The 576716-nt window shown below is 43.4% G+C and overlaps 1 protein-coding gene and 1 long non-coding RNA gene across 2 annotated transcripts; one reads left to right on the forward strand and one right to left on the reverse strand.

The window, feature by feature from the left end:
* Positions 1-18976: 18976 nt before the first annotated feature.
* HCN1 (hyperpolarization activated cyclic nucleotide gated potassium channel 1) lies at positions 18977-475864 on the reverse strand. The gene is made up of 8 exons (XM_044276220.1): positions 475463-475864; positions 362376-362799; positions 234730-234891; positions 169489-169707; positions 90340-90486; positions 69018-69258; positions 56117-56281; positions 18977-19906 (listed from the first exon to the last, which is right to left on the reverse strand). The coding sequence occupies exons 1-8, from the start codon at positions 475804-475806 to the stop codon at positions 19080-19082; spliced, it is 2529 nt and encodes an 842-aa protein (XP_044132155.1). The 5' UTR covers positions 475807-475864; the 3' UTR covers positions 18977-19079.
* Positions 60464-65171, forward strand: LOC122924787. Its single transcript, XR_006387436.1, has 4 exons — positions 60464-60522; positions 61086-61156; positions 63374-63418; positions 64991-65171. It is a non-coding gene; the product is annotated as an uncharacterized LOC122924787 (long non-coding RNA).
* Positions 475865-576716: the final 100852 nt, after the last annotated feature.

Raw genomic sequence — 576716 nt, forward strand, 5'->3', positions numbered from 1 at the left:
TGAAATTGCTAAATTGGGAATTGTACTTCAACCCAGAACAAAAAATGTGCTTTGACGGACACTAAATATCTTGCCCAGCAACAACAGTACAGCGGTGGGTAACGAGAGATTTAGAGGGAATTAAATTTGAGGCCTAGTATTTAGGCGCTGGGTCACCGGTATGGATTTAGTGACAGAATTAGACTTGGAAATACACAGTAGCGGGTGTGTGTGAAGTTACTCTGAATGACCCTATGTGCACCTTCAATATTATATACCCTTTTTGGGATAGATTTCAAAGAGCTCTGATATAGCAGGAACCACTAAATTATGAAATTGCTAAATTGAGAATTGTATTTCAACCCAGAACAAGAAATGTGCTTGAACGGACACTAAATAACTCGCCCAGCTACAGCACTAGGGACAGATTTAGCTGGATATAAATTTGAGGCCTAGTATTTAGGCGCTGGGTGACCGGTATGGATTTAGTGACAGAATTAGACTGGGATATGGCCAAAAAATGAACAGACTATTGCTGGTTAAATGCACTTGGTGTGACAGCTTCACCCTGATGTAGGCTTTAGCCAAAAAACAACCACACCATTGAGGGTTAAATGCACTTGGTGACAGGCGCAGCTTGCCCCTGATTTTGTATATGGCCAAAAAATGAACAGACTATTGCTGGTTAAATGCACTTGGTGTGACAGCTTCACCCTGATGTAGGCTTTAGCCAAAAAACAACCACACCATTGAGGGTTAAATGCACTTGGTGACAGGCGCAGCTTGCCCCTGATTTTGTATATGGCCAAAAAATGAACAGACTATTGCTGGTTAAATGCACTTGGTGTGACAGCTTCACCCTGATGTAGGCTTTAGCCAAAAAACAACCACACCATTGAGGGTTAAATGCACTTGGTGACAGGCGCAGCTTGCCCCTGATTTTGTATATGGCCAAAAAATGAACAGACTATTGCTGGTTAAATGCACTTGGTGTCACAGCTTCACCCTGATGTAGGCTTTAGCCAAAAAACAACCACACCATTGAGGGTTAAATGCACTTGGTCGCAGCTTGTGCTGGCGCACCACAAGACACAAAATGGCCGCCGATCACCCCAGAAAAATGAGACTGACAAACGGTCTGTGCAGCCTAAAAACAGTGAGCAATTGAGGATCAGCAGCTCAATGATCCACAGCTGCAGATCGATCAGTTAATCAAGTCCTTTGGAGGAGTTAATCTGCCTAATCTCGCCCTACTGTCGCAGCCGCAACCTCTCCCTACGCTAATCAGAGCAGAGTGACGGGCGGCGCTATGTGACTCCAGCTTAAATAGAGGCTGGGTCACATGGTGCTCTGGCCAATCACAGCCATGCCAATAGTAGGCATGGCTGTGATGGCCTCTTGGGGCAAGTAGTATGACGCTTGTTGATTGGCTGCTTTGCAGCCTTTCAAAAAGCGCCAAGAAAGCGTCACAAAAGCGCCAAGAAAGCGACGAACACCGAACCCGAACCCGGACTTTTACGAAAATGTCCGGGTTCGGGTCCGTGTCACGGACACCCCAAAATTCGGTACGAACCCGAACTATACAGTTCGAGTTCGCTCATCCCTAATAATAAATAATCAAACAAGTTTTCTGTATGAACATCGGCTGATTGAGGTCCTGTACATGGAATATATGTATTTAGTGCAGTAAATCTACTGTGTTATGTGCCACTTGTGCCGGAGGTGGGAGACTAGGGACCCACCTTGCTCAGGGGCCCACCGGGGGATTCCCCTATACCCCTGTGGGCCAGTCCGAGTCTGTGCAGGACCACAGTATTGCATACAACTGAATCAATGCCAGCCTATGTAGTAAAGTATCTCATGTCTGTAAAGACTTTTGAGGTCATTGTGGGTGGAAACAACATAAATAAGTGGACACTTGACCAAATTGAACCAATTCACAGACAAAGGATATTATGCCTAGAAAAATAGGGAGGATGATTATCAACCAGATAGAAACCATGAGATAAGCCATAAACAATTTTTTTCAATGGCTGAAAATGGTAAACTAAGACAAAAAAAATCTGGAGTAATGATGTATATGGCCTACATAAGTCAAAATCATCCTGATGGCACTTACTGAAACAATGACGGCTGTCTCACAAATATTATAATTTATTATATTAAAAACTCACAGTGTGCAATTTTCTGACCATGACAAATTTTTCTTTTAGTTTTCTGCTATATGTATGATAAATAAATAAAACGGAAAAAAGCATGATGTATTTTCAAACAAAATGCATATTTGTGGAGAGCCATAACTATTTGGGACTGCTGTAAGCAATATTATTCCTAGATTTTCATCTATAGTAATAGTTGATATTCTATTACAATTTTAAATGTGAACAGCATATTTTTTGTGAATAAACATACTATTCCTATTATTTGAGGTTCTCATATTCAATTTCTGTTAATCTGATTGTGTCCACTATCCATTTTCATTTGTTTTATATTTTACAGATAAATTTAAATTAAATGCAAAAATAAACTAATTCATTTCCATATGGCTTTCCATATGGTGCCTAGTCATAGTAGCAAATTAGTAAGTAGTTAATATGCCTACAAGAATAATAATGGCAACACATTCTGAGCCAGCAATTTGCCTACAGTAAAAGTCACCTCCTAAAGTTCCTGAAGTCCCCACCTACCATGAATTTATAACATTTATTTTGTGGCACACATGCCTTCACCCTCCCCACAGACCCCAAGGTCAGGGTGCGACTCTGGTAAATGAACTTTCTCCAAAATAAGGATTTAAAATCTGAGGCATGATCCAATGATCAATTATATGAACTTTAAATATATATATATATATATATATATATATATATATATATATTTATATATATTATCCAGTTTAGTTCCATTACATACAGAAAAAAATATCATAGTCCTTAAAAGTTTTTTTTCCAAGATATTGTTACTGATGCTCAGTATCTGATCCATGGGGGTCTGACACCCAGGGCCCCGCTGATCAGCTGTTTGTGAAGGAACAGGTGCTTACAGTAGCAGCGTGAACTTCTCTCTGTGCCCCCCCCCCCCCCCCCCATACACTGAGGCTGTGCTTGGTATCGTAGCTCTGCCCCATTAACATCAATGGGCTGTGTCTGAGTCATGTGACCAATGAATATGATGTCACACTAGAAAAGGCCATGCCGCTACGGCGAGTGCCGGTGCCTTCTCAAGCAGCTAATTGATGGGGGTCCCCACCGATCAGATACTGATGACCTATCAGAAGGATGAGTCATCAGTAAAAATCTTTAAAAGCCCCATTAAAGACTAGCCCCCTAGCTGTGCACTGTTGGTGTTTCTTTAAAGCAATACTGTACATCTATGAGGACTTGTAGTGAAGCAGCTTGTGTCCCAGTTCCCCTATAAGCTAGGGGGCTAGATAGTTAGATAGGTAATCAGATTTTAGTAATTCAAGTTAAAAACTTGACTTTAACTACTTTATTAGAAGATTCAAAATGGAACGTTGTCTAGACTCTATTCATATTGGCATTGGGTTCTGTTAGGTTTCCTTCGATTGACAGAATAGCTAAGTCTGGAAAATGGAAACAAAAACTTTACAGTCTCCTTATAAGTCAATGGGATTTCTCAAGATCGATTAACAATGACTGAAAAATAAATACAAATCCATCATGAAGTCTTTTAAAACTAAATACATTCCATCAGTGTGAGCAGCGCCTTAGTGCATATCATATAAATAAATTGGCTTAATTTTTTGCTGTTGGCTAGATAAATAATAGGAGAGTGACATGAAAGGGGCTGTGCATGCTAGGCCCGGGGCTACTAATTTACAATACGTTTCTATGTGTTCGTGATTAATAGTGATGGACGAACATTGGCCAGGACGATTCGCGAACGTGGACTGTAAGGTATTTCAGGTTATATTTTCAGCCACCAAATACTTACTAGAAGCGCACAAATCGTCCCACAACATGGACAGTGACATACCAGAGGAGGATCAATGGCAAAAATTCCCACAAAAAATATGCATTTTAATCAGGGGCCATTTTTATGTGTCTTAAAGGTAAACTCTCAAAAATGTGCCCTGCTGGAGCCTAGAATAATTTTATTTTAGGCCACGGGAGTACATGCCCCAAACATTAGGCATTCACCAGACAGAAAACATCAAGTGGTTATGTGGCTAGAGATATATTAGACAATCATTGAATATCAATTTTATTGCAGGCCAGTGGACTACAGGCCCCAAAAATGATTCATTCACAAGACAAAAAACATCAAGTGATTATGTGGATGGAGACGGTCATTGGATATCAATTTTACTGCAGGCCATTGGACTACAGGCCCCAAAAATTATTAATTCACTGTACAGAAAAGAACAATTGATAATGTGGCTGTACGTACATTAGGCGGTCACCGTAAAACAATTTTACTGTTGGCCAGTTAGATTACAGGCCCCAAAAATTATGCATTCACAGTACAGAAAAGAACAAGTGATTATGTGGCTGGAGGTAAATTAGGCGGTCACCGTATAACAATTTTACTGTTGGCCGATTAGATTACAGGCCCCAAAAACTATGCATTCAACGTACATAAAAGATCAATTGTGTATGTGGCTGGAGGTATATTAGAAGGTTATTGGATATCAATTTTACTGCAGGCAAGTACAAATACATGTTAAATACATGTTTAAAAGAACAAAAAATCTAAAATTGGATTAAAAACATGGCTAATGAAATCCCCCCTCTTGAAAAAAACAAACAAATAATAATAGTTGAAATTCGATAACATGTGTTAGTCACAGGTGTTGAATTCCTCCGTGGCCCCAAACGTTAGGCAGTCACTAGACAGAAAAGGCCTTTTATGCAGCTGTATTTACATAAGACAGGGATAATTATTTGTTCTGGGTGGTGGTGGATATGTGTGGGCTGGCATGAGGAAATTCAATTAAACGTGGTTGTCACAGGTGTTGAATTCCTCCAAAATCCATGCCTCATTCATTTTTAGAAATGTGAGGTAGTCCACACTGTCGTGAGCTAGGCGAGTGCGCTTATCGGTCATGATGCCCCCTGCTGTGCTCAACGTTCTTTCGGACAGGATACTGGACGAGGGGCAAGCCAAGATTTCCATGGCAAATTGTGCCAGCTCTGTCCACAGGTCAAGGCTGCACACCCAGTAGTCAAGGGGCTCCTCACTTCTCAGAGCGTCCACATCGGCCGTTAACCCAATGTAGTCGGACACTTGTTAGTCTAGGCGTTCCCTGAGGCTGCATACGGAGGGTGGCTATCGATGTTTTGGCTGCAAGATTGATCTCATATCTGAAGTGACCAACACATCTTCAAACTGCCCTCTTCTTGAATTTGCTGTAGGATTGGTACCCGCAACTGTTTCTCTGTGGGTGGAAATTCATCTGCCAGTGCCCGCAACAGCAGAATGCAGCATCTCTCACAGCAAGGCCTGGAAATGCAGCATTCTGACAGCACTCTGTGATGCTGGTAACATGTCCGCCATTTTGCGTTTGTACCAGGGGTCTAATTACATTGCCACCCAGTACTGGTCCTTGCCCTTTATGCTTTTTATAGAGTGGTCCCTCTTCAAACACTGGAGCATGAAGGCCCGCATTTGCACTAAATTGGAAGTGGTGGAGTGCCCTGGCTCCTGCTCATCGCCCAGGAGAATGTCGTCCTTGGTCTCCTTCCCCCATCCACGGACAACACCAGGGATCCCAGAAAAGTTTAAAGCCTGCTCTTCTTGCTCTTCCTCCCCCCAGCCACCATCCTCCTCTGACTCCTCTTCAGACTCCTGTCTCAGATGGAGTAGCCCCCCCTGGGAATTCATTCAGCATTGCGTCATCCTCATCTGCCTGCTCCTGTTCATTGACGGCTTGATCAATGACACAAGGCAATGCACGCTTCAGAAAGAAGGCATAAAGGTACGATGTCACTAATGGCACCCTGGCTGCGACTGACCAGTTTGGTAATCTCATCAAATGGCCGCAGAAGTCATATACGAGGTGGAGTTCCAACGCGTCATGGAGTCACAAATCAGACATCTGACGGGCAAATGGTGTCACTGCTGAATGTCAGCAAGGCGAGCCATGGCCGTGTAAGATCTTCTCAAATGGACAGAGATTGTCCTGGCCTGCCGCAACACGTCCTGGGTATTTGGCAACGAATCGCTGCACGACTAAGTTCAGGACGTGTGCCATGCATGGCACGTGTCATTTTCCCCTTTTTCAGCGCGCTCAGCAGATTGGCACTGTTGTCGCACATCACTTTAACAATGGTCAAATTAAGCGGGGTTAGCCACTGATTGGCCTGTGACTATAGAGCTGAAAAGAAGTGCAGGACTGGTGTGGCTCTTGGCTTCCAGGCACAAAAGCCACAGCACAGCATGGCAACATCTCACCTGGCACATCAAATAGGTTTTGGGGAGCTGGGGGTTGCAGTGGAAGAGGCGATAGCAGTGGAAAAGGAGGAGTCAGCCGAGGAGGAGACGGAGGATGGAGTAAGAGGAAGAGAAGAGGCAGGCCTGCATGCAATCCGTGGCAGTAACACCAAATCCACATGGGTGTCCGGGGACCTTCCATTGCGGTGTGCCAATGGCCACAAATTTTCTAAAGGCCTCTGAGTCCACCAGTTTATATGGCAGTAGTTGGCGGGCTAGCAGTTCCGACAAGCCAGCGGTCAGCCATTGGGAAAGAGGGTTATCCGACATCATCAACTTTTTAGGCTCAAACATTTGGGCCACAGAAGCCTGCCTTTTGCCTGATGAACGCAATGATGGCACGGTGGAAGGTGGAGGACAAATGGGAGGAGAGAGGAAAAAAGAGACAGGACGTGGAGCGCTGGGAGTGTGGCTTTGTGGGTTCTAACAGTGTTGCTCCCACTGGGCTCGGTGATGGCAGGCCAGGTGCCTTCTTAAGGTGTCATCCCTAGGTGAGTGTTGGGCTTACCGCGACTTATGCGTTGACAGCATAGGTTGCAGATGGCAACACTATTGTCAACAGCTGACACGTTAGAAAAAAGCCCACACTGCGAAGCCATGTGCCGGCATCCTGGGAGCGCCAGATGTGACCGTGCATGGTGGATGGCTCGCTCCAGATACATTTGCCTTCTGCTTTTTGCCTCCTGTGCACTGCAGGTTCTGCATACTTCTCCTCCCTATCTGCTGTTCCGTCTCTCCTTCTGAACTCCCCTCCTCTTCCTCTCTTGTGGGTACCCACGTGACGTCCATCGACACGTTATCATCGTCACCTTCATCACCACTAACATTTGATTTATCGGATTAGGCAGCAACAGCGGGGACCACCCTCCTTGGGCGGATCTGAGTACTGTCGTCAGACCGCTGGGTGGTAGCCGTTGCTACCTCCTCTTCCTCATCTGATGCCAAGAATGGCTGCGCATCAGTAAGGTCTGGAAATGGATGGGAAAATAATTCCTCTGACTCGAGTGGAGGGGCTATGGTGGTGGTGGTGTCTTTGGGGGTGCACACAGCAGAGGAGGGTGTTGATATAGAGGATGAGGAAGGTGCATAAGCGGAAGGCTGAGTGAGCCACTCAACCAACTCTGGTGCATCCTTTGACGTAATGGCACGCACCTTCTCTAACTTCCCACTTAGGCTCCGGCATGGTGCACCTGCCTGACCTCTACCACCCCTGTGGAATGGCCTGCCTCTTCCTGTGCCTGTCATTTTCAAAATGACCCTTTGACAAAGTCCCTATAGAAGAGCAGTATTTTTGCAAGCAGGTATATAGAACCCCTTAATGATTATTTGCTGGAAGCAGGTATATCAAATCTCTTAATCATTTTTTGGGGGGGCAACTAATATATCACACCAGTTGCAATTAGTTGTTCCAATAGCATTTGTCCCTCGGTATTTCAGCAGAACCGCATACAACTTTTGCATAATACAAATGCACTATGTAGAAATTATATTATAGGTATATTACACCCCTGCCTCAATCAGTTTTTTTGGGGGGCAACTGGTATATCCCACCAGTTGCCTTATTAGGGACACCCAACTGTTAGGGACACCTATTAGCACCTATTAACAGTCTGTCCCTGCTCCACACAGCAACCTCTCCCTACACTGGCAAAAGACTGAATGTAAAATGGCGGCCAGATCGGGTTTATTTATAGGGTAGCGGGTGTGCCCATGTGCTGAAATGTCTCAATTGGCTGTCCTGTCCCACCTGATGGATGTGTCATGGGTCAAAGTTTGGCGCATCGCGAACAAGCAAAGTTTGCCGCGAAACGACCGCCGGGCGAACCACAAGGCCATCTCTAGTGATTAACATACCAACAATAACAAATAATATGAAAAAAACTTTTTGGACTCAGGGCCATCACTGGTCTCCTGTACATTCAAAATGGGTTATAATTATCTTATTGAAAGTGACTAATTAACAGGCAAATTGTATGACACTAAACCGTCTGACTGAAATATAATAGTTCTCACTCAGTTGACATACATTCACCAAGGTAGGTTATGCCAGTAGAGACTTATCTGCTCAAGCCTTAACCCATAGGCTGGATGATGTTCCATTAGACCATCTACTGTACTGTATATTTGTAGGGGTATCAAATTTTGATTTGACTGAAACTGTGTCTCCTCCTAGAGAAAGCTTGTGAGTCCTCCCTTTTCCACCTATATCAAGTGGTTGACATTTCAAGACAAAAAATAAATAATAATAGAACAAAAGCCGTCATTCACTTAATGTGGGTGGGGGTAGCAGGACTCACAGGCTTTCTTTAGGAGTCCTGGCAGCATTTGTACAGCTTTTTAAATGAAAATACTGAATCAATTGTTGAAAAACTATGGCTTAGCATCTCTATCTCTCTTACTCTTATCCTGCCCTCACGAGATCTGAAATATCCATTTTAAAAATGGCAAAAACGTTTTATGAGTGTATGCCAAGAAGGCATCTGGGCCTAAAAAGACATGGAAATTTCCGTTACCAATTCTAACACCAACATATAAAAAAACTATGCCACGGATTAACACAATGAAACCTGTAAAGGTCAGGTTCCCACAAGCTAGAAGTAGATCATAACTCTTTGTTTTAGTCCAAAATATGCATAAAAAATTGCACTGTGTGAACCTGACCTAACAGCAATTAGTGGAATTCTTTGTTAAGCTTTGCTTATCTGTCTGCTTTCCAATCTTATAGATCACACTTTAAAACTACGGTAGTCTTTTAATTGTGAGCACCTTTAACATTTCCATTTCATCCCTTTTGCACCCATGCTATAAAATCATGTCTCATGTCACACAAAATATAGATATACTTAAAAAGGTTGTCCAGGGTCTTCGTTCCTCACAAATACTTCTGCTCTTGTCCATGGCAGCTATCTAGTATTATTTAATCCCATTTACATAATGTGAGAATGGGCAGCAATACCAAAGCCTGGCAATGGACAGGAGTGTCACTATTTCTGGAAGAAGGCAGACCCTTTTAATGTTGGGTTATCCCATGATTAATGTAAAAAATGAAAACCCGATATCATATAGTACATGATCTAGAACCAGCCCTGTACCACACATACAGGTCCTTCTAAAAAAATTAGCATATTGTGATAAAGTTCATTATTTTCTGTAATGTACTGATAAAGATTAGACTTTCATATATTTTAGATTCATTACACACCAACTGAAGTAGTTCAAGCCTGTTATTGTTTTAATATTGATGATTTTGGCATACAGCTCATGAAAACCCCAAATTCCTATCTAAAAAAATTTGCATATCATGAAAAGGTTCTCTAAACGAGCTATTAACCTAATCATCTGAATCAACTAATTAACTCTAAACACCTGTAAAAGATTCCTGAGGCTTTTAAAAACTCCCGGCCTGGTTCATTACTCAAAACCGCAATCATGGGTAAGACTGCCGACCTGACTGCTGTCCAGAAGGCCATCATTGACACCCTCAAGCAAGAGGGTAAGACACAGAAAGAAATTTCTGAACGAATAGGCTGTTCCCAGAGTGCTGTATCAAGGCACCTCAGTGGGAAGTCTGTGGGAAGGAAAAAGTGTGGCAGAAAACGCTGCACAACGAGAAGAGGTGACCGGACCCTGAGGAAGATTGTGGAGAAGGACCGATTCCAGACCTTGGGGGACCTGCGTAAGCAGTGGACTGAGTCTGGAGTAGAAACACCCACAGGCGTGTGCAGGAAATGGGCTACAGGTGCCGCATTCCCCAGGTCAAGCCACTTTTGAACCAGAAACAGCAGCAGAAGCGCCTGACCTGGGTTACAGAGAAGCAGCACTGGACTGTTGCTCAGTGGTCCAAAGTACTTTTTTTGGATGAAAGCAAATTTTGCATGTCATTCGGAAATCAAGGTGCCAGAGTCTGGAGGAAGACTGGGGAGAGGGAAATGCCAAAATGCCTGAAGTCCAGTGTCAAGTACCCACAGACAGTGATGGTCTGGGGTACCATGTCAGCTGCTGGTGTTGGTCCACTGTGTTTTATCAAGGGCAGGGTCAATGCAGCTAGCTATCAGGAGATTTTGGTGCACTTCATGCTTCCATCTGCTGAAAAGCTTTATGGAGATGAAGATTTCATTTTTCAGCACGACCTGGCACCTGCTCACAATGCCAAAACCACTGGTAAATGGTTTACTGACCATGGTATCACTGTGCTCTATTGGCCTGCCAACTCTCCTGACCTGAACCCCATAGAGAATCTGTGGGATATTGGGAAGAGAAAGTTGAGAGACGCAAGACCCAACACTCTGGATGAGCTTAAGGCCGCTATCGAAGCATCCTGGGCCTCCATAACACCTCAGCAGTGCCACAGGCTGATTGCCTCCATGCCACGCCGCATTGAAGCAGTCATTTCTGCAAAAGGATTCCCGACCAAGTATTGAGTGCATAACTGAACATAATTATTTGAAGGTTGACTTTTTTGTATTAAAAACACTTTTCTTTTATTGGTCGGATGAAATATGCTAATTTTTTTAGATAGGAAATTTGGGTTTTCATGAGCTGTATGCCAAAATCATCAATATTAAAACAATAAAAGGCTTGAACTACTTCAGTTGGTGTGTAATGAATCTAAAATATATGAAAGTCTAATGTTTATCAGTACATAAAATAATGAACTTTATCACAATATGCTAATTATTTGAGAAGGACCTGTACATCCAGAGATATTCCCATTAATTCCTCCAATTACTCTCATAGATTTATTTCAAGCTGGGAGCTTAGGGGGCATGCACTTTCTCAGGGGCTTTGTCCTTTCTACTGCAGGTGGTGGCAATTAAGGGATCAAACTGAGCATGTGCATCCATCTTAGTGAGGTGGACAGAGAGAGATTAGAAAAAGAGAAAACAGCAGGTGGCGTTACACAGATTTCAGTAAATTTCTCAGTAGCTATACTAAATCTTTAATTACATACTATTACACAAGTATTCAGATCCAAGTCCTGGTTTAAAATGTAGATATTTTTTGGGGGGATAACCCCTTTAATGTAATAGATATTTACTAAGCCTAGAGTTATTTTAGGAAGATATCAGAAAAGCTGATATGATACATGGTGGTGGCTGTCCGCCTTAACAAAAGTAAGCAGAAGATCAGGGGTACTAATGCTAAACCAACCAGTGAAATAAGTTGCCTAGTGAAAAACCTGTCAATCAGTGGCTGTAGGGCGAACAGCATGCATATAATTGCATAATCTCTTGAAGGACAGGACGTTCCCTTTAAGATATCTGAATTTTAATGTATAGGTGAAGCAATCCTCATATTGGTTCTTAACACGTTAACAATGGTAAGAAGCCTATCGCTGACCTTTTCAATGGCTTTTTTGCCATCATATCACACTCAAGTTTAGAACTGCTACATCTGTAATTTATAAGGGAGACATCCAATGTAAGGCAACATAACTGCACATACTTGTCAAATTTGTTTCAAATTTTTGTTGCTATCTTTTCATGCTCCATGATGTCTAGAGGGAGGGATTTATAACCAGCCTGTGCAGCCTGGAAAAGAAGTCTCCTGTACAGTAGATTCATCATGTGGCCATCTGAGTAAGTGTAGCTGTAAATGTACTCATTAGGTGGTCTCCAATAACCCTGGAAGGACACTAAATAGTCGCTAAACCATCATGCTCTACACTGTACAAGTGGAGTCGCACAAGAGTACGCACAGGACCTGCAAAGGTATAAATAAAGATTAACGGGTTGTCCAGGTTGAAAAGTTTTGTGGGCAAACTGCACCTTCTGGAGCCTCCTTTGAGCTTTCAACTCGGATATCCCCTTTAAACAACATGTATGTGAACAATGGGAAACAGAAGGCTTTAATCTGTAAAGCACAATGTAACAAAGGATATTAAATTCTATATGCGATCACAATAAAACACATTTTTGGGTAAGATTTGTGCCAGCCACTGATACTGGGCCTTTTTTTTTTGTACGACTGCTAAATATCTTTCTTTTTGTTTGCATCCAGCGAGGCTAAGATAACCTATTGTTTTCAGGTGAAGCATGCTTAAAATTCTAAAATGTTGACAGAAATAGGATACAATGATTATAGGGCTATTACATTTCTCTTTTTTCCGCACTGGATGTGCTGAGTCAGCACTCTCTGAAATGGACAGGCATTGTAGGTGTTAGGATAAAAAAAATGACGAGAAAAGAAGCATTGTTAAGCACTTCCTATTCACACTGATAATAAGATCTCTTTGCCAGACTACTGTGACTCATTCTTTCTTGCACAGACTTCATGAAAATATATATTTTTCTGTTTGTTAGAATTATACAAGGGAAAATCTTGGAAACCTTAAAACAAACCTGTCACTTTGAACAAGCTATCTGTGGGCAGGGTGTCACACAGCAGGATGAGCTGAGCAGACCCATATATAATTTTGATCCTGCATGATTTATAAATGTCTGCCCTTTAAGGGCTTAGGAGTCCAGTGGGCGGTCCTACTCCATGATTGACAGCTAAATGTGAATACACGCTTATACAGGGAAAGTTGTCAATCATTGACTAGGACCCAGAGTGAGCATGAAATATATTACAAGTTATATTGAAGCATTTTTCACAAAATAATATATTGATCAGCTCAGTTCCTCTATTTGCCCACAGATAGAGCCAATGGTTTAATGTGGGAGGTCACCGTTAAAGAATAGCTATCATATAGACAAACTGTCACGAAGACACGTAAGAGGTTTGTGATTCATTAGTGCTCCACTGTCCATTTGGCGTTTGGCTACCCTTTGCAGCACACAAGAAATCAGAAGACAGACCATGCACTGCTTAGGAGACAACTCCAAAGCATGGTTTACTTAAATGATAGCTACACTTCAAGACTATGAACAATAAGGGGATGTTCACACAACAGACTTTACAGTGGAACTTTGCCGAGACGAAATTCCGCTGACAACCTGCCAGCGGTCACATCCTTTCTGCCTCCCATACATCTTAATGGGAGGCAGCGCTGAGGATCACAGAGCGGCAGGTTATAGCCATGCCAATATGGGACATGTTCCTTCTGGGCGAGGCCAAGGCTCTAAGTCACTGTTCCACGATCCTTAGCGCTGCCTCCCATTAAAATGAATGGGAGGCAAAGGATATGGCTGCCGGCAAGTTATTCAGTGCAAACTCGGCTATAAGCCTCCGCTCCATTGTTGTGTGAACGTCCCCCAATTATTTAAATGTACAGTATTGTTAAGCTTCACATCAGAGAAACTTGGAACACGGAGGTCCTAGGATTGAATCATGGCAACGTCTGCATTTAATTTATATGTCCTTCCAAGATTTGTGTGAAGTTTATGGCTTTTTCTCACACTGATATGCCAATTACCTATTAAATTGGGCCTAGAGTGTGTATCTATCTGAGATAGCAAACTGATTATGTTACACTACTACGCATATATGCCAACTGTCTCCATTAGGCCAGGACAATACCACGAATTAGCCTTCAAATGTTGCAGGGCTCTTGTCAAAGATTTTCTTCTCATGTCCACATAAGAAGACTACAAGATCTGTGATTTCAGACCAGCACTGATGGCCTCTATAGAGCACTAAAGCTCCTTTGGCACTGCTCAGACTTCTCTTACTGGAAATCTGACATCAGATAACTGTCAACACAAATCAATGTCTTTTTGGTTAGAATTTAGTGAAACATTTTATTAGTAACAAACTGATAAGTCGTTGTATGAGCTTCCTAAAGGGTTCTTTATTGAAATCGGTGGTGGCTGGAGATCACAGACCGCACTAATGTGATTTGTCCACATGTATCTATGACATATCAAAAGATAATTTTGTCTACATTTCCATTTTAGGTTATGGTCACATATGAAAGTCTGCAGTGTACCTGCCGAAAATCTGAAGCAGCAAAATCCATACGAATAGTGTAGATTTTGTTGCAGGAGTCATCTTGAAAATTCAGCAGGTTTGCTGCAGACTTCACCTTCTGCAAGAGTAAAATTCGTGGCAGAAATCCGGAAAGCAAATTGACATGCTGTGAACAGCCTGCTGGAGAAGGCTGCCTCTAGTGTGAAAGTAGCCTAACCCAGTGGTGGGCAAACTTTTTTGTCAACTGAGCCAAATATCGCCAAAACCATGATTGAAATTTCTTTTGAGAGACACATTTTTAAAACCTAAAATATATAGGAAGGAAGTGCATGCTGAAGTGAATGGGTCCAGGATCAGGGATATGAGTGCTACAGAGTGCTTCCGTGGTGCTTCTGGCTGTGCCTCCGCACCGCAAAAAAGTAGTGCATTATTATTTTATTTTGCGCAAATAAGCCTAAAAAATAGCAAAGCCTTTTTTTCGACTTTTTAAAGTCAGAATCTTCGCGTACAGGGCATGATAAACTCTCCTGCTGTCTCTGCAAAGCTACTGAAGTATAGTTCCCATAAGATACAGGTAAGTCCGTGTATCTGCATATGTGCCACAAAAAAAAATATGCTACAATAATTTTCCTTGGAGAGACCATTGTTTACATGGGGGGCAGCACATCTTGAATTGTTTAAACCGGTGCCAGATGGAAAACAATATACTGTATTCCTTTTTTAATTAGCATAAACTCAAAGGTTTTATGCAGCCAGTACATATTGATGACCTACCCACAATAAGTATATATAATTACAAAACATATATGGAAAATTAATATTTCTGCTTGGACCTGACTCTCGTGCTTACATGGCTCACTATTATATCTCATATTTTGCATAGTTTAGAGGAACACATCTAAGTTATACTTGACTGCAGGACATACAGTATGGTCATGATTTATCTGCTTTGGACAATCCTTTGTTCAGGGCTCCCCAACATTAAGTTATACATAGGATGTCCCAATGCTGGATCACCCAGCAATCTGCTAAAATCCATGGGAGTACCCAGCAGCAACTGTTCAAGCCACTGCCGGCACAATCAAGTACATAGTGCCAATTCAAATCATTGGGCAATCTGAATTATAAATGGACATGTTGGCTCCTCCAAAGAAAGAAGCTCCTTGTCCAGTCCACTCTAAATGTATGGCGTCCCTCTATTAATTCAAAAGGACCCATCACAGACCTCAGCAAATTAGAATGCCAGGCTAATGCTAGGGATTGTACGTGCATCCATGAAACCAATGAGTACTTCCCGGATCATTTTTGCATCACGCAAACCGTTTCAGCTGGTCAGCATCTCTGAAAATGATCATGTGACATACATTCCAGGACTCCTCTGAAACTGGAGTCACAGACTGTGTGACATGATAAGTAGCTGACTAGATAAGAGAGATCATGCGATACACCACCTCACTCCACAAAACCAGAAAGTGCTTTATTTCAAGTCACCCCCATTTCACATCTTGAGGAGCTGTTTAAAGGGAAACTGTCACAGTACTTCTGGACTATTATCTGCAGTAATACATGAGTAGTACTAAAAATAAGGAGTCCAGAAAGCCATTTTTTTAAAAGTCCCAATAGCAGTGAATGGAGAAGTGGCCGCACATACGTGGCATCTGGACTTTTGAAAACTGCATGCACATACATAGAGACCTTTTAAATCATGATGGGGTCCTACGAGAAGGTCCCAGAGATATATTCTATACAGATTCAGATATGGGACGACCTATAATTTGATCTATGACAAGCGGGACAATTCGAGGTTCATTTATTAACTAAAACTTCAGTTTAAAGAAAAAAAAAAACATGGGTCAAAAATATAAAGGAAACATAACACAACAGACACATAATAGATATTACCAATAGTCAAATGGAGCACTGCAATTAAAGCAACAACTATGGACAATATCTCCACTATTATCCATGCCATATCCCTTTCATTGTGTCCCGGGGCACAGGGTCAGACTGGTCCACCAGAGTACCAAAGGATCCTCTGGTGGGCCCTGGCTCTCATACAATAGCAGGCTCCAAAGGTGCTGGAGAAACAAACCCATTTGGCTGCTTTTGGAGCCAATCATCAGACACTGGGGTTTATTTCTTTAATTGAAAACATATTAGTCATTATTAATGATATATAGGGGTTGGGCCTGGAGGATAATTTCCAAGGAACCTCAGACCGGCACTGCCCAGGCACAGCACCATACATATGGTTACAGCTGTGCCTCAGCTCAGTCTCTTTCACTTGAATGGCACTGATCTATAAAATAGGCCATAAATCTGGAAGAGGTTGTCTAAAATTAGAAAAAATAAGGCTGCCACAACTGTCAACAGGCTGCGTGTGGTATTGTAGCTTAGCCTCATTTACTTCAATGCAGCTAGGCTATAACACCAGACACAACCCGTGGACAGAGATAGCGTTGTTTCTGAATGAAAGCAGCCATGATTTTCTAATCCAAATATCCAGTATACGTCATCAGTTTCTGAACAGTGGGTGTCCAACTCCTGGCATCACCATCGATCAGCTGTTTAAAAAGGCTGCAGTGCTCCAGTAACATCATGTTTGTTGGTCGCATGACCAGCGAATGAGCCTGGGCTGCAATACCAAGCACAGCCACTACACGATGAACGGCACTGTGCTTGTTATGGTTTGAAGACATGGACCTTCAAACAGCTGATGTGTGGTGGTGCCAGGTGTCAGAACTCCACCGATCAGATATTTATGACCTATCCTCAAGATTAGTCTTCAGTATTTTCCGATGGGAAAGCCCCTTTAAAAGGGTTGTATGATCAGCAGCCTGTGTCTGCAGCATTCACTTGAATGGGACAGAGATGCAATATTATTCTCAGCCCGTGAACATGTGTGGAGCTCTTTCTGTAAGTGTATGTATCTCATACAAGTGTTTTATAAGTGTAATTATAGGCATACTTCTTGGAATTTGTAGGAACTCTACAGTCTTTCAGAAGAACATGTATCGGTAATCTCAGTAGAAGGCATACAAGTGTGTTAGCAGAATCTTGTCATAGAACATTGCACATGGTCGTCAATAAAGCTTTGTCTTCTTTAACGTCCTTTCACATAAAGCTTCCTATGTACAGCCTTAAAATAAGGTTCTACGGTAGTTGTGATCTAATCACACAACAGGCTTTAACTGAGAAATAATCATATGTACACCTAATATGTATAAAGGATCTAGTACAAAAGTCGTTAAAATGTTGTCACGATGGTTGCTTTGAATGAGTATGCTTCTTGACGAGTTTAGGCACCAATGATTTCTAATGGATGAAGCCACCTAAATCACAAGACAAATTTAAGGTCTAAACATTAATTTTGGCGTTCACAAAACAGTTGAATCCCACTGCTTTTCTCTCCTTACTGACCCACCCCTATTTATTAAAAAATACATTTTATAAATTTAATAAACTATTGGCTAAGCTTTTATACTACATGCCTTAGGATATAAGGATCCTTTACATTAACCACAGAGCAAACCGTGCGTATCCGGACAACATAATTAAGTCATAGTTTTTAAATCGACACGAGCAGAACGACTACATTTTGAAGACACGATGTAAGGTTGAATTGATGTATGGATCACAAGAAGCCCACAATCAACCAGTTCCTCTAGAATTGGTTCAGGCAAAAGAAGTATTTCATTACATTCTCAAGGACCTTGAGATTATACATTTGTTTCTGCTATGCCTAAAGTTAATCCAATTAGATTTTTCTTTACTAGAAGCCATGCATTAGACAATTGGTATTATTGTTGAGCGAATGGTTGGGACAAAAACCAGTGAGATTAAATAAAAAAAAACTGCAAAAATCAGTTAACATTTTTTAAGTGGAAATATTCTATATACATAGGACATGCAAATGTAGTCTTTGCAACAAGAAAACACATTGTTGTTAGTAATTCCAATGTAATTAGAAAAATATTGAAGAGCAATGGCTGCAAAAGTATAACTTCAATCTAATATATAAATTCATAATTCTTACCATGGCATGGAAATTCAAAGAAAAGATCCAAAAGCAATATGATCTATGCGTTATGGAAGCAGATGAAGTAGGAACGTAGAATTAAAAAAATGCTACAAAATAGAGGGGTAACTCAAAACTCCTAGCTTCGGATGCCAAATCAGTAAGAGGGCCTCAATTATGATATAACATCTATAACAGTGTATATTCTCAAACCAAGACCGGCAGGTGGGCCCTGAGGACTGGAGTTGAGGAACACTGATCTATAGTTCTGGTCTCCTCATAAGGGGCAGAGGGACCATTTGGGCTCTGTCAAGCTTTAGGGACCCTATAGTTAGACCCCTTGCAACAATATTAGAGCAATAAATTTGTGAAGTTAAAATTTACAAGATGAGAAACTAAATTTTTCCAAAATTATTAGTCGTTAGAGCAAATGATGGTAATTGCAGGTTAAATGGAAATGGGATTTCCTCTTTGTAATTAAGGAAGTTAAGCAGAAATGATTCGTAAATGTGTACTCAAAGAAAAAAAAGTTACAAAAATGTTTTTAATATTTAAAGTAAAGGAAGACACACATATGTATATGAATTTATATGCATGGTAGTTTTAGTGCTAGACAGTTTATATATATTTATATATATTTTTATTTTTACATTCTTTTTGTAAGATTGAGCCATCTAAAATATGTCTTGATATAGATATTAGGATTCTATAGATTTAAAGAGTTTTTTGGGGATGTTTTCAGTTTATTACAGTGCTGTTCATATGCACACAAGAGGCATCATAAATTTGAAGCATAACGTGGTTTGTCTGTGTCTGTTTCTGTGGTTGGTCCTGTGGTGGTGGCATCCTTACTGGAAACTGCAGATGATGTTGATGGTGGGGTTGGAGCTCCAGCTCTTGCAGGAGGTAAAGCTCCGGAGGACATCTGGCGAAACAGGGCAACCCGAGGAGGGACATTGCTCCGGCCTCCAGACTGAGCACCTGTAGCTTGCACATTTGATACAGGCTGTGGCAGTGATGCCAATGACTCCCCTACAGTTGGATGTGGCTTTACCACAAGAGTAGAAATTTCATGGGGTAAGGAAGGCTGTGAAGCAGAAAGAGGCCTCACATCTCTTGTTAGGTTAGAGTTTGGTAGAGCTTGGGTGCTCTTATGAACTTCATTGATCGGCGTCACTCCAGACGCTGATTGTTGTTGTTGCTGTTGTTGCATTAGAGAAAGTTGTGATGCAGTGGGGGAACTGTAATGAAATGTTCGGCCTGCCAATGGACTCTGTACTGAGGGACTACCCACAGCTGAAGTAAAAGAGGGTGAGAACATAGCAGCTTGCTGTGGTGTCTGTGGACTTGGTGTTGGAGACTGTAGGTTTCCATGAGAAAGACTGTTTGCAGTATAAACAGGTGGAGATTGGGTCCTCATTCTCAGTGATGTGTTGGTGCTAGAATTTAGAGCTGGCATTTGTTGGTAGCTAACTGAGGGAGTCCCTTCTATCATCTCCCTGTCTTGTTTCACAATCTGCTTCAGTATCTCGCTCTCCTGGTTGTTGAATACTCCCGTGTTGAGGTCCTTTTGAAATCGTTGCTGGAGAATGGAGTTCTTCTTCCCTGTGAGAAAACAAGATTGTTTTAATAAATAGTTAAAATATTTCTCTCATTAGAAAAGGTTGGTTGCGGAATAAAAACCTATATTCTTACATTCAATGAAAATTAAGAAGACTCCTTCATTGCAACAGAAAACATCATATGGACTTTAAAATTATGTTGAGCATCAATTTTATGTCCTAAGGGTCATATTACATGGTCTGATAGAGGGCCATCAACAAGAGTGGATCAAGAATACATAAGGCGGTTGGCATTCATTCAAAGGGTCTTTTACAAATCCTGATGCAATGCGAATGGGGGATGAACAATTCTTAGAACAATCATTCATCCCCCTTTTTCTTTCCATATAATCGGCCGCACATCACATTAGGATTTTTGGTGTCGCAGGAAAGATCTGCATTTGCTAATTTGTTGGTTGATACGCAATGCATTTACATGGACCAATTATCAGGAAAGAACATTCGTATGAATATTCGTTTCTAGTGTTGGGCGAGCATGCACATCGCAGTGTTTGGCCGAATATCGCGTGTGCTTGAGCGCGATGCTCGAGTCAGTGTATTTAAATCTAATTAAGCCTCTATTTCTGAAAAGTTTCTAGAATGTTAACCACTACACTATAGATCTGCATGGCCAGTTACTTTAAAAAAATAAATAAAAAAAGAGACTTCTACTGAAGTCTCATAGTGTAGTGGTTAAGATTCTTGGCTGTAATGTGAAATGAAATGGAGGCTAAATTAGATTTAAATACACTGGGGTGTCCCCAAGCACTGACTCCATATACGGACATAGCTATACGTGGAGTCAGAGCAGGGACTCCTAAGCCGAACTAGAGTCCTGACACCCTCCCTTCTTCATAGCAGGGGGTGCCTGGTTTAATGCTCGGGTTCTCCCATTGACTTACAATGTGCTCGGGTGCTCTGCAGAGCACCCGAGCATCGGGAAGTGTTCTACTCGAGCACCAGAAAACACAAGCACTTTGGTGCTTGACCAACACTATTCGTTTCCAATAATTGGCCCAATCCTCAGCCCATGTTAAAGAGCCTTTAATCACGTTCTATGGTTTCCTTCAATTTGTTACAATTATAAATAGATAAGAGAGATAGATAGATAGAGATAGATAGATAGATAGATAGATAGAACCAAAGAGCTATTTCTGCTAATACTGCAATATACTGTATAAGGACTTAAATAAAAAGCTATTGATGTAATTAACTTCCATTGCATGTAAAGATCGTGGGAACATAAAATTGCTCCTTTATCTCATGCATCCAGAGCCACTATTCTCATAAAGTACTACTCACCTTAACCTTGTAAACTTTCCAATGACTGACGATCCCAAGTCTTATACCTCATAGAAGCTATAACGATTTTACACTTGTATATGTTCTATATGCCAGTGGTTTTTGCATGTGTGTTTTAACCCCTTCAACCAATGTGACGTACCCGTACGTCACAGTGGTTGAGTTAATGCGGCAGTGAGCAAAAAGAACAGGACAGCAGGGACAGTGTAAAAATCCTATTCACTCTAATAGGTCTCTATTAGGGTGAATAGGACAAGGGTTCAAAAGATATTAAAACATTAAAATATTGAAAGTTTAAATCACCCCCCTTTCCCTATTTTACAGATAAAATATACTAAAAATAAAAAAGCATATACATATCAGGTATATCTGCATCGGAAAATGTCTGAACTATTAAAATATATTTTTTTTTAATTCCTGTGTGGTGAACGCCATAACGGGAAAAAAAATGAAAAACATGATATGCAATTTTTTTAGTCACCTTTCCACCCCCAAAAAATTTTATAATAGCGATCAAAAAGTCGTACGTACCACAAAAATGGTACAAATAACACTACAGTTCATCCCACAAAAAACAAGCCCTCATACAGCTCTGTGGATGGAAATATAAAAAGTTATCTGTCAGAAAATGGCAATGCAAATAAAATTTTAATTTTTTTCAAAGGTTTTAATTTTTTAAGTAGGAAATCAGTAAATAGTAAAAAAAAAAAAAAAAAAAACCTATACAAGTTTGGTATCGTATTCAGATTGAGCCGCAGAATAAGAATGTCATGTCATCTTTAGCGCACAGTGATGACAATACCCCAAAAACCTTGGTGAAATTGTGTTTATTTCTTTCAATTTATTCCCACATAATTTTTTTAAAAATGTTTTCCAATAATAGACATGGAAAATTAAATGTGCATTAATAAAGTAAAACTTACCCTGCAACAAAATAAGCCCTCAAATGGCTATAGGAACAGAAAATTTAAAAGGTTATGACTATTGGAATGTGGGGAGGAAAATACGAAAAAGCAAAACCAAAAATGGGCCCGTTACTTAAGGGGTTAATAAAAGTTTACTTTGTTTTCCTGGATAGTTGATAAAATGAGCTATCCAGATATCTTTAGTTTTAAAGGGCTTCTGTCACCCCACAACAGTCATTTTTTTTGGGCTAGTTACATTCATTATAGCGCGATATATGAGAATATAATGTTGTCACTTACTTTCATGCGGCCGTTTCTTGAGAAAACGAAGTTTTATAATATGCAAATCTGGTCTCTACCAGCAAGTAGGGCGTCTACTTGCTGGTAGCCGCCGCAGAAAACCGCCCCCTCGTCGTCTTGATTGACAGGGCCAGCCGTGATCTCCTCCTCCGGCCGGCCCTGTCAGTATTTCAAAAATCGCGTGCCTCTGTTCATTCGGCGCAGGCGCTCTGAGATGAGGAGGCTCGTCTCCTCAGAACTCCCTCAGTGCGCCTGCGCCGATGACGTCTTCTCTTTCGGTGATGTCATCGGCGCAGGCGCACTGAGGGAGTTCTGAGGAGACGAGCCTCCTCATCTCAGAGCGCCTGCGCCGAATGAACAGAGGCGCGCGATTTTTGAAATACTGACAGGGCCGGCCGGAGGAGGAGATCACGGCTGGCCCTGTCAATCAAGACGACGAGGGGGCGGTTTTCTGCGGCGGCTACCAGCAAGTAGACGCCCTACTTGCTGGTAGAGACCGGATTTGCATATTATAAAACTTCGTTTTCTCAAGAAACGGCCGCATGAAAGTAAGTGACAACATTATATTCTCATATATCGTGCTATAATGAATGTAACTAGCCCCCCAAAAAAAAAAAGACTGTTGTGGGGTGACAGAAGCCCTTTAACAATGCAATGCAGTTTTTTTTTTTCTATGTTTGGTCATATAAGGCTGAGTTCACACGGGCGAGATTTCCGCGCGGGTGCAATGCAGTAGGTGAACGTATTGCACCCGCACTGAATCCTGACCCATTCATTTCAATGGGGCTGTGCACATGAGCGTTTTTTTTCATGCATCAGTTCTGCAATGCTTTAAAATCGCAGCATGCTCTATATTCTGCGTTTTTCACGCAGCCCTGGCTCCATAGAAGTGAATGGGGCTGCGTTAATAACGCATTGCATCTGCAAGCAAGTGCGGATGCAATGCGTTTTTCACTGATGGTTGCTAGGAGATGTTGTTTGTAAACCTTCAGTTTTTTATCACGCGCGTGAAAAACGCATCAAAACGCATTGCACCCGCGCGGAAAAAACTGAACAACTAAACGCAATTGCAGCCAAAACTGACTGAACTTGCTTGCAAAATGGTGCGAGTTTAACTGAACGCACCCTGAACGCATCCGGACCAAATCTGTCACGCTCGTGTGAACTCAGCCTAAATCCATTATTCGCTCACATGGTTCATGCTAATTAGGAAGCCAATTCTATACATGCTGCAAAAAGTGCTCCCCTGAGATTGCCTGACAGAGACCAAATTGTAGCACAAATTGCATTACAAGAGCAAAACAGCTTGTGTTAAACCTAGATTAGCAAAGCTATATAACCTCTTTATAGCACTGGGGAAGCATTACTCACTGATACAAGGTGAAAGCAACCCTCCACTATATAACCCCTGTTACTGAATATGCAATAGTTAATGAACGTCAACTATTTGATTAAGCTCGGATGATTATATTCACTGATTTCCAGTAAAATGTGGCTGATTAAAAATGGTTATTCCTTTATTGAATATATCTGTATATCACTTTATGAACTGTGAAACCGCGTCCGGCATTTCACTTTCAATTGCAGGTCTGTCTGTGGGAAACGTTTCTGCCCCTGTCTCTACTTGTTCTCCTGTCACGGGGAAACAATTAATGATCTGATAGGTACCTACTTCTGCCTGCAGTACAGTGTTTCTCCTTAGATCCCTCTGTGCTCAAGGAGAGCAGATAATATACATTTCTAATTGTCCATCTTTCCTCCTTGTATGGAGTGTATATCCTGGAGATGAATAACTTTTGTGCAGTATTCTTACATTTACTGGTTCCTGAGTGAGAGGAACCTTAGTCAGGTTTAGGCCTCGTTCCCATCTGTGCTGGTGGCTTTATTATGGGCTTCCATCACAGATGCCGTCAAAAATACAGGACAAAATAGTGTAGCATGCTGTGTTATTTTGTCCAATAAAATGACATATGCGATGATGGAAACCCATCAAACCCTGTTATTGTCAATTAGGCGCCGTTGTCCGTCATCACCATTTGACATCCATTTTGGCTTGCTTTCCGTTTTTCTGCTCTCATTATAGAACAGAAGAATGGAATACGTGCAGAGATGTAAATGAACACATCAAGAGATTTTATCTGTTAAAGGTACCTTTACACAAGGCGATTATCGTGTAAATTATCATTAAATCGAGCGAAACTGGAAGATTATCGAGCAGTGCAAAAGCAATGAACGATAGGGAATCAACCGACAATTGGAAGATTTCTCCTTGGTTCGATTGTTTGTGTGGGCACAAAAATTATCATTGGATGTTAATGGTTTCATACGTGTAAACCGGAATTGTTCACTGCACACACAATTACAGACGATTACACCTTGGCCGTGTTTAGGAACACCACTAAGGTTATCTCTTTGTGTAAATATAACTGTCTGCTTAATAAACGATGGAATATGCGATCGAAATTACAATTTTGCGAAAGATATTATCGGCACGTCTAAAGGGTCTTTGCTGAAACGTTCACTATACCAAGAAACGACTAGTTCGTCGCTCAATCGTGTAAAGGTACCTTTAGCAACCACAAGAAATTAAAGTATGTTTGTAGAACTGCAAGCAAAAACTATGGGGCAATTTATCAATGACTGGATGTCAGAAGGCATACATAAAAAATTACACATTTTTGTGCAAACACATTTCACACAAAAAGTGTGCAACTTTTTGCGATTTTGTGCTTTCTTCATCACATTTTAAAACTGAAAGAAAGTGGCATTCTACTATCCAACAGATTTACCATAATTTGCAGCAGAAATTGGTACAAATTATGGCACAAATCTATACCTGCTCATAGTTAAACTTGGCACGTCTTACTCCCGCACATTTCAGATTAAGGCCTCATGCACATGGCTGTTGCCCAGCCGTGACCATATTGTGGCCTGCAAACAGCAATTACTTGAATGGGTCCACAATACGGAAGGCTTCTCTCCGTGGCTCTGCACGGCAAAAAAAAAACATGTTCTATTTTTTTGCGGTGTGGACGGATCACGGACCCATTCAAGTTGAATGGGTCTCTATCCGTGTGAGAAATCTGCATGGATGTTGTCCAGAACGGTCGACCAATGGCCGTGTGCATGAGCCCAAAGGTAATACAGTCCTGATCAAAAGTTTAAGACCACTTGAAAAATGGCAAAAAATCATATTTAGCATGGCTGAATCTTAACAAGGTTCCAAGTAGAGCTTCAACATGCAACAAGAAGAAATGGGAGTGAGACAAAACATTTTTTGAGCATTCAATTTAATGAAACAACGAATAAACTGAAACAGGATTTTTTTCAGCTGATCAAAAGTTTAGGACCACACCTTAAAAAAAAACGAAACCCCCCCAAAACAGAAAACCAACTTCCAAACATGAACTCAGTAATGAGTAGCTCCGCCATTATTGTTTATTACTTCAAAAATTTGTTTCGGCATGCTTGATGCAAGCGTTTCCATGAGGTGAGTGGGAACATTTCTCCAAGTGGTGAAGACGGCCGCACAAAGGTCATCTACTGTCTGGAACTGTTGTCCATTTTTGTAAACTTTCTTTGCCATCCATCCCTAAAGGTTCTCAATTGGATTTAGATCAGGGGAACACACAGGATGGGCCAAAAGAAGTATGTTATTCTCCTGGAAGAAGTCACTTGTCCTGTGGGCATTGTGTACTGTAGCGTTGTCCTGTTGAAAAACCCAGTCGTTACCACACAGACGAGGGCCCTCAATCATGAGGAATGCTCTCTGCAACATCTGGACCTAGCCAGGGGCCGTTTGACGCCCCTGTACTTCCTGAAGCTCCATTGTTCCACTGAAGGAAAAAGCACCCCAGACCATTATGGCGCCCCCTCCACTGTGGCGCGTAGAAAACATCTCAGGTGGGATCTGCTTGTCATGCCAGTAGCGTTGGAAACCATCAGGACCATCAAGGTTAAAAAATAAATAAAACTTTCTTCCACCTTTGAATGTCCTATGTTTGGTGCTCTCTTGCAAAGTCCAAACTAGCAGGTCTGTGGCATTGAGGGAGAGGAGGTCTTTGAAGACGTTTTTTGTTTTTGAAGCCCTTCAGTCTCAGTTGCCGTCTAATGGTTATGGGGCTGCAGTCAGCACCAGTAAGGGCCTTAATTTGGGTCGAGGATCGTCCAGTGTTTTGACGGACAGCCAATTGGAACCTCCGGCTCAGTGCTGGTGAAATTTTTTGGTGTCTTCCACTTGACTTTTTTGTTCCATAACCCTCAGGATCATTTAAGAAATTCCAAATTACTGTCTTACTGCGTCCCACCTCAGCAGCGATGGCGCGCTGTGAGAAACCCTGCTTATGCAGTTCAACAACCCGATCACGTTAAAAAAGGGAGAGTTTTTTTTGCCTTTGCCATCACACTGTGTGACTACCTGACAGAAAATGACAATGAATCCACATCTTTGCACAGATTTGGCTTTTTAAAGGCATGTGGTCCTAAAATTTGGATCATCTGAAAAACGGCATATTTCAATTTCATCGTTATTTCCAATTAATTGAATGCTCAAAAAATGTTTTGTCTCACTCTCATTTCTTATTGTTGCATGTTGAAGCTCTACTTGGAACCTTGTTAAGATCCAACAATGTAAAATAAGATTTTTTGCCAATTTTCAAGTGGTCTTAAACTTTTGATCAGGACTGTATTATACAGGGTGGGCCATTTATATGGATACACCTTAATAAAATGGGAATGGTTGGTGATATTAACTTCCTGTTTGTGGCACATTAGTATATGTGAGGGGGGAACTTTTCAAGATGGGTGGTGACCATGGCGGCCATTTTGAAGTCGGCCATTTTAAATCCAAATTTAGTTTTTCAATAGGAAGAGGGTCATGTGACACATCAAACTTATTGGGAATTTCAGAAGAAAAACAATGGTGTGTTTGGTTTTAACGTAACTTTATTCTTTTGAGTTATTTACAAGTTTCTGACCACTTATAAAATGTGTTCAATGTGCTGCCCATTGTGTTGGATTGTCAATGCGACCCTCTTCTCCCACTCTTCACACACTGATAGCAACACCGCAGGAGAAATGCTAGCACAGGTTTCCAGTATCCGTAGTTTCAGGTGCTGCACAGCATATGCTGTGAAGATACGAGATGTGCAGCACCTGAAACTACGGATACTGGAAGCCTGTGCTAGCATTTCTCCTGCGGTGTTGCTATCAGTGTGTGAAGAGTGGGAGAAGAGGGTTGCATTGACAATCCAACACAATGGGCAGCACATTGAACACATTTTATAAGTGGTCAGAAACGTGGAAATAACTCATGAAAGAATAAAGTTACGTTAAAAACAAGCACACCATTGTTTTTCTTGTGAAATTCCCAATGAGTTTGATGTGTCACATGACCCTCTTCCTATTGCAAAAACTAAAGTTGGATTCAAAATGCCAACTTCAAAATGGCCGCCATGGTCACCACCCATCTTGAAAAGTTTGCCCCCTCACATATACTAATGTGCCACAAACAGGAAGTTAATATCACCAACCATTCCCATTTTATTAAGGTGTATCCATATAAATGGCCCACCCTATAGTTAGCTTAGAGATTGTAGACAGCTGTAGAGAGCAGAGTGAGGAGACAGGACTAGTGTGAGGGTAGACAATGTCCTTGCCATTCTCCAGTCCCAGACTCTGCAGTAAAGTGTACCTTTTTAAGCTATGATGACAGGGTAGGGAGTAGTCCCACTGAGGACTGTATGGAAATGTAGCTTAAGACAAATAGCAAATAATTATATTAAAGGGGTTGTCCCATGAAAAATATTCTACAGTTTTGAAACCAGCACCTGGATCTAAATACTTTTGTAATTGCATGCAATTACAAATTTATTCAATAAAATGTATCTGTATAGTGCCACTCCATTTCTTATTTATTTGACCTGCTCATTAAGAAGGCCGCACATGCTCAGTTTCATCCTTTAACTACCTCCTGAACTGTGATAGTGAGAGCTGAGACACGCCCCATTAGCTGCAGCAGAAAGGACACTCCCCTTGAGCTGTCAGCTTGATATTAATCTAGCAGAACAATGAATGTGGAGATCTCTGGATCCATTTGAGGTACAGGGCTGGTTCCAGCTTTGTTAGAAAGAGATTGCCATGTACCAGATTATGTCTGATTTTCATTTTTTACATTATTCACGGGATAACTCCTTTAAGGAGAAAAGTAATCGTAATACATGTACTATTAAAAATATAAATTATCTAATTTAACAGGTTAATATTAAAGGGGTTGTATGAGATTACAAAACAGGGTCTGCCTGATAAAGGATCCCTCTTGTCTTTAGTCTGTGCCTGGCATTAAAAACTGAACTATATTTGCTTGAATTAGTCTAAGATGTAATACCAGACACAGCCCATAGACAGGGGTGGCGTTGTTTCTGGCAAAAAAAACTGCCAGAAATATATTTTTTTATTTCATAGAACCTCATAAGATATTTCTTTGTTGTGATAAAAGGGCACATTCAATACCATTAAATAAAAATATAATTCCCTGCAACAAACGTATACATGATAATGTCCAGAAAATGTTACAAGGCTCCAATGACCGAAACATAGAAGAATAATGACAGACTGGTCCATCTTTTACTTTCTCTTAAGATAAATATATGTTTATCTCAGGCAGGTTTATATTAATTTACGGTGGATTTCCCAACCACAGCTGATGGAATTTGCTCAGATTGTGCTCCTGTGTTTTTGTGGCTAATTTCTTATAAGGGTGGGTTCACATCACGTTTGACGTCTCCGTTTGAAATATACGTTAGAAAAAAAGGATACAAAAATGAAGCACACCGGGTTCTTGTATCCTGCAAAGTCTGGTAAAATAATCTTTTTTTTACAATCTTTAAAAAAGTCTATTTTTTTATTTATTTTTTACAGTGGAACTCTATAGTGAACAGATGCCACTGTATGGCATTAGTTTGTGGCATCTGTTTAACTTATACATTTTTTGTATACGTCAAACGGATGGGGGAAAAACGTAATGTAAACCCACCCTTAGAAACACATCTCTTCAAACCCTATTTAAACCTTTAACATCTAAACATTACATTTGTTACCTGTCTTTGGACCCATTCTATTTTAGCAGTGTATTTTAGCAGAAGAGGTCTCCAGAATTGAGCCTAGTACTCCAGATGTAATTAAAACAGAAAATCAACGAGGCTAACATTCATGGTGTATCCAGGAGTATGGGTTACAGTGACTGTTATACCAATAAAAAAAACAGCTGATGGTGGTTGAGGAAGGGGAGGGAAACGGGAGCTGTTTCCACTGACTTTAATTTATCAACCAACCTAATAGATGGCGAGAACCTACAGATGAAAACCCTCTCATCAGGCCCTGAAATATTAGCAAACAAGGGAATGAGAAATGGAACCCAAGAATTATGGAAACAATATGATGGGGGTGTGGGATAAACAAACCCCAAATATTCCAAATGATACCAAATGTACCTCCAGTTATCAGCAAGTTCTCAGGCATCAATATTACAGGTGAATATAATAAACTTTGTAATTTATCTTATTAAAGGATTATGCTTCCTTCTGGTCTTCTTAGGGTGCTTTCTCTTCACTCTGCCTCTTACCTCTATTAGCTCCTGTCCTCATCTCCAGCCTCACACACAAAAGTCTATGGAGAGAGCAGGACGAATGAGGACATAACTGATTTACATCACTCTGAAAAGTGGTAGAGCCTTATCCTACTAGATATAGTAGAGTCAAACGTGTTTAGTGTAGCGCAGTTAAGAAACTGTGGTGTGTCATGCAGAAGCCTCTTCCTCCCTTCCTCTCTACAAGCAGGGAAGTGCAAAGCAGCCTGATAAAAGCAGACGGAAGCATTTTTAAAACACAATATATTAAAAAGTTTCTTATATTCACCTGCACTATTCATTTATGTGAATTTTTTTCATAACTTAAGATATGCTTTATATATACAAATTGACGGTGCTGCCATCTTCCACGCTGATGCTCCCTACACTGGGCCTGATGAAGGGCAGCATAAAATCATTAATTACTTCACCTTCAACTCTGGAGTGCTGTCAATTTGTATATATAAGGACGAAATAGTTCCCGAGGTGGAGTTGGGGACCAATGTAGATGAGCACCCTGTGAAAACCAGTGATAGATGAGTGCTGTGATCATTTGAATCTCAACATTACGGTAAGTTTTAAGAATGAGCTCATGTTAAAGAGGTTATCCAGCTCTGTACACCTGAAAGCCTATCCTCGAGAGAAGCTATCAATTTTAGACTGGTGGGGTCTGGCTCTTGGTACCACTGCTGATCAGTAGTTTGAAGGCTATCCTGCAAGCACTATGCCTTTTCAATACTTATTTGGAATTGCTGACTGGTTTGTACTCAGAACGCCATATTTTTCATGGCGGCTGTTGTGAGTATTGTCCCATTCTCTAGAATGAAAAGTGTGGTGTCCTCAGTATGAACCCTGTAAATGGGAAAAAGCTGCAATACTCAGCCGCTACAAAAAGCATGGCGTTTGGAGTATGAACCAGCCTGCATAAGCTGGATAACTCCCTTAACCAGCCCCATTTTAAACTTTGTTATCCGTAAAAGTACGGACCCAATATATACATATATCAGGTTAAAAAATTCCAAAATAAATTCCTTGAATCTGCATTTCACATTCATATTCAGTTCTACTTTTCAGTATATTTCAATGTACTCATGAGAATAAACCAATATTGGCAATATCAAAAAGTTTTCATAAAATTATACTGTGAGCAAAAGTATATTTGTCCTCAACACAAACAAACCTGCTGCTGCTGATTCCTGCTAGTTGGTGCAAGCAGTATGCCTATGGTTATAAAGGGACTACAATATGGTCAGTGCCTTTGTGTACTCCTAGGCGCAATGCTACTAGGGAAGTGTACCTCCACAGTTGTGTATAAACCTGGACAGATGTTACACATTACATTTAATGTCTTCCATATCCAAGATTTGTGCAATAAGCATACCGATAACTGTCATGTACATGATGTATCATGCCCTCAATGAGGTTACCATTAACTTGCTCTTCAGTCATCTTTGTCCAGGCTGGAGAAGAGTCATGCACTGCCTGAGAAGAGTCATGGTTATTTATGAGCTTCCGCTCTCCGCATCCACCTGCAGATGATTGGCAGTCCTATCCTTAATTTTCACCTTACGAGAAAAGTGTCAATCAATTGATGGGCGAGGGTGGGTTGGGTAACATCATGACTCTTCTTGGGCAGCAATAACTCCTCTCTGGCATGGGCCACGATGAGTATACAGTAAAGGGGGTCATTTACAAACAGATATATTCCACTTTTTGGAGTATATCTGACGCCTCTACGTAAATTCACTGTAAGCAGTGTGATTATTGCCTGCTGTAGCATTATAATGGTGGTCCGCTAGAGCACATAACATCCCCAACCTTCTCCTTTATTTCTGAAATGTACAGATCACATGTATATAGGTTAGGAGCAACACTGTAGCATCGCAACATAAATATTAATATAACAGAAGATGCCTAAAGAATTAAAGATTGACAATAGAGCCTTTAATCACACAGCAATCCCGCCAAGATATTAATACTGCAGTAGACAATCCAAACCACAAGGGATTGAGATTGCATTGGGTAATTAGGGGCTGAATTGTCACAGGGGCCTCTCAAAGAAGGTTTAAACCAAAAAGATAAGTTATCTACATCATAGGCCTCCTCCAAGGAAGAGCTAACATGACAAACACATATGCCCAGCCAACTCTATGAGCAATTTGGCAGTGAAGGGAAATAATGAGTGTAAAATGTGTCTTTCCTTACCTTTCATCTTTTTTCAACATCTGTCCTTCCTTACCTTTCCTCTTGGCTCGAGATGAGTGGTGCGAGATGACCAGTTTTTAAAACAAAACATAAGAACTTTTGTGTTCCTCACAATGCCCTACAAAGTAAGCCAAACTTTATATATTTTCCAAAGCTGGTCCTCCAGCACCACTCATCTCAGCATTTCTTGAGCCAACAGGAAATGCAAGGAAGGGCATGTTGAGAAAAAAAGGAAAAGGTAAGGAAGAACATATCTAGATATGCTGTAACACTACCACCACCACCACCAGTGATGGGTGTAAACAGCCATAGCTCCAATCCAGTTCTGTTCGCAAAAATACTCATCAGTTCAAGTTTACAAAAATTACACTAGTGTGAAACCAGTCTTAGGGCTCATTCAGACGGCCGCAAAAGATGCATCCATTGTTCCATTCCACGGCACCCATTCTTGTACGCAATCGCGGACAAGAATAGCTATTTTATATCATAATGCCGGCTTGTGCAGTCAGCAAATTGCGGAATGCACACGGCCAGTATCCATGTCTTGTGGATCTGCAAATTGCGGACTGCTGTGAATGAGCCCTTAATCTGATACTGTGGAAGCACTAGAGGCCCTTTTATAAAAAATAAAAAAGTTTTAAAGGCAGTAAAAAATAGAGCATACAAGTACCGTATGCCATTTTAAAATAGTGTCTGGATGCCATATTTTGCATGCTTTTCTTTGTGTTCCAACATTTTCTATTCCACAAAGCAGCCGACCTACCTATGCCAGGTCAGTCCTAAATTGTAAAAAGGCTAATGGAGCAAAAAGTCAGAAATGAGATATTTTACATATTTGTGAAACATTTTAAGTATCAATGAGCATGCTCCAACGTTCACATATTTTCATGCACCCACTTGGAGAATTTGGTGCATGTCCTTTGCACCAGTTTTGCAAAATTTTCTAAAATTGTTGGCAATTTTTTTCTCTTTTAGAAATGTTTCCCATTGTCTGCAGATTTTATGATGTCGTTGAATAGTCCTTGCTTTGGAGTCTATAGAAATTCTAACCTAAACTTTTGTTTCTCTGCCTTACACATTACCATTGAATGCCCAAATACAGGAGATCATATTTGAGAAGGGCAATGGAATTTAAACCCTAATGTTTTTTGTAGCCTATGTTATGCTACTGTAAGTAAGATGGACTGAACATTCCAGATTCCTAGGCAATCACTTCACACGCTGCAATGCTGAAAATAATATGCATGCAAAGGAAAGATACTGTAGCATTGCTAGAGTTCCCACAGTGTAGCATAAAATAGGCTTCGAGGTGTCCCACATATATTCATGTCCATTGTTAGTATTAAGCTCACAGAATAAAATATAAAAAAAGAAGCACATCGAGAGTTGCAACGTGAAGGTGAAGAGGTGGTGACTGCAAAGTAAAGATGACGTACCACGGGACAAAATGGGAAAAAGCAGTGGTAGTTTGGTGGTGAAAATTCTCACAGGTTTTCACCAGCTTTCAGCATAACCATATCTAGCCACACACAAGATCATGCTGTTGCACTGTATTCAGTCCACATAAAACCTCGGGCTACCTACTAGGCATTCAAGCTTGCAGAGAAATCTCACTCATTTTCTAAGGAGAACAGTACAACTAAGAAGAAGCAAAGTACTAATAGGAGAGTATAGACAGCATTTATGTAAGAAAGCGTTAACAAAATAAACTAATGCTTTTCGGCTATTGCTTGAGGAAGACAAGAACAAACCTGAATTTCTTTTCCAGGTCCTCTTTGAAGCCTGAATATAAATTGCAATAAGAATAAAACATTATAAATATAAATTTTATTTTGATTCAGGAGTATAGATTTTTTTTTCACCATTTATAGTTTTAAATAATTTTTGGGGATGAACGTGGATAATGTTTTGGAGAACAAAAGGATTAATGTGACATGAAGGAAAACATTATTTCTAATTTTAAAAAAAAAAGTGAAAAATATTCAGCCTATACAGCTTTTGATTTTCTATATTTTAAATATGCTCTGGCAATATAATTTAGAAAAAAATGCTGTTCCGGTTTTTTTTCTTACTCTGCCCTGAATGTTATAGGCTTTATGCCCAGGAGAGGCAATTCTGGTAGTGTTAGGTTCCCATCTGTAGAAGCCACCTTGCAGTTAGTAGATGGGCCTGTCACAATTTTCATAAAAAATGTTTGCAAACAACTACAAACCTTTAGATATAGTAAGTGCAAGCAGTAATACAGTTCAGAGTAATCCATGTTTCCATGTGTCTTTGCTGTTTGCTTTTGCATGCTAGAGTGCACCTGTATTTTATTTTTGTTATTTTTTTTATTTGTTTTTCCCCTGATGGTGTTTTAGAGGGGTTATCCAACCCCCATAATGACCCCTCTAATGCCTCGGCCCTTTATATGGACTATACTTACCCCGCTCCCTGGCACTCACGTCCCTCCTGATTTCCGTACAGCCGCCACTGCATCTTTTCATCGTGCGGATCAAAACATCCGGTGACGGGGGTGTGGAGGCAGCCAATAGCCAATTCCAGGTCGCGACGAAGATGAGGGAGGCTCGTCCCCATCACGGCCTGCTATTGGCTGACCCAATTACTCCCTCCCCCCCCCCAATCATCGGATGTTTTGATCCGCACAACAGGAAGAGGCAGCTGGGGCCGTGTAGGGATTAGAAGCGACGCGGGTGCAGGGGAGCAAGTGAGTATAATCCATATGAGGGGCCCAGGCATTAGTGGAGTAATTATGCATAAGTATCTGTTAGCATAATATGAGTCTGAAGTTATATATATGCAAGTAGTCAAATAAAATGTTCAGCTATTACTACATAGACTGTAAGGTTACGAGTGAAAGTTGCTGCATTGAACGTTTTTCCATTTCATTTTGCTTACAGACACATTACGACAGAAGGAGAAAATGTATGACGTGTATGACCACTGTACGAAGGTAATATGAAAGTATGAAAAAAACAGATAAGACAAGTTACACGTTTTTCAATCACACTTTCTGTTCCTAGACAGTAAATTCTTAGTGTTTTTTTGAGAAGCAGAGCACTTCTCATTAAAAAAAAGTTATACATTCACTGTATTTCTCAACCCAAAAATCTTTCAATTTTTTTTGGTGTTCATACAGAATCAAACAATTATTTCATATCCTTTAAATGCACTGTTAAGGGGGTAATACTTGTTTCTAATGGGGTAGGGAATAAGATCTTATGTGACAAGTTAGGGTGCTACCACAAGTTGCAGCAGTCCTGCATTTTGGGTGCAGCAAAAAAAAAAAATATGCATGCGGTTTTTGCAGCGATATATCAGCGTTTATGCTGTTTCTTCTTTCAGCAAAGAGGGAAAAAAGCAAATCACTCCCAGCAAAACTGAAATTACATTATTACAAAGTTGAGTTGCATTGATGCAATTTCAGTTTGCTGTGGGTTTTCTGTTGCTGAATGTAGACACAACATAAACTCAGGTGGTTACAAACATTTTTTATACAGTTTTATGATGCATTCAAAATAGAGGATCACTGCAACGAGTGGCGGCATCCACACAGAGTGCCTATCAGATAGAGCTGCCATAGTTGGATAAGTTATTTAAAAACAACGTGTATATATCCTTAAAGGGGTTGTTCGCCTTTAGAGGGCCTTTATATTAGGCCTCCCCAACGTGGCCGGGCCTGTGGAGAGAAGAATACTTACCTTCTCCCCGCCATTGTAGCCTCGCTCCGATCCCCACATGTCAACATCTAATAACTGGCTGCAGTGGTGATGTGTCCCCACGTGACCCAGTATGCTCCTCTCCACAAAATAACTTTTCTTCCTTCATAACTAACTATAAATATTTCAAATATTTAAGCATACTCTTAGGGGGGAAATTGATCATTTCCCCTACATGTCTTTTTTGGCTTAAAGAAATTGCAAAACCCCAGTTTTGAAAATTTTCCGATACCAATGCAACTTTTTGGGGGTCACAACTGGCATTTAACACTGTCCTTGCCACATTTAAGAAAAAGGGAATGCGGCAAGGACTGGGTGTGGATGGCACCATCGACCCCGGCTCATTCATAATTATTTACGTCACAAACTGCTGTGAATTAGGACTGAAATCTAGAGCTGCTCCGAGCTGTTGTAGATTTCATTCTGGCGAACAGGCTACTGAAGGAGGCATGTAGTTTATAAAGAGGCCTCTGCCTTGTCATAACCACACCACAGGACCCATAAAGACCGGCGCAGTAGTTGCGGGTTTTGATGATCGATGCCTTAGTTTGCTAAGGCTACTTTCACACTAGCGTTTTTACTGGATCCGGCATGTTTCCATTAATGATGATACAACTGAACGGATCCGGCTGTATTATCTTTAACATTGCCAAGACGGATCAGTCATGAACTCCATTTAAAGTCAATGGAGGACGGATCCGTTTTCTATTGTGGCAGATTGTGGCAGAGAAAACGGATCCGTCCCTATTGACTTGCATTGGGGGTCATGCCGGATCCGTCTTGCTCCGCATGCCAGGACGGAAAGCAAACTACAACATGTTGCGGTTTGCTCTCCGGTATGAGAACGGAACTGAATGCATTTTGGACCATTCCATTCTGTTCAGTTCAGTTTTGTCCCCATTGACAATGAATTTGTCCCCATTGACAATGATCTCATTACCGGAAAACTAAAACGCTAGTGTGAAAGTAACCTAGCAAGAGCGTTACTGGCGCAAACCAATAAAAATATAAATGTTAAGATAACTATTACTAAAATATATCCCAAATAAAAAAATTATCCGCTACAGATAGCACTAATGACAGCAATGTTCAATCATAAAGCAAGAGATTCTTTTTACAATCCAGACATACTATTCTAGCAATATTTTTTTTGCTCAGGAGGAAAGAAATCTCAGTATGTTAACCTGTGTTACTCTGTCAGTGCCCTTGTCAACAGAGCTAAATTATGACTTCAAGAGCTAAAACCTATTTTCTTGGTGCCCCATAAAATAAATGGCATCGCTGTCTTTTTTCTCCTTTGTCTAATTTGTCACTGATAAAATCTGGATAAGCAGATTTCTTCTGCAGTTTATAAAAGTCCTTATTAAAATGTCAAGGAATTGATGGTAAGGAATTTTCATATAACAAAAATGTATATACAATACATGATACTGCAAATAGATAAAAGGAATACAGTTAAAATAAAATACGGTATGAGAGACTTTGAAGAACGTCATGTTTTTCTGGTCAAGAATTTCAACCTGCTGAGATCCAAGAGTGATGGCATACAGAATTAGAGGCTTAGGTCCAACACTTGGAGCATTTCCCCAAATTAAAGAGACTTCAGCTGTCAACCAAAATCTTCTCCTCCTGCTCTCCTGGGGACAGCTCTATACATATTAGATTGTCGAGCAGGTCCCAGCAAATTCAGCATGCTTGGTTGACCTAATGTATATGGTCACCTTTAGCCCCACAGAAGATCAAATAGTGAATCTTGCACTCTCCTGAGGTCACATATCTTTACACAACTTCTTAAAGAGCCCTGGGGGTACCAGTTAAAAGCAGGTTGAACTGCAGTACTCAACGCCAGGCAGCGGCTGTGAAAGCAAAGTCCAGTTTATTACCTTGTTTGTTTGTCACTTCTAAGGCAACATCATGACATTCATGTACTGTCAAGATGTGGCCATAGGAGAGATGCAAATGTTTCAAACTTGGTAACTTTATACATTTTAGATCCTAAAAAAATATAGAGGAATATAATGATGTAGGCTACATTGCACACAATTGGGCAGAACACTTTAAAGGCTAAGTACACCTTTGCAGGACATTTTTGTTATTATTGCATTAACCTCATTTTGAGCTAAAAATCTTTTTTTCAATTGGTCTTTATTAAAAATATGGAACCCTTTTTTCTGTACAGAGCTGAGATGCTCTAGTAGCAGCCTCTGGATTTTCTCTCTTTTCCATCAGTTGGGGAGCTGATGGGCTCCTTATCTCTGCTCCCTGATATTTACTTACTGATAAGAATGTGTCTTAAATAAACTTAAGCATTTATGACCTCTTAGTAGTTTAGAGATAAGGTTTATTAGATGACTGGCACAAATAGTGAAAGTACCAGTCACGCAGATATAAACAGTTAACCCCTTGTGACAGAATGGCTCAATATTTTTAATAAAGGACAATTGCAAATTAGATTTTTTGCCAAAAATAAGTAAAGTGCAATCAGAAACAAAAATTGCCTCCGAAGGTGTAAATAGTATTTAAAAGAGCACACAGCCCTTGACAAACACCTGCTTATATTCTCTTCCCTGCACACTCACTCTCCTCTCTCCCTTTCTCTCCATTCTCCCAAAATAAATCTCAAAAATATAAAAAATTTATTTTGCAGAAAATTCTGGTCAAATTTTGGAATTTCAAAATTGAACAGCTGATTTTGCTGTAGCAGAGGGATGGCAATTTTTTGGACGATAGCAATCAAGGAGTAATTTTGACTGTGACTGTAAATGTGTTTCAAGAGACACAACATGTTTTCTTAGAATGAGCCCTCCTATGATGCAACAGATGATCTTCTATGTGGAGCTTAAAGGGTATCTCCGGGAATTAAAAAATGAAAATACTTAAATATTACTTTATTATAAATATATTCCAAAATACTTTTTATTAGATATTATAGCTTGTTTTGTTTAGGGAGCAATCATTAGGAGAAATAAAATGGTCACCATCCTATTATATTTTAAAAGAGTACTGTTACAAAAATGCTTTTTATAGCTATACAAACCAATTAAAACATAAATGTATAAAAAATATAAAATATATAAGAATATAAAAACTTTCCTGCCCACACAGGGGGACAAGTTACTTCACAACACTGAGCTGAAGAGCTGCCTCATCCTCCTCTCTGTTCCGTTTGTCAGGGATTATGATCCATTCCTGAATACAGCTTATAGGATCTTCAGCTGAATCTCTATAGGAATGAATCTCATGAGGAGATATGAAGTACAGAGAGGAAGGACAGGACAGGCTTCATGTCTACCTATTATAATTCCTACAGAGATTCAGGTGAGGATCTTATCAGCAGTATTCAGGATCATAATCCCTGACAAGCAGAGCAGAGAGGAGGGTGAGGCAGCTCTTAAGCTCAGTGTTGTGAAGTAACTTGTCCTCCTCTGTGGTAAGAATAGGCTATTTATGTACTAATAGGACATTTTTTATTTCTCCTAATGATTGCTCCCTAGACACAATGAGCAATTATAACTAGAGATGAGTGAATTTCCACTTATAAGATTCAATCACACTTCGTTTGCGGTAAAAGGTGAATTGCGTTATGGATTCCGTTACCACGGACCATAACGCAAGTCTATGACAGAATGCATAATGGAAATGGAATGGATCTGTTTTGCAGCCCATAGACTTCTATTATGATGGAATGAATAAAGGCATTCCATTATGCATTCTGCCATAGAATTGCGTTATGGTCTGTGGTAACGGAATTCATAACGCAATTCACCTTTTACCGACAAATGAAGTGTGAACGAATTTTAAAATATGAAATTCGCTCATCTCTAATTATAACTAATGAAAGGCATTTGGAAATATTAATCAAATAATATTTAAAGGGGTTGTCCGGGTTCAGAGCTGAGCTTGGACAACCCCCTACACCTTTTCTGGTAAGTACTGTAAACATAATGTTTGACCAGATGTCCGTATTTCAAAAGAGTGTCCTTTTGGCATATGTTTGACAGCTTTGCACTATATTGGTATAAGTTCAGTTCTACACAAGCCTTAAATGAAACCTGGCATGATGAAACTGAAGTGTAATCTGCAGGCAGCAAGTTATAGAGCAGGAGGAGCTGAGCAGATTGGTATACAGTTTTAGGCTACTTTCACACTAGCGTTCGGGCGGATCCGTTCTGAACGGATCCGCTCATAATAATGCAGACGGAGGCTCCGTTCAGAACGGATCCGTCTGCATTATTTTTAGCATAGAACAGCTAAGTGTGAAAATAGCCTAGTACGGATCCGTCCAGACTTTCAATGTAAAGTCAATGGGGGACGGATCCGCTTGAAGATTGAGCCACATTGTGGCATCTTCAAACGGATCCGTCCCCATTGACTTACATTGAAAGTCTGGACGGATCCGCACGGATCCGCACGCCTCCGCACGGCCAGGCGGACACCCGAACGCTGCAAGCAGCGTTCAGCTGTCCGCCTGTCCGTGCGGAGGCGAGCGGAGCGGAGGCTGAACGCCGCCAGACTGATGCAGTCTGAGCGGATCCGCCTCCATTCAGACTGCATCAGGGCTGGACGGCTGCGTTCGGGTCCGCTCGTGAGCTCCTTCAAACGGAGCTCACGAGCGGAAACCCGAACGCTAGTGTGAAAGTAGCCTTATGGGAAAAGATTTGTAATTTATTTATTTTAATTCCTGCTCATTCTGGGGTTTGAAATCCAGAAGGCAGTTCCATCAGTGATTGACAGCCGTCCCTCTATGACTCAATGACTGATAGGACTGCCACCTTGACTTTAAAGCCCAGAATAAGCAGGATTCTAAAAGTACAAAATACAAATTTTACTAAATCTTTTCCCATAAAACTTTACAATATGCTCAGCTCACCCTGCTCTATAACATGCTGCCTGCAGCTCAGACAACATGTTCAATGTGACAGGTTCCCTTTAAAGAGGTTGTCCGATCCCAAAATCAAAATTATTTTTATGTGCTCCTAACACCCCTCACCATTCATACATATGCCCCCAATACCTGTTTTCATGTCTGAGCTTTCTTTCCTCCCTGGAAGACATCACATTATCCTGGCAGATCTATTTACTTTCTCCCCTTCTTGTTTTGTTGAATACATAACTTTATTGATACACAAGCCTGGCTGCACTGCACATTGATGAGTCACAGGCTTGACACGCCCCCCCACACTGCTCTGTCTGCAGAAGCCACACCCACTACAATTCCTGTGTCCATGTTACTACACCCAGACATGAATCTACTTCTCACCCAGTGTTTAAATCTCATCACTGACCATCCACAGGTTCTTCCCTCACCATCTCCAGAGTGTAATAAACACATCATATCCCAACACATCTGTATCTAATCCTATCCTGTGTGATACAGCCTGCTGAGCTGTGTATCTAATCTCATCACTGATCGTTCACAGGCTTTTCCCTCACCATCTCCAGAGTGTAATAAACACATCATATCCAAACACATCTGTATCTAATCCTAACATGTATGTGTGCCTGATACATAGCCTGCTGAAGTGTGTATCTAATCCCATCTTCTATGATACAGCCTGCTGAGCTGTGTATCTAATTCAGGGCCGGCGCCACCCATAAGCAGAGTAGGCCACCGCGTAGAGCGCACTCTTGCTGGGGGTGCCGGCGCTCTGGAGTCTGGCCGCCAGTGGCGTTGCGAGGTGGGTGTGGCGGATGCGGGCCGCAACAGGTGACACCAGTCTGATGAGGTGTCATCCGCCGGACCCAAGTTCCCAACACCACTAGCACCCGCCCCCTTGTACTTGTGTCGCTGATCTGATCCTGTACTTGCTGGCTGCGCGGGTATGAGTTCTGTCAATTTGACGCGTAATCCCGCGAGACCCGAGACTCGGGAGGTGGGTCTCACGGGATCACGCGCCGCAGGACGGGATTGCACGCCGAAGACACTGAACTTAACTAAACTCATGCTCGCTCAGCCAGCAAGTACAGACTGTACAGGATCTGCGACACAAGTACGGAGGGGTGGGGGGTGGGGTTGAAACTACATAATGGAGGGTAGTCTGAGGCAAAATTAACTTGTGTGGGGGCAAAATTACTTAGTAGGGGGCAAATTACATAATGGAGGGTAGTATGGGGGGCAAACAACATAATGTGGAGCAGTATGGGGGGGAAATTAGTGAGGCAGTGTGGGGGGCAAATTACATAATGTGGGGCAGTGTGGGGGCAAATTACATAATGTGAGACAGTGTGGGGGGCAAATTACTTAATGTGGGGCAGTGTGGGTGCAAATTACATAAAGTGAGGCAGTGTGGGGGGCAAATTACATAATGTGAGGCAGTGTGGGGGGCAAATTACATAATGTGAGGCAGTGTGGGGGGCAAATTACAAAATGTGAGGCAGTGTAGGGGGCAAATTACAAAATGTGAGGCAGTGTGGGGGGCAAATTACTTAATGTGGAGCAGTGTGGGGGGCAAATTTCTCAATGTGCAGCAGTGTGGGGGGCAAATTACTTAATGTGAGGCAATGTGGGGGGCATATTACTTAATGTGGGGCAGTGTAGGGGGGCAGTATTACTAATGAGGGCATTCTAGAAGGGAATTACTATTGGTGGGACTATGAGGAGCACTATTACTATGGGGGCACTATTATTTCTTCAGGATAGTATTTGTGGTATTGGGGCCGGGGCACAGCGAGCAGCAGGATAACACTGTGGGGACTCCAGGTTGGGGATTGATGATAGAAAAGTGAGGACACTAAGATATCCGTGTGTCACACTCTGCAGAGACGAGGCGGCTGAGAGAAGTGTCTGGACCGAATAGATAAGATGATGACAGAGAAGATCTACATTGGAGGAGACGTCACCTTGAGGCCCTGGATGTGAGAGGTACGTGCTGCTGTATATGTGCAATGCTGCTATTAAAAATGTTTTAATTAAATGTTCTATTTTTATTATTTGGTCAAAATTGGGGGGGGGGGGGGGGATTGTAACGGGATTGCTGTAGAATATCTAAAATTAGCTGGTCAAGTAAAATTTTGCATGCAACAATCATTAAATAGGTGGCAAACAAAAAAGGGGCGGGTCAAAGGGTGTGCTCAATGGGCGGAGTCAAGGGGCGGCAAAATTAGCTTTTGCCTAGGGTGGCAAAAATCCTTGCACCAGCCCTGCCTTCCGTATCCATCCACAGCTGCTGCTGCATCTCACTGGCGTGTAGATCCCAACATCTATTGATGGGGTGGGCTGGGGGTTTGCAGCCAATAGCAGGCCATGATCGTGACCTGCCCCCTTGCGTCAGGTCAAAATTAAGTGATGGCCATGGAGGAACCAGAAGGACACAGGCGTCAGGGACCAGGTAAGTATTCTCTGTATGAGGGTCGTGGGCATTGTTGGTGGGTTTCCAGGTTTCGATATCCCCTTTACATCTAAGCTGATGGACCCTTGCCAATATCTATATATGAGATTAGATACATTAGTTAGAACTCTATATTAATTACCAACCATAAATCTGGATAGTTTACTGGTTTCTCTCCCACTGGTTGTAGCACCACCACCTGTGTTCACTCTTCACGTCTAAGGGCTTGTAAGAATAGAAGCTGCTATGAGAAGAATGGAGCCTGCTGGTGGTGTAAATACTGAATGTTACATCGGAAAATGTACTCTGCTCAGAAGAGGACAGACAGGGGTTTCCATTCAAATTTATTTTCAAGACTTTATAAGAACAAGCATGTTAAAGGGAACCTGTAAGGTAAGGTAAATGCAGCATGTTATAGAGCAGGAGGAGCTAAGCAGATTGATATTTAATAATATGGGAAAAGATTCAGTACACCTTATGTTTAATTAATTTAAATTCAGCTTATTCTGGGCTTTGAAGTCCAGGAGTCGGTCCTATCAGTGATTGACAGCCGTCCCTCTATGACTGTGTATACAGAGATAGCTGTCAATCACTGATAGATTGACCTCCTGTAGTACTACAGCAGGTTCAGGAGCTGCGCCCACACGATCAGCTGCAGGGGATTGGCTGTTCCCGTTAGCCGGATCCCTGCTGTATGCGCCGGCATCGGTGGAAACGCCGATGCAGGCGCATTAACTCTCACTATGCCGCATTCAGCGCTGACTGCGGCATGTGCGGGGTGTGTGGAGGGAGGGAGCTCCCTCCCTGTTCCCATCTGGTCCCCGTGCTGCTGTGACGGGGACTGAAAAAAGAACCCAAAAAACTGCCAAAACAGCAATTTTTTAGTCACCTTCCCTCACAAAAATGTGTAATACCAAGCGATCAAAAATGTGTATGTACCCCAAAATGGTACAAATCAAACCGTCATCTAATCCTGCAAAAAATGAGACCCTACCTAAGACAATCGTGCAAAAAATAAAAAATAAATAGGGCAGTCAGATAATGGCAAGACAAAAACAAGATTAAATTCTGTTCAAAAATGCATTTACGGTGTAAAAAATTAAAAAAAGAAATATATATAATAGACATATTGGGTATCGCCATGTCTGTAACAATCTGCTCTATCAAAATTATCACATTATATGCCCCCTCAGGTGAATACTGTAAAAAAAATTTACAAAAAAACTACGCCAAAACAGCCTTTTTTTCACCTTGCCTCACAAAAAGTGTAATACCAAGTGATCAAAAAGTCTTATGTACCGTAAAATGGTACCAATGAAAAGATCATCTCGCTAAAAATGAGCCCCCACATAAGACAATCAATAAAAAAAATAAAAACCAATGGCGGCCATAAACCAATCCATCAAAATCTGCAGTGCAAAAGCCATTCTGAATCCTGGTATGTACCCGGCAGCAGTTTACCACCACATATGGGGTGTTGCCATATTCAGGAGAAAATGGGTAACAAATTATCGGGTGCTTTTTCTCCTGTTACCCCTTGTGAAAATGAAAAATTTGGGACTAAAGCAATTTATTTTATTGCAAGAAATTAAACTTTTTATTTTCACAGTCAAGTGTTTTTAAATTCTGTAAAACACTTAGTTTTTAAAGTGTTCAGTACCCCCCTTAATATATTCTTTTAAGGGCATATTTTATAAAATGGGGTCACTTTTTGAGGGTTTCCACTGTAGGGGTACATCAAGGTCTCTTCAAGTACATAATGGTGCCCAATAACCATTCTAGCAAAATCTGCCTCCAAAAACCATATGGTGCTCCTTTCCTTCTCACTGCAGTTTACTACCACATATGGGGTATTTCTGTAAACTGCAGAATCAGAGTAATGCATATTGAGGTTTAGTTTACTGTTGACCCTTGCTGAGTTGCAAGAAAAAATTGATTAACATGAAAAATCAGCATAATGTTTTTTTAAAATTTTGCCTCCATTTTCCTTTAATCCTTGTAGAACACCTAAAGCATTAACAAAGTTTGTAACATCAGTTATGAATAACTTGAGAGGTGTAGTTTCTAAAATGGGGTCATTTATGGGTGGTTTCCATTATGTAAGCCCCTCAAAATCACTTTATCTCTGAATTGGAGCTTAATAAAAATTGTTTGGGAAATTTAGTTGAAAATGTGAAAAATGGCTTCGAAACTAAGCCTTCTAAAAAAAAAATGACATTTACAAAATTATGCCAACATAAATCAGACATATGGGAAATGATGACTGATAACTATTTTATGATGGATTACTATCTGTCTTAAAGGGGTATTCCCATCTAAGACAATGGGGGCATATCGAGAAAGAAGCGGGGAGCGCTGTGGCTGGAGGACCCTGGACTTCCAGGAAAAATATATTGACTCAAATTTACCACTGTACAATGTGTCATGAGAAAACAGTCTCAGAATGGCCTGGATAAGTAAAACTGTTCCAAAGTTATTACCACATAAACTGACACATGTCAGATTTGCAAAAAATGGCCTGGGCATGAAGGTGAAAACTGGCCCGGGGTAGAAAGGGTTAAATGTCTATATTGCAATTAATTTTGACTACTTTTCCATAAAACTATATATCAGTCTGCTCAGCTCCTCCTGCTCTATCACAAGCTGCTTGCAGCTCAAATGCCATGTTTAATGTTAAAGGGAACCTGTCACCGGGATTTTGTGCATAGAACTGAGGATATGGGTTGCTAGATGGCCACTAGCACATCCGCAATACCCAGTCCCCATAGCTCTGTGTGCTTTTATTGTGTAAAAAAAACTATTTGATACATATGCAAATTAACCTGAGATGAGTCCTGTCCCTGACTCATCTCATATACAGGGCTCATCTCAGGTTAATTTGCATATGTATCAAATCGTTTTTTTTACACAATAAAAGCACACAAAGCTATGGGGACTGGATATTGCGGATGTGCTAGCGGCCCTCTAGCAACCCATGTCCTCGGCTCTATGCCCAAAATCCCGGTGACAAATTTGGACACACCTTCTCATTCAAAGAGTTTTCTTTCTTTTCATAACTATGAAAATTGTAGATTCACACTGAAGGCATCAAAACTATGAATTAACACATGTGATATTATATACATAACAAAAAAGTGTGAAACAACTGAAAATATGTCATATTCTAGGTTCTTCAAATTAGCCACCTTTTGCTTTGATTACTGCTTTGCACACTCTTGGCATTCTCTTGATGAGCTTCAAGAGGTAGTCACCTGAAATGGTTTTCACTTCACAGGTGTGCCCTGTCAGGTTTAATAAGTGGGATTTCTTGCCTTATAAATGGGGTTGGGACCATCAGTTGCGTTGTAGAGAAGTCAGGTGGATACACAGCTGATAGTCCTACTGAATAGACTGTTAGAATTTGTATTATGGCAAGAAAAAAGCAGCTAAGTAAAGAAAAAACTAGTGGCCATCATTACTTTAAGAAATGAAGGTCAGTCAGTCCTAAAAATTGGGAAAACTTTGAAAGTGTCCACAAGTGCAGTCACAAAAACCATCAAGCGCTACAAAGAAACTGGCTCACATGCGGACCGCCCCAGGAAAGGAAGACCAAGAGTCACCTCTGCTGCGGAGGATAAGTTCATCCGAGTCACCAGCCTCAGAAATCGCAGGTTAACAGCAGCTCAGATTAGAGACCAGGTCAATGCCACACAGAGTTCTAGCAGCAGACACATCTCTAGAACAACTGTTAAAGGGATTCTGTCACCTCCCCTAACCCAAAATCCGATTTTAAAGCAGCCATGCAGCACAGCTTACCTTGATTAGGCTGTGCTCTTTTATCTTGTAATCCGTCCAGTAGTTTCTGTAAAAAACGACTTTTGTGGATATGCAAATGAGCCCTGAATGTGCCCAGAGGGGCGTTTTGTTCCTCTTAGAGAGCCCAGTACCGCCCCTCATACAGTGCCCAGCCCGCCTTCCTTGCACTGTCTAACCGCCCCCAGCCTGCCACAGCCTCTCCTCCCCCTCCCTCACGGCCGAACGAACTCTCGCACAGGCGCAGTACCCACTGAGGGCTGCGCCTGTGCGATCAGCAGGAGACTGAGGGCAGGAGCTTCATCCGCGTCACTGGGCATGCGCCGAGCCCAGTGACGTCCGTTTCTCGCTCTTCCCTCAGTTAGCCTGGTAGGAAGCGCAGAGGATAGCCGATCGCTGCTGCACCCTGCGCTTTCTCCAGCCTGCCTGCCACAGTGAAGCCAGCCTGCGATTTCTTTCCCCACAGTCTCCTGCTGATCGCACAGGCGCCGCCCTCAGTGGGTACTGCGCCTGTGCGAGAGTTCGTTCGGCCGTAAGGGAGGGGGAGGAGAGGGAGGAGAGGCTGTGGCAGGCTGGGGGTGGTTAGACAGTGCAAGGAAGGCGGGCTGGGCACTGTAAGAGGAGCGGTACTGGGCTCTCTAAGAGGAACAAAACGCCCCTCTGGGCACATTCAGGGCTCATTTGCATATCAATAAAAGTCGTTTTTTACAGAAACTACTGGACGGATTACAAGATAAAAGAGCACAGCCTAATCAAGGTAAGCTGTGCTGCATGGCTGCTTTAAAATCGGATTTTGGGTTAGGGGAGGTGACAGAATCCCTTTAAGAGGAGACTGTCAATCAGGCCTTCATGGTAGAATATCTGCTAGGAAACCACTGCTAAGGACAGGCAACAAGCAGAAGAGACTTGTTTGGGCTAAAGAACCCAGGGAATGGACATTAGACCAGTGGAAATCTGTGCTTTGGTCTGATGAGTCCAAATTTGAGATCTTTGGTTCCAACCACCGTGTCTTTGTGCGACGCAGAAAAGGTGAACAGATGGACTCTACATGCCTGGTTCCCACCGTGAAGCATAGAGGAGGAGGTGTGATGGTGTGGGGGTGCTTTGCTGGTGACACTGGTGGGGGTTTATTCAAAATTAAATACTGAACCAGCATGGCTTCCACAGCATCTTGCAGCAGCATGCTATTCCATCCGGTTTGCGTTTAGTTGGACCATCATTTATTTTTCAACAGGACAATGACCCCAAAAACACCTCCAGGCTGTGTAAGGACTATTTGACCATGAAGGAGAGTGATGGGGTGCTGCGCCAGATGACCTGGCCTCCACAGTCACCGGACCTGGACCGCAGATTGAAGGCAAAAGGGCCAACAAGTGCTAAGCATCTCTGGGAACTCCTTCAAGACTGTTGGAAGACCATTTCAGGTGTCTACCTCTTGAAGCTCATCAAGAGAATGCCAAGATTGTGCAAAGCAGTAATCAAAGCAAAAGGTGGCTACTTTGAAGAACCTAGAATATGACATATTTTCAGTTGTTTCACACTTTTTTGTTATGTATATAATTCCACATGTGTTAATTCATAGTTTTGATGCCTTCAGTGTGAATCTACGATTTTCATAGTCATGAAAATAAAGAAAACTCTTTGAATGAGGAGGTGTGTCCAAACTTTTGGTCTGTACTGTATAAGCAAACTTATTATATCCAAAGGTTTCATATGAGTCTTTACAAAATAGCATCATGTAGATCAAAACAAACTTTTCATATTTTTTGCCAATATACAGGATAAAACATTAACAGTATAATATGAAAGGGGTTATCCAGGGAGTAAAAGTTTATTTAAATTACAGCACCATTCTGTGTGCTGAGACTTACCCATGTAATTGCATCTTCTTGGACCACCCTCGTACTGGGGTAGTCCATGGGAAGTTGATCCCTGCTTCATGTGACTGTGGGGCCTAAAGCCAGCAAACCCACCACCACCACCACCCGCTTGTGTTGGCTCGTCAATGCAAGGGGTTGTTCTCTTATGTGTGTGTGGAAGGAGATGGCAGTGACAATAGTAAGAAAACAAGGAGGATGCTGAAATTGGCAAATCCCGCCTCCATCCTAGAAGTTCTGTGGCAGCATAGATAGCATAACGGGGTACAGAATGTGCAGATGTGGTTGCAACAGATATGGGACATCGCCTCTGACGAAGCTGGACTGGCGAAACCCGGGTCGGGTGGACTTTTTGTGCTGAGAATATATTGATTTTAAAGGCTGAAATTTTATGTCCTTTTTGTTAGTAGATTAAAACTGCTTTATGCGGAATTACCTGGTGGAACTTCACTATTGTGTTATAACTTCTCTCTAGGGTGCAGGTGTACGTGAGTGCACCAGCCTCAAGAAACCGATTGTTTGGCTACAAGGTGAAACAACTGCACATTTGGGATAAGAATCTGGGATTGGACTTCTACACTCATAGGCAGCACAATCAACACATATTGGAACAGATATGGGTCAGTTTGTGATTTATAGTGTATAGGATGCGTTTTAATTTTTCTGCCTCCTCAGAAAACCCCTTTTAGGATATCATGATCAATATATTGTTCCATATTGTTATATTGGGTAAAGGCTATGTCCACCTGTGCAACCATGTAAAACACATGTAAAATTGAAAAAATATGCAAATGTATAAATATTCCTGATCACCACTTTTCCCCTGTTGTGATTCTACATCTTCTAGGTATGATCAAGTGTCGCTATGGTAACAGACTGCAAACAAACCCTGTGTAGTCAGGACCTACAGTCATACCTTCTTTCCTCTGTCTAATGAATGTGCCAAATACCCAAATCACAACAATTGTTGCTACATACTGTTGCTAATAACTAGTTATAAAAATCAAATTAGTTACACATATTTGCCAGCAAAAGAAATCGTAGCTTACAAACATGAAAAAACCCTCAAGAAATCTATACGTTAGGATAACGTCAAGTCACTGGCCTTGAGCAAACAGTATTGATGATCTTTCAGACAATTGCCTAGTAGATAAACAACAAAAACACCCGAAAAAAATTAGAACTTCACATAATGAGTGGGAGCAGGTGCAAGACAGACACCAAAGTCAAGTCAAGATCATGATGCCACAAACATAGACTACAGAGACCAGAGGGCACATTGGCCAGGAAAGAACTCAAAGTGAAAAGTAAAATGCAACATTCAAGACATTTGTAGAGAATTCTACTGAAAAAGAAAAGATTTAAACAGAATAACGTAACCAAGCTATGATGTCTACTCCTCTAGTGGCACGAAGAATGAAGGAACTATTTGGAAGTAGAAGGAATAAACTAGTGAAGGGAAGTATTAAATTATCTTCATGGAACCTAGTGACTTGTGTGCTAGAAAAGTGCAACTTAGGAAATGAAACAAGCTACTCAATAGTATAAGATGCCTTATTAATGCCAATGTTTGAGGGTAACGTGCCATTTAAAGGGATTTTCCAGGTTTTTACATTTATGCTGATGCCTATGATGGATCAGATGCCTCTGGCCTCCACACATCAACAGAGCTGATACTTTACCCAAAGTCCAGCTCTCTTAAATATGGCTAAGATGCACCTGGCTTGGCCACTTGGCCACATGCACATGAAGGTCCCTTTTCTGGGTTCTGTAACAAAGCTGTGCAGTGAGCTATTGTTCTGCTGATCATTGAGGATCCCAAGTCATCAATACCACATTCATGATTTATATTAAGATTTGGCCATTAATATTACAAACTGGGAAACCCATTTAAGATCAGTAGATATCATTTGTGTGTGCAGATCATCAGGAGATTTATCAACATAGGAGTCCACAACAATATAGATAGGTGTAAAAACCGGAGGTCAGAGAAAAAAGACAATAATTCATGTTTAATCCAGTACAAACTATGAAGATTTCTGTCTAGTGCAGCATTCAGCAACCTCTGACACTCCAGCTGTTGTGAAACTACATCATCCAGTAGGCCCCATTCATTTCTATGGGAGTTCCGAGAACAACTGAATAAGTGTACATGCTAGGAGTTGTAGTTTCCCAATAGCTGAAGTGCTGGAAGTTGCTTACCCCTGGTCTAGTGAGTGAAAAGAGTACAAGACACTTAATAAGTGACAAAGTAAGCAAAAAATCTGATCATTTAGTAATTTTCAAGCACAAATAAAGGGGTATTCCCATTACAACGTATGCCCTATGCACATGATAAGTTATAAGGCCTTATTCACATAGTCAGTGTTTGGTCATTGCTTTGCAACACTGATTGTGAGTGAAAACCAGGAATATAATGGAAAGATTTACTCCTGTTCCATGTTTTTGATCACTGATCAAACACTGACCATGTAAATAAGGCCTAAGTCTCTAATCAGCGAGCCTCTGACCTGTGGGGCTCTGCCAGTCACGAGAATAGGGGCCCATATTTCCTCATTTGAATGGAGAAACAGACACACATTAAGCTCTGTGGGACTGCCAAAGATAGCCAAGTAAAATCACTAGGCTATCTCCATTAGCAATATACACTCACCTAAAGAATTATTAGGAACACCTGTTCTATTTCTCATTAATGCGATTATCTAGTCAACCAATCACATGGCAGTTGCTTCAATGCATGTAGGGTTGTGGTCCTGGTCAATACAATCCCCTGAACTCCAAACTGAATGTCAGAATGGGAAAGAAAGGTGATTTAAGCAATTTTGAGCGTGGCATGATTGTTGGTGCCAGACGGGCCGGTCTGAGTATTTCACAATCTGCTCAGTTACTGGGATTTTCACGCACAACCATTTCTAGGGTTTACAAAGAATGGTGTGAAAAGGGAAAAACATCCAGTATGCGGCCGTCCTGTGGGCGAAAATGCCTTGTTGATGCTAGAGGTCAGAGGAGAATGGGCCGACTGATTCAAGCTGATAGAAGAGCAACGTTGATTGAAATAACCACTCATTACAACTGAGGTATGCAGCAAAGCATTTGTGAAGCCACAACACGCACAACCTTGAGGCGGATGGGCTACAACAGCAGAAGACCCCACCGGGTACCACTACAAATAGGAAAAAGAGGCTACAATTTGCACAAGCTCACCAAAATTGGACTGTTGAAGACTGGAAAAATGTTGCCTGGTCTGATGAGTCTCGATTTCTGTTGAGTCCGAATTTGGCGCAAAAACAGAATGAGAACATGTATCCATCATGCTTTGTTACCACTGTGCAGGCTGGTGGTGGTGGTGTAATGGTGTGGGGGATGTTTTCTCGGCACACTTTAGGCCCCTTAGTGTCAATTGGCCATTGTTTAAATGCCACAGGCAACCTGAGCATTGTTTCTGACCATGTCCATCCCTTCATGACCACCATGTACCCATCCTCTGATGGCTACTTCCAGCAGGATAATGCACCATGTCACAAAGCTCGAATCATTTCAAATTGGTTTCTTGAACATGACAATGAGTTCACTGTACTAAAATGGCCCCCACAGTCACCTGATCTCAACCCAATAGAGCATCTTTGGGATGTGGTGGAACGGGAGCTTTGTGCCCTGGATGTGCCTCCCTCAAATCTCCATCAACTGCAAGATGCTATCCTATCAATATGGGCCAACATTTCTAAAGAATGCTATCAGCACCTTGTTGAATCAATGCCAAGTAGAATTAAGGCAGTTCTGAAGGCAAAAGAGGGTCCAACACCGTATTAGTATGGTGTTCCTAATAATTCTTTAGGTGAATGTAGAGTTCAATGGAGCGGCAGTGTGCATGCCTGTCCACCGCTTCATTCAAATGGAGGAACACCGGCCCTGATCGTTGAAGGCCCTAGTGGTCAGACCCCAGCCAATCAAACAATTATCCTCTATTTTTTGGATAGCGGTTTAGGGTACTTTCACACTTGCGGCAGGACGGATCCGACAGGCTGTTCACCCTGTCGGATCCGTCCTGCGGCTATTTCGCCGTGCCGCCGGACCGCCGCTCCGTCCCCATTGACTATAATGGGGACGGAGGCGGAGCTCCGGCGCAGCACAGCAGTGCACGGAGAAAGGCCGCCGGACTAAAATTACTGCATGTCAGACTTTTTAGTCCGGCGGCTTTCTCCGTGCACCGCCGTGCTCCGCCGGAGCTCCGCCTCCGTCCCCATTATAGTCAATGGGGACGGAGCGGCGGTCCGGCGGCACGGCGAAATAGCCGCAGGACGGATCCGACATGGTGAACAGCCTGTCGGATCCGTCCTGCCGCAAGTGTGAAACTAGCCTAAGCTATAATGGTACAATACCTTTAAGAAAATATGTTAAAACGAGATCCAAACCTAGTGTAGAACCTACTCGTGCCTCCATCACCACAATATGAATGGCCTTTAACCACAGGCATAAAGTGAAGCTCCTGGGCCTCAATGCATAATCTGTAACTGCCCCCCCCCCCCCCCCCCCAGATACTGGTGAGCTTGGATGTGATTGCTACCTCTCTACCATATAGCTACACCCCTTGCTCTGGACTTTTACTCCAACTTCTTAGATTGGGCACACAGACACCATATTGTCTACTTCCATAATGTTGAACCTTTGATCATTGTGTATTTGCCCCTAATCTCTATTACTATATAAATTCCCTACTGTTCGCCACTTGCTCTTCACTTTTTTCCTGAACCTGAAAGCAGGCCATACATTTAGAGAGCTCTTCGCTGAACACTCATCCAACCAACTGCTACCCTATGTCCCCTGCCCTCACTATACCAGTGTTTCCCAACCAGTGTGCCTCCAGCTGTTGCAAATCTACAACTCCCAGCATGCCCGCACAGCCAAAGGCTGTCCAGGCATGTTGGGAGTTGTAGTTTTGCAACAGCTGGAGGCACACTGGTTGGGAAACACTGCACTATACACATAGACACTTGGTTTGGGTGTGTTTTGTATGCAGAAGGAGGAATAAGCCACTGTCAGACCCTTCCGGCAGTAGAGCAGCTCATCGAGAACAAAAGGACTGAACATGTTGAAATTCAACCACCCAGTCTTTCTCTACCCATGTGTGCCATTGCTAGAGAGGCAGGAGACTCCTATACACATTAGATCAGTGATGGCTAACCTCCGGCACTCCAGCTGTGAAGAAACTATGACTCCCAGAATGCTCCATTCATTTCTATGGAGTTCTGAGAACAGCCAAACAAGTATTGTAGTTTTAGGAGTTGTAGTTTTACCACAGCTGGAGTGCCAGAGATTAGCCATCACAGCATTAGATGGTGGGCTGGTCCCACCAAAATCGGCAGGTTCAGAGATTATTATTTGATTATGTAATGCCAGCTCCGTCCATGTTCAATCTATTTAAAAAAAATAAAGAAATATATCTGAGTGACTACTCCAGGAAGATCTGATACCTGTGTTATGCCTAGAACAGGGCCTGAAAGGTCAGTACATGCCTTCTATCTTTGAGTCTCTGAGTTGTGGCCCCCTGTGCCAAGCGCTGCCCATTCTCAGCTGAGATCCTGAGCCTGATAAAATAACTGCTTCTGAATTCACAGGAGCCTGCTGCCTTTCTGTAAGTGTGATTTCCCCCTCCTTATCTGTTCTGTGAGCTTCGGAGCTGAAAACGTGCATAGTGGGAAGTAAGGGAAGTGAGATCACAGCAGTACAGTGCTAGCAGAATGGAGAAAAGCACCCTACTTCCAGGTGAAATGCACCTAGCTGTGCGGCCTAAACAGGGAATAATTAGGCTGAAAAAGACATTGAGGAAGCCCAAAAAAGACCTATTCCTTCACAGTTATGATTGTACAAAGAAGCACAGCCATTATGTAAACTATTTTTGAAAACTCAGGTACGGTTAAAACTTGTCATCAGAAATAATTATTATATCATTTCCATGAAGTTCATAGCCCAGATATATAATCTGACTCTGTCTCAGAATACAAATGAAACAGATATGACATAGGTAAATAGGAAAACAAAACTTTCTCTATAAAGCATTAGTTGAATTACCGTATTTTTCGCCCTATAAGACGCACCTTTTCCTCCCAAAATGGGGCAAATACTAATGAGTGTTTCCATTATGAAAGTGCTCATTAGTACAGCCTGACCAGAAGTGGTGAATGCAGCGGCTCTGTACTCACCGCTTCCTGCTCTTCTCCTGCAGGCTCCTCACTCTGTGCTGTGACCTGTGCACAGCATGAGGACGTCAATACGCTCTGTGACCTCATGCTGTGCAACGTCGGGACACAGCACAGCGCAGCAGGAAAACCAGGAAGAGAGCTGGATCTCAGGAACGATGAGGGCGTCTGGAGCAGGAGAGATAAATTGATTTATGTTATTTTCTGTCTGCTCTGAGGTTTGATTAACATGGAGGTCTGATCTGAGGTCTGAATGGGGGTCTTATTCACACTGGGCATCTGATCCGAGGTCTGATTGGGGGTCATATTCATATTGGGGTCTGATCCGAGGTCTGAATGGGGGTCATATTCATATTGGGGTCTGATCTGAGGTCTGAATGGGGGTCTTATTCACACTGGCCGTCTGATCTAAGGTCTGATTAGGGGTCTCATTAACATCGGGGGTTTGATTGGGGCTCTAAGCTGAGGTCTGATTAACATTGGGGATCTGATCTGTTTGGGGGTCTGATCTGAAGTTAATGAAAAAAATAAATTTTTCTTATTTTCTGCCTCTCAAACCTAGGTACGTCTTATGGACAGGTGGATCTTATAGGGCGAAAAATACGGTAAATATACACACACAAAAATTTTTTTTTTAAGGTTTAGTTCGACGGACTTGTGTACCCTCCTCAAATGAGCTTGGAGAAAGTACAGTTAGGACGGTAGCCCTTCACTGATACATTAAGGTAAAGGCTGTGTAGTAGATGAACTTTCTTCCTTTTTGTCTATTAGTCTTTGTCATTGTAATCAGCACTACATGTAGGAATATAGAAGAAAGCAATATGCAGCATGCACATGCATGAAAGCACCGTCAGCGATGATAAACGATGCTCTAGCCGTAAAAAATGCATTTCTCCACAGACTCAAGACCCTGAATACATCACTGTCTGGAACTGAATGGAAATATAGGTTAAAAAAAATAATACCTATCCTGTCTAATCTGTCAATGGCAACAGTTTCGAAGGCTCTCCTCATCATGGGATATTCCTCTAGTACTTCATTAAAATTCTCCACAGATAGGGAATACAGCCGACAGTAGGTTTCCGCTCTCACGCTGGCCGTCCGACGACCTTTGGTTAAAAGGCAAATCTCTGTAAAAGAAATCAATATTGAAAATAAGTTGAATTGAACTTCATTGTCAAATTCATATAAAACACTTTTAAATACACAACAGTCCCTTTAGATGTTTCAATCCACCCAAATGTTCATGAAGAATTTGTTTTTTATTTCATTCTTCTAACATGTCTTCAGTGAACTCCATGGAATTTCTTTTTATGAGATTTTGGAGATGCGTAAATCCCTGATCTGAAGTCTAATGAGGAGATTGTTTTTGGCAGACTGATGGAGATTTCCATTCATTGTCCTCAACCTATTGTACTTTCAGTCATAAACAGGTCAAAATATCATTATAAATAGATCTTTACTTTAACAAACCTGTCACAATAAAATTAGAAAAGTCCTCACGAAAATGTTTCATTGTAAATCCTGAATTTATATATCACTAGCAGAAGGACTCGGCTTCGCACGGGTATATTTCATCTATTTCATTTAATGTTTCTGTGTGTCGTTAAAAGATATCAACAGTTTCCCCATAACTCTACAGTACCCCGCCCCTGTTACAGTGAACTCCACAGTCCCTCACCCCTTAACACCTACCCCCCCCACAGTGCCCCGCTTCCTTAAAATGGGACCTCCACAGCAGCAGCCCATCCCGTTAACTTTGACCTTCACAGCAGCCCGCCCCTTTAACAGTGAGTTTCACAGCACCCCACTCTCTTGACAGTGACCTCCTTAGGGGCCAGCCCCTTAACAGTGACCTCTACAGAACCCTGCTCCATAACACTGACCTCCATAGGGGACTGTCCCCTTATCTGTGACCTCCACTGTTCCCTGCCCCCTTAACAGAGAACTCCAATGCACCCGTCCCTTTAACAGTGACTGCCACAGTACCCTGCTGACCTAACAGTGACCTCACAGTACCCTGCTGACCTAACAGTGACCTCCACAGCAGCTGCCCCTTTAATAGTGGCCCCTTCCCCCTTAACAGTGACCTCCACAGTGCCCGGCCCTTTAACAGTGACCTCCACAGCGCCCTGCCCCTTTAAGGCTAGGGCTACATGAGGACATGTGTCTCGCGAAATTTTGTCATACCAATGTCGCACAACAATTTTTATAATGATAGGCTATGGTGTCGCACTGCAACATGCGACGGCAACACGACAGTCGCAAAAAATCCATCCAAGATGGATGCATGTAGCAGTGTAGTTGTGCCCTATGTGTCATGCAATTTATTGTCGCTGAGTAGCCCTAGCTTAATGATGACCTATACCAGTGAAGAAAAATGGCTTGGTTGTTATGGAAACCTGGAGTAAAACTGTGTGTATGTGGAGACTAAGGGCCTGCAAGCTTCTATTGGCTGATAAGGGACATGTGACCATGTGTATGGCAGTTGGGATATGAGTGAAAGACTTGCAGGCTTGTATTGGCTAATGCAGGTCATTTTTTGGGGAATATCTCAGGAACGGTACGTCTAAAACCCTCCCGGACACCTGATGTACCAAATTTGGTAAAGATCGGTCCAGTTGTTTGGTCGCGCATAAAGAACAGAAAGACAGACAGAAACTCATATATATATATATATATATATATATATATAGGAGATCAGTGCCGGACTGGGGAATCTAGGGCCCACCAGTAAAATTTATTTTGTGGGCCCACCATCTGGATACATTCAAGTATAATAAATAATCTAACAAGTTTTTTTTATATGAACATAGGCTGGCTGAGGTGCTGCACATTGAATATGTGTATGTAGTGCAGTAAGTCTACTGTGTTATGTTCCACTTGTGCAGAGGGTGGGAGACTAGGGGCCCACCGGGGGGTATCCCTGTGAGACAGTCCGAGCCTGTGAGAGATGTACCTAAAGTTAGCGCATATTGTAGGTGCCTTAAAGGCTATGGACACCTTCAGGGCAATTTATTTATGATTGCATTTTACTCATTTTGAGTTAAAAAACTTTTCAATTGATCTTTATTTAAAAATGTTCTGTCATTTCTGAGATACAAGGTTTAAAGATCTGACTATTTGCAAGCTGTCACTTTCTGTTTTCTTTGAATCCCATCATCTGACGGCTCATGTGTAGCTCTTATCTCTGATCTTTCTGAAAATTGATAAGAATGTGGCTCAAACAAATGTTTATGAGGTCAGAAGATATCAGAGCCGTCAGATGAAAGTGATGCCTTGAAAACAGACTGATTTTTAACCCCTGTAACTCAGAAAAGGTTGAATATTTTTAATAAAGACCAATTGAAAAAAAAATATTTGCCCAAAATAGTCAAATACAATCATAAAGAATTCTCCCAAATGTGTACATAGCATTAAGTGCTTATTTAGCCCCTTAATGACAAAGCCAACAGATCTACTTGAACGAACACAGTTCGGGGAAATCAGTGTGTGTGTGTGTGTGTGTGTGTGTGTGTGGCGGGGGAGGGTGAATACCTCATCACTTCTTGGTACATTGCTTTGCTACTACCTTGTTGTTTGATTACAGCTCATACGTTTCACTCAGAAACAAAGGTGGAAATTTAGAAAGCAAAATGTAGGACTAGTTCAAATTGCGAGAAAATTCAGGTGGACATGCCCTGTGTCAAATTTATTATGTGTCATAGACACTTTTTGCACTTTAAAGTTAAATAGATGGTGCCAAGTGTGCATCATATAAAACACAACCACTATTACAATGTTGCCAGACGATTGTGAACCATATTCTTTTAACTCATAAATTTGTCCTAAACTTTTTAACAGATACTTATAGAAAAAATAAGCTCTCATGCTGATCATATTGCCAGGAAAAGTTCAACTTCTATGACTATCAGTTCACATATAGGTAACGTCAGACAAGTACTATTAGGTAAAATAAACCACAGTATTCACCACTATGGTCTAGTATTCATCACACTGATTGGTAAAAAAACAAAAACAAACCAAGATTTGGAGATTTCTGATGACCTCTGAAACATATTGGATAAACTACAGATACGTTTCCATATGGTATTAGATTTATTCTATTTTATTTCTATTTTTATATCTTCAGATGAAGATGTTAACTTATTTTAGGATATGCATTATGCACAAATGTTTTAACTTTATTCCATTAAGGCCCCATGCACACGGCCGTTGTTCACAGCCGTGTGCGGGCCGTGGAACCGCGGCCTGGATCCCTCCTGAGAGCAGGAGCGCATGGCGTCACTGGTTGCTATGACGCCGTGCGCCCCCTGCTGCCGGCACAGTACAGTAATACACTGGTACGATCTATACCAGTGTATTACTGTACTGTGCCGGCAGCAGGGGGCGCACGGCGTCATAGCAACAAGTGACGCCGTGCGCTCCTGCTCTCAGGAGGGATCCAGGCCGCGGTTCCACGGCCCGCACACGGCTGTGAACAACGGCCGTGTGCATGGGGCCTAAGGCTAAGTTTACACTCCAGTTATTTGGTCAGTTATTTCTATCAGTTATTGTGAGCCAAAACCAGTAGTGAAGCCTACTCAGAGATCAGGTGTAATGATTTGATTTGCACCTATTCAGTGTTTTTGACCCACATCTGGTTTTGGCTCATAATGACTGATCGATATAGCTGACCAAATAACTGAAGTGTGAACTCAGCCTTACGTGAAAACTAGAGTTCCCCAATATTGCAATCAGAGGAGGACTAACTAATCATTAGGGCGGGGTTGTCTGAATGCCCATGGCCAGAAGGAACTCACAGGCCGTTACAACAGTTCTTACATTCTGTTACGGCAGTGGGTGTGGACCTACTCTACCAACTAACCAGTTTGACTGTGGGCTAACTCTAAGGGCATTATCCTGGCAGTCCCTCTGTATTTACCCTTAAACCCCTGTACAGAGATCTATGATGTCATACGCTCCAATTCACAAAATAGAATAAATCATCACTCAAAATAGAATTTAAGCAAATATCTTTATTTATTTAGTTGGGTAATTAAAGGCCGCAATGCTTATTACTTAACCAATTAATTATAATCTGGTTAATCCAATTTATTCTCAAATATAAATAAGTAAATATTTAAACCAATAAACCATATAACACTCAGTCCACTCAGAGAGTGACTTAACCCCCGTCAATAAGCAAAGCGACAAAATAAATAGGGAAGGGAGGGAGGGAACTTGAAAAATACTTACGTGAATGAGCCAAAATCGTTATTTTCTGTTCTTTTATAGGTTCTCAAACTGGCAGTTAAAGTGATCTCCAATCAAATTTGAAGATATCAGCGCAAGCACCCACAGCATCTGGGTTAACCCATTCTTCACATAGGTAAGTAAATAATATAATCAACATATTAACTGTAATGTTAGGTGCCATGTCATCATGGCTCACCACACTGAATTTATCAGTATGGTTCGCTCCATGATGTCATACGCTCCAATTCACAAAATAGAATAAATCATCACTCAAAATAGAATTTAAGCAAATATCTTTATTTATTTAGTTGGGTAATTAAAGGCCGCAATGCTTATTACTTAACCAATTAATTATAATCTGGTTAATCCAATTTATTCTCAAATATAAATAAGTAAATATTTAAACCAATAAACCATATAACACTCAGTCCACTCAGAGAGTGACTTAACCCCACAACGCCACATAAAAACAAGTGGCCCAATAAACATTGCAAGCCTTTAATAAAAACCATTATCAATTATGTTCTGCAAATCTGAAATGAATATATCACATCCAATATCAGAAAGCTGATCATCCTTTTCTTGGTAAAGTCCTCTAACGAATCCTTCTAATTCAACATGTCTGTAATTGCCATGACCAATTTCCTTCAAATAAATCTCCATTTTTTTATTAATTCTTTTCCTAATTGTTTCCAGAAAGGATAACTCAGAATTGAACCAAGAAAATTTTGGGATGATGTCAGAAAATACGAGTACAACACCATCAAGTAAGTAGCATATTTTACATAACAATTCTTTTAATTCATAAATTAACAAATGCGTTTTGATTTTTCCCAAATCAAACGAGCCAATATGTAAAATAAACAGGTCAGGTTTCGACATTTTTGAATATATAAGGCTGACATTCTTGAAGATATCAGAAATTTTAAGGTCAGCAAAGGAAAACCAGTTTATGGAAAATTCTGCTGAATAACCTAAATTAACAGTAGAATGTCTAAAAGCAGATCTTCTCTCAGCCAATTGAATCAGTTCATCACCAAAAATCCATACAACTTTTGAAGGTCCTATATCAATAATGGGGGATTTGAGATTTTATTGTCTGCAGCAATCTCGCTTAATCTTAGAGCAGCAAAGAAAGCTATAGAAAATGCTGCAGAAAATAAATTGGTTTCATATTCCGAAGAACAAACTAATACTAAATTACATATGACCTTTTGTAACAATTCAATAGATAAAGGGCTGGTCTTAACATTGTGGACTGACTTTCTTTTGATATCTTTAATCATTTGTTTAATGATAAAATTATTCAGAATAGAGCTTTCGCCTTTTAATTTAAAGAAAAAAGAAATGCCCGATAATTTTTTAGAAATAGAATCGGCTTGTAAACCGTTGTTGTAAAGATATATAATAAATTTGATAAAATTCCCTAAATTAAAATCAATGTAAGAAATTTTTTGAGATATGCAGAAAAGCTTCCAATCCAACCATGCGGCAGAATATGCTGCCCATGTATTCTTGGCTAATGAACCAAAAATAAGTTCATTAGTTAATCCTCTGATATCTCCCAAAGATGAGTTGGACAAGGAATTCCCATTCGGGAAGCTCGAGGTGTCATTAAGAAGAATTCCTTGAAGCGCTGTCGGGACAAATAATCAGCAATATAATTAGTTTTCCCAGAAATAAATCTAGCTTTTATCCAAATGTTAAATTTTAGACATTGAAAAACTATCTTACGCAATAATGAAGAAACTAACGGAGACTTTGAAGTTAAACAGTTTATGGAAAAAACTACTCCCATATTGTCCGACCTTAGCAGAATTCTCTTATTCTGAAACACTGAGGACCAAATTGTTAGAGAAACTAGAACTGGAAATAATTCTAGAAAAACCAAATTTTTTGAGTACTTGTTATTAGTAATCCAATTTAAAGGCCAACGTTCGGCAGACCAAAAGTTGTCAAAATAAGCACCATATCCAATAGCACCAGACGCATCTGTATAAAGAGACAAGGTGTCTGAGCCAACAAACTCTTCCTGCCAAATGGTGTGACCGTTAAATTCACATAAAAATTGCAACCAAACTGAAATGTCATCCTTTAGTTGTTTGGTGATGCGAATATGGGATCGAGGTGAGGACTTACCTGATGTGGCAGCATACAATCTTTTAGAAAAGACCCTTCCCATGGGAATCACACGAGAAATAAAATTAAGAGAACCTAAAAGAGACTGAAGTTGTTTAAGCGTAATTTTTTCTTTTCCGGATATGCGAGTTAATTGTTGAACAGTATTCTGGATTTTTTCCATTGGTATGCTAAATTCCATTGTTACTGTATTTATATCTATGCCCAAAAACTTGAGATTCGTAGTAGGATAGACAGTTTTATCTACAGCTAATGGAATGCAGAATATTTAGCTATACCAATGAATCTATTCAGAAGATTCATACAATCATCCGAATCTACACGACCTATAAATAAAAAGTCATCGAGATAATGTAGTAAAAATCCACTACCTGAGTGAATATCCATAACCCAGTGTAGAAAAGTTGAAAACGCCTCAAAATAAAAGCAAGATAGGGTGAATCCCATGGGAAGGGCCATATCATAAAATAATTTATCGAGAAAATAAAAACCCAAAGAATTATAACCGATGGGGTTTATAGGTAGTAGTCTGAAAGCAGATTTAATGTCAGCTTTGGCAAGAAGAGAATTGCGGCCTGCTTTTTGTAAAAAAGACAAAGCTTGATCAAATGAGGAGTATTTCACACTGGCTTTATTTTTTTCCATCTCATCGTTTAAGGAACTGAATTTAGGATAAGATAAATTGTGAATAAGACGAAAAGAATTTGGTTCTTTTTTAGGAACTAAAGCTAAAGGAGATATACGAAAATTCAAGAAGGGGGGAGAATCAAAGGGACCAGCAATCCTACCTGCCAAAATTTCAGATTCAATTTTTTCTTTAACAATGTCAATATTTTGTTTTACAGATAACGCATTTTCAACTAGAATGCAACCTGGACCCACAAATTCAGGTATGAAAAACCCATTGGTAAAACTGTCAATTAATAAATTAGCCATCTGAATGTTTGGGTAATGACCTAGCCACTGAATTATTATTGGCAAATTCAGCGGAGTCACCTTGTTTAAACGATTGAATTTCCTTGTTAGAAATTGGGAAGTGAATACCTTGTTTTTTAAAACATTTTGAGGCTGAATGAGAACCGGCACAGAAAGAACACTCGTGTCGGTATTTGCAATTATGTTGCCATCTGCAATGCGACTCGTTAAATGCGAAACAGATACCTTTTTTGACGTTAATGAAATTGGGTTGACGAAAAAGATTGTTTTTGTTAGGGAGCATTAAATTCAACCAAAGCCCGACATCTTTACTACCCCAATTTAGATTCGGATATACTGCAAGTTTCTGACGAAAGGATTCGTCAACAGACACCAACCCATTCCGCCAAAATTTCTATATGCCTCCAAAATAGTATCTACATGGTAAAATAAACCAGTACAAAGACTAGGAAATTTTTCACCCAAAACTGCTGCGTATATATTAAATGCTTGCAGCCAGTTAAAAAAGGATTTCTGGTGTAATTTTCTATTTTCTTCAGAATCTGATTTTTTGTCTTTCAATAATTCACTTTTTAAATTCTCACTAGATGAAGGAAGAAGAGAAAAAATTTCAATATATTCTTTTCTCCAAATTTTTTCTTTCACGCTCAAGGGTAAATGAAACCCTAATGGAGAAATTTGACACGCCAGAACTTCTTTAACAGATGTCTCTTTTATACCTGAGTTAAATTCAAGCTCAGGAATTACTGCCATTTCAGGGTTAATATTGGACATTTTAGGTATATTAGTGAACGGTTGAATGGTTGAATTAGCAGCAGTCAGACTATTAAGGGTATTAACTTGACTGACATCTGCTAATCCAGACCAAACATTTTTTGGTGATTCATCCTTTTTAGATAGGTAAAGTAAAAATTCATCAAACAACTGAATCTTCAATTTAGAAGAATCAATGTCAAGTGAATTAATCTCTTGATTAATAGTGCCCTGCGGTTTGCAGTCACTTAAAAAGTTATAATTCAGCTCACCAGAAGCAGATGATGTAGGAGGATGATCAACTGTTGAAGCAGGTGATGGCTCCTGAGTGACAGTTGAATGCTGTTGAAAATGACGCCGTTGAATTTTCCTGCTGGCTCGGCTTGAAGATAAGTTGGTTTTCTTGGTCTTAGAAGGAGGCGCATATTGTGAAGGGGAATATGCCCTCTTGTCTCTCCGCTGACGTTTTTTAATCGGCGAGCGGGTCTCAGGTTTTTCGCGCATGCGCAAAAAATTATCGCAGGGAGGATCGATCAGTTCGGCGCTCGCGCCAGGTACTGCGCAGCAGACGGGATTAGAAGATAAAAGAAGCTCTTTTTGCTGGTCCGGTCCTTGCTGTAAGCACTTCCTCAGCCATTCTTCTCCCCCTTGGCTTTCTGCTCTGAAAATAAGTTGTTTCAACAGATCTTCCATGACACAGATGAACGCAGGTCTGTCTCTTGAAAAATACTTACGTGAATGAGCCAAAATCGTTATTTTCTGTTCTTTTATAGGTTCTCAAACTGGCAGTTAAAGTGATCTCCAATCAAATTTGAAGATATCAGCGCAAGCACCCACAGCATCTGGGTTAACCCATTCTTCACATAGGTAAGTAAATAATATAATCAACATATTAACTGTAATGTTAGGTGCCATGTCATCATGGCTCACCACACTGAATTTATCAGTATGGTTCGCTCCAGACTTCGCTGCAGTGGAGCCACCGGGCCACTACCTCCTAAAATTTGGAGAAAATAACACATGCTCCCTCTATGATGCACCTGATAATTTTAATCGTGAGGGTGAATGGTGTAATTCCCCTGATATTTATTGGTTACGCACTGACAGGTGTATCGTTAGCATCAAGAAGTCTGATGATTACTGGATAGACATGTTTTTAGGCCCTTGCTATCAAAGCAAAATAGGGGAATGTTATTCTGTTGCTGAAAGGGAGGTCAAATTGTAGATTGCTAAAATACACCGTGTGCACAGCTTGCTGCAGCTTTTAGTGAGCAGACTCCTGCTGCCCGTCTATCTGACCAGAAGGTCCTCTCTGCTTTATACCCCCGAGTCACCCACTTCCCTACTGTCTCCTCTACCACAAGAAGCAGAAGCCACAGCAGCCATTTCAGTCTCATTAACATGAGTATTTTTTATGTGTCACACCAGGCTGACACAAATCAGCAAATGGATGCGTACTGCATGAACAAACAGGTTCAGTCCTACCTGGACTGTGGCCGTTCTCCGACACATACCCCATTCCCTGACTCTATGGACTTCTGTCTGAGACCGATAAATAGATCTGTCATTGCTGATAGTGGCTATTTATCTCCAGCCCCTTCATGCCATTGCTGCTATCCACCTGCCTATCATCTTGTTCTGTACCATATGGATGCTACACCTCGCCGGTAATCTCCCTTTGCCACTTGCATTACCTCTAATGCAGCTACTATTACCCTACACAGCTGCCACTACTACTACTCTACAACCCAACACAGCCACACATACATCTGCTACCTTGTCTGTTCCATAATGGGCAGCCGCTATTGCTGCCACTATTACCCCTTCATGAACTTGACCTTACCATTTCCACATCCACACTGCACTGTCACTGCTCCCAAATAAACCGGATACTTTTTCCAGGCTTGTACAGAATAAGCCAGTGTTTCTCCTGACAAACTAACACTTGTGTGTGCAGGGGTCGACACTGTTAAGGGGCATCTGTCAGCAGTTTTGAACCTGTGACACTGGCTGATCTGTTACATGTGCGCTTGGCAGCTGAAGGATCTCTGTTGGTCCCATGTTCATATGTGCCCGAGAAGAATGATGTTTTTATATATGAAAATTAGCCTCTAGGAGCAACAAGGGTGTTGCCATTACACCTAGAGGCAACTGCCACGCCCTCCCCACTTTGATTGACAGGACCAGGCATTGAAAACGTCATCCCACCTGGCTCTGTCAATTAAAGTACAGCGGATGCAGCAGTTGCAGAGAGAGCAAAGCCTACAGGTGTAATGGCAACACCCCCATTGCTCCTAGAGGCTCATTCGCATATATTAAAACAGGCACATATGAACATGGGACCAACACAGATGCCTTCAGCTGCCAAGTGCACATCTAACAAGTCAGCCAGTTTTATAGGTTGATGACCTTTAAGTTATTATTTTTGGACATTTGGTCCCAACAAGCCACTGTTTTTTTTCCTACAATACTGTGTGTGTTTAAACACCATCTGCCCCCAAAAGGGACAATCTATGGAAGGTTTATAACATGAAAAAGAATAAAACATGCAATGGTGCAGTGTGTTTTTAAACATGCTACTTGTTAACACCATCAACCATGCATTTACCCATAGCTAAATATGAAATTATTTGATATTGCTGTCATTGCGTTAAAGAGCCTACAAGGGAAGAGAGGGAGGATAGGAGAGAAAGAGCAAAAATGTGAAAAAGAAAATAAATCTGTATCCTAGGAGATCTTAGAGTGTCAGTGTCAAACTTTTGATTCGAGTACAATTGATATGGCCGCAAATTTTATTTTTTAGAAAAATTTGCCAAATCAGACACAAAACACATTTCAGGAAGTTCTCTCATCTCTACTACCTATATATTCTCTATAGCTATGTCACTAAAACTAGTTAAAATAAAAAAGGGTATTTAGATTATTCCAGTAGGAAAATGATATTTCCAAAAACATAGCTGCTCCATTAAACCTGATGTCTTCATTTCCTCATGAATCAAATCTCAGAGTTTCTGTAAATTCTGAAAACCTCTTAGAATTTTCATTATTGTCTGCGTTTTCCAGACTTAGGACAAACGAAACCTGCTCTGCATTGCCCTTGCTTTAATGGTGTCTTAGAACATCCAATTGACATGCAGGAACGGTTAAGTGTAATACATTAAGGCAATACTTTAAGAAAATGTAAAAAATTCTTATAATAAATTCTAATGGCAAAGTTAAAGTGATGTAAGCCAAGCAAGTCCAGAATTTCTGATCAACCTTTTCAGTTTTAAAGACTTCTAAATGTGACTCTGTATCTTAGGATTGATTCCCAGTGTATTGTATGGTTATATAAATCCTTTCTGTTTACCATGTTTTTTACTTGGCCAGTGGATTTAAATTATTTTCAAAAGACTGATGTAAAATAATGAATAATCTTACCAGTCCCCCATCACTCCCTTTCCAACAATTTCTGGTCTGCCGGCAATCTCTGCTTCCTGGTCACTCTCAACACACATGAAATGACCAATGGCAGAAGCACTGTCCTGCCTCAGCTACTAGTTGGCTGAGCGACCACATTACCATGTCAAAAGGGACCAGGAGGTAACGTCTGGTGGAGAACTGGGAAGTGCTAGAACAGGAGCAATGGGGATTAGTAAGGTGAGTATAACTCATTTTTATTATCTGACACTGTTCTGAGCTGTTTAAAAAAGTACTCTGCTAGACATCCCCCTTAACCTCCGTCCTGACTTTAGGACTTAATATTTCCTTTTTCCAGTGATTGCTTGGGCACATTGGCAATGTCCACATAAACACCTCAAAATAATAGTATGGGAACTAACTCCTTTCCAAAAGGTTAAAGGGGTTGTCCGGGTTTAGAGCTGAACCCAGACATATCCCGATTTTCACCCAGGCAGCCCCCCTGATTTCATGCTCCGATGCTCTACCTTGCCCTGCACTGTATTGTGTAGGGCAAGGGCTGTTTATTTATATTGTTTACACTGCTAGGCAGAGGCTTCCGCCTAGCAGTGTTCCCGGTGACATCACCGACACTGATAGGCAGGCTTTAGCGCTGCCCTAGATGTTTTACAGGCTAGGGCAGCACTAAAGCGGCCTATTAGTGCCGGGGACGTCACCGGGCTCACTGCTCGCCAAAAGCCTCTGCCCAGCTTTCTCCATGGAGAGCCCGGTATGTCACTGGATCTCCAGAAAAAGCCTTTTTATGCAGGATTAAGTGCAGAGCAAAGGAGAGCATCGGAGCATGAAATGTTCTGGTGCTCATGTCAGAGGCTCTGCCTGGTTGAAAACAGGAATATATCCAGGTTCAGCTCTGAGGGTCAAAATGACAAGGGGCTATAAAAAGCAGAGGAGGAGTGTAGCGCTTCTGGGTGACAGTGACCACTACACTCATGTAACTATGTCGGTCATAATAGGGCTACATGAGATGGGAAAGTGTAGTGATATAAAAAGAACAGACTGAAAATAAAGTAAATAAAGTAAAATTATCTAAAGACTAAAATTATCTTAGACTAAAATGATCTCAACATTGCAGCAGGAGACAAGGGAGCTGATTTTGTGAGGGACAGTGACCTGCATACATAACATTGTGCAAATGAAGACAGGGTTGTATATGGCAGGGGCGATGGACATGAAATGAGTACAAGAAACTGGAAAGAAGACACACCATACCTTTCCTATATTCATTTGGTTTCCCTTTACATTATGTTATCAGTAAGTAGTGACTGTCTTGCCTTACCTTATTACCTGTGGTGATTAACATTTCTGTAAAGAGGACTTTCACCCCATATGTATCATACTGACCTCCAAAATATGATCCGTCAGTCAGTTTCATTTCCCTGCTGGATCTAGTAATGACGCCGGCCACGCCATGCTGAATAAAGTACATCTTTTTCCCAACTGCTCCTTCACGGATGATATAATCTCCAGGCTGGAAAACCTCAAACCTCAATTTGCTGAGCATGGCTGTGACAAAGTTCGGGTCTGCATTAGCAAACAGAGGCATAGTAGCCACTAGTTTTCGGCAGTTGAAATTCACTATTTCCTAAAACAGAAAACAAGGTAAAAAAATAAGTTAATATGAAAATATTTTACATTCCATGTAGTATTAAATCATTTTATCACATGTGGTCAGTACATTTTTAAGGGGTTCCCATACCACTCAGCCATGGAACCCTGTAATATAGCCGCTAGAAAGCCAGCTGGGGCCTAAGGGTACTTTCACACTAGCGTTTTTCTTTTCCGGCGCTGAGTTCCGTCACAGGGGCTCTATACCGGAAAAGAACTAATCAGGCATATCCCCATGCATTCTGAATGGAGAGTAATCCGTCCAGGATGCATCAGGATGTCTTCAGTTCAGTCGTTTTGACTGATCTGGCAAAAGATAAAACTAGCATGCTACGGTTTTATCTCTGGTGAAAAAAACTGAAGACTTGCCGGAATGCTTGGCATTCAAAATACCGGAAATGCCGGATCCGTCCTTCCGGCCTGCGCATGCGCAGACCGGTAGAAATGTGAAAAAAAAATACAAGATGGATCTGTCTGTCCGCATGACAAGCGGAGAGACGGATCCGTTCTTGCAATGTATTTCCGTCTCACAAATGCTTTCAGTCACATCCAAATCGGCGGATCCGGCGGGCAGTTCCGACGTCAGAAAGTGTGAAAGTAGCCTTAGTTGTACGTGTGGTAGAAATGTTGTTCTTCTGACTGCATTCACATATGTGCATTGTGTTTGTCTTGTATTTATACCAGGTTAATATCATTTTTAGTTAATGTACTTTAATTCTGTGCTCACAAAATAGTTATAAAATCGCTACTCATACAAACTATAGACACGGCTGCTTAATCATAGGGCAACAGTGCATTTGCACCAGGCCCATCATTCACAGCTCGTGTGACTCCTTCCTCCCAACCATCCCCGATCCAGCAAGATGGTTGGTAGGATGCGGCAAGTGCCATTTATAAATGTATCCGTGTCCTGAGGACATACGCAAATTCTATGCTCTATTTACTAATCAAAACGAATCCATTAATCAACGTGCCAACTGCTTCCTCTGTCTTGTAAGGTAAAGGATGGATAGGGGACATATTTGTCTTCTTTGCCTCTGTCCACCACTACATTTAAACACATATCCTACAGATGATGAGAAATCTGTCCAATGATGCTGCTGTATTTTATGTGGCTATGTACCGTTGTTAACAGGCAGCTTAGATTTCTAACTTTAAACCATTGATTTTCCATTTTTAACACCTTTTGAAGCAAAGAAAGAAAACTGCAAATAGGGCATTTAGCCTTCTTTTTTTTATTACGGCATTCAACGTATGCGATAAATATGGTTTGAGCAGTTTGGGATGCGGCAGTGCATATGATCTTTTTTTTTAATTATTATTATTATTTCTTTTTAATTTGTGGGGGGGTGATTTGAATTATTATATTTTTTTTGTTTTTTTCATATTTATTTTATATATATATATATATATATATATATATATATTTTATATTTGAAAAAACGTATACATCTTTATTCACACCCCCACCCCACTCCAGAGGGCTTAAATATGTGATCTTCAGAACATTTACCCCTTACACTGCAATGAATTAGCATTGCAGTGTATGGCAGATTCACTTTTTACTTGCCACCTGCAGACCTCCAAAAGAACTACAGCTCTAATAGCATAGAACTGTTCAGAGAGACCCATACTAGTATGAATAGATTTCCCTCTGAGCGCAGTGCTCAGATGCTGTGGTCACAACTGACCACAGCATCTGTGGGGTTAAATCTCTGCCATCAGCATTATTGTTGATCACAGACATTAGCCCCGAGTGCCTGCTGTGTGAGACACAGCATTTATGGCTCATTTTATCAAAAGATTAATCTGTTTTCCCTTAGTTCTAACAGCAGCAAAACAATAGGGATAGGAAGGGATATTTGTGCTGCTGTCAGGACTAAGGGAAGACAGATTAACATTAGAAATCCAAACTTTGCTAACATCCTGCTGGCAGCACAACAATTGGGATTTAGCACAAAGTAACCTCAAAGAGAGGGCCCTCCTGTACTACAGAATTCAGAATTGCCTGCCCAAAGGCTGTACTCCCTGTATTCCAAAAATTCTACATATAGTAGTTGACAAAGTTAAAATGCCAGGCAGCTCCAGGAGGCTCTACCACATAGAAACCGCATAATGGGCTGTAGAAAGTGAGGCACTGCATGAGTAAAAGGGACACGTATCCTCTCCCCAGTAATTAACATCCAGAAAGGAAAAAAAAAATAAACCATTTTGTAACTGGAGCAATGTAAAGCAGCAACTTGCACGGCCATCTGTCCAAGTCCAACAGGACGGAAAAAAAACATACCGTGAGTAGGGTTGGAGACACCTTTATAGTAGAGGGGAAGGTAATTAATTCATTATTATGTTGAATTCTGTCCTACCAGATCACAGGGGCAGAATTACCCCCAATTAGGTTATATATATATATTTCTGTATGAGAATAGGCACATCACTCTGAATTCAGAGAATGAAAGGAGTGCTACAAGATGATGAATGTTGTGTCATGGCTCCATCCTATTGACTGTATTAGCAATATTCATGAAGGAAGATATTGAATTTGAATGTCACCCCAAGTGAGTTATTGCTCATTAAGCGCAGCTAAATACAGTATTTAATAATGCAACAGCTCAATTTTGTTATTTTTAGCTCTGTCAAAATATGTTTTATGGGAGAAAATATATTTAGCAAAAGTGAAAGACAACCTTTCAAGATTTGCAGGATGAAATGACAAGAAGCAATACCACATGAATGTAACCATATGACCTGTTAAAGGGTCATGAGGATTTAAACCCCAATCCACCATCACCCGGTTATACCGGATGGTGACAGGTTCACAATTATGTCCTGCTATGTTCTAGGACAGGGGTAGGCTACCTCTGGCCCTACAGCTGTTGCGAAACCACAACTCCCAGCATGCATGCTTCCTCTGTTCTTCTCAGACCTCCCATAAAAGTGAATAGAGCATGCTGGGAATTGTAGTTTCACCACAGCTGGAGTGCCGAAGGTTACTGACCCCTGTTTTAGGAGATTTGAATTGATGAAGAACAATCACATGCCCTGTACATAGTCACAGGAGGGAACCACTCCTGTGAAAAGTCATGCTGGCTGTTCCCCTTCTGGCATGATTGTGATCCCGCAGAGCGGGGGCAACATCAGAAACCACCTCCAGCTGCATCCGGCACATGCAAAGTGCGTAGATGGGGATGGTGTGGAAGTGGCTTTGAGGATGCACACAGTCTGGGGGACGGAAATCAAACCAAAAGGGATATAGGCCAGCATGACTCTTCTCAATAGTGGCTCCACCCCTAGGACTCCTTACAAGTCATTTGAATAAAGTGTTTAAAATTCTTTATTATTACATTATAACGAATCTGCCAGAATATAGAAGAAACCACTGTCTTGGATAACATGTGGTTTGGAGGTCTAAACCCTTATGACAGGTTCATTTTAATCACCATTTCTGTATTTAAAGCACATTTTAAAGGGCTTCAGATACTTATGACCTATCCTCCAGCTCCCCCACCAATTAGCTGTTTCAGGCTGCTGTGGTGCTGTCATGGACGTTCCATAATAGCCACACCTTCTTTCCCCAGGCCTTATTCCCTCACCCCTTTCCCTCCTACAGACGTGGACAAAATTGTTGGTACCCTTTGGTCAATGAAAGAAAAAGTCACAATGGTCACAGAAATAACTTTAATCTGACAAAAGTAATAATAAATTAAAATTCTATAAATGTTAACCAATGAAAGTCAGACATTGTTTTTCAACCATGCTTCAACAGAATTATGTAAAAAAATAAACTCATGAAACAGGCATGGACAAAAATGATGGTACCCCTAGAAAACACAGAACATAATGTGACCAAAGGGACATGTTAATTCAAGGTGTGTCCACTAATTAGCATCACAGGTGTCTACAACCTTGTAATCAGCCATTGGGCCTATATATATGGCTCCAGGTAATCACTGTGTTGTTTGGTGATATGGTGTGTACCACACTCGACATGGACCAGAGGAAGCAAAGGAAAGAGCTGTCTCAAGAGATCAGAAAGAAAATTATAGACAAGCATGTTAAAGGTAAAGGCTATAAGACCATCTCCAAGCAACTAGATGTTCCTGTGAGTACAGTTGCACATATTATTCATAAGTTTAAGATCCATGGGACTGTAGCCAACCTCCCTGGACGTGGCCGCAGGAGGAAAATTGATGACAAATCTAAGAGACGGATAATCCGAATGGTAACAAAAGAGCCTAGAAAGACTTCTAAAGAGATTCAAGGTGAACTTCATGCTCAAGGAACATCAGTGTCAGATCGCACCATCCGTCGTTGTTTGAGCCAAAGTGGACTACATGGGAGACGACCAAGGAGGACACCATTGTTGAAAACGAATCATAAAAAAGCAAGACTGGAATATGCCAAACTACATGTTGACAAGCCACAAAGCTTCTGGGAGAATGTCCTGTGGACAGATGAGACAAAAATCGAAGTTTTTGCCAAGGCACATCAGCTGTATGTTCACAGACGAAAAAATGAAGCATATCAAGAAAAGAACACTGTCCCTACTGTGAAACATGGAGGAGGCTCTGTTATGTTCTGGGGCTGCTTTGCTGCGTCTGGCACAGGGTGTCTTGAATCTGTGCAGGGTACAATGAAATCTCAAGACTATCAAGGAATTCTAGAGAGAAATGTACTAGCCAGTGTCAGAAAGCTTGGTCTCAGTCGCAGGTCATGGGTCTTGCAACAGGACAATGACCCAAAACACACCGCTAAAAACACCCAAGAATGGCTAAGAGGAAAAAATTGGACTATTCTAAAGTGGCCTTCTATGAGCCCTGACCTCAATCCTATTGAGCATCTTTGGAAGGAGCTGAAACATGCAGTCTGGAAAAGGCACCCTTCAAACCGGACACAACTGGAGCAGTTTGCTCATGAGGAGTGGGCCAAAATACCTGCTGAGAGGTGCAGATGTCTCATTGACAGTTACAGGAAGCGTTTGATTGCAGTGATTGCCTCAAAAGGTTGCGCAACAAAATATTAAGTTAGGGGTACCATCATTTTTGTCCATGCCTGTTTCATGAGTTTATTTTTTTACATAATTCTGTTGAAGCATGGTTGAAAAACAATGTCTGACTTTCATTGGTTAACATTTATAGAATTTTAATTTATTATTACTTTTGTCAGATTAAAGTTATTTCTGTGACCATTGTGACTTTTTCTTTCATTGACCAAAGGGTACCAACAATTTTGTCCACGTCTGTATGTTCGGTGTGGTGTTCCCCTCCCACACCCGAACGTGACAGGTGTTGAAAACAATACAACATAAAAAGCTGGAGGCAGACAGCGCCATACACTGTGTGGTGGCCATGCCGAGGTACTGCAGCTCAGCTCCCATTCGGAGGATAGGACATCAATATCAGTAGTCATGAGAACTCCTTTAACCTCATTTCATGAATGCAATACAAAAAGGGCATAACTAGTGATTTCCATTCCAGAACATTTTTTTTGCAATGGGGATGCTCTAGAGGTGGTCATTATGTTAAGGAAGTTGTCGTTTTAGCCTACTGCATTTAAAATCGGAGTGACTTCTACAATACGGGCAGCTTAGTTATGAGAGAAATACTGATTGAAGGAAACAAACTTGCAGTTCTTACATATGTTGATATGAGGAAATAATTATATCCTGTGCTGCCGGGATTTACACTGTACATGAGAAGATGAAGCTTGACCCCTCTCTCCATAGGCTCAAACATGGAGCTGGATCGTTTTAGTAGAGGAGTGCTTTGTAGTTCTGTCATTAGTGAAAGTCTGGACTAGTGAGAATAGTTTAAAGGGCTGTAAAGGAGAACAGAGATACAGTGAATCCCATCTCTCATTACGTACGTGTCTCAGATCCAAACTCCCAGGATACACATTGTATTCATGTAGCTGATGCAGTCTTCAAATGGGACAATGAGCAAAGCAAGTGTGTCTCCATCAAGTACAGGAGGTGTCCCGCAAAACCAGAAAATGTTTAATGCTACTTATGTTTGATACTTCCTTCATATTTCTTAAAGGGACTGGGTGAGCACAAAGCATGTTCACCAGGCAAATGTGAACATGTCCATGTGCAATTGCTGTTATATTGTTATTATATGTTATGCCGTGATTCTGCCGTGTGCACCAGCAAATGAGGTATGGTTGGCAGGAAAACACCCTATTCCTCCCCTATTGCTAGCAGTGGGCTGGTCCTGGTCGTCCCCTTGCCAGGAGGGGGAGTTCCAGTGAGGCGTGAAGAGATAGGAAGCACATGCCAGGGCTCCTACTCTTTAGGGAAGTTAACGAGTGTTCCTATGAGACTATAATTTCAGGAAAATTGCCAGAATCAAGAACACTGCTTTCAAAGAACAGCTTTAGAGACACTGCTTCAGGTGAGGGACTACAGCTCAGACAACCATCACCTAGGCCTCTTCCATGCAAGTCAAACACCAGACTTGTATCATACCATGGATACCTATATCAAGAAGTGCCTGCAAGTGCCATGTAATTGCCACCTAACTAGCCACCATACCTCAATACCGGGTGACTGAAACTGCACTTTGTACTTACTACTGCTGGATGTATCATAAGTTATATTTTGCAAAAGAGAGACTTTTAAATGTTTACTTCTGGCCTGATTCTTCAAGCAACCTTTCCACTGCCCCAATCCCAGGGAGCAACGGCCTGAGGGAGTATACCATAACACCTCATAGGGGCCACTACCGCTCCCATCCTCTGCACTGGCTCCTTATGACCTCACTGCACATGCACATACTGTATGGTTTGGGGAACTGAAATTATTAAAAAAGTTTATGGTGAAATTCATTATACCACCATGCCAGTTTTTGGTGTAGAAAAGTCCCAAATCTGCTGGATTTGCAAATTTTCAATGCCATTGTGACCTTTATAGTTGCAACTGGCTTTTTACCCCGTCCTCGCCAATTTTATGAAAAAGAGGTGTTGCCAGGGTTGAGTGTGCCATAGGCTCATTCATGATTATTTATGCCAGAAGCTGGCATAAATAATGACTGAAATCTACTGCAGCTCCGAGCTTCCGTAGATTTTAATCCAGCGCAAGGACTACAGTGCAAGGACTTATTTATGATGAGGCATTGCTCCTGCGGCAGCAAAGACCCCATGCAAATGGTTGTAGCAAACATCAGTCTTGATGAATCAGGGGCTATGGATTTGCAGAAAATATCAGCTGCTTGGACTTGACTGCAACTAGCCAATATACCATTGCACCCCCCCCATGTCTCTTTCCAGATTCTGATGTCACCGGAAGCATGAGGAGACTTTTTATTACATCATACTAGTTCTCTGACCCTTCCAGGACAAGCAGTTCTTTTTTGAAATACTGAAATACACCCCTATATGCTTTCACCGGAAATAACTGCAGAAGTGAACTGAGAATATATTTTTTGGGTTGGACAAAAATAGGCCACTGTACGCTTTGACCAGAAAAAAAAAATTAAGAATCTGAAGTACAGAAATATGCAACCATACGCTTTCACCAGAAATAACTGCAGCAGTGAACTGAGAATATATTTCTTGTCTCATAGAAATTGCCCACTATATGCTTTGAGTCAAGTGCGTATATAGTTTTCTTGAAGCACTGAAATACACCAATATATGCTTTTACCAGAAATAACTGCAGCTGTGAATTGAGAATATATATTTCTTGTTGGACAAAATTGGCCACGGTACGCTTTGACCAGAGAAAAATTAAAGAATCATATTGAAGTGCATATATATATATATATATATATATATATATATATATATTTCTGGAAGTACAGAAATACACCCCTATATGCTTTCAACAGAAATCACTGCAGCAGTGCAGTGATAATATATATTTCTTGTTGCACTGAAATTGGCCACTATACGCTTTGACCAGAAAAAAATTCAAGAGTAAAGTGAGTATATAGTTTTCTTGAAGTATTGAAATACGCCCCTATACGCTTTCACCAGAAATCACTGCAGCAGTGAACTGAGAATATATATTTCTTGTTGGACTGAAATTGGCCACTATACGCTTTGACCAGAAAAAAACTAAAGAATCTGATTGAAGTGCGTATATATATTCCTTGAAGTACAGAAATACACCCCTATACGCTTTCAACAGAAATCACTGCAAAAGTGCACTAAGAATATATCTCTTGTCGCACTGAAATTGGCCACTATATGCTTTGACCAGAAATTTAAGAGTGAAGTGCGTATATAGTTTTCTTGTACTGAAGTACTGAAATACGCCCCTATACGCGTTCACCAGAAATAACTGCAGTAGTGAACTGAGAATATATATTTCTTGTTGGACGGAAAAAGGGCAATATACGCTTTGACCAGAAAAAAAAATTAAGAATCTGATTGTAGTGCATATATATATATTTCTTGAAGAACTGAAATACGCAACTATATGCTTTAAACAGAAAAAACTGCAACAGTGCAGTGTATATATTTTTATTTTTTTACTGAAATATGCCCCCATACGCTGTCAACAGAAATAACTGCAACAGTGCGTATATATTTATCTTTTTTTACTGTAATACGCCCCTATACGCTTTCACAAGAAATAACTGCAACAGTGCAGTGCGTATATATTTTTCTTTTTTTACTGAAATACACCCCTATACGCTTTCAACAGAAATAACTGCAACAGTGCAGTGCGTATATATTTTTCTTTTTTTACTGTAATACGCCCCTACACGCTTTAACCAGAAATAACTGCAACAGTGCAGTGCGTATATATTTTTCTTTTTTACTGAAATATGCCCCTATACGCTTTCACCAGAAATAACAGCAACAGTGCGTATAAATTCTCTTGTTTTACTGTAATACGCCCCTATACGCTTTCACCAGAAATAACTGCAACAGTGCAGTACATATATATATTTTATTTTACTGAAATACGCCCTTATACGCTTTCAACAGAAATAACTGTAACAGTGCAGTGTGTATATACATATATATATATTATTATTATTTTTTTGTTTATTTTACTGTAATACACCCCTATACGCTTTCAACAGAAATAACTGCAACAGTGCAGTGCGTATATATTTTTATTTTTTTACTGAAATACACCCCTATACACTTTCACCAGAAATAACTGTAAAAGTAAAATCTGTATATATTTTTCTTGTAGTACGGAATACGATACTAAGATATAAGCCTATAAAGACTTTTCAAAATAACACTTGCAGCCCAATAACAAATAGCTGGAATGACAGAGTTGTCTAATGACTATTTGGGTCCCCAAATAATCGTTCCCTGCACTTGTAAATCACTTTCCTATCAATGTCCCTAGAACTTTCTGACGTCTCCCTCTGCACTAAGATGCTGTGAAATGATTCCTCCCTATCCTTTCCCTGCACTTATAACTAGTTTTTTCATTTTTTTTTTTCCCACAATCGTTTTTCCACTTGCTGTCCCTAGTACCTTTACACGTCTGACCCTGAATTGCAGTTTATTTTGGTTAAGAAAGGAGAAGAGACCTACTCCTGTTGTTTGCGACTGCTGCTGATTGTGCCACTTGGAAGACCACACAAAATATCTTTTGTTCGTTACCTTCACACTTCTGTCCATGCATTCTGAATGATAGAAAATGGCAGAATCTAAAATGGCTGCTGTATTTTTAAGAGCTGTGACATCACAGGGCTGACTGGCTGCTGGCTGATTGGTTCATGCAGGCATGTCAATCTGGGTGATCCTTGCCCCATGTCCTCAGTCCTCCATTTTAGGAATATTGTGATTTATTACCACGAAGCGCAAGGAAATTTGCATTTGTTGCAAATCAATCTAAACGAATTCCACTTCGTCAGCTTCGATTCGCTCATCTCTAGTTAGCAACATCTGAGTTAATTAGATACACACCTGTGGATGTGTTTAAATGCACACCTGAAACACACTGCTTCTTTGTGTAGCATCATGGGAAAGTCTAAAGAAATCAGCCAAGATATCAGGAAAAGAATTGTGGACTTGCACAAGTCTGGCTCAACCTCAGGTGCAATTTCAAGATACCTGAAGGTGCCTCGTTCATCTGTACAAACAATTATACGCAAGTACAAAAATATGGAAATGTCCAGCCATCATACCGCTCAGGAAGGAGACGGGTTCTGTGTCCCAGAGATGAACGTGCTTTGGTCCGACATGTGCAGATCAACCCAAGAACAAAAGAAAAAGACCTTGTGAAGATGATGGCAGAAGCTGGAAAGTTTGTGTCAATATCAACATGGGCTGAAAGGCCACTCTGCCAGGAAGAAGCCATTACTCCAAAAGAAACATAAAAAAGACAGATTCATGTTTGCAAATGCACACAGGAACGAAGACCTACATTTTTGGAGACATGTCCTGTGGTCTGACGAAACTAAAATTTAACTTTTTGCCCATAATGACCATCGTTACATTTGGAAGAAAAAGGGAGAAGCTTGGAAGCCTAAGAACACCATCCCAGCTGTGAAACACGAGGGTGGCAGCATCATGTTGTGGGGTTGTTTTGCTGCAGGAGGGACTGGTGCACTTCACAAAATAGATTCCATCATGAGGATAGAAGATTATGAGGAAATACTGAAGCAACATCTCAAGACATCAGCCAGGAAGTTAAAGCTTGGGTGGAAATAAGTCTTCCAAATAGACAATGACCCGAAGCATACTGCCAAACTGGTTACAAAGAAGCTTAAGGATAACAAAGTCAATGTTTTGGTGTGGCCATCACAAAGCCCTGATCTCAATCCTATTAAACATTTATGGGCAAAGCTGAAAAGGCAGGTGCAAGCAAGGCGACCAACAAACATGGCTCAGTTACACTAGTTTTGTCAGGAGGAATGGGCCCAAATTCCGTCCATCTATTGTGAGAAGCTTGTGAAAGCATATCCAAAACGTTTGACCCAAGTCATACAGTTTAAGGGCAATGGTACCAAATATTAATGAAATGTATGTAAACTTTTGACTTTGCAGAAAGTACTAAAAATGCCTTAAAACATTCTCTCTCTCTCTCTCTCTCTCTCATTATTCTGGCATTTGGCAAATAATATATGCCATTTATAGTAACCCTAATTGACCAGGAAAGGTTTATTCTGATTTCATGTCAGGGATTGAGAAAAACATGCATATGTGTCTTTTTATATAGTGTATGTAAACTTCTGGATTCAATTGTATATGCTGTGGATTTTCTGCAGCAGAATTTCATGCACAAAAATTGCAACATTTACAGTAGCAGCAAAGTGGATGAGATTTGAAATCAAAATCTACATGCCATACTGAAACCTGACATGCGGTGCCGATTTTAAAGCAGCATGTCAATCTATGCTGCATATTTCTGCAGCAAAATTCATGCAAAAATGTACATGCATATTTAGCAGCAGATTTGCTGTGGATTTTTCCTACCAAAATATGCCCTGTTTGGCCATACCCTTAGGCTCGTCCTACACACACTGCCAGAATAGCTGAGCAGTGGTGATCCCATAGAAATGAATGGGATCGCTGCGGCAGTCGCAAGAAATCCAACACGGATTGGTTTACTCTTGGTTTACGCTTCCAAAACGGCATCAGGTTATCTCACCTTGTGGCCGTACCCTTAGTGTTTTCAGCTCTGGGTTTCTGATCATTGATCATTCAGCTTTGGGTTTCTGGTCATTGAAATATTGTGCTCTTTGAATCTTCCTTCAATACTGAGTTTCCAACCTGTCTTTAACCCCTTCTGATATCCGCCAGACATGTACAGCGGATGTCAGGCCTTTAAAGATGGCGTCCACTTGTAAAAGGAGCAGGCGCTATAACCACCAGGATTCTGCTCTTTCACACAGCAAACACATGAGGTTAATGTCTGACATCACTGATAACGCTAATCGCAGACATTTAACCCCTCAGATGCCTTGGGCAATTGTGACCACAGCATCTGAGGCGACTTTCCCTGGGAGGGCTTGAACAGCTCACCCGCATGGCGACTGGGTGGAGACATTCATTGTCTGCAATAGCCTGGGTTTTTCTGAAGAAACCCATGCTATTACAGTTGTAGTTCTTATAGAGTTTTAAAATATAAAATGTAAATATATTTATCCCGTACAGTGAACGCTGTAACAGAAATAAAAAGAAAAATGGCCAATTTGCAGTTTTTTTCTGCACTTCAGAAAAGTGATCAAAAAGTCATATACAGTACACCAATAAATGGTATCACTAAAAAAACTACAGTTTCCCCCACAAAAAAATGAGCCCTCACAAAGCTCCGTAGACATAAATATAAAAAGTTATGGGGGTCAGAATATGGCGATAAAAAGAAAAAAATATTTTTTTTGCAAAGTTTTTATTTTTTAAGCATTAAAACACAAAAAAACATACAAATGTGTTATCGCTGTAATAATACTGACCCAGAGAATGAAGGGAACAGGTCAGTTTTACCGTACAGGGAATGCCGTAAAAAAATTTTTTTTCCAGCTTCCTGTTACATCATAGGCAATATTAAATGGTGCGATTAGAAAGTCCAACTCATCCTGCAAAAAAACCAAGACCCCAGACTACAGGTCCTTTAAAAAAAGATTAGCATATTGTGATAAAGTTCATTATTTTCTGTAATGTACTGATAAACATTAGACTTTCATATATTTTAGATTCATTACACACCAACTGAAGTAGTTCAAGCCTTTTATTGTTTTAATATTGATGATTTTGGCATACAGCTCATGAAAACCCAAAATTCCTATCTTAAAAAATTAGCATATTTTATCCGAGCAATAAAAGAAAAGTGTTTTTAATACAAAAAAAGTCAACCTTCAAATAATTATGTTCAGTTATGCACTCAATACTTGGTCGGGAATCCTTTTGCATAAATGACTGCTTCAATGCGGCGTGGCATGGAGGCAATCAGCCTGTGGCACTGCTGAGGTGTTATGGAGGCCCAGGATGCTTCGATAGCGGCCTTAAGCTCATCCAGAGTGTTGGGTCTTGCGTCTCTCAACTTTCTCTTCCCAATATCCCACAGATTCTCTATGGGGTTCAGGTCAGGAGAGTTGGCAGGCCAATTGAGCACAGTAATCCCATGGTCAGTAAACCATTTACCAGTGGTTTTGGCACTGTGAGCAGGTGCCAGGTCGTGCTGAAAAATGAAATCTTCATCTCCATAAAGCTTTTCAGCAGATGGAAGCATGAAGTGCTCCAAAATCTCCTGATAGCTAGCTGCATTGACCCTGCCCTTGATAAAACACAGTGGACCAACACCAGCAGCTGACATGGCACCCCAGACCATCGCTGACTGTGGGTACTTGACACTGGACTTCAGGCATTTTGGCATTTCCCTCTCCCCAGTCTTCCCCCAGACTCTGACACCTTGATTTCCGAATCACATGCAAAATTTGCTTTCATCCGAAAAAAGTACTTTGGACGACTGAGCAACAGTCCAGTGCTGCTTCTCTGTAGCCCAGGTCAGGCGCTTCTGCCGCTGTTTCTGGTTCAAAAGTGGCTTGACCTGGGGAATGCGGCACCTGTAGCCCATTTCCTGCACACGCCTGTACACGGTGGCTCTGGATGTTTCTACTCCAGACTCAGTCCACGGCTTCCGCAGGTCCCCCAAGGTCTGGAATCGGTCCTTCTCCACAATCTTCCTCAGGGTCCGGTCACCTCTTCTCATTGTGCAGCGTTTTCTGCCACACTTTTTCCTTCCCACAGACTTCCCACTGAGGTGCCTTGATACAGCACTCTGGGAACAGACTATTCGTTCAGAAATTTCTTTCTGTGTCTTACCCTCTTGCTTGAGGGTGTCAATGATGGCCTTCTGGACAGCAGTCAGGTCGGCAGTCTTACCCATGATTGCGGTTTTGAGTAATGAACCAGGCTGGGAGTTTTTAAAAGCCTCAGGAATCTTTTGCAGGTGTTTAGAGTTAATTAGTTGATTCAGATGATTAGGTTAATAGCTCGTTTAGAGAACCTTTTCATGATATGCTAATTTTTTGAGATAGGAATTTTGGGTTTTCATGAGCTGTATGCCAAAATCATCAATATTAAAACAATAAAAGGCTTGAACTACTTCAGTTGTGTGTAATCAATCTAAAATATATGAAAGTCTAATGTTTATCAGTACATTACAGAAAATAATGAACTTTATCACAATATGCTAATTTTTTTAGAAGGACCTGTATGTGACTGGAAAAATAAAAAAGTTATGTTTCTGGGAAGGCAGGTAGTAAAAAAACAATAACGCAAAATCGGCAAGTCAAGAAGGGGTTGAAAAAATGTATTGGATTTGCATTCAGGAAAGGAGGAGCAAAGGACAGTAATCCAATTGCATCCACAAAAGCAGCATAAAAGAAAGTGGCGAGCGAAATCTTGCTCTGGAGAGCTGCCACAAAACATATCCTTCTCTCATCTCTCCTCCAAACGTGATATATGACAGATAATTGAACATATGTGAGCTCTCTCTCCATCTGCGACTGAAGAACGCAGTCAATCAGATGCCGTCACTCGGAGACCACTTTGTCTTGAGCCAGCATTTCAATAATGCGGCCTGTCACACAGTTGCGTATATGACAAACACAAATATGCTGAAGTCGTCCAGATTATTCATCTTCTACAACTGATTTCGGGGCCTTATCTTCCTAATGGTTAAGGTAAAATGGATTACACTTCAGAAGATAAAAGAAAAAATTGCAAAGATGCATGAGGATTCCCAAGCATTAATCCGGGCTTTGCAAAATGGCCTGTGCTGTGAATAATGACACAACTCAGTCGAGTCCATCTACCTGTTATAATAAGTGCCGCCGGAGGACAATAGCACGAACGTCTAGATAAGAAGAGCTCAGTCCGCTGCTGTTGGGGACAGGATGGTTTATCTTTTACATAAAGGTGGTGATAAAATGTAATGGCCTCAAGACCACATGAACGTGACCTCTCATAGAGGATAATTGCCTTTCCAATTTAACAGGCCCCAAGACTAATCAAGCCGAATGCCGGGAGCATTATGACAGGCTAGTTTCATGTAAAGGATTGTAACCTCCAGCCACAATGGACGCTGCTCTGTGCACTAATCAGCTCGGTAACTGGCTCATTGCTTGTCTGAATGCTCTGCTGTCCTTGTAGTATTTCTGTACTTGATAATGGCAGTCATAAGGCCTCGTACACACAGGGGATGATGTGGTAGTCCATAAAAACCTTCTTACAATTCTATAGGTTCTTCAGGCCTCATGCACACAACCGTATCCATTTACGGGCCATGTGCATTATGCATTTTCCCGTTCCATACGTCCCTCCCTATGTTAAAACTGTCTATTCTTCTCTGCAAAACGGACAGGAATAGGCAGGTTCTATCTGTCTTGCGGGATGGAAGAACAGACATACAGATGCGGACAGCACACTGCATTTTATGCGGCCTCACTGCAATGAATAGGTCGCATCCGATCTGCAAAAAATACGGATCAGATGCGGACCAAAAATATGCTCATGTGCATGGGACCAGTGTGTATATATATATATATATATATATATATACCGTATATATACACAGAATGCACTGAATCGTAGCTTGGTTTGACTAAATACAGCAGTATTATATGGCAGTATTATTGCGGTACTGTACAGTGCCACTACAAACCGGATTCCAAAAAAGTTGGGACACTAAACAAATTGTGAATAAAAACTGAATGCAATGATGTGGAAAAGGCAAATGTCAATATTTTGTCAACAAATCCCCAAAAAGTTGGGACAAGTAGCAATAAGAGGCTGGAAAAAGTAAATTTGAGCATAACGAAGAGCTGGAAGACCAATTAACACTAATTGGCAATTGGCAACATGATTGGGTATAAAAAGAGCTTCTCAGAGTGGCAGTGTCTCTCAGAAGCCAAGATGGGTAGAGGATCACCAATTCCCACAATGTTGCGCAGAAAGATAGTGGAGCAATATCAGAAAGGTGTTACCCAGCGAAAAATTGCAAAGACTTTGCATCTATCATCATCAACTGTGCATAACATCATCCGAAGATTCAGAGAATCTGGAACAATCTCTGTGTGTAAGGGTCAAGGCCGTAAAACCATAATGGAAGTCCATGATCTCCGGGCCCTTAAACGACACTGCACCACAAACAGGAATGCTACTGTAAAGGAAATCACAGAATGGGCTCAGGAATACTTCCAGAAACCATTGTCAGTGAACACAATCCACCGTGCCATCCGCCGTTGCCAGCTGAAACTCTACAGTGCAAAGAAGAAGCTATTTCTAAGCAAGATCCACAAGCTCAGGCGTTTTCACTGGGCCAGGGATCATTTAAAATGGAGTGTGGCAAAATGGAAGACTGTTGTGTGGTCAGACGAGTCACGATTCGAAGTTCTTTTTGGAAATCTGGGACGTCATGTCATCCGGACCAAAGAGGACAAGGACAACCCAAGTTGTTATCAACGCTCAGTTCAGAAGCCTGCATCTCTGATGGTATGGGGTTGCATGAGTGCGTGTGGCATGGGCAGCTTGCATGTCTGGAAAGGCACCATCAATGCAGAAATATATATTCAGGTTCTAGAACAACATATGCTCCCATCCAGACGTCATCTCTTTCAGGGAAGACCCTGCATTTTTCAACAAGATAATGCCAGACCACATTCTGCATCAATCACAACATCATGGCTGCGTAGGAGAAGGATCCGGGTACTGAAATGGCCAGTCTGCAGTCCAGATCTTTCACCTATAGAGAACATTTGGCGCATCATAAAGAGGAAGGTGCAACAAAAAAGGCCCAAGACGATTGAACAGTTAGAGGCCTGTATTAGACAAGAATGGGAGAGCATTCCTATTTCTAAACTTGAGAAACTGGTCTCCTCGGTCCCCAGACGTCTGTTGAGTGTTGTAAGAAGAAGGGGAGATGCCACACAGTGGCGAAAATGGCCTTGTCCCAACTTTTTGGGGATTTGTTGGCACCATGAAATTCTGATTCAACATATTTTTCCCTTAAATCAGTTTAAACTTTTGTTCCGTGATTTATGTTTTATTCTGAATAAAATATTAGAAGTTGGCACCTCCACATCATTGCATTCAGTTTTTATTCACGATTTGTATAGTGTCCCAACTTTTTTGGAATCCGATTTGTAGTTGAGCACTTTAATATGTCAATTTTGTCACTGCATGGTGGTGTTAGGAGGGCATTGTATAGTTTTGTTATTTGTAAGCAGTTAGTATAGCAGCATTATTGAGCACTGTGATGCGGTACGATGTATGATGCCTTGTTTAGTGGTATTATGTGAAAAACATATGGTATTATTCATCCAGAAAGCATTATTTGCACTCTGTAGAGCAGTATTATTTTCCCACTATATGTTAGTATGTTGGTGTTTTAGGGAGGATGTCTCCTGACATGTCTGTTTTACGAAATACTTATATTCAATGTCAATTGCCAGTAGATATGGTCATAACTTAGGACCCCCATGGCGAGCCACACTTCTGGGGGCAGCGAGCCATATGTAGCTACTGAGCCACTAGTTAGGGACCACTGTTGTATAGGAACATGTACATATGGGTTGTTTATGGCAGAATTACTGTATTTTGTCAGCAGCAACCCACCGGGGCAGGAGGTGAAGATGAGTGTGGTAGTTGTGGCCCCCATATGGCCATGTATTGGCAGCTATAATGATGGTAGTAATAGTCCATGAGTCTATCTCTCTCTAAGTATGCTTCTCAATGTTCCTGAATAATCGCAGGCGTGCAACACAATTCTTATTAACTTCCTCCGCAATGTCTGAGAGGTGCAGGTGCTAGACCAGTTGACCAGGACATCTCTAAAGTGTATAAGGTATCAGAGATAGTTAACCTTTTTCACATGCAATAAAGTCTTAGTGCCATAAACGAGTGCTACTTTACTGTATGTCCAAAGCACGACCCTACAATTCTCAACCATCAATGGAACCTAGTCTCATCCTCTCAGGGGTATTCTCTCGGCATCCATCAGTTTTTACTGGAAGTACAGTTTCAGGGATAGAGCTTCCCTGCATCAGGCCTAGTTCTGTGGAGCTCTTACAGTAACGTCCTCTGTCCAGGCTGCCAACTCTGAACTCCTTAGCAGGAGGTGGGTCTAGCCCATCTCCGAGCACCTAACTACAAGACGTGCAGACTTAATTCTATGCTGCCCATAATCACACACAAAGAACACACAGGAAAATAAGTGTTTTTAACAACAAATGACATTTAACTCAGTAGCATTAAATTAACTCTTGTGATCGTCTGGGACACTGCATCAGCATCACAATCTACAGTTATATCACAATTTATTGTAATTACTCTGACAGTATGGGGGGAATTTATCAAGCCCTGTATGCCAGAATTCTGGCTTCAAAAAGTGACAAATTGGGGCTTTGCAAATCTTTGGGGACACACAGAAAAATGTAGCGATTTTTTTTCCCAGCACTGCACTTACCAGCACCACCTACATATATGGAGTGAAAATTTGGTCAGGATTTTAGCGTAGATCAGTGTGAGGAATATGGATTAATATTTACTGTCAGCCATGTCCTCACACCCCCCATTTGCTGACAGGATTTCCCTGCTTCAAAGCCCCCAGCCCTGATTGTAATTTTATGCATCTCTTGGCATGACTCAGGGTACATGCAAAATAAGTTTACACCCCCCATGTGCTGACAGATTGCAGAGGTAAGGAACTCCACAGGAGGGCCCTGCTTCAAGGAAAAGTTCACACCTCCATGCACCAGTTTGGAGCCAGCTGAATCTGCAGGAAAACCCCCCAGCAGGGGGTATCTGCTTTGGCCTGGATCAATGAGATTTCCTAGACATATTGGCACCTACCTCTCATAAGGAATTATGAATCACCTGGCCATCGCAGGCGCAAACCGGATACATATTTGTGTCCCGGTGGCCACGAGGTACGGTCCCATGGTCTTTGTTTACTCGTACCCAGTCGGGGTAGGGAGATACCCATATCTCCCCATAGAAGCCACCTACCGGTACCAGGTTTGGGCTCTAATTGTAGCCGGAACCCAGGCAGGTCCATTAGTCCCAGAACCATCTCCCTGTGACCCTCTGGTCTGGAGCTATGACCCCTAAAGGGTTTTGTGGGTCATTCACCGTCAGCCCAGAAGAGGGGGAGTTGACCCCTCCCTGAGGCAGGGAGGGGGTGGGCCAGCTCCAGGTTAAAAGCCTGGTGCCAGCAAGTAGGGGGCGTCTTTTTCTGAAGAGGGGTCACATGCTACACATGTGTTTAGAGGGACCCAGGAAATAGCAGGAGATCACAGCCCCTCGGGTGGCCTCCGGTTCAGGACATCGCCAAGGAACTTTCATCATACTTGGTAACTTACTTTCACCCTGCTTAATCCTATTGTAACCATATACCCTGTAATCTGTAACCTCAGACCACTGTCTATATATTGTCTGTGTATAGTGTGTTATATCTAGTGTGCTCTTATAGCGATTAAATCTATAATTTAATCTTGTGCTATCTTGTATCTCGATCACGAATCCCCACGTCCGTGTTTTGGCCTAGTTATAAGCTACCGTGGGTTGGTTTCTGACCCTATATAATCCCGTTAGCGGACCGGGCTTATATCAAACGAGAAACTGGTGGCAGTTACCCGGGCTGAGTGTGGGCTGTTTTCACTGCGGCAGTGAAAAGGCCCTTCCAGCTTGTTGCCTCTCTGTGCCCGCGTGGACAGGAGGTGTGTGTGTAAACTATACCAGCCTGACCTTACGTGCTCCTCTGGAGGGCGTAACTTCACGTTTTTGGTAAACCCCGTGATCATACCAGGTCTCGTGAGCTCGACGTGGTTGACGTCAGCGGACACGAGGGGTGGTATTCATCACAATCAGTTTTTATTCACATTTATGAAGTGTGACTTTTTAAAAAGTTGCAATGCCATGGCAGGCATCCCACGGACATGCTTTCACTGAAATGGGCGCAACACATTGCCCTTGCTTCAAATGTATTACTACCATGTGTAGAGCCGGCGTCAGCACCCAGCATACCCAGGCAAGTGTCAGGGCGCTGCACTTTTCACTTTTTTAAGATGCAGTGCATCTTATAAAGCGAATACTAGTGAGCGTTTCCATTATGGAAGCGCTCACTAGTCTGCAGGAGGTGGGGGAGTGAAGCACTGTGAGCGCTGTACTTACCCCGGTCTCTTTCAGGTTGTGCTCCAGTGTCCTGACTGCCTACAGCGTTAGTACGTAGTGCACACACTATGACCTGAAGCTGCAGCAAGTCAGGTGACTGTTCATAGGCGGGACCCGAGAAGACGAGGGAGTGAGACTGCAGGGGAGAACGCCAGACTGGGAGAGTGGAGGCAGAGCAGGAGAGTTAATTTATTTATTTTGAAGTCTGATCTGAGATCTAATACTTGAGGGGACTGACATGGCAGTCTAATAGGGGTCTGATCTGAGGTCTAATATGGGGCCCTGTCTCATACAGAGTCTTGATCTAAGGTATCACATGGAGGTCTAAAGGGGGTCTGATATGGGGGTGGGTCTGACATGGTGTCCTGATCTGAGGTCTGATATGGGGGTCTCACATGGAGGTCTAAAGGGGGTCTGATATGAGGTCTGATATGGGGGGTCTGACATGCAGGTCTAATGGGGGTCTAATCTGAGGCCTGAAACTGGGTTCTGATCTGAGGTCTGATATGGGGGTCTGACATGGAGGTCTAAAGAGGGTCTGATGTGTGGTCTGATATGGGAGGGTCTCATGTGAGGTTTTATATAGGGGTCTGATCTGAGAATCTGTTATGGAGGTCTGAGCATCTGATATGTACTGATGCACATTATAAGGGGGTAGTTTTTGTACTGGTGCACATTATAGGGGTATTTTTTGTGTTGGCTCACATTATTTGTACTGGTTCACAGGCTCTGTTTACTATATTTGGCAATGTCTATAATACATCCAGTTTCATTGCCACATGCGTTGTGCAAAATGCCACAAGGGGGCCCACCGAGTCTTTATTGCCCAAGGGCCCACATGAACCTGGAGTCGGCCTTGACCATGTGCCATTTTCATTACATTTGGTGCAGGTATGCATAGCTACTGCAATCTACTGAAATTTAAAAACTAACTCACAATACTAACTCAGAGAATGAAATACTGAGCACTTACCTCCCTGAGAGGATCGTTCAGCTCACTGAGAATATTGTCCTCATCGAAGATCTTTCCTTGGTACCTGTGCTCATAATAATCGTGTATCTTCTGTCGCATGTCAGAAGGCAGTTTATGAAATGACATGTACTGTTCCACTTGTTTGTACTGTGAAAATACAAGACAGATATAAGGTTGTTAGATAATAGATACCTTTCTATGATATAATGGTGTTATCGACGGGTTCAGCATTGTGTTAGTTAGGGACTTTAGGATATGCGATGGATATGACACAAGTTGTGTCCCAACAAAAATCTGCTTCACTGCAAGGAAATATGGGATGACTTTGTCCATTGGTTCAAACTACGTGGACCTCCTGGAATATCTTCAATCCTGCCCAACACATTTTCCAGTAGTTACAGATTATTAATGATTATAAGTTGTTTACAGTAATATGACCTAATAATACGCTTCTACATCCAAACTCCACAGAAAAGTAGAAAGTTGGGAAATCATTTTTTTCCCATAAGATTTGGAAAATTGGTGGGTTCTGTGCCCACCACCACTCTTCTGCTGGTGGGCACGGCCACCCCTTGCTGAGCTGCTCCATAGCTCCAGGGCTCCGGTGTCCCTCTACTCTAGTGGATGGAAACACCAGGCAGGAAGAATGCTGTGTAGTGGTTAACAGTGAAGACCATGGGGCTACTTAGATCATTCCCAAGGGAGTAGACCCAAGTCAAATTCACAGCGGACCCACATCCACTTCGTTTTACTATGAACTATGAGTTCAGTCTCCCGCAGTTGATGGGCCACCTGTATTTGCAATGCAGGATACCATGTCAGGACACCCTATTACCTGTGTTTATACTACTGCCATATAATATAGAGTGCACATAAATCTATGTAATTGATGTCACAAAAGACTGTCCACACGCTCAATTCACTTTCCGCCACTAGACTGCTAATATCTAATATTAGGTGCAAGCAGAGTCTATATTCTGTGCTATGCCTAGTACAGAGCCTGCGGAGGCGGCGCTGTAAACGTGGTGATCTCTTTGTTGTCATACACTGCCCTGTAAGCCCCCACGTTAAGCAAAACACATTGGGACATTTTTGCTTTATACAGCTATACCAAGGATGACTTTGAATTTCTATTTTGATCAGTGACAGTGATTTGACAAATGTCATTAAAGGGGTGATGTCATAAAGACAAGCCTTCTTTGAAATGAAGCCACTGTAAATCCTGCTTGAAACCTTGGGTGATCATCTGTTATCATCTGGGGAAGCAGCAGTTTCCCTGCAGTGTCCACTACAGGCGAAATGTGGTATTACATGGCAGACATCCAAATAAATGGTACTTAGGAACAAGGACAGGCCAGGATTGTCACAATGGAACCTGCTGATGCTTAGCGGTATTCTGTTCTGGTTCCTAAAAGGGGATTCCCCTCTGTGATGTCCATGTGCACTAATGGCTGGCCAAGTTTTATGGAATTGTAAATGCTTAAAATGATAGAGAACTCCCTGTGATGAATTGCCACTGTTGAGAATTATTAATATTTATTACCTGATAGGTATAATCTTAATACATTTTTTCCCCCATTAATATCAAGTGAAAAAACAAGAGAAATTAAATGAATAGTATGACTTATCAAAGCTGACACCAAGCAATTTACTTGGAGTATTGCAGCTGAGAACAAATAAGATCTACACAACGAATCAAATTCATGCTGTCACCCCAAAATACTGAAAAACTGTCACTCACACTGGGAAGTGATTGAAACACCTATATTATCGCACATGGATAGCCGCCTACCACACTGTAATCACCGCCATGAAATACCAGGCTGCAGACTATGCTGGAAACGTACATTTTTCATGAAAATAACGATTATAAAACTGCTGTTCTCAGGTTCTCCCTATGAAATCCTTTAGCTGATTAGTTTTCAGATCATACCCAGCTTCAATGCTGTATTTTTATAGTGGCTTGTTAATAGGTTACGCAGCCTGTTGATCCGGGGCAACAGATGCTGCATGCTGTGGATCGCCCCCTTACTGATGCTTATTTGCCTCAGTAAATGAAAAAAAAAAAAAAAAGATAATATTTTTGTTCTACAAAGTTATAGTGGAAATCATCACTACGGCTCTCTTCTTTCTGGTATGCTCATGTGCTGCCATGTTGTACTGTATACTGTATTGTCCCATGAGAAGGGCTTACCTGGATAGTTAAGTCAGGGCATGGCCTCCCGACCATGATGACAGCAGGTGTTTCAGCCCTGGTACCTTTTTCCACCAGGTCAGACAGTGGCAGGTTTCAACATGTGGGAACCCCTAATGGCTTTAGGACCATGCGCTGATGAGATAAACATCGCTGGGAGGAACTGAAGGACCTGATAAGTACAGTTGTGGCCCAAAATTTTGAGACAAAAAATGTTTGGGTTGTCACAAAGTTTGCGGCTTCAGTTTTTATGGTGACAATTAGCATTAACTCTAAAGAGTGATGAATTGCAATTAATTGTAAAATCATTCCTTGCCATCAAAATTTATAAAAATAAATAAATTCCACTGCATTTCAGCCCTGCCACAAAATGGCCTGCTAAAATCATTTCAGTGATCTTCTCATTAGCTCAGGAAAAAGTGTTTATGAGGACAAGGCAGCTGATATTACTCTGTTATGCTTTAAAAGAGGGTGGTGCTTAAAATCATTGTCTTCTTTTGTTAACCATGGTTACCTCCAAGGAAACACACAGTCATCACTGCTTTGCATCAAAAGGGCTTCCCAAGCATTGCTGCTTGCAACATTGCTGCTTGTAAGATTGCGCTTAATCAATTTTATTGGATTATCAATAACTTCAAAGAAAGAGAGTTTTAACTGTTGTAAAGAAGGCTTTAGGGTGCAAAAGAAAGTCCAGCAAGTTCCAGGACCATCTCCTAAAGAGTATTCAGCTATAGGATCAGGTCACCACCAGCGCAGAGGAATGGCAGCAGGCAGGTGTGAGTGCATCTGTACACAGAATGAGGAAAAGGTTCTTGGTGGATAGCATGGTGTCAAGAATGGCAGCATAGAGGCCACATTTCTCCAAGGAAAACATCAAGGAAAGACTGACATTTTGCAAAAAGTGCAGGGATTAAACTGCAGAGGACAGTGGTAATTTTTTCTAATGAAGTATTTTTCAGTCTTTTGGGAACATCTGAAAAAATGCTTGTCCCGAGAAGGAAAAATGAGCGCTACCATAAGTCCTGTGTTATGCCAAAAGTAACGCATCTTCAGAACATTCATGTGTGGGTTGCTTCTCATCCAAGGGGGTGGGCTCACTCACAATTTTGCCTAAGAGTAGTGCCATAAATAAAGAATGGGATCAAAACCTCCTCCAAAAGCAACTTCTCCCAACCATCTAGTAGCATTCTGGTTAAGAACAATACAGGGAAATTTTATAGATGGCCAATGCCCAGGGGATCACCTGAGCAATCCTCATGGTCGCCAGACACATACATAAAGATCTGATGCTCTCAGCATTAATTAATGCTGCACTATGGTATTGCAGGACATGCCTATGACTTATGTTGGCCCTGTTTTCTTGTGTTGCCCTGCCTTATGTGAATTTGGACTCTCCTACAACATGGAGCCACTTTTAGGTTTTTTCCAGGTCTACTTTAAGTTCCCAGTCCTCCCCTGAGCACCATGTCACAAGGCAAAAACTAAGTGGTTCGAAGAAAAAAAACATTAAACATTTTGGGTCAATGGCCAGAAAACTCCCCAGATCTCAATCTCACTAAAAACCTGTGGTCAATACTCAATAAATGGGTGAACAAACAAAAACACAGAAATATTGATACCCTCCAAGCACTGATTAGGTAATTATGTGTTGTCATTAGTCAGGATTTGGTTCAGAAGCTGATATCCAGCATGCCAGGATGAATCGCAGAAGTCTTGAAAAAGAAGGGTCACCAGTGAAAATATTGAGTCTTTGCATGAACTTGATGCATTTGTCAATAAAAGTTTAATTAAAAAACATCTGAAATACTTATAATTGTACTTCAGTATACCACCGAAACATCTAACAAAAAGATCGAAAAAACACTGAAGCAGCAAACTTTCTGGAAACCAAAATTTGTGTCAGTCTCAAAACTTCTGGCCAAGACTGTAGAACTCGATTGGCACCAAAAGATTGTTAAGTATATGCCTGTGTTGCGCACACAACGACTGTGGATGGTTGGGACCTCAAGGTGATGCTGAAAAAGACAGGCACGCAATGGACCATTGTGCTTGCATAGGGCTAAGATAGCCGAGTGGAGGAGCATCAAGGTTGTGCAGGAGCAGGAACTACAGAAGAAGTGGATCTGTAGAGAAGTGATGCCTGCCTTGGTCTAATGGTCCAGGCTATTATGATGGTGGATGTTGAGAAACAGACAGAAAGACTGTAAAAGGAAATGGCAACAGAGCACCATCATATCAAGTGTCTGATTGGACCTAGTGGAAGTATCACCCTAGGCCAGTTGGACAAGTACCACTATTTGTTCATTTCACCCAACCTGTGGGTGACGGTGCCCTACAGTATTTCTCCTGAGAAGGCATTCTCCTTGTTTAAGAGACTGTGTTCTGCTGAATGGCTGCACTAGGCTTGAAACCATCTCCCCATCTGGACAGCTCTGGCATTAGTTTATTCCATGGGAGAACGTAGGATTAGTGATGATAAATTTGAAAATATCTAAGACTTCCTTTCTCTACCACCATAAGACAGGGTAGAGTCAGGAGGCACCGATAGACATAACAAGACTGGCCAGTCCCACCAAAATCTGCATGTTTGGATGACTTTTCTGTAAAATGTTGGGGGCCTTTCATAGGTTAGCTGCAGACCTATAGACAACTATGCATAATATATTCTAATATCATGCCAGAGGAGACACACAGCTCTGTTACATCTGTCTCTGTTTTCTCCTTATTGTGTGCCTCCTGCTTACTGTCTGGCACATCTTCTGTATTCAGGTTGTTCTCACTTGTTGCAGTTTTCTGATTCACTGCTGCTGGGTTTATAAAGAAAAGCTGATTGTTTGCAGCCACAATCACGTGCGGAACCCCAGAATAAATTACCACTTCTTTGTAGTACACACGCTGTTCTGAGTAATGCGATGTGTTCTCAACTTTTTACTGACAGTTTCACCACTGTGTGATTTTACTGTAGAAATAAATCTTTTCACTTTTACGACTGTCTGCAATATATTATATATTAAAGCGGTTGGCTACTTTGTTATATGACTACTTCTGTTATCCTGTTGCCATAGTGTTTCTTTTATGCAGTTTTTGGCTTGGGCTGCTGCTCTTGTATTCACTGTGTGAACCTTGTATTTGTGTAAATGAAGTTAAATGATTTCAACTGACATTCCGCTGTTTGGCCACTAGGGGGCACTGTTTTCCAAGCACAGCTAACAGACTGTATTTCAATATTCATGTGATGTTAACTCTCAGAGGTGGGGTCTCAAGCCTGGAAAGGAAGTGATGCTGCAGCCATCTTAGAGTGAGCCAAGGGGAGCTGATTGTGTCCATTACTGAATTGCTGCCAGGAACACAGATGAGAGCTGAGGAGTAAAGCCACAGACTCTGCTTGCTGGAAAAACCCTTGTTCCGTCCACAGTCACCAGCTTATAGAAAGCAGACCCAGGTCGGTAAGACTAATGGTGCATCCTATACAGTTTTGGCGCCTTGGATCCTAGAGACTGAGACCAGGCCTGTAGTCAGTTAGTTAGGTTTGCTGTTTGTGTCAGGTCACAAGGATTTTACTTTTTAAAGTGTCAGTTCACACCGGCGAGGTGATAAGCTTCACAACAAATTCAACTCAGGCTGGTATATTCAGGAGAAACATTATAGGCACGTGCTGTTTGATCAGTTGTTGGAGGGGAGTAATACTATAGCATGTAATAAGATTGTAAGCTGTTGTGCTGTACCGCAGACTAGCCCACACCAGACACCCAAATAATTGTTCCTGATTCTAGGGTTATAACAGGTAAGGTGTGGCTGGTCTATTAGAGCCTGCCAGTAGGTACCGCTAATACCTCCATCATCCATCGGAGGGCACCGTGTTGTACAGCACAAGGGTCTCAGCCTCCTGGCTGGGTGTATGTAAATTTATTTGTGTGTAACCAGCATCTGTGGTTGCGTTCATTACCATGTTTAAGTAAAATACGGTTTTGGCAAAACTGGTGTTAGAGTTCCATTCCTTGTTCGTGACTTTGCTGTATCCTGGGGAGCCCACCCCGGTACGCGGCTTCAACCCCTCTTCTTTATAATAAAGATTCCCAGCATCTCCTTACCTGCAGCATAATTAACAAGTCTTAAAGGGATTGTGCAGCTTTTTGGACCTAGCGGCTTGTTGCACTTGTTGAAAAAAATCATACTGACTTGCTCCTCATCGCTCCATTCCAGTTCCCTTTATTGGTCTTCCAAACCCCATTTTGTATACATCTGAAAGACAGGACATGTGTGGCACTTTAGCCAATGATGGGCCTCCTCAATGGTGACGTGTCTCCAAACCGCATGTCACTGCTGGCTCATGTGCTACTTGAGCACACATCACTGCTGAGGCCAGTCATTGGCTGCAGTGGTCCATGTGGCCTTGTTCATCCAGAAATTTACAAGACTGGAAGACCCGTGAAAAGAACCAGTGTCACCGCCACTTCTGTGAGTAGGTCTGGCAGACGTTCTTCTCTACCTCTTGTATGATGTTCTTTGTTTTGGTTTCACTTTCTCATCTCCTTTCCTTCTGCCAGGTGTCACTTATTTAGACATAATCGTCTTCCTTTATATTCTCTCCCATACTGCCTCACTTTGCGGTTTAAACTACTTCCTGGATGAAGTGTTCACTGCTGGAGGCTGCGTCTGCTGTTTGCTCAGATAAGTCCTTTACTTTATTGTGTTTGCTTGCTGGCTTGATTCTAGGTGACCCTGACTCCCTCCGTATTAAGTGCAGGGAGCCGGTGGTCGTGTCCCCTCACTATTATAGGGTTTTCAGGTGTCACACAGGCTTAGGTACATGGGCATGCAATCGTCTACCATCGAGACCCTTGTATGTGCATAGCAGTCAGGGAGAGCTCTTAGGGTTTTATAGGGATCACCGAATAACTCCTTAGTTTGGGATAAAGCCAGTCGCTTGTTTATTTATAAGTTCCAGCTATCTGCAAATCTCATCCATGAACACCAGGGACTTGGGACTGAGCGAAGGTGAGCAGGGGAGTGTGGAATTTTATCAACAGGCTGCTAATGACAGTTAAAACAATCAAAAAAGCTGGACAATCCTGTAGCTGTCCAGCTAAGACTTGTCCTGGGTTGCTAGTATGGCTTATATGTGTATATAGCTAGACCTGCTAATAACCTTAATACAGTTCCTATGTTTATGTCTTAAAGACAAAAGCAGAGTTAGTTACTGTGACATCATGTTTTGTATATCATATAACTGTTATAATTTGTGTTAACTGAAGCAGAAAAAAGATAATATGCCTTTTAAGATTCATTTTGTAATGTAAGGTAAGCTCAGTGACACAGCAGAAACAACAGAAAGCATAGTGTTAATCTGTTGTTGCTGGGCAGAAGTCTAGACCAATCACAGCCAGCTTCTCACACAGCAACAGTTTTCACCAATCATAGCCAGCCTCACACACAGCCTGTCTGGGAATTCCCCCAGCTCCTGCTCTGCTAGAATCATAGTGGCCGGCTCACTATGTTGTGGGGCGGGGGGGCGTGACGATCCATTGAAGTGAATGGCACGGTAGCCACAGCAGCAGGCGATCGGATGCATGGGATCGCAAGGCACAATTATGCCTGAGGTCCGGTCAAAATGCTGCTTGCAGCATTTTATTTAGAGTGGACGGCAGACATAATGTGCCTGGTGATCCTATGCAGCCGATCGCATTGCAGCCGTTGGGCATGGTTATGGTGCCAATCACTTCAACAGACCACTACGCCCCCTTCTGCCCCACAATATAGTTAGCCGTCCGCAATGCGGTGCAGTGCATTCTGGACAGAATCAGGCCTGCCTGGTGTGAACGAGGCCTTAATGTGATCACAGCCATTAGTTTAGTGCACACTCTTGCTCTTAGCACATTACTACCCGTACCTCTAGGTGGTTTAGGAAAATTAGCTGCTGATGTGGCATGGAAAGGACCCCCCTCACCTTCCCAGTTTGACAACACCTGCAGAAAGGGGGTCCTCTGAGGGATGCTGACAGAGTTGAGAGTTCTATCAATGCTCCTGGCTCTGTAACAGCTCTGTCACTGCTCCTCCCCCCGAGCCGGAGAGGTGACAAAACCTTTCATTGCTCCACCCCTCCAGCTTTGTAATTTCTTCTTTCCCACGCTGTCACTACACTACGACCCCACCGCTCTGTCACCGCGGCTGCGTCACTGCTCTACGCCCACTGCTCAGTCACCGCTAGTGCTGAGCGAACCCGGTGAAGTTTGCTTTCGCCGGGTTTGGCTAAACTTGACCCGAACTTGACCCCGAACCCGGACCCCATTAAAATCAATGGGGACCCGAACTTCACTTTATTATTTTCCGTTATAACATGGTTATAACGGAAGATAATACTATTAGCTTTTTCAGATCTGAGTTTTCACATCGTGAAAACTCAGATTCGATGGTATATTCTAACACAGATGCCTTCCCATGGTGATGGGGACACTTGAAGTTAAAATATACCATTGGATTGGAGAAAACTCAGATCTGATGGTATATTCTAAACCCGAGGCGTTCCCATGGTGACGGGGACGCACTTCTGACAGGGCGCTGCCATCCGCGCCAGTGTTTACTTATGTCCCAACAGCGCATGTAAGTATAATGCTGCTGAGTAACTGACCATGGCAGACAGGACTTCAGTAGCATCCTGGCTGCCATGGTAACCGATCAGAGCCCCAGCATTACACTGCTGGGACTCCGATCGGAACTGCCTCTGCCACCAATGATGGAGGGGGAGGGTGCACTGCCTACCAATGATTTTAATACTGAGGAGGGGGGGGGGGGCGCACTGCTCAACAATGATTTTAATACTGTGAAGGGGGGAAGGCGCACTGCCAACCAATGATTTTAATATGGGGAGGGGGGGGGGAAGGGAGCACTGCCCACCAATGCAAACATTGTAGAAACATTCCTGGCACTCAACCTCTGACAGGGAGCTGCCATCTGCGCAATTAACCCCTCAGGTGCCACGGATGGCAGCGCCCTGTCAGAGGTGCGTCCTGTCAGAACTATTGGGTATGAATAAAGTCCATAAGTATAAGGCCTATATAAGATGTATGGACATGAGCCTAAAGGACAACCATTTTGTCTTATTTTAAAAGTGCAGGGTGAGTTCAGGATTTTAACTCTGAATTATTAACCTAAGATTTACGATATGTACCAAAGTTTTTACCCAAGTCTGCGAGGAGATGTCCCAAGGTCTAATGAAAAGTAATTGCCTAGATAAGACAATGTATTAGAAATGTGAGTTTTGATGATCTTCAGTGAATAGAAAGACTCTAATCTTTCTTTGGGTTTTTTTATATTAATCAATGTATGAGTAGATAGATTTTTATATCATCAATTTAAATACGTGTGCTGTATATATAGTATATATAAGAGTGTGGTCCTTATAGATATATTCAGTTTTAAGTTTAGTAATGAGGTACAAATTCTTCTGTCATTTTTAGAATCTCTCCCAGAAGCAAGTTAATTATTTCTTTCCTTAAGATTTTCTTGAATGGAGAAATGCGGACACAGGTGATCATAAACAAACCCTGTCTTTTCCCCAGAACAATGACTTGAGTATGGTCATGTGTATCTTGATTTAATTAGGTCTGGTCAAAAGATTAGGGATGAACAAGGTGTTTGACTAAATACAAAGGTAATTGTCTATTCAAGATCTTCTCAAGGTTTTGTCTTAAACCTTAGTTAAAATTTATTGTTAGTGAATGAATAAGAGAAATAAGTGAGTGCTTTGACTTTTGTATGGAGTACTATTGCCATCTAATGTTAGGGTAACATAAAGATCTAGGGTGTATTTTCCCTAGAGGGAAAATACTAGAGGGAGGTTCTATTAATTATAAAGTGAGGTCACTAGTTACTGATAAAACTTGGCCAAGCCCTTTCTAAGGATAAAAAGATGGTATGGGCGGACAGATGGGATCGCTATCTCTCTAGAGCTCTCTAGGTCTCTAACCATCTTAAAAAGACCATCTTCAGAAAGACCATCATCAGGAAACCATAAAAAGGGAGAAGACCAGATCCAGCCCTGACCACCTTTTCAGTCATTGGAGGCAGCCATCTTAGAACCATTAAAACTGATTTCTGCTAGCTGACATTTTGGTATAGTATAACCTTACCTATATTTTATAGGATAATTAATATAATACATATCTGTATAGATAAAAGATAAACCAGATTTGGGTTTAATCGGACATTTGTCGGCTGAGAGAAATCAGGTATTAAATTGATTTTAGATATAATTGAGGGGTATCATTATAAGAAGGCATAATTGTGTATATATATATATATATATATATATATATATATTCTCAAGAATTTTTGACTTTCTCACTATTTTGCATATCATTGATTGAATTTTATTATCACCAATTTTATTATATATTATTTTGCACTATAAATTGTATTAATAAATTATATATATATTTTGTCTGTAACTGGGTTTTGTCTTCAATTCAACGCAGATCACAAGCTTGTTTTAGCTTGATATTTATGATAATAAATTAGAATCTCCTTCATTACAGATTTTAATTTATTCACATAAATAATATAGACTGTCAATCGGAGACAGCATAAATATTCCGACAGTCTCCATCACCATGGGAACATCTTAGGTTTAGAATATACCATCGGAAAGGAGTTTTCTCCAATCCGATGGTATATTTTAACTTCAAGCGTCCCCATCACCATGGGAATGCCTCTCCACGCCCAGCTCGTCGCCAATCCACTGCGTCCACTGCTCCGGTAAACAAAGCCATCTCAGCCCTGCAACTTGCCTGCAGTAGGGATAAGCTACTGAACAAACTACCTGCCCAGCGCCCGCACTGCATGTCCCGGGCGTCGGGCGATACGATTTCCACACCCCTGCACCAGAGACAGGAGCTGAAGAGACATTCACTCCACTGAGAGCTGAGTTTTATGGGAAGAAGAGGACAAAATAGGTAGTTAAAACTGTTATATACGTTTCATATTGTTAGTATTTTGTTTAGAACTGTATACTGAACTAGATATATATGTGTTTACTTACAGTTCCACCAAATTGCAAATACAAATTGCTAATTCAATTGCAACCATACAAATGCAAATACAAATTGTAAGCTATAGATTGCAAACATTCAGATTCCATATTGCAATCCAAATCGCATACAACCATACCAGATCATACTCAACCAATCTGCAAATTGTCACTGCTTACTGCATACTGCAAGTAGAACTATTAGTTAGACCTCAGATATACCTCTCAGATAGATCATGAAGTGCTTAAATAACTTAAAGTGAGAGTACAGATACTGAAGAGAGAAATATATACACCATATCAGGTTGAATGACAAGATTGAACAGTTTAACCACCATCTTATGCATACCGCCATTTGTGATATCTTTTCAACACGTGTTATGTACATGGACTATCTGCTGCGGAGGCGGCAGTGTTATATGAAGAAAAGTTGAAGTTAGTAAAGAAGTTTTTTCAAGCATTTGGTGTGCTCTTTAAACCTACTGTTTCCAAAGAACAGGGCTAGAGGAATTACAGAGTAATAGACAGTCTGGTTAGACTAAAAGTAAGAGATATCAAAATTCTTCTAATGCCACAGCGCAAAAGGCACTTCATAGTGCTGCGCCTGTCACAAACCCCTTTAAGGAATGTCTGGAAGATGCCTGAAAAAAGGGGAGATCACCCGAACTCAAAGAAGAGCAGACCAATCTCACGGGTGCTGCGTCATATTTGAAATATGTTTACCCCTCCTCATCCTGGCACCAACCCTGCTTGCAGTGCAATCGGCAGGATCGGGATGTCACATGCTGGCATCAAGACTTTGCCTGGGGCAGTGAGTTAATATAACTGCATGGGGAGTGGTGAGTATCAGTACCAAATGTTTGATCTGGGGTTTGATTTTTGGAGTTAGCCTGCTCTAGAATCTGTATTGATGGAACATTTGGACAGAGGTCTTTATAAACTCCTTCCTGACAACACTACATAAATCGGCTGATGCACTGGTCCTTGTGCCTACAGCTTATTGCAGGGGTATCCATTTTTTTTTTTTAAATCTTGCCCCCCTGGATGTGTAATATGATATATGTATAGATGTTGATGATCATTGCCTTACCAGGATTGCAATGCGCTCCTCAGATCATAAGTGGCTGGCACTTCCAGGATTACATATTGAACATTTGAGCCTCACCCGGCTACTACCCACAATATACGCAGATTGTGCATGCACAGTCAGGCAGCCTTGGGTGCTTTGAGCAGTCTGCGCTGAGGGCTGCTTGACTGCGCAGTCCTGGTAAGGCAATGATTATCATCATCTATACATCACATTACACATCTACGGGGCAAAATTAAAAAAAAAAGAAAAACCTGAATAATCCCTTTAATAATGTTGTGGGTTTTTTGGCACTACAAGCTTCTGCTTGCAGTGCAATGGGCAGGATCGGGATGTCACACTGACTGTAATGTTACATATAAGGGATTTCATGTTGGTGCCATCTAGGGTCAGCACTCATCTGACATACATGCATCTATATGGTTATGTTTTGTGTGCCCACTGCCCTCTGTCTCTCTGCAGTTGGCATGAAACTACGGCATGTGTAATTATATAACGGCCTAACCTTCAATACTGAGAGCCTTTCTTCATTTCCTAGTAGATATTTATATTCCCTTGATACAAATCCAGTGCTTCAATGTCCCTGTCATTAACCTTTTGTAACGACTCCTCATTAGAATTAGTGTATTTCATATAAGTAAATGCAAAAGTATTTTATAAATGTTAGATGGTTCCAAACCATTTTAAAGAGAGTCTGTCACTTCAAATTCAGTTTCAAGTAAGCATACCATCATGTAGGGTAGGTTCTCTGAAACATTACCATTTTCAGATATATCTACAAGGAAATGAAAAGGGCTCTCAGTCATGAAGGTTAACGAGTTATATAATTACACGTACCATACTATACCAACTGAAGAGCATGCAGGGGCAGAGAGACAGAGGGCAAGGGGCAGAGAAAACATAAGCTCATAAATACATGTATTTCAGATGAATGCTGACTTTAGATAGCACCAACAAGAAATCCCTTATATGAAAGGGAAACAGTGAGTTATTAACATTACAGTCAGTATAATAATAATAGTAATAATAATCTTTATTTATATAGTGCCAACATATTCCGCAGTGCTTTACAATTTAGGGATTCATGTACAAATAGTCATAAATAACATAGCAACAGACAAGTCAATAATTACAACAAGAGGAATGAGGGCCCTGCTCGCAAGAGCCTACAACCTATGAGAAGACACAAAAGGTAAAAGTGCTTGTTTTGCACAATGGTACAGCCATCTTGGAAGAATAGGGGAGCAGATCTAAAGTTGCATGAGCCAACCACCAGCCAAAATCTGTAATGCTTCTGGGTACATGGATGCGGTGGAGAGTTTAGTGGAGGATCAGGTTCAGGAAATGATAAATGGGCTATATATGGAGAGGAGTTAGATCAGGGAATGTGATAGGCCAACCTAAAGAAATTTGTTTTTAGGGTGCGCCTAAAACTGTGTATATTGCGATTTAAACTAATTTCTTGAGGTAGGACATATCAGGGAACTGGTGCAGCTCGGGAGAAGTCTTGGAGCCGGGAGTGAAAGGTTCAGGTTATGTTGGGTGTCAGTCGTAAGTCGTTTTCAGAACATACAGCATGGGTAGGGTGGTAAATAGAGAGGAGGGAGGAGACGTAGGGGGTGCAGCACTGTGGAGAGCTTTGTGGGTGAGAATAAGCAGTTTTAATTGGATTCTATATTGTATGGGTAACCAGTGCAAAGACAGGCACAGAGTGGAGGCATCGGAGCAGGGGATGGCCCTGGCTGCTCAATTAGAATAGATTGGAGAAGGGAAAGTCTGGTGAGGGGGAGCGCCAATAAATAGTGAGTTACATTAACGAGACAGGAATGGATCAGGGCAACAATGAGAGATTTTGTTGTTTCCATAGTGAGAAAGGGGTAGATTCTAGAGAGGTTTTTGAGGTGCAGGCAACATAAGCGGGAAAGAGATTGAATATAGGGGATAAATGAAAGATCAGGGTCAAACAACACAGAGACAGCGGGCGTGCTGCCTAGGCTTGATAAGATAAGATAAGATGCCTTTATTGTCACTGTACAATACAATGTACAATACAATGAAATGTTGTTTGGAGCAATCCTAGATGCCATGGACAGAGGAACAAGAACTGACATTTAAACTAAAGCATTACACTAGAAAAAAACAAAACATTGCACTAGAAGGCATTACTATTCACAGTTCACAGCATATATATAGCAAGAGCAAAGTAGGAAGTGCTTGTGAGTATATATACACACTGATTCAGACACCACTGCAGACAAGAGGTCATCATGGGTTCATGAATGCAGCAGTCACTTTCAGTCTGTGGTAGTTTCTATCCTAGGAAGGGGCAATAATCTCCGAGCATTTAGGAGACTGATTGCTTTGGAGTAAAAGCTGTTCTTCAGCCTAGTGGTGTGGGCATGTAGGGCTCTAAGACGCCTACCAGAGGGTAGGGGAGTGAAAAGGCTGTGGCCGGGGTGAGTTGGATCCCCGCAGATAATTTTTGCCCTGTTGCTGCAGCGAGCAGTGAAGATGTCATCCAGTGATGGTAACTGAGTACCAGTAATTCTGCCAGCCATTCTGATTATGCGCTTGAGGGTCTTTTTGTCCTCAGAAGAGCAGCCGGAGTACCACACTGTGATGCAGTATGTGATAACAGATTCTATGGTGCACCTGTAAAAATTGACTAGCAGCTGTTTTGGGAGTTGTGCTTTCTTCAGACTCCTCAGAAAATAAAACCTCTGAAGGCCTTTTTTGGTAATTTCTGTTGTGTTTTTTATCCATGACAGGTCCTGACTAATCTGAACTCCCAAGAATTTGAAACTTTGAACTATCTCCACGTTTCCACCATTAATGCTAATGGGATGGTGTCCATTTTGTTTCTTCTTCCTAAAATCCAGAATTAGCTCCTTTGTTTTCTTGGTATTGAGTATGAGGTTGTTGTTCTTACTCCATCTCTCTAGGATCTCAACCTCTTTCCTATAGGCTGTTTCATCATTGTTGGAGATTAGGCCTATCATGGTCGTGTCATCTGCAAATTTTATAATGGTATTGTGAATAGGTTTACAGTCATTTGTGAAGAGGGAGTAAAGGAGAGGGCTCAACACACAGCCTTGCGGTACCCCAGTGTTTAGTGTTAAGGATGAAGAGAAGTGCTTGTCCATGTGTACAATTTGTGGTCTTTTTGTAAGAAAATCCAGTTGCACAGGTGTGAGCTGAGACCCAATTTGCTCAGTTTCGTTGCCAACTTGTTGGGAGGGATGGTGTTAAAGGCCGAGCTGTAATCAATGAACAGCATCCGCACATAGCTGTCTCTCTGCTCCAGGTGTGACAGCGCAGTGTGAAGGGTAAGTGAAACAGCATCCTCAGTTGACCTATGTGCTCTGTAAGCAAACTGGTATTGGTCCATGGAGGTGCATATCTTGCTCTTCATGTGCCTGAAGACAAGTTGTTCAAAGCACTTCATAGCAATAGGAGTGAGAGCCACCGGGCGATAACCACTTAATGTCTTCACCCCAGCCTGTTTTGGAATTGGGACAATTGTGGAGGACTTCAGGCAAGTGGGGACAATGGCTTGCTCTAGTGAGCTGTTAAATATACTGGTAAACACTTTTTTCAGCTGTTTAGCACAATTTTTAGGACTTTTCCAGGAACTTCATCAGGGCCAGCCGCTTTGTGGGGATTAATGTGGTTTAAGGCCCATTCTACCTCATGTGCTCTCAGCATCAGGGAACATGATGGAGCCTCTTGCTGGGCAAATTTGATGATAGGCAGCTCATTGTCTTTGTCAAATCGTGCATAAAAAATTATTTAGGTCATCAGGAGAGAAATAATTTCCAGTGTTGATAGAACAGGTGTTGCTCTTATAATTCGTAATGGACTTGATACCCTGCCACATGCGTCGGGAATCAGAGCTTGTAAAATGATGTTGTATTTTTGTTTTGCAGCAGTGCTTTGCCTCCTTAATGCCCCTCTTCAGATTGGACCTGGCTGTTTTGTACTCCTCTGGGTCTCCCTTTCGGAAAGCAATGTCACGTGCCTTCAAAAGGTTTTGGACATTTCTGTTTATCCATGGTTTCCTATTTGGGAAGGTCCGAATGATTTTGGTATCAGTGACATTGTCTATGCAAGATGGTAGTTAGTGGATGAAGAGAACACAAGACGTTCAGTTTTTGAAAGATTCAGTTTCAGAGAGCGAGAGGACATGATGTTAGAGATAACGGAAAGACAGTCACTGATGTCCTTTAATACAGTAGGAGTGATGTCAGGGGATGAAGTGTATAGTTGTGTATCATCAGCATAGAGATGGTACTGGAAACCAAATTTGCTGATAGTCTGTCCAATTGGGGCTGTGTAGAGAGAGAAGAGGAGAGGGCCTAGGACTTAACCCTGAAGTACACCAACAGCAAGAGGGAGAGGAAAAGAAGTGGAGCCACCGAATGATACACTGAAAGGGTGGTCAGAGAGACATGAAGAAAACCAGGAGAGGGAAGTGTCCTTTAGGCCAATAGATTGGAGCATAGTGAGTAGGAGATGGTGGTCTATAGTGTCGAAAGCTGCAGATAGGTCAAGGAGAATGAGTAGAGAGTAGTCACCATTGCATTTTGCTGTTAGGAGGTAATTTGTCACTTTGGTGAGGGCAGATTGTGTAGAATGTAGGGAGCAAAACACAGTAAAATGAATGTTTGGACACCGAAATCATCACTTGTAAGCGAGTTCAGCAGCGGAGGTAATCACTGTATTTAAATGCAGCTCTTTACCTCCACTGACAGTTAACGAGAAAGACCAAATCCTTCCTGCTCAGTCAGCATTTGTAACTCCCTTTAATGAGAGTTCATTAGGCAAGGCTGATGCTAGGACCCACTGGACATGGGGAGATCCATGTAAGTCTATGTAAACATGCTCTATGTTTGTCAATCTGTGGATGTTCTAATCAAGGGGCCCACTGTGACCCTATCACCTTAGGGTCTATATTCCTGGAACCAGGCATAATTCAGTCAGAGTTATAGTTGCATAATTAATAAAAATTAAAACACAACCAACAACTTTACAGCAGAGCGTCCACCTCCAACCTGCAGAAATGCTTCACATGATTCAGTATATAGTAAGAATTTTGTGTGCTGTTTCAGCTCATAATAAAACCATCTGGTGCTAAAAATTAAGCATCCCATTGGCTTCACATCTAACAGTCAACTTATCCATCTTATCTGACATTTTGGATTTTTGCCACTGTATTGTGTTCATTTACCATGCTTCAACAACCTTGAAAGAGAACTGTGTCCTACGAAAGACATCTGCTCAGGAGATCTCACAAAAGCAAAAGAAGACTTTTTTTTGTTTAAAATAACAGGGTTAAAGTTGAGGATAAATGTAAGATTGCGGTGGGGGTACTACTTCTGAGACTCCTGTCAAGCAGTAAGAGTGACTCGGCGATGCTTGCCTGATTCGGTACCTCCTGTAGACTATAGCTCCTTACCTCGGCTCCATCTAAATGGGGGTCAAAGAACCAATGTTCTTTTGATGTTAGATTAAAGGAGCTGTAATCTCAAAGTGGTATAATCATCTTAACACGTGCATCGTAATCAGCACGAGAACATTCAAGTGCAGCTATACACACAATAATTAGAAGAGAAGAAAATAGGTTTTACATCCAAAATCTCTCTGAATGCAAATATCCTGATGTAGTCCAAAATAGGCTGGTCCAATATGTAGTAAATTACCTTGTGGGCAGCTTTAAAAAGTTTTATTAGCTGCAGATACTTTGCAGAGCTAAGCAAAATGCTGATGATTGGCAGGATGTGATTAATGCGGTGACTGATGTTTTTAAACCTGCTGTGACTTTCTGCTGGGAAAGAGGCAGAAAGAGCTGCCAAATTCACAGTCTGAAAGCTGAGCTCGGTTCAGGGGCTATACACTGTTATTTTTGCAAGGCAAAGGTTCCCATACACAATAAGGACAGTTTGCATTTTTTGTCAGTTTTTTTTAGTTAAATTTAATCAATTTTTATTTTGTACAGAATGTTTTATTCTGTTTGTGTTTTAAATCTATCAGTTGTGATATTCAGATAAGAATTCAGTACATACATGTTTAGCTTTAGAGACACCTGCTATTGAACACATCACACTATCTTTCTAGCTTTAGTATGGTAATCCGTGATTAGTGATGACTAGAGTTGAGCGAACCCGAACTGTAAACTTCGGGTTCGTACCGAACTTTAGGTTTTTCGGCACCCGGACCCGAACATTTACGTAAAAGTTTGGGTTCAGTGTTCGGCACTTTCTCAGCGCTTTTTGAAAGGCTGCACAGCAGCCAATCAACAAGCGTCATACTACTTGCCCCAAAAGGCTATCATAAGGCATGCCTACTATTGGTTGGCCAACTGCAGTATGTGACCCAGCCTCTATTTAATCTGGAGTCACGTAGCACCGCCCGTCACTCTGCTCGGATTAGTGTAGGAAGAGGCTGCAGCTGTTGTGAGGGAGAGATCATGGAGCAATCTTATCAAGAACTGGTTTATGTACTCAGCGTTCTACAGAAAAAGAGTTTTGTGGGTGCAGTGCACAATTTTTTTAAGCCTGCCCTGAGCCAACTACTGCTGAAAACGAACTTTTTTTTCTTCAGTTAGTCAATATCAATACATGATCGGCAGCCGTTTTATGCAACGATAGTGCACCAGCACAGGCTATCTGCAAGTCCAGAAATACAGCTTTGGCATACTGGGGTGAAAAAAGCCTCTCATATACTGCACATCTGGGATTACACGTGCATAAGTGACTGTCACATTTAGGACAGAAATACAGCTTTTTGGTTAGGGTGAAAAAATCCTCTAATATACTGCACATCTGGGATTAGACAAGCATAAGTGACTGTCACTTTTAGGCCATAAATATGGCTTTTTGGTTACTGGGGTGAAAAAAGCCTCTAATATATTGCACACCTGGGATTACACGCGCATAAGTGACTGTCCCATTTAGGCCATAAATACAGCTTTGGCATACTGGGGTGAAAAAAGCCTCTGATATACTGCACATCTGGGATTACACGTGCATAAGTGACTGTCACATTTAGGACAGAAATACAGATTTTTGCTTAGGGTGAAAAAAACCTCTAATATACTGCACATCTGGGATTACATGTACATAAGTGGCTGTCACATTTAGGACAGAAATACAGCTTTTTGGTTAGGGTGAAAAAAACTCTAATATACTGCACATCTGGGATTACACGTGCATAAGTGACTGTCATATTTAGGACAGAAATACAGCTTTTTGGTTATGGTGAAAAAACCCTCTAATATATTGCACACCTGGCATTAAATGTGCATAAGTGACTGTCACATTTAGGCCATAAATACGGCTTTGGCATACTGGGGTGAAATAAGCCTCTGATATACTGCACATCTGGGATTACACATGCATAAGTGACTGTCACATTTAGGACAGAAATACAGATTTGGCATACTGGGGTGAAAAAAGCCTCTGATATACTGCACATCTGGGATTACACATGCATAAGTGACTGTCACATTTAGGACAGAAATACAGCTTTTAGCTTAGGGTGAAAAAACCCTCTAATATACTGCACATCTGGGATTACACGTGCATAAGTGACTGTCACATTTAGGACAGAAATACAGCTTTTTGGTTAGGGTGAAAAAACCCTCTAATATACTGCACATCTGGGATTACACGTTGTGGGAGAGTCCCCGGAATAGTAATGGACGGACGATACGTGCCACCAGAGGTCCTCGCCTTGGTGGAGTAAGAACCGTATCATTGCGGTTACAGCGCGAATGCTGCTGGCGCAGCGTGTCCGGGCCGGTTCTTACTGGGAACAGGTAAAGAGCTGGGGGGGTGCCTGTTCCCCACGGCCAGCCCAGGTTTTTGGTGGAGCTGGGCCTTTAAAGAACCCAGTCTGCTGATGATGGGGGTGGGGTGTGTCTTGCTGTGCTGGAGATTTCCACAGACAGAGTGAGTGCTGGTGAAGGAGAGTCTGGGCGCAGCACACATTGAAGGATAGCCCTGGGACCTGTGGTGCTACAAGCCGAAGGGGCTCTGGCCTGAGGGAGACAAAAGGCAGGCAGCTTACATGCCTGCAGAACTGCTGTGATCTGTCCAAAACAAGGTGACCCAAACCTGCTGTTTGTTTTTCTATGGAAGGACTTTTGTTTTATGCACTATGTGGATATGCACCCGTGTGGTCTGCACATTGCCTGTTATGCCTTTGGTGTAAATAAAGTCACGGTGTATCACTAAGACTGTCTGTGATTGCCTCAATACTGCCGCCGCTACCGTAGCCTACCACGAGCACATCCCCACAACGTGCATAAGTGACTGTCACATTTAGGACAGAAATACAGCTTTTTGGTTAGGGTGAAAAAAACCTCTAATATACTGCACATCTGGGATTACACGTGCATAAGTGACTGTCACACTTAGGACAGAAATACAGCTTTTTAGTTATGGTGAAAAAACCCTCTAATATACTGCACATCTGGGATTAGACAAGCATAAGTGACTGTCACATTTAGGCCAGAAATACGGCTTTTTGGTTACTGGGGTGAAAAAAGCCTCTGATATACTGCACATCTAGGTTTACACATGCATAAGTGACTGTCACATTTAGGCCAGAAATATGGCTTTTTGGTTACTGGGGTGAAAAAAACTCTAATATACTGCACATCTGGGATAAGACGTGCATAAGTGAGTGTCACATTTAGGCCACAAATACCACTGTCATATAGAGTAAAAAAAATAATAATAGAGTGAAATACCCTACATCAGGGTTTATATTGGCGGTTAATTATTTTTAACTTTGCTTTGTTAGCGCTAAATATGAGGCAAACATCTAATAAGGGACGTGGTCATGGTCGTGGTGTTGGTGGAGCCTCTGCTGCAGGGAGAGGACGTGGCCATTCTGCCACAGATACACGTCCTACTGAACCTACTACCTCAGGTCCCAGTAGCCGCCAGAATCTACAGCTATATTTGGTCGGGCCTAATGCCGTTCTAAGGATGGTAAGGCATGAGCAAGTACATGCGCTAGTCAATTGGGTGTCCGACAGTGGATCCAGCACGTTCACATTATCTCCCACCCAGTCTTCTGCAGAAAGCGCACAGGTGGCGCCTGAAACCCCTGCCCATCAGTCTGTCACATCACCCCTGTGCATATCGGGGAACCTGTCTGAGCCTCAAGTCATGCAACAGTCTCTTATGCTGTTTGAACTCTCTGCTGGCAGGGTTTCCCAAGGGCATCCACTTAGCTCTTCCCCAGGGGTGGAAGACATAGAATGCACTGACACACAACCACAAATGTTTCCTGATGAGGACATTAGAATACCAGCTCAGCACGTCTCTGATGATGACGAAAACACAGGTGCCAACTGCTGAGTCTTTCTGCAGTGTGCAGACCGAAAAGGAGGTCAAGGAGGAAGACTGGGTGGAAGACGATGCAGGGGACGATGAGGTCCTAGACCCCACATGGAATGAAGGCCGTGCCACTGACTTTCAGAGTTCAGAGGAAGAGGCAGTGGTGAGACCGAGCCAAAACAGTTTGCCTGCTACTGGCCACCGTCAACAGGGACCAAGCACACCAAAGGCAGCTTTAAGGAGTCCCCTGGCATGGCACTTCTTCACACAATGTGCTGACGACAAGACCCGAGTGGTTTGCACGCTGTGCCATCAGAGCCTAAAGCGAGGCATTAACATTCTGAACCTTAGCACAACCTGCATGACCAGGCATCTACATGCGAGACACAGGCTGCAGTAGAGTATGCACCTTCAAAACCAAGAAAGGGCTCAGGCCCCTCCTGCTCCCTCTTCTGCTGCTGCCTCGGCCTCTTCCTCCGCCTCTGGAGGAACGTTGGCACGTGCCGCCCAGCAAACAGAGGATGTGCCACCAACAACACCATCTCCGTCACCAAGCATCTCCACCATGTCACACAGAAGCGTTCAGCTCTCCATCTCACTAAACTTTGAGAGAAAGCGTAAATTCCCACCTAGCCACCCTCGATCCCTGGCCCTGAATGTCAGCATTTCTAAACTACTGGCCTTTGAAATGCTGTTAATCAGACTGGTGGAGACGGATAGCTTCAAACAGCTCATGTCGCTTGCTGTCCCACAGTACGTCGTTCCCAGCCGCCACTACTTCTCCAGGAGAGCCGTGCCCTCCCTGCACAACCAAGTATCGGATAAAATCAAGTGTGCACTGCGCAACGCCATCTGTGGCAAGGTCCACCTAACCACAGATACGTGGACCAGTAAGCACAGCCAGGGACGCTATATCTCCCTAACTGCACACTGGGTAAATGTAGTGGCGGCTGGGCCCCAGGCGGAGAGCTGTTTGTCGCACGTCCTTCCGCCGCCAAGGATTGCAGGGCATCATTCTTTGCCTCCTGTTGCCTCCTCTTCCTACTCGGCTTCCTCCTCCTCTTCTACCACCTCCTCATCCGGTCAGCGACAGACCATCACCACCAACTTTAGCACAGCCAGGGGTAAACGTCAGCAGGCCATTCTGAAACTGATGTGTTTGGGGGACAGGCCCCACATCGCGCAGGAGTTGTGGTGGGGTATAGAACAACAGACCGACAAGTGGTTTCTGCCAGTGGGCCTCAAGCCCGGCCTGGTGGTGTGCGATAATCGGCGAAATCTCGCTGCAGCTCTGGGACTAGCCGGTTTGACGCACATCCCTTGCCTGGAGCATGTGCTGAATTTGTTGGTGCAGAAATTCATTCACAACTACCCCGACATGTCAGAGCTGCTGCATAAAATGCGGGCTGTCTATGCGTGCTTCCAGCATTCTCATCCTGCCGCTGCTTGTCTGTCTGCTCTACAGAGTAACTTCGGCCTTCCCGCTCACCGCCTCATATGCGACGTGCCCACCAGGTGGAACTCCACCTTGCACAAGCTGGAGAGACTGTGCGAGCAGCAGCAGGCCATAGTGGAGTTTCAGCTGCAGCACGCACTGGTGAGTCGCACTGCGGAACAGCACCACTTCACCACCAATGACTGGGCCTCCATGCGAGACCTGTGTGCCCTGTTGCGCTGTTTCAAGTACTCCAGCAACATGGTCAGTGGCGATGACGCCGTTATCAGCGTTACAATACCACTTCTATGTCTGCTTGAGAAAATACTTAGGGCGATGATGGAAGAGGATGTGGCCCAGGACGAGGAGGAGGAAGAGGGGTCATCTCTAACACTTTCAGGCCCTGCAGCCAGTGAACTCTCTGAACATGTATTTAGCATGGCAGGAGGCGTCATTACAGACAGATGCAGCTGCCTGTCCACAGCCAACGTGGACAAGCTCACGTTCATTAAAATGAACCAGGCTTGGATCCCACAAGACTTGTCTGTACCTTGTGCAGTACTTCCTTGTCTGTACCTTGTGCATTTATACCACCATCAAACATACATTCTTGTATTCAAGTCAAGTGCAATGATTCTTTTTATTTTTATTTTTTTTATTTGTCCCAATATTTTGGGGGCTACCTACCCCAATAAAAATAAATAAAAAACATTGTTGGCTACCTCGTCCTCCTCCATTGCTACCTCCACCTACAACACCACATTTACCGCCTCCTCAACCTCCGACTCCATATCCACCTCCTTCTCTGAGTTGCGGGTTAATAATTTGTAATTTTTAGTTATTTTATTTCATTTTAAGTTATTTCCCTATCCACATTTGTTTGCAGAGCAGTTGCCATGCTCTTCAGCACATTTTACTGCCTTTTACATCCCTCTGGCCTTTTAAAAGACAATTTTAGAGCCATTTTAACGCAAAAAAGTGCCAATTTTAATGCCCTAAATTGAAAAAAATCTGATTTTCAATTGTCGGGTGACATTTTACCATTTTTGGCGTATAAAACCCCCTGCTGTGCCTGGGTGACAGGGGCCTAAATCTCTCAAAATCCTCTGTTCTATTGCTGGGTGACAAGAACCCCCTTTTGCCGTGAATGAACCCCTGCTGTGCCTGGGTGACAGGGTCCTAAATCTCTCAAAATCCTCTGTTCTATTGCTGGGTGACATGAACCCCCTTTTGCTGTGAATGAACCCCTGCTGTGCCTGGGTGAAATGGGCCTCGTTCTCTCAAAATCCTCTGTTCTATTGCTGGGTGACATGAACCCCCCTTTGCCGTGAATGAACCCCTGCTCTGCATTGCTGACAGGGAACTAAATTTAGTGAGAACATCTGTTACTGAGGTGCTGACCCGCCCTGCAGCCAGTGTATAGTGTGAACGTGTGTTTAGCACGGCAGAGAGCATTATCACAGGCCACAGGCAATGTGGACAAGCTTACGTTTATTAAAATGAACCAGGCATGGATCCCACAGGACTTGTCCGTACCTTGTGCAGAATAGACATTTATACCAGCCTCAACCATCCATTCTTGTACTCAAATGCACTTATTCTTAGTTTTATTTTGTTATATGTCCCAATATCTTGGGGGATACCCCAATTTAAAAATAAAAAATAAAAAAAATCAGTGTTGGCTACCTATTCCTCCTTCACCGCCACTTCCACCTACACCGCCACGTCAACCTACACCACCACATCCACCCATCCACCGCCTCCTCAACCTCCTACTCCTAGATCCAGATTGTTATTTTAAATGTTTCTGTATTTTATGTTATTTTATTTCCCTATCCACATTTGTTTGCAGAACAGTTGCCATGCTCTTAAGCACATTGTGATGCCTTTTGCTGCCCTCTAGCCCTTCCCAGGACTATTTTAGAGCCATTTTAGTGCCCAAAAGTTCGGGTCCCCATTGACTTCAATGGGGTTTGGGGTCAAGTTCGGGTCCCGAACCCGAACTTTTTTTTTCAAGTTCGACCGAACCTGCCGAACCCGAACATCCAGGTGTCCACTCAACTCTAGTGATGACTTCACACCTAAGGGAACTAGTGGGAACTTACATGCTATTTATGCTGTGTGCACACATTTCTCACTCTACTGATATTACATAATAGGCATAATACAAATTTGTACTGTGACGTGACCAACTTATAGACGTCTTCAGCTACTAATGATGATCGCCTAGAAATACAGTCGCTAAATTGTGCGTAATTTTGATTTTAGCAAAAGGCATATAAATTGTGTTCACAGGGGATAGTGTAAAGTCACTAGCTCGGTAATAATATAATATTGTTACAAGGGAGAACGGAGTGAAATAAAATGCAGTAGCATAGTATATCTTGGGAAAAGCTCTGTAAGACTGAGTTTACACTTCAGTTATTTGGTCATTTATTTCCATCAGTTATTGTGAGCCAAAACCAGTAGTGAAGCCTCCATAGAAATCAGGTGTAATGATTTGATTTGCACCTGTTCTGTGTTTTTTGACCCACACCTGGTTTTGGCTCACAATAACTGATGGAAATAACTGACCAAATAACTGGTGTGTGAACTCAGCCTTAGTGCCCTAAACAATGTGCCCTCCAGTGACCCATTGTTATCGGCTTCAGTTACCCCATAAGAATTCCATCCATGGTGCCCCTAAGAAGGGTACACCCACAGTGCCCAATAACGGTGCTAGCTCCAAAGACCCCCATGACACCCACAGCCAAAGCGTTCCCATAAAACTGACAGCAGCAGCTGAAACACTAACATTAGAATAACAGCCAAAGTACCCCCAACACTGTCCCCATCCTTACCAGGATCAGTGTCCACATGAATATCAAGCCACAGTGACCCTATTAAACCTAGCCAAAATGCCTCATCAGTACTAGCTCCCATGAGTTCCAGCCATATTGCCCCTGCAATACCCCAAAAGTATCTTTAGTACCAGCCACAGTCTCCAACAGAACACAGTCCTCCCTTTAGTGCCAGCCAAAATGTCCAGCCATAATACCCACTAGTGTTACCAATGACTCCATGAGGTATTGCTTTTAGAAGGGTATATCTTGCAGACCATGGCCTCACAGAGGGATAGTATGGGTCTATAGCAACAACGATTCATAATCCAGTCACAAGAATGAGACATTTTATGTATTGTCAAGAGGAATTTTAAAGGGACACAACTATCAATTTTTTCTCACATATTAAAAGCCTATTTGAAAATATATAGCACATATATATGATAGGCACTTCTTGTGTGTAAACAATGATTTATTTTACACAAAAACAATATATAAAATATTTTATTTTTTATATACTGTTTTTGTATAAAATAAATCATTTTTACACACAACCCAGAAGGAGGAGTGCCTATCATATATATGTGCTATATTATCCATTTTACACACTGAAATTGGGCGTTTTCAGTGGGTAGTGAACCCTCCTGTATCTGAAACCTGCATATCAGAGCCCCCTATTTATAAATACATACATAAATATATGTAATTTTATTTATTTATTTTATATACAGTACAGACCAAAAGTTTGGACACCTTCTCATTCAAAGAGTTTTCTTTATTTTCATGACTATGAAAATTGTAGATTCACACTGAAGGCATCAAAACTATGAGTTAACACATGTGGAATTATATACATAACAAAAAAGTGTGAAACAACTGAAAATATGTCATATTCTAGGTTATTCAAAGTAGCCACCTTTTGCTTTGATTACTGCTTTGCACACTCTTGGCATTCTCTTGATGAGCTTCAAGAGGTAGTCACCTGAAATGGTCTTCCAACAGTCTTGAAGGAGTTCCCAGAGATGCTTAGCACTTGTTGGCCCTTTTGCCTTCACTCTGCGGTCCAGCTCACCCCAAACCATCTCGATTGGGTTCAGGTCCGGTGACTGGAGCACCCCATCACTCTCCAGCACCCCATCACTCCATCACTCTCCTTCATGGTCAGTGGCGTAACTACCAGGGAAGCAGCTGCTTCGGGGCACGGGCTGCCAAGGGGGCACGGCGCCCTGGCAGCGTGTGTGACAGTTTATTTTCAAGTTAGTTAAATATAGTGTTCAGGGCCCCTTCACAGCAGCAGCCGCTAATGTGATCTAATCTTACTGTCTTGCTAAAGTCTCCTGGGGTGTCTGGGATTCGAACCCACAACCTCCAATGTATCAGTGGCAAAGCATTAACCCACACAGCCATAAAGGCTGCATTACAACTGATTGAAAAAGAGGCTGCATCGCATCGCTGACATGGAGGTAAGTAGAAGTGTTTATTTTATTTTTTTTAATACCCGACTTTTACTGCTATGGGGGAGCGGGAGGCACCTGATACTGGCACCTGGGGGGGGGGGGGGGGGAACGGGAGGCACTTGATACTGGCACATGGGGGGAGGGGGGTTGGCACCTGATACTGGCACCTGGGGGGGAGGGGGGGTTGGCACCTGATACTGGCACATGGGGGGGGAGAGGCACCTGATAATGGCACATGGGGGGGGGGAGAGGGGTTGGCATCTGATACTGGCACATGGGGGGGGGGAGGCACTTGATACTGGCACTTTTTTTGTGGGGGTGGAGATGGCACTATGATACTGGGACATGGAGGGGGGAGAGGCACCTGATACTGGCACCTGGGGGGGGGGGTTGGCACCTGATACTGGCACATGGGGGGGGGAAGAGAGGCACCTGATACTGGCACATGGGGAGGGGGAGGGAGAGAGGCACTTGATACTGACACTTTTTTGTGGGGGGGGGGAGATGGCACTATGATACTGGGACATGGGGGGGGAGGAGAGAGGCACTTGATACTGGCATGTGGGGGGGGGGTTGGCACTATGATACTGGCACATGGGGGGAGAGAGGCACTTGATACTGGCACTTTTTTGGGGGGGAGATGGCACTATGATAATGAGACATGGGGGGAAGAGAGAGGCACTTGATACTGGCACATGTGGGGGTTTGGCACTATGATACTGGCACATGGGGGGTGGGAAGGAGAGAGGCACTGGATACTGGCACATGGGGGGAGCTGGCAATATGATACTGGGACATGTGGGGGGGGAGAGAGGCACTTGATACTGGCACATGATGGGGGGGCATCTATGGGGACACTTACTGGCACATTATTGGGGGGCATTATGGGGGACACTAGGCCGGCAGCCTATCAGAGGCCGGAAGCACAATGAAATTCCAGCACTCACGATTTTGGTAGCTAAAATCTTCGTCTTTTATTCAGGCAGTAGACATATAGACAGGACATCCACCCACAAGTGTAGCAACTTTGACGCGTTTCGAACAGTAGTTCTTAGTCGTAACAATGAACTATAGGAAATGATTTATCCCCCTCTATGTATATACATCGAGTTAAATATAAGCGGGATCCCTGGCTCATATATAAGGGTTTCACTAGATGCGGAAGCTTGCGCTGCCGAGCTTGTACATACGCAGTGAATACAAAAACTTTCCATGATGCGAATAATTCCCACACATATCCAATAAAATCTTATATTAATTGTAATTCAACAGGAGTGATATATATCATAAAATGTGTAGCCTGTGACATGTTATATGTGGGATGCACCACTAGAAAATTCAAAGTTCGAATTTTGGAGCACCTCAATTACATAAAAAATCTGCATAGTGTGAACACATCCAATGCGGCTAAACATTTTATTTGCAAGCACAAAAGTCAGGTGCGCAATTTCAAAGCCTTTGCAATTGAACAGGTGAAATTACCCAGAAGAGGAGGAGATTTTAAACGCCTAGTGAGACTAGAGGCTTTTTGGATCTTCAAGTTGAATACTAGACACCCAAATGGCCTTAATAAGGAAAACAAACTCCTGTATTTCTATTAACTTGTGACGTTTCCATTTTTTTACTCTCTTCATCATAGCTATTTTTTCACTTCAATCAATAGTAGTAATAAAGATATAAGATCTATGTCAGAATTAGCAACATAGCACTAACATATATGGATCCATGCAAATAAGCTGGTTATATATAATTAATGTGGTGTTCTATTGTTATCCTGACAATTGATATTCTATGACAATTTTAATGTGTTTTTGTTTTAAAACTGTTTTTACTTATGGTTATTTTTCAATTCAAATTTATGTAATAATCAGTGACTTTATATAGATGCATGAATTTTCTATTGTAAAACACATGAGCAGTGCCTCACCTGGAAAACAAGAGGTTAAAGTGTTCCCTGCCTCCTCTGCTCCTCTGCTCCCCCGCCCCTCAGGTGAGGGGAGAGCAATCATTCTTTAGTTTAGACTGGTATAAAGGTACCAGAGGAGACACTGCTCATTGTTACGACTAAGAACTACTGTTCGAAACGCGTCAAAGTTGCTACACTTGTGGGTGGATGTCCTGTCTATATGTCTACTGCCTGAATAAAAGACGAAGATTTTAGCTACCAAAATCGTGAGTGCTGGAATTTCATTGTGCTTTTATATCAAGAATATACAGGCTCACCAGCCTTTTCTGTGCACGCAGGTGTTTGAACAATTGGGTGAGCTGGACTTTTCTTTGTGCATATTCATATCAGAGGCCGGACACTGAGGAGCATCTACTGGGGCACTATATATGGGGCATTTTATACTGGTACATTAAGGGGGGCACTAGCAGGAAGGGGGGAGAGGAGCACTTCGGGGGAATTTACTGGGGGCACTATATAGGGGTATTTTATACTGGCACATTATGGGGGCACTATGGGGACATTAGCTCAACTGGGGGCATTACAAGGGGGTATTTTTGCACTGTCACATTATAAGGAGAATTATTACTACTGGGTGGGCATTATGGTGGGCTTTATTACTCCCCCATGGTATGACCCCCTAGTAGCAGCCCCAGCCTCTCCCTGCTCTGCTATCCCTCTGCCACTTCTCCAAATCCTTATTATGAAATCTTTCTCATTAGGATAAAACACAACATCAGCTCCGCCGAGGCCCCGGCCAAAGTGTGGAAGTGGCGTCCGAGATCCCCAAGGGCCAAGCCAAGTAACTAAGTTTAAATGTGAAATATGTTTATGTTATACACATATAGCCTACACTGTGCCCCACAATGTACAGTATACCGCTACACTGTGCCCCACAATGTACAGTATACCTCTATACTGTGCCCCACAATGTACAGTATACCTCTACACTGTGCCCCACAATGTACAGTATACCGCTACACTGTGCCACACAATATACAGTATACCGCTACACTGTGCCAAAGGAGTGGGGTTTACACAGGAGGAGGGAGGCGCGCTGAGGGGGGCCCTTACAAATATTTGCTGTGGGGCCCAGTCACTTCTAGTTACGCCCCTGTTCATGGTCAAATAGCCCTTACACAGCCTGGAGGTGTGTTTGGGGTCATTGTCCTGTTGAAAAATAAATGATGGTCCAACTAAACGCAAACCGGATGGAATAGCATGCTGCTGCAAGATGCTGTGGTAGCCATGCTGGTTCAGTATGCCTTCAATTTTGAATAAATCCCCAACAGTGTCACCAGCAAAGCACCCCCACACCATCACACCTCCTCCTCCATGCTTCACGGTGGGAACCAGGCACGTAGAGTCCATCCGTTCACCTTTTCTGCGTCGCACAAAGACACGGTGGTTGGAACCAAAGATCTCAAATTTGGACTCATCAGACCAAAGCACAGATTTCCACTGGTCTAATGTCCATTCCTTGTGTTCTTTAGCCCAAACAAGTCTCTTCTGCTTGTTGCCTGTCCTTAGCAGTGGTTTCCTAGCAGATATTCTACCATGAAGGCCTGATTCACACAGTCTCCTCTTAACAGTTGTTCTAGAGATGTGTCTGCTGCTAGAACTCTGTGTGGCATTGACCTGGTCTCTAATTGGAGCTGCTGTTAACCTGCGATTTCTGAGGCTGGTGACTCAGATGAACTTATCCTCCGCAGCAGAGGTGACTCTTGGTCTTCCTTTCCTGGGGCGGTGTATCCACCTGACTTCTCATCAACGCAACTGATGGTCCCAACCCCATTTATAAGGCAAGAAATCCCACTTATTAAACCTGTCAGGGCACACCTGTGAAGTTAAAACCATTTCAGGTGGCTACCTCTTGAAGCTCATCAAGAGAATGCCAAGAGTGTGCAAAGCAGTAATCAAAGCAAAAGATGGCTACTTTGAAGAACCTAGAATATGACATATTTTCAGTTGTTTCACACTTTTTTGTTATGTATATAATTCCACATGTGTTAATTCATAGTTTTGATGCCTTCAGTGTGAATCTACAATTTTCATAGTCATGAAAATAAAGAACTCTTTGAATGAGAAGGTGTGTCCAAACTTTTGGTCTGTACTGTATATTGGGTGCATGTTTTTTTGCAGTCACTCTATGCATTCTACTTCCTGTCCTGTCCTCTTTAATTTCCTCTTTGTTTAGACTTTTAGAATGGCAAATAGTCTCTCCTAAAGAGAACCTGTCATGTGGATATTTGATTATTATCTAACTAATTATATACAATCATTAACTACTAAAAAGTTCTTTAGATGTATTTACTTACTGGTTTGACAGATGGGTACTTCATAATATATATATACAAACATGCCACATGCCGTATGCTAATGAGTTAATTGGAGTCCAGCGTGACGTTATTAAGTCCAGCGTTTAGTTAATTAACAGCTATAGCCACTCCCCTGCACACCTGCTGCTGTTTCATATGGAAAAAAATTGTCAATCAGCAGCAGGTAGGCGTGGAGAGTCAGGACCTCATTAATATTCAGGACTAATATTTATGAGCTGGAGCTTTTCAATACAAGATGTTGGCAGATTAACTGGGTCAATTAAAGAAAGTGACCCAGCATTTTGCTAAGAGAATCAGTCACTTATTTATATTGCCCTTAGTTAGGACACCATAAAATTAGTGACAGGTTCCCTTTAACTTTCTCAGTCAGACCATTCACACTGACCAGAAAAGGAAGAAGAGATGAGTAATTCAATTAGAGCATTAGAGCATTGCACTGATGAGTACAATGCTCTTCTGTGGACACCTTCATCTAGAGAATATATCATTCTCAATTTTACTAATCTACTATTATAACAGATAATATATTGCCCTCACAACAACAGTAAACTAAATCATACAGTACCTTTCTATATAGGAGTTTTATATCTCCAGCATTTTGAATTTAATTTTTAAATGGCATAGTATTGCTGAAATGAAAACCATTTAAAAATGCTTAAAAAAAGTCTTCTATGAATACTGAATATTGTTTTCAGAGATCCAATGAAAATCAATGTCATAGCAGCGTTACAGTTCTATCAGCACCTATAAATAGCTGATAACATGTATATCTATTTTATAACCATTACCAACATTTCCGGTATATGACTGACACATTTCCAAGACTATTATAAGATTGGGAAAAAACTCCTTTTGAAATGCCCATAACAAATTATGGCTTAGTTCCCTACCAGGAGCAAGTAAATTATGTGCTCAGAATATGAAAGACTCAGCAGGAGATATCTAAATGGGAGTGAGTAGCCATCTGTACATCTGCCGGTCATTTCACTATTACTTTACAAAGGTTTCTATTATAAACGGCAGCAGAGTGCTGAAATATTTCCTGATGCCTGTTAATAGGTTTTAACTTATTCTTTACTTTTTAATTGTGGAATGAAACTTGAAAATATACTACAAACAGAGAGCCGTGTGGTGACAACCACATGAGTGCTAGTAAAACAGTTTTATTACAACACTTGAATATGTTGCTGAGAGGAGCATATTCTCCATTTGGGAACTGCAATACCACAATAACATATTATAGACATGTAGTGTGTGTACAAGAATATAAAGTAATATATAACATGTGCAATACCTCAGTGGGGCACTGCAAAGGGTTAAACAGTGTAACTGTAATTTTTACTGCCTTAAATGTTCTGATTTATTGTTATAATGCTTGTCTTTCTATGCACTGTGTAAATTCATAACAATGTATAGGCAAAGTAGGATTACACTGACGAGAAAAAGGGTTACAATGTTTTGAACTGTTGACTTTCAGATTCCATATCTCACCATTCACTACATCTTCGTACGTGAGACTACAATCATTTTATAGACAATCATATTGGCTATCTCATACATAAATTGGATTTGCAACTTTTTAGCATATGATTAGTTATGCAGATTCTTGTCATGTAACTGCATTGTTACTGTTTTGCTCCTGGTGGTGAAACAATATTTTTCTTCTTGTATATTACAAATCGCTTGTTCTCACATTCCCAAATAGCTCAGTATGTTATTAGGTTGATTCACAAGTGAAAGGTCACTGGTTCGAATCCAGGAGCTGCCATGAAGAAGGTTTACCAATAAAAGAGAAACAGCATCATCCAGCTCATCAATAGCGGTATCTCAAAGAAAGTTGCCAAACTGTATCATGTGAGTGCAAAGACAGTTGAAAAAATACAGAATTAAGCCCATCCATTCCAAATCCAAGAGATGGACTTCCAGGCAAAACAAGTCGACTCATCACCAGGTCTATTAGTTCTGGTGCAACAAACATGGCAGCGGAGACAGCTAGTAAATCTGGAATGGTGGCCTGAAAAAAAGTGAAGAAGCCTTGACTTCAATATCATCCTAAAATGCATCATGGAATTAAGCCCATCCATTCCAAATCCAAGAGATGGAAGTCCAGGCAAAAGAAGTCGACTCATCACAAGGTCTATTAGTTCTGGTGCAACAAACTGGGCAGCGGAGACAGCTAGTAAATCTGGAATGGTGGCCTGAAAAAAAGTGAAGAAGCCTTGACTTCAATATCATCCTAAGATGCATCAGCTCGAGTTTGCAAAAAAGGTACAAACAGTGGACAGTATTGGAAATGGGTGATTTGGAGCAATGAGACAAAAGTCAATAGACTGGGCTCTGATGGGTGCAAATGGGTCTGGAAGAAACAAGGGACAAGGGGGCTAACAGATAGAGAAGTTAATAGAAATGTCAAGTTTGGTGGAGGAAGCCTGATGATATGAGGTTGTTTCATGGCCAAAGGCGTTGGATACTGGACCGGGATTGATGGTGGTCTCAATGATCAGCTATATGTGAGTATCCCACAAGATGAGTTACTTTGTAGACTACAGAAAGGATGACATAGTGTTCCAGAAGGACAATGACCCGAAGCATACTTCGAGATTGGCGAAGAAATGACAATAAGAAAAAGCTGTATGAGATGAGACAACCCATTTATGAAAAAGCTGTATTCGCACCCAAGTGAGTCGACCAGTATGCACCAACATTGGGAATGTGTAGAAGAGACCTGGGAACAGATTTCAGTCGATATATGCTTGAACATGATCAAGAGCATGTCAAGAAGGATTCAGGTAGTGTTGAAAGCCATGGGTGGATTTACAAAATACTAAGAAAATAATAAAAATTTAAATTTAGAATTTTAGGAACAAAACAGTAACAATGTAGTTACATGACAAGAATCTGCATAACTAATAATATGCTAAATAGTTGGAAGTCTAATTTATGTATGAGATAGCCAAGATGATTGTTAGGGATGAGCAAATCGACTTCGGATGAAACATCCGAAATCGATTTGCATAAAACTTAATTCCAATACTGTACAGAGCAGAAGCTTCGTACAGTATTAGAATGTATTGGCTCTGATGAGCCGAAGTTATTGCTTCGCGAAGTCTCGAGAGACTGAGGGTAATAACTTCATAAATTAATTTGTACAGTAAAAAACCATTTCACGAACTCGGGTTCTGTTCCAAGTGGTACCTTTTACAGTACAAATTAATTTATGAAGTTATTACCCGAAGTCTCGAGAGACTTCGCAAAGCAATAACTTTGGCTCATTGGAGCCAATACAGTCTAATACTGTACGGAGCTCCTGCTCCGTATAGTATTGGAGCAAAGTTTTATGCGAATCGACTTCGGATGTTTCATCTGAAGTCGATTCGCTCATCCCTAATGATTGTCTCTAAAATGATGGTAGTCTCAAATTTGAAGCTGTAGTGAATGGCGAGATATGAAGCCTGAAAGTCAAAAGTTCAAAGCAGTGCTACCCTTTTGCTCATCAGTGTAACTGGCAGAATGCTTAGGTTACCAGGGTGATGAACATGGTCTGTCCCCTGGTTAGTGATAGTGAGTCTGGTACAGCTAGGGAGTAGACCTACATGTGCAAGCTACTGAGAGATAGGCCCAAGTCCAAAGAATCTTTGTCTCTAAAATTACAGCTGCCAAAGAAGTTGCTTTATTACTACAGGACCCCTGAGAGAAAGAGACTAGACATCTTAGAAGGTCCAGAACCATCCAGGCTGTGAAAGCTTCAGTCAGGAAGGTATTTTCTCGTTTAAGGAATATTGCCTCTGGCACCTACAACACTTTGAGACGGAATAGCCATCTGTATCTAAAGTTTCTGCACCCCCTCACCCTGGGAGTAAATAGGGACAGTATAGCATGCCTGTGGTTATCTTCAGAGTCAGATTCAGGGAGTACTACGACTACCATCATTGTTGTTGCCTGAACATTGTCACTGAGAAAAGATTACAGTTTGATGTACTTTGGAACAGTGCCTTTTGCTACTATATGCACTACTACTACGCCTACCATCAAGTCCGTAAAGAGACTGTCTGTTACAATCAACTCGCCTGATTATTTGCTGACAACTTCATCTGCACTCCTGCCTTGTACCTAGACAAATAACAAACATCAAGGGCACCCCACCTAAAACCAGGCAGAAGCCCCAACTCCAGCGAGTGCCCTGCTGGAACAAACGGTGCACCCTCCAGTCACTGCACGGCACCAGGGACAGCCATAGGGGAGACTGCCACTATGAACTGGTAGTACCACTACAACCTGCATATACACTACCACTCCCATCCTTCCCACAGCACTTCCCTTGTGAATTTGCTGCACATGCAGACTCTGGGACGGTGTTCAAAATCGACACCTGGGCACAAGGGCATAGCTGGTGACATCACGTGAACCCATCGAACTATAGGTAAAAAACACAAAGCAGTGGTGAAGCAACAGTGTACAGTCGTGGCCAAAAGTTTTGAGAATTACATAAATATTGAAAATTGGAAAAGTTGCTGCTTAAGTTTTTATAATAGCAATTTGCATATACTCCAGAATGTTATGAAGAGTGATCAGATGAATTGCATAGTCCTTCTTTGCCATGAAAATTAACTTGATCCCAAAAAAACCTTTCCACTGCATTTCATTGCTGTCATTAAAGGACCTGCTGAGATCTTTTCAGTAATCGTCTTGTTAACTCAGGTGAGAATGTTGACGAGCACAAGGCTGGAGATAATTATGTCAGGCTGATTGGGTTAAAATGGCAGACTTGACCTGTTAAAAGGAGGGTGATGCTTGAAATCATTGTTCTTCCATTGTTAACCATGGTGACCTGCAAAGAAACGCGTGCAGCCATCATTGCGTTGCATAAAAATGGCTTCACAGGCAAGGATATTGTGGCTACTAAGATTGCACCTCAATCAACAATTTATAGGATCATCAAGAACTTCAAGGATAGAGGTTCAATTCTTGTTAAGAAGGCTTCAGGGCGTCCAAGAAAGTGCAGAAAGCGCCAGGATCGTCTCCTAAAGAGGATTCAGCTGCGGGATCGGAGTGCTACCAGTGCAGAGCTTGCTCAGGAATGGCAGCAGGCAGGTGTGAGCGCATCTGCACGCACAGTGAGGCGAAGACTTTTGGAAGATGGCCTGGTGTCAAGAAGGGCAGCAAAGAACCCTCTTCTCTCCCCAAAAAACATCAGGGACAGATTGATCCTCTGCAGAAAATATGGTGAATGGGCTTCTGAGGACTGGGGCAAAGTCATATTCTCAGATGAAGCCTCTTTCCGATTGTTTGGGGCATCAGGAAAAAGGCTTGTCCGGAGAAGAAAAGGTGAGCGCTACCATCAGTCCTGTGTCATGCCAACAGTAAAGCATCCTGAGACCATTCATGTGTGGGGTTGCTTCTCATCCATGGGAGTGGGCTCACTCACAATGACCAAAAACACAGCCATGAATAAAGAATGGTACCAAAACACCCTCCAACAGCAACTTCTTCCAACAATCCAACAACAGTTTAGTGAAGAACAATGCATTTTCCAGCACGATGGAGCACCGTGCCATATGGCAAAAGTGATAACTAAGTGGCTCGGGGATCAAAACGTTGACATTTTGGGTCCATGGCCTGGAAACTCCCCAGATCTTAATCCCATTGAGAACTTGTGGCCAATCCTCAAGAGGCGGATAGACAAACAAAAACCCACTAATTCTGACAAACTCCAAGAAGTGATTATGAAAGAATGGGTTGCTATCATTCAGGAATTGGCCCAAAAGTTGATTGAGAGCATGCCTAGTCGAATTGCAGAGGTCCTGAAAAAGAAGGGCCAACACTGCAAATACTGACTCCTTGCATAAATGTCATGTAATTGTCAATAAAAGCCTTTGAAACGTATGAAGTGCGTGTAATTATATTTCACTACTTCACAGAAACAACTGAAACAAAGACCTAAAAGCAGTTTAGCAGCAAACTTTGTGAAAACTAATATTTGTGTCATTCTCAAAACTTTTGCCCACGACTGTACAATGTATATGCTGCATCATTTGGAGTCTTAAAACACTCATAGTGACACTAATATACAGTATGACAAAATATTGCTCCTGCAAAGCCAATTAGATATCTTTATACTTTGCTCTCTCTCCCCTCTCACAGCATGCAGAGGTAAGATTTGCACCTTTCTCCAGAATAGAACCCCAAAGTGAGATAAGAGCAGCTACGCATGTGCAGCCGCCCTCCATTCATTTCCATAGGACTGCCGAAAACAGTTGAGCACGGTCGCTCGGCTATTTTCAGCACTCCCATAGAAAATAATGGAGAGCACGCGGCGCGTGCACAGTGTGCTCTCCTTCACTTTCAGAGGCTTGTTCTGGAGATAGGTGCAGGTCCCAAAGTTGATACCTGCACCTATCTGACATTGGTGGCATATCCAAGCGATATGCCACCAATGTTTCAGATGAGACAACCCATTTAAGATCTACATGGATCTGATAATAAAGTGGTTGGAGAAAGTCAGTGGTAGAATCCATGCCAAAACCATTTTGTGTCCACTCCCTGGAGATTAGTTTTATAGTGACTACTGAGACCCTTGTATAAAGTACAATCCAGTCCCTAGTGGTCCATGGTGCATTTGACATTTTTAGGTCACTTGCTAGAATTAGTCGGGGAGGGAAGTTACAAATCCTGTAAGGACACTTATGGCTCACGTAAGTTGCAAACACTTTTGAGGCCGCTTTTAGGCCTTTCAGTCGCTGGCTGGACAAACTGAATTTATTTACCGTGGACAGGAATATAATAGCCATTACATGTTCTTTCTCCCTAGCAAGAACTAGGGAATGGCAATTTTTTGAGTCAATTACCAGTAAGGATATTTTTAAAATATGATGACATTGTCTTGTCGCAACTTCAGAAATAAGGTCTACCATTGACCTTCAGTAGGGGATGATATGAATAATTCTTGTTGGACTACTGCTAAAACACCTCAGCAGTGCGAAGTAGGTGAGAAAATGGTAATGTTAATTGAACTAAATGATGTGATGAATCAGCAGCTACCACTGAGTGATTCACACATTTAGATGGAAAACTTGTTCATGGCTAATAAATGATTCGCTGAATGTCTATCTACATTAAACCATCTTAACGGAACCCCTGCAAGGAAGCGACTGGAACAATGAAAATGAGTTCTGGTTAACCTTACGGTGTAAAATAGTTACAAAGAGATGTAACTTAGTTCTATTCTCATGTCTGTTGTGTATCCAATGGACACAGAAAATATGAAATAAACTAGACAAAGAGAACATGAGACTCACAAAAAAGTTAAATTAACACAACCATAGATTTACCATTAACAATAACTATGAATGAAATTAGGTTTTTCAGCACAATAAAATTTAGTGTCAGTTGAAGAAGGCACGCTCAGCCAATTGTTAAAGCTGAGCAATCCTTTCCTAACATTTCCAGCATGTTGGTTGGGACAGGAAAAGGAGAACATCAAGGACAGGAGCACCATTGGAACAGAAGTGATGGAGGACTGGAGCAGGTGAGTATGTATTCTTTTATATTTTTAAAGGGTAACTGTCATGTTTTCATCAAATAATCAGTTTTAGCATAAGTTACTGCTGCTGCAGCACTATGAGTAAAGCAATATTTAGTTTCTTCACATACCATTTAAACATTTACAATATCAGGACCTTCTCAAGATGGCTCCTCTACCAGTTCTCTGAGGCCAAAACTTCTTTCCCTCACTTCCCATACACACTTGCTGTAGCCAGAAGCATCCTGCCAGCCAATCAGATTGGATTACTGAGATACACACCTCCTCACTCTGAAGCCTAATGCAGGCATGCAGTGTGAAGGACCGCCCTTCTGTCTTCTGTTTATATTAAAGGAAGACAGACAAGCCATAGCAACGGTCTTTTAAGGGAGCAGTGGAAAGGGACAGAGGACATTAATGAAAGCTGTTATTATAAGGTAATTACAGATCTTTTGACAGACTAACTCTGGTATACATGCCTAGCTCTAATAAACTTGCAGATAAAATAAAAATATGACAGTTACCCTTCAAGTCCATTTCCACAAAGTTCATTTTATTGCACTAGAAAATCTATTTAACCCCTTGGCACCGCAGTTGTTTTGGGAGTTGACAGCAATTTTTTTTTCTTTTTGTCTGACATTCTGGCTGACATTTATAACTCCTACATTTTACTGACAGTATATCCATAGAAGGACCTACTTTTTTTTTTTTTGTGGGATGTCTGTCTGATGGGTAAGTCTCCAGCCACTACTCTGCTGAACAAACCTCTAACCTGATTTATCACCCAATCAAAGATGAACAGTTTTTTTTAGCCCAAAATACATCTACATCAGTATAAATAACTGGCATACATATATGGTTTACATATCCTTTAACTCCTTCCTAATGCTGTGATTTTCCATCGTATTGTTTTTTTTATCTCCTGCCTGCCACAACTTTTTTATTCTTCCATTCATATAAATGTATAAGGATTAGTTTTTTTTACAGGCAAAGTTGTAATTTCTAAGGAAGCTGGAAAAAAAATTCTAAATGGGCGGGAAATGGAAAACTAAAACGTAATTCTACCAAAGTATTATGTGTTTCATTTTTAAGGCATTCCCTATGCATAGTTGCCAAGTGTCCCAAATTTTCCAGGACTGTCCCGATTTTCAAAAAAATAGGTTTGGCCAACAGAAACCCCACCCAAGTATGCCAATGTGGCAAAAACGGCATATTAACCTAATTCTCCGGGTCAGTATGATTACAGTTATACCACTTTTTTTGCATCACCATATTCTGACCCCCATAACTTTTTATATTTATGTCTACGGAGCTGTGTGAAGACAGATTTTTTGCAGGACGATCTTGCGATCTTTATTAATTGATAATTGGGAGTGTTTATGACTGATTACTTTTTATAAAATTTGGGGGGGTGGGATTGAAGGGACCATTTAGAATTTTTTTTTTTCTTGTTACACTTCAATTTACGGGATAAATACTTTTATATTTTTATAGTTCAGGCATTTTGAGATGCAGCGACACCAATGATTTTTTTTTTTCTGTAAAATGGTAAAAGGAAAGAGGATTTGATTTTTCATATCTTTTTGGGTTCAGGTTTGAGTTGCTATGACAGGATTTGGAGCTTTCAGAAAGCCCCAGGCTGCCTTAACAATTAAACGGCCCCCACAATCTCATAGCGGGAAAGCCCTTTGGTTACCAGGACCACAGCAGTAACAGCAAAAATGACCATTCAGATGCCATGGTTGCAGTTGACCACAATATCTCAGGGTTAAAAGTCTGTGCTTGGATTTGTCCATGATCATTGACTCTGCCATCTGGTTTCTTTTGTGTAAAACAGCAGGCACTCTATAACTACGATGTATGGTGATGTCATACCTAGTAACCTGTGACACTGAACTTAACGCAATACAGCTATGATTTCAAAACCAACAGATTGGAACAATGGACCTCTTTGCCTAACCATGTCTTCTAAGCCCAAAGTTTGTGCCCAATCTCACCAATAGTCTGAATGAACAGCATTCATATACAAAAACCTAACCATTCCACAAGTTACCGGCCAGATAATTAGATCAACAATTGTAGCAAGCTCCTGAGGAGCCAGTGCAGAGGATGGGAGTGGTAGTGGCCCTGATGAGATGTTGTGTCATGGTTTACTCCCTCAAGCCGTTGCTATCTTTGGATCAGTGCAGTGAAAATGTAGTATAAAGAATCAGACCAGAAGTAAATGTAAAAGTAAAAATGTAAAATAGAACTTGTGGCACACCTAGCAGCAGTAAATACAAAGTGCACTTTCTGGCACTGGATGAGGAGGTATAGTGGCAGTAGGAAGGCACTAGCAGCAGGAAAGAATAGATAAGCTTTGACAATCACCTATTGTGAATGGTGGATCCTGTCATTCTAATCCTGCCTGTAATGATAACACCTCTGTGTATAGATAAGCAGTAACTACATTAAAGTGTTCCGTACAGACCAAGAAGTGACGTCTATTATTAGGCTTAGTGGCCAGTGTGAAAATTGTAGGATTTTATGCTTTTTGCTTAAATATAGATATTGACATGGAAAATTAAAAATAACATCATTAAAAATTCTTTAAAAATATGATTTAAACAATAAGTCACTCTCTGATAACACATTGTTCTGACAGGTGAAGAATATCTGCTTTCTGGGTTTCCCTGTGGAGTGTTGGTCTCAGAAGGGAATAAGATACAGTTCCTGGGAGTGGGAGCTCTAACATGTTCTTCCTCACTCTCCCACTATCAGCAGAGGAACTCTCCTCTCATCTCCCAAACTAGACTTGAACTTCTCCTGGCAGGAAGTAGGACCAGCACACTCCTACCAAGAGGGAAGGAACAGAGTAGTTAGCCCTGTTCCTCCCAACCACTGCCAACCATTACCTCCTCTGCTGGAATAAATGGTATAACATCACATTCCATTACATAGCATTGTATATAAAACATTAAACAATTGCAGATACCCCCAGGTCTGCGGTGCTGCACAAGCATATACTGTAGAGAAGTAATGTTCGGATGTCCACATAATTTCAGCCATGAATTGTCTATTACTAATGAGTGAAGTTTTGAAAAATTAAATTATGACAATTCGCCGAAGTTCTTCAAGAAATTTGATTTGTACCAAATTAATTTGTCACAAATCATGGATAAATCAGGTATACCTAGGCCACTCTGACTAATCATATGCATCCCAGTTGGTGGCCCAATCTCATTGCGAAGGCTTGGAACTTAAACTGCAGGGACAGTGCAGGGAGAATGTAGGGAGAATGTAGGGAGAGGGTATCGCAGCGTGCATTACATTTAGAGATGAGCGAAGCGCATTTTTTTGTAAGTAGCAGGTATCTGAGTGTAAAAACAGTGTGAAATTAACATTAAAACATTTTTTAAATCGAACTTACCGCCTCCATTTGCTTGCGACGGGCTGGCCGCTGCCATCTTGCTTGAAGATCTGGAACGAAATCTCACGCGGTGCAAGAATATGTCATCACACTGGCTGGCGTGGTGACGTCATATGTCACCACACATGGGATTTCGGACAAGATCTTCAATAAAGATGGAGGCTGGCGGCCCATCGCAAGCAAATGGAGGAGGTAAGTATGATTTTTTTTAAGTTTTTTTACACTATTTCAGGTTACATCGATTCGCTGACATGAAGCACGAGGAAATTCGCTCATCTCTAATTACATTCTAGTGCACCCACATTCATAGCTAATCCGTTCTGTACTGTGCCGTCAGTATTACAGGCAGCTGTAATTTATCTCTGTCTACATCACTGTGCAGGGCACTAAGATTCATAGCTAATCCCTTCTGTTGGCTGTGGAATTACTGTGCGTCAGTATTACAGCTTAATAAAAACATCAGGTCTAATTTATCACTGTGGGCTTAACCGTGCAGTGCCCCAAGATTCAAATAGTGGCCCCATAACAGAGTGGGGATGGTGGCAGCAGTAGCGGCAGTAGTGGTCCTATGACATAGTGGGGAGGGTGGCAGCAGCAGTAAGACTGTGTTAACATCACTGTCTATGCTTCCGTTCTTCTGATCTGTCAGATGTACATACATTTTTTTTTATCCTATATTTTGAGCATCCATAAAGCCTCTTTTAGATAGTCAGCATTTTGTCAGTGTTTTGCATCAGTATTTAATCAGTAATTGTAACCTAAAAACAGGAGTGGGTCCAAACGAGAGATAAAATGTAATGGAATTATTTGCATCTCTGTGTTTTGAACCCACTCCTGCTTTTGGCTTCCAAATTCTGATTAACCTCCTAACAGTCACGTTAAAATCCTGTTGGCGCACAACTCAGGGGACACTATTGCATTTTTAACCCCTTAGTGACCATCATTAATTTTAGCCTTAAAGGGGTTATCCGAGGCTGGAAATGGCCCCTCATACGCCCTGGCCTCTCACACTGATTCTACTTACCTGGCTCTCCGCACCGCTCCTGGTCCCCGCACTGCCGCAGCTGATTTTTCTCATGCGTGGTTGAAAATATCTGGTGTCGGGGAAGGACCAGCCAATGGCAGGTGGTGACGGGGACGAGCCTTCCTAGCGTCACCTGCAATGCTAGGGAGACTCATCGCCGTCACCGCCGGCCATTGGCTGTTGCCCCCCGACAATGGATGTTTTCATCCGCGCATGGAAAAAAAGCAGCTGTGGCAGTGCGGGGACCAGGTGTGGCACAGGGAGCGGGGAGCCAGGTAAGTAGAATCAGTGTGAGGGCGTATGGGGGACTATTACAAGCTTCGGATTACCCCTTTAAGGGCCAATAATATTTTCCCCCTTTGTGCTCCAGCAGTGATAACTTTTATATTTTTTCTTTAAATTTTTATTTTTTATTTTGCGGGATTAGTTGTAGGTTTTTTAGGAAACATTCTGGGGTATATATGAGCTTTGTATTGTTTAAAAACTTTCAGACAATACCAGAATGACAGCAATATCTTCAGTACATGGGAAGATAGAACTGTTAGAAAGACCAGTTGCATGATTCTAGCTGCTACCATCACCATAAAACGATAAGGAATGAATTCCACAGCACCTCCAGATAGTAAGCAACATTTCGGTCCTCTCAATGGAACCTTTCTCAAGCAGTGACGTTGCTTACTGGTGATTAAACGCACATTTTCACTATCTGGAGGTGACGTAGAATTAATTCCTTATGCTACCATTCATAAGATAGCAGCAGCTACAGAAGCCCAGCTCGGGCAAAACAGTTAAATACTTTTCCCACAGCTGGAGCTGAGTTAGGTCAAAACAATTAGGTGTTTAAATACAGATGCAAAACTCTGGGCAAACAACCCAAACCCAACCCAAAAATCCCAGATATTCACTTTACAGGTAATACTACCAGGGTGGATAAAAATCAATGATTTAAAAAAAAAAAAAAAATAATTTTTATTTCAAATCAGATTTTTTTTTATTTTAATTGGATTTTTTTTTATATAAAATGCTTTTTGAGGAAAATATATTACCATCCAAAGGTTATTCCATCATGAAATAAAGATTCGTTTTTTAATTATGTAGAATAAGGCTGTACGTGGACTCCCATATTGTTGAATGGATTAGGCAGTGGCTGAGGGACAGACAACAGAGGGTTGTAGTCAATAGAGCATATTCAGACCATGGTCTTGTTACCAGTGGGGTACCTCAGGAATCAGTTCTGGGACCCATATTGTTTAATATCTTTATCAGCAAAATTGCAGAAGGCCTCGATGGTAAGGTGTGTCTTTTTGCTGATGACACAAAGATTTGTAACAGGGTTGATGTTCCTGGAGGGATACACCAAATGGAAAAGGATTTAGGAAAACTAGAGGAATGGTCAAAATCTGGCAACTAAAATTTAATGTTGATAAGTGCAAGATAATGCACCTGGGACGTAAAAACCCAAGAGCAGAATATAAAATCTGTGATACAGTCCTAACCTCAGTGTCTGAGGAAAGGGATTTAGGGGGTCATTATTTCAGAAGACTTAAAGGTAGGCAGACAATGTCATAGAGCAGCAGGAAATGCTAGCAGAATGCTTGGGTGTATAGGGAGAGGCATTACCAGTAGATAGAGAGAGGTGCTCATGCAGCTCTACAGAGCACTAGTGAGACCTCATTTGGAGGATTGTGCACAGTAATAGAGACCATATCTCCAGAAGGATATTGATACTTTGGAGAGATTTTAGAGAAGAGCTACTAAACTAGTACATGGATTGCAGGACAAAACTTACCAGGAAAGATTAAAGGACCTTAACATGTATAGCTTGGAAGAAAGACGAGACAGAGGGGATATGATAGAAACCTTTAAATACATAAAGGGAATCAACAAGGTAAAAGTGGAGAGAATATTTAAAAGAAGAAAAACTGCTACAAGAGAACATAGTTTTAAATTAGAGGGGAAAAGGTTTAAAAGTAATAACAGGAAGTATTACTTTACTGAGAGAGTAGTGGATGCATGGAATAGCCTTCCTGCAGATGTGGTATCTGCAAATACAGTGGAGGAGTTTAAGCATGCATGGGATAGGCATAAGGCCATCCTTCATATAAGATAGGGCCAGGGACTATTCATAGTATTCAGTATATTGGGCAGACTAGATGGGCCAAATGGTTCTTATCTGGAGACACATTGTATGTTTCTATATGTGTAATTTGTTTTGTAAATAAATTCCATTAATCCATTCACAATTTCATGCTCTTCCAGAGGTTTTTGTAAGATTATTAGGCAGTTTCTCTGCCTACAAGATATTATCACAGATGCTTGGTTTACTTTTGCAGTTCTCAAAACTGAATTTGACTCAGCAGAGATCACATGCCTCTTCTTCACAGCAAAAATGTTATAACATGAACAGAGTTGAGAAAAATACCTTAATCCTAACTTCTACAAACCTATGAATGCCGAATCAACCTAATGAAACTAATATGAAAAGTTGTTATTCTAAAAATCTTCATCTACTTGCATATTATAAGTAATACTAGCAAGAATTAGTCTTTATGTAGAAAACTATGATTTGAATCAAGCCTTACTGACTAGTGATTTAAAACGTGATTTAAATCGTGATTTAAATCATTTTGATTTAAATGAAATCCACCCTGAATAGAGTTGAGCGAACACCTGGATGTTCGGGTTCGAGAAGTTCGGCCGAACATCCCGGAAATGTTCGGGTTCGGGATCCGAACCCGATCCGAACTTCGTCCCGAACCCGAACCCCATTGAAGTCAATGGGGACCCGAACTTTTCGGCACTAAAAAGGCTGTAAAACAGCCCAGGAAAGAGCTAGAGGGCTGCAAAAGGCAGCAACATGTAGGTAAATCCCCTGCAAACAAATGTGGATAGGGAAATGAATTAAAATAAAAATTAAATAAATAAAAATTAACCAAAATCAATTGGAGAGAGGTTCCATAGCAGAGAATCTGGCTTCCCGTCACCCACCACTGGAACAGTCCATTCTCAGATATTTAGGCCCCGGCACCCAGGCAGAGGAGAGAGGTCCCGTAACAGAGAATCTGTCTTCATGTCAGCAGAGAATTAGTCTGCATGTCATAGCAGAGAATGAGGCTTCACGTCAGCCACCACTGCAACAGTCCATTGGCATATATTTAGGCCCAGCACCCAGGCAGAGGAGGGAGGTCCCGTAACAGAGAATCTGTCTTCATGTCAGCAGAGAATTAGTCTGCATGTCATAGCAGAGAATGAGGCTTCACGTCAGCCACCACTGCAACAGTCCATTGGCATATATTTAGGCCCAGCACACACACAGGCAGAGGAGAGAGGTCCCGTAACAGAGAATCTGGCTTCATGTCAGCAGAGAATCAGTCTGCATGTCATAGCAGAGAATGAGGCTTCACGTCAGCCACCACTGCAACAGTCCATTGGCATATATTTAGGCCCAGCACACACACAGGCAGAGGAGAGAGGTCCCGTAACAGAGAATCTGGCTTCATGTCAGCAGAGAATCAGTCTGCATGTCATAGCAGAGAATGAGGCTTCACGTCAGCCACCACTGCAACAGTCCATTGGCATATATTTAGGCCCAGCACCCAGGCAGAGGAGGGAGGTCCCGTAACAGAGAATCTGTCTTCATGTCAGCAGAGAATTAGTCTGCATGTCATAGCAGAGAATGAGGCTTCACGTCAGCCACCACTGCAACAGTCCATTGGCATATATTTAGGCCCAGCACCCAGGCAGAGGAGGGAGGTCCCGTAACAGAGAATCTGTCTTCATGTCAGCAGAGAATTAGTCTGCATGTCATAGCAGAGAATGAGGCTTCACGTCAGCCACCACTGGAACAGTCCATTCTCAGATATTTAGGCCCCGGCACCCAGGCAGAGGAGAGAGGTCCCGTAACAGAGAATCTGTCTTCATGTCAGCAGAGAATTAGTCTGCATGTCATAGCAGAGAATGAGGCTTCACGTCAGCCACCACTGCAACAGTCCATTGGCATATATTTAGGCCCAGCACCCAGGCAGAGGAGAGAGGTCCCGTAACAGACAATCTGGCTTCATGTCAGCAGAGAATCAGTCTGCATGTCATAGCAGAGAATCAGGCTTCACGTCACCCACCACTGCAACAGTCCATTGTCATAAATTTAGGCCCAGCACTAGTGTTGAGCGGCATGTCCCATATTCGAATTCGCGAAATTTTGTGAATATTCGAAAGAATATTCGTAAAATATTCGCGATTATTCAAATTCGTTATTATTTCGCATATGCGATAATTCGAATTATCGCATAATACATATGCTATGCAAAATTCACATGTGCGCTAATGAAATCGCCTTACGAAGATTCGCAACTCAATTCAATCACTAATGTATGAATGCAATGCCCTTTGCCTCTGTTCTGGGACAAGTGTAGATATTCGCATGTGCGCTAATAAAATCGCCTTACGAAGATTCGCACCTCAATCACTTTCTAGGGAATGTGAGACTTTTGGGAATCAATCGAGATACAGTGGGGGGTGATGACAGTAGTTGACAGAGTACAGATCAATGTAATCTGTAAGGTGGAAAGTAAAATAAAAAATACGAATATTCGTAAATCGAATTTTACGAAGTTCTACGTATTCGCGAATATGGTGCTATACTATATGAATGCACAGGCCTTTGCCTCTCTGTTCTGGGGACAAGTGTAGATATTTGCATTTGCGTTAATAAAATCGCCTTACGAAGATTCGCAGCTCAATTCAATCACTAATGTATGAATGCAAAGCCCTTTGCCTCTGTTCTGGGACAAGTGTAGATATTCGCATGTGCGCTAATAAAATCGCCTTACGAAGATTCGCAACTCAATTCACTAATGTATGAATGCAAAGCCCTTTGCCTCTGTTCTGGGACGTGCCGATATTCGCATGTGCGCTAATAAAATCGCCTTACGAAGATTCGCGCCTCAATCACTTTCTAGGCAATGTGAGTAAGATCTGAGCTGTTGGACCTTTGGGAAACAATCAATTATATGTGTACTGTAATTTTGTGGGGGGGGGGGGGGAAACAAAAAACGAATATTCGTTTTTACGAATATATAGCACTATATTCGAAATATTCGCGAAATCGCGAAGTTGCGATATTCGCGAAAAAAATTTGCTTTTCGAATATTCGCGCTCAACACTACCCAGCACCCAGGCAGAGGAGAGAGGTCCCGTAACAGAGAATCTGGCTTCATGTCAGCAGAGAATCAGTCTTCATATCATAGCAGAGAATCAGGCTTCACGTCACCCACCACTGCAACAGTCAATTGTCATAAATTTAGGCCCAGCACCCAGGCAGAGGAGAGAGCTCCCGTAACAGAGGATCTGGCTTCATGTCAGCAGAGAATCAGTCTGCATGTCATAGCAGAGAATGAGGCTTCACGTCACCCACCACTGCAACAGTCCATTGGCATATATTTAGGCCTAGCACACAGGCAGAGGAGAGGTTCATTCAACTTTGGGTAGCCTCGCAATATAATGGTAAAATGAAAATAAAAATAGGATTGAATGAGGAAGTGCCCTGGAGTCCAATAATATATGGTTATGGGGAGGTAGTTAATGTCTAATCTGGACAAGGGACGGACAGGTCCTGTGGGATCCATGCCTGGTTCATTTTTATGAACGTCAGCTTGTCCACATTGGCTGTAGACAGGCGGCTGCGTTTGTCTGTAATGACGCCCCCTGCCGTGCTGAATACACGTTCAGACAAAACGCTGGCTGCCGGGCAGGCCAGCACCTCCAAGGCATAAAAGGCTAGCTCTGGCCACGTGGACAATTTAGAGACCCAGAAGTTGAATGGGGCCGAACCATCAGTCAGTACGTGGAGGGGTGTGCACACGTACTGTTCCACCATGTTAGTGAAATGTTGCCTCCTGCTAACACGTTGCGTATCAGGTGGTGGTGCAGTTAGCTGTGGCGTGTTGACAAAAGTTTTCCACATCTCTGCCATGCTAACCCTGCCCTCAGAGGAGCTGGCCGTGACACAGCTGCCTTGGCGACCTCTTGCTCCTCCTCTGCCTTGGCCTTGGGCTTCCACTTGTTCCCCTGTGACATTTGGGAATGCTCTCAGTAGCGTGTCTACCAACGTGCGCTTGTACTCGCGCATCTTCCTATCACGCTCCAGTGCAGGAAGTAAGGTGGGCACATTGTCTTTGTAGCGTGGATCCAGCAGGGTGGCAACCCAGTAGTCCGCACAGGTTAAAATGTGGGCAACTCTGCTGTCGTTGCGCAGGCACTGCAGCATGTAGTCGCTCATGTGTGCCAGGCTGCCCAGGGATAAGGACAAGCTGTCCTCTGTGGGAGGCGTATCGTCATCGTCCTGCCTTTCCCCCCAGCCACGCACCAGTGATGGACCCGAGCTGCGTTGGGTGCCACCCCGCTGTGACCATGCTTCATCCTCATCCTCCTCCACCTCCTCCTCATCCTCGTCCTCCTCGTCCTCCAGTAGTGGGCCCTGGCTGGCCACATTTGTACCTGGCCTCTGCTGTTGCCAAAAACCTCCCTCTGAGTCACTTCGAAGAGACTGGCCTGAAAGTGCTAAAAATGACCCCTCTTCCTCCTCCTCCTCCTCCTCCTCCTGGGCCACCTCCTCTTCCATCATCGCCCTAAGTGTTTTCTCAAGGAGACATAGAAGTGGTATTGTAACGCTGATAACGGTGTCATCGCCACTGGCCATGTTGGTGGAGTACTCGAAACAGCGCAACAGGGCACACAGGTCTCGCATGGAGGCCCAGTCATTGGTGGTGAAGTGGTGCTGTTCTGTAGTGCGACTGACCCGTGCGTGCTGCAGCTGAAACTCCACTATGGCCTGCTGCTGCTCGCACAGTCTGTCCAGCATGTGCAAGGTGGAGTTCCACCTGGTGGGCACGTCGCATATGAGGCGGTGAGCGGGAAGGCCGAAGTTACGCTGTAGCGCAGACAGGCGAGCAGCAGCAGGATGTGAACGCCGGAAGCGCGAACAGACGGCCCGCACTTTATGCAGCAGCTCTGACATGTCGGGGTAGTTGTGAATGAACTTCTGCACCACCAAATTCAGCACATGCGCCAAGCAAGGGATGTGCGTCAAATTGGCTAGTCCCAGAGCTGCAACGAGATTTCGCCCATTATCACACACCACCAGGCCGGGCTTGAGGCTCACCGGCAGCAACCACTCGTCGGTCTGTTGTTCTATACCCCGCCACAACTCCTGTGCGGTGTGGGGCCTGTCCCCCAAACATATGAGTTTCAGAATGGCCTGCTGACGTTTACCCCGGGCTGTGCTGAAGTTGGTGGTGAAGGTGTGTGGCTGACTGGATGAGCAGGTGGAAGAAGAGGAGGAGGAAGCCGAGAAGGAGGAGGTGGCAACAGGAGGCAAAGAATGTTGCCCTGCGATCCTTGGCGGCGGAAGGACGTGCGCCAAACAGCTCTCCGCCTGGGGCCCAGCTGCCACTACATTTACCCAGTGTGCAGTTAGGGAGATATAGCGTCCCTGGCCGTGCTTACTGGTCCACGTATCTGTGGTTAGGTGGACCTTGCTACAGATGGCGTTGCGCAGTGCACACTTGATTTTATCGGATACTTGGTTGTGCAGGGAAGGCACGGCTCTCTTGGAGAAGTAGTGCCGGCTGGGAACAACATACTGTGGGACAGCAAGCGACATGAGCTGTTTGAAGCTGTCTGTGTCCACCAGCCTAAATGACAGCATTTCATAGGCCAGTAGTTTAGAAATGCTGGCATTCAGGGCCAGGGATCGAGGGTGGCTAGGTGGGAATTTACGCTTTCTATCAAATGTTTGTGAGATGGAGAGCTGAACGCTGGCGTGTGACATGGTTGAGACGCTTGGTGACGGAGGTGGTGGTGGTGGTGTTGGTGGTACATCCCCTGTTTGCTGGGCGGCAGGTGCCAACGTTCCTCCAGAGGCGGAGGAAGAGGCCGAGGCGGCAGCAGCAGAATAGGCCGAGGCGGCAGCAGCAGAAGAGGTAGCAGGGGGAGCCTGAGTGACTTCCTTGGTTTTAAGGTGTTTACTCCACTGCAGTTCATGCTTTGCATGCAGGTGCCTGGTCATGCAGGTTGTGCTCAGGTTCAGAACGTTAATGCCTCGCTTCAGGCTCTGATGGCACAGCGTGCAAACCACTCGGGTCTTGTCGTCAGCACATTGTTTGAAGAAGTGCCATGCCAGGGAACTCCTTGAAGCTGCCTTTGGGGTGCTCGGTCCCAGATGGCGGCGGTCAGTAGCAGGCGGAGTCTCTTGGCGGCGGGTGTTCTGCTTTTGCCCACTGCTCCCTCTTTTGCTACGCTGTTGGCTCGGTCTCACCACTGCCTCTTCCTCCGAACTGTGAAAGTCAGTGGCACGACCTTCATTCCATGTGGGGTCTAGGACCTCATCGTCCCCTGCATCGTCTTCCACCCAGTCTTGATCCCTGACCTCCTGTTCAGTCTGCACACTGCAGAAAGACGCAGCAGTTGGCACCTGTGTTTCGTCATCATCAGAGACATGCTGAGGTGGTATTCCCATGTCCTCATCATCAGGAAACATAAGTGGTTGTGCGTCAGTGCATTCTATGTCTTTCACCGCTGGGGAAGGGCTAGGTGGATGCCCTTGGGAAACCCTGCCAGCGGAGTCTTCAAACAGCATAAGAGACTGCTGCATAACTTGAGGCTGAGACAGTTTCCCTGGTATGCATGGGGGTGATGTGACAGACTGATGGGGTTGGTTTTCAGGCGCCATCTGTGCGCTTTCTGCAGAAGACTGGGTGGGAGATAATGTGAACGTGCTGGATCCACTGTCGGCCACCCAATTGACTAATGCCTGTACCTGCTCAGGCCTTACCATCCTTAGAACGGCATTGGGCCCCACCATATATCGCTGTAAATTCTGGCGGCTACTGGGACCTGAGGTAGTTGGTACACTAGGACGTGTGGATGTGGCAGAACGGCCACGTCCTCTCCCAGCACCAGAGGGTCCACTAACACCACCACGACCATGTCCACGTCCGCGTCCCTTACTAGATGTTTTTCTCATTGTTATGGTTCACCACAACAACAAATATATTATTTGGCCCAATGTATTGTATTCAAATTCAGCGGGATATAAATTTGAGGCCTAGTATTTAGGCGCTGGGTGACCGGTATGGATTTAGTGACAGAATTAGACTTGGAAATGCACAGAAGCGTGTGTGTGTGAAGTTATTCTGAATGACCCAATGTGCACCTTGAATATTATATACCCTTTTAGGGATAGATTTCAAATAGCTCTGATATAGCAGAAACCACTAAATTATGAAATTGCTAAATTGGGAATTGTACTTCAACCCAGAACAAAAAATGTGCTTTGACGGACACTAAATATCTTGCCCAGCAACAACAGTACAACGGTGGGTAACGAGAGATTTAGAGGGAATTAAATTTGAGGCCTAGTATTTAGGCGCTGGGTCACCGGTATGGATTTAGTGACAGAATTAGACTTGGAAATACACAGTAGCGGGTGTGTGTGAAGTTACTCTGAATGACCCTATGTGCACCTTCAATATTATATACCCTTTTTGGGATAGATTTCAAAGAGCTCTGATATAGCAGGAACCACTAAATTATGAAATTGCTAAATTGGGAATTGTATTTCAACCCAGAACAAGAAATGTGCTTGAACGGACACTAAATAACTCGCCCAGCTACAGCACTAGGGACAGATTTAGCTGGATATAAATTTGAGGCCTAGTATTTAGGCGCTGGGTGACAGGTATGGGTTTAGTGACAGAATTAGACTTGGAAATACACAGTAGCGGGTGTGTGTGAAGTTATTCTGAATGACCCTATGTGCACCTTCAATATTATATACCCTTTTAGGGATAGATTTCAAATAGCTCTGATATAGCAGAAACCACTAAATTATGAAATTGCTAAATTGGGAATTGTACTTCAACCCAGAACAAAAAATGTGCTTTGACGGACACTAAATATCTTGCCCAGCAACAACAGTACAGCGGTGGGTAACGAGAGATTTAGAGGGAATTAAATTTGAGGCCTAGTATTTAGGCGCTGGGTCACCGGTATGGATTTAGTGACAGAATTAGACTTGGAAATACACAGTAGCGGGTGTGTGTGAAGTTATTCTGAATGACCCTATGTGCACCTTCAATATTATATACCCTTTTTGGGATAGATTTCAAATAGCTCTGATATAGCAGGAACCACTAAATTATGAAATTGCTAAATTGGGAATTGTACTTCAACCCAGAACAAAAAATGTGCTTTGACGGGCACTAAATAACTTTCCCAGCTACAACAGGACAACGGTAACGAGAGATTTAGAGGGATTTAAATTTGAGGCCTAGTATTTAGGCGCTGGGTGACAGGTATGGGTTTAGTGACAGAATTAGACTTGGAAATACACAGTAGCGGGTGTGTGTGAAGTTATTCTGAATGACCCTATGTGCACCTTCAATATTATATACCCTTTTTGGGATAGATTTCAAATAGCTCTGATATAGCAGAAACCACTAAATTATGAAATTGCTAAATTGGGAATTGTACTTCAACCCAGAACAAAAAATGTGCTTTGACGGACACTAAATATCTTGCCCAGCAACAACAGTACACCGGTGGGTAACGAGAGATTTAGAGGGAATTAAATTTGAGGCCTAGTATTTAGGCGCTGGGTCACCGGTATGGATTTAGTGACAGAATTAGACTTGGAAATACACAGTAGCGGGTGTGTGTGAAGTTATTCTGAATGACCCTATGTGCACCTTCAATATTATATACCCTTTTTGGGATAGATTTCAAATAGCTCTGATATAGCAGGAACCACTAAATTATGAAATTGCTAAATTGGGAATTGTACTTCAACCCAGAACAAAAAATGTGCTTTGACGGGCACTAAATAACTTTCCCAGCTACAACAGGACAACGGTAACGAGAGATTTAGAGGGATTTAAATTTGAGGCCTAGTATTTAGGCGCTGGGTGACAGGTATGGGTTTAGTGACAGAATTAGACTTGGAAATACACAGTAGCGGGTGTGTGTGAAGTTATTCTGAATGACCCTATGTGCACCTTCAATATTATATACCCTTTTTGGGATAGATTTCAAATAGCTCTGATATAGCAGAAACCACTAAATTATGAAATTGCTAAATTGGGAATTGTACTTCAACCCAGAACAAAAAATGTGCTTTGACGGACACTAAATATCTTGCCCAGCAACAACAGTACAGCGGTGGGTAACGAGAGATTTAGAGGGAATTAAATTTGAGGCCTAGTATTTAGGCGCTGGGTCACCGGTATGGATTTAGTGACAGAATTAGACTTGGAAATACACAGTAGCGGGTGTGTGTGAAGTTACTCTGAATGACCCTATGTGCACCTTCAATATTATATACCCTTTTTGGGATAGATTTCAAAGAGCTCTGATATAGCAGGAACCACTAAATTATGAAATTGCTAAATTGGGAATTGTATTTCAACCCAGAACAAGAAATGTGCTTGAACGGACACTAAATAACTCGCCCAGCTACAGCACTAGGGACAGATTTAGCTGGATATAAATTTGAGGCCTAGTATTTAGGCGCTGGGTGACCGGTATGGATTTAGTGACAGAATTAGACTGGGATATGGCCAAAAAATGAACAGACTATTGCTGGTTAAATGCACTTGGTGTGACAGCTTCACCCTGATGTAGGCTTTAGCCAAAAAACAACCACACCATTGAGGGTTAAATGCACTTGGTGACAGGCGCAGCTTGCCCCTGATTTTGTATATGGCCAAAAAATGAACAGACTATTGCTGGTTAAATGCACTTGGTGTGACAGCTTCACCCTGATGTAGGCTTTAGCCAAAAAACAACCACACCATTGAGGGTTAAATGCACTTGGTGACAGGCGCAGCTTGCCCCTGATTTTGTATATGGCCAAAAAATGAACAGACTATTGCTGGTTAAATGCACTTGGTGTGACAGCTTCACCCTGATGTAGGCTTTAGCCAAAAAACAACCACACCATTGAGGGTTAAATGCACTTGGTGACAGGCGCAGCTTGCCCCTGATTTTGTATATGGCCAAAAAATGAACAGACTATTGCTGGTTAAATGCACTTGGTGTGACAGCTTCACCCTGATGTAGGCTTTAGCCAAAAAACAACCACACCATTGAGGGTTAAATGCACTTGGTCGCAGCTTGTGCTGGCGCACCACAAGACACAAAATGGCCGCCGATCACCCCAGAAAAATGAGACTGACAAACGGTCTGTGCAGCCTAAAAACAGTGAGCAATTGAGGATCAGCAGCTCAATGATCCACAGCTGCAGATCGATCAGTTAATCAAGTCCTTTGGAGGAGTTAATCTGCCTAATCTCGCCCTACTGTCGCAGCCGCAACCTCTCCCTACGCTAATCAGAGCAGAGTGACGGGCGGCGCTATGTGACTCCAGCTTAAATAGAGGCTGGGTCACATGGTGCTCTGGCCAATCACAGCCATGCCAATAGTAGGCATGGCTGTGATGGCCTCTTGGGGCAAGTAGTATGACGCTTGTTGATTGGCTGCTTTGCAGCCTTTCAAAAAGCGCCAAGAAAGCGTCACAAAAGCGCGAAGAAAGCGACGAACACCGAACCCGAACCCGGACTTTTACGAAAATGTCCGGGTTCGGGTCCGTGTCACGGACACCCCAAAATTCGGTACGAACCCGAACTATACAGTTCGAGTTCGCTCATCCCTAACCCTGAATACTACCACTTTACAAAGCATTGGTGTGGCCTCATCTGGAATATGCAGTTCAGTTCTGGGCACCAGTCCATAGAAAGGATGCTCTGCAGCTGGAAAAAGTACAGAGGAAAGCGACTAAACTCATATGGGACATCGATGGTCTTAGTTATGAAGAAAGATTCAAAGAATTGAATTTATTTAATCTTGAGAGGAGACGTCTAAGGGGGGACATGAATAACATATACAAATATATAAATGGGCCATACAAAAAATATGGAGAAAAACTGTTCCATGTAAAATGTCCTCAAAAGACAAGTGGGCACTGCCTCCGACTGGAGAAGAAAAAGTTCAGTCTCCAGAACTCCACAGTAGGAACAGTGGACAGTTTTAAAAAGGGTTTTGATTAATTATTAAAAGTAAACAATATTAATGCTTATGAAAATGTGTAGAAATCTGAGTATCATTTCCTTTTCGCGTCCTCACCTATCCCTTGGTTGAACTTGACGAACTTATTTATTTTGTTAACTGTATTAACTATGTAACACTGACTAAAAGAACGTATTAGCTACGATGAACTTGGATCAAGTTGGTGGAGCGATTTGTGTGGTTCATTCTAATAACCAAAACCATTCCTCCCGTATGCCAATAATCCAGCTGTCATATTTGATCTATCCAGCAAGTTTGGCCCATCTGGTTTTACCCTTAATACAAGGGGTTATTTGACCCCAGGCAGTCCACGTCCAACTGCCTTGAGGGCTAAGTGGCATTCAGCACTAACTGTTCTGTGATGCCCTTACATGTCCGCAGCTGCACATGCGCTGCACTGAAGAGATCGCCATGTGTCTACTCTTTAAGACAAAATATTAAAAGAACAGCGGCTCTACCTAAATCCCAGATATACAAATACAAAAGAATTAACAAGTCTCAAATGGACATAAGTCTGGATATCATATATTGATATATTGTTACAATACGTGACATACTGAATAAACTTATTGGAGTATTATACCCCACAAATAAGAGTGACACTGATACAATTGAGATTATATGTTCCCAGCAGAGACTGCAGAGGACAATATCTTGGAATTTTATGTATACTAAGGGAAAATGATTCCATTAAATAGGGGTCTTATTATATTGTCTGCAGACAGGGGGACACTTGTCTGAGAAAATATAGTCTACAGACCCACATTTTTAGTATGGTTTTATTATTGTCTGATATTGAATAATGTTCTGATATTGATATTTGTATTTAAATTTTCGGTTTTTATTCCCAATAAAGTGTTTTATATTGCCAATATTTGCAAAGGTCCATGTGTTTCTAGTTACATAGTGCCCCTCAGTTTTCTATTTCTATTCTATGTGTCTACTCTTGGCTGACAGGTGCGGGTAGGGATCGGAGATTGCAATACTGGAGTAGACTAATTTATTTGGTAAAGACTAATTTATTTAATAAAAGACTAATTTATTTAATAAAAGACTAACTTTCTTGCTACCAGACTAATTTTAACTAATTTTAGCTAAAAGATAACTTTTCAGATAAAGGAAAAAATTTCCGACATAAAAAGGCAATAAACTCATAGGCAATGTATATCCCAACGTAGCACCGCTATAGCGATAATTATCAGCTGCTATCCTGCTCAATGGAAATCCTTACATCCTGAGGAAGTTGGTGAATTTGAGTGGTCCATAGTATATTGTATTGAATTGTTATTGTTCCACGGCGCTGACTGTAAATAGTGTAAGAATATTTAAGCTGTCTCTAATTAACAGTCTATATTATTTATGTGAACAAATTAGAATCTGTAAAGGAGGAGATTCTAACCTATTATCATAAATACCAAGCTGAAAAGAGCTCGTGATCTGCGCTAAGTTAGACAACAAAAAAAAGGCAGTGATAAATCAAAATATATATATTTATTAAATAAAAATAATAAAGCGCAGATCACAAGCTCTTTTTAGCTTGGTATTTATGATAAAAGGTTAGAATCTCCTCCTTTACAGATTCTAATTTATTCACGTAAATAATATAGACTGTTAATCGGCGACATCATAAATATTCCGAAATAATTGGAGGTCCCTCCGAGATCTGCCTAGTTGACACAAGAATTTGGGGTGCAAAATATATATTTGATAAGGTTATTGTGGTACTTGTAGTGCAAAAATTAGAAAATGTCTGAAGACAATGGTGAGGCAAGAAAAGCCTTGCAGGCTGGTGCAGAAGCAATGCCTGATATGCATAACAAAAAAAGACAAGCATTAATGACAGATCAAGTATTACTGCATATTCAAGATAGATTAGATATCAAAGAGGATTTAAAAGTTTGGGTGGCTATTCTGGAAGGTACAGTTACAAGATATCCTGATGATATTTGGGCTAAGTAATCCAGGTTTGCTGAGTTTATCTGTAGCATTGCTCAAGCTAAACACAAAAAGAATAAGGATACGATGATCCTTCAATCTTAGCCTGAATTTATACTTCAGGCCAAGTAATTTGTGAATTTGCTAAATGATTAGAAAAGGCGAAATATAAAATTTGTCAACAGGCTGAAGAAATAAGTGAGAGTGAAGTTAAGGCCGCCACAGTTTCTGGTGAATTAGCACAATTATTCGTTAAATTATCAGAATATTGTGACAGAGATACTCAACATAAAGAGATGATCAAAAATCTTGAATGGAGAAATGTGGACACAGGTGATCATAAACAAACCCTGTCTTTCTACCAAACAATGACAACGAGTGTTGTAGTGTGTGTTTGGAATGAATTAGGTTTATTCAGAGATTTAGAAAGAGACTAGATGTTTGACAAAAGACAAACTTCATTGTCTTTTTCAGGTCTCTTTAAGGTTCTGTCTGAAACCTTAGTTAAAGTTTATCCCTTCTTCAAATTAATAAGAAAATATACGGGAAATAGCTATAATTCCCCAAACTTTTATATGGAACCTTAGGGCCACCTAGTGTTTGGATAAAATAAAGGCTTAAATTGTGAAATCACTAGGGGAGGTCCTATTAGTTATAAAGTGATGTCACTTTAAAGTAAATGATCGAACCAGGCCAGTCCCATTTTTGATGGGATAAAAAGATGGTATGGGCTGACAGAGGGATGATCTTCTTGAATCAGCTTGGGATCATCTTGAAGAAAACATCTTGAAACATCTTTAGACCTGAAGACATCTTGATCCTTCGGATCCAGCCACTTGACCACCTTTTCAGCCATTGGAGTCAGCCATCTTGGTAATTTTTGGAGACTACATGTATGTTTTTGCATCAGGTCATTGCTCCATTTTTTTATACTCAGGTATTGCTCTGTAAGGTCTCTAATAACAGATCTTATCCATTGTTTTTGTTGTATTGCCCTCTTTGTCCCCTGATGAACCTTTATTAATCTACTTGGGGAAACGCTTGGGTATTATTTCTTTCACAATTTTGGTAGGACCTCTAGGGGCAGATTAGGCTTAGGTACAAGGACAGAGGGCATTCACCATCAGGGTGTGCCTCTGGGCTGAGCCACTATCTAGGGTTCCGACGGGGTCAGATTTCCCGCTATGTAGCCCTTATTTGCCCCTGATGCCTAGTTTATCACCGATTATAGCAGTGCTATGTTGGGATATACATTGATAGTCCTAATTGGGCTCTTTTTATATTATATATATTAAAAGTTATGTTTTAATTGTTTTTTGCTTTCTGTGATAATACTTCGATTTTTGCATGACCGACATATGTGATTATCTACACTTAAGTTTTTTGCAACTCGTAGGCAATTTTACTGTGCAAAAAATCAAATTATTTGCACTGCCCACAGGGTGTTAAATTAGAGTAACTGTTTGGATAACAGAATTGGTTAAATATCAATGTGGAAACCCCACAAACAACAGAATGAGACAGTTGTATTACCCCAATTTGTGAATCAGAGCCTAATAGAATTGATTAGCCAATGTGGACATACCACCAACAATACAATGAGACAGGTGTATCACCCCAATTTGAGGATAAAGGCATAATAGTATTGCTTATCTATTAAACAAGGTGGACACCCCATTAACAGCAGTATTAGACAGCTTATTCACTCCAATTTGAGAATCAAGGAGTAATATAATTGCTTATCTATTAAACAAGGAGGACATTGTTCAATTAGATAGCTCTGTGCCCTACACAGGGATTAATGCAAAGTGGGCGGTCTCCTATGGATCCCTTCAGCTTCAGATTACAGAGCCTGCACTGTCCCCACACTGTCTCTGCAGTCTCCCTATGGCCATCCTACAGTGTTTAAAACTCTCCCTATAATCTCCCTACACAGTCCATGCATTCTCTCTATCCAATATTCCACAGTTAAAGGCTTCTTGAACACTGTCCCTAGTACTTGTCACGTCTCTCCCTAGCTTCTGCTTACAGTGAAATGGCTGAAACCACACAGGATAAGGCTGGCTAGCTGTTGATTGGTTGTCTGCATGGCATTATGGGTGATTGTGCATTCCCGGGCTTCTTACATTCACTTTGTAACATGTGTAATCGCCATTTTAGGAAAAAAACAATTTGTTCCCACGAAGCGTGAGGAAATTCAGATTTGCTGCAAATCGAATTTTTCCTAAACTTCAGATCAAATTCCACTTGATTCGCTCAACACTATCTATTACCTACAGCTAAAATATAGTTAATTCCTCTGAAATTATGCTGATCACAGGATGTCCATCACAGAGGACCTCCATCAATCAGATGTAATCTTTGTGGTATGTCCAGTTCTATGCAGCACCATCACAGGGAAAATGAGTAATTCCACAGTACCCAGCAAAATGAACAGGCTATCTGTATAATGCATGGAGAGATGTTCTTTATACCTTTATTAACTCAAATACCAAAAATTTATGTAACGTGCCAGGGTACAAATTAGGGCACAAAAAAAAAATAACATTAGAATGAATTTGAAAATCTACAAAGTTTATAAGTTAACTATATCCCTAAAATATCCCTACTGTAATGGTTATATATGGCATGAGATGTTCCAGGGATGAGTATCTCCAGGTTCGGACTGGCCCCCAGGGTACAGGGGAATCCCCCGGTGGGCCCCTGGGCAGTGGGCCCCTAGTCTCCCGCCCCCTGCACAAGTGGCATATAACACATTAGACTTACTGCACTACATACATATATTCAATGTACAGCACCTCCACCAGCCTATGTTCATATAAAAATCTTGTTAGATTATTTATTATATTTGAATGTATCCGTACGGTGGGCCCCCAAAATAAATTTTACTGGTGGGCCCTAGATACCCCAGTCTGACACTGAGTATCTCTCCTTGTGTAAGTACATTTCCATTTATTTTATTTTATTCCCACTGACCTTTCCCATATGACAATTCTATGTATACATGTATACACTACGTATACCTCATCGAGCATCTGCGGTAGAGTAACATTACATACTGACCTAAATGTAATTACTGCAATGTGTATAATTCCTACAGAACACGTACCATTTCGGAGGGCAAGGTACAAATTCCAGATGCTATTTTCAGCAACACCTGCAGTAATAGCTTACTGACTGTGAGAGTTTCAACAACACAAAAAAATATAGCATTTTTCTACTACCAGTGAGATTTATGGCCAATGTGCTGTAATTCAGCAAGCTCTTCAACATGCTTTGTCCTGTTCACATGTTATTTCTATTATCTTTGCTAACATTTATATTATTTTTACATTGTTTTTATTACATTGTACAATTTATAAATTCCAGTATATAGCAGCAGATTTTGGTTTAAATTTTATTTTTAGATTTCATAGTGAAGATTCTCCACCTTTATACCTTTCCCAACCACCTCTATACTGTAACGGTCACGTACACACACACACAGAGGGGAGGGAAGTGACCACTGCGCTCCACCCTTACCCCTGGCCCTGCCTACTTGCCTCGCGATTTCTAATGACAGGGGACAACTGGACGGCAATTCCTAGCTTGAACTAAGTGCAGGGATGACAGACAGACAAACAACAGAACGTGAACGGACCGAGTCAATACCAGGAAAGCTACAAAGTACAAATGGAGCAAGCAGAGAATAGTCAGGAGAAGCCGGGGTCATAAATACCAGGAGAGTCGTGAAGTACCAAAGGAGTCAGCAGAGGATCGTAATGAGGAGGACGGGGTCAGAATACCAGGAGAGCAGCAAAGTACACAAGGAGCAGGCAGAGGATCGTCAGGAGGAGGCCGGGGTCAGAATACCAGGAGAGCAGCAAAGTACACAAGGAGCAGGCAGAGGATCGTCAGGAATTCAGCAGGAGGTAAGTACGCCAGGAAAGACAAAATCACAGGTGGAACCTAATTTAACAGGCAACCTGTGGCCAGCAGGCTGCCTATATTTATAGTGGGGAGTGAGGGTCATGTTACGTGGCCAGTGTCACATGACCGACAGACCAACTAGTCGAGCACCGAGTGATCAGCTCGGCGCTCAAGGCAGACTTAGGAGCAGGGGACCTCCCAGCTAGCAAAGCCGCCCTGGGAATGAGGTCAAACACAGATCCTTGCTCCCGAAGCTAAGCAGCAGGTCTGCGGCTAAAGGGAGACCGAGTGCACCTTCGGAACCCCGTTACACATACATGCACAGAAGAAGTCGTGATTTTAAATATCGTGCTCGATCGCGAGTGCCAAAGCCACTGGGTTTTTGTTGCTTGAAACAGCAGAGACCCAGGGCTAGTGTCTGCTATTGGTGATGATGCCAATTGCAGGCATTTAACCCCTCAGATGCTGTGGTCAATTGTGCGCTCCCAGGGCTTGAACAGCTTTCCTGAGTGAAGATCAGGGAAGCTGTTAGTTTTGTATAAAAGCCTTGGTCTCTCTGAGAAAACCTATAGAACCCTGGACTAATAATAGAAGTTTTGGCCTCTATACATCACTCCTAATAAAGAGATTTTTGAGTGTCCCACTCTAAGTAAGGCCTCATGGACACGACTGTACTTTTTTGTCCACATTCGATCCGCACACATGTGCTGTCCATATCCGTATGTCTGTTCTGCAGCCCCGCAAATAGATCATTTATACAATAGTGTGGGATGTGGGTAATGGGAATGAGCAGGGCGCACATGGCCGATATATGTGTTTTGCAGAACGCATAACAATTACGATGCATAAGGCCTAACAGTTGGTTCCTGGGCCCACCTGAGCAAATAACCATTACTCAAGCATTATATATTATCATTAGGGTCTAATTTGTTATTTGTCAATCAACTTTAGAAAATCCTGTGGTACCCTGCCCATGAAATATTTTTTTTTTTTTTTTTTATAAAGTCCTAATCCAATATACAGAATATATATATATACAGTGGGATGCAAAAGTTTGGGCAACCTTGTTAATCGTCAGGATTTTCCTGTATAAATCGTTGGTTGTTACGATAAAAAATGTCAGTTAAATATATCATATAGGAGACGCACACAGTGATATTTGAGAAGTGAAATTAAGTTTATTGGATTTACAGAAAGTGTGCTATAATTGTTTAAACAAAATTAGGCAGGTGCATAAATTTGGGCACTGTTGTCATTTTATTGATTCCAAAACCTTTAGAACTAATTATTGGAACTCAAATTGGCTTGGTAAGCTCAGTGACCCCTGACCTACATACACAGGTGAATCCAATTATGAGAAAGATTATTTAAGGGGGTCAATTGTAAGTTTCCCTCTTTTCGTTTTCTCTGAAGAGTAGCAACATGGGGGGCTCAAAACAACTCTCAAATGACCTGAAGACAAATATTTTTCACCATCATGGTTTAGGGGAAGGATACAGAAAGCTGTCTCAGAGATTTCAGCTGTCTGTTTCCACAGTTAGGAACATATTGAGGAAATGGAAGACCACAGGCTCAGTTCAAGTTAAGGCGCAAAGTGGCAGACCTAGAAAAATCTCAGATAGACAGAAGCGACGAATGGTGAGAACAGTCAGAGTCAAGCCACAGACCAGCACCAAAGACCTACAACATCATCTTGCTGCAGATGGAGTCACTGTGCATTGTTCAACCATTTGGCGCACTTTACACAAGGAGATGCTGTATGCGAGAGTGATGCAGAGGAAGCCTTTTCTCCGCCCACAGCACAAAAAGTGCCGCTTGAGGTGGGCTAAAGCACATTTGGACAAGCCAGCTTCATTTTGGAATAAGGTGCTGTGGACTGATGAAACTAAAATTTTGTTATTTGCCCATAACAAGGGGCGTTATGCATGGAGGGAAAAGAACACAGCATTCCAAGAAAAACACCTGCTACCTACAGTGGTGGTGGTGGTTTCTTCATGCTGTGGGGCTGTGTGGCCAGTGCAGGGACTGGGAATCTTGTCAAAGTTGAGGGACGCATGGATTCCACTCAGTATCAGCAGATTCTGGAAACCAATGTCCAGGAATCGGTGACAAAGCTGAAACTGCGCCGGGGCTGGATCTTTCAACAAGACAACGACCCTAAAAACTGCTCAAAATCCACTAAGCCATTTATGCAGAGGAACAAGTACAACGTTCTGGAATGGCCATCTCAGTCCCCAGACCTGAATATAATTGAAAATCTGTGGTGTGACTTACAGAGAGCTGTCCATTCTCGGAAGCCATTAAACCTGAATGAACTAAAGATGTTTTGTAAAGAGGAATGGTCCAAAATACCTTCAACCAGAATCCAGACTCTCATTGGAACCTACAGGAAGCGTTTAGAGGCTGTAATTTCTGCAAAAAGAGGACCTACTAAATATTGATTTCATTTCTTTTTTTGTGGTGCCCAAATTTATGCACCTGCCTAATTTTGTTTAAACAATTATAGCACACTTTCTGGTAATCCAATAAACTTCATTTCAATTCTCAAATATCACTGTGTGTGTCTCCTATATGATATATTTAACTGACATTTTTTATCGTTACAACCAACTATTTATACAGGAAAATCATGACGATTAACAAGGTTGCCCAAACTTTCGCATCCCACTGTATATACATATATATATATATATATATATATATATATATATATATCATCCAAAGAACGCGGCAGCACACCAGATTAAGTGAAAAAAGTGGATCCTTTATTCCCCTCTGTGCAACGTTTCAACCGTCTCAATGCGGTCTTTCTCAAGCATGCTTGAGAAAGACCGCATTGAGACGGTTGAAACGTTGCACAGAGGGAAATAAAGGATCCACTTTTTTCACTTTATCTGGAGTGCTGCCTCGTTCTTTGGATGCTATACTCATTTATAGCCGTTTGAGCCTGCGGCTGAGAGGACTTGCACCCGCAATTTTTGGTCTTGTGCTGCTGTGATTCTTTTTTGGTTTCTATATATATATATATATATAATTTAAGTGTATTAAATTTAAGAAAAAATAAAAATAAAAAAAATTAAATCTTTTAGGTTGAGGGAAGAAAAAAAAAAATCTAAAATAATGTGGTTACATAAGTGCGGACACCCTCTTATAACTGGGGATGTAAGCTGTGTTCAGAATTAAGCAATCACATTTAAAATCATGTTAAATAGGAGTCATCATTTAAAGTGCCTCTGATTAACCCTAAATAAAGTTCAGCTGCTCTAGTTGGTCTTTCCTGAAATTTTCTTAGTAAAAGCCATGGCCCACAGAGAGCTTCCAAAGCATCAGAGGGATCTCATTGTTAAAAGGTATCAGTCAGGAGAAGGGTACAAAATTATTTCAAAGGCATTAGATATACCATGGAACAAAGGGAAGACAGTCATCATCAAGTGGAGAAAATATGGCACAACAGTGACATTACCAAGAACTGAACGTGCCTCCAAAATTAATGAAAAGACGAGAAGAAAACTGGTCTGGGAGGCTACCAAGAGGCCTTCAGCAACATTAAGGAGCTGCAGGAATATCTGGCAAGTACTGGCTGTGTGGTACATGTGACAACAATCTCCCGTATTCTTCATATGTCTGGGCTATGGGGTAGAGTGGCAAGATAAAAGCCTTTTCTTACGAAGAAAAACATCCAAGCAAGGCTACATTTTTCAAAAACACATCTGAAGTCTCCCAAAAGCATGTGGGAAAAGGTGTTATGGTCTGATGAAACCAAGTTTGAACTTTTTGGCCATAATGCCAAAAGATATGTTTGGCGCAAAAACAACACTGCACATCACCAAAAGAACACCATACCCACAGTGAAGCATGGTGGTGGCAGCATCAAGCTTTGAGGCTGTTTTTATTCAGCTGAAACTGTGGCCTTAGTTAAGCTAGAGGGAATTTGAACAGTTTTAAATACCAGTCAATATTGGCACAAAACCTTCAGGCTTTATCTTTCAGCATGACAACGACCCAAAGCATACATCCAAAATCAACCAAGTGTCATGGAACCATGAACCAGACGTACAACAAGAGATAAGTGGAAAATAAGAAGGTTTTATTGAAGAGCAAGCCGTAAGCAAAGTCCGAACGGATGGCTAAACCGAAGCAGGGTCTTGCGGAGACAGAGGTCAGGAACCAGAAGGGTAGTCAGACGAAGCCAGGAACAGGAACCAACGGGGTAGTCAGACGAAGCCGGAATCAGGAACCAACGGGGTAGTCAGACGAAGCCGGAATCAGGAACCAACGGGGTAGTCAGACGAGGCCAGGATCAGGAACCAGAAGCAGCAGCAGTCTTGGAAGCATGTGAACACAGGAGGACCAAGCAAGGAACTGAAGCCACAGACCTCCTATATATATGAGCTGGGCATCCAGCTCCTCCCAGTGGGAAGGAGGAGCCGCAGGGTGGGAGGCTACAAGAAAACCCAGAAACCAAGATGGCCGCCAGCACATGTCAAACGAAGGGAACAGCAAGGAGGTAAGACCATGACAGTACCTCCCCCTCAAGGGCCCCTCCTCCGCGGAGTAAGGAACGGTTTCTGAGGGAAGCGTGCGTGGAAGGCTCGGAGCAAAGCAGGAGCATGGACATCTGCGGAGGGAACCCAGGAACGCTCCTCTGGACCATAACCACGCCAATGGACCAAAAACTGCACCCGGCCGCGGACCAGGCGTGAGTCCAGGATATTGCTCACCTCATACTCCTCACGATTGCCCACTTGGACCGGACGAGGCCGAGGAATCGAGGAAGTGAAACGATTACACACCAGTGGCTTCAACAGGGAGACATGAAACACGTTGGAGATCCGCATGCCAGGAGGAAGCGCAAGGGCATAGGCTACCGGGTTTACCCTGCGAAGCACTCGGAAGGGACCAACAAAGCGAGGCGCCAGCTTGGGAGTGGGCACTCGAAGGTTGAGGTTGCGGGTGGACAACCATACGCGGTCTCCGACCTGGTAGGAAGGAGCGGGCGCTCGTCTGCGATCAGCCTGGAGTTTCTGGCGCTGCGCAGAGACCTCAAGGGACCTCTGGATCTGTACCCAAGAAGCACGTAGGACGGAAAGGTGATCCTCCACAGCCGGAATATCCTGGGGAGAGAATACCTCCGGTAACACGGCAGGTTGGAACCCATAATTGGCCATGAAGGGAGACGTCCCAGAGGAAGAGTTCACCGCCGTGTTCCTGGCAAACTCAGCCCAAGGCAGGAGGTCAACCCAATTGTCTTGGTGATCGGAGACATAGCAACGAAGGAATTGCTCCAAGGCCTGATTGGATCGTTCTGCGGCCCCATTGGACTGAGGGTGGTAGGCCGAGGAGAAAGAGAGATGAATCCCCAACTGGGAGCAAAAGGCGCGCCAGAACCTGGACACAAACTGACTCCCCCGATCCGACACAATCTCCTTGGGCAAACCGTGCAACCGGAAGACCTCCCTGGCAAAAATCGAGGCCAACTCTTGTGCAGAGGGTAACTTCTTGAGAGGAACACAGTGGCACATTTTGGAAAACCGATCCACAATCATGAGAATGACCGTATGGCCTCGGGATGCAGGGAGGTCCACAATGAAATCCATCCCCAGGTGTGACCATGGACGCTCCCCGGTGGCTATGGGTTGCAAAAGGCCCAACGGAAGGTGCCGAGGGGACTTACTCTGGGCACAAACGGAGCATGCCGCTACATATGCGGCGATGTCGGAACGTAGAGAAGGCCACCAGAACAGACGTGAAACCGCCCAGGACAGCTGATTCTTTCCAGGGTGCCCCGCGGCCTTGGAGTTATGGTAGGTTCGCAACAACCGAGTGCGCAACTCCTCAGGCACAAAACATCTGCCGTTGGGTCTCCCAGAGGGAGCACCAGATTGAGCCGCCAAAATCTGCTCACCCAGAGGAGAAGTCAGGCTGGTGCGAATAGCGGCCAGGATCTGATTCGGGGGTATGACCGTAGTCGGAATCGACTCCTCCCCGGACAGCTCGGAGTACTGCCGTGATAAGGCATCCGCTCTGATGTTCTTGGAGCCGGGTAGGTAGGAGACCACGTAATTAAAACGTGACAAGAACAGAGCCCATCTGGCCTGACGTGGTGTCAATCTCTTGGCCTCAGAGAGGTAGGTCAGATTCTTGTGGTCCGTCAGGATGAGAACCGGAACCACCGAGCCCTCGAGCAAGTGCCTCCATTCTTTAAGGGCCTGCACGATGGCCAATAACTCCCTGTCACCAATCTGATAGTTGCACTCCGCGGAAGACAGTTTCCGGGAGTAAAACCCACAAGGAAGCAGAGGACCCTCTGGTGTTCTACGCTGAGACAGGAGGGCGCCTACTCCCGTCTCAGACGCGTCCACCTCGAGGACAAAAGGCAACCCAGGGTTGGGATGCGACAGAATCGGAGCCGACACAAAGGCGGACTTTAGAGCCTCAAAAGCTCGGATGGCCTCGAGCGGCCAGACCTGAGGATTACTGCCCTTCCTGGTCAGATCCGTGAGAGGCTTGGCTAGCATGGAAAAGTCCCTGATGAACTTCCGATAATAATTGGCGAAGCCCAAAAAGCGCTGCAGGGCACGAAGCCCACTGGGCTGGGGCCACTGTAAGACAGCCGAAACCTTCTCAGGATCCATGGAGAACCCCTCAGCGGAAATGATGTAACCTAAGAAGGTTACCTGGGATCGGTGAAATTCGCATTTCTCAAGCTTACCGAACAGCTTGTTCTCTCGTAAGCGTTGCAACACTCGTCTGACATCCAGAATGTGGGCCTCCATGGATGCAGAATATACCAAGATGTCATCCAAATAGACCACCACACACTGCTGCAACAGGTCACGGAAAACATCGTTGATGAATTCCTGGAAGACTGCGGGCGCATTGCACAACCCAAAGGGCATAACCAAGGATTCATAATGACCGGTCCTGGTGTTAAACGCGGTCTTCCACTCATCGCCCGCCTTGATCCTTACCAGGTTATATGCCGCCCTCAGGTCGAGTTTGGTAAAGACCGTGGCCCCTTTGAGGCGATCGAACAACTCGGAAATCAAGGGTATCGGGTAAGCGTTCTTGATCGTGATGCGATTGAGACCCCTGTAATCGATGCAAGGCCTCAACTCGCCGCCCTTCTTTTTCACAAAGAAAAATCCAGCCCCTGCCGGGGACGAGGATTTGCGAATGTGTCCGCGTGAAAGCGCCTCCCTCACGTACTCCTCCATGGCCTCATTCTCCGCTACCGACAGTGGATAGACTTTGCCACGAGGAGGAACGGCACCGGATTGTAACTCTATGGCACAATCGTATGGGCGGTGCGGAGGTAGGGCAACCGCGCGCACCTTATCGAATACATCCCGGTACTCTTCGTATTCAGGAGGCAACAGAGAGTCCGAGGAAGTACACAGCAACTTGACAGGCCCATGGATGCAACTAGCCCCACACTGCGGTGACCACGAGAGGATCTCGACCGATCTCCAATCGAAAGTCGGATTATGCTTCTGGAGCCAGGGGTACCCCAAGACCACCGAGTAGTGTGGAGACGAAATAACCTGGAGACAGACCGACTCTCTGTGAACGGCACCAATGGCTATCCCCACTGGAAGGGTCTCATGAGTCACGTGTGGCGGCAGAAGGGGTCTGCCGTCTATCGCCTCAAGAGCCAGTGGGGAACCTCGAGGCTGCAGAGGAATGGAATTGGCGGCAACGAACACTCTATCAATGAACAAACCACCAGCACCAGAGTCCACCAACGCCTGGGTCGTCACCGAGCCCCCGACCCAGGAGAGGACAACCGTGATCAGTGGTTTGTCAACACGGGAAACCGGGGACGAGGAGACTCCACCCAAGATCTGCCCCCGACAGGACCTCAGGTGCGAGCGTTCTCCCGGACGGTTCGGACATGCCAACCGAAAATGCCCACCGAGACCACAGTACATGCATCGGCCCTCGCGTCTCCGGAGTACCCTCTCCCCCTCAGACAGGCGAGCAAACCCCCGCTGCATGGGTTCACCCCCAGACAAGTCATCCCCAGGAGGCGTGGGAGGAGAGGGAGGCACGGGTGGGACAGCAAACGTAGGCGCCAATCTGTTAGGAGACCTCCGCAGGCTCTCCTTAAAGGAAGGTCTCTCCCTGAGTCTGGTGTCAATCAAAATCAGGAAAGAAATAAGAGACTCGAGCTCCACTGGTAGGTCCTTAGCTGCAACCTCATCCTTCAAGGCATCCGAGAGACCATGAGAGAAAGCAGCGACCAGAGCCTCATTATTCCAGCCCACCTCTGCTGCCAGGGTACGAAACTCAATGGCGTATTCAGCTACGGATCGTGAACCCTGTCTGATGGACATAAGGAGCTTCGCAGCAGAGGCAGCACGAGCCGGCACATCGAATACCTTCCGAAGAGAAGCAACAAAACCGGAAAACTCGGCAACCACCGGATTGTTGTTCTCCCATAAAGGGCTGGCCCAGGCCAAGGCCTTGTCCGAGAGCAGCGAGATCAAGAAGCCCACCCTTGATCTCTCAGTAGGAAAGGCATGTGGCAGCAACTCGAAGTAAATGCCCACCTGGTTAAGGAAACCTCGGCACTGAGTTGGCTCTCCCCCAAAGCGCTGTGGAAGGGGGGCAGAACCGGTCATACCCTGAAACACCACAGGCGCAGCAACAGGTGTCAGGGTAGACTCTGGCGCAACAACCGGAGCGGCAGTAGGAGCGGGCCCAGGAGCGACAACCGGCCCATCGGCAACGGAAGCTAAATGAGCCGTGCGTTCAAGCAGGGTTTGCAACGCCACAGCGAACCGACCCAACAGGTGATCCTGCTGATCAAGTCTGGCAACCAGCGTAGGTAGCGAGGGTGGCCCTGTACCGTCAGAATTCATGGCTTGGTCCTAATGTCATGGAACCATGAACCAGACGTACAACAAGAGATAAGTGGAAAATAAGAAGGTTTTATTGAAGAGCAAGCCGTAAGCAAAGTCCGAACGGATGGCTAAACCGAAGCAGGGTCTTGCGGAGACAGAGGTCAGGAACCAGAAGGGTAGTCAGACGAAGCCAGGAACAGGAACCAACGGGGTAGTCAGACGAAGCCGGAATCAGGAACCAACGGGGTAGTCAGACGAAGCCGGAATCAGGAACCAACGGGGTAGTCAGACGAGGCCAGGATCAGGAACCAGAAGCAGCAGCAGTCTTGGAAGCATGTGAACACAGGAGGACCAAGCAAGGAACTGAAGCCACAGACCTCCTATATATATGAGCTGGGCATCCAGCTCCTCCCAGTGGGAAGGAGGAGCCGCAGGGTGGGAGGCTACAAGAAAACCCAGAAACCAAGATGGCCGCCAGCACATGTCAAACGAAGGGAACAGCAAGGAGGTAAGACCATGACACCAAGGAATGGCTTCACTAGAAGAAGATTAAAGTTTTCGAATGGCCCAGCCAGAGTCCAGACCTGAATCCGATCTGTGGGGTGATCTGAAGAGGGCTGTGCACAGGAGATGCCCTCGCATCTGACAGATTTGGAGTGTTTTTTCAAAGAAGAGTGGGCAAATTTTGCCAAATCAAAATGTGCCATGCTGATAGACTCATACCCAAAAAGACTGAGCGCTTAGTTTAAGGGTGTGCACACTTATGCAACCACATTATTTTATTTTTATATTTTTTCTTCCCTCTACCTAAAAGTTTTCACAATAAAGGTGGAAAAAGTTCTGAAATTATTTATCTTTGTCTCATTTTTTTACATCACAGAAACCTGACATTTTAACAGGGGTGTGTAGACTTTTTATATCCACTGTATATAAATATATACAGTACAGACCAAAAGTTTGGACACACCTTCTTATTCAAAGAGTTTTCTTTATTTTCATGACTATGAAAATTGTGGATTCACACTGAAGGCATCAAAACTATGAATTAACACGTGGAATTATATACATAACAAAAAAGTGTGAAACAACTGAAAATATGTCATATTCTAGATTCTACAAAGTAGCCACCTTTTGCTTGAATTACTGCTTTGCACACTCTTGGCATTCTCTTGATGAGCTTCAAGAGGTAGTCACCTGAAATGGTTTTCACTTCACAGGTGTGCCCTGTCAGGTTTAATAAGTGGGATTTCTTGCCTTATAAATGGGGTTGGGACCATCAGTTGTGTTGTGGAGAAGTCCGGTGGATACAAAGCTGATAGTTCTACTGAATAGACTGTTAGAATTTGTATTATGGCAAGAAAAAAGCAGCTAAGTAAAGAAAAACGAGTGGCCATCATTACTTTAAGAAATGAAGGTCAGTCAGTCCGAAAAATTGGGAAAACTTTGAAAGTGTCCCCAAGTGCAGTCACAAAAACCATCAAGTGCTACAAAGAAACTGGCTCACATGCGGACCGCCCCAGGAAAGGAAAACCAAGAGTCACCTCTGCTGCGGAGGATAATTTCATCCGAGTCACCAGCCTCAGAAATCGCAGGTTAATAGCAGCTCAGATTAGAGACCAGGTCAATGCCACACAGAGTTCTAGCAGAAGACACATCTCTAGAACAACTGTTAAGAGGAGACTGTGTGATTCAGGCCTTTATGGTAGAATATCTGCTAGGAAACCACTGCTAAGGACAGGCAACAAGCAGAAGAGACTTGTTTGGGCTAAAGAACACAAGGAATGGACATTAGACCAGTGGAAATCTGTGCTTTGGTCTGAGGAGTCCAAATTTGAGATCTTTGGTTCCAACCACCATGTCTTTGTGTGACACAGAAAAGGTGAACGGATGGACTCTACATGCTTGGTTCCCACCGTGAAGCATGGAAGAGGAGGTGTGATGGTGTGGGGGTGCTTTGCTGGTGACACTGTTGGCGATTTATTCAAAATTGAAGGCATACTGAACCAGCATGGCTACCACAGCATCTTGCAGCGGCATGCTATTCCATCCGGTTTGCGTTTAGTTGGACCATCATTTATTTTTCAACAGGACAATGACCCCAAACACACCTTCAGGCTGTGTAAGGGCTATTTGACCATGAAGGAGAGTGATGGGGTGCTGCGCCTCCACAGTCACCGGACCTGAACCCAATCGAGATGGTTTGGGGTGAGCTGGACCGCAGAGTGAAGGCAAAAGGGCCAACAAGTGCTAAGCATCTCTGGGAACTCCTTCAAGACTGTTGGAAGACCATTTCAGGTGACTACCTCTACCTTTTGAAGCTCATCAAGAGAATGCCAAGAGTGTGCAAAGCAGTAATAAAGTTGTATCACACTTTTTTGTTATGTATATAATTCCACATGTGTTAATTCATAGTTTTGATGCCTTCAGTGTGAATCTACAATTTTAATAGTCATGAAAATAAAGAAAACTCTTTGAATGAGAAGGTGTGTCCAAACTTTTGGTCTGTACTGTATATATATATATATATATAGAGAGAGAGAGAGAGAGAGAGAGAGAGAGAGAGCAATGGACACCATTATTTTAATTATATCAGTGTAAACAAAACACTGCTCTACAGTTAAAATTTTATCCCCACTTCATTACTCACCTCTCTGCAGCTCTGACATACTGCATGCACAGTTAAACTGGCCCACCTCTTAATACACTTTTTCAGCTAATTACCCCTGATCTCTTTTTATTACTGGAGAAAGATAACAGGGCTATTGAGCATTTCAGTCCACTTCTGAATGCTGGAGATGGTGGACCAGAATTTCAGCCATTGGATAAAAAGCAGGGCTTGCTACCATAGAGAAAAATGTAATGGACGTACATGAAAACCATAAAAATATTTGTATTGAATTTATATTAAAATATGCCTTATTTGAAATGCTCTATTCATCAGACACTAATACTTTTAATTGGATAACCCCTAGCAATCAGTGTACACAAATAATATAAAAGTAAAGGTTATAAGCAATGTATAATATTTCTTCCAAGTAATGAGACATATACAGAGTCTGGACGGTCACAGAACATGTTCCTTTCTTATTTTTGTACCATCGCCTTAAGTGCTTAGAGATAATTTGACAGAGATACGAAGTGCTTTATGGAGGGTCAAAGTGAGCGCTTTCTTGCCGTCTATTCACTTCATTACACAAATCCACTATGGCAATATTCACGCTAGTCTTCCCCGACCAGGTCGTGCCTCTGGCTACCAATCAGCTTGTCCGTGAATAACATGGCATGGTAGGACTGAGTCTACTCATTCCCATGAAAGCTCTCCAGGGTTACTGGGATTGTAATAATCACCAGGACGCCCAGCTAAACACGGTAACGTACAATATACATTGCTGCATATACAGTAGCTTTGCATTTGTTCTGTGTTCTGAATTTGCTTGCAGGAACTAACAGACATTTTGACAAACTATAACAAGAAAGTAGAACGTGGAGTCTTCTCTTCAGAGCGATGTCAGAATGAGGACACAAGAAACCTAAAGCATCTAATAGCAAAAATCATACTTTCATCTTCAAAGCCTGACAGTTACTGTTAGATATTTCTTTACTTGAGTAAAAGTAAAGGTAAATGTTCATAACCTGTGAAATATTGAAGCAGTGCATGATAAAGTGTGAGTGTAATGTCTGCTTTGAACTAGGAGCATCTATACCCATGTACTTCAGTGGTATACCTAACATAGAAGTGGGTCATGTAGCTGGTAGGTGGCTAATAGTGGGAAGGGGCACAGCATGAAGCTTCTTTTTATGTTTTCCATCTAAAAGTCATAGGGTTTTCCTGCAGTCATCACTGCCACGGAGTTGTACAAATCCAAACGCAGTTAACTCTGCGTAGAGGTGGCTACATGCAGCCAATATTTTATCAGGTGACTCTTACTAACTGAGGAGCAGCTGGTGATATGGAGCACTATACATCGCTGCCAACCTGATCGTTTTGTAATGGGCAGTGAGAGGCGGGCGTTGAGTGATGCAGTTGGAATCCAGTGGCAGGGACCACCATGGGTCCAGCGACTCTAAAGATTTTCAACCCCTTTAAATCTGTTTGTATAGTACCATCTGCTGTTTGTTCTTTTTCATATCTCTCTGTCCACCTCAGTAACATTGCTGAGGTGGACGCACATGCTTAGTTCAATCCTTCAACTGCCACCTGCCATATCTACTGTTAGAAATACTTACAGGGAGACAGCTGCAGCAGAAAGGACAGTCCTCCTAAGAAAAGACACACCCACTGAGAAAGGACACGCCTCTGAGGTCTCAGCCTGAAGAGAATGTAGCACAGCAATGAATTGGAGAAGCTCTGGATCCAAGCGAGGAACAGGACTGGTTTCAAGCTTTGTTAGAAAGAGATTCTCATGTATTCTACTATGTACAGTAAAAGTTGTTAAGGATTAGACATTTATTATATGACTAATATGAGATGTATTGAGTTAATCTGTTCCAAAGACCTCATCTGACTGCTCATGTGGGGTCAGCAAAGAAATTGCTTTCTCTGGAAGCCAAGATTGGCCATAGTCACCCAGAGGGTATATTCTACCTGTAACAGGGCAGTGAGTGTGGACCCAGTGTGCCAACTAAGCAGCTTGACCTTTGCCAACCCTAAAGGCATTATTCTGGTATTTCCCCTTTAACCCTTGTACAGGAATGTGGACTTTGCTGCAGGGGAGCAACCAGACTGCGACCTCCTGGGATAGTCCTGGCATAGTCTGCAGTTGATCCATGGGGGTCAAAGATTCAGATGCAAGCACCGGGAAATCCGCCTGGAGATAACGCAAGTATAACACAGGAGAAGTCTGAAAAGGAACCATGACTCAGAACAGGTTTTGAGATCAAGTCAAGGCAACCACACAGATAACACAGACATGGGTAAACACAGAATGGGTGGGCAGGCAGGGTAAAGGTGGAGGCACAGCAAGGTAGGCAGACTGGGTATTGAACTGAAGCACAGACTGGACTGCACTGAAGTGGGAGGTCAGGAGCACACAGGCAGGAGTAGTAAAAGGCTGGAGGACAGGAAAACAAGCAGGAATAATGCAGGTAAATCGCAGAAAAATGGCAGAAGCCACACACCAGGGAACCAAAATTTCAGGCACCCTATGACTGGAAAGTGCCTAAAATACCCAGGGACCCCTAGCCATTGGCTGGAGAAGTACAATATTTGGAAGTACACACACTGACCCTTTAAAAGGCCGGATGTGAGTGCATGTGTGCCCTAATTTGACAGAGACCAGAAGACCAGGCAGAAGAATGCAGGCCACATCTTGGCCGCCGGATGGCACAGTGAGTGATGTGGCATCCATGCCGACTGGGTATAGCAGGGCAGCGACAGACACACACTACCAACATAACACTACCTTTATCTAAACCAAGTAACTAGGCCACAATCCAAATTACTCCACAGGACCACCCACAAACAGCTGGATTTCTAAAGCTGACTTAGCAAGAGCAAAAAATAACTTTGGCCTGTCGCAGATTTGATAAATTTGTCTTAGAAGTAAAACGACAGAAAAGTCACAATTTACAAACTAAACACAAACCCAGTCTGATAAATTAGGGGCTGTGTACCTACGTATGCACCTGCGTACACACCTACTGTAAGTATGATAAGAAATCAAAAACATTTTGAACGTCATACTCTTCCCTAGAGAATGTATGTGGTATCAGCTGCTCAGGAGCAAAGAAGCAGACGCGATAGTAACATGTTAAGTGATAAATCAATGGTTTCAATTTTGTCATCATTAACTCTCAATAACCCAATTAAAATGACAGTCTAACAAAGTGCTCCCGCGGCATATGTGCCGCAGCCCAAGGACAAGAAGTGTAGGGAAGTCTAAGGAAGTCAGAACAGAAACAAGGAAAGTAATTATCATTTATCAATGTCTTTTGTTTCAAGTACAAACCACAGACTGTTCAATCTTCTTTACTTATTTGCCAATCCAACTGTATTGATTTGTACTGTATACCATTCAACATATTCCTTAAACACATCTAAAAACGCGTTACAAAATGATTTATTTCTAGGTTCAGGAAAATATGGTCCGCAACATGAACTTCAGAGCAAGCCTCAAGCATGACAAGGCAAATGCGAACACAGCCATAAACACAAGTGAAAAGATCTGGCATGCTGTGTGAATACCAAGTTAGGGCCTTCTGAGTTAATAAGGGGAGTCCCTCATTCAGAATTTTTATCAATTAGTCAGAGGAGAGAGTAAATAAAATGTTTCTCTTGCTCTGAAAAACTCATCTGTAGATTATGCAGACAGCCCATTGATTTTAGTAGGCACCATGTCATGTTTGTAATTGTGCTGAGGTTTCCTGCTGGGAGAGAGGCAGAAAGAGCTGTTTCACTCAAAAGAAGCTGGTCATATGTCTTTCATAGTTAATGTTCCACACACTGTCAAAAACTGGTAAAAGGAAAACTTGAGAAGCGAGGGACTGAAAGCAGTTCAGATGTAGCAAAACTTAACTTACCAGTATATATATCAAAATGTGTATTCTACAGACTGATATTCAATTTTTCTTAACAGAGTCTTTATTCATAAAAAAAAGGCAATACATCATATTCCATATAAAAACATAGAAACCTGAGTCCATTTGGTTATGTCAATTCATTTCATATCCAGACTGCTGTGTCCACATTCAGATCCATGTGCACTCCCTCGGCTTTGTATTTAGCACAATTTCCAAGCGCATGGAGCAACATATTGCACTCAGCTTTGCAACGTTTCAGGGGACACGCCCTCCTTTTCGAAGAGGGTGTACCTGGACAACCGACACCCAGGACCCCTGCCAATCAGCTGTTCAAGAAGGCTGCGGTGCTGTCACTAGTGCTGCGGCCTTCTCTCAGCTTCCCCTAGGCCAGTGACACGTACCAAGCACAGTCGCTATACAACGTATGGAGCTGTGCTTGGTAAGCTCCGAGAACGCAGCGGCGCTCACAAGAGCGCTGGTGCCTTCTCAAACAGCTGATCGCCGGGAGTCCCAGGTGTCGGACCCCCACCCATCAGATACCGATGACCTATCCTGAGGATAGATCATCAGAATTAAAGTCTTGGAAAATACCATTAAACATGTTAAATACACTGTTGCAGCAAAAAAAAAAAAAAAATATTCTCTGACCTGTTAGAAAGGTACATGATGTAAACTGTTGTGAAAGTAGTCTTACCAGAGACTGTATTTGTGAGTTCTAACCTCCCTTTTGATCCTCAGCTGTGTCATGTGACCAGCACTCTGATCTCCAACTGACACAGGACAGGAAGTCAGTTACTTCTCTATTTATTCCTATGAGACTGACATTGAGGCTCCCATAGGAATACATAGAGAAGCTGCCAACCTGTCCACACATAAAATTTTGTATTATTTAGAGAGTCACATGACACAGCTAAGGATCAGAAGGGAGGTTATAACTCACAAATACAATAACCGGTAAGAAAATTACCTTCACTACAGTTCACATCATGTACCTTTCTTACAGGTCAGAGAGTAAACATTTTTGTGAGAGTGCTATTCTTTAATCCTGTTTTCTTGTATTTTAGCCTGTCTTGCCTACAGTGCTGCAATTTAAACTGTTCAATTCTTTGACATATGGACATTTGCTATAGGCCACTTCAGGGTGTTACTATGTGTCACACTGTACTGTATACTATTATGTTACCACTGATTTATAATGAATAGACAAGTCAAAAGTTACCTTTTCTTGATACTGTCGTCGTGAAGAGTCTAAGGACTGGATTAAGGCTGTGGCGTGGCCAACAAACATGGCGTAGCATGTGGCACCAACAATCATGCTCAACATAGTTATCCATAAGTCAGACATGCTAACAGGAGCCCTGGCTCCATAACCAATGCACAGCATATGGCTCATGGCTTTGAAGAGTGCATACGAGTACTGTTTTCCCCATGAATCATTCTGGAAAAAATAAAATGAGGTAGTTAATAATTTACCATTTATATATTCAAATACATAAAATGAATAACATCTGAGTAAATGTGCTCAAAAATACAGTTAAAATAAAATTCTCGTGCAAACCCCTTCATGCACGTCAAATGTATGTCCAGTATTCCACCTGCGCTGACAAGCAATGCCTGGGAGACCCTGTCTAGTGCCGCGAATCACACTGAGTGAAAGTGATTAGATAGTTTTCCTAACTCTCCCATGTATCTAGTCACGCTTCCACATCAATGGTATTTGGCTTAAGGGGAAGAACATTCCTGTGTGTCTGTGAAACTAACGATAGACGATTATTCTGAGTAAAGACCTACAACACTTGATAGTCTCTGGATAGTGAATATATATCTTGCACTGTATACATTCCGCTACAGCTTCTGTGGCACTGTAGAATGGCTTGCCTGTTGGCCTTGCCCCAATATTACAGGCCATTCTAACTGGGTTGAGCATGGGCTTAAAGGGGTTTTACAGCTTTTTCTTACTGATGATCTATCCTCTGAATGGATCATCAGCATCTCATCCGACACCCGGAACCCCCGTCGATCAGCAGTTTGAGAAGGCAGAGGCGCTGGCAGTAGCGCCGTGGCCCCCTCACTGTTTCCCGTAGGCCCACTGATGTCACGACTAGTAATACAGTGAAGGAGTTTAAGCATGCATGGGATAGGCATAAGGCCATCCTTCATATAAGATAGGGCCAGGGACTATTCATAGGATTCAGATATATTGGGCAGACTAGATGGGCCAAATGGTTCTTATCTGCCGTAATCACTAACCTGAGCGCAGCTAAGCCCCATTGAAGTGAACGGGGCTCGGCCTGATGTATAGATCATCAGTAAGAAAAAGCTCTTTAAGTGTTGCCCCTTTGTCCACAACACCAATTACCACTCTTATACATTTTTATATGACTTTGTTATCAGGCTGGGTTCACATCACAGTTCATTTTTCCATTCTTCTGATCCGTCAGAAAAACAGAAAAATGAACGGAAAAAAATCTGACCCTGTATTTTAAGCATCCGTTATTCTCAGTTAGGCCGGGTTCACATCACTGCTTCCTTTTCCATTCTTTTGACTTTTTTTCCATCTAAAAAAGCTCATAGACAGAATCGGCTTAAACAAATATAAAATGTGCATAATGGACGGTCAGGATTTGTTTTTTGTTTTTTACATCCTCATTTCTGTTGTCGACAAATATGCAAAGCAAATGGGGAATGAACGATGGTAATAGTGATCATTTATCCCCTTTCACTTTGCATATGGCCCTTTAAACGAGCGCCGACTGACTTGTATATTGTCAATTGGCTCTCGTTAATGGTCAGGCATCTGCCTATTTAATAGGACCCAATGTACTGCTACCAGTTTAACACGTTGGGTGAGTTTTCACTGTTGGGATCCGTGAACTAACACTGCCAATCAATACAACAAAGGATCGTGCTCATCATGACGTCGCTACAATTTTTAGTTCTGAGATCTCAGAATTTCAGAATATCTCCAAATTACATAAATGCTGACAGTGTGCCCATAAGGCTGTAATGCACATTTCCCTGGATCTGCCAGCAACAGAAAAGATTTCCTGTTTGTGCAGGTACCAACCACACCTCTGTATTATATGAACAAAAAAAAGATGAATAAGTGCTTAAAGGAGTTTTCAGGGTCTAGATATTGATGTCCTATCTTTAAAAATGGTGATCAATACCAGAATGGTGCGGATCCAACACCCCCATCGCAGCAATAGTCCAGTAGTTTCTGGTGCTGGCATACTGCAGCTCAGCAGCTATTCACATGGATGGCACAGGACACTGGTACACCGGAACCTTGAGCTTCCAGCTCTGTTGACTGTGGCTTCATAAAACAGCTGATCTGTGGGGTAATGGGTGTCAGACCCCAACTGATCTGATATTGATGACCTATCTTTAGGATAGATCATCAATATCTAAGTCCCGAAATACCCCTTTAACTGCCCTTCCATTTTTTGTTTGAGTAAGGTGGAGTACCCCTTGGACCATCTCCTCTTTTCATGTTTGGAGATGCTGAGTGTAGGCAAGCTATTATACCTAAATGATAAAGTACATGGATGATATACTATACTGGACTGTAGTATTCAGGGTAAATTGCCGTGTTGGCACTTTGTGATAAATAAGTGGGTTTTGGGTTATAGTTTTGGCACTCAGTCTGTAAAAGGCTCACCATTATTGACCTATCCTGAGGATAGGTCATCAGTAAAAAAAATCTCTTTCAATTCCAAGTCACTGTATGTATGGAAAAAGTGTTCAAGAACATGATATGACAGAATAAAAAGAACATGTACAATAAACATGTCCTTAATAAATGAGAGACTGATAGAGAAGGAGAGAAGACACTGCCCACAAGGGTTAAAATCTATCCGCAAAGCTACACGCCCTATATCTCCTCCTCCATCTCTGCCTACCACACTCTCTGTGCGTTATGTTAAGGGTCAGTTCACACAGAGCTTTTTGTGCTGATTTTGGAGTGTTTCTGCCTCAAAATCCGCTCCAAATCTGCTCCAAAAACACCTCAAAACAGCCTCCTATTCATTTCAATGGGTAGCAGCACTTGCTTCTCTTTAAGACGTTTTAAAGAGACGCAGCATATTCCTATCTTGAAGCAGAATCAGCGCTGATTTTCCCATTTAAATTAATCGGAAGCCGAAAAAAAAACACCATTTGAGATGTGCACACACGCATGTTTTATCACGTGTAATCGCACCATTTAAAAGATTGTGGGAAAGGTACTATAAAATGTAATAAAGTAAAAAATCTGCCTGAAAAAACGCTTTACCAAAAACGCATCAAAAATCGTGCATGATTTTGAGACATAAACATCTGATTGGGGTCAGCCTTGATTTTTTACAGGTGTATTTTGAAAATCAGCTGTGTGAACTGACCCTAACCCTCTAGTCTAATTGTCAAGGCTTCTCTTGTGCTTCACCAGTTCTCTGGAAGGTGCTACCATGGACAATAAGGGTATTTCCCAATATTCACAGTTTTAGGAGTTCCCTAAAGACACCTAGTTCTAGGCAGGACCATAACATTCCCAATTCTGAATCCTTTTGTCTTACCTCCCCCTTCTTCTACATTATTGCTCCGAACCTGATCCCTTCATTCAACAGTGTCCCTCACATTCATACTCACACATATCCAGATGCAACTTTACGTATGTGCATTGCTTTATTTCTTCCGATATCACTGCTATAGATGCTATAATTACTCGATAAAGCTATGTACCAGACAAGATAATTACAACTTTACATACTTTTACAAGTGCTAACACCTGAACTGTAACTTCCCACAGCATGGATCAAATTATAATAAGTTATGTGCCTCATTACCATACATTAGCATGATGTTAATTCTAATTAGCTTAATTATAAGGTGTATATTTGCATATGTTTATGTTGGTAAATAGGTTCAATTGAAAACTAACACCTTGTCATTCAAGTTTAATTTATTCAGTCGACATTATGAGGAGGAACAATCTTCCATAGGAACAATGTCAGACCCTCTATTTGGGGTTCTGTCTGTTAGCCCCTATATTGCGGATCATCACTTTGGTCCTTTATATAGCGCCCACATATTCTGCAGTGTTGTACACATACTTTCATCACTCTCTGTTCCCACTCAGATACTAAATCGACATTCCAAGTTTAGTACGTGTTGGGGTTCTTTTGGAGTGCGGAAGGAAACCGGAGTACCTAGAGCAGGCATGTCCAAACTGCGGCCCTCCAGCTGTTGCAAAACTACAACTCCCAGCATGCCTGGATAGCTTACAGCTATTAGGGCATGCTGGGAGTTGTAGTTTTGCAACAGCTGGAGGGCCGCAGTTTGGACATGCCTGACCTAGAGGAAACCCACACAAACATGGGGAGAACAGACCAACTCCTTTCAGATGTTGCTATTGATTGGACTGGGACCCAGGACCTCAGTCCCGCAAGGCAAGAGTGCTAACCACTGAGCCACCGGGCTCAGGGCCGGTGCAAGGATTTTTGCCAAGACAAGCGAAGCTACATTTTGGCGCCCCCCCCCCCCCACGCTTCTCCTCTCTGTGGTCCTGGTATCTTCTCTCTGCTTCAGACAATGGCTGGTTTGAGGACCCTATTTTTCGCCCTCTGAGACACACCTAGGTTTTAGAGGAGGATAATAAGAAAAAAATATTTTCCATTACACCTCAGGTCAGACCAGCAATCAGACCCCCAATGTTAATCAGACCTCAGCTCACTTCCCCAATCAGACCCCCAATGTTAATCAGACCTCAGATCAGAACCCCATGTCAGACATCATCCCCCAGCCATCAGCCCCCAATGTCAGCCATCAGACCCCCATGTCACATTTCTCCCCCTCCATGTCACATTTTTCCGCCCTCCCCCAGGGTGCGCCCTAAGGCGGCCGCTTGGTCTGCCTTATGGTAGCACCGGCCCTGACCGGGCTGCATTGACAACAGGTGTCTTGATCTATTAACTGTTGGATTTTGATAAGCACCGTGTATACTATAGTGGATGCTGTATTGCTAACAAAGCAGGTCTCTTGCTAAGGCCTTGTTCACACCTCAGTTATTTGGTCAGTTATTGTGAGCACAGAACAGGAGCAGATCTTTTCATTATGTCTGTGCAGCCTCCACTCCTGATTTTGGCTCACAATCACTGATGGAAATAACTGATCAAATAACTGATGTGTGAACAAGGCCTAACAAATACACCACTTCAGATACTCTTTGTAGAGATACAACCCACACCCCTTTAATAATGGTAAAATAATTAAGTACATGTATTAAGGGAATAAGGATAATTAGGCAAATGTATGTCCTTTTTCGCAAAATTAGTTAAATACACCAACACCAAATAGAAAACCTACAAACAATAAAGGTTAGACAAAAGACAACACTACGACTACTAATTCCATATTTACAACCGCACTTCATCTAGAGTCCTGACTACATCCAGAATGAAGACACACACATACCCATAACATTTGTTAGCATGACCTGACAGCAACACATCAGCTGGGGAGCCCGTCAGAAACTTCTATGGCTACTTTCACACTCGCGTTTTGTGTGGATCCGTCTTGTATCTGCACAGACGGAGCCGCACGAATAATGCAAACGCTTGTTTCCGTTAATAACGGATCCGTTGGCATTATTCATTTAAAAAAAAAGTCTAAGTCAAAACGGATCTGTCTTGACTCACATTGGGGGACGGATCCGTTTTCAATTGCACTATATTGTGTGAGTGAAAAACGTATCCGTCCCCATTGACTTACATTGTAAGTCTAGAAGGATCCATTAGGCGCCGCATAGTCAGACGGTCACAAAAACGCTGCAGGCAACGGAGGCCAAACGCAGCCAAATTGATGCATTCTGAACGGATCCTTATCTATTCAGAATGCATTGGGGCTTAAATGATCCGTTTTGGGCCGCTTGTGAGAGCCCTGAAACTGATCTGACAAGCGCCAGTGTGAAAGTAGTAGTAGTAGTTATCTCATAGATGAACTCCAATGCCTGAAACAGTCCAGCTTTTATACTGTTTTAACCAAAGAGCTTCATCCCCAAAAGGAATATAGCTAGATTCAGAGGTGTACGTAAGAGGGGGGGGGGGGGGGGGGGGGGTCCGCCCCTGGTGTCGGCTCTGAGGGGGGTGCCAAAAGCAATGAGCGCTTCCATCAATACAGGAAGCTGGGTCCTGTCACTCACCGCTCAGCTCCCCGCGCTCCTCCCCTCCATCAGGCCGGTGGCGCTCTGAATGGTGAAGCAGGAAGACTTCTCCCCGCTCCAACACTCAGCCTGCAGACACAGATATGGGCGGAGCCAGCCGCCCAGAAATCTGCATAAGCTCCACCCACACAGTGCTGCAGAGCGATCTGTGTCTGCAGGGGAGAGAGGACTGTGAGCTTCAGGAACAGGACAAGGTGAGTAGTTACTGTGTGTTTTTTTTTTTTATACAGAGGGGGCGCAGAGGGCTTTATTACTATGGAGGGGTACAGAGGACTTTATTACTATGGAGGGGTCACAGAGGGCATTACAAATGTGAAGGGGGCACAATAGGCATTTCTACTATGGAGGGGGGCCAGATCCAGAGGGCATTACTACAATGAAGGGGGCACAGAGGGCATTATTACTGTGAAGGAGGCACAATGGGGAGTTCTACTATGGAGGGGGCACGGAGGGCATTACTAGCACAGTGGGCATTTTTACTATTAAGGGGGCACAATGGGCATTATTACTGTGAAGGGGGCACAGTGGGCATTATTACTATGCAGTGGGCATTATTACTATAAAGTAGGCACAATGGGGATTATTAATGTGAAGGGGCACAAATAGGGCATTACAACTATTAAAGGGGCACAGAGAAGGCACAATGTGGGCATAACTACTGTGAGGGGGCACACATCTGTACAAAACTACTGTGAAAGTTGTACAATGAGGGAAATACTACTGTGAGGGGGTACAGTTCTTTTAAAGTATTGGGGGGGAGTGCTAAAGAAAGGACCCGCCCCGGGTGCCAAACACCCTAGGCACGCCACTGGCTAGATGACACAATCCATAATTAACGTCTAATACAAATACAGGAGGCGGTGCCCAGCCTATATAACAGGAAGCTGTGATCAGTGGCAGTTAACCCCTCAGGTGCCGCTGATCGCAGCTCCTTGTCAGAGGCAGGGTATGTGATTCTGCGCCAGATCACACCCGCCTCCTGTATTAAACATTAATTATCATTCGTGGCGCAGTGCGCCCTCCCCAGTATTAAAAACATTGGTGGAGCAGTGCGCCAGAACCCCCACCCCCCAGTACTAAAAACATTGGTGGTGCAGTGCGCCCCCCCCAACCCCTCCAGTATTAAAGTCATTGGTGGCAGTGGCCACAGGGTACCCTCCCCTCCTCTTTATTAGTGTGAGTGGCAGCTTCTGATCTAAGCCCCAGCAGTGTAATCCTGGGGCTACGATCGGTTACCATGGCAGCCAGGACGCTACTGAAGCCCTGGCTGCCATAGTCAGCTCCCTGCTGCTGTGTGTAGTATGCACAGGGCAGCAGGGAGAGTGTGAAGTCCTATTCACCCTAATAGAGCTCTATCAGGGTGAAAAGGACAAGGGATTAAAAGATCCCAGGTTCCTGCCCCTAAGAAGGAAATAGTTATTAAATAAACAGTAAAAAAAATTGGGTATAAACCACCCCCTTTCCCAATTTTACATATAAAGTATATAAACAATAAATAAATAAACATATCACATATTGCCACATCTGAAATGTCCAAACTATTAAAATATATAATTTAAAAAATCTCCTATGAGGTGAACGCCATAACAGAAACTATTTTTTTCAAAAATGAAAATGCGCAGAATATCGGTATAAGTCATCGGCTATAGTCCTGAAAGTTCACAGGTTATCGGTATTGGCTTTAAAAAATCTATATCGGTTGATCCCTAGCTGGAACCCCCATCGATCGATCAGCTGTAATTTGTGTGGAAACCTGGCAGTAAATGTCCATTTTCCTTTATCCCACAAGTGAAATTAAAAAGGCTTTGTGGAACTTATTGAATTTTTAATATGAGTGACACCTCCATAAATCAACTGTCTTCACACGCTCCGGCACTCGAACTACATAGCTCTCTACACCATGTAGTGCCCGGGCCTGGTTACGGTAGTGCTGCTCACTACACTGTTTAGTGGCCATGCCTGGTTACTGCACCACTGCTCCCATTCACTGAGAGCTTTCATGAGATCCTCAAGGTGAGTCTCAAAAGAACAAACAGAGAAATGGACTTCCTGTCCACACATAAAACGCTGTGTCGGTTGGAGAGTGCTGGTCACATGACACATCTGACGAGCAGAAGAAGGAGGATAAGTCACAACTATAGTCACCAGTAAGAAGATTACCTTCATTGCAATTTACATCAAGTACCTTTCTAACACATCAGAGAATATACATTTTTGTGGGAGTGCTTCTTTAAAATATTTGTAATCCCATTTTCTGTTTGTGTGGAGTACCCGCTACTGCACACATCTGTTTTCTGGTGCGAGACATGTCACATCTGTCAGCTGTCACTTTAATGATGGCAGGCAGATGTTTTCCATTGGCTGGCTTGGAAGTGTCCTAGATTTGCAAAGCAAATGCTTCAACGTGATTTGTTTGACCTATTATAGTTAGTAGTTGGATAAAGCAAATGAAAGCAAACTGAAATATGAATAAAAAGTTCCAGAATGTGCACTTTTGTATTTTACTGTATCTCAACATAAATATCTGTATCTCAAAATAAATATTTGTTATTGACTGCGGTATCCATACTCATATGCATTGGTGGATTCTTTAAAATGCACCTCCTAGTCCTATGTTCTTCTGTGGTTGTATCTCTGTAAAGCCATTGGATGGAGATAACCACAAGCGGAAATAACAACCACAAGTGGAGATAACTACAGGCGGCAATAATATAGAAAAAACAACAGTTAATATTGAAAGAACAAAACATAACATTATGTAACAGCTTACTATTTTTGGATAGAATTTAGATTGTATGAGGTATTTTAGTGCTTCAAATGCAAACCCCTATTCACATATACATTTTAGTATTTCACCTTTATTTTAATTTTTACTGCTTTCCCTTTCTTCTGGAACCCTTTTCCTGAAACCAGAAGTCCTATAGTTTTTGACACAGGAGGAAATAGTTTTCTCTCCCCTCTGTGTCGAGACATCATCTAGTCATCAGACCAGAGTAAGTAGTCACCAAGCCTCTCCCCTCTGGCCCTAACTTGCACTCTGTCTCATAAAAATAACTACCCCCACCTCCCCCGTCCCCCGTCTGTGTCACACATTGTGTGACCACAACTATTATGGAATATTCACACCTTCTGACAAGTTGTCTTTTAATTCCCCACCACATCTAGCAGATGATTCTACCTCCCCCGACCCACCTTACTATGTTCCTCTGTCCTCCCTATCCATATTGCCTCTCAATAGCTGCCCAGAGCTGATAAAATGGAAAATGTTAAAACCCCTGCATGGGCACATCCACCAGTGAATTGGGTAGACTGCAGTTTGCTGACCTCCGTGCTCACTTTCCCTTTCATCAGCTGTCCAGACGGGGTGTCTAAAAGATGTCCTATTAGGGCTTTGGAACACCATCTATAGGCAGAGATTTTAGCAAAGACTGGCTCCCATTCTGGTAGACCACCAGAAAAATACAAACTATTGAATTTTCCGTTTTGAAGGTTCTTTAGGGATTTTTTTTTATTGTGTAAAAAACCCTATACAGTGGTCTTATGGCTGCAAATGCTATCAATTTAAAACAAAAAAAATAAATAAAAACACTACTCATCTCTACTCAATCCCTCTTCGATCCATCACTGATGCTCTGGTGGTCTTGGTATTTTTTTGCAGATGACACTTGCAGCCAATCGTGGCTTCAGTGGTCACATGCCATACTAGTTGCTCCATCACTTAGCAATTGGAGCCGTCCTGCCAGTAGTATACCTCTTGACCACAGAGGCCACTGCTTGTCTGCAGCTATCAACTGCAGGCTGCTTGCAAACAAGCATGGACTGCTAGTGCCTCAGTGCTGGATTGGAGAGGGTGAAATGAAAAGTAACATTTTTATTTATTTAAAGTATTTTAGTATTTTTATTTTTTAAGAGAAGACAGATAATTTCTTGCCACTAGAGATTTTTTTTTTTTTACTGTGTGACCTCAGGCCAGACAGTTTTCAAGTAAGAAAATGTGAAAGGTATTAAAATAGTTTAAAACAATTTACTATACAGGAGGCGAATGCTAAAGAAAGTGTTTCATAAATGAGTCCCTTGGGAGCTGCTGCTGCATTCAATATATCATTGTTTGGTAAGTTAATAAAATGTAATTGCTCTGCTTCCTACTCCTGGGATTCGACACTGATAGCCATAGATTGTATCCCATTAAGTGCTCCCTGATTGTAGCATTGACAATCACCTTGCTGATGCTTTGTCTAGAATACATGGGTCTAATGTTATTCTCTTCTGTTTATAAGGCATATGTAAAACAGATACTAGCAAAAAAGTAGAAAGCCTATGTCTTAAGCATGAAAATTTCGAACAAACAGAACCGTTTTCATGCTTTAACCATAATGACCACATGATGCAAAGCCCATCTAGATAAGTATTCCTAAGTTATCATTTATGTGTGGAGTTCACCCCAGCACAGTGGTAAAAAATCAGTAGACTGTATGAATGAAAATGCATACATTCTATCATTCTGCTTGGTACCTTGATATTTTTGGTATAATTTTTTACATAAAGGGTACCCACTGTATATTAGATTCGTGTAACCTGCATATAATGAGTTTTTCACTTTCCATCATTTCCTTAAAACTGTAGAGTGAATGCCTTCTTCCTAGTGTGGATCAGAAGAAAAGAGCTGTACAATATTTCCATTAAGGGAGTTGTCCAGCTTTTAGCACTTTTTAAAATTTAAAGACCAGCCAAGTGTACCTGTAGAAAAAAATAAATAAACATACTCAACTACTCCCTGCCTCTCTTTCAAGCTCCCTGGGTCCCTGGTTCTCTTCTGCAGTCTTCTAGTCCCCATACTGTAAACTTCCAGATGGCTGGGGTCACACGCACCGTGCATGTGGTCTTATTGGTCTCAAAAGTGGCATGTCATCTAGCTGCGACATGTTGCTTGGGGATATGTCACAATGAGGCCAGTCATTGGCTTCAGTGGCGGACATGCTCCCATATGAACCAGAGGCGCTTCAAATTTAAAAAAGTGCAAGCTGGAAAACCCTTTAGGCCTTTGAAACTAGTGACCAGAGAAATTACAGGGCCGTACTCCCGCAACAAGTCCGGCCACGCTATTACTGCGCCGCCGGTGTTGCTCTATTGCTGTGGCAACCAGAGCTGCTGCTAGCGAAGGTGGTCAGCCTATCTGGGAGCAAAGACGCTAGACCAATTAGTGTTGGCACCAGTGTCATGTGTTTCCTGAAGGCGGGGTATTAGTTGTCTGCGATTTATTCTACTTGCCTCACAAACTTAATTTGTGTTTCATGTGGATTCCTAGACGTCTGACCTTTGGCCTGTCTGACTTCCCCTTTTGTATCCCCTAAGTAGGTCCTGCGCATCTAGTCAGGTCAGTGACAGTCGACCAGTTAGGGGCCGCTGTTTAGTGAGGATGGTCCATGTAGGAAGGGACAGTGGTGTGGATGAAGATCAGGACTGCACTATTCCCTATCTGATGTGACAGTTTATCTAGCTAATTGAAAACAGATACAAATGAATCTTACTCTAAAGCACCAAATTTGCCATAACTTGCTAGTGTAGTTAATTGGGCAGATTTACTATTGAAAATGCGCCAGAATGTTGACATAATTTGCATTAAAAAAACTGGTGTACATGCCTTGTACCACGTTTATTATCTGTTTAAAACACTTTTTCCACCTCGGCAGACATGAGGGCATGGTTTAGTGGAAAGTGGACTTCGCTTTGCCAGAGGGGTGGCTTAAATGTGAAATCATCTATCAAAAATGTGCCAAAGATTATAGATTAGACAGTGTAAAGATCTATCATTCAGCGGCAGCCACTGTGTTATATTTGGCACAGTGTAAGAATGTATAAGTTTACACAGTATATTGCATAGTATTACAAAATCTGCTCCAAAGTGTTTATGGTAATATCCCTGGGGTCTAGGGCAGGGAAGGAATTTACTTTTGCAACACTAGTGGTCTAGAGCAATGAAAGGGATAATGTGTGCATCCTTAGTGGTCTAGGGCAGGGAAGGGGTTAATGCCAGTATCCCTATTAGTCTTTCTCTCTTACGCAGATGGTACCCTCATGTCCTTCTCTCATAGACTGCTTTTTATGCCCGCTTTGTTACACTGACAACTCTTCCTGCCCCACGTTTTTACCCATACTGCTCCCTATTTCTTGTCTGTAACAAAGACTGCTCCCTATGCCCCCCTTTGTTACACAGAATACTCCCCAACCGCTTTTCTGTAACAAAGGCTGCTCCCCATGCCCCCCTCTAGAATACAGACTGGTTCTCATGCTCCCTTTTGTTACCTAGTCAATAACGGTAACACAATCCTCCCCATACACTGATGAGCAAAAGGGTAGCAATGTTCTGAACTTTTGACTTTCAGGCTCCATATTTCACCATCGACTATAGCTTCAAATGTGAGACTACAATCATTTTATCTCATACATAAATTGGACTTGCAACTATTTTGCATATAATTAGTAACACAGATTCTTGTCATGTAACTGAATTGTTACTGTTTTGCTAATGGTGGTGGAACAATCCTTTTTCTTCTTGTATACTACAAATTACAACCTGTTCTCACATTCTCAAATAGCTCAGTGTGTTATTAGGTTAATTCAAGGGAAAGGTCAATGATTTAAATCCAGGAGCATCCATGAAGAATATTTCCCAAGAAAACAGAAACCGCATCATACAGCTTATCGATAGCGGTATCTTGGCCAAGAAAATTGCCAAACTACATCATGTGAGTGCCACTACAGTTGGAAGAATAAGAAATTAAGTTCGTCCATCTATTTCAAAGCCAAGAGGTGGTTATCCAGGTAAAATATCGAAGTCGACAAGTTAGCTCATCCCAAGGTCTATCGGTTCTGGTGCGGCAAACACGACAGTGGAGGCGGACCAGACAAGTCTGGAATGGTGGCCTGGAAAAAAGGGGAAGAAGCCTCGACTTCAATATCGGAATAAGAAGCGTTGTCTCGAGTTTGCAAAAAAAAGTATGAACAGCGAACAGTAGAAGATTGGAAACTGATGATTTGGAGCAATGAGACGATAGTCAATAGACTGGGCTCTGATGGGTGTAAATGGGTCTGGAAGAAACAAGGGTAAAGGGGGCTAACGGATAGAGAAATTGAAGGAACTGTCAAGTACGGTGGAGGAAGACTGATGATATGGGGTTGTTTTACAGCCAAAGGCGTTGGATACTTGACCAGGATCGATGGTGGTCTTAATGCTGAGATATATGTGAGTATCCTATCCGACAAGTTGCTTCATACACTCGAGTACTATGGGTATGAAAAGGACGACATAGTGTTCCAGCAGGACAATGACCTGAAGCATACGTCGAGATTGATGAAGATATGGTTAATGACAATGAAGTAGAGGTGCTGGTTTGAGACTCACAGTCCCCATACCTCAACCCAATTGAACACTTGTGGGTAGATTTGAAGAAAAAGCTGTAAGAAAAAGTGAATCTACCAGTATGCACCAACATTGGGAACATGTAGAAGAGACCTGAGAACTGATTTCGGTCAAGACATGCTTGAATCTTATCAAGAGCATGTCCAGAAGGAATCAGGCAGTGTTGAAAGCCAAAAGGTAGATTTACAAAATACTAAGAAAATAATAAAAATTAAAATTTAGCATTTTAGGAACAAAACAGTAACAATGCAGTGACAAGAATCTGCATAACTAATCATATGCTAAATAGTTGCAAATCCAATTTATGTATGAGATAGCCAAGATGATTGTCTATAAAATGATGGGAGTCTCATGGTTGCATAATGACATATGGAGCCTGAAAGTCAAAAGTTCAAAACATTGTTACCCTTTCCTTGTCAGTGTATAATCCCATATAAATTTCTTATATGACTCATAGAGCACCAAAAATAAAGTCTATTTTTCAACAACATGATTAAGCCAAAGTATGAGATGCCAACCCCAATTAGCTAACATTACAATGGATCAATGTTAAAATGGAACTTTCTGTTGCCGATAGAGATCAACTCATGGGAATTTCAGAAACGACTATGTCACTGGAGGAAGAGAAATCTCTTTAATATTGTAATGGAATTAAAGATTTCCATGACTGTTGGACAAATATGTAACTGAAGGATTAGGCAAATCATTTTTGTAGACGTAAAGCTGAACCACAAGATAACGTACATAGTGAGGATTAAGAAGAAAAATCATCTGAGCATCACTCACATGGGGATTTTGTTTTATCCTAGTAAATTAAAACTATTATCAGTTCTTTAAAAACTGTTTTTAATTTATAATGAGCACCAAGACTCAATTTTTGCTCAGTATGCAGACTGTTAACCTAAATGACAGAGACAGTGTATTGTGTCTGATGGTTCATGTTTCTGGGTAAGGCTTTGTTCACATCACCGTTCAGCCTTTCCGTTCTCCTGCTCCGTTTAGGAGCAGGAGAACGGAAAGGATGGAAAAGGCACGTTACTGACGCCAAACTGAGTCAAAGGAGCCCTAAGGACCCCATACAGTATAACGTCTGCCCCATACAGTATAACGTCTCCTTGTGGCTGCCCCCATACAGTATAACGTCTCCTTGTGGCTGCCCCATACAGTATAACGTCTCCTTGTGGCTGCCCCATACAGTTTAACGTCTCCTTGTGGCCCCCATACAGTAGTGTCTCCTTGTGGCTGGTCCTATACAGTATAACGTCTCCTTGTGTCTGCCCCCATACAGTGTAACGTCTCCTTGTGGCTGCCCCCATACAGTGTAACGTCTCCTTGTGGCTTCCCCCATACAGTATAATGTCTCCTTGTGGCTGCCCCATACATTATAACGTCTCCTTGTGGCCCCCATACAGTATTGTCTCCTTGTGGCTGTTCCCATACAGTATAACATCTCCTTGCGGCTGCCGCATACAGTATAACGTCTCCTTGTGGCCCCCATACAGTAGTGTCTCCTTGTGGCTGTTCCCATACAGTATAACGTCTCCTTGTGGCTGCCCTCATACAGTGTAACGTATCCATGTGGCTGCCCCCATACAGTATAACGTCTCCTTGTGGCTGCCCCCATACAGTGTAACGTATCCATGTGGCTGCTCCCATACAGTATAACATCTCCTTGTGGCTGCCCCATACAGTGTAACGTCTCCTTGTGGCTGTTTCCATACAGTATAATGTCTCCTTGTGGCCCCAAGTGTTTTTTTCTTCTAAATGGGCATTTATCGCAATATATATTGTTATTGCGATACATTTCTTAATATCGTTATCGTGGATATATTTTTGATATCATCCAACCCTACTGTCTACTGAAGTAATAGTCCCATCCTGGGGGTGCAGTAAGTCAGATTCCTGCCGATCAGATATTAATGGCCTATCCTGGGAAAGGTCTGGTGGGAGATATCTAATGTATTACTTCTTTTATTATTTGACTCCCTCCTGAGCAGTTTTTGAAAACATTTAAATGGCTGGACAACTCCTCTAAAATAGTGTACTGTAAGAGGTGGTATTCCTATGATTGACCATATTAGCTATGGACGTGAGCTGTGCTAAAAGGGACATGCTCTGGGAAAGGATGACACATGCATAGTGTTACACACATAGCCGAGGTTGATCAAGCTAATTCTGGAAATGAATAGTGACATATCAGTCACAGACAGCATTGAGGCCCTCGGACATCATATTCAACTGGCCGGTTTAAGTCCCAGATTGGACATGTTGTGGTAAGATGTCGCCTCCCTTAGAAGAAAAGTGACATGGAAGGTTCGGACACAAAATGTCAGCCATCTTTGGCATGGCCTGACCATTGGGCCTCCACAAGAGACAAGTTCTCTTCAACTGTTCTGCTGTTTAAGAGATTGTGCCCACCAAGTAGGAGACAAAATGCCAAGCTGTGGAACTCTTCTACAGACTTTAACCATTACACTTGTGTACCCGTTAAAGTGCTGGACACCACCATCTTTTACAGGCATATGCATAGATGTCCATTAAAGCTCACAGTAAAAGTGTTTGTATGATGTTTGTGTGATCAAAATGTTATGAAAATGTTACTCATCAATTAAGGTTACACAGCAACTTTAGGTTGTGCTCCTCTTTCTTCCTGCTTAGCTGCATAATGTAGATGTAGCAGAACAGGAAGAAAGAGGAGCTCATCCGATCACAATGTCAAAGGAAGAGCCTGCAGCCAGACAAGAGGTCAAGTGACCCCAGTTGGGATCGCAGAATTGGCCAGGTAAGGGAAGGATAAGTACTGCTGAACTCCTCGCCACAGGTAAGATGATAGAGCCAGTTGAGGTACAGGCCTAGAGAACATTGATAGCTTCACATGGATATCCTATGGCATGAATAAATTGTGGTCCTCCCTTTCAACTCTTTTTTTTGGTATGCATGGTGGCTCAGTGGTTATCACTGGTGCATTGCAGTGCCAGACTCCTACAGTACGTTCAAATCCAACCAAGGACAATAGTTGTATGGAGTTTCTAGTTTCTGTGGGTTTCCACCAGGGTTTCCTCCCACGCTCCAAAGACATACTGACAGAGAATCTAGACTGTGAGTAGAATAAAATAAATAAATCCACGGCCTTTTGGAAAATACAAGTATATATATATATATATATCTAAGAAAACATGCTCCAGCATAGGTTTCTTTAATAGTTACATAAGCATTTACTAAAAATGACAAGTCAGGAGAGCTGTCCGGTCCTCTGAAAATTATCTACAGGTTACATTCCATTTCCATGTCAATGTACAGATCAACTTCTAAAGATTATTAGTTCTGTTACAACATCCCTTGCTTAAGACTATCATTAATTTATAGATATCGGGGGGTGGTGGGGGAAGGGGGGGTTTGTATTCATCCACTGTGTGCTGTACTGATACACTTTGCATGGACTAGCAGAGTTTTGCAGAAGTATTACATCACCAGAATGCTGTACAATGTGAAGTGTAGGATTTGAGATAGAAGAGTTTAATATAAATATAACACAGGCTTGAATTCCAAACACCGGCTGTGGTTTTCAATGCTCAATATATTGATTCAGTAAGCTAGGACTTGTTCATTGCAGCACGGGCTGAGCCACCTCTAAAAAGTCTACTCCCGCATGCCAAGGAGCACTCGTCTGTTCGCATCATAAGGTCACCTTCTCATTACATACCATTTTTAAAGAGGTTGTGCAGTCAAAATAAGTTAATAACATCAATACAGTTAAACAAGTAAAACAGTGAAGTGACTTACTAAAAACCCCTTTTTATTTGGTCTGTGACCACTATTGAGTGGTGGTCATGTAACAAGAAGATATAGCTACAAGATGTAGCCTTAAATGCTACATCAAGATGTCTGGTCTGCCTATCAATTGAATTCCACTCTCTGTTGTTCTGCCCTCTTGGATGGAGCATTCCGGCAAGCACAGCGTTTAAGAGATAACTCACACGTTCCATCTAAGGGATGGGGTAACAGTGAGGGGAACTTGCATGATCGGCAGGTGAGATGTATTGCAAGAACTTTGAAATGGTGATGCTCATGGTCATTATTGCAGATCTTCTACTGTACATGTGGACTATGTGAGTTGCACTATATGAAGGGGCGGACTGGAAACTTAATGTAACCCTAAAAAATAAATAAAAGTGGTCCCATGTTGTAGGTAGGTCCAAACTGACAGAAAGTGTGGAAATACAAGTAGGCAGGGCCACCACAAGTAGACACATATCAGATCATCATGTTCCCGGCCAGCTGCAGAGAGGAGTGCTTGGGCGGCCCCCTGGGCATTGGACCACCAAGAGTGTCTTCCCCTCTCTGTTGCCCTCTTGGATGGAGCGTGCTGGCATGCAGAGAGTTTAAGAAATAACTACCACATTCCATCTAAAGGGTGGGCGCAGCGGTGAGGAGAATTCACAAGATAATCGCACAAGATGTCTTGCCACATCTTTAAAATTGTGGAGTTTATTTTCTTATTTATTTGATTTATTTTAATCACTTATAGCGCTGAAATATTCTGCAGCGCTTTACAGACATTAGCATCAAGCTATCCCCAATGGGGCTCACAATCTAAGTTTTATGGTCACTATTAAGAGGTTGTCCGGGTTCAGCTCGATCAGCACTCTTTTACCATAAATGAGTGGAGCCGCTCCGATGCTCCCCCTCGCACTGCTGTGCATCGGACAGGGCAAGGGCTGTTTGTTTACATTTGGACACTGCTAGACGGAGGCAGTGTTCCCGGTGTTGTCACCGTCTCTAATGAGCAGGCTTTAGCGCTGCCCTAGCCTGTAAACATAGGCTAGGGCAGTCTGGGCAGTGCTAAAGACTGCCCATTAGTGCCGATGACATCACTGAGCTCACTGCTAGGTGGAAGCCTCCTCCCAGCTTACCCATGGAAAGCCCGGGACGTCACTAGATCTCAAGAAAATTCCTTTGCCCTGCGCAAATCAGCGCAGGGCAAAGGGGAGCATCAGAGCATGAAATGCTCCAATGCGCCACTCATTCATAGTGAATGAGTGCAGGTCAGGCTGTGTCCGGGTTCAGCTTTGATCCCAGACAACTCCTTTAGGCCTCTTTCACACGGGCGTCATATTTTTGATAAGAGGCGTGTGCGTTGCGGGAAAATGTGCGATATTTCTGCGCGAGTGCAAAACATTGTCATGCGTTTTGCACTCGCGTGAGAAAAATCGCGCATGTTTGGTACCCAAACCCGAACTTCTTCACAGAAGGGAAAATAATAGCATTCTGAATACAGAATGCATAGTATAATAGTGCTGGAGGGGTTAAATTTTTTAAAAAAAAAGTTAACTCACCTTCTCCTCTTGATCGGGAAGTTCCCGGTCTCTTTACTTCTTGAATGAGCTGTGGGCTAAATGACCTGTGGTGACGTCAGATCACATGCTCCAATCACATGGTCCATCACCGTGGTGATGGAGCATGTGATCTGACGTCATCAAAGGTCCTTTACCTGTATTTAATGCTCACCCCAGGTCCTGCTCAACAAAGGATACAGAAAGAGATGCCGGGCTTCGCGATCAAGTGGACTAAGGTGAGTTAAATTATTTTTTATTTTTTTTAACCCCTCCAGCGCTGTTTTACTATGCATTCTGTATTTAGAATGCTATTATTTCCCCTTATAACCATGTTATAAGGGAAAATAATACAGTGAATAGACTGTCACCTAGCAACCATGCGTGAAAATCGCACCGCATCCGCACTTGCTTGCGGATGCTATGCGATTTTCACGCACCCCATTCACTTCTATGGGGCCTGCGTCGTGCAAAAATCGCACAATATAGAGCATGCTGCGATTTTCACTCAACGCACAAGTGCGGGTGCAATACGTTCACCGCACGCATCGCACCCGCACGGAAAACTCGCCCGTGTGAAAGGGCCTTAAAGTGAAAAAAAAATCATTGGGATTCGAAACGTCGCATTATCGTTGGTGAATAAAGTAGTCATTTTCTGCAAGAAAAGTGCTGCGAGTTTATATCTTCAGCATGCCTGCCGTCTGATGGGGCAGCCATACATTTTTTGAGGGTCTGTCCAATGAATCTTCATTCAAAAGGACCAGACAGAGTTTATGCACATGATGCTTTCAAAGGAAAATTCGCTGTCCATAATGGGGCAGGCAGAATGGGGCAAGGTTTGCAATCGTCCTGCAATTTGGGTTTCAAATGTTGGTAAGTATGGCTATAGCTACTTACATGCCACATGCCAATCTGTGCCACGTGTAGTGTATGTTTTTAGAATTGAGCTTAGGCTGGAGCTGGCACAAGACAATATTTTAGGTTTTTTCTTAATTAAAGGCCCATCAGAGTATGAAATAGATATTAGTGTTGGGCTATAAGACTCTGTCACACAGTAATTAGGTCCTGGGTACTGCACTCGCTTGAAGTCTGGCAAGCCCGAGGTGTGCCACATTAAATGATTTATTTTTCAAAAGACAAGCTGACATTTTCCATTAAACATGATAATCTTTCGGCGATCATTAGGGAGAACGAGCGCTTTGGACTGGCACATACATAGAAAAATGGAGATGCAAACTCAGTACTTTATCTGTGATAATGAAGATCAAACCTCAACCACTTCACAAAGGCAAATTAATCATGTGGCAAAAAAACACCTTGTGAATCATTATACCTTCTGTCACTAGAGGATATGGACGCACATTTATGACACAAGGGATCTTTTTTTTTTTAGGTAAATGTTCCTTCAAAAGTGTCCTTTACGCTATTATGCTAAGTCATATATCTTCTAATGCTCCACTAACTGTCATAACAGCTACAAAACACACGCTTGACAAGGTGGTCACATATAGTACAATGACTCACATTATTATCCTAGTTAGAAGGTAATGCAGCTGCCTACACGCACATCATATTGGTACTCACTCAGCCCTAGACATATGAGCTATCATATGCTCTATCATATGAATATATATATATATATATATATATATATAGTGAACAAAAAAATGACACAGCAGCAGTAGTCCAATAGCAGGGGTGCAAAATCCTCCCAGCCGCAGGCTCAACGGCTAATAGATAGATACATGTTCAAAAGATGAGGCAGCACTCCAGAGGTAAAGTGAAAAACTATGGACCCTTTATTGACCCCTCTGCAAAGTTTCAACCGCTCAATGCAGTCTTTATCAAGCATATATATACAGTACAGGCCAAAAGTTTGGACACACCTTCTCATTCAAAGAGTTTTCTTTATTTTCATGACTATGAAAATTGTAGATTCACACTGAAGGCATCAAAACTATGAATTAACACATGTGGAATTATATACATAACAAAAAAGTGTGAAACAACTGAAAATATGTCATATTCTAGGTTCTTCAAAGTATCCACCTTTTGCTTTGATTACTGCTTTGCACACTCTTGGCATTCTCTTGATGAGCTTCAAGAGGTAGTCACCTGAAATGGTTTTCACTTCACAGGTGTGCACTGTCAGGTTTAATAAGTGGGATTTCTTGCCTTATAAATGGGGTTGGGACCATCAGTTGCGTTGTGGAGAAGTCAGGTGGATACACAGCTGATAGTCCTACTGAATAGACTGTTAGAATTTGTATTATGGCAAGAAAAAAAGCAGCTAAGTAAAGAAAAACTAGTGGCCATCATTACTTTAAGAAATAATGGTCAGTCAGTCCGAAAAATTGGGAAAACTTTGAAAGTGTCCCCAAGTGCAGTCACAAAAACCATCAAGCGCTACAAAGAAACTGGCTCACATGCGGAACGCCCCAGGAAAGGAAGACCAAGAGTCACCTCTGCTGCGGAGGATAAGTTCATCCGAGTCACCAGCCTCAGAAATCGCAGGTTAACAGCAGCTCAGATTAGAGACCAGGTCAATGCCACACAGAGTTCTAGCAGCAGACACATCTCTAGAACAACTGTTAAGAGGAGACTGTGTGAATCAGGCCTTCATGGTAGAATATCTGCTAGGAAACCACTGCTAAGGACAGGCAACAAGCAGAAAAGACTTGTTTGGGCTAAAGAACACAAGGAATGGACATTAGACCAGTGGAAATCTGTGCTTTGGTCTGATGAGTCCAAATTTGAGATCTTTGGTTCCAACCACCGTGTCTTTGTGCGACGCAGAAAAGGTGAACGGATGGACTCTACATGCCTGGTTCCCACCGTGAAGCATGGAGGAGGTGTGATGGTGTGGGGGTGCTTTGCTTGTGACACTGTTGGGGATTTATTCAAAATTGAAGGCATACTGAACCAGCATGGCTACCACAGCATCTTGCAGCGGCATGCTATTCCATCCGGTTTGCGTTTAGTTGGACCATCATTTATTTTTCAACAGGACAATGACCCCAAACACACCTCCAGGCTGTGTAAGGGCTATTTGACCATGAAGGAGAGTAATGGGGTGCTGCGCCAGATGACCTGGCCGCCACAGTCACCGGACCTGAACCCAATCGAGATTGTTTGGGGTGAGCTGAACCGCAGAGTGAGGGCAAAAGGGCCAACAAGTGCTAAGCATCTCTAGGAACTCCTTCAAGACTGTTGGAAGACCATTTCAGGTGACTACCTCTTGAAGCTCATCAAGAGAATGCCAAAAGTGTGCAAAGCAGTAATCAAAGCAAAAGGTGGCTACTTTGAAGAACCTAGTATATGACATATTTTCAGTTGTTTCACACTTTTTTGTTATGTATATAATTCCACATGTGTTAATTCATAGTTTTGATGCCTTCAGTGTGAATCTACAATCCTGTAAATCTCCAACCCAGACCCGGCGAATTGTGTCAGCCAAACTCGCCAGGGATGTAGCCCCTATGGACCCTGCTCCGATATTCCGGATGTGCCAGGAAGCTGTGTGCAGCGGGTACCCCAGAAACTCTAAATCACTTGTGCCAGGTTAAAGTGGGAGACACTCCAGCAGAGGCCCTGCTGGACTCAGGCAGTCTGGTGTCCCTAGTAAGGGCTCTCCTGGTATGGTCCGCTGAGGATACTGGCCGGAAAGTCGGGGTCATATGCATTCATGGGGCCTTAAAAGACTATCCCACCGCCCTGATGTCTCTAACCACGGGGGCCGGCAGGTGGACTCACGAAGTGGCAGTTTCCACAAACTTATACTACGAACTTATAATAGGGCGATACTTCCCTGGTTTCCCGGCACTGTGGCCTGCTACGAAAGTGACTGATACCCATGAGACAGGGGTAACCCCAGCAGAGTGGCCTTGCTCCGGGGGGAGGCCAGAACCCTGGGAACCCAAGGCCGAAGGGCCAGCGGTAGGGGTGACCGCCACTGAGGAAGAGGGGGAGACAAACCCACTGACTGCAATGGTGGGAGACGTGGAGGACTTGTCGCCGGGGCCTGAGCTGGCAGACCTCAATGTCTCCAGGGATAATTTTGGTACTGCACAACACCGGGACCCCATACTATGCCGAGCCAGGGAAAATTTATTAATAGTAGGTGGTAAATCACAACAAGCGGTGTTCCCCTGTTTTGTGGTTCAGCAGGATATGTTGTATCAAGTAAAACAGCTGAGGGCTAAACCCATTGAACAGTTGGTGGCGCCCCAGGCTTATCGCAAACTCGTTTCAGAGTTAGCCCATCAACATGTTCTCAGGGGTCATCTGGGAATGCAGAAAACACAGGACCGGATTCTACAATGGTTTTACTGGCCCAGTGTGTTTAGGGAGGTGAACGAATTCTGTAAACTTTGCCCGACCTGCCAGGCAACTAGCCCCCAGCACCTTTTGCGAAGTCCCTTGGTACCTCTCCCGATCATCAAGGTACCATTTGAGCGTATCGCCATGGACCTTGTAGGCCCAGTACCGAAGTCCGCTAGAGGACACCAACACATCTTGGTCGTCCTAGACTATGCCACTCGTGCCACTGCAAAATACCTCGGCTAAACTGATAGCTAAGGAGCTAATGGAGATGTTCTCCCGAGTGGGGCTACCTAAAGAGGTTCTGACTGATCAGGGGACCCTTTTATGTCTAAGGTGATGAGGGAACTCTGTTAGTTGCTGCACATAAAACAGCTATGGACGTCCGTTTACCATCCACAAATAGACGGTCTGGTAGAAAGGTTTAACCAAACATTAATAAATATGTTGAAAAGGGTGGTGGCTAAAGATGGAAAGGACTGGGACTTTCTTCTGCCCTATCTCATGTTCGCAGTGCGAGAGGTACCCCAGGTCTCTACTGGGTTCTTGCCTTTTGAACTACTATATGGCAGACACCCTCGCGGTCTCTTGGATGTAGCCAAAGAGGCATGGGAACAACAGCCCACTCCGTGTAAAAGTGTTTTTAAGTACATTACCCAGATGCAAGAACAGATAGAGACAGTGTTGCCTCTGGTTAGGGAGCATATGGAGGCAGCTCAGTGAGCCCAGAGTCGGGTCTATAATCGGCAGGCTCGGGTCCGGGTATTTAACCCGGGTGATCGGGTTTTGGTTCTGGTACTGACCGTGGACAGTAAGTTCCTAGCTAGGTGGCAGGGGCCCTACGAGGTACTTGAGAAAGTTGGAGATGTGAACTACAAGGTACACCAGCCAGGGCTGCGAAACCCGGAACAGATCTACCATGTTAATTTACTTAAGCCGTGGAAGGATAGGGAGACCTCTACGGAAGACAGCCCGCGTCCGGGTTTTCTAGGGGAAGAGGTTCCGGCCCCTTTGTCTAATGCAAGGGAAGTGGTTGCCGTCGCCTCTCCTCTAAATAGGCTCAGGAGGCCAGGGAGTTTGTTAGTCGGAACACAGATGTGTTCTCGGACCTCCCTGGATGCACTTCAACAATCCAGCATGACATTGTCACAGAACTTCAGGCCAAAGTCCAGCTAAAACCATACTGGGTTAATGCTGCAACTAGATGTCATTGAGGAGTCTAAAAGTGAGTGGGCCAGTCCTATAGTCTTAATACCCAAGCCAGACGGGACGTTATGGTTCTGTAACGATTCATAAACTGAATAAGATTTACAAATTTGATGCGTATCCCATGCCCCGGGTGGATGAGCTTATCGAGAGGTTAGGACAAGCCCGGACTTTTTCTGTTTTGGACCTCACAAAAGGGTACTGGCAGGTGCCCTTAACAGAGGCTGCCAACGAGAAAACTGCCTTCAGCACACCTGAAGGGCTGTATCAGTACAAGGTGCTACCCATTGTAGGCTGTATAGGTGATCCGGGACGGCTCTTACTTGGAGTAGTCAAAGTGCTGGGTTGGTGACTACTCCCCACGTTCGAGGCCGGGTTTTGCCAGGCATAAAATCAGCCAGCACTGCTGGGACCATATAGGCCTTACACAGACAAGATCCGTTGTAAGTCTCATTTTTCCTTCCTTCTGACACATCAGAAGAAAGGTCAAATAAATGATGATGTCAGCCAGGCTGAAAATAGTAGATCAGTCATGAAGTGGGGAGGGTGGGAACAGAGTGGCCCTATGACATATTAGTGAGGTGGAAGCAGCATGAGGAGACCACAGAGTGGCCCAATGACAGGTTCTGGAGGTGGAAGCAGTATCAGGAGGCCACCGAGAGGCACAATGACAGAGTTTGGAGGTGGCAGCAGTATGAGGAGGCCACAAAGTGGCCCAATGACAGAATGTGGAGGTGGCAGCAGCAGCATCAAGAGGAGGCCACAAAGTGGCACAATGACAGTGCAGCATCAGGAGGATACCACAGAGTGGCAAGGTGACATAGTGTGGAGATGGCGGCAGCAGCATCAGAATACCACAGAGTAGCAAGGTAACATAGTGTGGATATGGCAGCAGAATCAGGATACCACAGAGTGGCAAGGTGACATATGGTGGAGATGACAGCAGCATAAGGAGACCACAGAGTGTGAAGGTGACATAGTGTGGAGAAGGCAGCAGCAGCATCAGGAGACCACAAAGTGACCCGGTAACAGAGTGGGGAAATATCAGTACCCACTGACGAAGGTGGGTGAAAGAAGGAGCACTTGGCATCAGATGTGTGGAATCAGGTGGGTGGCAGCATCTGAGTAGTAGTTGAGGCAGGTAGCCAGAAGAAATCGGTTTCTTTTTTCAAGGTTTGGGTGCGGCGGCATGGAATATCTAATCAGATGCATCAGGCATTGGTGGGTGGAAATCCTGGATGATCCACGCTTGATTCATCTTGACAAAGGTCAGTCTATCCACATTTTGGGTGGACAAGCGAGTTCTCCTTGGGGTAACTATGGCCCCTGCCGCACTAAACACCCCTTCTAATGCCACACTACTGGCCGGGCAGGACAGCTTTTCCAGGGCAAACTCTGCTAGTTGTGGCCACAAATCCAGTTTGGCTGCCCAGTAGTCTTCGATGTAGGTTGGCAGGGTGCTGTCCAAGTATGCAACCACCTGCTGGTTCAGGTCCTGCTCCAGGTCTACCTGCTGCTGCTGGTGAGTAGTTTCTTCACTATGCGGATAAAGAAAGCTACTCATCAGCGACTGTAGACTCAGGCTGCTGCTGATGGAGCTGGTACTGTTCCTGCCACCCCACCCCTCCCCAGCAGCCATGGCAGTGGAATGTTAGTGCAGAGGGCCCCCCAGTCAGACCTGCAAGAGGGTGGACAATGGCACAGAAAGACAGCGGCAAACTGACTACATAGGATGTCTCTGTAGTAGTTCAGTTTGTCCTCCCTCTCAGTGTGTGTAAAGAAGGCCCCCATTTTGGACCAGTAGCAAGGGTCCAACAAGGTGGAGAGCCAGAAGTCATCCCTCTGCCGAATGGTGACAATTCAGCTGTCACTACGCAAGCAAGTGAGCATGCATCGGGCCATTTGTGCAAGTGACTCGGAGGGACTCCCTGCTTCCATCTCCTTTGCATTCTGCCACTGTGTGTCTGGGTCCTCTGCAGGGGCGTATCTATCACGAGGCAAACAAGGCATTTGCCTAGGGTGGCACTTGCCAATGGGGCGGCAAAATGCCTTGTTTGCCCCTTGTCCCATCAGTCTCATCTGCCTCCGGTATATTCAGAAGATCCGATGGTATATTCTAACCCCCAGGCATTCCCATGGTGACGGGGACGCTTGCCTGGGGGTTAGAATATACCATCGGATCTGAGTTTTCATGCTCTCAGTGAGAGCGTGAAAACACAAATCCGATGGTATATTCTAACCCCCAGGCGTTCCCATGGTGACAGGGACGCTTGCCTGGGGGTTAGAATATACAGGGCCCCGCTGCTCACAGGAAAACATTTAAAAACAAATCAGTAACCTAAACTTTATTCATTAGTGATGTCTTTACTGTATACCTTACTCTGTCTTTCAGCTCCAGTAACAGCAGGCAGTGCGGGAGGGCGGCGCTCACTCACTGACGTCACGCGCCTGCGCCGCCTAGTGGGAGGAGCAGGCGCGTGATGTCAGTGAGTGAGCGCCGCCCGCCCGCACTGCCTGCTGTTACCGGAGCTGAAAGACAGAGTAAGGCATACAGTAAAGACATCACTAATGAATAAAGTTTAGGTTACTGATTCGTTTTTAAATGTTTTCCTGTGAGCGTCAGGGGGAGGAGGAATCTGTGGATGGCACCGTTTAGGGGAGGGGGGGGATATGTGGATGGCACTGTTTAGGGGAGGGGGGATCTATGGATGGCACCGTTTAGGGGAGGGGGGGATATGTGGATGGCACAGTTTAGGGGAGGGGGGGAATCTGTGGATGGCACCGTTTAGGGGAGGGGGGGGAATCTGTGGATGGCACCGTTTAGGGGAGGGGGGGAATCTGTGGATGGCATCGTTTAGGGGAGGGGGGGAATCTGTGGATGGCACCGTTCAGGGGAGGGGGGGGGGGGAATCTGTGGATGGCACCATTTAGGGGAGGGGGGGGAATCTGTGGATGGCACCGTTTAGGGGAGGGGGGGGGGAATCTGTGGATGGCACCGTTTGGGGGGGGGAATCTGTGGATAGCACCGTTTAGGGGAGGGGGGGAATCTGTGGATGGCACCGTTTAGGGGAGGGGGGGAATCTGTGGGTGGCACTGTTTAGGGGAGGGGGGGGAATCTGTGGATGGCACCGTTTAGGGGAGGGGGGGAGTCTGTGGATGGCACCGTTTAGGGGAGGGGGGGAGTCTGTGGATGGCACCGTTTAGGGGAGGGGGGATCTGTGGATGGCACAGTTTAGGGGAGGAGGGGGGGATCTGTGGATGGCACCGTTTAGGGGAGGAGGGGGGAATCTGTGGATAGCACCGTTTAGGGGAGGGGGGGGAATCTGTGGATGGCACCGTTTAGGGGAGGGGGGGAATCTGTGGATGGCACCGTTTAGGGGAGGGGGGGAGTCTGTGGATGGCACCGTTTAGGGGAGGGGGGGAGTCTGTGGATGGCACCGTTTAGGGGTGGGGGGGATCTGTGGATGGCACAGTTTAGGGGAGGAGGGGGGGATCTGTGGATGGCACCGTTTAGGGGAGGAGGGGGGGATCTGTGGATGGCACCGTTCAGGGGAGGGGGGGATCTGTGGATGGCACCATTTAAGGGAGGGGGATCTGTGGATGGCACTATTTAGGGGAGGGGGATCTGTGGATGGCACTATTTAGGGGAGGGGGATCTGTGGATGGCACTGATTAGGGAAGGGGGATCTGTGGATGGCACTATTTAGGGGAGGGGGATCCGTGGATGGCACTGTTTAGGGGAGGGGGATCCGTGGATGGCACTGCTTAGGGGAGGGGGATCCGTGGATGGCACTGTTTAGGGGAGGGGGATCCGTGGATGGCACTGTTTAGGGGAGGGGGATCCGTGGATGGCACCGTTTAGGGGAGGGGGATCCGTGGATGGCACCATTTAGGGGAGGGGGATCTGTGGATGGCACCGTTTAGGGGAGGGGGATCCGTGGATGGCACTATTTAGGGGAGGGGGATCCGTGGATGGCACTATTTAGGGGAGGGGGATCCGTGGATGGCACTCTTTAGGGGGATCTGTGGATGGCACATAGGAAGGGGTGGGGTTTAGAGAGAAAGGGGTTTGGCCTTGACAGGAAGGGGTGGGTCAAATTTATATTAGGGGGGTGCTCGAGTTTAGTCTCGCCTAGGGCAGCACAAAACCAAGATACACCACTGGTCCTCTGTCTCGTCTTCGTCATTGCCCTGTAGCTCCTCTGGCAGCTCCTGCTCCTCCTCTCCTGTCAGCTGAGAAGAAAAACCATCCATTTCGCTACACATTGCCTGTGCTCCAATGTCCTCCTCCCCCTCCCCTTCCTGTTCAGCCCCCACAGGGCCGTGAGATCTCCTGTCCCCTGACCAGCCATTTTTACCACCATCTGTTCCAGGACATGGAGCAGTAGAATTACATTGTTCATCCCGTAGTCCTGGCAACTGACAAATAGCGTGGCGTCCTCAAAGTGCCTGAGCAACCAGCAGGTGTCACGCATGAGCTGTCACTGGCTGACATCGAAGTTACACAGGGGAGTACTCCTATCCGCTCGGATCATCAAGAAATCATTGATGGCCTTTCTCTGTTCGTATAGTCGGTCCAACATATGGAGGGTGGAATTCCAACGGGTGGAAATGTCGCATGTCAGTCTATGTTAGGGGATGCCGTTCTGCCGCTGCTGCTCAAGGTGGGTGTGCTTTGCAGTGTATGAGTGGCTGAAGTGCATGCAAACTTTCCTGGCCATTTTTAGGATGTCTTGCAGATCAGTGGAAGACCGCTTAACAACCAGATTGAACACGTGTGCTCTGCAGTGGAGGCTGAGGACATGGTGGAGGATCAGGAGGCAGAGGCGGACATTGTCGCAGAACCAACGGCGTGACAACATGGAGGCGGAAGCAGCGTGACCTGGCCAAGTTGCTAGTGTGGCTGTGCAGGAACCATATTCACTCAATGGGCCATAAAGGGCATGTATTGTCCCTGATCGTAGTTACAGCTCCACACATCGGTGCTGCCGTGCACTTTGGCAGACACCGACCGGCTCAAGGACTTGCCCACCTTCTGTTCTATATGTGTGAGCAGGGCTGGTACTGCCTTTTTTCGCAAAGAAATGACAGCTTCGGACTCTCCACCTCGGCTCAGCACAAGCCATCAGTTCTCTGAAAGGTGCAGAGTGAGTTCACCACTTGGAAAGGGAGGGACTGCAGCACCAGCAACTTGGCCAGGAGCATGTTAAGCTTCGGTGCCGTTGGATGTGTGAACGCATACTGCTGTCTCTTGGCAATCACTTTGGTGATCGATTGCTGACGGAATGACTGGCGAGGAGTTGGTGGAGAAGCAGGAGATTCTGGACCAGAAGAAGATGCGAATGACAGCCAGCTCCCTTCAGCTGAGGTGGTGGAGCCTTGACTGGCTGAAACCGGGTGTGTGCCACTGGGTCACGCACCTGTTGCTGCAGCAGGCTGGACCACCACATCGGAGCCACAGTTCTTCCAGGCCACTTTATAGTGACGTTGCATATGTTGATGCCGTGCTGCCAACATTAGCACCCTTGACACGCTTCACCTTCTTCCCACATCTTCTACATATGGCCATTTTACCTCCTCCGGCGACTTAACAAAAAACTGCCACACCGCGGAGCAGGTGATTTTTCCGCCAAGAGTCCGCACTCACTGACTGCTACCACTGCTGCCTCCGATTGAGGACAGACGAGGGCACAGGGCATGCTCCCGGGCAATGTCAGCTAAGGGTTGTGTCTGACGTGCCCACCGATTGTTGTCTGGGGGTGTCTGATTTCACTTGGGATGAAGTGGATGACCGAGTTAAGCAATCAAGAACCATTGGGTTGCTGGTCAAGACACGACCGATAGATGACACCGGGAGCTCAGGTCTCTCGCTGCGACTCCTGCTGCCACACCTCCTTACTTTGCTGCGACCTCTGCCTGCGCCAGAAACATTTAAGCCTCTGCCACTCCTCTGTGCATGGCCTGGCACTTCTCTGTCTGACATACTTTTAGCTAAACTAAATAAATTAAAAGCTAATGAAAACACCCCTAAAAGCGACAAATATATTTTTCTTTTTGTACTTAAATAAGCCACTAAATGCTTTCACCACAAATAACTGCAACAGTGAAATGCAGATAGATTTTTCTTTTTGTACTGAAATAGGCCACTAAACGCTTTCACCACAAATAACTGCAACAGTAAGTGTACTGAAACAGGCCACTAAACACATTCGCCAAAAATAACTGCAACAGTGAAGTGCATATATATTTTTATTTCTGTACTGAAATAGGCCACTAAACGTTTTAACACATATAACTGCAGAAGTGAACTGAGAATATATTTTTTATTTTTGTACTGAAATAGGCCATTTAACGCTTTTAACACATTTAACTGCAGAAGTGAAGTGTGTATATATTTTTCTTTTTGTACTGAAATAGGCCACTAAACGCTTTCACCACAAATAACTGCAACAGTGAAATGCAGATATATTTTTCTTTTTGTACTGAAATAGGCCACTAAACGCTTTCGCCACAAATAACTGCAACAGTGAAATGCAGATATATTTTTCTTTTTGTACTGAAATAGGCCACTAAACGCTTTTGCCACAAATAACTTCAACAGTGAAGTGCAGATATATTTTTCTTTCTGTACTGAAATAGGCCACTAAACGCTTTTAACACATATAACTGCAGAAGTGAACTGAGAATATATTTTTATTTTCGTACTGAAATAGGGCACTAAACGCTTTCACCACAAATAACTTAAACAGTAAAGTGCGTATATATTTTTCTATTTGTACTGAAATACGCCACTAAACGCTTGTACCACAAATAACTGCAACAATGATGTGCGTATATATTTTTCTTTCTGTACTGAAATAGGCCACTAAACGCTTTCACTACAAATAACTTAAACAGTAAAGTGTGTATATATTTTTCTTTTTGTACTGAAATACGCCACTAAACGCTTTCACCACAAAAATGAGGATATATTTTTATTTTTATACTGAAATAGGCCACTAAACGCTTTGACCATAAATAAATGCAACAGTGAAATGTGGATAGATTTTTCTTTTTGTACTGAAATAGGACACTAAATGCTTTCACCACAAATAAATGCAACAGTGAAGTGCGGATATATTTTTCTTTTTGCACTGAAATAGGCCACTAAACGCTTTCACCACAAATAACTTAAACAGAAAAGTGCGTATATATTTTTCTTTTTGTACTGAAATACGCCACTAAACGCTTTCACCACAAAAATGCAGATATATTTTTATTTTTATACTGAAATAGGCCACTAAACACTTTGACCATAAATAAATGCAACAGTGAAATGCGGATAGATTTTTCTTTTTGTAGTGAAATAGGTCACTAAATGCTTTCACCACAAATAAATGCAACAGTGAAGTGCGGATATATTTTTCTTTTTGCACTGAAATAGGCCACTAAACGCTTTCACCACAAATAACTGCAACAGTGAAATGCGGTTATATTTTTCTTTTTGTACTGAAATAGGCCACTAAACGCTTTCAACACATATAGCTGCAGAAGGGAACTGCTTATATATTTTTATTTTTGTACTGAAATACGCCACTAAGCGCTTTCACCACATATAACTGCAGAAGTGAACTGCATATATATTTTTCTTTTTCCACAGATATAAGCCACTAAAGGCTTTTCAACATAGCACTTGCACCCCAAGAACAAATTGCTGGAATGACAAAGCTGTATAATGGCTATTTGGATCCCCAAATAATCTTTCCCTGCACTTGTAACTTTCTTTTCTAGCAGTGTCCCTAGCGTCTTCTGACGTCTCTACCTGCACTAAGATGTTGTGAAATGATTCCACCCTATCCTTTCCCTGCACTTAAAAATAGTTTTTTCATTTTTTTTTTTTTTCACAATGTGGTTCTTTATACTGCTGTCCCTAGCGCCTTCTCACATCTGTCCCTGCACTCCGAACGCTGGAAAATGTCTGAATCCAAGATAGCCACTATATTAATAGGCTGGCTGGCTGCTGATTGGCTGCATGCATGGCATTATGGGTCATCCTGCCTTACCAGAGTTCCTTGCCCCATGTCCTCACACATTTTAGGAAATGTCCTTGCCCCATGTCCTCACACATTTTAGGAAAAATTGTGATTTGTTACCCTGAAGCGCAAGAAAATTCACATTCAATGCAAATCAAATTTTTCCTGAAATTCGGATCGGATTTCATCAGCTTTGATTTTCTCATCTCTACTTACTACCAACTCTCTCCAGACCATTTCTGTCTCCTCGGATGGCTCCATCTCTATAGTGTACACCTTGCACACTTAATAGCCTGTTAGTAAGCTGGCCTGTCACAAGGAAAACTCACTACCAATCTGCCCATCATTTCATAAAAACTCAGGCCTGAAAACTGGACTTAGCAAACTACTCCACTAGGAATACTCAGCTATCCTGGATTCCTTAAGAATCCTTAAGATACTTCCTAGGGAATAGACATGTGAGAGTAAATATAACAATCCTCAATACTTAGAGGAGGAAAATAAGAGAAAATAATATTTTTCATCAGCCTCAGATCAGACCCCCATCAGCCTCAGATCAGACCCCCATCAGCCTCTGATCAGACCCCCATCAGTCTCAGATCAGACATAAAAAAAAAAAAAAAACGTACCTTTCTTGCTCCAGATGGTGCTGCCGCTCTGCAGATCCAGCACTCACCGCTCCCTTGTCTCTTTCCGATACATGCAGCACTATGTGACCTGACATGAACTGTGTTAGGTCATAGTGCATGCCTACGTGCACTACATCCTGACGCTGTACACAGTCAGGACATAGTGCAGAGAGAGCAGTGAGTACAGCCAGCGCAGCACTTCCCTTTAGGACTCCCAGTGCCTTCTGCATACTAATGACCACTTCCATAATAGAAGCGGTCATTAGCAGTCAGACTATAAGATGCACTGCCATCACTTTTGGGGGAAAGAAAGAGCATTTTATTGTCCGAAAAATACAGTAAATTGCGGCCCCGGCCTGAAATATATTTGTATATAAACAGCAATCTAATGCACAGCACATTATAAATAAAAAGACCTTGGTTTAACCCTATTAAACCAGTCATAATGCTCGGGAGGGTTGATCCTGCGTAGTAAAAACAAACCTTTCTTTATGCAGATCTGTAGCGCCATTACTGAGAAATTGATCTTTAAGGGATCTCAACTTGTGGCCAGTATATGGAATAATTTTGCATCAATAAGATGAAAACATGTCTTGATTGTGCCATCTGACACCTGGCACCCAACTCGCTACCAGAGAAACCAGGGTGAAGCTACTGGGGGTGCAGAGTTATCAGTCACACCTAGGCCCTGGTGCCCGAGGGAGTCAAAAGTCCTATCTGAAACATATCAAGGTACCAGTATTATAAATGGCACATTATAGGTGGTGGTGTGGGCTCTGTTACAGAATCCAGGAGGTCAAGTTACATCTCTCAGAGAGATCTGATATACTTGAAAAGTCCTAAAAATGTCAATTACACATGAATAGGACACCATCTGGATGGTAACAATAATGTTTCCCTTCACTTACAGCAAAAATGCACTCCTTTTCATTATACAGTGAATAAGATTTATTTACGTAGACCCGAAATACCCCTTTAGCTATCAATTCAATCTATTCATTCGACAGACAGATGACTTTCTATAACTATAAATTGTATTATATAGGCAAATACATTGAATATATTTTATAGATTTGATTGTTGTCTGTTCCTGAAATGTAATTATATTTCAAGCAAAAAAAGACTTTATTAGAAATGTTAAGACTTGTAATACATTTTGTGATGAGTTTAAGCAGCTGTTTTATATTATGTGATGCAGAAAAAAACTGCATATACAAGACGAGAATGAATAAAATGTTCTGAAGAGTAAATGTCAGCAGCTTGTAAGAGGTACAGTCAGAGACTTCCCATGCCTTCTCCTGTCTAATGGATCAGCGAGGTTTGCAGCAAGTACAGTACGGGGTTCCTCGATCTCTTATGAATTCCTTGTGTTTACAAATAATCCTACGTGTCGGGAGAATTACAGTCGAATTAAGCTACTTTCACATTTACATTTTTGCTATCCAGTTTTGAGATCCAGCATGGGATCGCAAAACTATTCTGTTATAATAATACAATCTGCTGCATCCGTTCAGAGCGGATCCAGTTGTATTATATCAAAAATGAAGAAACTGGCACAAAAACCATTGTAAGTCAATGAGTGCCGGATCCTTTTTTTGTATCTGAAAAAAACGGATCCGGCACTATTGACTTACATGGTTTATGGTGCCTCATTCGGCCTTTTCAGTTTCCCATGCGCACACAGAAATGCTGCTTGCAGCGATTTTGTGTCCGTCATACAAACTAGAACAGAATGCATTATGGTGCACTACGTTCCGGTTTGTTCAGTTTTGTCCCCATTGACAATGAATGGGGATAAAACTGAAGCGTTCTGTTACTGTTTTGAGACCATGTGCTGGATTTCCAAACCAGTCAGCACAATGCTGATGAGAAAGTAACAAACTCTGAAGAGAACGGATACAGTGACCATTATCAGTGTCTTAATGCCACCAGTAAATCTTAGTATAATTCAGCATGAAAAATTAGTTACCGTAGTTTTGTAATTTACTTTTTCTTACCAAAATGCTTAAATTGTGAGATATTCTCTTTATTCCATTTTAATGGTGCCTCCGGTGTTTAATCTGTATAGTCAGGCTCGGACTGGCCCACCAGGGAGCCAGGGAAATCCTTGGTGGGCCCCTGCCTAGTTGAAACTCCGCCCCTCTCCGAAAAAAAACATCTCTCTCACCAGGAGCAGCTCCAGAGACTGGACTAAACACTAGGTTGTCGTTACAGGACCTGTGGTAATGTCACAGTCATGTGATCAGCCATGTGTGTGGGAGGAGTTAGGGGAACACAGGCTCCCTGTAGTATTGTGTTGGTGGAGAATGCAGAGGTACTTTATATATGGAAGGTGTGTATAAAGCAGGAATATGTCAGTGTAACCAGTCTATTGTACAGTTTTCTGTGTGTAATGTGCACACAGTAGTTCTATCTGTGTAATGGACATGTAGCAGAGCTGTGTGTGCAATGTGTATATAGTAAACTATCTGTGTAATGGGCATGTGGTAGAGCTGTGTATGTAATATGTATATAGTAGCATCAGTTGGGTGTGTATAGCATATATAGTGTATAGCAGCGTCAGGAGACCGCTGTGTATGACAGCTTTAGGCGGTCGCTGTATATGGCAGTGTCAGACGCGCCCTGTGTATGGCAGCATCAGACAGGCAATAAGTATGGCAGCGTCAGGTGGACGCTGTGTGTGGCAGCGTCAGGTGTGTGCTGTATGTGGCAGCATCAGGAGGGCGATGTGTATGGCAGCGTCAGGCCGGCACTGTGTATGACAACGTTAGATGGGCGCTGTGTATGGCAGCGTCAGGTGGGCGCTGTGTATAGCAGAGTCAGGCAGCGATAAGTATGGCAGCGTCAGGTGGGCGCTGTGTATGGCAGCGTCAGGTGGGCGCTGTGTATGCCAGCGTCAGGTGGGCGCTGTGTATGCCACCGTCAGGTGGGCGCTGTGTGTGGCAGCATCAGGTGGGCGCAGTGTGTGGCAGCAGTGGTCTAATGTTTAGTGTATGATGTTGAATAAATGTAAAATTGTCTACATTTATTTCTGCATGGGAGACTAGCAATGATTTCCCTGCAGAAATATCAGCCTCATAACGTTATGTGGGCCTGTGCATTATATATGTGAATTAACGCAAAATTCCTACTCCTCCTCAGCTAAAAAATACTCCTCAAAATTGTTAAGAGGAGTATTTTTACTCTTCTGGAAAAAATGTATTGTGACCTCTGGTCTACATATTAATCAGCAGTGGCAGGCAGCCCCAGCTTTCTACTGGCAAGCGCCACTGCCTGCCGCTTCAATAGGAAGAGCAGAGCTACACAGACATACAGAAGGTGGCGAGATGATCTTCACAATCTCGCCACTTAACTTGCCCTGCAGTGAAGCTGGCGGCAGGACCCGACTCTTGATACATGTGGTTTGGTGCCTGCGCTTCCTTCTCACTCACTGCGCTGCACGCACGCTGCGTCCTCACAGAGCCCTGCAGCCCACCCATATTCTGGAGTCTGCAGAGCGCGGCGGCAAGCTTTTACTGTGCTCCTGAGTGTGCAGACGTGCTGGTGGTGCTGCTGTGTCCCCTATGAAACAGAAGCTGCCTGTGACTGAGTGGTGGACATCACAGGCAGCCGCTAGTCCCCCAAGACTGTATTATATAATATAGGTAAATCTATAGTTTAATAAAAATATAATTTCACATTTTACTGCATTCCCCTATGGAAATTACAACTCCAAGCATGCCCTGTGGGATGCAAACCTTCAGGACCTGCTGGGAGTTGTAGTTTTTCTGCAACATGCTGTAATTTTATACCACAATTATGATTGCATGCTACAAAAATTTGAGTAAACATTGCTAAAAAAGTCATACACACTCCAACATATGGTATCCATATCGTACAGATTGGCCCCTCAAAAGTCCTCACACAGATCCATAGACGTAAATGTAAAAAAAACCTGTATTTTTTGTTTCATTTTGTGCATTAGTTTTTTTTTGTTTTGTTTTGTTTTGTAGTATTAACCTGTAGGATACCTAGGTAAACAAAAAAAACACAGCTTTCCTATAATAAAGTCATATAAAATTATAAACAAAAAAAAAAGAAAAACAGACATACTGTATATTTGGTATCGCTGCGTCTGTAACGACCTGCTCTATAAAAATATGACACGCTCTATCCCCTCAGGTGAATGCTATAAAAAAACTAAATAAAAACAGTGGCTAAACAAAGTCTAATGCAAAGCAATCTAAAAATCGTATGTACTCCGAAATGGTACCAATCAAACTGTCACCTCATCCTGCAAAAAACAAGCTCGCAAAAAATAAATAAAAAAATATGGCTTTCAGAAAATGGTAACACAAAATATATTTTTCACTGTGTAAAACTTAAAGGGTTTGTCTTATCTTAGACAATGGGGGGTTATGGCTTGTCTTACAGATGTGGGTCCCACCTATATCAGTAATGGAGCCCTGCAAGCGCTCTCCCCATAGAAGTGAATCGGAGCGCACCGTGCATGATCAGCCACCGCTCCCATTAACTTCTATGGGCCCAACAGAAATAGCTGAGCCAGCACATGGCTATTTGTGGCGGCCCCATAGAAAATAAATGGAGGGTGGCTACGTATGCGCATTGCAACCTCTGCCACTTTCAGGGCTCCGTTCTCAATATAGGTGCGGGTCCCATCGGTGTGACCCGCACCTATCAGACAATGGGGGCATATCCTAGCGATGGGACAATCCCTTTAATAGAAATAATAAAATAAAAAAGACATATTAGGCATTGCTGCGTCTGTAACGACTTGCTCTATAAAAATGACATGACCTATCACCTCAGGTGAATACCATAAAATAAAATAATAAAAATAAAACTGCCATTTTTTGGTTCCCTTACCCCAAAAAGTATAATATTGAACGATCAAAAAATCACATGCACCCAAAAAATGCAACAATAAATGTCAACTCTTCCTGCAAAAAAGGAGCCCCTACACAAGATCATTGGCAGAAAAATAAAAAATATATGGTTTTCAGAAATGGAAACATGATAAAAAATAAATGCTTTATTATGTAAAAAAAATATATAAAGATAGACATAATCTCACAGTGTAGTTTACTGTGATACAGGCTTTAGTAGCTCTTGGGCGTAATGGCCACGGTGGATGCCGTGTAGACTGATTACCCGACGAACGAACGAAACACACATTCATCGAGTACCGTAATTCGATCGTTTGTGCGCACATAAAAATGATCATTTAACCCGCACCTACTGTGTCCTTCTCCCATACCATGTAGATTGTAAGCCCTCACGGGCAGGGCCCTCTCTCCTTCTGTACCAGTTTGTAACTCATCTTGTTTATGATTAGTGCAATTGTCTGTATTATGTATGTGCACCCCTTATCATATGTACAGCGCTATGGAATGAATGGCGCTTAAATAATAAATAATAATAATAATAATAATTTATTGGAAGTAGATTGTGCTGTGTAATCACGATCTGCTGCCGGCCAACACCTAGTCAGTATGGGGAAGAACATTCACAGTAGTGATCACTGCTTCCCATACAATGGAGATCACTGCATATAAATACAGCGCTCTCCTCCGTTAAAAAGCAGGCAATTGTCGGGAAGGAACGCTTCCTTTCCAACAATTGTAACATCCTAGATTGGGGTTACTAAACGCTTTTATCCCTCTACAATCTGCTAAGAGCATTAATATTGTCAGCTGATATGATTTCCTCAAGTCATTCACTACTGTGCAGTTGAAACCATTTTAAATGTTATATTTTCCTTTGTAATGTTTCAGGTCTACCAGCAGGTGGCGGCATCGTTGGCAGGCATAGTTTTAAAGGGATTCTGTCACCTCCCCTCAGCCAAAAAACGATTTAAAAGCAGCCATGCAGCACAGCTTACCTGGATTAAGCTGTGCTGTTTAATCTTGAAATCCGTCCAGCAGTTACTTTAAAAAACGACTTTGATCAATGAGGAAATGCGTCCTGAAGGTGCCAAGAGGGGCGTTTTTTTCTTCCTAGTGAGCCCAGTACCGCCCCTCTTTCAGTGCCCAGCCCGCCTTCCTTGTATTTTCTAACCGCCGCCCCCAGCCTGCCACAGCCTCTCCTGCCTCTCCTCCCCCTCCCTCACGCCGAACGAAGTCTCGCATAGGCGCAATACCCACTGAGGGCTGCGCCTGTGCGATCATCAGGAGACTGAGGGCGGCAGCTTCATCTTCGTCACTGGGCATGCGCCGAGCCCAGTGACGTCCGATGCTCGCTCTTCCCTCAGTCAGCAGGGAAGAGAGAGCATCGGACGTCACTGGGCTCGGCGCATGCCCAGTGACGAAGATGAAGCTGCCGCCCTCAGTCTCCTGATGATCGCACAGGCGCAGCCCTCAGTGGGTACTGCGCCTGTGCGAGACTTCGTTCGGCGTGAGGGAGGGGGAGAGGCTGTGGCAGGCTGGGGGCGGTTAGACAGTGCAAGGAAGGCAGGCTGGGCACTGTAAGAGGGGCGGTACTGGGCTCACTAGGAAGAAAAAAACGCCCCTCTGGGCACCTTCAGGACGCATTTCCTCATTGATCAAAGTCGTTTTTTAAAGTAACTGCTGGACGGATTTCAAGATTAAACAGCACAGCCTAATCCAGGTAAGCTGTGCTGCATGGCTGCTTTTAAATCGTTTTTTGGCTGAGGGGAGGTGACAGAATCCCTTTAATGTTATGGCCATTCAGAATGGAACATTCCAGTTCTGTTCTGTTCCCCCCCTGCTTAAGGGAAGTGGAGTTTCCCACGTCCTGCGGCAAGGGAGGGAAAAACCTGTTAGATCTAGTGTGTTCCAGCTCTCCCTGCAAGGGGAAGGCTGTGTTAGTAGGAGCTCCCAGTTACAGGGATCTCAACCTAGGATCCGCTCCGTTTGCCCGGTATAGGCTCCGGTGTCTGCGCTCCCTCTGACTGATTTTTTGTAGGAGGCGGGTCCCTTGCTGCAGTGCTGGCCAATCGCAGCACACAGCTCATAGCCAGGCTATGAGCTGTGCGCTGCGATTGGCCAGTGCTGCAGCAAGGGACACGCCTCCTACAAAAAATCAGTCAGAGGGAGCGCAGACACCGGAGCCTATACCGGGCAAACGGAGCGGCGCCCAGGCATACTAGTAAGTGCAGGGGGACCTCTGGGCGCCGCTCTGCCCACTGATCTAGTTAGTTTTTAGTTTATGCTGTAGTGAAAGGTCCTCTTTAAATAACTGAAAAGCAATAGGTCATAAAGACCTCAGTTTTAGTGTTTATAATTTTTAAGTGAAAAGACTTTATGATTGTTAATTAGGTCCATGCAACAACCACCATCAATAGCACCCTTTCATGCTGTGGTACTGAATGGGTAGAAGACAGCAAGTAGCCATCTGCCACAGGAAGAAAAGAAGAGAGGTGGCTCAGGAGAGGCAAGCAAGTCCAAAAGTTGGGTGGAGGTCTGCGTTGCTTCTTAATTGCTGAAGCATAGCTGTGTTAACTGCAGGCCCTCTACAGTCACATACAGTTGATTGGCAAGATGATTGGCAGTTTGGTCATGAGCCATGGGCGTCTGGGAACCGTGGGCTTCCACCTAAAGCACCCACATTATAATCAGCCATTTTGTGAAGCATTTGGCAGTTCCATCTAAAGACGCAATCATGCCCCTAAACCATACCAAATCTCAATTCTCTAACTTGATTGTCTGATCTTAGTGTGTGTTGGAACAGTTGCATGATAGCACAATATCATAGAAATAAAATAAACACATGGCTATGCCATAAATGTCTGATAAGGTCCTACCTGTAGAACCTACACCTATGGATCCCTTACAAATGAATGGAGAGTGCTGTAAATGGCCAGTTGTCCCTCTATTTCCTGCCTTGATGTGGAGGCTGGTGTTTGCCTCGCCAAATACAAGAACAGGGTTGAGGAACATCCAATTTGGGATTCACTTCCTGTGGATATGCCATTACTGTCTACAATGGGTATAACCCCTTAAAGAGGTTTTCCCCCCAAAACAACACATTCCCTATTATTCCTGTAATGCCCTAGGATAATGCAGAGATGTTGCACTTGCATGACTACTGTACCACTGTACTTCATGGTACCATAGAAATGAATGATGCACTAGACACACATGCTTACCACTACTCCATTCTAAGAGGGGATTCTGGAACCTTAATTTTTGTGATCACTTGGGGTCTATAGGATCGGGGATATATGTTATTAATGCAAAAAAAAAATATTTTAAGGTGTATCACATGATTTGATTCACACCATGACTGCAGCCAGGATTGGACAGCAGAAATTTACATCAAGCCCCAACCTCAGAAAGTGCCATTGTTTGTTCTCCACCTTCCTTCATCTGCTTTGCTGACAGATTTTTGGTTTAGTGCTTCAAATAAAAGTATCGGTATTACAAATGAAGTAGCCCAGATACCAACTGCACAATTAAATCTGAAATATAAGGGCAATAAAAGGTGGAGAGCAACATTTTACTGCTTAGTATAAGAGCCCCAATATTCTGGACTTTACTCTATGACAGAATTATGTTCTGGTGTTTTCTGCTGTCACAAGGATGACCGGTTATTTGCAGTCATATAAAAACCACAATGGGTTTTCCTCATTCCATCCTAAATTGTGTTATTTTTCTAAAATTACAGTGCATGTTTTTTTCCTCTCCATTGATCATGACATGTTTACTTAAATCAAGTCCTCCCTCGATTTCCCAACTATTATTGACCTTGTCAAGTGTTGATTTGTACATTTTAAATTTAATATGAAGTTACACTTCTCTTTCTTAATTCTTATATGTAACCTTTCCACCAGTACAATTTGCATTACAGTACAATTATTTATTATTACCAGTGTTTTAGCTATAGGGCCTGCAGGGTGGTATTCACACCTGGTGTCTGAAGGAGCAAAAAGGGGTTGTCCGAGTTATGAAAAAGATATATATATATCACTGTAAATCTGATGGGCAGCAATATATAACTAAGCTAAGCAAATTTTAGGCAAAAAAAAATCAATTTTTCCTCATTTCCTTGGTTCTTTTCTGGCCCTTTGTTTACCTGAAATAACAACAATCTCTGCCCCTCGCCCTGCAAAGGGAGTGAATACAAGTGCTGCCCTGAGTGACATGTCTGACTGCTGGAATACTCAGCAGCATGTTGTATGTGTAGGACTACAAGTCCCAGCTGTACAATGACATTGCTGATACACACAGGATCTTCCCCCTATCTGTTCTTGTACTATGCTCTGCAGAACTCCTCTAGTCTGTCAGCTCCTGTGCCCAGTATTTGTCTCCTCACTGCCTGCAGCTACTTAGTAAAGCCTTCAGCCCTGAGTCTGTGCTGATGAAGGGGTTAAACTTTTTCCTGAAGAATCCAGGTAGAGAGCAGACGGCAGTGCAGGGGTGTGTGGCCAGCACAGTGACGTCTCCTGTACAGACACATATCTGCTCTCTCAGGCTTGTGCATGAAACATCATCAGAGCAGGGAGAGAAGCTGACATCACAGGTCATGTGACCTTCAGTGAAATCTGAGAAAGCAGCAACTGGAGATGCAGTAAGTGCATGGTAAAGCCTTTACATTTGATTAGATAGAAACATACAAAGAACAAAAAAATAACTCGGACAACCCCTTTATTGTCCCCTTTGACACATGAGAAAACTCAAGAATTATAAATACACATGGTGGGTACAGCTTTTGAATCTGGGCCCAGTAATTTTTTTTTTTGTGTGCAAAATGTGCAATGAAATATAGCACATAAAGATTTCAACATGGTTGAACCTTAAGCCTACAGATGTGTCTTTATCTTGCCCTTTGGTTTGAGATATTCTAAGATGACCAACCAAAATTGTCATATAGTCCCTTTTACAAAAGCCAATGATTGAGGCAATTATCTCAAATGCTCATTCATTGGGTTAAAGCTTTGCTGATGCTGTCACCTAAATCAATGTTTCTGGACTGCAGATCGTCCTGTATAAACAGGAATCTGCTGCCAAGAAACAATGAATCTCTATGGGGACGGACGAGTAATTGCAGCACTAATTGCTTGTCCCCATACAGCGGAGATGTTAGCCGATTGCTAATGCTGCTCTCACCTCCCCTGACAAACAGGCAATTATCGGAAGCAAACTGTTCCATCCTGATAATTGCCCACTCGGTTGGCCCGTGAAAAGATGACTGCCTGTTCAGCCGTCCCATGTAAAGATGATTGACTACTTGGTTGGCCCATGTAAACATAATTGCTTGCTGGTTTGTGTAATTTACTTTGTTAGACATTGCGTGTAATTCTTTTTTTTTTTCAAAGCTATTCATCTCATACCATTTGTCTTGGGATATTTTAAGCCAAGAGGATTAACCGGATTAATAATCAGATGTCAAGTAACAAGAAACTAGTGAGGTCATCAGCAAACAATAATACATGCCTCAGAAGTTAAAGGAGTTGTCCAATTTAAATGAATATGTCCCCATCACCAGTGATTATGATTATATAATAAACCAAGTTGTATTTACCGCTTTTCTCGTTGATGCTTCCTGCACTGGGCTCTGGTCCTCCCCACCACTGTTTTTCAGATTGCAGTGGTGATGCTCAGTGCACACCACATCACCACTGTAGCTAATCACTGGCCCCAGCAGTCATGTGTGTCATGATTGGCTGACTTGAACAACCCTTTTAACTACTAACTGAGGCATGTATTATTGTTGTCAGATGACTCCACTCGTTTCTTGTTACTTGACATCTGAGCATTAATCCAGTTGTCCAGTTGTCGCCAATGTCCTAGAACTGGGACCGGCACCTATGGATTTATCATGTAGTGCCTAAACAACACTCATCAATCAGTAAACTATGGTTAGGGAATGTAGCTGCAGCCACATGAAGTGTGGGTTTGGCAGTGCAAGCTCTGGGTCTGAAACCACCAAGAAAAGAGGAACCACCTTTAGTACTGATATGTGATACACCGTGTTCGACCGGACAGTTTGCATACCTAAGGCTATATATATATATATATATACAGTACAGACCAAAAGTTTGGACACACCTTCTCATTCAAAGAGTTTTCTTTATTTTCATGACTATGAAAATTGTAGATTCACACTGAAGGCATCAAAACTATGAATTAACACATGTGGAATTATATACATAACAAAAAAGTGTGAAACAACTGAAAATATGTCATATTCTTTTGCTTTGATTACTGCTTTGCACACTCTTGGCATTCTCCTGATGAGCTTCAAGAGGTAGTCACCTGAAATGGTTTTCACTTCACAGGTGTGCCCTGTCAGGTTTAATAAGTGGGATTTCTTGCCTTATAAATGGGGTTGGGACCATCAGTTGCGTTGTGGAGAAGTCAGGTGGATACACAGCTGATAGTCCTACTGAATAGACTGTTATAATTTGAATTATGGCAAGAAAAAAGCAGCTAAGTAAAGAAAAACGAGTGGCCATCATTACTTTAAGAAATGAAGGTCAGTCAGTCCGAAAAATTGGGAAAACTTTGAAAGTGTCCCCAAGTGCAGTCACAAAAACCATCAAGCGCTACAAAGAAACTAGCTCACATGCGGACCGCCCCAGGAAAGGAAGACCAAGAGTCACCTCTGCTGCGGAGGATATGTTCATCCAAGTCACCAGCCTCAGAAATCGCAGGTTAACAGCAGCTCAGATTCGAGACCAGGTCAATGCCACACAGAGTTCTAGCAGCAGACACATCTCTAGAACAACTGTTAAGAGGAGACTGTGTGAATCAGGCCTTCATGGTAGAATATCTGCTAGGAAACCGGTCACCTTTACTACAGACACCACCACCATGGATCTCCTGTTATAGTGTGCCAACAGCCGCTTCCTGACCGCAGCCATTACTGAGCCTAGTCATACACTGACTCCAAAAGAGATATAGGCCATACCCTGACCACTGGACTATTTAGTCACCAGGGTTAACCACCGTGTAGCCCCGTGTCCCCTGATGAATCCTGGGGCTTCAATGGATGAAACGCGTCGGGACACTTGAGTATTTCCCCATATTTTTCCCTGTGGGTTTGTGTGGGGGAGTGTCTCTACTTTATGAATTTTTTTAATTTTCTGATCTATCAGTATTCTGCTCCAAAGGGGGAATATCTGTTTCCTGGGCCATATCATATCGGCTAGGGCCTTAATAGGGCTTCTTTGCCAGGATCAGTGTTCCTGTCTGGGCCACCCCTTGCAGGGTATTTTTGGACCCCGTCCTTTGGATACACGCTTTAGGGTGTAATAGGACAAGTAGGGAGGCATTAGGGCTATTGGGCAGTATATATACCGTAATTCCCCTCCGCCGTACTTGCCATATTCCTGCGCATCACTTGTCCAGCTACCCAGCAGAATCTTTTTGTACCTTGTGTTGTACTGTCACTGTGCTGGCCCTCTCATCCCTATTGTCTGAGAGGGCACGTCTTACTCGTTGTATGTCAGTAGGGGTCATTTTTATCTCCTGTATATCAATAAATTGTTATTTTATTTAGTCTACTGCCCCTGTTAGTTTTCTCCTATGTTCTTCCTGGCCCCTGGTCACAAAGCACTGTGGGAAGGGGGGCCCAAGCTGAACTCTTGCAACAGGGCCATGATTCTGAAATTGGTAGTTGGACTTTTGGCATTACTCCCTGGTTCTTTCCGTGGCCTTGGCACTGCTATGTAGGTTGAGGAATAGATATTGGTGGCAAAGAGTTCTAACAGTATATGAGGTACTGCAATTACATGTTTACCAACAGGCCCAATTTTGCCAGGACAAATCTGCACACCTGGCAACAAAATGTTTTTTGGTTAGGCAAACCCCACCCAAAAGTGGGAGTTTTGTAGATGTTTACAAATATTCCAATTTTTACTTTTTAATTGTCAGAAATTATGCAACTAGGGGCTTGGCCATAAGCAGGCCCAACCTACCAGTTCACTGTCATATCAGGCTGCTAATATCAGCCATCTTTAGTCACCACCGCCTCTAGGAGTTAGAGTCAACAGTAGTTGGATCAGACTGTACAACCAAGAGTTACATAGATGCCATAATAGATGTAAGGGCCCCAAAACAAGTTAGGCTACTTTCACACTAGCGTTCGGGCGGATCCGTTCTGAACGGATCCGCTCATAATAATGCAGACGGAGGCTCCGTTCAGAACGGATCCGTCTGCATTATTTTAGCATATAAAAGCTAAGTGTGAAAATAGCCTCGTACGGATCCGTCCAGACTTTCAATGTAAAGTCAATGGGGGACGGATCCGCCTGAAGATTGAGCCACAGGGTGACATCTTCAAACGGATCCGTCCCCATTGACTTACATTGTAAGTCTGGACGGATCCGCACGGATCCGCACGCCTCCGCACGGCCAGGCGGACACCCGAACGCTGCAAGCAGCGTTCAGCTGTCCGCCTGTCCGTGCGGAGGCGAGCGAAGCGGAGGCTGAACGCCGCCAGACTGATGCAGTCTGAGCGGATCCGCTCCATTCAGACTGCATCAGGGCTGGACGGCTGCGTTCGGGTCCGCTCGTGAGCTCCTTCAAACGGAGCTCACGAGCGGACCAGCGAACGCTAGTGTGAAAGGAGCCTTAAATAGTCGAGGTCCTCAAATTTGTGATAGTGTCTTTGTAGGCGATTATCTGAAGTAGTTACAGTAGGTTGGGTACATTTTGCTGTGGGATCCTCTGTCTTCAATGTAAACCCATAGATGAGCAAAATAGGAAACAACTTGATTATCAGTAAAGATGACAAAACGTAGACATAATATTCTTACAACAAACAAGAGAACGTATTACCGAATAATATGACAGAAAATTTAAAATTTTCAGGAAATACAAAGATCAAGTGCTTTCAATTCATTTAAATGCAGTTTCCTCCCCCATCTGTTTCAGCATCAAGCATATTCAGACCCTGCCTGGCTCTTGGCCTGTTCACACACAAAAGAACCAGAATATATTAAGATAATTCCATAACTATGTGACTTCATTAGAATGAGATGTAAATTTTCTCTGATGTATGTTTTTGAGTAGCAAAATTCTAATAATGTGCCCATATCAGGTTAGTTTATATGGACACGTACATCTAGGCCAGTACTGGTCAACCAATCACATTATGGGTCCCTCAGATGAGCTCTTTCACTTAAAGGCGCTGTCCGAGTGTTTAATAATGATGACCTATCCTCAGGATAGGCCATCGGTATCTGATCTGTAGGTGTGTGAGTTCCAGTGAGCACTGCGGCCCCTTCCTAGGCCATTGATGTCACGTTCATCAGTCACACGGCCTAAGCCGAGCTTGGTCCCATGCAAGTGTATGGGGCTGAGCTGCAGTACCAGGCACAGCCGCTATCAAATTTACAGCACTGTGCTCGCTCCATAGAGTATTGAAACAAAGTTTTATGTGAATCGACTTTGGATGTTTCATCCGAAGTCGATTTGCTCATCCCTAATAAAGATAAAAATCAAAGAGTAATAATAGCACAGTACACAATTGAACACCCACAACCACTGCACCAGACCTAGGTTAAATAACTAGAAGGTAAAAAGATATCTGTATTTCTTACTTTACAGGTGATGTGGTAGTTCTGTACCTTGGACATACAAACGATGCCCAGCAGGTTGGTCTGATGTACTTCTCTGACGTCAATGTCCAATCAGTGTCCTCAAAGGTCTGATAGACGTACCGTGCAGCTGATGCCCAGCAGGCTGGTCTGATGAGCTTGTCACCGTCTTGAGGCAACTGCTGGCATTTCAAATCTTCTGGACTACAGAGCTGGGTCTACTGTGGGGCAAAGTGGTGACTGACCCTAGCTATCCCTAAGGGCTAATGCACACAAACGTATTTCCTTTCCGTGTCTGTTCCGTTTTTTTTGCGGACCATATGCGGAACCATTCATTTCAATGGGTCCACAAAAAAAATGGAAGTTACCCCGTGTGCATTCCGTTTCCGTATATGCCCGTATTTCTGAACATGTCCTATTATTGTCGGCATTACGGACAAGGATAGTACTGTTCTATTAGGGGCCAGCTTTTCCCTTCTTCAAAATATGGAATGCACACGGATGTCATCCGTATTTTTTTTTGCAGATTTGTTTCTTTACGGACCGCAAAATACATATGGTCATGTGCATGAGCCCTAAGTTATAGGGTAGAGGCTAGCAAACCTTAATTGCTTAACCATGGAGCACCTGCCCTGACAAGGGCGACCTTGTCTTGCATATGGTCTTGCACCCTATGCTCCCTCTAATGTTGCCCAGCAAGCAATGTTTCTGTCACGATAATTTAAAGGGGTTGTCTCACTTCAACAAATGGCATTTATCATGTAGACAAAGGTACTACAATTTACTTAATAATGCTTTCTTATTATCCATATTGCCTCCCTCTCTGACTTGATGCATTTTTCCATCACATTATACACTTTTCGTTTCCAGGGGTTATGACCACCCTGTAATCCAGCAGAGGTGGTCATGTTTACACACTATAGGAAAAAAAAATCAGCCTCTCTGGTGGCCGGGACCATAGGAGTGCACATAGACCAGCGCTTTTTCCTATAGTGTGCAAGCACGGCCACTGCTGCTGGATTGCAAGGTGGTCGTGAAAAACTATTGAAAGGGGGGCAGTAAACTACGATAAAATATCACTTTTAATTCAACAGGAGATAAAAAAGCCCCTACAGACAAACAAACATATAAGACAAACACACCCTCAGCCTAAGAACATGGCCGATACCATGTGAGGCTGGGATGTCAACGTTGGTACTAGTGGTGGGCTAGGCAAGATAAAAGACGTGAGGGATAAAGTAGGATATTAACATAATAAATGTACTGACCCTAGTGAAACCCTACTTGTCCTAGTCCGCCCTATTGATATATCCAGAGGACGGGGTCCAAAAAAAACATGCGAAGGGGTGGCCCAGACAGGAACTCTGAATCTGCGCTGAAAGCCCTAATGAGGCCTTAATCAGCGACAAAAAGACCAAATATCCGATGGATAATATCAAATTGTAACCACACATTGAATAGGACTGAAGGATAGATAACACAGTCAGGCCCAATCAAGTGAGAGAAGAAAAATACTCAAGTGTCCCGACGCGTTTCCTCGACACAAGCCCCAAGATTCATCAGGGGACACGGGGCATAGTAGTGGTTACCCCAACTGGCATATGGCCCAGCGACTGGGGGATAGCTGTATAACGGCTACAGTCAGTGTGTGGCTGAGCCTGAAACACAACAACAAGAGACAAAATACCACATAAGTATAGTAACCAATCAATCACCACCAAACATCCAAGATAGGACGGTGGGGGAATAGTGACTTACTGTTTTGGTAGCTGCGGTCAGCATATGGCTGTAGACTCAATTGCAGAGAGAGCACACTGCAGTGGTGTCCGCCAGGGTAGATGGACCGGCAGCATATGGGGCTGAACTGCCCCATTATAAAGGCCGAGGGGCCAGGTGAGACGCATCACCAGCAATTTCCATCGGCTGACAGACGTCTGTTGACCAGTAAATGTTCACCAACACTCCCTTTGAAGAATGTGTCTGTTCCAGTCGCCACCTCGCACAGGTTTCTTAATATGTTCGATGGCCATAGAACGAATGGAAGAGACACGTTATGGGAAGTCCGTACATGGCGCTCTACAGGAGTATCCCTACTCTTTCGAATGTCACTGATGTGTTCACCCATGCGCTTGCGCAGTTCCCTAAAGGTCTTGCCAATGTAGCGCAGTCCACAGACACAAGTTATTAGGTAAATCACACCAGTGGTACAACAATTTATGAAATCCCGCACATGGTAGACAGTGTCATTGGGTTCACCCATGAAGGTTTTTCCCTGCGACAAGGAGCTGCAAAAACTGCAATGGCCAGCAACCCGTCACAGGTACGTCTAACCACGTGCAGGGTTTCACAGGAGGGGTAAAGTGGCTGTGCACAAACCTATCCTTTAGATTGTGGCCCCTCCTGAAGGTCACTGAGAAGGATTAAGAACCTCCGCCAAGTCTGGATCCATCAGTAGGGTATCCCAATGACGTGCCAAAATCCCCCTAACTTGAGATGCCGCCGCATCAAAAGTGTCTATAACCCGGACAATATTTTGTGATTCCTGTGCCCTCCCAGTCGTGGGGTGGAGCAACTCCGTACGTGTACGTGCCGTTTTTTTCTGATAGGCCAGACTGAGGGTCCCATCCGGATACCTCCTCTCCTGAAACCTATTCCTTAGGTCCCTGGCCTGGCACTTAAAATCAGTTCTGAACAATTACGTTTTAGTCTCAAATATTGCCTGGTAGGTATCCCTCTCTTAAGAGGGACAGGATGGCAGCTGTCCCACCTAAGGAGGGAATTAGTAGAGGTGGGTTTCCGGTAAATGGATGTGCTCAAACCTCCCTTTTCATCCTTGAAGATGACCACATCCAAAAATGGGAGACGGTCTTTGACAATGACTGAGGTGAATCTCAAATTAAAATGATTGACATTCAGCTCAGAAATAAGTCTATCAAAATCGCTATCTGGCCCGCTCCACAACAAAAAAATATCATCAATGTAGCGGGTCCAGAGAGCGATATGATCCACAAACCACAGTGATTGCTCCCCAAACACCACGGACTCTTCCCATCAGCCCAGGAGCAAGTTAGCGTATGACGGTGCACACGAACTGCCCATGGCAGTGCCCCTGAGCTGGTGGTAGATCCGATTGTCAAAGAGAAAGAAGTTGCTTGAGAGTATAAAGTCCAACAGTTCAAGAGTAAAAGCATTGTGCGATAAGAATTGGCGCCGCCTTGTTTTGAGAAAATGGTTAGTGGCCTCCAGACCCCGATCATGTGGGGTAGAGGAATAGAGAGCCTCCACATCCATGGAGGCCAAAAACCAGTGCGGTTCCATACAGATGTCTTCAAGTTTACCCAACAGATCACCCGTGTCCCTTACATAGGAGGGCAATGACAAAACAAAGGGGCGCAACACCTTGTCCACACAGATCCCACAATTTTGTGACAGGCTACCAACCCCAGAGACGATCGGTCGTTCCTTGATGGGGGAGGTCCCTTTGAGGACTTTCGGTAGGCAATAGAAAGTAGCTAATATTGGATGACGTGGGTAGAGAAAATCAAATTCATCACTACTAATCAAATTGGCCATTTTGGCTTGCTGTAAAATGTGTCTTAGTGTCCCCTGTAACCCAATGGTGGGATTAGTGGGGAGTATCTCGTACCTGGTTTCATCGGTCAGGACAGCAAGACACATTTCTCTATATGAAGATGTATCCATCACAACTACATTGCCACCCTTATCCGAAGACTTTATTACAATACTCTTATCTGTCTCAAGGGTTTTGATGGCTAACCTCTCCTCTTTACTACAATTAAGTCTGAGTGCGACCGCACGCAGGGTTGACAGATCAGGTGGTCGTAACCCCTGGAAACGAGAGATGTATAACGTGATGGAAAAATGAGTCTAGCCAGCAAAGGAGTCAATATCGACAATCAAAATACATTAGTAAGTGCCTGGTATTAACTTTGTCTATATGATAAATGCCATTTTCGGAAGTAAGACAACCCCTTTAATTCTTCAGGGGACTCTAGTGCATGACACAGCTATCAGATCACCAGTGGGGAGACCCGGCTCTGAATTATTAAACATCCAGTATAGATATGTCACCAGACACTGAGGAGACTGATTGCACTTTTAAGGTGACAAGAACATCAGACCAACCTGCTGGGCATCGTTTGTATCATATGTCCGTTACGACTAAGGACTGAGTGTCTGAAACGCGTCAACTGGTGTTGGAGTGTGAGGTTTGACCCACATGCTGTAATTTTGCTACCACGAATAAGGAGACAAGCGACACAACAATTACTTTGCAGTGCTGGAACTTCATATATTTTTTGTTTTCCTACCAAAGGACTCATTTACCTGTTCTTTGCACGAGGGGTTGATTGAATCTGCAAAAAGTGAGCTGGAATTTTACTATGGGCATCGTTTGTATGTCTGAAATAAAGAACTACTACCATCATCCATAGGGTCAGAAACTAAAGAAGTGGTTGTCTTAGATTTTTCAGGACGTAGCACCATACATAGCATTAGGTACGGTGTAGGTATTGTGTGCTGGGCTATCATTACTTTTTGAGTCCTATCTTAATGACATATTACCGCGCGCTCAGGCCTTTTAAGATAACTAATGAAAGTTACGTTTTAAATACTCCGCTCTTTTTAGTTGGTAACAATGTTTGCATTTTGAGGGGTTTAGACCACAATTGCTCAAGGAAGACTTTGCCTATATTCAGTGATAGGACAATGTTTCTACAAACATCCAGACATGTTTTTACATTTCGGGGAACGGGGATGTGGAAGCTTCAGGGCGGTAAAGGCTGTGTTACAGGATGTTCTGATTTGCAGATGACTCTATTTTGCATTTCATCAATATTTTGTCTCTTTTTACCATTAAAAGTAAAAACTTGAAAACTCTAAACAACACAATATGAAGATAATGAAAGGAAATTATCAGGAAAACAGCACAGTGGAGACAAAAAAGTCAGCGTGAGGCTGACAGTGACCTACTTTTATGTCTGAGCAATTACAGTTTCAAAGGTTACAACTAGCGCTCTCAGAAGGCTTCGCTGGGACGGTACAGCTGCATTTTTATTAGTTTTCTTATTCTACTTTTTGCCAGTGTTATTTTTCTTGAAGTAGTACTTGACAACTTCTCTGCACTCACTGACTTATTAGCGCAGAACAGACTCTCGTTAATGTGATAGAAAAAACGGAATATAATCTTCAAAACTAAATAAAAAAAAGTTCTGTGAAATCGTGAAAAAATGTAATTCACCTGTGTTTTTTTCTGGAAAAGATGCAGCAGTGGGCTGCCGCTACAGTGGTATTGGTGTTACATGTTTCCTCTATGACCGTAATCATGGTAAAAAAATAAAATAAAATATGTAAATACGAAAGTGTCATTTATGCAGATTTTATGAGCAAATTTTCCGCTGGTTTTCACTGCGTTTCTGCGCCAATATCTGCATGTGTTACAAATCCACAGAAAACAACGGACATGCTGCGGATTTATGAACCGTGTAAATGAAGTTTTAAAAAAAAATTATGCTGCGGATTATCTGTAAAAATTCAACCATGTGCATATACCATGTGTATGTCCACACATGACTGGAATGCTGCAGATTTTATGACATCTCTCTGCTGGAAAACCCTCAGCAGAAAGAAAAAAAAAAGATCGTTTTTTTTGTTGCGGAAATGCTGCTGATTTGATGCAGATTTCACCCTTTGCCTTGCAAAATCCAAAACATAAATTGACAATTTTTTTCCCCGCTCAAGCTGTAGATGAGAATTGCTAGAACTTAAAGCTCATTCACTTTGCCGATATTGTACAACACTGCGGTTTTGGAATATGAAAAATCCACCACGGTGTCAGAGTACTGTCACTGTACAGAGTCACCTGCTATCTACATTTATATACGGCCGGAGAGCAATATGGGAAAAATCCCCTTAACTCGCTTATCTATACTGACACAGTTGTTGCAGTGGAATATGATGTTACACCAGTCATTTTTATAATAATATAAATTAATATATTATAGATAAACATCAAAGGAAATATGGCCTAAAAATCAGGGTTCTTTCGTTTCCGCCTACCCGCATGGCACAGAACAAGGCCTTATTCACATTATTTTAATTGCTCTGCATTTTTTTTGCAAAATGATGGAAATCTATTCATTTCAATAGGGCAGCAAAAATGCGGGCAGCACACAGTATCCATATGTCCCCGCAAAAAAGATAGAGCATATCCTATTTTTGTCTGTTTTGCAGACAAAGCATTCTTACAATGGGTCCGCAAAAGAAACGGATGCAACACAGACGTCATCTGTATTTTTTTAAAAGATCTGCAATTTGCGGACAAGAATGGGCATTGTTATAATGGGTCTGCAAAAAGAAAATGGAAGTAGCACGGACATCGTCCTTATTTTTTTAACGGATCTGCATTTTGCAGACCGCAAAATACATACGGTCGTGTGAATGCACCTAAGCTTGTATTGCAATGGACACTAGCAACCAATTCTACTCCGAGCTTGCTGGGTATACAGCCATAATAACTCATCACTCTCATACAGCAAGTAAGAGAGAACAAAGCCTTATTGTAATGTATCTCAGAATGCTGTCCTTGGGAAGATATGCGACTGGAGAAGAGCTTTGATTTTGAGAACATACAAAATAGTGACCTCAAACTAAACCAAAGCAATATTATTGCTACAAGAATAATTAAATTGTGAGGTGGCTCATCTGCTAACTAATCTGGACGGGTGCTCTTATTGACTCTATCTTAAATGTACGTTAATTCTAGTATAGTTAGGCATACCTACCACACACCATAGATTCAGAATTATTAGTAAAACATATTGGAGGTTTGCTTGCTACATTTGCAGAATCTGGAACGCTCCGGAAGAATCACAGAATTTTCATTAGCAGACCGAGCTACGCCAAGACAGCGCTAGAACAGGTGGGACGCCGACGTTGCTAACACTCCGCATTGGGAGTTGCCGGCTTGATCCTGCGGCCATACAACTAGGAAACACAGGGCAACAACACTCACGAGAGAAAGAAAGGGGAGGTAAGGGTTTCCCAGATCGCAACACATGTGGGACGCCACGGCAGATACGGGACCCAACCCCAACTCAGCGAACAGTGAGTAATTGGCGATCCAAAATAGCTCCAGTATATATATGCAAGCACAACTATAAGACAGCAACGTCTTCATAAGCAACATTGTTGGAATTACCATTACCAGTACAGTATATAGAGAATAAGTGAATTTCATTGCACAATATATGATAATTCACCCAATTAATACTGTGACTTCTAATAACCAGCAGGATCAGTATAACAGCACATGGACTGATGTCATTTGAAATAATATCACAATACATACGGTATTCAGCAAAAAAAACCTAAAGAGACTTGTTATATATTTACCTGTTCTATGGCACGGAGGGCACTGCCGATGCAGAGCACAATAGTGATTTTTGCTGAAAAACTAATGAATATTAATTAGCAAAATTGACACAAGATATAAAATTGTGACATCCAATAACTTTTATTTGCCTATATTAAGGAGTTGATAATATTGTCCACAGGTTTGCACCGTATGTTATATATATCTTCATGATATACACCATCCTTGAGATACATTTATATGGTGCAACCCATAGCTAATTTAATTTTGTGTTTGCAGGTTATATTGTTATTAGAAGCAACTTTTTATTTTATTGTAGCCTATCAATAATTGGTTATTAGTGTGTAATTTAGGATGTTTTAATGAACTTTTTGGGGGGAGATATTTTAATACACACTATTAATAAATGAATCAAGTGTTACTAATATTTCTGAATCCATGGTGTGTCCAGATGTAGGTATGCCTAACTATACTAGAATGAACAAAGCAATTTTATATGGAAGCCTTAAAGAGACAAAATGGAGACCTGGGACAAGCATGACCACATATACTACCACAACGGCAAATCTGGTGTTGCGTCATTACAGACGTTCCCTTGAGGGTTCACGCACACGAACGTGCCGTGTTTTGCAGTCCGTAAATTGCTGATTCGCAAAACACTGATGCGCCCGTGTCCTTGCCGCAATTTGCGGAGCCGAAAGGGCCGCTCATAATAGAAATGGCTGATTTTGGCCGCAACGGAGCAATGGATGTTGACATCACACGGAGTGCTGTCCGCTTTTTTTGCGGCCCTATTGAAGTGAATGGGTCTGCATCCGAGTCGCAAAAAATGCGGCTCAATGCGGAACCAAAACACGTTTGTGTGCATGAGCCCTTAAGATGGGAGCTCATGTGGAAATGAGATGACCGCCGCATGTCTGGCTCCCACCCACAGCAAACAGATGATTCTGCCAGGGCATGCTGGGTTCCACCTACAGTTCAGGTCTCGGTTTTGACTAATGGGGGTCGTGGCCTGGATTTAACTTCATGAGACAATCCCTTTAACATCTTGCGCATTAAAGTTGCTACCAAGAGCCATGTGCTGACCACGCAGTGCGCCAAGCCGGGACACTGTGACAAGGTAGTGTCTCTGCTTAGGGATGAAGTTGGCGTTGCCATACTGATGCCACCATCCCCGACAAACTGTTCTTTCTGCTGGGCTATCTGCATTTGCCAACAGCCACTGTGGCATTTAAAAAGCGTGACTATATGCAACATGCTCCCAGCATTAGAATGTTTCTGAGTGCATATCTATGGGTAGGACACTCTAGCCCCATGTCCCCTGATGAATCTGGGGCTACAATTGGATGAAATGCGTCGGGACACTATACCGTTTTTGTCTTGTTTTTGTAACACTATACTATCTATCCTTGTTTTGTTTTTTTGTGGTTTATCGATGGCACGATTTTTTGTGTATTTATCACCGTTCCCTTCCCCTCTCAGCCTTAAATTTATTTTTTGTAACTGATAGGGTTGTCTAGGGTCCTGTAATATGGTAAGGTTCAAGACGGGGCCGCTCTTTTCAGGGCGATGACTCCGTATTAGGAGGTCATTAGGGTCTGATAGCCAAAGTAAGGCATACTAAGGGTAGTGCAATACCTGGCCCCCTGTCTTTATCCGCTAGGTGTGAAGTCAAGAGGGAATATAACATCCATATTATCCAGAAGACTGAATTACAACACATGAAAGTGGTTCCTGGGCCGTATCCACACCCTGCCAGCTATTTGGACTGACATGCTGACAGATGAAAAAGTGAGGTACGACCTCAACAGGACAGAACCACCACACACCTACTTCAATTCAAAGCCACATCCATACGATACCGAACCATTGGACGGGTGAAAACCACCTCTTTATTTACCTGTCCCCCCTATACACTCTATTAAGGGTCAATTATTTGTATGTGGTGCTTTTTAGGTCCATCTGGACTCTTTGTATATTTTTGAGGGGCTTGATGCTTTAGGGACTGTAGATCTTATTCCCTTACACTTTTTACTGCTTATTTATTAAAAGTTAAGATTTACGAGTTACTATTAGTCACTACTGCTCCCTCCCAATACAATTGTTGATTTCAGTGCGGTAGACTAATGGAGGTACACTTTGTACCACCGCAGAAGGGCACAACTTGCAGATTTATCAAGAGCCATGTGCACAGAGCCTGTAAGCAGGCACACAGGGTACTTGCAGGTGCAAACCCTGGAGCCATAGACACACGGGGCCTTCATTTAATGTCACTGATATTCTCTGCTGAATGCAATGCTTGTCTGATAGAATATACTTTTCTCAAAGCAGAGGGATAGTTGCAGAACAGGGGAGTCAGAGGCTGCCATATATATAGGTGCTCATCCCCAACACCCACTAGGATCAATTTCATATGAACCCCCTCTGCAGCCTCTCTGCTTCCTGCTTGCAGTTCTCTAAGTCCTTAGGGTATGTGCGCTCCCTCTGACTCTTAAGGGGCCAGTGTGCACATCCTAATATGTCCTCACCCTATGTGCGGCGACCCAGTGGGGAAGCGAGATGGAAGGGAGTTGCAGTGGCTTAGATGTTAACATAGTAACATAGTTTATAAGGCTGAAAAAAGACATTTGTCCATCCAGTTCAGCCTGTTATCCTGCAAGTTGATCCAGAGGAAGGCAAACAAACCTGTGGTGGTAGTAGTACTCACAGTTCATGATGGCTAGGTGCACCCTGAGGATCCATGTAGTGACTGGAGGGCGCACCCTTTCTTCCCCCAGGACACACACTGGTGTGGGGTGTCTTGCCTTGTAGTAGTTGGAGTATCCTTGATTTTGAAAACTTTAGTTGGGTGCAGGACAGAAGTGCAGAGGCAGAGGATGACGGGTGGATGGTGGAGTCAGCCCATTGGTTGCAATAAATAAGTATTTCTTTACTGGATTGATGATGGTAGTGATGGTAGTGGTAGTACTCCCTGTCTCTTTCTCGCTCTAAAGACACTATGCAGTCTCTCTAAGTCCCCAAAGGCATGCTATTCTGTTCTTATTAACCCTTTCTGCAATTCCTGGGCTGTGGGGTGCAGTTTTTAGATACGGATGGCCAGTCTATCTCAAATTGTGGAAGGTGCTGAAGACAATAATCCTTTCCACAGGAGCAAGTCTGAATGACAAAACAAGTAAATACCTTGTTGTTGGAAGCCTGCATGCCTTGAATTTTTTTTAGGCTTTCTATAAAGTATGGTCTCTTTCCTTCAGTGGTACTATTGCAGAGTTGCTCCTTTGGCAGCTGTAGTCTCAGAGACAAAGGTTCTCTGGACTGGTCTGAACTCTCTCACACACATCCTTTCTGTAGCTCTTTTTAGACTAGACTAACCAACTAGCCATGGGATGGACTCAGTCCATCACCCTGCTAATCCAACCAGTCTGACAATATTAACTAATTATATGGAAGGATGCCTGAGCAATATGGTTCCTAGCTTGCCTAGCCCATGCAAAGATTTGTTTAGTGTCATCTCATCTTCCATGCCTGACCTCTGCCTGTTGACTTTGTCGTACCTCTGCCGCCTGTCCTGAGCTCTGCCTGCTTATTGTATTGACCCCGTGCTGCCTGCTCCCATCTTCCGCCTGTTATCAGAACATTCTCTGATTTCGGCTTATCCACTGACTACAATTCTGGATGTCCCCTCCCTTGGTGCCACACACCGGTGTCCCTTTATCTTGACCTGCCTGGGTTAGTTGTCACTGAACAGAGACTACTACATGGGGTAAAGGCCTGGTGTGTTGTCCCCCTACAGCAAAGACCAGCTCCCTGTACAAGGGGGGAAACCAGGGGAGCCACTTAGATGACGCTCTTAGGAGTAGCCCAAAGCTAAATGCGTTCAGTGACACAGTGGGTCCACACCTTCTGCGTTCTATTTGGCCTCCTATGAAAGGTATTACATCTGTATCTGGGACAGTGAGATTATAATATAAGCCCCAATGAGGCCCGGGTCTGTGTACAGTGCTGCGGATTATGTTGGCACCATATAAACAAGCTTGTTATATACAGCCTTTTTCGGCGTCTCTTCCACAGCAGGAATTCTTTTAGACTATAATCTTATAATGTGCCACAACAAACAATGAGTCACCTCAGTTACTATAACTGTGAATAACATCTGCATTTCCAATGTATACGTTTACTCTAAATAGCATCCCAGCTGGATTTTTCATCTCACTCCCGCTTTTGCAAGCATCCATTAATGAGCCAGCATTGCATGAGTTCTTCTAATATAATTACTTGATTATGCATCAGACTGGCTGGAAATCCCGTTAATGCAAAATTAAGGGGAGACGCTATTTACTGAAGTGCCCCACTCTGGTCCAAGGGGGCATTTGAGCAGGTGTATATAAAGCATCATGCAGTCAAAATAAATGTAGACAAGCAGCCTCTGAGGGACACACCGGGTTGTGATGGCCCCTAGGGAAGTGCTCCTATTGCTCTGCCAGGCTAATCTAACAGCTTGGATAGAATCAGGAGCATAGACCTAAAGTCTTTCTACCTGTTGGAACCTGTATCATTATCAGTACTTTCCAAATATCTGAACATCTCATAAAGCCAAACAAACAGAAGGGCTTCTCTAGTTTTTTTCTGATAAGCCATGTTTCAAGGCTTTTTCAATAGCAGGCAGGTGTGGTTATAAAACCCTTCTAGATGCCGCCATTTTTGTTTTTCCCGACCTTCTAAAAGCCATAACTTTTTAAAATATTTTTCCACTCACATAGCCTGTTTTTTGCAATTTGTACTTTCTAAAGGCACCATTCCATACGATATAGTGGGAAGCAGGAAAAAAGTTATTCATTGTGTGGAATTGGAAAAAAAAAAATTAAACTGTACTATATAGTTTTCAAGGTTTTGTGTTTATGGTATTCATTATGCAGTAAAATTGACACGTTACCTTGATTCTATGCGTGGGTATAATTACCGTACATTGATCCTAAATTTAAATAGTTTTGTTACATTTTAATACTTTAAAAAAAATAAAAACTTTAAAAAATAAATAAATCTGTGTATCACCATTTTCCGACACACTTTTTTTTTTACCTGTGTGAGAGATACTATTTTTATGCTGGGAGAGCTGCAATTGTTATTGATTCCATTTTAGGTTATGCATGATCACTTTTTATTAAATTTTTTGGGGAGGTAAAGTGTGATTTGGCCATGTACATCTTTCCTCTTATGATGCACCCTGTACAAGATACTTTTATATTTTAATATATCAGTAATTTTCAGACATAGCAACCTCACAAATGTTTATTTTTATATTTTTCTAGGTAAAATGGGGAAAGAGGGTGATTTGAAATTTTCATATTTTTTTAAACTTTTTTTAAAAACATTTTTAACTTTATTTTTAGCATCCCTAGTGGACTTGAACCTACAATCATTAGTTTGCTTATACACATAAGTGCTATGTTCCTATTAAGCCCTGAGGCAGGACTTAATAGGGACTTTACTATGGCAGGCCTGACACAAGCAACAGAGCAGCTCCCATGATCTCATCTTGCATGGGAGGACAGGACGGGGAATGATTGGGCAATGGAGGGAGTCCCCTCCCTCCAAATGACCTCTCAGATGTAAAGGTTTAAATGACCATGCTACTTGCAGGGTTAAATGTCTGTGATGGAAGTTGTCTCTGATCATGGACACCGGCATTTCCACCACTGATCTTTGTGTTTAAAATTTTGCGCAGTTCCCTGTGCAGCATAAAATATTATCTTTTTTTTCATTTTTTGGAGCTGATTAAGACTTTGTCTTTTGCCGAATAAGATTTTAGGGGTACAAAAAATTTTTTGATTGCCTTATATAAAAAATCAGATGAGCAAAAAAAAAATTTGGGCATTGATGTTTATATTATTTTTGTGTACTTTTTATTTGCTGCAAATGCAAATTTCATGTTTCAAAAAACAAACACCTTTAAATATTTTATTTTTTTACATATGCTTTTAGTTTTTTACGGGTATTGAACTTCTAATAGACTGATGATTGGTATAATACACAGCAATGCTCCTGTATTGCTGTGTATTATACTGTATGTCACGCTCATATGTGGGAGGAAAACACCACACCGAACATAGGAGGGAAAGGAGATACCGGAATAAGGCCTAGAAACTAGGGAAGGAAGATAGACTCCTCCTAGAGAAAACCCTAATCCAGTCCTGACAGACTACCAGTATGAACAGGCCCCAAAGGTAGGCAAGTTCATACACTGTATACCTAGAATTCTATCTCACTCTATAGGACCCTGGAACTAATGTCAGGACTGAGTCTACCTGTTCCTCCAAAGGTAAGGAGGAACAGGAGTCTCCCTCAGGCCTAATAACAAACAACAGGGAAAAGCAACACACATATATATATATATATATATATATATAAACAAAATACAAAAGGTAAAGGAAACGCTTATCTTCAATGAAGCTTTGGTAGCACCAGGAACTCAGCCGAGAACCAAACACAAGCTAACCACAAGTCCAACAGAAGCTATAAACTGCATAGCATAGTGGGAGAAACAATAAATAGAGAAGGTAAAATGACCACAATAGCCACACCTGGGGAAAGAAGGTGTGGCAAGCAGCAGAAACAACACAAACGTCATTTGATCCAAAATGAAAACATGTCAGCTCAAACCACATGTTGCCAGTCTCACAGATCTCCTGCTACCTGTCACGGGAATGTCCATATGTCTCAATACCTCTGTGACACTGTACCTGTTAGTATTACACTGACAGCCTATTAGACCCTTGAAATAGCAACCATCGGCACCCTGCAATTGCATTGCGAGAGGTGGGGCAATGGCAAGGTCAGTCACTGTAACACAGCCGTTAGGTACTGTGGTCGGCATCTATGTGCCCGCATGATCAACGTGGACTACATGTACATTGGAATGCACCAACTCACCACACTACCTGACATACAAAAGTATACAATAATGATGCAGTTTTCCAACTTTTGGATAAGAACGTGAATATGTTGCATATTTTTTCCCCCTGAGCAATGCCCTCCAGGAATCCCAGAATATTTGCCGGGTAGCGGCTAGCTCACCGCCAGACCCCATTATAGAGAGTAAGCACAGAAAGCACAGGAGATGCTGATGGCCATGACCATCATCTGCTAGAGGAGGAGGATGGACGGAGCTGGACAGTAGCTGGATGAGTAGCGCTGCTGCTATGTACTGTATGCTGCAGTCCATTTACATTGGCTTATAGGCCCATGTGCAGCTGAAACAGGTGCACAGACAAGGACTTCCCCAGCATTGTCAGTCCTTACACCATAAAATGTCCATACCACCTCCACCTAGCCATTTACTTACTGTGTTTTCTGAATATCTGATGCACAGATATTCTGATATCTGATACTTTGACAGCAAAATTTTGACTAAGGGTCCATTTACACGTCCATAGAATGGGTCCGAATCCGTTCCGCAACGTTGCGGAACGAATCCGGACCCATTAATTCTCAATGGGGCTGGAAGAGATGCGGACAGTACACAGTGTGCTGTCCGCATTCGCATTTCCAGAGTGCGGCCCTGATCTTTCGGTCCATGGCTCCCGAGAAAAAATAGATCATGTTCTATTCTTATCCACAATTGCGGACAAGAATAGGCAGTTCTATGGGGGTGCCGGCAATTTGTGGATCCGCAATACACTACGGACATGTGAATGGACCCTAAGAGATGTTAAAACTGCCTACATAGGAAGGAGCCAGAACAAGTAAAAAAATAAATCCTTTTTACTTACAAATGGAAGTGACAAATCCTGCGGAAGACAAATAATTATCTGTCAAGAGCTTCTGAATAGTCTGCCGGTGAACAAAACTTGTCTTCCTGGCACAAAAGCAGCCATCAGAAAGTGAGTGTTGTCAGATTTAATCGAGCTATACCTGCGTTCACGCCTACAATAGCTGAGATTCTGATCTTTACCTAAAACTAATCAGAACTCAAACACTTAAAAAATCAGAATAACATAAAAAAATAAATATTCCCTGCTTAGTTATATCACATAAGGCGCATTTACATGGGAAAGGTTCCAGAAATATATATATGGGAGAGAGAGAAAATCAGCCATTTTGCTTAAGGGGAATTTTTTTATTGCATTTTACTCATGATGGGCTAAAAATCTATTTTTTTATGATTATTAGAAAATTCTAATTTTTTCCTTTACAGCTTTCAGTTTCTGTGCATGTACAGTCTTTTGCTCTCTGCTTCACACTGAATCCGTCACAGAGCTGCTCTGCCAGCTTGATTTGTAGCCCTTATGCCTGAACTTCTGGGAACTCATACACTCATTTAAGTTATATTCTTATTTGTGTGATAAGAATATAGCTATAATAAGGGTTTATGAGATTCAGAGATAAGGGCTACACATCAAGCCGACAGAGCAGCTCCATGATGGATTCACTGTAAAGCAGAAATAAATGGTCTAAAGATACACTGAAACTGAAAGCTGTAGAGGAAAAACTGTTGAACATTTTTGATAAAGACAAAAAAAAAAAAAAGGATACAATGCAATAGTAAAAAATGCTCCCAAAGGTGTCCATAACAAAGAAATTTTGAGGAGTATTTACCCAGAGCCCCTGTTTCCTTCTGGTCAGTGCCAGCGACAATGTTATTCCACCCGGAAGCGGTCCTCCTCTGTCTCTGGAGCCACTTCCAGGTGGAATGACGTCATTGGCATCTGCACACTGTGAATCGGCAAGCAGCAGCACATGGAGAGCGCGGGCGCCAAGTTTGTGCACAACAGCGCAGGCACCAGAAGACTGCATTAGATGTGATGTCTAGCGCTGTCAATTAAAGGATAGGGAGAGTGTAATGAGCACTAGGAGCATAGCTGCAGCAGTGCTTGAAGCTCTACCGCCCACCCCTTGGCGCTCCAACTGCCTAATTTAAATATAGACAAAAGTCCACATAGCTCAGAAACCCTGAATGCTACAGAGAAAAGAAATACATAGGGGGTCATTTACTAACAGAAACAGAAATATCTCTCCAGCTATAGGGGATATTAAGACCTGCGTCTAAAATGCCAGTCTTAATAAATGACCCCCATATTGTATTAATTGGCAGAGTCAGACTTATAATGAAGTAAATTGCAAATTTACTCCAGTAAAGCGGTGGCATAAAAAGAGAAGTAACATCTCTATGCTGTGTTAGACTTGATGGGGTTATCCCAGCTCTTCATCTCCCTAGTGCGCTGATATCAACATCATGCTAACATGGGGAATGTGACTGCTGCAACCAATTGCTGGCCGCAGCAGTGACTTGCTCCCCTTGCGTCATGTGACCATTTGTTTATATATAGTGATATTGAGGCACGCAGATTTTCAGTGTTGCAAGTAAATTATTTATTCAGTTTCACAATAGTTTCATTCAATTGCCCAATATTTATCTTCAAGGTACAAACAGAATATCTAGACCGGACGTTTCGGTCACATCAGACCTTCATCAGCGGTCACATTTTTTTATCTGTTCTGGCGGGAAGAATGGATCATCAGGGCTCGGATGATCTATTCTTCCCGCCAGAACAGATTAAAAAAATGTGACCGCTGATGAAGGTCTGATGTGACCGAAACGTCCGGTCTAGATATTCTGTTTGTACCTTGAAGATAAATATTGGGCAATTGAATGAAACTATTGTGAAACTGAATAAATAATTTACTTGCAACACTGAAAATCTGTGTGCCTCAATTTCACTATATGTACGTTGGCTGGTTTCAGCCCTTGATTGGCACCAGAGTCCATTGAATTGAGTGCGGTTCTCCACTTCATCATATATATGTGACCATTTGTTGTGACGAAAGATGAGCAGGTCACCGCTATGGGTAGTGATTGGCTGCAGCAATCATGCGCACCCTGGTCAACAGGATGTTGATATCAGGGCACCAGGGAAATGAAGAGCTGGCTGAGGAAGATGAAGACCGAACCCAATGGCGAAACCAGGCAAGTATGAACCCCACAGTAGAACCGGCCACTCTGTGAGGTCTGATACAATGTTGGATAACCCCTTTAGGGCATTTAGAAAAGATGACATTTGGAAAAGGTCTATAGCTATTATTTAACTAGCATTGTGTTTAACATCACAATATTGCTGGTGGCTGTAGGATACCAGAATATTGCAGCTACACAGGGAACCCTTCAGAAAAAAACAGAGCTCAGAGGTCAACTTTTATTTGGCAGATGAGGAGTTGGCTGATGAGATCTGATAAATTTTGCTGTGAAGAGCATCCTGCAGCCTGCAATGTACTGTGATATACGGTGAAGCTGCATAATCCATAATTTTTTTAATAAAACTGTACAGCAAAAAAAAATTCAACCAAAAATACATGCATATAATAATAAAAAATGCCACAATGATGTCCATTGCCTTCAATAAATATATTGGCACGGAATGATGGAGGTGGAAACGTAATAATAATAATACTTACAACCATATTGTTTAATGACACCCAGCAATCACTTGGAAATTCCTGAAGAAGAGGGACCAGAAATTGTAAGCAGCCATCCCAGTGGCAGAGAAGCAGCATCATGCCAATGAGGTTAAAGATTCTGACCACGGCACTGGCAAGGTCATACGTCATGTGGAAAATCTGTACAGGAGAAAATGAAAAGATTAGTTAAGAATACTGTGGGAAGTTATGATGAAAATTTGCAGAACTTTACAGAACTTTTAGTAGTTGGCTTTTCCTTCTTGCATGACATGGTCCTAGCTAAACATTTCAGAGCTCTTGTTGAGATCAGGCCCCTGGGTATCTTAAAGCACTTTGGTGACTTATTTAGTAGATATCGGCCATGTTCCAGTTATGATTTCACTCTGAACTCTCTCAAGTAATGTACATTATTGTTGGAAAGTTTCCTATAAGAACTGAAAGGATGTAATAGATATAATGGAGGAAATAAAAGATAGCCGTCTCACTGTAATATATTATACACACAGCCATGAAATATCTGGGCTCCATCATAAAACCTATTATGTAATGTGGGTCAAACATCTCCTAGACTCGCATGTCAAGCGAATGTTTCCAAAAGACACACAGTCATTACCAATAAATAAACAATTTCTTAATGCATTACTAGAAACCCACTGCGGGTGGTGTGACCACATGGTTTTCACGCACATCATGGCCGTGTCTTCTCCGCTTACCAGCCAACATATATTGTGGTACCGTAATTATATTGGGTCCATATTTATATTTTAAGATTGGCATTTCATACTCCAGTCTTAAACAAAATTTACTTGCACCAAAGTTATTAAAAGGTGCTGCCTTACAGCCAGAAGTCCACTGCCAGGAAATCCTGACCACTTTTCGTGCTACTTTCTGAAACTGGACAAGGTCAAGAAAAGTAAATTTGTGTGCACCATGTTTTGTGACTTTTAAAAAGTCTTCCGTGGTTTGAAAAGTTTGGTGTGGAGGAACTCACGTGACTGCACAGAGTGTTGGACTGGCCCACCGGAGGATCCTCTGGTTCTCTGGTGGGCCAGTCCAACACTGGTGCTGTGTGCAGTCATGTGAGTGAAAGCACTGAACATTTATAGGTCCCTAATAAAAGAGGGCTCTAAAGTTCTAGCAGTAGACAATTTGGTGCTAATCTTGTGACTAACACACTCAGACATACTATATGTAGCCTGTGTAGTTGCAGTAGGAAAAAGGGCCCACCACCATCTTGCCAAGAAAACACCAATGTTTCCTAATGTCTACTCCATTGCATGTAAAGGGAAGTTTTTATTGGTGGTTTACTACTGGGAAGAGAAGTTGAAATACCATTAAATAACTTGGTAGGAACGAGCCCTATGACAGGCTCCTCACTCTCAACAAACTAGCTGTTTCATAAAAGGTCTACATACTTCTCTTGCATAATGGCCCTTTGAGGTTTATGTCTATCTACAACCAGATATCCTGTTAAGAGCTGCTTCACACGAATGTGATCAGCCTGGGAAAAATGGTCTATGAGTCTGCCAGATCTTCTGGGCCGACCAAGCTCCCCTGAACTGAAATGGCTGTATCATAATATGTTCATATGTGATCACAGATCTATTATACTGTTTTCCCGTGCACAGCGATGATAGAACATTCTGACGAAATGATAGATAACCCTCAATTTCTGAAAAAATCTGACAGCCAATGGCTGGACCCTATCAATCAAACTTGCGTGGCAGATTTTCCAGGAATGATTTTTGTTAAAATCTAAAGGGGTCATCATGTGAGACACTGGTGGCATACCACATATCTGCCACCAATGTCAGATAGGTGCGGGACTCCCAAAGTGAGCAGAGAGCAGCCGCACATGTGCGGCCATCCTCCATTCATTTCTATGGGACTGCAGAATATAGCCGAATGCTGGCTTGGCTATCTCTGGCAGTCCTATAGAACTGAAAGGAGTGGTGGCCTTGCTGAAAAGAGTGGTGCATTCATTCCTATATGACTTTGGAAAAGAGCTAGCACTTTTTTCAAAACTTCCATAGAAATGAATGGAGAGCATGCTGCACGTGCACAGAGTCCTCTCCTTCACTTTCGCGGGCTGGTTCTGGAAATAGGTGTGGGTCCCAGAGGTAGGACCCACACCTATCTGACATTGGTGGCATATCCTAGTGATATGCCACCAATGTCTCAGATGAGGACATGATTCTTTATCCCGGGGTAAATAATACAAGAAGATGTCTTGAGGAGCTGGGAGAAGGTAGGACAGGGCTGGAGAACATTTTTTTTTAAAGTCAGGTCTTAGGCCTGTGGCCATATTACAGTTATGTAGAACAGAGCACTAATGTGGATCCAATACAGGTGTATAGGGTTATACTGCACCTCCTTATGCCTCCGATTTTTCTGTCAGATTCTAGGAGGTTGCAGCATGCTTCAGCAGAGGAAATATTACAGAGGTATTTCCGCAAGAAGCATTTCTTCTGTGAGAGGATAAACTTGTAATACAATCCTATACCAAGCACCATAGAGTAGGACACTGAGTATCCATGGTTCCACAGAACAAAGGCCTCTGTGTGTCTCATGAGGTGAGAGATTCCTCTCCACCGTTAGTTTAATGTTTATGGAATTATCCTCAGGACAGGTCACCAATATCTGATTGGTGGAAGTCCGACTCCCCGGTCCGGTGAGTGACGTGGCCTCTTCCTATTCCAGTGATGTCACATTCATCAGTCACATGGCCTTTTTGCAGCTCAGTCCCATTAACTTCTTGCACAACTATCCGGTTATATTACAAGTTCCTGGTGGTGCCTAGAGGCGCTGCAGATTTCTGTGGCTGTGCTGTCATTAGACAGCAGAGGTCACAGTAAGTATCTCAGGGACCAGCCAAAGTGGTCTCCCTGTGTGGCATCGCTGTAACAGGGTTCTAGAGCAGCCCATCGCAATGTAAAGTCAAAATGCCAGCAGGGGAACGCTCTTCGTGTTGTGAGAGCGTTCCCCGCTGGCTGTAAAATTAACTGTGAGCCTGCAGTCTGTGAATTAACTCTTTCCTGCCCTGATTATGGAAGGAAGGGGTTAATTCACTTTTTTCCATATACATTTTTTTTTATAAAAAGTAAAAAAATGTAATAAAAAAGGAATGAAAAGAATAAAAGATAATACAAAGTGAAATAAAAAAATAAAAAGGTTATAGTTATATTTACTAGTATAGCAGCCGAAAACACATTTCCCCCCTTTTTCGTTCATAAAACAAATATATAAAAAAAAAAATCGTTTTCACAAAGTATCGCAGACTTTGTGTGCGTAGAATATACAGAATATACGTGAGTAGAATATACAAACGTACACATTTTTTATTTCAAATACAGGTATCCATTTTAGATAGATTTAGTATAGTGAGCATTTTATTGTACCTAAACACATGGATATTTTTTTAATTTAGAATTTTTTTATTTTTTTATTTTTAGAATTTTTTTATTTTAAATAAAACAGCTTAAAATGTCCAAATTTCCCCAAGATAAATATAACATAAAAAGGTCACTTTGAATGAATTTTGTAATGTTTTGGCGCTGTACCGCCAAAATCCAAACTGCGCTCTAGTCTGCTGAGGTCTTGCAGTGAGCCCAGCCAGTAGATAAATTACACAAGCGGCATCAATTTTCACAGGACAAACATACGGCAATGGTTTTACAAATATTTAGCTTTGAATTTTTTCAAAAAAGGAAAAATATCAATTTTTATTTTTTTTTCAGTTTTTCCTTAAACATATATTTTTCTAACGGCACAAGAGAAAGATTTAAGGTGTCCCGTAAAAAAATAATATCAAATACATGTACGTAGGCTCAGAAATGAATTAGCTATTTGCAGTTAGATAGGTCTAATGCTTAAACTGAAAAATTGGTCTGGTAATAAAGTGGTTAAAGTGAAAAGGCCTAGGCTGCAGTACCAAGTACTGCCACTATACAAGAACCAGCGCTGTGCTTGCTATACTGTAAGCAGACCGCAGCCTCTTCAAACAGCTGGTCGGCAGACGCCAGGAGTCGGACCCCCACCATTCAGATATTGATGACATCTCCTGAGGATAGGCCATCAATACTGAACTCCCGGAAAACCCCTTTAATGGATATGTAATACTCTCATCATTTTCTAAGTGAAGATCTGCAGTACATGAGATGTCCTGATTATACAAATATTACTTACAGGCATGTCAATGGACATTTGCAGTATACAATAATAATATTATTTTTGTTAGGATGCATGCACACAACCGTATTCGATTTGCTACCTGCAAATTACAGATCCGGACCGGGTGCATCAGTCACTTTTTGTGTGCTCCATTGAAAAAATGCCTATTCTTGTTCTATTGTTTACGACACGGCCGCACAGATGCGGACAGCACATGACATCTGTGTTCTGTCTGCATAGAAATGAATGGGTCAGCGTGCAATCTGCCAAAAATGTGGATGGGATGCAGACCAGAAATAGGGTTGTGTAAATGCACCCTTTGGGCTCATGAACACGGCCGTGCCCATATTGCGGCCCGCAAATGTTGGGGTTTCTCTCTGTGCCTACGCACCGCAAAAAAATAGAACACGTTCAATTTTTTTATTTTTTTGCTGTGCGGACGGATCACAGACCCATTCAAGTTGAATGGGTCTGGATCCGTCTGCGGAATCCGCAAGGATGTTGCCCGTGATTTGCAAATTGCGGTCCCCAATGCACGGAACGGCCGACCAACAGCCGCGAGCATGAGGCCTTACAGATAGTTGTCCTAGTTATATCATTCTCTGAAGATCTAGCCCTAAGCCAAGAATCTACTCGTACAAACAGGAAATGTGTGAACACCGGGCATCTGTCACATGCACTACAGGGACATGTCCTCTCATCTGCAGCAGAACAGAAGATGTTTTTAGGTTGATAAATGCTGCACATTCCCGCCAAGATAAGGGCATTCCTCGGCTGGCGGCCACCGCTAAATCTTCCCTATGACGCCTTTTATTTGGAATGGCTAAAGCTTCATCTTGAATGTGATGTATTCATAAATGTAAATGACCGGCCCGTAAATCAACTAAAGTCATCGAAGCAAGAAGCTTCATGGGATCAGTACTGGAGAAGAGAGAGGATGGATTTTTTTTTATTATTTTTTATGGAAACCTTTAACTATAATTTTTTTGTTCCTTATTACTACTTTCATTGCTCAAGTGTGCAAAGGTTTTTTTTTTTTTTTTTTATTATATTTGTAGCTCCTAGGGAATTGAGACAATTTGGGGTCATTTATCAAACTGGTGTAAAGTAGAACTGGCTTAGTTGTCCATAGCAACCAATCAGATTCCACCTTTCATTTATCACAGCAACTTTGAAAAATGAAAGGTGGTATCTGATTGGTTGCTATGGGCAACTAAGCCAGTTCTACTTTACACCAGTTTCATAAATGACCCTAATTGTATACAAATGATTAAAGGGACATTCTGGAAGTACGATATTGATGACCTGTCCTGCCATCCATATCAGATCGGTGAAGGTCAAACACTGCGGATGATCCGCTGTTTGAGGTGGCTGTGGCGCTCTGGTACGCACTGTGGCCTCCTCTCAACTAGGCACAGCGCCATACATTGTACGGTGGCTGTGATTGGTACTGCAGCTCAGACCCATTCACTTGAATGGGACTGAGCTTCTCCTAGGCCATGTGACCGACGGATATGATGACAATGGCCTAGGAAGGGGCTGCAACTCTCAGCAAAAATGCACATAAGGCTCTCTAACACCATAAACACAGATAGGACAATGTGATAAGACACAGACGCTCTCCTGTCACTCTCTAGCGGAAGGAGCAATACTCCATAAATTCCTGAAGTGTAATCAGGGCCGTCTTTAATATTGATTGGACCCTGGGCAAAAATTTACTTGGGCCCCCTGGATCCCGCCTTCCCACACCTTAGCATGCAATCACACCCTCCACCACAACACACACACAAAAAATCCACGCATCTGGTAGAGTACAGTGAATGACTGTAAATACTTCCAGTTCTGAAGACTCCAGCGGCTCAGGATCAGTGCTCTGGGCAGCTGGGCTCAGGCTGGAAGTGGGCACCGCTCTGCAGGAAGGAGACCAGGGCTCGGCTCACCCTAGTGTTACAGTGCACCCCAGCACCCCACAGTATGCAGTATAGCACCCTATAGTATACAGCACCACACAGTATGCAGTATAGCACCCTATAGTATACAGCAACCCACAGTATGCAGTATAGCACCCTATAGTATACAGCACCACACAGTATGCAGTTTAGCACCCCACACTATACAGTACCCCACAGTATATAGTAGAGCAGTATAGCAGCCCACAGTATACAGCACCTCACGGTATACAACACCTCACTGTATACAGCACCCCAAACTATACACGATACAGCCCCCCACACTATACAGTACAGCAGTATAGCACTCCACACTATACCGCACCCACAGTATACAGCCCCCCACACTATACAGTACAGCAGTATAGCACTCCCCCCCACTATACAGGCCCCCCCACACTATACAGGCCCCCCACAGTATACAGCCCACCACACAGTATACAGGCCCCCACACAGTATACAGGCCACCCCCCCCCCCCCCCACAGTATACAGCCCACCACACAATATACAGCCCATTACACAATATATAGCCCACCACACAGTATACAGCCCACCACACAGTATACAGCACCCCACTATACAGTAGTTTACAGTATATTAACATAACAGCCCCTGTCACCTTTTTCTGATGTAATCTTTACACAAAAAAGCTCCACAGTTAACTTCTGCAACACTCCACAGGACCTGTGATGACCTCATAGCCATGTGACCAGTAATTGCTAGGTTACTGGTCACATGGTAATGATGTCATTAAGGTCCTAGATCAAAACTCATTAAGGTCCTAGAATTAAGATCATTAACACAGTACGATCATGATGCCTGTGTAGCCGACAGCCTGACACCCAGGGCAGTGGCTAGCAGGGCTCAAGAGGCAGCTGCCTTGGGCCCCCCAGGAGCAACTGGGCCCAGGGCAGCTGCCCCTTTTGCCCCTTGGAGTGTAATAATCTCTGTCAAGTCACTAATTCAGTTCACTCTGCTCCACTAGCTACACAGGAAATACGGGCAGGGTGTGTCTCCAGCATGGCCTCCCACGGGTAAGTTTTTAAAAAACATTAAATAAATAGCTAAAAAAAAAAAAAAAAAAAGAACATGCACATTACATGTCTTCTACAGACTGAGGCCTCATGCACACAACAGTTGTTTTTCTCGGTCCGCAAAACGGGGTTCCGTTGTTCCGTGATACGTTTCCGTTTTTGTTTCCGTGTGTCTTCCTTTATTTTTGGAGGATCACCAGACATGAAGGAAAGTAAAAAAAAATCTAAATCAAGTTTGCCATGCAAATGATAGTAAAAAAACGGATGCGGACGCGGATGACAATCTTGTGTGCCTCCGTGTTTTTTCACGAACCCATTGACTTGAATGGGTCCGCGAACCGTTGTCCGTGAAAAAAATAGGACAGGTCCTATTTTTTTTTACGGACTGGAAACACGGATCACGGTGCATTAGCCAAGTTTTCCACAGACCCATTAAAAGTCAATGGGTCCGCAGAAAATCACGGAAAACGGAACAACGGACACAGAACACAAGTACGGTCGTGTGCATGAGGCCTCAGGCCAAGTACACACTTCAGTGATTTGGTCAGTTATTTCCATCAGTTATTGTGAGCCAAAACACAGAACAGGAGCGGGGCTTTACATTATACCTTATCTCTGAGTAGGCTCACAATAGCTGATGGAAATAACTGACCAAATCACTGAAGTGTGAACTTGGCCATGAATCTCAAATGAAAGGAGTTGTCCAGCCTAGAAGCCGACCGACCATTCCTCTGTCTCATTTTCTAGAACGGCACGTCTCTTCTAGGGACACGTTATTTTACCTTGTATGACGGCTGAGGCCCGTGATTGGCAGTCATGGGACCAAGGCCTCTCCCCAGGAGGTTGGGGTCTCTCACCCCCTGAACGCTGGGTCTGTATTCTATCATGCTTGCCCTACTGCTGTATTAGCATGCATATACTCACATCATGGATGTCTTTTTAGCACCAGATAGCTTGCTATAACTATTATACTCTATTTTGGGCTTTAAAGGTGTAGATATTTGCTCTGACTAAGGCCTCATGCACATGACCGTTTTTTTTAAGGTCCGCAAAAACGGGGTCCGTAGGTCCGTAATCCGTGACCGTTTTTTCGTCCGTGGGTCTTCCTTGTTTTTTGGAGGATCCACGGACATGAAAAATGAAAAAAAAATCTAAGTCAAGTTTGCCATTGAAATGATAGGAAAAAACGGACACAGATCACGGACACGGATCACGGACGCGGATGACAATCTTGTGTGCATCCGTGATTTTTCCCAGACCAATTGACTTGAATGGGTCCATGAACCGTTAGCCGTGAAAAAAATAGGACAGGTCATATTTTTTTCACGGCCAGGAAACACGGATCACGGATGCGGCTGCCACGGATGCACACAACGGTCGTGTGCATGAGGCCATAGGCATAATTGGTAGCTCCTTCCTCTGTGCTGGAGACGATAGCTCATACATATCCTCTGCTTTCTTGTGTATGATCATTATTATATATTGGACATATTTGGAGATGTAGTATTATTATTACATATTGGACCTGGCGTTTAATGGGAGGTGGGTTCTGCTGTCGATACTGTAAGTCCTTATTGTGCCTTTTCTAATTTCTAACTTGCATTTTATGATGTAATAAAGGATCTATTCATATTTGATGTGTGGTTTGGTATCTTTGACAGGGTAGCTACCCAGGGGTGGCCTAAGAGGGAGTTTTCCTCCTTCTGGAAGAGAACTAATTCGCATACCAGGAAGCATTGCTTGTAAGAATCCCTGTGCCAGCGGGCGTCTCTGCAAGGACAAACTGTGCCCCTCCCTTCCCTGTGAGAAAGAAACCTTTTAAACACAATTTTTTTTGGTGCTAAGGTAATCTTTTATACAGTAAACATACAAAAATAGTTTAGTTAAAGAAATAAAAATAAAAGTTCTGCCCATTTCCCCCTTGTCTGCTGATAAGTCTTGAGTCTTGACCTTTACACATTTTATCCTGGAGGTCGTGAGAATAGAGCGCTTACTATCAGAATCCTCACTTACTATTAATTCCTTACTATCAGGAAAGAAGAAATGCTGGGATAATGTAAACCACTGTGCATATGGGCTCCTCATTGTAGATAACCTCAGACCTAACATTACCTGGTATTTCTTTTGCAGACATTTCATGACATACTGCAGTAATGTGAAGTCGTACATGCATTTTGCAAATTATGTACAAAAATGTCTAAAGTTCCACCAGCATGAGCCGCTGTGATAAATGTAGTGCATCTAGTCTGAATATCGGACATGATTAGGAAATCTGGCCAATGTGTCTTCAAGAGGGAAGTGACACAGGGATTCTCGCTTTGCACTAGGCCTAATAGAATCTTGTCATTTTGTGAAGTGTTCCTAAGGTCTAGTTCACACGATCGTTTTTTTTTGCGAGTGTACGGGCCGTTTTTTTGTGTTCCGTACACAGTCCGCATACGGAACCATTCATCTCAATGGTTCTGCATTAAAAACGGAATGTGTTCCGTAAGCATTCCGTTTCCATATTTCCATTTTTCCGTTCCGTTGAAAGATAGAACATGTCCTATATTTGGCTGCAAATTACGTTCCGTGGCTCCATTCAAGTCAATGGGTCCGCAAAAAAAAAAACGGAACACATACGGAAATGCATCCGTATCTCTTCCGTATCCGTTCCGTTTTTGCTGAACCATCTATTGAAAATGTTATGCCCAGACCAATTTTTTTCTATGTAATTACTGTATACTGTACATGGCATACGGAAAAACGGAATGGAAAAACGGAAAGGAAACGGAAACACAACGAAACTCAAAAACGGAACAAAGGATCCATGAAAAACGGACCACAAAAAACTATAAAAGCCATACGTTCGTGTGAACTAGGCCTTAATCTTGTGATCAGGTTCCCAAGAGATCCCACACGCTCACTATACTGAGCTATTACTGGTCATTACCTTCATGACCAGTTTTTTCTTATCATAATCTTCCAGAGGACATCACTTTTTCATTTTTCTGTTGAGCAAGTTATGTTTTCCAGTGGCAACATTTTGGGATGCATAACCTGTTGATTAATACTTCACAATTTTTTGGGAAATCAATGGAAAAACAATAGTAGTTCAGCCCTTTTCTGTCTGTTTTCATCTTTACATCATTCACCGTGCAGAATACACGGTTGCCTTTATTCTATAGGTTTCTATTTTTACGGTGGTACGAAATGTATGTATATTTTTTGTGTTTTATTACTTTGCACATCATAGCACATTCGTAAAAATGGCCCATATAAATTAATGATTACAGGGACACGTCCGCTGAGCTACCACCTTCAAATAAATCTAGAACAAATGGCGCAATGAATGAGGAGATCTCTGGATACATGTGAGGTACACGGCTGGTTCTAGTTTTGTTAGAAAGAGATTGTTGTGTACTGTATGATGTCTGATTTTCATTGTTTGCATCACTCATGGCATAACCCCTTTAACTATTGGCATTTTTGGGGGGAGGAGCAGTTCCTGTTTTCTTATATATACTTACTGTACATATAAAAACTTTATTAAACGTTATACTATACTTTTGTTTATTCTAATAATACGAGGATTATTGCCGTCGGTAATAAACTGGCAACAATCCATTACGCTGTGGCGTTGGCACAGACTAATAGGCATATAGACCTGGAAGGCAGGGGGACTTTTGTTATGCCTCTGGCGGCCATAACAGCCAGTCTTCAACTCATCATGTCAGGGCATACTAGTGGGATCCCTCCCTCTGTCTAACCACCTAGATGCCATGGTCACTATTTAGCATATAAGGAGGTAAACAGCTGGGAAAGGAGTTGGCTTTGATCCCGGCAGTATGATACCGATGTCACAGGCACAAATTCTGAGCCAACGCCACCCCTATGACATAACTGTACATGAACGCCGACATCCAGCACACTTATTCAGTAAAGGCAGACAGGCCGTGATCAAGGTCCAGGAAGGACCAAAACGTTGGCCTTGCCAAGCTTATTATAACTGGATGCATTAATAAAAGTTAAAAGCATATGTTGACATTGATATTCTTCTTAATAACTGTACATCAAGGTACATGAAGTGGCTTCAAACCACAATGCATTGTTGAGTCCAAGGTACAGGAACGAGTTAGGGCTCATGCACACAACAGTATTTTGCGTTCAGTATACTGGCCGTTTTTTTAGTTCAGTATGCGGTACATATACTGAACCATTCATTTCAATGGTTCAACAAAAAAACTGAAGTGTCTCCGTGTGAATTCCATTTCAGTATTTCCGTACTGTGAAAAGATAGAACATGTCCTATTCTTTTCCGCAAATCACGGTGCTTGGCTCCATTCAAGTCAATAGGTCCGCCAAAGGAACGGAACACATACGGAAATGCATCCATATGTCCTCCGTATCCGTTCCGTTTTACCATCTATTGAAAATGTTATGCCCAGCCCAATTTTTTCTATGTAATTACTGTATACCCGTATATGGCATACGGGAAAACGGAACCACAACGGAAACAAAAAACGGAACAACGGATCCGTAAAAATCAGACCGCAAAACACTGAAAAATCCATACGGTCGTGTGCATGAGCCCTTAGAGACAAAGACTGAGTGGTTGTCATCTGCATTATTAATAATGAAGCTAATGTCTTCTTTTAGGGTAAACCAGATCAGAAAACATGAGAATTCAGAAGTCGGCATGTTGTCTTTCTATAGTACATAGGAACTGCAATATTGACAGGAAAAAACAAACAAACAAAAACCTAAAGGTGTGAATAATTCCTGACTTATAATACTTTATCTATAATTAAACGATAATTACGGTAAAGCATACCTCCAATGAAAAATAAAATGTTGCAGTGCTCATGTCCAGGACATTTGTGGAACCTTTCCCTTCAAATCTCAACCAATTGTGCTGCAGACCTCGACTTTTCTCATAACTGACTAACGGGAAGTTCCTATGATTGACATGTTATTGACTAAGTGAAGGTGCAGCCTGGTCACCGGTCACTGTTTCTACAAACCTGTTATCTATTATGTATCACTGACAAGGAATAATAAGAGGGAGGGGATTTACATCTCAATTATTAAACATCTGACAGATGGATGAGGACGTTAAAATTGATAACTTTTATTAATAATCAATTAAAATAGGGGGACATGTATTATAAATCCTCAATAATCTTAATGTGTGTATTAACAAAAAAACACAACTGATAACAGGTAGGAGGCGTAAGGGGCGACAAGTGGAAGTATTCGAGGCTACAGCAATTGAGCCAGTTCCTTCTCATCAAGACCCTCTCGTATTGTATCAGCCAACCTGTATCAGAAACCGGTACACAAGTATTGTCTGGTGAACCCGTGTGTGGCTGTTTGTTGCCACAATTTCACGGTCACCTGGTGTAGCCAAAAAATGAAACCAGGTAAGTGGTAATTTTTATAACTGTATCAAGGTGCTGGTCAAAGGGCTATGTACGTGACAAGACGCCCCAAAGAAGCTCCTGTACTTCTTGGGGCGTCGGGCATTTTACAGCGTGATCGTACGCGCTGTAAAACGCTCAGGTGAGAACCCTTCCCATAGGGAATCATTGGTTCTTGCCGGTTGAGCGTTTTACAGCGCGTAAAACGCTCAGGTCTGAACCCATCCTTATAGCAGAAGCTGATTAACAATTAGAAGCAGCTGTGCAACTGGACACAGAGCACGGAGAGGAGTGCAGTGGTGGTGATTGCAAATATGGGAGCAGAAGTAGTTCAATGAACAATGTTCCTAATAGGAGTAGCAGGGCAGTGATGGACGCGGGCTGTTGGAAGCCCAAAATGTTATTGACTCCTGACTTCAGGCCTTTACAACGTGGAATTTGGCCGTAAATACCTAAGTAACTCTCCCACAAAGCAATTCTGGTGGACAAGTCCTATCTGCTCAACAAACATTAGACACTGCTGTTTTATCTGGGAAATTAAGAGTCACCATGCCTGAGAGACAATACAGGGCATTGACCTCCGAGGAGCACACCTGTGAACACGTGATTTATGATGCTTCCAGACCTGGGGAGAGCTACTGCCTGCGGTGACCAGTTCTGCAAGTCTGTTTGTCCTTCAGAGTAAGGACAGCTCTGGACTCAAGGATGCCACCTACAGGAAAGTGCTTACCTTTACAACTATATCTACAGACTATAAATGGGCTGTGCTGATTGGCTAAGACAGTATCTAGGAGGTGTTCAAGGAATGGGCACTGTATGGGCTATGTGTGTGTGTATTGTAAGAAGGTACAAGGAATCATCGTGGATGATAGATATGTATCACCAAGGTTCCTGGCCTCGGTGGAGTAAGAGCCGGTTTCTATGTGTCAGCAGCAATTGCTCTTTGACACCTTGATACTTAGTATTGCTGTAATAGCTGATCCGGGACGGCTCTGGGAGTAGTCAAAGTGCTGGGTGAGTGACTACTCCCCATGTTCCAGGCCGGATTTTGCCAGGCATAAAACCAGCCAGCACTGCCAGGTGAGGAGGATTACCTCCATCTGACAGAGGAGCTCAGAAGGTCTGTGTGCTGTGATCTGAGGGCTGTGTTGGGATTCGCGGCTAGAGACGGGCTGGAGGGCTCAGACCCCTGTGAGGGTGAACAGGCCGCCTAACGCCTGCCTGTGGACTTGACAAGGCAGAACTTCCACAGGGTGTGAAGTAGCACCCAGGAGAAAGGTGACTGTTTTGTATATGAACTTTTCATGTGTGTGAACGATCACCAAGCAACTTGCGTTTTTGTTTTGCTTTCACGTGTGAATAAACACTGATGTTTTGAACCAAGAACTTGTACTTTGCCTCTGTGCCGCACTCGCTAATCCTAACTACCAGAGCAAAGCCCCACAGTATGTATGGTTAGTATATAAGACTGAACATAGATAAGCTAGTTAGGCACTTCCTTCCTTACCCCTGACCAATATGTCCCCTTTGTTCCTGTCCTTTAGTTAGTTAGTTAACCCTTTATGTTTGATTCCCTGTACTATTAATAAATCCCCTCTTAAAGATACAGTAGCTATTTTATTAATTTATAATTAACTGGTGCCCTAAAGCTCAGCAGATTCTACATGGACCACCGATAAAACACCTTGTTACAGATTTTGCCTCTGTCCAATTCATTGGTGGACATATACCGTATGTCACATGCTATGATAATTTCAGACTACATGTACCTAACCTTCTGTGCAACAAGGAAGGGACTAAAGATGAAGCAGTACAATAATCCTCTAAGAAAAATGTTTCTCTCACTAAACAACACACCTTATAGGTTTATACACTCCAGGGACAGGGGATTCTACAGTTAAGTAGCACTGTGGGAATTAGCACATTAGGAAATCAAGTCCAAAGTGAGACATCTCCATACCATAATTAGCAAATTACACCACAACAAAATTGACAAGAATGGTGTAAAATCATTCCTAGTGCATATGTAAAAAAGGAAATTTTTAGATTTCTGGAAGATTTCTTTACGCTAATATTTTTATTTAGAGAGTTCAATACAAATTAAATGCAATATATACAGTAAAAAGTAACGTGTCAATGCTATACAATGTAGACTGGGATCTCACCCTCGGACCCCCTTTTGATCAGCTAAACAAGGGTGAAGCAGTTCTCACACAGATATCCTGGGAGTGGGGCTCTGATCATACTGTACTGTGCAAAAGTTTTAGGCAGATGTAGTTTATTTTTTAAATATATTTAAGGGGTTTTCCGGGTTCAGAGCTGAACCCGGACATACCCTTATTTTCACCTAGGCAGCCCCCCTGAGGCTAGCATCGGATCATCTCATGCTCCGATGCGCTCCCTTGCCCTGCGGGCTCTTTTGTTTGTCATAACACACTGCCAGGCAGAAGCTTCCACCCGGCAGTGTGTTCGATGACGTCATAGGCTCTGATGGGCGGGCTTTAGCGCTACCCTAGTCATTTTACTGGCTAGGGCAGCGCTAAATCCCTCCCATCAGTGCCGGTGACGTCACTGGGCTTCCGGGTAGCCCCGTGGAGAGCCCCAGTACGTCACCGGATCTCCAAAAAAATGCCTTTTCCCTGCGCGATTTAGCGCAGGGCAAAGGAGAGCATCGGAGCATGAACTGCTCCAATGCTCAAGTCAGGAGGGCTGCCTGGGTGAAAATGGAGGTATGTCCGGGTTCAGCTCTGACAACCCCTTTAAGTGCAAAGTAAATAAACAAGAGAAATTTAAATGCAATCAAAATTTGGTGTGACCACCCTTTGCCTTTAAAACAGCATCAATTCTTCTAAGTATATTTCCACAAAGCGTTTGAGGGAACGTGGAAGGGAGATTGTTCCATATATCTTGGAGAACTAACCAAAGATCATCTGTGGAGGTAAGGCTTGCTCAGATCATTCTGTCTCTTCAGGTGAGCCCAGACAGACTCAATGATGTTGAGATCAGGGCTCTGTGGGGGCCAAATCATCAGTTACAGGACTCCTTGTTCATTACGCTAAATATAGTTATTGGCTGTATGTTTGGGGTTGTTGTCCCGCTGCAGAAAAAATTTGGAGCCAATTAGATGTCTCCCTAATGGTTACTGCAAGATGGATCAGTATCTGCCTATATACAGTATATCTGCATTCAGGGCACAATTAAAGGGGTTATCCAATCCCTATAATGACCCCCAGAATACCCGGGCCCCTCCTCTAGAACTTACTTACCGGGTCCCCAACAACCGCATCCCTCCGGATTCCTGTTTGGCCGCCGCTGCATCTCCCCGTCGTACAGATCAAAACATCCAGCGAGGGGGAACAGACAATAGCAGGCCACAGGTGACGCTAGGGAGGCTGGTCACCGTCACGATCTGCTATTGGCTGCTCCCTCGTCGCCGGATGTTTTGATCCTCGCGACGGGGAGATGTAGCAGCAGCTGTGCAGGGATCCAGAGGGACACGGGTGCTGGGAAGCAGGCAAGTATAATGAATACGAGGGGAGATCAGTATAGGGATTGGATAACCCCTTAAATCCTAAGTAAATCCCCAACTCCATTTGTTGAAATGCAGCCCATAACTTGCAAGAAACCTCCACCACACTTCTCTATTGCCTACAGACACCCATTGCTCTACATCCCTTCAGCGAACAAACTGCCTTCTGTTGTAGCCAAATGTTTCACATTTTTACTCATTAGTCCAGTGCACCCGCTGGCATTTTTCTGCACCCCAGTTCCTATGTTTTTGTGCATAGTTGAGTCATTTGACCTTGTTTCCATGTTGAAGGTATGGCTTTTTGGCTGCAATTCTTTCATGAAGACCACTTTTTAGCCAGACTTCTCCAAAGAGTGGATGGATGTACCTAGATCCCACTGGTTTCTGCCAGTTCTGAGCCAATGGTAATCAAAATCAACAGCTCCCTATCCTATCTTGGCTGCACGGGAAAGGGGGAACCCCACCACAAAGTCCAAACCAAATAATTCCCAGCAGCCTTGCTTGCTTCATTCTTGAGTCTTTGTTTTCCCCAAAAAATGTTTTTTTGGAAAATAAAGACACAAGATTGAAGCAAGCAAGGTTGCTGGGAATTTTTTGGTTTGGAGTTCTGAGCCAATGGCACTGCTGGACATGATGGGCTCCCATTTACTTTTGTGGCATATATTGGTCGCAGATTTTGTCGCCAGCCTTTTTGCGACAAAATCTGCGACTTTTTCCCACTCATGCCACTTTGCGGACAGGGAAGGAAGAGGGCAGGCCTCATTCATCATTTTGTATGTCGGTTTTTAGGGTACAAATGGGCTTAAATCTATGTCAGCAAGAAAGCTGGCATAGATTTAAGTTTGTTGCACGGTCTGCTGGAGGAAGCGCCAAAGTTATGTAGAAGTTAAGAATAGGACTTGCATTATCCTTTTTGCAGGGCTGTGGAACATAAATAGGGACGCGTGTTGTCCCTATAGTTTGCAGCCCCATTGAAATGAATGGGTACACAAAATTGCAGAACGGATGCGGACACAAATATACAGTCATCTGAATGAGCCCTTACTGTATGCCAGAACTTTTCACACCATTGCAATCATGGCTCCTTTAGCATCTTTAAACTTTCCTTCCCAAGTCATTGATTGATGCCTTTTTTTAGTTCAGGCCGTATTGATTGTTGCTTTGCTTAGAAAAACAACCTCATACAATGTATTGCGCGTCTAGGCAGTGTTCACGTCTCATATTTGTCCCGTATTTAACATATATGTTGAGAAAAAAGGGTAGAAAAATTTAATATACTACATTTGTAGTAATATCCATCCTGCGGAGTACAGTAATAAATTACTGCACTGTATAAAGTATTTGGTTCATTATTTTAACATTGGGACCACTGTTTAGCATCCATCTGAGGCATCCATTTAATGTATATGTCACGATGTGAATGCCGTTTTAACCCCTTCAACCACTGATGTACCCGTACTGCTGCTGCAGTGAGCCAATTCCATAAACGTCGGGTGGTATACAGCAAGCACCCAGCCAGTGACAGGGAATGGGGGGGAAAAAAAAATTTAACAAAAAAAAAATAAAAAATTAAATCACCCCCTTTCCCAATTTTACATATAAAAAAAAAAAAAAAAAAAAAAAAAAGCATAATAGGTATCGCCACATCCACAAAAGTACGAACTGTTAAACATATTTTCCTATGCGGTGAACGCCATAACAGAAAAGAAAAAAACGCACAAATATTTATCTTTTTTTGTCACCTGACCCACCCCCCCTCACCCTCCGCAAAAAAAAAAAAAAAAGATAGTGCCAGATGTTCCATAAAATATGAATTGCACACTGCATTTGTGGTGTTCTATTTTTTGGCGTGTTATCGAGTAGGGATCGACCAATTATCGGAGTTACCGATATTATCGGCCAATATTCATGATTTTTAAAGTTATCGGTATCTAACCATCCCGATATGCCGATAATGCGTCCAGTGAGCTATCACAGAACATGAGCGCGCTGCTGTAAGTGCACTCATGTTCCCTCAGCAGCACAGGGGAGAAAGAGTCACTCTGCCCCCCCCCCCCCCCCCCCCGTGCCACGCTGCCAATGAGAAGAGACGGGAGGAGAAGGGGCGGGCACACTGCGCCACCAATGATAATTAACGTCTAAAAAAAAATACAGGAGGCGGTGCCCAGCCTCTATGACAATAAGCTGCGATCAGCGTCAGTTAACCCCTCAGGCTGCCGCTGATCGCAGCTCCCTGTCAGAGGCAGGGTGCCGGCTATGTGATTTTGCGCCGACATACCCGCCTCCTGTATTAAATGTGCGCCCTCCCCAGTATTAAAATCATTGGTGGCGCAGTGCGCCCTGACCCCCACTATTAAAATCATTGGTGGGACAGTGTGCCCCCCCCCCCACCCTCCAGTATTAAAATCATTGGTGGTACGGTGCGCCTCCCCCCAACCCCCCCAGTATTAAAGTCATTGGTGGCAGTGGCCACAGGGTCCCCTCCCCTTCTCTTCATTGTTGGCAGTGGCAGCTTCTGATCTAAGCCCTAGCAGTGTAATTCTGGGGCTACGATCGGTTACCATGGCAGCCAGGATGCTACTGAAGCCCTGGCTACCATAGTCAGCTCCCTGCTGCTGTGTGCACTATGCACAGGGCATCAGGGAGAGTCTGAGGTCCTATTCACCCTAAGAGAGCTCTATTAGGGTGAATAGGACAAGGGATTAAAAGATCCCAGGTTCTAGCCCCTAAGAGGGGAAATAGTTATTAAATGAAAAGTAAAAAAAAGAAAAAAAAAAAGTAAAACCAAACCATCAAAATATTAAGTATAAATCACCCACTTTCCCAATTTTACATATAAAATATATAAACAATAAATAAATAAACATATCACATATTACCATGTCCGAAAAGTCCAAACTATTAAGATATTTAAAAAAAAAATCTCAGAATTATTTTTATTTTTTCAAAAATGAAAATGCACAGAATAATTGGTATAAGTTATTGGCCTGAAAGTTGATAGGTTATCGGTATCAGCTCCAAAAAAAAAACAATATCGGTTGATCCCTAGTATCAAGCATCGCAATGCTTTTTTATCGTATCGAAACTGAATCAAAATTTTGGTATCTTGACTAGTTGGAATAGAGAAAACTGTACAATAGCAAGAACATTCTAGGACCCTGTTGTGCCGCTGTTGAGATACAGTTGGAGGCATACAGGTTCAGTATGGTATCCTGCTCCACCTTTGCTGAAGGTTACCAGCTGGTTCCATAAATGCTTAATTAGTGATAAATCTGGCAGTAGGCCAGGCCAAAGTGTCAGTGGGCGAGCATTATCCTGCTGAAAAATGCCACAGGATGTCCTGCACATATTGCTGAGCTGTTAGTGTCCCGTGTATCTCTACTAGGGGTGACTGCCTGTCATATATGATGTCTCCCAGATCATCAGACCAACAGCTGGGGCTGTGTGTTGCTCTGCAGCAAAGGCAGGATTGAAGTTCTCAGCACAAGGCCTTCATACTCCAAACCAACCACGATGGGATCCCAAATAGAACCTGGATTTATCACTAAAGTCGATGCAGTTCCAGTCCATAGCAGTCCATGGTTGTCCACAACACCATGGCAAACAAAGCCGGTGGTGGCTGGCTGTCAATGGCAGGACACATAATGGGCACCTTAATACCAAATTTCCTACTGCTAAGCGTCAGGCAGAGCCACATGTGTTTGGATGGTGGACAACGAAACTGTGGGAGCCGCTCATGCTTGTTGGCTTATCAAATAATCCTTTCTACTGGTGGTCCGTCATTCCAATATTGCTTTAGTCCCTGCTGTTCTCCACTTCTTGATCGTGGCTTGACACAGGCAGTCAATTACCAGCGGCAGCAGTGACCCACCTCAACCACTGATTGGTGGGCATTTTCAGCCATTTCCTATTTGTCCAACCGATACAAGGAAGTGGAGGAGTGGGGGGACTGAAGCAGCGGTGAGATGAGTACTGATATATTATTATTATTTTTTTACTATTTCTGGATGTTTTTCTTTTAAAATATGTCTCCCTCAGAAAACCCCTTTAAATTTTATAAATATTCATTTAAAAATGTTTGCAATTATTCCCACCATTTAAAAAAAATCATATTTAAAGATCCTTTCCCTTTAACATAGAAGTAAGAAATCGCCATATCCCACAGGAGTTGTCTTCCAGGAATATAGCACTCTGGTATTTTATAGATTTATTGTTCCAGAGTCTGGATGATTGACAACTCAAAGACTTACCGTATATATAGTGGTGTTTTCTGTTTCGGACAATCCCTATTTGTTAGAAGGGTCCCCATAAAATAATCACAGGTTGTTCAGCGATCAGATCTGTAATCTGTGGGGGAACCCGGAGCAAGAAATCATCCTCACTGCAGTGCCGCCACAGGGGAAGTTAGGCAATACACAGTTCATTGGTTTATGCCATTAGATATGCCGAGTCCTCCAAAGTGAGAGACGCTGCACCGCTCTGTAAATTTTTAATGAGAGACTCCATCCTATTAAAGAGCATCGGTCAGCAGGATCAACCCTATTAAACCAGGCATAATACCTGGTACGGCTGCTACTGTGAATTAAAATCATATGTTTCTTTTGGCTCATGCACATGGCCGTTGTGCCATCCGTGCGGAGGCCGGGACGGATCGAGACCCATTGAACTTGAATGGGTCCGTGATCCGTCTGCACCGTAAAAAATTTGAAGATACTCCATAGTGCTTCCGTGGGCTTTCGGTCCGTGCTTCCGTTCCGCACTGCACCGCATCTCCCGGATTGCGGATCCATTCAAGTGAACTGGGTCTCGATCCGTCCGGCAACGGCCGTGTGCATGAGCCCTTTAGCAGAGATCTGTCACATTGTTACTGAGAAATCATTGTTTTAATAAATATGCAAATGAGGGTTTAAGTGCACTAAGGACATAAACCAGCCACTCGGTGCACTTTAGCTCCTCCGCCCTGCAGTGCTGGACACCTACCCCTCCACCTGATTGACAGGGCCAGGTCATTTGCAACTGCTGATGTCTGGCCCTGACAATCAAGTGGAAATGGGAGTGTCCAGGGCTGCAGGGGGGAAGAATAAAAGTGCACCGAGCAGCTAGGCACCTCCCTCTGTGCACTTAAAGGGTCACTGAGCTTTCACAAAACCTTTCATATGTTATAGTGACATATCAATGGTTTGTATGACCTGAACAAAGAGAGAATATTTTTTTCGCATAACGCACTCTCTCTCCTCTCTGCATAAAAAGGAAGCAAAATGAGCCCATAGACTTTCTGTTGAGTCTGCCTCACTTCTATCAGGATAGGTGATACATGTTGTTTTTAGGCCAACCCCTTTAAATACAAGTAGAATATTTGAGGGCGACAACAATTAAACAAATGTAATTAGAAAACTTCTACCACCACGCTCCAAATAATGTACCGTACAACAGCCTAATGAACCCTGGATTACATTACAGCAATTACTGGTTCAGAATACCCACAGCGTCTGCTTTAACATTCCCTACGGGGAGAAAAAATAGAGAACTTGTAGCTGATAAAACAAAGAAAGTATTTAGTCAGACATGTTGCCTGAAACCACTGGGATTTGGTGCAAAATGTGTATAGGATCTTCTGATACAATTTTGTAATATAATTTAAATATTAAATAATGGTTATTATTAGATATTATTGTGTCATGATGTCAGGGAGCGGGTGTGAATTTGGCCTGGGGCTACACCTAAGGGAGTTATCTAAATGACCCCCATTTCATCCCTCTATAGGAATCTTGGCTCTGCTGCAGGGGAACCACCAGGCTGCTACCTCTTGATGTAGTCTCTGTTCTATGACAGCTGGCCCAGCCAGGTCAAGAGACAAGAGAAAGTGGCACCGAAGGAACAGGCAAAATCAAAGTCAGAAGATGAGCTGAGGTCAGGGCAGGCACAGTTCATATAATTATGCTAAGTGTTGGGGCAGGTTTCACAGGGTTAACACAAGAGTCAATCAGAGGTGAAGCCAGGCAACTGAAGGTAAAATATGGTAAACAGGCAGGAGTCCAGCACAGGAAGCCAAAATGGAAAATAGCATACCTTCACAGGAATACCTACACAAGATAGAATACCTATTGCTTCCCACAGGTGAAGGTGCCTTAAATACCCCAGGAAGGCCAGCCATGGACCAGAAGATTAGGAAGCTGGAGTGAGCATGTGCACCCTATGGGCAGATAGAATAGGTGAAGACAAGGGAGCAGAGCACAGCCCAATGTGGAGTGGACAGAGTAGCGCTAACCCAACGGTCATTCCTGCCAGGAAGGAGGAGAGAGAAGTCGGCGGTCAGGAACCAGTTCAGTGCAGGTATAACTGTTAGGGCTCAACATGCTCAGGGCTCTGTACAACCTCTGTACATAGTCGTAATACAGCATCCACAGAAAACAGTGGCGCTATACTATCCCGACACACTGTATGCCACTAATTTCATATGGAGGCATATTGAGGTATTTCACAGAGGTATTCTAGCTTAGCAGCACTATTTTCTGTAATACGGTGCTGAACATAGGCACCATGTGGCGGCACAGTGGTTCCTATAGCACAATGGCCCACATTTACTAATTTGGGCACACCTAGCTTGTGGCGTAAATTGCATCAAAATGTGGTCACATCTAGGTTTAGAGAAATTATCTGTGCCTAACCTGACAAGGGGTCATGGCTTCATTGAAATGGGGTGTGGATTCATAGGAAAGGGAGAGTGGGCTTATATGTGATATTTTGTGCCAAAATTGTGCCGAATTCAGTCTCAAAGTAGGCCAACCTGTAGTTGGTATTTACACAAAAGTGTCTATCCCACATGTATTACCCAGCCTGAGCCCCTGGTGCAGGTCTAGCCATCTATAGGATGCCCTAATGTGTTTCCCCCATAAGCAGTCGGAGAAACTTCTGCAAGAAATCTGTCGCGTGTGAATTCTTTCAAAGAAAGAAGGAGAAAGATACAGAAAAAACAACAGTGAAGGGGTTAATTTTATATTTCAATGCCCTCACAATAAAATATATGGCAGCCGCTGTTACAGGTTATAGCAATGAGCGGGTCATCACACCTTTCACAGATTAGTGACATGTTCTGCGGATTTACATCTATGTCACAGAATTTCTGCTGAAGTCAGCGTGATCCGCAGGCGGCATCCATCACGTGCATAAGACACAATTCTCCATTGAGAAGTAGAATAGATTTTTCATCAAACGTAGTGAGCTGAAATAAAAGCAGCACCACATTTAACATGACTCACAGCTTAAAATAACGGAAATCTGCTATTACAATCCCTCAGAGGCAGAGCTGGCCACTGGCTGCCAGGCTATCAGGTTACCTATAAAGCTGTCTTTTATAAATGTGCCCCTGGCTGCTGAATATTAAAGATACCCTCACCCATGCCTTTAAATTAACATTACGAGGCCTTTGGTGTATGATTATGCTGTGTGTATGAATCTCTTTGTTACCAGCTTTCCTGAGAAATATGCGCATACACTCTGCATACATGATATATATTTTGATAGATAATAGATAGATAGGAAAAATGGCAGCACCAGACCAATCAAATAAGAAAATTAAAAGAGGTGCAAGCCTGATGGGACTAGACCAATCCCCCCCCCCCCCCCCCCCCCCAAAAAATGCAAAAAGGCAGCACACTCAAAAAAATGACAGAAAAAAATATATTCATTCACCCATGTGGACGTTAGGTTTCAGCTCAACACTAGAGCCTTTCTCAAGCAAATGTGAATATGTCCAAATCATATATATATATATATATATATATATATATATATATACAAAGTGCATGTGCAATTCATTACAAATCAGTCAACATGATTATGTATAATAATTCAATATAAAGTGCAAAATATATCGCATAAAACAGGCGCAAGTTCAGAAAAATCTGAATGTGTCGGCATTATACAAAACGTGATAATGATACAACAGTAATAGATAAATCCACATTGCAAAATGTATACAAGATATAGACAGACAGATAGATAGATAGATACACTGCCTGTCAAAAAACAAAAGTTGCCACCAAAAAAGTCACACACTCTGATATGTCGTTGGACCGCCTTTAGCTTTGATTACAGCACGCATTCGTTGTGGCATGGTTTCGATAAGCTTCTGCAATGTCACAAGATTTATTTCCATCCAGTGTTTCATTAATTTTTCACCAAGATCTTGCATTTATGATGGTAGAGTCTGACTGCTGCGCAAAGCCTTCTCCAGCACATCCCAAAGATTCTCAATGGGGTTAAGGTCTGGACACTGTGGTGGCCAATCCATGTGTGAAAATGATGTCTCATGCTCCCTGAACCACTCTTTCACAATTTGATCCCGGTGAATCCTGGCATTGTCATCTTGGAATATGCCTGTGCCATCAGGGAAGAAAAAATCCATTGATGGAATAACCTGGTCATTCAGTATGTTCAGGTAGTCGGCTGACCTAATCCTTGGAGCACATACTGTTGCTGAACCTAGACCTGACCAACTGCAGCAACCCCAGATCATAGCACTGCCCCCACAGGCTTGTACAGTAGGCACGAGGCATGATGGGTACATCACTTCATATGCCTCTCTTTTTACCCTGATGCACCCATCACTCTGGAACAGGGTAAATCTGGACTCATCAGACCACATGACCTTCTTCCATTGCTCCAGAGTCCAATCTTTATGCTCCCTAGCAAATTGAAGCTTTTTTTTCTTTTTTTTCCCTCACTGATTGGTGGTTTTTTTATGGCTACACAGCTGTTCAGTCCCAATCCCTTGAGTTCCCTTTGCATTGTGCATGTGGAAATGCTCTTACAATCCCTTGAGTTCTACTGTTGTTTTTCTTCGATTTGATTTCACCAAACGTTTACGTGATCGCTGATCACGATCATTCAGGATTTTTTCCCGCCACATTTCTTCCTCGAATACGATGGGTCTCCACTGTCCTTCCAGTTTTTAATAAGGCGTTGGACAGTTCTTAACCCAATTTTAGTAGTTTCTGCAATCTCCGTAGATGTTTTCTCTGCTTGATGCATGCCAATGATTTGACCCTTCTCAAACAGACTAACATCTTTTCCACAACCACGAGATGTGTCTTTCGACATGGTTGTTTAAGAAATGAGAAGAAACTCATTGCACAAGTTGGGTTAAATAACTTGTTGCCAGCTGAAAGATAATCGCCCATGCAGTAATTATCCAATCGGAGGCTCATAACTATTTGCTTAGGTAAATCCAGGTGGCGACTTTTTTTTTGGACAGGCAGTGTAGATAGATAGACAGACACAACATATTCGGAAAGTCTTTGGACCTCTTCACTTTTTGATATGTTGAGACCTTGTGCTAAAATATTTGTAAAAATCAAGTCTTCCCCATCATTCTGCTTCTCCATAATGAGAAACTGAAAACAAAACGAGTTTTAGATTTTTTTGCCAAAAAAGAAAAACACTATTTTACATGGACATAAGTATTCAGACCCTGTACTATGACACTTGAAATTTAGATGTGCAGCCTTTCATTTCTCTTGATTATCTTTCAGATGTTTCTACACCTTGATTGGAGTCCACCTGTGGTAAATTCAGCTGACTGGACATGATTTGGAAAAACATGGCTCTGTCTATATAAGGTCTCACACCTGACAATGCATATCAAAGCAAAAACCAAGCCATGAGGAGGAAAGAACTGCCTGTAGAGCTCAGAGACAGGATTGTGTGGAGGCACAGACCTGGAGAAGGGTACAAAAACATTCTGCTGCACTGAAAGTCCCCAAGAGCATGGTGGCCTCCATAAGGGCTCTTTCACACAAGCGGATCCAGTGCGGGTAATCCGCTGCGTGAAAAAAGACCAAGTTGTCACAGTGATTTTGTAGCAAAAAGGTCACAGAGAGGCAAAGAGCATTATCAATCATGTTAATGCTCTGTGTCTCTACTGTCCGGAACGGGGCTTGGCTCTCTTTCACGAAGCAGATTACCCGCACGGGATCCGCTCGTGTAAAAGAGCCCTAATTCTTACACAGAAGAAGCTTGGAACAACCAGGACTCTTCCTAGAGCTGGCCGCCCCATAAAACGAAGTAATCAGGGAAAAGGGCCTTGGTAAGTGACCAAAAACCCAATGGTAACTGTGGCTGAGCTCCAAATATTCTTTGTGAAGATGGGAGACATTTTGAGAATGTCAACAATCACTGCAGTATTCCACCAATCTAAATTTTATGGCACCGAGACCAGAAAGAAGCCTCTCCTTAGTAAAAGACACATGAAATCTCGTCTGGAGTTTGCAAAAAAATAAATAAATAAAACAAGATTCTCTTTTCTGATAAAACCAATATTAAACTTTTTTACCTCAATTCTAAGCATAATGTTTAAAAAAATTCAGGTACTGCTCATCACTTGCCCAATACATCCTTCCAGTGAAGCATGGTGGTGGCAGCATCATGCTGTGGGTGGGAGGATAGGTCATCAATATCATATACTGGACAACGCCTTTTGGTACACAGCCAAGACAACACAGGAGTGGCTTAGGGACAACTCTGAATTTCCACGAGAGGCCCAGACAAAGGCCTAACTTGAACCCAATCGAACATATCTGAAGGGGCCTGAAAATAGTTGTCCACTGATGGCCCCCATCCAACCTGACAGAACTTGAGAGGATCTGCAGAGAAGAATGACAAACAATCCCCAAATCCAGGCGTACAAACCTTGTGACATCCTACCCATATACTGTATATAGTAAATTTTTTCCTGTGAAATTCACATTTCACAGTGTTAGGTGGATTCACATCACGACTATATATTTCTGTTAGAGGACTTGAGCAACAGAAATGGTGGAACTGTCGGATTCAGCGCATAACTGAGACAAACTGAGCTGAATAGACTCCACTGACTACAATGGAGTCCATTCAGTTTCCATTTGGGATCCTGTTTTTTTTACAAAAAAAAACAAAAACAAGATGTCCTGCATGTAATCTGTAATGGAGCCCCTCCACAGAACCTCCAACACAGATGTGAACAAGCCTTTACAGATATCATAAACAGCCCCTTACAAAAGGGAATTAAAGGGCTTCTCCTATCATAGACATTCATGGAATATCCACAGGATATGCCATAAATGTGTCGGATGGGTGAGGGTCCAACCCATGGGACACACACCTATGTTCAGAATTGGGCTCCTATGAGGCCTGAGAAGAATTCAGGAATTTGGTATATATGGATCTTTTATGCTGTGTATATTAACCTATGTGTGACCAGCTTTCCTGAGAAATATGTGCATACATTCTGCATGCTATGGACAATATACAGGTCCTTCTCCAAAAATTAGCATATTGTGATAAAGTTCATTATTTTCTGTAATGTACTGATAAACATTAGACTTTCATATATTTTAGATTCATTACACACCAACTGAAGTAGTTCAAGCCTTTTATTGTTTTAATATTGATGATTTTGGCATACAGCTCATGAAAACCGAAATTTCCCATCTAAAAAAATTTGCATATTTCATCTGACCAATAAAAGAAAAGTGTTTTTAATACAAAAAAAAGTCAACCTTCAAATAATTATGTTCAGTTATGCACTCAATACTTGGTTGGGAATCCTTTTGCACAAATGACTGCTTCAATGCGGTGTGGCATGGAGGCAATCAGCCTGTGGCACTGCTGAGGTGTTATGGAGGCCCAGGATGCTTCCATAGCGGCCTTAAGCTCATCCAGAGTGTTGGGTCTTGCGTCTCTCAACTTTCTCTTCCCAATATCCCACAGATTCTCTATCGGGTTCAGGTCAGGAGAGTTGGCAGGCCAATTGAGCACAGTAATACCATGGTCAGTAAACCATTTACCAGTGGTTTTGGCACGGTGAGCAGGTGCCAGGTCGTGCTGAAAAATGAAATCTTCATCTCCATAAAGCTTTTCAGCAGATGGAAGCATGAAGTGCTCCAAAATCTCCTGATAGCTAGCTGCATTGACCCTGCCCTTGATAAAACACAGTGGACCAACACCAGCAGCTGACATGGCACCCCAGACCATCACTGACTGTGGGTACTTGACACTGGACTTCAGGCATTTTGGCTATTCCCTCTCCCCAGTCTTCCTGCAGACTCTGGCACCTTGATTTCCGAATGACATGCAACAGTCCAGTGCTGCTTCTCTGTAGCCCAGGTCAGGCGCTTCTGCCGCTGTTTATGGTTCAAAAGTGGCTTGACCTGGGGAATGCGGCACCTGTAGCCCATTTCCTGCACACGCCTGTACACGGTGGCTCTGGATGTTTCTACTCCAGACTCAGTCCACTGCTTCCGCAGGTCCCCCAAGGTCTGGAATCGGTCCTTCTCCACAATCTTCCTCAGGGTCCGGTCACCTCTTCTCGTTGTGCAGCGTTTTCTGCCACACTTTTTCCTTCCCACAGACTTCCCACTGAGGTGCCTTGATACAGCACTCTGGGAACAGCCTATTCGTTCAGAAATTTATTTCTGTGTCTTACCCTCTTGCTTGAGGGTGTCAATGATGGCCTTCTGGACAGCAGTCAGGTCGGCAGTCTTACCCATGATTGCGGTTTTGAGTAATGAACCAGGCTGGGAGTTTTTAAAAGCCTCAGGAATCTTTTGCAGGTGTTTAGAGTAAATTAGTTGATTCAGATGATTAGGTTAATAGCTCGTTTAGAGAACCTTTTCATGATATGCTCATTTTTTGAGATAGGAATTTGGGGTTTTCACGAGCTGTATGCCAAAATCATCAATATTAAAACAATAAAAGGCTTGAACTACTTCAGTTGGTGTGTAATGAATCTAAAATATATGAAAGTCTAATGTTTATCAGTACATTACAGAAAATAATGAACTTTATCACAATATGCTTTTTTTTTTACATAATAGAGCTGCCATCAGTCCCAGCAGAGAATGAATGGGGGGGGGGGGGGGGGGGGGGCGATGGTGTTGAATTGTTTGTACCTCTCCATGAATTGACAGTATTTATGCCTGGTTGTTACGGCACATTGCACTTTATCTCTGTTTGCCCCCTACTTTATAGCTATCATAGTTTGCTTTTTTTTTTTACTCATTAAACTGCACTTCATCCTGTGGACAGAAATGAATTGCAATTTTTCTGCATGATTTTATAGTATTTATGCTTGGTTGGCATTGCATACTGCTCCTTACTGCTGTTTGACCCAGTTGACATTGCCCGATTATTTGTCCTTATTAAAAATCTATTCCTGTTTTGCCTTGTATGCTCCGATGTTATCTCTTTTCAATATGTGATTGCTTTTTCTATCCTTGTATCATCATTGTGCTTTTCTGCTATTTTTTGGAGGTGTGTGCATAACACTGGGGCATGGACCCATATCACAGGGGCTACCATTTCTTTAAGGACCACTCATTATAAATGGCAATCACAGATAAAAACAATAACCTGAATTTGGCAACAGTGGTTCTTGGCAGTAATATGCTTGCCTTGCTTCTCACCACTTAGGAGAAGGAGTAGTACCCTTACACAGTCCCCATTTTGCCCTACCAGTCCACTCACTTTACTCAGGTTGAAGTTCCAAACCAGTGGTAGGCCACAAGGCGATCAACCACTCTACATTAACCAATCCACTTCCAGCAGGTGCTCTATAAACCTCTATAAGACCCTCAAGGTCTGTTCATACGGATAGGAGTCAGGGCTAGGATTAGGTTTTCTATAGGTGTTGTCCATTTCCCTTTCCCTAGCTTTGAGGCCTAATTTTTTTTCTCTTCCCTCCTGTTGTCGGTGTGGTGCTCTCTCCCACATCACTAACGTGACACTTCCACCTACTGTGACCCACAAGGAGATCAACTGCTACTCTGGCCAATCCTTTGCCAGCAGGTGCTCTATAAACCTGCCTTACCGACAGTGGTTCCTATAGACCTTCAGTCTTCAAGCCTTCCACCTACCATGACCCACAAGGCAATCAACCACTAGTCTGGCCAATCCTTTTCAAGCAGGTGTTCTATAAACCTGCCTTACCGGCAGTGGTTCCTATGGTCCTTCAGTCTTCAAGCCGTCCACCTACCGTGACCCACAAGGCAATCAACCACTACTCTGGCCAATCCTTTTCCAGCAAGTGCTCTGTAAACCTGCCTCACTGGCTCACCGTTTCTATAGTCCTTCAGTCTTCAAGCCTTTCAACTTCAGTGACCCACCAGCCAAATCTACCGAAGGCAATTAAATGCACAGTGCAATATGAGCAACACACAGGAACAACAGTGGGACTACTTTGGCAAGGGCAAAAACAGGAATGAGGGTACCTCCGTCACACAATGCCCCGGCAGTCATGCAGCACCACACTTTTACAGAGTGGCACCCACAAGAATTAAAACCTCATAAGTGATGTTGTCTTAAAGGGACTATGCCCCCAAGTTTATTACACACTGTGGAAGGCCAGAGTTGGAGTCCTCTCTTCTGTACGCGTGCTCCAGAGTCCTTAATCTTCATGATCTGCTGAATCTCACCACCATTAGCAGATTTTTCCCTATTCACAGTATAGGGAGAGAGTTGTCAACAATGGCCGAGAGGAGCTCATGAATGGCAGGATCTGGCTAAAGGTAATAAAAGAACACCAGCAAGTGATATACAGATGAAATCCGGGACTCTGTCACTACTTCATGTTGTGCTCAGATCAGCATACACCTGGTACCAGATTCCCTTTAAGGATGTAGCTGTGAACTACAAAGGTGTTCTGCTCTTTTTCAGATAGATGTACTGTGTTTATTTCCATCGTTTTGCTTTGCAGGTTGCACATTGTGACCTAGTTTCAGCTTCTTTTGGAGTAAAAGCGAGTCGAAAAAAAAGTGGTAGAAAATAGGCTTCATACTACATCAACCACAGCACCCTAATAGAGAGGCTAATCCCCAACTCTCATCTCACCCTTTCACTGCAATCTCAAGAGATAGTTATGGAAATAAAGAATTTTTTTAATATTTCCCAGGAAATATTTTTTCTTAAAGCTCCCCCTCAATATACACAGACACAATAGCAAGTAAATTTACTTTATTCCTGCACATTTTATACTTTTTTAAAATTATTATTTACTTTATTATTATTATTTCTTACTATTACTATTCTGAAGCTGAATACATGTTCGTGTAATCTGTAACTTGCAAGAGTTCCAGTTTTCACTGGTCTTTTCATGAACCGGGCTTAAAAGGGATGAGCTTATTCACATTTCCCTAAAACAAGGCGCTGCTATGTCAATGCTGATGGGGTGTTTCTGTGCAGAATGAAATTGGGGCTTAAAGGGAACCTGTCACCGGGATTTTGTGTATAGAGCTGAGGACATGGGTTGCTAGATGGCCGCTAGCACATCCGCATTACCCAGTCCCATAATAATGGCTCAAATGAACACAGAAGAGGAATGAAAATATACCTTTTGATGGATACACCGTATTTTCCGCCCCATAAGACCCACTCCCCCCCCCCCCCCCCAAACTGGGTGAATAATGGCCCTGCGTCTTATAGGGTGAATACTAATGAGTGCTTTCATTATGGAAGTACTCATTAGTACCGGAGGACCAGGAAGCGATTAATGCTGTGTACTCACCGCTTACTAGGCCTCGGCTGTCGGTTGTGCACTGGCTGCACATAGCGTGAGGGCGCTCTGTGACCTCACGCTGCGCGCGCCGGTTCACAGCACAGCCAACGGAGGAGGAAGACAGAGCGCAGTCAGTGAGGAGTGGCCGCGTCCAGGAGCAGGAGAGGTAAGTGGTTTATTTATTTTGTGATCTGAGTCTGGGGGCTGCTGAAACATGGCTGGGGGCTGCTGAAACGTGGCTGGGGGTTGCTGAAACATGGTTGGGGGTTGCTGAAACATGGTTGGGGGTTGCTGAAACATGGTTGGGGGTTGCTGAAACATGGTTGGGGGCTGCTGAAACATGGTTGGGGGCTGCTGAAACATGGTTGGGGGCTGCTGAAACATGGCTAAAGGCTGATCAAACATGGTTGGGGGCTGATCAAACATGGTTGGGGGCTGCTGAAACATAGTTGGGGCTGCTGAAACATAGTTGGGGCTGCTGAAACATGGCTGGGGGCTGCTGAAACATGGTTGGGGGCTTATCAAACATGGCTAAGGGTAAAGAAATATGGCTGGGGGTTATGAGATATAGCAGGGGGCTAGGGTTAGACGGACTCCTTATCTCTGATCTCTGCTATTATAAACACTCATTATAGCTCAATTCTTTAAATTTTTATATGATATCCCTAATGCCCTAAAAAACCTTTTTCCAATATACTTTATTTACAAACTTTTTATTTTTGTTAGTGTTTTCCCTACCCAAAGCGCACCATTTACTGTGCGCTTAAGGCTACATTCACACGAACGTATTTTGTTTCTGTGCCCGTTCCTTTATTTTTTTGCGGATTAGACCTATTTATTTCAATGGGTTGCAAAAAATGCGGACAGCACATCATGTGCTATCTGCATCCGTATGTCCGATCCGTAGCCCCGCAAAAAAAAGAAAAGAATATTGTTACAATGGATCCGCAAAAAAAAATTGGATGCCATACGGACGCCATCAGTTTTTTTTGCGGACCTCAAAACACATACATTTCTGTGAATGTAGTCTAAAACTCAGTTCTCTGTACACCACTGACAGCTCTGCGTCGGAGTGTGAAATATATGAATGGCAACACAGCAGCGCTGTGAGTACAGGCAATAGCGCATATTGCTGCTCCTGCCCATGCCCTCTGGCGGATTACTAACTCTCGGCATAGCACATGGGTACCCTGTATCCATGTACTATTCCAGGATTAGCTGAGTGGAGCGGGCTCCTGCTTCTGCCTGCTCCGCTAAGCTAAGAGACCTGCATGTCAGCACTTAGCTTAGCAGGCAGAAGCAGGAGCTCGCTCCGCTCAGCTAATCCTGGCATAGAACATGGGTACAGGGTACCCATGTGCTATGCCAAGAGTTAGTAATCCTCCCGCGGGGCACAGGCAGGAGCAGCAATATGCGCTCCTGCCCGTACCCACAGTGCTGCTGTAGCCCCATTCAGAAATTTCACACTCCGTACTCCATAGCTGAGCTGTCAGCGGTGTACAGAAACCTGAGTTTTAAGCACACAGTGAATGGTGCACTTTAGGTAGGGAAAACACTAAGAAAAATACAAAATTAGTGAATAAAGTATATTGAAAAAAAGGTTTTTTAGGGCATTAGGGACATGATATAAAAATTTCATTTAAAGATTTACTTAATCTTTAAATAAAAAATGTATTTTTAGCCAAAAATGAGTAAAATAAAAAGAAAATTGCCTCTGAAGGTGTACATAACCTTTAACTACTCTAACTTCAAATTTACTAACATATGTATAATAGGCCCAGAAATGCTTGATATTCAACTGTTGCATGTTATATTAAAAGGACTATCCAGGCTTTTAAAACTGATGGCATATTTCTATGGACTATAAGAACTGCACAATGATAAAGGATGACAGCTAATTTGCATAATTTTTCCCATGGAGCACTGTCTGGAAGTAATTCTCCATAGAGCAGCTGGATCTCCTTAATGAGAACTGGTTCGACAGAAGAAGACAGCTCACAGATATACATTTACCTTTGCTATTTACTTGTTTCTGTCTAGCTATCTCCTGTACATTGCCACAAACACGATTAAGCTCCGATTGCAGCCATTGTCTCTGAAAGAAGTGCTACTTCAGGTGTTTTATCCTGTACAGGAGAGTGGGGGTTGGATGTTTGCATTGTTCAGCATTTACTGCCTTCAGGAGCTATGTGAAAACACCAAACTTCTCCTCCAGACTAATCATTCATAATGCGACTTTATCAGGTGTCTTAAAGGGAACGTGTCATCAAAAAATTACCTATTGTTCAAATCACGTTTTTCTATGTAAGCCAGGTCCATAAATATTGGGACATCGACACAATTCTAACATTTTTGGCTCTATATACCAACACAATAGATTTGAAATGAAACAAACATGATGTGCTTTAACTGCAGACTGTCAGCTTTAATTTGAGGATATTTATATCCAAATAAGGTGAATGGTGTAGGAATTACAACAGTTTGCATATGTGCCTCTCACTTGTTAAAGGGACCAAAAGTAATGGGACATAATAATCATAAATCAAACTTTCACTTTTTAATACTTGGTTGCAAATCTTTTGCAGTCAATTACAGCCTGACGTCTGGAACGCATAGACATCACCAGATGATGGGTTTCGTCCCTGGTGATTCTCTGCCAGGCCTCTACTGCAACTGTCTTCAGTTCCTGCTTGTTCTTGGGGCATTTTCCCTTCAGTTTTGTCTTCAGCAAGTGAAATGCATGCAAAAAAACACTTTGGTTGCTTTTGCAGTATGCTTTGGGTCATTGTCCATCTGCACTGTGAAGCGCCGTCCAATGAGTTTTGAAGCATTTGGCTGAATATGAGCAGATAATATTGCCCGAAAGACTTCAGAATTCATCCTGCTGCTTTTGTCAGCAGTCACATCATCAATAAATACAAGAGAACCAGTTCCATTGGCAGCCATACATGCCCACGCCATGACACTACCACCACCATGCTTCACTTGATCTTGGTCTCATCTGTCCATAGGATGTTGTTCCAGAACTGTGAAGGCTTTTTTAGATGTCGTTTGGCAAACTCTAATCTGGTCTTCCTGTTTTTGAGGCTCACCAATGGTTTACATCTTGTGATGAACCCTCTGTATTCACTCTGGTGAAGTCTTCTCTTGATTGTTGACTTTGACACACATACACCTACCTCCTGGAGAGTGTTCTTGATCTGGCCAACTGTTGGGAAGGGTGTTTTCTTCACCAGGGAAAGAATTCTTCAGTCAACCACCACAGTTGTTTTCTGTGGTCTTCCGGGTCTTTTGATGTTGCTGAGCTCACCGGTGCGCTCCTTCTTCTTAAGGATGTTACAAACAGTTGTTTTGGCCATGCCTAATGTTTTTGCTATCTCTCTGATGGGTTTGTTTTGTTTTTTCAGCCTAATGAGGGCTTGCTTCACTGATAGTGACAGCTCTTTGGATCTCATCTTGAGAGTTGACAGCAACAGATTCCAAATGCAAATAGCACACTGGAAATAAACTCTGGACCTTTTATCTGCTGATTGTAATTGGTATAATGAGGGAATAACACACACCTGGCCATGGAACAGCTGAGAAGCCAATTGTCCCATTACTTTTGGTTCCTTAACAAGTGGGAGGCACATATGCAAACTGTTGTAATTCCTGCACCGTTCACCTGATTTGGATGTAAATACCCTCAAATTAAAGCTGACAGTCTGCAGTTAAAGCACATCTTGTTCGTTTCATTTCAAATCCATTGTGGTGGTGTATAGAGCCAGAAATGTTAGAATTGTGTCGGTGTCCCAATATTTTTTGGACCTGACTATGTTTAAAGAATTTTTTATGATGTCACTATCTGTATTTAAACAAAAAACATAAATTCATCCAGTTTGCGCACTGACCACTCAATAGGTACCACTTCTTGGTCTGTACAGATCACTTTACTGAAGTTATCTGCTTATCTGTCATTCTAATCCTGCCTGTAATTATATCACCTCTGCGTACAGAGGAGACCAGCTCTGTATGGAGACTTAGTGGCAATGCTCCATGGGAAAATATTATGCAAAGTGTCATCTCCCATGGGAGAGAACTGTCTTGCGAGCACCTCCGTTTGGAAGTGGCTCCTTGTGAGTTAAAGCTTGACTTTTTAAAAAAGCCTTAGGACATCACTAAATATTCTTCGGCAGACAGTTGTTTTGGGGTGCTTGCCCCCATCAGTACAGAGTAGGATTCTCACTTTCTGAGTGTGATGCCTTGCATGCAGCTTGGAAGGGGTACTGGCTTTCCTTAAGGAGACACGCTGTGTATGGAGACTTAGGGGCTTATTTATCAAACTGGTGTAAAGTAGAACTAGCTTAGTTGCCTATAACAACCCATCAGCTTCCACCTTTCATTTTGGACAGCTCTTTTGGAAAATGAAAGGAGGAATCTGATTGGTTGCTATGGGCAACTAAGCCAGTTCTACTTTACACCAGTTTGATAAATGATCCCCTTAGTGGCAAGGCTCATGGCTTCCTAGATACTTCCTTTGGTGGATTTTTTCCTCTCCAGGGTGCTGAAAAATGATTCCTAATAAGAGAAATTCTATTTATATCAACTAGCAGACAATACGTCTAGGTGTTCCTTAATTGCCTCAGGTGTACATTGCTGGCAAGTTATGTGGACTAATATTACCTAGCAAAGCCAAGCATTGAAACTGGCCAGACTGAAGAATTTGCAGCGGAATCCTGGAGACTGAGGTGAAGACTCAGGAAAAGTTGGCAGGTACACTATTAAACTCTGTAGGAGACCAGATGAGGTTTACACAATTAAATGGCATTTTTTAGGAGCCCACACAACCCCGTTAAATCTATGGAGGGAGTTTATCATCAGGGGAATTATTTATTTTTCGCCGGTGAAAATCATGACAGATTTTAGAAAAATGGTGCGCAGAATTTGATAAATTTGGTGCAATATTTGAGCTTTTAATAACTTTCCATTTCACATCTTGACAGTGAGGTGATTTATTAGTAAGCTTCAGGGTCTACGCCTCCTCCTGATTGGAGCAGCATTGCGCAAAAGTAAGCAAGTTGGTAGAGCAAGTGCAACATAGAGTCATAATAAAGGCATCGTTTTAATTACCATGATTAACCCAACCAGGCAATATGCCTCGTAATAGGGTTGACCCTTCCGACAGAAGCTCTTTAACTTAAAAATTAAAAGTTTGTGTGTTCATGATGTTTGTGTAGTTTCGGCAGCTTTACCTAGGGGTCAGGGTCTCTATTTTGTACCAACCTGTCATGTCGTTTAATGTGTGTGGTGCAAAGAATCCTAAAAGTAGTCATTTATTCATCACCATGTCAAACGCCACAACCTATAATTAGACATGTTAAAGAAGTTGGTCCGGATTAGAGGAAGGGTGTTCTTATTTTTCCAGAAACAGCGCCCCAGAGACATTTTTCTCCATACGTTATGTCTGGTAATGAATCCCAATTCACTTAAATGATGCTCACCTGCACTACTCGTCATAACCTATAAAAAAGAGTGGCGCTGTTTAAGAAAAAAAAAAAAAAAAACACTGATGCAGAAAAGCCCCTGAAAATGATTTCCTCTGTAAACTCATAAACTTGTGATTTCCATTTCTAATCTTCATCCGTAGCATTAAATGCAACGAATGCTGAGAGTTTACGATGAGTCTTTGTCATATCCATAATTTGTAACCAGTTAGAATCAAATTATTCTGAATTACAGGGCAAATTACGCAGGATGGCGAATGCACAACAATATCTGCAATGATAGATAGGTTTATTCCGGATCGGGAGCACAGGAACAGCTGCATTCAGGTAATTTCTGGTGTGACTTTTCACACCTCTTCACAGATCTAGGTCACGATATGTATGCCTAATATTTCAATCTGCTCAGCCCATTCACCATTTCTCCAAGGGTGACATAATAATGAGAATAATTAATCAATGAATGCGAGCGGTTTTAAAAATTGAGGCCTAAACAGTGAGTGTCTCGTGGACACGTAGCATTGAAGCATATTACGTAAATGCCAATGTGTCACAGATCCCCAGAGCATATGCCTGCTGCGAAGCTGGTGCTTAGCTGCTGTGACCATCGGGTGACAGGAACATGTGACAGAACAGAAAAACGGATTAACACTGGAGAGGCTGTAACACTAGAACACAGATCCAAAACACACATTATACCTGGAAAGTGCAACCACATATTATGGTAAACCGTAGATACTGAGAAGACTTTAACTCTGTGCTACAAGAACTGAGGATACAGAAGTTGCAAATGTCAAAGGTATCAAAAAAATCAGCCCATGAGGCTGGTGTGGGGCCCCTGGAGAGAAGCGCCTACATAGGGGTTGGTCTTGTCCCCATGTAAAGATAAGATGCTGCAATTTTTGCTAACAAAAAGTTGAAAATGTACTAGAATCATGAAAATGTGATGGAATGAGGGCACCACGAACTTGTGTCTTGGGTAATTAGAAGTGTTTATGGTGTCAACCAATATCTTAAATTACTGAGAAGACGACTTTAACTGTGTGCTACAGAGATACAAGAACTGAGGATACACAGGTTGCAAAAAAAATTAAAAAAAAATCAGCCTATGTGGCTGCTATGGGGCCCCAGGAGAAAAGTGCCCACCCCAGGGTTGGTCTTGCCCCCATGTAAAGATGGTGTAATTTTTTTAAGTAGAAAATGTACTAGAATCATGAAAATGAGATGGAATGAGGGCACCACGACCTTGTGTCCTGGGTGATGGAATGAGGGCACCACGACCTTGTGTCTTGGGTGATGGAATGAGGGCACCACGACCTTGTGTCTTGGGTGATGGAATGAGGGCACTACGACCTTGTGTCTTGGGTGATGGAATGAGGGCACCACAACCTTGTGTCTTGGGTGATGGAATGAGGGCACCACACCCTTGTGTCTTGGGTGATGGAATGAGGGCACCACGACCTTGTGTCTTGGGTAATTAGGAGTGTTTATGGTGTCAACCATCATCTTAAATTACTGAGAAGACGACTAACTCTGTGCTACAGAGATACAAGAACTGATACAGAGGTTGCAAAAAAAATATTCTGCCTACGTGGCTGCTATGGGTCCCCTGGTGATAAGTGCCTACCCCAGGGTTGGTCTTGCCCCCCATGTAAAGATGGTGCAATTTTTTAAAACAAAAAGTTGAAAATGTACTTGAATCATGAAAATGAGATGGAATAAGGGCACCAAGACCTTGTGTCTTGCGTGATTATGAGTTTTTATGGTGTCAACCAGCATCTTAAAAGGGTTTTCTGGTAATAATGATATTTTAGCAAGTGCCTGCAGCATACCCCCTGAAAAAAAAGGTCCATACTAATCTGCTCCACGCTGCTACGGTTCTCTGTCCTGCCTTAGCTGTCTCCATCTTCCGGTCCCTGCACTGTCTACATCCGGCGGTGCATGGGCATGGTCACATGCATCGCTCCAGCCAATGGTTGGCTTTAGTGGTGTTGTGGCCATAAGCAGCATGTCACCGCTTAAGCCAATCATGGGCTGGAGCGGTGCTTATGAGCATGCCCATGGCTAGTGCGAGGATCGGAAGATGGAAGCAGTGCAGTGCACCGGGGCAGCTTGATACAGGTAAGTATAAAACTTCTGTTTCAGGAGCCAGGCTGCTGGTACTTGATAAAAGAAATATCATTAATACAGAAAAACTCCTTTTAAGGGGTCTTAATTTTATGCAATGGGGCCACGTAGACCACTGGAGGCTCTAGTTGCCACATAATAATATGATAACACTATAATTGTGCTGTAGAAGATCCAGAAGAAGTGATCATTAAATTATGATGTACAATACACAGAGCTACCTCACTAAACACGGCGCCTATAGAACATAATGTACGATGATGTCATCAGCCAGTAAAGGACTGTTGGACAGTAAAGATATTTATGTCATCAGACTACTGATATTCAATCACAAGTAGTGCATACAGTATGATGCTTTAATGACATCCCAAAATAGATTCTGACCCCAGACCAGAACACAGAAAACATTCAGACACCAGAACACAGAAAACATTCAGACCCTATACCCCCCAGGATAAATTCAGACACCAGACCCCAAAATAAAGACAGACCTTGGATTCATTTTAGATTCTAGAAGCTAAAATAAATACCGATCCCAACCAGACTCAGAACAAATATAGATCCCTCGACCAGATCCTAAAATAAGTATAAGCCCCAGAAGTCACATAAATACAAACTCCAGAATACAGTCAGATCTCATACAAGACCTCATGACAAATTCCGACCCCAGACTAGACAACCAAACAAGAACCCAAAATAAACACGGACATAAGGAGTCAAAATAAATACAGACCCCAGACTGCATCCAGATCCAAGACCAGATGTCAGAATAAATTCAGACACCAGACCCCACAATAAACTTAGATCTCCAAATAGGACCCCCTCCCAAACACAGACAAAGCCACAATAAATACAGACGACAGAATATATTCAGACCCCGCACCAGGTGCCAAATTAAGATGCAAAACTCAGAACAGATGCCAAAACAAAATACAGATCTCAGAAGCCAAATGATTTCAGATCAAACCCCCAAAAAATTTTGACTGAGATGATAACTCCACACATAGGGATGACTGAAGAATGTCTAATTCCAGATTGTTTAAAAGGGATTGTCCCACGAAAAATATTCTACAGTTTCAAACCAGCACCTGGATCTGAATTCTTTTGTAATTGAGAAAAATGTAAAAAAAAAATGCATTCAAAATGTAGCATAGCCAGTGAGTTATTTAATAACATGTATCTGCAAAGCGCCACCTGCCGCACATGTTCACTTTCATCCTTCAACTGCCTCTTGACCTGTGAAAGGGAGAGCGGCAGCAGAAAGGGCACACCTCTGGGCTTCAGCAGAGAGGAAACACCTCTGGGCTGCAGCAGAAAGGACACACCTCTGGGCTGCGGCAAAAAGGACACACCTCTGGGCTGCAGCAAAAAGGACACACCTCTGGGCTGCAGCAGAAAGGACACACCCTTGTCAGCTTGATATAAATCTAGCAGTGCAATGAATGGGAAGATCTCTGGATCCATGTGAGGTACAGGGCTGGTTCTAGTTTTGTTAGAGATTGTTGTGTACTGTATGATGTTCTCATTTGTTACATTAGTCATGGGATAACCCCTTTAACTTGCAAATCTAAAACAAAAGTGATGCAATTAAAGGGGTTATCTGAGGTTCTAAAAAAAAGAATTTGCTCTTTACCCAGAAACAGCGCCATTTCTGTCTGTGGGCTGCATTCGGTGTTATATGTTAAGTCCATTCATGTGAACTGAGCAGTAACACCAGGCACCACCCTTGGACAAGAGTGACGCTGTTACAGGTAAGAAGTAAAATGTAAAGTAGATTTTCTAAATAATTTCTAAGCCATGTGAAATCAATCCTGCTTTTTGCGCACATTAACTCATTTTGTGATATTGTCTCTAATCAGAGACTGAAGAAACATTGCATTTGGTTGCTGAGTGGCAAACGCCAGGATGCATTCATTATGGGAGGCTACAAGTTCAGCTTACTGAAGAGGCTCACGTACTGTAACCTTCATGCAGATTTAAACCAGCAAAGCGGTAAAGCTGGAAAATCTCCCTGCACAGCGGGCACCGTGCCAGTCCATAGGAACACCAGGGCTTCTATTCCCTCACCTGCTCCAAAAGTACAAGTCACCCTGTTGTAATTCTAACTCTGCTACATCCGTCCCTCATTGATCATCTTTCTTCAAGCCAACCTTTGATATCTTCTCCTTATTTATCCTCGGCACTTAGAACCTTAGGTGACGTCCAGAGCTAAGCCTTTACATCACTCTCTGCCTTTTACCTTCCTTGGAGGAGGATTTCCCTAGTAGCTGGTGGAACATTTCTCTGAATAATTTAGAGTTTTCTATGGCTTACATATGATCCTGTATATTCCTGAATGTCGTCTCTATTACAGTAGCGCCCACACCGAGTCTCTCTAGTTGTGGCTATACTACACTTCCCAGCGTTTTCTCATGGCACTGTGACATTAGTACATGTACGGCAGATGTCAGGAAGGGGTTAAATTATATTTGCAAAACAACTCTCTATGTTAAAAACTCCTTCCAAGGGGTTGTCGCATGAAAAATATTTTGCAGTTTTCAAACCAGCCCCTGGAACTGAATACTTTTGTAATTACATGTAATTAACTGATTTATTCAATAAAATGCACCTGTTGTTTTTTTTCCCCCATTTCTCTGTCCACCTCATCGATGTGGACACGTATGCCCAGTTTCATCCTTCAACCCCCCCCCCCCCGAGTCATCATCTTGAAATAAATCTAGCAAGGCAGTTGGAGCAATAAATGGGGAGATCTCTGGATTCATGTGAGGTACAGAGTTTACTAAGAGACTGTTGTGAACTATATGATGTCTTGTTTTCATCTTTTACATTAATCATGGGATAACCCCTTAAAGGGGTTCTCCAGGAATTAACAATACATACAGTACAGACCAAACGTTTGGACACACCTTCTCATTCAAAGAGTTTTTTTTTTTTCATGACTATGAAAATTGTAGATTCACACTGAAGGCATCAAAACTATGAATTAACACATGTGGAATTATATACATAACAAAAAAGTGTGAAACAACTGAAAATATGTAATATTCTAGGTTCTTCAAAGTAGCCACCTTTTGCTTTGATTACTGCTTTGCACACTCTTGGCATTCTCTTGATGAGCTTCAAAAGGAAGTCACCTGAAATGGTTTTCACTTCACAGGTGTGCCCTGTCAGGTTTAATAAGTGGGATTTCTTGCCTTATAAATGGGGTTGGGACCATCAGTTGCGTTGTGGAGAAGTCAGGTGGATACACAGCTGATAGTCCTACTGAATAGACTGTCAGAATTTGTATTATGGCAAGAAAAAAGCAGTAAAGTAAATAAAAACGAGTGGCCATCATTACTTTAAGAAATGAATGTCAGTCAGTCCAAAAAATTGGTAAAACTTTGAAAGTAAGAGCTATTTGACCATGAAGGAGAGTGATGGGGTGCTGCGCCAGATGACCTGGCCTCCACAGTCACCGGACCTGAGCCCAATGGAGAAGTTTGGGGTGAGCTGGACTGCAGAGTGAAGGCAAAAGGGCCAACAAGTGCTAAGCATCTCTGGGAACTCCTTCAAGACTGTTGGAAGACCATTTCAGGTGACTACCTCTTGAAGCTCATGAAGAGAATGCCAAGAGTGTGCAAAGCAGTAATCAAAGCAAAAGGTGGCTACTTTGAAGAACCTAGAATATGACATATTTTCAGTTGTTTCACACTTTTTTGTTATGTATATACAAACCGGATTCCAAAAAAGTTGGGACACTATACAAATACATTAAAATTAAAAAATACACATTGTGGGTATCCCGGAGTGCAAAAATGCCCATACTATTAAAATATAAAAAATGAAATCCCATACAGAAAACGGCAAAATGGAAAGAAATGTCAAAATGGCCAATTTGTCATTTTTTTCCGGTCTCTTCTTCTCTCACAATATTTTTTTTAGAAAGTGATAAAAAAAAAAATCATACATACCCCAAAATGGTATCACTAAAAAGTACAGATCAACCAGCAAAAAATGAGATTTCACACATCTCCACACACACATAAATACAAAAATGTTATAGGGGTCAGAATATGGAGACAAAAAATAATTTTTTTTTTCTCCACGGTTTTTATTTAAAAACAGAAAATCTCCTGGTCATGAAAGGGTTAAGTTTGTTATGTACAGTCTAAATGTATTTTTATTATTAAATGACCCACATCTGCTACCTGCCGACATAAAAAAATAAAAATACATATGTTCCCAAATCCCCCATGTGGTGTATACATCCCTATGTGTGATAAGAGGACTGACGTTCAATTTCAATCAAAATGTTTAAAAGTTGGAAGGACCAGTGACATATAACACGCCAGCCCAGATTCTCCAGTCTGAGGAACACTGCCAGCAATTATTAAGTGGCACTGCTTGTAAAGGTCAGATAAAATAGAGCCAGCAGGAGTATAAAGCCTCCCTAGTACGGTACAAGCAGTGCGCAGCAATAGTATTGACATCTATGGAGAAGGAATACATCAAGATCGATGGTAGCAGACGATTCATCATGGGGGGACAAGCTTAACCACTTCAGGATTTATCAAGACAATTTTATATAATAATAAGAATAATTTTTTTATAGCTCCAACATATCCCGCAGCGCAGTACAACGGGGGAAGGAGCAAACACGTAAAGTAAACAAATAATAAAACAAAAAAGAACGAGGTCTCTGCTAATAAGAGCTGGAGGAAGAGACGTGACATGCTGTAATAGGAACGTGGTGATAATGTAATCAATGTTTGGACCACGGACTATGGTTATGTGATCTAAGCCTCCTCGAAGAAATGATTTGCGGTGGTATTGGTGTCAGTTTAAGTCTGTCTTTGCTTTGTGTTGTTGCGCCAAATTTATGAAATGGCGTGCAGTAGTAATATATTTGGTGCACATGCCAAGTTGTCTGTAAAAGCACACCAGGGTTTGCATGGCAAGGAGATGCAACATTTTTGTGACTTTTTAAAATGCTGCACCTGATAAATGAGACTTAAAGGTGTTGACATCTGAAATCCTGACCTACTTTTCAGTCCAGTTTTAAGTGGAGGTGCACATGGGCAACACCTGCAACATTTTTACACCACAAAACTGGTATAGACTTGATAACTGCCCCCTTAGGCTACTTTCACACCTCCGTTCAGGTGTCCGCTCGTGAGCTCCGTTTGAAGGGGCTCACAAGCGGCTCTGAACGCAGCCGTCTGGCCCTAATGCATTCTCAGTGGAGGCGGATCCACTGAGAATGCATCCGCCTGCCAGCGCTCAGCCTCCGCTCCGCTCAGTGAGCGGACACCTGAACGCTGCAAGCAGCGTTCGGGTGTCCGCCTGGCCGTGCGGAGGCGAGCGGATCCGTTCCGACTTATAATGGAAGTCAATGGGGACGGATCCGCTTGAAGATGACACACTATGGCTCAATCTTCAAGCGGATCCGTCCCCCATTGACTTTCAATGTAAAGTCTGAACGGATCCGCTCAGGCTACTTTCACACTTAGAAAATTTTCTAAGTTATAATGCAGACGGATCCGTTCTGAACGGAGCCACCGTCTGCATTAATATGATCGGATCCGCTCGAACGCTAGTGCGAAAGTAGCCTTACCTTTCAAAGGGGAATGATAAGACTACTAGGGCGGGGCAGCACATATCCCATGATTAAAATCTGACAGAATATAGTACATGACAATCTCTTTCTAACAAAGCTAGAACAAGCTGGCAGCTAAAGGGGCATGTCCTTTCTGCTGCAGCTCTCTCCTTATCACAGCTCAGGAGGCAGTTGAAGGACAAAACTGAGCTCGTGCGGCCATCTTAGTGAGACAGAGAAATAAGAGAAAAAAAACAGCAGGTGGCGCTATACAGATATTTTCTATTGAAAAACTCAATACAATGTATTTTTTAATTTACATTTACAAAAATATTCAGATTCAGTTGCCAACAGTCCTGGCAAATTTGCGCTCTCCCGGGCCGGGCCACTAAAAACTAAAGATTAACTTGGCCAATAACCTCACTTGTCCCAGATATTAAAACTTAACTTTTACTGTCTATATTTAAGAATCCTATTATGGTAAATGTGAGCTAAAGAAGGGTTAAAGCTAACTAATGCCCTGTCAGTTATGAGACTTATGTGTTGTGGTTACAATGACCGACGGGGGTGCACTCCCCAGGTTCCACACTTGGATATTATATAGGCAAACAGTGCAGCACCGTCCTATGTAGTTTGGTGATTCTATGTATCCACCACTGTTCACTCTTTAACAGATGACGCTGACGCTGTGCTGCACTACTAACTCAAGCTAACAAGGGCATCATCTTGCCTTAGTTATGGCGAGATGAGACAACCCCTTTAAGAATAAAGAATATGAGATGATGCCCCATGTTAAACTCATTTGTGGAGTGTGTCATTGCACAATACATATACAGCTGTTGTATGGCACACACATGGCATAGGACAGTAGGGAGGGCAGGTGACCCTATCTCCTATGCTGCAGTCATATTAGCTGGGCATACTCTATGGCATTATAGCATGTTGAGTGGTAGGGGGCACTTGTGGCATCATTGTGGAGCCCTTAAGCCACCGCCATGGATGCTGTAATGTTTAATTCTGGCAGCAGCTTCCAGCAACACATTTGGGATGGCAGAAGGATCTTGTCGGTGGCAGAACAGGAGCTTGAAAGTTGGCACTTGTGGCCCCAGCAGGTTTTCTAGTGGTGGCCCTAGCACTATGAGGCTGTCAGCTGCTCAAACTACATGGCGTAATGTACTGCTGTGCAGACATCCACAAAGTGGTACTACACAGTGATACTGAAAATACAAACTGCTCCTTACTATGCACACAGTCTAAACGGAGTGGAGGAGAGATGTCAACAGAGGGGAAAGGAGCCGGCCATATTTACAGCAACCGTTTAGCAGGTTGCTTACCATCACTAGTTCAACTGTAGCTCCCTCTGCTGGCCAACACTGAGAAGTAAAAAATATGAATTTGTTTTTTATATTTCCTACACACCAAAAATAAAAATATTTCAGCTGTAAAAAAAGTTGAAAATTGCCTTTAAAGGGCATCTGTCAGCAGATTTGTACGTATGACACTGACTAACTTGTTCCATGTGCGCTTGGCAGCTGAAGGCATCTGTGTTGGTCCTATATTCATATGTGCCCGCATTGCTGAGAAAAATTAAGTTTTGATATATGCAAATGAGCCTCTAGGAGCAACGGGGTATTGCCATTCATTTTTCTCAGCAATGCGGGCACATATGAATATAGGACCAACACAGGTGCCTTCAGCTGCCAAGTGCACATGTAACAGATCAGCCAGTGTCATAGGTACAAATCTACTGACAGATGCCCTTTTAAGTGAAAAATATAAACCCTTAAGATGAAGTTCTCCCTGAAGGCCATTAGTCAGCCTAACAACTATTTAATAAACTATTAGACCTGAATGGAAACGTCTGTGAAGAACATCCAGCTTGCATATAATTTAAGTCGCTCGCTAAATCTTAAGGCGGTCATAATACCTTCCATCAAGGGCGACACATGTTCCAATACGAATGCGACTGTAATCTTCAAATCCATTTCATTCAGTAAGAACATTGACATGCATCCACTGTGCCGGCTAAATCGCCATACATTGCTCTTCTGTATCCTTACTTGTGGTTGTGAAATCCTCTAAAGGGAGTGAGAGCCACAAAATGATCTTGTACGCTGCAAAATCGCTAAAGCCTTTCACTGCCATTTTGCACAGGTTGAACAGCAGAAGCTTAGCATCAGGGAAAAGAAAATCCTGGAATCTATTTTAAAGCAAGAACTACTACTTTTATAGCCGTCAAGAACATCTCCACCCAAATAATACATCTTCAGTAGGCATTTGCGCCTCCGACCCATTTTGAAGGTTAACCCGCTTAGGTATACAACAATTAATGTCTGCCCTTTCCCCGCACCATCCTCCCTGTATGTCCTTCACTCTTGTGTATGTGGTTACATGGTATAATATCAAAGGGATGTCCCCACGGCAGTCCACATGCACAAACAAGCGATACAATGGTTTTCCATTACGTGGAGGTCCCATGCTAAATAAGTGAAATAGAAAATACTGTAACATATAAAAAAAAGCATAATAATAGTGTTTAATAGCACATCCTTAGGTTAGACTATACTCTCCTACCACTGTGCATTTGTATGTCTCATGGTACTTTTGGCATCATGACTGAAGAGGCTCAGGATGAATAAAAGTACATTATTAACCCATTCCAGAAAGGGTTACAGTATATAAGATCTAGGTCAATATGTGATTAAAAGGAGTAGTCCATCAGCAAAAAGCAATTTTTTTTTATTGTATATGAAATGTAATATCACTGAACCATCCCTTTCCTGATTCTCAGAGGCTCCACTTCCATGTCTGTACCGACACAGGCAGAGCAAACCCTCCATGTTTGTCAGTTCTTTAGCTAAGCCAGTTCCCTTCTCTGAGAGAGAGAGAGTAAGGGTCAGGCTTAGCTAATGAACCGAGCCAGAAATCCAGCCCCTTCAAGCATGTCAGTGAGAGTGCAATAAAGTATATTATATTACATTTCAAACACAATAAAACATACTTTTCTGCCACTGGACAACACCTGTAAGAGAAAAGCATAACTACATCTGCCCAGCAGTGTTCCCGGTGAAGTCACCAGATCTAATGGGAGGGCCTTAACGCTGCTCTAGCCTGTAAAACAGCTAGGGCAGCGCTAAAGCCCGCCCATCAGTGCCGGTGACGTCACAGGGAACACTGCTGAGCGGAAACCTCCACCAAGCAGTGTTAATAATATAAACAAACAGCCCTTGCTCTGCGCGATACAGGGACATGCTATAATGCTCATATTAGGGGGTTGCGTGGGTGAAAATGGGAATATATACCATGAAAACTAACAGGCACACAATCACCAGGAACTGTATAAAATGTATACTTTATTGACACAAATTACAAATAAAATACAATCGAATTGCTATTTTCCTGTCCACTTCAATAACAGCAATCTCAAAATGGGTCACTGTGATCAACAGGGACAGGGAACCAACTAAGAAATGTGTGTATTGTCATCCAGGGGATACCATATTGCTGAGTGCAATTAGAGAAATATATCAAGGGGCAGCCTATCCCCTCAACACATAGAAATCAGAATCCACGTGGGCGGTTGGATGCGGTGTCTCTCCCGTCCGCCCCAGTATAGGTAGTATAACTGAGAGGGACAGGAAACATTCCCAATCCAACAACCACACGATTGTTTGTACCTAGGGTATGGATATATTAGTACCACTATTAGTACATATACATCAACAAAATATTCAAATATTCCCTCCCAATAAAACGTATTTAAATGTCATAATTCCTTTTGTATCAAAAATCATGAAGCAATGATGTTAGAGTCCAGGCAGTTTAAGAATCAATGTGCATGATTGATATGAGAAAATCGATATCCTTGATCATAAATAGAAATCAATGTTCATGATTGTATAAAAATAAATAATAAAAAGAATAAAGTTTTATAAATCCATGTATAATTGATTAAACGAGCTTCATCCAAATATAATCGATCAATGTTCACAATTCATGTGGATGTTGGGTTCCTTTCTCAATATAGATGATAGTATGGATAGCTGTTTGATCCATTTGGGTTATTGTATTATACACATTGCTTACATCTTTCTATTGCGAATAATAAATTGTTACCACTTTGCTGGTCTCAAATGTAGCGCTTTGCAGTTAAAGGGATTCTGTCACCTCTTTTTACCCTATATAGATGCAGACATGCACGGCTAGAGTGCCGCTAGCATGTCCGCAATATACCTGTCCCATATCTCTGAGTGGTTTTATTGAGTGTAAAAAAATGATTTAAAAATGACGGAAACATTCCCATCCAACAACCACACGATTGTTTATACCTAGGGTAAGGATATATTGTTACTAGTGTTGGGTAAGCATGCTCGGCCGAACACTTTTTTACTCGAGCGCGATGCTCGAGTTTCCCCCCCCCCCTTTACATTTGTTGGCTGCTACGTAGCCAATAAACGTACGTGGAGGTACTGGTACTCACTGTAATGCCGTAGTCATGTTGGATACTTGCATTACAGTGATTAGCTGGCCGGAAGGCGTCATCGGTTGCTATATAGCACCCGATGACATGTGGTTCGGCTCAGTCTTAGTCAGGGAGAGCTGCAGCAGAAGGGACAGATAGTGTAGGGACAGGAATTGGTTTGTTTGTTAGGCAGGTTTTACCGGTGAAAGGTGTTAGAGACCCAAAAGTCCTTTTAAAGACTATTGTTTTATCTGGTTGCCATATATATTATTAGTGCAACTTGTGCTAAATTGCGTGCAATTGTTTGGCCGCTGCTGACAGTGACACAACCTCTGCTACATCTGTTGTGTTACATTTGCGCATCCTAACTATCTGTGACATTCAGCGCAATTGTTTGGCCGCTGGTGACAGGGACATTACCTGTGCTACATCTCTAGTATAATGTTAGCGCATCCAAAATATCAGTGACATTTAGTGTCATTTTTTCGCTGCTGATGGCAGCGACATTACCTGCGCTACATCTCCTGTATAACGTTAGCGCATCCTAAATATCAGTGACATTTAGTCAAATTTTTTTCGCTGCTGGTGGCAGCTGCATTACTTATGCTACATCTCCTGTATAAAGTTTGCCCATCCTATATATTAGTGACATTCAGTCTAATTTATTTGCGCATACACTTACAAAACCTTCGCTACTGTACGTGTGACATACTTGCAAGCATATATACCATTTAATATGCTGAAGGCAAGCAGTAAGGGACGGGGAAGTGTCCATGCTGCTGAAGGTGCACGCAGAGGCCAGTCGGTTAAGCACCACCAGTCGGTTAACCACCACCAGTCGGTTAAGCACCACCCTGTCTTCCACAAAGTCCAATTTCAGTAGTCAAGAGTCTGGTCAAAAGAATCCTCACCCTGATCCTTCTTCCTCCCACCATGGTGAGTCTTGGCAAACACTTGGATCTTCTGAGGAGCTCTTTTCATCGCCATTCCTTGATTTGAAGAGGGACATGAGATCTTGTGCACTGATTCCCAAACTCTTGTACATCCACAGTCAGAAAAAGATGACGGTGGGGAATGGCAATTAGTGTTTCACGAGGTGGATGATGATGATGAGACACAGTTGCCAATAAGTCAACCGCAATTAGTGTCTCAAGAGGTTCACGATGAGAATGAGACACATTTGTGAATAAGTGAGGTTCTTGTTAGGTCAACAAGTCAGGACGATGACCAGAGTGAGGAAGTGGAAGAGGAGGTGGTGGACGTTGAAATCACTGACCCAACCTAAGAATGTGGCAAGCCAAGGGAGGACAGCAGTACAGAGGGAGGGATCTGCAGCACCGCAACAGGCTGGAAGAGGCAGTGGGGTGGCAAAAGGGAGAAGGCAGGCCACACCAAACAGGCCCGCAACTGTTCCCCGGAGCACCCCCTTGTGGCAATCTCCCTTGCCAAGGGGTAGGTGTTCAGCAGTCTGGTGGTTTTTTGAGGAAAGTGCGGACGATAAAAGAATTGTCATTTGCAACCTGTGCCGTACCAAAATGAGCAGGGGCGTGAACACTAGCAACCTCACCACCACCAGCATGATCCACCACATGGCATCAAAACAACCTAATAGGTGGGCTGAATGCCTGGGTCCACAACCAGTGTCTGCGGGTCACACCACTGCCTCCTCTTCCCCTGTGTTATGTGCTGGCCAATCCCCTGTCCAAGACGCAGGCCCTGCACCTGGACCTTTGCAAGCACCATCATCTACCACATCCACTTCTGTGTCCCAGCGCAGCGTACAGGTGTCCATACCACAGGCCTTTGAATGAAAGCGCAAATACCCAGCCATCCAACCACAGGCCATAGCACTAAATGCGCACCCTTCCAAATTGCTGGCCCTGAAAATGTTGTCATTTAGGCTTGTGGACACCGAGGCTTTCCGCCGCCTGATGGCGGCGGCCATCCCTCGTTACTCAGTCCCCAGCTGCCACTATTTTTCACGGTGTGCCGTCCCCGCCTTACACCAGCATGTGTCCGTAACATCACCCGTGCCCTGACCAACGCAGTTATTGGGAAGGTCCACTTAACGACTGACACATGGACAAGTGCTTGTGGCCAGGGACGCTACATTTCCCTGATAGCACACTGAGTGAATGTTGTGGAGGCCGGGAGCGAGTCGTACCCTGGGTTGGCACAGGTGCTACCGATGCCAAGGATTGCGGGCCCTACTTCCATCAGGATTTCCGCCATCTTGCAGCACCAGTCAGCCATTAGTCAGTAGCTGGAAGCAGTTTAGCACTGCAGCGGGGGAAGCGACAACAGGCCGTGCTGAGACTTATTTGCTTAGGGGAAAACAGCACGCCGCCGCAGAGCTGTGGCAGGGTATAAGGGTATAAGGGTATAAGGGACCAGACTGTCAGTAGCCATCAGTCAGTAGCTGGAAGCTAACATCGATATCACGGTGGGGAGTGGGGGAAACTCCCCACTGTGTAATTAGAGCTGTTACTAAGCCCGAAAACAGTGATAGGGAGCAGGTCACCTCCTACAGCCGCCCTAATCCTGACCCTGATCTCCTGACCATATGAGCGCCCCCTAAAGGTGGGAGGGCTCATACACTCAAGCCTGGATCCTACTGACCCTAACGGTCCCTAGCATAGAGGTCAGGAAGAGGAGACAACCGGGTTCCTCAAGGAAACAGACTAACAAGAGTCTCCAGTGGCCTAGTAACAGAAGAGAAAAGATAGAATCAGCAGCAACTGAACGGCAGGTAAGCACCTGGAGAAACAACAGCACACCAGGACATCAAACACTTACCTGCCCCAGCAAAGATGGAAAAACACCACCAAAACAACCTGGACCCCAATGCGGACACCAATGCAAGGTGGCTCCAGGCAAGGCTGCTAATATCTTTTAGCTTCACCCCTCCGGGAAACCAATGGGACCCCCTTTCGGAGGTAACAACAGACAGGGGAAAATATCAATCATCCATGCGGGTCACAACACCAAACCGACCAGACATGGAACACCAGACATGACATAAACAACTAAACCCCAACATAAACCACACCAAACAACATAACAGGTGAGGAGGGAAAAGGAGACTAAGGGAGACAAACGATGTCCAACTAGGATGCCCTCACACAGGTAAGATGACACATCCAGAAAGGAGCAGAGCTCCTACACATACACAGGAAAACAACCAACTGACCTTCAGGCTCACAACACTGTATAAGAAGAGCCAGAGGCCACACCCAGCTCCACCAAGCACACATCTTAACCCCGAACAAACTAGGATGGGAAGGGACACACAACTTAAAGGGGAAGTGTCAAAACATGCAAAATAACATGTTGCCACCAGCAACAAGTATGCACGGCAAAAGTGTAATGGTCCACTACACCAGACCAGAGTTATTACTTGAGTTATTTGGTTAGTTTTGGCCCCATGACTGCCCAAATAACTGAAGTGTGCAGTGTGAGGCTTGTCATCTGCATGTCATACGGACTCACAGTATTATTTTACTACCACAGCAGACTTCCCATGTGTGTTACTGCAAGGCACAGTGTTCTACACCACTAAAAAGGCTCAGGAAATAGCAGTTTTTTTAACATAATTAGCTGCAAATTTATTCGCCCAAAAATTCGGGAACCGGCGAATCGAGTTTTTAAAAAAAAATTCACTCATCTCTATTCAAGATTGTATAAAGTTTCATAAATCCATGTATAACTGATGCCAGCACAGGGTAGGAACACTATGCCGGCACTGCGCATACACGAGCTCGAGCACAGGGGGGCATGGTTGGGCTCCACACGGTGTTCGGCCAAACACCGCGATGTGCCGTGCATCGTGATGCTCGAGTAAAAAAGTGTTCGGCCAAGCATGCTTACCCAACACTAGTAACAATATATTTTTACCCTAGGTACAAACAATCGTGTGGTTGTTGGATGGGAATGTTTCCTGTACCTCTCAGTTATACTACTTTTACTGGGGCGGACGGGAGAGACACTGCATCCAACTGCCTATGTGATTTCTGTGTGTTCTCTAATTGCACTCAGCAATATGGTATCCCAGGATGACAATACACACATTTCTTAGTTGGTTCCCTGTCCCTGTCGATCACAGTGACCCATTTTGAGATTGCTGTTATTGAAGTGGACGGTAAAATAGCAATTCGATTGTATTTGTAATTTGTGTCAATAAATGATCAATTTTATACAGTTCCTGGTGATTGTGTGCCTGTTAGTTTTCATGGTATATATTCTACAGTTTTTGTGGACCTAGGGGTGGTCCACTAACGGTGCACCTAAATCCACTAACCAAATAGGTAGAGACACTATACATTTCTATATACGAAAATGGGGATATGTCCGAGTTCAGTAGATCCTAGCCATGATAAACAATATTAATTTTTTTGCCTTTGCCAGCCTCCACTGGATCTCATCACTCTAGTGGTATATTACACCACTATGGAGGACACGTAACTGTGGCTGCCAAATTATATATATATATATATATATATATATATATATATATCTACAATTGCATTGTATGTGCATGGGATTTGAAAACAAAAGGTGCCGAAAATTCCAGAAGTGTTATTAACAAAAATTGAGACATAGCTTAGCCACTAGAGAATATATACACTGATGAGCAAAAGGGTAACAATGTTTTAAACTTTTGACTTTCAGGCTCCATATCTCACCATTCACTATAGCTTCGAACATAAGGCTACCATCATTTTATACACAATCATCTTGGCTATCTCATACATAAATTGGACTTGCAACTATTTAGCATATGATTAGTTATGCAGATTCTTTTCATGTAACTGCATTGTTACTGTTTTGCTCCTTGTGGTGGAACAATCTTTTTCTTCTTATATACTACAAATTAAGTGTTCTCACATTCCCTAATAGCTCGGTGTGTTAGTAGGTTGATTCACAAGTGAAAGGTCACTGGTTCAAATCGAGGAGAAGCCATGAAGATTTCCTAAGATAAGAGAAACAGCATCATCCAGCTCATTGATATCTAGCTCGGCCAAGAAGATTGCAAAACTGCATCATGTAAGGCCATGACACTTGGAAGAATATGAAATGAAGTCGGTCCATCCATTCCAAAGCCAAGAGGTGGACAGCCAAGCAAAATATTAAAATAAAAAAGTTGGCCCATCACAAGGTCTATTAGTTCTGGTACAACAAACATGGCAGTGCAGGTGGCTCATTTGCTTTGTAATAGTGAGATCACAGACGTCTATGCAAGCAACATGCGACACACAATGGAATGGTGGCCTGAAAAAAGGTGAAAAAGCCTCAACTTCAATATCGTCATAAGAAGCATCGGCTCGAGTTTGCAAAAATGTACGTACAGTGCACAGTAGAAGATTGTAACCAGGTGATTTGGATCGATGAGATGAAAGTCAATAGACTGGGATCTGATGGGTGCAAATAGGTCTGGAAGAAACAAGGGTAAAGGGGGCTAACAGATAGAGAAATTGAAGGAACTATCAAGGTCGGTGGAGAAAGCCTGAAGATATGGGGTTGTTTCACAGCCAAAGTTGTTGGATACTTCACCAGGATCGATGGTGTTCTCAATGCTGAGCTGTATGTGAATATCCTACAAGACAATTTACTTTCTACACTCGAGTACTATGGGTATAAATGGACAACAATAGTGTTCCAGCAGGAAAATTACTCGGAGCATACGTCCAGATTGGTGAAGAAATGGTTCAATGACAAAGAAGTAGAGGTGCTGGATTGACCCCCACAGTCCCCAGAACTCAACCCAACCAAACACTTGTGGGTAGAGTTGAAGAAAAATCTGTATTTGTACCCAAGTGAGTTGACCAGTATGCACCAACATTGGGAATGTGTAGAGGAAAGCTGGAAACAGTTTTTGGTCGAGACATGCTTGAATCTGATCGAGGGCATGCCCAGAAGGATTCAGGCAGTGTAAAATACTAACAAAATAACAAAAATTTCAATTTAGAATTTTAGGAGCACAATACACAGGTATATCATATTTATTCTGAATATTAAGTACAATATATTAACACACACTAGGATGTTAGAAAATGTTCCTGGCAATTGTATGGCATGTTGGTAACAATGTACATGACACATTGTCACTGAAAGCACTAATTGGAGATGTAATGTGTGCAATTGTAATGGGAGATAAGTGTTTAAATAATATGTCCTTAATTATATGTTCTAGTGCTGCCAATGAGCTGGTCTGAATGTGGAACTAATAACATGTCATTAGCTACTTCCACTACACTGGAAGTTAAATATCAAATGCAATTAAAGAAATGAACACACTGACAAAACTATATGCAGTTAAGAGAACGTAAACTGTAAAACAGCATGCATTCCTAAACCTAAGGGTAAGTTCACATATGCGTTTTGATCTCCGGCATATCCGGATAGGGCCACGGATCGCCGCTTCCCCCTTTGACTACAAAGGTATAAATGCCGGCTTTCAGCCGGACAAAAAGTCCCGCATGCACAACTTTTTGGCCAGTCAGCATTTATGCTGGAAAGCAGCCGGATTCCCATTCGACCCCATTGTAGTGGTCAATAAAGATCTCATAAGAAGATCACATAATGTGAATGTAGCCTAACGGGGTTTCGCAACATTGACAAATATATTGTGGGGTAGAGTTACTCATCCTGTCTAAGACAAGGTAAAGTTAGGCAGTAATGTATTAAGATCCCACTTTTTGGTCTAATTTTTGGGGTGTCTGTCATGGGCTGCAATAAGTTTGAATGATAAATTTGGCTAAAAATGTAGCTAGGGATGAGCGAATTGGCAGTGTCGGGAATCAGTATGGTTCCTTTCGCAGGTCTGACTAGGAGGAGGTTTTCCAAAACTCCCCTAAACGTGCACAACTCCTTTAATAAATATAGCAAATAACATATGCGCCAGAATTTTGGCTTAATTTACCAGAATTCTGGTGCATTTTCACTATTAAATCTGCCCCAGTTTGTTTCAGTTCCTCTGTAATTATCGACTTGTTTTTGCTTTCAGTGAATGGGAACATTTTTGTTTACAAACCAATTAAGCATTAAGGACCCCAATTACTCCCCACACATTATCCTATTTGGCTGAATCTTCAGTTTTTTTCTGCAGGGACGGCTGACAGTGCATCGTGTATGGTGTTCAGAGAGAGAGAAGGATTGGGCACGTTGAATGTCAATGCCCACGGCTTTCTCCTCTCTCCCCAAATTCAACCAGGGGTCTAAGTTTTTGAGGTTGTCAGGAGAGATACAACAGCTGTTTGCTGAACGAGCTTTGGCTGACAGCAAATGAAGGTGCATGGGCACCTTAATAATACATTTGGTACAATTGTACCCAGCCTAGGAATATCTCCTGTGAGCTAAGCAATTCTTACTCCAGACTGATACACTTTAACTGATACGTTGTTAGTGATGTCATCTGCTCTTTCTGCTATCCCCTCCCTTTATTTAGTGCTAAAGATATCAGCAGGGAGGGGCACAGGTTGTACATGGCATAGTAAACTGCCTTAGGCCTCTTTCACACTTGCGTTGTCCGGATCCGGCGTGTACTCCACTTGCCGGAATTACACGCCGGATCCGGAAAAACGCAAGTGTACTGAAAGCATTTGAAGACGGATCCGTCTTGTTACTATGGCACCCAGGACGCTATTAAAGTCCTGGTTGCCATAGTAGTAGTGGGGAGCGGGGGAGCAGCATACTTACCATCCGTGCGGCTCCCGGGGCGCTCCAGAATGACGTCAGAGCGCCCCATGCGCATGGATGACGTGTCCATGCGATCACGTGATCCATGCGCTTGGGGCGCCCTGACGTCACTCTGGAGCGCCCCGGGAGCCGCACGGATGGTAAGTATGCTGCTCCCCGCTCCCCACTGCACTTTACCATGGCTGCCAGGACTTTAGCGTCCCGGCAGCCATGGTAACCATTGAGAAAAAGCTAAACGTCGCATCCGGCAATGCGCCGAAACGACGTTTAGCTTAAGGCCGGATCCGGATCAATGCCTTTCAATGGGCATTCATTCCGGATCCGGCCTTGCAGCAAGTGTTCCGGATTTTTGGCCGGTGCAAAAAGCGCAGCATGCTGCGCTATTTGCTGCGGCCAAAAAACGTTCCGTTCCGGAACGGAAGACATCCTGATGCATCCTGAAGGACGGACTGTCCATTCAGAATGCATTAGGAAAATCCTGATCAGTATTCTTCCGGCATAGAGCCCCGACGACGGAACTCTATGCCGGAAGACTATAACGCAGATGTGAAAGAGCCCTTAGAGAGAGGAGATGATCCATAGACTACACAGAGAGAGGTCACACATTAAAGGGGTTCTTCAGTTTTTTTAAACTGATGATCTATCCTCTGGATAGATCATCAACATCTGATCGGCGTTGGTCCGACACCTGGGACCTCCACCGATCAGCCGTTTGAGTAGGCAGCGGCGCTGGCAGTAGTGTCGCAGGCCCAGTGATGTCACGACTAGTAGGGCTAAGCTTTGTTCATTTGAATGGATCTTAGCCCCACCCAGGCCATTGATGCTAGTCGTGACATCACTGGCCTTGCGGTAAACAGCGAGAAGGCCGCGGCACTACTGCCAGCGCCGCTGCCTACTCAAACAGCTGATCGGCAGGGGTCCCGGGTGTCGGACGCCTGCCGATCAGATGCTGATGATCTATCTCTGCTGATGGCAGAGTCTGCAGGGGGAGGAGGGAGTGATCAGATGTGCAGGCAGCTTCAGTATAGAGAGTAAGCAGAATCTACAGGAGAGGAAATCACTCAGACAGCAAAAGTGTAGAAAGAGGGGAGAATCCACATCAAAATCTGCATGGGGAAAGTGGTGATTGTTCTATTCAGCACAGGAAAGAGGATATCCCTCAAGCACTGGGGAAGCAGTCCAGGAATTAAGCTGTGCTAGTACATGGGATCTAGGGAAGGCAGAAGCATCCTGGATACACTGGAAGGTGTTGTTCGCTTTTTACTATTGATGACCCATCCTGAGGAAAGGTCATCAATATCAGATTGGCAGTCCTGAGGATAGGTCATCAATAGTAAAAATCGGATAACTCCATGAATTCTCTGCCCGCATGTAATTAATGGGAAGAAAACGTCCACGGTAAGTGTGATACCAAGGAAAACTGCATAACTTGAGGGTTTGGACATAAATAATAGAATTTAGATCGCAGAATGAAACTTAGTTCAAGTAAAAAATAAAAAATTAGTTAATTAATAAGTTTTTCTATGTCAAAATCATTTTATGAGTGATAACATGTAAGGTCGATTATCTGATTGAAATGTGATATGACAGGGGTCCGAGCATCTGGACCCCCACCAGTACCAAGAATGAGGGACACAAGTGCCCATTCCTATTCATTTCCCTGCAGAATGGTGATTGTGCAATTGTGGCCTTTGCCTCTCCATTTAAGAAAGCAGACCTATGGACTCAAAAGATACAATTGTAATCCATTAAAGGGAGTCTGTCACCTCCATATGGCCATATACAGTGCTTACATGGCTCTGTAGCACACCTATACAGGATTGTAACGGTACCTTTGTTCTTTTCTTTAGACTTGCACAAGCAGGAAAAACAAAGTTTAATTCATATGCAAATGAGCACTCGCAAGTGCCCAGGGGCGGCGTTCAGTGTGTAGGTGCCCAGGCTGCTCCGCCTTCTTTTCACTTTACTCCTCCCCAGCCTCTTCCTTTGCCCACCCTCCAAGTCCTTTGCGTCATCGCTAGGTCCGGCCAAGATCCCACGCCTGTGCACTGCTTCGCCGGGCTGGGGCATGCGCACGGTGATGCCCATTGTGGGCACTGCATCGCTTCACCTAGTGCGCATGCCCTCGCCCGGACCTATCGATGAGGCAAGAGACTTGGAGGGCGGGCAAAGGCAGAGGCTGGGGAGGAGTAAAGTGAAAAGAAGGCAGAGCAGCCTGGGCACCTATGTATATGGCCATATGGAGGAGACAGACTCCCTTTAAAGCAAATAAAGCCACAGAAAATAATGCACTAGAACAATAGATGCAAACATAACATATGGACTAAGCCCTCACTCTAATGATAACATCTGAGACTCTCAGCCAATATATTTTGATCAAAACACATCTGTGCTTGCCTACCCGCACCAAGGTGGTCTCAGGTCAGGCAGATCCTACTCTAAACCTATGCCGTCGTGCATCTATATTCAGGAGAACAGACCCTACACATATAGTGTGCTGCTCCTACTTAGCTCTGTGTGCATCAGCAACCAATGGGAAGAGGAGCACACACACCTATATGTACCACCTTAATCAAGGTTGCCTATTAGATAGGTGGGGCAAAAGTGCACATGAATTCTACTCCCAGAATCGAGGAGCGCATTCACACCTGAAGGTGCCACTCCTTCGAGACAAATCAAAAATATCCCGTAAAAAAGATACATTTGCAAATAAATGTGTAGAACTGTTAAGCTGTTTGTTGGCCGAACTCGATGTTGTGTCTATACTTTCCTTCCAAGCAAATATTTCCGTTCAGTTCCACAGTAGGTTTTACATCTATGACATTGAAGATAAAGAAAAAAGCAATTCAGAAGAAAGCAAAGGATGACACATTTGCCCTTAATGACGAAGACAAAGTGTTACCAATCAGAGTGACTAAGGGAAATGGACTTCATTCATAATTGATCAATGTGTAGGTGGGAAGACAGATTTAAATATAGAATACGGGAAGGTGGCATGGAGATTCCTGACCATGATAGCGTATAAATGGATCTGACAGGAGGACAGCGAGGTCATGGTTGGCAAGTTCTCAAAGTGCATTTTAAAAGAGAAAATCTGGATAAAGTGGAAAGATTTATACTTGCTTAGGTCCTACTACACCGACTACTTATTCGCGTCTGTCATATCCGATAACATAAGAAGGATATCAGTGTTGATAACATGAGAAGGATATCAGTGTTACATAATAAGACCATAAAAGCTTCCAGCACTAAAGTACATCTATCAAGGCTTTTAAAGGGGTTTTCTGGCTTTTTTATACAGATGACCTATCCTATGGATAGGTCATCTGTATCTGATCGGTGGGGGTCCAATGCTCAGATCCACCGCTCATCAGTTGTTTAAGAAGACCATGATCTTCTTGTAGCTTACACTAGGCCAGTGACATCATGTTCATCGGTCACATGGACTAAGTGAACTTCAGTCTCAATTAATTAATACAAGCGCGGTCAGCGAAGGACAAATAGAAGGTAAGAGATATCTAATAAATGTTTGAAGTGTATTGAAAGACATTTACCAAACAGGAATGAGCATATAATATACATTGCTCAATGTGGATTATTCTGATACCTCCTATGAAGGAACACTTACATATATACAGTATATTTAATAACATTGCGGTACTGCTGCAGTAACGCAGCGTTCAATATATACCATCTATTCAAATAAAGATAATACAGTGCAATGAAGAGGACTATATAATAAGATGGAATACAATAAATATAAGAACTTATAACATCAAGATAAATATATGAACTCTATGAACTGTATCATTGAAGTTAATCAATACACATAAGATATCAATCAAGGAGATGAAGGTTCTAGACAGCAAAGCCGTCAATTTGTAACTACACATGCCTCAGCTCCGCATGTGATAAGATTAAAAGGGACTAAGACCGATATATTTATTTTTATATATCCAAATTAAATTTATTGGGGATCATATTCCTTATGAGATCTCAACACATTGTTTTTTATTTATTTGTTATAGGGGTATATGCTTTTAAACAATAAATGTGATGTCGTGCCATGAGCTAGCCAATTGTATATTTTCTAGAGTCTATTTTGAGACCTTGTGGTAGAAGGTAGGCCGAGCTCCAGAGCACTAGTGCCTGGTGAGCCTACCCATTTTTGAATACATTTTCACATTAGATTACTGTCAACAAAACCCTTTTATTTGGGCAGGACCAAAATGTACAGGAAGTGGGTTTGTTCCCTCCCCCTCCTGAGAGCATATGCACGCTCAACCAAGCCAAATGGGCACATGTATATAGTATCTGACGGTTAAAGAGCCTTTGGCCAACTAGTGTTGAGCAAATCGAAGTCCACAAATTTCAGGAAAAAATAGATTCGCCAGAAAGCCGAATTTCCTCGTGCTTCGTGTTAGCGAAGCGATTTTCCCTGAATGGTGGCAAAAAACGAAAAAATCAAGTTTGTGCCAAGTTTGAGACATAAATCACAGACATCATTAACAAATTGAGAGATGCAACACCAACAGGAGGACGTAACATTCTGCAGACATTACAAATTATCTTCAGTCAAGGGGGACTTTTAATTGAGTAATACACAGAGTGAAGATGATGATGATGACGCCTCAAGGCTACTTCCGCAAAGCAATTACAATTAAAACAGTTATCACATACATACAATTATGATCATTTTTGATGCAACGTTTCAGACACGGGAGCCCCAGCTAGCTGCTCTGATTACTTTGTCTAATGATAAATGGCAGTAGACCAAAAATGTGGCACTTTGATGTTTATAAATGACTAGGCGTATGGCGGGTAGAGGAAACGACCAGCAGGGGAGAAGAGTTTGCTAAATACATGGCTTTGCAGATCCTACAGCCGATCGAACAGCATACAGTTATGGCAGAGGATTGCAGAAACCTATGACATCTATTTTGGCAACACACTGTATTACTTTAACCCTTTCCTCATGTAGCGATTTTTTTCCATTTTTGCTTTTTTATTTTTCCGTTCTCATAGCCGTATCAGGGCTTGTTTTTTTGCAGGACAAGTTGTACTTTCTAATGCCACCATTTATTATTACATACAATGTAATATTTTTTTATATATTTTTTTTTTCTAAACTTTTTTTTATTTTTTTACTTTTACTAAGACCCCAACTTGCACAATAATCAGATTGCAATTAGTATAGAATAATGGAATTTGGTCCATTATTCTGTACAGAAATAACTATATTCCAGTTAAGTGTTGCCACCTGCTGGCCTGAACGATAATATACACATAATGAGCCTGCGCGCAATATTTAAAGACCGGACATATGCCGTACATGTACGGCAATGTCAGGAAGGGGTTAAACTGTTGGGTCTAATCTGGTCTTATGTAAAAGCGGACCACCGTCAACAGCTGTCTCCTTTGATTATACCATAAACGTGCACGGTTGGCTTGGCTCAATTCAATGGGAAGAGGAAAATAAGCAGCTGACAGAAGCAGAAGATCAGGCATGCTGAAATCCCATATGCCGAATCTTTCTTTTGCCCATGCCGGGAGATCACCATCCACACTAGATGATAAGGGTAGGTTTACATTTGCATAACACAGATCCGGCAGGCTGTTCCAGCAGAGAAGAACCTGCTGGAGTTCACTAGATCCAGCCTAGATGGATACTGCTGTTCACCACTGGAACTCATTGACCATAATGGGATCCAGCCACTTGCCAGCATTGACATTTTTCAGCCAAAAACTGCTGCATGCAATGGAAAACTGTCATTGTACTAGTGTAAAATGGTCACATGGCGCAGGGGGAGCTGGACACTGCCACAACCAGTGACTGGCTGCGGTGATGTCAAACCAGATGTTGACATCGATGGAGCCCACTGGAGCATCGCAGACATGCAGGAAAAGGGGCGTGCAGGTTGGCACTGGGAAGCAGGTAAGTCATCTTCGCTTTGCATGTCCAGCAGAATGATGGGACATTAGAGTGAGTTCCACATGGGATTATGGTCAATTGTTCCTGCCAAAAGTTCTGTGGTCATCTATGCATTAGGTCAGCAACAGGTATTTTATTGGTCTGCCACTGCCTGGGGTAGTTTTGACCAGGCATGGCAACAAGTTTGTATGGTCCAATAGTTATTTATAGTTTAGGCAGATTTAAACCCTAGTAACAAAGTTTTAATTGGTGGCCTATGGGTGACCAGGGGAATAAATATGTGGGTTAGAGGGTCGGAGTGTGGTACATCTTTACCTGAAGCTGAGGACAATTGGCTTCTCAGCTGTTCCATGGCCAGCTGTGTGTTATTCCCTCATTATTCCAATTACATTGAGCAGATAAAATGTGCAGAGTTAATTTCAAGTGTGCTATTTGCATTTTGAATCTGTTGCTATCAACTCTCAAGATGAGATTCAAAGAGCTGTCACTATCAGTGAAGCAAGCCATCATTAGGCTTAAAAAACAAAACAAACCCATCAGAGAGATAGCAAAAAACATTAGGCGTGGCCAAAACAACTGTTTGGAACATTCTTAAAAAGAAGGAACGCACCGGTGAGCTCAGCAACACCAAAAGACCCAGAAGACCACAGAAAACAACTGTGGTGGCTGACCGAAGAATTATTTCCCTGGTGAAGAAAACACCCTTCACAACAGTTGGCCAGATAAAGAACACTCTCTAGGACAGTGATGGCTAACCTTGGCACTCCAGCTGTGGTAAAACTACAACTCCCAAGATGCCCCCCTTGCCTGGCTGCTCTCAGAACTCTATAGAAATAAATGGAGCATGCTGGGAGTCGTAGTTTCACCACAGCTGGAGTGCCAAGGTTAGCCATCACTGCTCTAGGAGGTAGGTGTATGTGTGTCAAAGTCAACAATCAAGAGAAGACTTCACCAGAGTGAATATAGAGGGTTCACCACAAGATGTAAACCATTAGTGAGCCTCAAAAACAGGAAGGCCAGATTAGAGTTTGCCAAACGACATCTAAAAAAGCCTTCACAGTTCTGGAACAACATCCTATGGACAGATGAGACCAAGATCAACTTGTACCAGAGTGATGGGAAGAGAAGAGTATGAGAAGGAAAGGAACTGCTCATGATCCTAAGCATACCACCTCATCAGTGAAGCATGGTGGTGGTAGTGTCATGGCGTGGGCATGTATGGCTGCTAATGGAACTGGTTCTCCTGTATTTATTGATGTGACTGCTGACAAAAGCAGCAGGATGAATTCTGAAGTGTTTCGGGCAAAAGCAACTAAAGAGTTTTTTAAGGGAAAGAAGTGGAATGTTATGCAATGGCCAAGTCAATCACCTGACCTGAATCCAATTGAGCATGCATTTCACTTGCTGAAGACAAAACTGAAGGGAAAATGCCCCAAGAACAACCAGGAACTGAAGACAGTTGCAGTAGAGGCCTGGCAGAGCATCACCAGGGATGAAACCCAGCGTCTGGTGATGTCTATGCGTTCCAGACTTCAGGCTGTAATTGACTGCAAAGGATTTGCAACCAAGTATTAAAAACTGAAAGTTTGATTTATGATTATTATTATGTCCCGTTACTTTTGGTCCCTTAACAAGTGGGAGGCACATATGCAAACTGTTGTAATTCCAACAGTTGTAAATCCATTGTGGTGGTGTATAGAGCCAAAAATGTTAGAATTGTGTCAATGTCCCAATATTTATGGACCTGACTGTATATAAATGTTTAATTGAGCTTGAGCTTATGGCTGAGCTTGGTTTTTCTGTGATTGTTATGATTGGATTTTATAACATTATGTGGTTTTGAGTTATGAAGTTATTGCACTGGTTAACTAATAAAGGCCGTGGCCAAAAGTTGTTCAATTTTTTTTCCTAACAATTATTTGTATTGTGTCTTTATTTAATTATGGTTTTTAGTTAACATCATCCCATTGCACATAATAATGAAGTGCAGAATTAACAGAAAGATGGCTGCAAATGTGCGAATCTTTTATCATTCACTTCTATGGGAGTTACGGAAACAGTCGTGCAAGTATGCGTGGTTACCTCTCCATTCATTTTTGGCCTGGATATTGCAGTCAGTGGCATCTATCAGACATTTGTGGTGCATTTTGTGGCTAAGCCATAATTGGCAGTGATTCTAGACACCTCAACTTACTCAAACTTCAATCCCTCCTCCAGAACATCTTCTATTCTTCTTCATCCATCCTCACATTTCTATAGCCATGTACTAATCTTTTCTCTACTTTCCACTTTTCTAAGTTATATACTGCACATCACATAACGTTGTACGCCTACACAGTCCCACCATTAACACCGTAGACATATTCTACTTCTAGAAGACCATACATTTTATGAAGAGATGGTCACTCAAATGTGGTCAAGTGATTGCTAAGCATGGGCCATCCTACCAGCTTTACCACAACATGGCAAATACCTTGAGGTGGGAGGTGGCATCAAGAGGAAGGTAAGAATAAAATCTGCAAAAAGGAAGACTACAGCTAGGTGACACCAGGAATACGTGATATTTTTCTTGATTAGAGGAGAGAAGAGGGTTCATCTGTGGTTAGAATGTATTCATATCGAGCAACAGGGTGCATTGTCAATATGACATGTAGATTTGGCTGCAACAGCTTTGTACCACCAGCTTACTGAACTGAAAAGGGCACAAGTATTATATTAATAGTTTAGAATAGGGCTGCAATGTCACTACATAGTAGACAACTCTCAGGACTATGTAACTGCACCTATAGAACTGTGTAGATAGAACCATGACTTTTAGTTCACATTATGCTAAAAAAATTCACAAACACACAACAGACTTTCACGAATATACACAAGCATAACATATTTTCCAGACTCAACACTGTATCTCAGATTCTCTGGAGTAAGGGCTCATTCAGATGAGTGTAGGGAGGCACACAGACTGAACACTGACCCGTTAAAGTCAGTGGACCAATCCACATGTCCAATTTTCTTCACTGATCATTCGTCCATTCAGAAAGAAAATTAGACCACGCACTATTTTAATCTGATTTTCATGCTAGACTCGTCCAATCAAGTGAATAGGGCAGATATATTAAGATCGAAGTTCCCTTCGCCATTCTTAGCACAGAGTCCATAGGTGCAGAATGTGCAAGATTTATTAAGAGGCACAGACTTCTGAATAAATTTGGTGCATTTCCATGCAGTCCATGCACCAAAAGTTCAAATCTATACCAGCTATGAACTGTCAATGGGGTTTTCTGGGATTTTAATATTGATGACCTATTTTTAGGATAGGTCATCAATATCAGATCGGTGGGAGTCCGACACCCGGAACCCTCACTGATCAGCTGGTTGAAGGGAAGACTGCGCTATGTGTGAGCGCAGCCTTCCCTTGTTTGTTTACCTGCTCATCGTCAACAGCGCAGCGGTGAGCAGGTGTAACTACAAGCCGCCACATTCACTTCCATGGGATGGCTCGTTCCTATTCAAGTGTATAGGAACGAGCCACCCCATTGAAATAAAGGATAGGCGAGGATAGGTCATCAATATTAAAATACCAGAAAAACCCTTTAAGCCAGTTTCTGACATAAATGATAGTAGCTCTGTTGGGTAGTAGGAGGACACACCCCTGCCGCTAAGGCCTGCTCACTTGAATCACCACTTTCCATAAGTGGAGAGACAGGGAAAAAGTCTAAAACTATGGCACAAATATGGCATGCACCATAAATTTATGACTTTACGCCACAACAGCGGCATAGAACACTTGATAAATGTTTGTCCAAGGATCTGTTAAAAATGGACTGGGTGGTCCATTTTTCATGGGTGGTTGCTGGGAAATGCTGGGTGGGCACTCTTCACTTTTTTTTTGATGGACGTGAAAAATAGAAGACATAAGGATGTCATGAACAAACAGAACACAGAGACAAAACTAAGACAACATAGATGGAAAATTGCAATGTTTTAGTGGACAGACTGATAAGTTTTACATTGCTGGTCTGAATGAGCCCTTATTCAGCAACTGTTGTCTTCCCTTGATAATTGCAGAAGTTACTCAAGCATGATCATTTAGGTCATTAAGAGAATGGGATGCCTGGGGTTTAGGGTCATGGAACATAAGAGAACAATAAGAGGTCTACAATTAGATTAGTTGATAGTTTCAAGACCTATCAAGCATGTAATTCTGCGCTTCTCTCGCCTACATGAATTGACTCCATTTCTAAGAATGAGAGGATAGGTACCTCATGTTACTTAGAAGGTAAAATGATAATCAGGTTATCTGCAACCAGACCCTGGATGTTCAGCTGGTGTGTGACCTACAGGCTTGTGACTTTTGACCTAATATCTTATGTTATAGTACGGTAAAAGTATATCGGTTACTCTGTAGAAATGAACATGTGTTACGGATCAGTGAGCGTGACCTTCACTCTGCCAACTAACTGGTTTGTCTTTGGGCTAAGCCCTAAGGGCTTTATTCTGGCACTCCCCTGGTATTCACCCTTTAAACTCTATATAGGGATCTGGACTTCACTACAGGGAAGGAACCCAACCTCTACCTCCTGGGATAGAAGCTTGGGTTCAGAAAACTTACCAAAAATGCAGTAAAACCACAGGAATAGTGTGAACAGTCACAAAGACTTGAAATGCACAGTTAATGCAGACACAGGAAAGAGGCAAGCACACTTGGACTTAAAAATGCAGGGGCACACAGGCAGGATGTCACATACTTGAAACATGGCAACAATACAGGCAGGACATAACAGAGAATGAACGGAGGTAAACTGCAATAGCACTAGACTATCAAACACCTTTGTTGGTCTCCAGGGAAGCCAAAGTTAAGGCACCCTCTTGCTGTGGAGACGTTGCCTTTAATAACCAGGGACCCTCAACCATTAGCTGGGGAAGGATTAGGTAATGCATGCACTGGCTCTTTAAGAGGCCCTATAGGAGCATCTGGCAGAAGCATAGAGGCAGCAGCACGGAGAAGATGTTGGCGACAACATGGGGATTGGTGCAACGTCTAGGCCCACAGGGAACAGCATCAGGGCAGTGGACACGGACAAGAGACCTAACAACATGCTAGGCAAAAAAAAATCTTAACCAAATAGAAATCACTTGCATAGTACTTCCACACATACACACCTAAACTTTGCTCCAGGTATGGGTAATACCGGTAGTAATAATCCCTATTGTGTCCCCTTCACAGTAATAATGCTCACTGTGCCCTCTTCACAGTAATAATGCCCTCTGTGCCCCCTTCATTGTAGTAATGCTCTCTGGCTCTGTGCCCCCTCCATAGTAGAAATGCCCATTGTGCCCCCTTCACATTAGTAATGCCCTCTATGCCCCCTCCATAGTAGTAATGCCCTCTGTGACCCCTCCATAGTAATAAAGTCCTCTGTGCCCCCTCCATAGTAATAAAGTCCTCTGTGCCGCCTCCATAGTAATAAAGTCCTCTGTGCCCCCTCCATAGTAATAAAGCCCTCCGTGCCCCCTCTGTATTAAAAAACAAAAAACACAGTAACTACTCACCTTGCCCCGTTCCTGAAACTCACATACCTCACTTCCCTGCAGACACAGATCGCTCTGCAGCACGGTGTGGGAGGAGCTTATGCAGCTTTCTGGGCTGCAGGCTCCACCCACACAGGCTGCAACGCAATCTGTGTCTGCACCATTCTGTGCGCCGCCGGCCTGAAGGAGGGGAGGAGCGCTGGGAGCTGAGTGGTGAGTGACAGGACCTCAGCTTCCAGCGCTCATCTGTATTAATGGAACCACTCATCGCTTCTGGCACCCCCCTGAGAGAAGACACCCGGGGCGGACCGCCCTACCCCCTTAGTACGCCACTGCCGTTGGCTCTATAGAAATGAATGGGAGCAGTGTCCGTCTGGGAGCAGTGGCTGCGCAAGCGCGGTGCGCTCCCATTAACTTCAATGGGACTGCTTGTTCCTATTCAAGTGTATAGGAACGAGCTGTCCATTCGAAATGAGTGGGCGTGGCTGAGAACCCCAGAGTTCTCCAGCCATGACTCTCACTGATCCGTTCTCAGTGTAGGTGCGGGTCCAAGAGGTGGGACCCGCACCTATAAGACAATGGGGGCATAGCCTACCACTATGCCCCATTGTCTGAGATGGGAATACCCCTTCAAGACACTTAAAGGGGTATTCTTCTCTGAGACAATTGGGGCATATCGCTAACTGCTCTGACCCGCACCTATATCGGGAACAGAGCAGGCAAAGTGGTGGTTGGAGAACTCTGGTCCAGCCACCACGAAGCTCTCCTCCCATGGAAGTGAATGGGAGCGCACCGCACATCACCGGCCACCTCTACCATTGACTTCTATGGGCCCGAAGGAAATAGCCGAGCCAGCACATATTTTCGGCTACCCCATAGAAATGAATGGAGGGAGGTTACACATTTGCGCCACCACTTTTGGGGATCCGTTTAGGAGATAGGTGCGGGTCCCAGCTAGGATATGCCCCCATTGTCTCAGATGAGACAACCCCTTTAATTAACTGGTTGTTCCAAAACTATACACAATATTCCATGTGCTAGTCAACTGATGGTTTTAGGTGGGATCATTTCTGGCATCTAAAGCATCAGCTGTAACAAAGGCCCAGGCCAGAAAAATGTAGTATGGTTTTTGTCCGACTATCTCAGGCTATGGACACTTAACCAGTGTACAACATGCACAAAGCAGTTTAGACTTTATTAAAGATTTGGAGGTTAGGCCCACTGAAGAGCAGGCAACTACTGGGAAGGAATGGTTCCTTCACGATAATTGCCTGCCAGGTTGGGCCTTCTAAATCCAGCACTGCTTTATATAATAATGTTATATAAAGGACATAAATCTTTCTATAAGGTGAATATCATGATAAGAAAAACAAACGATGCTCCATATTTCTTTAATTGAAAACTTATGTACTTCTTACAATCCTTGCTTTTTGAAAGGAATCCCGATGTTTGCCTGATCACAGGAAGTTCCAGAAGTAATCTGATCTAGTCATCAGTAATCTATAGGGAAATCCATTCAACTCCGCTACAGTGTCAGTATCACTGAGGAAATACAGTAAAGCAATAGTGAAAAACTAAACAGAGAAAATGCACAGCAAAATAAAAAATATCTCAGCTCTTCTCCTCTTAATCTTCTCCTTTCCTATTCTGGCTCGTGATACAATTAAGGGTCCATTCATTTTTTTCCGGATCCGTTTCAGATTTTGCAGACCCATTAATTTTGAATGGGGCCGGAACGGATGCTATGTGCTGTCCGCATCCGCATTTCCGGATCCGCAATTCCGTTCCTGAAAAGCAACTGCGGACAAGAAAAGGCATTTTCTATTATAATGTCGGCGAAGTGGGGTCCGCAAAATGCGGAAGGCACATTGCCGGTGTCCCGTGTTTTGCGAATCCGCAATTTGCAGAACACCTGCGGACGTGTGAATAGACCCTTAAACTGAGAACTATATAAATACATATTCTCTATATGTCCTGGGAGCTCAAACATTTCTCTCCCTGTCTCCTCACTGTTCTTTTTCTGCCTGTAAAACAGCTTCCTGTAGCAGAAGCCACCATCCTCAGTAGGACTAAGAAAAAAGGTCCTTCAGTAAGCCCATTGACATCTGTGGGTAGCCCACACACATAGTTAAAAGGCTTGTAGTTGCCTAAATTGAGGGTCCCAAGGTACAGTTGGTGGGTAGCCTTGTTACAGATTTTGAATTATGACTAGAGATTAATGAGAAATTAGATTTTGCCGATTCGCCGGTTAGCCAAGAAATTAGATTCTTCCCGAATTAGTTCATCATGAATCGCTATAAATCAGGCATACCCGTATGTCACGGTGGCTGAGGGAACATACAAGTATGGAGTGGGCTGCTGCAGTGAGTCTGCTTCATATGTGGCAGGTGCTGGTTGTATCAGTAAATCCCTGGGCATTTATGTCCTCTTCCTCTGCCAGTTCATCTTTCTTAGGGATCAGGTGGCTGTGAGATGTAGGCGCCACGTCTTCTGTCCCGTGGCAATCATATTTCTCAGCATCCCCTCCAGGATATGAAGGAATTGAATTCATCCCATAGTTCTGCCAACTGACAAGTAAAGTGGCCTCCTCAAAGGGCCTGAGCAAGCGGCACAAGTCACGCACAAGCTTCAACTGGCTAATGTGGAAGTTACACCTGGAAGTAAAGCTGTCTGTTTGCTACATTGGGAAATCGTTGACCACCTTACTCTGCTCGTACAGGTGGTTTAACATATAGAGTGTGGAGTTCCAACGGGTGCAAATGTCACATATCAGACAATGTTGGGGAAGAGCATTTTGCCTTTGAAGCTCAAGCAGGGCATATTAAGGTAAGAGTGGCTGAGGGGCATGCACAATTTGCTGAACATTTTTAACAGCTCTTGCAGTTCAGTGGAAGACCTGAGGAATCGGGCGACAACAAGATTAAAGACGTGCACCATGCAGGGGGCGCATGGGTCGGCCCTCCCTGAAATCGCACAGACAAAATATCCTTCCCATTATGATTAACCATGGTTCCCATCAGTAGTTGGCGAAGAGAGAGCCAGTGTTATATTTCTTTATTGATTACGTTTGGCAGTTCCTCCTCAGTGTGGCTCCATTCGCCCAGGCTGAACAGGTGCAGAACCGCGTGGCAATGCCTAGCTTTGCATAGGTAATATAATGGGGGAGGGTGAAGACAAGGTGGAGGATGAGGAGGCAGAGAAGGACATTGGTGTAGAAATCCCACCATTACAACACGGAGGTGGCATTGCCATCACCTGGCCAAGTTTCTGATGTACTTGGGCCGAAACCACATTTACCAAGTGGCTTGTGAAGGACATACAGTATATTGTTGACCATTGTTACAACTCTATACGTCAGCAACTGCGTGAACTCTACCAGAAACCGATAGGCCCAAGGACTGGCGGACTGGCCCACCTTCTGCTCAACGTACGTGTGCAGGGCTGGTACAGCCAAAGTAATGTTGGCTTGGGACTCTCAACTATGGGTGGGCACAAGCCATCAGTTCTCTGAAATGAGTCAACTACATGGAAAGGGAGGGACTGTAGTACCAGCAACTTGGCCAGGTGCATGTTAAGCTTCTGAGCCATTGGATGAGTGGATATTTACAATTAGTCATGTAGGCTACTATATGCCTTGTTTTAACATACAGTGGATATAAAAAGTCTACACACCCCTGTTAAAATGTCAGGTTTCTGTAATGTAAAAAAATCAGACAACGGTCGTGTGCATGAGGCCAAAGATAAATCATTTCAGAACTTTTTCCACCTTTCATGCGACCTATAAACTGTACAACTCAATTGAAAAACAAACTGAAATCTTTTAGGTAGAGGGAAGAAAAAATATAAAAATAAAATAATATAGTTGCATAAAAGCGCACACCCTTAAACTAATACTTTGTTAAAGCATCTTTTGATTTTATTACAGCACTCTTTTTGGGTATGAGTCTATCAGCAGGGCACATTTTGACTTGGCAAGATTTGCCCACTCTTCTTTGCAAAAATACTCCAAATCTGTCAGATTGGGAGGGCATCTACTGTGCACAGCCCTCTTCAGATCACCCCACAGATTTTCAATCGGATTCAGGTCTGGACTCTGGCTGGGCCATTCCAAAACTTTAATCTTCTTCTGGTGAAGCCATTCCTTTGTTAATTTGGATATATTTTTTGGGTCGCTGTCATGCTGAAAGATGAAGTTCCTCTTCATGTTCAGCTTTCTAGCAGAAGCTTGAAGGTTTTGTGCCAATATTGACTGGTATTTGGAACTGTTCATATTTCCCTCTAGCTTAACTAAGGCCTTAGTTCCAGCTGAAGAAAAATAGCCCCAAAGTATGATGCTGCCACCACCATGCTTCACTGTGGGTATGGCGTTATTTTCGTGATGTGCAGTGTTGTTTTTGCGCCAAACATATCTTTTTGAATTATGGCCAAAAAGTTCAACCTTGGTTTCATCAGACCATAACACCTTTTCCCACATGCTTTTAGGAGACTTCAGATGTGTTCTTGCTAAATGAAACCTGGCTTGGATGATTTTTTTTCATAAGAAAAGGCTTTCGTCTTGCCACTCTACCCCATAGCCCAGACATATGAAGAATACAGGAAATTGTTGTCACATGTACCACACAGCCAGTACTTGCCAGATATTCCTGCAGCTCCTTTAATGTTGCTTTAGGCCTCTTGGTAGCCTCCCAGACCAGTTTTCTTTTCGTCAATTTTGTAGGGACTTGGTAATGTCACTGTTGTGCCATATTTTCTCCACTTGATGATGACTGTCTTCACTGTGTTCCATGGTATATCTAATGCCTTGGAAATTCTTTTGTGCCTTTCTCCTGACTGATACCTTTTAACAATGAGATCCCTCTGATGCTTTGGAAGTTCTCTGTGGACCATGGCTTTTGCTGTGGGATGCGACTAAGAACATTTCAGGAAAGACCAACTAGAGCAGCTGAACTTTATTTGGGGTTAATCAGAGGCACTTTAAATGATGGCAGGTGTATGCTGACTCCTATTTAACATTATTTTGAATGCAATTGCTTGATTCTGAACACCCCCAGTTATAAGAGGGTGTGCACACTTATGCAACCACATTATTTTAGTTTTTATTGTTTTCTTCCCTCCACCTAAGGCTACTTTCACACCTGCGTTTAGGTGCGGATCCGTCTGGTATCTGCACAGACGAATCCGCACCTATAATGCAAACGCTTGTATCCGTTCAGAACGGATCCGTTTGCATTACAGTTTTTTGTTCATGATAATGCAAATGGATCCGTTTTGAATTACATTGAAAGTCAATGGGAGGCAAATCTGTTTTCAATTGCACCATATTGTGTCAGTAAAAACGGATCCGTCCCCATTGACTTACATATTGTGCCAGGACGGATCCGTTTGGCTCAGTTTCGTCAGACGGACATCAAAACGCTGCAAGCAGCGATTTGATGTTTGCCTCCAGAGCGGAATGGAGGCTGAACGGAGGCAAACTGATGCATTCTGAATGGATCCTTATCCATTCAGAATGCATTGGGGCTGAACTTATCCGTTTTGGGCCGCTTGTGAGAGCCTTAAAACGGATCTCACAGGCGGACCCAGAAACGGCCGTGTGAAAGTAGCCTAAAAGATTTCAGTTTGTTTTTCAATTGAGTGGTACAGTTTATAGGTCACATTAAAGGTGGAAAAAGTTCTGAAATGGTTTATCTTTGGCCTCATGCACACGACCGTTGTGTGCATCCGTGGCCGTTGTGCCGTTTTCCGTTTTTTTTCACGGACCCATTGACTTTCAATGGGTCCGTGGAAAAATCGGAAAATGCACCGTTTGGCAGCCGCATCCGTGATCCGTGTTTCCTGGCCGTGAAAAAAATAGGACCTGTCAAGTCAATGGGTCCGTGAAAAATCACGGATGCACACAAGATTGTCATCCGTGTCCGTGATCCGTGTCCATTTTTTCCTATCATTTCAATGGCAAACTTGACTTAGATTTTTTTTTCATTTTTCATGTCCGTGGATCCTCCAAAAAACAAGGAAGACCCACGGACGAAAAAACGGTCACGGATCACGGACTTACGGACCTCGTTTTTGCGGACCTTAAAAAAAAACGGTCGTGTGCATGAGGCCTTAGTCTCATTTTTTTTACAGCACAGAAACCGGACATTTTAACAGGGGTGTGTAGACTTTTTATATCCACTGTATGTCGGTTATAACTGTTTTTTCGTTACCCCAACAAGCATCCTCAATAACTACAGCCATGACACCGTCAACACCTTTTTTTGGGATATAATTGAGGGATCGAGACAAATGGGGATATCAGCAACAAAAAACATAGCTACCCAGCAACAAGATACAGGAATGCAGATTATTAATTTATCTAGTATTATTCTAGATTCGGAACATAAAAGCCTGATATGAAAAGGCCTATCATTTACGCTAGCACCGTATTTTGACAGTTTTTCATGGGTCAAGGATTTGAACCTATTTGCGAGAAAACTGGCATTACACAAAGAACAAAAAAATAAAGAAAGAGCAATAAAAATTCTGGAGGAATTACAGAGAGAATAGTGATGATTGAGCATGCTCGGGCCGAACACGTGTTCAGCTTGAGCATCTCAATGCTTGGCACATGGCGGTACTCGGGCGAGTACCGCATGTGCTTGCGCGCCATGCTCGAGTCTCCTCCCCGCACGTTTCTTGGCTGCTATGCAGCCAATAAATGTGCGGGTAAGTACTGCCCTCTAGGGCTGCAGCTAACGATTATTTGAATAATCGATTAGTTGCCGATTAATTTCTACGATTAATCGATTAATCGGGAAAAACGACAAAATTACAAAACAGAGGTTTATATGATCTTACTTGAAAAATTATGTTCAAAGGCCATATTAAAACAAATTGTGGACGACACTTATGGGGGATCTGTGGACGACACTTATGGGGGATCTGTGGACGACACTTATGGGGGATCTGTGGACGACACTTATGGGGGGATCTGTGGACGACACTTATGGGGGGATCTGTGGACGACACTTATGGGGGGATCTGTGGACGACACTTATGGGGGGATCTGTGGACGACACTTATGGGGGGATCTGTGGACGACACTTATGGGGGGATCTGTGGACGACACTTATGGGGGGATCTGTGGACGACACTTATGGGGGATCTGTGGACGACACTTATGGGGGATCTGTGGACGGCGTTTATGGGGGATCTGTGGACGGCGTTTATGGGGGATCTGTGGACGGCGTTTATGGGGGATCTGTGGACGGCGTTTATGGGGGATCTGTGGACGGCGTTTATGGGGGATCTGTGGACGGCGTTTATGGGGGATCTGTGGACGACACTATTATGGGGGATCTGTGGACGACACTATTATGGGGGATCTGTGGACGGCGTAGTTATGGAGAGGGGGATATGTGCACTGTTATGGGCATAACAGTGCACAGATACAGATCCCTTTCCTCATAACAGTGCACAGACCCCCCTCCCCATAGCAGTGCCATACACAGACCCCCCCTCCTCCCCATAGCAGTGCTATAGACAGATCCTCCCCCCTCCCCATAGCAGTGCTATACACAGACCCCCCTTCCCCCTAACAGCCCCGGCGCTTGCATCTTTATTTTACCTTTTTACAATGACGCTCCCGCTCCTGTAACAGCCAGGCAGAGCGGACGGCGGCGTAACGTCACTCAATCACGTGACGCGCCTGCTCCGCCCACTTCATGAATGAAGGAGGCGGAGCAGGCGCGTCACGTGATTGAGTGACGTTACGCCGCCGTCCGCTCTGCCTGGCTGTTACAGGAGCGGGAGCGTCATTGTAAAAAGGTAAAATAAAGATGCAGCGCCCGCCCGCATAGCAACGAATCGGCGATTATTCGATAACTGGATTCGTCGACAACGAATCCAGTTATCGAATATAATCGATTACATCGATTAATCGTTGCAGCCCTACTGCCCTCACTGTACTGCCAGTAGCCATGTTAGCTGCTGGCATTACAGTGACTGGCTGGCCGGAATGCATCAACGGGTTCTGTATAGCACCCGATGACGCATGTTCGGATCATTCGTAGTCAGAGAGAGCTGAGCATAGGAAGGGACAGACAGTGTAGGGAGTGTAATTCAATACTTATTTATTTTTTTGCACAAAAATGTTTCAGAGACCCAAAAGTCCTTGTAAGCAGCAATATATGTTTGTAGCGCAACCTGCACTAAATTGCTCAGTGTTAGGGAGAGCGGTGCATAGGAAGGGACAGACACTGTAGGGAGTGTAATAGGAAGATTTTTATACCAAAAACTTTTTTGAGACCCAAAAGTCTTTTTAAAGACTATTGTGTGTGACAGCAGCAATATATATTTTTAGCGCATTCTACGCTAAATACCGTGCAATAGGCCGCTGCAGACAGTTAAATTATTTGCGCCACATCTCCTGTGTAAAGTGTGCGCATCCCTAAAATATCAGTGACATCCAGTGTACTTTTTCCGTAGACGGTGTCCGCTGCGGACAGTTAAATTGTCCACGCCACATCTCCTGTCTAAAGTGTACGCATCCCTTAAATATCTGTGACATCCAGTGTACTTTTTCAATAGAAAGTGTCCTCTGCGGACAGTGAGGTTAGCTGTGCCACATCTCCAGTGTAAAGTGTGCGCCTCCCTAAAATATCAGTGACATCCAGTGTACTTTTTCCGTAGACGGTGTCCGCTTCTGACAGTGACATAACCAGTGCCACATGTGCAGTGTAAAGTGTGTGCTTAAATTTTTTTTCTGTGACATACATTGTACTTTTTCTGTAGACGGTGTTCGCTTCTGACAGTGACCTTACCAGGGCCACATCTGCAGTGTAACGTGTGCGCTTCAAAAATGTATCTATGACATATAATTTTATTACTATAATTTTATAATTTTATACTATTAAACCATACTCCCCCCGGAACCCAAAGACTTTGGTTTCCTGGAAGCAGCTTGGTGGGTCATGGGAATAACGCCGCCTAAACGACGGTCGTCATTGTTTGTTTATGATCGGAACTACGACGGTATCTGATCGTCTTCGAACCTTCGACTTTCATTTTTGATTAATGAAAACATTCTTGGCAAATGCTTTTGTTTTGGTTCGTCTTGCGCCAGTCCAAGAATATCACCTCTAGCGGCGCAATACGGATGCCCCTGGCCGCCCCTCTTAATCATGTTAATTTTTTGAATGGTCAGCTCAGCAGCAGGCCCTCACCTACAATCTTTTACAGTGTCAGCTGACCTGCAGGCCCTCACCTAATTATACCTAATATGTAATTTGCATGCATGCTGCCTTGCTTGGATTTGGTAGTCGTAGCCGTTTCTCAGGCTCCCTCTCTGGAATCGAACACTGATTTCCCCTTACCCGCGCTGACCCGCTTAGTTGATAGGGCAGACATCCGAATGGATCGTCGCTGTTAAGGGGACCTGCGATCTGCCCAAGTTTATCTAGAGTCACCAAAGCGGCAGCAGGCCCTCACCCATAATGTTTTAGAGGGTCACCAGCAGGCCCTTGCTCCAAATGTTTTTGAAAGTCACCAGCAGGCCATCAATCATAATTTGTCAAGGCTCCTTTATGTGTAATAAAGGGTGTATAGTGCATAGGCTTTATGAAAATAGGAGCCCCACTACCTGAACAATTGTACCACAATGTAAATGAGGCCCTCCTTTTTGTGATATACAGTTTGTATCGGAGTGCCTCTTCCTTGTAATTTTTTTATACAAGTAATTATACAGGAAAGAATGTTTCCTAACAATGTTTCCTCTAAAATCGATTTTATCTTTGGTTTTTCTGCGTATTTTTGTCAGTCTGTATAAGTGGCGTACTACTCAGACAACATCGTTCCCAGCGGCGACCTGCGAGTCCAAGATGCATCCAGACATCCTCCCCATGCTGTTCCCGAACCATTTTGGTGGTTTTTCCATCAAATTCTGACCTTTTCCTATGAACCAAGCACCCTCCCCTCTTCAGAGCAGGGGGTGCCTGGTCTAATGCTTGGGTTCTCCCATTGACTTCATTATACTCGGGTGCTCGGTAGAGCACCCGAGCATCCCGATGTGTTTGATCAACACTTAAAGAGAACAGTTAGGTGAATTTACCACTCCTTTAGCACTATTCAGTACGCTTTTACCAAATATGGGAATATACAGACATTCGTACACCTAGTTACATCTGATCTTGAAAAGATAAAAACAAAAATTTATTCTGTGTCTGTTGTTCTGTTTTTCGTGATTTTCTGCGGACCCATTGGTTTTTAAATGGGTCCGTTGAAAACTCGGCTAATGCACCGTTTGTCATCCGCGTCCGTGATCTGTGGTTCCAGTCCTTCAAAAAAATATAACCTGTCCTATTATTTTCGCTGAAAACGGTTTGCGGACCCATTCAAGTCAATGGGACCGCTAAAAAACATGGAGGCACACAAGATTGTCATCCTCGTCCGCGCTTCCGCGTCCGTTTTTTACCTATCATTTGCATGGCAAACCTGTCTTAGATTTTTTTTTTACTTTCCTTTATGTCTGGTGATCCTCCAAAAATAAAGGAAGACACACGGAAACAAAAACAGAAACGGATCACGGAACAACGAAACCCCATTTTGCGGAACGGAACACAACAACGGTCGTGTGCATGAGGCCTTATATAGTATAAATTTTAGGAGTGCACACATGCTGTTTGTCTTTTTGCAATCGCCTGCGGTGATCGATTGCTGTCAAAACAGGTAACGAGGAGTAGGAGAAGGAGCATCATGAGCAATAGACGACATTTAAGTCAATGGGAAGGAACAACAGCTTCCTTCTGATGATGTTGATGAACCCTGACTACTTGAGAGGGGGTGCAGGCCGGTGGGAGATGCAGAGGTTGCTGGCACGGTCTCTGTGTGGGTTACTGTGACACGGGTTCCATGTTTCCCACTTTTGTGCTCTGGCGTACTGACTCTGGTTAACGCCGTGTATTCTGGTTGCCAGGGGCGATGTGTAGTTTTAGTAGCCTGTGTGTGCACTGCTCCTTGTATGCTTGTTACTTTCCCTGTCTGGTTCTTGTGGGGTTAAGGTCTTAGTCTGGGTGTGGTCTCTAGGTGCTATTTTATCCTGTTGCTGTTAGCAAGGGAGTCAGTTGTTCTCCAGCCTTGTTGGGTGCTGGAGCTACGCACCTTACCTGGGTTTCCTTCTGCCCAGTCTTTGTGGCCACCTAGTAAGACATTAAGGTCAAAGGTGATCTGGTCTTCCTGCCTTTCCTGGTTCTTTTTCCGGTGTGTTCGGTCTGTGACTGCTATGAGTCGTTTTGCATGGAGTCTAAACATTCCCCTGTCTGTGCCTTCACTGAGAGGGCTCCTGGGTTTTCCAGAGGGAGGACATCGCGTTTGTGAGCAGCTCTGCCTGAGACCACCATGCATCCTTCCACATGGGGCTCCAGGGAGTTACTGGTGTGCTGGTTGCAGTGTGTGTTGTCCGTACTGTGTCCTGTGCAGTGTTCGGGTTCCAGTACATGTGCCTGGGTTCCAGTCATTAATTGTGTGGACTGCTGGTGCTTTCTCCAGCAGTCTCTGCAGGTAAATGGCCAAGTGCACTGTACCATCCTGGAGGTGCAACCAGTGAGCTTCGGCTAAGTTCATCCCTACCATCTGGGGCTCTGTGAAGAACAGGGCTCACTGGGTTTCAGCTCTCTGGGTTTGGCCCCAAGTAAAACCAGTGCACTTTGTCCAGTGGTATTTCTTGCCACTAGTTACTTACCTGCTGATCCAGTTTTCTACTCACAGTTATTTCTCTGTGTATGCTTGCTTTGGTGTATTCTTCGTGGTGAGATGTTCTAGGGGTCGGTTGTATCCACGCTAGAACATGACAGTTGCTGCATCAGGCTGTAACACTAAATGAGTGGCACGCTTTTCCCAAACAACTTTATGGTGACGCTACATGTGTGGCACAATGCAAGACTGTCGTGCCAACATTAGCACGCTGGCTGCGCCTCACCTTCTTCCCATACATCCTGAATACCGCCCCCTGTGACTTGGTGAAAAATTCCCACACTGCCGAGTATTGCAAATTGTCTCCACCATTATCTCTAAATAATAGATTTAGGACCTAACCTGGGCAAGGTTAATAACAACTTTATTTACAAATGCCTACACGGGCAATAACAACCTATCTTGGCCCAAGTACAAATTTAATACTTCACTTTTATTGTTTAGTTCATTAAAAAGTGTCACTGATATATGTGATTCACATTTGATGGGACACAGACACACATAAAGTGTTAAAAACACAGTCACGCGACCCACTGTGAGAGACGGTGGATATGGCCGGTAGGAGGCGATGCATATAATCGCTTGCTCCAAAATGCGTGAAGAGAAGAGGAGAATGCAGTGCCACCACGTCCCGTATGTATTGTACCAGTGAGATTCTACTGGACTGTCGGTCCAGAAACCATAGTGGGAGAGTGATGCCTCAATCCCACTATGTGGATCAAGAAAAATATGTTAAACCCACCCCTGTTTATTTATGCCAGGGTGTGTGTTTGCCACGTCCGCAGGTGCTGGTGACCTATCTGACTATCCAAATTATTGCCCTTTATTTGTCTGTTTTAAAGTACTGGTGCTAAATAGTACTTCCATTTGAGTAGTGGGGTGATGAAACAAATCCCCCCCCCCTTCCCTTACAAATAAAGGGCAATAATTTGGATAGTCAGATAGGTCACCAGCACCTGCGGACGTGGCAAACACACACCCTGGCATAAATAAACAGGGGTGGGTTTAACATATTTTTCTTGATCCACATAGTGGGATTGAGGCATCACTCTCCCACTATGGTTTCTGGACCGACAGTCCAGTAGAATCTTACTGGTACAATATATGCGGGACGTGGGGGCACTGCATTCTCCTCTGCTCTTCACGCATTTTGGAGCAAGCGATTATATGCATCGCCTCCTACCGGCCATATCCACCGTCTCTCACAGTGGGTCGCGTGACTGTGTTTTTAACACTTTAGTAGGCTATTTTGTTTGTGTGTCTGTGTCCCATCACATGTGAATCACATATATCAGTGACACTTTTTAATGAACTAAACAATAAAAGTGAAGTATTAAAGGGATTCTGTCACCTCCCCTCAGCCAAAAAACGATTTAAAAGCAGCCATGAAGCACAGCTTACCTGGATTAAGCTGTGCACTTTTATCTTGAAATCCGTCCAGCAGTTAGTGCAAAAAACGACTTTGATCGATATGTAAATGTGTCCTGAAGGTGCCCAGAGGGGCGTTTTTTTCTTCTTAGTGAGCCCAGTACCGCCCCTCTTACAGTGCCCAGCCCGCCTTCCTTGTACTGTCTAACCGCCGCCCCCAGCCTGCCACAGCCTCTCCTCCCTCTCCTCCCCCTCCCTTACGGCCGAACGAAGTCTCGCACAGGCGCAGTACCCACTGAGGGCTGCGCCTGTGCGATCAGCAGGAGACTGAGGGCGGCAGCTTCATCTTCGTCACTGAGCCGAGCCCAGTGACGTCCGATGTTAGCTCTTTCCCTCAGTCAGCCTGGTAGGAAGCGCAGAGGATTGCCGATCAGCTGCTGCACCCTGCGCTTTCTCATTTTGTTCATGATAGTGCAAACGGATCCGTTTTGACTTTACATTGAAAGTCAATGGGGTACAGATCCGTTTGAAGATTGAGCCATACTGTGTCAACTTCAAACGGATCCGTCCCCATTGACTTACATTGTAAGTCTGGACGGATCCGTTTGCCTCCGCACGGCCAGGCGGACACACGAACGCTGCAAGCAGCGTTCAGGTGTCCGCCTGCTGAGCGGAGCGGAGGACAAACGGTGCCAGACTGATGCATTCTGAGCGGATCCGCATCCACTCAGAATGCATTAGGGCTGGACGGATCCGTTCGGGTCCGCTCGTGAGAGCCTTCAAACGGAACTCACAAGCGGAGCCCCGAACGCAAGTGTGAAAGTAGCCTAAGCGTAGTGTCAGAGGAACCCACCGATTCCTGGCTGTGTATATCTATTGTCAATTAAGATGATGTTTAAGAGCAAGTCAACCATTCCAGTATAGCTGGATTGTTGGTCAAAACACAACAAATGGATGACAGTGGCAGCTCTGGCTGCCTACCACGCTGCTACCACCTGCCCCTTCCTCTGCTGCTACTTGTGCTGGCTACAGCCACATTTTTGCCACTGTTTGCCATAGTGTACAGTAACTCTATAACTAAAATAAAGGTTTAACTCTGAATGTCGGTGCACTAGAACATAATGCACCTGGTAATACACTCTCCTTGCACTCTCCCTCTCCAATATTCTTCTATTAATCATTTTCAGCAACACTGTCCCTAGTGCATGAGTGCTTGCCACGTCTCTCCCTATGTTCAGCTAATAGGACAATGGAGGAGACCTCACGGGATGAGGCTTTTATAGGGCTGTGACATTACAGTGGATGGCTATCTGTGGATTGGCTGGCTGCACGGCATTATGAGTGATCCTGCATTGCCGAGTGTCTTACTTTTACTTTGTAACATGTGCAGCCACCATTTTAGGCCTCGTTCACATTTCCGTTTTTCACTGACGTGTGATGTCCGCATTTTTGTGGACAGCACATGTACCCTTTGATTTAAATGTGTCTGTTCACATTTCAGTATTTATTTTTACTGACCATGCGGACCAAGCACGCCCATTAAAGTATATGGGTCCCTGAAATCACTGACACACATCAGTGTTGTGTCCGTGTTGCGTCCGTTTTTCACTGACTACTAATAGGAGATTCTTCAGAAATTTTAAATTTTCAGCTGAGCAACGTCAGTCAATTACGGATGACACACGGGTGCTAAAAAAAACGGACACACGGACAAACCACGGATCCTTAATGGACATCTTCAAGGGTGAAACATATACACTTTTTTTCACGGACGTGACACTGACACAGAAATGTGAACGAGGCTTTAGGAAAACCTGATTCGTTACCACAAAGTGCGAGAAAAATCGGATTTGGTGCGAATTGAAGTTTTCCTAAACTTTGGACCAAATTCTCCTTCGAATGCTTTGTTTTGCTAAACACTAATTATGGGAAAGCTGGTGTGCCGGGTCCTCCAGAGTGAAATATGTTCTTTGTAGGTGTTCTCCACTGTGGCTGACAGATTAAGAATTATCCAGTTTAAACCATTCCTTTTTAGATTGCAGATCTACTGGGAACCATTTACTACTGAAGGACTGAGATGAAAACGAATCCTATGGATGAGAGGAGCTGTGAACATTTTTTCTCTTCTAGGGCCCCTATTACATGGTGATAAAAATCAGTAGACCCACCACTTTCAAACGTATCAACAAGCCTAATGTGGAAAGTAACAAGGGATGGCCCGAGACAGACATTTTAAAAAGGAGCCTAATTCAGGGTGATTTCACACACAAAATTTTTAGGAAAAATGTCATGTTTTTGCTATGTTTTTTTCCTCGTGTTTCCTGGTGCCTTTTTTGGTATTTTTTGCCAAGTTATTCTGGGCATTTTTGGTGACTTTTTTAGGCAAACGAAATTCACTAGTAAATTGAAAGAGAATTATGAAACACGTTATAAATGTTCAATTTTATGTGTGTTTTTTTTTTGTTGCGTTTGTGTATTTTTACAGTTTTTTACCTTTAAAAAAAATATTAAAAAAATAAAATGGTCTAGGTATGATGTGTTTTAATGCACTATTCCAAAGAATTCTCTATAGGAAAACATTCCTGGAAAATCTGCATGTCAAAAATGTGTGAACAAAACAAAAGCAACCCTAAAAAAAAGCACCAAAAAGTGTGTGAAGGAAGCTTTAAAGTGCCCCCGTACTTAAAAAAAAAGAAAAAAAACGGTGAAATATCAAAGGTTATAATTGGTGGGGGTCTGATTGCTGAGAACTCTACCGATCGCTAGAAGGAGGAGAAAGAAGCCCTCACACACAGCATCCTCTCTTCACACTGCAGACTAGAGACAGCTCATAGACTTCCTATTGAGCCTGTGCCGAGTGCTCTGTGTGAGTGCTCCTCTCTCCTCATCCTAGCGATCAAAATCTATGCTATTGTCTCTATGATGAATCAAACTTTTTTTAAAAGACAGGTACAATTAATTTTGTAATGTTTCCACAAATTATATTTGTATTTTTTGACTTTTTACAATAGAAGATGGTGTAGGAACATTTCCGATACCTGCAAAAATCCTATTACTGGATTTTCATTATCGAGCTGTTAAAACATTTTAAATATAATCTGCAAAAGCCATTTTATAAGCAGGTTCCTTTTTTAATTTCAAGAGATTGCGATTACAGGAAATACTTTTAGGCAAATTTCAGAAGCTGTATTTCCCCAAGAAGGTTAATTACTGTAATGTGTTTATCTAGTTCCAACAATAATTCCCTTAGTCACATGGCTATATCGCTTTAAAAATAGGCCAGATTAAACAAATCTCTTTACTTGGATTGTAAAAATAACTCTTGGGGTTGGAAGACACTGAGAATAAAAAAAAAAACTGAATAATGCATGCAAGTAATTACGTAAGACGATATAAAATCATATGTGTCTTACAATAAGCCAAAGTAAAAAATGAAGATTCTACCAGAAAAAGGAATCAGTCAAAATTAGTCCAATTATGAAAATAATTTCCAGGGGCAACTTTCAGTTCAATAGCTCTAAGCAAAGCATAAAAGTAACCCATAGCAAACCTAAGGCCAGGTTTGCAATTTGGTCTCATAACCAGTTATACTTTTTAGTCTTTTTTTCCGATGGTGATGTATCCCACTGAACGCCTATACGATTAGGGAGATCCTCTTAATAGGTCCCATGCTGCTTTAAGTCACTGCCTGACCGTAAGTGATTTGGTGCTGTGACAGCTGCAGCCAATCACTGGCCTCAGCAGTTACATGTGCTAGAGCAGCACATCACCACCATGTCTCTAGCAATGACGTGATGCTCTAGAAAAAGCTGGTGGGGACCCAAAGCAGCTAGAAACTGGAAAGACAGGTGCATGTTCCCATTTAAACTGGGCACTGGTTTTGAGGACTGTGTTGGCCAGCTCCTAAGCAGCACAACCCTTTTAATGTGCTGGAAATACAGCCTTAAGGCTCATTCAGACAGCCGTATGTGTTTTGCGGTCCGCAAATTGCAGATCCGCAAAACACAGATACCAGCCTGTGTGTGTTCCGCAATTGTTCGAACCGCACATGACTGCTGCTCTCATAGAAAATGCCTATTCTTGTGCGTGATTGCGGCCAATAATAGGATAAACTATATTTTCCGCTGTGCCACGGAGCGGGACAATGGATGCGGACAGCACACAGTGTGCTGTCTGCATCTTTTGCAGCCCCATTGAAATTAATGGGTCTGCACCCGTTCCATAAAAAATTGCAGAACGGATGCGGACTGTCTCATTCATACGGTTGTCCGAATGAGCCCTTAGTATTACCACCTTCTCTACTATGACAACCTTCACAGCACATCCATTCCTTCATTTTTTAGCAATCCTAATGCCAAATTCCAAAAATATATGACCCACTATTTTAATATAAACCGTGGAGACTGATGTGGTGATGTTAATAGCTCAGTAAGTGAAATCCAGGTGACAGTGACCCTTTGAGGAGCTCAGCAGAACTAGAAACAGTAGTTGTCTATCCTCAAGATAGGCAATCTTTGATAGATGGGGTCCAACATCTGTGTCCCCTCCATTGCTTATACAGGAACAGTGGCTCATCTGGGCGGGTGACTGTTTCTGGTACTACAACCTGTCCTGATCAAGCACCACAACCCCTTTATTCTGCTGATTGGCAGGGGTCCCAGAGTACAGATCCCTACCTATCAAACATTGATGCCTTACTACTCTAAAGGCCCCCATACACATTAGTTTATTGCCAGCCAAACCCACTGTTTTCGGTGGGGTCAGCTGACAATCTAATTTGCATGGGAAGCTTCCCCATCCCCGAGGGATGATGATGTGGGGGCATTGAATTTCAATGTCTGATTGTTCTTTTCTCTTTGGAGAGATAGCCTTCAGCCAAACGAGCATTCAGACTCTGGTTTGGCTGAAGGCAGGTATTGTAGATTTACGGGCACCTTAAAAGGGTGATTTAAATTTCAGATATTGATGACCTACTGTAGATCAATTCTACCTGCAGCTTTCTCTCCCGATTGCCCCGTACACTCACACACCCGGTTCGGCAGTTTATGCTGAGATGCAGTACGGCACGTCCACTACACCGTAGAGTGAGCCTTCTTCAAGCTCCATCCACTGCCTAGTATCCAGTGCCATCGTCTACAGAAAGCAGTGCATTGGTGGTGATGTTGGACCCAGTCTGATCTTATATTGATGATCTATCCAGAGGATAGGGAATCAATAACTCAAAGCTGGAATACCCCTTTAAGCGTCACTGCTACAACCTTCAATTAGGTATACTGTATTTCATTTTTACTAAGTAGACTTCAAAGGACCATGGCATATTCAGCTTTGTCATTTCTTTCAAGCTAAAAGAAAAGACCAGCACAAGTCACCAGGAAAGTAAAATATAGATATAATCAGTCCCTATTATCAAATCTTTATGTAAAAATTCCCAATTCTATTGCTTTATTGGTCTAGTTATAATTATTATAATTGTACAAAAAAAGTAAAGGGAAGGATTTAGTGTCAGAACATTTAAATCCTATTACAGGAACTTTCTGTATTTCTGCCACTATAGCTGATGGCTAATTATTTTAATCACACATTAAAGAACTACCGGAAGATCTACAATAAAGTCTTTCTGGTATGGTTTAAACATTGGAAATTTATTTGAAGTCTCTTTTTTTTAGTCACCTGTGAGATCAACTGCTGTGCCAATGTGTCTTCTCAAATGCTTTGGAAGGTTGGTGTTATCAGATGGACATTGGGGGCCACCAAATAACCAATTAATATCAGCTTTCAAAAAAGATTTGTCATGGGGACATAGGCCTAGAAGTCCTTCTCCTGCCTCGTAACTTCAACTGTACATAAGAAGATACCTAATTTATTTTACATCTTTCAAACACACTCAGGGCTCATTCACTGCTAGTAAATAGCAGCAGTCAAAAAATAGGACATGTCCTATTTTTGGCCATTTTCAAGGACAGACAGACCCCATTGAAAGCAACGGCCTTTTTTAAAAAAAAACTGATGCAAAATGGCCAGAAAATAGATGCACACACTGATGCAAAATGGCCATGAAAAACTGATAGTGTGTCCGTTTTTAATGTCTGTTTTTCATTGTTGTGTGTATGTAGTATATTTTAACTACTCTCCCCATGAATTTTCCCATGAACAACACTTAGATTGCATTCAAACCACAATGAAAAAAGTCTGCCAAAAACGACAAAAACTCAGGTTTTTTTAACAGACTTCTTTTTTCACTGATGCCTTTCTGAGAAACAGAAGTTAAAAACAGTCCCCTTCAATTGTATGGCGACTGTCAGTCTGGGAAAAGGTAAAAAATAGAACATGGCCTTAAAAAAAAAACTGCCATGTGAATAACCCCATTGACTACCATTGTTCTTAAAACTTCCGTTTTTCATTGTCGTGTGAATGTAGCCTTATCCCCTATCCACAGAAAAAGGGATGTGTTCTCACTTTTGAAGACAGCTGATACAGTGCTTGGCTATCTCCGGCAGTCCCAGGCATGGGCCACCTTCTCGTGATCAGCAGGGTTCCCAGCAGTCGGAGCCTCACCGATCAGACATTTATACTGTCAATAGGCGTATGATTGTTGCTCATGATAAAACCCTTTAAAAGTGTTGTCTTGGCTACAGATGTTATATGTTATAAGGATAAGTCATAAATATCAGATCGTTGGGGTTCGACACCCACCCCATCAATCAGCTGATGATCGATGGGGTGGGTTCAGCTGTTTCTGCCAGACACAGCACCAAAATCTATACAGTGTATGCAGTTGGAAGCAAACAGAGTTTGAATAGAAGCATAGAGCAAACACTGCAGATGCCCCCTGAAAAGTGCTTGCCTTTACAATTAGATTTTTTATTTTAACGCACTGAAATACTTATTTATAGCCATGCAAGTACAGGCTCCCAGCATTGCACATTTACAGCACATGGCGCCAAGGAATTAAGCTTGCAATTCATTTGGTTTTGAGAAAAATCAGCACATTTTCCCAATAGAATTTGTTTTTGTTCTAAAAATTGACTATAGTCTATTGGCCTAAAGACGGGGGGGGGGGGGGGGGGATTACGTGGCACAAAGGCCTAGGGTTATTCCTCAGGCTTGGGCCACAACGAGAAAAAGTGCTAAAGAAATATTTAGATGGACATTGAAGGAATTTTCCAGGCTTTTAATATCCTAGGGACAGGTCATCAATATCACATTGGCTGGGGTACGACACCCGGGAGCCCCGCCAATCAGCTGCATGCCATGCACGTGCCGTGTCCTGTCTCTCTTGCCATAGACATTGCAGCAAGAGAGACAGCAAGTGCGCATGGCGCGTGCCTTATCCTCACAGGTGATCGGCGGGGTTCCCAGGTGTTGGAACACCGCCGATCTGATATTGATGATGTATCCTGAGTTTGTCATCAATATTAAAAGCCTGAAAAACCCCTTTAAATTCTGCATGATTACACATAGAGGATAACACAGCACCACATACTGTCTCTATTACATCCAGCGACGTCTCCTCTGATGTAGATGTTCCCTTTCCTCATCTCCACTTGAATCAGACCGCCGTGTTATTTCAGCCACATCTCTGCAGAGTTTACCACACAGACATCTTACTTTCCTCAATTTTCCATCATCCTCCCGCTAAAGTACTCTCAGCAGTTAAAATGCCCTCTAGAGAAACCTGCAGTAGTTATGCTGCCTCTTAGTGCCTCCATAAGTTATGTGCTCCCAGTAATCATATGTTCCCCAACAGTGTTTATTGCCCCAGTAGAGCCTGTTACCCCAAGTCATGCCTATTGCCCCAGTAATGTTTATTTCTCCCAGTTGTGCCTATTGCCTCAAGTAGAGACAAAATAACAAAAAAATTTTTTATATATATATATATATACTTACCTCGCTCCCGCCATCTGCGGTGCAGGCCTGAGGCCTTTGTTGACTGTGTATGCTTCACTCTACAGTCTCAAAAGCTTCAGTCCTAGAGGCTTGTTGCCTATGAGAGTGAATGGCGGGGATGGGAGCCATGTGCGCCTGTACCCCGTAGTATTCAAATGGGGGGCACTGGGCAAAATATCTGGAGCCCAAGCACCAAATGTTATCCCAGGAATATTGATAAGACTTTTTTGGCCCCAAACATCCCTATAGTAATCTGCCATTGCCCCAAGACTAAAAGGTCCTTGTACAAGAGAGTGGGCATGAATCAAGTACGAATGTTCCTATGTATGTTCATTCCCAATCATTGACCGCTCATTAGCTTCCCATATAGTTTCCTTGTTGTCAGCAGCAGTTTCCACAGTATGATGTACTGCCAATAACCACGGATCACAAAAGATGTGAATTCCCAATGAAAGAGCACCTTTTCACAGGGCGATTAATGGGAACCAGCATTCATATAGACGCCCATCCTTGATAGTTTTTCCGATCCTCAGCCTGTGTAAAATGGTCCAAGGACAAGAGAAAGTGTTGTGGCCACAACAGTGAGCACACCTAGCATATTAGAGTTGTTGCGATACCAAATTTTTGATTCGGTTTCGATACTCGATACCATTCGATACCACGCAAAAAAAATAAACAAAAAAAGCCACGTGCATTCCTCATTTTTAAAAATGGCGAATCTCGCAGTTTTTATTTTATTTTTTCTGTTCCGGCATTCACCACCTAGATTTTTTTTTATATTTTAATAGTTTGGACTTTTCTGACGTGGCGACGTAATATGTTTATTATTTATATATTTTATATGTGAAATTGGGAAAAGGGGGTGATTTATACTTCATATTTTAGTGTTTTTTTTTTTTACACTTTTTATTTAATAACTATTTCCCCCCCTTAGGGGCTAGAACTTGGGATCTTTCATCCCTTTTCCTATTCAGCCTGATAGATCTCTATCAGGGTGAATAGGACTTCACACTGTCCCTGCTGCTCTGTGCTTTGTGCACACAGCATCAGGGATGTTACCATGGCAACCAGGGCTTCTGTAGCATCCTGGCTGCCATGGTAACCGATCGGAGCCCCAGCATTACACTGCTGGGGCTCCGATCAGAAGCTGCCACTGCACCACCAATGAGGGGAGGGGAGAGGTCCCTGATTTTAATACTGGGGGGTTGAGATGGGCCGGCGCACTGTGCCACCAATGATTTTAATGGGTTGGGGGGCACACTGCACCACCAATGATAATTACCCCTTTATACAGGAGGCGGGTACTGGCAGATCAGCGGCAGTTAACTGCCACTGATCGCAGCTCCCTGTCAGGGGCAGGGTGCCGGCAATGCGATTCTGCTGCCAGCACCCGCCTCCTGTATGTGTTAAAGACTGACTACTATATGGGACTCCAGACTTTCACTATCAGGCCACACAGAGCGGCGCCCAGCGATGTCTCAGCACTCACCATTAGTCCTGGGCGCCGCTCCGTTCGCCTGCAGTGCTCCATTACTGTCTCCTCTCCTGCTCCACATGCTGCTGATTACTATTGGAGCGATGGGAGGAGACATCAGCTTCACTAGTGGGCGTTCCTTCTTCCTGGCTGTAGCGCTGTCCAATCGCAGCGCAGGGAGAAGGAACGCCCACTAGTGAAGCTGATGTCTCCTCCCATCGCTCCGATAGTAATCAGCAGCATGTGGAGCAGGAGAGGAGACAGTAATGGGGCACTGCGGGCGAACGGAACGGCGCCCAGGACTAATGGTGAGTGCAGAGACATCGCTGGGCGCCGCTCTGTGTGGAAATAAACCTATCATTGGTGGCGCAAGGCGCCCGCCCCTCTCTTCTCATTGCCGCCTTTCCTCCGTGGTGCCGCCCCTCCTCCGCCCCTCTCTTCTCATTGCCGCCCCTCCTCCGCCCCTCTCTTCTCATTGCCGCCCCTCCTCCGTGGTGCCGCCCCTCCTCCGCCCCTCTCTTCTCATTGCCGCCCCTCCTCCGCCCCTCTCTTCTCATTGGTGGCAGCGGCAGCAGCACAGGGGGGAGGGAGGACAGCTTCCTTCTCCCCGTGCTGCTGAGAGAACATGAGCGCGCCGATAGCAGCGCGCTCATGTTCAGAGATACTAGACTGCGCAGAAGCGCAGCCCAGTATCGAAAAAACGGAAATCCCGGTATCGTATCGATACCGGGACAAAAGTATCGATTGGGTATCGAAATTTCGATACCCGCAACAACCCTATAGCATATGATACAAAATAATCCATTACTGAATCACAAGAAGCAAAACTATGTACAAGAAAGCATAAAAATTAAAAACAAACTGACACACAGGAGGGCTGTCATGTGAGGCACCCATCCACACACCAACGCCCAACTTAGAAAAAAATAAAAATAAATGACACCTCCGGGTGACCAGAATACAATACCATGAACTAGATAAAAATATCAGAGAATACCAAACACAGAGCAAATGGCTGTAATAAACCTGCACTGTGAGATCTCGGTGACCCGGGCCGGGGGGTGGCTGTAAAAGCCCCACACGTATTGCCAATTATACTGGCTTCTTTAGGGGTGACACACCTGTGTGTCAATTTGTTTTTGCTTTTATGCTTTTTTTGTACATGGTTTAGCTTCTTGTGATTCATTAAAGGATTATTTTGTATCATATGCTTGGTGTGCTCCCTGTTGTTGCCACACCACTTTCTCTTGGTTCATATTATGTCAGGTATGGCTGTGTAGCACCCAGTGTGCTTTCATTCTCATGGTTGTGCACCCACATTAGTGTTTTGCCCATATAAAATGGTTTTAACTGTGTGTTATCCAATAATTAATTTGTTGGATAAATATTTAGCAGCAGGAACCAAGATAAGGAGAACATACAGGAGTAATCAGAGAAGCAACAAAGTCCTCGTAATCGTCTAGCTGGATCACGATAAAACAGACACAGATGAAGGGCCAAAAAGTAGAGCAAATACGTGGCAAAAAAGTAGCTGGAGGGTGAAGTAGCCAAAATGCAGTAGATGGGGCACAAACTATATAAAATAAAAAGAGTTAAAACTTATCAAGGTTAATACGGTAAATGAAGAAGGTAACAATTCGGACCAGGTCTAGAGGAGCCACGTATAATGTAATCAATACAAAAAAATTGAAAACAGAGCGCCCTGCTCTACAATTGATAAATTGTCTGTGTGCACTATGGCGGCTGGGATATTTGGACATCCCCGGACTGAAGTGCCGTAAGGTTATTACAGATTATAGATTCACAGTTGCACAGAATTTTTTGTAGACTACAGTAAGGCTGGTTTCACACGGGCGTTGCGGAAAAATGTGCGGGTGCGTTGCGGAAACACCCGCGATTTTTCCGCGCGAGTGCAAAACATTGTAATGCGTTTTGCACTCGCGTGAGAAAAATCGCGCATGTTTGGTACCCAAACCCGAACTTCTTCACAGAAGTTCGGGCTTGGGATTGATGTTCTGAAGATTCTATTATTTTCCCTTATAACATGGTTATAAGGGAAAATAATAGCATTCTGAATACAGAATGCTTAGTATAATAGCGCTGGAAGGGTTAAAAAAAAAAAAAAACGTTAACTCACCTTATCCCCATGATCGTGTAGTTCCCGGTCGGTCTCTTCTTTAGCTGTGGGCTTGGGCTGAATGACCTTTGGTGATGTCAGATCACATGCTCCAATCACATGGTCCATCACCATGGTGATGGAGCATGTGATCTGACATCACCACAGGTCCTTTAGTCACAGCTAAAGAAGAGACCGACCGGGAACTAGGCGATCATGGGGATAAGGTGAGTTAACTTTTTTTTTTTTTTTAACCCTCCCAGCACTATTATACTAAGCATTCTGTAGTCAGAATGCTATTATTTTCCCTTATAACCATGTTATAAGGGAAAATAATACAGTGAATAGACTGTCACCTAGAACCCATGCGTGAAAATCGCACCGCATCCGCACTTGCTTGCGGATGCTTGCGATTTTCACGCAACCCCATTCATTTCTATGGGACCTGCGTTACGTGAAAAACGCAGAATATAGAACATGCTGCGATTTTCACGCAACGCATAAGTGTTGCGTGAAAATCACCGCTCATGTGAACAGCCCCATAGAAATGAATGGGTCAGGATTCAGTGCGGGTGCAATGCGTTCAACTCACGCATCGCACCCGCACGGAAATCTCGCCCGTGTGAAAGGGGCCTTAGTGTCTTCTATGTTCTGCCAAGAAACTTTTTGCTCAAAATCTGAAACACATTTTATAAATACGTTGAATATACGGCTCTTCTTCTTCTCAGTACAAGAAGCAGTGCAGAAAACTAGGACACACCGCTTCAATCCGACAGAGATAACCTGTACTCTTTCACAGTACAGAAAGTTTCACACAAGTCAAATCTTGACATTCGGCCTTCATAATCAATGGGGTAGATAAGAAAGCATTCTAACAACTCCCCAGGTCAGGCATAAAAATCTCAGAGTCTTGGCTCCGCTCTTAAAATAAGTTGTAGCACTGCAGCTCTGACCGTGTTTTCTGGGAAATGGAACATCTAAGGCCCCTTTCACACGGGCGAGATTTCCGTGCGGGTGCGATGCGTGAGTTGAACGCATTGCACCCGCACTGAATCCTGACCCATTCATTTCTATGGGGCTGTTCACATGAGCGGTGATTTTCACGCAACACTTATGCGTTGCGTGAAAATCGCAGCATGTTCTATATTCTGCGTTTTTCACGTAACGCAGGTCCCATAGAAATGAATGGGGTTGCGTGAAAATCGCAAGCATCCGCAAGCAAGTGCGGATGCGGTGCGATTTTCACGCATGGGTTCTAGGTGACAGTCTATTCACTGTATTATTTTCCCTTATAACATGGTTATAAGGGAAACTAATAGCATTCTGACTACAGAATGCTTAGTATAATAGTGCTGGGAGGGTTAAAAAAAAAAAAAAAGTTAACTCACCTTATCCCCATGATCGCCTAGTTCCCGGTCGGTCTCTTCTTTAGCTGTGACTAAAGGACCTGTGGTGATGTCAGATCACATGCTCCATCACCATGGTGATGGACCATGTGATTGGAGCATGTGATCTGACATCACCAAAGGTCATTCAGCCCAAGCCCACAGCTAAAGAAGAGACCGACCGGGAACTACACGATCATGGGGATAAGGTGAGTTAACGTTTTTTTTTTTTTTTAACCCTTCCAGCGCTATTATACTAAGCATTCTGTATTCAGAATGCTATTATTTTCCCTTATAACCATGTTATAAGGGAAAATAATAGAATCTTCAGAACATCAATCCCAAGCCCGAACTTCTGTGAAGAAGTTCGGGTTTGGGTACCAAACATGCGCGATTTTTCTCACGCGAGTGCAAAACGCATTACAATGTTTTGCACTCGCGCGGAAAAATCGCGGGTGTTTCCGCAACGCACCCGCACATTTTTCCGCAACGCCCGTGTGAAACCAGCCTTAGGCTCCTTTCACACTAGCGTTCGCTGGTCCGCTCGTGAGCTCCGTTTGAAGGAGCTCACGAGCGGACCCGAACGCAGCCGTCCAGCCCTGATGCAGTCTGAATGGAGCGGATCCGCTCAGACTGCATCAGTCTGGCGGCGTTCAGCCTCCGCTCCGCTCGCCTCCGCACGGACAGGCGGACAGCTGAACGCTGCTTGCAGCGTTCGGGTGTCCGCCTGGCCGTGCGGAGGCGTGCGGATCCGTGCGGATCCGTCCAGACTTACAATGTAAGTCAATGGGGACGGATCCGTTTGAAGATGCCACAATGTGGCTCAATCTTCAAGCGGATCCGTCCCCCATTGACTTTACATTGAAAGTCTGGACGGATCCGTACGAGGCTATTTTCACACTTAGCTGTTATATGCTAAAAATAATGCAGACGGATCCGTTCTGAACGGAGCCTCCGTCTGCATTATTATGAGCGGATCCGTTCAGAACGGATCCGCCCGAACGCTAGTGTGAAAGTAGCCTAAGAGAAAGAATAAATGATACGCCATGTAATCTGTGTGCAGCAAAGAGAGGGAGAGGCAGAAACTCTAAGGGCTCCTGCACACAACCATATGTATTGTGTGGTTCGCATATCACGGATCCGCAAAAAAACACGGATCCAGGTCGTGTGCATGCTGCCAATTTCTTTTTCACTGGGGATCGGATGTGGACAAAACATACGGTTGTGTGCAGGAGCCCTAAAAGCCAGAATACTAAATGGCATGTAATTGTGTGCTAGTTTTATTTTTTTTTCCCAAACACAGATATTTTGGCAAAGTGAAGGCCCCTTCACAGGCCGAGAATCTGCCAGATAATCACTAATGAGGGTTCACAGGAAAGCTAACCGATTATCTGGCATTGTAAAGGTGCTGCTGATTACCCGATGAATGAGCTAAAAGATAGTTTGTCGGGTAATATGCTTGTTTGTGCAGGCACCTAAATTGTTGTTTGCCGGCAGCAGATTGTCTACCGTTGCAACCATTTTTTATATTCTTCTGGACATTTAAAGGGATTTTCCAATATCATATTAGTCTTCATATTAAATAGTCTTGCTATTAATATAAAAACTGTCTGTTGTTTGGTGCATACAGTTTCTATAACGATTGTGTAGTCAGAACCTTCCTTACCTCCTTCCATCTGTCCACTACTTCTTGCTACCATATTCTGTATACGTTTCCAAGAATTAGGGAACAATTCAAATGAATTACGGGGGGACATTTATCATTTGCGGTTATTTCTGCGTCATTTTTAAGTTTGCCTGGTGCATGTTGATAATATATTTGGTGTGAGTGCAATGTGGTTTACTTCTATATGTGTTAAAGTACACAAGGGGGGTTGCCTGGCATAGGTTGTGACTTTTGCAAAAAATCTCACTTTTAGCTCTGAAACATAGACCACTTTGAAAACTGGCGAGGAACACCAATGATGGCTGCCAATTTTAAGCCACAAAACAGATGCATCTGGTTTGTTTGTAGTCTATAACCATGGAAACACATTGTTCTGCAATCGCAAACACAACATAGCAATAAAAAAATAATAATTGTACATGTACATATACACAGTGTTAGATAAAATCAGAACACCCCTTTGAAATCCACTGTATGTTTATTATTGGCACAGACTTGTCACAAAAACGCTGGACATAAACACCACCGAATTATAATGGGGCTAATCCACCAATCGATAGTAGTAATTGTGCTGTGTGAACATGTCCTCATTTTATAATAATAAAGTAACTAGAGATGAGCAAATTTTTCAAAAATTCGTTTCGGCCGGTTCACCGAATTTTCCAAAACGATTCAATTCGATCCGAATATGTATAGGGAATCTACTGTGGTAGTGAAACAATACTGTGAGTCAGTATGACATGAAGATGACAGGCGTCGCTCTTAGAATCACTGCACACTTCACTTATTTGGGCAGTTATGGGGCCAAAACTGGCCAAATAACTTAAGTATGAACTCAGCCTTACAGGTTAGCGTCAAGAAGAACCCCTTTCCTTTTACACCGTTGTCAGCTGATTCCACATAGATGTCTACAGAACCTGTTCTATTAAACGCTTATACAACTTGAGCCCCCTTCCCGACAGAGTGGAGATGGTGTCAGCAGTAAGTTTGTGTTGACATCACGTATTATTTTGCCCTTCTTCGAATCCGTCAGAACAATAACCCCCAGAAAATGGCTCCTGTCTGTGGAGCATCCGCCTTCACTCGGTCAGCATTTGGTCAGTAATCCATCATTATTGCTAATGCCAAAATAAACAGGGGTGTATACAAAACAAAGATGACAAGTGAATGGAATATTTGCATGTCTTCTATGTTATGCAGCATGAGGAGGCCACAGAGTGGCCCAGTGACATAGTGTTAAGGTAACAGCAGCATGAGGAGGCTACAGAGAGGCACAATGACAGAGTGTGGAGGTGGCAGAAGCAGCATGAGTAGGCCACAGAGTCGCAAAGTGATATAGTGTTGAGGTAGCAGCAGTATGAGGAAACCACAAAGTGGCAAGGTGACATAGTATGGAGGTGGCAGCAGCAGCATGAGGAGACCACAGATTGGCACAATGACAGAGTGTGGAGGTGGCAGCAACAGCATGAGGAGGCCACAGAGTGGCAAGGTGACATAGTGTTGAGGTACCAGCAGCATGAGGAGACCACAGAGTGGCAAGTTGACATAGTGTGGAGGTGGCAGCAGCAGAATAAGGAGACCACAGAGTGGCACAATGACAGAGTGTGGAGGTGGCAGCAGCAGCATGAAGAGGCCACAGAGTGGCAAGGTGACATAGTGTGGAGGTACCAGCAGCATGAGGAGACTACAGAGTGGCAAGGTGACATAGTGTGGAGGTGGCAGGAGCAGCAGCATAAGGAGACCACAGAGTGGCAAGGTGACAGTGTGGAGGTGGCAGCAGCAGCATCAAGAGACCGGAGTGACCTGGTGACAGAGTGGGGAGGTGGGTGACAATAACAGTATTAGCTGATGATGGTGGGTGTAAGAAGGAGCACTTGACATCAGATGTGTGGCATCAGGTGGGTGGCAGCATCAAAATAGTAGTTGAGGCAGGTAGCCAGAAGAAACCGGTCTCTTTTGTTAAAAGTTTGGATGAGGCAGCAGGGATGATCTAATCTGATACATCAGGCATTGGTGGGTGAAAATCCTGGCTGATCCATGCCTGATTCATCTTGACAAAAGTCAGTCTCTCCACATTTTGGGTGGACAGGCGAGTACTCCTTGGGGTAAATAAGGCCCCTAATGCACTAAACACCCGCTCTGATGCCACACTACTGGCCGGGAAGGACAGCTTTTCCAGGGCAAACCCGGCCAGTTGCTGCTACAAATCCAGTTTGGCTGCCCAGTAGTCCAGCGGATTTTCGATGATGGGCGGCAGGGTGCACTCCAAGTATGCCACCACTTGCTGGTTTAGGTTCTGATCTATGTCTAGCTGCTGGTGAGTAGTTTCTTCACTATGCGGGTGAAGAAAGCTGCTCATCAGCGACTCTAGACTCAGGCTGCTGCTGATGGAGCTGGTACTGCTCCTGCCACCTCCCCCCCCCCCCCCCCCCCCCCCACGAAGCCTCGGCAGTGGAACGTGAGCGCAGAGAGACCTGCGAAAGGATGGACGATGGCGCAGATAGGCAGCGGTCAACTGACTGCTCCTCCTCTCAGCAGGTGTAGAAAAGGCCCCCATTCTGGAACGGTAGCGAGGGTCTAACATGGTGAAGAGCCAGTAGTCATCCCTCTGGTGAATGGTGACAATTTGGCTGTCACTACGCAAGCAAGTGAGCATGCATCGGGCCATTTGCGCAAGTGACTCGGAGGGACTCCCTGCCTCCATCTCCACTGCATACGGCCAAGGTGTGCCTGGGTCATCTGCCTCGTCTTCCTCATCTCCCTCTTGCTCCTCCGGCTGCTCCTCCTCTCCTGTCACCTGTGTAGAAAAACCACCCATTTCGCTACACATTGCTTGTGGTCCAATGTCCTCCTCCTACTCCAGTTCATCCCCCACAGGGCTCATGTGTCCGTGAGATGTAGGTGCCACATCTCCAGTCCCCTGACCAGACAGATTTACAAGCATCTTTTCCAGGGTATGAATCAGTGGAATGACCTTGTTCATCCCGTAGTCCTGGCGACTGACAAATAAAGTGACCTCCTCAAAGGGCACTAGCAAACAGCCGGTGTCACGCATGAGCTGCCACTGGCTAACATCGAAGTTACACAGGGGAGTACCTCTGTCCTCTTGGATTATTAAGAAATTGTTTATGGCATTTCTCTGTTCATATAGTCGGTCCAACATAAGGAGGGTGGAATTCCAACGGGTGGAAATGTTGCATATCAGCCTATTTTGGGGGATGCTGTTCTGCAGCTGCAGCTCAAGGAGGGTGTGCTTGGCAGTGTACGAGTGGCTGAAGTGCATGTAAAGTTTCCTGGCCATTTTTAGCATGTCTTGCAAATGGGTGGAAGACTTCAGGAAATGCTTGACAACTAGATTGAACACGGGCGCCATACAGGGCGCATGGCTCAGCCCTCCTTGACGCAGGGCTGACACCATGTTCTTCCCATTGTCAGTCACCATGGTTCCGATTTTGAGTTGTCATGGAGAAAGCCAGGATTTGATTTATTGATGAAGGACACGGAGCAGTTTCTCCCCTGTGTGACTCCGTTCGCCCAGGCAAACGAGATGTAGAACAGCGTGACACCGCTGTGCCCTGCACATGTGGTATGCTGGAGGAGCACTGTGAATTGTCCCTGCAGTGGAGGCTGAGGACACAGTGGAGGATGAGGAGGCAGAGGCGGACATTGTCACTGGACCAACAGCATGAGAACGTGGAGGCGGAAGTGGCATCATCTGGCCAAGTTGCTGGTGTGGCTGTGCAGGAACCACATTCACCCAGTGGGCTGTAAGGGTCCATTCACACGTCCACAAAATGGGTCCGCATCCGTTCCACAATTTTGCGAAACGGGTGTGGACCCATTCATTTTCAAAGGGGCCAGAATGTGCTGTCCGCATCCGCATTTACGGATCCGCATTTGCAGATCTGCACTTCCGCATCCGTGCTTCCGTTTCCGCAAAAAAATAGAACATGTCCTATTCTTGTCCGCAATTTTTTATTATAGTGCCGGTGATGTGCGGTCCGCATATTGCGGAATGCACATTGCCAATGTCCGTGTTTTACGGATCTGCAATTTGCGGATCCGTAGAACACCTAACGGACGTGTGAATGGACCCTAAAGGACATATATTGTCCTTGACCATAGTTACAGCTACCGACCAATTTTCCCAAAAAAGGCTGTATCACAAACAAATTTCACCACTGGCTAATCGACAAAATTACTCAATCCCTACAGAAGAAATTCTACATTCACCGACCAATTTTCCCCAAAAAAGGCTCTTTCACAAAAAAATTTCAACACTGAATTGCTAATCAACGCAATTACTCAGTCCCTACAGAAGAAAGTCTACATTTACCGACCAATTTTCCCAATAAAGGCTGGATCACAATTTTTTTTTACCACTGAATGACAATGTACATTCACTGCAGAACGGCTAATAACACGTACTTATTTTTCCCATTAATACACCCAAACAATGGCTGTATGACAATGTCGGTTTACTGCAGATCGGCTAATAAGACGTATTCTTTTTCCTATTAATACACCCCCAAACAAAATATATAACAATCACAATTCACCGCAGATCTGGGTTAATAGGACGTACGTATCTATCCTATTAATACACCCGGTAAATGGCCGTAGTACAATGGAACTTCACTGCTGAATATGACAGCCAACAAGGGCTGTCATTTTCTCACTTCACCACACAATGGCTAAAAAGCCCCTCGCCCCCACTAATAAACAACAGAAAAAAGGCTTTAGAACATATAACTGCGGTTGTGAATGGCAAATACATATTTTTTTTTTGCCACTAATACACACCAGAAAGCGTTTTAATTTTCTCACTTCAACACACAATGGCGAATAAGACCTTTTTTCCCTCCACTAATACACGCCAAAAAAAGGCTTTAGAACATATAGCCGGCTGTGAACGGCAAATAAAGTTTTTTTTTTTTCCACTAAGACTAGTTTCACACTAGCGGCAAGGGACTCCGAAAGGCTGTTCCAGCTGGTGAACAGCCTGACGGATCCGTCCTGCTGCTAGTGCACGCGTGCCCCCGGACTACCTCTCAGGCCCCATTGACTATAATGGGGGCGGGGAAGAGTTCAATGGGGCTGGAGCAGTAGTCTGGGGTCATGCGTGCACTAGCGGCAGGACGGATCAGACAGGCTGTTCACCAGCCGGAACAGCTTGTCGGAGTCCCTTGCTGTTAGTGTGAAAGTACTCTAATACACACCAAAAAGGGCTTTCATTTTCTCATTTCACCACACAACGGCTAATAATCCCTTTTTCTTTTTCCCCAAAAAAAGACTTTAGAACATATAAGTGCGGCTGTGAACGGCAAATAACGTTTTTATTTTTCCCCACTACTACACGCCATAAAAAGGCTTAAGAACACATAAGTGCGGCCGTGAACGGCAAATAACGTTTTTTTTACACTAATACACGCCAAAAAGGGCGGTCATTTTCTCACTTTATCACACAATGGCTAATAAGCCTCTCCCCCCCCCCCCACTAATACACGACAAAAAAAGGCTTTAGAACATTTATTTATTTTTTGCCACTAATACACACCAAAAAGGGCTTTAATTTTTTCACTTCACCACACAACGGCTAATACACCCTTTTTTCCCCCACTAATACACGCCCAAAAAAGGCTTTAGAATATATAACCGGCTGTGAACAGCAAAGAAAGGTTTTTTTTTTTCCACTAAGGCTAGCTTCACACTAGCGGCAAGGGACTCCGAAAGGCTGTTCCAGCTGGTGAACAGCCTGACGGATCCGTCCTGCTGCTAGTGCACGCGTGCCCCCGGACTACCTCTCAGGCCCCATTGACTATAATAGGGGCGGGCAGAGTTCAATGGGGCTGGAGCAGTAGTCCGGGGTCATGCGTGCACTAGCGGCAGAACGGATCCGACAGGCTGTTCACCAGCCGGAACAGCCTGTCGGAGTCCCTTGCTGCTAGTGTGAAAGTACTCTAATACACACCAAAAAGGGCTTTAATTTTCTCACTTCCCCACACAACGGCTAATAAGCCCTTTTTCTTTTCCCCCACTACTACACGCCAAAAATAGGCTTTAGAACATATAACTGCAGCTGTGAACGGCAAATAATATTTTTTTTTTCCAATACTACACGCCAAAAGGGGCATTCAATTTCTCACTTCTACACACAACGGGTAATAAGCCTCCCCCCCCCCCCCCCCCAATACATGATAAAAAAAATGCTTTAGAACATATATATAACTGCACTGCACAAGGGCTAATAAATTCCAATAACAAGAACGGTTTGCTGGAATTACAGAGCTGTATAATGGCAATTTGGATCCCCAGTCAGTGCAGCAAGGTGTAATAGGATTGTTCCTATTACTCAGGCTGTAACCTCCCCTATTGGACCCTGTTCTGCTTCAATACTGTGGAATAATTCCTCCCTCTCCTTTCCCTACACTTCTAATGCTCTTTGCTTGAACTTCTATTGAGCAAAATATAAGTTTTTAAGTTTTTTCTAGCACTGTCCCTAGCGCCTGCTAACGTCTCTCCCTGCACTAAGTACACTGGAAAATAGCTGAATCCAAGATGCCTGAGGCTATTTATAGGGCTGTGACATCACAGGGCTGGCTGGCTGCTGATTGGCTGCATGCATGGCATTGTGGGTAATCCCTCGTTCCCAGAGTTCTTTGCTCCATGTCCTAACATGTGCAGCAGCCATTTTAGGAAAAAATGTGATTCGTTACCACGAAGCGTGAGGAAATTCGTATTCGGTGCAAATCAAATAATTCATGAAATTCGGATCAAATTCCACTTCGTCAACTTTGATTCGCTCATCTCTAAAAGTAACATAATATACATATAATAATTTTTTATGTTTTTATTTCAGTGGGGAAATCACCTTCAGGTCGACAGGTGACACAGTAGGTTCTGCACAATCCCTCACTGAAGATACATGTCTATAGGTTGAAGGCTTCAGCGTAATATGAAATCGCAGTCCTCTGGTATTCGGCTTTCAGAAATGAACAGATTATGGTGCTCTGTAAAATATCCCGCACGCTGAGCACCAGCACTCACTGATACCAGAGATGTTCCCGGGCTCAGTGCTCAGTGACCTGTACATAATGCCACTGACATATCCTTTAGAAAATAGGAAGCGAGCGCGCAGAGACGTTCCATGCTGCTTTTATTGAACTAAATACACATCTGACTTGCTTTTATGACGGTTAGACAACTCATACAAAATAGAAATAGTCGTTGCTTCAGGCAGAAAAAATGTGGTAGAAAATGTGTTCCAGAGGTTATAGAAAAAGAGAATTTCCCTGGTGGCTATGCAGAAAATACAGCAGAAGGCCTTATTTACACGTCCGTGATTCATCCGTGATTTCTGTGAAGAATCCGTGTTTGGCCAGTGTGTCCGTTTTTTGTTCTCTGTGTATCATTTATGTTCCACTGACACTGCACAGCTGAAAATTCTTTTTCAGACTACAAATGGGCCATGAAACACGAATGGTGTCTGTGTCTGGCGTGAAGGATCCGTAAACACAGAGAAAATAGAGCATGCTTCCATGCTAAAGCCAAGGAGCCACAGACCGTGCGAAAACATGGATGTGTGAATACACACATTAAAATGGATGAGTACGTGTGCTGTCCGTGGAGAAGATGGACAGCACGTGTTTGTGAATCACAGACGTGTGACTAAGGCCTAATACGGCATACCCCACCTATTTATTAATATCTATTCATATCTATCATTATTCTATCTATTATCTATCTATCTATCTCTCTATCCATTAATCTATCTATCTATATATACAACAACCTATGGGAGTGCCGTGGATTTTCTACCATATATCTATCTCTCTATCCATTATCTATCTATCTATCTATCTATCTATCCATTATCTATCTATCTATCTATCCATCTATCCATTATCTATCTATCTATCTATCTATCTATCTATCTATCCATTATCTATCTATCTATCCATCTATCCATTATCTATTGAACTATCTATCTATCTCCCTATCCATTATCTATCTCTCTATCCATCCATCTATCTATCTATCTATCTATCTCTCTATCTATTAATCTATCTATCCATCTATCTTTCTACAGATGCAGCCGAGCTAAACTTGATGGTTAACACATCAAGTAAAAAATGGCACAAAAAGGTTAACTAACTCTTTAAATGTATTTCAATAGCGTTTGTTACAAGATAGCACAGTGACGTGTGTTATCAGAGTTATCAGGGTCAATTTTGGCTCGGATAAATCTGTATCTATATATAGTGCATTCTGAAGGCCCAGACAATACAGGAGAGGCTTAGGGACAACTCTGCAAATGTCCTTCAGAGGCCCAGTCAGAGTCCTGACTCGAACCCAATCAAACACCTCTGGAGAGACCTGAAAATGGTTGTCCACCGATGGTCACCATCCAACATGACAGATCTTGAGAGTGTCTGCAGAGAAGAATAACAGAACATCTCCAAATTCAGGTGTGGAAACCATGTAGCGTCATACCCAAGAAGCCCGGAGGCTGTAATTGCTGCCAAAGAGGCTTCAACTAAGTCCTGAGTAAAGTATTTTTTTCGTTTTCAATAAATTAGCAAAGATTTCGAACATTGTGTTTTCACTTTCTCACTATGGGGTATTGAGTGCAGAATGACGGGGGGAAAGCCACAACATAACAAAATGTGAAAAATGCAAAAGGATCTGAATGGACTGTATCTACAGTATCTATCTATCTATCTATCTATCTATCTATCTATCTATCTAACCATTATCTATAATCTATCTATCTATCTAACCATTATCTATCTATCTATATACAAAAAAGAGTTGAAGAGCAGCTCACAAGCAAACAGCTGGTGCAATACCTTGAAAAAGACCAAGGACCAAGGTCTTGTTGCATATACAAAAAAGAAAAACCAAGGCAGCACACAGGTATCCGTGTCAAAAAGTGGGTAATTTATTAACCCATGTGACGGCAGCAACGTTTCAGCTCACTCCATGGAGCCTTTGTCAAGCCATAATACATCATGCAAGGTCAGCTTGAATATTGGCTAATGAAGGGTCTTTTAGGATATGTACTGTAACACGTAAATTTATGTATGTAATATTGGCACATTGCACTTTACGTTCGATTGTTTGGATATATTTGATCATGAATAATGTACACTTTGTTTATATCACCTTGAATTATGGATTTTAAGACTGTTTTGAAGGATATTGACACGCAATCATGTAATCACCATGCTAATTATGTATGCTTTATAAGCCGCTGACCTTGCACGATGTATTATGGCTTGACAAAGGCTCCATGGAGTGAGCTGAAACGTTGCTGCCGTCACATGGGTTAATAAATTACCCACTTTTTGACACAGATACCTGTGTGCTGCCTTGGTTTTTCTTTTTTGTATCTATCTATCTATCTATCTGTCCAATACCTTTCTATATAGTAATACCTCTCTAGTTCAAATAAAGATTGTGCATACTGGCCATGGGGTGTAGCTCCAAAGATTTGCATTACACAGGCACTTGGACATAAGACAGCAAAGTTAGAAAACAACCAATGCAAGTGTGTTGTAAGCATTACTGTACAGTACTGTTATCCCATGTAATATGAGTCCAGCTTCTTAATAGTGATTTCACCTTTCACTGTCATTCTGTCCTCTGATAATGAGATGACTGCTGGCCTTGCCCCCCCCCCCCCCCCTCCCCGTGTACACAGTACAATCTGAATAGTGATCAACAAAACAGGTCTCAGACTTGTGAAAATAATGTCAAGCCTCAGTAGCAAATAAGAAAGCTAGAAAATAAACATACATATAATAAAACAATAAGCTAAAAATATGCAATTTTCTAAATATTCTCTATAGTCAGCCAGAGATGGCATACTGTTGAGATATAAAGAACGGTGACCTGGTATATTGTGACTGTATGTCCTGCCTCAGACCACAGAACTCTGCACATTGTACATATACACTCTGTGGAGGAGATTTATCAAGACCAGGCGAGGAAAAGGCAAAGCAGAAAGAGAGGGTCTGGCCACAGAAAGGGGCGGGGCTTGGGTGCAATCAGAGCATTAGTGACTCCCTCATTGCACCAAAGGTCTAATTTGCATATTAATATGCAAGTATCATAACTCAGGAATGGAGCCTGTAAAAGTAAAAACAGTAAAAGAAAAACAGTGTTTTAATCAGGTGAACTACAGCTACAGCTATTTCTCTACACAAACAGTTGGATAGGGAGGTCTCTGGTGACAGATTCCCAGACAAAGAGTTACTGTACTTTCACACAATTTCATTTAATAGAGAATGGTGTAAATAGCAAATTTCTAATTCACTTCATTTAAAAAACAATCTGCCTGCATCCACCTGAAAAAAGCTGTAAAATCATGGCCACTAGAAGTCTCACTTCCACCTAATTTGCAGTCCACTGCCTGTTGTCAGGCAAGATCTGTCCCTGGTAACAGAGACTCCGAAGAGGGCTCACAGGAAATGGGAGTATGTCATAGCTAGCTGAGATCCTGGCCTGATAAACCAACTGCTTCTACACTGCTTCTGAACATCACAGGAGCCTCCTGTGTGTCTGTAAGTGTGATTTATCCCTCCTTATCTGTTCTATGAGCTCCGAAACTGAAAACAAATGTAGTAGGAGGTAAGGGAAAGCATGTCATAGCAGGACAGTGCTGGAAGATTCCATAGAAGGTGCTTGTTAGAGAAATGCATCTAGCTGTGCAGCTAAAACAGGAAATAATATGGCTGAAAAAGACATAGGAAAGGAGGCCCAAAAAAGACCTCTTCCTTTACAGTCATGATTGTACAAATAAGCACAGCAAGTATGCAAAGTTTTTTGAAAACTCAGGTATGCTTTAAGGTTTTGAGTTAAAAGAAATCCATTAATGCAATAATATATTGTAGGAAGGTGCAAGGGACTGTCATTGATGGAAGGTATGTGTCACCGAGATTTCTGGCCTCGGTGAGGTAAGAGCCAGTAGTTTTAAGTGTCAGCAGCAGCTAGTGCTGACTGACATTGTTGTGAGTATGGCTGTAAAGCCAATTCGGAACAGCTCTTACTGGGAATAGCCAGGGAAGTGCTGGGTGCGTGGCTTCTCCCCACGCTCCAGGCCGGGTCTTTTTTGGCCTATATAAAACCCAGCCAGCAGTCTCAGCTGGGTATGGTTTATCCTCCATCTGACAGAGAAGCTGGGGAGTCTCTGTGTTTTGGGACCTGTGAATTTGTGCCTTGCTAAAGGGCTGAGAGCCGCCTGCCGGGAAACAGGCCCCTAAGCCTGCTGTGGATTGCGGATGGAAAACTGCTAACCAGGTGAAGATTTTGTTCTATGGACAACACCAAGACTGTGAACGGTTATTTTGTTTTTCCTTATATGTGAATAAACACGAATTGTTTAAGTTAAAGACTTTGTGATTGCATCTATACTGCGTCCGCTAGTCTGTCTACCAGAGCAAAACCCCACTACATATACAGTACAGACCAAAACCTTGGACACACATTCTCATTCAAAGAGTTTTCTTTATTTTCATGACTATGAAAATTGTAGATTCACACTGAAGGCATCAAAACTATGAATTAATACATGTCGAATTATATACATAACAAAAAAAGTGTGAAACAACTGAAAATATGTCATATTCCAGGTTCTTCAAAGTAGCTACCTTTTGCTTTGATTACTGCTTTGCACACTCTTGGCATTCTCTTGATGAGCTTCAAAATGTAGTCACCTGAAATGGTTTTCACTTCACAGGTGTGCCCTGTCAGGTTTAATAAGTGGGATTTCTTGCCTTATAAATGGGGTTGGGACCATCAGTTGGGTTGTTGAGAAGTCAGGTGGATACACAGCTGATAGTCCTACTGAATAGACTGTTAGAATTTGTATTATGGCAAGAAAAAAGCAGCTAAGTAAAGAAAAATAAGTGGCCATCATTACTTTAAGAAATGAAGGTCAGTCAGTCAGAAAAATTGGGAAAACTTTGAAAGTGTCCCCAAGTGCAGTCACAAAAACCATCAAGCGCTACAAAGAAACTAGCTCACATGCGGACCGCCCAGGAAAGGAAGACCAAGAGTCACCTCTGCTGCGGAGGATAAGTTCATCCGAGTCACCAGCCTCAGAAATCGCAGGTTAACAGCAGCTCAGATTAGAGACCAGGTCAATGCCACACAGAGTTCTAGCAGCAGGCACATCTCTAGAACAACTGTTAAGAGGAGACTGTGTGAATCAGGCCTTCATGGTAGAATATCTGCTAGGAAACCACTGCTAAGGACAGGCAACAAGCAGAAGAGATTAGTTTGGGCTAAAGAATACAAGGAATGGACATTAGACCAGTGGAAATCTGTGCTTTGGTCTGATGAGTCCAAATTTGAGATCTTTGGTTCCAACCACTGTGTCTTTGTGCGACGCAGAAAAGGTGAACGGATGGACTCTACATGCCTAGTTCCCACCGTGAAGCATGGAGGAGGAGGTGTGATGGTGTGGGGGTGCTTTGCTGGTGACACTGTTGGGGATTTATTCAAAATTGAAGGCATACTGAACAAGCATGGCTACCACAGCATCATGCTATTCCATCCGGTTTGCGTTTAGTTGGACCATCATTTATTTTTCAACAGGACAATGACCCCAAACACACCTCCAGGCTGTGTAAGGGCTATTTGACCATGAAGGAGAGTAATGGGGTGCTGCGCCAGATGACCTGGCATCCACAGTCACCGGACCTGAACCCAATCGAGATGGTTTGGGGTGAAGGCAAAAGGGACAACAAGTGCTAAGCATCTCTGGGAACTCCTTCAAGACTGTTGGAAGACCATTTCAGGTGACTACCGCTTGAAGCTCATCAAGAGAATGCAAAGAGTGTGCAAAGCAGTAATCAAAGCAAAAGGTGGCTACTTTGAAGAACCTAGAATATGACATATTTTCAGTTGTTTCACACTTTTTTGTTATGTATATAATTCCACGTGTTAATTCATAGTTTTGATGCCTTTAGTGTGAATCTACAATTTTCATAGTCATGAAAATAAAGAAAACTCTTTGAATGAGAAGGTGTGTCCAAACTTTTGGTCTGTACTGTATATATAAAGTAAATTTCTTAACCTCAGTTAAACTTTTATGTGAATTCTCCATAAAGCTGACTTAAATAACCAAGCCTAGACTTTTATCTTTCATGTACACATGAATAGGGATCTTGTAGTACAAGAGTGACATTTAGGAATCTATGTGTCTTTCTCTGGCCTCACAAAAGCACGGAAGGCCTGCTGCTGCGAGACCCCAACTGTGTTTTTCCTTTACATGCAGACAGTTGAAGATAATCATAATTATACCTTGTGAGCATCAACATTGCTTTCTTATGCTGACCAAAGCAGAAATAAACATTGTTTTGTTTCTGTCTACGAGGGAGACCACTCTGGCAGCATTATAAAAAACATATAAAATTCAGTATTGTACACTTTCTTCAGTGTAATTAATCCCAACAGATAAGGGACCCGTAGATGTAGAGGAAGAGATGGGGAAAAAATCTTAATTCTAAAAAAATATTAATTAATGGCAATCAGCTGATCACTACAGGGTACATATGAAAAGTGGTTATCAAGTTGTGAAAAACCTTTCTAAGTCAACATGGAATCAACATAACATGGATTTTTATAAAAACCTGCAGCTCATTAATAATTCTGCTCAGATTTATTTCCAAAACATGCAAATGATGCATAAAATTATTAGCATGTGTTAGTGATATCCCATCCCTAAATCCTGACAGAATCCTTGGGGAATATTCGCATGGTTGTATTAGTACGCTTGGCCACTAAATCCACATTAAAATTCCACATGTTTTCTGTGCGTTTTTTCTGCATTTTTTTTTATATTGCTAGTGATTTCTGGTGTGGATTTTGATGCAGATTTGAATGGGGCATTTAGGCCTAACACTGGTGTCAGGGAATTCCATGCAGAATCCACACCATGCATGAACATGAAAACCTGCCATCTGAACATGGTCTTACCCTATGTTCAGACAGAATTTATGCTGTGCCAAAATCTACATGGAATCCTTCTACCTCCCATTGTTTTCAAAGGGAAGTCTTTATAAAAACTCATGCACAGGTTTTGAAAAAAACAGATGTGCCCCCTTGGAGCAGTTTCCACTGGGAAACCACACAGAAACCGCTGGAGATGTCCAGACATGGATTAGCCCCATTAGATTGTGCTGAATCCGCTGGCCAATCTGCAAAAGCATGACCGAAATCCATGGGTCAGATATTTTTCCAATTTGCATTTTGACCTTCTAAACATATCCTTTGAGTGCAAACATGGTCTAGTGAAAGTGAATAAAGTGACTCCTTTAGACTCCCTAATAAGTAATTGGCGAACGACCACATGGCTATACAACAGCTGCCTTGTGGCCGAGGATTGCATGTGGCATGTGCATGAAGGACAGAGGCCCTGAACGGAGCCTCCAATGTAGAAGTGAACAGATAGAATGGGATCAAAATATCAGGGGTTGTCCCGGGCATATTCTGTCACACTCCAGCAGGCCTCCTTTCTGGTTTGTTGAAAATAAAATTGCCTCTCTGGTGCTCCCCCCCCCTCCTGACCGGCAGTGCCCTAGACATGTGCCCTCAGATTCCTAGGTAGAAATACGGTTCTGCCCCTCTATTAAAAAGTTGGATTTTTGGGCTGAGATCTTGAGAACCATGGCTCTATGCATATGCCAACAGCAGTGTCTATTGCACAAATGCACGGTTGGTGTACTGTGTAGCAAACCCAGCCAATTAGCAGGGGTGTTGGGAGTCAAATCCCACTAATCAGATAGGCCATCAATAATAATAATAAGTCATCAATATAAAAATACTGGAAAACCCATTTAAGCTATGGAACCTAGCATGGATGGTACAGCACACCATTGTGAAACAGAACGGCCACTCTCTTATATAAATGGCCACCTTGTTGTACTGTTGTTGTGAGCTGGATTTCTGCGACATGGATTCTTACAGCCGTGCAAAGTTTCAAATCCAGTTTTAGATTACAATGTCCATGATTTTATCTAATCCATTACTGAAACACTGTAAACTGCTATCGCTACCACTGATAAGGGGTGTTCTCATGTTTAAAATGCAGTCTGTTTTGGGGTGACCAAGTTCAACTTTTTTAGGGGAGGGAAATCCATTAAGAAGTCATCTGCTTCTCTTTGTGCATCCAGTTCTTGTGAAGTGTTTTAGCAACTATCTCCAAAACAAGAAACTATTGCTCAGGTTTGTCTGTGCTGCGGACACTGTCCCTGGCTCATATCATATACGACATTCTATAAAGTTCTTGAAGCATGACATGACGGGGTGAAGGCATGGGCTGGTACTGATAGCTGGTATGAGGACTTCCTTAGGCCTCCTTAGGAAACACTTTTTATTCCAAGGCAAACACAGAAAACCTCAAAGCGCACTTCTACCCATGAAATAGTTATATATGGAAGCTATATTTGAAAATGACATAAGGTTCAAATGCCTTTTATGGTCTAAAAATGTGGGACCATAATACTTTATTTACAGTAAAACAACAGACTTTGGAATCCAAAGCGGTTGTCACATAGCGGAGAGGGCGGCGGCAAAGAGTTTGGGTGTGGGCAGTTACTTATGCAGGAAGAGACGTGTTTGGGCTCTGAAGGAAGGCGGGTTGGGCGCTGTACGGGGGAGTTACTGGGCTCCAGAGAAGGATGATAACACCCCAATGGGCACTGTACGGGGGAGTTACTGGGCTCCAGAGAAGGATGATAACGCCCCTCTGGGCACTGTACGGGGGAGTTACTGGGCTCCAGAGAAGGATGATAACGCCCCTCTGGACACTGTACGGGGGAGTTACTGGGCTCCAGAGAAGAATGATAACGCCCCTCTGGGCACTGTACTGGGGAGTTACTGGGCTCCAGAGAAGGATGATAACACCCCAATGGGCACTGTACGGGGGAGTTACTGGGCTCCAGAGAAGGATGATAACGCCCCTCTGGGCACTGTACGGGGGAGTTACTGGGCTCCAGAGAAGGATGATAACGCCCCTCTGGGCACTGTACGGGGGAGTTACTGGGCTCCAGAGAAGGATGATAACGCCCCTCTGGGCACTGTACGGGGGAGTTACTGGGCTCCAGAGAAGGATGATAACGCCCCTCTGGGCACTGTACGGGGGAGTTACTGGGCTCCAGAGAAGGATGATAACGCCCCTCTGGGCACTGTACGGGGGAGTTACTGGGCTCCAGAGAAGGATGATAACGCCCCTCTGGAGACTGTACGGGGGAGTTACTGGGCTCCAGAGAAGGATGATAACGCCCCTCTGGGCACTGTACGGGGGAGTTACTGGGCTCCAGAGAAGGATGATAACGCCCCTCTGGGCACTGTACGGGGGAGTTACTGGGCTCCAGAGAAGGATGATAACGCCCCTCTGGGCACTGTACGGGGGAGTTACTGGGCTCCAGAGAAGAATGATAACGCCCCTCTGGGCACTGTACTGGGGAGTTACTGGGCTCCAGAGAAGGATGATAACACCCCAATGGGCACTGTACGGGGGAGTTACTGGGCTCCAGAGAAGGATGATAACGCCCCTCTGGGCACTGTACGGGGGAGTTACTGGGCTCCAGAGAAGGATGATAACGCCCCTCTGGGCACTGTACGGGGGAGTTACTGGGCTCCAGAGAAGGATGATAACGCCCCTCTGGGCACTGTACGGGGGAGTTACTGGGCTCCAGAGAAGGATGATAACGCCCCTCTGGGCACTGTACGGGGGAGTTACTGGGCTCCAGAGAAGGATGATAACGCCCCTCTGGGCACTGTACGGGGGAGTTACTGGGGCTCCAGAGAAGGATGATAACGCCCCTCTGGGCACTGTACAGGGGAGTTACTGGGCTCCAGAGAAGGATGATAACGCCCCTCTGGGCACTGTACGGGGGAGTTACTGGGCTCCAGAAAAGGATGATGACGCCCCTCTGGGCACTGTATGGGGGAGTTACTGGGCTCCAGAGAAGGATGATAACGCCCCTCTGGGCACTGTACGGGGGAGTTACTGGGCTCCAGAGAAGAATGATAACGCCCCTCTGGGCACTGTACGGGGGAGTTACTGGGCTCCAGAGAAGGATGATAACGCCCCTCTGGGGACCTTGGACACTCATTTACATAACATAAAAAGTGTATTTTATCGCTAATGAATCCATGAAACAACAAATGAAGACTACAGCAAGAAATAAGGTATCTTATTGTACATGGCAGTAGTAACACCGTAATATGCTCAAACCAGGTGACAGATTCCCTTTAAGCAGAAAAATAAACCGTCCTGTAGCACCATTCGTCCCACCGTGCATGGATCACTGCCAAAAGGTGCCGCTTCTTACACCTCAGCAGCAACTTTTTAGCATAACCACCCACACAAGATTTATTTGGACTCGCTGCAGGATTTGAGTGTTAATTTGGGCTCAGCTCAACTGGGTTCCCTTATGCAATTAATAAATGAGACTGAATCTGAAAACATATGAAGAAGATCACTAGCAAGTCTAATGGGCGTTAATCAAGATTCTGCTCAGCAAGTGATCATGGGAATAAATGTACTTTACAATTTCAACGTCTGCCTTGGTCTGGGTCCGACACCCAGCATCCTTAGTGATCAGCCGTTCCCTGCAATCTCCAGTGCTGGAACGCAGCCAGAAGCAAGTGTACTGGTCGGGGTGGTTTACTGCAGCTTAGCTCCCATTCACTTGAAGACATAGGGGGAGATTTATTGATATTGCAATACTCTATGCCGGTCTCGATATCCCCTGTGCTGCTGGAGGATTCACTTAAAGTGTAACTGTCATTTTATTTTATTTTTTTATGTATAGGAGCAATGATACTGACCATTTTTGAAATATATTTTAATTACTGAAATTGTTCTAAAGTGGCCCATTTTGACCCTTAGCAACGCTCCTCTGTCTTCTGTTTACATAACACAGTCAATGCTGAGACAAGTCTCCACTGTTTTGTAAACAGAAGACAGAGGAGCGTTGCTAAGGCTCAAAATGGGCCACTTTAGAGCTATTTTTCTAATAGAAATCTATGATTTCATTAATCAAAGTATATTACAAAAATGGTCAGTATCACTGCCAGTATACATTCCAAAAATAAAAAAAAGGAATGACAGTTACACTTTAATTTATGACGAGGGGCGCGTGGTCATTAATTAAGAACATCCTGCAGCCGTATGTGCACCTAAAATGAAATCTGCCAGCTGTAGCTGGTGTAGATGGTAGTCACCATTTAAGCCAGACTGAGGTAAATGATACCAGATCTGCTGGGGCATACCTCGCGAATGCCACTCTCCTTTTTCTGAAAGTGGCGGGAGTGTCATGGAAACGGCACTTGTGCAAAAATTGTTGTGCAAATGCTGTTTAAAAAGTCACAAACTCTGGGATCAAAACTTTTGTATGCCCCTTTTCTAGTTTAAGAGGAAGTAAGAGATCTGACAACAGCAGCTGGCTAGAAGTTCCCAGATGGCAAAAACTGTTTTTTTTTAACTATATAGTATGAAACAGAAAGGATATATATTAAAAATATACCGGATTTTATATGTTTGATTATTTTACTAATTTTTTAATCAATTGTGGAAAATCACTTTAATTCCTCTACCAAGAGTATAGCTTTTCCTACACAAGACAACTATAGTAAAAGAATACCTGAAAAAAACAGGAACAACCACCATAGGATACAAAATGTAAACTAGGATGTATTCGCAGGGTCAGATAATACAAGTAATGTAGTGATCAGGACTTACCTTCTTGTTTACAATCCCATTAAGTGCCCTTCTACACCGGTAAAAGATCGGGTCAATTATCAGGAAAGATCATTAGTACAAACACTTGTTACCGAATATTGGCCCTTGTAAAGGAGCTGCCAATCACCCGACAAACAAGCAAAAGACTTGTTTTTTGGGTGATCACATCTGTTATGCGGCACCTGAAATCACTGCTTGTTGCACCACATCGTCCTGTGCTGCTGACAATATACAAAGTGATAGGGGGATGAATGATCATAATAATGATCATTCACCCCTTTCACTTTGCATTATATCATGTAGCCCCAATCGACTTGTATATCGTTTATAGGCACTATCAGTAATTGTCCCAGCGTTGACCTGTGTAAGAGGACCCTAAACAAGGCAATGAGGAAATATACTGACAAGTGAGATTTTTTTGCTAAACTTTTGTGGATGAAAACTGCCATGCTGTGGCTACAAAACACTGCCATCACGTTACCTGCAGATTGCACTGCGGACATTTCTACAGTGTGTGGATAAAATGACTTACGGTATATTTGCCAACTTCTGAAGGTTGGAGTGATTCTCTTCCTCTGAACCTGCCCAATCACCACATCAGAGCTCACATTTATTTAAAGGCTATGAATGGCTTAGGGGTGATTTTTTTATTTTTTTTGTATTGCATTTTTTTCATTTTGGGCTAAAAATCTTTTTTTTTCAATTGTTTTTTTTATAAAAAATGTTAAACTGTCTTTGTTCTACATCTTTCACTTTGTGTCTCTGCAGGCTATATAAGAAGCCCTTATCTCTGAACTCCTGAAGCCTATAAACACTCATTACAGCAAACTGACAAGAATATGGCTTAAACGAGTGCTTTTGAGTTCTGCCAGATCTCATTCACTGTAACGCAGAATGTAATTCTCTGCAGATACACTGTAGAACAAGTAACAACACTGCAGTTGGTAGATTTGGGGCATGTAAGTCCTGCCCCAGGAACGCCCCCGAAACATCTGGTCAGCCCACTTATGGGTGCATTTTAGCCCCATCCATTATTTTAAGCCTGGGCAGCCTGAATTTGTCAGGCCTGTCTTAGAAAATTTGGGGTAGTCTCTGCAAATTCGGGACTGTTGGCAACTATGAAGGATATATATCAAGATTCAAACAACCAATGAAAAAATATGTAAAGCCCCTTCCCTTTAAAAGAAAGCTAAAATTTGTGAAAAATGTCCAGTGAGGCCATATGTCCATATACTGTACACTGTATGAAACTGTATTCTGATCAGTGAAAATGGTAACATAGGAAAATATATACCAGATTATAAAAAAGTTGTCTCAGGCCTGAGAATACAATCACACTGATGACCAGACTCAAGGTTGAGAGCTAAATTTTGCATTGACTACTGTCATAAAGTCTACATTGTCCATTGAAGAAACGTCCTCGAATCCCAAATCTGGTAACACAGATATAATCTGGTGTCAGCAATGGGTGGTCATCATCAAAACCATGAATGGGGAAAAGTTTTCATTGTTGCCAGAAACAGTTGGAAACGATATAGATGTTCGGTAGCCCAGACCTGGAGGTATCTGCAACTGTTGTTTTATTGTATATAGTTATGTATTGGGTATATTTTATGTTATTTAGCTGTACCTTTCAGTAAAGTATATGGATGGCAAATGTTTAGCAGGAACAGGGCTAACCACCCTGTTCCTCCCCTCTTGGGTGAATTGGGTTGGTCCTGCTTCCTGCCAGGAAGCAGACACAGAGGGGAGGAAGCACATGGCAGAGTTCCTGCTCCTGTTAGAAGTTCCCCAGAGAGATCAAATTTTTTCTGCCTCAAAAATATACTTGAGAGAACGGACAGCTGAACACCTGCATAATAGACACTGTTGTAGGGTGAAGGACTACGGCTCAGACACCCATCACCCAAGATTACTACTAGACCAGTTAAAGCTAAAGTCTATATCTACACCCAAAAGTGTTCATTTGCAGTTAACCAAACTACCTCCGTATTCCTTTACTGGTGCTAGAAATTGCACTTTGAATCTGCTGCTATTGAATGTACCAAAAGCTATATGCTGGACTTAATAAAAAGAGACTGTTATACGATCACTTCTGACTTTCTTCAAACTACATTTCCACTACACCGATCCCCAGGGAACAATACCCTCAGAGAGTACACTGTGACACAACACCTCATCAGGGTCACTACCACTCCCATCCTCTGCACTGTCTCCGCAGGGGCTCGCTGCAGATAACAAATGGTCAATATGACGATCAAAGCTAATTTAGAAAGGTTGTACTACAACATCAGCTATAGACAGCAAAAAAATATATATATATAACTGGTGTCAACCTGTCAGCAGATGTGGTGCCGGACAGATATGATTTGTCATACAATAGGTTCCTGTGGACATATTTGCTCCAAATTCATTTCTGTCACTATAAATTCTCCCATTGTTTTACAAGTAACTTCAGCTTAGTGAAGTCATTTGTATCTAAAATATTGCACCTAATGCTTTGTCTGAATACAACCTTAAAGGGGTTGGCCTCAGGACATGTCATCAATATCAGATTGGCAGGGTCCGACTCCCAGCACACCCACCAGTCACTTGTTTGAAGAGAATGCAGCGCTTGTGTGAGCCTGCCTTCTCTTCACTGTTTACCGGGTCGCCATCAACATTGCATAATTGCAGCTGTTCCATCCCTATTCAAGTCAATGGGAAGGAGCATTTTCCCTCTGTATGCTCCTTCCCATTGAAGTCAATGGCGAGCAGGTAACCAGTCACACAGGCGCCACATTCTCTTGAAACAGCCGATCGGCAGGTGTGTCGGGAGTCGCACCACCATAATTCAGATATTGATGACGTATCCTGAGGATAGGTCATCAATATAGGAAACTGTCCATAAGGGTTTTCCAGGTTTTTGAATGTTTTTAAATTTAAAGTGAAGCCTGTGGAACCTGCTGAAAAAAGCAAACTCTCCTGTTCCCTGCTGCTTTGTTCCAGCTGCCTGGATCTCCTTTGCGGCCTTCCAGTCCATGTCTGTTAACTTCGAGGTCACGTGCAGCCAATAAGCGGCATATGACCCAGCAATGATGTGCCTCTTGGGGACATGTCACCTTTGAGGTCAGTCACAGGCTGCAGTGGCACATATGACTTCACCCATCTGGAAGTTTACAGATGAAAGACCAAAGAAGTGGCGGGGAGATGGTGAGTATGATTTTTTCAACAGGTACAGCAGGCTTTGTTTAAAATTTTAATATGTGAAAAAACCTGTTTCAGTCTGAAGTCAGACCAGTGCAGATCCAGTGTTCTACAACCTTGGCAAAAATGTAAAAAAGTTGCCATCAGCTATACACTTCATACATAGTATTACATTTAGCCTTCCAAATGAATGGCAGTTTATGCCAATGCACCTCTTTGTTTGCTTTGATGCATTGGGTGGGAGTCACTAGTAGGAGACCCCTCTGATATCCAGGAGTTTTTTTTTAGTTTTTTTTTCTGCAAGCTGCACAAAGAACGCCCGTTTTTAAAGAGATGAAGGTGTTACAATCAGTTGATCACTGCGAGTTTGGCTTTACTACCATTACCATGGGAATCCACGTCTAGGCTCAAATCTTTCTTGCCATGGCTGCTGAAGAGAAAATGTAACATGCTGACCATTCCTAAAATTGGGTGCCCAAGTGATAAATAGAGGTGTAGGTCAGCATGATCTGGCACACAGACAGAGGTCACAGCTACCGTCTGTATTAATGGGACATGGGGAGACAACCTCTTTATGGCTCATCCACATGAGACTGAAATGCAAATCTGCTTTATAGAGTAGTACAAACCGGATTCCCAAAAAGTTGGGACACTATACAAATCGTGAATAAAAACTGAATGCAATGATGTGGAGATGGCAACTTCTAATATTTTATTCAGAATAGAACATAAATCACGGAACAAAAGTTTAAACTAAGAAAATGTACAATTTTAAGGGAAAAATATGTTGAATCAGAATTTTCATGGTGTCAACAAATCCCCCAAAACTGTGTGGCATCTCCCCTTCTTCTTACAACACTCAACAGACGTCTGGGGACCGAGGAGACGAGTTTCTCAAGTTTAGAAATAGGAATGTTCTCCCATTCTTGTCTAATACAGGCCTCTAACTGTTCAATCGTCTTGGGCCTTCTATGTTTCACCTTCCTCTTTATGATGTGCCAAATGTTCTCTATAGGTGAAAGATCTGGACTGCAGACTGGCCATTTCAGTACCCGGATCCTTCTCCTACGCAGCCATGATGTTGTGATTGATGCAGAATGTGGTCTGCCATTATCTTGTTGAAAAATGCAGGGTCTTCCCTGAAAGAGATGACGTCTGGATGGGAGCATATGTTGTTCTAGAACCTGAATATATTTTTCTACATTGATGGTGCCTTTCCAGACATGCAAGCTGCCCATGCCACACGCACTCATGCAACCCCATACCATCAGAGATGCAGGCTTCTGAACTGAGCGTTGATAACAACTTGGGTTGTCCTTGTCCTCTTTGGTCCGGATGACATGGCGTCCCAGATTTCCAAAAAGAACTTCGAATCGTGACTCGTCTGACCACAGAACAGTCTTCCATTTTGCCACACTCCATTTTAAATGATCCCTGGCCCAGTGAAAACGCCTGAGCTTGTGGATCTTGCTTAGAAATGGCTTCTTCTTTGCACTGTAGAGTTTCAGCTGGCAACGGCGGATGGCACGGTGGATTGTGTTCACTGACAATGGTTTCTGGAAGTATTCCTGAGCCCATTCTGTAATTTCCTTTACAGTAGCATTCCTGTTTGTGGTGCAGTGTCGTTTAAGGGCCCGGAGATCACGGGCATCCAGTATGGTTTTACGGCCTTGACCCTTACGCACAGAGATTGTTCCAGATTCTCTGAATCTTCGGATGATGTTATGCACAGTTGATGATGATAGATGCAAAGTCTTTGCAATTTTTCGCTGGGTAACACCTTTCTGATATTGCTCCACTATCTTTCTGCGCCACATTGTGGGAATTGGTGATCCTCTACCCATCTTGGCTTCTGAGAGACACTGCCACTCTGAGAAGCTCTTTTTATACCCAATCATGTTGCCAATTGACCTAATTAGTGTTAATTGGTCTTCCAGCTCTTCGTTATGCTCAAATTTACTTTTTCCAGCCTCTTATTGCTACTTGTCCCAACTTTTTGGGGATTTGTTGACACTGTGAAAATTTGAATCAACGTATTTTTCTTTTAAAATGATACATTTACTCGGATTAAACGTTTGATCTGTCATCTACGTTCTATTACAAATAAAATATTGACATTTGCCATCTCCACATCATTGCATTCAGTTTTTATTCACAATTTGTTTAGTGTCCCAACTTTTTTGGAATCCGGTTTGTAATAGTAACATGGAAAAGATTATTATTATTTTTTTTCATTTCATCTGCACATTGTGAAAAAATAAAAATTTAAAACATTGCAGTATAAATTTACCTGTGATTTGAATTTTAAGGGTATGACCACACGGCACGGTCGTGATCTGGTCGGATTGTGGCCGCGCTGCGGTCAAGAACTGCACAGCCACTTAGTCCGCAGTTGCCTTTCATTTAACTAATGAAGACCACACTGCATTGTTAATGCCCACGCTGCCATTAAAGGGGTTTTCCCATCTCAGACATAGGGGCATATTGCTAGAATATGCCCTCATTGTCTGATAGGTGCGGGACCCTGCGCTAGGACCTGCACCTATATCTAAAACAAAGGCCCGAGATGGGAAAACCCCTTTAAAGGGAACCTGTCACCGGGATTTTGTGTATAGAGCTGAGGACAGGGGCTGCTAGATGGCCGCTAGCACATCCGCAATACCCAGTCCCCATAGCTCTGTGTGCTTTTATTGTGTAAAAAAAACAACGATTTGATACATATGCAAATTACCTGAGATGAGTCCTGTACGTGAGATGAATCAGGGACAGGACTCATCTCAGGGTAATTTGCATATGTATGAAATCATTTTTTTTACACAATAAAAGCACACAGAGCCATGGGGACAGGATATTGCGGATGTGCTAGCGGCCATTTAGCAACCCATGTCCTCAGCTCTATACACAAAATCCCGGTAACAGGTACATACAGTCTTCATTATTTAAACAAAAGGCAGCTGTAGGCTAATTGGCTGCGCGGTTCTTCACCGCAGCACGGCCGCAAACCAACCGGATTATGACAGTGCCGTGTGGTCGTATCCTAAATGTCATGTTTATACTGCAGATTTTCAATGCAGACTTCACCCTTTACAATGCAAAGGGTAAAATCTGAGACAAGTCGACATGTAAGTCATACAGATTTTGCAGCAGATTTTTCCCTGATGGTTCCTCTTCAAGTTACGTCCCGCAAAGGGGCTTTCTGAGATAACTGTGATACGCTTATGTAGTTGCTCACGTCATGTACACATTTGCCATGCTTTTTCACTTTGGACTCTCCTGACCTGTTCTCGCTATGTTAACCAATCCCTCCGGTTTGTCTCCATCCTGTAGGTATCACTTCCTGTATCCAACCAAACCCATGAAGCACTTCTCCTTTGTCAGCCGCAGATCCAGCACCGCCCAGCTAGTTTATAGCTCCTCCCACCCAGCTAGTTACAGGCACACCCCCCCCTATCTCTGCCCTATCCATGGACAGGAAATAAAAGCGGAATGGACATGTGACCACAGCCCAGAACGTAAGATAGGAGCATTAAAATAAAGGTAAAAGAAATACATTACAGCGACCTTCATAAAATATTATTTTAAAGGATGTGAATGGAAATTGGAAGACCCCTTTAATGTTATCACTTTAATGCCTGCATGACCACCCATATAAAATGAACTCTTCCATATCTAACCATGTCGTTATCTATAGAGGGAAACGCAGTCACTCGAAAGCAGTTAATCCAATAACGCTTTTTTCCCCCAAAACTGCATCACACAGCAGCTACTGTAAAATGGCACATTACATATTTATGTTAAGCCTGTCAGAATAAATGAAATTTACCAAATGTTACTAAAAATATTGTTTCTTAGGGCAAAAAAAGCCTGGGATCTGTAACAAATATAATTAACTATTCTGGGTCCTTACGGTGCCTCCAATAGACTCTACTTCCCCTCCGGATATAAATATATTAAGGTCAAACTGGGCGATTCCTGGTGTACGCCATATTACCATCCGCATCGCCGGCTGAGACAAATTAAAGGGAATATTAAATACAATGTAATATTTGAATTAATAGCAAAGGTTAGGCTTGGCATTTCTGCTTAGCGCGCTACAATCTGATCTCGTTTCTCACTCGGTTGATCTCTTAGTGAATACATTTCCCTGGTCTATTAAAGGGCAGAAAAGATAGAATATTTATTTCTCAGGAAAATGAAAGCTTATCACAATAGGTTCTCAACACTTATAGGTGAACCTAATACCATTCCCTGCTGTTTTCTTCAGGAACTGAGTGAATTAGACACTTTCATCTCGTGAAGGGGAAAGAATTTATTTAGGACAAAGTGTAATGGAGGGCGAGGTCTGGCTGGGGGCTACAGCACAGTAATTCCCAGGGCAAAAATGAATCAGGATGAGACGCCCTGACATTTCTCTCCCTGCTTTGGGGCCTTGCTGACCAAGCAATTTTGTCATTTTTTTAACTGTCGCCTTCTGAGAGCGATAACTTTTTTTTATTTTTCTACCAATGAAGCCGTATGAGGGCTTGTTATTTTGCGGGACAAGTTATAGTTTTAAATGGCACCAATTTGGGGTACACATAACTTACCGATTAACTTTTATTAACTCTTTCTGGGGGGGGGGGGAGGAAAAAACAGCAATACTGCCACTAAGTGTTCATGTTAGAAAATTAGCAGAGTTCATTTTTCGCCATAAATAACATGATACCTTTATTCTCTGAGTCACTACGATTACAGTGATACCAAATACATATAGAGGGAGATTTATCAAACTGGTGTAAAGAAGAACTGGCATAGTTGCCCATAGCAACCAATCAGATTCCACCTTTCACTTTTATTCCAAAGGAGCTGTCGAAAATGAAAGGTGGAACCTGATTGGTTGCTATGGACAAATAAGCCAGTTCTACTTTACACCAGTTTGATAAATCTCCCCCATAGTTTTTTTATGTTTTATTACTTGTACACAATAAAAGCTGCCGTGCCCAGACATTGGCACCCCACAATTTCATTCCCGGGGTGCCAATGGGATACAGAGAGAATCCGCTCCCTCTGTAATGGCATAGACTCTGTGGTCTCTGTTGGGGGTTAAATGGCTCAGATCTGCGCTTCTGCCTGTCCGGGTCATTAGAGCAGGAGCCGGGCTCTAATGTGCAAGCGAAGCCCCAGCTCACCTCTGCACAGGAAACCTGTTCAGCAGTTAGAATGGGCCGCCTTAAAAAATAGGTGGTCACTAAGGTCCATTAATTACCGCCTTAAAATGTAACTGTCATTCTTTTTTTTATTTTTGTAACGTATAGGGGCAGTGATACTGACCATTTTTGTAATATACTTTAATTACTGAAATCGTACATTTGTATTAGAAAAATAGCTCTAAAGTGGCCCATTTTGAGCCTTAGCAACGCTCCTCTGTCTTCTGTTTACATAACACAGTCAATGCTGAGCAAGTCTCCACTGTTATGTAAACAGAAGACAGAGGAGCGTTGCTAAGGCTCAAAATGGGCCACTTTAGAGCTATTTTTCTAATAGAAATGTATGATTTCAGTAATTAAATTAAATTACAAAAATGGTCAGTATCACTGCCCCGATACATTGCAAAAAAAACAAAAAGAATGACAGTTACACTTTTAAAACGCATATTGGTGGTCACTAAGAGGTTAAAGGGTATGTCTAACGCCTTGAAGGACACTCGTGTCCATATGAATACAAGCTATCAATGGGGTAAGTATCACTTCTTTAATTAATTACGTTTGCTGTGCTACGCTGTTTTTGTAGCTCCCATGCACTGCAATGATAGCTACTGAAATAACGCAGTGCCGACCCACTCCGCTGTCTCCCGCACAGCTGGTGGTCGGGGTTTAGGCTCATCTCGCCTTAGTAATGGCGAGATGAGAGAACCCCTTTAATGTCTTTCAATGGACCCTTGTCTGGCCCTGTAAGAATTGGGTATATATTGCATAATAGGGACTCCAATAAAACTTGGAGGAAATGTATAAATAACCGTGCTTTTGGCGTTAAAAGGTCGCAAAACCTAGGCCTTGGCACATCTGTCATCATTTAAGGTAAATGTTGACTGAAATCTGAGAGAGCTACGAGCTGCAGTTGATTTCCGTCTGGTGCACACATTGCCGTAGGACAAGTTCTGCGCCTCATTATAAAGGAATGGGGTCATTTATCAAACTGGTGGCTTAGTTGCCTATAGCAACAAATCAGATTCCACCTTTCATTTATCACAGCTCCTTTGGAAAATGAAAGGTGGAATCTGATTGGTTGCTATGGGCAGTCCAGTTCTGCTTTACACCTGTTTGATAAATGATCCCATAAACGTCTGCTCCGGTGACGCGGCCCTTAGTAAGAGTACATGCGGATCTTGATAAATCAGGGTCTTTGTGTTTCAATTCATCACCATTTTCAAGATTGCAGCTGGAAACTCTTTATATTCAAAGTCTGCACAGGGGAGTCATGTTTTTCCCTAAAAAGACACCATTGTGAATAGATTTTCTTTTTTCGTTAATACTTTATTTGATATAGTATGCCGATTATCTCATACCAACCAAACCAAAGGCCACTATCTGTATACAGCAGGATCGGACATCAGTATCAGACTGGTGGGGAGTTCGACACCAAGCACCCCCACCGATTGGTCCTCAGCAGCTGTGGATGGCGGACATAATAGTAGATGGAGCCAGAAGCCGCCAGCTCCATCCAGTCATGTAGTGGTCATCAGGGGTGCACCTAGCCTTTCTGCTGCCTGAGTCAAAAACTGAAAGGGCGCCCCCACTCCCCAATGCCAATTTCTTAACCTAACCCCTTCCCTTCAGCCCATGGCCTTTCAGTTGCCCCCCTATTGCCCCTACCTGGGGTTGCCTGAGGCGATCGCCTGACTTGGCCTCATTGGTGGTGCACCCCTGGTGGTCATGCTGTGTTACTGCAGCTTACTGTAGCTCCTGTTTCATCGAAATCAAGCCAATGGCAGACATCTCAATCACATATCTTGTGCTATGGAGACTATACTAGAGAATAGGCTTGAGCGAGTTGATTTGTTAAAAAACGTTGTTTGTAATGCTGTTTCCGTACAGCATTAAAATGTATTGTCTCCGTGTAGCAAACTCCGTCTTGGCCGAAGTTGCACAAGACTTCAGTGAATGACTTCAGTATTCCTACCTGAGTATTTCAAAACATATTAAAATAGGAATCCGAAGCCGGCTTTGGTACTGGCTGGTAGGAGGAAAGGCCAGCCCAGGTGTGTCAGACATTGAACCCAGTGGCAAGGACCAGGTAAGGCTACTTTCACACTTGCGTTCGGGGTTCCGCTTGTGAGTTCCGTTTGAAGGCTCTCACAAGCGGCCCCGAACGGATCCGTACTGCCCCAATGCATTCTGAGTGGATGCGGATCCGCTCAGAATGCATCAGTATGGCTCCGTTTCGCCTCCATTACACTCAGGAGGCGGACACCCAAACGCAGCTTGCAGCGTTTTCGTGTCTGCCTGGCCGTGCGGAGCCAAACGGATCCGTCCAGACTTACAATGTAAGTCAATGGGGACGGATCCGTCTGACTAACAATTAGACTTAGATTTTTTTCAGAAATATAATGCAGACGGATCCGTTCTGAACAGATACCATCGTTTGCATTATAGGTGCGGATCCGTCTGTGCAGATACCAGACGGATCCGCTCCGAACGCAAGTGTGAAAGTAGCCTAAGGCCTCATGCACACGACCGTTGTTGTGTTCCGTTCCGCAAAATGGGGTTCCGTTGTTCCGTGATCCGTTTCCGTTTTTGTTTTGTTTCCGTGTGTCTTCCTTTATTTTTGGAGGATCACCAGACATGAAGGAAAGTAAAAAAAAAGTCTAAGTCAAGTTTGCCATGCAAATGATAGGGAAAAAATGGACGCGGACGCGGGACGCGGATGACAATCTTGTGTGCCTCCACGTTTTTTCACGGTCCTATTGACTTGAATGGGTCTGCGAACCGTTTTCGTGAAAAAAATAGAACAGGTTCTATTTTTTTGACGGACTGGAACCACGGATCACGGAAGCAGATGACAAACGGTGCATTAGTCGAGTTTTCAACGGACCCATTGAAAGTCAATGGGTCCGCAGAAAATCACAAAAAACTGAACAACGGACACGGAATGAAACAACAGTTGTGTGCATGAGGCCTAAGTATGATCTCCACCACAGGTCAGCCACTCTGGGAGGCCTGCTTACTCTTGGATAACCCCTTTAAGACTGGGTCCACATCCATCAGATATTTACACTGGAAATCCAGCAGTAGCCTTTTTTGTTGTGGACTACACTACAGATTTCACCTTTCTACATTAAAAGGAATAAAAATCCACAATGCAAATGCACAGCAGATATTGACATGCCATAGAGAATCTGCATCACAGGTCAATTTCTGCACAGAAGTCACTTGTTTTACCTCCTTAGTCCTGGTTCACTTCTGGGAGAATTGTGAGGTTAATGGCTAGATATACGTTTAGATAATCTTTTTTTATTTTATTTAAATACATGCATTTTGAACTAAAAAAATCATTTTATTGCAATAAGTTTTAATGAACATTTTTGGACTCTTTTGTGCAGCCTGAAGCTATTCCAATTCATAGCAGGTCCCAGAGTGCTGTTCACTAGCAAATCTATCAGATTGGCTTTTGGAAACGTAATCAAGGTCGTAAATAGAAAAACCATAATAAATCTTTAAAAGGTCCAGATTACTCTGAAATTCAATCTACAAATTTTTAAAAAGTTTGCATGAAAAACCAAACCGCGGAACCATTGAAGTCAACGGGTCAGCAATAAAATGCAGCATGCACTCGTATTTTGCCGATCCCCTGTTTGAGGACCACAAACTGGACACAGTCATTTGCATGAGGCCTACCAAATAAGGCTACATGCACACGACCATTGTTTTGGTCCACATCCGAGCCACATTTTTTGCGGCTCGGATGCAGACTCATTCACTTCAATGGGCCCGCAAAAGATGCGGACAGCACTCGATGTGCTGCCCGTATCCACTGCGCCGTTCCGTGGCCCCGCAAAAATAATAGAACATGTCCTATTCTTTTTCATTTTGCGGACAAGAATAGGTATTTCTATAATGGGCTGCCGTTCCATTCTGCAATACACGGGCGCCATCCGTGTTTTGCAGATCCACAAATTTCGGACTGCAAAACAGGGCACGGTCATGTGCATGTAGCCTAAGGCCTCATGCACATGGCCGTTGTTTTGGTCCGCATCCAAGCCGCCGTTTTGGCGGCATGGATGCGGAGCCTTTAATTCCAATTGGGCTGCAAAAGATGCAAACAGCACTCAGTGTGCTGTCCGCATCCGTTGCTCTGTTCTGTGGCCCCGCTAAAAAAATATAACATGTCCTATTCTTGTCCGCTCTTTGCGGAAATTTGCAAATTGCGGAACGCGACGCCATCTGTGTTTTGCGGATCTGCGATTTGCGGACCGCAAAACACACCACCGTCGTGTGCATGAGGCCTAAGTCACACAAACTGGCCTGATGTCTACATACCTTTAACTGTTTATATAATTGAAATTGTGATAAAATAAGTCAAAGTTTCATTTAGTACAAACTAATGTGATGATTTAAGTAATATAAAAATAAATGGCAAAAATAAAATAAAATAAAAAATCTGAAAAAAAAACTGATTTCTTACCTCTTCCCACTGATGAATGTATCGAATTAATCTTGAAAGTCGCAGCAGGCGCAATAAGCTGAGAATTTTTGTAAATCTCACAATGCGTAGTGCCCGGGCAGTTTTATAAACCTCAGAATCCATGCCTTTCTCGACAATGAGAAAGATATAATCCACAGGGATAGAAGAGATGAAGTCCACCACAAACCAACTCTTTAAATAACTCATCTTTATGACTTTGGGATCTAGTATTATTTCAGAATTGTCTTCAATGACAATCCCAGTTCTAAAATTCATGAACAAGTCAAATAAAAAAACGGTGTCGGAGGCGACGTTGAATATAATCCACGGTGTTGTTGTCTGCTCTGTGAAGAAGGTTATCCCGACTGGAATAATGACAAGATTCCCCACCATCATAATCAGCATTATTAGGTCCCAGTAAAACCTGCAAAAAAATACAAAAATAAAAATACGACATAGTCAGAAGGCAGAGATGACATCATGTACTGTCACATTTCATTTGCATGATAATAACAGGAGCGAGCACTGGATTCTGCGAGAATGCATTATAATGAGGCATTCTCTATAGCAATCAAACTCCGAAAGCAAAGTCTTCCACATTTACATAGCGTCTTTGTGAATGCTGCAAATTAGTGGATATTGATTCAGCTCTGTCTCATTAAAGAACACAAAAACTCCTGCAATAAATAGCATGTGTTGTATATGTGACTCATTCATTCTTTATCTCCCTGTACCGCAGTCCTTGCATTGACTGATGGCCTCTCATATCAGCGACCTGCTTATTGCATGTGTACAATAGGGATCATTGATCCCTGTGGTCTCTTCCTGGGTCATGGTCAGTAGCTTCGTTAAAGGAGTATTCCCATCCCAAGTGATAGGTCATAAAGGTAGGATTGGTGGGATCCCACTGCTGGGACCTTCATTGATTACTAGAGAAGAGTCCTGTTCGACCGCAGTGGGGATGAGGATGAATGTAGCGTGGCTAAGCTATATGCCCCATACAGTGCCTTGAAAATGTATTCGTACCCCTGGAACTTTTCTAATTTTTTCACGCTCAAATCTATTTTTGGGGGATTTTATGTGACAGACCAAGGATGCCCAACCTGCGGCCCTCCAGATGTTGCAAAACTACAACTCACAGCATGCTCTGATAGCTGTAGGCTGTCCAGGCATGATGGAACTTCTAGTTGCGTAACAGCTGGAGGATCGCATGTTGGGCATTCCTGTGATAGGCCAAGACAAAGTAGCAAGTATGTATGAAGTGAAAAGAAAATGATACATGTTTTTTTCAAAAATGTTAATTAAGAAAAATCTGGAAAGTGTGGCGTCCATTTGTATTCAGCCCCCCTGAGTCAATACTTTGTAGGACCACCTTTCGCTGCAATTACAGCTGCAAGTCTTTTGGGGTATGTCTCTACCAGCTTTGCACATCTAGAGGCTGAAATTTGTACCCATTCTTCTTTGCAAAATAGCTCAAGCTCAGTCAGATTGGATGGAGAACATCTGTGAAGAGCAATTTTCAGGTCTTTCCACAGATTCTCAATGGGATTTAGGTCTGGACTTTGACTGGGCCATTCTAACACATGAATATGCTTTGCTATAAACCATACCATTGTACGTAACTATGGTTGTATGTTTAGGGTCATTTTCCTGGTGGAAGGTGAACCTCCACCCCAGTCTCAAGGATTTTGATGCCTCTACAAGGTTTTGCTTCAGGATTGCCCTTTATTTAGCTCCATCCACTTTCCCATCAACTCTGACCATCTTCCCTGCCCCTGCTGAACAAAATAATCCCACAGCATTATGCTGCCAAGTCCACATTTCATAGTTCAGGGTGATGTGCAGTGTTAGTTTTCCACCACACATAGCGTTTTGCATTTAAGTTAAAAAGTTCAACTTTGGTTTCATCTGACCAGAGAACATTCTTCCACATGTTTGCTGTGTCACCTACATGGCTTGTGGCAAACTGCAAAAGGGATTTCTTATGGAATACTTTCAAAAATGGCTTTCTTTTTGGCAGTCTTCCATAAAGGCCAGGTTTGTGGAGTACATGACAAATAGTTGTCCTGTGGACAGATTCTCCCACCAGTGACATGTCAGGAATTTCGATTGTTGGAGGTCTGGGTGCTGAGATCCCCAATGATCATGCTTTGTTTCTGTTTACTCTACTTGTCCCTACATTTCAGATATCAGTGTAGCCCTCAGCATATAGACTGCCAAAACCTATGGCATCACTATGACATGCCAAAAGTTTGTTAAAATGATAATCCAGAAGTCAAGTCTATAAAGCCTTATTGTGCCTTTATATAAAACTGGAAATTGTAAGCTGCATCCTGCCCTAAATACAATACTCCTGCAGTAGACACACCACACATTATAGGAGGTTTGGGTGCTCCATAGATGTGCACATAGCAATGCTTTATGAACTATTTGTCCAGTACTTTTATATTGATAGCCTATTCTCAGGATGGACCATCAATATCTTATTGGCAGGGGTCCAAAACCTCCACTCCCCCACGACAGCTGTTCTGCAGCAGTTCTGGTGCCGGGACTACACAGCTCTGTCCACTGGTTACTGCAGTGCTGCTCCTAGTGAAGTGCATGGGAACACATCACAGGTACCTGCTCCATCTACCACACAAAGGACGAAGCTCTGTAGTTCTGGTACCTACAGTACTTCCAGCTTATTAGTGGGGATACGAGTTGATGGATCGCTGCCAATTTGATATTAGGATACGCCATCAATATAAAAGTACTGGACAACCCCTTTTGGTGAAGTGCAAAGAGCAATTATTATAAATACTGTGCATTTGGAAAGTCTTCAGACACTTCTTTTTCCATTTTGTTACGTTGCATTGTGCTAAAATAAAATAAAAATCAAGTTTTCCCCAACAATCTGCACTCAATATTCCATAATGAAAAAACAAGCATGAGCAGGAAAGAACTGCCTGCAGAGACCAGAGACAGGATTTTGTGGAGGTTCAGATCTAGAGAAGGGAAAGAAAATTTTCTGCTGCACTGAAAGTTCCTAAGAGCACAATGGACTTCATAATTCTTAAATGGACAAAGTTTAGATCAAATTGGATTCTTCCTAGAGCTGGATGCCCCACCAAACTAAGTATTCAGGGGAAAAGTACCTTAGTTAGGGCTGTTTCACACGAGCGAGTCCATTGCGGGAATCACGCTCCGTGTGTGAGTGTGATCCTCTGCTCTGGACTTGCAGGAGCGCACGGCACTATCATGATTTATAATGCTATGTGTCTCTGCACGGCCTTTTTTCCACAGAATCATAGTGACATAAAGCTGTCAGTATGATTCTGTAGAAATAAGGTCAAGCAGAGACACATAGCATTATAAATCATGATAATGCCGTGCACTCCTGCAAATCCAGAGCAGAGGATCACACTCACACACGGAGCGTGATTCCCGCAATGGACTCGCTCGTGTGAACCAGCCCTAAGTGAGGTGACCAAGAACCCAATAGTCACTCAGTGTGCAGATGGGAGAAAATTTCAAAACGTTAACCATCACTACAGCACTCCACCAATCTGGGCTTTATGGCAGAGTAGCCAGAAAGAAGCCTCTCTCTCCTTAGTAAAAAGACATATGAAAGCCCAGAGTTTTCAACAAAAAAAAAAAAGCACCTAAAGGACTCAGACTGTGAGAAACAAGATTATCTGGTCTGATGAACCCCAGATTGAACTTTTTGGCCTCAATTCTAAGCGTCATGTCTGGAGGAAACCAGACAATGCTCATCACCTGCCCAACGCCATCCTTACAACAGAGTACAGCGGTGGTAGTATTATGCTGTGGAGTGATTTTCATTAGCTGGGGAAGGGAGACTGGTCAGAGTTGAGGGAAAGCTGAATAGAACAAAATACAAAGCTATTCTTAATGAAAACCTGATCCAAAGTTCTCTGGACCTCAGAATGGGACAAATGTTCACCTTCCAACAAGACAATGACCCTAAGCACGCAGCCAAGACAAAACAAGAGAGGCTTAGGGACAACTGTGAATGTCCTTGAGTGGTCCAGCCAGAGCCTGGACTTGAATGCATTTGAAAATTTCTAGAGAGACCTGAAAATGACTGTCCAGAGACGGTTCCCATCCAACCTGATAGAGCTTTAGAGAATCTGCAGAGAAGAATCCCCAGATCTAGGTGTGCAGGCCTTATGCCATCATACACAAGAAGACTGGAGGCTGTAACTGATGCCAAAGGTGCTTCAACTAAGCCCTGAGTAAAGGGTCTGAATACTAAAATTGCATTTTTTTTATTTTAATACAAGCCTATAACATAAAATGTGAAAAAAGTAAAAAGGTCTGAAGACTTTTTGAATGCCTTGTACCGTGTACATGACAATGAAGTATGACAGACTTTGAGGACATTTAGTCCAAATATACCCAGCCTCGAGCAATGGATGGTTTGAAATTACTATTAAATCCTATTATAGGATAGGTAAGTAAGGCTTCCAAAATGTTGAAGTTGTATGAGTGGCAGCTGGTAGAAGAAGGTAATAACCAGCAATGGTCAGGAATGAACTTGTGCTCCAGTTTGATAATAATGTTTTCTTGTCATGTTCTGCAGCTAGGGTTGATTGCGCATTGTTAACAGTCTCTTAATCAGGAACAAACATTACCATAGTCGTTCAAGACAACTTCTATTTTTGTGCTAATAATTCCATCCTATGCAAGAATATCATCCATGTTGCTGATAGTGAAGATCAGTTTGCCCAACACATTGGTTATGTTCTATCACATTAAGACCAGAAGAGAACTGGACAGTATTATTACAGTACACAGTGCCAATTAAATGAATCAATAGATCCTTGTAAAATGATCCAAAAAAAATAAGAGATGTGGAGACCGGTGCCGACACGTTGATTCTCTAAGAACTGCAAGCTGCTGATTGAAGAGATCATCTTGTGAGTAACCATGACATCGTTAGCAATTAAAATGCTTTCAACTGAATACAGAGTTTTCTTTGTGCGGAGAACAGTGATTTCAGCCATCTTTCAAAAAAATAAAAATAAATAAAGACCCCGATTGCATCTGCTATTGTGTTGGCTGCTGCAAAATGCACACTCGAAATGCAATAAATTATGCAAAGGAAGAGTGAAAAAAAAGAAAATCCAAATCCCATGTAGTTTCTAAATACACTCCAAGGAAAGCAGGTCATCCCCCAAGCTAGACATATGTGTTGCACAGTACAAGACTCGAAGATTAAAATTTCAGCATTGCGTTATGATTTTTTTTTCATTTCTTCAGCAGGACAGGTTTTATATAGTAGCGGTCACAACATGCCGTGCTGTGGTATTATGATTACAATGATGAGCTGCATAGAATGGGTCTATAGGATGCTGTCCTTGAAATGCTCATATCACGTGACGGGCGAATGGTGTTCTAGCTCAGACTCGAGCTTAATGACTGTAACTAGAAATTTTTGAACTGCTAAGTTACCATCTGTTTTGTGAATCTCGAGTCCCTCATATATTATATAATACTATATATACACCAATGAATATAGTTTATGCTTAATACAAACGCAGGCTGCACTGCGGGTGCCGACCATATCCCATACCCGGCCTCTATGACTGCGCGCTGCGATCCGCTGCTATTAACCCCTCAGGTGCGGCCTGCCTTTGTATTAAGCATAAACTATATTTATTGGTGGCACAGTGGCCACAGCCCCTCCCCTCCTCCTCCCTGCTATCAGCCCATTGGTGGCAGCGGAACAGGGGGGAGGGGCTGCCTCCTTCTCCCCTGTGCTGTTGAGAAGAACGTGGCACGCGCTGACAGCAGCACGTGCCATGTCAGTTTCTCGTGTGTGAGAGGCAGAGCAGTGGAGGGTCTAGGCACAAATGGCAACAAGACTACAAAGTCTTGTAGACATTTAGCAATTCTAAGTCGCATTGGCGACCATTTTGGTTGCCATCTGGAGCCCTGGAAAATATTTTTATTTTATTTTAATAGTTCAAACATATTTGGATGCAGAGATACCATGTTCATTTTGTTTATTTAAAAGGGGGTTATTAGAATTTTTATTATCTTTGTGGTTTTTTGTTACATTTTCTTAATTTTTTAAAATCTTTTTCACTGTAATGAACAAAGTCCCCTTAAGGCCTCATGCACACAGCCGTTGTGTGGCCGTTCCGTGCATTGGGGACCGCAAATTTGTGGTCCCAAATGCACAGGCAATGTCTGTGCGGCGGCCGGTATGGATCGAGACCCATTCAACTTGAATGGGTCCGTGATCTATCTGCACTGCAAAAAAATAGAACATGTTCTATTTTTTTGTGCTGCGGAGGCACAGACAGAAACGCCACTGAAGCACTCCGTAGTTCTTCGGTGCCTTCGTTCCGCACCACAGCTCCGGATTGCGAACCCATTCAAGTGAATGGGTCAGCATCCATGATGTGGGGAGCACATAGTCGGTGCCCACATATTGTGGACCTGCTGTTTGCGGGCCGCAATACCGCCACAGCCGGGCAACGGCTGTGTGCATAAGGCCTTAAGGGACATGCAATCTTCTGATTGCTTGTCCCTTAGACCGCAGTAGAATACTATTGCAGTCTATGGGATTCTAAAAGGCTGCCTATGACACCGTGCCTCATGCATGGCTTTTCAGGTAGTTAACCATGACAGGCCTGGGAACATTGTAAGGCCCCAGGTTGTCATGACCACTGATCAGACCCCTGCCACCTTCCTTTACTTAACCCCACAGATGCTGTGATTGCCAGCTCCCATCGCATAGCTCAATGATTGAACCTGCTCCACACTTCTTACACCGCACCACAAGATAACTGTACATCGTGGTGTGCCTAAGGATTAAACAGACGATGGAATGAATAATATACTGCAGAATCTATGAGTACTACTCTCAGCCTTATGAATCTTGATATTTTTTTATACTTTTCAATTTACCCTTAGAGTAATCTCTGAATTTGTGATTGAACAGCTCTCCCTACCACTCTCATAGCAAGAAGTCACAATGCAATCTCAAGCACTATGTAGCAGCTGGTTTCAATTGTTTCTTTTTGTCTTCAAGGCTAGGGGCTACACGGCAACATGTTGCACATCATGGAGATCATAATGTTGCATTGCAACATCACATTTGCATCTAATGATTGTCAGTGGGTTCGAGACGTGAAATTCTATTAGCAAAAAAATCCAACACTTGGGTTTTTGGTCAGAGGTCACACGTGATTTCACCATGATAGTCCACGAAGCAACTGTGACTTTTCTGTGATCTGACTGTTGCAGTCAAGACACACAAATGTTTTTGGTTATGTGACTTTCCTGAGACACGACATATGTAACCTCAAATATGCTATTTTTTTGTGGAACAGACATACGGAAACGGAATGCACATGAAGTCATTTCCATGTTCGCAGCCCCATTGAAGTGAATGGTTCCGCATACGGGCCGGCAAAAAAACGGAACAGACACGGAAACAAAATATGTTCCTATGCATAAGCCCTAAAGCTAAGGAAAAAATTCCTCACAAGCAAAGAATGCATGGAATAAAAATAAAAAAACTAAGGCGTTGTCCATATTCTGCAGTTGTAGAAAAGGGCAAAGGAACAAACTCAAAGAGTTTTTCTTTAATTTAAATTAAAGGGGTTTTCCAAGCATAGTGAAGTCCACTGGAAAGCAGCTGTGCTTTGTGCTGCAGCTCAGCCCCATTCACTTCTATGAGACTGATCTGCGCTTAGGCCGAGCGACCAAAGAATGTGAGATCACTGGCCTAGGATATGCTGAGAGGAGGCCCCAGCACTCACCCGGGCGCTCTGTGACCTCACGCTGTGCGCGCTGGTTCACAGCACAGCCGACAGCAGGAGGGAGAAGATCGCGGGCGGTGAGGAGAGGCGGCGTCCAGGAGCAGGAGAGGTAAGTGTTTTTTTGTGATCTGAGGCTGGGGGCTGCTAAATTATGGCTGGGCTGATCACATATGGCTGGGGGCTGCTGAATTATGGCTGGGGGCTGATTACATATGGCTGGGGGCTGATTACATATGGCTGGGAGCTGATCACATATGGCTGGGGGCTGATCACATATGGCTGGGGGCTGATCACATATGGCTGGGGGCTGATCACATATGGCTGGGGGCTGATCACATATGGATGGGGGCTGATATGAGGCATGGGGTCTTGTCTGAGGTCTGATTGGGGTATTCTTTATATTGGGCTCTGATCCGAGGTCTGATTGGGGGTCATTCACTTTGGGGTCTGAGCTGAGGTCTAAGCTGAGAGCTTATTAACATTGGGGATCTGATTGGGGCTGTGAGCTGAGGTCTGATTAATATTGGGGGTTGCTGATCTGAGGTCTAATGAAAAATATTTTTTTTCTTATTGTCCTCCTCTAAAACCTAGGTGCGTCTTATGGACCACTGCGTCTTATAGGGCGAAAAATACGGTCATTTACAATCTAATGAAACCGTCTAGACTGAGCTAGGAAGTTCACTTAGTTACTTGACTGAATCAGAACTCAGCCATCTGCTTTTCCCCTCTTAGTCATCAAGTGGGTTGTTGAAGACATTAATTAGTTGGTCCTAATTCTTATTCTGATTGCCACTGCTTTGCCGTCTTAATTCATGACATTAAATAAAGGCGTTTACAAAGGCAAACCTGCGTCATGTGAATTACCTCTCACTCTCATGCAATGGGAATGAACCAAGGGCAGGACATACCTCTCGTGTGACATCAAATATGCACAGAGTGGGTCATTTATGAAAAAATCTATGCCAATTTTTGGGACATTTAAGGCACAGATTTTGTCGCAAAAGTGTTCTGCGGCAAAATCTGCGCCCTTTTCCCCATGTATGCCACTTACGACTCTTTTCTCAAGTTCCGAGAAAAGGGGGTGTAACGTGCATAATTTTCTATGACTGTTTTTGGGGCAGAAAATGACTTAAATCTACACCAGCAGGGGAGATGGCATATGATTCAATCTTGTTGAATGGCTGCGGGATTATGCGCCTTATGTAGAGGCCGGCACTTGTACATAACTTAGGCATATCAAGCTTTTGCTGGATTTCCATGGCAAAATGCATAGCAAATCCACATATATTACAGCTAATGTTGAGCGAAGCAAAGCATTCGAAGCGGAATTAGCTCCAAAGTTTAGGAAAACTTTGATTCGCAAAAACTCTGAATTACCTTGTGCTTTGTGGCAACAGATCAATTTTTCCTAAAATGGCGGCTGCACATGTTACAAAGTAAAAGTAAGAAGCAGAGGAACGCGAGATTACCCATAATGTCGTGCAGCCAAACAATCTGCAGATAGCCATGACCTGTGAGGTCACAGCCCTATAAAACCCTCATCCCGCGCGGTCTCCGCCATTGTCCTGTGAGCTCAGCATAGGGAGAGAAGTGGTAAATGCTCATGGGCTATGGACAGTGTTGTTAAAAATGATTAATAGAAGAATATTGGAGAGGAAGAGTGCAGGGAGACTGCAGGGAAAGTGCAGGGAGACTGCAGGGAAAGTGCAGGGAGACTGCAGGGAGAGTACAGGGAGAGTGCAGGGAGACTTATTCTGAATCAGTTTCATTGATTTATTCCTACATTTACTTATTCCTACATCAGCCGTAAATGTAATTCAATACCAATAAAATGGAAGCCTTTATTATTCTGTTACCAGCATGCCAACCAATACCATCCAGTCTGTACCCCTTGGGGGGGGCCATGTCGTATCGAAGACATCCTCATCTTTTGCTGGCTTTAGTTCTTCCAAATCATCCTTTAAAGTCTCCATGTCCTAGATAAGTCAACAAGATGCAGAGAGAGGAGAAGCTGGATGTTCCCGATGACATATTGTCATCAATATTAGATGATGTGGAAAAGGAGGAAAAGCAGATGGCAGAAGGCTCCCACCTGTGGGGCAGGAGATTTCTGGGGTTGGAGAAGTGGGTATGCCAGAGCTGATTAATATTCTGTGTTTACTGTCAAATAACCTGCAGGAGATTGCAGGCCAGAACAGAAATAACATGTTCCCCACTTAACCAGCCAAAACCCATACCAGCAACAGCCCCTGCTTAAAGGTACCACGTGGCCATTATCAATGAAGAAGGACTATACAGTGCGGTCTTCATTATTAAATTAAAGGCAGTTGCAGGCTAATTGGCCACACAGTTCTTCCATGCAGCATGGCTGCAACTCGCCTGCAACACGGCTTGGGCAGTACTCTAAGGTCTACTGCACACGACCGTATGGTTTTGCAGTCCGTTTTAAATGGATCAGTTTTTCCATTTTAGTAGTGTTTCAGTTTCCACTCCACTTCCGTTCTGCTGTTCCTTTTTGCGTTTGTGATCCGTTTTTTGCGGATCGCAAATGGAAACGGAAGCATACAATAATGTTTAAACAGTAAGTACATAAAAAAATTGGGCTGGGCATAACATTTTCAATAGATGGTTCCACAAAAACAGAACGGATACGGAAGACATACGGATGCCTTCCATATGCATTCAGTTTTTTTGGCGGAACCATTGACTTGAATGGAGCCACAGAACGTGATTTGCGGGCAATAATAGAACACGTTCTATGTTTGAACGGAACGGAAATACGGAAATAGAAGGCATATGGAGTACCCTCCGTTTTTTTGCGGATCCATTGAAATAAATGGTTCTGTATAAGCAAAAAACGGAATGTAAACGGGAAAAAAAAAACGTTCATGTGCAGGAGGCCTAAGGCAGAGTGGCCTGGGTATACCTGATTTATAGGAATTTGTGACGAATTAATTGGTAATGAATCAAATTTATTAGCTAACCGCTGAAGTTGCCGAATTGAATTTTTGAAAACTTTGCTCATCTCTAGGTACAGCACATGTGGATTTGTTGCACATAGTGCATTACAAAGGATGAAATCCGTGGTAGAAGTCTGAAATATAAATTGACACTCTTTAACCGTTTCAGTACCGGGCCACTTTTCACCTTAAATCCCATACCATTTTTTGCAAATCTGACATGTGTCATTTTATGTGGTAATTACCTGTGAAAGCTTTTACTTATCCAAGCCATTCGGAGATTGTTTGTTTTCTCGTGACACATTGTACTTCATGACAGTGATAAATTTGAGTTGATATATTTCACCTTTATTTATAAAATAATCCAATGATTACCCAAAATTTGGAAAAATTCACAATTTTCTAGATTTGAATTTCTCTACTTTTAAGACGGATAGTAATACCTTATAAAATAGTTATCAATCAACATTTCCCATATGTCTGCTGTATGTTGGCATAATTTTGTAAATGTCATTTATTTATATTTTTTACGTTAGAAGGCTTAGGCTGGTTTCACACGGGCATTGCGGAAAAAGATGCGGGTGCATTGCGGGAACATGCATGATTTTTCCGTGCAAGTGCAAAACATTGTAATGCGTTTTGCACACGCGTGAGAAAAATCGGCATGTTTAGTACCCAAACCCGAACTTCTTCACAGAAGATCGGGTTTGGGTTAGGTGTTGTGTAGATTGTATTATTTTCCCTTATAACATGGTTATAAGGGTAAATAATAGCAATCTTAATACAGAATGCATAGTACAATAGGGCTGGAGGGGTTAAAAAATTAAAATTAAAATTTAACTCACCTTAATCCACTTGTTCGCGCAGCCCGGCTTCTCTTCTGTCTTCTTCTTTGAGGAATAGGACCTTTGATGACGTCACTGTGCTCATCACATGGTCCATCACATGATCTTTTACGTCACCACAGGTCCTTTTCCTGTGCACAGCAAAGATGAAGACAGAAGAGAAGCAGCGCGAACAAGTGGATTAAGGTGAGTTAAAGTATTGTAAAACATTTTTAATCCCTCCAGCCCTATTGTACTATGCATTCTGTATTTAGAATGCTATTATTTTCCCTTATAACCATGTTATAAGGGAAAATAATAATGATCGGGTCTCCATCCCGATCATCTCCTAGCAACCGCGCGTGAAAATCGCACCGCATCCGCACTTGCTTGCGGATGCTTGCGATTTTCACGCAGCCCCATTCACTTCTATAGGGCCTGCGTTACGTGGAAAACGCACAATATAGAGCATGCTGCGATTTTCACGCAACGCACAAGTGATGCGTGAAAATCACCGCTCATCTGCACAGCCCCATTGAAGTGAATAGGTCCGGATTCAGTGCGGGTGCAATGCGTTCACCTCACGCATTGCACCCGCGCGGAAATCTCGCCCGTGTGAAAGAGGCCTTAGGGTGGGTTCGCACGGGCGTTGTGGGTGCTTTGCAGGAAAAGATGAGGGTGCATTGCGGGGAAATGCATGATTTTTCTGCGCGAGTGCAAAGCGTTTTAATGTGGTTTGCATGCGCGTGAGAAAAATCGGCATGTTTGGTACCCAGACCCAAACCCGGACTCTTCACAGAAATTCAGGTTTGGGATCTGTGATGTGTAGATTTTTTTATTTTCCCTTATAACATGGTTATAAGGGAAAATAATAGCATTCTTAATACAGAATGCTAAGTAAATTAGGGATGGAGGGGTTAAAAAATAATAATAAATAATTAAACTCATCTCATCCACTTGTTTGCGCAGCCCGGCTCGTCTTCTTTCTTCTTCTTTGAGGACCTGGGAGGAAAAAAAACTTTGGTGACGTCACTGCGCTCATCACATGGTCCATCACCATGGTGGTGGGCTGTGTGATGGACCATGTGATGAGCACAGTGACGTCACCAAAGGTCCTTTTCCTCCCAGGTCATCAAAGAAGAAGAAAGAAGACAAGCCGGGCAGTGCGAACAAGTGGATGAGGTGAGTTTAATTATTATTTAATTAGTGTGCTCACCCATTTTTGGAAGTCACAAAGAAAAGAATGGCGTGTGCACCATGCAAGCGTGGACTCCACTCCATACACTTCTGTGAGACTGCAGAAGACAGCCGAACCAGTGCTCAGCTATTTTCAGCAGTCCCATAACAATCAATAGGAACAGCTCTGCATGCACGGCTGCTCTCCACTCACTTTGGTGGTCTCATTCTGGAGATAGGTGGGATCTGTGCCTATCTGACATTGGTGAAACATCCTAGCGATATGCCACCAACGTCTAAGATGGGACAACCCATTGTAAATATACACAAGCAACAGTATAAAGTGGAGTAAAAAATACAAAACTGTCTAATATGTCTAGAGTACAGCCTCCTATTAACCATTGCTTATGTACCTTGTTTGCCAACTCATAAGTTTAAGGCTTCATTCACACATCCGCAATTCCGCTCCGCATTTTGCGGAACGGAATTGAGGACCCATTTATTTCTATGGGTCCGCACGATGTGCAGCCCGGATACGGAATTGCGGACCCGCACTTCCGGGTCCGCAATTCCGATCCCGAAAAAAAATAGAACATGTCCTATTCTTGTCTGCAATAGCGGACAAGAATAGGCATATTCTATTAGTGCCGGCAATGTGCGCAAAATGCGGAACGCACATTGCCGCTGTCTGTTTTTTGCGGATCCGCAAAACACACACAGATGTGTGAATGAACCATAAGTCTGTAGCAGTTTTAATAAAATGTCACCATATTTGAGTAAAATATTTACTCCCTTGAGCTAAATAATAACCAATTTTGTGCCTAAGGAAAGGCCATCAATGTTTTTTTCCACCAGAAAATTCTTTGAAGGGGCCAGCTAGTGTGAACCTTGGCGGTAGGAGAGGCTTGGAGATTATCATCCTCTCCATCATTATGCCATGTCTTGGCAGTCGACTTCCATGCATTACAAAACATACAAATGTTAATGTATGCAAATAACCACAAGTGAGGTCCATCTTAACTCGTGTTAATGCATGCTGTGGCCAAGGCCAGTTTACAAAGCTGATATTAAAGTAATTCCTTCTACTGAGGGGTGAGCTGCTGTCGCCGGTTGTTTGGCTCTGCTACATCTGCTCACTTCTTAGAGAAATCCTCCTCTGAACTTCCTGATTATTGTGTCATAAGCCTCTAATCTACAGTAGTTATCATTATTGCTTGTTAATCTTCCACCTGACTACCCAACCTACAGCCTGCCTATAAATAGGCTCCCCGACACCATGTATACCGCATGGGTAACCACACAGCCCTGAGTCCATCCAGCTTACTACTTCACAAGCCAATTACAACCTGTGTGCTTTGAAAGACTGTTAACCCCTAATGACTCCCATTCTACTTTCTAAAGAAGTCCCTCAACTTTACCACAAACCGATATAAAGAAGAAACTTAAAAGGAAACCTGTCACCGGGATTTTGTGTATAGAGCTGAGGACATGGGTTGCTAGATGGCCGCTAGCACATCCGCAATACCCAGTCCCCATAGCTCTGTGTGCTTTTATTGTGTAAAAAAAACTGATTTGATAGATATGTAAATTACCCTGAGATGAGTCCTGTCCCTGAGATGAGTCCAGCGTGAGGGAGCCCAGCACCGCCCCGCATCCTCCGAATCTCCTCCTTGGTCCCCGACGTCAGAAAGCTAGAGCGGCGCAATCTCGCGATGCGCAGTTCGTTCCCTGAGGCTGATGCCAGCACAGGGAAGGAACACTATGATGAAGATTACGGCGCTCTAGCTTTCTGATGTCGGGGAGCAAGGAGGAGATTCTGAGGATGCGGGGCGGTGCTGGGCTCCTTCACGCTGGACTCATCTCAAGGACAGGACTTATCTCAGGTTAATTGGCATATGTATCAAATTGTTTTTTTTACACAATAAAAGCACACAGAGCTATGGGAACTGGGTATTGCGGATGTGCTAGCGGCCATTTAGCAACCCATGTCCTCAGCTCTATACACAAAATCCCGGTGACAGGTTCACTTTAAAATAAATATTGTTTTTTACAGAATAGAGTTACATGAGCACCTTTCTACTATTTTTCGTAAAAATTATTTTCATAGAAACTTTATCATCATGGGATTTGGTTGATGGGAACCACTGGCCCAATTTTCAATTCCGATTTTTACCTACAGGATAGCCCATCAGGATGACACATCATGAGTGTTGGTATTATTATAATAGCGCTTCACTGGTGCCATTGTGCTGTGCGCTCAGGCGTCAGCTTCTTGTGGGTTTGAATTTGATCATTGTTTCTATGGCGGTTCGTGTTTCCGCTGTTCCATGCGTCCTGGCCTCGGTTGCTTGTGAATGTCAGCTGGTGCCAATGTGCTTTGTATCTCGCCTCAGTCTAGTCTTGTGTGAGTTAATGTTCCTTGGACTTGTGTCTGCATCTGTTCGACTAATGTATTCGTTAAATCTGTTATATACTGTATTTTTGCCCTAAAGGAAGCACCTGCCCATAAGACGCACACTGAGGTTTTAGAGGCATCAGACCTCAGATCAGACCCCCAATGTTTATAAGACCCCTAATCCAACCTCAGATCAGACCCCCAATGTTAATAAGACCACCATTTAGAGCTCAGATCAGACCCCCAATGTTAATAAGACCACCATTTAGAGCTCAGATCAGACCCCCAATGTTTATAAGACCCCCAATCAGACCTCAGATCAGACCCCCAATGTTAATAAGCCCAACCTTTAGAGCTCAGATCAGACCCTGAATATTTATAAGACCCCCAACGAGACCTCAGATCAGACCCCCAATGTTTATAAGGTCAGACCTCAAATCAGACCCTTATGTTAATAAGACCCTCATGGTAAATAAAAAAAATCAACTCACCTCTCCATTTTTGGACAATGCTGCCACTCGGGAGATTCTGCACTCTTCCTGCCACACTCTGCTGTGTCACAGAGCACGCCGACGTCCTCACGCTGAGCGCAGATCACAGCACAATGTGAGCGCTGCATTCAATGCTTCCCGGTCCTCCGGTACTAATGGGTGCTTCCATAATGGAAGTGATCATTAGTATTCACCCCATAAGATGCACTGACATTTTGAGGAGGGAAAGTGTGTCTTATAGGGCGAAAAATACGGTACTTCCTGAGTTTGTGACCTTTTCCTGGCTGTGCAACATTGATTTTGTTGGATCTTTGCACCTTCCGTCTGTGTCTGGATTCTGTGAAGGAACTTCTGATCCGTTTGTCCATTTGTCCGTTTGGTCTGTTCCATAGATTCCGCTTGTGTGTGTGTCGGAATTATGTCCAAGTTCTGTTATGCACACAGAGCTGCCAGTGTCATACTATGTAAGGTCACACTCCACTTGTAACACCCATCTGGACCTTTAGGGCAGAATGCTGGCAATTTATTCAGAAATTCTTGTAGGAATAATAGAGGAACTGCACAACATAAGAGTCTTAAGAATAGATGCTTTTCCAGAATTGTTATTTCATGGGAAATGGACGTAGCTACTACATGTCAGAAGAGGTGACAGCTCCTCTTTAAGTGGCAATTTTCTCTGTGCTGAAGACTTAGTCAAAATGAGACCAACTGGTTACTATGTGACAATCCCATTAAAAACAGTGGCTGCCTGACAATGAAACAAGACGTTTCGTGCACAGCTGGTCAGCTTAAGGCTACAGTCACATGGCAGTGAGAAACATCCTTGTGATGCCTGTTTTTGTAAAGGCCGTCACAAAGTTGTTTTTAGAACCAGTTGAAGTCAATGGGGCTATTCACACAGCCATTTCTTTAATAGTAAGTAAATAGCATCGGTCAAAAAATAAGACATGTCCTAGTTCTAGCCGTCTTCACAGCCAGAGAGACCTTACTGAAATCAACAAGACCCTTTTTAATGGCCACTTAGACCTGTCTAACAGCTGTCAAAAACAGGTACACTTGTGAAAAATGGCCTTTAAAAAAAAAAAAAAAAACTCATCCAGTTGCATGTACTCCTCTCTTGATGCAGAAGGACCTGCTCCCAGCGTGATGATGGCACCCCGTGCTCCCAGCATGACGCCATCAGACTGGGAGCGCAGTCCCTTCTGCATCAAGTGAAGAATGACTATCCCTACACGTGCAAGTGGATGAGGTTTTTTTTTTTGGGCAGAAAAAAAAGCTGCACATTATTAATGCTGGGGGGTATTCTGGGGGACATTATTACTACTGGGCATTATTACTGCTGGGGGCCACTATAGGGGACGTTATGTATACTGAAGGGACTGGGATTTAAATAAAAATAAAAAAGCCAATGAAAATCATACATTTTTAATGGTGTTTTTTAACAGACGTTAAAAATGGACACAAAACTGCCAGAAAATGGATGCAAAAATGGTTAAAAAGTAGCCATGAAAAACTCAGTATGTACATTTTTCATTGCAATTTTTTTTTTTACTGTTGTGTGAATGTAGCCTTAAAGGGGTTATCCAAAGTATAAAACATGCCCCCCAATGCCCGGGCATCTCATATAGATTATACTTATCCTGCTCCCCAACACCCGCGTCGTTCCGGAACCCTGCGCGGCCGGCGCCGCATCTCCCCGTTGCGCGGATCAAAACATCTGGCGATGGGGGGAGCAGCCAATAGCAGGACGCGATAGCGATGAGCCTCCCTAGCGTCACCCACGATGCTAGGGAGTCTCGTCCCCGTTGTAACCTGCTATTGGCTGCTCCCCTCGTCACCAGAAGCTTTGATCTACACGACAGGGAGATGCAGCAGCGGCCGTACGAAGATCAGGAGCGACGCAGGTGTCGGGAAGCGGGATAAGTATATTCCATATAAGGGGCCCGAGCATTGGGGGGCATGTTTTATACTTATCGACATCCTCCACCGTATGCAAAATATTTTTTGCTGGGGATAGTGGTTTGCTGCGGTCCACATGCGGTGGATTAGATTTGCCACTATATTTCTGTGTTTTTGTCTTGTTTTATATGTAGTGTATGTGCCTTTACTTGGCACTTAAGCACTTTTGCACCTGGTAGCCTCCATCACATGGTCTGATATGGGTGTGGCTTACAGTCTGGCTTTGTTCACATTGCACTAGTTGTCCTGCTAGGCGGTTGTGTGGGAAGCTTGGCTGTGAGCTGGATTACATCACCTTCAGACCTTGTTCACACCATAGTTAGCGTAGTGGTAGGACCCTTGCCATGCTGAGAGCCGTGACGTGGTGCATAATGGGCTCCGATATCTTCCTGACAGGAATATATTGGCAAAAGTCTCAGCTTTTAATATTTGCATTTATGACTAGCCAGTATAGTCAGTGGCATATCCGTGTGGTGCATTTTTTCTGTGATTTATGATTATATTTTCATCCGCACAATGCTCCGTTTTGTGTAGGATGCCTTTGTGGTGCATGTGGACCGCGCCGACATCCTTCACCGTATGCAAAATATTTTTTGCTGGGGATAGTCGTTTGCTGCGGTCCACATGCGGTGGGGCTGCTCCCCCAATGAAAAACACGCTACAGTGTTAGGGGTTGAGCAGCTCCCCCAGATTTGCCACTATATTTCTGTGTTTTTGGCATGTTTTATACTTTGGATAACCCCTATAAGCTGACATTTAAAAGGGGGGAAACTTTGCTTATCATGCACGGAGCAATACAGACCCATAAGCACTGCATGTGCTGCCATATGGTGCCCCCCCCCTGCATAATATGGTGTAGAATGGCGCAGGATACAAAAGCTTCTGGATAAAATTAGTGGCATATAAAACTAGACCAAAGACCCGTCTGTGGCCATGTGCACATCTGGGTGGAGAACCATTAATGCTGATGTCTTATATTAGGAACGATTCATGGAGAACTCTGTTAAAAATGTATAACCCCGAATGTACTGTAACAGTGACATAACCACTTTCAGACACGCTGGATGAGACCTGACAATTGCTTCTTATCTGTCACTAAATGGTTTCTACATTTTATTTCATTCCCATGTGTATGTGATTAGTAACTTTATCCAAGTACTAAGTGCCCGAGGCAACTGCGGAGAGGAGCGGAGTGGATGTGGTGACTGCGAGCAGAGGTTTCTAGATTACGGTCTTCAGGCAGATAGGTTAGTTATTCAGTGGAAATGCTGAAGAAGTGCCAGGCCTGCAGGACTTATCTTCAAAAACACATTTGTGTTGCTATTTCTGAAGACTCGGCTTAGTCTCCACCATGCAGCCGAGCTTTTATTCTCTAATATCAGCAACGTGGGCTTCTAGAACGACTACCATTGTCGTACCGTATATTTAAAGGGTTCTGTATCAGTAGTGAATTTTACAAATTTTTGTTCTGGTGAAAGTATCTGCCAAAAATGTTTGACCTCTAAGGCCTCTTTCAGACGGGCGTTGCGGGAAAGGGTGGGGGGGTGTTGCGGGAACATGCACAATTTTTCCGCGCATTGTAATGCGTTTTGCACTCGCGTGAGAAAAATCGGCATGTTTGGTCTTCACTTAAGTTCGGGCTTGGGATCGGTGTTCTGTAGATTGTATTATTTTCCCTTATAGCATGGTTATAAGGGAAAATAATAGCATTCTGAATACAGAATGCATAGTAAAATAGCGCTGGAGGGGTTAAAAAAGAATTAAAAATAATTTAACTCACCTTAATCCACTTGATTCCTTTGCTGTGTGCAGGAACAGGACCTGTGGTGATGTCACTCCGGTCATCACATGATCATCACATAATCTTTTACCATGGTGATGGATCATGTGATGGACCATGTGATGACCGGAGGACAGTTGGGTGTCTCCCATAATGTGGGTTTGATAACGCTTCCACTATACCACTTTTAAAAGTGATTAAAACACTATGGGGGTCATTTATTAAGACCAGCGTTTTAGACGCCGGTCTCAGTAAAGCCCCATCGCTGGCGGTGGATTGGCGAAGTTATGAAGAGGTGCCGGCCTCTCCATAACTTTGGTGCATCCAGCGCCACCTCCAAGTGTAAGCCAGCTTCCTAGCTGGCTTACATTTAGACCATTTTCTACGCCTGTTTTAGGCCGTCCTCTTCCCTGCCAAACCCACTTTTTTAGACCTGGCGCTGCCCCGCAATCTGCGCCTGAAATATTTATATTATTATAAATATGTGTATTATTATTTTATTAAAAGGGTTTTCCGGCATCTTTTTTTAATTTAATCAATCACCTAGTCGTACTAATTAAAAGAACATTAACCCTAGAGGAGAATACTAAAAGTAAGCAAGAAATATAGTTGCCCTCACTCTTTACTAGTCTGCAGCCTTTTCTGCATGATCCTGACACAACCTTGTAGAAATCCTGCAAAGCACCAAGGGTTAGGGCCTATGCACTCAACCGTATTTTTGGTCCACATCCGAGCCACATTTTTTTGAAGATTGGATGGGAACGCATTCATTTCAATAGGGCCGAAAAAATGCTGACAGCACATGCAAGCTGTCCGAATCCGTATATCCGTTCCGGCCCTCCCCCCTTATAAAAAAATAGAACCTGTCCTATTCTTGTCTGTTTTACGGACAAGAATAGGCTTTTGTAATATAGAGCAGGATATGCGGAACAGGAAATTGCTGAACACACATGGACGGTGTCTGTGCTCTTTTGCGGATCAGCTATTTGCGGATATGGTCATGTGCATGGTGATCTGCTCCAAGTGTTGCTACAGACTGACTGAAAGGGCGAGGAGCAGGCATTTCATAAAGGGAGTCCATCACCAGGCACATTGGGGAGATTTATTATCTTTCCTGTGCCTGAAAAGTGGTGTTAAAAAGTCACAAACTATGGGGCAGATTTGTGAAGACCGGAGTTTTAGACGCCGCTCTTAAAAACCCCTGTGCTGGTGGTGGATCGCCGAAGTTACGTAGAGGCGCCGGCCTCTGCATAACTTCGGTGCATTCATCGCCAATTCTAAATATAAGACAGCTTCCTTGCTATCTTACATTTAGGTCTAAACCAGGTGTATAAAATGATGAATGAGACGGGCCTCCCAGTTTTTCCAACGCCCTTGTCATTTTTTACAAGGGGATGTGGCAAGGCAGGAAGGAGACGTTACCAGCAGCCACAACAAATTTATCTTCATTTACGCTAGTTTTCTGGTGCAAATGAAGCAGAGCTGCCGCAGATTTCTGGTTAGGCGCACAAACTGTTGGAGGATGTGCGTAATTTATGCCTCGTTATAAATTCGGTGCATCCTCTGCCAGTGCAGAGGATATCCACCAGCGCAAAAACTACCGGTCTTGATAAATCTCCCCCAATGTATTGTACAGCTAGCTCAGCTGATTCCTTTAACCGATCCGTTGCTTTATGATAAAGAAAAAGTAGTTTTTGAACAAACTTTGGGGATCATTTATCAAACTGGTGTAAAGTAGAACCGGCTTAGTTGCCTATAGCAACCAATCAGATTCCTCCTTTCATTTTCCAAAGGCAATTTGAAAAACAAAAGGTAGAATCTAATTGGTTGCTATAGGCAACTAAGCCAGTTTCCCTTTACACCAGCTTGATAAATGATCCCCTTTATTTTTTATTTATCGAGTAATATAAAAATACAGAGAACGAAAACAACACTTAATTAAAAAAAAAAGTAGAAATGATAACAAATAACAACCAGCATCGCTGCAGGGAATAGATGCAGAATCATGAACAGTCTTATTATTAAAATCAGAAAAGAAATGCAGCCAAGGGCGGATTGACCACAGACCTTACAGGGAAATTCCCCGGTGGGCCGATGCACCAGGGGGCCACCCAAGCTATTCTGATGCCCTCCTGAACTCAACTGTATCACCGTTCTCAGGACTGTGATACATTTGAATACTGTGGAGAGGGCGGCAGAATTTTGTGCTGCACTGTGGTATTTGGTTCTGCTGGGGCGGTACTTTGTGCTGCACTATCCTGTCTACTTCTGTAGTCCCTGCCTGCTTATATCAGCCCATCTTCTATGAATTTAGTCCCGCCTACAACATGGGGACACTTTTTTTTTTTTTTTTCCAGGGCCACTTTAAATTCCCAATCCCTGATTGCAGTTGCAGTCACTTGACAATGCACAGACCATATAATCCTATATTAAGAGGTTAGACCATCTTAGAAATAAGAGGATGATCGTCTATGTGTCTCATTTTAAAATAAAGGAGGAAAGACGGCCTTTCATTAAGCAACAGAGCGTTCCGTAATACAATTATGATTAACATAACAAATAAGTTCAGTGATATCCAGGAGAACAACACTTCTCCAACACTTTTCTATTGACCCTTGAAGAGGTTAAAACATAAGTAATGGACCTGTCATGAGGATGTAAGGTGCAGTAATTTATATGAAGTAAGGATAAAGCAGGGGACTGTGGTAATGTGAACATAAGGACTGTTCTGGTTTAAGACTAAAGTTCTGGAGAACAGCACAGTCCCCCAAAAATATGTTTAAAGGGAACCTGTCCCCATGAAAATACAAGTAATCTGCAGGCGGCAGGTTATAGAGCAGGAGGAGCTGAGCAGATTGAGATATAGCTTTATGCGAAAAGATTTGTAATTTATTAATTTAAATTCCTGCTCATTCTGAGCTTTGAAGTCAAGGAGTCGGTCCTATCAGTGATTGACAGCCGTCCCTCTATGATTGTGTATACAGAGATAGCTGTCAATCACTGATAGGACCGCCTCCTGGACTTCCAATGAGCAGGAATTTAAATGAATAAATTGCAAGGTTTACCGAATCTTTTCCCATGAACCATATATCAATCTGCTCAGCTCCTCCTGCTCTATAACATGCTGCCTGCAGCTCAGACACCATGTTCCACGTGGCAGGTTCCCATTAAAGGAACCTATAGCGCCACAACATCTCCAGCACTCCGCAGAGGTTTGCGGGTAGAGGAGGGAAAGTCAAGGGTAAGTGTAATGCACTTATGATGTGTTAGAGAGAATAAAGGTTGCATCTCAAGAGTTTTTAAAATGATGGTGATGTATAAATCTCTATTGTGTAATATTGTGTGGTTTAGAAGCATGGGAAACATTATTCATAGCTGCATAGATTTGAGAAACATCTTTAGAGAGTTTCTGATAATTCTAGAAAATAGTTCAGGTGGGGTTTTAGATGGAGAAGGGTGGAAGGAATGTTGAGTGATGCAGTGGTGCAGTCTAAGAAGTGTGAAAAAGTCACTACTTGGCAGAATATATTTAGAAATTCTCTGCAAAAGACATCACATGATTGTTCAGCCAGAAATCAGACACTAAGCAAGACCTGAGCGGACAAATCAATATCAGGAATAAGATGTCAAATATATGTCTATATGAGAGCGGTACTGGGATTGATAGATCCTGAAAGAGGTATAACATCTTTAGTATTATCAGCACTTTAATTGAAGCTATCTGACCCACCCAAGACGTATCAAATTTCATATATTTCTTGAGATCTTTTTCTACAGAGCGACGCAATACAATGCAATTGGTTCTGTACAATAGAGATGATGGGTAGGTTAATTTGATGCCTACTGTAAACAAGTAGGTATGTTTGAGGGTGACCTGTGGAATGTCCATGTTCAGAATATTTGATTTAGTCATGTTAATCTTAGAAGCAACTTCACTAAAGAATTCTAACAATTGAAAGACAGCATGTAGGTATGGTATTAGGTAGGTGATAAGCAGTGCCTGGTTTCCTCCAAATATGTTGCTTAGAATTGAGGTAAAAAAAGTTTAATCTTGGTTTCATCAAACCAGAGGATCTTGTTTCTTACAGTCGGAGAGTCCTTTAGGTGCTATTTTGCAAACTTCAGGTGGGCTTTGATTCTTTTACTGATAAGAATCTTCTTTTTGGCCGCTCTGCCATAAAGCTCAGATTGGTGGAGTGTTGTGTTGATGGTCGACTTTCTGGAAGTTTCTCCCATCTGCACACAGGATCTTTGGATCTCATCTGAAGTGACCATTGGGTTCTTAGTCACCTTTCTTACCTCAGCCTTTCTCCTCCGATTGTTTAGTTTGGTGGGGTGGCTATCTCTAGGAAGAGCCCTGGTTGCTTCCAAACTTCCATTTAAGACTTATGGAGACCACTGTGCTCTTGACAACTTTCAGATTCAACAGAAATCTTGAGCTCTACAGAAGTACCTGAGCTCTTAGGCAGTTCTTTCCTCCTCATGGTTTGCTTTTTGCTCTGATATGTATTGTCAGCTGTGAGAAGTTATATTGTCAAGTCTGTGTCTTTCCAAATCATGTCCGATCAACTGAATTTACCACAGGTGGACTCCAATCAAGACGTAGAAAAGTCTTAAAGATGATCATGATAAATGGGATGCCCCCAGAGTTAAATTTTAAGTGTCATAGCAAGGGTCTGAATACTTATATCCATGCAAAATTTAAGTTTTTACTTTTTAATTAATTGCCAAATATAACAGCGGCTGCGGTGTGCCACTATTCCCCTTATTACCGCTGCAGTCCGGGACCCTCTGTTTGTATAAGTGATATTGCTTCTGAGGATTCCGCTCCACAGCTCCTATTCAGCCCTGGACACATGTTACCATACTATAGGGGCGGCACGCATCTCTCCCTGGGCGGGCTGGGTTAGGTCAGGTGACCTCGCTGACCAACCCTGGCTCTCCTGCAGGTATTTAAGTGGTTCAGCCCTTCTCCCAGACGACTCAGTGTTAAGGTCTTCACCTTTTGCTAAAGAGCCTGATAACCACTGGTGCTCCTGACTTGTACTTTGTTTCTGGACTTCACTTATCATCTGATCCCTGCCTGTTTGATTCGTCTATTCTGTTGCCAACCCAGATTGCCTGACCTGTTCCTGTGCCGCCTGCCCTGATCCTCCGGTCCTGCATCGTCGCTTCTGGTACCGCCTCTGCCATCTGACTACGCTTGTATTTGCGGTACCTACCCAGGTATCTTCTGGTCTGCCCAGACCAGCTGCCATTGACTTGGTGGTTGTTCTGGAGTAGCCCCTGACAACTACCTTAATGACTCAAGTCCATCCTCACTATCAGAGGCTCTGATGAATACCAGGTAGTTGCTTAGACATGCCCCTCCAGAGCATAGCCAGTCAGTGGCACAGTGAGTTCACATCCACTGTTCCATGACACTAAAAGGGATTGAGTTCAGATTGATGGGGGAAAACTACAGTATATATATTTTTATTTTAGCACTAGGCCACAACATAACAAAATGTGAAAAAGACTGAAAACATCTGAAGACTTTCCAAATGCATTGTATGTTAATAATGGTATAAAAGGTGTCAAACCAATATATCAACCTGAGCCTGAAAGAGCTTGAATTATGGAGAATAACATCAAATTTTTAATGACTATAGCCTCACCTCATTTTTGGAGAGGGCTGATGGAATAGGCTTTTAAGCCTATGGGTGTTGACATTATTGAGGTGCACTTCTTGAAGATATGATTTTTTGTTTTACGCACTTATATAGCGCTGCTAAATTCTGCAGTGCTTTACGGACATTAGCATCAAGCTGCCCCAATTGGAGTTGACAATCTAATGTCTTTATCAGTATGTCTTTGGAGTACCTGGAGGAAAAACCCCAGAGTGTATACAAACTCTATGCAGATGTTGTCCTATGCAACTAGCTCCATAAGAGTGATCTTTAAAAGTGCTCTTAAGGCCTTTTGGTATTTAAATGATTTGAAATACTATAAATTGTAACTAGAGATGAGCCAATTTTTCAAAAATTCGATTTGCCGGTTCGCCGAATTTTTTGAAAAAATTTGGTTTGATACGTTTGCAGCGAATTACATGAAAAAACGGCTATTTCCTGGCTGCAGAGAGCCTTTATAGTGGTGTAGAACACTGTGCCTTGTAGTAACACGCATAGGGAGTCTGCTGTGGTAGTGAAATAATACTGTGAGTCAGTATGACATGCAGATGACAGGCGTCGCTCTTAGAATCACTGCACACTTCACTTATTTGGACAGTCAAGGGGCCAAAACTGACCAAATAACTCAAGTATGAACAGTCTTACAGGACGATGTAAGCACCAAGAAGAAGCACACTCCTTTTACACCGTCGTCAGCTGATTCCACATAGATGTCTACAGAATCTGTTCTATTAAACACTTATAAAAGTAGAGCCCCCCGACAGAGTGGAGAGGGTGTCAGCAGTAAGTTTGTGTTGAGGTCACTGATTATTTTGCCCTTCCTCTGATCTGTCAGAACAATAACCCCCAAAAAACGGATCCTGTCTGTGGAGAATCTGCCTTCACTCGGTCAGCAATCAATCAGTATTGCTAATGCCAAAAAAACAGGAGTGGATCCAAAACAGAGATGACACGTAAACGAAATAGTAGCATGTCTTCTGTGTTTTGTATCCACTCCTGCTTTTGGCTACCAAATCACAAGCCAATTTTTTTTTTTTTTTTTGAACGGGTGAGAAAAAACAACATTTATTTAACAAACAGGACATTAACACACATAAAATGCAACACAGAAGGGGCAAACCAGTGTCGGGGTGACCACAATGGTAATGAATACGATCAAGAAATGTATGGGGTTATGGCTGATAACTGGAGGACAGTCCAGCAAACACGCTGACTTCAGCTCATTTCTACAGTGCAGGCTACACAATTACAGCTGGAAGGTAACTGGTCGTTACAGGCAACACCCGTAAATCTTCATAAATAAGCCTTAGTATGTGCAGATCTCACAGCCGCTGTAACAGAACGGTAAGAAGTGGTATAACATGTAGTAAGCACTGCAGGGATCATGTCTAAGACATGTAAGACATCCAGGGGTCCCGAACATGAGAGTTATTCATGTGTTCAATACTGGATGTTATCGATGGCCAGCTCCATGATGAATCCCAGCACTCGGATTCGGTAGTCCTTACTGAGGAACTTCACTTTTCCTTCACAATGCGCTGATTCCACAGATGCCGTCACAGATGCCTAAAGTGTCTGAAGTAATGCGAGTAAAGACATTGGAATAAATTGTCCACTTCCTCCGTGACCTCGTCCTTTGATTTATGAATACCATTCCATAAAGTCTTGAAGTCCTCTGCATTAATGGCATAAGAAATGTCCATGCGAGGTTCAATGGGCACAGAAAACAAGCTCTGTGGCTGACACTGATCCAGACACGTCATACCCGGTCCACATCACTGCTAGCCAAAGAAGGTCCTGAGAACGGATCACCAGCTTACCCAAACAGTCAAAGTTTCTTTGGAACCATGTCCCCACGATAACTGTGAGCTTCTCGGAGCCGTTATATAGGAAGAGCGGGAGGCAAGTAAATGTCTTTGGTAACACCTCCAATAGATCATCCTCTGTGTACGTCCCGCAGAACCAACCTGTCCACACAATCCGGTACTCTGTGCTTGCCTTGGTGAGTGGAGGCTTTGATGAAATCTGTATGAGCACAATCAGTAGATCGCTGTTCTTTCCTTTGAGTCCAGATAAACAGGAGAAGCCCACTTCAATGGCAGACCCTTCTGCTTCTCGGCAGCTATATGAGTGGACAGGTGCTTGGAATACTCTTTCAGTCTAGTGTTTAAGAAATTATACATCGGTGTATACTGTCGACGTATGACCGTCGACGTGCAGAGGTCAAGCTTCCGGGAGGATACATTGAGCTGTTAAAATCACTGCTCCTTCATGCCGATGACCTACCTCTGGCGGTTAAAACCCCATCGCTTGGTGTTTCAACATCCTTGCAATAAATTATGTTCCCATTCATTGACTGTAAACAGAGATATTGACAGACAATTATATCAAACTCTGCCGCCAACTTTCTAGGCGCCACGTCTCCAGTCCCCTGACTAGTCAGATTTACCAGCATCTGTTCCAGGACATGAAGCAGTGGAATGACATTGTTCATCCCGTAGTCCTGGCGACTGACAAATAAGGTGGCCTCCTCGAAGGGCCTGAGCAAACGGCAGGTGTCACGCATGAGCTGCCACTGGTTGACATTGAAGTTATACAGGGGGGTACTCCTGTCTGCTTGGATTGTCAAGAAATCGTTGATGGTCTTACTATGTTCGTATAGTCGGTCCAAGGGTGGAATTCTAACGGGTGGAAACGTCGGATATCAGCCTATGTTGGAGATGCTGTTCTGCCGCTGCAGCTCAAGGAGGGTGTGTTTTGCAGTGTATGAGTGGCTGAAGTGCATGCAAAGTTTCCTAGCCATTTTTAGGATGTCTTGCAGATGGGTGGAAGACTTCAGGAACCGCTTGACAACCAGATTGAACATGTGTGCCATGCAGGGCGCATGGCTAAGCCCTCCTTGACGCAGCACCGACACTATGTTCTTCCCTTTGTCGGTCACCATGGTTTCGATTTTGAGTTGTCGTGAGGAAAGCCAGGATTCGATTTCTTGCTGAAGGACACGGAGCAGTTCCTCCCCTGTGTGACTCAGTTTGCCCAGGCAAACCAGGTGCAGAACAGCATCAGAGTGATGAGAGGGGTCGCACATGGCTTGCATACACTACATGCCTCCAACATAATTCTTGGATCTCTACATGAAAATAATCTATTTGGTGTAAATTCGCGAGAGGGGCATATTTGGAGACATTGACTTCCAAGAGATACAGAGCAGCGGAGTTTACTTTGAAATGTAAAATTTCAACACTGCATAATTCAGCCCATTCAGCAAAAGGAGGTGTACAGTCACCCATCTATTTTCCCCAAAAAAGCCAATTTCACATAACACATTTCACCACTACTTAATTCGCCCCATACCACAAAAGGAGGTGTACAATCACCCATACATTTACAGAAAGAAAGCCAGTGTCACATAACACATTTCACCACTACGTAATTCGGCCCATGCCACAAAAGGAGGTTTACAATCACCCATACATTTACAGAAAGAAAGCCAGTGTCACATAACACATTTCACCACTACGTAATTCGGCCCATGCCATAAAAGGAGGTGTACAATCACCCATACATTTACAGAAAGAAAGCCAGTGTCACCTAAATAATTTCACCACTAAGTAAGTTGTTCCTGACCGCAATAGGAGGTGTACATTCACCCATAAATTCTCTGAAAAAAAGCGAGAGTCACAAAGTATTTCAACACTAAGGAAGTCGTTCCATACTGCAAAAGGAGGTGTACATTCGCTCATACATTTTCTGAAAAAGAGCCAGTGTCACATAAAGAATTTCACCACTAAGTATTTCAGTCCATACCCGCAAAAGGAGGTGTACATTTACCCATACATTTTCAGAAAAAGAGCCAGTATCACAAAGAAATTCACCACTAAGTACTTCAGTTCATACCGCAAAAGGAGGTGTACATTCACCCATAAATTTTAGAAAAAAAGCCAGTGTCACATAAAGAATTTCACCACTAAGTTGTTCCATACAGCAAAAGGGGGTGTACATTCAGCCATAAATTTTCTGAAAAAAAGCCAGTGTCATATAAAGAATTTCACCACTAAGTACTTCAGTCTATACCGCAAAAGGTGTACATTCACCCAAACATTTTCCTAAAAAAAGACAGTGTCACATAATAAATTTCACCACTAAGTACTTCAGTCCATACCGCAAAAGGAGGTGTACATTCAGCCATAAATTTTCTGAAAAAAAGCCAGTGTCACATAAAGAATTTCACCACTAAGTCGTTCCATACCCCAAAAGGAGGTGTACATTCACCCATACATAAAAAATTAAAAAAAACGGTGTCACATAAAAAATTTCACAGCAAAAAGGGCTTTACCACATATAACTGCACCACTTAACGGCAAGTAGGCCCTTAATTGAGAGGGGTCGCACATGGCTTGCATACACTACAGGCTTCCAACATAATTCTTGGATCTCTACATGAAAATAATGTAAATCACTAGAGGGGCATTGCTGGAGACATTGACTTCACAAGAGATATAGAGCAGCGGAGTTCAGCCACCTCTATTTGCTTCCTGCTGTTTAATGCTCCTGAATTAAAATTGGGGCAGCCAGCTTCAGATTCCTCTGATGTGTATGCCTACAGAGTCCTGTTATTATGGCTTTGCACAGGGAGCAAGATTGCTACGCACAATTCTGATGGCACTTCTGATCTTAAGAAACTGGACTTGGACTCCAAAGCAGAGGCTGTCCTGTCATGTCTTGTGTGCTATGGAGATCAAATGCAGATGGAGCAGATAAAAACACATAAATGTTTACAACTACTTTCACCGACAGATCCGCACCTATAATACAAACGCTTGTATCCGTTCAGAACTGATCTGTTTGCATTTGGTTCATGATAATGCAAACGTATCTGTTTTGACTTACATTGAAAGTCAATGGGAGGCGGATCCGTTTTCAATTGCACCATATTGTGTCAGTGAAAACGGATCCATCCCCATTGACTTACATTGTAAGTCAGGACGGATCCGTTTGGCTCCGCTTCGTCAGGTGTCCGCCTCGGGAGCGGAATGGAGGCTGAACGGAGGCAAACTGATGCATTCTGAACGGATCCTTTTCTATTCAGAATGCATTGGGGCTAAACTGATCCGTTTTGGGCCGCTTCTGAGAGCCCTGAAACGGATCTCACAAGCGGACCCAGAAACGCCAGTATTAAAGTAGCCTTCGTGAAGCTGCTTGATTTAATTGTGAATAGATAGCAATGGCAAAGTTGGCTGGTGTGTTGTCATCAGCGTCTTTATTATGTTTACTGCAGGACCCACAACGAGATAATTCGGTCCATACCGCAAAAGGAGGTGTACAATCACCCATCAATTTTACCGAAGAAAATATGTTTGAAATAAAAAATGTCACCAATCACAGGACAATGGAGTTCAGTTCATACAGAAGAAAGTCTATCAGCCATGATTAAACAAAAAAAAAAAAAGCCTGTTTCACATAAAATATTTCACCAATACGTAATTCGGTCCATACTGCAAAAGGACGTGTACAATCACCCATCAATTTTCACAAAGAAAATAAAAAATAAAAAAATTCACCAATCACAGGATAATGGAATTCGGTACATACAAAAGAAAGTCTACTATCAGCCATCAATTTTCCCAAAAACAGCCTGTTTCACAAAAAAATCCATTTACTTTGAGTCCCCTATGTGAGAAAACAGCATTTCAAAAGTTTATCAGTCTTCTTTTTCTGGTCCACATCATAATACACTTTTAGAAAGTGCCTATTTATCAGATTTTCCAGATTAATGTTGTCTATGGAATTGTGGGACAGAGAGAAAAATGTATTTAGCAATTAGCAGTAAGAAATATATCTTTTAAAAGCAAAAAAACAAAACGCACTTTATTATCATCAGTATGAAATTCTGAATTCATGGCTGCAATCTACAGGGGCCTCGGGAATAGCTCTAACCCAGAAACAAAATGAGATCTTTTTATTACATAGTTACTTTAATAAGTAATACAAATTGCAGAAGGATCAAGTTAATAAATATACACACGAATGACGTCAAGTGATGGTATCATCAATAATGTATTGTACAACAAACTATTCAGAATACGCCTGTGCCAGTAAGTGGCGTAACTGACTGGGTCCCACAGCAAATTTTTGAATGCCCCCTTCCCCAGAAAAAACCCTTCTCTCATGCAACTCCTGCAGCTAGTCAAGATCTCAGACCAGGCCCAGCAGCCACTCAACCCATTTCCTACACGTATATACTGTATGTCATGTCACTGTATTTAATGTAATTGTATAAAACTGTTGAGGGGGCCATGACAAAAAAAATCTTTCAGTCCTCCTGCAATAGCACATGATCTGCCCTGTCAGATGAATACTGTAACAAATAAAAAATAAAAACGATGCCAAAACAGCAATTTTTTGCCTGGCCTCACAAAAAAACGTAATATAGACCAATTAAAAATCATATGTACCCCAAAATAGTACCAAATAAAAACTGGCACCTTATTCCCTAGTTTCCAAATTGAGTTACTTTTTGGGAGTTCCTACTGTGGGGTGCATCAGGGGGACATGGCATCTAAAAACCAGTCCAGCAAAATCTGCCTTCCAAAAACCATATGGCGCTCCTTTTCTTGTGCGCCCTGCCGTGTGCCCTTACATCAGTTTACGACCACATGTGGGGTGTTTCTGTAAACCGCAGAATCAGGGTAATAAATATTGAGTTTTGTTTGGCTGTTAGCCCTCGACGTGTTTCCATTTAAATGGAAAATCTGCCCAAAAAGTGAAATTTAGAAATTTTATTTCCATTTTCCTTTAATTCTTGTGGAACACCTAAAGGGTTAACAAAGTTTGTAAAATCAGTTTTGAGTAACTTGAGGAGTGAAGTTTCTACAATGGGGTCATTTATGGGGGGTTTCCCCTATGTAGGCCCCACAAAGTGACTTCAGAACTAAACTAGTACTTAAAAAGTGGGGTTTGGAAATTTTCTTAAAAAGCTTAAGAATTCCTTCTAAAATTCTAAGCCTTCTAACGTCCTAAAAAAATAAAATGACATTTACAAGATGATGCCAACATAAAGTAGACATATGGGGAATGTTAAGTAATAAATATTTTATGAGGAATCACTTTCTGTTTTAAAAGCAGAAAAATTAAAATTTTGAAAATTGCTAATGGTACATTTGGGATTTTTTCATAAATAAGGTGACATATATTGACTCAAATTTATTGACTATCATGAAGTACAATGTGTCACGAAAAAATAATCTCAGAATGGTTTGGATAAGTAAAAGCGTTCCAAAGTTATTGCCACATAAAATGACACATGTCAGATTTGCTAAATTAGACATGGTCACGGGGGGGGGGGGGGGGGACATCAATGTCATTACAGGGTTAAAGAGGTTGTCTCACTTCAGCAAATAGCATTTATCATGTAGAGGAAGCTAATACAAGTCACTTACTAATGTTTTGTTATTGTCCATATTGCTTCCTTTGCTGGCTTGATTCTTTTTTCCATCACATTAAGCACTGCTGGTTTCCAAGGTTACGACCATCCTAGAAAGAAACACAAGCCTAAGTGCGCTCACATGGTCCTGGCCACCAGAGAGGGGTGCACTTTTTCCTATAGTGTGCAAGCATGGCCACCGCTGCTGGATTGCAGGGTGGTCGTAACCATGGAAATGAGTGTATAAAGTGATGGAAAAATAAATCAAGCAAAGGAGGTAATATGGACAATCACAATACATTAGTAAGTGCCTTGTATTAACTTTCTTTATGATAAATGCCACTTGCTGAAGTGAGACATCCCCTTTAAGTTTAATAGAGGTGGTTACCTTTTCACAAGAAAGACAAACACAATGCAGCAGCACTTCCCATCCAATGACTATATGAACTAATGCTATATTTACTATATAAATAAATATGAGGCACTTAGCAAATATATTTTGATCAAAATAATTTGTGCCCATCTACCATGGCAAGGTGACCTCTTTCAGACGGACCCTACTCTATAATGACTCCTCTCTTTGTGCCAATGGGTCTCAAATAAATTCAGGGAGGTCAGGCTCTAGTTTTTTACTGCACTGATTAAATATAGCAAGTGGGCTGGTTAGGAGTGCATGATGGAGCCACACTTTCAAATGCATACTGCTGTGTATAGCTGAAGCCTGCTCTCCCTAAATTAATAGAGAAGAGTCATTATAGAGTAGGGTTCCATCTGAAAGAGGTTGCCTTGCTGTGGTGGATGGGCACAAGTGATTGTAATCAAAGTATATTAGCTAACTACCTCATATGCATTTATATAGTGAATATAGTGTTGTTGCATTGTGTTTTTCAATTTACAGCATGACTTGCTTTGTGTTTTGTTTTTCCCAAGAAAGAAATGGGTGTTGGGTGACTTCACTTCTTAAAAAATGCTGTAATAATTAAAAGTGATTCTGCAAGATTTTGTGAAAATTGGCAAGGTGTAGGGGGCTTTTAGAATAAAATAAATAAATAAAATAAAAATTCAAAATTACCTTTTAAATGAACTGCAGCTCTGGTCCCTGCTACTCTAGTACCAACTGGTCCTGCATTGGTCGCATGCCGTTCATTGTTCCCGTGATTACTGAAGCCAATCACTAGACTCAGTGGCGATGCGCTATTCATACACATGTGATCAATGAGACTAGTGACTGGCTGTAGCCGTCAATGGACAGATGATTATGGCATCATTAGTATAGGCCCAGTAGGGCTAGGTGCTGAAGTAGCGGTGAGGGTCCGGCAGGACATTTGAAAGGTAAAAATGTTCTTACTTAAATGCTACACTTCCTGCCAAACTGTACAAAATCTTGGAGAACCTCTTTAAAAAAGTGGACATGGGTCTTCTAGTTCCTTCTCCCAGTGTTATATAGTGTTTAAATACTGTGACATATATGTAAAAACAGGGGATACCATGAAAGGGACAAAAAAAATTTGGGGACTGTACTGTATTCTGTAAAGAAAACTTCTGTAGAATGAGTGAGTGTATTCTCACAGAATGTAGGTAGATGCGTAGGAAGACAAACGGACCCCAAAAAAACTTCATATCTCTGAAATAAAAAAATTAAAATAAAACTTGACAATGTTTAACTTTGAAAATGTCTAAGGGTGAAACCTGGTCCTTTGGAATGGAGGCTATAGAGTAATTTTACTTCTCCTAGACATACAGTCATGTGCAAAAATTAGGACACCCTTTGAAAGCATGTGGTTTTTTGTAACATTTTTAATAAAAGGTTATTTCATCTCCGTTTCAACAATACAGAGAGATTAAAGTAATCCAACTAAACAAAGAAAACTGAAGAAAAGTCTTTTCAAGATCTTCTGTAAATGTCATTCTACAAAAATGCCTATTCTAACTGAGGAAAAAGATAGGACACCCTCACATGTATTCCCTCTTAAATTGGCTCAGATCTCACACAGGTATATCACACCAGGTGCACATAATTAGTAGATCGTTACTCTGCATGTTGAATGAGGCTTGCCCTATTTAAACCTCAGACATTTAGTTTGGTGTGCTCCTGACTGTTGAAGTGAGAGTGAGCACCATGGTGAGAGCAAAAGAGCTGTCAGAGGACTTCAGAAAAAAGATTGTAGCAGCCTATGAGTCTGGGAAGGGATTTAAAAAGATCTCAAAAGATTTTGAAATCAGCCATTCCACTGTCCGGAAGATAGTCTACAAGTGGAGGGCTTTCAAAACAACTGCCAACATGCCCAGGACTGGTCGCCCCAGCAAGTTCACCCCAAGAGCAGACCGCAAGATGCTAAAAGAGGTCTCCAAAAACCCTAAAGTGTCATCTCGAGAACTACAGCAGGCTCTGGCTACTGTTGATGTAGAAGTACATGCCTCTACAATCAGAAAGAGACTGTACAAGTTTAACTTGCATGGGAGGTGTGCAAGGAGGAAACCTTTGCTTTCCAAGAGAAACATCGAGGCCAGACTGACATTTGCCAGAGATAAAGTTGACAAAGACCAGGACTTCTGGAATAATGTTCTTTGGACAGATGAGTCCAAAATTGAATTATTTGGACACAACAGCAGAGGACATGTTTGGCGTAAACCAAACACAGCATTCCAAGAAAAGAACCTCATACCAACTGTGAAGCATGGAGGTGGAAGTGTCATGGTTTGGGGCTGCTTTGCTGCAGCAGGACCTGGTCAGCTCACCATCATAGAATCCACGATGAATTCTACTGTGTATCAGAAGGTGCTTGAAGAACATGTGAGACCATCAGTTAGAAAATTAAAGCTGAAGCGGAACTGGACCATGCAACATGACAATGACCCAAAACATACTAGTAAATCAACCAAAGATTGGCTGAAAAAGAAGAAATGGAGAGTCCTGGAATGGCCAAGTCAAAGTCCAGATTTGAATCCCATTGAGATGCTGTGGGGTGACTTGAAAAGGTCTGTACGTGCAAGAAACCCCTCAAACATCTCACAGCTGAAAAAGTTCTGCATTGAGGAGTGGGGTAAAATTTCCTCAGACCGATGTCGAAGACTGGTAGATGGCTACAAGAACCGTCTCACTGCAGTTATTTCAGCCAAAGGAGGTAACACTCGCTATTAGGGGCAAGGGTGTCCTATCTTTTTCCTCAGTTAGAATAGGCATTTTTGTAGAATGACATTTACAGAAGATCTTGAAAAGACTTTTCTTCAGTTTTCTTTGTTTAGTCGGATTACTTTAATCTCTCTGTATTGTTGAAACGGAGATGAAATAACCTTTTATTAAAAATGTTACAAAAAACCACATGCTTTCAAAGGGTGTCCTAATTTTTTCACATGACTGTAGGACAATACATGATACTGCGTCGCCTGGTGGGACCCATTACAGTATTAGTGAAACATATCTCAACACAGACAACAATATATTGATCAAGTGATAAAAAATGGCTGCCGCATAGAGAAAATAATAAAAGATTACCAAATATGAGCACAGTTTATAAAGTATTGTATCCATCCAGGAGCCATCCAACTGTAATTTCCCATGGCTGCCATTTTGAGGAGCAGCAAAACATTCTTCTCTGTAATCCACACTAAGAGCGGTGCCCGATAAAAGAAAGATCAGCTTGTAAATCACAGTCTCCTGCACTACACTAATCTATACGGTGGTACTATGTAGACTATGGGGGTCATTTATCAAGCTGAAATATGCCTAAATTATGCCACTTTCTCACTGGCGTTTTAGTTTCCGTTTGTGAGATCAGTTTTGCCCTTAATGCATTCTGAATTGTTAAGGATCTGCTCAGAATGCATCAGTTTGGCTCCGTTTCGCCTACATTCCGCTTTGGAGGCTGCCTGCAGCGTTTTGGAGTCCATCTGACGAAACTGAGCCAAACGGATCCGTTACACAATGTAAGTCAATGGGGACAGATCAGTTTTCACTGACACAATATGGCACAATAGAAAACGGATCAATTAGATCCCTGATTCATGGCCATGAACAAACACCATAATGGGAAATTAGAAGAAAATTACTCGTTCTGCGAAGAACCACTAAATTCTTAAAGGGGTTGTTTAGTATAGAAATCGCACTTTGAGGGGCCATGCTTAGGTTTCACATCTTTAGCCAGAGTGGACTGCAAATACAAAGGGTGTCTCTCTCTCTGGGGGATTCAGACCTTCCCAGCATTAGGCTACATGCACACGACCGTGCCGTTTTTAAATTGTTTCTAATGGAAAAATGCAGAATAGAAAATATTTATTCGTAGGAGAACTTAGAGGAGATCATGGAGAAAAGGATAGACTGCTAAAAAAAATGACAAAGAATAAAGAAAAATTACTTAACTTTTTTTTGGGCTTGTGTGTGATTGTATTTTTTTCTGGTGGCTTTTAGAGACATTTATGTGGTTATGAAGTAGTATTGTCAGTAAGGGGCCAATAAAGAATACTGCCCAAAATATTCCCATAAGAAACACAATCATAAGTCTTTCCCTTATCTTCATTCTACACAGTCCCTCAGTTATATGCTCTGTTCCTAAAATATTAAACCAAAACTTTTACTATTTCACTACAGAAACGGAAAATACATAAAATAATGTAAGCTGTACAAAGAATTGTTTGGTCCTTGTCTTTTATCTGGTTGTATAGCTCATACTCAAGGCGGCAGTATGGTAATTTCTCTGGGGTCCTGTAATCTACCTTCTGTAGGGGCATGGTACACCGCTGTTAGGGTACCTGTGTTAAAGGGGTTGTCTGGGTTCAGAGCTGAACCCGGATATACCCACATTTTCACCCAGGCAGCCCCCCTGATTATGAGCATTGGAGAATTTCATGAACCGATGCTCTCCCTTTCCCTGAGCCGTATTGCGCAGGGGAAAGGGCTTGTCTATTCATAACAACACACTGCTGGGTGGAGGCTTCCCGGTGACATCAGCGGCTCTGATGGGCAGGCTTTAGTACTGCCCTAGCCATTTTACAGGAAGACTGTGACATTACTAGGCTCATTGCTGGGCATAAGCCTCCACCTAGCAGTCCTTATGGACAGCCCAGTACGTCACCAGAACTCTATAAAATGCCTTTGCCCAGAGCAAAAGTAAGCATCGAAGCATGAAATGCTCCGATGCTCATAACAGGGGGGCTGCCTGGGTTAAAATGGGGGTATGTCCTGGTTCAGCTCTGAACCCCGACAACCCCTTTAAATAAAAGGAATCCTGGCCTAACCAGGGCAGAATTAAAATCTTGAAATTGAAATCTTAGTGGCAACCAATTTCTTGATTGTTATCTGATATGTTGTACCGTAGAGTAGGGGCGCCGACAATGTTTCTCCAAGTATGGGTACACCATGATTGCTTGTGTCTGCTCACATGTATTTTTCATGCCAGAGAGGAGTGCTATGTAGTGATTTAGCAGGGACAGGTAAGTACTAATGGTGCACTGGGTTCCCATCTCTGGGACCTACATATATTGGAAGAATAAGATCTTTTGACCTCTGAATCCCAAACCAGGAACACATAGAGAAGAAGTGGCCATGCAGGTATTCGGCAGGGAAAAAACTGAGAAACAGTGGCCCAAGTTTACTAATCCTAAAGATGGCATAAGCTTAGACAGGCTGTCAACACTTGTATCAGGCCCCATCACTTTTCTTGCAAACCTCCATGACCTTTCAGCTAAGCTCCATCCCCTCGTCAAGAATTTTGGCATACTTACATTAGTAAAATATGGGCCAGAATTTTTGGGGCATATCTTCACAAACCACACCTCATTTACACAAATAGTGAGCTGTCCCTGAATGTGACAGCCAAAATCTCACCCTGCACATTTACTTAATGTTCATTGCTCCAAGATTGGGTCCTCAGCACAGGAGAGGGAAGGGTAAGTATATGAAGTGAAAAGTGAAATTTTACCAATGGGAAACAATAGCTACACTCTCTCTGAAGTCAGATATGGGGGGACCATGGGTCCTCCTGGCAGCTGTTGCAGCTCCCATAGCTACGCCATAACCTTTGTGGTTTTGCATTTCTGAGCCTTCTAATAATTTTAATACAATCCCATCCGGCATAATTTTGAAGTATGCTTTACATATTCTTCTTTGGGAAATCCTAAATGGGCTGTGGATTGAGACCTCATCCACATATCTGCATACTTGTTAAGTGCTTGCAAATGCAATTAATAATTCATTGGACACTTCTGAAATTTATCTGAATGGCTCCTTCAAACAGAAGATTAAAAATTAAGTGACGGTTTTAGGAAGGTTTGCAATTTATGTGTATATTTTTTTTAATAATTCTTGTTACTTTTTAGTTTTTTATGTGCTTTTCAAAATGTTGTAGCACTAAGAATAGAATGATACAGGAGCAAATAACATTGAAATTCCCTATGGAAAGCCATCCTTTGAGTGTCCATAATGGAATGGTGTCATGCAAGTACACTACTGGACATGGGACCACAATTCTTGTGATCAGTGGGTTCCAAGCTGTAGGACCCCCAGCAACAAAATAGACACTGCCTGTCCCAAAAAAAAAAAAGTCGCCATCTGGATTAATTAATGTAGGAAGGCGAAAGGGTCCGTCATTGACAGAAGGTACATGTCACCAAGGTTCCTGGCCTCGGTGAGATAGGAAACGGTAATTTTGTGTGTCAGTGGCAGCTAGTGCTCGCTGACACTGTATTATTTAGCGTGGCTGTAAAGCCAATGCGGGTCGGTTCTTATTGGGAGCAGCCATAGAGCGGGGTGGGTGGCTGTTCCCCACGTCCAGGCCAGGTTTTGGGCTGGGTTTTAAAACCCAGCCAGCAGCTCAGCTGGGTGTGGTATGATCCTCCAAGTGATAGTGGAGCTGTGGAAGCTCTGTGTTTTTGGGAGCTGAGGAGATCCGTCATACTGCAAGGCTGAGAGCCACATGAGAGCCGCCTGCTGGGAGTCAGGCGTCCTAAAGCCTGCTGTGGTCTGCCAGGTGATTTATGTTGTTCTGGGGACTCTTGCTGTGTGAACTAACACCAGGACCCTGGAAAGCATTGTTTTTTCTTTTCTGCCTTTTCTGTGTGAATAAACACTGGATTTTTGTTTTTCAACCGTGGTCTTGCCTCGGTATTGGGTCCGCTTACCCTGCCTAGCAGAGCAAATCCCTACACTAAGCAAATAGTTATGAGCCTCCTATTGGATAATTACTGCATGGTCGATTATCTTTCAGCTGGCAACAAGTTATTTAACCCCAACTGGTGCAATGAGTTGCTTCTCATTTCTTAAACAACCATGTCGAAAGACACATCTCGTGGTTGTGGAAAAGAGAAGGGTCAAATCATTGGCATGCATCAAGCAGAGAAAACATCTAAGGAGATTGCAGAAACTACTAAAATTGGGTTAAGAACTGTCCAACACATTACTAAAAACTGGAAGGATAGTGGGGACCCATCGTATTTGAGAAAGAAATGTGGCGAGAAAAAATCCTGAATGATCGTGATCGGCGATCACTTAAACGTTTGGTTAAATCAAATCGAAGAAAAACAACTGTAGAACTTAGGGCTATGTTTAGTAAGTAAGAGCATTTCCACATGCACAATGCAAAGGGAACTGAAGGGATTGGGACTGAACAGCTTTGTAGCCATAAGAAAACCACTAATCAGTGAGGCAAACAAGAAAAAAAAAAGCTTCAATTTGCTAGGGAGCATAAAGATTGGACTCTGGAGCAATGGAAGATGGTCGGGTGGTCTGATGAGTCCAGATTTACCCTGTTCCAGAGTGATGGGCGCATCAGGGTAAGAAGAGAGGCAGATGAAGTGATGCACCCATCATGTCTGGTGCCTACTGTACAAGCCTGTGGGGGCAGTGCTATGGTCTGGGGTTGCTGCAGTTGGTCCAGTCTAGGTTCAGCAACAGTATGTGCTCCAAGAATGAGGTCAGCTGACTACCTGAACATACTGAATGACCAGGTTATTCCATCAATGGATTTTTTCCCTGATGGCACAGGCATATTCCAAGATGCCAATGCCAGGGCTCAAATTGTAAAAGAGTGAGTCCAGACCTTAACCCCATTGAGAATCTTTATTTTTTTTTCTTTTGGTGGCGACTTTTTTTTTTTAGACAGGCAGTGTATTATCATCTACTGTATCCTATGTTCAGGTGAGAAATGTTGATTGTTGGCCAACCCCTTATACCTGTTTGACAACCAATATAAGGTGGATACCGCAGTCACATTGGTTGTCAGTGTCTCGACTGGATGACAATCATCCCTAAATGAGCATTGTTATATCGCTCCTCTAATATTGAAATCCATACATTTGCCCCTGCACAGTTTGTGAAGGTTTTGTGGCAAAACCCATTGAATACATAAGGGTCATTACAGGAAGTGCCACCAAACTTTCCAAGAATTACTGTAAGTCTCGTGGGCAGCACAGATGAATATTAAGAGACTCTTCTCAGAAGGATGACTCAGGGACTCCTTCAATACTAACAGGTGGGTTTATTTTTATTACCGGGGGATATGCTGATTCCAGATCCTGAGTTCATTTTCTTAGGGACGCTCTTTGTTAACCTACATTACATCAGTTAATTGGATTTTGCATTTCAAATTAAAAAAAGAAGAACTCTCTTCCTAAGCTCAGTAAATTATTTATTTCAATACATATCTGAATGGATGGTGACTAATTGTGGGTCATTCCGCCTGAATCAGTTACAAATACTAATCCACTGGGTGAGAAATGTTTATGAATATTTATAGTTTGCATCTTCAGAAAACCACATTAAAGTCACCCACATTAAAGAAAATCAATTTTATTTAAAATCCTCTTCAAAAATTATTTAAAAACACATCTGACAGCAATATGCCATTGGAGATACGACATCATGAACAGGAATGCTAAGGCTGGGGTTGCGTGGCGATCTTGGCTGTGACAGCCACTGTGTGACCAATGATCGCTGTGTCGAACTGCTGCCATTGAATAGGTGCTGCAACCGCATTCCGCTCAATGGCTGTAGCGCTACACAGCAATTATTGGTTAAGCGATGGATCTCACAACCCAGATTGATGTGTAGTACCAGCCTAATTTTAAAAGACGTTCACCTCCCCGGGCCGCCACTTAGTGTAGGTTATTCCTATCCCAGCCTGGACAACCCCTTTAAGGTTCCAGATGCAAATCATGAAGGTAAAATATAATGTGGTGACATTTCACTACTGCTGTACAAAACTATACAGTAGACCAATGATCTCCAGCCTGTGGTCAGCCAGCATGACTGTGTAGATGGGGACAGAATGAGCAGTGTTCTTACAGTATCAGCACTTTGGTAGTAACACTATACACTATGGTTCTGATTTAGTGTATAAAGGCTGGCTGTGCTACGCCTCCTTGGCTGGGCAAGGCATGTCATTTATGACAAGGGGCAGGACATGTCATAAATTACATGCTTCCTTTGGCTCTCTGTGCACTGTAATGAAATCTACAGCAGCTTGGAGCTTCTGTAGATTTCAGTCATATTTTACACCAGTTCTGGCATAAATAATGATGAATTAGCTGAGAACAATGCCCCCCCCCCCCTCACCATGCCTTTACTCCGCCCTCACCAGGTCCTTTCATCGCCTTTGTCTTGCCTTCACTCTGCTCTCGCCATGACTTTACTCCGCCCTCACCACACTCCATCCTCGCCATACCTTCACTCTGCCCTCACCATGCCTTCACTCCACCCTCACCATACCATACCTGCCTTTACTCTGCCCTCACCATGCCCTCTCATCACCCTCGCCATGCTCCCACTCCGCCCTTGCCATGCCCTCTCATCGCACTCCACCCTCACCATGCCTTCACTCCGTTGTCGCCATGCCTTCACTCCACCCTCGCCATGCCCTTTCATCGCCCTCACCATGCCTTCACTCCGCCCTCGCCATGCCTTCACTCCACCCTCGCCATGCTCTCTCATATCCCTTGCAATGCCTTTACTCTGCCCTCAGCATACCTTCACTCTATCCTCGCTATGCCTTCACTCCGCCCTTGCCATGCCCTCTCATCGCCCTTGCCATGCCTTCACTCTGCCCTAACCATGCCTTCACTCTGCCCTCACCATGCCTTCACTCTGCCCTCGCCATGTCGTCTCATCACCCTTGCCATGCCTTCACTTCACCCTCACTATGACCCCTTTCCGCCGACTTGCAAAGAGAGGTACAAAATGCAGATTACGACTAGAAAACGTTGCAAATGCATTGAAAAGTTGCAAATCCAATGGACTTGTGACTTTTCTACTCCAAAAACAGGCATAAGGGGAATGATAAATTTCCCCTATGTATCAAGCTCTCTTGTCCCTCTCTAGGGGAGGGGGCTGGAGTCGGTTGTAGTCTAAATACTGTATTTCTCTATTAGTTGACTCCTAATCACCGCAGCTGCCATAAAATGCACACACCCTGTTGCAGTGTACCATGCTTGCAAACTATACAGGAGGAAAGTGTGTGCCCCTTGTATGGCTGCCAAAACTTTTATAATTATACGGTAATTATAGGTCATGGATATCAGATAATCTGTTAGAAGAGGGCTGTGCTCCATGAATGACTTGGCCTCTTCCTAGGCCGTGTGACATCACCATACATCAGTCACATGGCCTATTTGCAGCTCAGCCCCATTGAAGTGAATCGGGCCGAGCTGCAATACCAACCACTGCCACTATACAATGTATTGTGCTGTGCTTGGAAAGCTGCAGAAAGCCGGAAACAGCTGATCGGGGAAAGGGGGGGGGGGGGGAGCAGGACTCCGACCCTTGCCAATCTAACAATCATGACCTATACTGAGGATAGCATGTGCGGACAGCATCTTTGCAGGTACATGTTTTCTCCCCAAATTTACTGTCTCATTTAACACTTTGCAACACAAAGACCCCTGTGCAGGTTAAAACGTAGCAGTATGTGTTGGCTGAGACTTGGGAGCACATTTCACCTAGATCACTGATGGTGACCCTTTTAGAGACCGAGTGCCCAAATTGCAACCCAAACCCCACCTATTGATTGCAAAGTGCCAACATGGCGATATAACCTGAATGCTGCAGTCCAATAGTATATCTTCCATGTACTCTATCACTTAGCTATTATAGCCTGCCTACATTCAATGCGCTGCCTGTGCCGTTCATAGTGCACCCTGCGCTGATGAACGTCAGGAAAAGTCTAAGGCATATTGGTACACTTTAGACTTTTTTTTTAGGGCGCGGGTGCTCACAGAGAGGGCTCTGAGTGCCGCCTCTGGCATTCGTGCCATAGGTTCACCACCACTGGCCTAGATGGATGCTGTTGACCTATTTCTTTTAAAACACAAAATACATTTTTCTCAGTGCCTGTACTTTGTCAGTTTTTGATCAGGTTTTCAGATGCAGTTTTGCAGATTCTACTTCTCCGTTCTTGAATTCACACTTGGTTTTAGGCCTAGTTCACACGACTGTATGGCTTTTTCAGTGTTTTGCAGTCTGTTTTTTATGGATCCGTTGTTCCGTTTTTTGTTTCCTTTGTGGTTCCGTTTCCTTTCCGTTTTTCCGTTCCATTTTTCCGTATGCCATATACAGTATACAGTAATTACATGGAAAAAATTGGGCTGGGCATAACATTTTCAATAGATAGTTCTGCAAAAACGGAACGGATACGGAAGACATACGGATGCATTTCCGTATGTGTTCCTTTTTTTGCGGACTTGAATGGAGCCACAGACTTTGACTTGAATGGAGCCACGGAACATGATTTGCGGGCAATAATAGGACATGTTCTATAGTACATTATAGTATAGTATGTTCTATAGTACATTCCGTTTTTAAAGCTGAACCATTGAAATGAATGGTTCCGTATACGGACCGTACACGGAACACAAAAAAAACGGCCCGTACACTTGCAAAAAAAAAAGAACGATCGTGTGAACTAGACCTTAGCGTCAAAACTGCAACTGAAAACCTGTTCAATACCTGACCGTGTCCAGGCACCATAAAAGATCCCATACATCTTTAAGACATTGTGAAATGCGGCAAAGCTGCAGTATGGGAAGTCAGGACATCATTTTTTGCCTGTATATTTGATTCAATCAACCCTGGCACTGTGTTTCTGCAGACCGAGTCTACAAACCTCATGCACCTGTCATGTCAGCTACAAAGTATCTCTCATTGAGCATGACAATTTGCTACAGAAGGCGAAATAGAAAGTGATGGCCATATTTACATAGCCTCCAATGCTGCAAAGAAAGAAAGAATTGCCCCAGAATCCTTACTAGACTGATGCTTGTTTGAGCTTTAAAAGATATTTATGACTTATCCTCGGGATATGTCATCGGTATCAGATTGGCGGGGGTCTGACACCCAGGACCCCCGCGATCATGTGCTAGAAGAAGCCTTGAGCGCCGCAGCCTCTTCCTAGGCCAGGGACATCACTGTACATCGGTCACATACCCCGATTGCAGCTCAGCAGGGATGCTGAGACTTGGACCCCCACTGATGTGATAATGATGACCTAGCCCATGATAATTCATCATTATCTTTTCCAGGATAACCCTTTTAAAGAGGACCTTTCACCTCTCCTGACATGCCTGTTTAATAGCTTCATGCGTTCCCCATGTACTAACAATTCTGGAGCATCTATTCTTATGTCTGTATGTTGGGCCATTCCTTTATTATTTCTACTAGAAGTTGTGAATGAATTGCTAGCAGTCTGCAGTAAGGGTACAGAGGGGGGTAACCAGCTGGGGGCTGTACCTGCACAGACTCACTCTATCCAATCAGTGCTGCCATTGTCAGACCGTGCAAGGACACACACCCAACACCCCGCTGTACCCTTACTGCAGACTGTTAGCAATTCATTCATAACTTGCATGAAGCTAACTCAACGGGCATGTCAGTAGAGGTGACGGGTCCTCTTTAACCCCTTCTACCTCGGGCCAGTTTTCGCCCTTCTGCCCAAGTCGTTTTTTGCAAATCTGACGTGCCACGTTATGTGGTAATAACTTTAGAACACTTTTACTTATCCAAGCCATTCTGAGATTGTTTTCTTGTGACACATTGTACTTCATGATTAACGTCATAAATTTGAGTCAATATTGTCATGGTTTGAATCTCTCTGTGACGATGGCCACACCCATCTGCCTCCCAGCCAAGCTCTTGAACTAATCCCTGCTTACCTCATTTGCATAGCCAATCTTAGGTAGAGTCTCAGTTTTTGTGGGATGCCCCTCAAAACGTCCCCTACGTTTTGATTGGTACTATTTTGGGGGGCATACACCTTTTTGATCGCTTGGTGTTGCAATTTTTGTGATGTAAGGTGACAAAAAATTGCTTTTTTGGGACTGTTACGGACGCGGCAATACCTAATATGTATATTTTTTCACTTTAGCACAATAATAGCAGTTTTGAAGCAAAAAAAAAAATCATATTTAGTGTGTCCATTGTCTGAGAGTCAGTTTTTTTTTTTACTAATTGTATCAGGTAGGGTCTTCAGTTTTTATGGGATGAGGTGACGGTTTTACTGGTACCATTTTGTTCGACGTACGCCTTTTTGATCGCTTGGTGTTGCACTTTTTGTGATGTGAGGTGACAAAAATAGCTTTTTTTGACACAGTTTTTATTATTTTCTTAACCGTGTTCACCTGAGTGGTTAGGTCATGTGATATTTTTACAGAGCTGGTTGTTATGGACACGTCGATACCTAATATGTATACTCTTTTTTATTTATTTCACTTTAACACAATAATAGCATATTTGAAAGAAAATAATGATGTTTTAGTGTCTCCCTGTTTTGTATTTTTTGAGTGATTTTCTCATGTGTGTTTTTCCTTTTTGTTTCAATTTTTATTATGAAACCTGCGAAAGGGGGTTTTTCATATCTTTTTTTTTTACTTGAAACTAATTTTTTTTAATTAAAAACACATTTTTTTTTACTTTTTTTGTTTACACTTTATTTCTGTCCCACTCTGGGACTTCAACTTTTGGGGTCTGATCCCCTTTGCAATACTTTACAATACATCTGTTTTGTAATGCATTGCCTGTTAGTGTATGACACTAAGTCATACACTAACAGATTGCCTAGGAGACCGAGCCTGCGGCTGGATCTCCTGGGTACCCGTAGAAGTTAGGTCCAGATGCCGTGCAAGGCATTGGGCAGCCTCTGCATCATATTGGGCAGACTAGATGGGCCAAATGGTTCTTATCTGCCGACACATTCTATGTTTCTATCAGGCTGCCTTGTCACGTATCGGGTCCCCGCCACAGCAGCGCGGGGACTCGATGTGCTCCTTCACCTGCTGCAAACCACTACTATGTCACGGTCAACGCTCACTGCTGCATAGAAGGGGCTAATCCGCCGGACCCCTGCAGTGATCGGGCACGCACCGCTCAGGTGCTCGCCCGATCACCATGACGTACTATTACGTCAAAATGCGGGAAGTCACTGACTTCCATGACCTAATAGTATGTCACATGTCGGGAAGGAGCTAAAGGGTTTGAACAGCTCATACATTGATAGTATATCACTAGGATAAGTCATCAATGTCAACTTGGTGCACCCCCACTCCCCTACCTCCAGATTTGGGCCACCAAAGTGAAGGAATGCACACTGCACATGCATGCTTTCCATTCACTACTATGGGAGTTCTGGAAACAGCAGAGGCTGCGCACTTAGCTATTCTCATAAATCCCTTGGGGTGATTTTAAAGGCCGCACATTAAAGGCCGCAACTCCATTCACCACTATGAAACTGCTGGAAAAATCTGAGCCGGCACTCAGCTATTATCAGAACTCCCATATCGGTGTCCATGCTTGTGCGGTGCGCTCTCCTTCACTTTAGGAGATAGGAGTGGGTCTCAGAGGAGGGACACTGACGGAATATCCAATTCCTAGTGATACTTTTACAAATGATGGGATGTCTGTCAGAGGGTCCCCACAATCCGCCATATCAAGAATAAGAACATAAACAAAATAAAAAATATATAACATGTATACTTTTAATGTAAATTTTCCCAACTTTTATCTGAAGATCAGGAAAAAAGGATATGTAGGTAAAGGTTCACTGCTGTAGATGATAAGGCCCCAAATACAGTATTTTAATATTTTATCCCACAGAGAATGGTACAATCAGAGCTCATAAATGTCTTCCTTCCTTTCTTAGGAAAAAAAAACCTGACACAACCTCTGTAATAATTACCCTTGTCACTTTGCTTTATAGTCCTCTCACTACAAAGGAGTTCATTATCTTGCTACCATTCATAATAATGAAATGATTCAGTTGGAGACAGTGCAAAGCCATTACAAGACAAAATTCATAAACTGATTAGAATTTATAAGGTCTTTTTTATTAAAGAGCAATTGATCCCTATACAGATTGGCATAAAATACGGCTCTTCTCTGAGGCTGCTTTAAATATCATTTTAGAAAATATATTATCAGCAATCGCTGCATTGTTATTATTAGAAGTATGAGAACTGTACTTACAATTTAGCAGGTATTTACTGTGTCGGCGAGCCAGCCAGGACTGATTCTTTCTACAAATCTCCACATCCGAAGTATAATAACAAACTTAGCTACTGTATATATTTTAAAGAAACAGATTTAGGAAATGCATTAAAAAATAATGTAGTATTTTGCCATGCTTCCTGGTTTGAGGCTACCTCCACACCTGTGTTAAAGCTACAGTTCACCGCCAGACACTATGATTCAGTCAGCTTCCTTGGACATAAAGTGGTGCACTAATCGTTTTTTCACCAGTCAAAACCCAGCACTCATGCCGGAAACCGACCAAATCCCCACCAGATCCCATTATAGTCAATCAGCCTGCCGGATAGCTATGTTGCAGGTGTAAAACTAGCCTAACCCATTTAACGCAAACAACAGAATAAACACCGCACAAGCACTAGCAAATGTCCTAGCAAATACTGGAGTGTGGTGTGTACATGTAAAAAGTGTAAAGATCAAATATAGTGACCAAACATACTCCAGATCATTTTCAGACCCTCTTTTAAATTTGAATTGGACTAATTTAAAGGGGTTGTATCACTTAATCAAATGGCTTTTTATCATGTAGAGAAAGTTAATACAAGGCACTAATGTATAGTGATTGTCCATATTGCCTCCTTTGTTGGCTGGATTCATTTTTCCATCACATTATGCATTACTCGTTTCCATGGGTATGACCACTCTGCAATCCAGAAGCGGTGGCCGTGCTTGCACACTATAGGAAAAAAGCACCAGTGAGGCCAGCAATTTTTCCTATAGTGTACAAGCACGGCCACCGCTACTGGATTGAAGGGTGGTCATAATAACACCTGGACAAGAGCAGTGTATAATGTGATGGAAAAATGAATGCAGCCAGCAAAGGAGGCAATATGGACAATCACAATACATTAGTAAGTGCCTGGTATTAACTTTCGCTAAATAATAAATTTGCTGAAGTGACACAACCTCTTTAATAGTTTCTATGGATTCTGTGCTAGTTAAGGTAGATAAATCTTTCAAATTCGTTTGCACCATCAGAACTACCAGTAGGCCCTAGTTAATTATTTAGCATTTCTGCTCCAAGGGGAGAATATGGTCCCACACTGTGCCACATGAAGAATACAGCCTGCCCTCTGTGCACAAGGCCTGAAGAAGAAGGATTTCAATCACTATCCAAGCACTTGCACTTCTCAGAAGACACCTTACTTGATGTAATGCTCAATATGTAAAACATTTGATACTTTTTTCTTGTCACGTTTTTTTCAGCTGTAGATTTCATATATTTTATCACCTCATCTGTTTTGTGAAGCAGTAAAAGGATTAATTAGACAACTGCCACTATAAGAGTATAGGTCATTTAATTAATCTGGGAGCTCAGCCCACACAAGTGTTATGGAAGCTTTGCGACTGACCTCATTCTTTAAAGAATTATTTTCAGCTGCAAGCCTTGCTAGATGTCTGTAGTGGCATATGAGACACAAGATGGCACTCGTAAATAATAACACGAGAGACAGAATTTTGTAGTGATATAGCTATCATTATTTTCCTTAAAGGGGTTGTCCAAGATATGTAAAACATAAATAAGGCACTTTAAATATGATGGTCTGCAATATATACATAGGCTAAGAAAGTTTTAGGCAAAAAAAACTTCTATTTACTCATTTCCAGAGTTCTGTTGTGGCCCCTTTGTTGACATGCAGTAGCAGAGCTGTGGGGGCATGTAACAACAATCTCTGAGGTTTTCCCACCCCCTGCTCTGCAAAGGGAGTGAACCAAATTGCTGCCCAGTCTGCAGTCTGACTACTGGGATACTTGTGTTATATGTGTGAGACTATAAGCCCCAGCTTTACAGTACAATAACATTGCTGATATACACAGGATCTTCCCTGCTACCTGTTCTTGTGCAATGCTCTGCAGACACTTCCTCACAGCCAGCAGAAGAGTATAGAGGAGAGGACTCCTCTGGTCTCTGTCAGCTCTGTGTCTGCAGGGTGAGGAGGGAGGGAAGTTCCTGTGCACAGCATTTGTCTCTTCAGCGCCTAGAGAAGGAGAAACCCTGAAGCTGCTCAGTACCTGAGGCAGAGCCTCCAACCCTGAGTCTCTGCTGCTGATGGTAGAAGGGGCTATACTTTTTTGAAGAATCCAGTGGAAGGGGAGACATTGGGCAGACAGCTGTGCCAACAGATTGACAGTGCAGATGGGCATGGCCAGCAGAGTGAGCACTGAAGGGGCGTGGCCAGCAGATTGAGAGTGCAGGGGTGTGGCTTGTTGCTCCAACCAGCACAGCCTTTACAGAGCCTTTACCTCATCAGAGCAGGGAAAGAAGCTGACATCACACGTCATGTGACATTGAGTGAAATATGAGAAAGGGGCCACGGTAGATGAATTAAGTAAATTGCAAACCCCCTACATCTGCTTAGTTAGAAACACACAAAAAACAAAACAATTACTTGGACAACCCCTTTAACCTCTAGACTCTTCAACTTGTATGTAAGGCACCTATAATCATGAGGGGTGAACAAGGCATCCTATGGTAAGTGAACAGGAGGGGCTTGCACTTCAGAATTACTGTTGTGGGAGCTTGTGGACATCAAACTTTCGATACCAAATCGATACTTTTATGCCAGTATCGATTCGGCATCGGGATGTTCATTTTCTCTGCACTATACTGCGGTAGACTGCGCTCCTCTTATATGACAATATGGCGTGTGTCGCGCTCAGCAGACAGTGAAGAAGGAAGGAGGGAGAGACAGAGGGAGGGAATCCCTCTCTCCTATGATGCGGCCTCTGTGAGACCAATGAAGTGAGCGGCTCTGAAGCTGCTCGCACCACTTCCACGGTGCGCCAATGAATGTTTGGCTGGGGAGGTAATAAAGTTACCACTGCGTCGGCTGAGTTAGTGAGCTCAGCGAACGGCAGCAGCGGCAGATTCCTCCTCACCTGAGCACCAGCCCCAGCCCCGGAGTCAGTGCCCTGAACAGCCAGCATAGAAGCTACCCCGCACACTCACAGTGCAAGTCTAGAGTAATTAGCCTGCCTCAAAATAAAGGCGGGCAAAAAACATTTGTATCAGGCAGCCATCAAGATTGGGGTTAATGGGACTCATTAACCCCAATCTTGCCACTTCCATGTTTTAAACATGATGGGGGGTCACTTATTTTTAATGTCAGGCTGGGCACATTTGGACTTGACCCCATGTGCCTCACATTAATAGTAAGTGACCCCCAAAGTAGTGTACCATTCAGCAAATTGTCATGCTCAATGAGAGATACTTTGTAGCTGACATGACAGGTGCATGAGGTTTGTAGACTCGGTCTGCAGAAACACAGTGCCAGGGTTGATTGAATCAAATATACAGGCAAAAAATGATGTCCTGACTTCCCATACTGCAGCTTTGCCGCATTTCACAATGTCCTAAAGATGTATGGGATCTTTTATGGTGCCTGGACACGGTCAGGTATTGAACAGGTTTTCAGTTGCAGTTTTGACGCTAAGGTCTAGTTGACACGATCGTGTTTTTTTTTTTGCAAGTGTACGGGCCTTTTTTTTTGTGTTCCGTGTACGGTCCATATACGGAACCATTTATTTCAATGGTTCAGCTTTAAAAACGGAATGTACTCCGTATGCATTCCGTTTCCGTATTTCCATTTTTCCGTTCCGTTGAAAGATAGAACATGTCCTATTATTGCCTGCAAATCACGTACGTGGCTCCATTCAAGTCAATGGGTCCGCAAAAAAAAACTGAACAAATACGGAAATGCATCAGTATGTCTTCCGTATCCGTTCCGTTTTTGCGGAACCATCTATTGAAAATGTTATGCCCAGCCCAATTTTTTCTATGTAATTACTGTATACACCATACAGAAAAACGGAACGGAAAAACTTAACAGAAACACAACGGAAACAAAAACGGAACAATGCTTCCGTAAAAAACGGACCGCAAAATACTGAAAAAGCCATACGGTCATGTGAAAGAGACCTAAAGAGGAGTCGGGCAGGAGAGGTGAAGGCTCCTCATTAGCATTGTTACATTGTCAAATTCAATATCGAACTCTGATATCTGGTGCAAGTTTTTCTGTTTAATTCAATAAATGTTTTACGTTTAAATAATCAAAAGGCTTTTTTGTGTTTTATTGTATTTTTGCATGGTATCGAAAGGTATCGAGTATCGCAATACTTTTTTATGGTATCGAAACCAAATTGAAATATTGGTATCGAAACAACCCTACTGACCACTGTAGATTTTCACACTTCATAGGGACAGCATATAAAAAAGGGTGTTCCACCTCAACAACCCCATCTTAAAAGGAAACCAACAAATATTTTGCTTATTATTGTGCTTTACAGTTGCAACAATGGCAAACCTGAGTGACAGGGAACTTCATAGTGACCTACATAAAGATGTAATGGTGATATGCTTAAAGGGATTATGCCATGATAAATATAGAAGATGAAAATCAGGCATCTTATAATACATGACAGTCTCTTTCTAACAAAGCTAGAACCATTACATGGATCAAGGGATCTCCCCATTTATTGCTCCAGTTGCTCTGCTATATTTATTTCAAACTGGTCAGGGGAGGGGTTCCTTTCTGCTGCTCCTGGGGCATGTCCTCTATGCTGCAGGTCTCTCCCTATCATGGACTGAGGGCATATCCTTTCTGCTATAGCTCTCTCCTTGTCACAGCTCAGGGGAGGAGTTCCACCTTTGGGACCCGTTCTTATCTCCACAATGGGGCCACCAAACTGCATGAGCGGGTGATCTTCATTCACTGCTATGGGAGTTACAAAAACAGCTGACTGAGCACGCTTTTCTATTTTTGAAAGTCCCATAGCGGTGAATGGAGAGGGCACCGCATATGGACAGCCACCTCTACAGTCACCTCAATGGGACTGCTGGAAATAGCCAAGCCAGCACTATTTTTGGAACTCCCATAGCGGTGAATTGAGGGTGGTCAAGCTTGTGCAGTGAGCTCTCCTTCACTTTCGTGGTCCCATTCTGGAGATCGGTGAGAGTCCCATAGCATATCCTAGTAAAATGCAATATGCCATCAAAGTCTGAGATGGGAATGTCACTTTAATGACCCCACACTTTTTTGTGATTTAAAGCATGTGATAGTTTAAAGATTGTAACTTTTTTACTTCTTTGACTACCAAAATGATTTTTGGCCATTTTTCACATGACAAATGTTCTTTTTTTAAGCATTTTTTTGTTTCTTTTTTTTTTGCTAAAACTGTTCACTTTTATTATATACTTTACTTATTTCTTTATATGTACTTTTGCCCCATATGTCCCCCAAAAACAGCCTGCTGTAGGGGCATTGTACATGGGCAGAGCTGGTCAGGGTCTGCTAAAACCCTGCAGCTCTTTTCTGTGATCAACAGAAAAAGCAGCATAGCTGCTTCCTCTATTCACTGCACAGTGCTCATTGAGTGCTATGCACCAGAGAAGGCAGGTGTGGTAATAAACCGCCTCTCTCTTCTCCTCGTCAGTGATAGCCGGGGACCCAACCTGTTTCCTGCTAGATTGCAGTGGCTTTTATACTGTGTCGTACGGCACTGCGGTCAGAGACACAAGCAGACAATCAACTGTGGTGAGAGACACAAGTACACGATCGGCTGTGGTGATATACACAAGCAGATGATCAACTGTGGTCATAGACACAAGCAGACAATCAACTGTGGTCAGAGACACAAGTACACGATCAGCTGTGGTGATATACACAAGCAGATGATCAACTGTGGTCATAGACACAAGAAGACGATCAGCTGTGGTCATAGACACAAGCAGATGATCAGCTATGGTCATAGACACAAACGATCATCAGCTGTGGTTACAGACACAAGGAGATGATCAACTGTGGTGATAAACACAAGGAGATGATCAACTGTGGTGATAAACACAAGGAGATGATCAACTGTGGTGATAGACACAAGGAGATGATCAACTGTGGTGATAAACACAAGGAGATGATCAACTGTGGTGATAGACACAAGCAGACTATCAGCTGTGGTTCTAGACACAAGCAAACGATTAGCTGTGGTCACAGACATAAGCAGATGATCAGCTGTGGTCCCAGACACAAATAGACGATTAGCTGTGGTAAGAGACACAAGCAGATGGTCAGCTGTGGTCACAGACACAAGCAGATGATCAGCTTCAATCACAGACACAAGCAGATGATCAGCTGGGCTCACAGAAACAGGCAGTCGAACAGCTGTGTTGGTGTTCAGCAAGACTAGGGGGGAAAACTGTGGCTGTGTGGGCCACATGCAACCCATGGGTTGTGCACCCCTCTAATTACTTTTTTTTTTTACAATGAACATACAGTGAGCTGTTATCTGAACCTCTGGATGACACTACCATTTATGGAGAAATGTGGTGTTAAGTCCAGTCTGGATGTGAGCTCAGTGGAATAATGATAAACAAGAATAAACTTGTACAGAGCTGAGATTATATAATGAAAAGGAAAAGAACCTAATCAACAGCCTATGCCACATCACAATTCAATAAAAATGCAAAAGATAGGAAAAAAAAAAATCTAAACAGCATTGTGTTTAAAATGAAAAAAAGATGGAAGCAAATTCTAAAATAAAAAATGAGCATAGAACTATACTGGACAATTGTAGTTCGATTTCCGTCTAGGACGTCATTGAGAGGGATATTTTAAAGGGAACCGGTCACCGGGATTTTGGGTATAGAGCTAAGGACATGGGTTGCTAGATGCAAATTAACATAAAAGAGTCATATCTTAGGCTACTTTCACACTAGCGTTCGGGCGGATCCGTTCTGAACGGATCCGCCCATAATAATGCAGACGGAGGCTCCGTTCAGAACGGATCCGTCTGCATTATATTAGCTAAAAAAAGCTAAGTGTGAAAATAGCCTGGGACGGATCCGTCCAGACTTTCAATGTAAAGTCAATGGGGGACGGATCCGCTTGAAGATTGAGCCATATTGTGGCATCTTCAAACGGATCCGTCCCCATTGACTTACATTGTAAGTCTGGACGGATCCGCACGCCTCCGCACGGCCAGGCGGACACCCGAACGCTGCAAGCAGCGTTCAGCTGTCCGCCTGTCCGTGCGGAGGCGAGCGGAGGCTGAACGCCGCCAGACTGATGCAGTCTGAGCGGATCCGCCTCCATTCAGACTGCATCAGGGCTGGACGGCTGCGTTCGGGTCCGCTCGTGAGCTCCTTCAAACGGAGCTCACGAACGGAAACCCGAACGCTAGTTTGAAAGCAGCCTTACTTGTGTGACCAGAGAAGAGTCATATTTTCAAGCTCTGACTCATCTCAGGTTAATTTGCATATGTATCAGATCGGTTTTTATACACAATAAAAGCACACAGAGCTATGGGGACTGGGTATTTGGATTTGCTAGCGGCCATCTAGCAGCCCATGTCCTAAGCTCTATACCCATCCCGGTGACAGGTTCCCTTTAAATAATATTGTTTGGGATTGATGGAGAAGGGGTGTAACAGAGGCCAACTAAATGATTGTCCATCTAACAGCTATCCTACTGAATTTCAGGGCCTAGGGGTTTAAGGTGCTTCTCAAAATCCCATCCATTAGACAGAGAGCTTGTCCCACAATTGTGACTCAGTGTAGAGCAAGAACTATTTATTTCTGCTTGTTACCGGCTGCATGCATAGCTGACTTCCCTCATCAGTGCAAGATACTGTATTAGGTCCAAATTTTCTTTGAAGGGGTTGTGTGACTTAGGCCTCTTTCACACGAGCGTTATGATTCTCTCAGGGTCTGTTCAGGAAAAAACTGATGGTTTTGCACACAATTTCAGTTACTTTTGTCTGTGATTGCATTCAGTGTTTCAGTTATTTCCGCGCGGGTACGATCAGTTTTTAAAGCTTTTTTCATGTACGTGAAAAAAAACCTGAAGAATAACAATCTACATCTCCTAGCAATCAACAGCGAAAAACGCATCGCATCCGTTTTTTTTACTGAAGCTCCATTCACTTCTATGGAACCAGAGGTGCGTAAAAAAGGTGGAATATAGAACATATCTTACACAGATGAGAGCTCAAACAGCGATATGTAAGTTAGTATAATAAGCTCAGTCCATCTAATACTGTAAATCTGCGACACCACAGCCTCGGTGGCATAAAGGAGCACTTTACATGCTTCTGTCCACTATTCTGTAACAGGGTGTTGCATGATTCCACATAAGTTTTCTCTGTGTCTAGATATTGTTATTACATACTTCTGACGCCCCCTGCTGTTCTTCTCATTCCCTCTCAGAACCTCCCCCTAAAGTGTCCGATGCTGGTGGTCGCACATGCTCAGTGCGTAAGTCCCACCCCTGTAGCTTCTTGTAAATGGGCAGCAGAGTGATTCCTACTAGTCTACAGGCCTGCTAATAAAAATCAGTATACCAGAAGAAGTTCTTCTGACCAGCAATGGACACATTTAGTGGATGTTCTAAGAGGAAACACCACTTAGAACACCAGAGTGTGCCATAACACGTACGGGAAGATTTTTAAAAGTTTCCAACAAATAGTTACGTAACAGTAATATAATATTTAAAGGGGTTTTCCACAAGTAAAATATTAATGGCCTATCCTCAAGATAGGTCAACAATATCTAATAGGTGGTCCAACTCCTGGCATCCCTACCGATCAATTGTTTGAAGAGGCCACAATGCTCTGGTGAGCACTGCAGCCTCTTCCAAGGCCATCATGTTTTTGGGTCACATGGCGTAGGTGTATCTCAGTCCCATCAAGTGAGCAGGCCTGGGATGTAATAGCAAGCATAGCCACTATAAAATGTATGGCCCTGTGCTTGGTAAGATGGGCGGAGGTCACAGCTTTCACAGGAGCACCGCAGTTGAATGGTGGCAGTGTCAGGTTTTGGAACCACACCGATTAGATATTGATGACCTATCCTGAGGACAGGTCATCAATACCATGCCTCCAGGAAGTCCCTTTTAATCATATGAACAACCCCTTTAAATTGGATGTACCATACCGTCTTGTTTTTATATCTATGAAGTCTGCATAGACCTTGCTATATTTGTTATTAACCTGGTAATGGTATGAATCATTGAACCCTGTGATATCTGTATAAAAACTCGCTGCTTATTAATGCTTCAACAATGTGATGCCATACACTGTAAATTGTATATACCAATCTCTGTGTAAAGTATAAACTACAACTAATGTACCCTCAGGACCCTCCACACAAATTAGCATAAAAAAATAATAAAAAGAAACACAATGAAAACCAGAACAAGGTATAAAGCTTTGGCCACAAATATTCTTACTGAATTATTTTTTTACACTGGATACTCGTTGGGAAGGAAGGCAGACCTGAAGATACATTTCCCACCATACTAGGTATTGTATTGGCATTGTACTGAATAGCTACCGAATTGTACAGATCAATGCAGCAGATAAGCATCAGGCAAAAATATCAAAACCCTTTTTTTTATACGGAGGTATAATCTAGAAACTGTGTTGTGTGCCGCATGTAGGGATATACTCTCCTCCAGAAGCAGTGCTTCTAAGGGTACGGCCACATGGAATGGTCGTCATCTGATCGGGTTGTGGCCGTGCTGTGGTCATGAACTACCCGACTGGATCACAACCGTGCCGTGTGGTCATACCCTAAGAAAGAATACCTCAACACTTATGGCATTGAGGGAGCATGCAAACATTTTGGGAGAGATTTGTCAAACTGGTGTAAAGTAGAACTGGCTAAGTTGCCCACAGCAACCAGATTCCACCTTTTTCACAGCTCCTTAGGAAAATAAAATAAAATCTAATTGGTTGCTATGGGCAACTAAGCCAGTTCTACTTTACACCAGTTTGATAAATCACCCCCTTTTTCTGTATCTAGTATCCAGCAAACACATGTATAAAATTAGAGGAATGCAGAGGCAGAATACAGCCTCATGTCCTGTTATTGCTCCATACACCGGAACTGTAGTACCCCAGAGGGGTTACTACCATTCTTACACCTAGCTACTGTCTCTAATGGCTAGCAAAGAATGTCACCTGTGTATTTAATCCTCTGATACTGTGCCTTAATAATATTGTTATGCAACTGTATGTCATGCACTGTGACTGGTTGTCCAGCAGGTGGTAGTATATCTGGCAGAGAAATCTTTAGATAGAATGGAACTTACCATTCCATTCACCCCCTTTTTGGGCAGAAGTGGGCTATTCCTGCTTCCTACCAGGGTAGAGGTTATAGGAAGCTATAGTTGAGTTGAGAGTTGGAAGGAGATGAGACATGGTGCAGTGAGGGGAGCTTTCCCCTCCTGCAGCAGGAGTTTTCCAGGGGAAGCAGCTCGTAGAGCACCATGGCTCCAGGCAATTTATAGACTGAGTATTATGAAGGGGTCAAGGGCCAAAGGTACCCCATTCAAAGCTACTAGAACTGCTAGAAAGTTCAGTAACCAGACTGTAGCCAGAGATTAGCACAGCAGAGAAAGATAAAGCAAAGTATTCAAGTTCACCTGCCAGTTTACCCTTCGCCTGCTGGAGCCAAGAGAAAGATCAAGTATTGTTTGGATGACACAAGTTTATCCCACGTTTATCCATGTAAAAACATTGAACTTTACCAAGTCTGGACTCGGCTTATTCCACCAACTTCAACTTCCTTTGTTGCTGTGGAGCCTAACCCTGGGGAGTGACAGTATCCAGGTAGGAGCACTGTGACACAAAACTATCAGGCCACATCAGCACTAGGCATTCCTAACACTGGGACCATAATACAGCACTGTGCATGAAGACTTAAAGGGGTTGTCCCACTTGTGGATTTATGGCATCTTGGTAGAATGTACCACTATGAATGGAGAGGACACCTCACATGCACAGCTTTCTCCATTCACTGCTGTTCACCGTTCAGCAGATTACACAGCAGTGCTGACAGGAAGCCTTGTCTAAAATCTGAGGATCAGCCTGCTGCAGGTTCTACAGCAAAAATACATGTCAAATTGTGCTTCCAATGTTTGCATGTGCTTAAAGGGGTTGTCCCATCTATGATGGTTTGCTGTTGGCACCATTCAGTATGCACCACAGTTTCTGCATAGAATTGGCAGATCAATTGTTTATCCACAACACGAAATTCCATTTTGTGTGTGTAAAAAACTTTCCATATGCACTAAGTGCGCTTTTTGTAGGATTTATTTTTATTCAGCTCAGGACAGGGCCATTCCCCACACTGTCCATGACCAAACACATTTTTTTTATATTTTTTTTTAGTATAAGCCATTTCAAAAGCAATAACTTTCTTTGGTTATATCCATAATTTTTGTGTCTTTTTCTGGTGGTACAGGAAATCATAATTTTATGTCATATTTTGCTTTCATTTTTTTTAAACCTACATAAATACAAAGTGAAAACAATCTGTTTTGCAAATGTTTTATGTTTTATTCTAATAGCACAACGTGCAACTAAAATACTTTATTGTCAGTCCTTTCTTTTGATATAGAGGATATATCAGCTATAGTCACCTTTTTATTATTTATAAGTTTATTTAGTTTAAACATTGTGCCCTACATAAGGCCATAGAAGACCTTAGGGGGACAGCTTCTAATAGGACTTCCAGGACAGAAAAAATCCAGCAACTGGAAGGTAAAAACATTTTTTAATGCCTTTATTTAATATTCTTAAAAACCATATGGATGGTTCGACAAAAACTTGGGTGCGATCTTAAAGAGGACCTTTCACCACTCCTGACATGCCTGTTTTAATAGTTTCATGTACAGTGGGATGCGAAAGTTTGGGCAACCTTGTTAATAGTCATGATTTTCCTGTATAAATCGTTGGTTGTTACGATAAAAAATGTCAGTTAAATATATCATATAGGAGACACACACAGCGATATTTGAGAAGTGAAATTAATTTTTGGTGATTTACAGAAAGTGTGCTATAATTGTTTAAAGGGAACCTGTCACTGGGATTTGGGGTATAGAGCTGAAGACATGGTTTGCTAGATGGCCGCTAGCACATCCGCAATATCCAGTCCCCATAGCTCTGTGTGCTTTTATTGTGTCAAAAAACCCGATGTGATACATATGCAAATTAACCTGAGATGAGTCCTGTACATGAGATGAGTCAGGGACAGGACTCATCTCAGCTTAATTTGCATATGTATCAAATCTTTTTTTTTTACACAATAAAAGCACACAGAGCTATGGGGACTGGGTATTGCAGATGTGCTAGCGGCCATCTAGCAACCCATGTCCTCAGCTCTATACACAAAATCCCGGTGACAGGTTCCCTTTAAACAAAATTAGTCAGGTGCATAAATTTGGGCACCACGAAAAAGATATAAAATCAATATTTCGTAGATCCTCCTTTTGCAGAAATTACAGCCTCTAAACGCTTCCTGTAGGTTCCAATGAGAGTCTGGATTCTGGGTGAAGGTATTTTGGACCATTCCTCTTTACAAAACATCTTTAGTTCATTCAGGTTTGATCGCTTCCGAGCATGGACAGCTCTCTTTAAGTCACACCACAGATTTTCAGTTATATTCAGGTCTGGGGACTGAGATGGCCATTCCAGAACGTTGTACTTGTTCCTCTGCATTAATGCCTTTGTGGATTTTGAGCAGTGTTTAGGGTCGTTGTCTTGTTGAAAGATCCAGCCCCGGCACAGCTTCAGCTTGGTCACTGATTCCTGGACATTGGTCTCCAGAATCTGCTGATACTGAGTGGAATCCATGCGTCCCTCAACTTTGACAAGATTCCCAGTCCCTGCACTGGCCACACAGCTCCAGAGCATGATGGAACCACCACCATATTTTACTGTAGGTAGCAGGTGTTTTTCTTGGAATGCTGTGTTCTTTTTCCTCCATGCATAACGCCCCTTGTTATGGCCAAATAACTCAATTTTAGTTTCATCAGTTCACAGCACCTTATTCCAAAATGAAGCTGGCTTGTCCAAATGTGCTTTAGCCCACCTCAAGCGGCACTTTCTGTGCTGTGGGCGGAGAAAAGGCTTCCTCTGCATCACTCTCGCATACAGCATCTCCTTGTGTAAAGTGCGCCGAATGGTTGAACGATGCACAGTGACTCCATCTGCAGCAAGATGATGTTGTAAGTCTTTGGTGCTGGTCTGTGGGTTGACTCTGACTGTTCTCACTTAAAACTCATTGTATTTTTTGGCGAAGATTCGTCGATGACGTGTTTTGTGTATGGCGGGGCGGCATTCAATCCCTTCGTGCCTTTTCAGACTACCTAAATTCGATCTGGCCTGAGCTGCAGTTTACTCTGCATCACAACGACCATGAAATTAATTTTTTGGACACCCTGGTCATTAAGGGTGAAAATGGGTCGATTTTGACCGATCTATATATTAAAAATACGGATAGAAATTCCCTTCTTCATTTCTCTAGCTACCACCCCCCCTACAGTAAAAAAAGCATTACCCCATTCCCAGTTCCAGAGGGTACGTAGGATTGTTTCCAACGCTGAGGTGAAAGAAAAACGTCTTGATGAAATGTCTATGAGATTTGAGAATAGAGGGTATCCCACCGCACTGCTGGCCAGTGAGAGGGGTAAGGTTACCTCCTTGACCCCTAAACAGGAGTCCAGGGGGTTACGTATACCATTTGTTACTAAATTTCATCCATGGGTTAACAAGTGTCGTTCTGTTTTTTCTAAATATTGGAATATTTTGTCCCGAGCATATCCCTCTATTGAGGAATTCAAAAGTCCCCCTCTATTGTGCTACAAACATAATAAAAATATTCGCGACATGGTAGTGAGGGCAGATGTGGGCAGTGCTCAAACTGAGAAGCGCCAGCAGACTCTATCCACTCCCAGAAAGGGCACATTTCCTTGCCTGGGGTGTATACACTGTTCAAGTGTAATTAAAGGGGAATATTTCACACATCCCCACACAGGCAAGCGATTTCCAGTTCGAGGTCTCTTCACATGTAACAGCAGTTTCATTATATATTTACTTAAATGCCCTTGTGAATTGTTATATATAGGTGAAACGTCCATGCGGATGAAGGACCGCTTCTCCAAGAACAAGTCCACTATAAGAAAAAACAATTTACTTCTACCGGTCCCCTACCACTTTGATCGCTGCAAGCACAATATTGCGCAATTGTTAATAAAACGTGAATCCTATTGGATTCATACACTCCAGACACTGGAACCCATGGGGTTAAACCGGGAGTATGATCTTAATAGCTTCCTGTAAATTCCCATTCTTTGTTTTTTTTAAATATATTTTAATCTTAAATTTTGTAATTTTTTTTGAATTTCTTTGTATTCTTACAGAAAACGTGAGGAACTCCCAACCGCATCATCTGAACTGCAAGTTACTATGACCATTCAGAGAATCTCATATGATCTACGATTACTACTATCTTCATTGATGCTGCTGCAGTTGGGCCGCTTCTCACGTGTTTCTGATTGTCTATGATAATCCTTTCGCTGCTGTTCCTTGTTTTTCTTTTTCTTTTTTTCTTTTCACTCCGTTTGTTTGTTTAAATTACCATGACATCACTTCCGCCGTGGCGGTCTATTTAAATCATGTATACTGCTTGATTTCTTTGTATGCCATTGGTTTGAGAAAGGCTCGCATCAGAGCCGAAACGCGCGTCACTGAATATTTGATATGTGGCGAATAAAGAGCGCAAGTTTTCAGAAGAAAAAGTGAGTGCCGGTCTTTTCTTTCGCTTGTTCTCACCATTCGTCGCTTCTGTCTATCCGAGATTTTTCTTGGTCTGCCACTTCGAGCCTTAACTTGAACTGAGCCTGTGGTCTTCCATTTCCTCAATATGTTCCTAACTGTGGAAACAGACAGCTGAACTCTCTGAGACAGCTTTCTGTATCCTTCCCCTAAACCAAGATGGTGAACAATCTTTGTCTTCAGGTCATTTGAGAGTTGTTTTGAGACCCCCATGTTGCTACTCTTCAGAGAAAATTAAAAGAGGAGGGAAACTTACAATTGACCCCCTTAAATAATCTTTCTCATAATTGGATTCACCTGTGTATGTAGGTCAGGGGTCACTGAGCTTACCAAGCCAATTTGAGTTCCAATAATTAGTCCTAAAGGTTTTGGAAACAATAAAATGACAACAGTGCCCAAATTTATGCACCTGCCTAATTTTGTTTAAACAATTATAGCACACTTTCTGTAAATCCAATAAACTTCCTTTCACTTCTCAAATATCACTGTGTGTGTCTCCTATATGATATATCTAACTGACATTTTTTATCGTAACAACCAACGATTTATACAGGAAAATCATGACGATTAACAAGGTTGCCCAAACTTTCGCATCCCACTATATTCCCCATGTAATAACAATTCTGGAACAGCTATTCTTTTGTCTGTATGTTGTACCATTGCTATATTATTTGCACTGTAAGTTATGAATGAATTGCTATTAGCCTTCAGTAAGGGTACAGAGGGGCGGTAACCAGTTGGGGGGGGGGGGGGGGGTACCTGCACAGTCTGAACATGGCAGCCCTGATTCATCCCCCCAACTGGTTACCTCCCCTCTGTACCCTTACTGAAGGCTAATAGCAATTCAATTACAGTGTATAACTTCTGATATAAATAATAAAGGAATAGCACAACATACAGACATAAGAATAGATGCTCCAGAATTGTTATTACATGTGGAATGCATGAAGCTATTAAAACAGGCATGTCAGGAGAGGTGAAAGGTCCTCTTTAACCCTTAGTCATTGCTTACTGGTATACACCTACCCATGAGTTTAAATACAAATTATCCCAAACTCACATTATGCTCCACATAAGGTCATACAAGACCTGGAAGGCATTTTAATATAACATCTGGATTTTATTGCTGATTTCTCCTGTAAGAGAGGGGCTGTCAAATACAGCCAGCATGCACTGCAGAGCTGTTTAGGGTCTGTTAAGATCCAGCAGCTCCTGCTGTTACTCAGCGATTGCATGATTACTGGGATAGGAAATAGAAGGTCTCATGGCCGCTCCTAAATGAGACAATGGGGAAGGAATGAACGGAAATAAACTGCCTCTGTCTTGTCTATGGGAAGTCGACCTGTCACTGACAACTGGCTTCCTTTCCTGTTCCTGTAACTGCTGCAATGACAATCAGAAATATCCTTAAAGTATAACTGTCATATATATATTTTTTGGAGTATTGGATTGTGGTGATTAATATCTCCTTGGTGGCGCTATTTCAACTTTTCACTGTGTATTCAAAATTCCACAGTTTTGTTCCCTGTTCTGCCTACTTTTACCTCTGCTTAAAATAGGGTTGCTAGGCAGGTCCATCTATGTGTGGAAGGAGGGAGGACGCAGAAGCACACAGCGTGCAAGGTCAGATTACTGACAGCCAGGGACTGTAAGCAAATGACTAAAGCCAGGTCCTCCCCAGCAGCTGATAACAGTGCCTGGGCTGTGTGCACTTCTCCCTGTCCCTGCGCTTGGCAGACGCTCCCTCACTCAGCAGAGCTGGAGAATGCAGAGTGGAACCAGCGCAGACCAGGGAAGGGAGATCTGCCGTCTTCTCAGTGTATAAATGAAAGCAACATGTGGTAAGAGGACCCCTTTGTGCTGCAGGAGATTAACCCTTTAGGGGGAGGGCTCTGGTTATTGACACTTTTGGGGGGCTATTGTTACTGGCTAGTGAGGGCAGGCGGGATTAGCCTCAGGGTGAGGGCAGTGGCGGCCATCTTAACTGAATAGTGAAATTGCAGTTTTATGCAGACTGGTTGCTAAGGGCTGAATCTTATTAAATATGGGGTAAGTCAGTCTAATAGTAACTGATTCTGGAATATCATGTTATTACTAACTACATATCTGAAACTTGAAATTAGGGTCTAAGTGTGACAGTTATCCTTTAAAAAGTTAAATGCAGTTGTTTTAAGTCATCCCATCCATCGATCCAGAAGTGGTTAAGAGGGGTTCCCAAGATATTTTTACTGATGTCCTATACTCTGGATTAGTATCGAATTGGTCGGGGTCACCCATGACCAGCTGTTTGAGAAGGCAGCGGTGCTCACAGTAGTGCAGAGGCCTTCTCTCAATTCACCAAGCATGTACATTGTAAAGCGGCTGTGCTTGCTATCGGGGTTGAGCTGTGTCTAGGGCGAGACGTCACACGGCTGAGAGAAGCCCGTGGTGCTACTGCGCGCACCGATGCCTTCTCAAACAGCTCATTGTTGGGGGTCCAGGGTGTCGGAGGATAAGTCAAAGGTCATCTATAGAAATATCTCAGCCAAAAAAGTTACAAAAACCCACGTCAAAAACAAGGTTTGTAAACTGCAAATAATCAAGATATGCTCTGTGCTGACACTGCTAGATTTTGGCTCCAAAATGTGCTTAATTATGAATGCGGCTCTAGACTATAACACAGACTGTAACACAGTAAACATAACTAGTAAAATGGTATTCAAATTTGGACATCTACTTCAAAGGGGTTTTCCAAAATTTGGCACGGAGCAGGGGGATCACTTTTCTTCAGTTTATTTTACACAGTCCCCTGCTACCTGCCAATAATTTTTTTTTAATCTTAAAAAACACTTACATTTTTACTCTGGCTGGGTTGCTTGCACTTATCTAATGGATGCTGAAAAATGTTTGTAATGCCTCCTGTCCTGGATGTTTATATATCTAGCTCTGCATTAGCATGCTCAATGTCATTTTCATTTCTTCGTTTCCACATTTCCTCTTATCATTTATTGATCCATTTGTTTAATATCCAAGTGTGTCGGAGGGCCGAGGAGCACTCTCCTATTAATAGCTTAGGTTATTGTAAAACAATGACAGAAATCTTGCCATTAAGGGACTGGAGAGCATTGAAGTTTACGAAGCAGTTATCCATTAAAGGTATCACTGTTACAGCACTTCTGTTATTTTTAACCTTCATTATATAATTTTTGCTGCGCCTTTTTAAAGCATCCCATTGTCCCGTTTTCTCAGCCCTATCACATTTTCCAACCTTTATTTGATTATCCTGATTTGCATAAGGTCCATATCTACACAACAACTATGCGACGAAGATGAAATGGAAAAATCAAAACTCCTGCATTTAAAATGACCTTGGTGGGTCACTCATTGAATACAGATCTTCTCATGCATGCAGAATTATGGCAAGATCGGAGCCTAATCTTACACTTGATACTGAAGTGTATGGCCATCATTTTAAAAGGGTTATTGAATTTTTATTTCACTTATTTTTTACATTTCATCCTCAGCCTGCTGAACCTGTTGGAAAAAAAAAATCATACCGGCTCTTCACCGCTCCGTTCCAGCTCCCTGATTCCCCCCAGTGGTCTTCCGGTCCCACCTGTAAGCTTTCAGGTGGATGAGGTCAAATGCTCTGCTGCAGCCATCGAGTGGCCTCAGTTGTGAAATGTACCCAAGTGGCATATAATCCAACAGTAACAGTCCACTTAGGGACCAGTCATTGGCTGCAGTGGGGTGGAAAAAACGCTGAGTAATACAGTACCTGCAAAGTGAATGAGATTTGACGAATCTCATGTACACTAGGCATATATTTTCCATGCGGATTTTAAATCCACAGCATGTGAAATGTGCACCTTGAGCAGGTACCCTAAGGCTACCTGTACCTGTTGCGGATTATGCATGATTTTTCCGATCAGATTCTTGGGCTGAAAAAATGCCGTGTAATACAGTACCGGCAAAGTGTATACGATTAGACAAATCTCATGTACACTTTGCTTTTTGGTTCCATATGGTCACTGACTTGGCATGCAGATTTTGAAATTTGCAGCATGTCAATTCTTTGTGCAGCTCTTTGTGCATGCTAAACCGGCCCCTCTGTTTATTTCAGGGTACTCCAAGGGACACAGGGCCCCCGTTCTCGTGATCAGCAGGAGTCCCAGTGGTAGGACTAGTACAAATCTAATAGTTATCCCCAATGCTAAGGATAGGTAAATAGTTTAATATAACCAGAATACCCCTCAAAATGGGCAGTTCGTGGGCTGGCGGTTTAAAGCTCTGACCGCGTCAAGAAGGAATATGTCCCCTCTTGGAGCAATATTGTGACGTCGGGGAGTGGGGGGAATCTCCCCACAGTAAAGTGTAGGAGAACGGGGAAGCAGCTAGGCCTGGACTCCAGGAAAGGGGAGCAGGTCACCTCCTAATGCCACCCTAATCCTGGCCCTGACTCCTAACCGTATGAGCAGACCAAGGTGGTAGGTGGGCTCATACAAAGGAACTTCGGACCTTGTGTCGCCCTCAAGATCCCTTACGCGGATGAACAGGAGTCTCCACTGACCTAGCTACAAGCCAGTGAACAGCCACTGGATCGGCATGTAAGAGCCCAGAAACAATATGCACTTACCTGCCGCGGTCATAACAACCACCAGACCCCCATGCAGACAGGAAGAATGGCGGCCCCTGCTCACCGACTTGTGATTCCCCCTTCGGGGAACCCAGAGACCCCCTTCCGGAGGGACAACAGATAGACAGTGGGAGTGTCTAGCAACCATGCTGGAATTCAACACCAAACAAACCAGACATGGAACACCGAACTAGACATAAACACACACCCAAAACACCAACCACACCAAACAATACAAGTAAGGATGGGAAAAGGACAGAGGGAACAAAGGGGAGACATCATGGTGACATCGATGTCTAGCAAGGAGGCCCTCCCACTGGATAGATGGTATATCCAGGAAAGGAGCAACACTCCAGCTAACACAAAGGCTGGAGGGCAACTGACCCCAGACTCACAACACAAGGATATAAAGAGCCATGAGGCCACACCCAGGACACACCTAGATCCCCACCAGCCAGATAGTTAACCCCTCCAGCACGAAACAGGGAAGGGAAGCAGGATAAAAGGGGGAGGCACCTACATGCTGAAACAAACACACGTTGCCGCTGGCAACTACATGCACGGCAACCGTATCACAGCAAACACAACAGAGGCCGTGACAGGTATGTCGGCAGCTGTTGCCTGGAGATAAGCCATGATTGGATCCCCGGCATCCAAAGTGAACAACCCTAGCAGAAACCATGGAGAGTTATGTTGCAGTATGTGCTGCAGAATTTGATAGCGGTAATGCATAGGGAAACCCAGCAGCTAGTGTTCACATTCCCCATAGCGCCCCCGCATGGGAAATCATGTATTACACACTGTTGTCAACGTTAAATAATTATTTCATGTAAACTGCTGCATTTACACTTTAGATGCAAAACATTATAGCCCACATTAGAGATATCTATGGGAAATATTAAGATTGATAAAACTCATGGCTGGATAGATACAAAGGTGACGAAAATCTAGTACTAGTCAATTTCTATGAATTTCTATATTCTCCGCACGCTTTCATGAAGACTAATCCTTGTCTATATATTAGGAAAATCCAGACCCTGAAATCCCATTATAGCTGCTGATAAACCATAAGTTCAGATACAAGAGATTATCATAGTAAAGTAGATGGAGCAATTATCCATTCATTTAGCGTATTCCAGTCTGTAATCTGTCATAAAGTGCCGTAGCAGAGGATGAGCAGCCTGTATGTTTCTGTCTGCCTGACCAGAGAGATAACTGCTGGCAGGGAATGTGGGAGAGGGATTTGTGCGAGTGATGTTTCACAATGATGACCTCATGAGTGGAAGAAGCAGTGGTCCACGTCATGGAGCACAGTCTTTAACCTGCCTACATGGCACTGAATATGTACTTGAGATATTACATATATTATTCTATGAGCAGCACTGTTGTAGGCCCTCACCTGTATATGCTTGCAGACACTGAATGGGATCCTTCATGGTTTACTTCCAGAAAGTTGTGCCTGGGGCATGTAACTGACACACAGGTGTATGGATCAGCAGAATTTTCTATTGTAACGAGTCGTGAGTCAATCACGTAGCCAGGACGGATTTCACTAATAGGTATATAAGGAAGGTTTCCATCCAATGATCTCAAGCAGAGATCCTGAAAGTCATAAAGAATCAAATGGTATTTCCATCTGGGACACTTATCTGTCCTCTGTGACCCGCTGTGAGGTTCCCCCATTCTCTCCATTCCCTCAACCATTGACTTAAGGTTGTTTATGCACAGCTCTCTCCATTAGAAGTTCTGAAAACAGAAAATAATTTGCTATTTCTGGAATTCTTATACAAGTAAATGGAGAGCAGTGCATGTGCCATCACCTATCTATTACCAGCAGCCGCGATACTAAGGTCGGGATTCCCCTATTCTCAAGGTAGGTGAAGGTCCCCAAGTTTAGACCTGCACCTATTGGAATTTTAAGGCATATCCTGGGGATATGTCATGCATGCCTGAGATGGGGATAATCGTTTATTATACAAAGTATATTAGAAAATTACAAAACATTATGAAACGATAAAGCTTTATTAGAGGAAAATGGAAAACTTTAAAGAGGTTCTCCAGGAATTCAGAAAATGAAAATACTTAAATATTACTTTATTATAAATATATTCCCGAATAGCAATCATTAAGAGAAATAAAATGGTCGCCGTCCTATCAGTACACAGAAAACCTGTCCTAATCACACAGGAGGACAAGTTACTTCAGAGCAGTGAGATAAAGAGCTGCCTCGTCTTCTTCTATGATCCCGAATACAGTTTAATATGATCTTCAGCTAAATCTCTGTAGAAATTGAGTTTATGAGGAGTCATGGAGTACAAAGAGGAGGGTGTGGGAGAGGCTAATGAGCAGCAGCAGATAGCAGTTGTATGCAGTCTCCATTACCACAGTCTGTCCTATCTTTCCTCCCTTACTTCGTGTCTCCTCATGAACTCCATTCACACAGAGATTCAGTTAAAATTCTTATAATCGGTATTCAGGATCATAATCCCTGACAAGTAGGAGAGGAGGAGGAGGAAGCTCTTTACCTCAGTGCTCAGAAGTAACATGTCCTCCTGTATGATTAGGACAGGTTTTGTGTGTACTAACAGCGGCCATTTTATTTCTCCTAATGATTGCTCTCTAAACAAAATGAGCCAATATAACTAATGAAAGGTATATGGGAATATATTTACAATAAAGTAATATTAAAGTTTTTTTAATTTTTTTAATTCCCGGAGAACCCCTTTAAACTTTAAATTAAATAAAAAAACATACAATTTTTCAATTACCTGGCAAAGAGAACTTAAAAAAAAAAAGAAAGAAGCCAAAAAAGCTGCCTCATAATAGCAAAATTCCAGGTGTTGTGACATTTAAAGGGGTTCTCCGGTCTTTTAATATTGATAACCTATCCTCAGGAGAGGTCATCAATAACAGATTCGCTGGGGTCCAACAGCCGGCACCCCCACTGATCAGCTGTATGAAGGCAAGGCGTGCACAGCGGATTGGGTGGGGTGCCGGACCTCCGCCGATCTGATATTGATGACCTATTTTGAGGATTGGTCATCAATATTAAAAGCCCAGATAACCCCTTTGAGGGGCAATGGGGAGCAATCGTAAAATTAAAAGGAGCAATCTGGACTTCTTCTCTGCTGCAGTACTACTCATGTATTACTTCAGACAATAGTCCACGATCATGGGACATATTCCCTTTAAATGGCACAGGCCAGGATTATAGGGGTTTTTGCCTCCAAGATGTGTATTTATATATGAATATACTTGTGTGTATGTACTGAGCTCTGGTAGCATTCATACATCATTTTACATTTCATATTATACAGAGATGTTATTTATCTATTCATTCTAATTGCAAACATATGCCATTATTGCGCATGTCGGTGCTATTTGATTCCTTTGCTGGCCATGTAAATCACAGTATGGGTGATATGATCCACTTTGCGTGTCTCACTGAACTTATATTTGAGGGATCAGATGGCGCAGATGGCAAGAAAACAAGCAGACATATCTTCCAGGGATTCTTGATGCCTTCGACTAAGATCTTTTCACCTAAAAAAACAAACATCACTACAATAATCAATAATTGTAGCATCTACAGTGCCTTGCAAAAGTATTCACCCCCCCCCCCCCCCCCCTTCGACTTTTTTCGTGTTTTGGTGCCTCACAACCTGGAATTAACATGGATTGTTTGAGGATTTGTATCATTTAATTTACAGCTTTGAAGATTTTTTATTTATTTTTTATTGTGAAGCAAACACATATGACAAAATAACAGAAAAAGTCAATGTGCATAACTATTCACCCCCCTAAAGTCAGTACTTTGTAGAGCCACCTTTTGCAGCAATTACAGCTCTAAGTCGCTTTGGATAAGTCTCCATGAGCTTGCCACATCTTACCACTGGGATTTTTGCCCATTACTCCTTGTAAAACTTGTCCAGCTCCTTCAGGTTGGATGGTTAGTGCTTGTGAACAGCAATCTTTAAGTCTGACCACAGATTTTTTATTGGAATGAGATCTGGGCTGTGACTCGGCCATTCCAACACATTTACATGTTTCCCCTTAAACCAGTCAAGTGTTGCTTTAGCAGTGTGTTTGGGGTAATTGTCCTGCTGGAAGGTGAACCTCCGTCCTAGCCTCACATCACGCACAGAGGTGGTACAGGTTTTGCTCAAGAATATCCCTGTATTTAGCACCATCCATCTTTCCCTCAGCGCTGACCAGTTTCCCAGTCCCGGCGGCTGAAAAACATCCCCACATCATGATGCTGCCACCACCATGTTTTACTGTGGGGATGGTGTTCTTTGGGTAATGTGATGTGTTGGGTTTGCGCCAGACAGTGTTTTCTTTGATGGCCGAAAAGTTAAATTTTTGTCTCATCAGTCCAGAGCACCTTCCTCCACACATTTTGGGAGTCTCCCAGATGCCTTTTCACATACTCACAACGTGCATTTTTGTTTTTTGCTGAAAGTAATGCCTTTCTTCTGGCCAATCTGCCATAAAGCCCATCTCTGTGGAGCGTACGGCTTATTGTCGTCCTATGTACAGATACTCCGGTCTCTGCTGTGGAACTCTACAGCTCCTCCAGGGTTACCTTAGGACTCTGTGCTGCCTATCTGATTAATGCCCTCCTTGCCCTTTTCGAGAGTTTTAATGGACGGCCGTCTCTTGGATTAAATGGGCGCTTTTCTTCCTGTCACCAGACGCGTTTCGGGGCGTCCACACCCCTTCCACCACTGAGGAAGGGGTGTGGACGCCCCAAAACGCGTCTGGTGACAGGAAGAAAAGCGCCCATTTAATCCACTGGATCTCTACCAAAAGTATTGCATGGCCATGCGATAGAAAATTGCCTACTACAAATACCGCTCCAAGTACATATCTACGGACGCCAGTGTCAAGGTACGACTCCTGCCTGCCCAATCCCGCGATATAGTGACGTCATCAATCCGAGACCTGCGACGGGAGACGCCGTAACAGCAGGCATCACTCGCTCCTTGTGGAAGGACGCGCTAGCGGGAGGGAACATTTAGAAGCAGGTAGGAACTTGAATTGCTAATCTAGCACAAAGTGGCCCATATACTTCGGGCGGTTATACCAACTTTGAAGAGCACTTTGAAATATATATCTACATGTACTAGGTGTCACGGCTGAGGATGGGGGAAACCCTCAGCCGTGTGATGCCCGCTGATGTTGTGGCTACTCGGCCAGGAGAACAGGATAGGGAGCAGGTCACCTCCTACAGCGTCCCTAACCTGACCCTAACTCCCAACCTGCATGGGCCGACCTTTAAGGTAGGAGGACCCATGCGCAGGAACCTCGGAGCCCTGACTTACCCTCCGCAGATCCCTGAGCTAGGAGCTGGGTAAGACGACCTACTCCTCCAAGGTACGGAGGAGCAGGAGTCTCAATGGCCAAGCTGTTGGGAAAAGGGGAACTCATACAGCCTTACGGGAATGGCAGGCGAACTAATAGTTCCACCAACCTGCCACAGCCTTGCTGACTGGATCCCTGTGCAAACAGGAATCCAGAACCGTAAGCTGCACCAAATCACATAGGAAGGTCCCAACAGAACATAACATACAACATCAACACACAGCAAGACATAAACATAAGGACAATATCTTTATGACCACAGGGGTGGCTCTCACTGGCAGGTAATATGCACAGGAGGCTGCTCCAGCCAAGCATGACTGAAGCAACCTACTGAGCCATGCCAAACACCAAGGCTATATAGGCCAAGAAGCCACACCCCACAGTCGGACACACCCAGTGACATCACACACACACTGGGAAGGGAGTTAACCCTTCCAGCACCACAGAAGGGAAACACACATAAAGGGGAAGTGACCAAACTTAGATCACACTGTGGCTGTTGCCGCAGGCAACGACATGGGTGGCAGCCGTCCTGGGAGACAGCCCGAAGGCCAGGACACTGCCACCACATGTACAACATACCAAACGTTGCCACGGGCAGCCACAGAGAAAGGAAGATGTCCGTGCGCACCAAACATAAAACACTGTGCACACCAGACATACAAAAGTGCCTACACACACGCACACAACTCCAAGGGAACCGCACACATAGCTGTTGTCCGCGGCAACCGCACTTGAGGCAAACAACATCATGCCTCAAGCTGCGGTTGAAACTACCCAAACCGCGGGCAACTGTATGCGGCTCCCAAGGAGTCACGGCCATAACCATGGCCGTGACACTAGGAGACCAAATATTTGGAGATATAGACATTTCTATTTTCTAGGACATTCTAATCCGGACTGCGGTCTGCGGGACCACCAATATTTATAGCGGCTTATTCATTGCAAGATTTCGGGTGTTCCAAGTGCCAACTCAGAACACCAATGATATAAGGACTGCACCCTTAGAACTTTTATTCTTTCATCAGTGTATTTTATGTGTTGGTGCCAACTACCAGTTTTATTATATTTGAGTTTTATTATATTTGAGTGTATTTGAATATTTTATCTATTTGGACAATAGGTCCTATCAAATAAATAAATATATCCCTGTATGCTATGGTCCAGATGCTGTGAGTGCCCACTCCTTTTTCTTCTCTATCATCCATTTTTCTTTGGGTTCGGGCACCCAAGTTGTGAGTTAGCAGCACCCGACCATAGCCACCAGGTGTGAGCCAACCACCTATCTATTACTAAAACTCAATATTTATTACCCTGATCCTGCAGTTTACATGAACACCCCACATGCGGTCGTAAAAAGAGAAGGAGCGCCATAAGGTTTTTGGAAGGCAGATTTTGCTGAACTCGTTTTTAGATGCCATGTCCCATTTGAAGCCCCCCCTGATGCACCCTTACAGTAGAAACTCCCAAAAAGTGACCCCATTTTGGAAACTAGGGGATAAGGTGCCAGTTTTATTGGTACTATTTTGGGGTACATATGATTTTTTATTGCTCTACATTACGGTTTTTGTGAGGCAAAGTTTTGGGACCGTTTTTTTTATTTTTTACTAAATTCATCTGACAGAGTAGATCATGCTATTTTTTATAGAGCAGGTTGTTACAGACGCAATGATATCAAATATGTCTAATTTCTTTGTTTGTTTGTTTCAGTTTTACATAATAAAGCTGTGATGAATACCACCCCTCGTGTCCGCTGACGTCAACCACGTCGAGCTCACGAGACCTGGTATGATCACGGGGTTTACCAAAAACGTGAAGTTACGCCCTCCAGAGGAGCACGTAAGGTCAGGCTGGTATAGTTTACACACACACCTCCTGTCCACGCGGGCACAGAGAGGCAACAAGCTGGAAGGGCCTTTTCACTGCCGCAGTGAAAACAGCCCACACTCAGCCTGGGTAACTGCCACCAGTTTCTCGTTTGATATAAGCCCGGTCCGCTAACGGGATTATATAGGGTCAGAAACCAACCCGCGGTAGCTTATAACTAGGCCAAAACACGGACGTGGGGATTCGTGATCGAGATACAAGATAGCACAAGATTAAATTATAGATTTAATCGCTATAAGAGCACACTAGATATAACACACTATACACAGACAATATATATACAGTGGTCTGAGGTTACAGATTACAGGGTATATGGTTACAATAGGATTAAGCAGTGTGAAAGTAAGTTACCAAGTATGATGAGAGTTCCTTGGCGATGTCCTGAGCAGGAGGCCACCCGAGGGGCTGTGTTCTCCTGCTATTTCCTGGGTCCCTCTAAACACATGTGTAGCATGCGACCCCTCTTCAGAAAAAGACGCCCCCTACTTGCTGGCACCAGGCTTTTAACCTGCAGCTGGTCCGTCCCCTCCCTGCCTCAGGGAGGGGTCAACTCCCCCTCTTCTGGGCTGACAGTGAATGACCCACAAAACACTTTAGGGGTCATAGCTCCAGACCAGAGGGTCACAGGGAGATGGTTCTGGGACTAATGGACCTGCCTGGGTTCAGGCTACAATTAGAGCCCAAACCTGGTACCGGTAGGTGGCTTCTATGGGGAGATATGGGTATCTCCCTACCCCGACTGGGTACGAGTAAACAAAGACCATGGGACCGTACCTCGTGGCCACCGGGACACAAATATGTATCCGGTTTGCGTCTGCGGTGGCCAGGTGATTCATAATTCCTTATGAGAGGTAGGTGCCAATATGTCTAGGAAATCTCATTGATCCAGGCCAAAGCAGATACCCCCTGCTGGGGGTTTTCCTGCAGATTCAGGTGGCTCCCAACTGCTGCACAGAGGTGTGAACTTCTCCTTGAAGCTTGGACCCCCTGAGGGGTGTCTTCCTGGCCAACTGAGTCATGCCAAGAGGTGCATAAAATTACAATCAGGGCTGGGGGCTTTGAAGCAGGGAAATCCTGTCAGCAAATGGGGGGTGTGAGGACATGGCTGACAGTAAATATTAATCCATATTCCTCACACCTCCCCCTTTTAGAGGGCGCCAGGGGGCAGCACATTCCTGTGCTCCCCCGTGCGCCCATCCGCCCCCTCTCCTTGTCGGGATAGCCCATCGGCGTTCCCGTGGTCACGGCCCCTTTTGTGGCGAATGGTCAAGTGATACTGCTGGAGAGCTAGGCTCCAGCGTAGCAGCCTCCCATTCGTCCCGGATACGGTGTTTAACCAACTGAGGGGGTTGTGGTCGGTCTCCACCGTGAAGCGGCGCCCGTATAAATACGGCTGCAACCGTTGCAGTGCCCAGACAATTGCCAGGCACTCCTTCTCCATTGTGGAGTACGCCACCTCCCTCGGCAGGAGCTTCCGACTCAGGTACAGAACAGGGTGTTCCTGGCCCGTAGTGTCAACCTGGCTGAGTACGGCACCGAGGCCGAAATCACTGGCGTCAGTCTGCACTATAAACGGCAGCGTAAAGTCGGCCGCCTGGAGTACAGGGAAGCTCGATAGGGCGGCCTTCAGCGCTCGGAAGGCCGTCTCGCAGTCGTTCGTCCAATCGACTGCGGAGGGCAGCTTCTTCTTGGTGAGATCCGTCAAGGGCTTCGCCAGGCTACTATAGTGGGGAACGAACCTCCTATAGTACCCTGCGGTGCCCAGGAAGGACATCACCTGTTTCTTGGTCCTGGGGGTGGGCCAGGATGCGATAGCATCCACTTTCCCGGGCTCTGGCTTAAGGGTCCCCCCGCCTACCCGGTGCCCCAGGTAGTGGACCTCGCTCATGCCCAGCTGGCACTTTTCCGGCTTGATGGTCAAGCCTGCCTGGTGGATCCGCCCCAGCACCTGCATCAGGTGCTGCAGGTGATCCTCCCAGGTGGGACTGAAGACGGCAATGTCATCCAGGTACGCGGCCGCGTACCTTTCGAGTCCCTTAAGCAGCGTGTTGACCATCCGCTGAAAAGTGGCAGGGGCATTCTTCATGCCGAACGGCATCACTGTGGATTCGTACAATCCAAAGGGGGTGATGAAGGCAGAGCGTTCCCGCGCCTCCGGGGTCAGGGGAATCTGCCAGTACCCCCGGCTCAGATCCATGATGGTCAGGTACTGGGCCCCGGCCAACTGATCGAGCAGGTCATCGATGCGTGGCATAGGGTACGCATCGGTGACCGAGACAGCGTTGAGTCCCCTGTAGTCCACACAGAACCGGGTGGTCCGGTCCTTCTTTGGGACGAGGACCACAGGCGAGGCCCAAGCGCTGTTGGATGCCTGGATGACCCCCAGCTTCAGCATCTCGTCAATCTCCTGGCGCATGTGCTGCTGCACCTCCAAGGAAACCCGATATGCTGAACGCCGGATTGGGGGGTGATCCCTAGTGTCCACGTGATGGACAGCCAACTCTGTCCTTCCGGGCTTGTTGCTGAACAATTCCCGGAAGGGGTGAAGGGTGGCCCACAGCTGGGACCGTTGGTCCGTCAAGAGCTGTTGGCCCACCTCCACGTCCTCGATGGACCCACCCGCCTTCACCTGGGTGAGCATGTCCAGGAGGGTTTCCTCTTCCCCCTCCTCGGGGAGGTTGCAGACAGGGAGGGCACATTCCCCCCTCTCATGATGGGCCTTCATCATGTTCACGTGGAAGGCCTTACGCCTTCCTCGGGCGTGGTCCAGGGTGACCAGGTACGTCACGGCATTGAGGCGCTGATGCACGAGGTACGGGCCTTCCCAGGCCGCCTGAAGCTTGTCCTGAGGTACGGGGACCAGTACCCATACCTTCTGACCCACCTGGTAGGTCCTCTCACAAGCGTTCTGGTCATACCATCGCTTCTGGTCGGCCTGGGCCCGCTCCATATTATCGTGCACCAGCTGCGACAAGGCCTGCATCTTGTTCCGGAAGCGCATGACATATTCGACGACCGACACTCCAGGGGTGACTACCTCTCCCTCCCAGGCCTCTTTCACCAGAGCCAGGGGCCCCCGCACACGTCGCCCGTACAGGAGCTCGAAGGGGGAGAACCCCGTGGAGGCCTGTGGGACCTCTCGGTAAGCAAACAGCAGATGTGGGAGGTACCGCTCCCAGTCACGCCCGTGGGAGTCGACCAACATCCTAAGCATCTGCTTTAAGGTGCCATTAAATCGTTCACACAGGCCGTTTGTCTGTGGGTGGTACGGGCTGGTCACCAGATGTTGCACCTGTGTTTGCTTACAGAGGGACTCCATCAATTGCGACATGAACTGGGTCCCCCGGTCGGTGAGCATTTCCTGGGGAAAGCCCACTCTGGAGAAAATCTCCAGCAAAGCAGTAGCCACCTTGTCGGCCCGAATGGATGACAAGGCTACCGCCTCCGGGTACCGGGTGGCATAGTCTACTACCGTCAATATGAAGCGTTTCCCGGAGCTGCTGGGAATGGACAGCGGTCCAATTAGATCCACAGCCACCCTCCTGAAAGGCTCTTCAATTATGGGCAGCGTTACCAGTGGGGCTTTGGGGCGTCTCCCCGCCTTCCCCACCCGCTGGCAGGTGTCACATGAACGGCAGTAGGCAACCACATCAGCCCCCATCTTTGGCCAGTAGAAATGCTGGGCTAATCTGGCCCTTGTCTTAGCGATCCCTAGGTGTCCAGCCATCGGAATCTCATGCGCCACCTGCAACAACTCCTTCCTGAACTGATAGGGTACCACTAGCTGTTGGTCCCTAGGCCACGCCTCCTGTGAGCCCGGCTGGACCGTGACCCGGTACAGCCGTCCTTGGTCCCAGACCATCCGCTCGAGGTCTGAGTCCGAGGGGGGCTGTTCCGCTTGCTCCTTGAGAGCGTTCAGGCTGGCGTCAGCCGCTAACGCTGCCTGAAACTCCTGACTGGACATGGCCAGAATAGACGAGACTGCCACGTCCCCTGTCAGGTCCCTGGGACCTGTCTCCTGGCCTCCCTCTGACTCGGCAGCCACTTGGTCGGAAGGGGGAAAGCCATCAGACCCCTGAGGGGCCCCTAGGGCCCCAGCACTCACACTGCGCGTGACAGCAGCTATGGCCGCTGCCACTGCTGGTAGTGCCTGCTTTCCCTCGGCTCCTGACCAAGTCGCCAGTCCAGACGGACTAACCTGGCCCTCTGACATCCCAGTGGGGGAGGAACACTGCACTGAGAGTTCACCTGGCAGTCCTACTTCTCCTGGGACAGCCCTGACCTCATTTGCATCCTCCCCCCCTGCAGCTGTCTGCCCCCTGCTTGTCCCCCCAGTCACCACACTGGAGGACAACAGGGTCCAGCAGGCTTGCTGGCTACACCCTGGGGCTTCCGCCCAGCTGACAGGAATGACCCCCTCCCCACTGAGGGGAGAGGCACACATTACATCCCCCACATCCCCATCAACATGCATAATAGGTACATTCACAGTATTATCAGGGGGGGACATCACATCACATTCTGGGGAATCGGACCTTGGGGTGTCAGCGGCCACGTACTTAGACACAAGCCGCCCCAGGTCCGTCCCCAGCAAAACACTGGCGGGGATATTTGCGGATACCCCCACCTCCCTTACCCCTCGACCGGCGCCCCAGTCCAGATAGACCTTGGCGACGGGCAGCGCCGGTTCCACTCCTCCAATCCCGGAGACAGTGAGGGATCTCCCGGGCAGTAAATCATAGGGTGTCACCAGTTCAGGCCGTACCAGTGTCATTTCAGCGCCGGTGTCTCTAAGTCCCATGGCCACGGCCTGGCCCACGGTGACCGGTTGAACATTGTCAAGGGACCTCCCACCACCCCCACCCACACACAACACCGTGGACGGTTTCCGGGTTGATGACTGGGACGGATCCCTCGGGCGCTGGGGACACATGGCTTTGAAGTGTCCTGGCTGCTTACACAGGTGACAAAGTCGGGGTTCCCCCACCGACGTGGAAAGTGCAGCAGGGGCCGGTGCCCACTTGGGCCTAGGGGCAGGGGTAGCAGGTGCAGCGTGCGTCTTACCCCCTCTCCAGCCGACAGGTTTCCGGGCCTCTGAAGTCCTGTTGTTGGTGTATTCATCGGCCAGGGCTGCGGTTGCGGAGGCCCCCTTTGGCTTCCGGTCACGGAGGTACTGCTGGAGATCCTCTGGGCAGTTCCACAAGAACTGTTCTGTGGCGATGAGCTCCTTCAGCTGCTGGACGGTGGAGAGCTCCAATCCTGTGGTCCATTGGTCGACCGCTCTCAGCAAGGCCCGCATGTGATCGGCCCAGCTCTGGGTAGAACCCCGGTGCAAATTCCTGAGCCTTTTCCGGTACGACTCAGGGGTTAAGTTATACTGCCTGACCAGAGCCTGTTTGATGTCCTCATAGCTCAGGATGGTCTCGCTGGGCAGGTACCCGAAGATTTCAAGGGCTTTTCCCCTGAGCCGTGGCGTGAGGAATCTGACCCACTGGTCCTCTGGCAGCTGGTATTGATGGCAGGCTGTCTCAAATGCCAACAAAAAGGTGTCCAGGTCCCCATCTTTGTCCAGTAGGGGAAAGTCCTCCGCCCGCAGTTTGGGAATCCGGACCTCTGGAGACTCACATTGGGCTGGGGATGGCTGCTGGAATTGGAGCTTTAGCTGGAGCATCTGTAGCTGGTGCTCACGCTCGGCCCGCTCGCGACGCTCTGCAGCCTCTGCTCGCTCGCGACGCTCTGCAGCCTCTGCTTGCTCGCGACGCTCTGCAGCCGCCAGTAGGAGCTCAGAGGCTGCCTGGTCTCCAGCCTGGAGACGGTCCATGGCAGCTTGTAGGAGAGCAGCTGAGCCAGCTTGGCTGGGGGGAGGGGCAGGTGGAGCGAGGCCCGCCGCGGACCTCACCTCTGGCGACTGGCTCCTTGGGGAGCTTTGGTTGTGCTCCCCCTCGCCTTCCACCTCCTCTCCGCCCCCATTTAAAGCATCGGCCATCTCCTTCGATTTGCTCCTTGTGATACTGGCCGTCATTGCAACGGGTGGTCACTGACACCACTGCAACCTGATGCACACACACCTTATTGTATCTGCCCTCAGACAGTCTAGTGTCGAACTGATCTTAAGACTCCAGCAGCAAGAGCTACTGCTGGTCGTCTTTAGTGTCTGGGAGTATGGGTCTCACACTCACACACACTAGTATCTCGATCCCACTTTGCTGCCACCAATATGTGATGAATACCACCCCTCGTGTCCGCTGACGTCAACCACGTCGAGCTCACGAGACCTGGTATGATCACGGGGTTTACCAAAAACGTGAAGTTACGCCCTCCAGAGGAGCACGTAAGGTCAGGCTGGTATAGTTTACACACACACCTCCTGTCCACGCGGGCACAGAGAGGCAACAAGCTGGAAGGGCCTTTTCACTGCCGCAGTGAAAACAGCCCACACTCAGCCCGGGTAACTGCCACCAGTTTCTCGTTTGATATAAGCCCGGTCCGCTAACGGGATTATATAGGGTCAGAAACCAACCCGCGGTAGCTTATAACTAGGCCAAAACACGGACGTGGGGATTCGTGATCGAGATACAAGATAGCACAAGATTAAATTATAGATTTAATCGCTATAAGAGCACACTAGATATAACACACTATACACAGACAATATATATACAGTGGTCTGAGGTTACAGATTACAGGGTATATGGTTACAATAGGATTAAGCAGTGTGAAAGTAAGTTACCAAGTATGATGAGAGTTCCTTGGCGATGTCCTGAGCAGGAGGCCACCCGAGGGGCTGTGTTCTCCTGCTATTTCCTGGGTCCCTCTAAACACATGTGTAGCATGCGACCCCTCTTCAGAAAAAGACGCCCCCTACTTGCTGGCACCAGGCTTTTAACCTGCAGCTGGTCCGTCCCCTCCCTGCCTCAGGGAGGGGTCAACTCCCCCTCTTCTGGGCTGACAGTGAATGACCCACAAAACACTTTAGGGGTCATAGCTCCAGACCAGAGGGTCACAGGGAGATGGTTCTGGGACTAATGGACCTGCCTGGGTTCAGGCTACAATTAGAGCCCAAACCTGGTACCGGTAGGTGGCTTCTATGGGGAGATATGGGTATCTCCCTACCCCGACTGGGTACGAGTAAACAAAGACCATGGGACCGTACCTCGTGGCCACCGGGACACAAATATGTATCCGGTTTGCGTCTGCGGTGGCCAGGTGATTCATAATTCCTTATGAGAGGTAGGTGCCAATATGTCTAGGAAATCTCATTGATCCAGGCCAAAGCAGATACCCCCTGCTGGGGGTTTTCCTGCAGATTCAGGTGGCTCCCAACTGCTGCACAGAGGTGTGAACTTCTCCTTGAAGCTTGGACCCCCTGAGGGGTGTCTTCCTGGCCAACTGAGTCATGCCAAGAGGTGCATAAAATTACAATCAGGGCTGGGGGCTTTGAAGCAGGGAAATCCTGTCAGCAAATGGGGGGTGTGAGGACATGGCTGACAGTAAATATTAATCCATATTCCTCACAAAAGCATTTAAAAAAAAAAAATTACCAGTATGTTTTTGTGTCTCCATTTTCTGAACGCCATTTTTATATTTTTTTCTGTCGAAGAGTTGACGTTTTTATTGGTAGCATTTTTGGGTACATATGATTTTTTTGATCATTAATTATTGTACTTTATGGGGCAAGGTGATCAAAAAATTGGTTGTTTAGCACAGTTTTTATTTATTTATTCAGCATTCACCTGAGGGGTTAGGTCATGTGAAATTTTTATAGAGCAGATCGTTTCGGACGTGGCAATACCTAAAATGCATACTTTTATTTATTTATTTAAGTTTAACACAATAATAGCATTTTTGAAACAAAAAAAAAGTTTTAGGCCTTTTTCACACGGGCATCAGTTTTTTTGCCCGGATAAGATGCGGGTGCGTTGCGGGAAAATGCGCGATTTTTCCGCGCGAGTGCAAAACATTGTAATGCATATTGCACTCGCGTGAGAAAAATCATGCATGTTTGGTACCCAAACCCGAACTTCTTCACAGAAGTTCGGGTTTGGGATCAGTGTTCTGTAGATTGTATTATTTTCCCTTATAACATGGTTATAAGGGAAAATAATAGCATTCTGAATACAGAATGCATAGTAAACTAGCGCTGGAGGGGTTAAAAAAATAAAATAAAAATTTAACTCACCTTAGTCCACTTGATCGCGAAGCCCGGCATCTCCTTGTGTCTCCTTTGTTGACTAGGACCTGTGGTGAGCATTAAATACAGGTAAAGGACCTTTGATGACATCACTCCGGTCATCACATGGTACGTCACATGATCTTTTACCATGGTGAATCACCATGGTAAAAGACCATGTGATGACGGGAGTGACTTCATCAAAGGTCCTTTACCTGTATTTAATGCTCACCACAGGTCCTAGTCAACAAAGAAGACACAAGGAGATGCCGGGCTTCGCGATCAAGTGGACTAAGGTGAGTTAAATTATTATTATTATTTTTTTAACCCCTCCAGCGCTAGTTTACTATGCATTCTGTATTCAGAATGCTATTATTTTCCCTTATAACCATGTTATAAGGGAAAATAATAATGATCGGGTCTCCATCCCGATCTTCGCCTAGCAACCGTGCGTGAAAATCGCACCGCATCCGCACTTGCTTGCGGATGCTATGCAATTTTCACGCACCCCATTCACTTCTATGGGGCCTGCGTCGCGTGAAAATCGCACAATATAGAGCATGCTGCGATTTTCTCGCAACGCACAAGTGATGCGTGAAAATCACCGCTCATGTGCACAGCCCCATAGAAATGAATGGGTCCGGATTCAGTACGGGTGCAATACGTTCACCGCACGCATCGCACCCGCACGGAAAACTTGCTCGTGTGAAAGGGGCCTTAGTGTCTCCATAGTCTGAGAGCCATAGCATTTTTATTTTTTGATCGATTGTCTTAGTTAGGGTCTCATTTTTTGCAGTATGAGGTGACGGTTTGATTGGTACTATATTGGAGGGCATATGCCTTTTTGATCGCTTGGTGTTGCACCTTATGTGATGTTAGGTGACAAAAATGGCACTGTTTTTATTTTTATTTTTTACAGTGTTCACCTGAGGGGTTAGGTCATGTGATATTTTTATAGAGCAGGTTTTTACAGATGCGGCGATACCTAATATGTCTACTTTTTTTCATTTATTTTACTTTAACACAATAATAGCAGTTTTGAAACAAAAAAACATATTTTAGTGTCTCTATTGTCTGAGAGTCATATTTTTATTTATTTTTTGACTGATTGTCTTAGGTAGGTACTCATATTTTGCGGGATGAGGTGACGGTTTTATTGGTACTATTTTGGGGGGCATATGCCTTTTTGATCACTTGGTGTTGCAATTGTTGTGATGGCACAGTTTTTTTTTTGTTTTGTTTTTTTACAGTGTTCTGAGGGGTTAGGTCCTGCGATATTTTTATAGAGCTGGTTGTTACGGACGTAGTGATACCTAATATGTATACTTTTTTTTATCTATTTCACTTTAACACAATAATAGCATTTTTGAAACAAAAAATCATGTTTTAATGTCTCCATGTTTTGAGAGCTAGTTTTAATTTTTTTTTTATGATTTTCTTAAATAGGGGCTCATTTTTTGCGGGATGAGGTGACGGTTTTATTGGTACCATTTTGTGGGACATATGCCTTTTTGATCACTTGGTGTTGCACTTTTTGTGATGTAAAGTGACAAAAATGGCTTTTTGTGATAGTTTTAATAAAAATTAAAAAATTCGGACAGGGTGCTTTTCTTTGATTTTTAACATGTTCTTTTTAATTAATTAACTGGGGATTTTTTTTTTTTTAAACACTTCACTTTTTTTTTCACTATTGATTTCTCCTGTAACTGGGGCTGACATAGTAGCCCCAGTTACAGGGGAAATACACCCCCCAGAGAGGCTGTACAGCGCAATACAGAGCTGTACAGCCTCAGAGCAGGGCTCCTGCACTCTCCTGGCCGTCACATGGCCACTGGGCTGGGACAGCGATCTAGAAGGCCAGGACACCTGGGAACTGTCCCTGCCTTCTCCCTGGGGTGCCCTGCCCCACTGACAGCGGGCCCCCAGCTCGGCAGCTGCACGTTTAGGGTCCATTCACACGTCCGCAAAATGGGTCCGCATCCGTTCCGCAATTTTCAATGGGGCCGGAATGTGCTGTCCGCATATCCGCACTTCCGGATCCGCACTTCCGTTCCACAAAAAAATAGATCATGTCCTAGCCTTGTCCACAATTGCGGACAAGAAAAGGCATTTTCTATGCCGGCGATGTGCGGTCCGCAAAATGCGGAACGTACATTGCCGATGTCCGTGTTTTGCGGATCCACAAAACACATATGGATGTGTGAATGGGGACCCTTAGCTTGCAGCTGCCATCTCTGAATGGACGTTCCAGAAAGTCCATTGAGAGATAAACATCCACCCATAGGACGTTTATATCCGGATGTGAGGTGAAAGGCAGTAATGTAGCAAAACACAAAAAAAGTCAAGGGAGTTAATACTTTTGCAAGGCACTGTTTCTATCTATCTATCTATCTATCTATCTATCTATCTATCTATTATCTATATTTATCTATCGATCTTATATCTATCTATCTCCTATCTATCTATCTAGAAAATACGATGTATGCAGCACAGCAAATAATGTAATGTTGGAGATTGCAAATAACAAAAAAAAATTCCATGGCACTCCCAAACTTGCGAATCAAAAGTAGCGCTCTTACTGAGAAAAGTCCCGGTAAGAAGACTGAATCATCGCATTGGTGATTAAAGAACGCTACTTTTGATTCACAAGTTTGTGAGTGCCATGGAATTTTTTTATTGTTATCTATCTATCATCTAATGTGCCAAGGATCCCACTCAGTAATGGATGGAACAGAAGACAACCCCATTTGAAGTTGAGTTTGGAGACAATCACTGGCCACCAGGCTTGGTTCCCACATAACCTTATAGATCCTACTGATAATATCTCCTGTGTATACAATGGTAGCAAACATAATAAAAAAATAAAAATAATTGAAGTGGACGGACCCTCTGAATCCCTCTGGTGGGCTCTGGGCCCACATGTAGCATTTTGCACAAGGACCCAGGACATTCACACTACACCTTTGTTGCTTCACATCTCCCCATGCCTATATGTTTCCTCTACGTTACATGAAGAAATAGGGTGCTTGATGACGCTGTATACGGCTGCACAGATCTCAGAGAAGTATTGTGTAAAGTGAGGGCCCTGTGTGCAGCTCACCTTAGTACCAGAGGACAATTCGCATGGGTTGATTCACAGATAACCTATTATTAATTGATTATACAGCATGTGATCTGCTTCAATGCGGACCACTGATGGATGGGACTTTCATGTGTCTCTCCATCACCGGCCATGTTGGGATCAGAGGACTACGGAAACAGTGGAGAACACTGTACTAAATAAGGGTGCAGGGATTTACAAAAGAGGCATAGGGGCCGATGTATTCATATGTGTTCTATCCATATTGTAGGCCTGGTGACACTCACAAGCCCGTGGCCAACACCATATTTCCTGTGCAACATGGCATCGAAGCCATTCAGTATGTAAGACATGGATAACAGATAAGAGGTCCTAAGTGTGTGACCCCCCCCCCCCCTCCTATAATGTCCGTATGTCATAAGGGGTTGTCTTCATAAGACATGCCCTTTGATCCAGAGCAGTACATCATGACATAAAGGACTCATGCACACGGCCATGCCGTTTTTTGCGGTCCGAAAGCCGCGGATCCGCAAAAAAACTGAAGCCGCCCGTGTGCCTTCCGCAATTTGCGGAACGGAGCGGGCGGCCATCAATATAATGCCTATTCTTGTCCGCAAAGAGCGGACAAGAATAGGACATGTTATATTTTTTACGCGGGGCCACGGAACGGAGCAACTCATGCGGACAGCACACGGAGTGCTGTCCGCATCTTTTGCGGCCCCATTGAAGTGAATGAGTCCGCATTGGAGCCGCCAAAACGGCGGCTTGCATGTGGACACCCAAACAACGGTCGTGTGCATGGGGCCAAAGCTTAAAAAATAAATACGAATATGTCTGTCTTACACATTCCTCAGGGGTGGTCTCAGCTCTTCCAGACTTCTGAATAGCAAATTTACCCAATCAATTCCTGGTGCGGCCTCCAGCCTATATCAATGTATAGTGTCAGTCAGGAAAAAGAAAAAGCATGCGGACAACCCCAGCTAAAACTTCATATTGGTTGTCAGCCTGCGGGGGAAAACGATACATATTTACTGAATTTGCACAACTTTTCATTTTAAAGGGAAAATGCTCTTTTCGTTTATGGTATGGGTTTCATAAAAAATCCGTTCCCAATAAACTGATGTAACTTTCTTTTTGGTAATGAAGTCACTAAAGAGAACAATAAACAACGGCAGAATTTTTACCGTGTAGACAACCTGCAGCGCAAAACCCTCAGCAATTATTACACATTACTGCAATGATAATAAATCTGAAGCTCCTTCGGTTGGACTGAGGCATGAAATGCTCACTGCTGCTTCAGTAATTAAAATGTTCCCACCACTATTCATCTGCATTAGTGCAATTAACATTACTTCAAAGTATTACAAAATGACGTCGTACGATTACTATGTAAAAACATTGCAAACAGGTTAATATGGAAGTTACAGCTTGTTTGAACTGATGTAGCAGAGCCCAGTTACTCATCTGCCAAAACAGTTTACGACACTGCAACGGGAAATAAGCCTTTTGATTTTACAGACCATTAGGGTCATTTATAAAGACCGACATTTAAGATGGCGGTCTTAATAACCCCTGCGCTGGCGGTGGATGCGTCAGCCTCTACATAACTTCCACCGCCTGTCTACATCTATGCCAGCTTCCTTGCTGGCGTAGATTTAGATAATTTTCTACGCTTAAAATCATCATCCCCGCTCATGCCACGTCACCTTTTTTAGACCTGGCGTGAGCGGGGAATAAAAAAAATAAATCGCAGATTCGGCCGCATGTCCGCTTTGCGATCGAATCTGCGACAGATATACGCCAAAAATTGGTGTATATCTGAAAAAATGGCATCTAAAGAGTTAAAACTGAAGCAGGCCTGTTAGTAAGGACTTGCAACAATTGTACCCAGGGTAGACAATCCTCTCCTGCACTGATAGTATGTTACAATGTATTAAACCTGTAAGGCTACTTTCACACTAGCGTTTTTTGCGGATCTGTCATGGATCTGCAAAAACGCTTCCGTTACAATAATACAACTGCATGCATCCGCCATGAACGGATACGGATGTATTATGTCTTCTTCTATAGCCATGAAGGATTCGTCATGAACACCATTGAAAGTCAACGGGGGATGGATGCGTTTTCTTTTGTGTCAGAGAAAACTGATCCGTTCTCATTGACTTACATTGTGTGTCAGGACAGATCCGTCTTGCTCCGCACCATATCGCGGACAGAAAAACGGACGGATCTCAATTGAAAACGCTAGTGTGAAAGTAGCCTAAGGCCACTTGCAGGCGAGCGTGAGCGGAATAGGTCCAGATGCGTTCAGTGAAAAATGCGCGATTTTGAAAGCAAGTTTAGTCAGTTTTGTATGCAATCGCGTTCAGTTGTCCAGTTTTTTTCGTGCAGGTGCAATGCGATTTAATGCGTTCTGCACACGTGTGATAAGAAACTAAAGGTTTACAAACAACATCTCTTAGCAACCATCAGTGAAAAACGCATCTCATCTGAACTTGCTTGCGGATGTTTGCGATTTTAACGCAGCCCCATTCACTTCTATGGGGCCAGGGCTGCGTGAAAATCACAGAATATAGAACATGCTGCGATTTTCATGCAGTGATGCGTGAAAAACAATACTCATGTACACAGACCCAATGAAATGAATGGGTCCAGATTCAGTTTGGGCCCAATGCGTTCGCATCACGCATTGCACCCGAGCGAAATACTCGCTCGTCTGCAAGGGGCTTAATGGCCAGGCCAAGGTGGCCATTTTTTGGCCATGTGGTGGTTTAACGGTCTACCAAAATAAGTTTTGTATGACACCTGTGGTTTTTTCTTAAAGAGGACCTTTCACCTGGAAAAACATTGTGAACTAAGTATCATGACATATAGAGCGGCGCCCAGGGATCTCACTGCACTTACTATTATCCCTGGGCGCCGCTCCGTTCGGCCGTGATGTTCTCCGGTATCTTCGCTTACTTGGTTATAGTAGGCGGACAGTTAGGGGACTTGGTTATAGTAGGCGGAGTCTGCCCTTGTTCTGCTGGGCGTCTCCTCCTCCTAGGCTGTAGTGCTGGCCAATAGCAGCGCAGAGCTCACAGCCTGGGAGGTTTTTTCTCCCAGGCTGTGAGCTCTGCGCTGCGATTGACCAGTACTACAGCATGGGAGAAGGAGAAGCCCAGCAGAACAAGGGCAGACTCCGCCTACTATAACCAAGTGAGCGAAGATACCGGAGGGCACAGTGGCCGAACGGAGTGGCGCCCAGGGATAATAGTAAGTGCAGTGAGATCCCTGGGCATCGCTGTATATGTCATGATACTTTGGTTCACAATGTTTTTCCAGGTGAAAGGTCATCTAGATTTTTTTTTCTTTTTTAGCTTTATTTGGGGAAAACTGCCCAAAAAAATTTAAATAAAAGGAAAGTCATTTTTTTCAAACCATAGCTACTTATTCTTTAACCACCTCCCGTCTGCCCATAGGATAAAAAACGTCCGGGAGGTGGATCTTTATTTCTGAATGGACGCTATGCGCTTCCTGTTCCGGCCCGGCGGTCATGTGACCTCCAGGACCGGAGAGTGCAGGAGCTGTGTGAGGTCTTTCACAGACCTCGATCAGCCCTGCACTGAGGCTGTACAGCGCTGTGTTGCCCTGTACAGCCTCTCTGGGGGGTGCATTTCTCCTGTAACTGGGGCTACTATGTCAGCCCCAGTTACAGGAGAAATCAACAGTGAAAAAAAAAAGAAAGAAAAAGTGAAGTAAATGTCCCCCAGAGGTCTTGTATGACCTTATGGGGGACGAAAAGTGTAAAATAAAAAATAAAAAAATAAAGTGTTGAAAAAATAAAATAAAAGGTTTCACATGTAAAAAAAAAAAAAATCCCCAAGTAAGGAATAAAAAAAAATAGAAAAAATAGAAAAAATAAAATAAAATAGACATATTTGGTATTGCCGCGTCCGTAAAAAACAGCTCTATAAAAATATCTCATGACCTAACCCCTCGGGTGAACACCGTAAAAAAAAAAAAAAAACAGTGTCAAAACAAGCAATTTTTGTCACCTTATATCACAAAAAGTGCAACACCAAGTGATCAAAAATGCATATGTCCCACTAAATGGTACCAATAAAACCGTCACCTCATCCCGGAAAAAATGAGCCCCTACATAAGAAAATCTCTCAAAAAATAAAAAAAACTATAGCTCTCAGAACATGGACACATTAAAACATAATTTTTTTGTTTCAAAAATGCTATTATTGTGTAAAACTTTAATAAATAAGAAAAAGTATACATATTAGGTATCGCCATGTCCGTAACAATCTGCTCTATAAAAATGGTCACCTTGCCCCATAAAGTGTTATAATGAATGATCAAAAAATCATATGTACCCAAAAATAGTAGCATTTAAACTGGCACCTTATCCCCTAGTTTCCAAAATGGTATCACTTCTTGGGAGTTTCTACTGTAAGGGTGCAGCAGGGGGCTTCAAATAGGACATGGCATCTAAAAACCACGTGGAGTTCCTTTTCTTCTGCGCGCTGCCGTGTGCCCATACAGCAGTTTATGACCACATGTGGGGTGTTTCTGTAAACCGCAGAATCTGGGTAATAAATATTGAGTTTTGTTTGGCTGTTAACCATCGATGTGTTAAAGAAAAAATTGGATTAAAATGGAAAATCTGCCCAAAAAGTGAAATTAAAAAATTTGATCTCCATTTTCCTTTAATTCTTATGGAACGCCTAAAGGGTTAACAAAGTTTGTAAAATCGGTTTTAAGTAACTTGAGGGGTGTAGTTTCTACAATGGGGTCATTTATGGGGGTATCCACTATGTAGGCCCCACAAAGTGACTTCAGACCTGAACTGGTCCTTAAAAAGTGGGTTTTGGCAATTTTCTTAAAAATGTTAAGAATTGCTTCTAAACTTCTAAGCCTTCTAACGTCCCAAAAAAATAAAATGACATTTCCAAAATGATGCCAAAATACAGTAGACATATGGGGAATGTTAAGTAATAAATATTTTATGAGGTATCACTTTCTGTTTTAAAAGCAGAGAAATAGAAATTTAGAAAATTGTGAATTTTTCACAATTTTTGGTAAATTTGGGATTTTTTCATAAGTAAAGGTGAAATATATTGATTCAAATTTATGACTATCATGAAGTACAATGTGTCACGAGAAAACAATCTCTGAATGACTTGGATAAGTAAAGGCGTTCCAAAGTTATTACAACATAAAGTGAGATAAGTCAGTTTTGCAAAATTAGGCCTGGTCAGGAAGGGGGCAAATGGCCCAGATGGCAAGTGGTTAAATATGCAAACTGACTCCAAAATAAATTAATAAAAGGATTCCTTATTTTGTATTGGTCATTTTGATATATAATATGTAGAGTTTCATGTGCATGGGACGACTATAACAACGGTTTCATTTGGCATCAGCATTTTGTGGTCTTATATGTATTTTCTTTTTTTTTTTTTACTTATTTTATTTTTTATATATTTTGGCACATAGTATGTCCCTCCAAGAGGTCATTAAAATACCTCTGGGGATACATACATTTTTTCTTGTATTTTGTCCTTTTCTACTGTAACTGGGGCATCCAAAGGAGGAATTATGGGAGCATTGTAGACAGGCAGAGCTGATCAGGGCCTGCTAAGACCCAGCATCTTTGCTGTGACAAAGACGCCTGGCGATCACATGATCACCAGGTCCTATAGAGTCTAAACTGGATACGATTGTAGCAAATTCTCACAAATTGGTCTCTAATGCTGGGTTTAGGGCTCTTTCACACTTGCGTTGTCCGGATCCGTCGTGTACTCCATTTGCCGGAATTACACGCCGGATCCGGAAAAACGCAAGTGAACTGAAAGCATTTGAAGACGGATCAGTCTTCAAAATGCGTTCAGTGTTACTATGGCAGCCAGGACGCTATTAAAGTCCTGGTTGCCATAGTAGTAGTGGGGAGCGGGGGAGCAGTATACTTACCGTCCGTGCGGCTCCCGGGGCGCTCCAGAATGACGTCAGAGCGCCCCATGCGGATGGATGACGTGATCCATGCGATCACGTCATCCATGCGCATGGGGCGCCCTGACGTCACTCTGAAGCGCCCCGGGAGCCGCACGGACGGTAAGTATACTGCTCCCCCGCTCCCCACTACACTTTACCATGGCAAACAGGACTTTAGCGTCCGGGCAGCCATGGTAACCATTCAGAAAAAGCTAAACGTCGGATCCGGCAATGCGCCGAAGCGACGTTTAGCTTAAGGCCGGATCCGGATTAATGCCTTTCAATGGACATTATTTCCGGATCTGGCCTTGCGGCAAGTGTTCGGCCTCTTTCACACGGGAGTCATGTTTTTTGCCCGGATAAGAGCCGGGTGCGTTGCGGGAAAATGCGCAATTTTCCCGCGCGAGTGCAAAACATTGTCATGCGTTTTGCACTCGCGTGAGAAAAATCGCGCATGTTTGGTACCCAAACCCGAACTTCTTCACAGAAGTTCGGGCTTGGGATTGATGTTCTGAAGATTGTATTATTTTCCCTTATAACATGGTTATAAGGGAAAATAATAGCATTCTGACTACAGAATGCATAGTAAAATAGTGCTGGAAGGGTTAATAAAATAAAAAAGTTAACTCACCTTATCCTCTTGTTCGCGTAGTTCGTTCCCGGTCTGTTCTTTGCTAGCTGTGGGCTTGGGCTAAAGGACCTTTGATGACGTCAGATCACATGCTCCAATCACATGGTCCATCACCATGGTGATGGAGCATGTGATCTGACGTCATCAAAGGTCCTTTAGCCCAAGCCCACAGCTAGCAAAGAACAGACCGGGAACGAACTACGCGAACAAGAGGATAAGGTGAGTTAACTTTTTTATTTTTTTAACCCTTCCAGCACTATTGTACTAAGCATTCTGTAGTCAGAATGCTATTATTTTCCCTTATAACCATGTTATAAGGGAAAATAATACAGTGAATAGACTGTCACCTAGAACCCATGCGTGAAAATCGCACCGCATCCGCACTTGCTTGCGGATGCTTGCGATTTTCACGCAACCCCATTCACTTCTATGGGGCCTGCGTTGCGTGGATTATCGCACCGCAACGCACAAAGAGGAGCATGCTGCGATTTTCATGCAACGCATAAGGCCTCTTTCACACGGGCGTCATGTTTTTTGCCCGGATAAGAGGCGGGTGCGTTGCGGGAAAATGCGCGATTTTTCCGCGCGAGTGCAAAACATTGTCATGCGTTTTGCACTTGCGTGAGAAAAATCGCGCATGTTTGGTACCCAGACCCGAACTTCTTCACAGAAGTTCGGGCTTGGGATTGATGTTCTGAAGATTGTATTATTTTCCCTTATAACATGGTTATAAGGGAAAATAATAGCATTCTGACTACAGAATGCTTTGTATAATAGTGCTGGAAGGGTTAAAAATAATAAAAAAGTTAACTCACCTTCTCCTCTTGTTCGCGCAGATTCCACTCTGTTCTTTAGCTGTGGACTGAATGACCTGAGGTGACGTCAGATCACATGCTCCAATCACATGGTCCATCACCATGGTGATGGAGCATGTGATCTGACGTCATCAAAGGTCCTTTAGCCCACAGATAAAGAACAGACCGGCATCTGCGCTAACAAGAGGAGAAGGTGAGTTAACTTTTTTATTATTTTTAACCCCTCCAGCACTATTATACAAAGCATTCTGTATTCAGAATGCTATTATTTTCCCTTATAACCATGTTATAAGGGAAAATAATACAGTGAATAGACTGTCACCTAGAACCCATGCGTGAAAATCACACCGCATCCGCACTTGCTTGCGGATGCATGCGATTTTCACGCAACCCCATTCATTTCTATAGGGCCTGCGTTACGTGAAAAACGCACAAAGAGGAGCATGCTGCGATTTTCACGCAACGCACAAGTGATGCGTGAAAATCACCGCTCGTGTGCACAGCCCCATAGAAATGAATGGGTCAGGATTCAGTGCGGGTGCAATGCGTTCAACTCACGCATCGCACCCGCGCGGAATACTCGCTCGTGTGAAAGGGGCCTTCAGGATTTTTGGCCGGAGCAAAAAGCGCAGCATGCTGCAGTATTTTCTCTGGCCAAAAAACGTTCCGGTCCTGAACTGAAGACATCCTGATGCATCCTGAGCGGATTTCTCTCCATTTAGAATGCATTAGGCTGAGTTCACACGAGCGTGACGGATTAGGTCCGGATGCGTTCAGGGTGCGTTCAGTTAAAATCGCACCATTTTGCAAGCAAGTTCAGTCAGTTTTGGCTGCAATTGCGTTTAGTTGTTCAGTTTTTTCCGCGCGGGTGCAATGCGTTTTGATGCATTTTTCACGCGCGTGATAAAAAACTGAAGGTTTACAAACAACATCTCCTAGCAACCATCAGTGAAAAACGCATTGCATCCGCACTTGCTTGCAGATGCAATGCGTTATTAACGCAGCCCCATTCACTTCTATGGAGCCAGGGCTGCGTGAAAAACGCAGAATATAGAACATGCTGCGATTTTAAAGCATTGCAGAAGTGATGCATGAAACAAAATGCTCATGTGCACAGCCCCATTGAAATGAATGGGTCAGGATTCAGTGCAGGTGCAATGCGTTCACCTACTGCATTGCACCCGCGCGGAAATCTCGCCCGTGTGAACGCAGCCTTAGGCCTCTTTCACACGGGCGTCATGTTTTTTGCCCGGATAAGAGGCGGGTGCGTTGCGGGAAAATGCACGATTTTTCCGCGCGAGTGCAAAACATTGTCATGCGTTTTGCACTCGCGTGAGAAAAGTCGCGCATGTTTGGTACCCAGACCCGAACTTCTTCACAGAAGTTCGGGCTTGGGATTGATGTTCTGTAGATTGTATTATTTTCCCTTATAACATGGTTATAAGGGAAAATAATAGCATTCTGACTACAGAATGCATAGTACAATAGCGCTGGAGGGGTTAAAAATAATAAAAAAGTTAACTCACCTTCTCCTCTTGTTCGCGTAGATCCCGGTCTGTTCTTTAGCTGTGGACTGAATGACCTGAGGTGACGTCAGATCACATGCTCCAATCACATGGTCCATCACCGTGGTGATGGAGCATGTGATCTGACATCATCAAAGGTCCTTTAGCCCACAGCTAAAGAACAGACCGGGATCTACGCTAACAAGAGGAGAAGGTGAGTTAACTTTTTTATTATTTTTAACCCTTCCAGCACTATTATACTAAGCATTCTGTAGTCAGAATGCTATTATTTTCCCTTATAACCATGTTATAAGGGAAAATAATACAGTGAATAGACTGTCACCTAGAACCCATGCGTGAAAATCGCACCGCATCCGCACTTGCTTGCGGATGCTTGCGATTTTCACGCAACCCCATTCATTTCTATAGGGCCTGCGTTACGTGAAAAACGCACAAAGAGGAGCATGCTGCGATTTTCACGCAACGCACAAGTGATGCGTGAAAATCACCGCTCGTGTGCACAGCCCCATAGAAATGAATGGGTCAGGATTCAGTGCGGGTGCAGTGCGTTCACCGCACGCATCGCACCCGCACGGAAAACTCGCCCGTGTGAAAGGGGCCTTAGGATAAAACTGATCAGGATTCTTCTGGCATAGAGCCCCGACGACGGAACTCTATGCCGGAAGAAAAGAACAACGCAAGTGTGAAAGAGCCCTAATACATACAGGTTTGTTACAACACTTTTGAACTCAAAGGATCATAAACGGGGAACATTTATAAAGGAAAGGCTGAGTCTTATCTTCTTTTTTAAATCTACTCCTGCCTTTGGCTTCAAAAACTGCATAAAAAACCTGAACAAACTTAGGCCCCTTTCACACGGGCGAGAATTCTGTCTGGGGGAGTAATGCGTGAGGTAAATGCATTGCACTCGCACTGAATCCAGACCCATTCTCTTTGATAAGGGTGTGTAGATGAGCAGTGGTTTTCACGCATCACTTCTGCATTGCGTGAAAATTGTAGCATGTTCTATATTCTGCATTTTTCACGCAACGCAGGCCCCATAGAAATAAATGGGTCTGCGTGAAAATCGCACCGCATCCGCACTTGCTTGCGGATGAGGCGCGATTTTCATGCATGGTTGCTAGGAGATTGTAGGGATGAAAGCAACACCGAACCACAGTAAAGTAAATTCACTGTATTATTTTCCCTTATAACATGGTTATAAAGGAAAATAATAGCATTCTGAATACAGAATACTTACTGAAATGTGGATTGAGGGGTTAAAAAAAAAATAATATTAACTCACCTCATCCTGTTGTTTGCGCAGCCGGCATCATCTTCTTGCTTCTTCTTTCAGGACCTGCCAAAGGACCTTTGATGACGTAATCGCACTCACCACATGGTGAGCGTGGTGGCGTTAGCGCAGGTCCTGGTGAATGAAGAAAGAAGGACCTTCTATCTTCATACAGCAGGACCTGCGCTGACGTCACCGCGCTCACCATGTGGTGAGTGCGATTACGTCATCAAAAGTCCTTTGGCAGGTCCTGAAAGAAGAAGAAAGAAGACGATGCCGGCTGCGCAAACAAGAGGATCAGGTGAGTTAATTTTTTATTTTTTTTTAACCCCTCAAGCCACATTTTACTAAGCATTCTGTATTAAGAATGCTATTTTCCTTTATAACCATGTTATAAGGGAAAATAATAAAATTAATAGAACACCGAACCTGAACTTCAGTGAAGAAGTCCCGGTTCGGGTCTGGGTATCACATTCAGTTTTTTCTCACGCGCATGCAAAACGCATTGCACTCGTGCGGAAAACAATTGAACATCGGAACGCAGTCGCAGTCAAAACTGACTGCAATTACATGCCTACTTGTGTGGTTTTCCTGCAATGCACACGCGACGCATCCGGAGCAAATCCGGGACGCCCGTGTGAAAGAGGCCTTACCCTGGGTTCACACCTGAGCGTTTTTGTCGCGCGTTTTTATGCGCGTTTTTTGTAATAGTAAACGCGCGTTTGACGCGCGTTTGTGTGATTGACTGCAGTGTCCTATGGCCACAAACGCGCGTCAAAACGCCCCAAAGAAGCTCAAGTACTTGTTTGAGCGTCGGGCATTTTACAGCGCGTTCGTACGCGCTGTAAAACGCCCAGGTGTGAACCATTCCCATAGGGAAGCATTGGATTTCAGGTCTTGAGCGTTTTACAGCGCGTTTGAACGCGCTGTAAAACGCTCAGGTGTGAACCCAGGGTTAAAGAGGTTATTCAGCTTTTTAAGGGTAGGTGCACATGGGTGCGTGTGAACGTGCAAAAGATCTGAATGAATTTCTGTGCGAATTTCTGTGCGTTTCTGCACTCAAACCGCACCAAAAGCCGCAATTTCCAATAACCATTTTTAGTGGCGATTTGATGTGGTTTAGCTGCAGATCTCACCCATCATTTGAAAAAGGTGAAATCTGCAGCTAAGGCCTCATGCACACGACCATGCAGTTTTTTGCGGTCCACAAACCGCGTATCCGCAAAAATCGGAGGGCCGCCCGTGTGCCTTCCGCAATTTGCGGAACGGAATGGGCGGCCCATTGCAGAAATGCCTATTCTTGTCCGCAAAACGGACAAGAATAGGACATACTATATTTTTTTTGCGGGGCCACGGAACGGTGCAACGGATGCAGACAGCACAGGGAGTGCTGTCCGCATATTTTGGGGCCCCATTGAAGTGAATGGGTCCGCACGCAAGCCGAAAAAAACAGCAGCTCGGATGCGGACCAGAACAACGGTCGTGTGCATGAGGCCTAAGGGCACTTTCACACTAGCGTTTTTCTTTTCCAGTATTGAGTTCTGTCATAGGGGCTCAATACTGGAAAATACCTAACTGATCAGTTTAATCCACATGCATTCTGAATGGAGAGTAATCCGTTCAGGATGCATCAATTCAGTCTCTCTTATGTTTTTAGACGGAGAAAATACCACAGCATGCTGCAGTTTTCTCTCCAGACAAAAATACCGATCACTCGCCGGAATGCCGGCATTAATTTACATTGATGTGTATTAGTGCGCAGACCTTTTAAAATGCAAAACGATGACACCGGAGAGACGGATCCGGTATTTCAATGCATTTGTCAGACAGATCCGCATTCGGATCCGTCTGACAAATGCCATCAGTTTGCGTCCGTATTGCCGGATCCGGCAGGCAGTTCTGCTGACGGAACTGCCTGCCGGAATACTCTGCCGCAAGTGTGAAAGTACCCTAAAAGCACAAACATAATTGACATGCCGAGAATTTAGAAAATTGCACGGCAGGTCAATTTTCAATCTGAAAAAATCTGAAAATGTAATCTTATGTACTTTGCTGGTACAGTACTATGCTGTGTTTTTTCCACCTGGGGAGGAAAGCATACTTACCTGCTCTCCGCCTTCCATCCATTGATGCATTCGCCATGCTCCAGTCCCTGCCTGAAAACATCTGCCACAGATTAGGCTCACACATGCTTCTGCAGCCAATGACAGGCTGCAGCAGTCCTCCAAGCAGCTCTTGACCCAAGGGGTTCAAGTTATGTCTCGGGTTCAAACTATGGCGCTCTCCCCTACAGATCTGCCTCTTCAGATTGGCTCCTGTGTACAGGCACAAGCCCATCACATGGAAGTCAGTGCACGGCCAGCTAACCACTAGTGAGAGAAAGAATATTAATAGGAAATTGCCACAATGTACAGAGGGAAATTAACCTTACGATGGTGGAACACAGGCCTGTCCATTTCTAATACACATACCTACATAATCATCTCAGTTTTACCAATGACTTTCAGCGTGTACGTCTGGTGCATTATCTTAATCATAGCTTTAAAGCAATGCACAAACGAAGCTTTAAACTCATTCGGCACTGCTACATACGAACCTAAGGCAATGATTCATGATGTTTGCAGAATTTCATTAAGTATTGACAGGTGTAGGACATAAAACACAGGTCGGTGGCAGGAAGGTAATGACTTCAAGACATACATCCTTGCCTAAGTGTCCTTGAGGCACTAAGAGCAGCCATCTTTGATTTGTGAGGTCATAAGGGTCTGCAGTGTTCGCGGTAGAACCAGTAAAACATGCCTCTGTCTTTCTCACCTTGACCTCAGATACCAGCATCCATCAAGGCAGCCGTTGTGCTAATCCCCTGCAAGACGCTGAAGCTCATGACATCTCAAATTAAGAACTGGCTTTCGGATGCGACAGCTACTGTTATGTCATTTTAATTTCTACTTTTGTGGATTATTTTGCCTTTTTAACCACTTCATGACTGGCCAATTTTTGTTTTTGCTTTTTCCTTCCTGCCTTCCAAAAGCCACAACTTTTAATTTTTTCCCGTTAAATAGCCATATGGGGGCTTATTGTTGGCAGGACAAGTTAATATATATTTTTTTTTCTGGTATACAAATGTGACTCCTAAAACTATTGCAAAATATTAATAAAATATATGAATAAAATGAATAAATATTTTCTTTTTATATTTTATGAATTCTAAAATATTCATCTAAATGTATACATTTCTGGAGAACCTTTTTCAATTTTTACATATCACACTAATAGTCTTCTTTATGGCGCTGCAAACAGCGTCCTGGATAATTTGTCTGAATGACAATCATTGCGCTCAGCAGTATATAATAATGTAAAAGGCTAATATACAAGAGTCAGGCAGATAGGCATAAATGCCTTATAATCAAGGTCACACACTGGAAATTCATGCTGCCCTTTTTTTGGATTATAGAAAGCTTATAAATAAAGCAATAAGATGACCATAACTAGAAGCATAGTTAAAGGTGTTAGCTCATGATTCATGTAAAAATATCAGGCATCATATAGTACATGAATATCTCTTTCTAACAAAGCTAGAACCAGCCCTGTACCTCACATGGATCCAGAGATCTCCCCATTCACTGCTCCAGTAGCTCTGTTAGATTTATTTTAGGCTGGCAGCTCAAGAGTTTGTCGTTTCTGCTGAACCTCAGGAGGCGTGATCTTTCTGCTGCAACTCTCTCCCTATCACAGCTCAAGGGACATGTCCTTTCTGCGGCGACACTCTCCCTATCACAGCTCAGGATTTGGTTCTTTCCCTTTAAGGCCTCTTTCACACGGGCGTCATATTTTTGGCCCTGATAAGAGGCGGGTGCGTTATGGGAACACCCGCGATTTTTCTGCGCGAGTGCAAAACATTGTCATGCGTTTTGCACTCGCGTGAGAAAAATAGCGCATGTTTGGTACCCAAACCTGAACTTCTTCACAAAATTTCAGGCTTCGGATCGTTATTCTGTAGATTGTATTATTTTCCCTTATAACATGGTTATAAGGGAAAATAATAGCATTCTGAATACAGAATGCTTAGTAGGTGATCAATTGAGGGTTAAAAAAATAATAATTTAACTCACCTTCTCCTCTTGATCTCGTAGTTCCCGGTCTCTTCTTTACTTCTTTAATTCATTAATGATGAACTACCGACTAGGACCTGTGGTGACGTCAGATTACATGCTCCAATCACATGGTCCATCACCGTGGTGATGGACCATGTCATTGGAGCATGTGATCTGACATCACCACAGGTCCTTTAGCCCACAGCTCATCATTAAAGAAGTAAAGAAGAGACCGGCAACTACGCGATCAAGATGAGAAGGTGAGTTAATTTTTTTATTTTTTTTAACCCTCAATTGATCACCTACTAAGCATTCTGTATTCAGAATGCTATTATTTTCCTTTATAACCATGTTATAAGGTAAAATAATACAGTGAATAGACTGTCACCTATCAACCATGCGTGAAAATCGCACCGCATCCGCAGTTGCTTGCGGATGCTTGCGATTTTCACGCAACCCCATTCATTTCTATGGGGCCTGCGTTACGTGAAAATTTAGAATATAGAACATGCTGCGATTTTCACGCAACGCATAAGTGATGCGTGAAAATCACTGCTCATGTGAACAGCCCCATAGAAATGAATGGGTCCGGATTCAGTGCGGGTGCAATGCTTTCAACTCACGCATCGCACCCGCGCGGAATACTCGCCCGTGTGAAAGGGGCCTAACTGTCACAGCTTCTAACAGAGGATAGGGCTGGGGGCAGTTGAAGGATGTTACTGAGGTGGACAGAGCACTAAGGAAAAGAACAAACAGCAGATCTATACAAATATATATTTACATAATACCTCAGAGGCTATACTAAATTTTAATTACATGCAATTACAAAAGTATTCATATCCAGGTGCTGGTTGGAAAAATGTATGATATGTTTAGTAAAACAACTTCTTTAATGACTTCTCTCTAAGCAAAAGAGGAATAAAAATCACCAAGCAAAACAAAAGTCATTGAGTAGTCCAATAACATATTGTGCATTACATCACCAGTATTAGCCAGTGACTGGCACCTTTCTTTCCCATTCTGACATTCAGTTTGGAGTTCAGGAGATTGTCTTGACCAGGACCACAACCCTACATGTATTGAAGCAACTGCCATGTGATTGGTTGACTAGATAATCGCATTAATGAGAAATAGAACAGGTGTTCCTAATAATTCTTTAGGTGAGTGTATATCTGTGTGGTACATTTTTGGATCTATGTCAAAAAAAGTTTCACTTATACCTAAAAGTAATATCTGTCAACCAGATGACTAGTCACATAACGTGTGCCGACCTATGTCACACAATTACGTACCGTACATTCACTGCCCAAACCTGCGGACGCTTTTTTGGCACATGTCTGACCCTTGATAAGCAGAACATATGTTTGGCGTACAGTTCAGGTGTATTTCCTGGCAGGTATGTGAAGGCAGACCACAAACATGATGAGCACAGCCGTAGTAACTTGGGTACAGATCAATTATTGTATTACACAATATCAGCAAACACTGCTGTATGTAAGTCATGTCAGAGGGCCCATAGAGGGAACGTTACAGGTCTTCACACATGTCCACTTTTGTATGACGTGTAGGCAGTTCATTTCCACAGGGCAACCATGAAAGTATTGTAGATCCAGGAACAATATCAGGACTGGATCAAAGGCACCAACATGAATAATTATTGTACATGCTGTTCATTAATATAGCTAATGCCGCCTGGAATGAAGACTTTCAAGTACTTCTACATAGTGTAGCATGTGTAGCAGATAGCAGATTTTATTTTATTTATTTATTTTACTTTTAAGCAGTATACAAAGACAGTATCATGGAATGCAAACATACTGTAAGTATATATATACATATATATATATATATATATATATATATATACTGTGACACAGTAAAGGGAATTGTATGTGGAGGCAGGTATTTTCCTCCCAGTGTGTGCTGCTGGACTAATTAGCAGTCAGGTAAGGTCAAACACCGGACTGGATCGCAGGTGCCGGTCCGGGTTTTTGTTAACACTTAGCTGCCTTTAAAAGACAGCTGGTTCATGCAGAGGGGATCTCTGTATTGGGACCGACATCCAGGACTAGGACTCTTTAAGCAGTACCCGTAGCATGTTGTGAAGTGAACACCAGAACTTGACCTTCTTATGCGGTACCTGCAGCAAGGTGTGAATGGAACATCAGGATTTCAATTAAGGTGACTTTGTTTATATTTTGTTAAACTGCCAAGTGTGAATAAACACTGAACTGTTTAAGTTAAAGACTTTGTGATTGCCTCTGTACTGCGTCCGCTAACCTGCCTATCAGAGCGAATCCCCACAATTAGTGGAGGATGCGGGCAAACGCAGTGAGGCAGGCCTGAAGGTCGAAAAGTTTTTTTGTTTTTCCCGGGCACAAGTGCATGTCCTACATTAAGCCGGCAAGGTTACTACCCGTGTCCCCTGACAAAATGGAGGCGGTCGTGAAAGACCTCGTGGAGGCTAACTTGCAGCAGCGGGAGGCTAACAAGAAGCAGCAGGAAACTAACCAGCTGCTATTACAACATGTGATGGCGTTGCAAATGGCAGGAGCATCCCAGAACGTCCACAATGCCCGGAAAGCTGTCAGTGCGGTGATCCCTAAGATAACCCCCTCGAATGACGTCAAGACCTATCTGGCGGTGTTCGAAATGGTGGGCGTGAGGGAAAAGTTACCCCGAGACCAGTGGGCTGAGGTCGTCGCTCTGTCCTGGCATCTGGACCCCAGCAAATGTTTTTTGATCTCCCTGATGATCAAGCAGCCAACTACCTGACAGTAAAAGGTGAGATTCTGGCGAGACTGGGGGTGAATGTATTGGTCCGGGCCCAGCGGGTGCATCAGTGGGAACTTAACCTGGCTGAACCCGCCAGACCACAATATTATGAACTGCTACACCGGTTCCAAAAATGGCTGCAGCCTGACGTACTGACTCCCACTGCTATGCTGGACCGTCTGTTGGCAGATGTGTTTGCCGTACCCTCTCCAGCACTGGATCGGCCAGGTGTCTCCTGGTAATGCCTTAGAGATGGTCGACCTGGTGGAGCGCTACGAGGCCACCAGAAAACTACAGGGGGGTAATTTTGGGAGGGGGCCAGTCAAACCCCGGAAATCTCCACCCCATACCCGGCGGTTAGTGCCAGCAAAACCCGCCCGGGACGTACCCCCGGCAGACCCAGCCTCGGTGGTCTGCTGGCGGTGTCAGGAGCCTAGACACATAAGGGCCGAATGTACCCATCGGGGTGAACCCATGGATACCAACTATGGCTACCACCACTCATTGTATGCCAGGAAGTTGTGTGCCACAGGTACCTCCAAGACTATAGACAATAGCCACCTGTGACAGGTGGAAGTGGGAGATACCCTGGCGGTGGAACTGCTGAATTCAGGGAGCCTGGTGTCCCTGGTAAGAGCTGCCCTGGTGCGGCCCGCCGAGTATACTGGCCGGAAAGTCGGGGTGCTCAGCATACATGGAGTACCCCCACTGCTCTGGTGTCCCTAAGCACGTTTGCCGGCAGGCAGATCCATAAGGTGTCCATAACCACCAGCATGCACGTGATACTAGGAAGAGACTTTCCGTTGTTCCCAGCCCTGTGGCCGGCTATTGTACATACTGATCCCCAGGAGACAGGAAAAGCTCCAGTAGCGAAGCCTGGCCCAGTTGTGGTGTTAGAACACCAGAAAACCAAGGCGGAGGGGCCCACGATAGGTAGGTCCGTTGGGTGATGGGGAGACAATCCCACTGAATAGGATAGGTAGGGAGAATAGGAAGATAGCTTAGCCAGCCCAAAATCGGGCCTATAATCGAGCATCTGGGGTCTGTAACTGTAGCCGGTGAGTATTCTGCCCAAATCTCCTGGGAGGAAAGGACTTCTACCACGCAAGTGCTATGTATTAGAACTTTCTTTGTTTTCTCCTTTTTATTTTACAATTGTTTGCCATTTATGTATGTCTCTTGTTAATAATTTTTTGCAACCAAGTGCTGTCTATTTTTAATACATTAAACCTAAAAGTTTGATGGTTTGTCTTGTAACCTTAAGAACCTGTTATCTGAAGCATGAAGAGTGTGTGTGCAGTCTGAGGCTGTATGTTGTTTTTCCGTGAGGCTTACTACCGTGTGTGTGTGTCTTCTTGCGAGTGGAACACTCAGGGGTGTCCTGTTGACCTTATAACTGATGGGTGGTGGCAGTGAGTTTTGTGTTAGTGCGTGGGTGTGCTTACAGGCTTCAGGTGGCGATTTATGCTCAAGTTACGGCCCAACGCAGGGCGTAACAGCGTGTGAGGGCGTGAGGTGAATCGGCCTGAAGGGCTTGGGTAACCCTTGTCACGTTACGCAGTGGTTTGGTCTGGTCCCCGGTATGTAACAAATTGGTTCGCAGCAGGTGGGATATCGCTATTTTTATGTGATTAAGGTTACAAGACAAACCATCAAACTTTTAGGTTTAATGTATTAAAAATAGACAGTACTTGGTTACGAAAAATGATTAACAAGAGATACATAAATGGCAAACAATTGTAAAATAAAAAGGAGAAAACAAAGAAAGTTCTAATACTTAGCAATCGCGTGGTAGAAGTCCTTTCCTCCTAGGAGATTTGGGTAGAATACTGGTGCACAAACCAATTCGATTGGATCTCCGACTTTGTGACACCCAAATGTCCAGGGATTGCATGTTTATGCCTTTCCTCCAGGGGCAGGCCTGAGGGGGATTTTCTCTCCTACCTCTGACTCAGCCCCTCTGGGCTGGGCTTCATTACCCATGCAGCTGGCCCACTGGTCATCTAGGGAACAGGTAAGAAAATATCAAAAAGATATTCTCCCAGTTGCCCTGGTTAAGATTTAGACCCCAGACCTTCTTCATAATTCATATCTCATCGTTCCGAGTCCTAGCATATCAAACGAGACGCGTCCAGGACGTTCGGAAGATGAGATCCTTATTTTAGGAAGATAAAGGCGAGTTGATATGCCATGTCTGGTGTCCATGCGATGCCCCCATCATACTAGAGGTGATAAGCTAGATTTTGGGGACATCCGATCCCTTCTGAGCAAGTTATGAGGGATTACTAATTATTGTTCACTCTCTGGTTAGGAATCCGTCATGCTGAGACAAGGCACCGGAGAGGCTGCTTTTCCCCTGTCCCAAGTGTGACCAGCAAACGAGCCTATCCAGGTTAGCATCTATGTGCTAACTAACCCCCCTTTCCCCCGTGGAGCAGTCTGCTGTTTTCACAGGTATGAGGCAGACATCTCGGCACTAGATGCAGCCTTCAACCAATTCATCAATGGCTGCTGGCTTGGCAGGGTGGATTTAAATCTATGATTTAAAAAAAAAAAATCTAAAAATCTGATTTTCTTTATATAAATCGGATTTTTTTTATTTTAATCAGATTTTTTTATATAAAATGCTTTTTGAGGAAAATATATTACCATCCAAAGGTTATTCCATCATGAAATAAAGATTTGTTTTTTTATTATGTAGAATAAGGCTGTATATGTTAAATTTTTTGGGTAAATAAATTCCATTAATCCATTCACAATGGGAGGGAAGAAATGCAAATGAGCTCTTAACAAGCTTTGCCTCTAATGCCACCAGATGTAAGGCAGCTGTCCTATAAGTCAATATTCAGCTCTTAAAATAAGACTTGAGACATGACTTGGATATTAAATAAGCCAGCACCTCATCTGCAGACAGCTGTTTCGGGGTGATTGCCCCTCATCAGTGCAGAGCAGAGAGTACTGGCTTAACTGGGTAGGAGGCCTGTGTCCGAAACAGCTGTCTGCAGATGAGGTGCTGGCTTATTTAATATCCAAGTCATGTCTCAAGGCTTATTTTGAGAGCTGAATATTGACTTATAGGACAGCTGCCTTACATCTTGTGGCATTAGAGGCAAAGCTTGTTAAGAGCTCATTTGCATTTCTTCCCTCCCAGAATTCCAGCGGAGCATGTATGGCCTAAAAGTCTCCTCACACTGATTAAGGTGCTCTCTCCCTAAGGAGAGTTAGTTTCCCCCTTTGTCCATTCACAATGTCATGCTCTTCCAGAGGTTTTTGTAAGATTATTGGGCAGTTTCTCTGCCTACAAGATATTATCACAGATGCTTGGTTTACTTTTGCAGTTCTCAAAACTGAATTTGACTCAGCAGAGATCCCATGCCTCTTCTTCACAGCAAAAATGTTATAACATGAACAGAGTTGAGAAAGAGACCTTAATCCTAACTTCTACAAACCTATGAATGCAGAATCAACCTAATGCAAACTAATATGAAAAGTTGTTATTTTAAAATCTTCATCTACTTGCGTATTATAAGTTATACCAGCAAGAATTAGTCTTTATGTAGAAAACTATGATTTAAATCAAGCCTTACTGACTAGTGATTTAAATCAAATCCACCCTGTGGCTTGGCAATATAAATACGTAAATACATACTGTATATGAATGTGAATGACACTGGACTATGTTGCGCTACTGACATATACCCATAAAACATAACTAGGAATAAGGCGGTCTGAGAACAGCCCGCGGCCGGTTTATCTAGGGGAAGAGATTCGGGTCCCCCTGCTACATGGGAAGCGGATGCCACAGAAACGATTACTGACAACCTTTTCCGCTAAACAGACTCAGGGGGCCAGGGAGTTTGTTGGATGTGTTCTCTGACCTCCCTGAACGCACTTCCGTAACCCACCGTGATATTGTCACTGAACCCCAGGCAAAAGTCTGGTTAAAGCCGTACCGGGTGCCCGTAGCTCGCGGCAAGCCATCTCTGAAGGAGCGATACGGGGTTGGCCGCGACCTGTCACCACCTGGACAAAGAGAGAAAGTCCTCGGGTCACCAGGTGGCTCTGGTCACTGCAGAACTTTGAGTTCACGGTGGAGCACAGAGCAGGCCGGTTGCAGGGAAACGTGGAGGCACTGTCCCGGGTGCACTGTTTATGCATGTGTTCACCCCCTCAAGGTTGAACAAAGGGGGGGGGGGGGGTATGTGACACAGTAAAGGGAGTTGTATGTGGAGGCAGGTATTTTCCTCCCAGTGTGTGCTGCTGGACTAATTAGCAGTCAGGTAAGGTCAAACACCGGACTGGATCGCAGGTGCCGGTCCGGGTTTTTGTTAACACTTAGCTGCCTTTAAAGGACAGCTGGGTTCATGCAGAGGGGATCTCTGTATTGGGATCTGAGGCTTATGGTTGGATACATGCCTGGGACCTGTCTGGGAGGACAAGGGAACGACATCCAGGACTAGGACTCTTTAAGTGGTACCCGCAGCATGGTGTGAAGTGAACACCAGGACTTGACCTTCTTATGCGGTACCTGCAGCAAGGTGTGAATGGAACACCAGGAGGTGACTTTGTTTATACTTTGTTAACCTGCCAAGTGTGAATAAACACTGAACTCTTTGTCGTTGCCTCTATACTGCGTCCGCTAACCTGCCTACCAGAGCGAATCCCCACAATACATACATACACACTAGGGCTGCAACAATTACTCGATGTAATCGATGTAAACACAAAAAAATCCTCGATGCAGTTTTCCTGCATCGAGGATTCGTTTTGATCATGTGACCACGGAGCGTGAGTGAAGTGGAGTGATATCCAGTCCCAGTGCATGTTGTGAGGAAGAAGACGCTGCAGACCTTCTCCTGCGGACTCCATATCAGCCAGCCATGCAGCCTGCCAGGAATGGTAAGTATTACAGGGGGTGATGGCACTTGGGGACATGGCATGGAGGGACTTATGGCACTGGGGGACATGATGGCATGCAGGGGCTGATGGCCCTAGGAGAAATTATGGCATGCAGGGGCTGATGGCAGTGGGGGACATGATGGCATGGAGAGGCTGATGGCACTGGGGGACATGATGGCATGCAGGGGCTGATGGCACTGTGGGACATGATGGCATACAGGGGCTGATGGCACTGGGGGAGTGGGGGACATGATGGCATGGAGAGGGTGATGGCACTGGGGGAGTGGGGGACATGATGGCATGCTGGGGTTGATGGCACTGGGGGACATGATGGCATGGAGGGGCTGATGGCACTGGGGGACATTATGGCATGGGGGGCTGATGGCACTGGGGGACATGATGGCATGGGGGGCTGATGGCACTGGGGGACATAATGGCATGGAGGGGCTGATGGCACTGGGGGACATGATGGCATGGAGGGGCTGAAGGCACTGGGGACATGATGGCACAGAGGACTGAAGACATGGGGGGCTGAGGCACTGGGGGGAGCTGATGGCGCTGAGGACTGACGGCACAGGGGCTTATGATGGCATGGGAGGGCTGAAGTTTTTATAAAGGAAATTGTTCTTTTAATTAGTTTTTTCTTATTAGAGTACTCGATTAATCGTTGGATTAATTGATAGAAAACTTGATTACTAAAATAATCGATAGCTGCCGCCCTAATACACACACACCTATCTTGAGGCCTTTAAGGCTGCATCAATTGTATTTCATTGTGAATAATGTAAAACACTGAAACATCACCTATAATAAATTCATATCTGCTACATCCCTTACACTGAGCTCTGCCACACAGTTATATAAAGACGTAACAGCGGAGAGCGCCACAGCCAGAGTGATTGGATCGCGGCACAGCCAGGAGACGCCCATTGAGAAACCCTGGTGTCTCCTCCTCCCTGTACCGATGCTCAGTATTAACATACTGAGTGGGAGAACTACAGACGAGCACAGCGGGGCGTAGGAGTGATATTTAAAAAAACACATTCAGGTTGGCAGCATCAGCAAGTAAAGGTATTTATCTAGAATTAAAAAAAACTTGAAAGGTCCTCTTTAATCATCATATCCAAGTATTACAATTTCCAATTAGAAAAAAACCCTCACATTTCCAATAGTTTAAGACCTATACAGTGCAAAACCTATGTATGAACAATACATTCATATGAGGTCAGTATTACATTCAGTGTATGATACTGGATGCAGCTGTGTGCCCAGCACCATGGACAGCACCAGTGCTGAGCCTCCTCTTTAGAAACTGCTTTCCCAAGTTTACCATGAGACCACAACCAATGCCACCGTCCAGAACACATATCTCTCTATCATCTACCCATTTATCTATTATCTATTTTTCTATTATTGTTCGTATCTAATCATCTAACTATCTGAAACAGTACTGCACAACACAGGGCTGAGGAAAATGAAGAGAAGGCCACGCGAGCCAGCAATGCCAGCAATGCCAGCGCGTGCTTTCTTTCGCTATACAATAGACACACATATGACATTCTCTTGTTGCAACAACCATGGACTAGTTTCAAGGTCATTGTTCCAAGCAGCCTATAAATCACCCTCTGCAGATACAGGCTCTCTACACAAGGGAGGACAGCGCTCATGTAGCTGAGTCTTCCCTTACATAAACACAGCTCTGCACATTCTAATGGATAGAAGGCTCATACTGTGCATTCTTATGAATGCAATGTTCATACTGATAGTGTACAAAGTAATGATCAGAATGCTCACACTGTAGACAGGAAGGAATCGAATGCGCATACTGTACATAGTAAGATAGAGAATGATTATATTGTGGATAATAGGGAATACAATACTCATACTACATATAGTAAGAAACAGAATGTGCATATTGTGGATAGTAAGGAAGAGAATGATCATACTGTATACAGTAGGATATAGAATGCACATATTGTAGATAAGGAATAAAATGATCACACTGTACATAGTAAGGAATAGATCATACTGTAGATAGAAAGGACTAGAATGCTCACAAAGTAGATAGTAAGGAATAGATCATACTGTGTAGATAGTATTGGATAACCCCTTTAATACTGTATATAGTGAGAAATAGAATGCTCATACATAATGCCATAATAAACAAAACACTCAGATATACTAATGGATAGGATGGTGATACAATATACTGTATTACATAGAAAGCTAATTCTGCATATTTGAATCTACTCTAATTAATAGAAAGTGAATATTGTACATTCTAATTATTAGAATGCTCATTCTGCATATCCATTTGAATCTATGATCATACTGTACAGGCCATAGACTAGGCTTACATTGCCTACTGTACTTATTAGAATGCTCATACTGTATATCCAGGTGACTCTATACTCAAATGGTACAGACTAGAGACTAGAATGCTCACACTGTATACTGTGAATATTACACTACTCATACTGTACATCCAGATGAATCTATGCGCTTATAGTTTGGGCTATGGACTAGAATGCTCACACAGTATACTGTACATAATGCAAGACTCATGCTGTATATCCTGTTCAATCAATGCTCATATGGTACAGACAAAAGACTAGAATGCTCACACTGTATACTCTAAATATTAGAATGCTTATACTGTATATCAATTTGAATATATGCTCATATGGTACAGGCTAATGACTAGCATGCTCACATGTATACTGCACATATTACAGGGCTCTTACTGTACATCTAGGTGACTACGCTCCTATGGTATAGGCTAAGGACTAGAATGTTCACTGTATACTGTACATATGACAGGGCTCACCCTGTATATCCAGATTAATCTATGCTCATATGGTACAGGCTAAGGACTAGAATGCTCACTCTGTATACTGTACATATTACAGGGCTCTTACTGCACATCTAGTTGACTATATGCTCATATGGTACAGGCTAAGGACTAGAATGTTCACTGTATACTGTACATATGACAGGGCTCACCCTGTATATCCAGATTAATCTATGCTCATATGGTACAGGCTAATGACTAGAATGCTCACATGTATACTGTACATATTACAGGGCTCTTACTGCACATCTAGTTGACTATATGCTCATATGGTACAGGCTAAGGACTAGAATGCTCACTCTGTATACTGTACATATTACAGGGCTCTTACTGCACATCTAGTTGACTATATGCTCATATGGTACAGGCTAAGGACTAGAATGCTCACTCTGTATACTGTACATATGAGAAGGTTCATACTGTATATCCAGATGAATCTATGCTTCTGTGGTACAGGTTAAGGACTAGAATGCTCACCCTGTATACTGTAAATTTTACAGGGCTCATATTGTATATACATTTGAATCTATGCTCATATGGTACATGATAAGGACTAGAATGCTCACGTTGTATACTGTACATATTACAAGGCTCATACTGTACATCCTGGTGACTCTATGCTCATATGGTACAGACTAAGGACTAGAATGCTCACATTGAATACTGTAAATATTAGAATGCTCATCCTGTATATCCAGGTGACTCTATGCTCCTATGGTACAGGCTAAGGACTAGAATGCTTACATTGAATACTGTAAATATTAGAATGCTTATCCTGTATATCCAGGTGACTCTATGCTCCTATGGTACAGGCTAAGGACTAGAATGCTCACATTATATACTGTATAATATGACAAGGCTCATACTGTATATCCAGGTGACTCTATGCTCATATGGTACAGGCTAAGGACTAGAATGCTCGCATTATATACTGTACATATGACAGGGCTCATCCTGTATATCCAGGTGACTCTACGCTCCTATGGTACAGGCTAAGGACTAGAATGCTCACATTATATACTATACATATGACAGGGCTCACCCTGTATATCCAGGTGACTCTATGCTCCTATGGTACAGGCTAAGGACTAGAATGCTCACATTATATACTGTATAATATGACAGGGCTCACCCTGTATATCCAGGTGACTCTATGCTCCTATGGTACAGGCTAAGGACTAGAATGCTCACATTATATACTGTACATATGACAGGGCTCACCCTGTATATCCAGGTGACTATGCTCCTATGGTACAGGCTAAGGACTAGAATGCTCACATTATATACTGTACATATTACAGGGCTCACCCTGTATATCCAGGTGACTATGCTCCTATGGTACAGGCTAAGGACTAGAATGCTCACATTATATACTGTACATATGACAGGGCTCACCCTGTATATCCAGGTGACTCTATGCTCCAGGCTAAGGACTAGAATGCTCACATTATATACTATACATATGACAGGGCTCACCCTGTATATCCAGGTGACTCTATGCTCCTATGGTACAGGCTAAGGACTAGAATGCTCACATTATATACTGTACATATGACAGGGCTCACCCTGTATATCCAGGTGACTCTACACTCCTATGGTACAGGCTAAGGACTAGAATGCTCACATTATATACTGTACATATGACAAGGCTCACCCTGTATATCCAGGTGACTCTATGCTCCTATGGTACAGGCTAAGGACTAGAATGCTCACATTATATACTGTACATATGACAGGGCTCACCCTGTATATCCAGGTGACTATGCTCCTATGGTACAGGCTAAGGACTAGAATGCTCACATTATATACTGTACATATTACAGGGCTCACCCTGTATATCCAGGTGACTATGCTCCTATGGTACAGGCTAAGGACTAGAATGCTCACATTATATACTGTACATATTACAGGGCTCACCCTGTATATCCAGGTGACTATGCTCCTATGGTACAGGCTAAGGACTAGAATGCTCACATTATATACTGTACATATGACAGGGCTCACCCTGTATATCCAGGTGACTCTATGCTCCTATGCTCCAGGCTAAGGACTAGAATGCTCACATTATATACTGTACATATGACAGGGCTCATCCTGTATATCCAGGTGACTCTATGCTCCTATGGTACAGGCTAAGGACTAGAATGCTCACATTATATACTGTACATATGACAGGGCTCATCCTGTATATCCAGGTGACTCTATGCTCCTATGGTACAGGCTAAGGACTAGAATGCTCACATTATATACTGTACATATGACAGCGCTCACCCTGTATATTCAGGTGACTCTATGCTCCTATGGTACAGGCTATGTACCCAAACCCTAGCAGACCCCCCTGATCAGACCTGACATTCCATCAGTGACATGGGGCTGCCGCCTCCCCACAAGTTAGATAAAGTTCCTGCAGTCCCAGCAGATACCCAGGAGGAGACCCCCCACCACCACACACATGCAGGACCCCACAGCCTGGCATGCACTTCCCAACTCGCTGAGCACTACTTGTGGCATCTGCCACCCAGAAGAAAGCAGGGATTACACACACACACACACACAGATTACCTGAAATCACTATAGGGATGTATGATCCAAACGCCTGCAGTTTTAACCCTTTCCTGCTCCTTCTCCACTGCCTTTTGACTGCCAAACATGCGAAGGGAGAATTTATTGACTCCGGGCTGCATGAGGGAGCTGAACTGCCTCTGCATGAAGCCGTACTGCCTGCTGGGCCCCTCCGCGTCCTCGAAGCCCACCACGGGGTCCTCGCCGTCCGCTTTGAAGCACACGGAGTTGCCATGCTCCTTCACGCTGGAGCTGCTCGCCGTCAGACTTTTCTCTGCTTTCCCCTGGAATACGTTATTGCCTTCATCTCTGCTGTTAGACGACGAGTTTAATTTGCTTTCCATGCTCAGGAGTGCAGAAGCTGGAGGAGGGAGGGGGGGAGAGGAAGATGAAGGAGAAGAAGAAGACTGGGCTCCGGGAGCTCCTGGTCTACACCTCTCCTGCTCTCATCTGATGCCCTTCAGGAGCTCAGCCTCTTCTCCTCTGCAGCTGATGTGCGAGCAGGAGACCCGGCGGAGCTCTGCGCCTGCCTCTCTCCAGCGCCTTCTGCTGGACGGACGCCGCCTAGCAGTCTGTCCTCCCAGCACAGCTCACTACCTGGTGACATTGAGCTCAGTCCTTGAAAAAAAAAAAAAAAAAACAGATCACATTGCTGCTTTTCCCCAAATTGAGACGATTGCATGTCTCCCAAGTGTCCCTCTTTGATCCTTAAATGTCCCTCTTTTTGACCTGGGGAATTAATGCATACATGTCCATTAATACATTTACTAAATGGCTCCTTACTAAACTGTCTGTATGGTTTCTACCTGTATATTAGACCAGAACTTCATTATTTGGTGCAATTTGGACCTTAAAATACCTATAATCCGATGATTTATGTGCTAATATTTACAGTAAACGGATATTGAAGCGCAAGAGGAAACAATTGTCCCAGGGGCTGCACATGCTGTAAAAACATAAAGGAATTATACTCCCCTAGCCGATCCCCGGCGGCTGCGGTCAGTAATTATGCTTTGGGCGGAGTTAGAGGCGTGGCCTAGTAGGAAAAATACTGCCGCGACCTATTGTCCATCTTTGCGATTTTCAAAAGTTGGGAGGTATGAGATTGCATGTCCCCAAAACTAAGCTGAATATGGGGGATACAATACTGTAAGGCATAATGGGTTAATGAGTGTCAGAATTTAATGGGGGCTTGTAGGACTGAAGCCTCGAATTCGTGAACCGTAGGGATGTCACCTCACTATACAGCGTATACGGGCCAGAATTAGGAGCTATTTACTAGCATCGACCTTCAGGGGCAGAACGTGTTAATGATTACCGACTCGTGGCTGTGTCATGGGGATGTGTTCTTCAGGTCCGTAATACGGCACCTATAGAATATTAGGGGTCCATATTTTACGTAAGAGATTACGTAAGAAGCTAATAGAGAAACCTGTTCACTAGCATTGTGCCTAGGGGAGAATACACCGCCGCATGGGGGCATCATTCGTTGCCAAATGCAGTGCCTTCTGGTCCGTAAGATGTGCCCGTAGGGGTGTGCCGCCATATGAGGTGTGAAACATCATTACTTTTCACTTCTGTGTCCATCAATGACCTGAGACACTGGATGCGTGTAAATCCCCCGCACTCAGTAATTGAGCCCCCTGTCCGTGTGGTTGGCAGCTGTTAGATGTGAAGTAGTGATAAGACTAGATACCATGATAAATGCCAGAGTCGCCCCATGGGGAATTAAGGGTATGTCTATGCGCCAATTTAGCCCAAGACAGATGGCAGCGGAGCGGGGCTGCCATAGGAATGAATGGGGTCGCAACACGCAAATCTAAAAAAAAAAATAATCTGTAGGATTTTTTGCAATTCACGTTTCACAGTCGCAGCAAACATTTGAGTCCCACTGTGACGCCATTCATTCCTGAGGCAGCGACTGTGTAGACCAGGGGTCAGCAACCTCCGGCTGTGGTAAAACTACGACTCCCAGCATGGTTGTTCTCAGGACTCCCATAGAAGCAAATGGAGCATGCTGGGAGCTGTAGTTTCACCACAGCTGGAGTGCCGGAGGTTGCTGATCCCTGGTGTAGATGTTCCCTACATAGTCCTTCCAGCTTATGAGAAAGGGGACAGCCAGGTGCCGGCCAACATGACAGCTCCCATCAGTTTACAGGTACAGTGGGAGGATAGCCAGATAGATATGCCATTGAAGTGTCTGGAAATGCAATGGGGACCAAGGAGGGTGTCATCCAGCTTTCCCAGAAACAGATATAACTAAGGGGGTGGAAAGAAGTTTCAACAACATGATAGAAGAGAACGAATTCATATTTCAATGGTCTATCTATCTATGTATCTATCTATCTATGTATCTATCTATCTATTCATCTATCTATTATCTATCTATCTATTCATCTATCTATTATCTATCACTATCTATCTATTATCTATCTGTCTATTATCTATCTATTATCTATCTATCTATTATCTATTATCTGTCTATCTAGTTAGCTATCTATAATCTATATCATATCTATTATCAATCTATATATTTTGTCTGTATATTTTTCTATTATCTATCTATCTATCTATCTATCTATCTATCTATCTATCTATCTATCTATCTATCATCCATTATCTATCTACTGGAGAAGAAAATACCTATATTAGTCTCCATGTCTCTATAGTTACATACTTGCATGTCGCATGCTATAAGCAACATGTGGCTGTGCTAGTCCGGTACTACAAGTCCCATCATGCCCTGTCCATGTGCTGTATTTCCCAGATGCACAGTAGCGCTGTGCAGAATTCTGCTTCTGATAATGGATGCCCACAGAGCACTGTATGAAGGGGTTTATTACAGTCCAGCCTGCGCAATGCAGATGTCTAGTGTGACCACCTGGTATTTCCAACACACATGAATGTATCTGAGTCATTTTAGGTTCTTGTTCCCCTCCCCCTCTGGATGACAGCAGCATTTATCAGTAGCAGGCTGGTTCTCTTTCTGTGAGCAGGGCTTCAGTTCCCATTGCCATTTCCTTCCCAGCAGCCCATTATAAAGCAGGGTCTGGATGCCAAGGTCATGGGGGATGCAGATTGCACACTCGTCTCTGCATGCAGCACACGGGATGCGGTGCCAGCTAATGACACATGACCATTTCTGCTGTGACATGAAGCCTCATTCTAAATGTAGTCCCATTGAATTTGCTTCCCGCAGCTTTGATGTAGCAACAGTAGGTGGTGGTCCAATAGTGAAATGTATTACAGCAGCGACTGTCAGTGAAACACGTCCTGCAATTGGCTGCAGGTTTATTAGCTGGTGCTGGTAAGTAGTGTACCATAGGACATGGATTAGAGGGTTTACATAGCTCAGTGCAAGTGTCCTGCTCAATCATGAGGAAGAAGCTGGGGGGTGCAGGATGGGCACGAACAGGGGTGTGATGCCAGAAGAACCTGCTGAAATACCTCTCTCAGTCACCTCGGCTGTATTACAGTTACCAATCACTGTCCTGCTCATATTACTAGCAGGGCTCAGGACCTACAAAAGCTATGACCAGAATGTCCCTGTAGCTAATGTGTAGTCCCCTGGAGCAGGGGTACCTTAAAGTGTGGACCTGTGCCCTATTTCCCAATGCAAAGCAATCAACTCCTTATTTTATTTCACGTGCACTGACTTAGGCTACTTTCACACTCGCGTTTTGTGCGGATCCGCCATGGACGGATCTGTTCAGGTGATACAACTGTCTGCATCCGTTCAGAACGGATCCGTTTGTATTACCTATAACATAGCCAAGACGGCTTCGATTGTGCCAGATTGCGTCCATTTGGTGTCCATCTTTAAAGCGGAATGGAGGCTGAACTGATGCAAACTGAGCTGATCCTTTTCAATTCAGAATGCATTAGGGCAAAACTGATCCGTTTTGGACCGCTTGTGAGAGCCCTGAACGGATCTCACAAACGGAAAGCCAAAAAGCGAGTGTGAAAGTAGCCTTAGGCCTCTTGCACACGACCTTATGCCTTTTTCTGTATTTTGCAGTCTGCATAAAACGGATCCGCAAAAAATACAGATGACGTCCGTGTGCATTCCGTTTTTTGTGGAACGGAACAGCTGACCCGTGATAGAACAGTACTATCCTTGTCCGTTATGTGGACAATAATAGAACATGTTCTATCTTTGAATGGAACGCAAAAACGGAAATACGGAAACGGAAGGCATACGGAGTACCTTCCGTTTTTTTCGCGGATCCATTGAAATGAATGGTTCCGTATAGGGACCGTATACGGAACGCAAAAAATGGAACGGAAATGGAAAAAAAACGTTCGTGTGAAAGAGGCCTTATACTGTTTAATACTGTGTAACTGCATTTTATGTGTTTGCTGCGATATATATCCGATTCATTTGCACTGTATTTGCACAGCACTGTGGAAAGAGTTAATGAATACTGAGAGACTTTTGGGACTTTCTAGCTAATAATGGGAAGCTGGTAATTTTCCACAGTTACCGGTTTAAAGAAGAGACAGAATTGTTTACCACCAGAACCAGACAGACTGACCTTTTGGATGTCTGGTTTAGCTACGTTGTTATGTCTGAAGACTTGTTTTTGTCTGGAAAAACTTCTGCATCATTGATAGAGAATGTATAGGTTCCGAAGAGCGAAGTTAGTTATTTGCGAAGTCGTGCGTGGCTTCATTAAATAACTTTGGTAATTGATTTTTAAAGTGGAAAGCCACTTAAAACTTGAAACCGAACTTCAGCTTCGGATCAGACTGGTACCTCGGAATCGAAGCCGATGTAGAAATCAATAACCAAACTTGTTCAATGAAGTCATGCATGACTTTGCTAATAACTAACTTTGGCTCATCGGAGCCCATGCATTCTATCTCAGTACAGTATTAATCCGAAGTTTTGAACAAAGCGACTTTGGATGTAACATGCGAAGCTTGCTTCGCTCATCACTAGTCATTGCCATTGAGCATTATTGAAGGTCTAATGCAAGTCTATAAGAGACCAGAGTTGTAACATTGTATTTGTTTGGGTTGAGTTTCTCCACTCCATCCCTCCCACTAGTGTTCTGCAGTTAAGGAACGGTGCTTCGAAGCGGAGACTCTGCCAGACTACTTGATTGACAGGAAGAAGATGCTGAGATGGGGATGCTGAGCCACAGAACCTGGATCACTAGACCTGTTACCAAGGAGCCAGCCGGACTACTGAGCCACAGACCGTGGGCCTCAGGCTTTTGGCCAGGGTACCAGCCTTCTGAGAGGGAGGGACAGCTAGCTCAGGCCTTACCTTCTTCTTCCCGGGAGGAGACTGAAGAAGCCAGCTCAGTGCCTCGCCTGTATTGTTTTGCACTTGAGTTCCTCCAGTAAAGAAGCACTGGTTGACTGCACACCCTGACTCTCTGGACTCATTTTCCATTGGGGTACACCATGCCTTTTCATCGCTTCCAGAGAGCAGCAACACATGGTGACACCTCAACGGTGTCTAGGGGACCCAGCGTAGCATTTGGGCCACCCCGAACCCAGCCACTGCAAATGTATGAGGGGGGGTTAGTAAATGAGAAACTTCTACAGTGAAAATATAAATGTTCAGATATACCTGTGAACACCTTGACTATATGAGGATTACAAGTTATATTTCTAATTACAAGGGGTGAAATGTCTGCTAAATAATAGCAAAATGGGAAAGTATGCATCCGTCTTGTAGCGTCCTATAGAATTATAGGGGGTGTTTACCTTTAAACATGTTAAGGAACGCCCACTACAACCACCTAATAATTCTTAATAATATTGATGACCTATTCTTAGCATAGGTCATCAATATCAGATTAGTGGTGGTTGGTTCAAATTGAAGTGGGCGTGTTGGGTCATTGCAGTTTGGATCTCATTGAAGTGAATAGGAGCTGAGGTGCAGTAACCTGACATGACCACTACACTTTGAATGGCGCCCTGCTTAATGCTTCGTGCTTTGTTCTCAGTGGTAGTTCTGTCGGCAAGTAACAGCTGATCACTAAGGATGATGTCAGACCCCAACCAGCTCATATTGATGACGTATCATGAGGATAGATCATCAATATCATTAATCTAGAAAAGTTTTTTAAGCACTGCATGCTACGCATTTTGGGTTAAAAATCTTTTTTTCCCATTTGGTCTTTGGACATTTTTGGGGGCATTAAAAAAAAAATATCATTGTATTTTACTCATTGTTTGCCAAAAAAGACACTTTTATCTTTCAATTGGTTTGTATTGGACATGTAATTTTTCCTTTACAATCTGCAGACTGTTGCTTCCCCCATCACAGTGAGTCCACCAGAGACCTCCTCTGACCTCTAAATCTATTGGCCTTATCCCTGAACTCCTTTCAGCTCGTATAAACTTGTGTAAGCTAAATCCTTACAAAATGATAAGAAGTTACCGATACAGAGTGTTTATAAGCTGTAAGGAATGTACAGATAAGGGCTACAGATCGACCAGTCAGAGCAGGTCTCGGATAGATTCGCGGTGAAGCAGAAAGCAGCAGTCTGCAGATACACTGAACGTGAAAGCTGTGAAGGAAAAACTGCAAAAAATGTTCAAAAAAGATCAATTTAAAGAAAAAAAATAAGGTTTTTTTTTGGGCAAAGAATGAGTAGAATACAATGATAAAAATATTGCCCCCAAAGGTGTCCATAATCTTTTAATATCTTCCCCTTAAAAATACCAATACATCTACAATAAAGGGGTAGTGCAGCCAGTACATACTGATGACCTATCCTCAGGATAGGTCATCAAAATCTTATCGGTGGAGGTCCGACTCCCGACACCCCTGCCGATCAGTGGTTTGAACAGGAGGTGGCACTAGTATGAGCACTACTCCCTCTTCCAGATTACACTCTTCAAACAGCTGATCGGATCGGGTGTCGGGAGTTGGACTTCAGCTGATCTGATATTGATGCCCAATCCTGAGGATAGGTTTTCTAATATGTACTGGCTGTACAACCCCCTTTAAGACCTTGAGTTTTCCTCTTTTGTTATTTTGACACCTCACAAATTGTGTGTGACAACCTTTCCTAGTCCCCTGAATGACAGGTCCCACTAGCATTGCCATTATATGTAGTGTACAAGAAGAGAGTTATATAAGAAATTGTAGGAAATTTATCAAAACTGGAGTAAGGGAAAACTGACTTAGTTACTCATAGCGACCAATCAGATTCTACCTTTCTTTTCTCACAGCTCCTTTGGAAAATGAAAGGTGGAATCTGATTGGTTGCTATGGGCAACTAACCAATTTTCCTTTACATCAGTTTTGATAAATCTCCCCCTAAGGTCGGTGTTATGTGCCATATGGCTGCATTTTAGCATCCGCATTACAGCTGTGGATCTCAGGTTCTATAATAAGCTAGAGCGGCCATACAGAAAAGGTGCAGGCCACACCTATCTCCTCCGACATCCAAAAAATAGGACTCTCAGCCGGGCAAAAGATATATGGCTATTCAATAGGGGAATAGATCTCCCAGCAGAACAAAAGTCTAGGTGAGATTTCCCGAAATCTACTGCAGGTGCTTAGTCAAGAGGCTGCCATACACATTGAGGGTCATTCACTAAATTTGTCACATCTGTGATATCTGTATGCCAGAAACTAAAACCTATACCAGCTGGGAGCGGGCATAGATTTAAGTTATAATTTCCACCAAGTTTCCTATCAGAAATTATATAAAAAAATTAAATCAAATGTATTATTAAAGGGGTTATCCAAGAGTCAGACAGACCTCCCAGAATAGCCAGCTCACAGTGGAGATCATATTTACCTGGTCCCCGCGACTGGCTCTTCCTGTCCCTGCCACACTGAGATCAACATCCATTAATGGAGAGCCATGTGACCGCTGCAGCCAATCACAGGCCCAGCGGAGACCTGCTCCCTCTGCATCACATGACCAGTTGTCAGGACAGAAGGGGAACAGGTCACAACTGTGGCCTGTGATTGGCTACAGTGGTCACATGTCCCTCTGTCGATGAATGTTGATCTTAGCGAGGCAGCGAGAGGAAGAGATTGCCAGGGAGTATCAGACTGCGAACACAATGGCGGGGACCAGGTAAATATAATCTCCGCTGATGGTTGGCCATTCTGGGAGGTCTGTCTAATGTTTGCATAACTCCTTTAAATGGGTTAAGCTCTTCCCACTTTTTTACAAGTGCTTATGATGCTGAGAACAGGGGAAGGAAAGCACTGACATGAAAAACAGGTATACAGGTATATGCAGTGTTTGGGGTACTCAATAAAGAAAAAAAATTCATGATGAAACTGGAGAACCCCTTTTCATCTTCCATTTGCAATAATTATACCACTACTTTTGGGGGCCCACCAAAGGATAGAGTTCTGCAGCTATAGAACACTGGCCCATGTCCACGTTTAACTACATAGTAACTCTGCTGCTACACAATGGGCACGTAAGTTATTGGTGGAACAACTAAAAACCCCTGTGGCACGTGAACACTACACCGGCAGCTTCATATGAGTGCAGCACGCTGGTCCACAGGGGAGGAGTGGTGGTAGCTAGAGCGGAGGATAGGAGTGGTGGCAGTGGCAAAGAGTAGTCTTAGCACTCACAATGGCTAATCACCGCTCCTGCACACCCTGAGCTGGTCATGCAATGATTGGAGGGGCGCAACCCTTCTTCTTCTTGGGGCACACTCTAAACTTTGGGATCTCCCACCTGGTAGTGGTTGGGATGCCCTTGATGTTAGGTAAATAGACAGAGGGGAGTAAGGCAGGAGAGCAGATGTGGGGAGGCAGCAGATGATTTAGTTATTTACTGAATAGATGATGTAGGTTGTAGTAAATATACAAGCAGTAGGCACAATGCTGAGGTAGAAGCCTTTTCTAGGTAGGTGGCTGTAATAATGGTCCTCCCTGAGTCTCTTTCTATATACAATGCAATATTCCCAAATTAACTAAAGGCATGAAATCACTCTCGATACTTATCTGCAGTTCCTCAATGCGGGTTGCAGTGCTAGATCGGATGGCCTCAGACACCAGAGACAATTAACCCTTACCACATGCAGTAAAGTCTATTGCCATAAATGTGCACTTACCTTACTGTTTCAGTCCAGCAAGGTTGACTTTTTATCAGTTTTCCACTCTCAGGAATGGTGTTTTCCTGGACAAGGCTTCTGTTTTGGCCTACTTTTCAGCAGCACACACAAACAGGTCTTGTCCCTTGCCTGTTCAGCAGCAGACTCTCAGCTAACTAACCAGAGGGATCATGGGTCAACCCACTACCTGGCAACTGTAACTAACAACTGCCAGTTAACTACTTTCTACCCATATATAGCCTTATGGGATATATAGTGCAGAGATCATCTCAGTAAACATTTGACCAGTTTTCAGAATGAGACCCGTGGCGCTAACTATTTAGCAGTGAACCTGGTATTAACCCTTTAGGTCACTGCATGAGGATGTCTGCTTTGGCTGGGCCTTGTCCTAGTGACAGAATCTGCCCCACCGAAGAATTCAATGTTCTTCTGGCGCCCCAGTCTGACCCTGCCGCTTCCTATAGTACTCATGGCCTCTCTAGCTCAGTGCTAGATTACAGGACTGTTTCATTATCGTACTATATTGTGCACATTGTATTCACTTGAAGAAAAGAGTGGAAACCCCAGAGTCTGGGACTTCAGCCAAAAAAGTATTTACTGTATAACAATCCTCATCCAGAATCCACAAACTGTACCGCTCTGTGGTAGCAAGCAGCTTCCACGGGGGAAAATATTTTATAGAGGTCTAATCAAACATAGGTAATTGCCTTTGCCCCCGCTGACCTGACCCCCAAAGGCTATTTGCTGCTTCAACGTGAGCTTTGGGATGAGTCACCTGAAATATAGAATTTTATAATTTCCGGGGCAAGGTGACGGCAGGTTTACGCTGCTGATATCTGCGGCTGACAGATGCAGTGTGCAGCATATTTCTGAACTGTGATATTTACGACATAAATGCTGATAATACAGTTCTTCTAGCGACCTGAGCTTGTCGTCACTGACAGGTAGCTGTGACGTGCCATTTTCATTGCCATCATAAAAAGATGCCAGAGTCTGCATTTTGCTGTATAATCAAACAGTGAAGGCGGCACATTCAATTTTATGCATTATTGGGTACACTAAAATCTACACCACCGTACTAGTCCATCTTCTATACAGTGGCGTAGCTATAGGGGTCACATCAGTCACGATTGTGACCGGGTCCCTAAGCCAGGGGGGCCCACAGGGCTTCCTTGCTAGTGCCACTGTATTTTTCACTTTTTAAGACGGAATGCAACTTATATGGTGAATACTAGTGAGTGCTTTCATTCTGGCCATGGCCTAAAGCAGAAAAGAAAAGCAAGCAATGCAACAGCACTCTGCAAACACCAATAATCAAGCAAATACAATCGTGTAGAAAATGTACTAATGCTAATGCTACGTTATAAATGTGAGATTCTTGGCAAATGCATTTTGTACAAAATCATTTGTGCCTGTCCGCCAACGACAAGGCGATCTCTTTAGGACAGGAACTTACAATAAATACTACCTCCTCGGGTGCAGTACTGGCCTTCATTAACTTAAGGGAATGCAGGTTCCACATGAATGCTGAGTCTATTCTGTATTATACTTCTCCTGGTGCCACAATGGCCTCCATTAAATATAGGGAGAGCAAGATACAGCTTTATACTTGGTTGGTTGCTATGGGCAATTTCTGCTCACGGAAAATGAAAGCTGTGCTGTGATTGGTTGGTATAGGCAGTTTTCCTCCAGACAGTATCATAAATCTTTGGCTATGACACATATATGTAAATTAAGTGACTGGATAAATTTGTAGTAGAAGAAGTCTTGTACGTGCAGGCCAGGCTTATGAGATTACACTAATGTTTTCCTGCAGGGAGTTTATCAATGTAAAATCATCCAGTGCTATGATATAAGCTTGGATGGCAGCAACAAGGGACTGCAGACAACTAGCTCTACCAACAGGGGGTGATGTATCCTGATAATAAAATGTACAACTCAAAGACATGCGTACTGTAGGTTCAATATGGGCCCCAAGACCTTTCTGGGTATGGCCATATTACACATTGCGGCTGTGTGCATGAGGCCTCAGACTCGACTTTTGTCCCTATTGCATACTGTCTGCCGCACATCCCCTGCGTACGCAGAGCAATGTGCTTCTGACAAGTACCGATTTTAGGTACTGTGTAGAAGATGCAATCAACCGAGAACAAGCTCCTTTACATGGGACACTTATCAGTTTAGTGGGAGGGGGCACCGCCAGATTTACTAGCATTTTCTCCAGAAACTGAGGTAAAGTAGAGCTCAAATCTACGCCACATCACAGCTGGCTTGTAGTTGAATTTCTGGAGTACAGACTGCCCGTGCCGCTTCAGAAATCTGGTGCTCCTACTAAGACCGGATTGTAAAATGACAGTCTTAGTAAATCAGCCCTATTTACTTCTTTCAGAGATTGGATAGACCCCCAGAGCGTTTAACTTGGGGGACACATAGGGTTGCCAGACGTCCGGTTTTAGGCCGGAGAGTCCAGTTTTATGGCTCCCTGTCCTCTGTCCAGCACAGGGCCTGGACGGACACAGGGATGTCCACCCTTTCAGTAGCTCATGCTCAGACAGCAGCACTGCGCTGTCTGAGCGTGAGCTGCTGCAACTGACCGAGGCTTCTCTCACCCCCAGTCAGTCACTAGAGCCGCAGACATGGCTCCCTGTGGCTGACTGAGGGGGAGAGAAGCGCCCCAGGCTCACCTTCCCATCAGAAATTTCTTCCCTCTCCTTCCCCCGATGGGGGTGTGACTTCACTGAGGTTAGGCAGTGGCTTCACAAAGGTGGGCGTTGTGTATCAGTTTGGGGAGCATGGCCGGTGAGGTCCGGCTTTCTTTGGTGAAGCCAGTGGCCACCCTAGGGACACATGAGGGCACAATTACTTCATAAATTAGGTAGTTGTCTTTTTTTCCGCCCTTTTTATTTTACAGAAATACTTGAATTGTGGCTGAGGTGATGAGGTAACCAGTTGGTTCCAGTTTAGCTGTAAATGCTGGGCTCAGGAAGATCCAATTCTGATTGGTTGCTGGCGGTTGCTGGCGGTTGCTGGGGGAGAAATCCAGCTCTGTGATTTGTTAACTTGCTTTGTGGCGGGAAGCCTGTCCCTTTATATTGCAGGTTCTTCATAGGTTCGGGGACAGTTTCAAGAAGAAGAGGAGCATCTCCCCCCTCCCTTTGTCTTTGTAAATCTTTATTTAAAAAACTAAAACTTTCTTGTCGCTTTGCTGAGTTAGTGGGGCAGAATCACTCAGTGTATTTGGGTGGATTTAGTTCTCATTAATTAGATATGGCTATGGGTTTATTTAATTATTTATTTAGTGTGGTGTTTTTAATTTATTTAAGGTAACCCATAATAAAGCATTGCAGCCATTGTCATACAAATCAGATTGTGGTGTCTTTATTGTATTATAAGTGTAAGGTTTAAAAAAAAGGGTAAAATGTGCCTCCAAGTTCTGAGCATGCTCTGTGATGTGTGCAAAGGTCAATGAGCAGGGAGGGGGAAGAGGTGAGCTGTGGTCATCACCAATTAAAAATGGTCGATCCTGTGTGATCTGTATATGGGTATTACCTATCATTGTAATTCAGCCTTCTGAGTCAGTCTATTATAAGCCTTAGTGGGCAGAGCAAATATGTCAGAATTTCCGTTTTTCTTTTTTTTTTTATACAGATTGTTATAGGTAGAATAAAAAAAATTAGCAGGGTCCTCTACCTCTCTGTGCCGGTCTGTTAATAGTTTCTTGTTTATTGTATTTTAATATTTGTGTAACCCAGTATGGATGTACGGCACCATGAATTAATAGTGCTTTAAAATAAATAATAATAATAATGATATGTATAACTGATTTCTCATGACTCTTCCCCTTTAAACCTCATGTATGTGTATCCTCATATAGTTATGTATGTCTATAAACTGTGAGAAGCTGCTACCAGGTGGCCATTTAGCATCTATATTGCAGCTGCAATCGCCTCCTGTGGCTCGGGTGGCCCTGACTTTATGATCTAAGACCACGTAATGCCCCACGGTGGCATTGCCACTCCTACGCCCTGCTTCTATCTGTGTATGCTAATATGATGTAATCTTGTGTATTTATTTCAGGTCCACGATAATGTGCATTGCTATTTCTAATGTAACTGTTATGTTCAAATGTAATGTGCCTGGTTTACCAGCAGGTGGCAGCAAATACGGCAGAGCTACAGTTAGGTAAAATGGAGCTTTCTATTCCATTCTAACACCCCCCTCTGTGGAGGAGTGGGTGAGTCCTACTTTCTGTAGGAAGGGAGTAGACCAGTTTCTAGAGCAGTCTAGCTTACCCCCTGCTAGGGGAAGGAAGCAAGTGCAGGGCACGTCTCTGCTGGACGTGCCCAGGCCAAGCCAAGCCAGCTAGAGCACCATCAGCTCTGCTGGATGTGGAGGCCACAGCTTAGAGCCTCAGGAGCCAGGAGGAGAGATCCCTGGCATAATATAGAGACAGACTATGAAGAGAGAAGTTGCAGCATAAAGAAGAAGCTAAGTTATACAGCAAGCCTGTCAGCAGAGCCAGAGAGCAACAGATGTAGCAGAGTTGAATTTGCCTGCCAGAGTTTAAATGCTAAAGCCTGCTGGGACCAAGACAAAGTTTTTGATGAACGTTTATTCAAGTAAAGCTGCTATTGAACTTCATACAAGGTCTGGACTCAAGTTACTTCTTTCATCCCTCAATTACTAACCCCTATTTGTCTGCTTCGGAGCCAACACCTGGGGTTCCAGCCGTATCCAGGTAGGAGCACCGTGACACTCATACAAAACATTAAGGGACATTCTAGGCCACCCTATACCACTCGGCCATTCCAACACCTAGGTACCACCACCAATTACAAAAGGGGCCCTGGCCGTTGCCGCTGCATTGCAACCGATTCAGCAGAAGGTCTGGGTGTTAAAGCTGTGATACAGATACTGAATTGCTCCTATACTTCAGCCGTGTGATTGCGGCCGGTCTGAGAGTTTACGCAATAATATCACATATGATAAGCCCGCAGCTTCAGAACAGGAATAATCCAGTGCGGTCGTGTTCTGCACAGACACAGAAAGGGCTTGAGAAAATCGCACGTGAAATCCATGTGAAAACATCTCTCCTGATAATTTATCGTTCTTCCTTGTGTCTTAGAAATCAAGTGTGAGACGGGTAGAGCCTGCAATCCGCTATGTAGGCCAATTTAGTCTCTGGACCCTTTCCCAGATCCCATGTATCCAGATGTCTCCAGTCAGACTCACTAGAAAATCGCCGTGGCTGCACAGGCACGCTGGCAGATGTGAAGCTTATAGATGCAGCTTAGGCTTTGGAAAATGTTCAATTATTCAGTTACATGAAGAATGAGCAATTACCAGACTGACTCGGGAATATGTAGAAATGACTGTAGTAGCTCCTCGTTTCCATATTACTTAATGTTTTTTTTTTTATATATTCGCAAAACTTTTGGACATCATCGTCACCTCGGTCTTATCTGCGTCTCTTTAGCCCCTGTCCTGATTGCAATGGCCGCCGGCCAGGCTGTCGTGTGCTCCTATTGCCTAAGCTATATGTCAAAGGTGAGCAAAGTGATTAAGTGCTTCTCTTGTGCTCTTATCGCCCTTATCTCTAGCACAAGTAGATTAGCTGCCATTTTGCTAATGAAGTCAGACGGGAAGTCTAAACTGCTATGTGCGGGCAAATGCTGCGGTTGTTTGTTTGTGGTGTGCAGTTTGTTATTGTTTTTTCCATTCCTTCGATTGTTTGGTGGCTTTGGTTGTCAGGTGCACAAATTCTGATGGTGTCATGTTTATACACCAGGGACAAGGTTGCCAACCATCCAGAAATTTCTGGGCAGTCCATAAAAATAGGTGACTATTTTCTTTTTTTTCAGTTTGTGAAAGAAACAATGTGATATTTTGGAGGCTAGTGGTACTTGACTAGCTTATTTTGCTGGTAATTATCATTATTTTACAACTCATAGTAAATGCTGGTAATGAGGTGTTATCAGTATATTGAGCTACAGTTGCAAGAAAAAGTATGTGAACCCTTTGGAATGATATGGATTTCTGCACAAATTGGTCATAAAATGTGATCTGATCTTCATCTAAGTCACAACAATAGACAATCACAGTCTGCTTAAACTAATAACACACAAAGAATTAAATGTTACCATGTTTTTATTGAACACACCATGTAAACATTCACAGTGCAGGTGGAAAAAGTATGTGAACCCCTAGACTAATGACATCTCCAAGAGCTAATTGGAGTAAGGGGGTCAGCCAACTAGAGTCTAATCAATGAGATGAGATTGGAGGTGTTAGTTACAGCTACCCTGACCTATAAAAAACACACACCAGTTCTGGGTTTGCTTTTCACAAGAAGCATTGCCTGCTGTGAATGATGCCTCGCACAAAAGAGCTCTCAGAAGACCTACGATTAAGAATTGTTGACTTGCCTAAAGCTGGAAAGGGTTATAAAAGTATCTCCGAAAGCCTTGCTGTTCATCAGTCCACGGTAAGACAAATTGTCTATAAATGGAGAAAGTTCAGCACTGCTGCTACTCTCCCTAGGAGTGGCCGTCCTGCAAAGATGACTGCAAGAGCACAGCGCAGACTGCTCAATGAGGTGAAGAAGAATCCTAGAGTGTCAGCTAAAGACTTACAAAAGTCTCTGGCATATGCTAACATCCCTGTTAGCGAATCTACGATACGTAAAACCCTAAACCAGAATGAATTTTATGGGAGGATACCACAGAGGAAGCCACTGCTGTCCAAAAAAAATCATTGCTGCACGTTTACAGTTTGCACAAGAGCACCTGGATGTTCCACAGCAGTACTGGCAAAATATTCTGTGGACAGATGAAACCAAAGTTGAGTTGTTTGGAAGAAACACACAACACTATGTGTGGAGAAAAAGAGGCACAGCACACCAACATCAAAACCTCATCCTAACTGTGAAGTATGGTGGTGGGGGCATCATGGATTGGGGCTGCTTTGCTGCGTCAGGGCCTAGACGGATGGCTATCATCGAAGGAAAAATGAATTCCCAAGTTTATCAATACATTTTGCAGGAGAACTTAAGGCCATCTGTCCACCAGCTGAAGCTCAACAGAAGATGGATGTTGTAACAGGACAACGACCCAAAGCATAGAAGTAAATCAACAACAGAATGGCTTAAACAGAAGAAAATACGCCTTCTGGAGTGGCCCAGTCAGAGTCCTGAACTCAACCCGATTGAGATGTTGTGGCATGACCTCAAGAAACCGATTCACACCAGACATCCCAAGAATATTGTTGAATTGAAGCAATTCTGTAAAGAGGAATGGTCAAGAATTACTCCTGACCGTTGTGCACATCTGATCTGCAACTACAGGAAACGTTTGGTTGAAGTTATTGCTGCCAAAGTAGGTTCAACCAGTTATTAAATCCAAGGGTTCACATACTTTTTCCACCTGCATTGTGAATGTTTACATGGTGTGTTCAATAAAAACATGATAACATTTAATTCTTTGTGTGTTATTAGTTTAAGCAGACTGTGATTGTCTATTGTTGTGCCTTAGATGAAGATCAGATCACATTTTATGACCAATTTGTGCAGAAATCTATATCATTCCAAAGGGTTCACATACTTTTTCTTGCAACTGTATACACATGTATTACTTATAGGGGGTCATTTATTAAGTGTTTTAGGTGTATTAACCCCTATACCTGGCAGTGGGTCCGCCGGAGTTACGAAGAGGAGCAGGCCTCTACATAACTTCAGCGTATCTTCTACCAGTTCTAAATATAGGCCTCTTGCACACGACTGTGTGCCCCCCGTGGCATACGGCAGGTCGGCAATACACGGGGCACCGGCCGTGTGCATTCCGCTGTGTGCATTCCGCCCCCACTTGAATGGGTCCACAAATCCAAACATGCAGAACGGAAGCACGGAACAGAACACTACGGAAGCACTACTGAGTGCTTTCGTGGGGTATTGTTCCATGCTTCCGTTCCGAAAAAAGATAGAACGACGGATGGATTGCGGACCCCATTTAAGTGAATGGGGTCGCAATCTGTATGCAGCAGGCCCATGGTCAGTGCCCGTGCATTGCGATTTGAAATTTGCGGTCCGCAGCATGGGCACCGCCAGCACATGTTTGTGTGCAAGAGGCCTAAAACAGCTTCCTTGCTATTTTCATTCCATTTCCGTACCGTTTTTTTGCGGACCGTATATGGAACCATTCATTTCAATGGGTCCGCAAAAAAAAAAAACTGAAGGTACTCCATGTGCATTCCATTTCTGTATTTCTGTTCCGCAAAAAAAATAGAACATGTCCTATTAATGTCCGCATTATGGACAAGGATAATACTGTTCTATTAGGGGCCAGTTGTTCCGTTCAACAAAATAAGGAATGCACACGGATGTCATCTGTATTTTTTGCGGACCGCAAAATAGATACGGTGGTGTGCAAGAGGCCTTAAACAGGCGTTGAAAATGGTAAATGAGATGGGCCTGCTGCCCCCTCCCCTTCCACGCCACGTCCACTTTTTTAGACCTGGCATGAGCAGCGAGAAGTTGCAGATTGCAGCTCAAAGGACCTTCGTGCTGCAATCTGCACCAGAAATACGGTAGGCATATTTATGTTTGATAAATGACCCCTATAATCTTTATCATTCATTAAAAATTTTGCCTGTCCGTGATTTCGCAATATACTGTCCAGAAAAATGTAAAAACTCTGGTTGGCAACCCTGACCAGGCATAAGCATCCTTTGGCACTCCAGCTATTGAGAAACTAAAATTCCCAGCATGCACACACTCAGCTGTTCTCTAAACCTCTCTTAAAAGTGAATGGAGCATGCTGGGAATTGCAGTTTAACAACAGCTGGAGTGCCAGAGGTTGCTGATCCCTGATATATACAGTTGAGTCACATTGTTATGACCACCAGCTAATATCCAGAGTAACCTCCATGTGCAGCACGGACAGCAGCTAGACAGGCTTGAATTAACTCAATAAGGTCCTGGTAGTTGTCACAGGTATCTGGAGCCAGGTTGACTGCAGTGCATCCCACAGCTGATGGAGGGTGAGTGGGAGAGGATCCATAGAGCGATCAAGGTGGTCCCATAGATGCTCAATTGGATTCAAGTCTGGGGAATTAGGGGCCAGGGTGGTACTTGGAAGTCTTGGTCATTCTCTTCCAACTGATGTGGGACATTTCTAAGCGGTGTGACGTGTTGCATTGTCTTGCTGGAAGATCCCATCCGCCCCATGGAAAACAATCGCATGTACGGGTATACTTGATCTGCAATGATGGATTCATACCCAAATCGGTGCAGAGTGCCTTCTACTGGATGAGTGGCCCAGAGAATGCCACAAAAACATTCCCCAGACCATCACACTGCCACCACCAGCTTGTGTTCTTCCCACAATGGTTGCAGAATGTCAGTTCTCAGATGTTCCTCGTCTGACACACCAATGTCTGCTTATTCGATGGAGCAGAAAACATAACTCATCGGAGAAGGCAACCCCTTTGTCAATCATTAGAGGTCCAATTCTGATACTGCCATGAAAACTGAAGCCTTTTCTTCCAATGCAACTTTGTTAGCAGAGGACTGTTGTTTTAGACGCATGTCTGGTAGCCCATTTTTGTGGTGAGCTGCCCCACTGTAACTTATCGGTCCATCCGTATGCACCTTCGTAGCTGTCATTCACTTTTCACATCGCTGGTACGTGGTGCTCCACATTTTCCACGTCGTTTATTTGCAATGGTATATTTATTGAGAAGACAGCACACCAGGAAATTTGATTAATGCTTCTTTAATTCATAAATATTCAGACACCAGTGGTACTTATTCTTACATTAGTGCAATGTTTCAGGCATTTCCATTTTAGTGGCCTTTTTCAAGCTGGTACATGGATAGGCCATAGATCTGGTGTGCAGGCATTAAAGAAGCATTAATGAAATTTCCGGGTGCGCTTTCTCCTCAATAAGTATAGAGTTGTATCTGGTGATCCAGGTGGAGAGAAACCATATTGGGGACGTTAACCCACTGAAAGCCTTTTGGGAGAGTGCTGTGGTCATCCTCAGGTTTACAAGTTTATTCGCAATGGTGCTATTTGTCCACTTATAGTACACTTTTACCACAGCAGCACATGAACAGTTCACAACCTGCATAGTTTCAGAAATACTGCCACCCGTGGCCCAAAAGCCAATAACCATCCCTTTTTGCAACTCTGATAAATTACCCCTTTTACCCACGACAGCAACGAGGGATATGTATGCAGGCAGCCTACCACACTTTATATACTCACCAAGCCAGCTCACCACGCGCGACTTCCTTCATGAGCTATGCGCTGCCGACGTCCAAAGTAGTAAGTGCTCATAATAAAGTGGCTCAACTGTGTATATTTTCTCAAGGGCAAAGGGAGCAGACATAACCTGGGTCCCAAGCAGCCAGGTCCTTCCAGCCTTCCGATGGGCTCAGGTGAACAACTAGGGGATGCCTTAGAGTCTACCAACCAGGAGTGGTGAAGGAAGATTAGTAATGGTTTTGAGTTTGCTGACTGTGGTATCAAAAAGTGACTTCTGTAAGGGTGTTGTTAGGGTTAACCAGCGAGAAATCATTACATTTTGATTAAATAAGGCTTTGTTCCCTCCCGGAAATCTGCTGAACGCTATAGCAGAGGAGACCGCTGCATTTACATGGAGTGATCTCCAGCTCCTTCAGAGTACGGGGAGGGGCGATCGCTAATGCCATCGCTCTTCCCCGTACAGAGTCTTTGTTTCCCGGAAGCAGATCGTGTTTACACAGCACAATCTGCCACCAGGAAACAAGCTGATATTCTACTTTTGGGTATTATTATCTTGTCACCATGAAGAAATATAGCGCATACAGGGCTCCATAGCAAAACTCAAAATGGGACACCTGCTGATGCCGATCTTGGGACGGGAAAGCCCAGAACTTGTTGATCGACCCCATTTTATTCCTTTTCAAGAAAGAAATCTGTATACATCATCACTTTATGATCACTGGTGCACCCCCCACCCATCCTAAGAATGAAGGGCCTGCGGTGCTGGTGAAGGGCATTTACGCTGGCACCATTAATTTATATGTGGCCTTGCTGCAGTTTCCTGCACATCGGGTGACCAGGGCGCTAGTGTACAGGAAGAATAAAATACACTGGGTCACAGCCCTAAATAAGAACTGTAACCCGTCATTCAGGATCAGTGGTGTCCGAGAGGTCAGACCCCCACTGATCATAAAGTGCTGACATATCCTAGCGATATGCCATCACTTTCTAAGATTCTAGTATGCTTATAATGCACTTACGCCCCTGCGCCATGTTTTCTGGCACATGTGCCCTAGAAGAAGTTGGTGGAGCGTCTGTATCCCATTTTGTGGGAAAGTTTTTGTTAAGAAAAGGTGTGAAAGACAATGGCAATATGTAACCTGAGACCGGCGCTCCTCGCGTATGGTAGGTCATACATGAAAGGGATTTATTATTGTATAGTAAGCATATATGATAATATTTTATGCAATCATTTGGTTGGTATGAGCTGTTATGGGTGCTTATACAGATGTAACATTAATGTGATACTCTGAATGTACTACACAGGCGCAGCAAACTTTAAATTCACTTTCAGTGACTTATGCTACCGTATGTTAAAGGGAAGCTTTGACGTTAAAGGGGTTATCCAAGACTATAAAAATCCCCCCCCCCCCCCCATATGCCGAGCCCCTCACAATGAATATACTTACCTGGCTCCCCGCGCCACTGCTGGTCCCCGCACTGCCACTGCTGCTTCTCCCTGTGCGCGGATGAAAACATCTGGTGTCGGTGGGAGCGGTCAATGGCAGGCGGTGACGCTAGAATGAGCAGAGGTTTAGATTACAATAAATATATATAAAAATATATTGAATCTATTGCTGCAATATATATAAATCTGCTCTGCTCCTCCTGCTCTATAACATGCTGCCTGCAGATTGGACTCCATTTTTAATGTTAATGATTCATCCCTTTTATTGTCAATATTAAGTTTGCTGCAACTGTTTATTGAATGTTTTAAAGGGAATCTGTCACCACGATCTTGGGCTATTATCTTCAGTAATACATGAGTAGTGCAGATCACTGCTTCCCGTTCCCCCTCTGTCAGCGCTTAAAGCTGCACTGAAAAACACAGTCTGCTGTGCTAACATGATGGAAGGGACTCCTGTGTGCATGCAGAGCAGTCCCCACCAATGTATTTCAGTGCTGCTTTAAATCCTGACAGCGGGGTAACAAGTGGCAGTAGGAAAATAAAAAATAGTGATCTGGACTTTTTATCTGCAGTTCTACACAAGTATTACTGCAGATAATAGTCCAAGTGACAGATCCCCGGTAAGTGTCAAGTCAAAGACTGCTGTATCTGTATGGATGGCACTTATTAAGCAAACTATATAGCACCATTATTTATACAGATATGAAAGCAGTGGTTTTGGAGTTGCAGTTGTACATTTAGGCGATGTGTTTATGCCTCTTCCCATGCAGGCGGATGAGCTTTTGCTACTGTGCTAGATTTGCTAATAAATTAATTCCCAACATGCTTTGTAAATATTCTTCAATTTATCTGAGACATAAAAAGCCTTCTCTAAATGAGCGCGCAGGCAACCATTATATCTGAGACTGTCAATTAAGAGCACACAGCCAGATCCATCAACAGAAGGATGACAGTTTTAAATGATATCCAGAGAGAAGTGTGAAAAAGCCGAGGAATAAATATATACTCATTTCCTAGGTTTAATAGAATTTCAGAAATGTGTGTTTATAATTGTATAATCAGAATCGGGAGAAACCGTTCAATTCTGAAAACATGAAATTACTGCGATTGTTCTAATTCTGAATTTGTTCTGAATTTCCCAGAAAGACAGAGAGAAATTTTAAGAATTTCGCTCATCTCTATTCCAGTCCGTCCTTTGCACAAAAATTAAAACAATAACCACACAGGGGCTGCCCCCTTTAGTTGGGCAAGAAATTACAGGGAATAGAGACAAGGGAAGATAACATGTATTATGCTTACCAGCTCTGTAGTTGATAAATTCAGGGCATGTAAACCCCAACGCTCCAAACCCATCCGAGAACACCCACTTCCTTTACGTAAACCCACCCAGGACCATGCTCTCATATAAGCCCCACCCATTTTTATCCCTGAACAGACTAAATTTGCAGGGACTGACTTTGAAAATCAGCTACAGTCAGGGGCGTTGCTAGGTTAAAACATTCTGGGCCTGGACCCCTGATGTTTTGTCCCAGGCCCCGAACTTCCTGCCTGCCAGCTAGATGCAATTGTATTGCCATCCTCAGGATAGCAATACAATTGAATCTAATTCACTGGAAGAGCTGAAGGACCTGTGATGACATCACAGTCCATGTGATCAGAATGCAGTAGCTGAAAAGGACCTGTGAGGATGTCACCATCATGTGACCAATGCAGGAGAGCAGGGCTCATCAGTGAAGAGAAGTCCTGGGAAGAAGCTGAGGTGAGGTCTGCTACATGAGGAGAGGTAAGTGAAAGGGTAGATTACTCAGTGTGTGAGGCAGAGCAATGCTTGGAGTTGTAGTTATTTAACTGGGACTGTATGTTAGGGCTGAAGGGAAGGAAGTTATTTACATGGGACTGGAAGATAAGGGGTGATGTTATTTACATGGGACTGTGTGTTGGAGGCAGCTGGGGAGGGGGTGGTGTTATTTACATGGGACTGTATTTTGGAGGGGGCTGTAGATAGAGAGGGAAGTTATTTACATTGGAATTAATATTGAGGGGGCTAGAGAGATGGTGTGATGGTATTTACATGGGACTCCATGGTGGAGGAGGGAAATAATGATATTTACATGGGACTGTATGGTGGAGGGGCTGGGGAATTATAATTTCTGAGGACAGTAAACAGAGAAATATTGGTCGATTTAGAGAATTGGGCCATATGCATTTGGGCTTAGGCCCCGGATCTTTTGAGACCCTAGCAACACCCATGGCTACAGTCCCTGCAAATTTGGGTCTGTTGGAAACTATACATTTGTAAGCCGTGTGCCAGGTGGGCTCCCCAGGATACAGCGAAGTCACGAACGAAGAAGGAAACTAAAACACCAGCTTTGCCAAAAACATATTTTTTTACTTAAACGTGGTCATGAATGCATCCACAGATGCTGGTTACACACCATACATTTACATATACCCAGCCAAGGGCTGGGGCCCTTGTGCTGTACAGCGCAGCTCCCTCCGGGGGATGCTAGAGGTATTAGTGGTAAATTTACCTGCTGACAGGCTCAAATAGACCAGCCACGCTTTACCTGTTATTACCCTAATCAGCTCTCCGGTGTGAACTGATACTTTTAATGTGAATTCCTTGTTAAAAGCAGTTAACAACACTTGTGGCCTGACATAAACAGCAAACCTAACTAACTGACTACAGGCCTGGTCTCAGTCTCTAGGATCCTAGGCGCCAAAACTGTATGAGATGCGTACACGATTAGTCTTACCGACCCGGGTCTGCTTTGTGTAAGTTGGTTTCTCCAATAAGTGTGCGGTACCGCAGTGTCTGTGGCTTTACTCCTCAACTCCCATTTGAGTTCCTGGCAGCAATTCCTCTGGACAAGATCAGGGCAATGGACATGATCAGCTCCACTTGGCTGCAGCTATGGTCCCTGGAGGATGGTCTCACTATTAGATGTTGAGGAATTCTCCTCACACACTGCTCCTAGATGCCTCTACCAAGCTCACCCTAAGATGGGAGGATCCTTCACTTCCTTTCCAGGCTTGTAACTCCACCACCTGGGAGTTTTCAACATCAGATGAATCTAGAAATGCAGTCCCTTTTTAGCTATGCTTAGGAAACAGCGGCCTCTTGTGGCCAAACAGCAAAATGTCAGTCCAAATTATTTAACTTTATTTACACGAATACAATGTTCACAAAATAAGTGCTGTTTCCCCATCTCATACATTTATGGTTCTAATGTGAGAATAGCACTTTATTAGGTATACTTTAACATGTATAGCTACTTTTACATTTTCTGTAGTGCACTATAGAAGACAGAGTGTGGCTATACATTTGACACGTACTGTAATTTTGGCGGAATAAACGAGAGACAAGGCGCTCATAGGGTAGTAATGTTTGGCAAATAGTTTTAGAGAGAGTACTGTGTCAGTAGTTACACTCACCTTCTGGTGTTATGCTTGTATAAGCACAGCACTTGCAAAGGCGGGGGGAATAGGGGTTCAATCCGGATGAGGTGTGCTGCTGGTATCTTTCTCAATCCTAGGAGTTGCCAGTACTCCAAAGGAGTCATGTAGAATACTGTGAAAGGGCTGTGTACTGACTTGTACACACTATGATACCTTTTGGCGCAAAACCACAATAGCAAATGACGTCTTTTAAGAGATATTTATTTGTTCAGTTGACAACGCGGTTCGGAGTGACAATACTCCTTTATCAAGTCTTTAGGACCGGATATACACGATTTGCAGGGGTGGTCCAATTACTGGTGCCGGGTCCTGTCTGTGTATAGCGCGGCCCGGCACTTGTATATAGTGATATGGAGCATGCTGGTATAACCTGGGCATCTCCTGTATATAATTATATATGTACAGTATAACTTATACCAGCTGTACATATATAATAACATACAGATATACCCAAGTTATACCAGCATACTCTATATAAATAAAGACAAGAAGATGTATTACTTATACTAGGCCAACTGACAGTAATATATAGTCCTGATCAAAAGTTTAAGACCACTTGAAAAATGGCAAAAAATCATATTTAGCATGGCTGGATCTTAACAAGGTTCCAAGTAGACCTTCAACATGCAACAAGAAGAAATGGGAGTGAGACAAAACATTTTTTGAGCATTCAATTTAATGAAAACAACTAATAAACTGAAACAGGATGTTTTTCAACTGATCAAAAGTTTAGGACCACACCTCCCAAAAAAAACTAAACTTCCCCCCTAAAACAGAAATCCAACTTCCAAACATGAACTCAGTAATGAGTAGCTCCGCCGTTATTATTGATCACTTCAAAAATTTGTTTCTGCATGCTTGATGCAAGCGTTTCCATGAGGTGAGTGGGAACATTTCTCCAAGTAGTGAAGACGACCGCACGAAGGCCATCTACTGTCTGGAACTGTTGTCCATTTTTGTAAACTTCCCTTGCTATCCATCCCCAAAGGTTCTCAATTGGATTTAGATCAGGGGAACACGCAGGATGGGCCAAAAGAGTGATACTATTCTCCTGGAAGTCCCTTGTCCTGCAGGTATTGTGTACTGTAGTGTTGTCCTGTTGAAAAACCCAGTCGTTACCACACAGATGAGGGCCCTCAGTCCTCAGTCAAGAATGCTCTCTGCAACATCTGGACATAGCCAGCGGCCGTTTGATGCCCCTGCACTTTTTGAAGCTCCATTGTTCCACTGAAGGAAAAAGCACCCCTAGACCATTATTGCGCCCCCTCCACTGTGGCGCGTAGAAAACATCTCAGGTGGGATCTGCTTGTCATGCCAGTAACTGTCACAACCAGACAGCTGAGAAGCTCTGACAGAGGCCTTTCAGAAACTCCTCCTTGAGTTTCTTTGTTGTGGTATTCAGCTCCTCATCTCGTTAGCCTCTCTCAGCTGTCATGTGTTGGACTAATTGCTTCCCTTTAAATTCCTCCCCAGAATGCTTTTCTGGGCGGCTTATACTTCTTCCTGGAGTGTGTGTGCATGCTGTTCTTGTTCTCCTGTCTGGTACTAAGTTAAGTGTTGAACATTTATCTGTTATTTTCTGTTTGCTGGATCCCAGGTGACCCTGACTCCCTCCGTATCTTGTGTAGGGAGCCGGTGGTCGTGTCCCCTCACTATTGTAGGGTGCTCAGGGGTTATATAGTCAAGGTACGTGGATATGCAAACTTCCACCATTCGGATCTTTGCATAGGCTGAGCAGCCAGGGAAAGTGCCAGGTCTTCTGCAGGGGTCTCCCCTTGGTTCCTTAGCTTTTGGATCCAGCGAGTCATTTATGCATGTTGCTTTGCCTTGTTTCCTGTACACCGTCCGTGACAGTAACATTGGAAACCATCAGGACCATCAAGGTTACATTTTTTCTCATCAGAGAATAAAACTTTCTTGCACCTTTGAATGTCCCATGTTTGGTGCTCTCTTGCAAAGTCCAAATGAGCAGTTCTGTGGCGTTCAGGGAGACGAGGTCTTTGAAGACGTTTTTTGTTTCTGAAGCCCTTCAGTCTCAGATGCCGTCTGATGGTTATGGGGCTGCGGTCAGCACTAGTAAGGGCCTTAATTTGGGTCGAGGATCGTCCAGTGTCTTGACGGACAGCCAATTGGATCCTCTGGCTCAGTGCTGGTGAAATTTTTGGGGGTCTTCCACTTGACTTTTTTGTTCCATAACCCTCAGGATCATTTAAGAAATTCCAAATGACTGTCTTACTGCGTCCCACCTCAGCAGCGATGGCGCGCTGTGCGAGACCCTGCTTATGCAGTTCAACAACCCGACCACGTTCAAAAAGGGAGTTTTTTTGCCTTTGCCATCACAACGTGTGACTACCTGACAGAAAATGACAATGAATCCACATCTTTGCACAAATTTGGCCTTTTATAGGCATGTGGTCCTAAAATTTGGATCAGCTGAAAAACAGCCTGTTTCAGTTTAATCGTTATTTTCAATTAATTGAATGCTCAAAAAATGTTTTGTCTCACTCTCATTTCTTCTTGTTGCATGTTGAAGTTCTACTTGGAACCTTGTTAAGATCCAACAATGTAAAATATGATTTTTTGCTATTTTTCAAGTGGTCTTAAACTTTTGACCAGGACTGTATAATTATATACAAGACATGCCCCAACCATGTTGATAAATGAGGGCAGGCCAGGGGCATTATCAGTCTAAGTACCTGGGCTGTGTGTGGACACAATAAGTAAGTCAGGGCCAGGCAGAGGAACGGAAGACTGGAAGAGGCAGAGAACGGCGCTAGAGCGGCGTGGATGCTGCCAGTGACACCCGCGCTCCGTTCTGCCTGCTGTAGAGAACAGTTCTCTCCGACGATGCATGCAGTGCTAGATGGCGATGTGACACAGTGCAGACGACGTGTTGCCTGCCTGCCCCTGCCATGGGTAAACCTAAACTGACCCTGTAACACATTAAAAAGGAGGACTCCTGGCTGTCCGTCCTGGCCTTGCGCCGGACGGAGGACAGGACAGGAGTCTTAAAACTGGATGTCTGACCACCCTAGCTGACAGAGGAGTTCTGCAGAGCATTGCGCAAAAATAGGTAGGGGGAAGATCCTGTGTGTATCAGCAGTGTCATTATACAGCTGGGACCTGTAGTCCTATGCATACAACATGCTGCTAAGTCTTACAGCAGTCAGACATGTCAATCAGGGCAGCATTTGTATTTGCTCCCTTTGCAGAGCAGGGGAGGGGCAGAGATTGCAGGTAAACAAAGGGCCAAGAGAGAACCAGGAAAATCAGATATACAGTGCTTTATATTGTTTTTTCAACTCAGACAACCCCTTTAAGGAAAACTGGCTTGGTTGCAAAACATGGAGACTGTGGATATAATTTTGGTTGCATGCAGCCACCGCTAGGGGGAGCCAATTGCATATGGATGCATACAGCAGCTACAGGTTACCGCTGGAAGCCATTATTATGGTGCAGCAAAATAAATTTACTGCCAGATCCCTGCTAAACTGTCTCACCCCCATAATAGCAATGCTAATACTTACAATATGAACGATTCTCTAATACAATATAAAACAGAATATTCTTATTTGCGTGAACAGATTTTACTGTATAGATACAAAAGAACTCTAGAGGACGTGCACTGTCATCAATTTGTATCTCAGCTCTTCATTGAATGAAAGGTGACTTATATCAGTCACATTAAAGAACTTGCCATATCATGGATTATTGTGAAAATTTGATCCTTTCCTGGAATTGATACGTTCATTAATATGAATATTTTGGTGCATTCAATGACAGATCATATTATGCATGTCTATATGATTTCAGAGTTTTATTTATTTTCTCCACAAATACTAGCTGTAGAAGATGTAGCAGAGATGAATGTGTATGATATGGGCCTGGTGAACGTGGGGGCAGGTTGGCCTCCGTTGAATACCATTGGCCACCTGAATACCACTGATAGAGTCCTAGCCATCATCATTTAGGTAGAGCCCCTTACAGTGCACTCATGGCGTACCCAGTGCTGTGTCTTCCGCTTCCTTTACAGGTCTCTGTGCCCATTATAGGTATTACTTCCCTGTTTTGGCTTATATTTGTTCGCTTCCTGAACTTGGCCTGATCTGCTGTGACCTGGAGGACTTTGGGTTGGGTTTTGTGAATTAAAGGGAAAATATCACATACCATTTTGTTAAAGGGGTTTTCTGAGACTTAGGGTCCATTCACACATCTATGTGTGTTTTGCGGATCCATGGATCCGCAAAACACGGACATTGGCGATGTGCGTTCCGCATTTTGCGGACCGCACATCACCGGCACTTAATAGAAAATGCTTAATCTTGTCCGCAATTGCAGACAAGAATAGGGCATGTTCTATTTTTTTCGGGAATGGAATTGTGGACGTTTATGGGAATATTTTGTAGGCATGCTCTGTGACCTGTGCAGAGGTCAGGAGGGAGTAGGTAAGCTGTGATCTCACCTATTGTGAATTCTGTGTTATCTATAGGTAGAGGTGTTATATATCATGTAATCCTGCCTGTGATGGTAATGAGATAACTGCTGAAAAGGGATCTGAGCAGAACAAGAAGTGGTGCCTATTATTAGGCTTAGTCACCACTGTGAAAAAATTCAGGATTTTAGGATTTTTTTATATAGTGACACGAAAAATTTGAAATATCCCAAATGTTTTTTAAAATTATGTTTAACATAAAAAAAACTTAATTTAAACAATAGGTCATTTTCTGATGACACTTTCCTTTAATAAAAATTTTAGTTTTATTGAAGTAAAGTAAAACAACTTTTGCCAACACTTGAACGGTGCACCTAAGCTCCTCTGCTCTGATTCCCTGGACATCCCACCACCATATGTCACCATGTAGGTGTAACTTAAAGGGAGTCTTTCACCTAAAATGACCATTATACACCACAAACATCATGATATCCATTACATTCCCCATATTATAATCTTACCTTTCATATTGCTGTCCGTCGCCTATTCTCTCTTAAAAACGCTTTTATTCCATATGCTAATTAGGTTCTGAAGGTGCCTAGGGGCGGCGTTTATGCGGCCGGTGCCCAGGCTCCAAGGCGCTGTTCAAATCAAACCCCTCCCCTTTCACCCCTCTGGCCCGCCCTCGGTTCTTCAGATACCATCCTCCAGTCAATGACAAATCCGGCGCCTGCGCACTCCATTACCCACGAGGGCAGAGGCAGCAGAGCGTTTAATGCGCATGTGCCGGCCCGTACATCCCGATATTTTGGCAGTTTACTTCCGCCGGCTAGATCGGGATGTACGGGCCGGCGCATGCGCATTAAACGCTCTGCTGCCTCTGCCCTAGTGGGTAATGGAGTGCGCAGGCGCCGGATTTGTCATTGACTGGAGGATGGTATCTGAAGAACCGAGGGCGGGCCAGAGGGGTGAAAGGGGAGGGGTTTGATTTGAACAGCGCCGTGGAGCCTGGGCACCGGCCGCATAAACGCCGCCCCTGGGCACCTTCAGAACCTAATTAGCATATGGAATAAAAGAGAGAATAGGCGACGGACAGCAATATGAAAGGTAAGATTATAAAATGGGGAATGTAATGGATATCATGATGTTTGTGGTGTATAATGGTCATTTTAGGTGAAAGACTCTCTTTAAGGTGCACTGAGTGACTAGGTCCCTCCCACTATGCTCTTCAACACTAATTTGAATATTTAAAAAAAAACACTTACTTCTCTTAAACACAGCAATGGATCGAAGAAAGAATGGTTTGCTTTTCATCAGCATTGTTAGCCCTACCAAGCTTTATGGTTGGTTTAACAGGGTTGATCCTGCCAACCAATGCCCTTTAAGCAATGTACTGTGTTATCAACCATGTGTGAAGCAGCAAGAACGGTTCACTACCACGAGATACCTGGCACTACTCCTACTGACGCTCAGGAAATTTACCAGAGATGATTCTCACATATACAGCTCCATAGGGATACATTTATAGAAGGGCTTTAATAGCTGGCTGCTTAAAAGACCATTTGTAGTCTAGAAAAATCACATCAATCAACCTAAGTAGGCATCACAATGCTGTTCTCAGGGGTCTCGCCATCTGTTTGGACAAAGTGTTTTACTGTAGATGAGAACATTTTCCAGGTGAGGTCCTGAAGGCTCTACCGCCCAGCATACGCCGCACTAAAGGACTCTCCTTGTTTAGTTTACGATGTATGCGAGAACATGGATTGGCTTCCTTTGCACATTTTTTTGGGGTAAAAAGTGCCATGTGTTTTTTTAACAGCATTAGAATTTGTCACTACATTTTTACAGCATTTTTTATTGTTTTAAAAAAAAAAATTGTAAGGCTTAAAGGGCTCATGCATACGAACGTCGGAAGTTTTGCCGTAAACAAATTGCGGATCCGCAAAACATGAATACCGGCAGTGTGCATGCCGCATTTTGCTGAATAAAAACATCCGGCCCAAAATAAACACTCCTATCCTTGTCCATAATGTGGACAATAATAGGACATGCTCTAATTTTTTGTGAAAAAGGCCTTGCAAACATACAGACACGGAATGCACACAATGTCATTTCCTTATTTATTTATTTTTTGCAGCCCTAGTGATGTGAATGGTTCAACATACAGGGCACAAAAGAAAACTACGGAACGGACACAGAAATAAAAATACATACGTGTGCATGAGAGTGTTTTTTATTGCCGTCTTTCATCTGTTAAAGGGAAAGGCTGTGAAAATGCCAGAAAATAACCTTGTCTGTGGTGCATTCACATTTGGCTACAAACAAAAAGCACAACAGAAAACACAGTTTGATAAATGTGTTTTTAGGGCCTTTTGTTGGTGCAAAATACCTGTAGCCCGATGTTACATGCTGGCCTATAGAAAATTATAAAACATCCTACAAAGGCTACATGCACTCGACTGTATGTGTTTTGCGTATTCGCAAAAAAAAAATGGATGCCATCTGTTTGTTTTGCGGATCCATTGTAACAATGCCTAAAACGGACAAGAATAGGACATGTTCTATTTTTTTTGCGGGGCTACGGAACGGACATACTGATGCCGACAGCACACGGTGTGCTGTCAGCATTTTTTGCGGACCCAAAAATAATGGAACGGACACAGAAACAAACAACGATCGTGTGCATGTAGCCAAACACAACTTTTTTGTAATGGTATTTCCTAGCCTATTCTGCCCACTTTTTTCCAAGTCCAGCATATTCTGGGTTGTGACACTAAACAATGTCACCCCAAAAAATGCTAGTAAAAAAACATCAATTCATGCTATTTTTTACAAGCCATGAAAAAGATATAGCGTGGCAGCAGCCTGAAAACAGAAAACGTATCTGAGACTACCCTAATTCAGCAATCCTATGAATGCAGCATGATAATAACACGGGTCTATAACTTTACGGTGGCCACTTTCACATTTCAGTATTTTGGTCAGTATTTTCCCGGAGCGACGTATAATGGAATAATTTGCACCACTCTCATCTTTTGATCCCATTCTCGATTTGGTGTACACATACTGATGCATACTGACCAAAATACAGTACCATCGAGAGGTTAGAATTGAGGTTGTAGAGGGGACATCCACATGAAAACCTTATCACTGCATGTCCTACCGCTGGGCCCCACCGACCTGCAATAATCTGTGCAGGAATCCTGCAGCCAGTTTTTCGTTAGGCTGTAGCGCCACCATGGAGAAAATGAAGCATTACACAGTGCCTATTTAAATGTATAGTCTATAATGCCTTGTAAACCAAAGGTGTACTGAGCCCTCCAGAGAGAGGTATACTCAATGCCACTTTTGACTTGCTGCAGTTTTTTAAGCCAAAGCCAGATGTGGGTCTAGCAGGAAGGAGAAGTCCTTCCTTCATGTTTCCGATTCAATTTTAATTTGCTTCTGGTATTGGCTCAAAAAACTGCATGAAAAACAAAACAAAAAAAAAACACACACACACAAAAAAACTAATAAAAACAAAACTTGAAACAATGTGTGAAACAGCCTTAAAAATTTAGATATTTTTTACAACCCCTCTGTAGAAGAGAATTTTTGCCTGGAACTGTTTCTTTCTTCTGCTAATATAATTCATAGAAGGAGGCTAACATCACAATTCTGATAAAATTATTATTAGGGTCCATTCACACATCCAATTTTGCGGAACAGGTGCGTATCCATTAATTTTTTAATGGGGCTGGAATGTGCTGTCCGCATTTGCTGATCCGTACTTCCGGATCCGCACTTCCGTTCCTCAAAAAAATAAAACATGTCCTATTCTTGTCCGCAATTGCGGAGAAGAAGAGTCATTTTCTATAAGAGTGCCGGCGATGTGCGGTCCAGAAAATGCAGAACGCACTATGCCGGTGTCCGTGTTTTGCGGATCTGCAATTTGCACATCCATAAAACACATACTGACGTGTGAATGGACCCTTAATATTATTATTATTATTATTAGGTGCTTTCAGGGTTCGGCTTCTTCCAAAGAATAGAAATAGAGCAGCAGCCATATGTCACGTTCGGGTGTGGGAGGGTAACACCACACCGAACATAGGAGGGAGATGGGTGAGGGAATAAGGCCTGGAAACTAGGGAAAGGAGATGAACACTTCCTATAAAACCCTAATCAAAGTCCTGACTACCAGTATGAACAGACCCCAGAGGTAGGTGAGTTCATACACAGGAATACCTAGTGTCCTAACTCACCCTATAGGACCCTGGTACTAATGTCAGGACTGAGAAAACCTGTTCCTCCAAAAGGAAGGACGAATAGGAGTCTCCCTCAGGCCTTAATAGAAATGACATGAAAATGCAACACACAAAATAACCCAAACAAAATCCTAAGGGAAAGAAAACACTTAACTTCAAGTGGCTATGGCAGCACCAGGAACTCAGCTGAGATCTACACACCAGCTATCCACAACTCCAACAGAAGCTATAAACCGCACAGCATAGTGGGAGAAACAACAATATTGAAGGTTAAATGACCCTAATAGCCACACCTGGGGTAAGAAGGTGTGGCAGGCACCAGAAACAACACAGACGTCATTTGATCAAAACGGAAAACATGTCAATTCAAATCACATGTTGCCAGTCTCACAGATCTCTTGCCACCTGTCACGGGAATGTCCGTGACACCATATGTTCGACTACTACTCCATCGCCGTGCAGGTGAGTTGGAATGGAGAATTGTTGTAATCTTGGGGGTCCATTTAGGCGGGGGCTCCCAGTGATGGTATAGGTGATAAATGTGTTTGATTGGAAAATCTCTTTAGGCTACCTGCACCCATTGCAGATTTCGCTCAGTTTTTCAGCTCGGATTTTTATGCAAAAAAAACGCAGCGTAATACAGAACCAGCAAAGTGAATGAGATTTGACATCTCATTTACACGTTGCATTCGTTTTCCATGTGGAAATTGACCTTCCATATGGATTTTTAAATTAGCAGCATGGCAATTGTCTGTGAGGATTTTTAGTGCGATTTAGTGATTTTTGCAATGCAAACTGGGCCAAACTTGCATCAAAACCCACAAGTAACATATGCAATTTTTGGTGTGAATTTGGTATAGAGATATAGGTCAATCCACAAGAAAATCGGCGTAGAGATTATGTTCGAAAAACCGGAACCCATGTGAGGGGTACCTTGTGGCTGCCACCACACGGTTAGGATTCCTGATGCTGTTTTTGAAGCCAAAATCAGGAGAGGATAATAAAAGAAAATAAGGCTGAGTTCACACGAGCGTGACAGATTTGGTCCGGATGCGTTCAGGGTGCGTTCAGTTAAACTCGCACCATTTTGCAAGCAAGTTCAGTCAGTTTTGGCTGCAATTGCGTTTAGTTGTTCAGTTTTTTCCGCGCGGATGCAATGCGTTTTGATGCATTTTTCACGCGCGTGATAAAAAACTGAAGGTTTACAAACAACATCTCCTAGCAACCATCAGTGAAAAACGCATTGCATCCGCACTTGCTTGCGGATGCAATGCGTTATTAACGCAGCCCCATTCACTTCTATGGAGCCAGGGCTGCGTGAAAAACGCAGAATATAGAACATGCTGCGATTTTAAAGCATTGCAGAACTGATGCATGAAAAAAAACGCTCATGTGCACAGCCCCATTGAAATGAATGGGTCAGGATTCAGTGCAGGTGCAATGCGTTCACCTACTGCATTGCACCCGCGCGGAAATCTCGCCCGTGTGAACTCAGCCTAAGACTTCAGTACAGAGAAAGGACAGATATGACTTTTCCTCTTTTTTTGAATTCACTCCTGGTTTTGGCATCCAAATCTGCATTAGAAAATCTGAACATGTGGCCGTACCCTTAAGGGAAAACAGTCTCATGACAATATCTGTGAAACTATGATGGCTCGGAAAAAAATTCTGCAAGCTGAAAGAGCCCTTATCAAGCAAATGTGAACACATTTTTTTATGGCACTCATTTTACATAAAGTTATTAAGGCTACATTCACATCTCTGTTGTGAACTCGGCAGGCTATTTTGGCAGAGGAACAGACCGCCGGAATTCACCTTATCCAGCATAGCCCGATAATGCTACGCACAGCCAGATCCGCATTGTCCGTGAGATGAACGGTGATCCCATCCTATCATGCCCCGTCTCCAATCAAAATAGATTGCCGCCCACATCTCGCAGGATTTCCCACGGTCACGTGTACTCGCGGTCACGTGTACTCGTCATGTGACTCCACATCGCCGGCATGCAAAAGTCATCCCGGCGATGGAAAGTCACATGACAAAGCATCGTAGGCGGCAACTCAGTCCTGAGGCCCAGCCTACACCATGCTCGCAAGGACGAGGAGGGCATCACCAAATTGATCCGTTCCCAAGTAGCTGAAAGTCGGCGTCCACGCCATCTTGGTTGAGGGCAAACCGCTCTCAGCCCCAGTATAAGACATGTATTTGACACGATGTACTGTGTGGAGTTCTAAAAATAGAACGATGGAAAGAGGGGGAAGGAGAAAAAGGTCAGATATGAGAGGGATAGGGATACTCCATAAATCATCTCCAACACTATTAGACTTTCCTCTGTGAAATATCTAAAAACTGCCCTACTTCTTAATAAACGTCAATCTGATCAAAACATAATAGGTACACGCTTCTTTCAGCCATAATCAATACATAAATATATATTGTAATAAAAAAAATATGCTCATTAATAAATGCATAATAAGACATAAAAAACATACATAATATAAACGCCATTTGTACCTAAAAATATATAATAGTGATGATATGTAAATAATTAGTGAAGTGAATTCCTAAAAAATAAAAACAACTGGAAACACAAAATGATAGTGCCAAACCGTGCAGTCGCAGTATTGTCCTGCATTCGCTGCTATTATATGTATTTTGTCCAATATCATGTATTTATATATTTTTGAAACAATAAAGAATGAATTTATATTATATGTGTGTGCTCAGATTTTTGGTGAGCTATCGCACATTGCCACACATATTAAGTTATTGGTGTTTCACTAATATTGGTTGTTCTAGTTTCAGTGTACCTGCAAATGGTTTCTTCCCCTCAGTGATCCCGCCGGGGAGCTGCCCTGTAGCCCTTATTATTACCTCTAGCTCCCTGACAGTTAATAAATACTCATTTAAGATAAGTTATGTTGAAACTGCTAAGAGTTTAGCTAAAATCTGTGTTTATGAGCTGTCGGGGAAGGCTTCTTTGACATTAGCGTTCGGATTGTCCGGCAGGCTGTTCCGGTTGGGGAACGGTCTGCCGGATCTGTACTAACATGCGTGTGCCGACGGAGGTCCACTCCGGTCCCATTCACTATAATGAGGACGGGTTGGAGATGCGGTCGCGGCACAGCAAACATGCCGGAGAAGCCTGCTGGACAATCCTAACGCTAATGTGAAAGAAGCCGAACTCAAGATAAGGGCTACTGATCAAGCTGTCTCTGGTGGATTTTCTGAGAAGAAGACAAATAGTTGAAATGATTTAATAAAGACCAATTGGAAAAATGATTTTAGCTCAAAATAACTAGAATGCATTAATAAATATTACCCCAAATGTGTCCATAGCCTTTAAGTGTTCTGTAAAGAGCCCGCATCTAAACTAGTGATGAGCGGCAGGGGCTATATTCGAATTCGCGATGCTTCACAAATATTTTATAGAATATTCATCATATATTTGCGAAATTCGAGAATTTGAGATTATTTTATTGAATGCGAAAAATTGGCAATGTAAAAATCGCGTCATGCAAATTCGTAACGCAAAATACAGGCGTGGGTCACTTTGGCTACATTTTTTTACATTTAATATTTTTTGATTGGTGCACTAAGTATTGTTGTGAACTTGACATTGCTTCCTTCTCATTGGCCCACAAGAAAGAAGCAAAGAGGAATCATGTGTTCAGATGGAAAAAAAATGCTGAATATTCGATATATAACGAATAAATAGCACTATATTCTAAATATTCTCGAATTCTCGAAGTGACGATATTGTCATGGAAGGTGTTACAGAAAACTAGAAGACACAAATGAAGATCCGACTGACTTGATCCAAAACTAAGGAACCAAAGGGTAAGCCCTGTAACAGCCCTAGCTCTCGCCCTTACTGCTCAGCCTATGCAAAAATCTCTATGGTAGATAATTGAATACCCTCGTTCTTCGACTGTATGACACCTGAACACCCTATAATAGTGAGGGGACACGACCACCGGCTCCCTACACTTAATACGGAGGGAGTCAGGGTCACCTAGGATCAAGCAAACAGGAAAACACAAATAAATGAACAGACTTATCTGTAGAAGCATCAGTTGTAGCATCCATTATTTCCACTCCAAATCGTGGAAAGCCTTCCCACTCCAGAAGAGTAGAGGCTGTAGTAGCTGCAAAAGGGGGCACAACTCCATACTTACACCCATGCTTCTGGAATGGAATGTTCAACAAGCTTATACTGTATAGGTGTCACGGTCAGGTGTCCACGTACTTTTGAACATATCGCCTATGTTAAACTTTCCAATTACAATGTCATCAGGGAAGAAAAAGAAGAAAACACAAACAAACAAAACTTTAGACCTAATTTAGTAAAAAGTATGGATATTTATTAGAGCTCATGCACACGGTCCACAAAAAATGGATCCGGAACGGAACAGCTGTCTCTTAATAGAACAGCATTATCCTTCTCTGTAATGCAGACAATAATAGGATATGTTCAATTTTTTTGCGGAACGGAAATACGGAATGTATGCAGAGTAACTTCCGTTTTTTTGCAGACCAATTGAAACGAATGGTCTCGCATACGGTCAAAACTGAACGGACACGGAAAGATAATACGTTCGTGTGCATGAGCCCTTGAGTGCACATCATGCACTGTGTCATTGTACAGAAAATGCCATTGTAGCAGATCTTTAGAATTGTTTATGGAACAGATTTTTCAAGTCTAAATTACAAATACTTTTCATGATGCCTTTTTTATTTCCAAATGTGATCAGTGAAAGACGGCAATTAAAAGACATGCCTAAAAATTCAGATTTTAACTACAGTCATAGAGCTCTACATGCACCAAAGCTTCAATTATTGCTTGGGTTCCATTGCCAACATAGGCTTCAGCTATAGCCTAAAATGGGACATTAAAAGACCACCAATATTGGAATGTTACGGGTCTAACTCTTAGCACCTGCATCCATCAACTGTTTGAAGGGACCGCAAGGCCGTGGACTCTTGACATCCACCTGAACGCCGTCTACTTAGTAGTGGAGGTGCAGGGTATTGCAGCTTGGTACAGAGCTGCAATACCCTGAATTGCCAATACCAAGCAGACCGCCCCATGTAAAAAATGAAAGGGCATGAGCACCATGGTCCTTTCAAGCAGCTGAATGGTGGAGGTGCTTAGAGGGGATAGGGCATCAGATCAGTATTTTGAACCTATAAAACAGCCTCAACAGATTTTCATAGTCACATCTTAACTGAGATATGGCTGGATGATAGCTATGGCTGGGCAGTTAATGTACAGGGTTACAGTCTGTTTAAAAAGGATTGCCAAAACCGGAGAGGGGGAGGGGTCTGCCTTTATGTAAAGTCCGGTCTAAAGCACACAGTCCAAGAAGATATAAGTGAGAGGACATGAACATGTGGAGTCACTGTGGGTAGAAATACATGGAGGCAAAAACAATAATAAAATACTAATAGGAGATTATTATAAACCACCTAATATACCAGAGTCCACAGAAAATCTACTACTAAACGAGATAGACAAGGCGGCAAATCATAATGAGGTCATATTATGGGGGACTTTAACTACCCAGATATAGACTGGGAAACTGAAACCTGTACATCTCAGGCTCCTTTCACACTAGCGTTCGGCTGTCCGCTCGTGAGCTCCGTTTGAAGGGGCTCACGAGCGGACCCGAACGCTTCCGTCCAGCCCTGATGCAGTCTGAATGGATGCGGATCCGCTCAGACTGCATCAGTCTGGCGGCGTTCAGCCTCCGCTCCACTCAGCAGGCGGACACCGGAACGCTGCTTGCAGCGTTCGGGTGTCCGCCTGGCGGTGCGGAGGCGTGCGGATCCGTCCAGACTTACAATGTAAGTCAATGGGGACGGATCCGTTTGAAGATGCCACAATATGGCTCAATCTTCAAGCGGATCCGTCCCCCATTGACTTTCAATGTAAAAGTCTGGACGGATCCGCTCAGGCTAATTTCACACTTAGCTTTTTTTTGCCAATATAATGCAGACGGATCCGTTCTGAACGGAGCCTCCGTCTGCATTAATATGATCGGATCCGATCGAACGCTAGTGTGAAAGTTACATCATAAAGGAAACAAGTTCTTGGCAATTTTTGCAGATGACACTAAACTGTGTAAAGTAATTAACACTGAAGAGGACAGTATACTGCTACAGAGGGATCTGGATAGATTGGAGGCTTGGGCAGAGAAGTGGCAGATGAGGTTTAACACTGACAAATGTAAGGTTATGCACATGGGAAGGAATAATGCAAGTCACCCGTACATACTAAATGGTAAAACACTGGGTTAGGCCTCATGCACACAACAGTTTTTTTTCTCGGGCCGCAAAACGTGGTTCCGTTGTTCCGTGATCCGTTGCCGTTTTTTCTTCCGTGGGTCTGCCGTGATTTTTGGAGGATCCACGGACATGAAAGATGAAAAAAAAATCTAAGTCAAGTTTGCCATTGAAATGATAGGAAAAAACGGACACGGATCACGGACACGGATCACGGACACGGATGACAATCTTGTGTGCATCCGTGATTTTCACGGACCCATTGACTTGAATGGGCCCGTGAACCGTTGGCCGTGAAAAAAATAGGACAGGTTATATTTTTTTCACGGCCTCGAAACACGGGTCACGGGCGCGGTGTAAAAACGGTGCACAAGCCGAGTTTTCTACGGCCCCATTGAAAGTCAATGGAGCCGCAGAAAAAAACGGAAAACGGCACAACGGCCACGGGTGCACACAACGGTCGTGTGCATGAGGCCTAACACTGACGTGGAAAAGGATCTAGGAATTTTAATAAACAGCAAACTAAAGACTAAAAACCAGTGTCAGGCAGCTGCTGCCAAGGCCAATAAGATAATGGGTTGCATCAAAAGGGGTATAGATGCCCGTGATGAGAACATAGTCCTACCACTGTACACATGGAGTACTGTGTACAGTTCTGGACTCCTGTGAACAAGGCAGACATAGCAGAACTGGAGAGGGTTCAGAGGAGGGCAACTAAAGTAATAACTGGAATGGGACTACCCTGAAAGATTATTAAAATTAGGGTTATTTTCTTTAGAAAAAAGACGACTGAGGGGAGATCTAATTACTATGTATAAATATATCAGGAGTCAGTACAGAGATCTATCCCATAATCTATTTATCCCCAGGACTGTGACTGTGACGAGGGGACATCCTCTGCGTCTGGAGGAAAGAAGGTTTGTACACAAACATAGAAGAGGATTCTTTACGGTAAGAGCAGTGAGACTATGGAGCTCTCTGCCTGAGGAGGTGGTGATGGTGAGTACAATAAAGGAATTCAAGAGGGGCCTGGAAGTATTTCTGGAGCGTAATAATATTACAGGTTATAGCTACTAGAGAGGGGTCGTTGATCCAGGGAGTTATTCTGATTGCCTGATTGGAGTCGGGAAGGATTTTTTTTCCCCTTAAAGGGAACCTGTCACCATGTTCTGACATATTAAACCAAATGTACCCTAATGCTTGTTTACCCTGATAGTTCCCAGCGATAGATCAATAATCTTCTCAGGACTAACCTGTCCTATTTTATCGCCTATAACGCTTTTCCGCCTATTATGCTAATTAATAGAAATGAGTCATATCTTACATGCTTGACCAGAGAAGAGTCATATTTTCTCAGAGTCAAGCTCCTCAGCTCCGTCTAAGAAACGCCCCTACAGATAAAATCTCGCGTGAGCTTCCTTGCTTTGAGTCAAGGTAAGCACGCCCCCTAACTGTCCCCTCTATTGTTAGATTAACAGCCTGCAGTGAGGAGGGGATGGCACAAGTCTCGCGCATGCGCAGTGCACTCCTTGGTAAGCCGCGATCCTGTCTCCGGCTGCCGCTGTTAGCTGGGTTTCAGCGGCGCACTGCGCATGCGCAAGACTTGTGCCATCCCGGTTGCGCTGCAGGCTGTCAATCTAACAAAAGAGGGGACGGTTAGGGGGCGTGCTTACCTAGACTCAAAGCAAGGAAGCCTCATTTGCACACGACCTGTGGGGGACTAAAATTTGTTTTACAGCGATTATGCGTCTCAGACATCTTACACTAGAACATCATTAGAAGCCGGATGTTAACAGCTTTAAGGTACTGCTGGCGGTTTATGATCCATTTTGGTGCTGACAGGTTCCCTTTAAGTGGGGAAAATTGGCTTCCACCTCACAGTTTTTTTTTTTGCCTTCCTCTGGATCAACTTGCAGTATGACAGGCCGAACTGGATGGACAAATGTCTTTTTTCGGCCTTATGTACTATGTTACTGTGTTACTAGGATGTCCTGTACTGATGTTGTCCTTTAGGTGTAGTCAGTTCATGTTTTTGCCCATGAGATTCATGGAGGAAACTACAGTCTGCAAAACCCTATGTGACAAACAGCACAGGAATCTTTACGTGTGGAACTGCAACAAGGTTTTCCATAGGAACTTTTCATGGTGCTGCTTCTTTAAAAACAAACTGTGACCTCTGGTCAGGATAGTTGTGTAGCCTGCATAGTAATAAATTATACAGAGTTGAATTTTTCATGAACTGTTAAATGTCATTATTACCCGCACATCTATGTGTGTCTACTGAGAGAACAGGATGGCGGATAATAGACAGAATGTCAGCCTGGTGAAGGATAAACCGAACATCTCCTGTGGTTGTAGCTATGTGCAAGTTCATGTTATGAAGATGACTTGAATTTCCACCATTTGGAGGGCAGCACTGCCCAGAAGAAGCAATTAGAACCACCCACGAGGAATGAGTCATTCTGACTGTGATGTCATAAAACAGTCTTGGATTTCAACCAATCAGAGAGCAGCAGTGATTCTAAATATCAGCGTCACCACTTCTCCTTTTCATTCTGGATTATTTTCTGGTGCAATAGCCTTTCTGTTCCTTGTGAGCATGTCACGTAGCAGAGATCGCAGAGGAAAGAGCAGAGCCAAAGCCAGGATCAGCAGAACATACAGAGCAGGACTAAAGTTTCCAGTTGGCCGTATACACCGCTTTTTGAGGAAAAGGAATTATGCCAAACGCTTCAGTGCCAATGCTCCAGTGTTCCTGGCCGCTGTGATGGAGTTCATGACTAGGGAGGTCATGTTCTTGGCTGGGTATGAAGCTCGGTCATGGAAGAGCCGCCGCATTACTCCTCGTCACCTGCAGCTGGCAATGCATGTAGATGTAGAGCTGGATGAACTGGTAAAAAATGTCATCATACCACAGGGGGGCGCTGTGTGCTGTTCTCCCATCAAAGAAGTGTACCCCTGCTTCATCCAGATACTGCCACCTGCTGACCTCTAAATGCCTGCCTCACTGACCCAAAGGCCCTTGTAAGGGCCACCCACGTGTGTTAAAAATAAAGCTAATATACTTACTTAAATGAATTGTGTAGCCAGTGATATTGATGGATTATTTCGAAGGGTCGGTCATTGGTCTGTTTTTGTTATGGGCTCCGTAGCTTTTTAGTTTGAGGTCTGATCTATATATATTCTGGGGCACATATTCATTCAGGGGCATCCATTTATTTAGGGGATGTGATCTGGGGTCTGCCCAGTGCTTATAACACCTCTTCTTGGAATTTCAGAACCAGATGGTGTCATTTAAAACTGTCTGTCCATATGGGTACCAGGGGCGGATTAAGAGCTGTCTACCCAATTCGGACCCCCCTCCCCCCCTCCTCGATTTTAGTTTTAGGTTTTTTTTCTATATGAAGAGGCTGCGGTGCTTCATAAGCGCCAACGTCTCTTCCTAGGCAATATGACATCGTTCACATGGTCTAGGTGCGTGCAGCTCTGTCTCATCTGAGTGATTGCGGCTGAGCTGTAATACCGAGCGCAGTGCTATCAAATGGACAGCGCTGTGCTTGGTAACGAGCAAAGAGGCTGCGACGCTCACTGGGAGATCGCGGTCTCCTCAAACAGCTGATTGTGGGGGTGCCAGGAGTCAGACCCCCACCATCTCATACCTCTCTGTGTAAAGATGTCATAGATGTTACCTGCAGTCCTATGTAACACCCCACATAACACAGTGAACTATTGTGTTATGTGGGGTGTTACATAGGACTGCATGGAACATCTACTACATTATCTGTACACAGAAAGTAATCACTGTTATCTAGGCTGTTAAATAGGACTGCAGGTGACAAATACAAATTTTAGTTGCCAAATTTAAAACACATACGATTATGATAAAAAAGACTTGGAGGAGAAGATGAGACGCAGGTCACAGTAATCAGTAAGCTCTACATATAGGGGAATACAGCACCACATACCTCTTACATCCAGTGACATCTCCTGTCATTTAGATCCTCTCTTTCATCTTCTCCTCCGTTTGACCAAGACCGCCATGACAAATTCTTTCAGCCGCATCTCGTCTCTACAGAGTTTGTTACACAGACACGTTAGATTTCTCATAATTGGAGTCATTTATCAAACTGGTGTAAATTACAACTGGCTTAGGTGCCCACAGCAACCAATCAGATTCCACCTTTAATTTTCCAAAAGGAGCTGTGAAAAATGAAAGCTGGAATCTGATTGGCTACTATGGGTAACTAACCCAGTTATACTTTACACCAGTTTGATAAATTACCCCAAAGGTCCCTATAGTGTCTACAGCAATTATAATGTCCCCTAGAGTGCCCCCAGTAATAATAACACCCTATATTGTGTTCCAGGTAATAATACCTGTATAGTGTACCCAAAAATAATGTCCCCTAATAGAAAGGCCCCCATACTACCCCCATATAGTAATTTCCCCCACACTGCCCCATATAGTAATTTCCCCCACACTGCTCCCATATAGTAGTTTCCCCACACTGCCCCATATAGTAATTTCCCCCACACTGCCCCCAACCAGTAATTCCCCCACACTGATCCATATAGTAATTTCCCCCACACTGCCCCCATATAATAATTTCCCCCACACTGCCCCCAAATAGTAATTTCCCCCACACTGCCCCCAAATAGTAATTTCCCCCACACTGCCCCCAAATATTAATTTCCCCCACACTGCCCCATATAGTAATTTCCCCCACACTGCCCCATATAGTAATTTCCCCCACACTGCCCCCATATAGTAATTTCCCCCACACTGCCCCATATAGTAATTTCCCCCACACTGCCCCATATAGTAATTTCCCCCACACTGCCCCCAAATAGTAATTTCCCCCACACTGCCCCCATATAGGAGTTTCTTCCACACTGCCTCCCATATAGTAATTTCCTCCACACCGCCCCCATAAAATAATTTCCCCCACACTACCCCCATAAAGTAATTTCCCCACACTGCCCCCATAAAGTAATTTCCCCACACTGCCCCCATAAAGTAATTTCCCCCACACTGCCCCCAAATAGTAATTTCCACCACACTGCCCCCAAATAGTAATTTCCCCCACACTGCCCCATATAGTAATTTCCCCCACACTGCCCCATATAGTAATTTCCACCACACTGCCCCATATAATAATTTCTTCCACACTTCCCCCATATAGTAATTTCCCCCACACTGCCCCATATAGTAATTTCCCCCATATAGTAAGTTCCCCCACACTGCTCCATACAGTAATTTCCCCCACAAAGTAATTTGCTGCCCACACTGCCCCCATCAAGTAATAACCCCACACACTGCCCCCCATTAGATCATTTTACCTGACACTGCCATCCATTAAGTGATTTGCCCCGACACTGCGATCCATTAAGTAATTTGCCCCCACACTGCCCCATCATTAAGTAATTTGCCCCCCACACTGCCCCATCAAGTAATAACCCCCCACACTGCCCCCATTAGATAATTTGCCCCCACACTGCCATCCATTAAGTAAATAGCCCCCTACACTGCCCCCACAGTATTAATTTCTCCACACTGCCCTCACAGTATTAATTCCCCCCATGGTAGTAATTTGCCCCTACAGTATTAATTGTCTCCCACACTACCCCCACAGTATTAATTTCCCCCATACTAGTAATTTTCCCCCACGTAGTAGTTTGCCCCCCCTGTTCCTTCAGTAATGTCCCCCAAAGTCGGCAGTTGGCACACAAAAAAATAAAAAAATAAAAGCTAATACTTACCTGTGTCCCAGCCGGCGCTCACTCGTAGATGGTGCAGGCGTGCGCACACACGTCAGTGTGCTGCGTTCGGGCACAGGCACGGCGCGATGACGTCATCACGCCCGCCTGCACCGGGATTTTACTACCGCATAGGCTTCAGGCCTGCTAGGCCTGAAGCCTATGGCGGTGATTGGCGGCGGGGCAGGGAACTATGCGCTCCCGTGCCCCGCTGTAGTTTGTGGGCGTTTGGGTCGTGGGGCCCCCCAGCGATGCCGGGCCCGGGGCTACCGACCCAAACGCCCCAATTATAATCCGCCACTGATGGGTACAGCATCATGGCGACACTGGTCGTGTGACAGCTGTCACGCCCCGGATCGTAGGGGCATCACAGTGCAGCGGTCATCACTTAGAAATGAGTGCGGTCATAGCTCGAGTTGCATGTGTGCTGTGACTGCAACTCCTCAATCATAAAAAATGCCACTCTGCCAGATTTTTTGCAATTGGGGCGTTGCAGTCATAGCACATGTGCTGCCACTCCATTGATTTCTATGGGATCACTGTGATGTCCCTGCGATCCTGGCCGAGACCGCTGTCACACGACTAGTGTTGCCATGTAGCTGTATCCTATAGCTGGATTCCTGCCATTTCAGCTCCTGCCAGCCTAATTGAAGTGATTGCGGCACCAGACAGAGCTGAGTAGGTGTGTAGCCAATGGACACCGGGTACTTCATTCAGACATGTGCCCATTAACCCTTTCTACCCTGGAGTTTTTTTTGACTCTACATTTTCATTTTTCGTTCCCCACCTTCCTAGAGCCATAACTTTTTTAATTTTTTTCATTCACATTTTTTCATAGTCGTATGAGTGCTTATTTTTTGCAGAACAAGTTGTACTTTCCAACGCAACCATTTAATATTGCATAGAATGTAGTGGGGAAAAAAAATTCAATTTTGCCACAGTTTTATGTTTTTGTTATTTTACGGCGCTCATTATGCGGTAAAACTGACTTGTGATCTTCATTCTCCAGGTCAGTAGGAATCAGGCGATATCACATATGTATACTTTTCCTTGCGTTTTGATGCTGAAGATAAAATAAAATAAAATAAAACTTGAAAACAAACTAATTTTTATTTTTTTTGCTGTCATTTTCTGTCCCCTATAACTTTTTTTTAGTTATGTGTGTGGAGCTGTATGAGGGCTCATTTTTGTGGGGGGATCTGTACTTTTCATTGATACCATTCTGGGGCGTGTAGGACTTTTTGATCACTTTTTATGAAATTTTTTGTGGGAGGAGAAGCAACCAAGAAATGGAAAATTTTGACCCATTTTGACCCTTTTCTTCATTTAATATTGTTCCGTATGGGGTTAATAATTAAATTTTGGTAGTACAGGCGTTTACGCACATGGCATTCTACACTGCAGAAATGTAATATTTTTTATTTGTAAAAACTTTATTCATTTTTTTGACACTTTTGTATAGTTCTCATAGGGAACTCTAACATTCAGTCATTCCATTGCTTTTATCATAGACTCCAATGCACTACTTTCCTATGGAACCCTATTATAGGCAAGGGCTCCATAGGAAAGACTGTGCAGCAGCCTCCTGTCATTCACTGCCGGCATGCACTTTCGGCTTCTAGCATGCTCAGATGCGGTGGTCAGGTTTGACCACGGCATCTGATGGATTAAATGTCCGCAATCGGCATTACTGCCGGTCGCGGACATTAGCCGCAGATGTCTGCTGTAAGAAACAGCAGGCATCCGGTTGCTATGGCACCCTCTCCGCTCAGTAGTTTTGCAGTAGGTGCCACCAATGATATTAATACAATAGAGGGAGGGAGGGGGGACCGGGGGGCGCCGCACACTGTGCCACCAATGATATTAATACAATAGACGGAGGGGGGTCGGGGGGGGGGGCCGCACACTGGCCACTAATGATATTCAAACTAGGGAGGGAGGGGGGTCTGCCCCCTGCTGCCTGGCAGCCCCTGATCTCTTACAGGGGGCTATGATACGCACAATTAACCCCTTCAGGTGCGGCACCTGAGGGGTTAATTGTGCGTATCACAGCCCCCTGTAAGAGATCGGGTGCTGCAGGCAGCAGGGGGCAGTCATGTACACACTTCTTAGTATATTCTAACTTGAAGCGTCCCCATCACCATGGGAACGCCTCTGTGTTAGAATATACTGTCGGATATGAGTTTTCACGATGTAACTCAAATCCGATGGTATAGTCTAACATAGAGGCGTTCCTATGGTGATGGGGACGCTTCAAGTTAAAATATACCATCGGATTGGAGAAAACTCAGATCCGATGGCATAAACGGGACTCCTGACTTTACATTGAAAGTCAATGGGGGACGGATCCTTTTGCAATTGCACCATATTGTGTCAACGTCAAACGGATCCGTCCCCATTGACTTGCATTGTAAGTCAGGACGGATCCGTTTGGCTCCGCATGGCCAGGCGGACACCAAAACGACTTTTTCCTTCATGTCCGTGGATCCTCCAAAAATCAAGGAAGACCAACGGAAGGAAAAACGGACACGGATCACGGACCTACGGACCCCATTTTTGCGGACCGCAAAAAAAAAACGGTCGTGTGCATGAGGCCTAAGTGGGGAAAATTTGCTTCTACCTCACAGTTTTTTTTTCCCTCTGGATCAACTTGCAGGATAACAGGCCGGACTGAATGGACAAATGTCTTTTTTCGGCCTTATGTACTATGTTACTATGTTACTAGGATGTCCTGTACTGATGTTGTCCTTTAGGTGTAGTCAGTTCATGTTTTTGCCCAAGAGATTAATGGAGGAAAATACAGTCTGCGAAACCCTATGTGACAAACAGCACAGGAATCTTTACGTGTGGAACTGCAACAAGGTTTTCCATAGGAACTTTTCATGGTGCTGCTTCTTTAAAAACAAACTGTGGCCGCTGGTCAGGATAGTTGTGTAGCCTGCATAGTAATAAATTATATAGCGTTGAATTTTTTATGGACTGTTAAATGTCATTAATAACCCGCACATCTATGTGTGTCTACTGAGAGAACAGGATGGCGGATAATAGACAGAATGTCAGCCTGGTGAAGGATAAACCGAACATCTCCTGTGGTTGTAGCTATGCGCAAGTTCATGTTATGAAGATAACTTCAATTTCCACCATTTGGAAGGCAGCACTGCCCAGAAGAAGCAATTAGAACCACCCACGAGGAATGAGTCATTCTGACTGTGATGTCAGAAAACAGTCTAGGATTTCAACCAATCAGAGAGCAGCAGTGATTCTAAATATCAGCGTCACCACTTCTCCTTTTCAGTCTGGATTATTTTCTGGTGCAATAGCCTTTCTGTTCCTTGTGAGCATGTCACGTAGCAGAGATCGCAGAGGAAAGAGCAGAGCCAAAGCCAGGATCAGCAGAACATACAGAGCAGGACTAAAGTTTCCAGTTGGCCGTATACACCGCTTTTTGAGGAAAAGGAATTATGCCAAACGCTTCAGTGCCAATGCTCCAGTGTTCCTGGCCGCTGTGATGGAGTTCATGACTAGGGAGGTCATGTTCTTGGCTGGGTATGAAGCTCGGTCATGGAAGAGCCGCCGCATTACTCCTCGTCACCTGCAGCTGGCAATGCATGTAGATGTGGAGCTGGATGAACTGGTAAAAAATGTCATCATACCACAGGGGGGCGCTGTGTGCTGTTCTCCCATCAAAGAAGTGTACCCCTGCTTCATCCAGATACTGCCACCTGCTGACCTCTAAATGCCTCCCTCACTGACCCAAAGGCCCTTGTAAGGGCCACCCACGTGTGTTAAAAATAAAGCTAATATACTTACTTAAATGAATTGTGTAGCCAGTGATATTGATGGATTATTTCAAAGGGTCGGTCGTTGGTCTGTTTTGTTTTGGGCTCCGTAGCTATTTAGTTTGAGGTCTGATCTATATATATTCTGGGGCACATATTCATTCAGGGGCATCCATTTATTTAGGGGATGTGATCTGGGGTCTGCCCAGTGCTTATAACACCTCTTCTTGGAATTTCGGAACCAGATGGTGTCATTTAAAACTGTCTGTCCATATGGGTACAGCATCATGGCGACACTGGTCGTGTGACAGCTGTCACGCCCCGGATCGTAGGGGCATCACAGTGCAGCGGTCATCACTTAGAAATGAGTGCGGTCATAGCACGAGTTGCATGTGTGCTGTGACTGCAACGCCTCAATCATAAAAAATGCAACTCTGCCAGATTTTTTGCGATTGGGGCGTTGCAGTCATAGCACATGTGCTGCCACTCCATTGATTTCTATGGGATCACTGTGATGTCCCTGCGATCCTGGCCGAGACCGCTGTCACACGACTAGTGTTGCCATGTAGCTGTATCCTATAGCTGGATTCCTGCAATTTCAGCTCCTGCCAGCCTAATTGAGAACAAGTGATTGGGGCACCAGACAGAGCTGAGTAGGTGTGTGGCCAATGGACACCGGGTACTTCATTCAGACATGTGCCCATTAACCCTTTCTACCCTGGAGGTTTTTTTGACTCTGCGTTTTCATTTTTTGTTCCCCACCTTCCCAGAGCCATAACTTTTTTAATTTTTTCATTCACATAGTCGTATGAGTGCTTATTTTTTGCAGAACAAGTTGTACTTTCCAACGCAACCATTTAATATTGCATAGAATGTAGTGGGAAGTGGGAAAAAAAAATATGCAATTTTGCCACAGTTTTATGTTTTTTTTTATTTTACGGCACTTATTATGCGGTAAAACTGACTTGTAATCTTCATTCTCAAGGTCAGTAGGAATCAGGCGATATCACATATGTATACTTTTCCTTGCGTTTTGATGCTGAAAATAAAATAAAACTTGGAAAAAAAACTAATTTTTATTTGTTTTGCTGTCATTTTCTGTCCCCTATAACTTTTTTGTAGTTATGTGTGTGGAGCTGTATGAGGGCTCATTTTTGTGGGGGGATCTGTACTTTTCATTGATACCATTCTGGGGCGTGTAGGACTTTTTGATCACTTTTTATGAAATTTTTTGTGGGAGGAGAAGCAACCAGAAAATGGCAAATTTTGACCCATTTTGACCCTTTTCTTTATTTAATATTGTTCCGTATGGGGTTAATAATTACATTTTGGTAGTACAGGCGTTTGCGCACATGGCATTCTACACTGCGGAAATGTAATATTTTTTATTTGTAAAAACTTTATTCATTTTTTTGGCGCTTTTGTATAGTTCCGATAGGGAACTCTAACATTCAGTCATTCCATTGCTTTTATCATAGACTCCAATGCACTACTTTCCTATGGAACCCTATTATAGGCAAGGGCTTCATAGGAAAGACTGTGCAGCAGCCTCCTGTCATTCACTGCCGGCATGCACTTTCGGCTTCTAGCATGCTCAGATGCGGTGGTCAGGTTTGACCACGGCATCTGATGGATTAAATGTCCGCAATCGGCATTACTGCCGGTCGCGGACATTAGCCGCAGATGTCTGCTGTAAGAAACAGCAGGCGCCGGTTGCTATGGCACCCTCTCCGCTCAGTAGTTTTGCAGTAGGTGCAGAGCCACAGGTCCACACCAGTCAGAGGTGAGGCTAGTGGATGCAGATGGCGCAGGTACACTCAGACCTAGTATTATAAATAGTAGTGTAGTTGGGGGGCTTGTTAATTTTGCAGTGAGACCCAGGAGCTATTAAATCATGACTCTGAGATCACTCATCTTTTCACTTTGCACTGTTTGTATATTTGCATTATGTAGAAATATTTTGTGTATATTTTTGACCATTACTGCAGAATTTTACACGATACTAGAAGCGCTGAGATACTAGAACGCCTCCTCTTTAACAGGGAAGCCCTTTCCTCTCAAGCAGAATTTCACTGCTTCTATTTAATGTTTAATCCTGTTTATGTCACACTTTTTTAGTCTCGGAAACAAAATTTGTTGATCAAACAACAACAGAAAATGTCTAGTTGGAAATTCCCTTTGATGCTGAAAGTTTGCAGCTTGGATTTTTTTACACTCTGACAGGTGAGGCAATCTTACTTCTTTCATGTGCTCTCTTTAGATATTCTTGTGTCATCTAAACTGTCTTTTCCCCTGTCTGCACTCTGCAGCTGCCTAAGAGGAACGGAGGATAGGAGTGGTAGTGGCTCTGGCTGTTACAGTCAATCTCAGTGGCCGTCCTCATACTGTTGTCACGTTCAGGGGTTAAGGGCGAACCACTGGACGTATCACAATAGTTCGCAGACAAAACTTCTAAACACAGAATAGGCAAAAATGATTGGTTTATTCAACAATGGTTACAAGCACAAGACATAAACACATGTAATCAGAATCCAACTGGACATTAGGGTAGGGAATAGTGTGGGGCGAGCATGGTCGGCCGAACACCATTTTCACTCGAGTGATGCTCGAGTCTCCTCCCCGCACATTTGTTGGCTGCTACGGAGCCAATAAATGTGTAGGAAAGTACTCGCACTCACTGTAATGCCATAGCAATGTTGGTTACTGGCATTACAGAGATTGGCTGGCCGGAAAGCGTCATGACACGTGATTTGGCTCATGTCCGGACCCATTCATTCTATATAAGGCCGGAAAAAAACCGGACCCATAAATTCTCTATAAGGTCGGAAGAGTTGCGGACAGCACACAGTGACATTCAGTATAATTTATTAGCGCATACACTTACAATACCTGTGCTACTGTACGTGTGACATACTTGCAAGCATATACAGTTGCGGACAGACATCTGTGACATTCAGTATAATTTATTAGCGCATACACTTACAATACCTGTGCTACTGTACGTGTGACATACTTGCAAGCATATACAGTCAGGTCCATAAATATTGGGACATTGACACAATTCTAACATTTTTGGCTCTATACACCACCACAATGGATTTGAAATGAAACAAACAAGATGTGCTTTAAATGGAACCTGTCATGTGGATATTTGATTATAATCTAACTAATTATATACAATCATTAACTACTAAAAAGTGCCTTAGATGTATTCACTTACTGGTGTGACAGATGGCTACCTCATAATATACACACAAAGATGCCGCATGCTAATGAGCTGATTTGAGTCCTGCGTGATGTCATTGAGTCCAGCGTATATTTAATTCAGAGCTATAGCCACTCCCCTGCCCACCTGCTGCTGATTCCTATGGAAACAAACTGTCACTCAGCAGCAGGTGGGCGGAGAGAGTCAGGAGCTCATGAATATTCATGACTCATCATTATCAGCTGGAGCTTTTCAATACAAGATGTTGGCAGATTGACTGGGTCAATTAAAGAAAGTGACCCAGCATTTTGCTAAGAGAATCAGTCACTTATTTATGTTGCCCTTAGTTAGGACACCATAAAACCGGTGACAGGTTCCCTTTAACTGCAGACTGTCAGCTTTAATTTGAGGGTATTTACATCCAAATCAGGTGAACGGTGTAGGAATTCCAACAGTTTGCATATGGGCCACCCACTTGTTAAGGGACCAAAAGTAATGGGACAGAATAATAATCATATATCAAGCTTTCACTTTTTAATACTTGGTTGCAAATCCTTTGCAGTCTATTACAGCCTGAAATATGAAACGCATAGACATCACCTGACGCTGTGTTTCATCCATGGTGATGCTCTTCCAGGCGTCTTCTGCAACTGTCTTCAGTTCCTGCTTGTTCTTGGGGCATTTTCCCTTCAGTTTTGTCTTCAGCAAGTGAAATGCGTGCTCAATCGGATTCATTTCAGGTGATTGACTTGGCCATTGCATAACATTCCACTTCTTTCCCTTAAAAAACTCTTTGGTTGCTTTTGCAGTATGCTTTGCGTCATTGTCCATCTGCACTGTGAAGCGCCGTCCAATGAGGTCTGAAGCATTTGGCTGAATATGAGCAGAATAATATTGCCCGAAACACTTCAGAATTCATCCTGCTGCTTTTGTCAGCAGTCACATCAATAAATACAAGAGAACCAGTTCCATTGGCAGCCATACATGCCCACGCCTTGACACTACCACCACCATGCTTTACTGATGAGGTGGTATGCTTAGGATCATGAGCAGTTCCTTTCCTTCTCCATACTCTTCTCTTACCATCAGTCTGGTACAAGTTGATCTTGGTCTCATCTGTCCAATAGGATGTTGTTCCAGAACTGTGAAGGCTTTTTTAGATGTCTTTTGGCAAACTCTAATCTGGCCTTCCTGCTTTTGAAGCTCACCAATGTTTTACATCTTTTGGTGAACCCTCTATATTCACTCTGGTGAAGTCTTCTCTTGATTGTTGACTTTGACACACATACACCTACCTCCTGGAGAGTGTTCTTGATCTGGCCAACTGTTGTGAAGGGTGTTTTCTTCACCAGGGAAAGAATTCTTCGGTCATCCACCACAGTTCCTTTCCATGGTCTTCCGGGTCTTTTGGTGTTGATGAGCTCACCGGTGCGTTCCTTCTTTTAAAGAATGTTCCAAACAGTTGTTTTGGTCATGCCTAATGTTTTTACTATGTCTCTGATGGGTTTGTTTTGTTTTTTCAGCCTAATGATGTCTTGCTTTACTGATTGTCACAGCTCTTTGGATCTCATCTTGAGAGTTGACAGCAACAGATTCCAAATGCAAATAGCACACTTGAAATTAACTCTGGACTTTTATCTGCTCATTGTAATTGGGATAATGAGGGAATAACACACACCTGGCCATGGAACAGCTGAGAAGCCAATTGTCCCATTACTTTTGGTCCCTTAACAAGTGGGAGGCACATATGCAAACTGTTGTAATTCCTACACTGTTCACCTGATTTGGATGTAAATACCCTCAAATTAAAGCTGACAGTCTGCAGTTAAAGCACATCTTGTTCGTTTTATTTCAAATCCCTTGTGGTGGTGTAAAGAGCCTAAATTTTTAGAATTGTGTTGATGTCCCAATATTTATGGACCTGACTGTATACCATTTAATATGCTCAAGATGAGCAGTAAGGGACGGGGAAGTGGCCATGCTGTAGATAGTGTACGCAGAGGCCGTGGCCCTGGGCTCGGTGAAACTGTGCTTGCTGCCAGAGCACAAGAAACACACTCATCCACGATACCTAGCTTCATGTCCCAGTTTGCAGGGTGGCGCAGGATACCACTCTCTAAGTCACACCAGTGCGACCAGGTGGTTGGTTGGATTGCAGCAGATAATGCTTCCAGTTGGTTAATCACCACCCTATCTTCCACAAAGTCCAGTCTCAGTAGCCAAGAGTCTGGTCAACAGAATCCTCACAATGATCCTCCTTCCTCCCACCATGGAGAGATTTGGCAAACAAGTGATCCCACACTCAGATATTCCAAGGAGCTCTTTTCATCGCCATTCCTTGATTTGGGCCTCTCGCCAAGCCTGCTTGAAGAGGGACATGAGGAGATCTTGTGCGCTGATTCACAAACTCTTGAGCATCCACAGTCAGAAGAAGATGACGATGGGGAACGGAAATTAGTGTTTCACGAGGTGGATGATGATGATGAGACACAGTTGCCAATAAGTGAGGTTGTTGTTAGGTCAACAAATCAGGAGGATGACCAGAGTGAGGAAGTGGAAGAGGAGGTGGTGGACGATGAAATCACTGACCCAACCTGGGAAGGTTGCAAGCCGAGTGAGGACAGCAGTATAGAGGGGCAGGTGGTGAGCAGATGGTGAGCGGCGATGCTGCTATTATCAGCGTAACCATCCAACTTCTGTGTCTACTGAAACGCTCGCTGCTCACAATGAAGGCGGACGCTTTGCATGTGGAAGAGGTCGAAATTGGGGAAGACAGTACACAGGGTGATAGCCAGACCACTCTCAGTTTCTCTTTTCAGCGCAAATTGGATGAAGATGATGAGGAGGAGCAGGAGACAGTTGCTTCCGCTACAGAAGGTAGTACCCATAGCAGGTTTATTCCATCTGTTCAGCGTGGATGGGCTGAAGAGAAGAAAGAGGATGAGGAGATTGAGAGTCATCCTCCTGATGAGGACAGCAAAGTCTTGTCTGTTGGGACTCTGGCACACATGGCTGACTTTATGTTATGCTGCCTTTTCCGTGACCCTCTCGTTATGCACATTTTGGTCAACACCGATTACTGGTTGTTCACCCTTCTTGACCCTCGCTACAAAGAGAACTTCTCATCTCTCATTCCTTTGGTGGAGAGGACTAGCAAAATGGTGCAATATCAGAAGGTTCTTGTGGAAAAATTGCTCCAAGAGTACATAGTTCCTTGTGCAACTGTGGAGGGGAGACAAGGGGAACACACAGCAGTTCCAACAGAGGCAGGGCAACACTCTCCGAGGCCTGGGACAGTTTCATGACATCCCGCCTGCATCCTCACCCTAATGCGCGGCCTAGTGTCACAAGGAGGAAAAAGTTTTGAAAGATGGTGAAGGAGTACGTAGCAGACCGTGTCAGCGTCCTCAGTGATCCCTTTGTGGCTTACAACTATTGGGTGTCCAAGTTGGACACGTGGCACGAACTGGCGCTCTACGCCTTGGAGGTGCTGGCCTGCCCTGCCGGCAGCGTTTTGTCAGAGCGGGTATTTAGTGCTGCTGGGGGCATAATAACTGATAAGCGCATCCACCTGTCAACTGAAAATGCTGACAGGTTGACTCTTATCAAAATGAACAAGGCCTGGATTGCCCCTGACTTCTCTACTCCACCAGAGAAAAGCGACTGAACATAAAGGCCCTTTAAATGTGGCTCTTATGGCGTATTAAATACACTGTATTCCCATGCACCCCTTCCACCACAAAAAAGGGTACCGTATTTTTCACTTTATAAGACGCACTTTTTTCCCCCAAAAGTGGGGGGAAAATGGCCATGCGTCTTATAAATGTATACTTCGCTGGCCGCTATGCTGCACAGCGTGGCCAGCGAAGTATCAGTGTGGAGGGAGGAGGCGGGGACACTCATGGCGGGGCCCGGTGCAGTGACTCTACTCTAATACACCGGGCCCCGCAACTGTTAAATACATTCAATCTGATCTTTATTTAATTGTATATGCTCTGACGGTACTTACTGTAGTACCGTAGGTATAGCATTAAGACGGCGCAGACCGGCATCTCCTTCGGTCATGCGCCGCCGGGCGCAGATCCCTCCTCATGCGCCGCCTGCCCCAGTTCCCTCTGTCATGCGCCGCCTGCCCCAGCTCCCTCCTCATGCGCCGCCTTCCTGCTTATCTCACTTTTTTAATGAACAGGCAGGTGGCGCATGACAGAGGGAGCTGGGGCAGGCGGCGCATGACAGAGAGAGCTGGGGCAGGCGGCGCATGAGGAGGGAGCTGCGGCAGGCGGCGCATGACCGAAGGAGATGCCGGTCTGCGCCGTCTTAATGCTATACCTACGGTACTACAGTAAGTACCGTCAGAGCATATACAATTAAATAAAGATCAGATTGAATGTATTTAACAGTTGCGGGGCCCGGTGTATTCGAGTAGTGTCACTGCACCGGGCTCCGTCATGAGTGTCCCCGCCTCCTCCTTCCACACTGATGCATCTGATGGGGATCTGTAGATGACACTTATGGGGATCTGTGGATGACATAAGTGTCATCCACAGAGCCCCATAAGTGTCTTCTACAGATCCCCCCTCAGTGTAATGCACAGATCCCCCCTCAGTGTAATCCACAGATCCCCCCTCAGTGTCATTCACAGATCCCCCCATAACAGTTCGTCATCCACAGATCCCCCATAACAGTGCGTCATCCACAGATCCCCCATAATAGTGCGTCATCCACAGATCCCCATAACAGTGCGTCATCCACAGATCCCCCATAACAGTGCGTCATCCACAGATCCCCCATAACAGTGTGTCATCCACAGATCCCCCATAACAGTGTGTCATCCACAGATTCCCTATAACAGTGCGTCATCCACAGACCACCATTAGTTCAAAACCTACCAAAACCTTTTGGTTCAAAATATTATTTTTTTACTTTCCTCCTCAAAAACCTAGGTGCGTCTTATCATCATGTGTGTCTTATAAAGCGAAAAATACGGTATATGGTTCAATCTTCCTTTTTTCTTCCTCCTCCATCATATCAACATGCTTATTAGGCTGCCCTCGCTCCTAATGTTTTAGAGGGTCAGCTCAGCAGCAGACCCTCACCCCTAATGTTTTAGAGGGTCAGCAGCAGACCCTCCCCCCTAATGTTTTTAATGTTTTAGATGGTCAGATCAGCAGAAGGCCATCGCCCCTAATGTTTTAGAGGGTCAGCTCAGCAGCAGACCCTCCCCCTTAATGTTTTAGAGGGTCAGCTCAGCAGCAGACCCTCCCCCTTAATGTTTTAGAGGGTCAGCTCAGCAGCAGACCCTCCCCCTTAATGTTTTAGATGGTCAGATCAGCAGGCCCTCACCCTAATGTTTTAGAGGGTCACCAGCAGGCCATCAATCATAATTTTTCAAGGGTGTGTATGATGCCCTCCTTTATGTGTAATAAAGGGTGTATTGTAGTGCCGGTTCCTTGTAATTTTTGGCAGCCCTTTCACTTAGTGCATAGGCCTTATGAGTGTAGGAGTCCCACTACCTGAACAATTGTACCACAATGTGAATGAGGCCCTCCTTTATGTGATACACAGGTTGTATCGGAGTGCCTCTTCCTTGTAATTTTTGGCAGCACTTGCACTTTATATACAAGTAAATATACAGGTAAGAATGTTTCCTAAGAACTTTTCCTCTTAAATCGATTTTATCTTCGGTTTGGTGCGTATTATTGTCAGTCTGTAAAAAGTGGCGTACTACTCGGACAACATCGTTCCCAGCAGCGACCTGGGAGTCCAAGATGCATCCAGACATCCTCCCCATGCTGTTCCCGAACCATTTCAGTGGTGTTTCCATCAATTTCTGACCTTTTCCTGTGAACCAGACACCCTCCCCTCTTCAGAGCTGGGGGTGCCTGTTTTAATGCTTTGGTTCTCCCATTCTGTAGAGCACCCGAGCATCCCAAAGTGTTCTACTCGAGCACCAGAGCACCCGAGCACTTTGGTGCTCGATCAACACTAGTAGGGAACAGCACAAACCTAATCTTGAGTGATGATAGTCAGGGTGCCCGTGATGCTAAGTGTTTGCATTGGTGCAAGCGCATGGTGCAAGAGTCAGTAACCAGGCCAAATGTAGCAGAATAAACGTCTCTTTCTACTGTACTTTTTTTAGTGCAAAATAGGAGTTGTAGTACATTCAACGATAGCAAAACACAGCTTCAACAGTACAAAGTGCAATTCTTCCCATATAACAATGTATAGATTTAGGTAAGGATGGGAGTTATGGCCCTCTTCCCTGTCTGTCTCAAGTCTCTTCCTGCAGAACTTATGGCAGGCAATTGTATTTTTGCAATGGTGTCTGTAATGTCCACTAAAGGATGCTGTTTTTTAGAGAAACAACTGGCCAGGTCATGTCCAGATGTAAAGGGTGTCTTAACAGTATCCCTCACTACATTAAAGTCTTAAAAGCTTTTGGTAGCAGGTTACCTTACTGACCACAATGCTCGGCCATGCAGATCCTAAGTTCTCTAGTTCTCTTCTTTCATGACCGTATGTCTTTTTCAGTATTTCGCGGGCCGTTTTTCACAGATCAGTTGTTCCGTTTTTTGTTTCCATTTCTGTTCTGTTTTTCCATTCCGTTTTTCTGTATGGCATATACAGTATACAGTAATTACATAGAAAAAATTGGGCTGGGCATAACATTTTCAATAGATGGTTCCGCAAAAACGGAACGGATACGGAAGACATACAGATGCATTTCCGTATGTGTTCCATTTTTTTGCGGACACATTGACTTGAATGGAGCCACGGAATGTTATTTGCAGGCAATAATAGGACATGTTCTATCTTTCAATGGAACTGAAAAATGGAAATACAGAAACGGAATGCATACGGAGTATATTTAGTTATTTTTTCTGAACCATTGAAATGAATGATTCCGTATACGGACTGTATATGGAAGGCAAAAAACGGCCCGTATACGGAACGCAAAAACGTTCATGTGAACAAGCCCTTACTCGTTCTCTCCTGTAGATCATGCAGATATCGATGAGTCGTAGCTTTTTGGAACTAAGAAGAGGAAGCACAAGTCACAGCTTCCTCTACCTTCCAAACTCTCCCTATCATTGACTAGAGCTGAGGTGGAGCCAGCCCACACCTATCCTCCGACAAGGACTGAGCCAGGGTTGTTAACCTGGACTGTGCCATTAATATCCCAGAAGTGCAGGCTATCTGTGTTTAAACATGTATATCAGAGCTACAGACAAATATGGATGAAATTCAGAAAATGTTTTCAGGCACTTAAAGCTTCTGGGTCCTAATGCACAGTCTGTAATAAGGACCTCCCACCTACCTTTTGACCATTATGATACCGGTGCCTTTGGGCCTCCTCAGCCACCAGAGCCTGGGTATAGGCGCCAATCCCCTTTTGCTATGTCTGTGTAAATAGATATCTGTCTTGTACTTTTGACACCATCAGTATGTCATAGAGGCACATGGACTGTTTATAAAAGGGTCTGTACCACATAGAATTTTTTTTAACATCTGTGCATTTGTGTTCCTTGCACTGTGGTGTCAATGAAGTCTCATGTACAAGGTAAAGCAGAGAGTACAGACCCCATACTTTGGGCCATGGTGTCTATTTGTCTTTATATTAGGCACATGCAGGCAATTCAGGGACTGCCATATGATGACTTCAAATTATACTCTTGTTTGCCCTTAGAAGCATTGCCACCATAAAATGCAATAGAACAGTCCACCATGAAAATCAGTTGCACACGGAGATACAGTATGGGCTTATTCAAAGTTATTGAAACCCCTTCACAATCCCACACCTGGTATTGGTGGTCCCAGCAGCTGGAGCCCCACAGATCTGAATTTTCAACACATCCCATCCACGATTCATCATGTCAAACACTTCAGAGAAGACTCTTCAACAAGGAGCAGCTTGGGTGGTCTTGGTTAGGGACTATATTAGGAGTAATATATTGTATCTAATATATAAAGCTGAGTGTATGTATGTATGTCCGCTAAAGGAATCCGCACCGTCACATTTACAATTACGAAATTTGGCACATAGATACATCAGGTGTCGGGGAAGGTTTTAGACCGGGTCTCAGCTCTCTAGGACATACCGTTCCCGAGATATTTCCAAACAATGCATTAGCCAATAGAAGTCTTGTCACGTGACCCTTACCAGCCAATAGAAGCTTGGAGGTCCTTAGTCTCCACATACAGACAGTTTTACACCAGGTTTCCATAACAACCCAGCCAGTTAAAGGGATTGTCCGAGTTATTTTTTTGTTCTTTCTATGTTCCTAACTGGCAAATGTAACAGCTTGCCAATTAACTCACTTTATCTGCAGTGCCTGGTTTATCAGATTTCACTGAGGGTCACATGACCTGTGATATCAGCTTCTCTCCCTGCTCTGATAAAGTTTGTTTACAAGCCTGTAAACGAGACGTCACTGTGCTGGCCACGCTCCCCTTCACTGCAGGCTGTATGCTCTATCCTAGGATTCTTAACCCCTTCAGCTGCACAGACTGGCAAGCTGCAGCAGGCAGTGAGGAGACAATTCTGGGAACTGGAGCTGACAGACTAGAGAAGGTAGGGGAAAGATCCTGTGTGTATTAGCAGTATCATTATACACTTGGGACTTGTAGTCCTACACATACAACATGCTGCTGAGTCTCCCAGCAGGCAGACATGTCATTCAGGGCATCTCTTGTAGCTACTCCCTTTGCAGAGCAGGGGGAGGGGCAGAGGTTGTTTTTATTGCATGTAAACAAAGGGCCAGAAAAGAACCAGGGAAATTAGGAAATATATATATATTTTTAGCATAAAACTTGCTTAGCTTAGTTATATATTGCTGCCCATCAGATTTTCAGTCCTATATATATATATTTTTTCATTACTTGGACAACCCCTTTTAAAGGAGCGGAGTGCTGTGGAGGTCACAGTTAAGGGGGCAAAAGATGGACTTAAAAACCCAGCCCCAAAGGTCCCACTAAGCCACACCCCTACCCAGTTAGGTCACGCCACCTCCCACTCCGCAGCCAACAGGGATTGAAAAAAGGAAGGTAAAAATTAACTTCTGTCAGCTGCAGGGGTGGGAGGGAGGAAGGGTGACTTTCTCCCTGTAGCTCACACTCAGACAGCACAGTGCTGCTGTCTGAGTGTGAGCTGTTCAAAAGGACATCCCTGTGTCCGTCCGGCACAGTGATGGGAGTTCTTGGGAGTCACAGAAGGACAGGGAGATTGAAAGCTGGACTGTCCGGCCTAAAACCGGACCTCTGGCCACCCTAGGGGCAGGCTGCTTTGGAGGTCACAGTTAAGGGGATTGTCTGCTATGGAGGTCAGTGTTAAGGGGAAGATTACTGTAGAGGCCACTGTTAAGGGGACAGGGTGTTGTGGGGCAAATGGAAGAGGTAAGTTTGAATTTTTTAGTTTTTTATACTATTTCAGAATAAATCGATTCGCTGACACGAAGCACGAGAAAATTTGGCTTCTAGGCGAATCGAATTTATCCTGAAATTCGGATCAAATTCCACTTTGTGGGATTCGATTCGCTCATCTCTACTCACATTGTTCCAGAGCTTTCACCATTCATTGGTCCAATGACTCTGCTAAGTTCTCTTCAAGCTGGCAGCTTAGGGGCATATCCTTTCTTAGGGAATGTGTCCTTTCTGCTATGGCACTCTCCCTGTAATTGTCACAGCTTCACACAGAAGATAGGGCTGGTAGAAGTTGGAGGGTGAAACTGAGCATGCTTGACCACCTCAGGTGGACAGATAAATCTGAAAAAGAACAAAGAGCTGGTGGAGCTATGCCAATGCATTTTATTGAATAACTGAGTTGCTATACTAAAGGATTTGCAATTATAAAAGTATTCAGATTCCAGGGGATGGTTTGAAAAACGTAGAATACAACACTTTGAACTTACTATTTCAGTTGATCCACAGTTATTGTGTTCCCAGTGATATAGGATGTGATACCAGAGACATTGTATATCATATTTAATTCTATTAATAATTTCCTCAAAGTCCCAACAGATTCTGTAAGTCTTACTATTATGTAAAGTTAGACCGCAGTCCTTGAAGATCTGATGATCTGTAGACTCGGATTCAGCCTGTTCCTCTTTTATGCATTGAAATCTTTCAATACAACATTTGTTTATAGGCTGTTTTTTTTTTTTTTTTATAGATACAGTAATTGTAGGTTAGGGAAAATTGTAACACATTTGCTGTCACGCATTACAAAAAAGGTGCCCATTGTTCTCTCACATGTTTACAAGTACAAAGTATGGATTTTTTTGAGAATTCACTAAGAACACTGTGAAAATTGCTGCTTAGAAAGGCTGAATGATGTTACAAATTGTTTGTAGCAATGATTTGTATAAACATAAAAATAAATGAATCAGTTATATTAAATATAACTATCACAAAACTACATTTGGATTTATCTCAAAATGAATGAATTCAAAATTAATAATACCATAATTTTGTGTGTCACAAGATGTCTACTGTGTGGCCCCCTAGTGGTTGTATTGTGAATTGCAGCCTATCAAAAGTTTTACTAGCATGTTGCGATATAAAAAAAAAAATTGTAGACAGTCAGTGGAGTAGCTATAGGCGTTGCAGCGCTCCCTTCACTGCACACCGCTTTGGCCGTCTGTTGTATTTTGTAATAGCTGTCTGTCTGTAGTAGCAAGCTGACTGCTTGCACTTGGCTTGCCCTGCCCTTCTGTCTCACTGTAAATGAGATCAAGATGGGGTTTGGTTTCAGGAGTGAGCTTTGCTACGGGGCAGACTGCAGTGATGATCTGCATTCACTTGATTGGGCCACAGTGGATCCACCAGTCAGGTCCATGTGTTGAGACAGTTGTGGAGAGCGAGTGGCAAGTTGGGTCCAGGCTTTGTTGTGGGGCAGGCCACAGTGATGATTTTCACTTATGTGATTTGGCTGCAGCAGCCCTGGCCCACCTACCAGTCAGATCCCCTGGTTGTGAGGAGGGAACAAGGGTGGGCCTTGCTGGATTGTCCACAATGATGATCTACACTTACTTTATTAGGCTGCAACAGCTTCTGTCCATCCACTAGTCAGATCCCTATCTGGACACAGTTGTAGAGAGGGAGCTAAAGGTAGACTTTGCTGGAAGGAATGACCCATCCTGCCCAGTTTTAGTCCAACATATCCCTATGTGCAGATGTAGGAGGAGCGGGGATACAAGAAGAGGAACTCCCGGTCCCTACCCCTCCTCCTCTGTAGCTTGTATTCAGTCCCTGCTGCCATACTGAGAATGGCGGAAGGAAGCCTCATTCAGGATCAGGAAGGGGTAGTGTTGCCTGCTGTCATCTGTCTCGGCCTGGACACTATTACTATAATAATGTATGTGAATGATTAAAATGTACACAGGGTGAGGTCTTGAGTCTTTAGTTTTGTCCTAAGGGGGCTCAAGCTAAACGTTTGCACCAGGGACCTTTAGCTCCACCCCTGTAGACAGTGTAGACTTAGACGCAGTAGACACAGTTATCTAGATTTATCCCATCTATTGGTTAGCTTACTTTGCATCAGAATTGTGACAAAATTTACGCACCAAATGGTACATCTTAAGCCACATCTCCTTTCCCGCTAAATCATGGCCCTGGTTTATTCTTTTTGGCTAACTTGTTTCATAAATATGTTTAATACTAGATGCGCCATATTTCATCAAAAATCCAGCAAAGGACGTTTTGCCATGGGGTCATTGTAGTGTAAAGGTAGTTTGAAGAATGAGGCCAGAAGTGAACGTATAACAGTCTCTTTTTACTATGTGTAGAATTTAACTTGTGGTACGGTAAATCCATAAGTAGCAGATTCAAAGTGCAGTTTCTGGCACCAGCTAAAGAGGTATGGTGGCAGGTTGGATGGCTGCACTTGTAGGTATAGGTGCCCACTGTCATGTTTATCTTGCCCAGTGGTAGTTTTGGGTGATGGTGTCTGAGCCCTAGTCCCTCACCTTACAGCAGTGTCTTGCATGCAGGATTTTGCTGGTCACTTTGCTGTCTTGTCTCTGAAGTGTTTTATTGAGGCTAAAGTTGGTCTCTCTGGAGAACCATTACAAGAAGGAGCAGGAACTCAATAGTATGCTTCCTCTCCCTTCAAACACTACACAGGAAGTTTACCTCCTGGCGGGAAGTTGGACCAGCCCACTGGTTAGCCCTGTTCCTGTCAACCATTAACAACAATACTATATAAAATGCATGATAACCAATTGCAGATAGCGCCAGGTCTGTGGTACTGTAGATGCATGCTGGAAAATATTGTACACAGGCTGTAATTTTTAGTTTTTAATAAATACTAGCTGAAGGACTCGTCTTCGCTCGGGTATATTTCATCTATTTCATTTAATGTTTGTGTGTGTCGTTAAAAGATATCAACACTATCCACTATAACAGTGACATCTACAGCACCCCGCCCTCAAAACAGTGACCTCCACAGCCCCCCACCCCTTAACACTGACTCCCCCCCCCACAGTGCACTGTCCCTTAAAATTGGACCTCCACAGCAGCCCACCCCCTTAACTTTGACCTTTACAGCAGCCTTCCCCTAACAGACTATCACAGCATATCACCCCCTTGACAGTGACCTCCACAGGGGCCTGCTCCCTTAACAGTGGCCTTTACTGGATCGGGGGCGTGTCCTTTTGAACAGGTCACTCTAAGACAGCAGCACTGTACTGTGTGACTGTGAGCTGCAGGAAGAAAGTCACCCTTCCTCCCACCCCTGCAGCTGATAGAAGTTGATTTTTACCTTCATTTTTTCAATCCCTGTCGGCTGAGGAGTGGAAGGGCGTGGCCTAACCAGATCGGGCGTGGCTTGGCAAGACCTAGAAGTTGATTTTTAACTTCATTTTTCAATCTCAATTGGCTGAGGACTGGGAGGGGCATGGCCTAACCGAATTGGGGGCGTGTCCTTTTGAACAGCTCACTCTAAGACAGCAGAACGGTGCTTTATGAGTGTGAGCTGCAGGGAGAAAGTCAGTCTCCCTCCCACCCCTGTAGCTGCCAGAAGTTTATTTTTACCTTCATTTTTTAAATCCCTGTTGGCTCAGGAGCGGGAGGGGGCGTGGCCCAACCAGATCAAGGGTGTGGCTTAGCAGGACCTGGGGGCAGGGTTTTAAGTCTTTTGAGGTTGGACACATTGTGGCAGGGGGCACGTCTGGGCTCCTTCCTGCAAGAGTGACGCCCCTCTGGGCACCTTACTGGCTCATTTGCATACCAAATTTTTCAGAGAATAAAAACATCTATTGCTGGAACAAAGGCACATCAGGAAATAAGGTACTAAGTGCTATTAGGCCATGGCTTTACTTCAATAGCGATTATCCTGGTGACAGATTTCCTTTAAAGCTCTCCTACAGCAGTGAAGATAAATGGCTGGGTTGTTATGGAAACCTGGAGTAAAACTGTGTATATGGACGCTGGAGGACCTGCGAGCTTCTATTGGCTGATGAGGGTCATGTGACCAAGCTTCTATTGGCTAATGAATTTTTTGGGAATATCTCAGGAACGGTACGTCCCAGAGAGCTGAGACCTGGTCTAAAACCTTTCCGTACACCTGATGTTCCTGTGTGCCAAATTTTGTGATTGTAAATGCGACAGTACAGATTCCTTTAGCGGACATACACACACACACACACACATACATTTAGCTTTATATATTAGATGCACATGCATTTTGACGTTTTGTGAGCATAATAAATCCTTGGCTTTTAATTCCGGAGTGGTTTAACTTCATTATTAGATTTTTCTCATTTTTACTGAGGCAAAGTCAGGAGAGTGTCTTGATGTATTCAGCTATCTGGGTAAATGAATTCCAGTGATTGGCTGTGTTATCTATTTCAGTGGCCCCCAACCGCCGGGCCGCAGCCCAGGACCGGGCCCTGGAAGATTGTTTGCTGGGCCGTGGCAATCAGGGCTGTCTTTAACATGGTACTAATGAAGCGTTCCATTATGGAAGCGCTTAATTAGTACAGGAGGACCAGGAAGCGGTGAAGGATCTGTACTCACCGCTTCCTGGTCCTCGGCTATCGGCTGTGCAGGGCTTCGCACAGCGTGAGGGCGCTCTGTGACCTCACACTGTGGGCCGCGATACACAGCTGACAGCAGGATAAAGAGGATCGTGATGGTGAGGAGCGGTGGCGTCCAGGAGCAGGAGAGGTAAGTGTTTTTATTTTTATTTGCACTGGGGGCTGACATGGGGGCTTACGGCTGACATAAGGGCTGGGAGCTGACATATGGCTGATGGCTGAGATAAGGGGCTTATGGCTGATATGTGTGCTGGGGGCTGACATAAGGGCTGGGGGCTGACATATGGCTGGTGGCCATAGACGTGCGCACGGGGTCCAAGAGCAGAGAGGTAAGTGTTTTTTTTTGTTTATAAAAAATTTGACTGCTGGGGGCATAATGGAGGCTAATGAGAGGCATAATGGGGGATAATGAGGCACATGGGGGCTAATGAGACATATGAGGGCTAATGGAGCTAATGAGACATATGAGGGCTAATGGAGCTAATGAGGCATATGTGGGCTAATGAGAGGTGTAATGGGGCTAATGAGGCATATGGGGCTAATGAGAGGTGTAATGGGGCTAATGAGGCATATGGGGCTAATGAGAGGTGTAATGGGGCTAATGAGGCATATGGGGCTAATGTGGCATAATGGGGGCTAATGAGGCATAATGGGGCTAATGAGAGGCATAATGGTGACTAATAAGGCATAAGGGCTGATGATGGGGCTAATGAGGCATAATGGGGACTAATGATGGCTGACATGGGGGGCTGATGTCTGACATGGGGGGCTGATGGCTGACATAGGGGCTTATGGCTGACATAGGGGCTTATGGCTGACATGGGGGCTTATGGCTGACATTGGGGACTAGCACCCCTAAGCCCCGCCCCAGAACCCCCACCCCCCACCCGGTCCCTGGGAAAATTGTCTTGCACGAAACTGTTCCTTGGTGCAAAAAAGGTTGGGGACCACTGATCTATTTTATATACATAATCTGAAGATTTATAGAAAGAAACAGCGTACAACTTTTTCCAAAGTGCATTTAGTTCAGACCAGTGAGCAGCCCAGAGTAAAGACATGCTGGTGGCCATTGTAGATGAAAGCATAAAGGACCAAGGAACAGCAGGTCCATGGCAGAAGGAACAAACAGGAGGGCATCAGCTACTTTATATTTCTTAAATTACTGTATTATAACATGTGGAGAACTGGAGGGTCGGTCTATTTACAACCCACAGATTATGTTAATGCCATTAGCAAAATGAAAATAAAGCAACATTTCTGTTTCAATATGGGATATTTCATCCCAGAATCCTATGGGCACAAAATACATCTTAGTCTCCTTCCATTAAAGAAAGCCACATCCGACTACTTAATACATGTACATTACTGCATAATAATTGGATGATAGCACATGACCACAGTACAATGAAGTATCCTGCTCCTACAGCATAGATCAACAATACATGGATACAAATACAGAATGCAGACTACTGCAGCCCTTCATACTGTATGAATTATAATCCAGCTCTGACTGTGATGCTAATGAATAATCCAGTTCTGCTCCATTTCTATGAGAACTGCAGGTCCATCTGTACCCACCACATTATTGAGATTTTATGTCATTTCATGCTTCAAATGTGGAGCCAAAAAGGTGCAAATTGAGAAAGCCCCCTTTTGCACAAAGATGTCCAGCTTTTTGCAGTTTTGCACTGCGTGCCACTTGGTGAGGTGTGTGCCAGAGGTGGCAGGGCTTACATGGCAGAAAAATTTAATTTTACACCATCAATCAATGCCAGTGCTGTGTTGGGCTGATCGAGTGTTACTACAATTGTTTGTCCTTCGTCCTCATACAGTTTCCTTGCTTGTCGGCACCACATCCCTGTTTATAGGGCAGCAGTCTTCATATCAAAGGAGAATTGTATTTTTCAGGACCTGTCACTGGCAGGGGTGTAAGTAAGGGAGCGCATAAATCTGCAGACACGCCAAATGGCATATAAAAGATCCACTTGTCAAATATGAGCAGACCAGTTACTAGAAATAATGAATGATAGTCTAGGGGATCTATTACAGATTTTGGGTGGGGGCCTAGGAGCCTCACATTACACCCGTGCCCCCATATGAGTGCCATGATTTGCAATGACTCCCCTATTTAATAAATGTTAAACATAAAATACAATGTTCTAATACTGTTATGTATCACATAATGCTATAACACTTACCATGTAGAATTCAGTTTGAGTGTTGCAATTTGGGTGATTGTAAGGTGGAACTGTAAAGGATGTGTCTACAAAAAGAAGAGGTTCAGTTGAAGGAACCTACATCACCAAGCACAATGCTAAGCATCGGATCGGACTCTGGAGCAGTGGAAACGTCTTCTGTGGAGTGAGGAATCACACTTCTCTCTCTGGCAGTCTGATGGACAAGTCTGGGTTTTGCGAATACCAGGAGAACGTAACCTGCCTGACTGCATTGTGCCAACTGAAAGGTTTGGTGGCAGAGGGACAATGCTATGGGGTGTTTTTTTTCAGGGGGGGGGTCTAGATCTCTTTAGTGGCAGTGAAGGGAACAGTGGCGTCGCCAGGGGGGGGCCAGAGGGGGGGCCACGGCCCCCCTACATCATGCTGTGCCCCCCCATGTGCCCCCCCAACCAAAATGCCCCCGTTTCCCACCCCCCAAAGTGAGCCGCCGCCGGGCACAGGGAGATGAGCGCTTCCATTGCGCTCATCTCCATTGTAATCTGCCTGTGCTGCGGCGGTGCAGGGGAGGGAGAGGTGTGTCTCTTCCCCTTCCTCTGTTAGGCTGCCGGCGCACTAGGCCGGCAGCCTATCAGAGGCCGGCGCAGGTGGCGCGATGACGTCATCACGCCGCCTGAGCCTTACAGCGCGGGACACAGGCCAGAAGAAGCCTGCATCGCATCGCTGACACTGAGGTAAGTATAAGTGTTTTTTTTTTAAATTACAATACTGGCACATGATGATGATGGGGGGCGACTTAATACTGGCACATGATGATGATGGGGGACTTAATACTGGCACATGATGATGATGGGGGGAACTTAATACTGGCACATGATGATGATGGGGGGGACTTAATACTGGCACATGATGATGATGGGGAAGAATTAATACTGGCACATGATGATGATGGGGGGACGACTTAATACTGGCACATGATGATGATGGGGGGGCGACTTAATACTGGCACATGATGATGATGGGGGACTTAATACTGGCACATGATGATGATGGGGGGACTTAATACTGGCACATGATGATGATGGGGGGACTTAATACTGGCACATGATGATGATGGGGGGGATGACTTAATACTGGCACATGATGATGATGGGGGGGACTTAATACTGGCACATGATGATGATGAGGGGACTTAATACTGGCACATGATGATGGGGGGACTTAATACTGGCACATGATGATGAGGGGACTTAATACTGGCACATGATGATGGGGTTGACTTAATACTGGCACATGATGATGGGGGGGACTTAATACTGGCACATGATGATGGGGAGGCTTAATACTGGCACATGATGCGGGGGCTTAATACTGGCACATGATGGGGGGGCTTATTACTGGCACGTGATGGGGGGCTTATTACTGGCACATTGGGGGGCTCTTGTTACTGGCAGTGGCACGTTATTGAGGGCACTTATTAATGGCACATTATTGGTGGGCACTATAGGGGCATCTACTGAGGCCACAAAGAAGGGGTGTTTTATATGGGGGGCTCTGTACAGTAGCATTTTATACTGGGACACATTATGGTGGGTACTATGGGGAAGGGGGGAGAGGAGTACTATGGAGTCATCTATGGGGGCACTAAGAAGGGGTATTTTATACTTGAAAATTATGGGGGACACTGAGGGCATCTACTGGGGCACGATATATGGGGCATTTTATACTGGTACATTATGGGGGGGCACTAGCAGGAAGGGGGGAGAGGAGCACTATGGAGGCATTCACTGGGGGCACTATATAGGGGTATTTTATACTGGCACATTATGAGGGACATTAGCTCAACTGGCGGCATAAGGGGGTATTTTTTGCACTGTCACATTATAAGGAGAATTATTTCTACTGGGGGGCATTATGGTGGGTTTTATTACTCCACCATGGTATGACCCCCTAGTAGCAACACCAGCCTCTCTCTGCTCGGCTATCCCTCTGCCCCTTCTCCAAATCCTTATTATGAAATCTTTCTCATTAGGATAAAACACAACATCAGCTCCGCCGAGCCCCCGGCCAAGTGTTGAAGTGGTGTCCGAGATCCCCAAGGGCCAAGCCAAGTAACTGTAAGTGTTCGTGTGAAATATGTTTGTTATATATGTACACTCCTGTGAGAGGCGGGGAGGGAGATCTGTGGATGACACTGTTATAGGGAGGCAGATCTGTGGATGACACTGTTATGAAGGGGGAAATGGAGATGACACTGTCATGGGGTGGATCTGTGGATGACACATATAGCATAAAATGCTATATATGGTATGTGGCATCCACAGATCCCCCCCATAGCAGTGTCATCCACAGATCCCCCTCCAAAATTTGAAAGCTAGAGACGCCACTGGAAGGGAAATCTTAATGTTCAGCATTCCAAGACATTTTGGACAATTGTATGCTTCCATCTTTGTGGGAACAGTTTGGGGAAAGCTCTTTTCTGTTCTAGTATGACTGTGTCCTAGTGCACAAAGCAAGGTCCGTAAAGGCTGGTTGAGTGAGTTTGATGTGGAAGACCTTGACTGGCTGCACAGAGGCCTGACCTAAACCACATCCAACATCTTTAGGATAAACTAGAATGGAGACTGTGGCCCTCGCCTTCAACGTCAGTGTTTGACCTCACAAATGCTCTTCTAGATGAATGGTTAGAAATTTCCAATGACACCCTACAAAATCTTGTAGAAAGCCTTCCCCGAAGAGTGGAAGCTGTTTTATCTGTAAAGGAGGGACCAACTCCATATTAATTCCTATGAATTAAGAAAGGGATTTCATAAAAGCTCCTGCAGATGTAATGTGTTCCATAAAGTTTAAATACAGATTCAACTACAGTACGACAAACAGCATGCCGCCATTTTAAGATGCAGACAGCCTGCATTTTTCATGTGAATGTTCAAATTAATTTCATAAGTATTCTTACTTTTAATCAGAAAAAAATACAGTCATGTGAAAAAATTAGGACACCCTTTGAAAGCATGTGGTTTTTTGTAACATTTTTAATAAAAGGTTATTTCATCTCCGTTTCAACAATACAGAGAGATTAAAGTAATCCAACTAAACAAAGAAAACTGAAGAAAAGTCTTTTCAAGATCTTCTGTAAATGTCATTCTACAAAAATGCCTATTCTAACTGAGGAAAAAGATAGGACACCCTTGCCCCTAATAGCGAGTGTTACCTCCTTTGGCTGAAATAACTGCAGTGAGACGGTTCTTGTAGCCATCTACCAGTCTTCGACATCGGTCTGAGGAAATTTTACCCCACTCCTCAATGCAGAACTTTTTCAGCTGTGAGATGTTTGAGGGGTTTCTTGCACGTAAAGCCCTTTTCAAGTCACCCCACAGCATCTCAATGGGATTCAAATCTGGACTTTGACTTGGCCATTCCAGGACTCTCCATTTCTTCTTTTTCAGCCAATCTTTGGTTGATTTACTAGTATGTTTTGGGTCATTGTCATGTTGCATGGTCCAGTTCCGCTTCAGCTTTAATTTTCTAACTGATGGTCTCACATGTTCTTCAAGCACCTTCTGATACACAGTAGAATTCATCGTGGATTCTATGATGGTGAGCTGACCAGGTCCTGCTGCAGCAAAGCAGCCCCAAACCATGACACTTCCACCTCCATGCTTCACAGTTGGTATGAGGTTCTTTTCTTGGAATGCTGTGTTTGGTTTACGCCAAACATGTCCTCTGCTGTTGTGTCCAAATAATTCAATTTTGGACTCATCTGTCCAAAGAACATTATTCCAGAAGTCCTGGTCTTTGTCAACTTTATCTCTGGCAAATGTCAGTCTGGCCTCTATGTTTCTCTTGGAAAGCAAAGGTTTCCTCCTTGCACACCTCCCATGCAAGTTAAACTTGTACAGTCTCTTTCTGATTGTAGAGGCATGTACTTCTACATCAACAGTAGCCAGAGCCTGCTGTAGTTCTCGAGATGACACTTTAGGGTTTTTGGAGACCTCTTTTAGCATCTTGCGGTCTGCTCTTGGGGTGAACTTGCTGGGGCGACCAGTCCTGGGCATGTTGGCAGTTGTTTTGAAAGCCCTCCACTTGTAGACTATCTTCCGGACAGTGGAATGGCTGATTTCAAAATCTTTTGAGATCTTTTTAAATCCCTTCCCAGACTCATAGGCTGCTACAATCTTTTTTCTGAAGTCCTCTGACAGCTCTTTTGCTCTCACCATGGTGCTCACTCTCACTTCAACAGTCAGGAGCACACCAAACTAAATGTCTGAGGTTTAAATAGGGCAAGCCTCATTCAACATGCAGAGTAACGATCTACTAATTATGTGCACCTGGTGTGATATACCTGTGTGAGATCTGAGCCAATTTAAGAGGGAATACATGTGAGGGTGTCCTATCTTTTTCCTCAGTTAGAATAGGCATTTTTGTAGAATGACATTTACAGAAGATCTTGAAAAGACTTTTCTTCAGTTTTCTTTGTTTAGTTGGATTACTTTAATCTCTCTGTATTGTTGAAACGGAGATGAAATAACCTTTTATTAAAAATGTTACAAAAAACCACATGCTTTCAAAGGGTGTCCTAATTTTTTCACATGACTGTATGTCTAGAAGAGAAGCACTGCATGTGTTTCAGGCTTCAGACAAACACACATTTTTATGAAAGCTGCCACCTGTGTGCTTCAGGGAGTACTCATCCTTAAAAATTCCATTACCATCCATCTTTCTCTGGTTTACTAAGAAAAGAAAAGGCAGTAGAGATGACAGGAGTTAAAAAGAAGGGGAGCAAGGATAGAAAGGAGATAAGAAGATTTAAAGATGAAAGGGAATGCAGAATAAAAGATGGAAGAAAGGAAGGAAAGAAAAGAGGAAGTACACACATGAAGTAGGAAGCAAGGAAGGAAGGACACCGGTGAAGGAGGAATGTAGGAAGGGAGAACAGAAGGAAAGGAGCAAGAACGGACACAGGTGAAGATGGGGGGAAGAAAGCAGGAAGGAAGAAAAAAAGAAACATGGAAGAAAGTAGACACATAAAAAGGAGGAATTGAAGAATGAAGCAAAATATAAAGAAAGGAAGAATAGAACAAAAAAAAATGGAAAGATATAAGGAAAGGAAGAACTGCAGAATTAAGAAAGGAAGAAAGGTAAGATGGAGAACAGAGGGAAGGGTAGAAAGGAAGATAAATGTACGAAAGGGAGGAATTGAGCAGGGAAGGACAGAAGGAAAGAAGTCCAAAGTACATGAGATTCAATACTAATTAAGAATACATGGCGACTTTGGCACTGTGACCTAACAACAAATTGAAAGTGAAAGGGGATGCATTGCAAACTGATTATAGTAGCATTGCGACCCCTTTCAATTCCAATATGTTGAGAGGTTACAGACAAATATCTTTGGTCACACGAGTCTTGTAGCCCAAGCCAAAAACATAGACAACATACAAATGACAAGAAGCCTCACAGAGTGCGAACAACAAACGTTCAGTACATCGAAATCCGTTCATTTCCCAGCACTGTGCCATTTTTCTGGGATTTATAGATTTCAAGGGATGCATCTCTTAAACTAATATAATCTCAAGGTAATTCATTATGCGAAAGAGATTCCTGGTGACGAAAGAGACACACGTGTAGAACTATGCCTTGCATTGATTTCAGTTATTTGCATTTTTCAATTTGTTTCACTTGCTCAAAAGCAATTATGTTTGTGTAATAGACAATCACTGGGAACCCTTTCTAATCAGTTATGTTTTATTCCTTCTTATATGTTTTATTAAAACGGGAAACAATGTAATAGAATTTCATGTCATGGCTCATCCATGTGCAGGTACTTGGTACCTGATTGTTCTCCTATTACGTACAGCATATGTTCCGTCCTGGGCTGCCTACAGGTCTCAGCCGCTAGGCGGGCTAGGCACTTATTACAAAGAAAAGGAAATCTAATAGTCAGAAGTCTTCTAGTTCCCCAGAGACCTGCAGGATCGCACACACGTGTAATCGGTGTGCGGCCAAGTCCAGACTGAATGGAGAGGTGGCAAAGGATGTTCATAGCTCTGTCCATTTAGCCCTTTCCTGTCTGTAAAAATCCAGCAATACACATATGTATAGTTTTTATTGCGTTTTGATACTGACAAATAAAAGGGCTCATTTTTTGTGTCAATTTGTACTTTTCAGTGATACCATTCTAGGGTGTGTACGACTTTTTGCTGACTTTATATAGAATTTTTTGTGGGAAGAGAAGCGACTAAAAAATAGCGAATCGGCCATTTTGACGCTTGTTTCTTTTTTACTTTTTACTTAATGCATCAATGCTTCAAAAATCTTCCTCTAAATGGAAACCTAACAGACCCCATTATAGTTCATGGGGTCTGTAGGCTCCGTTATGTGCCAAATCCGTCCTTTCTGTTCTTCTGCTTCTATAACGGAGCAGAAGGACGGAAAGACTGGACGCTGATGTGAGCCCAGCCTATGAGGTGGATATAATTGTATCCAGTCTATAAAATGCTCTTTGGGCTAAACACCCTAAACTCCAGACGAATACACTGTAGCAGCTCAAATACCATTCGCCTAAACTGGATACAATTATAGCCATGTCTTTGCTGACAGCTGGGCTAGGACTGTACCAGTTACCAGCCCCTGAAAACAAGAATGTTTCCGTTCACTGAAAGCTAACAACTATCATGAGAATGGAGAATGAAAAATAAAGTAGATTGGAAAGCTGTAGACCTTTTTCATTCATACATACACTAAGTAGAGATGAGTGAATCAATTCTAAACTAATCCCATTTGACCTGAATTTTGTAAAAATTTGATGTGGATCTGAATCCGAACTTTTGGTGATTAAATTCTGATGAATTTTGGCAAGAAAGAGAAAGTGAGAGATAAAAAATACTCTCTCTTCACGAAACCCCAAAATGTGAAATTTTCAGGCCAAGTGGAGCACTTTTGATTCGGGTAGAATTAATTCTGTCCCAAATCAAATCGGTCGGCTGATTCCGTTGAATAGAGCCTACATAAAAGTTTGAGCGATTCACTCATATCTGTGATTGACCATTTTCCCAGAAAGATGAAAATCCATTGGCTTGGATTCATACACGGTCAATATGAACAAACAAAGCTGCAGCATACATATTCTCCAGCTGTATGTTTTTTTCTGTTTGTTTTTCCCTGGATTTATTTATTACCAATCCTGGTTCATGAGTAGGGTTTTCTTAGGGCAATAGTGAGACTTAGGTACGAGGGCAGGGTGTCTCCACCATTAGGGGACATCCCTGTGCACAGGTTCGTAGATCTTGAGGGTTATCTAGGGAAAGACTCTTTCCAACCCGTTTCTACCTATTAACCCTATAGTTCCTAATCAGTACACTGTTGACCCCATTTTTTGAAATCACATCCTATCTATAGTAGGAGTTGTTGTTTTATATATCCATCATACTCAGGATATCACTTGAGCAAACCGTTTTTTGCTCTATAAACCCAATTTATTAATAAAGGTATTGTTTCTATTAAGCACGTTAAGCTCTATTTTTCTTTTCAAAGCTGCAGTATAAAGCATGAAGGACATAACAGTGGCAGCTGGATTTCTCCCTACTTTAGAATCGATAGACAGTGGAGCTAAGGCACCATTTCAGATCTTAGCTAAACCACAATGAGCAAAAAATAAGATTCAGCTCCATGGGCATTAGCTACAACTTATATGCAAGTATATACTGCTTCAGGAAGGCTTCTCTCACTTGCCTTTGTCTTAGAACTCATGCAAACGACCGTTGCCTGTTTTGCGGTCTGTAAATGGTGGATCTGCAAAACACGGATACTGGCAGTGTGCTTTCCGCATTTTGCGGAACGGATCTTCCAGCCTATACTGTCCTATGCTTGTCCGTTGTTTCTTTCCTGATCTGTTCCGTTTTTTGCTGAACAGATCTGGACAAGATCTGGACCCATTCATTTTCAATGGGTCCTGAAAAAAAATCTGACATTGTGCTGTCCGTTTTTTTTCAGGACCCATTGAAAATGAATGGGTCCAGATCTGGTCCAGATCTGTTCAGCAAAAAACGGAACAGATCAGGAAACAAACAACGGACGTGTGAATGGACCCTAATAGGACATGTTCTGTTTTTTCGTGGAAAGGCCATGCGGACATACAGAAACGGAATGAACATTGAGTAAATTCCGTTTTTTATGTGGAGCCATTGAACTAAATGGATCCGCATATGGGCTGCAAAAAAAAACTGCACGGAAACAAAAATGTTTGTGCGCATGAGCCCTAAATCTCTTAGAAAAAATCTTACAGCCCATATGCTATACTAAGGCTATATTTGATATTTATATAGTCCTGACATATTACAGAGCTCTACGAAGGAGGCTCGTTCATTCCCATCACTTACCGCCACATGTATATTTATATGTGGCGGTATTATTTTAGTGGAAAACAAATAAACCCAGCAGAATGTATATCAGCTATGAACTGAAACTCATCTTAATAAAATGTACATGAAAATACAGACAGGACAGAAACTCTGTAATAGTATGGATAGCTCATACATACAAATGTGAGACCTGATCGCATGATGCTTACATTCTGTCAAGGACCATGCCGATCGCAATGGCCACAATAAAAATAATATTACTATTATTAAGAATAATCTTTATATAGTGCCAACATATTTCACAGCACATTTCAATCAGAGGGTTCATCTACAAAGAAAATCAGGCATCACACAGTGACAAACTAATCAACAGTTCATACGACAGAAATGAGGGCTCTGCTCATGAGAGGTTACAATCGGGGAGACTCAAGAGGTAGAAAGATCTTGTTTCTACAATGGTCCGGCCATCTTAACTAAATTGGGGGGTACATATAAAGCTGCATAAGACACCAGCTGATATCTGTAGTACTTTTGAGTGCATGCATGTGGTACATACTGTTGGATGAAAGGACCAGGTCCTGATTCTGACGAAGAATGTAGAGAGTTGAGGGATGGAGAAGCGTTAGATTTGGGGATGTGATAGGTCACCATTGAAATGTCTGTTTTTAGAGAACACCTAAAACTGTGGTTGTTAGGTTTTAACCTGATTGTCTGAGGTAGGTCATTCCGGAGAACTGGTGAAGCTCTAGAGAAGTCTTGTAGATGGGAGTAGGAGGTTTAGGTAATGGTGGATGTTAGTGGTAAAACATTGGCGGAACGGAGGGTGCGGGTAGGGTGGTAGACATACTGTAGATCATGGAGGAGATTAGGGGGTGCAGTGCTGTCTAGAGCGTTGTTGAGGGTGAGCAATTTAAATTGAATCCTGTATTGTATGGGTAACCAGTGCAATGACTGGGATTGGATGTATTTTGCAATAATACTGCGGATTGCACAAGCTGTGGAGTCTGTTAGGTGGGAGAGAGAGGATGCGGTAAAGAAGGATGAGACGTGTAGTTATTAGTTGAATGAAGAGCAGAAAGTAGGTTGGTAGATGGGATGAGAATCTGCAGAATGTGACTACGTAGGATTTATAGTCTGTTACCATGGAGACACATAGATGCGTCAGAACAATAATACAATTGGTTGAGAAGGTAGCTTTTATACAGTACTTGAGTAGTGAAGAATATAAAGGAAATAATAGATAAGTTTTCCACAAACATAAACTAAACTCAAGTGCATCATATCTTTAGTGGTTGGTAAGGGGTGCAGGGCACTAATGAAAAAGGACAAGGTGAATTCTCCATAGAGCAGCACAGTAATGGTCATGGTGAAAGAATATATGTAGAAAAATAGCTACTCATCTTATAGAGCTGTGTAAATATTTTCTAGGGTTACCCAGCGATTTGACTGCCATGATTTAGAATGTTTTGGACCAGAAAATGAATAAAAAGCAGGGAACTGCAAGTGGAGACCTCAAAAGGAGAATGCCAAAACTGTGCAAAGGAGTCTTTGAGGTACAGGATGGCTACTTCAAAAAATCTAAACATATTTGATGGCTGCTTATTATGGGCAGATAATTTCATTAAAATAGGTCATAAAAGGTTAAAAACAACAAAAGTGTTTTAGTAACCTCAGCTGATCTCCTATCCTGGCTTTAGGGGCGCACCTAGTCTTTATGCTGCCTGAGGCGAAAAATGAAACGGCGCCCCCCCCCATGCCACAATGAAAGCGCTCATTGCCTATGGCCCTTCCGCTGCCCCCCTCTTGCCCCAACCTGGTGCTGCCTGAGGCAATCGCCTCACCTGGCCTTATTGGTGGTGCACCCCTGCCTGGCTTGATAAGCTGGAGATTCCAGGAAGGGGCCACTGCTAAGGCCAATGATTGGCTGAGCAGACTTTTCCTGGCACTTCTGTCTCAGTGGTCAAATACCGCTTTGGGGCACATCACTGCTTAGGCCAGTGAATGGCTGCTGTGGTGCACATAACTACTGATGTGATGGGACACATTTGGTCCACATGGGACCAGAAGCAGTGGGAACGGGACCCTTATCACTGAAAGGAAGAGAAGGTGAACAGATAAGTTGGTTTCTTTCTTTACACACATTCCGGGGGACCTCGCCTTTAGTTCCACCAGATCTTTTTCCCACCTCTAATCCACAGAAAACAAGGTAACAAAGTTCATTTGTGACCTATGTGAAAAGTCATCTTAGCTGAAATCTATTTTCATAATAGCCAAGAGGGTGACAGGTCTGGAAACAGAAGACCTCAGGCACCAGTTAGTGTTGATTGCAAATATTCTAATCGTGAATTTTTTTCGCGAATATCGGCACTTTGAGAATTCGTGAAGATGTAGAATATAGTGCTATAGATTCGTAATCGCGAATATTCTAGATCTTTTTTTTCATCAGTAACCTCCCTTCTTGCTTGTGGACCAATGAGAAGGCTGCAATATCTTTGTCAGAGCTTAGCAACATCCCTAGCAACCAATAGGAAAGTTGCCTACCCCTTACTATATAAGAACCTCCCCAGCAGCCAGGTTCTGCTGTTTTTTTGCAGTTCTGAGAGAGAGAGCAGTGACATTGCTGTGCTCTGTGCTTTCATCGGGATCCTATTCCTTATCCAATTACATTAGATAGTTAGTTAGCTCATATATATAATACAGATAGTTAGTGGGAGATAGTCAGTGTAGGTTAGATAGTGATATAGGGATATAGTGCAGGGTGTTAGGTAGTGTGATAGGAATTACAGTTTCTCTGCTGTCCATACATATATGCTACAGACATAGTGCTGTGATGTCACAACAATACTTAGTGCACCAATCAGTAATATGCAGTCAGACCTGATAAAATGTGAAGTTGCACGTATTGAGCAAAAAATATGCGCATTATTAGTGCCAATTTGCGCAATCGCGAAAATAATGACTGGAGATCACAAATTCTAGAATTCGCAAATTTATTGTGAATATTATGTGAAAAATGTGCGATATATCGCGAAAACGAATATTGCCTATGCCGCTCATGACTAGTACCGGTAAGGTCCTTTAATTCACAGATAGTTTCTTTGGTAAGGCGGCAGAGGATGCATGTATCCATTGGGATTAAATAGCTGCTTAATTTCTTGTTAATATGAAGTCTCAATTTGTCAGCACACGTTTCTTTCGACGGCTTCTTTTGTAGAAATGCACAATATTAATTAAGATCCTTGACAAATAAACACAAAGGGCTCGTCAGTGAAAGAGATGTTAGGGGCCTTTTTCTGAACTATAAATACAATCTCACCCGATCACTTATTAATGGACTGAAGTCTCTGGTTACCGTCCCTAATCACACGGCTAAGCCTGTCAGACTCACTGATGAAGCCGCGCTCCTGTGTCACACACCAAGCCGGACAGTCCATGTCCTCAGCTTAATTGAATGTGATAACAGGGACTCTTGGATTACTTGTAGTTACTCCTGCCAGTTGTGCTACATGTAATGATACTTTTTAAGTAAGTTTTGATCTTGTAACATTATGTCATAGAGGTAATCAATAAAATGTTATAAATATTCAACTTATTTGTGCAAGTACATTGCTGACTCCGAAAGGAATTTACTCTTAAAGGGGTTATCCACGCTTAAAAAGACCTCAGAGAGTGGCCGACCTAAGGTGCGGTTCATACTTACTAGTCCTCGCCAGTGAGTCCTGGCTCTATTGCTCCCCAGCCGTCTCTGCAGCTCTGTGACATCCTGGTGACGGGCACCACATGACCACTGCAGCCAATCATTGAATGTAGCGGTGACCTGTCACCCTTGCCACATGTGACCCTGTAAGGTGCTACATGGGTGACAGGTCACTACTGTGGCCAGTGATTGGCTGTAGCTGCAGAGGTCACGTGGCACTTGCCCCTTCCTCCCCACACACACACTGGGCCAGACCTACAGTATAAGGGCTCATGCTCAGCCATTTTGTGCATTGAGAACTGCGAATTGCTGTCCCCAGTGTACGGGCGTAATCCATTTTTTTGCGGTGCGGAGACACAGGGTGAAACCCCGCAGAAGCACTCCGTAGTGTTTCCGTGGGGTTCGATGCCTCCGTTCCGCACCACACCTTCCAGATTGCAGATCCATTCAATTGAATGATTACTGTTAAAGATGTACCCAGCTTTCCTGAGAGAGAGAGACTTTTGTGTATAATTTGTGTGTGCACCATAAGATGACGATGATGACATAAGCTGAAACCTATAGAAGTTAGCAGAGTGTGTTAAGATAAGATAAGCTTTATACGTGCTAAGTAGCCAGTATGCATTTCTTGCTAAAGAAGCATGGTCTCAGCAATTAACCCTTTAGTAGATTATTTGTGTATCAATCAGAAGTCATTGTTGGAATATTTGTAAACCAATCAAGTCAATATTTTATGAGGTTACACCCTTGGAATGGTCATTTTCCTCCGTCGACATCATTCACCTGGAACACGCGGTTCGATCCTCACGTGACTCACCCTACAGTCACAACAGGTACGCATCCGTGATACGGGAACGGCCGGGCAATGGCCCTGTGCATGAGCCCTAAAGGGAAGATTAGCTACCTGCTTCCCAGCGCTGCCATCCCGCTCCTTCTCCTCCCGGCTGGGGAGCACCGGGAATAAGGTAAGCAATCTTCACTTTACAGGTCCGGTCAAGTGCGGGGGTTTGCCAACATGCCCCCTCACTAATCTTACACAACCTATTTAAATAAAAAGTAGATCCTGCCTAAACGTCTGGTATTTAAAGGAGACCAGTGAACAGGTTTCATTCTGTTTTATTTTTATTGTGGTGTAAAAAAGTTAAAAGTTGAAAATTATGGTGCACGCCATATTTACGCCGTAATTTTCACCTTTTTGAGCTTCTTAAAGGGAATCTGTCACTAGCAATTTAGCAATTTTTTTTTTCCAGAAATCCATGTTTAATAAAGTACCTTTTTTCCATCTGTGTTGTTCTTTTCATTGTGAGTCTTGTCATTTCTTCTAAAAATTGATTCTTCTGATATGCAAATGACGCTGTAAGGAGCCCAGAGGGGCGTTTTTCTTCTCCATGGTGCCCAGGAACGCCCCTCTGAAGTGCCGTGCCCGCCTAAATTTTAAAACTAATAACGCCTCCAAGTTCTGCTAAATCGCCTCCCAGAGGCGCGGCTAAGTGCTCAACACCCCCCCTCCTCAGCGCCGCGCTCTGCAGCAAACACCCCGATCCTCCTCTCGCTGGCATCCCAAATCCTGCGCAGGCGCAGTGCCGGCGATTGCCTGCGCTCTGATAATACGACTGAGGGCAACAGCTTCAACATAGTCACTGGGCATGCGCCGATCCCAGTGACGTGTTCACTGTTGCCCTCAGTCGTATTATCAGGGGGGCAGCGTGTAAACTCTGCTTTTAAACAGATAATCATTGTGGCCTAAGGATATAGTAATAAAGAAAACACAGTGCCGATATAATACAGGCAGGCGCGCAGCCTGTTACGGCAGCAGTGTGTTTGAACCTAGGAGTAGGCATATGTAGTCAGACGATCATACTGACAACATGCCCTAAGTGCTAACTAAAGGCCAGTGATACTGGGAATTTTAAATCACCACTCGTCACGTATATAAGTTTTAGTATGAATAATCATTAAAAGTTAAGTCTTAGGATCTTGGTAGGTGCAGGATTAATAGGTGTTAAGTAGTCCTATAGGACATAAGTGGTAGTAACCTATAGGAGGCAGGCACGCTTAGTATTTTGCTGTCTCCAGAGTAGGCAATTCTTTCTTGTTAAAGGGTTTCTGTCACCACATTTTTCACCATTAAAAAGGCTGACATAATACATATGCCAATGTCACCTGAATTAAAAAAAATAATAATTCTGTGCGCCCCTGTTTTTGTCAAAATTTTAACTTTTATTATATACAAATTAGCCTCTAGGTGCAGGGGGGCATTGCATCTGTTCCTAGAGGCTCAGTTCGCCCACCTCTTTCCATGCCCTTCTACACTTGATTGACAGGGCCAGACCAGCCGTGGTCTCCTCCTGCCGGCTCTGTCTGCCAGGGAATTCTCACCCCTGCGCCGTTCAGTATTCGGCGCAGGCGTAGTGAGGGAAGGACGCTCGCCGGCTGCCTGCTTCCTCACTGCGACGTATTCACAGTGAGGGGCCACTGTTCATTTTTTCCATGGCCATATTTAGTTGTATTATGTATTGTGATTGTCCATATTGCCTCCTTTGCTGTATTCATTTTTCCATCATGCTATACACTGCTCATATCCATGGTTACGACCACCCTGCAATCCATTAGTGGTAGCTGGCGCTTGCATGCTATAGGAAAAAGCGCCGGCCTCTCTGGCGGTCAGGACTGTAGAAGCTGGTCCTCATTCACACATCAGCGTTTTGGACAGTCATTTCAATCAGTTATTTTGAGCCAAAACCCAGTGCGGATCTAAACACAGAACAGGTGCAGATCTTTCCCTCATACCTTATCTCTGTGTAGCCTCCACGCCTGGTTTTGGCTCACAATCACTGATGGAAATCACTGACCGAACTGAGCATGTGCGTCCACTGAGGTGGACAGAGAAATAAGGAGAAGAACAAACAGCAGGTGGCACTACATTATTGAATAACTCATTGGCTAGACTAAATTTTTAGTTACAAAAGCATTTAAATTCCGGTGCTGGCTTGAAAAATGTTGACCATTTTTCATGGGAAAACCCCTTTAAGTACCCCACTGCTCCAGCGTCAATATTCCTGTGGTTTCCTTCAGACTTTATGCATTTTCCTAAAATGATTATGTGACACACATCCACGTGACAGCTGAAACCAGTTACTGGCCTCAATGATTACATATTGTACATAGTAGCATCGGCACTTAGACCAGTGACTGGCTCCAGTATGGAAGTACAGCTTCTTTGCATTTCCTCTTTCTTTTTTCTATATATTTTTTATTAACTGGAGCATTCATGGGTGCATAGGGCACCACAAGACACTCCAGAGAGCTCAGACGATATACAAAATAGCTACGAAATGGCAAGAACTTAGCTCCATGCACCTGTTTACTAGTAATGGGAAGTGATCATTCCTTTCATTTTCTCTCTTTGCCCACAGCACAGAATCTGCAGTCCTCCATGTATAGCGGCATAGTGTGCACACAGCCTCTGCAGGGTGAGGTGGGAGAGTAATTAGTTTACTGCATCTTTCCAATCAGATAGCAGAAGAATATAAGCACAGAGATGAAATTATAGTTCACTAATCAAGTTACTAATGGATGGCTCGCTATAGGAATTGTGTACTAAAAACTGTATTTAATTCAGATAGCGGAGAAGTAATCAAGAGGAAACTGTGCAATGACTTCATGCTCAGGTTTATTAGCTAATGCATGTTTTTATCTGATTTTAAAAATCAGCTCAGGTTTATTTAGATGTATTAGCTGTTATGAGCATGTACAACTTAAAAGAAAGGTGTATCCCCACGACCAATTATAGGGGTTGTCTGGAAATTTAAATAGTCAGTGTACTTTCAACTATAGTACAGGTGAATATAAGAAACTTTGTAATATATCTTGTAAGAAAAAAATGTCTTTCACCCTGTTCACCTCATACTCACTGCTCCCTCTCCATAGACTTCTATGTCCCACATATAATGTGGTCTTACACTTGAGTTGACAGTCCGTGTAACTCTTTTTCTTTGATATATTACAAAGTCTATCAAAATCATCTTTACTATTGATTTATGGAAAGTTTGTTGACCATTTAAAAAAACTAGCTTATGGCGGGTTCACATCACCATTATGGATTTAGTTTTTTCGTTATAACATGGTTATGACGGAAAATAACAGAATCCATAAGACGGAAGTCAAAACGGAAGCTTTTAAGTTGCATTCTGTTTTGATCCGTCATAATAGAAGTCTATGGGAATTATAACAGATCCGTTTGGTTGCGTCATATAGAAGAAACCGCAGCACTCTCCTGTCTTCACTTCAGTGGAGTTTATTTCACCAGCAAAAAAAATGCGGCGTTTCGACCGTAAAGGTCTTTCTTGAGAAAGACCTTTACGGTCGAAACGTCGCATTTTTTTTGCTGGTGAAATAAACTCCACTGAATTGAAGACAGGAGAGTGCTGCGGTTTCTTCTATATGACGCATCCAAGGGGGAACTTCTGACTGGCTCCCAACACGGCTGGCACCACCACAAGATAAGACTTTAATTTTTCGTTGTGCTGCTATACGCATTTTTTCCTAGGATTCGTTTGGTTCCCGTTATCCTAGACAGAAAACAAAATCCTGTTGACAGGAAACCAGACAGATCTGTTATAATTCCCATAGACTTCTATTATGACGGAAAGCAAAACGGAATGTCTCTTAAAGGCATCCGTTTTGACCTACGCCTTATGGATTCCGTTATTTTCTGTTATACCCATGTTATAATGGAAAACAAAAATGGAATCCATAACGGTGATGTGAACCGGCCCTTAACGGTAGTCAATGTGATAAAATAATATATAGCCATAACTATAATCTTTAGTCACCTGTTCCCCTATTATCATGCAGTGATGATGTCACGAACATCAATGTGACCACTGTAGCCAATCACAGACCTCAGAGATCACACGCCATACTGCTGGGGTCAGTGATAGACTGCAGCTGTCACATGTGGATGTACAGTATGTCACTGATGCAGCAAACTTTTATGCACTTGTTAAATTCAACCGCTCCTCCAGTGCTGATGTGTACTTCTGTTGCCCCGCCTTCTGTGAATTTTACCATGGGGCCACAATTAAGTTTATTTATTTTTTCCAGGGCCACATGAGGTTCCCAGTCTGCCCATGCCAATAACAGTCTGAGGCAGACTGAAATCCAAATTACAGACTGAGGCTACTTTTCCATCACTTCTTCATGCTTTACACTTCCTCAAATCAGTGCACAGGGAGATCATTTCTATTACTGTGAGGAGAGATGAAAAAGATGAAGATTGTAACTCATGTACTAAGGACTGGTTCTAGAGCTCCACTTTAATATGTTCATTCCTTTTTGTACATTCATTATCTATAGGCAAATTTGACATCTACAGTGGTAATTTAAAAAATCTTGACCCAATAACAGGTGACAAAGATCCTATATGTGGCTTCTTCAGTTATATCAAGCTTCTTACAAGGATGAATAAACCAACAGAAAAGAATCCAGGTGTCTTATTCTAGGTAGGCGTACAGAATTACAGGAACACATTTACCTTCATTCAGGGTGAATCACTAGGCACTCAGTGGTGCAGGCATCATCGAATCACACGACTAATTAACACAAATGGTCTTGTGGCAGAAGAAGACAGCCACTCATTACAGTCCTCTCAGGTTTCTGCCATTTGAGATCCCTTCCAGGTTACACGTCCATATTTATTTGTGCTGTCTTAATACTGTGGGGATTCGCTCTGGTAGACAGGGTGTGCGGACACAGAACAGAGGCAAATTACCAGTTCTGAAATCAAACTTTTGTGTTTATTCACACATAAAGCAAAAACAAAACGTCACTTTGCAGTCTTGGTGTTAGTTCGCACACAATGAAAAGTCCACATAACAAAAATCACCTTGTTGGCAGTTCTGCCTCCAGCAGTCCATAGCAGGCTTTTAGGAGGCCAGTTTCCCTTACAGGCAGGTCTCAACTCTCCAGCATGACACAAGCCTCAGATCACAGCACACACACCTCCTAAGCTCCACTGTCAGACTGAGGTAATCTTCCTCACCTGGCAGTGCTGGCTGGTTTTTAGGCCTGGCAAAAACCCGGCCTGGAACATGGGGAATAGTCACCCACCCAGAACTTTGACTACTCCCAGTAAGAGCCATCCTGGATCAGCTATACAGCCATACTAAGTATTAAGGTGTCAAACAGCAACTGGTGCTGACACATAAAAAACATCTCTTACTCCATCAAGGCCAGGAACCTCGGTGACAAGTATCTATCATCCACGATGATTCCTTGTACTTTCTCACATACCTCTCCCCTTTGTTCAACCCTGAGGGGGTGAACACATGCCATACAGTATACTCAGGACAGGGCATGCATGTTTCCCTGCAATCGGCCTACCCTGTGTCCTACGCAGAACTTAAAGTTTTGTAAGAACAGGAACCACCTGGTGATTTGGGCATTTTTCTCTTTGGCCTGGCTCATCCACTTGAGAGAGGAGTGGTCAGTCACCAGGCGGAATGTTTTCCCCAACAAATAATAGCGGAGAGACTCGAGTGCCCACTTGATAGCCAGGCACTCTCTCTCCACTATCCTGTACCTGGTCTCAGCTGGGGTAAGCTTGCGGCTTAGGAAGACAATGGTATGCTCCTCTCCGTTGACTTCCAGAAACAGTACAGCACCGAGGCCTACTTCGGAGGCGTCTGTCTGCACTATGAATTCCCGCTTGAAGTCGGGCGTCACCAAAACCGGGGACCCACACAGGGCCGATTTCAAAGCGGAGAAAGCCTCTTCCGCCCGTTCATTCCAGTGAACCATCACTGACTTGCGTCCCTTCAATAACCCTGTCAATAACGCAGGTACAGTAGCAAAGTGGGAATAAATCTCATGTAATAGCCTATCATTCCTAGGAATGACTTTACTTGAGGCCAATTTCTTATCACCTCTATTTTGTTTACTTGGGGTTTGATCACTCCGCGCCCAATGACATACCCTAGGTATTTTGGCTCCTCTAACCCTATCGCACATTTTTTTGGGTTAGCGGTTAGTCCTGCCTTCCGAAGGGAGTCCACTACAGCCTGCACTTTGGGTAGGTGACTTTCCCAATAGGTACTGTGGATGACAATATCGTCCAGGTAACCCGAAGTGTACCAACGATGTGGACGCAGCACAATGTCCATAAGCCATTGAAAAGTGGCGGGGGCACCATGCAGACCAAAGGGTAGCACCTTGTACGGATACAGCCCTTCAGGTGTGAATAAGGCAGTTTTCTCTTTGGCAGCCTCCATTAAGGGCACCTGCCAGTACCCTTTTGTGAGGTCCAAAACAAAAAAATACCGGGTTTGTCCTAACCTCTCAATGAGCTTGTCCACCTGGAGCATGGGATGCACATAGAATTTGGAAATCTCGTTCAGTTTCCAAAAAATCTTTACAGAACCGAAGTGTCCTGTCCGGCTTGGGTATTAGCACTATAGGACTAGCCCACTCACTTTTAGACTCCTCAATGACGTCTAGCCTCAGCATCATCTGCAATTCATCTAAGGTTGGCTTGTCGCCGAGCCTCGGATACCCGGTATGGTTTTACCCAGACTTTTGCCTGAGGCTCAGTGACAATGTCATGCCGAATTGTGGAAGTGCGTCCAGGGAGATCCGAAAACACATCCGTGTTCCGGCTAATAAACTCCCTGGCCTCCAGAGCCTGCATAGAGGAGAGGCTGTCAGCAATTCTTACTGTGGCAGCTGCTTCCCTTGCTTCAGACAGAGGGTCCGAAACCTCTTCCCCTAGAAAACTTGGCCGCAGGCTATCTTCAGTACAGGTTTCCCTATCTTTCCATGGTTTGAGTAGATTCACATGGTACACCTTTCGCCTCCCTGGCTGGTGTACCTTGTAATTTACCTCTCCGATTTTTTCAAGAACCTCGTAGGGCCCCTGCCACCTGGCCAGGAACACTGTCAACGGTTGGCACCAGAACCGAAACCCGATCACCCGGGTTAAAGATCCAGACCCGAGCCTGACGATTATAGATCCGACTTTGGGCTTGCTGAGCGGCCTCCATATGCTCCCTGACAAGAGGCAAAACAGTCTCTATCCGCGGTTGCATCTTTGTAACATACTCAAGGACACTTCTATGCAGAGTGGGTTGCCTCTTTGGCTACGTCCAACAAACCGCTGATGTATGTCACAGTGTCACCGCCTCCAGGGGCGGATTAAATGCATGATAGGCCCGGGGCTGTCTAACCAACTTGGGCCCCCTCCCCCCCCCCTCCATTTTAGTTTAATTTTTTTTTTTTGTATGAAGAGGCTGCGGTGCTTCATGAGCGCCACAGTCTCTTCTTAGGCCATATGAAATCTTCAGACAAAAAAAAATACCCCAAATTGGGTCCTAAACTGAAAAATTTGGTCGCCAAATTTAAAATACTTATAATTATAATAAAAAAGACATGGAGGAGATTACAACACCGCATACCTCTTACATCCAGTGACATCTCCTGTCATGTAGTCCTTCTCTTTCCTCTTCTCCTCCATTTGACCCAGACCACCATGGCAAATTCTTTCAGCCGCATCTCGTCTCTACAGTTTGTAACACAGACACGTTAGATTTCTCAATTTTTCCATCAACCTCCTCATCCTGGTGTCCCCACAGTGTCATCCTGCTGTCACTCCCAATACTGTGCCGTTTTGTCCAAGGTACTATACTGCTTAAGAAATATTGACCCTAATAGACATAATTGGAGTCATTTATCAAACTGGTGTAAAGTAGAACTGGATTTCCAAAAGAGCTGTCAAATATGAAAGGTGAAATCTGATTGGTTGCCATGGGCAACTAAGCTAGTTCTACTTTACACCAGTTTGATAAATTACCCCAGATGTTCCTATAGTGTCCACAGCAGTTATAATGTCCCCTAGAGTGCCCCGAGTAATAATACCACCCTCTATTGTGCTCCAGGCAATAATCCCTGTATAGTGTCCCCAAAAATAATAGAATTGAGACTACAGTGCCTCCCCAATAGCAACACCCCCATATAATAATTTCCACCACACTGGCCCCACATAGTAATCCCCCCATAGTAATTTGCCCCCACACAGTAATTTTCCCCAAACTGCCCCTACATAGTAATTTCCACCACACTGCCCCCCATAGCAATTCCCCCCCCCCCATAGCAATTTCACCACACTGTCCCCACATAGCAATTTCACCACACTGTCCCCACATAGAAATTACCCCACACTGCCCCCACATAGCAATTTGCCCCCACACTGCCCCACCTAGTAATTTCCACCACACTGCCCCACATAGCAATTTCCCCACACTGTCCCCACATAGAAATTACTCCACACTGCCCCCACATGGCAATTACCCCACACTGCCCCCACACAATAGTTTCCCCCACATAGTAATTTGTCCCCACATAGCAATTTCCCCACACTGTTCCCACATAGCAATTTCCCCACACTGTCCCCATATAGCAATTTCCCCCACACAATAGTTTTCCCCACACTGCCCCACATAGTAATTTGCCCCCACAGTGCCCCCACATAGTAATTTCCACCACACTGCCCCAACACTGTCCCCACATAGCAATTTCCCCACATAGAAATTACCCCACACTGTCCTCACACAATAGTTTCCCCCACATAGTAATTTGTCCCTACATAGCAATTTCCCCACACTGTCCCCACATAGCAATTTCCCCACACTGTCCCTACATAGCAATTTCCCCCACACAATAGTTTCCTCCACACTGCCACCACATAGTAATTTGACTCCACACTGCCCCCACATAGTAATTTCCACCACACTGCCCCCACACTGTCCCCACATAGCAATTTCCCCTCATAGCAATTTCCCCACACTGTCCCCACATAGAAATAACCCCACACTGTCCCCACAAAGAAATAACCCCACACTGTCCCCACATAGCAATTACACCACACTGCCCCATATAGTAATTTGCCCCCACATAGTAGTCCCTCCCATAATAATTTTCCCCCACACTGCCTCAACATAGTAATTTGCCTCCACACTGCCCCATATAGTAATTTGCCCCCACATAGTAGTCCAGGTCCCTCCCATAATAATTTGCCCCCAAACTGCACCCATATAGTAATTTGCCCCCACATAGTAGTCCATCTCATAAAAATTTGCCCCCACATAGTAATTTGCCCCCACATAGTAGTCCCTCCCAATGCCATAATAATTTAGCCCCACACAGCCCCCACATTCCCCCTCCCATGTACTCGAGGTCTTGACTCTTCCTTAATATGTCCTCCTCTGTGTGTCGTCCCCCACATGTCCCCCAAAGTAGGCACATGAAATAAAAAAATAAAAAATAAAAATGAAAAGCTAAATACTCACCGTCCAGAGCCAGGCACTTGCTGGCAGACGAAGGTTCAAGGCGGGATGAGGCAGGCTTGCACACGTCAATGTGCTGTGTCCCGGCACAGGCGCTTGATGACATCATCACGCACGCCTGTGCCGGGATTTCACTACCGCATAGGCCTCAGGCCTACTAGGCCTGAAGCCTATGGCGGTGATAGGCGACGGGACAGGGAGCTATGCGCTCTCGTGCCCCGCCATAGTATGTGGGCGTTCGGGTCGGTGTTGGGCCCCCCAGCAGTGCTAGGCCCGGGGCTGCCGACCCAAACGTCCCTATTGTAATCCGCCACTGACCGCCTCCGGGTACCGAGTGGCGTAATCTAGGACGACCAGGATGTGTTGGTGTCCTCTAGCAGACTTCGGTACTGGGCCTACGAGGTCTATCGCGACTCTCTCAAATGGTACCTCGATGATCGGGAGATGTACCAAGGGACTGCGGAAAAGGTGCTGGGGGCTAGTTGCTTGGCAGGTCGGGCAAGGCTTACAGAATCTGTCCACCTCTCTAAACACACTGGGCTAGTAAAACCGTTGTAGTATCCGGTCCTGTGTTTTCTGCATACCCAGATCCCCCCCGAGAACATGTTGGTGGGCTAACTCTAAAACGAGTTTGCGATAAGCCTGGGGCACCGCTGACTGTTCAATATGCTCACCCTGCAGTTGGTTTACCTGATACAACATATCCTGATGAACCACAAAACAGGGAAACACCGACTCTGCCCCTGGTTGTTCACCATCTACTATTAATACATTTCCCCAAGGGATAGGGTTGGGTCTCGGTGTTGTGCAGTACCAGAATTATCCCCAGAGACATTAAGGTCGGCTAGCTCAGGCCCCGGCGGCAAGTCCTCTACATCTCCCACCATTACATTCATTGGAATTGTCCCCCCCTTCTTCCACCGAAGTGGCAGTCACCCCTACCACTGGCCCTTTGGCCTCGGGTTCCCAGGGTTCTGGCCTCCCCCTGGAGTCAGGCCACTCTGATGGGGGTTACCCCTGTCTCATAGGTATCAGTCACTCTTGTAGCAGGCCTCAGTGCCGGGAAGTCTCTTCCTATTATAAGTTCGTAGTGTAAATTTGAGGCAACTGCCACTTCGTGAGTCCATCTGCTGGCCCCTGTGGTTAGAAACACCAGGGCGGTGGGATAGTCTTTTAAGTCTCCAAGGATGCACATGACCCCGACTTTACGGCCAGTATTCACAGTGGACAGTACCAGGGGAGCCCTTAATAGGGACAACAGACTCCCTGAGTCCAGCAGAGCCTCCGCAGGAGTGTCTCCCACTTCCACCCGGCACAAGTGGTTTAGAGTTTCTGGGGTACCTGCTGCACACAGCTTCCTGGCATATAACAACTGACGGTAGCCATACTTAGTATCCATGGGTTCCACCTGATGTGGACAGTCAGCTCTTACATGGCCAGGCTCCTGACACCACCAGCAGACTATCAGAGCCAGGTTCGTAGGGGGTATATCCCGGGTGGGTTTGGTTGATACAAGTCACCGGGTCTGGGATGGAGATTTAAGGGGTTTGACTGCTCCCCTGCCAAATCCCCCCCCCCCCCCCTGTAAGATTCTCAGTAGCCTCGTAGCGCTCCACCAGGTCCACCATTTTTAGGATATTGCCAGGAGACACCTGGCCAATCCAGTGCTGGAGAGGGGGTGGAAGAGCCCTCCAGAACATATCAGCCAATAGTCTATCCAGCATAGCCGTGGGACTCAGCACATCAGGCTGTAGCCACTTTTGCAAGAAGTGGAATAAGTCATAATACTGGGGTCTCGCAGGCTCCATCGGCTTAAACCCCCACTGATGTACCCGCTGGGCTCAGACCAACACATTCACCCCCAGTCTTGCCAAAATCTCACCCTTTACTTTTTGGTAGTCGGCCGCTTGATCATCCGGCAAGTCTAAATACACTCGCTGGGAATTGGATACCAGGAATGGAGTGATGACCTCAGCCCACTGGTCTCAGGGTAGCTTCTCCCTGATGGCCACTTTCTCATACATCGCCAAGTAGATTTTGATGTTGTCTGCGGGGGTCATCATAGGAATCGGGGCACAGACTGATTTCTAGGCATCGTGGAAGTTCGGGGTTGCTCCTGCTGTTTGCAAAGCCATCACATGTTGTAGCAGAAACTGGTTGGTCTCCTACTGCTGCTTATTAGCTATGTGTTGGTGCAGGTTTGTCTCTCGCTGCTGCAGATTAGCCTCCATGAGGGACTTCACAACAGCCTCCATTTTTTTCGTGGGGCACTTGTTGCAATACAGCTGGTTTAATGTATGACATACAAACGTGCCTGGAAAAATGCAGAATCCAAAAATACCAGCGTTCACTCCAGCCTCACTGCTCTTGCCCACATTCTCCACCAATTGTGGGGATTTGCTCTGGTAGACAGGGTGTGCGGACGCAGTACAGAGGCAAATTAACAGTTCTAAAATCAAACTTCCGTGTTTATTGACACATAAAGCAAAAACAAAACATCACTTTGCAGTCTTGGTGTTAGTTCACATACAATGGAAAGTCCACATAACAAAAATCACCTTGTTGGCAGTTCTGCCTCCAGCAGTCCATAGCAGGATTTTAGGGGCCCGTTTCCCTTACAGACGGGTCTCAGCCCTCCAGCACGGCACAAACCCCAGATCCCAGCACACACACCTCCTAAGCTCCACTGTCAGGCTGAGGTAATCCTCCTCACCTGGCAGTGCTGGCTGGTTTTTAGGCCTGGCAAAACCCAGCCTGGAACATGGGTAGTAATCATCCACCCACATCATCCACAAGCGTCGCGGAGGAGGGCCGGATGCGATGCGGGTGCGTTCAGGGTAAATTGTGCGATTTTGCTTGCAAGTCCAGTCATTTTTCTATGCGATTGTGTTGTGTGTTGCGTGTTTTCCGCGCGGGTGACATCCTGATTGCATGCGTTTTAACGCGCGTGAAAAAAAAACCTGAACCAAGAGATATCTAACCCCCCAGCATACATTATTTTAATGAAATATCCTTTTTTTTTTTTTTTTTGCTTGTGTGGCTGTATTGTGTTTTTGTTTTTAGGTTAAATATTTAATGTTTTTATACACGGTATGTGAAATATGCTAAAATACTTAATTATGGTACTTTCACACTTGCGGCAGGACGGATCTGACAGGCTGTTCACCATGTCGCATCCGTCCTGCGGCTATTTCACCCTGCCGCCGGACCGCCGCTCCGTCCCCATTGCCTATAATGGGGATGGGGCGGAGCTCCGGCGCAGCACGGCGGTGCACGGCGAAAGTCAGATATTATAGTCAATGGGGGCGGAGCGGCGGTCTGGCGGCACGACGAAATAGCCGCAGGATGGATCTGACATGGTGAACAGCCTGTCGGATCCATCCTGCCGCAAGTGTGAAAGTACCCCTACTATAACTCTCAAATGTAAGCAATATTAAAAGTATGTCAGTACCAATATCATAATAAATAAAGTAGTTTTTAGCCTCATTATAAATAACAAAAACTATCATGACATGTGTCATATGACTAAACTCCATCTCTATTGTCTATACCAGTGATGGCAAACCTTTTACAGACCTAGTGCCCAAACTGCAACATAAATCTAATTATTTATCGCCAACTGCCAACCCGGCAATTTACCTTTAATACTACAGTCCAATATAGAATATCTTCCATGTACTTTATATTTTATCTACAATAGCCTGCCTACATTCAGTGCGCTGCATGTGCTGTTCGTAGTGCGCCCTGCGCTGATGAATGGCAGAAAAAGTCTATGGTGTATTGGTACAAAAAATTCATTGAGAGTATACCCATAGGTCAGTTTTTGAGGGCAAGAAGGATCTGGTCTGATCAGCTTTTTGAATTACAGGCTAATGAGTTACAGGATAGGTTTCATGAAAGAGACTATACGACACGATCCATTGGGACTGGATACCGACGGGCTCGGAAGGCGAGACGCTCTGATCTTCTGAAAGAAAAATTGAAGAAAAATAATTCAGGTGATATCCGCTTCATTAGGACCTTTAATAAGAGCCACAATGAAATTGGTGAGATTCTGTCTAAACATTGGGACATACTGCAATTGGATCCTCAACTGGGTGATGTGATTACTGATCACCCACAGATTACATATAGAAGGTCTAAAAACTTGAGGGACTGTCTAGTATGTAGCCATCATCTTACTAAAACCTCTGGTCTATTTGGATCTAAGGGCCCCAGATGGGGCAACAAACAGTGTGGTAAATGTGTGGCATGCCCTAATATGGAAAGAACAAATGTCTTCTGGGATGCCACACATAAGAAAGAATATCAGATCACCTATTTCATTGATTGTACCATAGAAGGGGGTGGTCTATTGGGCTATATGCCTGTGTAATAAGATATACGTGGGGATGACTACCCGCCAATTTAAAAAGTGGATTCGAGAACACGTTTTGGCCATAGAAGCGGCCAAAGATACGGCAGACGTGGATGGGTTAACAATGATACCCAGACATTTCCGGGCAGCACACGATTGTGATGGTTCTCTATTACGGTTTAGGGGTATCGATTAAGTGAGGGTACCCCCAAGGGGCGGGAACTGGAAAAGGCTTCTCGCACAATGTGAAACATGGTGGATCTATACCCTGAAGTCGGTGACACCCATTGGATTAAATGACAATAATAGCTTTGCTTCCTTCTTGTAGGTCTTCCTTGTGCTCTGCTCCCATGGATCTTTGATGACCACTGGGTAAGATCCAAAGTGACTTTAAACTGTTTTTAACAGTTGTCTTATTGTGTTATTTTTTTTGATTTGTCATATTTAGGTTTCAATGATACCTGGTGAACATCTTATGCTCATCTATTTATCCTTTACCTCTCCTAGTTACTGCTCAGCAGTGATGGCCAGTTTGCAGTGTTCGCCAGCGAGCCGGTCTGAAACAAATGCGGTCACCGGGAGCAGAACAGGCCGCCGGGGGCCTTCATCGGGCTGTTCTCGGAACTGCCTGCTCCCGGTGACCGCATTTGTTTCAATGTAAGGACTTACCTGTGCATTGCCGGACTTGTGAGTTAAGATGGCAGCCCGCATGTGTTCGCGGGCGAACACGACGAACTGGCCATCACTGCTTCTCAATAGCCTCCTGGAATTATATCGTATTATGATTGATGCTCTCTACAATTATCCTGATGGAAGTATGGCATTTGTGACACAGTACATGGACACTTGTATGTCTATGCATGCATTACAGCTTAGTTGCTGGCACTGCTGTTGGTGCTACTGTGCATGTATTAGAGCTTAATATCATTCACTGACAAGTCTATATCATACCATTGCGCATGCGTTGAAACTTAGTTATCCGTACTACCACTCTTGCTAGGGCGCATGTCGGGGAACTTAGTCTCCCTCACTAGAGAGTTATAGTCATCTATATTTTAGTGTATTCCTTAAGGACTTTGTATCCTTAACTCACAGAGCAATGGCTTAGGACAGCGCGTGCGTTATTAGGTTGTCCTATATCATTGGATACTTTAATTGGGTTGGTTAACTTATCAATTCCTTCTATGCCACCATATAGTCAGTTAATTAGATTACTTTTGCCGAACAGCTTCTCTGTTTACAATTAGTTTTTATATCATTGTGATAAATTCCTCCTTTACAGTTTATTAAATCGTTTTTTATTTTTATTTTTCTCTTAGGAGGGGGTCAAGCTACAGGAAGGACGAGTAAGTAAAACCTTAATTCAGGCCTCTTGGGGATAGACTATTTAAACAGTAAATCCATTTTGTCTCCTCTTGCTGGAGCCTTTTGTCAATATCTCCTTTACGTGGACCTGATTTTATTTTAGTCATTCCCTAGAAATTAAAGTTCGTACTGTTTCCTTTATGTCTGGCCAGGCTTGTATCCTCTCCCGTATTAATACTGCTCAAGTGTCTCGAAATCCGTCTTCTTAATTCTTGAGTAGTTTTTCCTATGTACAGTCTGGGACAGTCACATTTAATAATGTACACTACTCCTTTTGTTTTGCAATTTATGTAATCTCTTATTTTCGTAATTCCTCCCATCAACCGGATTTTCAAACGTTTTTGTAATAATCCTTCGATCACAGAATGTACAATCTCCACATGGGCATAATCCTTTGTGGTTTAACCAAGTTGTTTTATATGCTTTTGTATGGGGTTGATAGTGGCTGTGCACTAGCATCTCTCTCATATTTTTTCCCCTTCTATAAGTTATCATAGGATATTGAGGTATCACTTGCTTTATATCAGTGTCTGCTTGTAAGATATGCCAGTGGCATCTCAAAATCTGCCTAACTATATCATGCTCAGTATCGTATGTTCCTATACAGTGTATAATTTTTTCTCCTCCTTTTTGGATCTTACCTGCTAATAGTTCTAGTCTTCCCATCTTTTTAGCTTTATTGTATGCTCTGTGTAGGCACTTTTTAGAGTATCCCCTATTCTGTAATGCATGCATAGACATACAAGTCTGCGTAAGAGACCAAGTCCTGAGACATGCGTAATAGCATGAATGACAGAGGAATATACCAAGTGTTGGCGCATGCGCAGTGTATATAGGATGCGCCAACGAGCAAGTGAAACTAAATTGCAAAAGGAGACTATGTCCAGAGACATGCGCTCTGGCAAGAATGACAGCACAGGCAACCAAGTATCAACGCATGTGCGGCTCTACGGCAAAGATATGGGAGTGATGAACACTAACTCTCATTACATGCGCAGGGGCACGGACGGTGGGATAAGAGTCTAAGTTTATGAAGCATTTGCGGCACTCATTGATGACATGTATTGATCGTAACCAATCAGAAAAGATAGGTTGGGCAAATGATGACAGCGGAGGGCAAGGATATTAATCGCTACCAATTAGATTAGAAGTTCACTGACGAATACACCTTCATTGGTTAAGATAATAAGGCGCTCCAGTGACGACATGCAAGCAGAGATTATAAATTGAGCCGAACAGGGAGCGCGCTCACACTCTGCCCTAACCCCTGAAGACGCCGATACTCTGCGAAAAATGTCGGGGGGCAGCGTTGCTTTATGTTTTAACTCAGCTTAGGCTATGTTCACATCTGCGTTCAAGCTCTCCGTTCCTGTAGTCCGTCCGGAAGTAGAAAAAAAAATCTAAAAACGTATCCGTTCAACCTCCCATAGAAACTAATTGACGTATGTATGCATACGTTTGACTCCGTTAGTTGGTAATACGTTCGGAATACGTTTTTTCAGACGGAAAACAAAATCCTGCTTGCAGGATTTTTTTCTACGTTCAGAAAAGCGGATTCTTGACGGAGCGTCCATTCACGTTCATTGTAGTAAATGAGAAACGGATTGTTCAATTTTTATTTCGCGGACATAGCGTTCCTAAAGTACGTTTTTTTTGTTGCTGAACATGCGCAGAACAAACAGGAACTTACAAACGAAGACAGGAAAACAAGGGAGTGTCATGTGACAGTCACGTGAGCGCTACTCCTCACCATTTCTGAAGGCTGATGTGCAAGTTGGAGAAAGTCCCAAGAAAAGGGTATGAATTGATGCAATTGAAAAGTATTTACTTCGATCATCTACTGGGGCATGCTATTTGGCTATTGGGGGCTAATATCTTGAAACTGTGGATGCTATTAGGCACATGGGGGATGTTATTAGTCTTTTGTGAGATGCTATCACGCTACTGGGACATGTTGTTTGGCTACTGGGGGCAAATATTTTGGGCAATATAGCACCATTTTTATATAGCATGCAGATAGGGGAGGGACAACTGAAAAAAAAAAAAAGGAAAAAAACGGATCCGTTATCGGAGTAACTAAACGGATTGAACGGACTTCAACTGACATTTTTAATCAGTTTATTAACGTATCCGTTAGATGGTATCCGTTTAAAAACGTAGCAAAATATGTCCGTTACGTTCCGTTATGAATGAATCCGTTTCAATTTTGAAACGGACGCAAGTCATAACGGAAAGCCGAACGGAGGACTAAACGCTGATGTGAACGAGGCCTTAGCCTCTAGCAAAGCACTAGTACGATAACATAATAACAAGTAAATGATACATTGTACCTACAGACTATACTGGCAGCGCGCAGCCAGTAATGGTAACAATGTCACATTCCTAGCTAGGAAATTATAGCAGGAATTGTAACCTATACCTACAAGTGCAAGCTGAGACTAGCTGGCAATTTTAAAGACATCTTTAGTAAAATATATTAGTTAGCTCAATTATAAGCTAAGTTTTAGTAATAAGTAGGTGCAGGATTAAGAGGTGTAATTTAGTCCATAGGACATTAGTAGGTTTGCCCTTGATAAAGCGCTACTGTGAAACGGACGTTGGGTCGTTCCCTCAAACCCGGGTATGTGTTATACATTTATATTATAGCTCTCAGCCATACTTGTTGGACTCTGTGGTTCCTTTGGATTTACTGCAGTTGTCCCCAGTGACATGTAGTTCATCGATGCCTGTTGGCACCGTTTACTTTTAATATTATGGACCATTGATTTGTACTCATTCCCGTGGTTGGAGGAATCTTTTTCCTCACATGCTGACACTTCTTTAGTACATGTTTTTATTATTTATATATTTGTCCTTATGTTTGATTAGTAATAAAGTATTTTGCTGACTATTTCGTGTGGTGTCTAGTGTATTTATAGGAGTTCATGGTATATTGGTACACAATAGTCTTTTTCTAGGGTGCGGGTGCCATAGGTTTGCCATCACTGGTCTATATACCCTATCGTGTGCTTATGGACCTAAAATTGTGTAGAATTTTTAAATGAAGATATGTTTTATTAAATCCGAAATGTACAATCAATTATATATATTTTTGGTTTGCATAAATTAATATTTGTGTGTAATGATTTATAAATCATTTTTATATAGTTACGTGTACGTAGTTTATATTCCATAATAGTAAATGTGCACAATTAGTAAAGTGTTGTATGTGTGTGTGTGATACCTAAATTTTTATATTTCATGTGTTTAATAAAGAGAGCAAACAATAAATTTGGTCAAAATAAAACTCAATTTATTTTAGCACTGAGTTTTTGTATTTTTTGGTTTTTCAAAAAATAAAATACAGAAACAATCAACAATTGCAAATTGAGGAAACGGCTAGGTAAAAAAGGGGGAGGCAGAAACTGTTGCCCAAGGTAGGTCATTTGGGCAGGTAGTACAGATAGCTGAGAGGGGCCAGCTTGTGAGAATGATGGGTCAGGCTGCCCATATGAGCGAGGTAGGGGTCAATGAATGTGTCTACTTTGCTCTAATTGTTGGGGCACCTGTGGACCCTGAATGTGGCCATACACGTGGCCATGGGTGGGCCAACTTTCTAGCACTGCAAAAATTTCAGATGGATCATTAGGTGGCGTGGCTGCCTCCAGAACAATCCTGAGAGCCGCTTGGGTTCTCAGTAGGGCCGAAACGATTACTCGAATTCATCGATTAACTCAACACAAAAAAATCCTCGAATCGATCAAACCAAATTGATGATTCGTTTGTGCCATGTAACCACAGAGTGAGTCAAGAGCTTGCTATTACTCACGCTCGGTGGTCACCCGCCTGCTCGCACAAATCTGCACTGGATCCTGACATACAAACATCGTCAGGACATTTTAGTTCACTGGTGCTGCGGATGGACACTGATGGCTAGGAGGGGGAGTGGGGGAACTGATGGCAGTGGGGGGATTTGGTGGCATTGGAGTAGAGATGATGGCACTGGGAGGGGGAGCAACTGATGACATGGGGGAGCTGGTGGCATTGGAGGGGGAGTTGATGGCACTGGGTGGGGGAGGGCTGAAGTCACTGGGGGAGTGGAGCTGATTGTACTGGGTGGGGGAGGGCTGAAGGCACTGCGGGAGTGGAGCTGATGGTACTGGGGTGGGGGAAAGCTGATGGCACTGGGTGGGGAGAGCTGAAGGCACTTGGGTGGGGGAGAGCTGATGGCCTCGGGGTGGGGGACAGCTGATGGCACTGGGGGAATGGAGCTGTTGGCACTGGGGGATAGTGGAGCTGATGGCACTGGGGGGAACTGATGCACAGTGGGGAATGAAGGGTGTTTTGGGACTGATGGCAGTGGTTCTGAGGAGTTTATATAAAGGAAAACAGTCTATTAATTCATTTTTTATTAGATTACTCGATTAATCGTAAAAATAATCGGTAGAATACTCGATTTCTAAAATAATCATTTACTGCAGCCCTAGTTCCCAGCATACGTTTTGGAGGTAGACTCCGCAAGAAAGGGGCTAGGCTTCTAGCATAAAGATCAAATTGATCATCCTGGGGATGTTGAACTGCCTCAGCAGGACACATTGTTCTGTGGCGGCTTCGCCCGTATAATGCCAAACTTGGGGGGGCCACAGCGGAGGCTGGGGGCTGAGAGGTGGTGGAGGTGGTGGGCCCTTCACCACTGTGTTCAGGACCTTCACATGCAGAAGGCTCCTCATTGCATGTCATGGAGTCTCCAGCACCACTCTCTTCAGCCTCCTCCTCAAGGTTAGCCTCCGTTCTAAAAAAAAACAAAAAAAAAACAACAACATGTCAATTAATATATGACCATACCAATATGTACCCAAATAAATATTATAATGTAATACTTTTTGAAAATAATACTAGTTTAAATAAGACCGATCACCACTCAGAACATGTGTTCTTTCATTACTTCATGTATTACCCATTTATCAACATATCTGGAACTTCTATTGTTTATTGCTCAATGTTGTGCCATTCCTTTACTATGTGAAT

This window comes from Bufo gargarizans, chromosome 1 (assembly GCF_014858855.1).
Source record: "Bufo gargarizans isolate SCDJY-AF-19 chromosome 1, ASM1485885v1, whole genome shotgun sequence".
Lineage (NCBI taxonomy): Eukaryota > Metazoa > Chordata > Amphibia > Anura > Bufonidae > Bufo > Bufo gargarizans.

What these genes read in the sequence shown, in the direction of transcription:
- HCN1 (XM_044276220.1), bottom strand. Translation starts at nt 475,806, where the DNA reads ATGGAAAGCAAATTAAACTCGTCGTCTAACAGCAGAGATGAAGGCAAT. An exon ending in ACATTCATCAGTGGGAAGAG is followed by an intron (nt 234,892 to 362,375) that starts GTAAGAAATCAG and finishes TCTCCTGTACAG; the next exon opens with ATTTTCCACATGACGTATGA. An exon ending in TGAACGATCCTCTCAGGGAG is followed by an intron (nt 69,259 to 90,339) that starts GTAAGTGCTCAG and finishes TTTCTGTTTTAG; the next exon opens with GAAATAGTGAATTTCAACTG.